Here is a 483,524-nt window from a genome sequence, read left to right as displayed (position 1 = left end):
ACAATTGAGTGACTGGAGCTACGTGGGGAGGAATGGATCGGAAGGTTTCCTGGACGCTTTCTGCGCCAGGTGTTCCCCTCCGAGTGCTGCGCGGGACCAAGATTGCTAAATTGTTCTTTAAATTGCTAGTCATTTTGTGAAAGAAGTCCAACTGCCTACGTCATGGGTTGATGTTGATGAACCGAACCCGAATGCGACCAGACAACACTTTCCGACGTCATGGTGACGAAATCTATGAACCTTTGCGTGGCAGAAACGCGCAACTCAGGCCCAGACAACCCTCACGAGCATAGACAGACGGACATACTCGAGTGAGGAAATGACAGAGAAAACGACGAGGCACGGGACCTCTTGCAACTACAATATCAGCATGCTGTCTGGATTTCAAACCCCAAGGCGAGCGGTTGACTTCCCCTAATACTTTACCTGCGACTGAACGCCACGCGACATTTGACCGTTCTGAGTTCGTGTCCCGGTTAGCATGTCATTCTATACTACGGTACGCGATTTGAAATCATGGAAATACGTGAAAGGGCTATCCATAGACTGTTAGAGAGGCATACACGTGTGGAGTTGCGGGTACTTACCCAACATCAAGTTGTACTTGTTCGAACTACTTAACCATTGTCGCCTCTCTACCCCTTTGGCCTATCTGAATGTGAAGATTCCGAGATCTGCGAAACTGTTTCCCACATAAGAGATAGTATCTAGGGCGCATGCGAACATGTTGGAGGGGAGGTAGTACTGGTCCTGAGTCTTGACAGCAAGGGCCAGATGCTAACACTTGTCATCGCCTTCCTATAGTTCTGTTACATATATCACCTCGCGTTTACGAGAAAGCCTAGCTATAGTTGGCTTGCTAGATGGCCGTAGTGTCACCTATGTTTGGTCCTTACGGACTTGTAGTGGCCAATCGATTTGCACGATACACCCTTCCCTGGTTTCGCCTGTCCCCTCTTTCTACTTCAGGAAAGCCGATCCAATTCTTCGAACCGAGGCAGCTGGGACTATACAGGTGGCAACACTGGCGCCGACCGAGCGCAAACTGGAAGGAGGCTCGATGTCAACTAAGGTACACAGTATTAGTCTAGCGGACTTCTCGACGTGGGGCTCGGTGCGGCTGGTGCCAGAGCTGAACATTTGACCGCCATGGACAGACATCGTATCTTTGAGAACTTTAGGACGAAGAAGCAAGCACATCAGCCAGGCACCGAGTTCCTTAGAAGTTGTCTTACAATCATCGACGAAGGAAGTCAAGAAGCCGCAACATTCTGAGGCGACAGAAGACGGATACTACAGTGCCGGACAAACATCTGACTTTGCAAGAGCCTTGCAGAATGCAGGCGCGCAAATCAATCTGACAGTCTGCAAGAAAGGACACTCAAAGCAAGGCGCGCATTTCCACCGCCGCCGTCAACGGTAATCCAGTCCCGTAGGTAAAAATTGTTTTCGCTTAATCATTTGAGCGCGGTGCTCGAAGCGCGGCCACATACGTCGGTCAAGCGCATCTACCCAATGAAGATGGCTGCGACGCTTTAAAGGAGAGAAAGCTCGCACAGCCAAATCATGGAGCTAGTGAAGCCGGAGTTGATTCCGATCCAAAAACATCGTCAAAATGTCTCAGTCAAAACCTCGCATCCTTTTCTTCAACCCCGTCCGCCATGCAAAACAGGACTATGAGGCTCTCAAGGAGGTGGCCAGCCCCGAACTGGTCACCAGCACATCGCGAGACGAATTTTTCAACGACTTGAGCACCAAGTACCAGGACATTGAAGCCATTTTTAGAACGTCTTCTAGTGGGGCTGTAAGTGATGTGTTACATTATTATTCTTCGCAGTACTCACGCTTCGCAGATAGCTGGAAAGTTTGACGAGGAGTTCGTGAACCAACTGCCTACGTCTTTGAAGTACATCTGCCATACTGGCGCTGGATACGATCAGATCGACGTCGACGCCTGCACGAGGCGCAACATCATTGTGACCAATGCCCCAGACCCAGTCACGGCGGCCACTGCCGATCTGACCATTTTCCTTCTCCTAGGAGCCATCCGCCAGTTGAATCCCTCTCTAAACAGCCTACGGAGGGGCAACTTTAAAAAGGGCCTCGACTTTGGCCATGATCCACAAGGCAAAACTCTAGGGATCCTCGGCATGGGCCGCATTGGTCGTGCAGTCAAGCACCATGCCGAACCTTTTGGGCTCAAGACAATATATCACAACCGGAAGCCGCTTTCCGATGATCTCGCTGCAGGCTGTCAATATGTTTCCTTCGATGAACTTCTCAGCACCAGCGACATTATCTCTGTCCACGTCCCGCTGTCAGCCGGTACTACGCACTTGATCGGAGCCGAAGAGATCGCCAAGATGAAGCCGGGAGTGGTCTTGATCAATACCGCCCGTGGTGCTATCATTAACGAGGCAGCTATGGCCGCCGCCCTAGATGATGGCCACATCGCAGCGGTTGGGCTGGATGTCTACGAAAAGGAGCCGCTGGTTGACGAGCGGCTAGTCAAGAACGAAAGAGCATTGCTCGTGCCTCACCTGGGAACTCACACTGTCGAGACACTCGGCCAGATGGAGTCACTGGCCATGGAAAACGCGCGCCGTGGCGTCTTGAAGGAGAGGCTCTTGACGGTCGTTCCTGAACAGGCCGAGGCCTACGAGCAGTCCTCGTAGGAGCAACATAGCTATGGACTTATGAGGCGCGTCCATGGGCCATACGATCTTACAACGTAAAAAGGAAAAAAGACAGAATTTGCAATAATGTCCGATGCTCCGTGATTCCCGTGTTGACCGTATTCAGTCGCAGGAGAGATCAGCGCGGGGCAATCGATGGGTACCCCATATATTTCTCCCCAAATTCGAATTCTCCGCGGAGCTTCCTTTGTCCGCGGCTCAAATATTACGCGCGCCTGGCCATCTCCTCCGTCTCTTAAGCCTTTCACCAGCGTCTCTCCGCGGCCAACTGAACCCGATCTCGGCAGAAAGCAAAAATTGTCCGTTAATATTCATGGCAGGCCAAGGAACCAAGAAAATAACTCGGAGTCGTGGGGCCTGCTTGGCCTGCAGAGCGCGAAAACACAAGGTGGGTTGTCAAGAGTAATCCATTATCTACAACCAGCAGAGTTGACTGACTCCTTGCACAATCAACAGTGTAGTGGAGAGAGGTACGCTCACTCTAGTCTGGCTGATGTTTGTAATAATTGGAAAGCTCACTGCTGTAGGCCAAAATGTGCACAATGCGGTATCAATAATGTGTCATGTCAGTGGCCTGAACAGAGAAAACGGTCAGTTTCAACCCTGGGTCGTCAAGCCAAGTCTCTTCTCCAGTGTTCCTCTTGGTTGTTTTTATCTCCTATGACTGACAGTCGAGGTGTAGTGGGCCTCCAAAGCACTACATCGTGACCATGAAAAAGCGTTTGATGGAAACTGAACAGGTCCTCTGCGCACTATTGGGGCAAGTGTCAAGAGACCAACTGGAAACAGCATTTCGTGATATCCCAAAAGTAAGCCTCCGATCGACTGGCAGTGCCTTGTCGGCCAACGGCGGAACATCAATCGAGGTGGTCAAAGGGGAAAAGTTTGGTCCTGTATACTGGAGCAACCACCCTATCGACTCGGCAGAAGCTGTTCAGCGTTGGTGGGCAGATCGAACCTCGATAGAAACAAGCGAGACGCTCAATCGAGATTCTCACCCGTCCGAGGTTGCTGCTACAAACGACACGCCGACCGATCACACACCAGGTGGCGATGATAGTTACGGGGATGATGATGTCGAGGAGTCTGAGGACATGACGCGCGCAGAAAGCATGGAAGAAGACGAGGAAACTCTGATGATAGACCCGGATAGGTCAAGAGCCTCGGAACGGAACGCTACTAGGATAAGGGATACCGGCGGAGTAGCTGCTGGGTTACCCGCAGAAGAGTTGACGGGTTCTAGAGGCAGCTCCGACACGAGAACGAGTGAAAAGAGGCGGGAAACACGCCCACCAATTTCGGAAAGTTATGAAAGCGCATTCCTTTGGTAGCTGCAATCCCTTGGGTAGGTTCACATTCAAGACTATCTCATGTGTGGCCATGGGTGAGGTACATGGCAATGAGAATAGATTCGTAATATTACTACCTTGGCTTGGCCATCTATGACCTATTCCTCTGTGGACCCCTTGGGAATAATTACAGTGAATCGGTTCACGCATTGAACCACTCAAGAGACTTTGTTTCCCGAGCTCATCGCAGCTTTGTCATTGCCAACTTGCTGGAATGTTCTTGTTGGGAGGAAATGAATCGCATTTATCTTCCATGGGCGGATATCTTCGGCAGACTCACTCAAGCCCTTTCAGCCACGGAGTAATCTAACTCCGCCGCACCCCACCCCTCAAGGCACTGCACGTCAAGCTCGTCAGCGCGTTTTTGACGACATGACTCCCAGCCGCCACGTTTAGGGGGCAAATGAGAGCAAACAGCGTCGACGGAGCGTGGCTTGGCTTCTCAGCAGCCTGGCAACAAGTCATTGGATAGATATGGCACCAGAGATCGGAAGTCTTAGAGCCCTTGCCAACGGGGAAAGCCAGTTTGTTGGCAGCTCTTCAGGCGTCTTCTTCATCAACACCGTTCGAAGGGCTTTCTCAACAACCGAAGGCGCTGAGGCAGACGATGGGCGTCACGCTTCAGGAGCCGATATCCACGATGATCCATCTCCCGAAGATTGCATCGTGGGCGACAACGACCGGAACGACCCAGAGCCTTCGCGAGAGAGGCCAGGTTGCCGCAGCGCTGCTCGAGCGAACCATGAGTCGGATGCTGAGACCTCACCGCTCCCATCAGGGATGGATATTATGACTGACATGAGTTCATTGCCTGACTATGCGATTGCTCGGGACCTCTTCCTTACATACTTCCGAATATGGCATCCTTTGGTTCCTTTCCTAAAAGGGCCAGAGTGTCTAGCAGACTTGGAAAATCTTTACTCACCCGACTTCAACCAGCGCAGTTCAAAGTCGCTCTGCCAAGTTGTCATCTTCAAGTGCATATTGAACATTGCTAAGCTTGACACAGATAGGCCTCTCGATCTGGGGTCAGCAGCCATACGTTCACCTTCAGACCTCTTACCAACTCTTAGCATACTAGCCCTCCGCTGCGACACAATTTCCATCCAAGCATTGCTAGCATCTCAAGTCTATTTCGTTTCCACCATGTCGCTACGCCATGCATCGTCTGTTAGTGGCTTGTTATCTAAGTCAATCTTTCAATCTGGCATGCACAGATGCCCAGTACGATACGACCACCTGTCTCCGGATGAGCGCGCAATGCGTAAGCGCACGTTTTGGAGCTTTTACGTTCTCGACCGTTTCATCAGCCAGTCATTGGGGCACCCGAATGGCATTCAAGACTCAGACATCGACGTATGCCCGCCAGGCCAGCGAGACCTTCATGAACCAGTTGCAAAGTCAGATCTCCATGGCCAAGTGGAGAACACCTTCCTGCACCTACCCGCAAACCACCCCGAACGGTTGGCATCATCTCCAGCAGGTCAAGATCAGAGCATGGGGACCTCGCCCGAGGTAGAAGAGGAATCGGGCCGACATGAGAGAGCCAGTACCGATCCTCCGGCATCAAGCACATCACCCAAGGCTGCCGCGATCCTCCGCCACCGTCGAGAAACACAAGCTGTTCTGGAACACCATGTTCGGCATTCACAGCTAGTGGGAAGAGTTCTAGAAGTCTTTCACAAGTCCATTCATGCCAGGGAAATGGACAATCAAACAGTTTTGTTTCTCAAAGCAGATGTGACAGCCTACGGCAACGATCTCACAGAGCCACGCTTCACCCTAGCCTTACAAGACATACCACAGCTAACCCCGGACCCCACCGTGTTTCCCTTTGTCACTTACTATTACACCATATTGCTACTTAATCGCCCCTCCCTTTCACTAGACTCCAGACGCGCAGAGTTCCGCGAGGCATTACAGACTTGCATCAATGCTGCCTACGCAATTCTCCGCACCATTGGGCAGTATTCGGACTTGGGAGGTCCTTTGTTTTGGCCTGGATACATGTCAGCTGTGTGGATGAGCGGTCTAGTGCTGGCTCTAGCAGCTCGACTCAAAGTTTGCAATGTTGCGAAAGCTATATCGTGCGTACCATCGAAGTCATCGACTCGAGTGTTTTACCAATTCACTAACGAAAAAGTAGAGGAATTGAATCTTCGCTGCAACTCTTGAATAAGTTGACAAAACGATGGGCAATGGCCCGACACTGTAGAGAAGTCCTATCCGTGCTGCTTCAGGGTATCACACAGGGGCCCAGGACACATAAGAGAGTCCGGAAAGATACAATTGAGGGCTCAGATCATGAAGATGGCCATGATGCCACACAAAAGCGTGCCAAGCGGAGCAAACGGAGGATAGCAGGCGCTGATGCGTCTGGGCGACAAGATCAGCCTATAGATCCTGGTTCGATGTCTCCACGGCGACAACTACCGATATCGTACACCAATCATACCATTCAAAGTCCGATTCCAACTCAACGGCTAAGAGACGGCAATCCCGTTTCAAGAGTCCATGAAAGCCAAAGACAGAATCTTTTCAACTTTGAGACATCCGACTTCAACCCAAACAGCCCTTGGCCTAGTCAGAGTCAGGTTCGTCCAACAGATGCCAGTCATCTTTTCTCGCCGCCTGACTTGAATTTTCAAAATAACACCTCATCCATGGGTTCTTATTTTGCTCCTATACCTACAACATTTCCAGATCGCAACCGGAACCCATCAAATCAAGGCATGGATGGACAGTTTGGAGTCGCTGACAACTTTTTTGACATGTTCGATGGAGCTACATGGGGTTCGCTGCTGGACATTGTGAACGATGCAGGTGCAGAATCACAGTATCCATACTAAGAGCGAAGGCTTCGTCATTAGGGGCCTGTCAGAACTTTCCGTTGGTTGCCGTGGCATGCTTTGAATCTAAACAAGGGCGCGAGGGCTTACTGATACTTTGGAGTTCAGAAGGTAACGTGGCTAGGCTACGTTTTCGGTCATTTTTAGTTGAAAGAAATCGGGCAAGGTAGGCAGTAGGAAGCATATTAGAACCAATGTCTCTATAAATTGTCTACTCTAGCAGTGGCCGGCTCCTTTACGCCTGCGTGAAGGCCTCCCCCTTCTTGATGTTTCCTCCCAGTTCATCAACAGCCACCTTCAAAAGACCCTTTTCATAATCAGACAAAGATCCAATGGGATGCGCGGTCTCGGCACCTTCAGGCCCGAATGTCACTGGGACAGCAAAGTAGCTCACTCCGAGCTCGCCGGCTACAGCCTCGCCTCCTTGCAACCCAGGGAGGTAGACATAGGCAGGCTCTATAATACCACTTTGGCCTTGAGAGGCCTTGATAATGGCTAGAGCAAAGCTATGGGGATATTACGATAAGTAACTGTCCATGGATGAAACAGATGGCTTTTTCTAAAAGACTTACCGGAAACCAGCGTACGCCATGCATGTAGTCGCAGACCCAGCACCGGCCTTGGCTTTCACAATCTCGTCACCGCCGAATTGAACTCCTGCAAATTCTACATTAGCTCGTGTCTTTTGTCATCTTCACAACGATTGAACTTACTATGTGTGATAGCCTCGATTTGCTCTTGACTTAGCTTTACTGAGGGCTGGGATTGGCTAATCAACGGCAAGATTGTTGCTCCCGAATGTCCGCCAACAACAGGTACCTTGAGATCCTGTGGGCTGATATTTCCAAGCACATCAGCAACAAACTTGGATCCGCGCACAACATCCAGTGTCGTGACGCCGAACAAGCGCTTGGGGTCGAAAACTCCGTGCTTCTTTAACACTTCGGCGGCAATGGGGACAGTGCTGTTGACTGGATTGGTAATAATTGCAACCAATGCCTTAGGACAGAACTGGGCAACTCCAGCAGCCAAGTCGGCAATGATGCCGGCATTGGTCTTGAACAAATCTGAAAGTATGTGAGATTCAATATTCAAACAGCCTAAGAAATTGATGAGGGTCTAACCATCTCGAGTCATGCCCGGCTTTCGCGCAATGCCGGCAGAGATCAGTACGACTTCCGCTCCGGCAAGGGCCTTTTGAAGACCATCATTCTCGGGGAGATAACCTTTGACGACTGAAGGAGTATCAATGTGGTTGAGGTCTGTAGCTACGCCGACGGCGTGAACAACATCGTAAAGTCTCAGATCTGTCACAAGGAGTGACTATGATTAAGTATGTCAGTTCCCTCGGGTTCTGTATGATTGAGAAATTTGGGGTCATACCGATTTGAGTAGGAGACTCAAGGGTTGTCCAATCTGCCCTGAGGCGCCCAAAACAGCGACTTTGACCATATTGAACGGGAATAAGGCAGGATTTTGAGAAAGCTAACAATGCACAATTCTGAGTGGCAAGATGTCTGAGTGGCTTTTGAGGAAATGATCTAGGTAACTTGAGGTAGCAGGAGCATGGAAGTGAGATACCACCAACCTACATGCAACAGCACACATGCGATGCGCAGGAAATATGGTACCAAACAAAAATATTACCCCGATACTATCTACCGATGTGCCCTAGATTATTCCTACAATAGCCTCACGGGTGAAGTGGCCCGGTAGAGAAGAAGGTCGGCTTCCGAATCCCGCGGCTCATCATTTAAGCGAAAACTGCGCCGGTCTTCGCCCCGGCGCTGATACGAGTTCCTCCGATCTCAGGAATACTCCAAATCTTGTCGAACTTCTTACACAAAGACATTTACATAAGTTGACAGTTGAGGTCACAGTAAGTTCGGTCTCATCACATCAGTTCAACCAGTCGGATCACTACCTATCGCCACAATGTCTCCTCAATCCCTCAAGATTGCAGTCATCCCTGGCGACGGCATCGGCATCGAGGTCATGCCATGGGGTGTCAAGAGTCTCGAAGCAGTCGCCAAAATATTTGGACTTACGCTGGAGTTTGAATGGTTCGACTTTGCCAGCTGCGCATACTATCACAAACATGGACAGATGATGCCTTCCGATTGGAAGGAGAAGCTTCTCAAGTTCGACGCAATCTACTTCGGTGCTGTGGGAATGCCTGACCAAGTGCCCGACGATGTCTCTCTTTGGGGCAGCTTGCTCAAGTTCCGCCGCGAGTTTGACCAATACATTAACCTGCGTCCCTGTCGTCTGATGCCCGGCGTCACCTCTCCCTTGGCCAATCGGAAGCCAGGGGACATCGACTTCTGGATTGTTCGTGAGAATACCGAGGGCGAGTACAGCAGCATTGGCGGCAAAATATTTGAGGGAACCGACCGGGAGACTGTTATCCAAGAGACCGTCATGACCAGAGTCGGTGTTGACAGAGTTCTTCGTTATGCCTTCGACCTCGCTCAAAGCCGTCCTCGCAAAAGCCTCACAAGTGCCACGAAGAGCAACGGTATCAGCATATCCATGCCTTATTGGGATTCTCGCGTGATGGAGATGGCGAAGAACTACGAAGATGTCAAGGTTGACAAATACCACATCGATATCCTCACTGCCCACTTTGTACAACGACCAGACATCTTCGACGTTGTCGTTGGAAGCAATTTGTTTGGCGACATCCTTTCGGACTTGGGACCTGCTTGCACAGGTACTATTGCCATTGCTCCTTCAGCAAACATCAACCCAGATGGCAATTTTCCTAGCTTGTTCGAGCCAGTACATGGTAGCGCACCCGACATCGCTGGCAAAGGTGTTGCCAACCCTGTTGGCATGATATGGGCTGGTCAGATGCTGCTCCAACACTTTGGTTTTACGGATGCTGCAAACTTGGTGCTGAAGGGCATTGAGAACGTGTTGGGACGCGCAGAAGCCGCGGTTTTGACGCCAGATATGAAGGGCTCAGGCAACACAACGGCGTTTGGAGCAGCTATTGAGGCGGAAATTGTGGCACTAGGGGAGAGGATATGAAGCCGAGCCCTTTTTCTTTTCTCATTATGTCGTGGAGACAGAGATATACGCGGGTGAATGGAGTCTAGATGAGACATAGTTTGGAGTCAAGTAACCAGGAAATGTCCGGCTTGGACCACTAGGTCAAGATCAATAATTGAACTGAACGATTACCCTTGAACGTGAGGTCAAATGGCATGAGAGTCATAATTATTTATGTAATCTCTTCCCCAAACAGCGATCTTATGCGACTTGCAACGTATAGATGTATCGGCTTCTAGGCTTCTGCACGAGTCCTTGACAGACGACTGGTAGCTCCGGGGAGGAAGCTCGCGAAATATATTGATTATGGTTTCTATCAAGTTCACATATAGTACCTTATTTGATAGTTACTTCACCCACATTTATGTCCTTATCAGGAGTGAATATGATTGTTGCTCTTGTCCAAAATTTTGTAGATATTATCATCCAGATTGGCAGATCACCCTCATATGGAGAGATCTTGCTGGTGACACGGAAATAGCTGTTCCCCTTTTCACGCCGTCCGCGTCAACAAATATGACGTGTTATCCAAGCCGTTTAGAGTTATTTGAGTTGCTGCAATCTACTGATACTGTTGCTCTACAAATAGCCTGAATCTAGTGCCAATAGTGGACCGCTTTTAGTGCAGTTAGTGAATGCCCTCGTACCGGAGCTGATTCTCGGCCGAGAGACGGAGCCGCTAATGGTGCCAAGATCTCACTGGGTCGAAGGATTCGTCCAATTTCCTAGACGAAGTTCCTCCTTTTCTGATGTGAGACGCTCGAGTAATTCCATCCGTCAGCCCATTTCGACATTCATTCAATTCGTCTCTTCGAGGCGCTTTCGGGCGTGTTATGGGTATCTTCTACAGCCTGGTCACGATCGTCCTTCTTTTTATAACGCAGTTAGCAACCGCCCAGCTACCGACCAATGCCATTGAGCTCGACCTAGTGTTCCCTCGCGCAGGTGGGAAATACGCCAAAACAAGTGAAGGCTTCCCGGTCATCCTTTCACTGCAAAACCCCAATGTCGCCTATCATTTCGGTTGGGTTTTTTCATGGGATATCTACAAGAAGCCTCATGAACAAATAGAAAGACTACCTTTCAACACCATTGGGTCCATCCTGAAGAACGACACTACCTATCCCGACAACCCGCACATAGAGGCCCGCTACGCGGATGTACTTGATGTGGGCGAGTACACGTTTTCCTGGACCATTCACACCGGACCTTGGTGCAATCTTTCGAAAACCTGGGTCGAGTATTCAGCCAACGAGAAGATCAGCAACGACACTTTCGACTTCACCATTGCGCAGGGAGCCCCAACGCCAACCTTCACTGGGACATGCCCAACTGCTTTGGGCATGATCAACTACGCGTCGTTGACGACATATCATGGGCTTTATGATGGGGAATACGACGATCCAGTCACCAGCCCGATGTCATGTGCAATCACGACCAATGTAACTTTCACAGCAGAGCCTTGTAGGGCAACAGTCAACGAAGCGCAGGCTACGAGTATCTCCAGTCAACTTCATTTGGGGACCTACGCAACTGCATCAGCCACGGCGTCGCCGACGGGCTCCGCCGCTGCTGCCCAGCGTACGCTGAACAAGAGCCTGATATGGGCTGTCACGTCGGTCGTTGTTCTGTTTGGCGCTCATGTAGCCCAGTGATAGATCATATGCCACGTATGGGAACATGAGATTCTTCGAGCATGCCTGCAGCGTGCTGAAGATTGGCCACGGCCCCGAGCTACTATTGCTGTTTCCCCATCCTCGCCGGTTTCATGTGGAAAGTCCGATGTCAACAAACCTCTATCCCGGCAACCCGCGTCCTGAGTGGGCAGAGCCCAGAGAGATTGTATGCATGCTGCAGGGTTAGTGGGGATTTAAGCGGAAACGCGACGGGGCAGGCGGAAGCTCACGGATCACAGCCTAGATCGGGATGGCTTGCGTCCTTGTGGGACAGTGGGACTTGGGGGTTTACAAGTAGAAAGAGATGAGGCTCACTAGTGTTCATCGCGAGTTTGACTCAAACAAACATACTCAATTATGTTTTTCATACTTTCGGCGTGGTCCGAACATCCAGTAACTTGATGACACTTTGCATGGAGTATGGATACGATGTCTTTGATCTTGTCTAAAAGAAACTCCCATATCGCGCCTGAAGTAGCCTTAACACAAGATCTTCGCCATTTTGGGTCTCAAGTGGATCTCAAGTTGCTTTTGCCAGCTCAAATGCTGTTGGCCAAGACGGCTGAGGTGCTTCCAGCCGGAGGAGATGCCGAATTGGCCATCGCCTGCATTGAGTCTCACGCAGTCATTTATGACCATGTGTCAAAAGGAACGATCACCCACGTTTACGTGCGGCGCAGGAGATGACTTTCTTCATAATTCCGTGGCGACAGGGAAGCGACTTCGGGGTCTCAATCCTTATGCGGCCGTGTCATTGCTTTTGCCTTTAGAAGCGCGTGTCAGCGGCACATGTGCTAAGAAGCCTTCCTCGATCGTAGATCAATCATGAAACCCCCGACCCTTTTCTCATGGGTTTCTCAATCTTTTCTTGTAGATTCATTCAATCCAAAACTCGCGCCGAGTTCCATCGATACTAATGGCGGCATCTGATGGATATTCCTTCGATACCAGATGACCCGAGCAGCCTCCCCTTGACGGGGACGTCGGCGTTCGTCGGACAACCCCCCGCAACTCAAAATGATTATTACATCGCCAAGGGTCTCTTCCGCATGGCCGGAATGACGAATGCCAACCCGATGACAGGCTATTATGTTGCCGCCAAGCAGCCTCCCGATTATAACCACGAGACGAAGGTGCCTGGCGTTTTGGCAGGCCTTATTTTTGTCATTCTAGCTATCGTTGCGCCAACGGCTGCAAGAATATGGCTGAGATTGCGAAGAGGTTCAGTTATGCAGTTCGGCTGGGACGACTGGACCGTCGTCGTTGCTGCGGTACGTGCCAGAGAGACTGAAGATCCATTGAAGATACCTCCACGTACTGACTCTGCTCCCGACAGCTTCTAGCTCTCGTTTACCCAATTGCGCAACTTCATTCCCTCGCAATCAGATCAGCTTCCCTACATGTCTGGGAAGTCACTTACGAACAATTCAACAACGGCGTTTTGGTGGCCATGGTTTCCAAGACAGCATTCTTCGTTGCCGTGGGCATAATCAAGCTCTCCATAGCAATATTCATGCGAAGACTAGCCGACAGACTCCCGAGGTGGTGGCGAATCGCATGCGATATCTTCATCGGGTCGACCCTCGCATACATCCTACTCGCCATCTTCCTCAATGTCTGTGCATGCAGTCCCCCAGCAGCGCAATGGAACCTGGCAACCCGGGGTAGACGAGAGTCTGCTCCTTCGTGTATCAACATTGACATCCAGTCAGAGATTTTGACTGGCTTTCATGTGGCTCAGGGGCTCGTCTTACTGGCCGCACCCGCGGTGATATTGTTGAAGATCCGAATTGCAATGGCAAAAAGGATTCGACTATTCGCAATCTGGATGATCGGTGGTTTGGCAGTTTTGAGTGGGTTGCTGTACCAGATTCTTCCCACACTCACCAACGACTACACGTGGGACTACACCGAAGCCCTGATATGGGCATGTCTTGACTTGTCGTTAGGTGTTGTGACAGCTTCATTGCCAGTGTTGGACAGCTTGATGGAAGAGTATTGGAGAAGGGCAAAGACCACCATGGTCAAATCATACGGCGGGAACGCATCATCACGATCAAGAACAAGCGAAGATAGCTCCTGGCCATACACTAAGACTGCAGGCACAGACAAGGGTCGGAAACATGCGGCAAGGCCTCCTATCACAAACATCACAATCCCGATGGAACGCTCAGAGTCTAGGGAGAGCATCGTAAAGAAGGAGGAGTATCACGAAACTAAGGTTAGCGCGATCGAGATGGGCATTCTGTGCACTCAAGAGATTGAGGTGCATGTCTCTGATGCGGATGCAGATGATGTGGAAAAAGGTCGGGCGGAAAGTCGAGGACCAAGATCACCATCACCATTTTACCACAATAGGCCAGAATGGCACGACAACTCTCATAAGTTCTAATCAAAATACAATTACAGTTTTACCAAATTCAACTGCAGGTGTGGAATTCCTTAACAAACTGGACCCGGAGTAGCAGCCAACTGCATGCTATGTTCAACTTACCATGCATAGCTCTGAGCCATATCACCCTTCCGACGTGTCTTAGTCTCATAAAGGATAACCTTTCCCATACAAAAGCTCAAACCACCACAGAGCACAGAGTTGGGAATGTGAGAGTAAGAAGGAACGATCAAACTGAATATTTTTGCATATTGTTAAGCATCATCTCACTACATGTAGTCAGGAAACTTCTTCGCTATGCCACCTAGCCGCTCACAACACCGTCAGCAACGCCCTTAGCCTCTTACTTTTCAATATGACAACAGCCGCCGACTCCCCAAACCCAAACACTCTCATAGAAATTAGAAACCACCGTTGGGGTGAATGAGAACCTTTGTGTAGCCGTCGATTCTCTTGTCAAACTTCTCATATGCGACTTCTGCATCATCAATATTAATCTCATGTGAGACGACAAAGCTAGGCTTGGCCTTGCCCGCAATGATCAAATCACGCAGATATCGGTTGTACGCCTTGACGTTGCACTGTCCTGTTGCAAGAGAGAGTCCCTTCTCGAAGAGCTTACCAAAGCTCAAGCTGATCATGCCCTTTGCTGAAGCATCATCTGACGCGCCGGGGTCGCTATGAAGACGCTTCGTTAGTACTGCATAATTGAGCGCCAAGTAGAAGGACATAGTCTTACCTAGGAACGTAAAGTCCTGGGATACCAAGTCCACCGCAGGCTCGTGTAACCTTGATCATATTCTCTAGCACAATGTTGGGCTGCTCAGTGTTTCCACCGGCGCTCACTGCCTGGTACCCAACGGCATCCACCGAACGGTCAACTTCTCCGCCATTGAGCTTCTTGATTTGCTCGACAGCATCGCCCTTGGTGAAGTCCACTGGTGTACATCCGATCTTCTCGGCGGACTGGAGACGCTCGGGAACGCGATCGACCACATAAACTCTTGATGCGCCACGGAGAACTGCCGAGTAAGCGGCCATCAGTCCGACGGGGCCAGCGCCGAACACAGCAACGCTCTCGCCGGGCTTGAAGCCGGAAAGCTCGATGCCGTGCCAGCCAGTGGGGAAGATATCTGGTTAAGCGCACAAGGTCAGTCAAGTTGAAATGACCGTGGAGGTGGTAGATGCGTACCTGCAAGCAAAATAAAATCTGCCTCAAACTCCTTGCCAGCAGGAAGCTTCAGGGCGTTGAAATCGGCGTAGGGAACTCTGATGTATTGTGCTTGGCCTCCAGGGTAGGGGCCCATGGCAACGTATCCTACGAAACGTGTAAGCTCACGTCTGTTGTTACACACGAGGATGACTTACCATAAGCTCCACCGGCGAATCCAGGGTTAACACCAGTGCAGAATGCTGTCCGTCCCTCTTCACAGTCGTGGCAGCGGCCATCAGCGACGTTGAATGGCATTACGACGCGGTCTCCCTTCTTGAGAAGGGTGACACCAGCACCAAGCTCCTCGACGATTCCCATGTTCTCATGACCTGCAACGTATCAGAATAAACCCCATGCTCAGCGTACAAGTATGACCGTGACTAACCGAAAGTGATGCCTGCCTCTGCAGCCGTTCTTCCTTCGTACATGCTGTGAATGGTGAGTAACCGTACGCTGATATTGTGTCGCCGCTGGTAGACTTACTGCAAGTCTGAGCCGCAGATGGCAGCCTGTATTCTTGATAAGCTTCAGTTTTCACAGAGGAAGGCCGGTTGGACCGGGGCGGAGGTTCATCTCACAGTGGTAACTTTGACGATGACATCGTCGGGGTGCTGAATCTTGGGCAAAGACACCTCCGAGACCTTGACCTTGTAAGGGCCTTGGTAGTTGACGGCTTTCATTGTTGGGGACGACATGATGGTGTGTATTATCTGGGTAAAAAAGTGAAGCTTTGACGATTGTAACCAAACCATACACACAAGGGCGCTCTGGAGCAGCAACGGACATATTTATCCCATGAACCCCTCACGAAACCATCTACCGAGCGAACCACCAAGAATATCTTCCCCATCTCTCAATCGGCCCCGGATGACCGGCTCTCACTCAAGCACCGTCATCGCCGCGGGATATCTTTCTAGAACGAGATAGTGGGCTGCGCCGCTGCGGGGTAGTGCGGGAAACTTTCGCCAAGACGCGGGGATGCCGCCGCGATCCAGTTTGTGTCCGGCATGTTTTGGAGCTGGTTCACGCTGGTTGATGCATAAGAAGATGGCCGGGGGAGTTGGTGTTTGCTCCCGAGTGGGTGCACGAAGATGAACTCCGAACCCCCGAGAGTTCAGACCAAAGAGTCTCTCATCGGCGAATTACTGCCTTTTGTAGAGTGCGGGGGGTGAGGGGTCCCAACGTGATCCCTACCTTAGCTATGAGATCTCACTTTAATGAACCATTCGATGAAGTTGCTGTTCAGTCCACAAGAGCTTCTCCGCTGCTTTGAGACGTCTGCGAGTGATACACACAGGATCCTTGATCCCTCAGTCTTACCCCAAGTTTCATTCTTGCATGACGTATTTGGAGAATAAGAGGGTCTTTAGGGATGCGGTTTGGTGAGGAGACGGGCAAAGATGCACGGCACGCGCAGGAAACCAACCTGACTCCGCAATTCTCGCCGAACATTTCTCCTCTCGACCTGATTCTGCAACATGTCCGACGCACTGGAATTAGAAATAGACTACCGAGGCTCTGCATGGACTTGCGTCTATAGCCGCGAGATAGCTAAAGTAAGTGACCAGAACCCCACGACGCGTATCTCGCAGGAGGTGCTGAGCTAGTTGTGATAATCGTCACGTTGACACCTTCCGAGTGCGCTGCTTGGCTGCATTATCATGGCATGAGCCTACATGCAAGCCCTCTTGAATCAAGCTCTATCTCCTTCTTCCCCTCGTCTATGATGCAACTCAGACGGAGACAACACCGCTGTGAGCGAGGACGTTTGCGCTCCCACTTCCCGAATTCTCAACAAAGCCCTTGAGTGCAAGCGCGTTCAACTTCTCTACAACGGCTGCCGCATTCGCAAGAGGATACAATGTCTGAAGACAGGCAACCAGTCCGGCGACATGAGGTGTTGCCATGGACGTTCCAGAAACCACCGACACCTGCCCAGGCTGCCTCCAAAGCGATGGGATGTCGAGACCGGGCGCGAAGATGTTTACGTCGGCTCCAAAGTTGCTCCAGTCCGCACGAGTCCAATTCCAAGCGATCGCCCCGACCGTGATGGCTTTCTGAGCAGAGGCGGGAGACTTGGTCGAAGCGTCTTTGCCATCATTCCCAGCACCGACCACGGTTGTGACACCAAGATCGAAAGCTGCATCTACTGCAAAGTTCATCGCGTCGCTCTTGGGAAATGCTTCGGTAAAGTCAGCCAACTTTTCCCCGGATAGTCAATGATCGGGTGTGTGCGTGTGTAGCCAACTCACCTAGACTCATGTTAATGACAGCTTTGGAGACCCGTCCTGGGGTGTTGGTGATATTGTTGACGGCCCAGCTGTACCCATCCAAGACATGAGCAACGCTTAAGTAGCCCTAGTACAGATCCTAACGTCAGCTAACGATGCAATTGTCAGGACTCCAGGAGTCGGTGCACTTATAAGGCCCCGAACGACCTTGACATCGACGACGGTCGCCTTCTTCGCCACGCCGTATGTAGCTGCGCCAATAATACCGGCAACGTGGGAGCCATGACCGAATTCGTCTTCAAAAGGGTAATTTGGTGCCCACGCGTTGTAGCCTCGGATGACGCGCCCCTCGAGTTCTGCGTGCTCAAGAGTGACTCCTGAGTCAAGAACGTAGGCATAGGTCCCTTCTCCAGCGGTGCTATCATACACGTAAGGGCTGGAGCTGCTGCCGTCTGTTAGAGGAGTTGTCGAAGACAGGCTTGTAAGTCCCCATGGGGCATCCGCTTGAGTGACCAAAGCTGTCACCTTGACAACTCGGTCTGGCTCGACGCTGACGGCCTTGGATCCTGAGATCAGTATCCGAACATTTGGTTGCCAAAACGCAAAGTCTACTTACATATCCGTCCTTTTCAATCTCCGCAATGGCATCGACGTCAAACTCGCCGGCGTAAGCTTTGAAGTCGCCGACGCTGAAGGTCTTCTCAACTCCAGCAGTGCTCCGACGAGACAGGCTGCGCTTGGGGACGTTGGCGACCCAGCGCAAGTAGCTCTCGAAATCGGAGTCGTAGGTGCCTGGAGCAACGCGAACGATGTACTTGTTGGGAACGATGGAGCTCTCGCTGGAATCATTCGCGATCAACGGGCTGGCCAGAACACCCGATGAGAACCCTAACAGGGCGACGATGCGCTTGACGTTTGACATCATGCGATGATGTGACTAGCTCAGTTGATCTCGTTCTTAGATGAACACACTTGCAAGTGCTTGTCGTGGAGCAGATAAGAGATGTTATGTACGTCGCCAGAATAGCCTGTTTTCATCGTGTCATTCTAGATGAAGAGCAACATGGAGTTGATAATACATCGACGACCGTCTATTCGAAGCTGTTCTATGAACATCACCTCATCTCGTATCCAGGCCAAGACGGTCACTATTGCTGCGATGGGAAGGTGATTGCGGTACAACCCTGAACGCCAAGCACCGTGAAAGCAAGGGTTGTAGCCTCACGGTCTGCAAAAGCTGATGTTCAGCACGCTCGAGTCTCGCTGAGTGGGAATCCGCAGGGATGTTGATAGCGCCACCAGTCTGTCTAGTTATGTGCTTAGGCAATCTACAACTTCGGGTTTCCTATGCCCAATTGACTTAGTCTACCCCGAGATCTAAAGCCCGCGCTGCCTACGTGAGGTTAGAACAAAGGCAGAGACCTCAATAGGTTCGATTTCCACACCTTCAAAGCTCTCATACCAAATATGAAGTATGCAATTGAGATATTAGTCTTCGCGGTATGTAGGTAGGTGTTAGAACCCTCCCGGATAGGGGTTAGCATAGGGATGTCATGAAGAATCTGAGCAACAAAGGACCCGCTCAGGTATGTATATACAGCGCAGGGAGTACACGTCTAGGGAGGGGCAGGCTTCGGTAATTCATATCTTTGACACTAACAGCAGTTGGCATCTGCGATCTTCCTTCCTGCGTCATACGCCTATTGACAGCAGTCCAGTAGCTGCATATGGTTTGCCGTAACTCCTTGCTGTGCTGGACACCTGCTGGGCTGACTTACCTTAGGTCAATACTTCGTAGGAAGAATAACATCATCTTGAACATATTAGTTGCGGTAGCATGCTTGCCAGAGTAATTGTTGATCCGAGAACTGTTGTCAGTGCTGCAGAGTAGGTGTCTCTTACACAGGTTTCGTGACATCTACCACGGTAGGTTTTCCATGGCTATCTAGTATGGACACAACAGTGGAAAAATATCACGTAAGTCTCCAGAATCTTTCAGCAGAACATTTTTCGTCACTAGACTACTAAGCTAAAGTGCTTGTGGTATTTAGTTGACAAAATTCCAGCATTGCGACTGGTAGATCGCACATCGACCTCATATAATTTCTTGGTGTAGAATTGCGTGACGTACGCGTCAACGCCCAGGTGAAAGGTGCTGGCAAACCAGGCACCATTCTTACACTGATCCCCAGTAGGCTTTGCAAAGGTAACACCACTGGCGCTGGTGTAAGCGAAGTCAAAGTCCACCGCAAAGACGTTGACGACCTGTGGCTTCGCCTCGACTCCGGCAGACATGTCGAGGAGGCCGTTGAAGAGCTTGACACCCAGAGCAACGGTCAGGTCAGCAAATGGGTTCAACTGAAGCTCGATTTGAGCGTTGATATCCGTGGTGAGGTTGGTCTGCGGCTTCCAGCCTGTGGTCGAGGTCTTGGCGGAGTCCAAAAAGTCAAGGTGGACTTGAGCATCAGCAATGGTGGAGATGACGTCCACGGACGCCTTAACTACACCAGATGCAGCAAATTCGATGCCGAGGCCGAAGTCCACCATGGGGCCTACATCGATAATTCCAGGAATAGTGAAGGCAGAGACAGAAACGGACAAGGGGTTGTAGTTGTACAACTTCGTCGAATACTGGGCGTTGACTGCAGCAGAGATGTTGAGGTTCAAAGCAGACGAGTAGTCGACATCAATGTAGAACTCGTCAACCTTAAACTTCCAGAAGTTGTAGTGGACATGGCCAGCTAACGTGACAGTGCTTTCCAGCTTGGCTTCGTTGGCGACAATATTCAAAGCGTCCGTCGCGACGAGTGTGGAGCCAGAGAGGTCTGCAGAGATTGTCCCGGAGAGATCGCGCTTGGAGGTAGCAGTGCCGGTGTGTTGGAAGTCGATGACTGCGTCATTCATCTGATCACTGATCTCTGCTTTGGTAGATGAAGCAGTTAGAGTCAAGGTTGCATTGTCGAAGGTGTAGTTCTGGACCACGTAGACACCTCGCTCGTGCTCGCTGTCGCAAGTCCCGTTGTGGTTTGTGATGATGATGAAGTCCTTTGCCGGCCATGCGCCCAAGCAAGTGTTGTAGTCTTCGGTAGCACTGAACTTGAGAACAAGCCCAGTAGCCGAGCACTCAACATCGGTGATTGTCTCGATGTTCTCCAACAAGACGGCAGGTTGCTTCATCATGGCCCGGACGAGGGCGTTAGTAGCGTTGAGTCCTTCATAGGGCAAGGTGACGTTGGTCTTGGGTGTGAACCTGGCCGGTCCGAGGGGTGTAGATGGAACGGAGGTCTGTCGTTTTTGGACTGGTCGAAGAACGGCCTTTTCAGGCAGAGCGGCGGCTATACTGGAGCCGACCAGTACCTGGAAGGCTAAAAGAGTGGAAATCGAGAGTCTCATGATGAGAGTAAAGTGAGCGACTGAAAATGAGAGAGTCAACGGAGTTTGAAGGAGTGAAATCCAAATTATTCGGCACTAGGATAGAAGACTTTGTTGTTCAAAATGTAAAATGATACTTCTGACCAGGCTAAGTCACGCACTTTATATGCTATGATCGATCTACTGGAAGCCTGCTCAAAGCGTACTTAACGAAGCATTTCGAGAACCCCTTGGGGACCCTTGAGGGCTCTTGAGGACCCTTGGCCTCAAAAAGGATCAGATTCCACTTCAACCATCATGAGCCGGGGCTCGGAGCATCGCCGCAGAGTGACAGCTGAACTCAGCCGCGTCTTGTGGGACCATGACATTGAACATGTGTGTTTGTGAGCGCGAGCGAGACATCGAATCCACTGGCTTCACCCGGAGATGTTAATTGTTGGCCAGGGTACACCCTGTTTACTTGGCGATGGTATATGTGGACAATGCCGCTGGCAATAGACACTACTTAGTCAATATTGACATAAAGCTGTAGAAGCATGTACGTCTTGACAAGAACGCTTCGGAATTGTCATCGTTACGATCCGCCAGCGTTTGGATTCCAGGGGCTCCCATGTCTTCAGATCCTCTCTGCTTGAAGTATCACTTACGGATAGACAAACACATTGGTCCAGGAGGCTTGGGTTGGCGATTCAGTTGGTCGAGGTTCCAAAGTGGTTAATACTCAAAAAAGTGGATGAACACTCGGAACTCGCTGTCGGTTTTCGACCCCATGTAGTCCTTAAGCTGGGGATGTCGCGGAGAAGGGCCCCAATTCGGCTACATCCGATCTATCACGAGTCAGGACGCAAAGCCAAGATCCTAGCACAGTTCATCCCAAAGTCAGTGTTCCACTGAGAATTGTTTCCTCGCGGCTCCTCGTGCTCTCTACTCACTCAGTAAATTTCATCTCTTCTGCAAGCTATACCCTTGACGATTACTCCTGTAGTAGCCATTCGAACCTATGAAAGTCTCTTTTCGGAAGCATAAGCATATATCATTGATCTTTTGCCCAAAGATGGCATGTCATGGCCTGTTGTCGGTCTGACCGAGACTCACTGACAAGGGTCCTACTTTCGTTCCTAGGTTGATGTCCCAATCTGGCTGGCCCCTTTCTTTCTCACCCCACACCAGGTTAGAATTTCTGCTTTCAGCAACAGTCTTCCCGTATTTTAGCCCTTGGTGAACTGGAGGGCTGAGCCTATTTCAATGGATGACCAGAGGTTGATCCGTGTTGCATGCAACTGAAGAGCCCCAATCCTATATTGGGTCACATTGGTTTGATATAGCCACTCGAAGTAATGAAGCAATACCTGAAGCAAAGCTTCGGGCGGGCTCCGAGGGGTCTGCCTGGTTCCAGTAATTCAACCCTTAAAACGAGCAAGACTTTGGTTGCATAGCAATAATAAGATTCAGCACCTTCATTCGAGCCGAGTGAGCGTGATTTGAGATTAAATGCATCTGCAAATACTCAAGATGCTGACTGCCTCATCAAGAGTAAAGTGTTCGTCGAGTCATTTGATTTCAAGGTACACCATCTTCAACAACAGCCCTTTGAACTGGCTTCTGTAATAATGATGCCTCCCCTTTTCCTTTTGATAGTCTCATAGTTTTGGTGAAAACTCAGTTCATCTAATAAAGTGAGCGTTCAGTATTTTGATTGACATACAGAGCAATCAATCTATATAAAGACGAACGATTGATACACCGACGTATATAGTTATTAACTTTCTAGATGTGTAAAAGGACGGGCGAACTACCAATTACCAGACTTGCTGGTTTGGAACAGCATCCGGCAACGTGCTGACCTCTATTTCCTCCAATTCGGTATGACAGCCATGGGTCGCAACCAAAGTCCTAAGTTTTGATTCGTTCTTGAGACAAAATTCTGACAGCTTGCCTCTTCCGTTCGAGTCTTGATCCTTCGGCTGTCAGAAGCATGGCTGTTGACTCCTGTCTCATATCGTTATTGGATGACGCGATTTGACTCGATATCCAGTGCGAATGATCAAGACCTGATTTATAAGCGAAAAATCCCCTCACGACGAACAAAAGGCCAAGTAGAACCCCAGCCTCTCATATGATTTGATCGAGACCCTCTTTAGCACTCAACGAAAATTCGTCCGTAACAACATGGCGAGCCCTTCCATCGTTCAACTTAGTGACGGGGCTAAAGTTCAGGTCAAACTTCTCGGCGACAGGAATGAAATCAAATCTCTCATAATAGTCTTACATGGCGCGCCTGGCCTATCAGACCATAGAGAACCAATTTCATCGTTCGGCTTTCTGGCCTCTGATTTTCGAGTCCTGGTTTATGATGCGAGAGGCAGCGGCGAAAGCGAGTTGAAGCCACCTTACACTGATGAACGCTGGGTGGCTGACGTAGATGAATTGAGGTAAGGGCTGGACTGTTGCTCGTCGCGTTGATGGTGACTCGACTAACATGTTGGTCTAGATCCTGGGCGGGTGCAGAGAAATTCGTTCTAGCCGGAGGTTCCTACGGAGGCTTTGTGGCATTGCAGTATGCCCTTTCATATCCTGATCGTCTCCTGGCTCTCATTCTTAGAGATACATGGGCATGCGGCCTCCGTGGGGCCTTTAGTTTCATCAAAACCATCCTCACCAGCGATCGAATCAAACCAGATCCAGACAGACAGGTCCGACTCAACAGCGGCAACATTCGAGACAACGAGGACTTTGCTGCTGCCTTTGCGGAGATTGTTGAAATCTACAAACCCAAAGACCATTCCGCGAGTGCAGGCTCGAAAGACGCAAGCTTTGAGGGAAACGATGCCCACGAGCATCTACACTACGAGACGCACAATTTTGCCTTCTCTTACAACCTTCCGCGGCTTGATGTGCGGTCACGACTGAAGGACATCACTGCACCGACACTCGTTGCGACTGGGAGGCATGATGTTGTAGTACCTGTTGAATATGGAGAAGAAATCAGCAGGGGCATCCCAAACAGCGAGCTCGTGATCTTTGAGAAGTCTGGTCACAGTCCGCCGAGTGATGAGCCGGAAGCCTTCCGCGAGACGGTCTCCCGCTTTCTTTCAAGATGGGTCAAGTGAGACCCCAATGGCTGCGAATTTAAGTGTTTAGTCAAGAGAAAAAACGATATCTCGCGAAGAGAACTTTTCATTGGTATCGTTCCCTAACTATCCGACTTTTGCCGGGAATTATCTGAACCACCCACTTAGATCTATGTGTCCTTTACCAATTTACCTTGCACGTACACCTGAGTGATATTGCGATCATCTCCAGTCATTAAAAACTTCTCGAACACCGTCCGAAGGCTGTCTGTCTCTTCTCGGACTGTCATGACCCCAAATGCTTCATCAAGGGAGCTTGTGACCAGTATCGCATCAAACGCTTTGCCCACAGCGAAGTTTCCAATCTTGTCTTCGAGGCAACACACCTGAGCTCCACCGAGGGTCGAGAGGTAGAAAACTTCGTCCAGAGATAGTGCCTTGTCTTTGCCGCCAGACATGACTTCGCGTGCGTTGGAGGCTATGATTGCCTGGCGGATGCTGTCCAGCATGCTTGACGAAAATCCGCCACCGCTGTCGGTTCCGAGACCAACCTTGATCCCCTTGGTTAGAAACTGGCGTATGGAAGCCGCCATGAAGCCTCCTCCAACTGTCATGTTCGAGATGGGGCAGTGTGCGACGCCGCACTGAAGCTCTTTGATCTTGTCCATTTCGTATTCTGTCATGAAGGTGCAATGTGCAAGAATTGAACGCTGGTTCAAAAGGCCATAGTGTTGGTAGAGGTCTGCCTCGCTGGAAAACTGTGGGAACAGCTCTCTTGTTGCCTTAATTTCCTGTTCAGCTTCGTTGAAGTGCGTTTGAATTGCTAGCCCCGGGTCTTTGGATGCCATCTGGCCCAGGCCTTTGAGCAAGTCGGGGGTGCAACAAATTGCAAATCTTGGAGTCAAGACAGGCCGAATCAGCTGTCCGGCCGGGTCGATCTCGCGAATGTGTTTGACGCATTCCTCCGTTTCCTTCAAAGAAGACTCGGCAGATTCATCATGGAGGTAGCTTGGAGCGTTACGATCCATGTTACACTTTCCTACGAAAGCTCTCTGATTCAGCTGATGGCAGATGTCCGCCAAAATCTGTGTCGCCTCGGCGTGTTTTGAACCGTAGTAGGAAGCGGTCGTAATGCCTTGCTTGAGGAAGCCTTTTACGCAGCTCTCGTAGACCTTGCGGGCGTATGCAGGGTCGGAGAAGCGAGCTTCGTGGGGAAATGTGACTTGATCAAGCCAGTCTAGGATATGGAGGCCCTGCCCCTGGCCTCTCATTGCCCATTGCGGAGCGTGGTTGTGCGTGTCGATGAAACCGGGGGATATGAATCGACCTTTGGCAAGAACCTTGACTTTTTGATCGCTAGGAAGCTTTGTAGACAGCTCTTCGGCGGATATTTGGGTGTAGAATTGAGAGATTAGTCCATCAGATCCAACGACGATTCCAGCGCTGTCGAGTATCTCGACTTGATTTGGGCCAAGCGAGTGGATGACTGCTCCATGAAATGCTGATGCCATGCTGAGAGATATGTTCCGCTTATGTATCTGAGGTCCGTTGTGGGGGGCTTGTAGTGGATTTTGCAGAGTCTGATGGCTCGAGAGCCGATCCAGAGAATACCCTCTATAGAAGGATGTGGTGATAGTATCAAATCTGATGGAACTGGAGGGCCAGCAACGTGAGGGGATTTGGTGCACCCGTGGTACGTACTGGTGTTCCTGTCTAGATAAGGACGGTCTTATCTTATCACCTCGCTGATAAGCCACTCCCTCATTCCGGCTGAGTTCGGGTGAGCTTACGCTTGGTAAACATCGCTTACCTTTGTTTCGGTTCTTTACAAATGTCGAGTTCAGGAACGAAACAAACTTGACTCACTCTTGATTTTCTAACATAAATTCTCGTGATAAGCTCATGGCTGGAGAGAACGTCTCTACGGCGACCAAGGTGACCTCGGCCACAACCGCTGCTCGACGCGTTCAGGCGTGGAGGGATCTCTGTCGGAATATGTCATCTGATGCTCCGTCTTCATATCGCAAGACGCAGCGCGCCCCGAGGAGTTGTCGATCCTGCGCTGCTCGCAAAGTCAAATGCGATAAGAGACTACCGTGCTCAACGTGCATTCGCCAGGGCGCACCCGAGCCATGTTCACGAGAGCTTGTGATGGTACGGGGCGAAGTTACAAGGTCGCTTCTCATCCTTGAATACGGTCCTCGACTGAGCTGACTGGAGTCTCGCGATGTAGAGGCAAAGATCCAGTCAAGTTGCCGACATATGACGAGCTAATCCAGGAAAATCGGCGGCTGAAAATTGCTCTCGAAGCATCCGCGCAGGTCTGCCCTACTTCTGATTTGTCACTCCGTAAATCGAGGACTGCGCAGAAGTTGTTGGAGTGCCACGACCCATTAGAAGAAATGGTATTTAAGTCCCCATCGCTCTCACAAGTGCATCGACATCGCCAAGGTTGGAGCACCATCGACGTACCCTGCCGAAAGTCTAGCGAGCTACTGATCGCTTATGACAAGAAGTGGAATTCCTGGGTCCACTATGCCCTCGAGTATCCCGAATTCGAGCGGGAACATGCTCAATTCATGAATGATTTAGAAAGGGGTACTGTCTTGCGGGATTGCGACCCCGGTTGGTTATCAGTGTATTTCAGTGTCATCACGGTAAGCTGCTACATAGACTAACTAGTCGGAGATCTCAGCACTGATTTGACTGCCCTGGTAGGCTGCTCTTTTGATGATGGATGATAAGGAAGCCCGTGAGATACTCCCTACAGGTGAAGTCATACCCACCTCCTCGATTCCATGCGCCCACTTCTGACTGTATCTGTCGGCTTTCAGGAGACCTTGGGAGTATGCTATCACAATGGTACAAGACTGCCTTGTTCTGTCTCGAAGAAGCAGACTACATGAGAAGTAGCACAATTCGCCCTGTTCAGGCGATCGCAGTACTTGGAATGTGCTTCCATAACTTCGGAGATTCTGTTCTTTACCGTCATCTCTGGAGCTGCGCAATACGAATCGCTCGGAATCTCGGGCTGGACGGCACCCAAGCTTCATATTCCCATACGGAGCTGGGCCTCGAAGCTCAAAGGCGTCTATGGTGGACCTTGATTATTTGTGAATGGTAAAGTCTCATTCAGAATTGCGATGCGCGAGGTAGTGCTAATCCTTAGCGAGGCTTGCGGTCCCTTACTACGTGCCTCATGTAGACGAAGAAGATTTCAATGTCCCACTGCCTTCAGCGGAATCTGACAATGAAGGTCCTCACCCTGTACTGTATCACATCTTCATGGCACGAACCTCGACTGTCTATCACAGATTTAGATCAGCACTGCGGGAGGGCACAAGATCAGTTTCTGAAGTCGTTCGCCTAGCTGATGATGAACTAGCAGAGGTCATCAACACTTTGCCCGACCATCTCCAGCCCGATAGTGGTAAAAGCGAAGAAATGCAGGAGCTAGAGCTCACTCACCCCTGGATCGAATGGCAACGATTCGACATTAGCCTCGTGCTTCTCCATCACCGGATGCGCATCAATCGTTCTTTACAAAAGGAATGGCAGGCGGCCCCTGGCATATATGACTGGGCTCGAGCAGTGTGTATTCGTTCTGCTATGGACATCATCTGGATAACCCACAACTGGGATCAGCCAGTAGCGATGCGGAGACAGTGGTAAGTCTCCGAATGTCGCAATGTCTAAAGAGGCTCTAACCCGTTCTCAAGGGCATTATCGATGCATATCTTCGTTGCTGCCATCTTTCTGCTCAGAGAATCCCATAGAGCAGAGGCTGGGGCTGAAGTTGACTTTACGGACGAGGTGCAGCTCGCCATTGAATACCTGGACGAGGTCAAATCACGCAACGCCATAGCAGAGAGGGCTGTTGCTATCCTGAGGTCTTCGTTGGATGAGTCAGACACAGAGGCACAGTTATCATAACATCAACTAGTATTTTCTTGCCTCGACGTGGCCTCATCGACCTCACAACCCAAAACCAAAGGCGCGCTTTGCTTCTGCACTTAAATCTTTCAGTCCCGCGTATCCCTTAAGTGTTGTTTCGTCCAAGTCATTTCCTTCTTGTTGGTCTGGCGGCGGTTTTCCAGCAAGAGTTTCGGACAACTGCTTCTTCACATATGTCTTGTTGTTTGCAGTCGTGGGGCATGCGGCGATGTACAACACAGATGCATTCTCTGATCCCTCGTGCACCGGATCGACTGCATGGCAGACCTGCATGATTACAGTCAGCGGCTGCTCAATCCAAAAACATAATACAACTTACATCAGCATGCCACCAAACAGTGTCGCCCGGCTCCATCTTCGGTACATGGATCAGACACTCCTCCAGTCTCAGGTGAGGATGCGACGAACGACTAAGCCGCTGGCTCTGGGTCTTGAACGTCCCAGGGAAGAAGCCGGACTCGTCAAGAGTCCACTTGGTCGCGTCCATTACATCCGCAGAGTCGACAGGAGACCCGAAGAATGGTCTCAGCAGCATGTATGCAACGACAGTAGCCACGTTGGGGTAGACGAGGAGTGTTCCCTCGTTTGGGGCAGTTCGTGTCAGGGCAGTCCAACCCTGAAAAGAGCGGAAGACCGATGAATGAGCAATGCCTGGATACAACTCTTGGTTCGCGACTTTTCTCAAGCTAAGGTCGTAGGGATCGTGTAGCTCAGGCTTGCCGGAAAATATGTTGCCGTATACCTCTCTGTATGCCGTATCTGCCCATCGAGCTAGGCTTCCGGAATCAATGTGTGGCCCTAGTCCGAGAAATTCTTGTCGCGGAGGTCTGTCCCGTACTCCATCATAGTACACTAAAGGGTCTGGCGATGCGTCTTTACCGCTTTCGTCATGCCAGAGCTCATTCAGGAGGCGTTGAAGCTGAAGGTGATTTGGGTGTGATCTGACGGCGTTCTGGGTCGGAGAGTCATACAGCATCAGCATCGAGGGAGTCTCCTTTGGCCATCCCTGGATCCTCTGTTTGTTTTCGGCAGCGTAGCGTTTAAGGTCTGCGTAGTGTTGAGTTGTTTCGGTCTTAGGTATAACCCCACGAATGACAAATGTGCCTACTCTCTTCACCTCGTCCCTTTCAGCTCCTGTAAAGCCCTTGTCGAGGACCGTTTGGGCGTCGAAGACTGGAATAACACCACGACCCTTGTCGACTATCTCATCAGTGACAGCCTTGAGCTGTTCACAGACTCGAAGCCAGCTTTCTGTCAACGCTTCGGCACCATACCGGGATATGATTGCCCTCTTCGTGTCAAGAAAGTCGGGGTCTTTCGGTTCAATGGCATCCTTGTCAGTGTATTCCGGCCACGCGGGCCACTCTCGGACGCTCCCGGGCATTTTCAAAAGGAATCTTCTGCTGCTTAGGTTTCTAGTGAACTGGGCTTTGGAACTTGTTAGCGGCCAAAAAGGTTGAGCAATGGCATCTTAAGTAGCTTATCGTCCACCACCCATCGTCCCGCATTTTCGATGTGATATCTCATGCCCCAGGACGGCCAATGTCTGGTCGCGCCGCCGGCCTAGCCAATGATCCGGTCTGTCAAGACCCGCCCGAGCTCTCCCGAGTGAATAAGCTTGTAAGAATGGTGACATTTCCCCGCGACGACAGTCTGGGATAGTAACTTTGTTCCAGCCGGTAGTTACTAAGTGGGCCAGCGATAGGCTCGCCCGAACTCACCCGAGGCCTCGAGGCAGCCAATCAACTTGAGCAGATCACAAATCACCACGACTCACAATCAATGGGATATAAGAGTGGTCAAGGAGCCATGCGACAGTATGGAGTGATTATGAATGGAAATCAGGCGATTTGCTTACAGTAATATCGAAATAGGAACATGGGCTTTGAGCGTAAACACGTCTCCAGGTTGGTACCGGCCAACCTGAAGGTGTTGTCTCCTTTGCTTTTGGCTGTAGCAATTGTGAACTCGGTAGTAAGTACAATTCTCGAAGACTAGATCATTCTACTAACCATGAATTAACAGACTCTAGGATACGATGCTTCAGTCATGAACGGCCTTCTCATTCTCCCCTCATACACCGAATACTTCCACTTGACTCCTGCCTTGGAAGGTCTCAACAATGCTGCATCGTGGATGGGAGGCATTCTGGGCGCCTTCTTAATGCAGCCAGTGCCAGATTATTTCGGACGTCGAAGAGCTATTCTAATCGCATCAGTCATCACAGTAATTGGCATTATTCTCCAAGCCGCAGCTCGAAACATCGCCATTTTCGTCATCGCTCGAATTATCGTTGGCATCGGCTCTGCGATCAGCAACGGCGCTGCCCCTACTCTGCTCGGGGAACTTCTGCCAGCACGCAAGCGCGGCCGAATTCTCGGTCTCCTCTTCTCTTGTTTCTACGTGGGAAGCTTGGCCTCGGCTATTGTCAACTATGGCAGCCAAAACATCCAGAGCACTTGGTCCTGGCGTCTTCCCTCTCTGCTTCAGTTCGTCCCGGGCTTATTGGCAGTCATACTAGTGCCATTCGTTCCGGAGTCGCCTCGTTGGCTGATTGCAAAAGGCCGCGACGATGAGGCTCTTGAGGTTCTTGTGATCATGCAAGGTAAGGGCGTCGAAGATATGCAGCAAGGCCGGGAGAGTTTGCACGAGATTAGAAGCATTATGAAGGGGGAGGAGGAGGAGTATCCTCGAAACCCGTGGAGAGAGATTACGTCCACAGCCGCTAATCGAAAACGCCTCGCCATTCTCTGCACATTTGGTCCCATGATAAACATGTTTGGCAACTTTATCATCTCGTAGGTGCCATCTTTTAGATCCCTTGACTCTTAATTGGGCTTATTCGAGGCTAGGTCTTACCTCACGAAGATTTTGAGTCAGGCTGGTATCAGGGACACAGTGAAGCAAACTCAGATTCAGGTCATCCTGAACTGTTGGTCATTTGCTGTTGCGGTCTTTGGCAGCTTCATGCTCGATATCTTGGGCAGAAGGAAGCAGACGTTCATTGGTGTGGGCGGCATGATTGCCATGCTCTACATTGTGGGCGGCCTTATCAAGAGTGAGTTTTGATCCACGCCGTCGGCCGGCATGGCTGCTGCGAACGGGGCTTGGGCGAGAGTCAACGACTGACAACTCCGTAGCATATGGCGAATCCACCAATCAATCCGGGATCTACGGCACGATTGCAGTCATCTTCCTATTCCAAGGGTTCTACGCCTTTTCTATCACGCCAATGACCAGTCTGTATCCCACGGAAGTCTCGCAGTACAAGCTTAGAGCTACGGGAATCGCAATTTTCCGCATGCTGGACTCTGGATTCGGGCAAGTCTTCTACGCTGTTCGTCTCGAGACTGTCTGCTGACATAAGATAGTCTGTTGGCTTCGTTCACAATGGCATACGCTATGGCAGACTTGGGGTGGAAGTTCTATTTTATCAATGCTTCCTGGAATGTGGTTTTCCTCGTCGTAGCATACTTTACGTTTGTGGAGACCAAAGGACTCAAGCTGGAAGAAATTGCTGCCAAATTTGAAGGCCCCAGGATTCTGGAGGCAAGCATGGAAGATTCGGCCTCGCAAGAGATTTCGGTCACTGTAAAAGGGGCGCAGAATGTGGATACGACGTCGATGTAGACGTGATTCTCTAGGACTCTGTATTAATGAATAACTGAGATAATGATGAGTTATTCTCATCGAAAATATCGGGAGGTCTTTCCAGAGTAAACTCTCGTCACACGAGAGCTCACTCACTGTCCTTCGACTTGAGCAAGGACCGCATTCATCTCGTCGGGAGTTGGAAGGTTGACAACCATCAGGTATAGAGCATCCTGTCGCATCAACTTCTTCAGCGGCCGGTTTCTCTTCCGCTTCTCGCGAGCTTCCTTTCCAAATTTCCGCTCTCTGCCTGACGTCTCGAAGCGTTCCTGTCGTCTCTGCTTCAGACGTCGAACGGGGCCTTTGTGCCCCTCCGTCGAACTGGAAGTCTCTGGCCCTTCTTCTTCAGACGAATCTTCCGGCATGAGCTTCGAGTCTGGATGTTCTTTCCTGAATCTGTCCGTAGCCTTTCGATCGTAGTACTTTGAGATGGAATTTCCGAACTTCTTTACCATATTTTGCTTCTGCCCTTCATCCATCTTGTCGAGTTGAGGAAAGATGAGCGGCGCTGGCTCGGGTATCTCAGCCTCACTCTTCGTCGTACTCGAAGCCGAGTGCAGCAGCTTCTTCCACTTGCTCTGTTTCTCGCTGCCTTCTACGGCCTGGGTGATATTCGAATCCAGATCGATATTCTCTACGACTTCGCTGCTAGACGGCTTGTACTTTACAACAAGAGCATACAAGCCACGAGGTTTGAAGAAGTTTTCGTTCATGACTTCGAGGTAGTTGTTTTGTTTGTAGTTCACGTAGCCCCTGCGCGATGCCTCAAGCCCCGTCTGGACCGAGAGCGTCACAAGCATTGTGATGGGCGCGAACCCACCCACGACTGTGTGAGCGAGATCTGCACCCATGACGCCGGCGTTCACAACCCCGAACCACGGACTTCCTTTGATGCTGTTCTCAAAACCGTCGAGGAACTCCAGCCAGGTGGGTTGATCTATGCCACATTCTTGTAGGACCGGGGCGTAAGCTCGCACGAAACCGCGGTGTCGAGACTCGGGGCGGCGTTGAGGAAGTATGACAGGCATTGGCAGACCATGCCTCTCGCTTCCGATGTTAGAGGTCTCTGGTGGCGGGTGTTGAACAATGAATTCTGATAGCATTCCCTCAATGTCTTCAATTGGTGCCCCATGTTGATTGCCGGAGGACTGTGACTGAGCTTGCTGCGCTTCATCCAGCGCTAGGGTCCAATCTTCGTCAATGTCGGAATCATTCCCCGTCGCTTGATGTTGGGCAACCGTTGCATGGCCAGACGTGACTGATGAGCCTGCTTGGGCTGGCTCAGTGGACACATTATTGGTCTTTTGCGCTGCCGACGGTTGTTTCTGATCTCCCTGGAATTTCTTCGCGGCGTCGACAGCGCTGCCGACGATTTTCGAGATCGGCCCACGGCGGTTCAGCATGTTGGCAGCGGTATCGGCACGGAGAACGTGGAAGACTGAACGGTTGAACTAGCTCTCAGTGGGATGCTAGGTATGTCACTCGAAAGCTGAGAGGAATCTCAGAGAAACTTGCGCGAGACTAGTCATTCCGCACGACACTTTCTGGCCGATATAACACGATTATAAGGAGACGGGCATTCCCCCGCGACTGAACGCCTCTATCAGCAGCAGCCTTCACGATCCAGAGAGCTGACGAGAGAGTTTAGCGTAGGATTTCAGGCGGGGTAAAGCGACGAAAATCCGCCAAATGGCTGCTGTCTCGGGCGCAAGCTACGTTCAGCCCCTGCCAAGTTCTAACATAAAGGCATGCTATCGACGAACCAAAGCCCATCAAATTTTGGCCTCAAAGGGCCCCCAAGTTACATTGTATCGTATGCTGTACTCCTTGATAAGAATCAATGCAAGCGAACAAGAGTGTCGCCTGTCGACTGTCGCGGAATTGAGTTTGATCGGAGAAAAGAAGATTGGGGTGGTGCCGCTGATCAGGAACACCAACTGAGCAGATGAACCCATTCGACAGGGCAGGCAGGGTACATGAATTAATGGCCTAGTGCTTTCAAGGCCCAGCCTAAAGAAGCGATCGCAAAAGTCAGGGAACGAAGAGACAGGCGGCAGGTAATGGAAGCATGTACGCATGGTCACGACAAGGACTTTGCTTGGTGATGGTCTCGAAACCCACGTAGAAAACGATGCTGAACGCCTCAAGTTCCTGGTTCCGCTGAATGTTGCGTAAGATTCAGCTCTCAAGGACTAAGATTGAGCTTGTTTGCCTTAATGTTCATGTTGGTTGCACAACCGCGTCATAATTGGGCTTTACCTCCACACAAATGCCATCGGCTAGGTATTCTCGTCTCAAACCCCTCTCTGCTTGAGTGACACTAACCTCACAGACAGCCATTGTTGGCTGTGCAACTTCCAGGATTTGCTCCAAGGACTTTGACAAATGAGAGACTCCCGACGCGTCAGCCGGTGCCATTGACTGGATTGACTGGATCTCAAGCGTCAGAACCGTCAAGACCGAATTCTGCACCCAGCAGATCCCCATCCATCAGACTACGCCACATATGACAGCCACTGTGGCACTAGCTAAACCTGAGTTTCCTGGGGTAACGTAACCGTGTGGCGGGTGTTCTCGTGGCGCCCCTCCTAAATGACGACTGCCAATGGAGGGACATCCCACATCGTGAGTGGAGAGGCCGTTTCCCTGTTTTCAAGGGCGAACCTCCTCGGATCCGTGTGCCGGTGCGCGTCCAAGACCGGAGACAAGCTTCCACTACTGCGGGAGCGGATGGAAGCTCGATCACACATCCCCGCAGTTCACGTCATGAATCCCTCCCTCGCCGTCATGAAGGTGCTTCTCGAACCGAAGTTTTGCGCTCGGGAGCCGACTGTTCTGCCAGCGGAACTCCACATGAGCTCATAGCAACACAATTCGGAGCTGAGACATGGCCTGCTGATGCTGCGAAGACGGCGGCAAGATGGTCTGGACCTCTGGGCTAGGGAAGTTGACAAAGTGACATCACGCTGGTTGTTGGATGAGAATCGATGAACAGCGTGCCTCGAGAAAGCAGTATTTGATGCTCTCTGTCCCTCAGCTTAATCGTGTCAGAAGAATACTCAACAACACAATTTGATACCAATAACACAACATCAGCTACTTTGATACCCCAATAATCGAGCCTCAAGTCTTTGGATTTTACCATCATAACATCTCTTTTCCATCTCTACAACTTCAACAAGTCAAACAGCAACTATGGGTTTGGGAGCTAAGATCAAGAACGCCCTCCACAGCGACGACCACCCTCAAAAGACCACATACGAGGGCGACCAGCCACCCGGAGCATTCCCCTCCGACTCTACCACCACCGGAACCTCCAAGCACACAACCGGTGGCTACACCGGAGGCACTACCGGCACCACGGGAAGCCATGTCCCTGGGACCACCGGCACCGGCACGCATCACACCAGCAACACCACTACTGGCTACAATGATCCCGATGGAGTTCACGGGCCCCACGCCGGAAGAGTAGCCAACAAGGCCGATCCGAGAGTGGACTCTGACCGGGACCACCGCGACGCGCCCACCACTGGCTTGACCGGCAACGCCCATGGCACCACTCACGGCACAACTGCCGGCCACACGGGAGGCTTGACCGGCAGCAATACCGCAGGATACAGCAACACCACGACGGGTTACAATGACCCCGATGGCGTCCATGGCCCGCACGGAGGAAGAGCTGCCAACAAGCTCGACCCCAGAGTCGACTCCGATCGCGACCACCGTGGTGCTCCCGCTACCGGTCTGACTGGCAACAACACCTACGACAACAACACCGGCACCGGCCACGTCGGAGGCCTGCACAGCAACACCCACGGTACTACCGGAGGCGTTGGAGGTGTCGCAGGCAACACCACCACCGGCTACAACGACCCTGATGGAGTTCACGGTCCTCACTCCGGAAGAGCTGCCAATAAGTTGGACCCCAGAGTTGATTCGGATCGTGACCACCGCGGCGCGCCGGGCGCAGGTCTCACTGGCACCCACCGTCCCCATGATTCTGGTGTCGAAGTCGGCCACAGTGTTGGCCACAACAAGCCCTACAAGGGTGAGTACCTTGCTAACGCCGAACGCGCCAACGCTCAGGACCCCTACTGGGGTGACGTCGGCCGTGATGGTTCCACTCTCAACAAGGACTTGCCTCTGCGCCCCAACGAGCCTACTGTCGGCCATGGAGGCCCTCAGGCCGTTGGCGGAGGACACTACAACCCCGTGGCGTCCACTCACCACGACCCTGCCTCCGGTGTCGACCGCTCCATGGAGGGTCGTGACTTCACTCACCCCCACGGTTCCGGTGCTGGAGTTGGTGGTGCCGGCAGTGACCCCTACAGCGGCGTTCACAGCGCTGCCCACAACCCTCAAGCGGCTCTGTCCGGCGGCAACGTCAATGACCCGTATGACACTCGTATGAGAGACAGAGACATGGGTCGTGAGCGCACTGGACACGGCGCTGCTGGTGCTGGTATCGGTGCCGGTGTTGGAGCTGGAGCTGCCGTGGCGGCTGGCCAGGCTGCCCACAGACATCACCGCGATGACTTGCATGAGTCTGGTATTGGAGGCACCAACACCGTCGGCGGTGTCAACTCTCCTGTTGGTCACAACACCCACGGAACCCACGGCGGCGTTACCGGAACCCATGGCGGTATCACTGGCACCCACGCTGGTGGTGTTCATGATCACCACCGTTCCAGCCTTACCGGCAATGAGCCCGGCGTCCCCAAGACTAGCATGCTGGACCCCTACAACCAGTCTCCTACCGGCACTCACGGTACTCACGGTGCCACCCACAGCAATGTTGCTGGCACTAGTATCGGAGGCCACACTGGATCTTCCGCTTTAAACCAAGGTACGCACTCTTCTCATGTCCCTGGCACCACCGGCCCGGGACCCCAAGGAATGGGCCCTGACCATTACGGCCCAGGACATGACGGAGCCAAGGTTTTCCATACCTGCACCAAGTGCGGCGAGGACAATGATATCAGCAGATACTTCAAGAAGGATGCTGTTTACCGTATGAACTAAAGGATTTGATGAAAGCGAGCACTGTACCCATATCATCTTGTATTCATAGTTAACTCATAATGATCATGAACTTAATGGCACTGTTACAATACTCTTACTTCTACTCAATGTCCACCCACGTGTAGTTCATACAGACTATCCTGACGATTTTCCATCGTTCCCTTACGATTTCATCTTCGTTGAGAAACAGCGCAACAATTTTCTCTATTCTCGCAAGTTGCCGACGCGCTCTTCCGCACCTGATCATCACAAGAAAGACTTGGGTTTAATCGAACTTTGAAAATGCTCACCAACGTCTCTTCCAGCGTATGCGCATGTCTCTGTCCGGTGGCACAGCTCCTGCACCTACATACGCCTTGTCGTTCATAGGAGGCCTTTCCGAGCGCGACCCGTCAAAGTTAACCCAATCTTCAAATTCAATGTCGAACCGAGACGCAATCATAGCGACAGCCAGCATAATCTCCTGCTTGGCAAAGAAACGCCCCGGGCACATAGACACACCACCACCTGTGACGCACGTGTAAGCCAAGGTCATGAAGACGACTAGATGGGTCCAGCTTACCGTAAGGGAAGAAGTCACTCGGTCTTCCGGTCATGGAGAATTCCTTGACGTTCTGAGGTTTGCCGTCTTCATCCTGCTTCTCGACGTACTTGATGTGACGTTCCGCCCAGAATTCTGACGCAGGGTGCCCCTCGACACCCCACACTGACTCTTCACGATGCCCAATCTGCGTTGGTGCTTGCACCAGAGAGCCTTTACTCAGGTGATACCCACCCAGTTCCGTCGGCTCCATAACTTCACGGGTGATGTTAATGGACACATGCATTCGCAGTGTCTCCACGTAGATTGACTGAAGCAAGGGTAGGGTAACCAGCTTTGCCACGTCAAACGTTGGTTTTCCAGTCTTGGGGTCGGTGACTGATACTGAATCGACCTCTTCGCGGACCGCCTGGAAGAGCGACCGGTCTTTAATCACTTCCATGACGGCCCAAGCTGTCTGGGGAACGGAATTTGAGTTAATGCTTAGCGGAAGTTTGGAAATCAGCATTGAGTCAAGTAGCTTCCACAATCAGATGAGAGATGAAGCGTCATACCCTGTAATACTTCCGATGTACATTCCAGCTCGCGACTGAAGCGAGAATCCCTTTTGCTGCCAAAACTTGGAGTGTTCACGTTGGAGTCTCGAGCCAAAGATCGGCTCCCAGTCCGCGTCGGCATCAGGTCCGTTCCAGTCAAATTTGGCCCACGCGTCAGTTAGGAAGTCCGACATCATGGCTAGGGTCTTGCGCTGGATCTGTTTCGGCCTAGGATTAATCCAATTTGGAAGGCCGTACATGAGCTGCATCGCAATCGTATCGAATTCCCAAAAGATGTCGACGAATTCCGGATGATCCTCAATCAGCTTTCGCCCTGCAAGTGAGATCGTCGCAGCCTCGGCCATATCCTTCTTGAGGTACTTGAACAGTTGCAAGGTTTGCCACTCATCACGCGGCTGCTGGTCGAGCTTCTCTCCGAAAAAGGTGATGAACGACTCCGCTAACCTCGCAGTAGCCTCGGCGCGAAAAAGATGCGCATTGAAGACGTGATGCAAGCCGACCCAGAACCTCTGGTTCTCAGGCATGCTCTCAGTACCTGCAGCGGGTGTCTTAAGTCGACCAGATCTATCGTTATACATCACGGCCACATCCTCGTCAGTCATTCCTTGTACACGCCCATTGACCATGACGATGAACTTGTCAGAGCTGAGCGTGTTATTTGAGCTATTGCGAAATAGCTTCTGCACATTGTGAGAGCCCGCGACTAAATATACAGTGTCAGCGCCGAGGTTGAACTTCACGACGCTGCTCTTCTTCAGTGCTTCGGTGGCACGCTCGAGGAATTTGCTATTGTCGGTGATGTACTGATATGTATTTGAAACATAGGGGATGAGGCCAGGCAAGCTCGGGGGCTCGTTTGCCTTTTGTCGCAAGACATGGCGGAGGAAAGGTATGCCCAGGAGTGGTAGCAACAGCCAGGTAATGATTGGTGATGTCGCATGTTGTTGGAGCGAATACAAAAGTCCTTGGTTGCTGCCCAATGACTCGGAAGTATTGGTCGAAGCCATCACCAACTATTTGACAAGAAAACTGCCCCAACGATATGTAAGGCACTTGATGATGATGAAAAGCTGTGGCGTCGGTGAGGGGTAGATAGACCGTTGTTTTTGTCTCGGAGGCGCACCTTCCCATCATCCGAAGTTTGGCTTTGAGTTATCCCGCCGGTGCGTATCGCTGGATGGGGAATGTTGCACTAAGCTTCTTCAACTCGTCATGAACATGGATGGCCAAGGTTCGAGCTGAAGGATGGAAGAAAGCATGCGGGTGGCCGGCCAATCCTCGATGGGGATATCATGAGCCAGGAACGGGTCGGCAGGTAACGAACATGGCAGATACAACGGAATGTTCAATTAAATCGTCTCGCTCGCATCTGGTTCCGATACAACCAGTGAGGTGCGCACGAAGGATTGCGCTAATACAGAATGCCACCAATCCGCAGTCTGATGTATGAACGGGTGTAGGCACGTAAGCATTTTCCCCTTGATGACGCCCCAACACCCTGGTCTGGCGATTATTGCGCACCGCATCACAGTTCATGACTCTCGAAACTCCCCGTCTAAATCTAAGTATTGCTTATCCACACTCATTTATGCACCGTTTGGAGTTTTCAGGTGTTCAGTGTTAGTCGCGATGCTTTGCTCCAAAGAGATCCAACCCGGCCTTCCCAGTCTCTTCAGAAGGCTTTCTGCCCTGGCAATGGGCCTCACTGTGACAGGATATTCTTCATTGTGAAAGTTATCGGCGAACTTCATTCCCGGGTTCTGCTTCCGAAGAATTTCCAAGATTATGTCCCAATTCATTGGATAGGCAAATGCGAAGATGCGTTCACTCTCGACATCAGGCAGGATAGCCGCTGCAACGTGCAGAGCAGCATCATCCTCGACGTCGACAAAATAGTGGGGAAGATGCCAAAGCTCGGGAAGAGTCTTTCCTTCGAAAAGCTCGACAATGAGGCCAAACGATGATGAGCCTCCAGTTTGAGAAGGGTCTATGCTTCTTCCAAAGTTGAAGTCTGGAACAACTAACAGAAAAGATGCATGTTAGTATGTACGGTCACATTATGATCGAGACTACTTCTAGGTATGTCTCACCCAACAGTATTGAACTTGACTTACTCGAGTTGACCACTATATCTGGCCGATTGGGTTTATTCTCTTCGTAGAATTTCCAGATGCTTTGCTCTTGCTCCATCTTACTTGCACCGTAGATTGCTCCGCCGTGTTCAACGCCCCATGGAGGAGGGGCCCAAGCCAGTTCCTTGGCGTCGTGACCAAATGTGTCCACACCCACCGTCTGGCCCTTTAGGGCAAAGAAGTTCTCCTTCTTCAGTGGCATGAGAGTTGACGCTGATGAAGTTAGGATGAACCGCTTCATGCTCGGTTCCTTGTATGCTGCCTCGATAGCGACCATTCCGCATTTGACTGCACCTCCGATTACTTCGGCTGGGTCGCCGTTGAAGTCAATGACGGTTGCAGTGTGCACGAAAACGGATGCTCCTATGTTAATAATGAGTGAGATGACACCATAGAGGAGTAGTGTAGTCAGAGTGTCTTATGAAGTAGGCTGAGTCCTTGGAGCTTGATGCTATGGGGCGCAGAGTACTCACCTTTGATAGCCTCATCATACGCGCCATCAACCTGCATATCAGGAACCACATGTAGTTCGAACTTCCCTGCCCCGTACTTCTTTTCGAAGTGTGGGACGAGCCAAGCACTCTTCTTCGGGTTACGGACCGTTCCGCGAACTCTGTACCCATGTTGAAGGAACTGGTCTACAATATGAGACGCAATGTAGCCATTAGCGCCAGTGATCACAGCAATCGATCCTTTGGGAATGACAGGGTTCTCAATGAACGTCATTTTCGGTAATGGCAAGTTTGGCGTGTGTCTGTGTTGTTGCTTGAGTTCAGATGTTGTGACGTGTAGGGGCGTTTGGATGCGTACAATGTGGTGTGAACATGAAGGCAAGGTGAAGGGGAAATCAACTTCGAGAACAAATCAGACGGCATATTCTTATATGATTTCCAATCAGCATAGAGACTTGCAGTTGAGAACTGTCTTGTCTACGCGGCCGGCCGGAGAAAACAAGCATCTCCGTGAAGTGGGTCGGTGACTCGGGCTTGTCGTGATGCCGACGAAACGAGGAGCGGAGGTAGTGGGTTTTGTCCGTCGTCACCTTGAGCCGCAAGTCGATCATTAGAATTTGACTGGCGTGCTACTGAACGACTAGGTAGTCTGAAGCAGCATGGTTCTAACGAACTAATCTTGATGATTTACAGATATGGAGTATGTGGGCGCTGTGTGGGCTGCATTAGGCCCAAATGCTGTTCGTCCCGAAAGGAAGCGATCATCTTCCCTTTAGGCTCGCGATACATAGGTATTTCTAACCAAAGCGTCGACCATGTTTTCGTATGAATGTTGACTCAAATTTCACTGACCTTTCCAGAATCAGAACAACGTGGGCACCGAATCAGCAACTCGCCGCAACTTGTTAGCCGTTGTTAGAAAACAAATATTGCATGGTGTCGAGGCAGGAAGTCAGAGTTCACCTCAGCGCGGATTTGCACGGAAACCTCCCTCTTCTTTATATAATTATATTTGATATCCCGCAATCTTTCTGGGCTGGTTGAATGAGCACGATGCTGCAATGATGTGTGGATCAGGTGCACCGTAAGCTGCGTCATGATGCATGATACCCTTGCAAAGCTGAACGCCAGCTGAGGTTAGCACAGAGCAGGCAGGGTCCTAAGTAAGCAAGGCTGCGCGAAATCTAGCTATCGCAAAATTCATCAGCACTTAGCTTATCGAGCTTCAACGGTCACTGACCGCCGCAATGGATTGGTCTCTGAGCGTTGCATAGCGGAAACTATTGAGTCCATCACCAGACGGCTTCCAGCACGAGAAGGTCTCATGCTCAGGAAGTCTCCCTTGCCGTCGAAGACATGGCGAACAAGCCGAAGCAGATCCGTTTCGAAGAGGATGGGTTTGAGGATTGGTCAGACTCACCGAGCTCGCCTTCCCGGTCACCAACGCCCAGTGTCAGCTCCTTCCAACGCGACTCCCGTCCAAAACGTGGTACAACGCGAATTCCTTCACGGATTGTTTCCAAGCGCGCATTAATACATCTTGGATACTCCTTTGCCGAAGATGGAGACACCATCATTGTCCAACTGGCACTCGGACAGGACCACATTGAGGAACTTCTCGAACTCAGCAAACGAATTCGAAGTTCAGACCAAGGGACTTCGGACGTAGGCGATAGCGGTGAGGCGGGCCCTCAGCATGAAGATGGAGGCTTTGACTGGATCAACGTCAACGCACCTGACACTGAGACATCACAAATGAATACGGGAGAAGTTGAAGAGTTCTTTGAGTATGAGGACAAAGAGTCGACACTAGAAGACACGGATTGGGATTGGGATGGTCTTGAAGGTCCAGTGATCTACTCAGGGGTCCTGAATCTGAACAGCACAAAATCATCTATGGACAACGATCTGAACTCTGCTGCCGGAAAGCTTTTGGCTTGGAACCAGGAAAAGTCTGACCTCATTAATGGAGCTAAGACGGAGCTCAATACAGTACATGCAGCAGAGTTCTATATGGATCGAGCCGGCAACCAAAAGATCACTCTTGCCTGCCCAGAAGATTACGAGTTTGGGGCTACGGATGAGTCTCTTGTTCGTTTAAGATGGCTGTGAGAGTAACCCTAATCGTGAAGCAAATGTTAAAATCTGACAAGAACTGCTCCAGACACGTACAGTCCGGGTCTCTGAACATCACGACTATGGAGGTGAGCTTTGAACAATCAAGAGCAAATTCGCAAACCTGAAAGCGTGGTCACTAACCGATAAATGAAGACTCTGATATCAGACTGTCCATACATATCTCAATCACTAAGATTAGTAGCACTTACAGTTCTCAAAGAAGTCATATCGAAATGTGAGAGGTCTTCAGAAAATGGCTCTTACCTCGAACCTGGCTCAATGATCCAATACATTGGGAGATACAACAGCTCACTTGGAATCTATGAAGATGAAGACACCTCTGACACCGAACCTGTAGTCTTCATCTCTTCACCTCACCTTTTTCTTACCCACAGGCCATCAGCCAAAAGGTTTCCCGGAAAGCACTATATGAGGAGTCTTCGAGAAGTTCTCTATGGCTATGACGACGAAACTCACCCCAATAATGAGACGCGTGGCCAAAACTTCAAGCTTGAAGAAGGTAGACAACCCAAATTGAAGGTTCCGCAAATTTGGACCTTGATAGTTGGTGCAGGCAAGTTATCCTTCTGTCTACCAAGTAGTCGCCAGTTGCGCACATGAGAGATACTCGCTTACACCGCCTGACCATATTAGACCTGATCGTCACCTTTTCAGAACTTCTGTCGCCCGAGATACAACAAAATCTGATCAAGATTGACCGAACAAGATCATCTGCAGGACTTTACACCGTCAGGCTCATTGACGAAAAGGATATGTGCCGTTATCACGTTGTTGTCAAAGCAGACTGGAAATATGCAGTGAGTCTTTGGTTGATACCAACTTGATCTTACCAGGATTCCTACTAAGAATTGGAGGACTTTCTGAAGCATGCGGTGGCACTAGCACTGAAGGGCCAAGGCCCTGTAAATGCAGCTGCTTACGTGCTAGTCAATGATTATTGGGGCATAATCACAGCAGATATCTGGCTGAACTTACTTGCGAGCGAGACCATTGAGGACTATGTCTTCGGAATCCGAGAGAAACACGAGTCGCAGCGGAGACCCAATGAGGAGTTCCTTGCTTTGTCGGAAAGGCTCCTCACTGCGGGAAGTAGGAGCAACCTGGGTAGCCGCAGAGCGTCACGCCAGAGGTAAGATACAAATGAGGTCTCACGTCTTTGTGGGCCATGGGTTCTGATTGTTTCCCACCTCCCTAGTTCATTCAGATCCGACTCGAGAGCCACAAATTTGGATCCCATCAACGTTGACATGCAGATGGTATTACATCCTGGTATGTGGGAATATGGTGGTGACTCTCCGAGCCCTTCAGAAGTCGGGTCAGAACAGGTAGGAAGCGACACGTTTGAAACCTCGACAATGTCGTTTGATTCACACTTGGGCGTTGAAAATTCATCACTTGATGGGACAGTTGACTTGACTACATCCATGTCAGAAACAAGCTTCAGGATGAGAAACATGGCCAACTTTGATTCGTCTGTCTCGCTTGGAGGTGCTGAAGCCCCGAAGCTCTTCAAGCTGAAAAAAGAAACAGAAGAATCGGATCAGACGAGTGAAACAGTATGTAATTACATCATCCTCATGACAAGACGAAGCTGATAATGGCTTCCTTGTGCAGACTGGTAGCCCACGATTACAGCCTGGCCAGTCATATGTTGAGGTTGTTGAGGAAAGAAGATTTACTCTCCCACGAAATCACAGACAAACAATGCGATCTATGTCAACAAGGAGTTTGAGATCGAACTTCACGACCGACGTTCCTGTGTCACGTCATAGACGACGTCGAAGCCGTTCAAGAACTCCAAGCTTTACTTATGCCCGCGACTCTCCCTTAGAAGCAGAGCCACTTCCATCTTGGCTCACTGATCAGGAGCAGTTCAGAAGGACACGTAGTGATGCAAGTTCGTTCAACGGCTCGTGGAACAGACAAACTCCCGATCGGGAATTTGGGACGAGTTTTCTCTCCACGAGCATACCGCCACTGAATCTAGGCGATCTCAACTTTGTACCGTTCCTTGCCTGGAGATTAACATGGGACGACGACAAGAGGTCACAGTCCGAAATTGAAAAGACCCTTACTCAGCTACTGGGTAACCTCAATGCGACTATCGAGTCGGATAAAGTGGGCAAATGGTACAAGGCTTCTTTCGAATGTACTAAGGGCGAGCTTACACAGCGACTGGCTAGCATGTTGCAAGTGTCGCCACCCAGACCAACTGGAGAGGCAACTGAGGACAAGGCGCAGACTGATTCGGGGCCGGACGAAAATCCAAAATCAAAGTCTGGGGTTGACGCCGATCTAAACGAATCAGAACTCAAGGACAGCATTAAACGTGAGGGGTCTGTTGGAAGCCTTGTAGCTCAAGCGTCGACGTTGCTTGGATCTACCGAGAACGAAGACAATGAGTTCGACTCGGAGGTTGAGCCCAACACACATTTCCGCCCACCTGTACACAGATCATCACGCGACGATCTCCGATCTGTTAATGATCCTTGGAAACTGATGAATCCCCAAGAGGACCATGAATCGTTCCTCATATCAAGAATCTTCAGCGTTTCCCAAAGTATTCTCAGCGCCTTTCTTCCCGACGAGGGGCGTCTTGTTCATCATCCGGTTTGTAAACGATTCTGGGGTTCAGTCGATGCGATACTAAGGGTGAGAGCTCTAAGCGAAATGCGGACGTATTTTGACCAAACTAACGTCTTTCAGGGCCTTCAATGGTCGAACGATGAAATGGAAGGAACCGACCAGCTGTCCTGGACTGTAGCTCGGCCAACCACTCCCTTTCCGCCAGGAGAGTCAGCCTCAATCTCAGGCTCAAGAGCTTTAGTCGATTGCGATGACTGCGATAAGGAGAGAAAGTACTTATCACCGGAAGAAGCACTTGGCCATTGGCACAAGGTCCACATGGGGACTCCATGTCTACATCAAGCGAAAAAGGGCCGGGTATTTGATGATCCCTGTTTCGTTTGGATACGCCGCCAGCAAGGCGAAGAATCTTGGACCGTTGGATCGAAGGAAGCTCCAAGGAACGAGGTGGTTTCGTGTCTAGAGCTATTCTACGAAGAGTTAGAAGACATGGTTGACCGGACAGAGGAGCTCCACAAGCTGGTCATGAGCGTAACTAGCTTGAGCGACTCGGTCAACTGTCAGGATAGCCGTCCCCATCTCCCTAATAGCCTTGTTGAGGCCTTTGAGCGGATCATAGGCCTTTTCGTGCTGAAAGCCAAGGAGATTTCCTGGATGAGCAGACTTGCTGTTACTCCTGATTCGCTATACGGCCGTCATGCTGAGCGACGCTTGATGGATCTCAGGAGGAATGGAGCAGCAATCTCAGAGCGTGTCCGCAATCACCTCGACCGAGCGAAGGAAGACATCATGCTACTGGGAACCAGCAGGGGCGACATGGACAGAATCATCATTGCGCCAATAGGTCCCGAGTTCCTGGCAGTCGCGCTAATCAGCAACCTGCAGAACAACATCTCCAAGCAAGGTACCAACGAAAAGGTCGACCTCATCAGCCACTACTGGAGCCACACCGCCAGACTTCGATTCAACACCAACCGAAAGCCGAAACGGCAGGCTTTTGTAGAGATCCATGCTCTTGAAGAGGAGTTGGAAGCTCTGCAGATGGTGGTCGCTTCGCAGCAGGGTCTGTTAAGGGCGTACCAGAGGCTCTTCTCTCCCTTGACTTTCAAGTATCCCACGACCGACTGGATCTACTACAAAGAACGGAAGTCTCTGTTCAAACTTGAGAGCAAGTGCGTGCGCAGACAGCAGCGTCGTTTGGCGGAGCGCGACAGGGCACTTAGAGTTCTCCGGAAAAAGGTGAGAGTATTGAGAGACGAGACGAAGCAGAGAATTGAGATCCTTGATGAGGGCCATGGAAAGGCGATTCGGGTGTTCACCATAGTGACGTTGTTCTTCTTGCCACTGTAAGTCAATCTCCCTCTTCGAATTGAACGTTTTGGACTGATCATCAACTTTAGGTCATTCGTCACAAGCTTTTTCGGAATGAATACGACCGACATCAGAGATACCAACTACGACCAGAAGATTTTCTGGATCTCGGCCCTCCCCGTCACGTTCGGGGTCATGGGTCTAGCATTCCTGTACGGCTATAAGTGGGATGTGATTGCAGCATGGGCAAACGGGACTTTCAGGTCGACTGGAAAAGGCACGTCTCTGCTTGGTTTTCCACAAGCGGAAGTCCTGACTTGGACGAGTACGGCGGAACCAAAAGATACCTGGTTGCCGAATCATGGACGAGCCAGCGTCATCGGGTGGAGGTATAGAATGTCGTATCTTTCTGCACGGCAGCGGCAGAGAAAGGGCAGAGTTCCTAGGAAGAAGACGGATGACAGTCTCTTTCGGCCATAGCATTCACGACGGAGAGGTAGTTTCTAGGTTGAGGTAAAGCGGGATAGTTGTTATGGTTTCGAGTAAACAATTGAATGGACATGGTATCTTTAGCGTGCCGCAGGTGGCTTCTTTGTATCCTCCTCTGATTGCTGGCGTTCTTGGCCATCGGCATCGAACAGGGTTTCCTGGGCTACACAAGGCGTCAGTCAAGTTATCATAATAAAAGAAAGGTGAGCGACTTACCACTCCAGAGCTCAGCATAGAGTCCACCCCTGTCAATAAGCTCACGATGCGTGCCCATCTCGGCAACGTTACCCTCCTTCAGTACGATAATGAGGTCCGCGTCGAAAATGGTGCGCAGTCTGTGGGCCACGAACACACTGGTCCGTGCCTTTTCTCGCAGGATGCTGTTGATGTTGAGCATGAGGGCCTGCTCGGTGTGGGTATCCAACGCGCTGGTGGCCTCATCGAAGAAGAGCAGGGGTGGGTCCTTGAGAAGGAGTCTGCTGACAGCAAGACGCTGCTTCTCTCCGCCGGAAATCATCAAGCCACGCTCTCCCACCTTGGTCTGGTATCCGTCGGGGAACCGCTCAATGATTTCGTGAATGCGCGCGCGCTGAGCGGCGGCGATGACGCGCTCTGGGGGTGCTGACATATCGCCATATCGGATGTTGTGCTCGATGGTGTCGTTGAACAGCGGGGTGTCCTGGGGAACAACGCCAATTGCCCGGCGAAGAGAGTCCACCTGGACTTGGCGGATATCCTGATCGTCGACAAAGATGCGGCCAGACTGCGCGTCGTAAGAACGGAAGAGGAGTCGGAGAAGTGTGGACTTTCCGCAACCACTGGGGCCGACGACGGCAACCTTCTTGCCAGCAGGGATGGTGAGAGACAAGTTGCGGAGGATAGGGCGCTCCGGGTGGTAGCCAAAGGTGACATTTTCGAATCTTATCTGTCCACCCTTGGACAGGGCTAGGGGTTTCGCGTCGGGCGCATCCTTGATAGAAACGTTGACCTTTTGCAGGTTGAAAAGCGTCTCCATGTCGAGCAATGACTGGCGAAGCTCACGGTAGACGGAGCCAAGGAAGTTGAGAGGTACGGAGAGCTGGAATACGAGCTGGTTGACCATGACGAGGTCACCGACAGTAAGCGTGCCTTGAGCAACACCGTTAGCAGCCAGATACATCATGGCTGTCAGCGCCGAAGAGAAGATGATGTTTTGTCCACTGTTGAGGAAGGCCAGCGAAGTTGCGACTTTGATGGAGCTTTTCTCGTAGACCTGGAGTGCCTGGTCGTATCTCGCGACTTCGAACTTCTCGTTGTTGAAGTACTTGACAGCCTCATAGTTGATCAGGGAGTCTACGGCAACTGTCGATGCCTTGTTATCGGCGGCGTTTGCTTGCCTCCTGAACTTTGTTCTCCAAGCTGTCGTCCAGATAGTGAAGGCCGTGTACCCAACCATGGTAAGCACCGTAATAGCGGCGAACTTGGCTCCATACTGGTACGTCAAGATACCGCAGACCATTGAGATTTCCAGTGCAGTCGGGAGAATGTGGAAGACCATGCTCGTCAGCAAGAAGCTAATGCCCTTTGTACCGCGATCGATCGCCCTCGTAAGTCCACCGGTCTGCTTGGACAGATGGAAGCTGAGGTCCAGCCGCAGCAGATGATCAAAGACGTTGCAAGCGACTCGGCGGATGGCCTTCTGGGCAACGGAGGCAAAGACGGCGTTTCGGAGCTCCTGGAAGATCGTGGCGCCTATCCTCGTCGCACCATATGCCAAGATCATACTCCCCGCGATCGTCACCGCTGTGCCGCCAGTTGCGCCAAAGTCGATGTTCATCGAGTCCACGATGCTTTTGAAGTAGAAGGGAACCTGCACGTTCAAGACCTTTGCGCCAATCAACAAGGATACAGCCAGGCCGACACGAAACTTTGTGCTCAAGCTATCCTTAGGCCACAAGTATCGCGACATCTCCTTCATGATGGCCCAGTCAGCTTTGCGCTGCTCCTGTGTAGACTTTTCGGGCGTTGCGAGGGGATCGACGGCCGCAATCTTCTTCGCCTTGGCAGGTTCTGCCTTGGACGGCTGTGCCGTAGTCTTGTCGGCGCCATTATCGACCTTTGTAGTCGTCGGCGGCTTCGGTTGTTCGCGTCTCGACGGTGCGCTCGTTTGGAAGATACGGATGGGGGCCCGGGGGGCTTTGAGGGAGCCATGCCGGTCGGTGAAACTGGGTATGTGAGATGCCTCGAGGGCAGGCCAAAGGAGCCTTGGTGACGGCTCGGATGATCATCGTAATCGTGCCCTACGCCGCAACTCGATCATCTTCCTCGTGGGGTCTGCGGTAAGAGATGTGTCAGCGGATGGCGGGGTGAAGGGAGCTGTGCCGAGCTATCGATAAACGATCCGATCACGGGGGGCAGATGGAGATTGGCACAACTCACCACAATTGAAGAGTTCAGACAGCAAACATGAGACCAATCGTGATCTCCGGATGATGCGGGAGGGAAACAGCTAGAGAATTGTACGTGGTTGGGTGTCAAACACGGCGATGATGCACAACGAGGCGTAAAAGTCGCAAGCACCGGGCTCGGCATTGTCGAGCGCCTCGGCCGGGATGATGCAATCGCCGGCGCCTAAGGCACCTTGAGAGCCCGCCCGATTGGCTCCACACCATCACACCGAGCATACCGAGCCCAGCAAGGTGCGTGATCTCTCACCGAGGCTTACCGAGTACGGGGCCAAGGTCTGGAGTTACACCGAACATGCTCACCAGTTATTACTGCGGAAGAGTAGGAAGAACAGCCAGCTTAACTCAAACACGTGCCGTGTCAAAGAGCTGTGAAAGTATGAATTATCATTCCCAGAGTTTACCTACGGATATTCTGGCAACAGAAGTGAAATGCATCCACGAGGAATTTGCTCTAGTCAGTGCCAACACTTTTAGTAAGGTAGTTTAAGTGCAAAATGTGCAACTAGGCGAGAGCCAACGCAGTTCAGGTGACGTGTGCGTCGGCGCTCGGAGAATTCGGGCTCCTTGAAGCAATCCCAAAATCGCCAAGCTTCGGTTATCGCCCATGAAGCGGGCCGGGGGGGCTAGATTATGTCCGGCCGATGCGGCTCACCCGTTCTTAGAGCCGTTGTTATTAGTTCATCGCCAGCGAGGCCGCCCCCTTCTATTTCTAGACCCGGATCCTCAGATGCTTGCTCGGGCTTAGTCGCCGTTCTTCCGGTCCATGGCGGTGTAGTGGCTCAAGAACTTTCAATGTGTGACAGTCCGCATAATAGTCAACAGTTATCATCAGCGTCAGGGGCTCCGGAGCGGTGGTGCCGGCGGGAGTCTCCAAGCCGATAAAAGGAACTTTGGCAGTGAATAAGCGGCATGGCGGCGAGTCCTGTCAAAGTTGAGTGGGGGGTCCCATGTAAAGTTTTGATTGTTGATGTCGGCCTCGCCCGCTCTCTTATCCCTTTGTCTCGCCATCGACTCACTGTCACCCTATCATCAGCCCCTCGGACGCATCCAAAGCTTTGCCGCGTAACCACACTCACTGATCCTGAGATCCGGCTATAGTGGCCATACCGTAAGGTGTCTCAACGCCTCTGGCTTAGCTGACGGATCAGCTTCCATCAAGACCTGAGATTTGGGACTCCAAAGTCCAACACTTCGGCTAACATGGTCCATCTGATAACATCGCCAAGCAAAATGGCGCACTTGTGAATTATGATTGGGATAGTCCAATGCTACCATCCACGTGGTTTAGCTCGCAGATGTCAAGATCGCCTCCGGGATCTGCGAGCAGAATAATACCCCTTTTAGATCATTGCGCATCTAGCCTGGTAGCTCCCAAGGGCGAGGCCGCTTCTTTTAGTTCCCTTTCCCAAGTCCATGGGCTCCGATTGCAGAGTTTCTAGTGCGTTGGGCAGGGAATAGCATTATTCGAGGTCCCTCTACGGAGACAGCCACGCGTCGCCGACGTAGATTTCGGATTTCCCGGTATGGGGCCCGGGTTTTCCGCCGCCCTGGAAAAGAATTCTCGCATACATTTGACCCTGGGAAATCGGAGTCTCCATGATAAAGACACTTAAACGCCATTAGAGATGTGGCTCAGATGTGGCCCGCTTCGCAGCCTTAATTTATTGTGAGTATCCTGGCGACGCGCGATATCGCCTCCCGCCGCCGCTTACAAACTTCAACACCAGAGAGTTGATAGCAAATAGCTCAACGTAGAATAGTCTTTCAATCGTGAGAAAATACACAGAAAATACAGTGAGCTTTGGCAATTCAAACGAATATAGTCTTGACAATATCCAGGTGACTTTTTCTTGTCTATGAACAAGACATTGAAGAATAAGGCGGAGATCTGAGCCCGGTGTCCGGGAGCATCCCCCACATGCCGGGTCGTGGAACTTCGCCGATGGATGGGGCTCACCGTGGATCATCATCACCACGAGCTACGGAGGTAAACTCGGGACGTCGGCGCTATCGCCCCATCGGCCACGCAACGATGACGGCGGAGCATGAAACTGCAATCCATAGGAAACAGGAGCAAACAGGAGGAAACATGGGAAAACATGGAAACAACTTTTGATATAAGTTCGGACGTTTCGCCAAGATGTAGACTTGAGATGAACACCCATCAACCAGTTTCATTCTTTTGCTTCATCCACTATTAGACATTCGCTTTCTTTTTTTGCCCAGCATGAAGGTTTCTACTTCTGCGGGCGCGCTCGCCGCTCTTTCTTTCGCTTCTTCTACTATTGCTGCTTCCAACTCTTCCTCCACCCTCACCAACGCCATCCTCGCTGACGGATACGGTATGTACACATCTCTTACAAGTGAAGTTTTCCACTTATACCTAACCTATCATCAACAGTCTCCCTCGGCCGTTTCGACGATGCCTACCAGAAGGCCAAGGCCTTTGTCGCGACTCTCGATACCGCCGCCAAGGTTTCCATCATCACCGGACAGAGTGTCACTGGCAACACCACCTGGACTGCCCTGAACAACAAGGATGGTGTTTCCGGCATCAACTACCAGTTCTACGTCTCTGGCTTCAGCATGGCCAACGCCCTGACCATGAGCTGGAACCGTCAGCTCATCGAGGAGCAGTTCAAGGCCATCGGTGACGAGTTCTACGGCATGGGCTACAACCTCATCAACGGACCCGAGGCCGGCCCGCTCGGCCGCACCCCTTACGGCGGAAGAACCCCCGAGACTTTCGGTTCCGACCCCTACCTCACCGGTATCGCCATGGGTAAGGCCATCTCCGGCATGAACTCGGCCGGTGTCATTGCCGGTGGCCGCCACTTCCTTCTCAACGAGCAGGAGACCAACCGATCCTCCGGTATCTCCGCCACCACCACCAACGTCTACTCCTCCAACGCCGACGACAAGACCATCCACGAGCTCTACTCCTGGCCCTTTGCCGACGGTGTCCAAGCCGGTATGATGGCCGTCATGTGCGGCATGACCCGTGTCAACGACACCCTCTCTTGCGAGAACAACGCCCTTGTCAGCAAGCTCCTCAAGAAGGAATTCGGTTTCCTCGGCCTCGTCTTCCCCGATGTCAACTCTCAGTCTACCTCCTACGGCTCCGCCAATGCCGGTCTCGACTACGGCTCTAGCAACTACTGGACTGAGGACATCCTCACTGCCGGCATCAACAACGGCAGCTTCACCCAGGCCCGCCTCGACGATATGGTCGTCCGCAACGTCATTGGATACTACTACGTCGGTCTCGACGACGGCAAGCAGCCCTCTAAGGCCTCCACCACCGAGTACCGTGACGTCCGCGGCAACCACTCCAAGCTTATCCGCCAGGTCGCCGGCGAGTCCATTGTCCTCCTCAAGAACTCCAACACTTCCGGCCTTGGTCTCCCTCTCCAGAAGCCCCGCACCATCTCCCTCTTCGGAGCCCACGCCGGCCCTGCGCTCGCCGGCCCCAACCAGCCCTTCAGCGTTCAGGGTACCGACAGCGACGTCTACCAGGGCCACCTTGCCTCCGGCACCGGCTCCGGTCAGCTCTCGCTCCCCTACCTGGTCACCCCTTTCCAGGCCATCACCCAGCGCGCTATTGACGACAACAGCATGATCTGGTGGCTCCTGAACAACACCTACACCTCCACCTCTTCCGGCGGCATGTCTGGCGGTGGTGGCGGCGGCAGCCCTCCCGGCGGCTCTTCCAGCAACAGCACTGGTGGCGGCATGGGCGGCAGCACCGGCGGTAACAGCACTGGCGGAGGTATGACCGGCGGCGGCGGCGGTGGCCTCGGCAACCTTGGCCAGGGAACCGCCATGACCCCCTCATTCACCAACTACGCCGAGAACTCCGAGGTCTGCATTGCTTTCATCAACTCCTACTCCGGCGAGGGTGGCGACCGCAGCCTCCTGTACGACGACGAGCAGGATGCCATGGTCACCTCCGTCGCCTCCAACTGCAACAACACCGTCGTCGTCGTCAACACCGCCGGGCCCCGCATCCTCGACGCCTGGATTGACAATGAGAACATCACCGCCGTCATCTACTCTGGTCTCCTCGGCCAGGAGAGCGGTAACGCCATCGCCGATGTCCTCTACGGCAACGTCAACCCCAGCGCCAAGCTATCCCACACCATCGCCAAGGACGCCGACGACTACCCCGTCTCCCTTTGCTACACCGAGGACTGCGACTTCACAGAGGGCGTCTTCATCGACTACCGCTACTTCGACTCCAAGAACATGACCGTCCGCTACCCCTTCGGCCACGGCCTCAGCTACACCGCCTTCACCTACGGCAAGGTCAACGCAAAGGTCACCAACCAGACCGCCGCCGACTCCACCTACCCGACCGGCACCCTCGTCCCCGGTGGCGAGGAGGACCTCTTCGAGGAGGTTATCAGCGTCAAGACCAACATCAAGAACGATGGCGGCGTCCAGGGCGCCGAGGTCGCTCAGCTGTACATCAGCTTCCCATCCGAGGCTGCCCAACCCCCTCGCGTCCTCCGCGGTTTCGAGAAGATCAACCTCGCCCCCGGCGCCGCCGGCGACGTGACCTTCAGCGTTCGCAGACGCGATGTGAGCTACTGGGACACAGTTGCTCAGCAGTGGGCTATCGCCAAGGGCAAGTACACCTTCTCTGTCGGCTCCAGCTCGCGCGACATCCGCGCCTCAGCGGACATCACCATCTAAGGCAGAACGACTTTGAGCTGTTTTTTTTTCTTTGTACATACTTTTTTTAGAAGTCGACTGTCCTTGACGTTTTGATTGGACTCGCTGTGCTATAGATATAGACTAGATACCTCTTGCTGCAATTCATTCTCTTCTACAACAAAGTTCTCCCCCTTATTATCAAGTATCATGTGCCCAGAATATTACCCGAGAAGAGTAAATCGGACATGAGCGGAAGCCAGGTTTGGATTTTTCGTATACTATTACCATGCCTTGAATACGTCTTGGATGAACTACTTCTATACCATGATGTTCACTTTTTCAAGTTGCCAGAAAATGAAGGCATAAAACAGAACCTACCATGAGGAAGGAAGTGAGAGCGATGAAGCCGGGCCAGTCCTGGCCCCAAAGGCTGTGATTCAGAGATATCGTCTTCGCCTCAACTATAAAAACTTCTCCAGATTTTCTTTCAAAATTGTCTTCGACGATCACGAGTAAGTAATCTGAAGCAAGAGCGATCCAAAAATCTGGGTTGACCTCATGTTCAGCCTTAGCAAAGACGCCAAAACTTCGATCAGAAATACATCAGACCGCAATCACCATCTAAAGGGATCGACGCTGACGAACTGGGGTACATAGGCTGTTGAAGACTGGCAAGTTATCAGAATGTCAAGTCAAGTGCGAAGGCAAGACATGGAACCTGCATAAGTCGATCTTGTGTGGCCGCTCTGAATACTTCATGAGATGCTTGACGGGTGACTGACCGGTAAGTTTGCATGAATGAGGACAAAGGAAATTGTGAGTGAAAGATCCAACTTGTTGATAGGAGGCCAAGACTGGCATTGTCGAGATCACCTGCTTCACTGAGAAGCAAATGGAGTACCTGATCAACTACATCTACATTGGTGGTAAGCAGACCTTGTTCACTGTGCTCCTCCCGTTCTTTGTTTCTCCTTGCATGTCTTTGATAATGGTGGGTGGGAACGACCTCTTACTTTCAATGAACTTCACTCAATGCAATACAATACACTTCTTTCATATCTCGAGCTTCACCATGGGAGCACCTCAGAGGATATTGGCTGACCGAACCTTCGAACAGTATTCGACTTTTACAGCGTCCGTCAAAACGACACCTTCCTACGCACCGCCATCCAGCTTTGGACATTAGGCGATTACTTTTTAGTACGGATCCTCTGCTCCGAAGTTGAGTCGGAGCTCAAAGCCTATACATACTCCCGTACACAACGAGCAGCCGTATCCATGGGGTTGCACCAACCAAGCCCCCAGGATTGGATCAATGCTGGCCGGCTTCTCTACACAGACTACCAAGACGCGGACAGCACACACATCCTCAAGGCGATATTCCTGGAGATCACCCTTGGTAAGCCATGGGCTCGGAGGCTACATCTCCAGATGCCTGAGTTTAAGACTCTTTGCCAGGAGCAACCCGATTTCGGCAGCGATTGCATGATCAAGCTGGTGGATGATGGTGTTCAACGACTTCAGTGATGAGGAATCACTGGGCGTGTTGGAGAGGAATTCCTCAAATTTGCTCTTGGGCGGTTTCAGAGCGCGCGGATGGACAGTTTACATACTGGGGGATATGGGAATGAGCCTGCGATACCTGTTGACATGGCACGACTGGCCTAGAGACGAGGCATTTACTACAAGGACTTGCCCAAACCACCGATGTACCTATGGGGACATCGACACATCTAATCAGTCACAGTATCCTTCCAAAAAACGTCTAGCTTTTCATCAGTAACCCCTCCTGCTGACTGTGCTGTTCCCAGCCTTTAGCAAAACCGTGAACTGGGTCGTCAACCCCTTCCAGCTCTCGCTAAGCTGAGGATCAGCAAAGGGGAGAAGAACCGCAAATCTCATTCTAGACACAGGTCAGCGTCGTTCGATCCAAGTCCCATCAACTCCCAGCAATGGTGGAGCGATGACTCACGTGTAGTTGCCTGGTGTCATGACACTTCCGTCGCCCAACTTGCCAAACCAATAGTACGCCGTCGTGAATCCGCCCGTCGTCAGCGCATTTCTCGCGACATCAGTCTCTGGAAACGAGAAAGTATCGCTGGCGTTATGACGAGCGGGGTTGAAGCTCGACGTCTTACCAGCAGACGCCCAGGACGTGGCTGAGCCAATGTAGCCTTGTCGTCCGGATACGGGAGGGTATTCCCAGTCTGTGGCGTCGTCGAAGTCGGACTCATAGATCTGGTACTGTAGGTTAGTATGAAACTTTATTGCAATGGAGTCGGGTGTTAGAGTTGACTTACATCCCACCGCACCTCTCTTGTGCCCCATTTGACCTTCATAAACATCATGGGAAAGTCTTGGATACCACTGGCAAGTTCAAAGCTGAAACTATAATTCAAGTCAGCTTCACGTATCAACAGGTGTCAACGACCACATCAAACTCACGTCGTCTTGTTGCTATACGCGCTCGTCGACCTCAACCATGGGTAGGTCCCATGAAAGGGACTCTCCATCTGCTTCTGCAAGTCGAAAGTCAGACCTTGGTATGGAACGCCGACAGACTCCCCGTTGCTGCCCTTGACCAAGAGGCGACCACCGTATGCTGGGAGTGCTGTCTGGTTGACGCCCTTGGGCACCTCAAAGATGAATCTAGCAAAGTTAGCATGATACTCCAGATCCGATGTCAGAAGAAGTTAACTCACTCTGCTCGCCTCTCCTCTCCAGGACCCAAGATAAACTCCTCCGGCACCTTCGCGCTCGCTGAGATATTACTAGGCACAATCTCTGGCCTGTACCTAATCCTCGGAGTCTCTCCCGGATCCCGACCATCAAACGCCTTGAGCATCTCAACCCCAGCCCAACTCTCCACCTCGAAGCTGTATCTCACCGTCTCATTCCCCCCGTTCCTGACCAGGACCCCTTGATCCGCGCGGAAGTTGGCAGTATCATTCAGTCCAAACCTCGCAAGCTCCAAGCTTATTCGATACCCAACAACCTTGGCCGCATCAACAAGCCCACCGCCAACCTGCTGCGAAGGTGCCCGATACGCCTCATCCGCCTCACCACTATACAACAACCACGGCAACGATGCCCCCGTCGAGACGATCCTCATACTCAGCTCCCTTGCAAACCTTTTACCGTGAACACTCCTCCCGCCATGCTTGGAGATATATAACGCCGCTACACCAGCAATATACGGCGTAGCCATACTCGTCCCGGACAGCAACACAAACTCTTTATGATCCCCGCCAGGCCAGGTACTAAACACATCCGTCCCAGGCGCAGCAACATCTGGCTTGACAGACAAATCATACAACCCGCCCCAACTCGTGAAATACGACGGCCGCAGGACCTTTTCCCCCGTCGCCTCATCGCGCTTCACCTCCGCGCTCGCGACGCTCAGCACATTTTCCCCCGAGCTGCCCGTGCTGGCGTAATACGCCCCTCCGTTCCCCGAGTTCCCGGCGCCAATGGTGACGACCACGCCCTCAGCAGCGATCCGGCTCGCGACAACGGCCCAGGCATTGTTTGCGAACCCTCCTCGGCCGCCGATGCTAGCGGTAATGACATCCATTCCATCATCGTACGCACGGAGGAAAGCGTCGATAATAGTCGCCTGGTCCGTCCCATCGCCCGGCCCAAAGACCTTGTATGAATACAAACTCGCGTCCGGCGCAACACCAACCCACCCAGAAGAAACGTCCTCCCCAGCAAGGACCCCCGCAACATGCGTTCCGTGCCCTTGCTCATCAGCCGGGTCCGCGTCAGGCTTCTTCTCGGTACCGACGGCCCATCCGTCACCGACGAGGTCCCAGCCGCCAGCAACCTTGAACCCGGGACCGAAGCCGGCGCCGAGGGCGGTGTGTCTGTACCATACCCCCGTATCGACGATACCAACTTTCACGCCCTGGCCGCGGACGCCTTGTTCGTGGAGTTTATCGACGCCAGTGGCCCAGTGGACTGCATGTGATGCTGCCGCGCTGGGGTCGACGGCGACTTGGCGCTTGACGGGGGCGATGAGGGTTGCTTGCGTGTTTGGCCAGACGGCTACGACGTCTGGGAGGACGAGGAGGGATTCGAGGGTGTGGTTGTTTGTCTCTAGACTCGCGCCGGAGAAGACTGGTGAGTCGTAGGTTTTGAGGACGCGGATTCCTGTGGAGGAGGAGAGTTCGTCGCGCTTGGTTTTGGTGCGGGTGCCCTGTTGTTCGTTACTTTTGAATAGATATTTATGGACGACGAGAGGACTTACGCTGGCGAATTCAATGATGAAGCGGTTTGCTTCGATGTCAGGTGAGTCCTCGTCGGTGGTATCTTGAGTGGTGGCGTTGCCAACCAAGACGAGGGCGGAAAAGATCCAGAGGTAGCGCATCTTGGCTCTGGGTGATTGTCTTTCACATTCGCCGTCACGGATTTGTGACTGATGATTGCATCGTGTCGATTATAGGGACAACGGCCATCCCGGCCTTTAAACCATCGCGATAACTCATCGTACCCTTCTCTGAGCACATTTCGCAGCCTCCAGCAATGCGTATCAATCGCCCCGCATCTCGTGTGAGCAAGGGTTCCGTAATGTGCTCGTTCTCTTTTCGATAATCCAACGTCGGATCAGGAGGCTCAAAGAGGGAGGTCGAAAGCGTCGCTGGGTCCGATATCGCCATAGCAGGGATGTGCCAAGGCAGCACCGGGTATGGTTGGTGAGATGATGGACATTTTGAGTGAGATCGAGTCTTTCAGGCATCTATGATTACATCTACCTATTCGCGGCAAGTCGTCACGTTACACAGCAAGTTGCAATATGCTCATGTTGAAAGAAGAGATGATGATTGCCCAACTAATGAGTAACAAGAATAGCATCCTCAACCCCGAGAACCGTAGCACTCGCCAAGGAATCCACATGACCAGGATCTTGAACCTGCGCAAAGGTGCTCTTGTTGGAGGAGTTGCCAATATTCCACCTCAAATGGCTGAATGCCATGAAAGGGAACGAGTTCGTGATGCCGTCAACGTGTAAGGCGTAAGTCTCATTGCATACACGATCAGGACACTAGTTTCATCCAAACATTTCCAATCGAGAACGAGTGATTCATCCCAAGAGCACAAACAAGCTTCAATTGAGTTTCGGCCGTGCCGCCCGAGCGTATGCCAGGGACCGGGCTGTAGATCCGACGATCTCGAGCACAGCCGCTGTCAATGCAATGTGACGTTGTTTTTCTGGGGCCGTTACACACACCATCTTAGAGCTGTTAAAAGACATGTGAGAGAAGGAAACATCAGGAAGATCACCAGAGACATCAAAAACACAAACGAGCAGGTCCAATGTGTAGGATAAGAATATAGTCTATATGCATCTAGCCCGTCTCTTTGGGCTGTCCCGCTCCCATGCTGAGCCCATGCATCATGCCTCGTATCAACCACCACCCCCCCATGTTGCTCGATGACTTGTCGCTCTGTTCATCGGCGAGTGTGTGTGTGTCTGTGAATATCAAAACAGGTGAAAAAAAAAAAAAAAGCAAATACCGGCGGCTGAGGTAATGACAATAAAATCAAAGAATGCCGCTTTCTATCCATACTCCCGGCTGTATGACTCCCCCAAGCTGTATGCTCTTCTTCCTCATCATAGCTTACTTGGCTCGTTCTTTAGTCACTTCTCCGACTCGGGAATGTGTCCCTCAACCGTGCTCAGAGCAGCCAAGTTGACCTGACCAAAGTGCTCGTGAGCCTCGCCGCCAAGACCGACTCCGGCCAGCAGCGCGACGCACTCGACCACGTCCTCGGGCTCCAGCAAATGCCATCTTGCCAAAGTGACCTTTGTGCTGGCACCGACAGTAACGGTGAAGATGTGCTCGTGCTGGACCTCGGTGCCCGACAGGCCGTTGAGGGCGCGGAACATGTCCTCATCGGTGAAGTCGTCGCCCAGGCAGAGAACGAACTCGACGGGGCCGGGGTGTTTCTCGGACGCGGGCGCCGAGTTGTAGGTGTGTACGAGGCGCTTTGCGATCTCGCCCTTGTTGATAAACGTCGGCCTGACCTCGAGGTTGGCCTTGCCTGCCATGACTTCGACATCCCACTTTTGCGCCACTGTTGACTCGAGCTCCTTTTGGCACTCGCGGGCCATGTGAATGCCCTGCTCGGGGTCGGCAAGACGGTAGTGCCACGTGAGGGCGCAGCGCTTGCGCTCGACAAAGGAACCTAGGTCATGTTAGCGGATGTTTTCGTCGTTTACTTGTCAATAAAGGCAATCTGAACATACCGGGCACTCTGTCGGTGAAGGACTGGAAGCAGGCCATGACCTCGGCTTGCCAGCCCATATCGAACTCGTCGGCGAGGTTGACCCACTCGTCAGAGCCTGGGTTCTTCATGAAGCTGCCGTGCTCAGCGCTGAACCCAAGACCGGCAATGTGGCCAAGATGCTGAGTGAGGAACTCTTGATCGCGGCCCGAGATGATCCAAACAGCGTTCTGCTCATCGCTGGCGAGGGCCTTGAGGGTCTGCAGGACGCGCTCCGAGGGGACGGCGGCGCTGGGCTCGCGGACGATGGGGGTAAGGGTGCCGTCGTAGTCAAACATGAAGAGGCGCTTGCCGGCATCGCGGTAGGTCTTGAGGAGGGTGGCGCGATCGAGGAGAGGGGTGGCGGCAACGTTCTTCTGGGTGCCGAGAACGTGGACGTGCTTGCGGATGAAGTTATCGATCCAGCTCTGGACGTTTCGGGTGGTGACATGGTTGTAGAGGTTGGCTTGCATGTTCATGCGCTTCTCGGGGGTCATTGTGAGGGCGTTGTTGATCTCGACGGCGACACCGCTGAGGTCCCAGGGGTTAATGTGGATGGCGTCCTTAAGGCTACCAGCGGTACCGCTGAACTCTGAGAGGATGAGAGGGCCATGGCCTTCGCGCTGGCAGATGACATACTCCATGCTTGTGGTGTTCATGCCGTCGCGAACCGAGGTGATGAGGCCAATGTCGGCGGCGCGGAGGAGAGCAAAGTACTCGTCCTGGCTGAGGTATTGGGGGTAGTGCTGGACGGGGGAGAAACCCAAGCTGCCGTACATGCCGTTGATGCGCATGACGAGCTCGTTGACACGGGTCGCGATGCGGCTCTCTGAACCATCGTCGTCCTTTTCCTCCTCGATGCTGGTGGGGGAGGTAACCTGGATGAGGACAACCTTTTCGCGCCAGTCGGGGTACATTTCGAGGAAGCGCTCAAAGGCCTGGAGCTTCTGGGCGACACCGCGAACGGAATCGAGGCGGTCGCGGCCGACGATAATCTTCTTGCCTTCGTACAGCTTCTTCAGGGCGTCATACTTTTCAGTGACGGCGTCGGTCCAGGCGTACATTTCGCACTTGTCGGCGTTGATACCAATGGGGAAGACGCCGACCTGAACGCGCGCACCGTAGGCGTCGACACCACCGCTATCCGATGGGAAGCCAAGGACGCGGGTACAGCAGCTGGAGAAGTGGCGCGAGTAGCTGTAAGACTGGAAACCGACGAGGTTGGAGCCGAGGACGCCCTCAAGGACCTCCTTGCGACGGGGCAGGCAGCGCAGGAACTCGGAGGAGGGGAAGGGCGAGTGGAGGAAGAAGGAGATGTTCATGTTTGGGACGCGCTGGCGGAGCATGCTGGGCAGCAGCATGAGGTAGTAGTCGTGGACAATGACAATGTCGCCGGGCTTGTAGAGGTCGATGATGCGGTTGGCAAACTTTTGGTTCATGCGGTAGTAGTCGGCCCATTGCAGGCGCTCCTTGCGACCGTCGGTGGGTTCATGCTGCTTGTAGTGGAAGAGGGTGTAGAGATCATGTTCGGCGTAGCGGCGCCAGCGGCTCTGGTCCTTGAGAAGGACGCCCGCTTCTTGCTGCTCGTCGTCGTCGCAGAGCCAGACGGGCACCGTCTTGATGGTCTTGCTGTGGGCGAGCTGGGTCTCGAGGCGGGCTTGGTCCTCCTTGGGAAGCCAGAGACCCTCGCTGGGGGGCGGCGTGGGCAGGCGGGCATCGCCATCGATGGGGACGGGCGCGGAGAGGGTGTTGAGGGAGGAGAAGTGTACAGTCGTAGCGGGCGGGGTGCCGGGCGGCGAGAGGACGTCTTGAGGGGTATCGATCTCACCCGTCCAGGCGACGACGGTGTGGTTCCAGGGGGTCTCGTCGGAAGAGAGGTAGGCAAAGGAGTCGAAGAGGGCGGATTGGCCGCGGCGCGCCTTTAATTCCTGTGATGGCAATGATGTCAGCGGGGTTGTCCAGGCCGGGGTGAAGCATCGCGCGGGAATTGAGGGTGAGGGGATTGAGGCAGAAGCTATAGAGCAAGCGATTGAACAGCAGTGGTAGAGTAGAGATGACAGAGACGAAGAAACTCACCCAGTCGGAACCTTTGCGGTACTTGAGGGAATGGGGAATGTTGAAAGTGGCCGAGATGATGTTGCCGCTCAGCTGCAGGTCTGGGTTGGCGCTGCGAATCTGGGAGAGGGACTCGCGACGGCCCATGGCGGCGAGGGTCATGCGCTTGAGGATGTCGCCGGGTCCTGGCGACGGAGGGACCTTGGAGTTGTTTGTGGTAGTAGTGTTCGTAGCTGCGTTTGCGGGTGACGATGTCGGATTGCTCGTGATGTTGTTGCTGTTGCTTGTGGGAGGTTGTTGGTGGTGAGAGTCGTCGTCGTGGGTGGTGTAGTTGGAGGGAGGAAAGTAACTGCTGCCGCTGGGCGATTGGGCGCGCGAGCTGTCGGCAGAGTTGTACGTGTGCTGGTGGATGCCCGGCGTCACGGCGTCCGACAGGGCGATGCTTCGCAGCACGGGGTTGGCGGGGTTGACGGGCACAGGATTGACGCCTGTCGGGTCTGGCGCGGGGGAGTTTGGCTCCATGACTCGTCTTCTGTCTCTTCTCTTTTTCTTCCAACTGTCTACCTATTCCTTTCTGTCTTCTCTGTTCTGTTCTCAGCTGCTGCTCTTCTGTCGAAAGAGGTGGGTGGTGGTGCTGGCGGTGGTGCTGAGTGTGGTGTGTGCCGGGGAACGTGTAGAGTTTGGCTTAGCGGCAGTCCCAAGGAACAGGGGGACAAGAGAAAGAGGCCGAGAGGGGGGAGACGGGCAGAAGATCCAGACGAGCCTCAAGTTGGACAATGTCACCCTACGACCGGGGGTTGGTTTGGTTTGGTTTGGATGAAAGTGAGGGTTGGTGATGCTGCGTCAAGTAGTGAAGGTGAAGGTAGAGGTGAAGATGAGAGTGAGAGAAAGAAAAAAAAAGAGAAGAAGAGAAAAAGAATGGGAAGACTAGAGGTTCAGAAAGTGACGGACAAAGACAGACTAAAAGACGGTTGACCGCTTGGAGGCTGGACCTGACCTGACCTGACCTGGCTTGAGCTGGGGCTGGACCGGGGGATCTGGAGACTCAAGACGGAATACGGGGGAGGGATGCAGCAATGGAGAGGAATACACCAGAGACAAGAGACAACAGCTAAAGTCTTTACGGATAGTGTAGAGAGCAAGCAGAGCCGAGCCGAGCATCCAGACCAAGACCAAAGACCAAAGACCAGGGCAGCACAGCAAGCAGTAAGCAGCAACCAGGTCAAGATGGAAGCAACCGTATCTGATCTGATGGCAAGCCGCCCCAAACCAAACGAGTCTAACGGTGAGGTGAGTTCAGAGTGACGGGGGAGACGCAAGGTGGTGGGGCTTACGAGCCGGGGTACGGAGCTGGATGGAATGTGTCTGTTTGTACGGAGCAGAGTCCAAGCAAAGGGGCAAAGGAGAATATGCTTCTTGGTGGGTATCTCTCTTGCTCTCAGGATACTCTCTTGCTGTGTTCTTGCTAATGTTCATAAGAAGGTAATGTTGGAGCTGTGATACGATGGAGGGTAGTCTCAAAAGGTATATTTTGGCTGGGAGCACACACACAATAGATACTTGGTATCAGAGAGTACGACAGCTGCAGGACACTTTGCTCCTATCCTCTTACTCTCTGGTCCAGTGGTGGACGTGGGTGGATGGTCTTCTCCGGCCCAGGCCAGTCTCCAAGAGAAAGTCTCCAGAAAACACAAGAGAGCGGCGCCAGGGATCGCAGACTGACAGACCACGACCTGAGCACGGCAGAACCCACAACTGCTTGCTCACGAGCTCAATGATTGGTCTTGATGGACGATGCCAATGCCGCCGTATTGCTTGGTAGAGGCTTGTACCGTTGTGTCAGGGGTCTCTGTCTTCTTCCCTACTGTCTCTTCTTCTCTCTTCTCCTCTCTGTAGAAGGTCAAAAATTATGAAATCAGATTATTAATTTCAAGAGACAATTCAACAAGAGTTGAGTTTTTGAGGCGGTCGTCTAGTCGACTGTCCGTGTCTCGGAGCTGAGCAGTGCCTACACAGTAATGACGGCGGTGGTAAATACCCCAAATCGAGATGCTCAAAACTGTTGAACGGTTCCAGAGGGAGACACCGACAGCGAGGGGCAGCACATGTCACTGCGGCCTCTACATACCGCTATTGTCGCGTCCACCCGTCTATTTTGGTGCCACATGAACCTAGGAGATGCTGACTTGGAAATTCGGGAGGATACCGTGGTTGAGCTCTGGCGTCTTCCAGCTTGTTCCTCTTTGCGTCCAGAGCTTTGCCCAGGGGTACCAGACCAGGAGACTCGGTAATAATTAGGTACTTACTGCGTAGAACAGAACAGCAGAATCCGTGAAGAGAGATCAGAGATGGACCATGGAGGTGGGGGGGAGGGGAGAATCGTTCCGGGATTGGGCGTGGAGACAACCACAGCCAGGACCATCTTGACCAAGGTCTTGAACATGTAACGAACCAAGTGGAAATGGCTGCGTCATAAGTCTCTCCACACCTCTTCGATGCGGCGGGATACACCGAGAATACCTCCTCGCGACTCGCCCGATACCTGGACCTAGTTCCCCTCCCCCTGGTACTGATTTGGACGGGACGAATTGTTGATGGCAGGATTGGCTCAATGCCTCTGAAAAGGGGCCATCAGAAGCAAAAGATCCAATAAATGTTCTGTCCTGTCTCTCTCTCAGCCTCTACCAAGTGCTCCATACTATTCCTCAGGGCCAGCTTTACAGTGTAGAGTACCGGTGCTGTCTACCGCTATCTCGTCTCGAGTCCATGGTCATCGAAGATGGCTCCGAGTTGACGGGCTCTTGCATGGTAGGATCACAGATGGTGGGATGTGCCCTGGTCGATGCCGCTGTCTCTGTCTGCTCTAAGCTCCGTGCTTTCTGACACCTTGCGTTGCTTGCCGTTGTCTGTGTGCCCTATGATGTCTTTGTGATGCAACCCAAATTGCATCTCTGGAAAATTCAACTGTTCGACCCCTCCAGCATCTCTTCAACAAATGCCAGAAACTCTTGGTTATTAGGACATGAGAAATGGTCCAAGTACGTAAAGCATTCAGGGGACTGAACAGAAAGAAAGAAAAATTACCGTACAATAATTGAACCAAAACAACACCACAGCGGGACTGAGTAATGATCCCATCCCCCATCCATAGCCCACAAACATTTCGGCCCTCGCCAGTTGACTGGGCTTGGCACTAGCAGCATCCAAACAACACAATGTGAGCCGGGAAAAGGGCGCCGGGCTTCAAGCTTGAAGAAGCCACGCAGCTAAAGCATCTCATCTTCTCATAGTGTGAGCTAAGCTGAGCCCACTGGAACTGGCCGCTGAACTGACAGACCGGACGCTATCCGTTTCTTAACCAGTCTACTGTGGTGCCAAACCCCTGGCTGATTCACAACTGAAGCCATCCCCGCCACCGTCTGATAGTGCCCGCCCTGCTGGGAGAGCCACGTTGAGCTGCCGCCGCGGTCATCCCGGATGGCGCAGACACCATCAGGACACGATAACAGAGCCGCCGTAAATTTGGGTCAAACATTGCGCAAATGTGAATGACCATGGTAATGAACTGCGGAAAGTTCTGACCCACCTGACGTAACTCGAGGTAATTATCTGCCCCCTATTCTCCTCCTCAGTGACCAGTGCCACAACAGCGACTCAAGTGAGGCTCTCTACGGGACTCCGTACTCTGCAATAAAGATGCCTCAGAACCGAAGCATAAGTACTGAATTCGGGTACCGTACTGTTTCCCGTGCGTATTCCGGCCTCGGGGGGTTGATAACTCTAACCGCCTGCACTGCTCTCTGTCTTGGTTTCCGAAAAGACGGTGAGCGCCGCGGAATGCGGGCTAGGACGCCTTGAGCGGCGAAACAACTGGCTGTTCCCTCGCTGGCTGCTGCAATGCGACTCCGACTTGCACTGGACTTGACTGATACTTTTCAAAAGGCAAAGGCAGACCACAAAGTCTGGTCAATCTCTATCAGGCCACGTCGGATGACATAGAGACCAAGTGAGATTGGGATTGCACGCAACCACTCACCCACTGAAATTCACTCAAGAGTTGGCAGAGGAATAGACCCGCTCGGAATCGTGAATAGAAAATGGTGATCCAATTCTGCCCATTCCGGGGCCATCATGAAGCACGCTGGGTTCCACCGCCTTTTTAATCATCCTCCTCAATATGCAACTCCGGTTTCCAATGACCAACGGCTTGGCTCGTGAATGAGCAATGACTGGATGGCTTGACGAGAAACGTGCTCTGAGACGGGTCAACTCCCTTCATTCCATGCATGAAAGTCGACGACGAAGCAGACTCCAACAGAACCGCTAGACCAACAACGGTTGGCGGGGACCATGACCTCTTGCAGCTTGCAGCCTGCAGAATGCAGACTACGGCGCCTGGAGATGCCATCATGCACCCTCGGCCTATTCCTTCTTCACCCGCATAACCTATCGCCCGCCGGCCTCGCTCCGTTCCCTTCCCTTCTCAGAAACAGGAACCCGAGTAGGCCATTCCCGGATGGTATAGGCGGAAGGGGGGAGCACGTCCGTCCCCATGCCATCGGATCGGGTTCACAATTATGATACCCAGGATCTTAGGAGGATCTCTTATCAACCTCTCATGATCTGTATCGAGTTGGAACTTTGCCATGGCACAGACAGCTGGAGCTTCAGAGCTTTGGAACGCAACTGACGAGTGCCCCTCCCCCTCGTCTCGAGGCCCAGGATTCGGCCAAGAAGCCCCCAAACAAGATCAGAGTCTGTACAGATTTAAACATGCAACACTTTTGCTACTCTTCTTAGTGTGTTACAGCCCGCAGACGACGACGCCCAGACCGGTCTGCAAGCTCTTCGCGCTCTGCCCAGCATATCCACAAACCCCATGGGTCTGCTATCTCGTCCTCCCCATATCTTCATCCCATCTTCACTCCCTCTCGGGGCCTAGACCCAGCTTCCACTAGGCTACGCCGACAGGTTGGTTCTCCGTCTCCCTCGGCCACTTTCTCTTCTATGCCGTGGGCGCTCATAGCTGCACTATCCGGCGCTCTCCAAAGCATCTTCACCAGTGACCGCTGCACCCAACCCATCACATCAGGCTGAACACCACGGCATCGCACATCAACTGAGCCATTTTCCTCCTCTTCTGCCCCTCTACGGTACTTAATGCCACCGACTCTGCCCGAAAGTCGATGCAGGGCCGTCGTCCTCCGTCTGATCTCGACGCCCGATACAACTGCTACTGTATGCTACCACAGATAAGGCCTTCTTTTAGCCCGAACAGCGGGAAAATCTCCCCGCCATCAGACCAGGCACATGGCGCCAATCCCGCCTCTCTAGTGGTTGTTGCTGCACTGCTTCCCATACTCGAGTACATCGCATCGTGGGCGTACGACAGAGTCCCGAAAAGGCCAGTCACGTTTCCACGTCTTCGGCGGCATTGTGGTTTGAACCTGATTACGTGCGTCTTTTGTCCCGACAGCACTATTTAGGAGCATTCTTACTGGTTGGCGTACGTGATCTTTCGGATGGTCGCGCCGAGAGTACACGATCTTGCAGAGGTACTCGCAGACATTAGAACAACTCTCTTCAACCGCGATAGATCTTGACTTTACGCGCGAGCTGTAGCCGGGTGTGAATGCCTACACTTCAACCACTGGATCGTTGCTGGACTTATGCGCTTCTATGGTTTGATCGCGTAGTCACTGTGTCATGAGATATTCAACCAGTCGTATCGCATATCAACAATCCCGGTGACCCCCTCGGTGAGCTAACCTCACCTTGAAGTCGAGTGGCATTCTGAAGATATCCGGTGAATATATCGGGAATTTACCTAGTAACATACTTAAAACCCCATGATATCTCTCTCACTCATACCGCTCCTACACGATTAACTTAAGAGTCCTCAAGTCTGTCTTTCCACCAAGCCCCCGGCCTTCTACATCGCTGTCTTCAATTGGACCGGGGTCGACAGGAGCCCTCGCAGCGTTTGTGTACTCTCGCAGGACTTACCTCACGCTTTTGAGGCTATCCCCATCATCGAGCATCTGTCTCCCCTTTCCATCCGGCAACCCAAATTAAGACCGAAAATGAATCTGTCTCATCATTTGTTTAATGTCGCCGCTTTAAAGATAGACGAGAGCACTTTTCCACGTCGCATTTAATGAACAAGTACGAAAGTCCCTTCTTCTAGGCAGCCATCTGACTGTCGCATTCTGTTGCCGTCTTGCCCGGTTTAGATACTTCCCCTGGCGATAAGAGTTACTCTCTGAAGAATTGCCAAATCACATCCAAGCCTGATGTCAAGTCTAACAAGGATTTCCGTCAGCGTATGTAGCTACGTAAGCATGAAATTGACTATTCACATCAACCCCGCGCTGACTGTCACTCCAAGGGCGTCAATTCTCCGCTCATCTGCGATCAAGTAATTCAAGTATAAACATCTTATATCACGAGTCAGTATAGCAGTTGCATTGAGATGGAAACATCATCACTTACAAATAATAGCACACAGATCTCTCACAGACAATTGAGCCATCACCATGTCGTCTCCAACAATCACTCTGTACTACAAGCCCGGCTCATGCTCACTCGTGGCCCACGCACTCCTCTACCACCTCGCCATCCCCTTCAAGACCGTCCAACTGAGACCCAACGCCGAAAAGCGCTTCGAGGCCGCAGACGGCAGCTTCACGCACGAGGACTACTGCAAGATCAACCCCTCAGGCTACGTCCCGGCCCTCGTCCTCGACAGCGGCGAAGTCATCACGGAGCTCCCAGCCGTCCTGACCTACATCGCGTGCATCGCACCGCCCGAGCAGACCGAAAAGTTCCTGGGCTCCAGCGCGCTCGACCGCGCAAAGGTCAACGAGTGGACAAACTGGTTGAGCGGGACGTTCCTGGGCGCGAGTCTCGCAGCGTGTGCGAGACCGTACCGGTTCACTGATGGAGAGGAGGCTCGCAAGGCGGTCGCGGAGAAGGGGTGGGAGCATATTTTGGAATGCTTTGACAGAATCGAGTCCAGGCTCGAGGGAAGGGAGTGGGCTGTGGGCGACGACCTGACGGTAGTTGATATGTATATGTATTATTTCCGGCGGTCGGCGGTGTATATGACGGATTTGGGCGAGTATCCCAACTTTGAGCGCTTGCAAAAGAAGGTAGAGAAGTTGGCTGGGATTCAGAAAGTGTTGGAAGTGGAAGAGCTTAAGCCAGTCTTCGAGTGAAGGAATGGCCTTGATACTATAGTATCTCAGTGTCTTGATGAATCAGTATCAATGCGTTAGCCGCCCTACGAAGTGATCCTGAACAGATATAGGCTCAAACAACTTCAATATGCTCGGCATCCTTCTTATCGACCACCCTGTCCTCCTCACTCGTGCTGCCTCTAGAGCTTGGTTGGAGTCTCTTTCTCCAGATGAGCTTGTCTTTCAGAGAATCGTTCTCAAATAGCTCATCCATCTTCTCCAATGCAAGGCCTGTGAAAAATTAGTATTACATGATTAACTCTGCCAAAGTCATCACAAAACTCACCGGCAGTCTCGGGCACGAAGAACCACGCAAACACAACCATGATGAAGCAAAAGGTGCCGTAAACGAAGTACGTCCCAAACCCGCCCTCGCCAAGCGTGGCAAACATGCTTGGTGTAGCTTTGGCGACAACAAAGTTGAAGAGCCACTGGCTCGCTGTCGCCATACCCATCATGACGGCGCGGAGGCGGGCTGGTGGGATTTCGGAGCTATAGGTCCAAACGACAGGGCCCCATCCGAACTGATACGTGGCAGCGAAGATGTAGATGGCTACTAAGGCGACGTATCCCGGAGCGGTGACGGGCTCACCGGCGATGGGCGGGTCGAACCGGATGTAGAAGCCAACATAGAAGAGAGCGATTCCCTTTGGAGGGTCATGTTAGTACGTAGCTTCATGTTGGCTCATGAATATGGTACTCTGGCTTACCTGAACGATTCCAGTCCACAGCAGACTCTTCCTTCGGCCGAGCGAGTCCGTGACGAAAACGATAAAGACGGTGCAAGCAATCATCTTGACGATGCCGTATACACCAGTCGCAAAGAGCCCGGTCGAAGAGCCCGTCAACCCAACACTAGCGAAAATTCGACTTGAGTAGTATGTCATTGCATTAGTACCAGTGAGGTTACTCCACATCATAAGAGTGATGCACAGCATGCTGCGTCTGCGGTAGGACTTGACAGTGAAGGCCTCCTTCAGGAGCGTGAAGTGGTTGGCGTTGAGGGAGAGGGCCCTCTCTTCCTCAAGTTGCCGGGAAATGCCCTCCATCTCTTGTTGGATGTATGGATGATTGGCCGGCAGATTTCGAAGCTTTGCTAGGACGGCTAGGGCTTTGTCGGGAGATCGCTGGGCGAGGAAACGGGGCGATTCGTTGGCAAGAAGCATGCCGATGAAGAGGATGACGGCCGGAAATGCTTGAAGTCTGGGGATTGTCAGTGGAGTTGCCAATGAACTAAAGCTAAGATCTACTGCTTACGATAGCGGAATAATGTACTGCGTGTGTCCCTTGATATGGAGGAGAGAGCCATAGTTGATCCAGAACGCAAGCTGATCGACATTGACGTTAGCATTGAGATCTAGTAGTATACTCATTGTAGGCTTGGGCGGACTGACCGTCAATCCAGTCACAATGCTGAGCTGGTAAAGCCCGGTGAGGAGACCTCTGATACCTCGCGGTGCGTTCTCAGAGACGTAAAGCGGGTTGACAGATGAAGCAATTCCAATAGCAATTCCAGCAACAAGTCTACCACCTGAGTTAGCTCGCCCATATGGAGACCCTTACATGGGGCTATGAGTCGTCTGCTTACCTGCCCACGTACATGGCTTCGATATGACCACTAGCAGCGGCTTGAAGTGCCACGCCGATGAAGACAAGTATCGAAGCAATGATGAGAGAGAATCGTCGACCAACTCTGTTGGCGAGCCATGTCGAAAACAAGGCACCCGCAAAGGCTCCAGCTTGGATGACGGAAACGATGTTAGACTCAAGGTTTGCTAGGACGGTCTTGGGCTGATTTTCGAGGCCATATTGCCTGAAAGGATGCGGCATTAGCAAAGAGGAACCAATCACTGCGGAGATCACCGGTAACTCACTTCTTAAATGTGTCCATGGTCAAGACGCCTCCGATAATGCCCATATCCATACCGAAGAGGAGGGCACCGCCGCAAGCCTATAGGTTATCTCTGTGAGCGCCTTGTCATCTTCCAGTCGCTAAGTAGACGCAACTTACCACTAAGCTGATGAGAATGACCCGGGCATTGTATATTTCGGGAGGATCGTTCCTCGTTGCTTCGTTACGAACAATCTTCTGTAGGATGCCCATCGTTTCTGTTCTGCTGGCCCAAAGTTTTGGTCGCGACTTCTAAAACCTGGTGCTGAAGATGACTCGTCTCATTGACTGCGAAGATTCATGTTCGGATGGACTCAATAAGTACTTTGAGACTCTTCCTACTGCGTATCTGCATCCCATCATTCCAACACTCCCACATGGCGTCCGCGGCAATAGACGGAAGCCAATGGCATGGACCTCGGGGCAAGATCCGAAGCAGCGCGCCGTACTACACCCATCAGTTACCCCAGCCCTTCACCCCGCAACCCCAAATCCGGGGTACTGGGGAAGGGTTTCAGGGAGGCAGGGGGTCACGTCCTGAAAGTTACAGAGACACATCGGGTGTTGGCGCCTACAGCGAGTCAGAGTCTAGTAGATTACCGGGACACCTAGCGTCGGTTGTAGATGGAGGTGGCGTGCCACGCGGAGATGGCTTACAAGACACCGCTTGGCGTTCTTCTGCGCGGAGCATGTCTTGGTGTAGGCTCTGACTGAGCGGCTTGAGAACCTTGGTCCCAGGGCTGAGGTACGCTGGCGATGCTAGCAAAGCATCAAGTAGTATAATCCCGGGTAGCATGTATGACGGACCATATGAACTTCGATCGCAGTCCTGGACAACAAGACGATGGTCATTTGTTGAGGTCATCTTTTGGCCAGAAGAGTATGATTACTTCAACACATCTTGTGCAACTCGATTTCTTTTGAGCTGGGAGAAGGATCGACTTGAGCACGTTAAGATTTCTGGCGTTAAATTGCATTGGGTATGTCAAATTGTTATCCTAGGAGGCAACCCCCAAAAGTAGTTTATATGATGTGAGCTTATTACAGTGCTCTCCTCCAAACCAAATCTTTACAATCCATCAAGTGGCTTATATACCTTCATCCAGCGCTGTGGCGTGTTAGTCGCGATCGCGATCACGGGGAGTTCAAGAAACTTACCCTGTCATAAGGTTTCTCGGGATCAACGAATCGCAGATCCGTGGCTAGACGGATCCTAGAGTCGGGATCCTTATTCTTGCAGCTTGCATGCACCATGTAAGGGTTATGAAAGATGACATCGCCAGTCTCATACTCGGCAATCAGCCATTTCCTCTTCGTCTCCTTCCCATAAGACACAGTGTCTCTACTCAGGAAGCCGCCATCATTCATGTTCTTATTGAAGGCGCTCACCCTCTCCTCGTCGGTGAGGTTGTGGGAATGCGCAGCAAAGTCATCTTCAGTCTTCATACCAACGTCTGTCGAACCTTGGAGGTACATCAAGCCGCCTCCCTCGAGCGACACGGGACCAATGGGCACCCACGCAGTCAAGCTCGTCGGCGGTCCAGCGCGGAGATACATTTGATCAAAATGGACGGGCGTCAGCTCGCTGTTGGGGGGACGAAGGCGCGAAGCATCGTTCGCTGGAGCATGTGCGGGGATGGCCAGCCGGTGAAGCGACTGACGAACTCGCGGAGTTCTGGGAACTTGCAAAAGTTGACGTAAAAGTCGGCCTCATGCGCAGTGACCATGAGCTCGGCGTACTTGTCGCTCTCGGCATCATCTTTCAACCCAAACAGGCGACGGAGATTTCCCGGAGGTAGGTATTTGCGAGTGTCCTTTCCTGAGAATATGCCCTTGACTGGCTCACTGCCCGGTTCAAGGAGGCCACTCGGGCTCATGTGGTCGAAGTAGGCTCGGCGACATTCGAGAACGGGTTCGTGCGGAAGAAGGTTCTTGATCTGTCGTTGTTAGCAAGACTGACATGCTGATCAATACCTTTGGAACTCACAAAAAGGTACCCCTCACGTTCAAAGCGTTCTCGCATAGTCTCAATGGGGGTGTCAGCAGTGGTCGGTTGAAGATAGCCGATGGTCATGGGTCCATAGGCCCAAAGTTGGACTCAAGACTGAGGGTCTCTGGATTAGCTGGGTAGTAGTTGCCGTAGATATCTTCTGTAGAGTTGGTGGATGCATTCTTGTCTTGCTTCAGCTTCCGCTGAGGCAGGGTCGCTGGGACCAATGTTGGTGACTCGGACTGAAGGATCCCGGGAGCCATGATGACGGCAGAGAATGAGCAAATGTGAGGAATTCGTAGACTGAAAAGGTTTCTTCTTGAATGCTTCTCAGATCTTGAAGACTGGGCAGATTACAGAAACAACCGAGTCGAACGAGGGGGTGGAGGGTGCCTCGACTCGGATCCATGTCATTCTTTATATCCAACTCGTCAGCACCCCAAACGGAGCAGCGGCTCTCATAATTGCCACTCGGTTTCTCTCAGAACCTTGGTAAATCCCGCCAACCACCGACGTGTCTGTGAGTGATGAAGAGTGATAGTGAAGTGGTGGTGGCATAGGACCGTCGCCGTCTATTGCCGTACCCCGCGTGCCACATTACGACCCCGCCATCCATAGTCGTCTATAGCCGGTCATCGGCCGTCTAAAACCGTCTCTGGGCCCCCGCAGCCCTCGTACGAGCAACCCCAGGATCTAACGTCTGCCACCCCATCTCTTCCCCGGACGGGACCTCAGCCATGACGAAGGCCACCGGAGTCAGACAATACCGAGCATGCGTGAGATGCCGCGCTCGGAAGACGCGGTGCGACTTGTGGGTCATTTTCCTTGCAGTAGCTACAACGCGTTCCGCTTAAGCCATCCCAAGAGTCAAGAGAACATCACTCCCTACAACCTTATTCAAACCTAACTCTGTTCTCTTTTATTGCTTGCCTTGGGCTAACTATAATTAAGGAATAGCATTGGAGAGAACGGCAAGCCGCCCTGCGCAAAATGCGTCCGTGAGGGAGCCGAATGCTCACTCGCTGGCTCTCGGCGCGGGGGTGACTTCTCACAGTATCGGGGCAGCAAAAGACAACGACGAGACAGTGATATTCATCCAGCAGTCTCAACGACACCAACAGCATCCTTCGCTGCTCCAGAGTCCGTGGCAGAAACTCCGAGGGCCCGGGAAGAGCCGTTGCATCGATCCCTTCAGAACCCCTCAGATGCCCTCCTCATACTAGCCCGAGCAGCCGAAGACGATGATGGCGACGGGCCTACCTTGGACAACCCCGCCGACTCGACTCCCGGCAACGCATCTTCAGCTCTAGGTTCGATACTTTCACCAATTCAACAGACTCGGCAAGATCCATTGTTGCCATTCGGCTCTCCAGTAAATCCAGCAACGATCGAGCGAGACATTGGGGAATACCCACCAGTTAAGAATGGCGCTTTGGATGCACCTCTTCTACACCATCTCTTGCAACAGTAGGTTGATGATGCTTGAGTCTCATGACATCGCTGATATGTGTAGCTATGCAATCAATTACCATCCCTACTTTCCGATAGTGCCAGCCAACGTTCTCCTCCCGCAATACCTTCACGAGACGATAAAACACGAGTCTTTTCTCCTCACGGCAGCCCTTGTAGTGGCTTCGCGCGATCGATCAGACCTGGCAGAACTACATCAGTCAATATGGGCACATATGCGACACCTGATACTTGACGTTGTGCTGGGAATGTCTACCATCCGAAGCGTCGGCTGCGTCGAGGGTCTCCTGCTGCTAGGAGAATGGACACCCCTCACTCTCGGGCAGAATGACGATGGAGGCGAAGGGGCTGCTTGGTCCATAGTTGGCTTGGGCGTCCGGCTTGCGTATCTTCTACGGTTGGAAGAAAGCTCATTTCGGGCAGACAAAGAGGCTGATCCGGCGATGCTCAGAAGGCGTCTTGCCTGGACGTGTACGTTACTCTCCAACTTGCGAGGCCAGAGACACTCTGCTTACAGACTTTCGTGCAGTCACTTACCTGTCGGATCGACAAATCTCTATTCGCATGGGCCAGGCTTTCTGGTCCCGGGGCCCTGCATTGTCAGCTCGGTTCACCGCAGAGGACTTCCCCTCCCTTCAGCCTCAATATGCTTCCGGGGATGACTTTGCGTCCCTGCTTCAAGCGCAGGTTGAGCTGACAACTCTTTTCGGTAATGCTCACGACATCTTGTTTGCTTCCAAGCAAAGGACTGCTGAACTCATGGTTCGTGGGGACTACACCAAGTACATCGATGATGCTAGTCGCGCTATTGCTGCGTGGGATATGGTTTGGACCCCGTTAACGGCTCCCTCCCACCTAAAGTGCTCCCTAAAGATGATGGAGAAGTACCTACGTCTTTACGTGAACGCCTTTGCTTTTCAAGCTGTCTTGTACAGAGCGTCGTTGTCTGGGACGGACGTGGCAAGAGTCTCGTGTTTCCCCCACTCTGCTATGGCAAGCCCAGATGCACGGATGGTCTATGAGGCTGTCGATGCTGCGGAGGCACTGCTCAGGATCGCAATTGAGGACATTGACCCCGAGAAACACCTGCGATACATGCCAGCTCGGTTTTACCTGTAAGTGCAGAATTGCTAGCCAACTCTCGAGCCCCAGAGTCGAGATTAACGTATGTGATCAGATATGAGATACACTCGGCCGTCTTTCTCTATAAAGCTCATGCAGCCGGCGCAATTTCGTCGGGGAAGCACGCCCAAACAGCCAACCTGATGCGGCGGTTTGTAGGCATTTTGGAAGCCGCAGCTACAGATACCGATCACATTGCGTCCAAGTACGCAAAGCTGCTCAATGGCCTATGGTTTCACAAAGGAGGAGCCAGAGGTGATGCCACCAGGAGTCGGGGCTCCGAGGAAAGGGTGCAGTCCGATGAGGTTGGTAATCTCAACGCCTTCAATGAAGTCGATGATGGTGATGAGAACGATGACGACACAAGCCATCTCCCATCCTTTGACGAGATTGGTCTCCAACCCTTGGACTGGATTGAGTCTGTCGAAGGGCTGTTCTCAATGCCCGCCGCATTTCCATGGGACCAGTCGATATACTGAAAGTGTGTAAGTTTGAGCTTACTCCAGATAGTCGACTACCAACCCCGGGCCCCAAGAGAATCCCGAGGCAATGGAAGTGTTGCATGACAGTTAACCAGTTGCCTTTCTTGACTGAGTCGTGTGATGCATCACTATTCCGACGCAGCGTCGGATCCCTGCGTGGAGCTCCTCTTCCCCGCGCTACGATGGGAGGAGCTCCACGTCCACTTCCTCCACTGCTCGTAAACCAGCAACGATGCGGACGGAGCTACTGCAAGTGATCGACAATCTCTGGGGCAGCTCCTCTCTGCCTTGTCTTGGTTGTAACTTGTCAGGCGCCGTCAGCCGGGATTGTCAATGCCGCCACAAGCTCCACGTCTGGTTGAGCATCAAGTCTGTGGACATGGAGGGTGGTGTCTGTGGACGGACGTCCCGCGGAGCATCGTTCCACGTCCTCCCAATTGCCTTGGAACGCATCCTACTGTAAACATCTTTGTTAATGTTTGGTTATTGCAGCAGACAAAGAAAAGGGTTGGGATCATATAACAGCCCAAAGTTCAACTGAGTTTGGTCCAGATACACTCCAACAAGCACAACATCCAGCATACAGAAGCACAAAGACGCAAGAGCATCAGATTCATTTCCTTCATTACTTTGCATTATCTTGATACCATCTAAAGTTTGCCCAACATGGTCGCCGACATCAACCAACTCCCGCCGTACAGCCCGCCCCCGCCAACACAAGAGGACCGTAAGTTGCGCCGACACCTTCAGCCCACCAATGCATGTAAGAGCATGAGCTGACCTGCCCCGGCATAGTCGATTACGTTGACCTTGTCAACATCGATCTCTCAAAATTTGATACTCCCGAGGGCCTCCAACAGCTCGCCAAAGACCTTTACGAGGCCGCTACTGGCTATGGCTTCCTTTACCTGACAAACCACGGTATCTCCAACGAGACCTACGAACGCCAAATGCGCATCGCCAATGCGGCGATGACACTCAAGCCTGAAGAGAAGGCCCCTTACGAAGGTTCATACCACACCACTGCCATCCCCAAAGAACCATGCTAAACTCGATTGTAGTAACTCCCGAAGAGGATGCTCGTGGACTGTACGCCGGATACAAGCCTGCAGGACCCCTTGGGCACAAGGGTGGCTTCCCCAAGGCTCTGGACCACTACAACATGCTTGTTCATGATCCGTAAGTGATGGACTGCACGTCGACAAGCTAGAGTGTGTAACTGACCCATCACCAGCAAGGACCGCCCCCACCCCGAGATTATCCGTCCGTTTATGGATGAGACGTACGAGGTCATGAGTTACATTCGGACCAACATCTTGGTGAAGCTGCTCAAGCTTGTGTCCATGGTTCTTGAAGTTCCCGAGGAGAAGGTCCTCTCCACACACGCCCCTGGTGGATCCAAGACTGAATACCTGAGATATGTGAGTTGACCTTCCTCTAAGCGTGAGTCTCATGTCGCTAATGCTGACAACTTGATAGATGATGTGCGAACCTCGATCAAAGGAAGAGAGTGAAAAGTACCGTGATATCTTCCTCGCTGGACACACCGACTGGTAAGCTATGTCCACGTCTAACCAAACCAACTGATGCAACTCATCTCTAACCCAACGTCTAGGGGCACTTGGACATTCCTCTTCTCCCAACCCGTCGCAGCACTCCAAGTTCTTTGCCACGAGACTGGCAGATACCGTCACGTCCGCCACGTCCCCCACGGAATCGTCGTCAACTTTGGCGAGGCCCTCGAGCGCCTCACCGGCGGGCTCTTCAAGGCTACAATCCACAGAGTTATCCGTAAGCAAACACCTCAAGCAGAAAAGCCCGCGACGGCCATATCTAACACAACACAAACAGAGCCGCCCATGGACCAGCGCCACCTCCGCCGCATCGGCGTAATCTACTTCTCCCGCCCCGCCGACGAGCGCGAGCTCGTCCCCATTGAGGACTCACCCCTCCTGCAGCGCATGGGCACCGACAAGCCCATCGACGAGCGCATCTTCTGCATGGCCGACTACCTCGACGCGAGAAAGCACGGATGGAAGCGCTACGACTTTGACATTGACCGCCCTCGTGAGGAGGGTGTTCACCAGGACCCCTTCGATGGCGAGTACACCGACCCCGAGGGTCACAAGTCGCTTGGAAAGTTTGACAATGTGCCGCGTTTGCAGTATAGCCTGCCTACCGTCAAGACTGGTACTGCCTGAGCACCTAATATGTAGAGCGTTGTTGTTGAGAGATGGGCTGTATAGTGTCTTGAGTCTTGTTTGTACATGGATTGGCGCACATTCTTGCATTGAATTGAAATGAATTCTTATCCAAAACTCCAGGATCTAGCGTGTTGATGTTTTTGAATGATGCTGTACAAAGTTACGCTGACTATTGTCCGTAATCTGAACTTTGAAGATTCCGCACTGAAGCTACTTTTCCCTCGGCATGTTTGCAAGTCGAGCATAATACAAACCTCAATACCTAAGAGCAAATGGAGAAGATTACTCTTATGAATACAAATAGACCTCTCTGGGTGAGCAGTCTGGTCCTCACGAAGAAAGGTATGTCTGCTCCAGGTAGGCCGGTGGGTATATAATGTCGCCGTCCTCACGCCGTATTCCATGCTGAGAATCCAAAATGGCCAAGCAAAACTGATCGGAGCCAAAGTTCTTTCAGTTTCTGGGGGTATCAAAGCATTGACTGCATGAAATCATCAATTCATTCACTATGTGGTGCTGCATAAGCCTCTTTCGCCTTGGAGAGACTCTCCTCCATCACCGTGGCCACCCACTTCCCAACCGGCCAAGTCGTCCGCTTATTAAAGTTGGCAACGATCCATTCCAGGAACCGCACCTCACTCCGTGCAAGGTCAACAGGCCTGTCATCCAGCATAGCCAGCGCAGCCGCCGCATTTTCGACATCATCGTCTCCGGCATTCCCAACACAGGCCATGATAGCATCCAAAACAAAGCGTCTGGGGTTGGAACGCCCGTTAGTACTGTTCCCCATTCCCGTTCCTAGTCCCATACCCATCCCTCCAGATCCATTCATATCGCTGACGCTACTGCGCTGAGCCGCGGGCATTGTGAGACGCACGAGCCGCCAGCCCACGAGGCAGATCTTGAAGCCGAGCAGTGTGATGAAGGGGTTCTCGAGAGAAGGCGGTGCGGTTGACTTTATCGGGTTTAACAGATCGAGAGCCATTTCGAGATCATTGAGCTTCAAGGGGAATCATTGTCAGTAAAGATGCAACAGAAAGAATGAGATATGACGCTTCTCACTATTCTGAAAACATCCCGGTCTTCGTAGATGTCTCGCTTATCTTTGGACCGTGGTGTTGCAAGGTGGCCGGCGGCTACCCAAAATCAGTTACATATCATATAATGACAGCAGAATTGACACTTACTAGCTATCGCAAGAGGGAGATTAGACTCAACAACACCGCTCACCAATAGCGAGTCCGGGTGTGATAAAGTGATGGAGGTGTAGTACCAAAGTATCCAGAATGTGTGCCACAGCGGAGTCTGGTCCGAACCGTCTGGAAGGACGTCCATGCGTCCAAAATCAAAGAAGCTGAACACTGGCTTCTGATTACGCGGTACCAACTCGGCAATCCCTTTCAGTGCCTGCGATATTTGCGCGTGCTGCTTGTCTGTCAAGATGGAAAGAGCTCGCCGCTGTGCCTTGGGCCGTTCCAGTAGACAACTAGCGTGTGTGAGCTCGCGGGCCATCATCTGTAGCTGAGTAACAAGAATGACGGCGGCAAAAGGCGAAGCCCAGAGAAGCCTGAGTTTCTTGGGCTGCCGTTTCCCTCCGCCATTATCCTTGTCGTCGCCGCGCCCTGAATGGAGAAGCGTCTGCGAAGCTTCGTAGAAGAAGCCTTGCGATGGGGGTGTCTCGTGTGAATAGGCGTTGTCGTCGGGCTCGTCAAAGGATTTGAATCGTTGCCGGCGACGCTCGTACCAATCCCTGTCGGAGCGGGCGAGCCAGATATCTTCGCAGCAGGGCAGGTCGTACTTGATCTCGAGCGAAGAGAGCATGGGTCTGAGGTTACAGAGGATGGCGAGTTGTGAATCGAGAAGGTAGAGCATGTAAACGCATCGTTTCTTTGATTCCTTCTTGATGAAATCCTGCCATTGCTCGTTGAGAGCTTCGGCGCTGACCGGTTCGTTGATGTCGTCTTCATCACCCTCCTCGCCATATCCACTGTCTTCGCCAGAGTTGGTAGACAGAGACTCTAGGGAGCTGTCTTGAGACATCTGGAGAAGTCGTATCGCGTCTATTAGGTCTCGATGAATGCGCTGAGCCTTAAGGAAGCTCGTGTCGTTGCCGCCGTAGATGCCGAGGAATTCGAGGAGGAGAAAGGTTTGAAGAACCCAGATCTCTTGGTATCGTGATCGGTTCTGCTCAACCTATGCATTCTGTCAGTTCAATTCAGAAGTTGTTAGATGGTCTAGCATACTGACATATTGTTGTAGTGCAGACAGTGTGGACTCGAATACGGCCTTCCGAGCAGCCTCGTCGAATGAAGACTCGCAGTAGAGGCTCCCAACAGCTGTGATTACGTTCAACAGAGGCACTTGAGTTGATACTATGTGGAATGAACCCTCGTGTAGAATAGGAAAGTTGCGGTGGAATCCATCAAAGAAAGCCTCGACGCATCGAATCTCGCTGGATATTCTGTCAGTGTAGTGTTAGTGCCAGGCGAAGCTTGAGGTGCCCACGAACTTACGCCGAAGATGGGGGCTCATAGGTCTGATTGTGCTGCTGCATTGGTTCTACTACTTCATTCTGAGCTGGTGGTGGGTGAGTTAATAAGACGTCCATCCAAGCTGTTGTACTGGGTGAATCGATATTTGGTGTATTAATGGCTGGAGGAGGAGGAGCTGTCTTTGGTGGTGATGCTTGGGAGGAGACATGGCAGTTCTCCACATGTCGTTTCCTCAGATCGCTACCATTCTTGTCAGCAAAGAGTGATTCAGGGTGCTGCCAAGGGACTGGACGTCTGGTGACGAAGCCGGGCAGTATCGCGAAGATTCGGACGTACCTTCGCGCAAATCGCGCGCTGCATTGGTTGCATGGGAAACATGGCGCATTCCTGCCCCTATGATCTTGATGGACGTCAGTTTTCCAACCTGGACTCTCCAGAAAGATATGGTGGCTCACGTGTGTTTACATGGCGCTTGAGATTCTCCTATGCGATGTAGCCGTCGTGTTAGTGACGACTAACAGCAAGGCGTCATGCTGCAGCCAGAGGATTTCCATACCTGACGAGTAAACCCCTTCTTGCATGTGACGCACTTGAAAGGACGAGGAAGACTTTCATCCATCATGAAAAAGAAGAGAATATCGTGCTTGATTGTTGAAGAATGCGAACGCGCACATCGCCATGGATTCTTGCGAAAGTCTGGGGGGAGGAGGACGGCACCGAGGGGGAGCTTCACGGAATGAAAGTGGAAGTGGACGAGGAACCCCTCGGAGGTACGTACCGAGTGGACGCCCGCCGGCGACGGATAAGCAGATAAGATACGGATATCCTGATTAGGTCAAGCTTGTCCACCCACGTGACAGATAAGATACCTCGCACAAGTGGACAATTTGATTAGCTAAGTCAAACTCGCTTCTATCCGTCCCAATGGAGCCAATCAGATCGCCTCAATTGGCGATTCGGGCATCGATTAGCCGGCCCCGCTATTTCTCGGAAGCGGAGAACTCCCCGCACCACCAGCTCCGAGCCCCCCTCCCTACGCGTCTCTCTGGCTCTCTATCTTATTCTGCCCCTCGGATGTCACATTGATGGCCGGGATTGACTCTCTAAAGTTTGTCATATCTGAACTTTTGTCTTGTCCACTTTCAAATCGGCTTGCCTCCGGGCACATCCAGCACGTACGGCTCGCCGTCAATCTTCTTCCAGATGTCATCGCTCTTGATGCGCCAGTACCACGCGTGGATAGCGGGGTGCTTTTCCGTCCACTCCTTGGCAAACACCTGCAGAATCGTTGATTAGCATTCAAAGTGACACTCTCCGAGATCAGATTGATGATAATGGTTTCCCGAGGGAGCTCTCCTATGCAAGCAAGGGGGGCCACGTACAAACTGGTATCCTCTAGCGATAGCAGCAATCATGAACAAATCAGCTATCGTGAGCTCATCGCCGACGAGGAACTTCTTGCCCGTCAACGCCTTCTCCACAACACTGACCATGCCCTCGCTATTCTTCTCGGCCGCCGCAAGAATCTCTGGTGATGAAGGCGCCTTGCCGATGACCGGGTTGATCCACGCCATGATGGGAGGCAGAAGCTCGCTGTTCGCAAATGAGGCCCACTTCAGGATCGTGGCCTCCTCTTCAAGAGTGGAGCCGAGCAACTTGGTCTTGGGGTCCTGCTTTGCGACTGGCACATACTGTCAGCTACTAGCAAAAACATATGGGCAGTATTGTATGCTCACGGTAGATGGAAACAGGAATGCACTCGAATAATGTGAAGCCGTTGGGGCGCTCGAGAGCAGGCACCTTGCCCGGAGGGAACTTTGAGAGGTAATCTTCGCCAACACCACCCTTGCTAGCATCCACCTTGATCGGCCATGCCTCGACGAACTCGATATCGAGCCTAATGGTGATACCATTGTTAGCATACGCGCCTCATGAGTCTGCTCGATGTTGCGCAAGGAAAGTCCAAGAACGCACTTGTTGTACTCGGCGATGTAGAGACACTGAGTAGCGCGAGGCGCCTTGGGGTACCAGTAAAGCTTTCCGAAAGACATGCTGCAAGATTGAGTCTTCGAAGTATTTGTGACACGAGAATGATGGCGTGAGGGCAGAGTTTGGAATGACGACGACAATGTCGAACAGGCAAATTCCAGCTCAGCGTCTGGTTAATAAACCCAACAACTTGCCAACGCGGCAAGTTGACCGAGTCCATCTCCATTGTTTATCACGCAAGCTGCGACTCATACCACATTCTCAACTCCACGATATCTACGTCTATCACAGTGATTTCGACGTGGAGCTCAAAACAAAAGACCCCTTCTCCACGTGGAGCACACCTTGGGGTAGCACGGTAGGTCATCGCACCCACAAAAAACCCGTCTGCGAGATCTGCAGGGACCGGGACCCCAACCGGCCTGTCACTTCGGAGGCGTCGTCCGGTGCTTCGGGCCTCGGCCGCCGCTATCGGCAAAACTGTCAAGTGTTTATCAACACGAACCGTCTGCTATAGACTCGGAGAGTCGCGCGAGGTGTATCGAGAAGACATTTCTGAATTCACACAGAGTCGAAAGACTTTCGCGTGACTTGCATCATTCACTCAAATCTTCATAATGGCGCAAAGACAAGTGGGATGGGTTGGGCTTGGTTCAATGGGCATCGGCATGTCCACCAACCTGCAAAAATTTCTCTCTTCATCCGGAGCACCCAACTTGGTTTACACCAACCGGACATTATCACGCGGCGAATCCCTAAAGGAATTGGGCGCCATTCCGGTAGGGACTGTGTCCGAGGTGGCCAGAAAGTCTGAGATTATCTTCTCTTGTGTAAGTGAATTTCTCTTCCGGAACACCCTATGCGAGCTAATGTTCTAACGGTTTTGTAAAGGTGAGCAACGATGCCGTTCTTCAAGAGACTACCAACGAGATCATAAAGTCTGGAGATATTAAAAACAAGATCTACGTCGACTGCTCGACCGTCCACCCCGATACTTCCGCCGCTGTTTCCAAACAGATCACCGAGGCCGGGGGCCAGTTTATTGCTGGTAAGTTCATCTCCAAGCGTCAAGAAAATGCCTTCAATCTGACAGATCCATAGCCCCTGTCTTCGGAGCCTCAGCAATGGCCGCTGCCGGTAAACTCATCTTCGTCACGGCCGGACCCGAATCCGCGACCTCGGCCATCTCTCTATACCTCAACGGCGTGATGGGACGCTCCGTAATCCCTATGGGAACAGACGTCACCAAGTCAAGCTTGCTCAAAATCGCCGGAAACATCGTCGTCGTCTCCTTCATGGAGGTCCTCTCCGAGGCCCACGTCTTTGCCGAGAAGACCGGTCTCGGTTCACCGGTGCTGGAGAACATGATCTCGGACATGTTTGGTCCCGTTCTCGAGAGCTACAGTAAGCGCATTACCAGTGGTTCCTACGCACCACCGCCAGATGGCAAGGCTGGATTCGATGTGGCGCTCGCGATGAAGGATCTGAGGCATGCGCTCACGTGTGCCAAGGATGCGGGAACGAAGCTGGAAACTAGCGAGGCCGCATTGAGGCATATGGAGAAGGCAAGAGAGTTTGAAGCTTTGAGACCTTTGGACAGTAGCTCCATGTATGGTGCAGTGCGTCTGGAGGCTGGTCTCAACTTTTACTCTGATGCCTGCAAGGAAAGAGATGCAAAGAAGTAGATGCAACTACACGCTCCAATGATACCAAACCAACTCGAATTCCGAAAAAGTGGCTCCCGTCCATTGCTTCACAACTAGGATTGACTACCAAATTCTTCCCCATTCAAAAAGCTATGATATAAGCGTCACACAGCAAAAGAATTGCGTCGAGGGGGAATCGAACCCCCGGCTCCCCGACGCTGCTTGATGGCAACGGAGAATTTTACCACTAAACCATCGACGCGGTCGAAGCTGGTGATGCTTCAAGTGGATTGGGATGCCGAAGCTGAATGGCGGTTCATGAAGCGATTGGGGTTGTTGTGGATCATCGTGGAGGGGGTTGATGGGGTCCGAGAATAGTGTCGATTAGCCTCACTTTCTCGGGCATTGAAAGAAGCTCAAGGAACCAAAAAAAGTAAGGTTTAGACAAGAAAAACTCTTCTTATTCAGGTTGTGACCTCTGGACCATGAAGAGGATGGGGTGCATGCTCCCCTTGTAGTGTGCCTCGATCAGGCCCCAGTTCCTCCCACCTTGCCCGGGACTGCTCAAAGTCTAGCCTCTTATATCCATGCTTTCTAGCATGTAAATACTGTGACATTGTAAAAATCTTCTCGTCCAACGGTCCATGGATGCCCAGTCTCTGGAGCAGGGGACTGTCGAGGGGGTGAAGCTCTTGGTTGTCCACCGGCCTCGCGAAGTAGATGATCCCCAACCTCTTTGCTCTCTCCTGATCTTGTGGTGGTTTCACAACTCTATGCACGGTAGCCCGGAAGAGCCCTCCAGTCAGAAGTTCCAAGGCTTCACCGACATTCACGATGAGGGCCCCCGGAACGTAACGCGCCCACTTCCAGTCACCGGATGGTAGTCGTATTTGCAACGATGAGACTGGTTGAGAAAAGAGAAATGTGAAAGATCCAAGATCAGTGTGACCTCCCAGCCATAGATCTCGGTATTGTGCCCCACTTCCTGCAGGGCGCGGATGATACAGCAGGTATCGTAGGTACTCTGAGCATGGTTGCGTACCAGAGGCGTGTGTAGATAGAAGGTGTTCTTCTGGCACTTCGAGTACCATTGCTACGAGTGCCAGAAGCTTGGGCAGCAAGTCTTGACGAAAGTGACTTATAAGCTTCTCGACTTGAGCAAGGTGCGAGTGCAAAAGTCTAGGGTGTTCATCGTCATGAGAATTCTTAGTCGTCGGGAAATCGTAATGATCCAAGGTCTTGTGAAATCCCAGCTTGTGCTTCTGACTTCCTGAAGGCTTGAACCCAATGTTTATTCCCTTCTTCTCTTGCTCAGATGTTGTTTCGAATGGCCACTTCTCCTCCGGTGGAAGAGTGAGTAGGGCATGGGCTAGATCGACCTGGGAGGAGTAGAGGGTTTCTGGAATGCCATGGTTCGTGATAGTCAGGAATCCATGACTAGTAACTCCTTCCAAGAGATTTGCAGCTAACTGCTGACGGTCGTTGACACCGTCGAAGTTTGAGAGATCGAGGTTAACGAAGTCAACGTAATCGAGTTCTTCTTCGGTCGGGGAGCACTGGGTGAAGTTTGGGATTTCACAATCGGACTCTGCTCTCATGTCTTGCGGTGATGTAGTTGAATGTATATGATGTGGATTATTCGAAATAATTATCACATTGCGCTATCTCGGGGCCAAATATCCAGAGAGGCAACGACGCTTTTCTTCATTCCGCTGACTCGGCGGTCTTGTCTGTTCAACATGTTGATTGTCTTTCGACAGCTTAACCCAAAGTCTTGGCTTCAACTCCTCCTCCCAAACCATATTCCTACAAGTTCTCTATCTCAGAGTGGTGCTGATGCACTTCGGCCTTCGGACGTGGACTGGTGTGGTGTTTATGACAGCTGAGGACAATGCTCCACACTAACACCCCCCTAACGAGACCTCCCAACAAGAGCCGAGTTTGACTCGAGACAAATCGCCTCGTTCGTATTAGCAACACCCCCAACATCATGACACCCGACGTAGCAGGGGCCGCGGCGAGATCTCCGGCCGTCGTATGCCGTACCCCGCGAATGCTGTGGATCACAGGAGAGGTGGAGGCGAGCGGAATAGTCAGGGCGCTTGAAGGGATTCAGACTTGAAAGATATGGCATAGCTTGACAACTATGAGGAGCTCCACCATTTAGCTTCGTCTGATCCTTGCAACACGCCAACGCTTATCCCCCCTCCTTATCTCCCAGCTTGATTACTTGACATAGTAATCAGTTTCTCTAGTCTCTCTGCAACCATGCCCCTTGTGTGGACGAAGGTGGAGCATGCCCTGTCAACTCGTTTGGGTGTACTTTCACGACTCGCTTGGGTTGTCCGGTGATGCCTATCTCTGGCGCGCGTTGCAACACCACGTACCTACGTCCGGGGGGGCAATGAAGGGCGCCACGCCTCTCAACGTCAACCAACAACTCCCAAATCCGGTTGTGAATAGCCGAGACGTGCCCTTCGTGAGGAGCATGAGGAGAGAAGATAGACGGTGCATCGAGTATAATACGCGATCACGCCACTACTCCTCGTCCGCCTCTGCTTGTTCCGACCGCAGCAGCCCCCTACTCATCTGCTCCGCCTCTCGTCAATTCCCCGTTGCCCTCTGACTCCAGTCTGTTGGTCAGCTCCACCTCGACGAAGCTGCACAGCACTTTCAGTGACCAATTTTGGTTGGTTGTACGGTTTACGTATTATCCAGCCTGAGCTTCTTTCGTACGAATAGCTTCGGAGACCGACGAACTACACCATGGCCGGCGACACCGTGGCTACAAGCGTCCGTGAGGAGCCCGTTACCAATGCGAGCTGGTTGGACAAGTGGCGCTGGTACGAGCGCAATACCTCCAAGGAAGAGAAGGTGTTGTTGCGCAAGCTTGTAGGTTTTGGTTTTTTGGCCTTAGTGCCAGAACGACCATGCAGCCTCTAACATATGCTAGGATTTCATGATCCTGACCTTTGGTTGCCTTACTTTCTTCACAAAGGTGAGTTGAAGATGTGACTTTGAAATGGCCGTGGAATGTTGACTGACTTGTACCGAGTAGTTCCTCGACCTCCAAGCCTTCCAGAATGCCTACGTCAGTGGTATGAAGGAGGATGTTGGCATGCAAGGCAATGACTTGCAATACACTACTGGTGTTTTCCAAGCAGGATATTGCGCTGCCATGATTCCGTCCAACATCATTCTCACTCGTGTTCGGTAAGTCTTACAGGCCCAATAACACACTTCAGGATTCGAATGTTTGGAGTTGAGGACAAAGACTAACACGAACACCTACGCAGCCCCAACATCCTCATCCCGGCTTTCGAGATCCTCTGGGGCATTCTGACTCTTCTCACGGCTTTCGTCAAGGATATCAAGCATGTCTACATCATCCGGTTCTTCAGTGGTGTGTTCGAGTGTGTGGCTTATCCTGGCGTCATCTACTGCATCGGATGTTGGTACAAGAGCACCGAGATTTCACGTCGGTTGAGTTTGTTCTACGTTGCGGGTCCTTTAGGAACTGTGGGTGTTCTCTTTACTCAATACTTTCAAAGCTGCAAGACTAACTCGATGTGATTAGATGTTTGCTGGCTACTTCCAGACCGCCTGCTACACCAATCTCAACGGCGTCAATGGCCTCGAAGGATGGCGCTGGCTCTTCATCGTCTGCGGCTGCATCACCCTTCCCGTAGCTATCCTCGGCGCTGTTGTCTTCCCCGCTCGACCCGATTCCAAAAACCCCTCGTGGCTCCTCACGTCTGACCAGATCGCCCTTGCTCGCCGCCGCGTCTCCGAGGGCGGATCTGAGGCCCCCAAGGTCAAGTTCGACCGCAAGGCCATCACCGATGTCTTCAAGGGCTGGCACTGGTACGCCTTTGTCGGCTTGTACTTTGTTTTCAACCAGGCCATGATCACCAACGGACAGCCTTTCAATCTGTACCTCAAGGCAAACAACGACCGTTACTCCATCAGTCAGATTAACAATCTCCCCACCGGGCAGTCTGCAATTTCCATTGTGGCAGCATTGGTTGGGTGCTACTGGGCTGATGCGACGGGCAAGCGCTGGCTGCCTTCCATCTGGATCTGCGGTTGGATGACGGTCGGTTCGATCTGCATGGCCGTGTGGAATATTCCAGAGGGACTCAAGTTCTTTGCCTTTTATGTCGCCGGACTTGGCGGTGCACTCAACCCGCTCTTCATGTCTTGGGCTTCCGAGGTCACGTTCCGATCTGCCGAAGAACGTGCCGTCGTCGTCGCTTCCATGAACGCAGTCGGCCAGGCTCTTCTCGCAGGCTTGAACATTGTGACATTCCCTACACCTCTAGGTAAGAAACTCTTTCCCAATTGGGCCATTGATAGGACCACCGCTGATAGAAGAATAGCACCTAGATTCAAGTTCGGTTGGTTCTGGGTCATGGCCAACAACATTCTCCAGGCCGGCTTGGTGATGGGCATTATGGTCTTGCACAACCGGGAGAAGCGAGCCATGCAGGTCCTTGAGGGCCAGGTAGAGGACGTGGAGCAGATCAAGATCGCCAATGCTACCAAAGGCGATGATGAATCGGCTTGAGTGGAGTAATCCGTGGTCTTAGTGCTGGGAATGTGACGGGGCGGATGGGACTGCTCACCCCATTTTCCCTTCTTACCCTCCCGTTTTTGATTTTCTGTACAATTAGCTACTCGGAAGCGCGGCGTCCTGGAGTCTGTCAGTTGGGGGGCTTCATGATACCCTGTGCCACACCGAGAACCAGCCGCCGGTTGGGGGCTGTGGCTACAATTTTGGATTTGATGCTTGTGGGATTTTTGATGGAACGAATCTGTAAAAATATGACGCTCGTTTGTGCATTTTTTTCTTGTTCCCCATCAAATTGTATTGCTATCGACTCTTAGTTCGCTAAAGTGAAATCTTTATGCACCAAACGACTCAGGTCAAGGTGTATTCTTTTCTGCCAGCATCATGCAACTTAGATCAAAATGTCCGAAAATCGGACCAAGAGATCACATGCCCCCGGGAGAGGTAAGACAGGGAAGGCGACGTAGCACTCGAAAGGCCTTTCTACGGAAGCTGACCCAGGCATTCAAGTAACATCCCGCTTCGTGTCGCACAGAGTTGCCCTAGCGGAACAATCACGCTTTGGCTTGCTAGGCGAACCTGAATTTCCGGGATCTCAGCAGTGAGTGATGGCTTTTGGTACCCTCGAGAACTTGATGATTGGCCATAGTTTTCAATGGATTAAGGTAGAGTTCCTCGGCAAGGGAACCTACATGAACGAGGCTGTGAGTTGAGGGCCCGAGAATCGCAGCATCACGGGTATCATCAAATACCAAGCATCGTGGCTTCATCAGTTGTAACGACGGAATAATTCCGCTGAATAGAAATCGGCTGTGATCTATGGAACAAAATGGTCATGGTCAAGACTAATTGTAACATCTACTACCTTATATGAGAATTACTAAGTGCTTTATATGCCGACTATGATATTCTCTTAATGGCAGGTGCGGATGCTGCGTACCTGCATTGTGAGGAAAGGCTTTATTCCTAGATGTATTGGACTAATACAATACAATGCATCGATAAATACGGTAAGGTGCATTAGGTATACTACTAGAGTTACGTCTATCTCGGTTTAAAAATAGGAAACACCGGGAAGATTACTTCACTTCTCGGAAAATGTGTCTTTAACACGTACGTAAAGTACCTTGCTCAGGTGACCTGTCTTATCTAACATCATTGCAGTCTTTCTAGTCCATCTCTAGATCTTTACACCTGAATTTGATTGCTTCAATATGACTTTGCAGAGAAGATGAGATTGGCAGGTGCTCCGATGTTGTGTGATAAAATCATGCTGTGTCTTCGAATTGCTATTTGGCGGTTTGACATGCAGATAGTCATGTTAACAGCAACCTGCATCAAGACAATGGGAAACTTCTGATAATACAGCAAGGATACGCGACGCAGCCACGTGCAGGACAGCGACCCAAGACAAGACGGCCGTTCGTAAATACGCCTAAAACTCACGCGAATCTGACAAGACCACCAAGACCCCTAGCGCGAACCGCATCCGCATCAGCGTCAGTGTGAACAGGTGGTGGCGGCGTTTGGGGTCTTGCTTTGGCAATGGGCCGGGAGCGTTTTGCGTTGACGCATGTGGCTCATGTGAAATTCGCCGTCATGGCGAAATCCCATTCCATCATCCCACTCGGCCGTGTCCCTGGTCCACGTCGGCGGTCGTCCGCTAAACCACCGTTGGGCCTGGAGTTTGTCCGTGTTAGCGAGTGCGAAGAGCGGCATTCGTCATCTCGCACTAAGGTTGTCAGACCCTCCCAAACTGCCCTCCAAAGCCGTCAATTGTCCCGGCTTGTCGGTGACAAGGTTGTCCCTCCTCTTCGCTTGGCGTACTTTAGCTTCCGTTTCGTGTGGCTTCATTCGTACACTACGTACGGAGTACTAGTATCGTTCTCAGTAGCAGTACTGGTAGTAGGTGAGTGAGTGAGTGAGTTAGTGAGTGTGTCTCTTGCAGGTACGAGTAACCCCATGTAAAAGGACTCAAGATGCTCCGCTCATGAATCCCAGGCTAACCCATTCTCGTATGTTAGTCTACGACCTGGGGCCCTTCATCGACCGCCATCGCCAAACACGCGTGCCCATCTCGCCTGCTGTCCCGATCTAATCATCTAGCGCCGCTGCGCTTTCGCTTCTTTTTTCCACTCTAAATCCAGGTGATCCACGTAGCCGGGACTCGGGCCTGAAGCTTTCAATTCCTCCTTCCCCACCAAACCTCAATATTCTGTCAAGGGTCCAAGTGATTCACTCACTCACTCACCCACCTGTGACTTTAGGTGTGTTTAACTTGGGCTTGCCAACGGCTGAATTAGAAGGAGTCAGAAGACGCTAACAAACGACCTTTTTCCAGCTTCCCTTTTCTTTGACGATATATTAAAGCAAGGGGCCGCCTTCTTCTTCCCTTCCTTCAACCCTTCAACCTTGTTCGAATCACACAGTTTCACAACAGCTTTAACCTCATCGTCACCATTGACCGTTACACCTCATCTTCAAACTCTTCCTCGATTCTCACGGATATTCACACTCAATCCTCAATTCTTTCTCCCATCGCACCTGTATTCACGAACCACCTTTGAATACATACCTCACCGCTCGAAATATTCATGCTCACAATGGACGCCGCTACCGAGTACCAGACCGCTGAGCGGTTCCACGGCATATTCAAGCCGACCGAGTCTCCCCAGTGGACCAAGCCGTACAACCATCTTCCTGTGAGTTCTTAATTATCACACCCGAGTGTTACATCACACCAAAGCAAATAATAATGACTTTTATTTTCAGCTGCTTATCAAGGATGGCTTCAACCTCTCGACCCTCTTCTCAATCGGCGCATTGATGCAGTGCGCCCTCTTCTCCATCTTTCCTGCCAAGTACGCTGTCATTCCGGCTTTGGCCATGGGTCTCAGCTCCATCATCTCGACCATCCTCGATACTCGCTCCGAGAAGACCAACCCCTTCATGAAGGGCGTCGTCCGCGGTCGCACCAGCGCTCAGTTCCCCGATCCCTCCACCGGCGTCATCCCAGCCATTGCCGCCTCCCAGTCCCTCGTCGTCTTCCACCTCGGTGTCCGCTTCAACCACCCCATGGGCCTCCTCTGCCCCGGCGGTCGCGAAATTGGTCAATACTTCAGAGAGATGAACAAGGACCTCGCTCAGCGCGCCTCCGAGTACGGCCTCTACCACGTCTCTAACTGGCTCGGCGCCGACGGCCCGCGCAACAACTCCCTGCTCAACATCTACTACTTTCGCGACGTCGAGGGCCTCAACAAGTTCGCCCATGACCCCATTCACCGCAAGGGCTGGGACTGGTACAATGGTATCAAGCAGCAGTACAACCACATTGGCATCTACCATGAGAGCTTCGTCACCAACGCCGGACAGTACGAGACCATCTACGGCAACATGAAACCTCTTCTTCTTGGTGCCGCCAGCGTTGAGTGCCAGAGCGAGGAGACCAAGGATAAGGTCTGGGTCAACACGCTCGTCGACGCCAACGTCGGTCCCCTTCGCGGTATGATGCGCCGCATGGGCAAGAGGGATGCCCCCCTCGCACACTATGCTTAGTCTTCTAGGTCTGGTGTCTTCTTCTTTGTCTTCCCCCCCCAGGGCGGGTATTGGAACTGATGTTCCGACGCCTGCTTGTCTGACTCAAGGGTAGCATTGGGCGGTGTTTGGCGTCAGGCTACGGCCTAGGTTACTTGTGTTCATCATTGAGTTGTTAGAGGCTGGTCAGCCTCATCATCGGAGTGGTATTTTTCGAAGACCGGCGTGTCTTCTTGTGACCAATTCATGGTCGCATTTCTTTCCTATACATACTTTCAATAAGCCACGCGGCACAGTCCCCGAATCAGAACAAGTTCAAAGTACATGTTCCATCGCCAGACGCACTCTCATACCTCGCAAACAATGCTCTCCCTTCCCCTATCAAACAAGCATTGATGAGTGTTGCTTCCGCAACCAGCTTGAAGTAGCCTACGCGACAGAAGGATAGGCTTCCTTTCTGACCAGCATCTTGCAATACTAAGCCTTCAATGCACGGCCTCGGGTTTGTTCCATCAGTCTTGTAGGCGGGATGGGTCCCTATCGGAAGCAAGATGTTGCCCGCTGGCAGTTGATAGTTGGGTTTGCCAGTCCCATCCCAACTCCACTCGTCTGGGCAAACAATAAAGGTCCGAACTCTAGGATCGGGGCATCTCATACTGATGCCCTTGACGTGACTATCACTTATCATGGCCTCTCCTCCCCTAGATGTGGCAATCTTCAAAAGGCAACCTTCGAGCTGCAGACGGGCACCTCTGAGTTGCCCGGTCGTGACCCCGTCATACCCCTCCACGTAGTGCTTGATACTCTTGACCAGAGCTTCTCCTTCAAACACTTTCCGCCCTGCATATCTCCCAGTAAGAGTCTCCTTCTTGACCGACCCGCCATCAATTGAGGCCCAACTCCACGTAGGCGCGCGCCACGTCGTCTGACGCGAGTATCTCGCTCTATCGCCCGGTGCTGAACAAGCCCACAGCAGGTCCTCAACCAACCGACTCTCCCACAATCCCGCGACATAGCAATCGTCCACCGCCTCCTCCATGGCTTTCGCCAAAGCTTGTACTGCAATGAGCTTGTCCTCGCCTTTAGTCAAGTGCTGCGCCGTGTACGTCGTCACGACTTCTTCCCAAGGAAGGTACGCCTCTTCGAGAATAAACGGATCCTTATCCTCTTTCGCCATGCCTTTTAGACGCCATAGTACTTGAGAAAATGCGCGCAGATCTCGGTTGGTGTAGGCCTTGCCAAAGGATCCTATGCGATCATTCGAGTACGCAAATTGTCCTATCCGGTAGTCCATGCCGCACTGCCAAAATAGCTGATGTCGTGAAAAGTGAACAACACGTGGTGAGAAGAGCCGTTCTTGCAAAACCCAGCCGCGCGTGTTTAGAGGGGCCTCTTCGACGCCATGCTGCCAGATTTTGCTATTTAGAAGAAAGTATTCTCCAGGCTCTACCACATGCGGTCTTTCTCCGCTGGTCGGTTCCTCCGAGGGTGTGCCGTCGATGGACTGAGTGAAGGATATGCGAAGATGCCTGGAGTGAATTGGGTGAGGTGCAAAGTACAGCCCCTCATTTCCGCCCGAGGCAGCCGTGGCGGCAATGTTGATGACACCGTTGCGATAGACCTCAGCCATGGTGATGGACTCCTTTCGCCAGTCGTCAACTGAATCTTGGATGATGCCTATGCTTGGCCGTCAGCCAACTCGCTCGGGTTGTCGACCATACTAACTAATCGCAACTTACATAGAGAATCGATCCAGAGATAGCGCAGTCCAAGTCTCCTCAGGATGGAAATGGTATCTCGGAAGGTCTTGGGCAGGGCTCCTACTTGTATACCAGCTCGAAAGATTTCCAAGTTGGCTCTTCTCAACGTCAAGATCTGGGACTTGCCCCAGCAATGGCTAAGAGTCGCGTATTTCTCATAGACGGGCACAGATGTTGACAGTCGCACCTCGTCGGTGTCTCTGAACCCAAGATCAAGTAGTCTTGTCGGAACAAAACCGCCCGTATCCTTCCCGCAGTAGTCTGCATGGTTCAACTGGCAATCCTCAAGCCACGTTTTCGTCGTGGCGTGAGCCCTAATCTCCGGAGCTATATCGTCTTCCGCCAGACTTACAGACTCCGCGTGTTCATCGCCTGATCGGTGTTACTGACTCATTCAAGGCTCCAACGTCTCTGCTCAGATGGACTCTGACCTTGGTTCTTCAACATGTAAAAGCTAGCGCCGCTTCGACAGACTCTACCAGGGATATGAACGGTCAGTGGCTTTCATATCGACTTGAGTATGTTGAGAGCAGGCTTCCTACTCGGACGGCGAGAAAACGAGGTAGCCACTCGGCATGGTTGTTGCCGCGTGGACCTGCACATACACCCGCGCTGTATCGGGTTGGCTGTCAGGTAGTAGACTCTCTGCCGCCAGTTCCTCGTGTATGGAGGTACACAGGTGGCAACCCGCCGTGACGGCATCTTCGAATGCGGCCCACGTCGCGTGGTGAACGAGCACGCGGCTTGAAGATGGCCCGCAAGCCTGTTCAGGAAGTCGCTCGGCTTCTTTACTCCGTGCATTTGCAAGCTCGTCGCAGCTTCTGCACAACATCTCGCACGACTGGCATTTTGCGAATGCGACTTGATTTGGGACAGCATTGGAGCATTGGAGGGGCCGAGACTTGAGAAGGATTGGCGGGGCATGCTGAACAGGCACGACAGGGGTGTATCCAACTAGAGCGCTTGCGGTTAGATCCGGCTTGATCTCTGTCCGACGTGGTAGTGGAGATGGGCGCGTTGTTGGTGATAGTTGGTCCACGACTCTGACTGATGTCACGGCCACGATCGTCAGATGCACAACAACGCGGACGACTGCTCAGAGCCCCTAGTACACGTGGCTAAGAATTCTTGAGCCAGCGAACCTCTCGCATGCTATGGCTAAATTTACTGCGCTAAAATAGCCAGACTGTTACAAGACTGACAACCTGAAGAAGACCCCTTCAAAAAGTGATTCTTAGCTTCATACTCTTAAGAACAATGATCAAGTGTTGTGCTGCGCGCAATGCCGCCCAAGCAGAGCGTTCCCACGAAAACACCAAGAAGAACAGACAAGAAATATCCCAAGTTCATCGACATTACCGCTAGCATCCTGTAGACATTGTTAAGACTGTCCCATACATCTTCAATGATTGGCTGGCACTCACAATAAATACCCTAAAAGGGCAATGATAACCTCGTAGATACCATGCGTAATTCTTAGAGGAATCGACCTTGGTGTAGCAAAAGATGACTTCTCTTTCCGCGCGACTTCCTCGTCAATTCTCAAGTGGCTCTTTTCATGTTCGCCTGCCCAGACTGTCGCTTCTAACATGGGCTTGAAGGCGATTAAAATACGTAGAATGATGGTAAAGACGATGAGGGTGAGGCAGGTACCGGCGTATTGCCCTGGCGTTCGCGGTGTCCACGAATCAGAAAACAGCGCAGTGGCCATCTTGGTGTGAAAGACAATCGGCATGGGCTCGGTGCCGTGAGAATGGGACGGACTGCTGGGCATGTCCATCGTGAGGTCTCGGCACGGGTGGAAGAAATCGACTTTGTGTTTCTGGATGGACGAGTCGTGCCTCCTCTCAAGTCAAAGCGAGGAAGAGCGCTCTTCTCAGAATTATAGGTGTTCAAGTGAGCAGATTACAACCTCGTGGAATTATCTGAGATGGAAGCAAGGATGCAAGTCAAGCGTAGCATCTAGTCATCTCCGATACGGTCATGAGAGGGAAGTTCTGCAAGCCACAGCCTCTATGGTCGCAACGAGATGGATCAGATGCCTAAATCAGCGCACATTAACTCGTTACCAAATCACCAGCTCGTGCGAGCAATCAATCAGAGAGAAAGAGATGGGCAGTCGAGTTGTTGGATTGCTCACTGAGGTGGGGGGATGAGGCTGTTTGAGAAGGTTTCCTGGAGAAATTTCTTGGCTCCCTCGTTTAGTCCTGGCGTATTTGTGAATCATTGAGCACCTTGAAATCACTTTGACTGCTAGTGAGCAAGTTTTGTACGATTCAAATATTCATCTCATTTAGTTAAATATGCTTGACTAACCAAACTCTTATGTTGGTCATTCACCAACAATCCATTCCAATTCAACAAGAAGCCCTTCACGCCTTCGAGCAAGCTCAATCGAGAGCAAAGCAACGCTCGGAACTGGCTGCATCGTTACCCCACCAATTCGGCATGGTGACGATCTTTCCAGCACCAAAGAAGAGGAAAGTAAGCAGCATGTTGAAGTTGAATCCTGCGTCGAAAGCAGCAGCCAGGATATAGTTCCATCTGGCCCACATGTCGTACCGATAGCGGTACGCCCAGAACATGACCACGAAACCACCGATCAAGCTGCTGACGTATCCGGTGCTGATGTTACCGTAGAAGCTAGCCATGGCCGAGAAGAAGATGGTCGAGTTCCACAACTGGAACTTGGCGCGGGGAAAGGCGCGATGAAGGGCGTAGATGAGAAGCGGAGTGAAGGCGCCGACGAGGAAGCCGTACGGGAGGACCTTGTAGATGTGCTGCTGGAAGAGCCTTCGGGGACCGATGAGGACGTATTGCACGCCCATTGTGAGGTTGGAGGTGAGAGACTGAGCAGTCCACTGATGCGCCGGGTCTTCCTTTGCTCCCGTGAGGTAGTCGAATTTGGTGTCCAAAACCCAGCGAACAACGGCATAGTTGATGGGCACGCCCAAGAACGAGCCAAAGACTTGAGAGAAGAACACTGCCTTTGGACTCAGATGCATGTAATGGCCAACCTTCATGTCCTGAAGGTTGAGCTGCGCGCGGTACCAAGCGTTTCCGGCGATGGCACCGTACGCCGAAGCACCAGTCGGGTTCTTGAAACCGCTGACAGAGTTCACCATCAATCCGTAAAGCAGCTCGTTGACTGTACCAATGGCCAACTGGAAGTTGCTAAGCGCATACAGCCATCCAAGCGGGACGACGAGAATTGCGCCAGTTCCGATGGCAACGAAGTATGTCCACACGGGGATGAACATGTTTCCGGTGGCCGTGATGGTGATGAGAGCAATGGCCGATGCAGCAAACAGCGCGGCAAACCATGACAAGGGTACTTCCTGGTAGCTTCGCTGCAGGATGCTGAGCTGGTCGTTGTACTGCGTGCTGATTTGCGAACCGTTCCTCATGCGATCCATCATCTTCGAGAGACTGCTCTTGATGGTCTTGTAGCCGAAGAGGGCAGCCCAAGCAATCGCAGACGTGTAAGCAGCGTAGTCACTAGAGAAGAATAGTCAGAACATCAAAATTTCCAAAAAGGTTTTGGGGAGGAGGATTCGTACAAGAACATGGTCCACAGAACCTGGGTGCTGACGAATGGGGGGCCGTACTCTGCGTACGCCGTCTCGTTGAACGAAACATCCGCAGTGAGCAGCTTCGTGATCGGGTACGACGTGCCGTTCTCGAGGAAGAGTCTGTTGGACATTAAGTGCCCATGCCACTCGCCGAGGTGACCGTACTTGGCCGCCGGGATCAAGATCCAGCAACTGCACGCGAAACCACAGAACATGACGACCTGAGTCCACCATGGAGTCAAGAAGAGAGATCCATTGGTCGAAATGTTGGACCAGTCCAGCGAAAGGTTCAGGAAGCCCATTCCTCCGAATCCGGAGCCGACAAAGTTGGCTACTGCGTTGTTAGGTGCCACCCAGCAGAGGAAGGCCAGAGATCCGAGCATAGGGAAGATGTACTCGGGCAGGAACTGCCACATGGTCATGCCGAGAAGAGCCCAGAAGAAGACTCTCGTTTGCTTGCGAGACGAAGCCGTCGGAGCCTCGCGCTGTTTCTTCTGCGTCTCGAACAGGGCGGTCTGGCAAAGCGCCGTGAACCACGGGAACTGAGGATCGTAGATGAGGAACTGTCTAGCCAGCGCGGCAAACGAGTAGCCAGTCCACACAATACCCCACATGAAGAAAATCGCCGCTGCTGGGTGAATCTTTGAGTTGAAGTAAAGCTCAGCCATCGCAACGGGGGTGTATCCCAAGTTGTATGTAGCGCCCGATGCTGCGGAAATGGTGATCAAGACATGCTCCTTCACATTGAACGGGCCCGGGTTGAGGTTGAAGCTGAATTTGGTGAAGGGGACCTTGACCTCCCATGCCGGCAAGATCTTGGCAAGCCATGCGCCGCAGTAACTCGAGGCGATCTGGACGAAGAAGATAGAGTAGGGCGCATACGTCGTGCGAAAATGGCTCATCATCGACAAGAAGGCGCCGGGAATGACGAAAATGATGGTAAGGAGGAAGTATCGGAACGTAAGGCAGGGCAAATCCGGGTCGTCGTGCAGCGAAACGATGCGACGCACGTAGGCCGGGATGTCCTTCAGTCTCGGGTCATCTTCGTCAAATGCCTCTTCTTCGCCATTGGCCTTGGTTGTGAACACAAAAGGCGGCTTTTCCATGTCGCCCTCGGTGTAGGGAGCAGCAGGCTCGCTGGACCTCTTCTCGGGCGTGCCATTGCTGGGAGAATCGACGGAAATGGCATCGCCATCGTGAAGACCGCCAGCCTTTGGCTCAGCGGCAGCCTGTTGTTGTTGGTTGGGGGATGGAGACATGGTGGAGGTCGTTCTGGGCGGCTGATCGCCAAGATGCTTGGAAGAGAACGCCACACGGGAGCCAAGTTGGCCAAGCCTGGGGGGGATCAGGGACCTTCTTCTTCCGAGCGCAACCCTCCGACAGCTGGGCGTTGCAACTTATATCAAGAACCGCCCATGGCTCAACTGCTTTGCCCACTCGCCGTTACTGACTCTAGACAACTCCCGAATGTGGGAGGTCAGTCGACCGTTACAGTTAGTTGGCGGAGCCGTTGCGATGGTGTCATCGGCGTTTTTCATCTTTATATTGCCTGCGTCGCGCGATGGCACGAGCCTAAGCGGATGTGCGGCTTCTGAAGGTGGCTCTCGGTTCTAGGAATGTAACCCAACGGGGCTTTTCGAAATGCCCCGCAGGATCGCCGGCGCACTGCATCGTATTGCGGCAAAAGTGCCACCCTACTGCGAGTCGGCTCTGTCATCTCATAGGAGCGACTCGGGCGAGAACGTGTTCACATATTGTGCCATAGTAAGCAGCAGAAGTTCTCGAGATCCTCGTGGCAAAATAAACACAATTATGTTGCAGAGAAGTCTCTTCACCAATCCCGTACATAACAGCAATTGCGCCATTGCCAAAAGTCCCTCGAGTCAGGATCAACCTCGATCTTCACAACCACTAGGCTGGTTAGCCGAGATGGATCCTGTGGAACACGGCCTTTGAACGGTGGATTGGGTCGACAAGGAGTACGTAAAGCTTAAAAATTCCTTCAATTGGGCGAAACGCTGCTCGGATCCGACATGTTACGTTGTGTTGTTTGCCATTATTCGATTTCAAATGCAAAATGTCAGACGGATGAACAAACACCGACTTCCAATCTCTTCACTATGACTCGTTCATTCGCACAACATTCTGTATCTGTAATCAAGAACAACCGACGAGCTACTACCTACTCAATTCCACGGCTGAAGTTTTCCTCCGTTCTGCAAAGTGTAGGTCCGACCTTGAAGCCAAGAGCTCTCTGGGGCTTTCTGATCATACGCAACTGTGAACCCCTGGTCCTTGAGGCGCCCAAGATCTCCACCAACGACTGAGAGACCTCGGACGAATGAGTTCTTTGCTACGATCCAGTTGCTCGTCTCGTCAATCTGCACTGTCAAACCCCCACGATTGTTGATGAGAGATGCATTGGCGGAGCCCTGCCACGTGCTGTTCGCTAGGAGATGGACTGTGACGGTACAGCCACCTCGGGTGACAATATCTCCGGAAATGCCTTCCGAGTCCATCAGCGTCAGAGAAGAGTTGGACGAGATTGGACTGCCGCTCCAAAGCTGTGGCTCGACCCTCTCAAGGTCCCGGGATGCTGTGTTCGTATCCGCCAGAAGCAGAATTCCTGAAGGATTGTCTATCCTTGCATTCATTAGGATGATCTCGGCGGAAAAGGTTGCGAGGTAAAAGGCCGGGCCCTCGCGAACCGTAAGATTGAGGGATGTCGCCTCCAACGTTCCAATATCATGTTGTGCCGTGATGGACCAATCGAAGAACAGGAAACCACTGATGGTTCCCGAAGTGATGGTTGAAGCGTTGAGGTGTACATACTGAGGCCCCTCCATGATTATGGCAGGGGAGGCATCGGCCCAACCGGTCAGATTGGATGACATGGTTCGCCCTAGTGAGTAGATCAATGGCGACCCCGGGTTGGTAGTATGGGCGATGCCCCCACGACTGTTGAAATTGAGACCCGCGAGGGTAGGTGATCGGTAGCCACCCGAACAATGGCGGAGATCGGTAACATCCAGATTGGCACCCCGGATGGCAAAAAGGCCAATGGCTCCCGAGCCGCTGCTGTACAGTTGGGGTGCGTCCAGGGTGACTGTCGTCCCAGCCCCAGTTGCGTACAGGTTTATTGCGCCATTATGGGTTTCGATGCGTCCGGAGAACTGTAGTGTTGATCCTTCGCCCTGCTTCAAGTCAGTCATCTGGTAATATCACGCAAGGTCTGGTGATGCTTCTGGTCTTACGGCAAGAATGGCACTGTTATAGCCTGTTCCAAGGGACCGTGGCAAGTCCCCAGGTGCTCCAGTCTTCAGAACATTCGCCTGTAGTAAGTCTACGATGACTCCTGTCATGTAGAGCACGCTGGTCTGCTCCAGACTAGTCACATATGACTTGCCAGTCTCTGAAGTCTGGGGCTGATCGAAGATTCTCTGAGCAACCACTGGATGCGACCTTGTTAGTCGACTACATATTGGGCTCTAATACCACTCTTGGGGTTTATTATGCGGAAAGAATGCATCGGGTATTACTGACTAGGCTTTTCCTCCGTCGTTGCCGGAATGTAGTTCGGCCGGATCATGTTATCGTCAACCCATTTCGAGGCAAGAACCTTGGGATCTAGACACGGATCTTGGTCCTCGGGAATCGAATTCTGTGACCTGCAGGTCAGAGCCAATGCGCCGATCGCTAGGGCCAGGGAAGCTCGAACGCCCATGATGTATCCTGCCAAGGTGTGTCAAGTTGTGGTCCAGTCAAAAATAATCAACACTCATCTTGGGGCATTCTGGATGGAACTAGATCAAATACCGCTCAGAGAGGATTCAGATGGTCGTGAGTGCACCCAGAAGTCCTGCCAAGTTTCAATCTGAGACCATCTTGGTCAATTACTATACAACGGAAAACAGGCATGGAAATATCAACCGAGCAGATGAGAGCACTGGAGGAGGCAGCCAACTTGTGATACACTTCATAAGCAATTGGACTGCTCACAATGAGACACCTGGTACACTACCTCGTAAGTTACTTAACACCAATGCCGAGCAGAATTCTCCTCCTCAGTCGCTCCCATTTATCATTTACTGGCGTAGGTCGAGAATCCGAGACATCCCGCAAGTGACCCTTCGTCTCAGTCACCTGTCATACATCCTCGCCTCGCAAGTGCAACAGACCTGGATTTCACTCCAGGACCTCCGCATTAACGCCTTCACTCCCATCGCGTGGACCCATGTACATAATGTCGTGAAAGATTTGCATCCAATTGCCTTCCTCTCTCCTCCACCAGTATTGCACCTTGACCAAAAGGTCTTCTTTCTTATCTGCATCATGACCTGGCGAATTGTCCCAAAGATCGACCCTCAATCCCACCCACCCCTCACTCCTGGCCTTTTGTTCGACTTCCGCCGCTGAAGAGAAGCCGGCAGGAGCAGTCTGCTCGTCGGTGCCGAACTCAAACTCGTCATTTTTGAGTGGTCGTATCGTGTAAAAGCCCTTCTTAGCAGGTTTCTCACTTTGCTCCAAGGCCCCGTGCTTGTCTTTTGGTGCGTACTCGTGCAAGTAGCGCACGATTGTCTCACGATCGTGTGCAGAAAACGAGGGGTTTGGGCGACATATTTGGTAGCAAGATGGAGAAAGAAAGATCCCCTTCGCATCGATATCCGCGGTATGTCTATAAGAAGCGTAGATCGCCTTCAGATGATTGGGGAGGTCCCCGGGACTCGTTTGTGAAGCCATAAGAGCGTGTTAATGAAGTGTCGCCGATGTCAGGATAGAATTCTTCAGGCAACGTGTTGTTGATGATGGGAGCTTCAGACAGACCAGTCCCATTACGTGTATTCCCATCAATACCCATCTTACCCCAGCTGCCCCAGCTGACTTTGGCCGCTGGCGCGAGTCTTTGACCAGCTGAAGTCAGCATTTAGCGCCATGCAGGATGACTCAACCTCACGGCTTTAAATATGCGTCCTCTCGGAATGTTCTGGCGATTGTTATTGGGGTGAATTGATAGCATTAGCATCATAATTGCCGTGTCTAACTACAATTCGTTTCATTTATTCCCTTCGACACTTTCCGTCAATAAATAAGCATTCCTAGGGCACGAGTGTCGTTCTTGAACTTCCTTGAGCCTGATAAACCCATGATCTTGACTCAATTTTTTGCCTTGATTGCTAATTTGAAGACCTGATGTCGGTCCAGCTGACTTTTTGACGAGACGGGGGAACCTTTGATTGGCGTTGTCTAGAACACCTCTGGTATCTGCACCTAGCACTCAGAGACAGTAGGTGACGAGTCACCCGCTCCAAACATCTTAGTACTCTCCTCTCAGCCAATGCCATGCCTTAAAGTGTATATCACACCAATCATCGCAGGGAATCCTTGATTTTCAGGGCAGAGGTTCGTCGTGGCTCGGGAATTGTAACACGGTGCCGGTTCTACTTAGCAAATCGATGAAACACACTACACTAGGCTCCTTGTAAGGTCGGGTCGCTTGAAAGGAGTCAAAACTTCGAAAAGAGCTTCCTGATGATACCTTGATAAAAGTTCTTCTTCAGACCGAACCTTGTTGTTAAATAATGGGCTAGACTAAATTTTCTCTCACGAAGTGTTGCTACAATCTCAAAAGAATAAGGCAGCTAGCCAAGATGATCAGCCTGTATTGTACGATCGATAATACCACCCGATGAGCAATCCTGAAGGCAATTGACTAGCAGACAGAATTACATCGATGACTAGTGCCGGTGATTGATATCCATGGCCCGGAGCCGGCGCCGAGTTGGGGCCGAGAGCCGGGCGGACTGCTCCGCACCCCTTGCTCTTTCAGATCCCAGATCTGGCCCACAGACGGAGATGGACATTTGTGTACACATCCCTGCTCGGCCCCCTCGGAGGCCGACACAACGCCATTACCGGCGGGTTGTCATTGAGCCCAGGCGATGGTGACCGAGGAGCCCGAGACGGGATTCTACGACTCTCACTCCAACAACCCGACTGAGCTTGGCTTCATCCGAGCCCGAATAGCTGGCATGGACTCAAGGGCAACTGCGGTAAGCAAATACTGTGGCCCTGCTGAGTCCACATCTGACCGGAAGGTGTCTAGTGCGACTTATGTCGTTTGCGCAAAGTAAGTGGAAGCGTTGCACTGAGAGCAAGATGAGACGCAGCATCATGTCAGGGGCACAAGCTTCTGCATCAGTGTCTCTATGTGTGTGGTCAACACGTCATTGACGAGCACTCTAATAGGTTCGATGTGACAAAAGCGTACCTTGCTTCAACTGTCGTCAGTCTTCGCAGGATTGCACATTCACAGGCGCTGGTCAGAAGCCTAAGGTTCCTCGCCAAAGGGTTCATGTATCCTTGCAGTAGTATGTTGCCTGATCAAGCCTATCCTTCCCTTCGCATTTCATGTCAGGCTAATAGGTTCGCAGCGAGGAGAAGATAGATCTTTTGGACAAACGCCTCGCAAACATTGAGTCCTTGCTCCTGAAACAACAAACCTCGGCGTCAACACAATGCTCATGCTCAGGGTTGACACCTGATAAGGCCCTGTCAGAGGTACCGATCTCGGTGAAAGATGCATCTCACGTTCATGTTGTCACAGAATTTGATGCGGCAGATGAGGCTCCGCCGGTTGAAGGCCCCTCCTCACTGAGGTTCCAGATGGCAGCAACGAGAAGACTTACAGAGAGTGCGGCCATTGAGCTAGGTGCCTCATGCTACGTTAATGCCGTCGCCAGTGCACATCGAGTTGTAGGACCTCAGAATCCAGCAGGGGCATCCCAAAGGCACTTGGCCCAAAGACCTGTAACATATCGAAGTATGCCTCTGCCACCAACATCTGCAGTCATTGGTGTGCTGAGACAACTGAAAGGTACGCTTTGGCTTGTGTTTTAGATCGAATCCATTGTCCTCTACCTGTTACTAAGATTCTATAGACAACCCTCCCAGCAGTTTCTTTGTTTTGAGGTGTTTTCTCCCATGTTCGGAGTTTATTGACCTATGCCGGAACGTTTACTTCTCCATCGACGACTACACTGCCATTGACTTCATCATAGTTAACTCGGGTCTTCATTATCTTTTCACAGAATACTTTTGTCCTCCCAGCCTCGGGCACCCTGAGCTTCGGAAACAGTCTCTCACCTGGGGAGCAATGTGCAGGAACGCTCTCACGGCCGCTGTGGCAACGATAGATGCCGGCTTGTCTGCCAAAGCGAAAAACGTGCAGGCATTAATTCTCGGCGTATGTCAAGCCATGCTCTGTTGATCTTGTTCCATTCTAACAAACCAGACAACGCACGCTATCGAGATGGCCAAACCTTGGCTGGCATGGAGGTTGATATGCTTCGCAGGGCAGCTTTGCATGGCTGCAGGCTTTCATGACGAAACCTTGATTGCATCTGATGACAAGAGCACGAGGAACACCAAAGCTTTGCTGTTCTGGCATGTCTACGGACTGGAAAAGACTCTGGCCTTGCGCCTGGGTAGAGCCTCAATGATTGGAGAATGTGACATTATCATACCCAAGGGACTGCATTCGGTCTGTCTGCCAAGGCTATGGGACAAAGTAGTGCCGTTTTGGGTCGCGAATGCCTCCATCCATGGTAAAGTTTACGACTTGCTGTATAGTCGAAGTGCGCAACTTGTTTCTCAAGAAGACTTATGTGATCGAGCAAATGGCTTGCTTTCTGATCTTAAGTCAATAGAGCCTGTCAGTTTGGTATGTGCGGCCGGAGAGCTTGATGCGAAGTATGAGCATCATGGTGCTAACTTATAATCAGGTCAACCCAACGATTGCATCGTCTAATAGCGTCGAACCAATGACGAAGCTAGAGGATGTTCTTGCCATATCCGCCAAAGTCATGTACCATACAACAGCAACTCTGATATGCAGGGCAAAGACTTCTCGAGCTTCTGTGCCGTCTTTCTCTCCGGACTGCTTGTCGTATGCACGCGCGACGTTTGACGCCCATTTTGAATGCGTCCCCCTAATGAGCGGCGACTTACACATTGTGAATCTTTATCTCCACTGGTAAGCCTGGAACCACTTCCAATGCCGTCCTAAAGATAACGTCCGTTGCGGAACTGACAGGTGCTATCATGCCTCCAGGCGACTCCTTCAAACCCCTTTCGTTCCACTCCTGGTAGTGTTCTGCCACATAGTTGAGACTCAAGACACGAGCGACGCTCAGCGACTCAAGAGCTTTGCAGATAGCCTTGAGCAGGGAGCCCATCTATCACCCTCTGCAAAGGACTTGTATGACATCACTCGACAGCTCTGTATGATTGCAGAAAAGCACATCGAGACAAGCAGCGAGCAAGATTGGGCGTCTGTCCCCTCTCTTTCAACGCTGGGGCTAAGTCAATTTTATCCGGCTATCGCTTTAAGTGATAATTATCATTTGGCGTCTGAACATGTGCAGTCTAATCAAGAAATGGAGATGATGTTCGGTGGGGAGCAGGTCATGGGCTTTTTCTAGCTAGTTTCACCAATAATTGTTGTTCCGGCTTGAGGCGTGCGGCTGGAAGTGAGATCAACGATAGAGGCATAGAGTTAAGCATCCATAAGACCTGACATGCTTCCCACCAAGGCAGATGACTTTCTCTAGATTTACATAAGAACGAAGCATACGCAGAGACGGATTGGCCAAACAGCATGTGCGAGTTTCAATGTTAAGATCCGGTCCATGGGGGGAAAAACCACTAACAAAGACCTGGCTAATTGTACACTTTTGCGACGCATGAAATAAGCTTCCCAAAGAAGACAAGAGAACCAAGCTTTTGAGTCAAGAGGACTCACAACCGGGATCGCGTAAAAGCAAACGATCTATCTCCGCCGGGAGGGGCGGGCGAAAACAGTCCTCGGTCCCCGAGAGCCCCGAAACCTTCGAGATCCCGTGTCCGCGACAGCTGCACATCCCACCGCTAAAGTCAGGGCAGATCATGTTAACGGGAACTGCCGAATTGCATTTCTAAGCTAGTTGGTCATTGCCTGTTCAGCCCGTTGCGATTCCGAAATCTTGTCCTTAATCTCCGGCTCATGACGCTGTTAGCCGCGATGCTGTCATGTGATGGGCACCTTGGCGTTGTCCGAAGAGCGAGATGAGTCTTTGCTCTTGGCGTAGGCAGGGCTCTTGATATATGTACATACGCCGTCATTGACCCACAGACATCTTATATAGGATGAAATGTTCCAACAATGTCGAGAGACTGGAATGTCTGGGCCCTTTCACCATTGCTGAGGAAAGATTTTGTGTGCTTAATATAACGAACGATAAGACAATCATGGCTGTGGCGATTGCTGGCGGTATCAGCGGCCCCGGCCGTGCTCTCGTTGAAGCTATCTCAGCCCAAAAGACTCATGAGGTTATCGTCCTAACGAGAAAGGTACTTTATCATCCAGGGAATACTCCATGCGGTTTCGCAACAAGGCTCGGCACTGACAGTCATGTTCACTCAGGTTTCAGGGAGGCCCGGAGGCGCAGCTCCGAATGTTCGTTTTGTGGCTGTGGACTACTCTGATGTTGATTCTCTCACGGCCGTCCTTGAGAAGTACAACGTCGACACGGTAGTCTCAACAGTCGACAACATCACTAGGGAAAGCCAGTCGGAGTTGAATCTTGTCGCAGCTGCTGAGAGATCCAAGACGACCAGGAGGTTCATACCAAGCCACTTCGGCGTCCCTTACCTACCCGAATATGGCGTTTCGACCTCTTCCCCTTACCTTGCATCTTCACCAATTTAAGGTAGGGGATTGCACCATGACTTGACAAGATTGCGTTCTTTACCATCATCGCGAAAAACGTTGCGTCTATCCCTGATTTAGAGGATGACCCGGACCTCTTTACCCACTCCAATGGCATTGCTCGCGTGATTGCCGCCTATCTTCAGAGCACCAGGTGGCGTTCGAAGGGCTACACCACTAGCGACAAGCTCATGTTCAACGATCTTGTCCATCTTGCAGAAGACATCAAAGGTGATTCCCATTTTCTTCGTATGTCATAAACTTGCGCTAATTCTCTGAAGGCACCAAGTTCTCTGTCGCTGAGGACCCGACTGAGGATCCCGAGACCGTCTAGAGGACAGAATCGTCATCCTGCAAGGACTGGCTTAGATTGTACCCGAAGAGGATGTCACAGAGCTTCATCATTCTCGTCGGGTCAGATTGCGCGAGGCCACGCTCACCTCGAGATGGCTCCCGTCGTAAGCTCGAGGACGATTCCCCAGAGATCAAGACCACGCCTGCACAAGAAGTTCTGGAGGGCAGCTAAAGACCGCGGTGGTGGAGCTGCAAACACAAGGCGAGAGATCAAACAACCTCTACTGATCTCAAACAATTGGACTTTTGTAATTTGGAGGATGCTTGCCTGGTTCAAGTCCAACGAAGACCTTGTAAGCCACTGTCTTGGCGGTCTTGCGGAGCTCCGGAGAGTCGCCGAGCTGCAGTAAGGGGAACTCCGTCTACATAATTACATGTAAACTCGTCGAAGCCACATCACACGCAATCGCTAGATGTTCAATGCCATGGCCTCCTTCGTTACCGCACGATGGCCTTTGTTTAAAACTGTGACCGAGCATGGGATACGTACGTAGAAACTTAAAACTAAAGGTATTTGAGGGACCGATATTGTCTATTACACCATCAACTAATATTCTATATAGCTTCTCATTCATCGTTCTTTTTGCCATAGTCTATAACTTTCCTCGCATTTCAAGCCTGACGCAGGAGAAAGAAGACACAGCCCGTGATGTAGGATCGGGCACGGCATAAAGACGGCGCCGGAACGGAGCCGGCGATAAGAGCGGAGCGGAGATCGGGGACGCGGGCATATTGGCCGGTAAACTCTCATCCTCCTGCTGACATGCAGCATGCCCAGTATTAAGGTTTCGCTTCACAGCCAGCTCAATTTCCATCAAACGACCTTCTTCAGGGTGAATCCAACCTGCACAGTCCTCGCCGCGATGAAAACACCGACCGCCGCCAGCATCGAGAAGCCGCAGAACAGTTGAAGCCCAAGATAGTTGGTGCCTCCTTGCGACGCAACAATGGCGCCGGCGATAGGGCTGCCAGCCAACGCGCCAAAGGACTGAACGGCGAACGCGGTTCCGGTGCGAACGCCGATTTGTCTAATGTCGGAGATTTGAGCAATGCATGCTGGGCCTAGTGAGATGAAGCCGCCGGAGGAGAAGCCAAAGATGATGAGGAAGACGATGATGGCGGCGTTGCTCTTGCCTGGGATCCAGAGGCCGAGACAGAAGACTGCGCTAATGAAAGTGATACAGATCATTACGTTGTACCGACCGACTTTGTCGGCGACGATGCCGGGAATGATGCGACCGAGGATACTGCGCCTTTGTTAGCCATCATCGTACAGGCTGCTGGGGGTCCAGGGGAGCAAAGGTGGTCTTACCTGACGGCGTTCATGATGGGCAAAAGGTAGATGACAAGGTTCTCATCCATGCCTTGCGCACGCGCCTGGAGAATAACAAAGTTGAAAGGCAAAAACATGCCGAGGAAGAACAGGAACAATGCGCAGACCGTGACGGCCATGGGCGGCTCACGCAGACCATCGACGTACTCTTTGAAAACGAACGGTCGCGGGCGAGGCGGTAGCCGCGACTTGACTGTCAGACACGCGATACCGAGCAAGAACAGAAACAAGAATGCCACGGCCCGGATGGCCCAGGGGAAGCCGACCTGGGGAATCATCTTGGACATCATGATGGGCAGGATGACGCCGCCGAGCGAGGAGCCAGAGACCATAATGCCGAACGCGGCTGCGCGCCTCCTGAAAAACCACGAGGTCACGGACGACATGCAGGCATTGAAGCACGCGCTTGAGCCGATGGACGAGACGAGACTTTGGGCGAGGATGAATTGGTAATACTGCGTCGACAGCGAGGTCATCATCAGACCGAAGACATATACGACGGTGCCGCAGTAGAGGAGGTACTTGGGGCCGAAGGTGTCGTACAAACGGCCGAACTGGAGCAACTTGTCAGCTATCGAGGCAGGAAAAGCGAAGAGGCACTTCAGGGAAACTCACAATGACGCCCATAAAGGTCATTGCCCAGACCTGCAGACTGGTGATCCAGGCGACAGTCGAAGAAGGGTACGCGCTCAGGGGACCAGACACATAATACGCCTGGAAGACGCCGACGCAGTTGATCAAGCCAAACGTGCAGAACAACGCGCACCACCCTCCAAAGACGACAAGCCAAGCCTGGGCGCCGCCATCAGGAAAGTCAGCCGGGTTCATCCCCGGCGGCGGGCCGGCAGCGGGCGGTGCCGGGCCATCACCATCGGCCGGGGCATCGGTCTTGGCATCTTGCGTTGTCGTGCGCGCCAAGGCGCCCTTTTCGAGATCGGCCTCGACGACGTTGGCGGGTTCCGGGTAGATGTTGGCCTCGGTGTCGCGCTGCTGGGAGGGGATGCGATCTAGGGATTGGCGGGCGGAAGAGGAGGACTCGTAGGGGATGTGATCCGCCTTTTCTGGATCTGCGGGCGCGGTGGACCTGTCCATGACAGTTGATGAGTTGGACGATGTTGAGAGGGCGTGTTGAGAGCGCGGCATGGTTGTGGAGTTTTGGGTTGGGCTGGTGTTGTTGCGACTGTTTTACTCAGCGAACTTTGGTGGTACGACCGGCTGCCGCTTCGTATCGCTGTGTATTGCTTCCCTTCTTGATACTTTTTCCTCAAGTGGCTTCGAGTGAAGCCTCGATTGTGAGCGCCCTTTTCACCCTGTGGATGCAGATCTTATTGGCGAAAAGTCCCTGGATGAGATGAGAAAAGAAACTCCCCTGGGCCCCTTGGGTGCGAGCAATGCTTGTGGGGCGAACTGGTGCGTCGTTTCGTATCGTCGGTGAACAATAGCTCGAGGAGATTGCTTGCTTCTTGCTCGGCTAAATATGGGACTATATCAAGTAGCCCAGGTAGTACCAGCACGAGCAGTAGCAGCAGTTTGTCTTGTTCTTATTCTTTGGGGCCTTGCCTATATCCGAATTGAGAAAGTATTCCCACACTCCACGACGAGTTCCATGGCGCGGCTCAAGTGACGGTCAATTATTAATCGCAAGTTAACATGGAGTCAACAAACATTGGCATAAGCTCCTCTCGCGCGGTTCTCGCTCTTCAAGCTCAAGGGAAACAAGATTGTTTGGGGGGTTAGACTCGGAGAATGCAGAGGACTCCAGACAAACCCATGTTCGGTTCTAAACGCCATGCCCTTCTGGATCACCGCAATTCTGGATACCAAGATCCTGAGGAGGGGTAGGCGACCCTTAGCTTAGCGGGCCGGATATAACAAGCGACTTACCGGCCGAAGGGCCCTTTGTCCACTGGAGAAATGTGAAAACCTAAGCCGTTAGGCAGAGATTGGGAAAGGGTTGGACCGTCTGCTTTCCAAGCGGCTCAACTAAGGTATGGCCAGCTGTTGTGGTGACGAGTGGTCTTGGGTAGCTATCTCCTAGCTTCATGAGCTTGTCCCCTGTCGCAGTGCCATTTGTGAGTCTCGCGGCGGGAACGTGCGCTTGTGATTCACGGAAACGGATGTCGGCCGCTAGGTCAGTTGTTTTTACCCCCTCTCAGATCGATCAACCAGTGCGGTTTCAACTTTTACGTGAGTGAGAAGAATTTGGTTGCTGATCTTCGCTTAGCGTTTGGAGTGTCGGTGAGGCTTCATCCCCTTTACAACTCAATAACCCTCAGTTCAGTTGATGGGGCAGCTTCTTCCATCGCTCTTGGGATAGTAGAGTAATTAATTTCGGAAACTAGAACAGTAGCAGGTCTCATTCTCCTTGTGTTTCTTGAGAGGTTCAATGTTCTTGACCCAAATTCTTGGCGTCTTCGAATTCATCTTCTTCAACTGAACCCGCCTTGGCTGCAAGATCTCGCCTCGTACCCCAGCCCGGAGCCGTGATCCGGGGTGGGGGGCCCGGAAGAGACTTGTTGGCTCGGTGTTGAGACGAAAACGCGAGGCCCGAGACTCTGGATTGGAATGAGGGATGCAGCAGCTGTTCACCTTTGGCCATTTGACCAATCACCACGGTTCCAATGTCTCGGAAGGGTGTGCTCGGCGCTCGGTCGGAAATCGAAGTGTCATTTAGAACGCCAGGCTTGTCAATAATGCCAGCCTCCGTGGCTGTTTACCACTAAGCCGGATTACATCAACGGCGCAAAACCACGTGGTTTTGTAACCTTCTATCCGAAGTTGTCATTCACCAAGCTCATCCTAGCAAGATATCCAGGGATCGGACGACGAATGAACTCATATCTCCGAGATGGTAACTATTCATACGGACAAGACACGAGCATACGAGTGACAAAGATCCGGCCGATACTGAAGCACGGCACGGCGAAAATGGCTTGCACGAACCGGACTTAATTTGCAGGTCGCTTCACATGTAGCATTGCAACCTGTTGTCTATTACACAGTAAAGTTACATTTGTCAGCCTCGTGGCTGTCTGGTCCAATTGCCATGGCAATTCTGCTTCGCGGCACAGGGGTGCCAACATTTGATTCCGATTTTGGTTCCGCCTCTATCGCACAAATTCTTTGAGATCCTTCGCATCCTCGAAGCTAACCTTTCCATCACGCGATACACTGGCGACATGGATGGCTGAGGGTGGCTGCTCGACCGATGCGGGCTTTGCCTCAACCTTGGGCTTGGTCGTCAATTCAACCGCCTCTGGAACTACGCCAGCCGGCGCGTCAGCGATCTCGTTGACCTCCTTGTTGGTGAGAGCATCTGCAACTCTGACACCTCTGCTGGACATGAGAAGCGTTGTCGGGCCCCGGAACTGTAGGAACAGGCGGTCGCCCCAAATGGTGCGTCTGAGTGACGTCCTCAAGGTGAATAACCACCGAGAGATGTTCTTGTAGGTACTGGTATCGCGCATCGCCTTCATGAAGCTTGTCTCGGGGAAGAAGCGAGTGATGCTGGGAATCTGAAGGCGGAGAATGTTCGATTTGAGGCGCATCGGCAGAGGAGGGTTGCGAGAAACAGCGTATGCAACAACGTGCGAGGGGTGAGCGACAAACTCTTCGCCTTCTGCGAGAGTGACTTCGTATACCTGACCGGGAGAGGATAGAGCGGCCAGACCACGGCCGGTGAGGTGAGTGCTTCCCCAGTGGGCAAGCGAAAGGCCACGGCTTATACGCGGCGATACGGAGAGTGTGTGACCTGTCCAGGCAAGAAGCGCATTACGCTGGGAGACCATGTAGTCGGTGGTACCATCGAGGTGAAGGACGGAAAAGGTCGTCGTGGGAGACTTTGTAGAAATCAGAGCCGTGAGAGGCGTTGAAGATGAAATGCGTTGGTATAGGAAAGGAACGCCGAGGAAGGCTCGTGTAAAGGGCGAAAGAATGGAAAGTGTCGATTGGGCCTGTGTTTTTGTGATTAGATACTGGCCGGAGGAGCAGAGTGTGAGTTCATGCTCACATTTTCAGCCTTGCCTGCGACTCCTACCAATGTTCCCCTTCTGGTGTAGAGCTGCTGCGACGGCGACAGCGAGACGGAAAGGAGGGAGTATGGGGAACCGAGGACCTCGAAGCGGGCATCTGTTGTCATCAAGTCAGCATTCTCTTAGTATCGAGTTTCATGCCATTGAACCAGTGAGCATACCGGCGGCGTCCCGCGACGCTCCTCGAGCTCCAAAGACATCCCCGCCAACCTTTGGGGCTTCAGTCGTCGGCGCAGCGCTGATCTGGATGCCCCTGCATTGCCTGCAGACGTTTGAAGGCGATTGACCAGGTCGCACACCTTGCGCCGTCCTCAGCAAGGGCAATTGGGCGCGCATGGCGGGCATCTGGGAGGCTGATGACGTCGGTCGTCTATATCGTGACTTGGAAGCTCCAGCAGCTGTCGCCCTCTGCGGTGCTCCATCAGGGAATTGGAGGGCCGCCGACCTTTGTGCTGACGGCAAAATCCCGGAGCTTCATCCCGGGTCAATGCCGCCCCGTGCCGAGAAGTACGTACACAAGCTAGGAAAAGATCAGGTACGTACCGGCACGTGAGCTGGGGAGTACGTACTTGACCGTTCCTTCCAATGTCAAAGCTCGAAGATTATAGTGGGCCTGGAGATTCGTTTCATTCGCTTAGAGGAGATTAGCGCCGTCTCCCCAGCAACGGCCCATGTCAGGACCCCTGTTGACAAGGCCTCAGTGCAAACCTTCCATATTCCTTGCACAACATTGAATAAGTCACGAACACGGTTCAAACACCACAAAAGTCTTCTCGTCGAACCAATTTCGACACGTCGCGTCGACCTCGAACCCCGACACCATTCTTCCGAGTATCGACACCGACATCCTCTCATTCTTGCTGGCTTGGGCTGCTGCCACCCTATCCATCGAGTCGAAAGTCGGTCTGGCCTCACCATGTCGGTTCGTGTGGTCGCGCGTATCCGTCCCCTCCTCGAAAAGGAGCTGGATAAAGACGTCATTGTCCGCGCAGATAGCACTGAGCCGGGTAAGCCAGCCACGCTGGTCAAGATTCCGAGTCCGAAGAACGAAAGCGAGGAGTTCTCCTTCGCCTTCACCAGCGTCTACGACCAATCGACGACACAAGACGCACTCTTCACATCAGAGGGTACGAATGAATACCTTACGCGAGACACCAACATCGAGAGACATCGGTCAAACTAACTTGAGCAGTCGCACCACACATCAAGGCACTCTTCCAGGGTCTCGATGTCACTATATTCGCCTATGGAGTCACGGGAACAGGCAAGACGCACACCATGAGAGGTGGACTGAAGCTGGCAGATCGCGGTGTAATCCCGAGACTGCTGAGCGGTGTGTATCGGCGCGGTAAGAAGATCGCCAAGGACACCGGCGGCCAGACGACTGTCGACGTGGTCTTGTCATACTACGAGATCTACAACGACAAGGTCTTTGACCTATTCGAACCCCCCGAGAAACGCCAGCCTTCTGGCCTACCCCTCCGCGAGAAAGATGGCAAGACGATGGTAGTGGGTCTGTCCGAACGCGCGTGTGAGGACCTTCAGGACTTTTCACGACTCTACATCGAGGCGAATAACAACCGCGTCACGGCATCCACGAAACTCAACGCGCACAGCAGTCGAAGCCACGCCATTATGAGAATCAAGGTGACACAAACAACGGGAGACCAGGTCCGCGAAAGCGTAGCCTCAGCCATTGACTTGGCTGGCTCGGAAGACAACCGCCGTACCGACAACGGAAAGGAGAGGTTGGTAGAGTCTGCTGCCATCAACAAGAGTCTGTTCGTTCTGTCGCAGTGCATCGACGCCATCTCCCGTGGGGATAAACGAATTCCCTACCGCGAGTCAAAGATGACGCGCATCCTCAGCTTAGGCCAGAACAACGGCATCACCGTCATGATCCTCAACCTGGCCCCCATTCGCAGCTACCATCTTGACACTTTGAGCAGCTTAAATGTGAGCTCGAGAGCCAAGCGCATCGAGGTCCGCGAAATCGAGAACGAGGTCGTTTTCAAGCAAGTTCCGCGTACGAACTCGGGCAGTTCTACATCCACCCTACGACAACCCCTCCGCCCGTTGGCCAATGCCCACAACATTCACAGTGGTACTATTGCAGCCAAGGCAACTGAGAAGGCTGCCGACCCGACCCGACCGGTGAAGCTTTTCAACGTGTACACCGACCGTAGCAAGTCTGCCGCCCCCGTTCGGCCGACCGCCAACATGACACAGACCCGAAAGCCCCTGGTCGAACGCGAATTGCCGTCCAAGGCTAGCAAGCTTGCACGTCCTTCGCAGTCCTCACTGATAGCTCAGCCAACCCAGCCGGCTCAACCAGCCGAACAAAAGCTTTCCATCTCCGCGGAGCAATTGGAGGCCATCGTGGAGAAAAAGGTTAGCGAGATCCTCGCATCTAGGGAGAACAAGACGGCAGAGCCTGCACCTGCCCCTGCTCACCCTGACATCAACGATGCTGTGCGGCGCAGATTGGAAGCACTGGAGCGCCGGATTGCGAATGAGGAGCGGGAACGCGACGATGGCCGCTCAGAGGGACTGCGCTTCTTGCTTGCTGCTAGACAGGCCAAGGAGACTGGCAACGATGTTGTGGCGCTTCAGATGTACGAGGAGGCCCTTCCTTTCTTCCCAGGCCAGGCCAAGCTGTTGGGCAAGATTGAGAAGCTAAGGGTCAAGCTTGGAAACATGCTCCCCACCGAGTCGCTACCAGTGTCATCCTCTCCTCGGAACGGACACGAGAAGAAGCGTAGAAGAATCGCTGCCGACGACAGTGACGAAGAATACCAACAAGACAGAGGGGACGAAGACATGAGTTTTGTGGATGTTGCTGCGAAGATGAAGAGCCGAAAGGCAAAGCCCGCCAAGCCTCCCAAAATGGTCCTCCCCGACCCGACCGGACCAGCCTCTCCCCGAACCCAGAACTTGTTGAGCATCGTCAACTCGCGAGACCTTGCCCAGATCAAGGGCTTGCACGGATTCGGCTCGAAGAAGGCCCAGGACCTTGTCGATTACCTTGAAACCATGGCAGATGAGGAAGGCGCCGAGATTGAGACTTTGGCGCAGTTGAAGACCATCCCTGGAATGGGTGGCCGGACCGTCGAGCGCGCTTACGACGGCCTTGTTGGACTAGCCATTTGAAGGCTGAAGCGAGTGATATCCTACCTAGCATGGCGCATCGGGCGGCTATAGGTGCATTGGGCATGGTGTTTCTGGAGTTCAGCATACAGGCCGCGGTGGCCTTGGAAAACAGGTTGCTTACAGAATGTTGCATATTGTGGCGAGAATCCTGCAGAGCAGAGCATACTAGATAGGCAATTCGTTCTCGTCAAGTCTCTTTGCCGTTCCTTATATTGTGTGATGTCTTTCAGTCTAGTTCTTCTACCTTTGTAGACGCGTCGCAATGCTTGTCTCTATCTAGGTAGTCAATGTTCAGCGCAGTCGATAAGCTAAGATCACCTTCCTTGCATATGTGCGGCGTAAGGTGTGCAGGTAAAACATCTTTATCGTGCCAAGCCCATGCTATCTCAAAATAACCTTTATGAAGACCTCATAGTTTAATTTTCGCTAGCTTGACATAGCATTGCCGAGGCCTCACCGTCAGTCCGTCGAAGCCTCTATAGTCAGACAACTCAGAAGGACACCGCAAAAAGTCAAAGTTCCAGATCAGCATCGCGGTAAACAGGCGGAGCTCCAGATACGCCAGCCTTCGTCCGAAGCATGCCCTAGGGCCGAGGCCAAAAGCCATCTGAGGCCCAGCCGTGGCATCATACACCATCTTCTCCGGACTCTCGCCTGACTTGACAAGCCAACGCTCCGGCTTGAAGTCCTCCACAGGATATGGCGATGTTTCCCAGCTTCGAACCCGGCTCGACGCGTCGAGCGCCGTCTTGGACCGCAAGGCGTCGGGGATATCAAAGGCCGGCTTGAGGATACTCTTGCCAATGGTCACCATCATCACATTTGTGCCCTTGGGGATGTGGTGGCCGAGGATCGTTGTATCCTGCATCGCTTCGCGGTCCGTAACCGAGGTCGTCCCAGCAAAGCGAAGGATTTCTTCAATGGTGGCGTCGAGGTATGGGATGGTAGTCTTTATGATTTCTTCGTGTGTCGGGTTCCGTTTCTCTCCTACCGCGTCGGGCAAGTGCTGGCGGAGGGCTTTGCGGAGTCGTACTTGTGCGTCTGGGTTGTCTGTGAGGTATTTGATGCCCCAGCCAAAAGTTGTGGCCGTCGTCTCGTGCCCGGCTAACAAGAAGCCAAGCGCCTGGATCTCGTCGTTAGAATGGTTGAACTTCTGCATAGATCGTGTGTCAATGCGGTGACTTACCTCGCCTTTCATACCGACCGACTTGTAGACCGGGGCTCTGCCTTCCTTCTCGGCTACTCGTTTCTCCCTGTAGACCATATACTCCAGCGCCGAGGACGCAGGCTCACCGGCCTCGAGTCTCTTTACGGCAGTATCGAGTTCGTGGTTGATAGTCTCATCTCTAATCTTCTTGGCGGCCTTGATGCGGGGGGTGTGTTGGATGTACCAGGACCGAAGCCATGGGAGGACTGCCTTTCTTGTTTCCTCGACCGCCTCGGCTAGTCCCAGCATCGCCCTGATGATGCTGCTTTGTTTACTCTCCGGAAAGACCACCGGCGAGTCAGCCTTGGCTGGATGTTCCACGTGTTCGAGGGTCGAAATCAGCTGCAGTCGACCCGGCAGCGTCATGTGCTGGAAGTTGCTGCTATAAGGGAAGGCAAGGACAGCGTCAAACGCCCCGAAATAGATTTCGTCGAAGGCCTCGAATGGGTGGCCATCGGCAAGGCGAGCCTTGTGATTCCAAAGCTCAACCACCTGCCGAACGCTGTCATAGATGGGCTTAGCCACTACACCGTTGAGAAAGGCAGGCGTCATCAGGTCTTGCAGCCATTTCCGTTGCCTCTTGAACATGGGATCATCGCTCTTCATCATCATGTGGAACTGGGGCATCAGTGGCTGAGAGATGTACCGCAAGAAGTCGGTTCGGTCGAATTCCTTGTATCGTCTCATGGATATGTCCTCTGCTTCGCGGAAATCTGTGACGATAACTGTAGGGGGAGAAAAAGGGCGCATGAAGAGTTGGATGATTGGCGATTTGAGGTTCTCCGTTTGGGCTGCGACCCATCGGAACATTGAGATGCCTTGTTTCTGGCTTTCGAGGAAGGAGTCGATGTCTCCCATGATGGTCGTGGCCGCATGTTTGTTGTGTGGGATTCCTGGGATCGGTTTGGGTAGAAGAGAGCGGTGCAAGAAATAAAGTAGTGTAATCGTTAGACTAGCAACGACAACGCAGTATTGCAGGCCAGAGTCGATGGAAGACATCGTAGGCTTGAGCTCCTCGGTGGTCAATCTTGTGACTCTGAAGTTGGGCTAAGTCACTCAATGCTTTTGGTTTGAAAATGGGCACCACGTTGAGTAGATACTTCAAGTAATATACCCGTGAAGAAGGAGAAGCTTTTAGATGGCAAAGACAGTTCCCAAAATTCACGTCAATCCACCAAACTCTCTGCCCACTGGTCTAAACGTAACAATCACGGACACTTCATCGATTCCACTACTGATCAAAATGCTATCTCAACGGATACAGTCCCAAGGTAAGCGTTTGAATGACCAAGATTGTTCGAGACGTTCCACTCCCTCAAGTGGCACTTGAATATGCCTGTGCCATGATAGAACTTAGTCCGGCCCCGAACCCGAGTCCGAACTTCGAAGTACGCTTCAGACATACCCACGGACGTACATGCACCCAGGATGGATCTATGCACCCATTCGAGACTTGAGTAAAGTAAGCATGTCAAGAAGAACAGCTAGTGTCATTGCTGCTCAAATTATACTCTCGTTGCATTTGGCCGCTATCACTCCAATTATTTTGGTAGTTTTATCGCTCCGAAATCTAGAGTACGCGAAGATTTGGTGATCCCGCAAGCATCTACATATGTGGCTTTCGTTTTCGTCATGTCTTTATGAATTAGAGTTGTGGCATAGTTCTGGAATTTACAGAAGGCTGCATTGACATTGGCTTGATCACACAACCTTACATAAAATTAGGTTTTCGCCATAAACGAAGCTTCAATGAACCGAGAATTTAGGGAACAGGTTTCCGTGCTACGGACACAATTCCGCGATCAACAAAAGTAACTCACTGAATCTTTTCCAACGGGAACAAGTCGGCTATTTGCGGTAACTTTAGCGCCTCCGCATCGGGGTACGTCATCCCCGGATATCTTGCCCCGAGACCGGTGCTTACGCGGAGAACAACAGCCACCCACCTCCGTCTACCCCAAGGCTTCATCTCCGTCGGCCGACTTTCAAGCAGAAACATCACGGCGAAGTTTGTCTTTGACTAAGTCTCTGACAAATAACTCACCGTATCAGTTTCAAGCGAACTCTTCGTAAAATTCAACACCATGACTTCTCACAAGATCCTTGTTCTGCCAGGCGATGGTGTTGGCCCCGAGATTATCGCCGAGGCTATTAAGGTGCTTGAGGTGATCCAAAAAGCCTCTGGCGTGAAATTTGAGGTCCGCTCAGAATTGATGGGAGGTTGCAGTATTGACAAGCACGGCGTCGCTTTGACTCAAGAAGTTCTGGACGTGGCCAAGGCAAGCGATGCGGTCTTGTTCGGGTCAGTCGGTGGGCCTAAGTGGTAAGTCAGGTCATTAAATCTACTTCTCATCAGTGACAATGGCTGAGAAACCATGTACTCAGGGGCGCTGGCAAAGTGCGACCAGAGCAGGGCGTCCTAGCCTTACGCCACGGACTCAATGCCTTTGCGAACCTTCGTCCTTGCAAGTTCGCGAGCAAGTCCCTTGTTGATCGAGGTCCTATCCGACCCGAGCTCACAGAGGGAACCGACTTTATTCTTGTGCGAGAAAATTGTGGAGGTGCTTACTTCGGAGACAAGACTGAAGAGGAGGACTTTGCATCGGACGCTTGGGCGTACTCCCGAGCAGAAGTTGAACGGGTTGCAAAGGTCGCCGCCGACTTGGCTATAGAGACAGACCCGCCTCAGCAAGTCATTTCGTGCGACAAGGCCAACGTTCTTGCTGTCAGTCGGCTTTGGCGTCGAGCCGTGACGGACTTTTTCGCGAGGGAGTATCCGCAGATCAAGCTTTCTCACCAGCTTGCCGATAGCGCAGCCATGCTTATGGTCAAAGATCCTCGCTCGTTCAATGGAGTGGTCCTCATGGATAACACGTGAGTATTGCCGCCCAAACAAAAGTTCCGGTTCAATAAAGCTCACGGAGTCATAAAATGATGTCCAGGTTCGGCGATATCTTGTCGGATGTGAGCAGCGTAGTCCCAGGATCGCTGGGTCTGCTCCCATCAGCATCGATCTCAAGCACTACCCCTGGCTCGGGAGGGATCGGTCTTTACGAGCCCATCCACGGGAGCGCACCCGATATCGCGGGCAAAGGTAACAGAGACTTGTCCCAGTCACACCTAAGAGGTCAAGCGGTCAAAGATTAAATTAGTTTATGTACAGGTATCGCCAACCCAGTCGCGACTATACTAGCAGCGGCAATGATGCTGAAGTACTCCTTTGGGATGGTTGATGAGGCAAAGGCCATTGATAAAGCAATCGAGAAGGTCTTAGACTCCAAGAACATTGGCGGCCATGAGATACGGACCCCGTAAGTTTCACTTGCTGCTTAATGTTTGGCGCACGTCTGACTGGTTTCTTTAGGGATCTGGGTGGGAGTGCGACAACAGTTGAGGTTGGCAATGCGATCTGCAAACAACTCGAAAGCCTGTTGAAGTAGATTCTACTACAGCAAAGGCGCAAGCTTGATGCATAGCCAGTTGTTAAGAGAAACTATGAAGACAGAGAGTGAAGTATATCCCAGGTTGACTCAAATGTTCATCTGGAAGTCGAAATAGACATATGATCATGAGCATTGGCGATGCATGCCTTGTAACAACCCATAAAATAACATTGAAGTCACCTCGAGGAAGCAATTAAGAACGAGTCAACCCAGTCCCTGCATAACGGCCCACATCTCCCGGTCGAACGGTACGGCGTGTGAGTAAAGTTTCCCTTACGCTCTTAAAAGTGCTCCCAGACGTGTCAACTTCTTTTCCGTTGAATATGTACCACTATGGACGGTACAATTTTCAATCGTAGCAGTTGACTACTTTGTAATCAGATACAAGGGGTGGTGGAGAAACATCGGTGTATGTTTTTCAACTTCATAATAATACACAGGGGTTCATGATGATTGACCAACGATTTCTGTCAGGTTGCGAGAGGCAGAGAAGTATTGTCACGCACGGGATCGCATCAAACCGCCTGAATCCTATCGCTCAGACTGGTCGCAACGCTGTCTTCGATATTTGGCGACGCTTCGCCAGTCAGGTATAGTATTTCGGGCCACCTTTGGTAACGGCCTGGTACGCGATGTACTGGGCGGATGAGAGATATGACTGCATGCATTTACTGAAGCCTGTTGTTTTCTCCATGCTAATCAAACGATGATGATAAGAATAGGTTTCTCAATTCAAAAGCGGGTAGAGAAACACCTGAGAGGGAATAGTAGTAGGTGTAATCGACAGTCTCATTGACGCTCATGCTGTGCTCATCTGAATATTTCTCTTAATCTATGCAGTAGTCTTCTTTCTACACGGCTACTCAACTTCTGTAGTGGCTTCCGCTCAAACTTTCGCTTGAATTATAGCTAACAGAAAAGATGACTACCGGGGCTTTCAAAGCAGGCCTCAAAGTATCACTCCCATGTCATCGATGATCGTTTAAATCCTGGTTTGCTACAATTTCAAGGCAGCAACACTGGCACGGCTCCAAAAAGGTTCCGATACAATGGAGCAGATAAGTCCACCTTCGAATTATGTAAGTCCTAATTCATATCCTGACCGCCATCCTGATTGATTCAAAGGCCGAAGACGTATGCGACTTACACCGACTATTGATTTGGGCTGATCTTTGCAGTCCCACACGAGCCGGCTGCACAGATGGCCGTTGCATTACCTGCCGAGCCGACAAAATTATACAGCATCTTTATCAGCGACATTCGGAGCCACAAGAGCCTGGCCCGTACTGGTGAAGGTCACTTGTTATCCGGTCCGACTTTTCTCAATCACCGAAAACAAAACGCGTGTGGGTCTCTTCCGGGCAGTGACGCCGGAGCAAACCCCGAGATCCACGCATCGGGCCCCCGTGAGCCATCGGCACTACGGTCGGTAGATGTTTACGGCCTTATCATAGATTATCATGATTAAAATGGTCATGATAGGGATTTCTTGACCATTGAGCCACAATCTCTCATCGCTGTAAACTTGGCGACGGGCCCAACGGGGCCCATCTCCGGGCTATCTTGCTGCCATTCACCGAGCGGTTGATGTGGGATAGTGGGATAACGGTCGCACTCTCAGGGCCATCAACCTGCTTATCGTGAATATCATTAATCAAATCCGATTGATTGTATTACGTATGAAGACATCAATAAGGCCATGATGATGCAAGACAGCCCGACTGGAAGGCAGGTTGAGTTGCCATATAAGTTGACGAGAATGATGGACTACGCCGCATCTTTCTGTTCAACCAAACTGCACCATTGGCAACCAGACCGGTCGAATTTGATTTTGGAATAGACTCATCACAATGAAGTTCTCCCGCTGTATTTTGGCACTTTCGGCCCTTGGCTCGGCGATTGCTGCCCCGACTTGGAATAGCAGCGCCGTGGACCGATCAAACTTGACGATTGCGTTGATCCGTACGCCTCCGCCGAATTGGCCGCTGCCTCTCACAAACTATGACTACACCGGCATCACTTTCAACATCAGCGAGTGTGTCGATGCTGGAATCGAGTTGATCAAAGAGGCTAAGGCTAGCGGTTCCGATGTTGTCGTCTTTCCCGAGCTTTGGTTCCCTGGGTAAGCCCTACCCCAGCCCGAGACTCTACCATTTGACCATGGAATGCAAATATCTTAACCATGTCGAACAGATTCCCCAAGGGTTCGGATAGCCACTACAACTTCACACGTGACTACCTTCCGTCGTACATTGAGAATGCCATCGTGCTTGGCGATGCGCAGTGGAACCGCTTGATCGCTGCGATCCAGGCCGTGGGCATCTACGCCAACCTCAACTTTGCAGAAGTTGACGGCGACTACATGTACATGTCTCAGGCATTGATTGACCCTCAAGGGAAGATCATGCACCACCGTCGGAAGCTTAGGCCGTCAGGCGCAGAGCGATACTTCTTTAGTGACGGAGTGGCCGAGGATCTCAAAGTCCTGGAGACTGACTACGGCCGATGGGGGATGCTGGAGTGCGGAGAGTACGCCTGCAGAGCCTACCTGACCTGACTGATTGTACTTTGCTTCGATAAGTGCCGGAGCTGACCATTCCACTTTCAATCTAGGCACATGTATCCCAGCATGACGTTCAACATGTACGTCCAGCGAGAGCACGTCCACTTCGCTCCTTTCCCCTATCTGGCTGGCGTCGGAGACGAGACTTCGCTTTGGTGGGAGAACGAATGGGTCAACACCGGTACGCTGAGCGTCTACTCCGTTCTCAGCGGTGCCTACTCCTTTGTCGCAGCTATCGGCGCGACTTTCGTGATAGACCCGTTCGGGTCCCGCGTTGCTCATGTCAATGCCAACGCCAGCTTCGAGGAGTTCCCAATGCTGTACTACAACCTCAACACTAGCGGCTTCAACAGCTCTCAGACGTATGACATTAATGGGCAGGCTTCATGGGGAACGCTGAGTCAAATTGTGGATAGCTTTCCGGGGTACGTGCCAAAGGTGGAGGGGGAGTTCGTCAAGCACAAGAACGTCTCGATTGATTACTTGATGACGGGGGAGCTTGTCATCCCGTCTTAGAGGTAGATAAGGTAGAGACGTCCGATTCTAAATTTGGTTTCCCGAACAGTGGGCTGCGGGGAGAAGTGGCACCGTTTCCCAGAATATCATCCCACGGTTTGCCGTTCATCAATTCCGCGGTGATTACTCCTCAGCTTGGTTGTGGTTCGAGGCCCCCTTTATTCCGGCTATTGTTACTGTATAAAAGTAGCCATTGAAACCATTTCCAGATATTCTAAATATGGGAAGACAGCGATGGTATACTGATGCTGACCTAGCAGAGATCAGAGGAACAAACTATCAAGGTGTTCATCAGTGGATCACGTTGAAGGTGTGGCTGCATGAAGCCTAGATCGCTCCTGGTGATCGGCCGTGATCATCCTACGTCGGGAACGCTCCAGGGTAAAGATTCATGCTTAATCGTATGCTGCCAAGATCTAATACATCTCAAACATGTCAACTGGGGGCTAGTTTCTGTGTTGGTTGGTTGTACCGATTTGGCAAAGGGTCGCGTGCTGTCTGAGAGCGCGGTTGGCTGTGCGCCTGGTGCAGCTATTTTAAGGACAAGACCCATACGCGACGTTGCGAACTCGCACACCCTGCAATCAAGAGGGGGAAACTTCGTTGATGACTATACCCAATGAATTAAAGCCCTCAACTCAATTGGTTCCACCCTAACTGATCCTTTCGGCGAACAAGAGGCCATAGTAGCTCACGAACGTACTTCGAACCTGATGGTACATTAGCAAAGGCTACAGAGCCTGCTGTGGTTTCAGGTACATGGCGGTGTTGAAAGCTTGGAGGTCTTGGCTAATATCGAACAGTTGTATCAATCCATGTTCGGCAGTTCGATGGTACTTGTTCTCGTGTATTTTCGAAAGCCGGTTAGCGACCTTATGTTTTCATTCTGGCTATCGTGTGAACAGCTCTGCTATTGAGTGCAGTTCAACGCTTTCAGCAACGCAACGATGCTTGCTAACAAGCGGTCGAATTGATTGGCTAGAAACTCCCGTCTGGAATGAATGTTTCTCTTCATCCTCGTCATAGACAGCTTGGGTCCCAGGACTCATCTAAAGTGTTAGTCATCTCCCGGGGACCCGTTAGTCGCGAGCTGCCCGGCCACCGGGCTACTCCGTCGCTGAGGTTCCTCCGGACCCGTGACCCATCGTAATGCCCCAAAAGAACCTCCGGCTTGTGGGGGTTTGCTCGGCCGACTCAAGGTTGCAGCACTAATAGAAGAGAAGGGAGTAGAATGAAGCTTGTTGTTGAGCCTGGGCCAATTCTAAGCATGCGTGTTCCGCGGTAACGACTGATTCGCTGGCTAAAGACAATAAGCTTTCTCCTAAACACAGATGAAAATGTCAAGCAGCATCATCCATGCGTCTCATGAGTCGTGTATGTCTACGCTTGACTTGTCTGCAACGAAAAAAGTGCCCCTACAGCGCACTCGAAAGCCTTATGTGATTCCTTTTGAGGGATCTTTTCCATGAATTGAACTTTATTCGGTCGGGGATTCCCCGTGTTTACCACGACTGGTAAGCCTGTAGGCCGCAAAGGAAGCTTCTTGACTGGGGCTTTTCGGAACTGGTAATCAATCCCGTCGGATATTACGGTTGTTGCGTCCCATTCCGGGCGATGCAAATTATGAAAAGCTTTCTTTGCCAAGTCCGAGTCCCAATTTTAGAGGGGATCCAAAGATTCCAATCGACTGAAGCCCCCTATTCCTGCCAATAATCATCCTCGAATAGCCACAAGATGGATCGGAAAACAGAGCCCGAGTCTGCCCCCATATCCACAAGAAGAAGAAGGAGCATTGTGACAATGACAGAGAAACAGCTGCTATCAATAGATCTCAGTCTCATGTCCACAGAAATGTTCCCGACTGTCGCCGAGGACGAGAAACATGGTCCAGGAACAACGATTACAGAAAAGGAGGCCAGCTCAATCACGGAGGACGACCAAGAGAAGGACAAAGGTCCGGAAAATGATATACCAGCGACACCGGCACCAAAGTACTTATCAGGGGCCAAGCTTTGGATTGTCATTACATGTGTGATTGTTGTTGCCTGGTTGATGTTCCTTGACAGCTCTATCATTGTTACCGTCAGAGCATCCTGAAAACAAGTGAAGCATTTCATTTGCTAATAGCATTGTAGGCCATTCCTGCGATAACTAACGAGTTCCATTCGCTGCAAGATATCGGTTGGTATGGCAGTGCCTATCACGTTTCTAATGCTGCTTTTCAGCCACTCACTGGTAAAGTCTACCGCTACTTCAGCTCAAAGGTATGGCTTTTCCGGCTGTCAGCGAACATGTCTCCAAATCCGAACTTATTCATGCAGTGGTCTTTTTTCGTCTTCCTAGTCTTGTTCGAGATTGGATCTCTAATATGCGGGGCTGCGCCTTCGTCCCTGATATTGATCGTGGGCAGAATCATCGCGGGGATGGGGAGTGCGGGCATAATGAGTGGCGGCCTGACGATCATCGCCGGATCAGTGCCTCTAGAGAAGAGACCTGGTATGATTAATCCTTGCGAGTTTTGTCTGACAAATGCTTGGCTAATTCAAGTTGTCTAATAGCTCTTATGGGACTGGTCATCGGACGTACGTATAGGCTATTGACCATCATAGCAGTAGCTAACGTCAAACTAAAGTTGCAAACTCTGGCAGCGTTTGCGGTCGTACGTGCAGAAACCCACCCGGGAAAGGAGAAAGTCTCGCCAAAAATACTAACGTTAACACATAGCTGTTCTTGGCGGAGTACTTACCGACTATGCCAATTGGCGTTGGAGTAATATATGGAGTTCATCCGAGTTGAGACGACTCCTAGTAAGGTAGCTAAACTCAAACAGCATTCTACATCAACCTCCCGATTGGCGGCGTCGTCCTTCTGTTTCTGGCATGGTGCGAGATTCCAGATCAGGTGCCGAAACCGAGTCCTATGGCGGCCATTGCGAAATTGCACACGCACCTAGATTTTACCGGCTTTTTGCTATGTGCCGGCGCTGCGGTCTTGTTTCTTACGGCCCTTGAGCTTGGTGGGAACGAATATGCTTTTAACAGCCCCACGATAATAGGACTGTTCTGCGGCTCTGCTGTGGCTCTCGCAACGTTCTTGGCCTGGAACTATCGAAAAGGAGATGACGGGCTGATCCCATCATCAATGGCCGGCAAGAGGCCCGTCTGGTCCGCTGCCGCTACAAACTTCACATTTGTTGGCTCGGCGATGATCCAGATCTACCTGCTCCCGCTCTACTTCCAGGCCGTCCAAGGCGTCACGCCGGTCCAGAGCGGGATCAACCTTTTGCCAAGCATCTTGTCACAGCTAGCTTTTGCCTACGGCGGAGGCGTGCTAGGTACGGAAGCCTATGGAATTGTTCCATAAGTAATTTGAGTTTAGCTAACGTCCTTGTCATCCTTCAAGTCGGTAAGTTCGGGTATTATTTGCCGTGGGCTATTACAGGCACAGCGGCAACAATTATTGCTAGTGGCTTGTTCACGTCACTCACACCGACGACTTCGGTGGCCCAGTGGGCTGGCTATCAAATCATCACAGGCGGTGGGAGAGGCATTGTTCTACAACTGGTGAGACCCGCTTGCCACACGTAGTGGTTACTGACCGCAGGCCCGACTAACAGAACGACTTTAAGCCAAGCATTGCTATTCAGGCGAACTTACCTCCGGAGCAGATTTCAATGGGAATATCATTTGTTACGTTTTCTCAGTTCATGGGTTCAGCTGTGGCCCTGGCGGTAGGTAACGCCATCTTTACAGGGGCACTGAAGCGAGACCTTCCTAAATTCGCACCGAATGTCGATGCGTCACCAATTCTCGAGGCCGGAGCAACCGGGTTCCGTAAAGCCGTGCCCGAGAAAGAACTGCCGGGAGTGCTTTTGGCATATGTATCGAGTATCGACAAGGAGTTTTACCTATCTTTTGGTCTGGCTATAGCATCATTCTGCTTCGCGTGGGGTATGGGGTGGAAAGATATTCGACCAAAAAAGAAATGAGCAGTCAGCAGGCGAGAAGAGAGAGACTGACTCGAGCCCGTGAATAACTGCCGAGAGCCCGAGGCTCAGGTTCGTGGGCACTGACATTTCTAAGATTGGACTTTTTAAGGTGGCCCTTGCTAGTGTTGAGCGCCATTATCAAGCTCTATCAAAAGTCCCTTGCTCAAAAAAGAGTCTTGAGTTCTTGAAAGTTGATCATACACATTGGTAGTATCGAAATGATGACTACGGAGTATACGAAAAATACGTCGCTTGAATAATCGTTCCGACAGACGCGAAGTGGTTCGATAGCGGCCCGCCTGGTCATCATAAGAATCCTTGAATTTAGAGTTGGCCCTAATGGATCGCTCGCACTCGGACCCGACGGGATGTTGCTGGTCCTGAGGAGAAAAAATGAGGCTTCAGTCGTCCACCCCGTGGCGACTGAGAGGATCACAAGCTTCGCAATAGGGAACAACTTTACGGCGTTCTCCGGTCTGATGTATCTAAGTTCACCTGAAGGAACCACCCGAATTATGACTGACGCGTCAATTCAAGACGAAAAGACGAAGCTTGCGAGACTAAAAGGACTCGGGCTTCGCAGATACTTCCGAATTATGCGATGAACAGCGATAGAGGGTCAACATTTGGCAAACAGGTGCTATGGAAGAAAACCAGGGCGGTGAATCAAGTGTCTGATTTCGTGGTGAGTGGTCAAAGTGTTTAGGTGAAGCTAAGCTACGCCTAGTCCACAACTTGCGAGGATATAACATGATCAATTGCAGATCGTCTACGGTGCCGCCGTCTTGCGCTACCGGAGCTCTGAACCTCGGGTTGTCCGGAGACGTCGCGCATGTATTCAAAGTAACGTGGCTGTTGCGAGCCTAGTCTGTCATTCTGTCCTATCTCAGAAGCATTCAAGTGCAAGTACCTACTCCGTACAGTATCTCGATAATGCGTAAAGATACAGATAATCAATGAATTCATCTGGTATACGCAAGTGCACAGCATTCTGCCATGAGCCATGACACATTGGGGATCTGAAGAGCTGCGAAGTTCAAGCATAGCAAGGCTTGCTTGTGTAGTGCGGCCATATGTAACCCCGTTGGAAGGTCCCCCGATTAGCGGTAACCCTTGAAAAGGGACCCCTAGCGACTCGTTCCTAGGCCTCATCAGTCGCACCCAAGTCCATAGTTAGTTAGAAATGGTACCGCAAGGCAAGCTGAAACAAACCTGAGAGGTATTCCGCGGGAGCAAAGGTAAATTGGGCTGCCCAATGCGCTCGGGCCGTCTCGCTGGTCGACTTCAGTCAAGGACACAACATCGCTGGGCTTGACTCAAGGAGCAACGGCACGCCCGCAGCGTGAGATTGGAAGCACTGGACCGTGCTTCAAGAGTTCACACTTCACTGGCGAAAACGAGAGAGTCCAATGATAGAGTTCGCACGATCTGCGAGTTCATCTTGTCGTCCCACAGCTTCTGTTGCTGGCTTTTGCCGCTTTCGATATGCCCGAGACCGAATTCGCAATGAGTACTATTCCACAAGTCCACAAGCAGAATCTACCATTGTCAGTGTGTACACACTGAACGCAACGCAACATTATGGTTGTTTCCCGATGGGAGAGCTTGACCGTGTATCCATACAGTTAGACGCGAACCCCTCAAGGTTACCTCAGGCGCGTTTCCCTCTCCTAATGCCAAGGGGGGGAACACTTGGTTGTGTCTTGCGCAATCTATTTTACTCTCGCCGCCAAGAGCCCCAGCCATGCTTCAACGTCACTTATTCCAGCCACAGCCTACAGACAAAGATTCACGTGCTACAAGCGCCGATCAAGCGGCAGGAGAAGCCCGCTGCCCGCGCCCGCGGACACTAGCAGCCGTCGAGCACGTTCGGCGGCTCGCCGGACTCAAGGCTGGGCCCAGTCATGGGTGACCATCCCTGGAAATAATGGGAATATGACAGTCGGGTAAATAGAAACCCTATTTTACTTGCTCGCAACAGGACAGGGCCAACAATTTGGCGGGGCACACAGGCCAAAGGTGCCGACTCGAGCAGCTCAAACCTGCCAAGACTACCTACCGTACGAATAGTTGAGGCGTCCAAATAGGTCGGGCGTTTTGGACTTGCTGTCTTTTGTTGACTAGGTATGCTATGCACACACATGCAGTCTTCACCTCTTCCTATACCAAACCACTATCAATCTCTTGGCCAAGTCGATCCCCAAATAGGGACCCCACAGGAGGGGCTTTGGCCTTGGCGCTGGGTTGTTTTTAGAAGACGGGAAGCCATGAAGCTGTCACCAAACAACACCTGACTGATGATACACCGTGCCTTTGGCGAAATAGGTAACAAGACACCAGACGGCATGATGGCGCGAGGAGCGTTGACAGTTCGGTAATTACCAGACAATCAAAGGAAGCTTTTTCTGATCTGATTAGAACGCCTCACCGGGCCACACCACCTTTGTTACACACCACTGCGAGGCGGTGGACCCCAATTCCAAAGAGAGTTTGCATAGCATTCGCCGAGGTTGCAGAGCCCTGGGAACTCGTCAGAACTTTGAAGTCGAGCTAGGGGAAAGCGATCCCACTCAGCAGGTTAACCTGCACACCACCCACTTATCGAATGATTGGCACCTTTTCCAGAGTTGCGGTAAAGCCAATGTCTCTGCCAAGTCGAATTCGCAGTCTTGACAGCCAAACTGGTACCAAAATACTGAATCGACAATGTCATACGTGGGAAGTTTCCCTGAAACCTTAAAATAAGAAATCGACAATGCGCATGATGGTTAGTCCCCAAAAAGGGAGGGTAGGTTCAACCGAGACATCTCATCTAGATCTGACGTGTCCCCCGCGCCCCGCGCAAGACGCCAGAACCCTGACATGAGTCGAACGGCGCAGGTAACTTGGCGCGGCTAAGAGAAGGTCTTGGCAAAATTGACTTATTTTGAGTAGTACGCAAGTCGCGGGAACGAAGTCATATAAACTTCGGCCGTTGTCACCCAGCGCTTCTGAGTGAACTCGTCCCTTCGACCTCGTCGTGCATCTACATGAACGCTTTGCCACCATGTTGTTCTCTCAAAGAAGTGCCTGCGATCGCTGCCGAGCTCTCAAGAGCCGTTGCTCCAGAGATTCTGGAGCGGCCAAGTGCGAAAGATGTCAACGACTCCAGATCGACTGTTTCTATAGCCCTCCACGGCGGATGGGAAGACCAGCAAAGAAGCGCTTGAACCCGGAAGCTGCGCAGTCAGCCCCTTCAACCACATTCCGAAGATCCTCGACAATGTCGAGTAACACTACTGTTCAAACAATCACAAGCCCGCCCGAAGTGCTTCCATCCAACGTCCACGATGCGAGCGACTTCCAACAATATGGGTTAGGAATCATACCGAGCCATCCGGAGGAAGATGGTACTTGGACTGGCAACTTCGAGGACCCTTTACTCGGACTCCTACCAAGTAACGATACGAAGCTGATGTCTACGGAGTGGATGGATACGGACACATTGGGATTCTTGGCTCATCACGATGAAAGTCTTGTAGCACAGCCCCACGACCTGCCACTTACACCCCCAACAACAATTGGCTCTTTACCCACCAACACAGAGGACAGCTGGATTCCAGGATGCGATCACCCATCCGAGTTCAGCCACGCCGAATCCTTCGCGGGCGATACTATGCCTTCATCACCAGAAGCAACTTTACGATCATCCGAGTCAGCAGCACAACGACTCATGGATCTTCAGTCTCTGCTGTTCTCGCGGCACATCACCAGAGCACAGGACGCGGACGGGCTTACGACACTGATTAACACGACCGTGCACTCGACAGAAACTCTCATTGATGTCGTGGAAAGCTTACCACTGTTGAGGCCAAGTGTGGAAGGACGACGATCTACTTCACCGCCATCCTGCTGGACCGGAGCACCCGACACTTCCGGCTTCGCCACACAAGCAGCACCACAGCTTACGAAAGAGCCACTACAACAAGTGCACCAACCACCAAACCTGACTCTCGTTATCTCACTTTTTATGACAAATTATCTTCTTCTCCTGGATTCTTACGAAGAACTCCTCGGTGCCCTTAGGGGCCGTCTTCAATGTTCACGACAAAGCCAGGGCCCGAGTCCTGGCAGCGACTTCAGCCTGGTACAGCCATTCCTGGGCTGCAGTACACCCAGCGGAAGCCTCAACAAATTCAATGTTGTGAGCTCTTTCGACTTGGACGTCAACTCGGTCGTATTCTTGTTGTCTCGAATGATGAAGAGACTACACAAATCTACGGACTGCCGCTTCAACGCCGTTTCCATGACACCACCTGCTGTTAACCAGTCTCATAGCCAGGGGTTTCCGGCTTCAGCTACATCATACAACTTTGAATTTCAAGATGGGATAAGCCAGGATACAGACGGATGTTCGGAAACGTCAGGGGCTTTTTCTCCGATGGCCATGATGGGGGACTATGCACTGCGGGAAGTAAGCCAGAGGCACCAGAGCGTGATGGAGTCGCTTCGTGTGATTAGGTGGCTTGCGGATGAATTATGACACAGCCTGTACGACAGATGTACACACTTTTGTGAAACTAAAGTTAAAGATACATCAATCAAATAAGCGAACAGCCACATGAGTCGTTTACGAATGCAACTTCGTTGACAAACGATTTTCGATTTAAATCCACATTTGCTGAGCTCGGTCTCGGACTTTGTCTGCCCAGTGCCGCTCCCCCCAGGGCTGATGATCATCCCATCATGTATGATATTCTCGGGGAAAGCCGTTGTGGTACTGGTCCGAGGCTGTTTGCCCATTGGATATCAGATTTAGAAAATTCCCAAACATTTGGGATTTCATCCCATCATAGTCAAACTTCCACACTCGACTTCGGGCGACATCCCAAAGTCCGCTCTGAAACGCTGAGTCGGTGTGGAATGTGGCCAGTGCTTCTAGAAGAGAAGCTGCGTCTGAAGTGCTCGTTAAGGGTCCAAGAAGACTAGAATGTCCCATCTGCAACGGCGTTTGCGACGCGGACGCCCGCTCGACTTGTGGTGGCGACTAACGAGGTCGCCAGGGAACTTACTTAGGTCGAAGATGATATCTGTTGAGGAGATGTGGATGTGAAACTATTTCTGAAATGGAGACTAGGCTTGGCACTTTCAGGTTAGCTCTTCAGAACCGGGTCGAGATTAGATTTTTCCAGATTTCTAGCCCTCTTTCATTAAACTTACGTAGGATGTGAGCTGAACTTTGTCCCATCTCATCAGGCTGCCTGCAAGAAAAGTTTCGAACATCGGGCGCACTAAAGACACAATCTTTACATAGACTTTATGTGTAGTACGTGCAATCCTCCCAATTATATGTGAGTACCTCAGAGATACCATAGTATCGTTGCGCCATTCAACGAGGTTGCTGCATAAGACAATCAGAACAGGATTAGCATGGTGTTGTTTCGTTTCTGCTCCGAGGTTTTAGACGATGAACTTCACTCTGACGTTATCCATTATTCGAAAATCACCTCGCCATTTGACCCTACTTTAGCTAAGTGTAGCTCAGCGGCACCTAAAGAGATGATGACTTTTGACTCTACTGGAAAGAGTTCACTCAATTGCGACCCTGTTGTTCATATCTTTCTGTCACGGGCCAACTTATGCCTTTGAACGATTCCAGGGTCTTCAAGTAATTTGGACCGCATGTTGGATACATACTTACTCTGTGAGTCGCGGGTGACCTGTGTCCTCTGCTAGGGTTGTGGAACTAGTCCGCGGTGCCGGAAGAATTCTAGACCGGGAATCATTGTTTTGTGTCATAGAACATGCATGCATCCAGTACCACTAATCAGTTCGATATTGAAATTCTGAACTGCTCAGGTACTAGAACTTCAGCATTGAAGTAGAGAAATCGTCGTCCGAATGAATGTTTGCGAATTGAAATCCTTCTCAAGAATCAGAACATTGAGATCCGTAGGGTGTCTAGACGTTATCAATATTTCCTAGCGCATTGCCGCGCATCAAAAAGACCTTTACCTGCACGTTGTCTTGGTTTTGGATTTTTGATATTAATGATTCGGGTTTCCAACAAGATGTTCCGCAGCGTTACATTCGGTTTCCGGCGGCGGGGAGACTTTTGCTTATCTAGAAAGCTTGGCCGTCTTGGCTCGACCACCTAAATGTCTTGTCTCCTTCCAGATCCATACTGGATCATTATTTCTAGACTGATGGAAGGCGGGGTATCAACCCTGACAAAAACGAGGTTTTTTCGCGTCAAGAGCTGCCACCTCGAATGCGGAGATTGAGATATGTATCAATGACTCTGTCTCGGGGGACTTGCCGACACCGCTGTCTGCCAAGAGGTTCGTTTCCTGCCTGTTTGGGAAACATGACAGAAACCTATGGTCAGTGTGTGATGTCACGGGGGCAATGAGTTGAATGAGTATATAAGGAGTCCACGGCGCGTTAAGAACTCGCCGCGATCGGTCTGAATGGGTCTGTCTCCAGGGTAACTTTTCCGTATCCGGGACTCTAAACCTTCGAAAAGCCTCACCGGAGCCGCACTCGAGCCTGAATAACAACGACGAGCTTGTGGTTGAGCACCATGTTGTTCACTTCAGTTACCAGAGCTGTCGCTCTGACGGCGGTTGTCGTCCATGGAAGGGAGCTCCCCAAAGATGAAGCTCGCGCTGCTGGTAGGGCCGATGAGTCCAATAGTATCAATGAAATTTATTAATTGGAGGCAGAGCTCTATGACTCTGGCATCATCCATGACAGGCTCATGTCTGCGAAAATTGTAGGCAACAAGCTGGAGTGAGGCGACCGCAAACTTTAAGCTGACATTGATCCAGGCGCACTGGGAAGCCGAAGAAGCTGTCGGCCTCATGAATTCGTCTCAATGGCCCAGACTGGGCTACACTAAGTGTGTAGATGGTTACGCAGAGGCACTTCCGGACAGCCCGCTGCACAACTTCAGATGCAAAAACGTGAGTTTTCTTCGTTATAACGTTAACGACTGTTTGTTGTGCGACGGCCATATTGACGTTCTCTTGATGTAGATGGATCTTTACGACTTCATCAATCACGCTGAGCTTGGCTCGCCGAATGCCGATTACCGTGGAAAGAGTGGAAGCTCTTCATGGGGATGGACTGATCCTGAATCTGGCCGCGAGTTCATCGGTGAGGAAAATCGAAAGCTAATTATTAGTAAATCAATTGGCTAACCCTATGGTCGAAGTCAGCGGCATGTTTGACGGATGCGCATTCATCGAAATTTTGCCCGAGGGCAAGATGCTCAACCTTGGGTTTCTGTGAGACTTTCTATTTGAGCAAAGCGATGGACGATTTGACTAACTTCGTGGGACTTTAGGCCAACGTACTCGCCCGTCGGCAACAGGGCATACTGGCATGAAATTCGCCCTTATCACAACTACATGCTCATTGGCTCTGAACTTGAAGGTCATGGTATTCAAATCTTTGACATGACAAAGGTAGTGTTTCTCCTAGGTCACGCCAGCGACAATGATCGTTAACCCGTTGTAATAGCTCTTGGACATCGATCCTACCGAAGCTCCCATTCTGTTCACTAACGAGAATGACTTGACCGGTCACTTCATCGAATCTCTCCCACTGGGCCGCAGCCATAATGTCGTCGTCAACGAGGAAGCCAAGTACGCTGTTGCTGTCGGTGTTCAGCCCCGCACGGAAGGCTGCATGGGCGGTCTGCACTTCTTCAGTCTTGAGGACCCCAGCAATCCCGTTGCCTTGGGCTGCGACGGCCAAGATGGATATGTCCACGACGTAAGTCAAAACTCTGTCCATTTACAAGCCTTTGATTTACTGTGTTCATGTAAGCTGATACGATTGAGCATAGGCGCAATGCCTCATCTACAGAGGTCCTGATGCCAAGTACCAAGGCCGCGATATCTGCTATGGCTACAACGAGGACACGCTGACTATCTACGATGTTTCTGACAAGAAAAACTCCAAGATCATTTCTCGCACGAGCTACGAGGGCGCAACATTCACGCACCAAGGTTGGGTCAATGACGTGAACTGGCAAGGTGAGAGACTTCAAGCGGCAAGCTGACAGAGATCCATGGCTAAACTTCCAACAGAGTGGCTTTTCATGGATGACGAGTACGATGAGGATGACCTGGCCGGCCCTGCCGCTGACGGATACCCCGTCACGTACATTTGGGATATCAGATCTCTCGATTCTCCCAAACAGACCGGTCTCTTCAAGCACATCGTAAAGGGAATTGACCACAATCAATACGTCGTCGGCGACCTTCTCGTTCAATCCAACTACGGCGCCGGTGTCAGAGTATGGGATGTCTCATCTGTACCCCAAGATCCCACTGGAGGAAGCGTCTGCGAGATTGCGTACTTTGACATCTACCCCGAGGATGACTCCCTTCCAGGAGGCGGAGCTATCCAGTTCTCCGGCACATGGTCGTCCTACGCCTACTTCAAATCGGGCTTCATCTTCGTTAATACGATCGAGCGCGGAGCGTACTTGGTGAAAATGACGAAGAAGGAGGCTTGTAAGCCCAAGACGTGCAATGCAGACAACTGCCTGCGTGCGCTCAGAGCATCCAGTGTTCCGGGTCGGTTGGAGGAAAGCCAGAAGTTCTGTGGCGAGTTTACAAAGACTGTCATTGCCGATGTGACAGTGGTGCCTGCTTATGCCTCTGAGGCATGCCCGACTAATGTCATCTCGCGTGTGAGCTCGGCGTGCTCCTGCTTGCCTACGCCTACCGCGTGAGTTGGTTGACCATGTATTATAGAGAAGCACGGTAGTATTTGTGTATCACACATAATCAACATCAAATAAATACTTGCCAGAATTTCGGTATACCATTGCGTTGCTCTCGTAAAGGCTATAGACTATGTCAGTATTGTTACATCTGTAGTACGTCTTGGTTTATGTCAGGGCTGCAATTGTCAGAGTTAGAGAACTCGGCAGATTTTCAGATAATTAGCGGCTTCACGATGAGAGATCATGGAAACTGTTTACCAGCAATGAAATGGTTTGATTGGTATGAATGTACAAAGATGTTTTGGGATATACAGGAGCTAAACAACAACGCCGTTTCTATATGCAATTCCTAAGACAACCAATGCCCCGAGAAACGCTCGGTGGGCAACTGCAGCGCAACGCTTACTTATGCATGTTCGCAACTCGATCGATCAAATGTTCCAAGCGGGTAATGATACGCTTAGCAAGAGGAAGCGGCATCAGTAGAGGCGGCAGCGGAGGTGGTAGCAACGGAGGAAGAAGAGGCACCAGGAGCGCCGCCGGGAGCAGTGCCGTTGGGGGGAGAGCCACCGGCACCGCCGGCACCACCGCCAGAGTTGGAGTTGGCGACACCACCCTCAGCGTACAGAGAAGCAGCAGGGGTGATGGTCTGGGCCTGGGTGGTGTTGATACCGAAGGCCATCCAGGCGAAGAGGCCGTCAGTGATGCTGTCGCCGAGAAGAGTGTACTCCATGACGGGGTCGACGCCATCGGTGGCAGCCTCCTCGCTCAGGATAGAGTCGTCGGCGTTGGTGGTAAGCTCCTGGGTGTTGGTGTTGTAGGGGGCGAAGGCCTCGACGGCAGAGATAAGGTCCTGGTCGAAGAAGGTCTGGCCGACGTGGGAGGCGGTGATAACGTTGCCGAGAGTGTTGTTGGAGTAGAGAGTAGCATTCTGGTGGACCATCAAGTGGATGTGGGTGGCGCGGGAGGTGTAGTGGCCGGGGAAGATGGACTCGAACTGGGCGACACCGTCGGAGTCGGTCTCCTGGATACCGCGGAGCCAGGTCTTGTCGATGTTGGTCTCGTCGGAGGAGTCACCGTTGCCGGAGGCGACGATGCCGGAGTAGACACCGGTGGAGTTGCAGTGCCACATCTCGAGGTAGACGTTGGGGACGGGCTCGCAAGTGTCAACGTCGATGACCTGGTAGTCAAGGACGATGTCGACACCCTCCTGCTCCTCGATGATGTTGCGGCGGACATACTCGCCAGAGACGTCTGTAAGGGGTCATTAGTGAATGGTCATATGAGAACAAAGCCTCAAGGGAGATGACTTACAGTAAGGGCCCTGGGTAACCTCAGGGGTCAAGACGCAAGAGTTGTTGCCGGAGAAGAGAGTAGCGGCGTCGGTGTTCAGGGTGTAGCCGAGGTCGGTAGAGTTGTGGCTCTCGGCGAGAACGGAGTCGGCATCGCGCTTGATGTTGCGCTTCTGGCGGGCCTGGTTAAGCTGAGCAGAGCGGCGGGCGACGTTGCGGGCGGTGACACCGCGAGCGGCGAGCTTGTCGGCGCAGTGGGCAAGGTTGGAGCGCTTGATGGTGCTCAAGAAAGCGCGGCGCTCGGCAATCTCCTCGGTGAGATCGTGGCCGGGATGGGCAACGGCGCCGGAGAGGAGGACGAGGCCGGAGGCGACGGTTGAGAAACGCATTGTGATGGTTGTTGTGAGAGCTTGAGGATGGAAAGCTTTGTTAAAGAAGGTGTTTATACGATTTGTCGAAGTGAACAAGAGGGTATTGTTGGAAGTGAAAGCGAAAGGTGTGTTGGTGAAGAGTGAATGTGATGCTGATGAAGAACTTCTTTCTGGTTTATCGGTGGCTTCGACCTTGGGTTATTATACTCGACGACATGACATTCTGATCTACGGTCAACGTCAACCTCCCTCCCCCACGAACCGCGTTAGTGCCATAGCCATGATGGCAGTTCGTCGCATGAGAACAAACTGTGGAGCTCAAGTCATATCGCCATCACCGTACCAAGCCTCGTTGACTCGGGAGACGTGGACGGTGGCCCCGGGAGGCTGTCGATTGCGTGGGCTGCCCGTTGCGGCTACGGAGTTAGCGTAGAGAAGAGCCACCCCAGTAGCCCAGTGTCAGGTCCAGCCAACGTCAACATCTTCTTCTGTGGGGTCATAGTAGCCTCGGTAGTATCACCGGCGCAGCGGTAGGTGGGAAAGTAGTGTGTGGACGACGACTACGAGTACGTTGCCCCCTTTGCCCCTTACTCTCTCTGGAGCAAAAGCCATGCTCACATCGTCAATTGCTTCTGGGTACAACGCCTTGGCAGGGGCTTAATCTCTACCGTTTGGGTGTAGTGGCCAGTGACGTCTTGGGCATAACAAATCAGCCCCGGCCTCATCTCCACATAGTCTAATTTTTCTCTCCCTTTCATCCCGGTTCCTCAGTCACTCAGTGACCGGAGGGTCCCCGGTCTGCTCAGTCTAAGCATCCGGACGTGGCCCTACGCGCAAGCTTTCGGGAGACAGTGGAGTCGGGGCCGCCGTTTAAGCCTCCTTTTCTGCGTTGTCCTGGTCCGTCGACGGAGCCATTCTCCCACATGCCGAAGCAAATTCTCCCCCGCCCTTGGACCAAAGCCGCCGTCGAGGCGCGTCCACACAAAGCCATTGTCCAATCAGCGCTGGCGTGTTGTTTAACTGACGCTGTAAAAATAGACTTCGACGCAGCATGGGCTTCCCGTCTTCGGGTTGTTTTCCCCTAACCCCCCTGATACCTTACCTTTAACATCCGTCCGTCACGTTAAACTGTGAACATCAATGGGGTTCAAACTATCTGCCCAATGAGCTTATTCCGTATGCGGGAATAAAAAAAATGCCTTGCATCGAGAGGCTTCTGTGCCCGGACCACAGGTAGAATTTCTTTTAGAAAGGCCAGCCGAGGTCTATGTTTGATGCAGGTGGTACCGTGGTTCTAAATTACGGTGTTTTAACACTTAGGGAAATCTTAAGTGGCTCAGCACGGGTTGCGGGGGCGGATGGACCAGCTGCGCGTTCGCCAGCAGTAACACTGACAGCGAGCATTCCAATCCCCAACACGGTCAATGTTGCCGTTGAATTTACCCTGGTTTCTTCGGGGTCTCCAGACTCTTGGCTATTTGGCATTCTCAAGTTAAGGAATCAGAATAGAAGGCCAAGGCTTCAAGGATCTGGCATCACGGTGGTTCAAGGTTCTCTGAATCTGTATCCATTTTAAGCCGTCTTGAGATCGTGAACGCCAGGAAGCTTCAGGAGGTTGAAAGAGAGTCGCAAACAGAACTCGATTATCCAGTCTCTTGTTTCGTCCCATCTCAACACCGATCATCCGGTTCGAAGTACCGGATGGCAGACAAGTTTGCATGTTTCCTGCACGCGCGTACACTCGCAGAGACCTCGAATCCAGTGTCCAATGAGGGATCAATGATGGATCGAGCTACCAGCATCACAGCGATACCCTGGATCGAGGCCGTGCTGGCGAAGCACCTGGTGGACAAACAGCCAATGAACCTCATGCAAATGTCAGCTGAATCGTTGACTCGTCATCTAAACCTTCTACATGCCATGTTACGGATACAACTCTCTTGTGCACAGCCGAGGTGACTTCTTCCATCTTCTCTGGTAGGTAGTTGACGATAGCCGATCAGTCGGTATGCACGGTTGGTGGGTGAAGAACACAACATTCCATTCAATGGCAAATGAGGTGCTCCCAAATCGTCAGCTCTCCACGCAAGTTGGGCAAATGCCGATTGGCTTCCGCGAAATTGAGATACAAGCATATTCGGAAGGGAAGCGGGAGGCTTTCGACGGGGCTTGGACTATGGACGAACCCGGTCTCGCCCACATGCAGTGCACCGGTGACCGATGGGCTGCTAAGAAGTTAGACTTTTTCCACGGAGGGACCTCGAACGCGCAATCACGATCCCTAGTCCAGTGATTGCGTTACAGAAACCCCCATTTTTATACAATCCTTCAGTCTAGCTCTACAGCCCGGTCTAGTCTGTACGGTCCGTACGGATGCGAATAGTAGTACCAGTATCCATTTCATCACTTGCAGGTGTAGTAGGCTAGTTCGTCGGTAGAAGTGATACAGACTGCTAACAGAGGACTGATCCCTCCATGAAATTTTTGCGCTGACCATCCAAATGTGCGCCTGGGAATTTCTCTCCAAAAGCCTGGCAGGGAAAGCAGAAACCCCCAAGTCAGAGAGTCAGGTCTGGACGGATTTGGGGGACGCTAAGCCTTCGAGGGCTGGACACATTGCTTGGCAACTTGGCAAAACGATCATCCCGTTCTCTCTCAACAGAACCTCTGCCTCTACTACGACTCTGTCCACTGAGACGAAATCCAGATCGGGAACATCCCGAGGAATGATGACTGATCCAGTCAGCTAGAGAGTCTTCGTGACGTATCCGTACTGACGGAACCAACAGTTAGTTTGCATAGCCCTCGAAAACACCGAACGTTGGCGCATTGTCAAGAGCCAAGAATTTAGAGTAACAAGGTGCAAAATACAGGGATTCGACGGGAAGTGGGGTGGGAACACAAACAGACTACGTACCCGGCACCTAAGCCACACCATCATGCGCTCCGTAGCCTCCCCTCCGTCGATCGTCACTGGCGGCGGACGCTCAAAGGCCCAACGTTGACGCGTCGCGCTATCGGAGGCTCTCCCTATTCCATCCATCCCACTCGGCCGAATGACGACGGGCTGGAACTCGTCAACGACTCTCGGGCTGACTCTGAGAGAGAGCATTTGTAATACAGCAGTCGCCATGGCGGAGCCACGAGTAGATGTAGACGATCAGGACCAACCATTATCTTCGATACAGTCGGCTGGTGGGCAGTCCCTTATCCGCCAGCTCCTCGAGATCCAGACCGCGACTTTCGAGCAATCGAAATCACTTCATTTCATCCAAAACCTCGACTGCCTGTATCTCGATAGAAGCCGAGACCGAAAGCGCCCCCCACAAACCCGCGATTCTGTATCTGAAGATGATCGCCCTGTGTGGCTCCGCAAACGCGGCCTAAATGCCCTCGAAGAGCAGAACTATGTAGCCGTGTCTTGGACATGGCAAACTTCAGAACCGTACGAGGATTCTGCAGCCGGCCACCATCTAGTGCAACTCTCTAATGGGAACCACAAACCTGAACCTTCTGGAGTCCGGAACCGCGTCTTCGAACGCATACGGCGATACACGGAAGCCCATTCTGACCTGCAATACATATGGATAGATAGGCACTGCATCTGCCAGGAGCCGGGCCCAGAGAAAACTCAGGGAATGCAGGCGATGGATATGGTCTACAAGCTGAGCAAGCATCCCATTGCTCTGCTAGCACGACCGATCGAATCGCGAGAAGAGCTTTGCCTTCTCGCCGACGTTCTCCGGGGCAACTTTGTGTCAGAACAGGCTTCTGGAGAGTTCTGCCTAAGGTCCTTCACAGGCAGCGCCTCGGACAGGCTTCTTAGAGCCTTGTCCCTTCTTGATGCCATTACCTCCGATCTCTGGTGGACAAGAGCCTGGACTTTCCAAGAAAACCATCGTTGCGATGGAAAAATGACACTACTCATCCCTCATTCAAGAGATGATGAAATATTCAGGGAGAAGAGAAATAACAGAAACATTTTCGGTAAGGTCGTGGGCGACTTATCAGTATCATCTCGAAATTTCCAGACAGAATGCACAAAGCTATTCCAAGCTTGCATAACTGCAAAGGATCACAGTGTCTCCGGTTTGTCCGATGTTGCCGAACGAATTCTCAAGGCAGCTCCCAATTACGAGTTCTTATTACGGGAGACCATGCCCGATGGGCAGTATTCGGCCCCCTGGTCACAGTCGCCGAGGATCATAAAGGATATTGAGTCCCGCGGTAGCAAATTCTGCCACGATAGATTGGCAATAGTCGCAAATTGCTGCCAATACTCCATCAGGCTAGATGACGCCATCTTGCGGCAAGGATCACACAGCATGAGTCTATCTATGTTAGCCCTTTACCTCTTGAACGGAGAAATCATGGAGAACACATGTGAAGAAAAGGAGGAGGGCCGTTCTTGGATGAGATGTCGGAGTCAAACAGTCTCTGACTTCGTCACAGACCATTCCTTCGATGGTTTCTGTCCACCTCTTCTGCGGCGTCCTCTTATCTTTAACAACGGTTGCCGATTCATCGATGTTCGGCTAACATTTGAGGGCTTGAGGACCTCTGGTCATCTGTGGAAGCTGGGTCGTGTCATAAGGCCGGAACAGTACGTGATGTTTTATCCAAAGTCCCGAAGACGACACACTCGGAGGAGCCCACGAACGCACGCCATCGAGCGTCTCACGCAGCTGCGAGATGCCCTTGGCCATATCCGCAACTATCCTCTAGTGGATGAGCTGACGCACTTTATTGACACCATTATACGACCGATGGAAGAGGAAACTTTCTCCAAGAATTACATGTGGATGATGGCCCAGATAGTTGTTGCGGCGATGGATGCAGAGAAGCCACTGGTACTTGCCGGCCTACTCGATGATCAACCGTACAGCTACTGTGGTATCTTCGTACTAGAAGACATAGAAGGAGATGAAGAGCAAAGAGGGTACGAAGATGATGATGATATGCAGTCTGATGACCGGAGCGATGATTCAGATGCAAGCTCCCACACCAGTTATCATCATATTGATTCCGATTCTGTAAGCGAGGGCGACTTTGAGGAAGAGTTGGAATGTGATTCGGAGAGTGAAGACGACGATACAGGTAAGAAAAGTACAACTCTGACGGGATCCAATGTTGACCCGACTCAGTCAGGTACGTGTTCACTTCTTCCAAGCCGATGAAGGAGTCTTCGGAAACACTGTACCCGAACGACATTGACAAACACGTGTCAATTGCGGTCGCTGGATGCGGCTTGGAATTGGTAGGCTTTCATGACGAGCCCGGGCCTAAGTTACTCATTCAGCGTTGGATGAATGGGCTTTGTTTCTTCCGAGGCCATTCCCGTCGATCAGTTGTGTTCCCATGGCATCCTGCGTTGAAAGGTTCTAGGATCTGACCACTTCATTTGACCGAATCATTAAATCACTCTGTAACTGAGCAAGACTGGCGCCAGCTTATTTCAGTGAACATGGCACCGATTTCCTGGACCATTATGACTCTCGATTATGATTGCGTTCATTTTTGGTTGCGATGAATTATCTCATGAATTCTGGCAACAGCGATGAAATCTGGAAGTGAAGCTTGATTTTGTATATGTAATTTTCGAGAAGCGATGCCAACCTTGACAGCTTAATGCAGTCTCTCATGCCATAATGGCTCGTTGTGAGCCATTGTCCTTTAAGAAAGCCTTCGATTTCGAAATGCGTATAGGCAAAAGCTCGATCTCTAGACTCCATGACATAGTGAGCTACGGCGAGCAGGTCACACTGCCGTTGTTCTCGATGCAGCGCCAGTTGTTTGGGCAACGCTGGAGAACAACCCAGTTGCCAGAGGCGTCACAGACCGCGGGAAATACGTTTGATCTGTTTTAAGTGATTAGCTCGTGTATATTCTGGGCACCCGGAGTCTGAGTTGAAGAGACTATGAGGCTTACCTGCATTGGTAGCGGCCGGGGGTGCATTGCTGAGCTTCAGCGAATGCTACGACGATGGCGACGATGGAGACAATGGAGAAGCGCATTTTCGCTGTTTCCTGTTAATTTTGGGCATTGAAAAGATGAGCGACGTGGTTTCTCTGTATTAACCAATTACTTACTCTTTTAAATATCAATTTTGGAAACTGTTCGTGAACCGCTAAGAGAGTTAAATTTGCCTGCACTGATCTTGGTTAAGCACAAGCCCAACACCGGGGCACCAGCTACACTTTTATAATCCCACTCATGAATAAGTATCTGAAGTTGAATCATATCATGATTGGAACGGCCGAGGTTACTCAATACATCATGACGTCCGTCTTCTCCTCTCTAGGCAGCATCGCATCACTTGCCGTCCGTTCGCCAATGAAGCCTTGATCCTCGTTCAACAATTTGCCACCAAATAGAAATATGTGATGTGCCTTGTGCGGTATGAGAACTACCAGGATATAGGTACGAGACGCTCAATTGCGCCATCGTTTACAGAGTCTGACTTGATGCAAGCCCGTCAGCATGTAGCAGCAGCAGTGCAGCTTGAAGCTGTCAGCCTCACCGCTTGAAAGCGAATCACAAAAAGACGCTGAGGTCGCCGATATCTCGAAGAAGGTCCCCGAAGACCTGCCATTTCCAGGTATAAGAGAAAGGTTGGGTTCCACAATGCGCGGAATAATAATGTAGTTGAACGCTGGTCCTTGGCTAACTCTAGGCAGCAGCTTCGTAACGCCCGAATCAGTATAGTTACCCGGTAAGCAGATCCTTCAATGCGGAACAACTCCCTCATGTATTTTTACAAGATTGAGCGTGCATTTGATCTTCTGGACTGAGAGTTTTGGGAAACATCCCTTGATCGTAGATATCTTCCATTGAAGTTGGGTTACATTGACGACGTATGTGCTGCCAACGACTTCACCTCTCGCCATTATGCAACGTGTGGGCTAGCTGGATAATCGAAACAAAAACAGCGACGTGCAATTGATCTCTCAATATATCGTTTGAGCATTGGAATCTAGAAATGGGTGAATGATTGTGTTGCCTCTGTTGGGGACTGTTACGCAATGCTGCTTATCTAGACTTATGACTCGTCACACAAATGTGAACTTTGAACAATGAAGGAAACTCAGGTCTTCCAGTCTTTACTTATTCATTAGCGTCTAACAAGATGAAAGCGGCACTCAACTTCATCAGATCAGTACCAAATGTGTTTTAATGGCGAAAGTGAAAGCCATTTACAGACATTGGTTTGTCGCTAGAAGATACACGAAGTTATGAACCTCTGAAACTATGCCTTGCCGAAATTTCGACAGCACTCAGCGAATTATCATTAATCAAGAGTCAAGCGCGATGGAGTGAGAGACTTGTAGAGGGAATATCGCAAGAGTACATGTGAGGAGGTATTTGAGGCAAGTCTACAAAGTGGCCTCTGACGACGAACCACCCCAGTATGTTATTGGGCTGCTTCAAGTTAAAACCTTCATCCAACTCTACTAGCTCCAGAATTTGCCAGAACCGCAGTGTTTAAAGTATTAAGTGATTGTAAGTGCGCAACTCAAGAGCTTAACAAGTCGAGAGTGCTTTATTCAAAGTTTTGCATTTCATCCGCGATTTTACAAAATTTTTGTGCGATGACCCGGCCAAAGTAAGTAGGGAGAGTGAAGCTATGTGGGCAGTCAAACTTTGGCTCATGTTGACTCCATTTACAGCATCGTAGTCGGACCTGGAGCCACTACCTTAAGGACTTGTCGCACAAGATCTAAAAGATATTTGAAAGTCAAGCAGCCCGAGGTCTGCTGTGAGTAAGTAGCCTCCAGACTCCAAGAGCGTCGTTGAGTACTCAGGAAACCGCAAGGTGGTCAAAATCTGCACTGCTTTGTTGCTGTGATGCAACTAGGCATGTGCCAGGTTAGCATACCGGAAGTGCCTTATTGTACGGAGTACGGAGTACTCCGTACAAGTTTCGGTCAATCTAATTTGTCACATGAGGAGGGCGGCTACACTTACCCAATGTGGGTATTGAATCCATGCATAGACCAGTTGTGAAATTGTGCATCACCATTATGAAGAACTCATTATTTCCTCTCTATACGAACCCTGTGTATGCTGCTTAGATAATCGCGGTCAATGGTATACCGGCATAGTGCGGCCCCGCCCGTCTCCGGTGGGTTCACGGAGTAAACCCGCCTAACCAGAGTTGTGAGAAAACTCAACTGCTAATAGGCCATACTTCTCGAAGTCGGTTGTTAGAGTCTTTCCAAGTCGATTGTCCTCCAACATCTCTCGAAATGCGGCCTTGAGACACGTGATGTCCAATGTGACAAGCCTGATGCGATAGCCACACGAAACCTCTATTTCCCGCGCCATCTCAAACTGAGGGGTCTGAAGCCAGTTATGATGGGTGTGACAAGACTTTGGACCTGGTGTCTGGTTGTAATAGGTGGTTTGCCCTACTACTAAAGAATGAAAGCATCACACGCCATTCCACTGTGCTTCGACTATTCGAGCAGAGCTGAAAGTCTGGCGCGTTGATAGAAGCAAGTCTTCTTTGTTCCTGCTTGTGCTTGCCTTTCCGCTGAATGGTTCTTGGTGAGCACTTTAAGTAACACGGACTCCGACGGACACGTCCCACGTTCGGAACATACCGCCGAACTCGTCGAGGCATCACCAGATTGAACATCTAACCGGCGAATTAGAGGCCTTCCCTCGCCTTCGCAAATGCTGAAATTTGGCTCTTGTGAGACCGATGATTCTCTGGGTTCCGAGAGTGCTGAGATCTCGGTACAGCCGTCGAAATGGAATGGTGGTGGACCAATGGCCAAGCGGCAATGCTATCCCAATTGGGCCATGAAGTGCGCCGCCAGCGCTATCAGATGACGCGCAGAGGAGGGATACGAAGGAAGAGAAACAGCGAAAAGAGAAGAACTTCCGTAGAACATAATCCTTGGATCTTCATTCCTACATGTATATATCACCTTGGCCACGTTCCTCGTAATCACGGCGAGGAGGCGTCGCATATCATTTAGACTCTAGTCCAGCTTTGTTATACATCATCAACGTCTTTCCCCTTGATCCTCGACAACCTCTCTTTGGCAACTAAATATGGCGGATTGGCAACAAATCGCTCGCAAGCACTGCGAGGAGCAAAAGAAGAAGATACCGTTGGATTGGCTCTTGGATAACGAGAAGTTAGAACAGCTTCGCGGCGCCGGCACCGCACAGGAGGGCCACCTCATCGATCTCCAAGCAGCCAAGAATTCAGGCATTTTAGAAAGCAACGAAATCGACATCACCGAGAACTACACAGCCCGTGAGCTCGTGCAGAACATTCGCCTAGGAGCACTCAGCGCAGAGAGAGTGGCAACGGCGTATTGCAAGCGAGCAGCCGTTGCTCAGCAGTTGGTGAGTCCTTAGACGCTTCACACTGCTTTCTATCAACTGTCTAAATCAGAGAAACAGCTGACTGATTTGCACTTTTTTGGTTTAGACTTCCTGCCTCACCGAGATATTCTTCGAAGACGGAATACAAAGGGCCCGGTGGCTCGACAAGCAGTTGCGAGAGACAGGCAAAGTCATTGGTCCGCTCCATGGCTTGCCAATCAGCTTGAAGGTAGGACAATAAGACATAGCCTTGAGCTCTGGGTCTGGCGGCCAATAAAAGTTGACACCATTCAGGACAGCCTTCGCGTAGATGGGCACTTCGCGTCTGTTGGATATGTCGCGTTTCTCAAGCAAGACCGTCCCAAAGGCAACGCTGCCCTTGTCAAGCTGCTTCTTGATGCAGGAGCGGTTCTCTAGTAAGTAAATTTGGAAAACCCATCGCTTCAACGGGCGGACCTAATGACATTAACTATTCTAGTTGCAAGACCAATGTTCCCCAAACGATGATGGTACCACTGCACAGATCGAATTTTCCCTAAGCAACATTCGCTGACGTAGTCTGTCCAGACCTGCGATTCCGAGAACAACATCTTCGGCCGAACCCTCAACCCGCACAATACAAAGTTGACAGCTGGTGGCTCTAGTGGAGGCGAGGGAGCGCTTGTAGCGTTTCGCGGATCACCCCCTGGGCATCGGTAGCGATCTGGCCGGTTCCGTACGCATCCCAGCTTTCTGCTGCGGCGTGTACGGCTTCAAGCCAACCGTGGATCGTATACCATTCGCGGGGCAGTCTCTGTCTCCGTGGCCCATGAACTGGATGTCCGCTGTGATGCCCGCTCTAGGCCCATTGACCAATTCCGCCGACGACTTGTCGCTCCTCATGGAGGTCGTTACCAAGCTTAATCCGTGGAAGTACGACGGTAGTGCGATCGATCTCTCCTGGAGAACCCTAGTCGAGCCTCGATCAAAACCACTTACGATCGGGATCTTGCCTGAAGATCCCGAATATACTCTACATCCTCCTATACGCAGGAGCCTAGCTGAAGCCGCGTCCGCTCTTGAGGAAGCTGGTCACAAAGTCGTCCATCTTGTAACGGATGCGAAGCGTAGCGCGGCTCTCGGTGCAAGAATCTCGTACCAATACTTCAGCATCTCAGCACCAGCTGTTACTGACTTTGGAGAGCCTTTTGTTGCCTCTGTTGCCAAAGGAATGCATCCCTTCTCTACTGGAGACTTCCCTGTGGACCCAAAGCTGGACATTCCAAGCCAGTTTACGGGACTGAACATGGCTCGCGCAGCTTACGCCCAGTCATGGAGCCAAATCTGGCAAGAGCACGATCTCGACATTGTATTAGCTCCTGGAGCATCCTGCACTGCTGTCCCACACGACACCTTTGGCCTCCCCGTGTATACAGTCATGTGGAGTTTGATTGACGTGAGTGTCTAATTACCCCGGAGTCCGCTGCTTAGAAATGCTCGGAAGTAATCTAATGGTCCGCTAATGCAACGCCAAACAGTTCCCTGCAGCAGTCATTCCCTTTGGCACTGCGTCCGCGACGCGAGACTCTGAGCCACAGAAGGCCATCGCGGATTTTGTACCTGATTGTAAGATCAATCCCCGATCTTCCGAACAATAAAGCTTGCGCTGATGTTCCTAACTTTTGAACCTTCAAGATATCCCCGAAGCTACTGATGGTGCACCCTGTGCAGTGCAGATTATTGCGCCGAGGTTCCGCGATGAAGAATGTTTGGAGGCAGTTGGCATCATTGACAAGATTCTCAATGCTCGACATTGAGAGCAAGACTTAGACAACACATAGACTTTGCTAACCCCCTCTCCACTCTCAAGATAGAAAGACAATAGTACAGCAACTGCGAAGAATGATGAAACACCCCAGCAACTATGAGCGCAAGCTGCCGGAAAGGAAGTTGTGATCCGCCAATGCCGTCACTGCCAACCAGCCACAGTTGCTGAGATATCCGGAATTCTACTATGCACCGGTTACCGCGCGTGGGGTTCGGCAGTGCTACGCTCGAGTAGTCACCTATGCTCGCTAATCAATGCGGTTAAACTTTGATGTTCTTAGCCCTGAATCATGCTGGTAGATCCGTAGTCTGTGCTCCGTTTGGCCAGTCCCAATGTCCCCTGAATCGCCGCCACAGAGGCTAAGCTCCCATGCCGGCATCTTTGTCCACTCTACTTTTCCGTGTTCGTGGGTGTATTTTGGACAAAACATCCATTTGCCAACGGCTATGAAGCCCATCTTGAGCTTCGATTCTAGGGACTCGGAAGAACAAGATGCAACGCGCTCGCGGCGGTTGTATGAGTTGCCGGCGACGAAAACGAAAGTGTGACCGCCGCCGTCCATTCTGCGAAGCCTGCACCCAACGAGGAATTCAGTGCCCCGGATACTCAACGCCCCTGCGCTGGGTAGATGGTGCTGCCAATCATACCTCTGCCGGCGAAGGTAACACCAGTGCTGCTGGTATTCCAGCCGAATCCGACGCCCTTGCAAGCCAGATCGCACACCCAAATCGCCCCAATTCACAAGTACAGACGACGCATGTTACGGATGAGCTTTTCAATAAGTGTATGTTGCGACTGGGCGCGTGCCAGTGCCGACTCGATGAGATATATCAAGTTCGCTAACAGGGAGTGACGCTTACAGTTCTCCGCACAGGCCTCATGGGTCTCTACAGTACATCGGTGTGCTCATGGGTCCAGCCGTTCTTCGTTGAGATGTCTGCCAAGAGCAAATCTCTTGTACTACTATCATCTGCTATCCAAGCCTATCTCGATGAAGGCAGTTCGGAAATGTCTGTTTCCTCCATGGAGTACATCGACACTGCTTTGAAGGAGTTTCGGCGCGAAATTGTGGTCCATTACGATGTTATGCCAGCTGCTACGGCCTGCTCTGGCGTACTGCTTTGTGTTCTCCAAGTAAGTCACACCGATGACAGTCAGCTAAGTTCGGCAGACTTTGGGATGCCTCACTACCCGTCTCCTTTTTCGAACGCAGATATTCAGACATCACATAGTTCTTCCAGCTAAGAAATTGGGTTACATAGTTCCTACAAGCCCAACCGTGTACCCCCGTGATTGGGCTACTCGCCGAGACCTTCCATCTGAATGCGCCCATGGCATATCTCAAACCCAATCCCGAGCATGACCTCTCAGTACGGCATGCCTTGGAGTTTATCGGTCTCATGGACATGCCCTGTCTCGTACTGGGGAGGAGGTGTCCCTCTCTCGGTATCTGGAGACGGTTCCGACAAACTCAAGACTCATGGAAAGGGGGAAGAGTCAGGGCTTTGGAAGTCGTCACTGGTGTGCCGCATTCGCTCCTCGATATCTTCGCCGATACACCATTCGAGACGGCCGAGGTCTCCATCAGCCGGTTCTGGGGATGGCCAGGTGAAATGGGCGAGTACGTTCAATGCTTGTTATGGGATTGTTGGCGGTTTGCCGGCGTGCTTCACATCCGCAGACGCGAGCTACGTATAATGAACGCTACACGAAAAGATGGCCAATACGTCGGTGACGATCAGCAAGACGCGTCGCCGAGTTCAGAAATTGTCTTATACCGTCTCGTATCAGGACTTCATCTCTTTGGTGTGGCATGTCAGCTGCCCGAGAATCAGCATTTGTTGTGCCGCAATGGCATCGTTTTCCCTCTAATAACGGCATGTCTCGAAACCCGACTCCTCAAGCGGCATCCTGAGTGGAAACAAACTGTGGATGGTGTACTCTCGGCTGCTAAGAAGAGGTATCTCTTCCAATTAGCAAGGTCTACATGGGAGCTGCTTGATGAGGCTTGGAAGGATGGTACGATGGAATTCGACCTTGACGAAGCAGCATCACGTAGAGGCCAGGAGGTATCATTATTGTAGATGAAGAGGATGTTCTGCAGCGTTGTGGTGCAAAGGAATTCAGAAGATTTTCGCTCCTTGGGGCCTCAGGTAGTAGTCACGGTCCGGGGGCCACATGAAATATAGCCAACTGGAGCGGAGGAAATTGAAGCAACAAAGTGATCAGCGCTTCAGGCCAAATCGTGCGATGAACGTTTCTACAACCTGGCTCTAAGTGTGACTACTTTTACACCTATAAGTCCCCCCACCACTTCGCCCTTCATGAAGTGACTTGATTCTCCCTCAAGTCCTCTTTCCATCACCCATACGTCTCTCCACCTTGTTCGTCAGATGCTTCTGTGCATCCTTCGAGAACAAGCACCCAACAATGGCAATGGCTCCGAAGCCCAGACTAGCCAGATAGACCGTCTCGAACGCTTTTGAGTACGCATTCGGCAGTACCTTTGCCACAGCAGCCTTCACGGCACTCGTCAAGCCAGGGAAGGCGGCCAGCTTTCCTGCTTGTACTGCCTTGGCAAGAGCCGGGAGCTGGCTCGAAGGCAAGCCCGCAGCAACAGCTGGTTCGCGGATGGCTGCCGGGATCTCTGTTGCCAGACGGTTCGATAGGATTGTCGTATAGACGGCGACGGCGATGGAACCTCCAGCCGATCGAATGGACGCGAGGAGACCCGAGGCAAGGCCGATATCTGAGGGTTTGCAGAATAGGGGCGCTAGAGCGAGAGATGCCAGCTCGATGAAGCCCACGAAAAAGGGGCCGAGGATGGTGAGGGCGATTCCTGTGTTCAGCGTCTCAGGGGTCAGGGATGCGAGCGCCCCGACAAAGCCGACCATGCAGAAGGTCGCGAAGATAATCCAGTAGCGGACGTTGCCTCCCCATTTCACGATGCCTCCTGCGCAAACTTGACCAAGTGCTGTTGCACTTGCCACAGTAGACTGATGACTGTTAGCTGGGTGCGATAGACTTTGGCCCGAGGTCTGCTTACCGAGAGCCAACCGCCGTATGTGATATCAGTTGTGTACAAGGCCTGAACCTGCTGCGGCCATAACAAAACAGCGGAGTAGTAAAACATCTGCAAACCTGTTAGCAAAACAGCAAATTGTTGGAGAGGGGAGACTAACTGTCGCAACCGTTGCGCAGCAGACGAGTGCCATGAAACCACGGTTGGCAAAGAACTTGATAGGGATGGCAGGATACTTCAGATCTGCAAAGGCTTCCCAGCAGAAGAGTGCCACCAGCAGAACAACACCAAGAACCAAGCTCGAAATGGTAGCTGCGGAGTCCCAAGGGAACATGACGCCTCCCCAAGATACACCCATGAGGAGAAGAGTCAGGCCAGCAGTCCACAGAAAGATGCCAAGGTCTGAGCATCATGTCAGTAGTGAAGGGTATGAGAGGCGAAGCAAGAGAGTCGGCTTACAGTCCAGTTCCTTGAGCAGGTCGCGCTTGGTCTTGCGGTCGTGGAGAAGTTCAAAGGTGGGTGGGTGGTAAAACAGGTACAAGAGAACGATGGCAAGTCCCACGGCGATGATGTTGACGTAGAAACACCATCTCCAGCTGAGGTTGGGGTTCTCGACGAACTTTCGGGCTGAGATTCAATGAGCAACCCTCCTTATATGGGCCTCTCGTCATCGACTTACCAACGAAAGGACCAAATGCGGAGATAGGGGCATTGGTCAAGAAGATGAGAGACAAGACGACAGGGCGGTACTTGTTGGGAACCAGTTCGCCAACAGCGACATTGAAGCTCAGCTGAACCGTCTCGCCCAGGCCATAGATGGCGGCACCAACGATGAGTGTCTCGACATTATGCGCCACAGCACACACGACGATTCCGACAATGGCGACGACATTGCCACCGATGAAGAACCATCGTCTTCCGAAAAGGTCTGACAAGCGGCCCAGGATCGTGTAGGTGAATGACAGCGAGAGAGTTCTGGCGATGTTGACCCAAGAGATATATGGGCTCGGACCTGTTTGGGGTGAGCAAATGGCATCTATCATACTATGCCTGGATAGACTCACCAATATCAGCGTTGATGAATGTCAGTACGTTGGTTGGCAGGATCAAGAAGATGTATGCCGACATTGCTGAAAGACAAAAGCCCTAAGATGATATCAGTGAACATCCAGGTCGCGGCAAAGGTCTCGACAAACCGCCATGGCCCCGAGGAACTGGGGGGAGTAGTAGTAGCCGGGAGGGAGGTCATCGCCGAGCGCCTCGGAACGAATCGAAGAGGCATCGTCTCGGTCGGTATCGCGGTCGAATTCACGGTACTTCTCCAGCGAAGCCCCATCGAACTCGCGATAGGACTCGTTCTTGGAGATATCCATGATGGATGGTCGGTATATCGATATGCGGGAACCAGCTCGCAGTATGTCGGTATTTCGAATATAAAGGCGTCACACGGGTTTCGACGAGCGGGATCTTGCGCGCTCGAGGCCGTGCTCGAGTCTTATACAACCTTTCTCGACCAACCTGCCATTTATAAACGTCGACGGAGGACTGTATATGTGCGGCGTAGTGTCGAAAAAAGGGTTGCGTGACGGGTCAAAGTCAGCAGTGAGATGAACCCCAAGACATGCAATGCAAGCCTTGGTCTGACCTGCTTGCTGGCCGTCTGTCTACCTGCATGTGTCCATCTGTCTCCTTGCCCGCCCGCCCCTCCTTCTTCGCACGCAACGCGGCTTCACCGTCCCACGGCATACGCACACCAAGGTGTCCCCCGGAAGACTCGAACCTCTTCGAAACTCTTTCACGGAGTCTGGTAGTGCAGCTGGGGCCTCTCCCTGCGCCGGCCTGCGGGGAAGACCACCCCACGACCTGAGCACAATAACTTTGGGATTTCCGCATCTGGCTGCGACGGTGGTTCGAATCATTAGCCCGCTGCTGACTCAAATTGTTGAATCGGGTTCGTATGTCGAGTAGGTGAAAGGCACTGCACTGATAGTTGAAACCCGTTTGGGAGGCCGGACTGATGGTACACCAATCTGATGTGAAGGGCAAGATTGGTGATGGCTGCCCTCACTTCCTATCACCTGGTCTATCTGCAACGCTGACAAAAACGTAAAGCTGCCAGCGCACCCAATCCAGGTCCTGGCAGGCTTGTCTATATGTCGACTACTTACAGAGAAGGACAAACCTGGCTGGTCGATCTCAGTTGGTTTCGGACGACGGGTTTGATTAGTCTAGATGGTGGTCGAGCAAAAGCCTTGGTGAAGTAGGGCCACACAGATCTAGTTCGTCCGGGTTTCTCATCGGACGGGATCTTCTGCCTCTCCCTTTGGAACGGCATGTTTGATATCAGACCCCGTTCTCTCTATAGCTTGCTACCTTTCCAACGGGGTTCTCGCTTCCCAGAGAATGCTTTGAGGCCCTCGATGATGTTCTCGCCCTTTTGCAGCTCTGCAAATTCCTTCTCTAGCGTCCACTCGACTGCCCGCTCCACGGATGCCGTCTCCCAGCCCTGCCTCAGCCCAGCTCGAGTGCATATGATGGCATCCGGGGAGTTGGCTGCAATCATCTTGGCATAACGCACCGCCTCCTCGACGACCTTCTCCTTGGACACCACCATGTTAACGATGCCCCATTGCTGCATCTCCTGCGCTGAGACGTTACGCCCCGTCAGCGCGAATTCGCTTGCTCTCTGAAGTCCGATAGTCCGTATGAGTCGCGGCAAAGCTCCGCCAATGGCCGCGATGCCTCTCTTGACCTCGGGAAGCCCAAAGTACGCATCCTCGGCAGCGACGACGAGGTCGCAGTTGACTACGAACTCGCACCCACCGCCCATGGCGAGACCATTGACTGCGGCGATGACCGGTTTCTTGCCCAATCTCCTGCTCAAGGGCTTGAAAGCAGGCGCGTTGCCCATACGCTGGCTTGGATCGGCGTCGTCTGCCATGCTGTTGTTCCACTCCTTGAGATCTGCTCCCGCCGAGAAGGCCCTTCCCGTGCCCGTGATGATTGCGACGCTGAGGTTTGGTTCTTGATCATACCATTTCCAGACCGAGTCCATCTCCCACTGGGCTGCTGTAGACATGGCGTTGAGGTCTTTTGGCCTGTCCATACGTACAAGCAAGACGCGGGGAGCTGGATATGAGAGCCTGAGAAAAGCTGGTGTCGCTGGCGGCGGAGTTTCTGTCTTGAACCCCATCATGTTGAGCGTTCTCTGATAGTGTGGTCCAGTTTGTTCGGAACCAATTGAGGAATTCTTGATGATCGTGTGATGAGCTGCGATCACGTTGCTCACTTCGTGATACTATTACGACATCAACTGCTTGTGTCAGAGTTCGTGTGTACACTTCCGTCCGCTGTTGAGCTTTACGGGCTCAAATAAAGCCTTAGAACACAAGACAATCCTGGTATCCCGTTCTCGAAGGAAACATCCCAGATCCAAAATTCACCTAACCCCCCACTCGGGCTGTCTTCCGCGGCGCGTCCATCGGTGGAGGGTATGAAGGCTTCAGTCTGCATGGCATACATCCCCGATGCTTTGGCCTTCCTCGACGGCCATTGCGCCAGGTTTCGCAGGGGCTTTGACTCGCTCATCAATCGTGCTCAGCAGGATACACGTTTCTGGCGTCTTTGCAACGGGCGAAAGAGTGACAGCGAAAACGTAGGACACCCCGCAGTGATGAGCCCCAGGGATGTTCCCGCCTGGCTTGCCGAGGCGGCTTGCCTGTGAGACTCGCTAGGGAGCATCCGTCAACGGATCGTTAGGGGAGGGGTTGCGTGGGTGTGCTCGTTCTCGTCTGTGAGCACTGGGCACGCGTGGCAGGTCACTGTGCACTGGATTGGCCGGGAAGTTGGGTGTCACTACGTGACTAGGCATGTCTACGACATATTGTGAATGTCTGTTGATCAACTTGGCGAGAACGATGATGCAGAGGTGACTCTAATTTTTGGTTCACTAGAGCTATCGAAGCCTCAACGGTACAGCAAGAGGAGGCTGCGAGACCATTAGAGGTTGCGCAGCGTTCCACCGCATCGGCACCAAGTAACCCAAAGTAAGACTTGCAGCCGAGCGAGCCACTCGATCACGAAGATGGCAACGCCAAGGACGAAGAAACCAGTTCCTCCGTGGATTGAGAATCCTTACCCGCATGTTGAGCACAGTCTAATATCCTTCCCTCGAAAATACATCCTTCTCGTTACGATCAACCGACCGGAGCACATGAATTGTCTCCCCGTGGAGGCGACAATAGAACTCGGTGCATTATGGAAATGGTATGATGCCGAACCGGAGCTGCGATGCGCCGTGTTTACGGGAGCCGGAACCAAGGCCTTCTGCGCCGGCATGGACCTGAAGCAGAGATTGGATATCATCAAGACAAACGATGTCGCCTTTGACTACCCACCGGGTCAGTTTGCGGGCATGAGCAATAGGACAGGCAGGAAACCAATCGTTGTCGCATGCAACGGCCACGCTCACGGTATGTGCTCAACACTGGGACTTGACGAGATCGCCGCGGATGCATGTACCAAGACAGAGCTAATGTAGTATCCAGGCGGCGGCTTCGAAGCCATTCTCAACGCCGATGTCATCTTTGCTTCACCAAACGCAACATTTCGTCTCCCCGAAGTCCTCCGCGGCGTTTCTGCCCTCGCCGGCGCATTACCTCGTTGCATGATGCTCTTTGGCAACCACCGGACGATGGACCTCATACTCACCGGCCGGACACTGTCAGTGGAAGAGGCACACAGCTGGGGATTGGTCAAGGAGATTGTGCCACAAGAGAAGCTTCTTGAGAGAGCACTCGACTATGCTAGTCGGATCGCTGCACTGAGTCCAGACAGCGTCATTATCTCGCGTTTGGCAGCGCGGGAAGCATGGGAGACTGGCGTTAGCAGAGCGACTATGCGCGGACAGGAATTATGGGCGGAGGCGATGCTTCGGAGCAAGAACGCGACTGAAGGACTGGCGGCATATCGTGAGAAGAGGGACCCCAAGTGGTTTCCTTCGCATCTGTAGCTGGGAAGATTTCAACAAAGATTTGCTCCGCTTCCCGAGCTTGCTACAAGAGACTACAGACCTCACGATAACTTCATCCAACGAACCGCGTCGATGGTTTAGTGGTAAAATTCTCCGTTGCCATCCAGCAGCGTCGGGGAGCCGGGGGTTCGATTCCCCCTCGACGCATCTTTTGCATTTTGCACTGTTATACCGTATATCAATTTCATTTTTGATGCTATCTCGAGATATCTGCATGGAAGTGTGCCCCTTCGAGGTCATTTTCGACGTCTCTCCAACAGAAACTTTCGCTCCTTGACACTGACTGGCATTGCCCGGTTTGCCGATGGGATACTTCGCGCCAACAGCCCGCAGTCTGCACGGGCAAGCCTAACCTCAACCTGTTGGCCAGTGTCATCGGTTTCTTCACTTTTGAACTCTGCCGACTCAGGAAGAACAACTCTTTCTACTTCTTCTGACTCGAAAAGTCATAAGACGACCGGTATTGCAGCAGCACAGATAGACCTATATTCGCGACTGAGTCCGAGTTTGGACGATTTTGATACACGACGCAAACTCTGCCTCTTAAACAGAAATCCCCTCTGAGTGCCGCCAGCTGCATCCCTGAAAGGCTTCCGCGTCCGCAGCATAGTGATTACATCTTTGGTTTCGCTTGCAAAATCTTGGCGTAGCCATTGGACCTTTGTGATCGTCAGCATTCCGTCTCACCACCAGATGGTTTGGCACTGAGAATGCCACGAGGAGCAGACTTACAGAGCGACTCGTCCATCATCCTTCACAGTCGTCTCGAAGACAACATCGTCTACCCCGCCTCCGCTCTTGACAACCCACATGCGCGTCTCGAGGGTATCTCCGGGATAAACGACGCTCTTGAACCTAGCCCCGTACGCTTTAAAACGACTTGGGTCGCTGCCGCCCAGCTTCTGTAGCAGGCCGTGAGCAGCCATGTTCCAGGTGCCTAGGCCTTGGAGGATAGACCCTTGGAACCCGGCGCGCTGCCCAAATGCCTCGTCTGCGTGAAGTGGGTTGTAGTCGCCGCAGAGGCGGTACAGTAGGGCGGCCTCCGGGGTGGTCTTGATGATGTGCACCGCGTCCGGGGCGCGCTCCGGTGCTTTCACGATCGGCTTTGTTGGGCCCCGGGGGCCGTTGTAGCCGCCTTGTCCTATGCCGAATGCGGTGGATGTCATTTTGGTGTAAGCCGCATTGGTCTTCTTGTCGACCAGCAGCTGTTCTGCTTCGAGAATCATTGCGCCGCCTATAGGCGAATTAGCATTGTGTTCGAGGTTTCATCAAAAATGTGCGCGCACCTTTGTCATAGACTCCAATGACTTTGCTTCGAACCTCTAAATCAAGGCCATCTGAAGATACGGGGATTGGGCGGAGGATTTCGATGCCTCGCTCCCCATCCACGGAACGCTGGGCGTCGAATGGCGGACAGCCCGGGACGTGACCCGTCACGGTGCGGGCAATGAAGTCAAAGACATCTTGGTCTGTCTGCTTGAAGGCAAGGTTGATTGGGAACGTGGGGAAGGCGGCAAAGTTGGGGTGCAACTCGTAGAGGAAATGTAACTCTTCCTTCTGACAGCCGATGGCATTGGCCTAGGATGTGGTTTAGCTGGCGCTTTCATTCATCCAGCATAATGACGGGCACTCTTAGAACATAACTTGGGTATAACAAGGAGGCGCAGGTATGATTCTTACAAAGAGTAGAACATCACGGCGGTTGTAGGCGCACTTGATGGGGGCATGTTCGTACCCGGCCGCTTTTCGGAAATCGACATTGTCGTAGCGGCCAGATGCGTTCTTTACTGGTCTATCGTTCGAGGCCATCGCGTTTGGACTTCTTTATAGCGAGCTGAACTGAGTACTTGGAATCATAGAGATCAATGAAGTTGCTAATAGAGAGGTTGACGATGACAGACTTTACCGCAGTAGCTAAGTGAGATGTCAGGGGACACAGACCGCTAAGTAAGACGACTAACCACGCTGTCGCATTACCGAAAGGGCGCTCTCTGGCGCTTGAACCTTGGCCGAGGTACTCCGCAATGCCTGTCCTCGGCCAGTCGAGGATCACAAGTTCACGCTACGTGAGAGCCTTTCGCAAACGACCCAAGCAGATGAAAGGTGTTGTCGATCTCCTTTTATTGAGGCTTTAATCCAAGTATACACGAGGCTTTTGGAGATTCTACAACCTTGATGATCTGGCACGGCTTTCGAATCCGCGTGGCCGGCGGTCATCCTCAACCTTGACCAAGTCAACTGGCAGGCCAACAACTCTGGCACGTAGAAACTCCCCAAGGCTTTTCGCAAATCCGTCGAGCACGCTGCTGCTGCTAACGCCCTCCTGTAAGATCCCCTTGATCACAAAATGAATCGCCCAGAGCCCTGGGAACTCGCACCTTTCCACCACGTAGCGAGCTTGCCAGTCGTCTCCCAGCAGCTCAATAAGCCTCCGTCTTGTCATGAAAGCCTGCAGCCATGGCCATGCTGAAGCGCTGCGTACCCAGAAGCCCACGTTGGCATTACCTCCCTTGTCGCCGCTACGCGCAAAGACGAGGTCCCCCAGCGGCCTCCTCACTGTTCTAGACAGCGGAATTTTCGACAGCGGCACAGTGGCATCGTAATCCGGCTGGCGAGGGGGTGTGCCGCCATTTTGGAGTGCCTCGATGGTATGCTGTTTCTCACCACCAATCAAGCTCACGACGAGAGGAATTCGGGACTGTGGTATCAGTGCTGGGAAGTACCTGACGTACGGCCTCGGTTCCATAGTCCTCCAGTCCATACCTAGATGAAGACCGCAATAGCCTTGTAGGCCATTGTAGAAGATTGCTTTCTTGAACTGCTCAAACGCTGCCTTAGTTCGAGACTGTGCAAACATGCGGAACTGCGTCGTACATAGCTTTTGTGACCGTGGATCTGCGACTGATGAACCGTACTTCTCGATGCTGAACGTCGTGAAGTCTGACTGGTTAATTTGGTCCAGAACCTGGCTCTTGAGCACCTCGAATTTGAAGTCTGTGTCTAGGCCAGTCGCATACGCTGATATCTCGGCCTGGTACCCTCCCATCAAGCAGATGGACAGCTTGGTCGTAGACGGTGGCGGCAAACCCCTCACACCCGATAGTCGAACGCGATCTTTACCAAGCTGTGTGAGGGTTGCCTTCCCAATATCGGCTACAACATCCGGATTGAGATAGTAGACGCCTTGTATCTCATAAAGGAGTTGCGCCTTACAAGTATCAACAGACACCAGCCCGTTGGAACCCTCCGGCTTCGTGATGACAACACCGCCGTCGGCTCCGACCTCCGCAATCGGAAACCCGGCGTGATGGAGATCCGGCACCTCGCGTTGACCGCAGTAGTTTCCCCCCGTCACATACGGCCCGCACTCGATCAAGTGTCCGGCCATAAGACTCGCAGCAAGCACATCGTACTCCGTTGCCTTCCACCCATGCCACCATGCCGCGAGTCCCATTACAGGACTCGCGTCAGTGCACCTCCCGCAGACGACGATATCAGCGCCGAGCTCAAGCGCACGCACGATGCCCGCCATGCCAGTGTAGGCGTTGGCCGCGAGGAGATGGTCACCCTGCGAGTGCGGATCAAACTCGACGCCGGGCTGGTCGAGATGCATGACTCGCCCGAACGCGCCGCGTTTGACGGCATCGGTCACGTTGTCGCCGCTTACCCAGGCGACCTTGACGTCGCGAATGCCAAGGCTCTCAAAGTACGCGTGCGTCTTCTCAGCGAGGCCCCGGGGGTTCAGGGCTCCGCCATCGTGGACGATTCTTATGCCTTTCCCGGCGACAAGGCGAGCTGCATCGCCGTTGTGCCAGGCGAGTTGCTCGAGGAAGTTTGGCTCGTATCCCAGCTCTGGTTGGGCCTGGAGCTCGATTGCCTTCCAGGCAATGTTGAACTCTGCGAGGTAGTCGGCCGTGATGGCATCTACATTGCCGTACTTGGCCAGGCGGTATATCTGATCTATGCCGTCGTTGATGGCGCCGGAGCAATTGCCGATGCGTATAGATCGTCGAGGCGGATTATGCGGATCCATATGGCAGGATGAATGTTATTTGGTGTGAGTTAACCTTGATCGAATGGCCCGCGGATATATCATTCCATCACTAGAAACGTTGTTTCGACGTTGAGGTCATCGTATGACCCTCTCGCCCTTCAAAACACCGAACCGTGCCGACGGCGCCGCTCGAGCTGCCGCCTCGACGTTTTGACCTCTCACCTACAGCGTCCCACAAGGATCACCGCAGGAACTCTGTTTGTCAGAGTTGCGCCTGCGGATGCTCCCCGAGTGCGACCAAGACCTTGGTGATTCAGAGGTTTCATGCAGCGGTGCTCTCTTCTCCGCACATCATTGTCTCGGTCTTTCCCCCCTCCTCTACCTTGTGGAGGGTTACTCATTGTATCCCGCCTTGAGGCGACGCTGCAAAGCATATCTGCCTTTCAGCAGCCAACCTGTTCCCTGCTATTCCGCGTCTTCCTTTTGCCTCATTATCCGAAGCAGGGAATCATCGGATAAGGTCCGTAGAAGCCGCTCACTCATCCCGCGCGGTAACTCTAGTCGTCCAGGAAGGGTCGAAGAGTAAGCGCGGTTGTTCATTCAACGGCATTAGCGGCTCAAACATATTGAGGCTCTTCCTCGTTGTCGTCGGATAATCTCGAGCCGGCTGTTCCTGACACTGATCAAGAATACGACTCTGCGACTGTTTCTTTCATCCTGGGATCTTGTGGTTGTTCATGTCATTGTCAAGAGCTCGTTCATCCGACAGTGTGTTTGAGAACAAAACTCAAAAGAGGGAATGCACCGACCATCACGACGATGAGGATATACACATCTAGGAGTATTGAGATTTCTCGCGAACTAAATCTTACCGAGTTGCTTCACACAAGCGCAACTCCGATACCAGAGTCCCATGTCATCGCCGCCGATAGTCTGACGAACCGGAGCATCACCCTCGGCGAGCTGAGGGATCGCGCAGGCCGGATTGCAAAGGGGCTTACGGAAAAGCTGAATCCACCGGATCAAGCCCGGTGGGTTATTGTGGTACCGAATTGTGTCGAATTTCTCGAGGTCTTTCATGCCATCCTCTGGACAGGCGGTGTTGTGTGCCCCATCAACCATGCTCTCAAAGCATCTGAGATTGGCCATGGCATTGCCGTCTCAAGACCTCACTTTATCGTCGCGTATGGTTCAATATTAGAGACCGTCATCCAGGAGGCCGTGGATGTGGCGGCGAGAGAGCTTCATCAGGATGGTGCTCTCTGGGCATCGCCACCAATACTCTCTATCGTGAAACGAAGCAAGCGGGCGAGACACATTCCAGATGACTTCATGGCATCAAGTCAACTCACCATACCACACTGGCCAGACACCTCGAATCGACTGGCCTCAATACACCTTTCATCCGGAACAACAGGCAAACCAAAAGGCGTCGAACTGACGCACTACAACTTCGTCGCCAATGTCATGCAACTCGTCGCCCTAGACCACAAACGCCAAATGTTCAACTCGGCCTGCAGGATCGTCGCATTTACACCCTGGGCTCACATCGCCATGACCACAGCTCCCCTCTTCCTCGGTCCGTATACCGGCATGTTCCATCACGCGATGCCACAGTATAGCATCGAGGAGTTCGGCAGGCTCGTGGGCTCTACGCAAGCTACGATGTTTCAAGGCGTTCCGAGCGTGGTACTGGGCCTGGCAAACTCGGATGTAACAGAGCGGTACGATTTCTCCAAGGCGCAGGTTATCAACATCGGCGGCGCACTGCTGAAGCCGGCGCAGCTCTCGAGATTGCTTAGCCGGGCGCCGTGGAGGCTGATTCAGGCGTACGGGATGACGGAGGCGGCGGGGTATGTGGCTTACCAGGGGTTTGACGAAGTCGTTCCTGATGGCTGTACCGGGAAACTTTTGCCTGGTATCGAGGCCGCCCTTCAAAAGGAGGGAACGACTGAAGACGCACCACTAGGCGGCCCTGGAGAGCTATGGCTCAGAGGCCCGAATATCACGCGGGGCTACGCGTTCAACCCAAGCGCGAACAGAGAAGCATTTCCAGTCGAGGGGTGGTACAATACCGGAGACGTGTGCCGTATAGACGAGCAGGGACGGCTGTCTATTGTCGGGCGCACAAAGGAGTTGATCAAGTACAAGGGCTTTCAGGTGAGCCCGACGGAACTCGAGCAGATTCTCAACTCTCATCCCCTTGTGAGGGAATCTGGCGTCGGGGCTCTCTGGGACGAGAGCCAGCTGACGGAGGTCCCCGCCGCATGGGTCGTACTGAAGGAAGACGATAGGAACAAGATGAAGGAACGTGGAGAGATCATTGGAGCTCTCAGGAAAATCCAGAAGGCTGTAGATGAGCAAGTTAGTGGGTACAAGAAGCTCAGAGGCGGTGTTTGGGTTGTTGATAAACTCCCGAGAAACCCCACAGGGAAGATTTTGAGGAGGGATTTGGTGCTGATGACTGAGGGGTTGTGTTCCTTGGATGGTGGCAAGAAGCTCGTCGCTAAGCTCTGAAGTTGATCTTGATCTGAATATGGCTTCGTTCTGGACAGCGTCAAGTCATCGTGCCTATTCCTGGAGGGCTGATGCCACTCACTATACCCAAAGAGTGTTTGCGGCCTTGCTCTCGGCACCTCAGTCTTCATAGAACTAGTGTATGCTGTAAGAAGCGGTTGATGTCGAATCCATGAGAAGTCTAGCAACTTGCTGATGACCCATTACTAGTGCTATTCACCTGTCCATGCGGGAAGCCTATCATGGACTTGCCTTATTGTGCGACTAGAAAAGCAGAACAAGTCTTGGAGGCCAAGTTCGAGACCAGCCTAGGCTGCTTCAAAGGTACTGCCAGTCGCTCGCCCTGCAACACGCCCTGTGATTGTCGTTGACATCCGATCGTAAGATCACGATCCACTTGGGCCGTAGTCATTCCTACTTGACGGGTCAAATCGTCCCTCGAAAATCAGAATCGCGGGAGCCGAGGTAAACAACAAAATATTGCGAGAGATGGCAGATTCATCTGGGCCCCTATAGTGCCCACGCAGTGAACGGCTCTCCGCGGCCATCCGCGGGTCCGAGGCGGCCGGTAGCCCACCGCAGTAGATTGATAACCATGAAGTCGGAGCTCTAAGGATACCTATTGCCAAATTTGCCTTCGGCCAACAGTGGACATCGCACTAGAACGTGCTGACGTTTCTCTTTGAACCCGGGCAGTAGCTTCAAACGGAGCCATTCTCTCTATACCGGTGTAAGCGACTGTAGCGGAGCAGTCAAGAGGTTGGCTCTAGTGACCTGTCATCAAGTGCACGCTGGGTTTGTCTGATCAAACCGAACACACCGCATCTGATAGAATCAGCATCGCATTATAACCAGGAAATTGGAAGTGGCCAAAGTTGAGCCATGGCAACATGCCATCTGTCTCTTCATTCATGGTATATATATAATCATAGATCCTGTGCCTTCATTCTGAGGTGAGGAAATCGCTGGAAAGTCGTTACCAAACGAAGTACCCCTCTCTATACCATCAAGTCTCAACGGATCTCCGTTAGACAAGATTCATGTCATTACCCGTTTCCAGTGCCCGTTTCGTATCACTCATTCGTTACGCCCTCTCCCGCTCCTGTCTACGGACCTCTTCCTGAAACACATTTCTCCCCGGCGCAGAGCCCGGCGGCGGACTCGTCGGCTCGAGCTGGATATCCGCGCTGCCCTTCTGCCCGTGCATGCTCCGCGGTTGTCCCGTGGGATGCGCCGCGTTTTGGCGTTCCACCGCGGCAGCAACGGCCGCGTGACGGCGGCGGCGCCTGATGTACAACCATGCCATGAAGGCGGCGATGGCGAGCGAGATGAGAATGACGGGTAATAAGATGGCGAGGAGGTTCGGTCTCGAGTTGGGTGCGTCGATGTCCATTGCCATCCTCAACGTGAATACGGGACCCGTGACGTTCTTCTCTTCGCCGGTGTCGGGGTCGTTGTACATGAGGATGATGGTCATGTTGTTGGAGGTCTTGCTTTCGAGGTCGGTAAGGTGAGGGGTCCAAGGAACCCAGCCATCGCCGCCACTGAGATTTGTTACGGAGAATGCGGGTGCGTTGTCGGTGATGCCGTTATCTACGTCGAAGCCGACGATGCCAATAGGCGTAGCAGGGTCTGCGAAGAATGTTGTATCCCAAGTGACTTTTAAGCATATCGTTAGCAAATCGGGGTTTGAGGAACTAGAGGCCGTCCCGCGATTCAGACGTGGACGGGGCGGGATGAATTTAAGCTTACTGTAGTACGTCGACTCCACGTGCAGAGTGCTACCCCGTCGAGGTTGACAAAACGGACCATCCTGACCGACCCTGTTGTTGCACACGGCGAAAACTCCTCCAAATCCCTGGGTATTGCTTGCTTGCGGCGGCGGCGGTACGCCTGTGCTGGTCGTGAGCCCACCGGTGGTGGCCGTGACGGTGTAGACGGAGCCTGTTAATGAGTACGGGGGCGGGCTGATTGTTGTGCGTGCGCCATTGCTAGTGACGACTGATGGTGAGATGGTTCGGGCATTGCCATTTGAATCAACGGAGATCCAGTCGTTGACCGGGCCTGGACCTTGCCGGGGTTGGACGGCCGCGGCTGATGATGATGTTGCGAAGAGGAGGGCCGTCGCCGCGAAGGCCGACAGCAGTCGTTGTGTATTTGTGAACATGGTCTCGAAGCCTCAAAGGATCCCTCGATGCTGTGCGAAGCTTCAAATGTCGGGGGAGCACAGACGCAGTCGGTGAAAGCGCATGTAGAAAAGTCCTCGCCCGTATTCCTAAGTCGAGTCCACCTTTATTCGTTCCAATATGATGAGAAATCCCAGGATGGAAGAGAGGGAACAATATCTCGGGAGAAACCAGGTTACAATGAGCTGCGTCTCTAGGAACAACAGATCGACATGGATCGTAAGAGAAAGCAGAGATCGGCTGGTGATGGACCACTTCGATCCGGTCCTCTATAGCTCAGCGTGCCGTACCTTGCTGGGTATCAAATATTAAGCGGCACCGCTGAGCAAGGGGAATCCACAAGGAAAGAAAGGGCAAAAAAAGGACCCAGAAGAAGCGGATGTTTGCCGGCTTGGGGTCTCGCAACGCGTCATATGAACATGGAATGGAGGGGCATCGGGTGTTGGGAGCAGAACAGCGGTAGCGGTAGCGGACGCAGGCGGCAGTAAGTAAGCACGCAAACGTATCCGTATTCGTTCGCGATTCTCGAGTTCGAGCCGAGTCGCCAAAGTCCAGGGCTGGTTGCGCCAGTTGAGCTAGCGTAGCGCACCACTTTGTGTGTGTGTTGGGTGGCTGAAGAGTAGAGCAGATCCGAAGGGGAGAGCTCAGCAAGATGGCGCTAGGAAACTTGAAGGCTTCAATGGAAGAAGAAGACTCGAGAGTCGGGCCAGTCAAGCACAAGTTAGCAACAAGTGGGAAGAAGAGAATGGGGTGAAATCCAAAGGTGGAATGGCCTTTCTTCTTGTGCTCCGCATGTCCCGCTCCCTCAAGGCCATTTTGGCGAGGAGACCAGCCGTCCAGCGCTCTCATGGTCAACCGGCACCCAATGAGGAGGATGCTGGGCGTGAGGAACGCATGCTTGGCAAGAGACAATCGCGGGCATGGCACGGCAGCGTGGCAACCAGTCGATAATGGGCGGAGAACGCCAAGGAGGTTGGTGATAGGGTGAAGGGCGCAGACAGATGGGCACCGTGGTCTTGGAAGATGGAGCTTGGACGGAGTCGACCATCAGTTCAGCACGTTGGTGTCTCGGCAAGCTCCAGAATCAATGGTTCGAACCCGGAACGCCCCTGTCGAGCAAGTGTTGGCGTGCTCTGGGCGCATGTCTCACGGCGTGCCACGGTTTTGTGTGTTTGGTAATTAACATGTAGGCACTCACTCTATCTGTATGCCACGCCGCTATTCACGGTGCCGGAGTGCCGTAGTGTTCCTCTGTTAAGTTTGCCGGTGCGTCTTGACATTTGCGTATCACAAACTTACGGTGTGGTGACTGGCAACCCCCAAAGACTTGAACAAGAACGCCGTCTCATCTGGTCTCCTCTTGAAGGGTCCCAAACTTGACGTTTGACAGGCCAAACTGGAGACAGCTCTGTTTTAGCTTAGGTAAAGCAGACGAACACCACTTGCAACGCCTGTACTGCACAGTAGTGTAGGTAGGGCCGGTGTGTCTTCCGTTTCGCTTTCATAGGGAGGAGATGGTTTGATGGCTGGGCTGAACTTTCTGAAGCGACAGCTGCGAGAGCCAAGGCGAGGTGGACTTGGGATTCTCGTCGAGAAGAGGGGCGATACGACTCGGAGAAGACAGGGAACAGCCTCGATACGGGCCATGGGCCATGGGATGGGCAATGAGCCTATTACCGGTACCATCAGACAGTAATTAGTGCGGGGTTGGCAGCAACTTTGCAAGCCCTGCCCTGCAGCCACCACTCAGCAGCAAAGTCTGATGGGTGCCAAGCAGTTTCTTTGCGTGACAGGAGGGTGGTACTGTTTTTATCTGTGCCGTTGCCGTATGGGTAGCCTCCATCGCCATCCTCGGGATGCGAGAAATGGGATCAACCCCGTATTCCTCTTTTCGCAGAGTGACGAGATACGATGTTGGTCTGCAGGCGAAGCAATATGTGCGAAGTTTCATCCACTATTCTTCAGCTTGCCTACCTACTGGATAATAGAAATTCGAAAGAAATGTCGGCTGGACATGCTCTCAACGTCTTTGAAAGTTGACCATGATTGCAGTGCATGGTGTAACACGGGAATGGTCTAGCTCAGACGCCTCAACGCTCTTGGCTTCGATTTGCTTGTGTCAAGACTCAAAAGATGGAGTGTAAGAAATATTTGTCCGAAGTGGTGGGATGGCAGGATGGTTGCGATTGCGAAGCGTGAGCTCGCACAGAGAGGTGGTTGGTCAATGGGCCTCAGGGCAGAGAGGAAGGGCAAAGCAAAGGACGAGTTCAGACACCACCAAGGTCTTGGCTCCTCTCGTACTTTCGCCAAGACTCATGAATGGTTAACAGAGCCGATATGCCGTGTGGTAAGTGTAACGATAAAGTATGTGATGATCGATCTGTGCTCTGTACACAGTAGAGGGACGAGATGCGCCGAGGAGAGGGCCGGAGAGTGGACTCGCCCTACGGAAATGGGACTCCATGGGAGCGGAGGATTTCTTGCTTGCATTGCGGCCTTTCTTTCTATCAACCAAAGAAAGATCATGACTTCGGTCTATTCCCGTTGGCGAGAATCCAAAATGCAGCACAACCCGTATCTGTGGGCGCTACCAGAGTCCAGCCAAGACGCCGTTCAGGAACCAACATGTGTCATCCCAGACATGCCATGCTAGCAGCGGTGAAGCTGAAGCTGGCGGTGCTAGCTTGAAGCTGAATCCGTCACCTTGAGCGACATGTGGGCGCACATTCTCTCTTCGCTCTGTGATGCCCGATCCCGTCAAACTCGGTAGAGACGTATCAGCGAAAGGTAAGTAAACGGATGATAGCTTGGGCTTTGCAACTGAATGCTTCTTGTTCGTCGATGCCTCTCAACTCGATAATGATGAAGTCTTGAATCGCAGCATCTCGACGACGATCCTTGGCCACCACCACATGGGTTGCCCCTCGTTGCCAGAATCACCACACCCACGATCCGCCTGGATCCAGCTCCAAGCAGACGGAAATCCGTCGACCTGCCTCCTTCGGCCACCATCGGGTCGTGGATCCCGCTCCTGTGCCCACTGAACAGACGCAGCTAAGGTTGTCTTGCATGCTTATTCCCCCACATCAAACGTGAGCCGTCCGATAGCATGGCGCGACGCTACCAGAGAATGCGCGCCTTTTTGAACAACTTTTTTTCGCGCCTTACTGAATCCGCTGCGCTAATACAGCTCTTTTTCGACCTGTTGCTGGTGGGGACTGGGAAGCGATGCCTCGACGCCGGATTCGGACCTCGTCCTTCACGATGTTCTTGCAAGACTTCTCATTCCGCTTCGGTCGGCGTATTGCCTTCAAGCAAAATCCTATGGTCAGAGCAATAGAAAGTAATACTTCTGACTACATGCCACAGTGCAGTGGCATCTCAAGAACCTAATCAGTAAGCCCGTAGCCAATTCCAATGCCTCACGCTCGCGATACCCTCAACTGCCGTCTGCATCCCTCAGCAGCAATACCATGCAGAGCGGCTGGTCGCAAAAGCAACCCAACATGGCCAGACACGCACATGTGAGGCGTCGTTCCATCCGTCCACCGTCATAGCAGCCATGCCATCCCTCTCTGATCCCCCTCGTCCAACGAAGACCCAAAGAGCTTTCATGGGTTGACTTGCCCACCCTTCCCGCCGCCCAGTCGCCGTACCGTTCACCGATTGCGCTAGAGCAGGTGAGCAGCTCCCAAAGAGGCACAGAGGATCGCCCGCTCGCGTACATGTCAACCACTCGCGAGCCGCCGCACAAGGAGGCGATGGAGGGGGGGATGATGGAGGGGCATCTTATCCCGAACCAGAGAGCTTTTGTCTCTCGTTTTTTAAGTGGAGTTTTTGTCTGCCACCCTGAAAGTCGACAGATGCCTCGCTATCCATCTCATGGGACATGTTCCAATTTGCTCCGAAGCTACTTGGTCGCTAATTGATTTCTTCACCTTGCCACTGAGCTTCCCCTCACCTTGAACATATCAGGGGCATATTATTTATGTACGCAAGACAACTCTCAAGGTGAAAGCGTTGTAGTTGCCCGCGAATTGCTTGATTTCAGAATTACTTCTTATCCCCCCACCTCGCCAGCATGAAGGGATTCACAACCGCCGCGCTCGCGGTAGCAGCCGCCACCACGGCGCTCGCGCAACAATGCGCCGATATTATTACCCCCAGTTACACTGCTCCTCAGGTCGCCGCTGGCTGGCAAGCACAGCTCGTCGCCAATGGCTTCAAGAAGCCTCGAACCATTCACGTTGACAGCGAGGGTGCCCTGCTCGTCCTGGATGCTGCTGTTGGTGTTTATCGCGTCTCATTCAAGGATAATGGCGGCACATGTCTATCGTTGATCGAGAGCAAGCTTCTGGTTAACAACACAAGAGTGCGATTTCACCTCCTTGTACTCCCAGAGGTGGTAATAGTGCTAACATGTCATCATCCAGCTCACACACGGCATGGCCTTTTCAGAAGATGGCAAGACCCTGTACGCCTCTTCCGTATCCCAAGTGCTCGCCTGGGCCTACGACGCAAAGGCCGGCACCGTCAACGCCGAACCCGCCGTCGTCATTGACAACATGGCCAACAACGACCAGACCACGCGCACCCTGGTCATGTCCAAGGCCTCGAGCAACTGGCTCGTCGTGTCCCGCGGCGTCGACGAGAACTTTGACATTGATGCCCTCGATGCCACCAGCGGCCACGCCCAGGTCAAGGCCTTTGACCTGAGCAAGTCCGGCAACAATCCCTTCGACTTCAACACGGATGGCAAGCTTCTTGGCTGGGGTATTCGCAATGCCGTCGCTGTTGCTGAGGACCCGGCTACGGGTAACGTTTGGGCGATGGATAACTCCATTGATGACATCACGCGCAACGGCGTCGATATCCATGCCAACAACCCCGGCGAGGAGCTTAACTTGCTCGGTACTATTGCGAACGATACCGACGCCGGCAACTACGGTTACCCGCGATGTTTTGCCGTCTGGGATACTAGCATCCCGCTCAACAGCTCTCTCAATGTCGGCGACCAGTTCTCGATGGAGCAGAACTCGACTATGAACGATACCCGCTGCCACAACGACTACATCGCTCCCCGCCTGACCTTCCAATCCCACTCATCCCCCGTATTCCTCAAGTTCAACAACGACGGTTCAAAGGCCTTCATGTCTTTCCGCGGCAGCTGTAAGTCTCTCCCACCAACCCGGTCACAAGTCCATCAGAATACTAATATTGCGCAGTCAACCGCCCCAACCCCGTCGGTTATGCCCTCACCACAGTCGACTTCTCCAAGGGCGAACCTGTCGCCAGCAGCGACTCGACCGACGCGCTCAAGAACATCATGTACAACAAGGATCTCAGCACCTGCCCCGACCAGTGCTTCCGCCCCGTCGGTCTCGCGTGGGACTCCAAGAACCGCCTGTTCATGACCTCTGACTCCACGGGCGAGATCTATATCCTGCAGCAAACCGATGCTACACCGACATCGACGACTCCTGGTACCATTGTCACTGGCACCGCCACCGCGACTGCCAAGCCAGATGTTGCGAGTGGCTTTGCGCCTTCGCTTGGTCTTGGATTTGCTGCGCTGGTGGCGGCGATGTTCTTGTCTTTCTAGACTGGTGCAGAGATAAAAATAGGGAATGGAAAGTCAAGTCGTTGGAAACTACGATGTGAGGTAGACTACGTTCACCTAAGTTTGAATGATTCCCGGTGAGGCAGTGTCACGATGCATGAATATACCTAAAGCACCTTTTTGATGGATGAAGAGTTGCAAACACACAGAGTGAGGCCATCTTGTCCGTGGCTTGAATGTGTGCATTTCCCTCGCCAGGGTATTTCTCACGAATGTGCATTACTTTGAGAACTTGATGATTGAGAAAAGTGTTTTGTCCATTCTTTTTGGTACGCGCTGTAGTCTCGAGAAAATGTCTCTTATCGTCCTCTCCACCACGGCTTACTCCTGTTTCCTCCGAGCTATGCAGTCCAAATCTTCTGCTCTTTGATGTTCGAAAGATTGGATAGTAGGCTCACCGGCCATGAGAGAGCGCTTTGCCTCAGACGCTAGCTGGTGTCTCGAGTACTTCCCCTCGCCTCCTTGATACCCTCGCCCTCACCCTCGTACTTGCTATTTTTCGGTCACCTCCCAAATCCATATCGATACCCTCGCCTCCGTATCTCCTTTCCTTCGAAACTTCACCATCACCCATAACAATACCCTCAACACCGTATCTTCCATTATTCGAGCACTCCCCACGTCCATGTTAACACCCTCACCCCCGCAACTTCATTGCGGGCTTGTCATCAGGATTGCGGCGGCCCTCGGCCTGATCGATAGCCACCAGAGTCCAAGCGACGAAAAGGACTTCAAGTATTCCGAGGATGATGTCGATGATGAGACTGACGACTTGTGGTGAAATAATAATCGACATCATCCTGGGACAGGCTCCTCCCATTGAAACATGGTTTCGAACATAGACGCAAAGAATGATGATTGCCTGACTTCAGCAAAAGACCATTCCGACCCATATCCTCCTTTAACAGCAGACTCTCTGTGAGTGATCTTGATGCGCTTCTTGGAATCCTCTTGCCTGGGTCACATGCTTCGGCGAATTCGTTGGTCGGAGAAGTAAGAATCCGTCGCCATGTTTGTTGTACCAGACTGGGTGCGAATGACAAAGTTGTAGGGGACTGTACCAGTGCCTCTCTGCCAATCGTCTACGAGACACTTGCAAATCTCCCAAATGGCTCCCTTGATGCCCTCGGGGGTGCCTTGGACCTCAACGATGCGCTCAGTCGACTGGGGCAACATCTCCTTCTGTGCGAGATGATTGCACAGAAGGAACAGAAGGTCTTGAAGATGCCCAATCTTCAAACCTCGCGAGAGGTGTCCGGCGCCCCCCATTCATTCGAACAATTTTTCGAGCAATGTTTCGAAGTCGAAATTATCAGGTCTCCCAGACGGCACCCTTGACGCCCTCGGGAGTGCCCTGAACACTCCTAAAGGATCAAGAGTCGATCGGGAGGATTCTGATGTGCTTAATCTTGAGGCCTGATAAGAAACGTTCCAGCGCTCGTCTTCCATTCGAGCAATCTTTTCGAGCATATCCCTCCCACACAGCACCCGTGATGCCCTCGGGAATTCCTTGCCCCTCCCCAATGCATGGACGAGTATACCGAAGAAGCATCCCCTTCTGGGCGACCATGCGAACGCCCGACACAATCCGGGATGCTCCCCCAGTGGCAGTTGGAGGCTTCCAGCACTCCTATTCGACTTATTCGAGCAGTGATACCGCCAGCATTCGAAGTCGGAAAAAAACAAAGCGTCCAGCGCCGTGAAATACCCCCCGCCTGCGGGGGTTGTTGGAAGCAAAGTTGAAAAATTGCCTTGAAGCAGGCTTTCGAGCAGGATTATTGAACCAAGGGGTTCTGTGAGAACCCAAACACTCCCCAAGAATCGCCTTGCGAAAGACGCGGGGGCTAGTCGCAGCTAGCATTGTATCCAGGGATTGATTTCGATGTCGTTGATTCGAAATAACCGCGAGCGGTAATAGGCCCGGGGTGGGCTTGTTGAGCGTGATGGACAATGTTGTAAGAGTGTCAGTGACTTGGGCGTGTGCGAGAAATGTCCTCATTGTCAGCCGCGAGAACGTAGTTGTTCGTGATCTCTCTCATGTTCGCCATGTCTTGTCCAGGGGCGTGACTGCCAGGAGCGTTTCTGTTGGACTGCTGCTGCTGCCCTTGACAGTGTAAAATACCTCCATGGCGGTGTCGCCAGTGGCGGGTCCATGAGTGAGAGGAGAAGCAGCGTTTGTAATTCCGCCTTGAAAACCAGAATCATTGCTGAAGTTGTCAGCCTGTCCGATTTCCGGAAGTGCCATCGGGCCTAAGCCCTGGCTAATCAGAAGCATCCCCTCGAAACTCGTGTGGAAGTCGATGTTCTCTTCGGGGCCCGTGGAAGCAAATAAGCCAGGATCTCCAAGGTCAGCGAGAGGATCTTCAAGATAATCATCGCCAACCTGGTCGTTGCCGTTCTGCAAATCGTCTGAATGCCGTAACCCTGGGCGTTCATGTTGCTGTCAGGAGCGTTGTTGTCGGACCGATGCTGCTGTCAAGCATTCGAGCAAAAAACATTTCCGCATTCGAGCACTAATTGGAGCGCGGGCGGATGGGATTTTCAGTGTTGAGGCGTTTGAGAAAAGAAAGTGAGCTGAAATATCCCTTACGGGCGAAGTGAAGAAGCGATATTGCTTTCCGTAGCGTCCCTTCGGCGGAAACGTCATGACGGCCTCCAGCCTCCTCTTGATGGCGTATCTTGGGCCAAAAGCCTCGCTCGGAAGCTGGGCTAAGCATAGCTCTTCGAACAATGGAAGCGCGCATGTTGACGGTGGTGGTATTCGAGCAAGCCAGGACCGGCCGAACCCAAAATCATCATGGCGGACAAATACAGCGTTATTGACGTTGACCATATATGATATCGTCACCTCGGTCGACGTCGATCTCGCTGTATTTGTCCGCCATGATGATGGAAGGCGCTGGGCCATGATTAATGCCATCGACGCCCGGAAGGGAAAGTCAACCCCTGTTCAGGATGTCCTTCGAACGGAATTTCGAATTACCCGCTCAGGGTTCTTGGAGCACATTCGAACAAGTCTGGTCTTCTTTTCTGGGGGCTTGAATAGGGCTGCGTTGCCCCGAACGGGCCGCTCGCCGTCGGCGGGAGTGTTCTTCGATGTATTATCCAGTGAATTGGTTCCGCAGCACACAATGTCGTCGCCGCGGTCAATCTCGATCTCGCCATACTTGTCGACCATGATGATGGAAATGGCAGGTTCCGTTTCGCCATTCGGCCCTCTCATGTAGGAGATCCTGGCGTTCGAGTCGCCGTGTCCACCGTACCACACCGCGGAAAGCTGGCCGGGGTTCTTTGGCAGACACGGAGACTCCAACGCCGGTATGAGAGACGGTGATGCGCGCAGAGTGATCGTGGTCTCCCACGTCACCCCAAATGCGAGGCCAGGGCAGTAGGCCCCGACCTCGTTGATGCCACGGCGGTCTCTTGATGGCTTCAGGCATGCCTGGGATGCTGTGCTGGCGAAGGAACGCCAGGAGGCTGCTCAGAGCTGGAGCCGTTGGTGGAAACGTAGGCTTATTCGAGCAGTTGGTTTCAACTTGGCCTCTTCTAGCTTGAAATAGGCTATGCCTTGAGAAGGCAAACCAATGGAGATGGCAGGGGCTCCATTGTCTCCATGCTCTGTTGAGATGCCTGGAAAAGGCTTTTGTTAGTAAGTATTCATGACATCAATAAGAGAAATAATCCGACAGAGACCAGACAGCCAGCCCATTGACGAACATGTGATGTTCTACTTGAAATTGTGGTTGACATACCTAATTTCGAACAAACGCAATCCAAGCCTTTCTTGTTGGCCATGATTCGAGCTGGCCCTTGGAGGCTGCAATTTCGAAAGAGCTGTTGACACCTCGATGGCATCGCAGACCTGGGTAGTGGTCAGACGACATGTCGAGATGGCGATGTCCGTCGGAAGTCGCATTTGGACGGGACTGAGATAATCCTAGAGATGCGACGATACGTCTGAAGATGCGACGAAGGCATCGTCGCATCTCTCGTCGTATCTCTTCAGACGGTGGGCGTCATCCGATTTCGGTAGCTGGAACACGATGAGTTAGTCGAGAATTCTTGCAAGAATATGAAATCGTAGAGTAGAGCCAGAATGGTGTGCGGAAGAGAGGTGTGGATTCATGCCAGAGCAGCAGATAAACTACCTTTATAGTGTGACTAGTGAAATTGAGCATGTGAAGCTTTGGTCACTGGGGTGAAAAGCGATGAGTAAAGAGACTTGATGAACAGGTGTCTCGAAAGCGATGAAGCATGAATTGGACGAAAGGCGAAGGGGGAAAAGCGATGAGCAAGAGAAACGACGAAGTATGAAAAGACGAAGCATGAAAAGACGAAGTATGAAAAGACGAGGGGTGAAGAGACGAGGTGTGAAGAGGCGAATTGCGAAGAGACGAGGAGAGCAAAGACGAAGTATGGAAAGAGGAAGTATAAAAAGACGAGGTGTGAAGAGGTAAAGTATGAAAAGACGAAGTGTGAAAGGACGAGGAGAGCAAAGACGAAGTGTGAAGAGACGAAGAGTGTAGGGACGAAGAAGAGGTGGCTTTGTGAAGAAAAATCAAAGAGGTGAGTACTTGCCTGGTGGGAAGGTGAGGTCAAGGAGAGAAAATTGGCAGGCTTCACACCGCCTTCTAGACAGAGTTTTCAAGCAGCAAGAGCGACCGATTTCTTGGGCTCTAATTTTGATGACGGGAAGAGTAAGTATGGGCCTTTGGGAAAAGAAAACGCTGGACCGATATTGGCCAGTGAACGCAGAGACGGAGGCAGCCCTCGAGAATCTGTTGGCGGACGACGGTTTCCAGGTCGTGTGGATTTTGGGACGTCTTCGCACTTACCTGAGCTGCTGATATTGGGAGGATCGCTTGAAGCTGTCGATGATCGAGGAGAGTTGAAGATGCCGTGGCGATGAGTTGTTGGTGAAGTAAATATTCGGAAGGCGACGCGAGTGACGCATCCCGGCAGGCTTGCCTCGCTTGACGAGGTTCGTAGGTGTAAAGGCAGGAGTACCCGGGGGAAGACGCGTAGAATTTCGAGCATTGCGAGATTTCGATGCGGCGATTTGCCCAGGAAAGCTCTGGTTGAGAGCGAAGAGGCTGCCGGGCTACCGGGCTGGTGGTGCTTTGATTGCGAGAAGAGAATGTGATGAGAATGGGCTGCGTTGGTCGTTAAAGCAGGAATCAAAGAGAAAAGAAATATTGGAAAGGAAAGGATTTGAGTTTGTGTGCAGAGGAGAAGTGGAAATGGTGGTAGGGTTGGATGGGAGAAGGTGAGGTTGGTAGCTGAAGGCTGCAAAATGTGGTTGCCGAGGAGAAAGAAATCCCCCGGTGGTCACGAGCCTCATTTTTTTCCCCTATCAGGGAAGAAGGAGCAATCGGATCATGTGATCAATGAGAGAAAGAAGAAGGTATGGCGCAAGAAATCTTGAAGGGTTTGGTATAAACACGAATACTTACGCGAGTATCTCGAGTTGAGTGGTGATACGCCTCGGTAGGGTCAGTTCGAGTGCCGTATATCGAACCATCTTAGTTAGAAGACTCATACGCGAGTATTTGAAATTTGTTCCTTACGCGCCCGTCGATATTATTCGATGAGGCGGTCATGCTGGAGTGAGTGGTTGGTTCTTTGGGAGAGAGAACACCGCGAGCTCTTGGCCTTCATGAGGCTTCGCGGAACAAAGGCGATGTTCATGGCCAAGCTTGAAAACGCCGAAACCCGCTCCAACGAGCCCTCTTTGGTGGTCATGAAAGTAAGCCCTGGTGATTTTCTACCTTGCTCCTTACCAAAACAACAAACCTTGCTGAGAAAGATAGTGTCCATAGCACTTGTCCATATGTTTGCCACGAACCCAGAACGACCACCTTTGAGACAATATTGAGCCTGTCAGAACCTCGATCACCTACTTAGAAGGCCAGACACCATATAGATTAGAGATCAGTATAGTAATCATTGCTTCTTTCTACCTCCATGTTTGCTACGCCCCCATCTCACACTTTCCCAGGTTTCAATTAGAGGAGAAGATATCACGAGCTTCACCACATCCCCCTTTGACATCTGAGCAGTCTTCTTTGAGATACCGTCAACGTTCACCGCCCACTGAATGCTGGTCTTGAAACAAGAAAAATGGAAGAAATCATCAAATAGGAACCTATCTCACCTTGCCATTCATACATTCAAATGACTGCGGCCTCCTTACTGGCCTTGAAAATGCTCAGTACCTCAGTGCCCCCTATTTAAACTTCTTCCTCCTCTCGTTGCCTCGCACTCTTCTATCGAACCAAGCCCAAGCTATATGAGATACACGATCGTAAAAGTATTCGAATGTTGCCCTGCTTCCATTTACATTACCCTACAACGCAATCTCATTCGCAATCGCCCTTCACTAGCGGCGAAAATGAAGCTCACGGCCAGCATCATCACTGCAACTATTGCCTTATTTGCAACTGCCTCCGTTGCTGAATCTGGAGGTGGCTTCATGAAAAAGTGCGAGGACATCCGTCTCGAGGGAGTGAATTATAGAAAATGTGACAAGGACGAATGTCGAACCTTGACCTACTTCAAACTTTGGGCCGAGTGCACCGCCTTGGATGACAAGCCGTACAAGAACGAGCTAAATCTCAACTTATGCCTCGTCAACGACCATGGAAACATGCAATGGAGAAGACGGTTAGAATGCACGCAGTCTCCCCTTCGAACGTTCCGCTGACAACTTCAATCTACCATCCAGGGGCGGTTTTGATCAGTCATGCCAAAAATGTTCAATTAGCAAAGCCAACAAGAAAAAGGTCGAGATGACGTGTTACTGCAGCGATGGAGTCAATAAAATATTGTCGAGAAGCACCCTTGACCTTAGTGAGTTTCGGATTGACAAAAGCTTTCTGGCACAGTGGCAAATTTCTGACATCATATCTGGCAGACAAATACATTGAATTGAAAGGAAACACGATTTGGTGCGGCGACGAGATGGGCATCGCATATGCCTAGAGCAGCTATCAACTTGACTTCGCGAGTAATCTCCGTTCGCGAGCGTCTACACTGGGCAGGAACTTCGTCATGGCGAAACCGACTCAAGTTGTCTTTGATGTGATGATTAGGCGGGCATTGAGAATTAAAAGGTCAACCAAGTCTAAATGTGCGAGACTCGAGTGTCAGTAATGTCAGGACCCTTCCCCGGTGTCTGACCGTTTGACGGCGCTGGCCACATAATTCCTTACTCATGTATTCCCTGGAGCAATCATTCAACTTTTTTGAAGCGCCTTTCTTATAGTCAAGTGACATGTACTTTCATTATCTCTCTTAGGCTCTTTTGTATATTGCCTTGCGGTTGACGCGTCCGCCGTCTTAATAGCGCGCTTTGTACGTTGTAGCGTGACGAATCATACTGACCCCCGTCCAAATAAGACAGGCTTCTAAGCCAACAAGATCCTCATAGCCACTATCAAAATATGTGCGGTTGGAGATGATCGCAAGAGTTACACTACCGCTAATGGCGGGAAGTCCACCTAGCAGACCTACATGTCTCGTTGGGTCTGGGCACCTTTCTTTCCTCGCCTGAGCCTCCTTTGACATCAATAATTGCGCGGTAGTTCTATTTCCTTTCGAGGGTTCAAGCACGTTGTTTCTAGGTTGCTACCATGACTTAAGTTCTCGATTCCCGTTGGGTCGTCGGTTTACCTGCCGAGTGATCAATGTTGGGAACATGGTCGTGGCCACTGACGATTAGCTTCCTTGGAAGTGAGGAGTGTGTATAAATGGAGAGCTATGCAGTTGAACGCTTGTAAACCATCATGGGATCATTTCAAACTGGCCAAATTTCCACACGATAGACATTAGTCAGACATTTCAATCTCACGACGATTGAATTCATTCACTGGCATTGGGACGGAAAGTCTTGTTCAAGACAAAGAAGATATATTCAAAATGCCAAGTGGCTGAAACCTCGGTGAAGAGGGAGAAGGTTTTGGTATCTGAGAGGTAAAGAAAAGGTCGTTTGTCGTACTTCCCAACCAGTCATGTGGTTGAGGGGATATTGTCCGTGACATCGTGTTTCGTTGCATTGTTTTTTTGTCGTGAGTTTCGTTTCGTTATAATCATGTCGTTCCTGTCGTAGATAGTTCGTTGTGTGACTGCTCATCTCTGCGGGCAGTCGGGCTCGGGACTTGCTCAGTGTGTAGTATCATGGTACACCAAGCACACCCCGACGTTAGGGTTTAAGTGTGTCGGAGATCGTATATTCGAATCCAACACGGGTGACGTAGTTCATCTCGTGTCGGCGGTTTGAGTGTTGGGCAAACCGCCATCGAGGTTATTTGGTTCGGATGTTCTGCAGGTGCATGTGCAGACTGGCGAAGCTGATGGGGAGCTCAATGAGAGAGCTCTTCATGCTGGGGGTGTTGCATGAGGCAGGGATCTCGATTCGGAAAGCCTCGAAGCTGGATCGGGCGCCTGGGAAAGCATTATTAGTATGTGGATGAGAACACATGGGATCACGAGATGGAACATACCCATGCCGTGCAAGCTGGTCGCCGCGAGCTTCCCGACGTGCGAGCGCTCTGCTTGAGTCTCAGCAACGTCGGTGCTGTTGTCGAAGCCGGCAAGAAAGGTGTGTTCCGGAGCCGATGCAAGATCGGCGGGGCAGCCGGTGACAGCAGCACCGTGCTCCCCGGCCGAGACACCGAGTATCAGTGCCAGAAGCACTGACAGCAGCCCCAACAGCCTCTGCCACGAAGGCGAGGCCTGAGCCATGTCGGATGATTGTTTTGGTGGTGTATCGAGGGAGACCTCGAAAGAGGATATCTTCCAAGAAAGAAACTCAGACAAGAGATGCGGCCACTGACCAGTCTTTAATACCTAGACAATAGACTGCCATCGTGAGGCGAGCAAGTGAGCACCCGGGCAACGGACGCCGAGCCGGGGCGCGTAAGAGGCGGTGGGCGTTGAGTTGGCCAGCCACTCGGTTTTCGTAGATTTTTCACGATCCCCTGCGACTCACAAGAACATCATCGGCGGACAAGACTCTTTCGTTGAAGAACGAGCGGAATGGGTTTAGCACAACTGAGCTGGCCATGCATCTGTGGGCAGCAAGTTTGGCGGTAAGGACTCGCGTGGTTCGTCCAAAGACTCGATCGGGAGTTTTGCGCCATGGTTCGTTTGTTGAGGATCCGCTGCAAGCACGCTGTGACGAACCGGATCTTTCAAAAGGAGACGAACCCTTGGCTGGCATGTCGGGGGAGTGATTGGGTCGAGCGGTCGTGAACGGGGTTGGGTGCGATTTTGACCGGGGAGCACGACCACACCGCAAGACTGCGAAGGAAGAAAACTCCACATGATGGTGGATTATTGGACCAGGATTGTCACAAGGGTGTCAGCGGCCGGGCCTGTTCGTGCCCAACCCTTTCTTCGTTCAAACAATGAGGCGATCCGGCCGGTGTTTTTCGGCGGTTGTGGTCCGTTGGCCGGAGACTCTCCCGGCCGAGTCGGAGGAGAACCTTTGAGAAGTCTCGGCCTAACGGCCTGAGGCGAAGAAAAAGAGCGCCGAGATGCTGGCCTCAGGTGTGTCGTGTTGTGGAGGGAAACCGAGATTGCAGAGCGGATATCAGATGATCTGATAAGATGCCACCTACCAATCATACCATGCGCCCAGATCTTGTCCTATCACATCGGCATGGGAACCCTGTGCTGGAACTTGGATCTAGCTGATGAGCACACTGCTAAAGAGTAGACATATGGGCGTGACTGAGTTTTTCTGAGATGCCTTTTGAATCATTCAGTTACCTCAAGCTGTCTTCATCTTCGCCGCCTCCGGGAAGTAAACTGGTTCACCAATATCAACTTGCAGTGTGCTGTTTATAGTAAACTGGTGTTCCATCGAGCAGTGTGGTTTACGACGATGACTTTGCAGAATTCTGCTCGAAAGTTTGCCCATCGCAACATGAATACCCTTGATCCCCCACTTCAACCCGCGCCGATGCGACCTGAGCACCTCGGCACTCTCGGCCGCCAGAACATGATTCGCCCATCGGCTGAAGGCATCCAGCCAAGAACATCTAGCTGCGAGTTATTGATCCACCAAGAGGATCCTCGGGAGAGGTTGCGTATGCAACAATCTGCTCGTCAGGGACACTGCTGTGGTATATAGATGCGGCGCAGCGCGGCTCCTCCACCGCGCAGGCTTCTGTCTAGCTTTTTGCCTGGCCATTATTGATCAAGTTCATCCACAATCTTTCGCATCTAGTCACCATTGTCGTCAACATGAAGTTCATCACAGCTGTCACGCTCTTGGCCTCCACTGCTACGGCTTTGGAGTGGCTCCCCGTCGTGCCTCTTCACGCGCGTCAGGTCACCAGCGGAGCCAAGTACGAGTGCCACGAGAATTGCGGTATGCGACTCGATGTGCTCCCAGCACCGGGTCAGACAGACTCATGACAGTATCTAGGTTATGCCATTCTCGGAGCAGCTGAAGACGGCTACTGCACCAACTCCACTTGGACGGACTACTTCGAGGGATGTCTGCAGTGCGCGAACACATTTGACATCTGGCAATACTACGGAGACGGCGTCACAGAGGCCGCGAACGGATGTTACCTTGACGCAACGCCTGTCACTGCTTCAAACAGCACGACCAATGCGACTACTACAGCAGGGACATCTGGCACCGCTGGTGCATCCTCCACAGCGTCTGTGACCGGCTCTGGCTCAGTAAGTCTTTGTTCTGGGAAAACCATAGGTTGCAGCCGATGTTTCTAACAAAAGTCTAGTCTGCTACTTCCAGCACCGACGCCAGCGCTGCCAACACCAATCAGCCAGCCGCCATCGTGTTTGCATTGGCTGCCGTCATGGCAGCAACCCAACTCCTGTGAGAAGACTAGAAAACGAGGTACGATAAGATGAGAAGACGAGGCAACTGTAATATGAAATGGTCTGTCACAGTAATGCATGACTTGGCCGCTGTTATCAAGAAACTGGATACGGCCCGCGGTCAGATATTAGTTACATGGGACCGCTATGTGACGTTTCAGGAATGATTTTGTAGTCAGTCATACAGGGTAAATGAATGGGAAATAATGCTCTGTGAGGTACTTTTAGACTTTTGTCTAGAACCCAAGAACCCAAGTACGCACTGTAGCTTCGTGGATCTGTGACCAAACCTTGTTTAATTGCATCGCGTTTACCGCGTGCATCATTAGTTCATCAAGCTTTTGCAAAGGTTTAAACAACATGCAAATACCGTAGAAGGCTACAAAGCGCATTTTAAGGTCATCGGCTAATTGGAGCATTTACATTGGAACCCCCATGTGGCCAGAACGATCTTTGCTACACGTATGAGTTGGTCAACAACCTAGCTGGTGGGCTTGTCGAGTCACTACAAGTATTCGGCCACATCGAAAGAGTAATCGGCAAGGTACTGTTTGCTCCGAGATGTCAGTTGTTACAGTCTAAAGCCCTTTCATAGGGGTATTGGGGAAGAAACGAGAGGCCAACGTAAGGTAGTTGAGCTCAGCAAGTTTCATTAAACGTATCGGTCACTGCAGATCTGTAGTCAAGAAGTTTGAAAAAGACGGATGCTCTTATTTGATAAGTCTACAAAAAGCAAACGCCTATGCAATGTACCAGCCAGCTACTCCAAGTGGCTTTTGTATTTATACAATGAAAGCTCCACGTGGAGTAGTAAGAAAAGAAACACATCTTCCATCACTAGAAATCGTCCAAACACGCTCCAGATAAAGCCGTTTGCTGAACCAAGTGGTCCAAGTCAAACCCATAAGCCGAATTTGTCATCGTCGAAGAAGTTGTTGTCGCTTAAGCGGAGGTGGGCTCAGCGGAGGGAGCGCCGGAGGGAGCATCGCCACCGAAGCCGGGGAAGTTGCCGCCGAAGCCGCCGGAGGGCTGGGCAGCACCGGGGACCTGGGTAGGGCGAACACCGGAGGGGAGAGCACCGGTGCCGTGGTTCTTGCCCTTGCCCTTGCCCTTACCCTTGCCGGTAGGGCGGGCACCGCCGGACTGGGTGCCGGTGGGGAAGGGGGTCTCGGCAGCCTGGGCGCCGAATCCAGCAGCCTCCTCGGAGGAGCCGCGGGTGCGGGTCAAGAAGCCGGAGTGACCACCGAAGCCGGGGAAGTTGCCGCCGAAGCCACCGGAGGGGGCAGCAGCGCCGGGAACCTGGGTAGGGCGGGCACCGCCGAAGCCAGTGGGGAAGCCACCGGAGGGGAAGCCGGGGAAGCCACCGCCGAAGCCGCCGGAGGGCTTAGCAGCGCCGGGGACCTGAGTAGGGAAGCCGGAGGGGAGGTCGGTAGGGAAGCCAGTGGGGAACTCGGCCTCCTGGTCCTGAGCGAAAGCGCCAGCCGAGAAGGCGGCAAGGATGGTAGCGGCGATAACGTTGGCCTTCATTTTGTCTGAGTTATGAGATTGACTGAGAGGTTGTTTTGTGAGGTGGGAAAGGTTGGTAAGGAATGTGGTTCGAAAGAACGAATGAAAGGCTTGGTATCAAGAACGGAAAAGAAGACTAGCTTCAATGTGTTTGGAATGAAAGTGATGAAGATGGAGTGGGATGGAGAGCAAAAAAAGAAGACTGGTCTTGGAAGGAGAACAGCTGCATCTTATATCGATCTCGACGTCTGGGATCCCGGTTACCATCCGCCACCGATTTGGCTCATGATTTGCCAGGATGGCGTCAACTTGGTCGAGCAACATGGTGAACCGTTGCGCCATCGGACGACACAGATCGACAAGGGCAGTCGACCCAGCCCGGCGGGATGTGGGCGTTTAGCAGAGCAAGAACCATGTTTGGCCCCGGACGAGTTGCCACTATTCGGTAGTTGTCTGCGGCTCAAGCTCCAGCTTGGGATAGAAGGGTGGCCCGACTTTCCCGCTTTCGATCAAGACAGAACAGTGGTGAGAAGCATGGGCGCCATATTGTTGTCAATTTCCAACGGGTGGGTTCTCAGGGGTAACAGGAGTTTGGCATCTGTTGGCCTAGCTTTCCGCGGCGGGATCAGGATGATGGATGCCGCGTGGGTGGGTGGATGGTGCGGATGGAACTGTGGATGCGCGCAGCTCAGCGAGTCAACAGTGCTCGCTCTACTACGGATACCGACAACTTGCTCGAGCCTCGAGGGTTCTAGACCAGACCAAGGAACAACAGATCTTCTCCAGGATGGGAACATGATTGGAGTGTGTGTGGGGGACGCTGAGTGGTTGGGCTTCGATGTTCAGCCCATCACGGCCGTGTGTTTCAAGGAAGACGGGTCCAGGGTCTCCACCACTCCCTTATTTTCCGACCATGGGGCGTTTGCTGTAAATGAGGGACGTCGTCGTCTTCGTTTCACCTTTACATTTTGGGGCGAGGGGAACGGTGCCGTTATTCCTAGTTCGGGGGTTTTCACTTGTTTTTTGAACGGGGATGCAGAGTCCAGCGGATTGATGGGACGCTGCTTAGTCTCCCTGTCTACCGGGGGCGGACCATGTCTTAGTTACGCGTCATCAGATGGCAGCACGTCGCGCTTAAATGAGGCCAGGGGACATGCCTGCACAGGGACCAGCCTTAACAAAACAATTCTGGGCGGAAACGTGGGATGGAAACTCCTAGGCCTCAGGAGAGTCGCGGCGTTAGGGAACCCTCGAGTCCTTCGACTAATAACTGCAAAGAACAGTTTCGGGAAGTCATGTCCGCATTATTGGCGAATTACCTTGCCCTGCTTCAACGGCTTGTGACATTGATCGGTGAGACGCCTCCGAGATTGCTTCTCTTTTCGTCTGGTGTTGAGCCACATCACCAAATAACCAATTAACCATAACTTCATCCACCTAGGCCCGGATGTCCGGCTTCGGGAACGCAAGAGCGCTTAAAGCCAAATTGTTTCCACGTCATTGCTTTCAATTTTCCGCTTATCATGGGCAGAGAATAAGACGCGGCCACCAGCCCTGAATTTTGTGCCGTGCTTTCTGTGACAGCGAGCCGTGCCAAGACATGTGGACCATGTCAAAATATTCTACTCGAAATTCGCCATCCAATATGGATGAATGGAGATCCATCGTACAAGTACCTATGAAGCATTAACATGCAGAAAGAATATCGCCAAAATTAGTTCAGCACTCTGAGCTTGTTTCTATCTTATCACATATCATAGCTGATCCCGTCCAGTCCGTCTGGCTTTTATGTAGCCATGGTCAACACATCGGATTTCGTAGCAGCTTGACGATGAACCAAGAACTCCGCCCCTGAAGGATGCATCTTTGTCAGCGGCAACGGGCGGGACGCACTATCCTCAGCTCGCAAACAACTTGTCCGTGCTTGTTTGACACAGAGGGTTGGTGTCAACAATAGCCGGGTCAAGTGGAGTTAGCAGGGGAGGGTTGGGATGCCTTCGCCTCTTCAGGACATACCAACGAGGGGTCCCCTGGCCTCGACCCGAAGTTGGAATTGGAACTTGGTATTGGGCCAGCGAGTTTGCTTCTTTCGTCTGATCCAATGTCTCGCTTTTGTTCATCGCTGTTTCTGTAAAACTGCTTCCAAGAAAACTTCTACACTGCCCCCCGTATACTTGCATTCTTCCATTTATGCCGAAACCGACAACCTCGGAACTCCAACCTTCGCTCCCTCAACCACAAGAGGTAATCAGAACGGACCTCTCAGAACGTCTAGAACCTCCTTGGCAATCCACGAGTGTGTAAGAGTTGTAGGACTGCACGACGTCAGAATGAGAGCTGAAGACTGGGTAAACGGCAAATCGGCTCGGAAAAGAAACGAAAAGAAAAGTCTAGCGGACACTCACTGGTATTCGTCCCAGTACACCCGCCTACCTGGGTCTCCGCAGATCGTCACATTTGGCGTCTCACCATATTCACCTTCGAGGCAACTGCCGTACTTTCCCAAGGGGTCGAATCCGTACGCCCGAGGGGAAGCATAGTACTCAAAGTCGTCAAAGAGCGGTCGAAGATCAACGTTGACAGTTCCTGTCTTTGACCTGTCGAGTAGTTCTCCCAGTTGGTCGGTGAAAGTTCGCAACTGGTTCTTTGCCAGACTGTCTTCCAAGTAGAAGCCATACGGAAGTCTGGAGATACCCGGCGGTGTTAGAGTCAAGACTCTGGCAGTTGGGTACGCATCGCGTAGCTTTGCTTCGGCTTGCCGAATAATTTGATACGACTGCGAAGCACTGATGTTGGCATTAAACAGAACGTCGTTGGCACCAGCAAACAGGATCAGCAATGGGGTTTCCGTTGCCATCGAATCGGACGCTCCAAATGCTCCTCCTTGAGGATTCATCTTCGCCAAGAACGAGACGACTTGATCAATAACAGAAGGTACGGCAATATCACCCTTTGCGCCTGTGTAGCCCTGGATAAGAGCATTCGAAGTCGTTGCACCTCCGACCGCATAGTCGTAGAGAGGCAATGAGAGGTTAGCTGCTACGTATTCTGCCCAGACGATGCCGTTCGAAAAGCGACCTTTGTAGCTGAAAAGGCCGTTACATCTATTGAACTAGAAGAAGTGTAGGGGAAAGAGGTTCACTGACTATTTGTCTGTAGGCCAGGCATTGTTCGATACTCGAGCAGCACCGTTTCCTGGACATCGCATATCATTAGCCATCTCCATCCTCGACGCAAGCCCATCGAACCACCACCGGTCGCTTACCGTTGTCGCTGAACGAGTCACCGAATACTACAATACTTGAAATCGAAGGCGATTTAGCCTGACGCTGCAAATGCGCTGGCGGCAAGACTGCAGCGTGAGCCGCCGCGAGGAACGCAATCCAAACTGCATGACTGAGCATCATGATGCAGGCGACTCTACAACTGTAGCTTCCAGAATGTATGTTGATTAAGCTTTGTCTTCAGGCACGAATCTTTAGAGCAATGGACAGAAGAAGCCATGCGATATCAAGGTTTACACAGAGGAAATATCGACCTCAAAGTTTGTCTTCGGTTCGCCGGATCAATCCAGACATTGAACGTACGCGTTCATCATGGTATCATGCGAACTTGGTTGGTAACGCCACAGGTTCAAGCCTGAAAGAGCATTAATAATGCAGCTTAGATGCATCGGTCCAGCCTACGGGACTGAGTTCCGCACTAATGCACCTAAGCTTACGGCGCGACAGTAAGCACTTGAGGTGATCTGCTTCTGCTAGTCACAGTTGTGCTTGAAGCGCCAGAACCGGAACCAACTGGAATGCAAGCGCCCAAGACGTCTATTTCCAAGACTCCCCGGCTCTGCACTGGTGCAATAATACAGTGCCCGTTAGCTGAAACAGAGTGTCCAAGTCTGCGACCATACTTGTGCCCCTGAGGTTCGAAAGCAATACACTCCGGTTCTCAGGACGTTGGGTTCGGAGATCCCCTCCGCATTCCCCGTCCCCCGTCTCCCGAGTCACACAGAGCACACTGCCGGCTCGGCTTACATTCACACCTGGCATGACAAAATCAAGAGAGTATCATTTCGCTTGGCAACTGGAAATATATCGGTGTGACTCTACTACTCTAGTACTCGTAGTCTCACCCCTTCCTCCAAAGTATTTGTGCCGGAATGCCGTGTTGTACTGATGAACCCACAAGAAGTCCAGCAACTTGCGGAAAAAACTTGCCATGCAAGATGCCCACATCAACGTGGGGTGCAAATAGCGGGACATCGAATCCCGCGTGGCAACGGATAAGAAGCTCACAATCGGGGATTTTGGAAATGAGAACCCAACACCTTTTAGATGAATTCCTGGGGTCGGAATCTGAGCACGTCCAAGGGCGGACCTTCGACGCGTCCAGAACGTAGCCAAAGTAAATAGAATCAATAGACTTATCTGTCACTGTTGAGTGTTCAATCTTCATTGGTGTAAAAAGAAAGCCGTCTTTGCTGGTGCGTTTGTGACAACTGGATCCCATCACAAATTGCCTCATATGCAGCACCCTTTGCGCCAGTTTTCAAGCTCAACCCGCGCCCGCTGGCCAGATTACAGGACCACTGCACCACGGGGTTCCGGCACACCAAAGCCGGACCCTCCGGGTTGTGGGCGTCCGGGCCCGGCCCGCGGATCCTCATTTTGGCCCCCAAACGTCCCCACGAGCGACAAAAGCCCTATTCCACCCACAAACACAACATAGTCACGCATCTCGACCTCAACCTCAACGAGACTCAGCTCATTCCGAGCTTCACCGCCCTGATGGTCTAGCGGTATGATTCTCCCTTAGGGTCTGCAACGACACGTCTGGGAGAGGTCCCAGGTTCGAATCCTGGTTAGGGCCCAATCCTTTTGCATTTCGAGGCAATAAGCTGTGGAACACATTCGTTTTGCCTGACAGCACTTCCATACACGTTAGTTGCTCTTGGGAAGACTATTTCGTACAATTTTGCCATATAGGATCACCTCCGTTGAGATGTGGTTGACCAAACTAAATCAGGATTCACTTTCTATTCCCCAATGGGGGTTTGCCCGACTCTACTTCCTCGTAATTTGAGGATACACAACTTCAAACCACTCGCATAGCACCTCGACGTCTTCACTGAACCCCTTTGAATCTTCACTGCGCTCGAAATATCGTTTGTGCCCGTCTCGCCATTCTTGATAATTGCCCTCTCCCTCAGCTAGCGCAAATTCCTCTCTTACATCCCGAAACTTGCATCTTTCAAACGATGTCGTCTTGATGATAGCTTTCGGTTCGTCCTTGCCATCTAGTATGACCGATAAGTCACCAACTCCCCAATGAAGACTTTCGGGGATTGGCCAGGTTGTTGTGGATGTCTTCTTACCCTGAAGTAGAAGACCCAGGAGGTCGTCTTTCAGGGCTGGGTTGTCGCCAAACGCTGTGACATCCATAGGCGGCGGAAGAGGGATGTTGAGCTCTGCGGATGCTTTGGCCATAAAAGCAACAATGTGTGGACTTGAAGGATCAATTTCCGACATTTTTTTGGTGTTTTAATGGCTGATTATAATTCCGAATTGATTGAGGTTGCTTGTTGCTCGTTGATTTCCTGAGATGACGCTTAGTTTATCAAGAAAGTAGCACCATACTATATGGTTTAAGTCTTTGGTTCCTTAAGATGGATTATTTTTCAGAAATCATGTTCTTTCAGAGCAATATTTATTGTCTTCTCTTTAAAGCTGCGTTAAAGGCGCTGCTCAAGTCGGGCTTTGTGTGTCGAGTTTAATTGCACTAATTGTGTTGCCGCATGACTCACCCCGAAATATCATGAAGACGTCTGGCAACATCTCCAACTACGAAATGAGCTGGCTTCAATGCAAGCGCGGTTTCATGTACGTTGAGCGATCCACGCCTTGCCTTCTATTGAGAATCGTATTAATTGAGGCATAATCGGTTAAACTGGTAAGATGCGCCAAACTTGAAAGCGACTACATGGCAGTGTTAATGCAACAGTTGAAGGAAGCAATGACTTTCGTTATGTGCAGAGTAGTTGTAACAGTATCAAGATACTTGTAAGGTCAAGACTACTGTGTAACAAAGAAAGGATTCTGAGAGCATTATTTGGAGTTCCTCAAAACCACTTGGCACTAATACCAGTACGGATATTCGAGCACACATCGCGTATCCGCTGTTGGCCGTTACACCGTTACACTACATATACCAAAGAACCAAAGTCAACCAACCGACCAACGGCACGAACACGATAAGTCAGGTTACGTTCGGAAGCCCTGCACGACCCTTGCTCGCAGATCCAGAAGCCGCCAGATCCCCGCCCAAAGTTCCCACAGAGCACCCGCAACTAACGGCTATCTCGACCCGTTTCTGCAAGGCCAAGCCTGAAGAATGGAGAATCCCGATGCAGAGTGCCGCGGGGGCATGCACGTTTGTAGAAGGCGGCCGACTCTACTTCAGTCTTGTTCCTCGGCCTGCGATACTACCGTTGGCCTGAGAGGGGTATTTGATCGTGGAACCAATGATGACCCTGCCTTTTGTCATTTTACGACCGTGGCATATGCCAATGCCTGACGGGTCCTCCCGTATATCCTTATGTATAAGAGAGGCGGTGGTTCGGCATTCTCGTCGCCGGAAGGAGCCACGAAAGTGATTGGAGAGAGAACCCGCAGATTTTGCTGAAAACCCAGAAAGGAGACCGCTCAAATGGGCGTTTTCGCAGCTTCGGGGGTCGAGAGCCCTATGGCAATGATGTTCCGCCTCTTGGGTCTGGCCGCGGCACTCGGCATCGGCTATGTGTTCGCTCGAATGTTCCAAGAGCGAATGAGGTTCCGCAAGCTTCAGAGTCAAGGAGTTGTGAGTTTCCAAGCACACTTAGGAGGCCAAGGTTCTGACTTGAGCATAGCCAATGATGCCTCACTCGCTTATGTTTGGCCACTTGCGCCTACTCATGAAGCTCACCTCGCATTTGCCCAAAGACGTACACTTCAACTACTATGCCCAAGCCATCGTCGACAATTGGGAAACGCTCTTCCCCGGCCGGACATCGTGTCCCTCAGCAGTCTACGCCGACATGTGGCCTATGGGCCCCCCGCTCGTTTTCACCGTGCACCCGGAGGCAGCAGGCCACTACATGTTCGACTCCAGCGTGCCGCGCAGTGACTGGACGAAGAAGGCTTTGGCCCCGATCACGGAAGCAATAGACCTCGCATGTTTGGTAGGCGAGCCGTGGAAGACGTGGCGCGCAAGGTTCAACCCTAGTTTCAGTAACAAGAACGTCCTCGGCCTTGTTCCCGATATGTTGGAGGATGTTAAGGTGTTCGCCGATATTATGCGGGAAAAGGCTGGCGCCGACGGCTCTTGGGGCGGCGTGTTTCCGCTTGTGGAGACCACGACCAACTTAACCATGGATATTATCGGCCGCGCAGTGCTTGATATCGAGCTTCATGAACAGACAAACGGACCCAGCAGATTCAGAAATGCCCTCATGGATCAGATTTCGCGGTCGATTCTCCATTTGAACCTCATCACCGTGTGGAAGTGGTACAGCCCGTGGCGACTGGCTGCTATCAAGAAGAACAGGGAAACGATGTACAACGAACTACTCCCATCAATCGAACGATCCCTCAAAGGTACAAAGAAGAAGGACGGGCTCAAGACAATCATCGATCTGGCGCTGAAGCCCATGTCCGGTGTAGTGAATGTGGACCGACTGTTCCTAGAGACTGTCGTCTCACAGCTCAAGATCTTCATGTTTGCTGGCCACGACACGACGGCCACGGCTCTTTGCTGGGCGATACACTGCATCGCCAAAAATCCCGAAGTTGACCGGAAGCTACGGGCCGAACACGACGAAGTCTTGGGCAAAGATCCCGCAGATGCAATCAACAAGATCCGTGAGTCGCCGCACTTGCTCAACTCCCTACTATACACGGGCGGGGTCATCAAAGAAGCGCTGCGCCTATTTCCTGGTCCTCCTGTCATTCGAGACGGACAACCGCACTATCGCATCACCGACAGTATCACGGGAGAGCAGTATCCAACCGGTGGATTCCTCATATGGGACGGGCTGCTCTCTCAGTCTCGAAATGAGGACTTGTGGCCGAGGGCTAAGGAGGTTGTGCCAGAGCGATGGATGACGACAGACCCGGAAGATCCTTTGCACCCACAGAAACACGGCTGGAGGACATTCGGACTCGGAAGCCGCGCCTGTATTGGCCAAGAGCTAGCCGTGGTTGAAATGAAGCTTGTCCTGGTCTCCCTCGCGCGCAACTTTGAGATTGACTGCGCCTGGGATGAGTGGGATGCCCTCAAGTAAGTTCACGGAACCGCACGCCTCAAGAAATCGTTCCACTATGGAGACCTAAATGCTGACTCCGTGCGCAGCGGAAATACCACGAACCCCAAAATCTTTGTGGAAGGAGACCGGTGTTACCAGACTGAAAAGGGCACACCGCAGATTTCTGACGGGATGCCGGTTCATGTCAAGCTGCGACAGAAGTCTGACTGAGTGTTTCGAGCTGTGTTGACAAGTTGACAAGAGTGACATGCGGGGAAATAGTTCGGCGAGGTCGGACATCGGTGTCGTCGCAATCCCGCCTTGTCCACCATGGTGAACGCGCGCGCGAGGGAGAGTCTCGGCCAGGTCGAGGACTCAATATTCCTCCGGCTCCAGCGGGGCCTCAAAGGTTAGCGAGCGACAGAGCGAGAGACATCGGACGGAGATCCTTACGTAGTATTTGCCGGATAGGTCGGAGATGCGATAATGAGAGACGCTTGAGGCTCGTTTCTGTCTTGCCGAGCGCCTTTGAAAGAGTAGAGAGTGTCGAACAAGGCTTCGTGAGGCCATCATCTACTAATGTGTGAGCTCAAGAATATGACTTGACGATTTTTTCTAGCCGTAATCTTCGATCAGAGCCGGCGCCATCGTGTCCACTTGTTATGCTGCCGCTGCATCTCCGGCGGTTTCAAGATCGGCCGGTATGCCAAATGCCTCCCGGGCCCGATCTCGGACGCCCACGAAGCTTCCCACATTCTCGCGGGCCGTTTTCCCGTTCTTCCACTTTGGCCTAGTGGCGGTGCTGATGATCAGCATCGACATTGCTTATTAGCACTTTCGTGTTCATCGAGAGATGATTCATTGGACTGTACTCCGTAGAGGCGCTTGGCTTCGACCACCTTAGCCTCGGCATCGATAGTTTGGACGTCTGTATTGGAAGGTTCCTCTTGCTCGGTAACGCGGAAATGCGTCTGGACTTTGGAGTGTCGGAATCATGTAATGAGAAAGAAATGAAGGTGTCTTGTCATGTCATTGTTGAAGTTGAGATGACACTGAAGCGCAGGAAGAAGCGAGAGAGAACAACTTAGATAAGCACACCTTAATTAGAGTCCACGGCGCCCGATTGGCCTGGTCGCATTTGCCCCGCAGAAAGTGGACTCTTTCTCGAGGGATTCGGGGCTTATTTTCACAAGCGGCCGCCCGATCTTCTCTTTGGTATGGTTGTGTGGATGGAGGGAGTGGGTGGCTGATGGTGACATGAGCGTGGGCAAGGGAGGGGTGGTCACTGCGAACCTGGACACTAAGACACGTCGGGAACTGTGTATTTATGCTGCGTTTCTGGTCTCAGGCTCTCTTGTTCGCTTCTGAAACGAACGCCGTCGAACGACAACGTCACGCTATGTGGCTCGGGATTCAGTTCCATGGCACATCGCCTAGTCCGTCCACCTAGTCGAGACGAGGGCGCGGGGACTATCTGTACTCAAGCTCACATTACTTGAGGAGGCTCGTTCCCTGACACCAAACACACCTTACTATCGATTCCCTGTCTCTTCATAGGCCACCTCGCATCTTTACGAGATAGGTGAGAAACGCGTCTCTCAGGGCGCAACTCCACCTCCACTACACAACAACCCAACAGCCTTACCTCATCTGCTTGCCTGTACTTGTCCCGCGCAAATGGCTCGACTCGGAGTAGCAAAGGTTAAGACGGGCTGTGTGACCTGCAAGTGAGTCCAGCGGCCGCATGCTCTAAGGCATCATGTCTACACGTACGTTAGAGCTAACCAGCCTAGAATTCGAAGAGTCAAATGTGATGAAGCACGCCCGGCATGCAACAGGTGCGTCAGCACGGGCCGGAGATGCGATGGCTATGTGACGCCGCCAACCGGGACATATTCCTGGGCTCAGCTGCTTCGCGTCCATCCGCCTCCGACCCAGGCCGCGTCGGACGCAGAACTCCGGGCCCTGAGTTTCTTCCGCAAAGTCGTCGCGCCCGTCTTGTCCGGGCCCTTGGATAGTTATTTCTGGACCCATCTTGTCTCTCAGGTTTCTCACCAGGAGCTTGCTGCGAAACATGCCGCATTGGCCATCAGTTCGCTGTACGAGAAGTTCAAGGAGGATCCCCTAGACCGGCACTCGGAGAAGAATTCCTTTGCGGTTGCGCACTATAACGAGGCGATCAAACACCTCCGAACAACGAATAACCAGGAGACGGTCCTGTTCGTGTGCATCCTCTTTGTGTGTATCGATATGCTCCGCGGCGAATGCAAGGGTGCCATCGACCACTGCAGGCATGGCATCAACATCTTGAATGGGTCCAAGTCCACGTCGCGGTTCGTTCGAGAGCACCTAACGCCGGCTTTCTGTCGCCTTGGAGTGTTCCCTTTCTTCTTCGGTGCCCGACCGGAAACGTTTCCGGCCATACCAGACTCGTATCCAGTTCCAGTACCTCCGTTCTACAATTTGAAGCAGGTTCAAGCGGCGCTGGACCCGTTACTCGTGCGCGCGATTCGCTTCGTGCGGGCTGCTGACGAGTATCGCCTCGGTGATGAGACGCATCCCAAGCCAGATCTGTTGACAATGCAGGAGAGAGATGAGATCGACGAACTGCTAGATGACTGGGCTGCGGCATTTCAAGCGTATATGGTGCAGAAGTCCCCAAATAATTGCCAGCGCGCCGCCATGCGAGAGGAGCTCGTCGAACGCTTGCTCGAGATGAAGTGGCACGTGGGCAAGATTTGGCTGAGCACATGTTTCTCTCGCGGAGAACTGGTGTACGATTTGCATCTGGATAAGTTCCAACGGATCATCGACCTTGGCCGTGAAGTGGAAGCCATCTTCCGAGAAATGTGGCAGAGGATCGGTCGGGCCAAGTTCACCTTTGAGATGGGCTTCAGCCCTCTGCTGGGATTCGTCTTTATCAAGTGTCGGTCCTTGTCATTGCGCATCGCTGCTTTAGGTCTTATGAAGACGATCGCGCACGAGAGGGAGAATCTCTGGGACTTCAACACCGTTCTGGCGTTCGGGCGCAAGATTGTCGAGTTTGAGCACGAGCTGGACCTCGGACACGATGAGGATATTGCCAATGTCGTCGACGACGGTACATTGCCACCAGAAGGACGGCGAATTAAAGATTCGGCTATGCAAAATGAGGTACGCTTCGTTCACGAGAAGAATGGAGCCATCTCCATGTGGAAGAAGGTGGCTCTCTTGATGAGGGAGCACGGAGGGCCTATCACTGTCCAAGAAGAGTGGTTTCGAGTACTATTGAAGCGCAAGCCATGATTATCCAGTTGCTATTTTTCGCTCAAGGCTTGCTCCCCTCCGCATGTCTCTTCCGATGACGCTAAACCCCTCGAAGGAACATAAAGCTACGCCTCATACGCGGCCAGGTCTCAAGCTAGCTGCTACCGTGCTGACGTTGCAGGGGTTCACACTTTGCTCTGTTATCATCGACGAGCTGCGCCCCTCGAGAGGCTACGATTGGTCGGCTCGCTTCTTTACATAACAGCTGCGAACGTGGGGGGGCTGTGCATCGCCAGGCATCGCGATTGTCAACTTTCACTTACACGGTGAATGAAGGCTTGAGACTCTCACTTATAAACCCGAGAACACCAGACTTTGTCATGAAGATGAAGAAATTGAACATCATCAAGCACCATCCTCCTCGTCATTCTGCCTTCTTCGACACTCATCACAATGCACTTGTCTTGGATCATGCTGGCCGCGGTCACGACCGCCCTCGCTTTGCCATCGGGACCTTTGCCAACGCCAATCTCGCCAGACTCTTTGGCAAAACGTCAAGACAATACCGTAACTTCTTCCGCAACATCATCTATCCCAACAGGAGATTTCATCGCTACAAAATACATCACCATTCCTGGCGTGACAAACAGCTACGTCACAGTCCCAGCAAAGACCATCGACATCGCCATTCCGACATGTATCCAGACGATTGAACCCGACGCCAATGGCTACATCCCACCTGGCGAATGCGGTGCCATCTGGAACTACTACCCTAGCTTCGCAGCTGCGGCGGTGTTTGCGGCCCTCTTCGGCATTTTAACCGTCGTCCACATCTGGCAGGCCGCCAAGCACAAGAAGGTTCGTACGTTTTACAACTACTACTAACACGGCGTGATTTGTTCACTATCTGACTGGTACATAGAGATGGTGCTGGGTTATTATTATGGCGAGCATCTGGGAGACTCTGGCCTTCATCTTCCGAGCTGCAAGCAGCAAGAACCAGCAAAGTAACGGCATCTACCTCGTTTTTCAGATTTTCATCCTGCTTGCGCCTATTTGTAAGCATTAAGTCTTTCTTCAAATTCGCGAAGAGCAGAAGATTAACAAGTGTCCAGGGGTGAACGCCTTTGCATACATGACCTTGGGCCGGATGATCTACTTCTTCCACCCCTATCGCTCTCTCCTCCGCATCCCCGCCGCAACATTCGCCGCCATCTTTGTCGCACTTGACATCGTATCATTCGCTGTGCAGCTCACTGGAGGCAGCATGGCCGGCCCGACAGCGCCACCCGCGGAACAGATGAAGGCGATTCACATCTACATGGGCGGCATCGGACTCCAAGAGTTCTTCATCCTCATCTTCGTTACCTTGGCATTGAAGTTCCAGGTTGAAAGGCAAAGGCTGGACAAGCTTTCTGGGAAGCAATCTCGCTCCTGGAAGCCTCTCATATGGGCGCTTTACTTTTCCCTCGGCATGATCTCCGTGCGGATCGTCTACCGCCTGATTGAATTTTCTTCGGGCCACGGGATCGACAATGTTCTGATTACACACGAGGCTTACTTTTACGTTTTGGAAGCTCTGCCGATGCTGCTCGCCATTGCGGTCTTCAATGTCGTTCATCCGGCTGTGATTATGAATGGCCCAGGATCGGACATGCCCGGTCTTTTTGCGACCATGAAGCATGGACTCTCGAGAAGAAAGGGACGAATTCCCCTTGGACAGGGTCCGGAGGGACAAGAACTTACTCGGAGAAGCCCTAGTCCATGAGATGGCAATGTAGCAAGTGATTCGAGAATACAAGGAGGAACAAAAGAGGGCGGATTTGGCTCTGGGCGTGTGGAGTTCAAGTGTGGGTGATTGAACTCGGCGCAAAGAATTTATCATCATCTGGAGCACCCCTACCTCTTGTCTTGGGAGTTTAGTAAATGCTGCAGATCAAGGCAAGTCACTGTGACAGCAGTGAACACATTCAGTATTATACACGGTACTCAGTACGCGATATTAGGCTGTGGCAATGAGTGTCTTGAGTGATTCAGCGATGATTCTCGATATGCAAGCTACCTGTCCAGCATACCTATATATACCATATCCTCATGATGAACTGCCTCTGTTCCCGCCTCACTGATTACTATCTCCACTCACACACAGTTCTTTTCCTGCTACTCCCAACTTGATAGCTGCAGACTTTTCAAAGACTTCGACAACCAAACCTCTGGCTAAAAGCAGCAACTCACATCCGAATCATCACAATGTCTTCAGAAGAATCGAAACCTTCTCGACGGTTCTTGATCCAGATGCCAGGGGCACCAGGATCAAATGCTCTAGGCACGACAAAGGCCACCACCGAGACCCTCCTATTCATGTCTCTCAAGGCTACCGTCCTTTTAGTCGAACTTTTTTAAATTTTGGCTCTTTCAAGAAGGAGTCACCCTCGAACAGGCTACGGAGCAAGCCTACTCAGAGCTTTGGCAACGTGTGGAAAGCAGACTCAAAGAGGGTCACAATGTCGTCATAGACTGTAACAGGAGCTACGAGGAGACGATGAAACGAGGAACAGCGCTGGCAAAACGTACGGTTTTGAGTACTGGTACATCGACTGCACATCCCAGACTGATGTCGCTGAGCTGGATGAGACGACGCCGGCTTGGGTGGCGTTGAGCCTTCCGACTGACCGTGATGCAGCTCACGGAAGCGAGGACAAGAACGCGCCGTTTCAGAAATGGCTCAACGACCCGAGTCGGCCAAAGGAGAATGTCATTGTGGTTGATACCTCAAAGAGCCCAGACGATTGCCTGAAGCAGATACTGAAGGCGATAGGACCAAGGGAGTGATGGGAATGAGAAAGCCGGATAGTATCGGAAGATAAAGTAAACAATTATCCAGCTTTACAGAGTAAGGTTCGCTAGCTAAAGTAATTAGTTGCAAATTCAGATCGGACTCGCTAGTTTCAAAGGGTAGTACATGTAAAGTACTGATGGCATTATGAGATCCCTCCCATGAAGTCTAGCCCGTCCATACCAGTCAAGCCCATCAAGTACATCTGATCATCATTCCATGCAAAAGATGGCAGCCAGGCCTCTTCACCCGTAGGCAAAGGCATTAGTGTGCTTTCATCGGCTGCTACCCCGTCCCCGGCTGGTATGCCGAAGCCCGAAGCCGACATCTCTTGTAACTGGAGAGCCGCTGCTTCCTCCCACGGAGAAGAGAGCATGATGTCCGGCGTGATCAACGGGCCGTGAGCCGAAACCGTTGGTTGCCCCGACTGCTCCATCTCAAGATCAGACTCGTCGCCCGAAGGACTGCCAACAACCTCCGCCTTCGCCAGCCATTCTGCCCATCGTCCATAGCCCTCTGCCTGTCCTGATGAGGCTTCTCGAGCTTGATTCATCTCTCTTCTCCGAGCCATCACCAGCTTGGACCTGGCCTCATTCGTGATGGACTGCAGGGCCTCAACAAAGCGAACTCCCATTTTTGCTGTCGTGTTCCCGAAGCTGGACATCTTGCGGAGGCAGTCAAGACCAAAAGCCACCCGACCCTCGTAACCGGAATCGCGGTCCAGAATTCCGGCAAGCAGGACGATGATCGTAGCAATGCTGCATCCTTGGAAGTCTGTGAAGGAGAATCGCGCCATATTGCCGCCGCGACAAAGCCCCTCAAAAAGCTCCAGCATCTTCTTGGCTGCCTTGATGCACGCCTCTGAAGACTGCTCGACGTCTCTGGACACATCAGAGGGCCCGGGGCTTGCGTGGAAGATTGTCTGCAGACGAGCTCGGACAACAGTCACCACGGAGACTTTGCCCATATCGATCCAGGCGAAGTAGTAATTGAGATGTAAGTGGAAGACGGCGCGATAACTGGACGATTTTGGATCGACATTTTGTAACTTGAGTGATGACGGGAGTCCCTTTTTCCATGCCTTCAGAGATATTTGGGCATCTGTGGGACGTCTTGAAGCTCCTGTATGCGAATGATTGGTATTTGACCATGCTCTGTCGGTCGCATTAGCCATGGGACATTGTTTAGGACTACTCAAGCCAACTGACCCAGGCTCTGAAAGCTTGTCAATGATTCTGACGAAAGCTGCATTTGCTGTTTGATGCTGTACGTTGTCAAACTTCTGAGACGCATCTCGAGAAGTCGGCTTCGGCAGACACGCTGTGATGATCTCCTGATCCACTGAACGCGGTCGGTTGAGCTTGATGGTGACCGTCCTGTCGCTGTTAGCATGTCTCAGGGCATGATGCAGCAAAAGAGAAGACATACCTTTCAAGGGAGTAAATCGACCACCACAGCCTCCGTCTGGTCTCCTTCTCGTCTTCAGTCAAAGAGGGGTCGTCAGGTTCTTGGTGGAGCCCAATAGCCAGAGCCTTTCGCAGTGCTAATCCCATGTACACATAGGAGGCACTGATGGCGCTAGCCGGCATCAGGTAAACGCCCAAGATAAAGGTCGCCTGAACTGATTTGATGCAAGGTCGGTCTAGCAAATCAGAGATCAAGATGCGAGCCTGGTTGTAGAAGATACGACCAGGGTCAACGCTCCGATTCTCCGTCGAGGCCGTACTGCTCAGGTCTTCCGGTCTAGCCAGCTCTGTCCATTGGCTCCCTAGCGCAAACGCTGCTAAGACAAGACAAACAAAGCCGGCATCTTCTCTCAAAGGCGACTGCTCGTCATTGTATAGCTGATCAAGCTCCGTCATGAAGTGGCTCTGGTCAAGATAAAAGAAGATATCGGTCCCGTAAGCGATGCAGACTGACACCAGGAAGTCAGCAACACCGCGCGGGGGAAAGCTCTTCACTGCCCTCTTGATGCGTCGAAGCTCGGCAGGGTCAGCTGGAGGTGTATCCGATATTCGAGGTTGCAGTCTTGCCAGATCCTGGTCTCCGGATGGCGGTTGTGAGTCGAGACAAAAGGCATCCCGCAAACGAGATAGGAAGCGCGGCCACATGAAGGCTTCCGAGGGGGCACTGTCTGCGGGAGAGAAGTCATCGTTCATGCTTTGACCCAAAGGCGTGTTGAGAGTAAAAGAGGCATCGTTATCCGTCCGATTCGACTCTCGCTCTGTGACGCCGATAGATCTCACCCCTGTGGTTCTCAAAGTCGTCGTCGAATCATTTCCCTCACCAGCTGGACTACGGTCCCGTTCGAAGTGACATGGGTGAGATCCCTCAGTGCACCGTAGACATACCCCAGAAGGAGTCTCGATACATTTGTTCTTGCGGGCCTTGCACCGGTCACAGGCTCGGGGTGCCCGCTTTCGAACTGCATCCGGTACCCTACGGCGGCGGCGGCGGCGCTCTGCGGGGGACTCCATTGACGGAAGTGTCGCTTTCATATGACGAACATGGAATCGTCATGATGGATGAGAGTTTGTTTGGTCTCTGAGACTCGTATAACTCTGAGATGAGTGTTCAGTGCTGGGAGGAAGTTGGTGTGGAAGAAAGAAAGATGTCCGGAGCAAGATAGTTCTTGGGGTCTCTCCGCATTTCGGACGCTTTGCCGATAAGAACAGTCCCCACTGTGGCGGCAGGGATCACGCGTCGAGGTGAAGTTGTTCAGTGAGGTGAAAGAAAGAGAATGTTCACATCACATCACCTTATTTAGGGAATTATCATTGTGTTTCCCACCCCGTTCCGTCCCGTCGGAGAAAGATTCCGACTTTTCTTGTCATTGGCTCCTGTCGCGAGACCTATCAGTCACGCGTAAGGACACCAGGTACATGTACTTCACAAGGTCGCTTCGACGCGTCGCTGACTTTGGGATGCTCAGTTGGTTGTCCTTCATGGACGCCATAGGCCTCTTAGCCTCATTACACAGTTTGGCTTAATTTCTGCGGTTCTATGAGCTGCTGCTCTTCTCATAAACATCCTCAAATGTTCCAGATTCCAAGTTCCAAACAGACCTCACAACAAACAGACCTCACAACGCCGGCTTGATTCTGACAGGGACTGTGGCATCCTCGACCAGACCGCTCCACCTGCTCTTATATATCCTGCCTTCCTTCAAGACACCAAACACGTGGGCCTCGGGGTCATCAAAGATGGACACGTTCTCCACAGGGTTGGCGTCTGTGATGAGAAGGTCTGCCTCGAAGCCCTCCTTGATCTGACCCAGCGAATCCTCTCTACCGGCCATCTTCGCGGCATTGAGCGTCGCACTTTGCAGTACCGCTAGTGACGGCACAGCTCTGCTTCGCAATGAGAACTCAAATGATTGTGCTGCTCCGAGCGGCCCAAGAAGGTCAGTGCCGAAGCAGATTGTCACACCGGCGTCGTACGCAGTCTTGAGCGCCACCAACCCGGCATTGAGCACCTCCTCGTTCTTCGACATAGATTCAGGAGGCAGATAGCCTTTCCACTTTGGCGAGGCCATCTGAGCGTATGTGATGAGGGTGGGAGTAAGATAGACGCCCTTCTCCGCCATGAGCTTCGCCGTGGGAGCATCGACAAAGTTGCCGTGCTCAATCCCCCGCACACCATTATCGATGCAATGCCTGATGGCTTTCGTTGTGTATGCGTGGGCTGTGACGTAGGTGCCCGCATTCGAGGCACATTCAACCATGGCTCGGATCTCGGCGCCGGTGAATTGGAGGTGGTCGATTCTATCGGTCGGAGTCGAGACGCCGCCGGAACCCATGATCTTGATAAAGTCTGCTCCGCCGCGAATCTCCTCGCGGACGGCGGTCATGCACTCCGGTACGCCGTTGCATAGCCTTCCGAGCCCGTTTGTTGACCCGCCGCAGCACTCGGAGTGATCGTGCACACCACGGATGTCTCCATGGCCGCCCGCTTGCGACAGGGCATGTCCCGCGATGAAGAGCCTTGGGCCGGGAAAGACACCGTCGTTGATGGCTTCCTTCAATGCCTGCTGCGCACCACCGCAGTCTCGCACACTTGTGAACCCGCGGTGCAGCATCTGTGCGGCGACGTATGGTTGGCGAAGAAGCGAGACATCGTTGGCGTTGCCGAATGCTTTGGAGAGGTCGCCGAATCCGGGGACCGCGACGAAGTGGACGTGTGAGTCGATGAGACCTGGACAGATGAACTTGCCAGAGCAGTCAATCACCTCGAAGCCTTGTTCTACGGCGGTCTTGATTATCGAATCTGTCGAGTCGGTAATAGTGTCTATGTAGCCATCCTTGAGCTGAACAGCTGCGTTTGGGCGGAGGCTACCATCTGTCACGTCGACGATGGTAGCGTTGGTGAGAATGTATCGTCGGACGGGGCTACGGAGCCAGGGCTTCAAGTCGGCTTCGGTGACCATCGTGAGTGCTGGATGATTTCTGAGAGATTAGGTTGTCTACGCCAAGCTTGGAATGGAGGCGGAGGTGAGGGGAAAGTCAAAAAAGGAGCGAAGACTTTACAAATGGTGAATTGCCGTGTCTGCAACTCGGATGTCTGCTCACTCTTTTCCAAAGATGTTTATTTATCCGATTGGCTTCATTTCACGGCACTTCTTCATACTGCAATTATTATTATCAACCACTTACATTTGGCATTGCTAGACTTATCGGTAGTGTGGCAGTCTATCATCGGAAACTTGGTACCACGAAGCCATGTTGCCGATACCCGCGTCGGGTATCTGTCACGAACATTCTTTGTCGTCGGCAATATGGCTCGCCCCACCTCCGGTATCACCGCTATCTTCACTAGTCACATCCAATCGAAGGGATTTCTGGAGAATGTCCTGATATGCATCTCTTAGTGCGGGGGATGGAAACATAACCCCGGGTCGACAGATGACATGCCATGCGACATGTGGAGACGACGAACTCGTGGATCTTAAAACCGGCACTTCTGCCGTTCTCCGAGAGGGTGGGATTTCGACGTGTTTTTCTGGGAAGAGAGGCAGTTGTTAAAGGCTGTTCTGACTTTGACTTCAGACTTTCCAAACGAGCACTGACAACAATGGCTTCAGCCGGCGACACCAAGATCGATGCGATGACCAAGCAACAAGGAGGCGACGTCCCTTCGGAAGGGATGGAGGAGAAGACTGGACAGATTGTTGATCTTGCGGATGGCTATACCCCTGAAGAGGAAAAGGAAGTTCTCCGCAAGATCGACCTCGCCATCCTGCCAATGGTGAGTAACTAGGCTTAGCAACCAAAACTGATGGACAACTCGACTAATATACTGCTCCAGATGTGCTTCGTCTTCTTTCTGCAATACTTAGACAAGCAAAGTCTTAGTTACGCCAGTGTAAGCTGTTTACCTTCTGACAGCGCCCCAACTTCAAGTTGCTGACCACAAGATCCCAGGTGTTCGGTCTCATCACCGATCTGAACCTGACTAGCACACAATACTCGTGGTGTTCATCCATCTTCTACGTCGGTTCGTACATCTGCAATAATCATGTTTAAGCTGTCCAGTATCTAATCATCGCGGAACAGGCCAGCTAGTATCGGAATATCCCTTTATCTACTTGATGAGCAGATTCCATCTCACCAAGTTTGTCGGGGTCACTGTGTAAGTATATCCCTTCTTGTGGCATCTTTCTTTTCTGTTAGGTACAGCTGCTGACATCGCCCCTTCGCAGCATCATCTGGGGCATCATCTGTATGTGTCTCGCGGCCCCGCAAAACTACGCCGGCTTCGCTGCCGTTCGATTCCTTCTCGGCTTCGCCGAAGGGGCTGTCTCTCCCGCCTTTATCACAATCACAAGTATCTGGTACCGAAGCAACGAGCATGCCCTCCGAACAGCGTAAGACTTCCCAAAGCCGACGAACATATCGTGTTACTGATACTGAATAGGCTCTGGATCACCATGAACGGAGTCGCTCAGATCTGCGGTTCCCTCCTGATGTACGGCATCGCCAAGAATACCCATGCCATCGCTCCATGGAGAGTGTTGTTCCTCGTCTGTGGCGCAATTACCTCTTTCGCCGGCGTTCTCTTCTACCTCTTCATGCCGAATGGCCCCAAGGATGCGTGGTTCCTGAACGAGCGCCAGAAACAAGTCCTATCTATGCGCATGGCCAAGGATCGTGAAGGTGGCGATAAGACCTCCTTTTCTATGACGCAGCTCAAGGAGGCTGTCTTTGACATTAGAACATGGTTCGTGTTCTGGTTCGGTGTTCTGGTGACCATGCAGTCTCCAGTTCTTACGGTTCGTTTTACCTTTCTCTCAGCCGGGTGAAACCAGCTAACCCTGTGTAGTTCGCTTCACTTGTTATCAACAGCATTGGCTACGACAAGTACCAGACCATGCTTTACACTGCTCCATCTGGTATGTAGTTCTCTTAGATTGGCTCTGATGTTCCTGTCTAACATGTTTGTAGGCGCCGTTCAAATTGGAATGTTGTGGATTGGTGTCTGCGGCTGCATGCTCTTCCCCAAGCAACGAAGCCTGGTGGCTCTAATTCTCATCCTGCCGCCCCTCGTTGGCAACGTACTCCTTATGAAATTGTCCACCGATGCCGGATGGGGTATGATTGCTGCGTCTTGGATCGTAAGTCAAACATCCTTAACGCCGTGTCCTGACATCTTACTAACCTTGCATAGGCGTCTTGTATCACTGCCGTATGGTCCATCCTCCTCTCCCTCACGGCATCGAACGTCAAGGGAAACACGAAACGCGCCATCGTCAACGCGATGTTCTTTGTCGGGTACTGTGCAGGATGCATCGGCGCACCTCAGCTCTGGACCAAGAAGCCGCGATACTTCAACGGCGTTGTCACAGCGATCGTCACGTGGTGCTTGTTGTTTGTTGAGATTGTCGTGTACAGATACCTTTGTGCAAAGGACAACAAAAAAGAGAGATGCCGCCCAGTCTGACGGTCAAAACATTCAGAGTCAGGATGAGGTTGTCTTGGATGCAGGCGGTGCTCCTGAGAGTGACTTGACAGACAAACAGGACAAGCTCTTTAGATATAGTATCTAAGTGTGCGATGGCATGTGGAAACCAGAGACAGAGGCATTCGGGCAAGAAGATATTTTGGGGGGATGTCGCTGGTCTGACGCTTCACGGCTTTATATCAAAGCAAACAGTTAATTCCTATTGAATAGTTGATCACATATGCACTTTAACATGCCCACAACGCCCCACGACATACCCTCTTTCTGTGGTGCTTTAAGCTCGCCCGATCCTGTGAGACTTGAGACCATCTGTCGGCGTAACGGAACCTGCGACTAATGTGGTATGGAGTACAATCTAAATATCCTTTCGCGCATGTCTGCTGTAGTCTCTGCGTAGCTTCGGACCAACCTATACATGGAGTCAGAAGGATTAAAAACGGTAAGAAATGTTTTGCTCTCTCACCTTGTACAGGATGATAGGAATGGGAATGAACAGGATCGACAAGAATCCCAGAAGGGAACTCGCCCATGCGACCCCTAACTTGGTGTACATGGCGTTTGCGAACAACGGAAACCTGCGCCAAAGGCGCTTCTGAAGAGATCATTGCCAGCAAGTACCGAGGCCGCAACATTCGGATATGCGTCTGGTAAGTAGTTTAGGACCGAGTTGAACAACAAGAACGACCCGATACTGAACCACGCAGAGCCGATGATGGGCATGATCCAGTGGACATCTGGTCTCGCCGACCAACCGAACCAGAAGAGGCAAATGGGAATGGCGAAGCCGCCAATGAATGCAGGAGGAAGACGTTTCTCAGGCTGAATGTCCCCGTTCTCGTCGAATTGAGGCTCGAGATACTTGTGCAAGTACCAGAAGAACGGCGGAATCACAATTAAGGCACCAACCAAGATAGCCATGAAAGCGACTCCTTGAAGACCAAGACTGAACCCATAGATGCCAGTGAAAACGATGGGGAACGATTCGAACCAGATATAGAGAAGCCCATAGATTAGCGCGATGTAGAGATTCAAAAGGAAGACCATGGGTTCCGTGAAGTTCAATGTGAACGGTCGAACTAGCGAGATCATCATGATATCCCTTGGAGTCATCTCCTCTGCCATCAACTCGGACTCGCTCATGAGCTTATTATTTCCCGTGAGCTTCCGAAGACGTTTTGCTCGTCGATACAGGATATTGTTGGCACTCGTTTCGGGAAGGCAGAAGAACAAGAGAACGAACGCAAACCCGCTCAACCACATCAACTCCCAAATGGGCCAGGTCCAGCCTTTTGCCATAGCCGCGAACCCTCCAATTGCGGGAGCCAGTGTTGGAGAACAGACTGCCGCGACACCCCAGATTCCTATGGCGTAAGCTCTTTTCTTGGGTGACCAGATATCTGCTAGAGTGGCGCCTCCGGTCGCTAGAACAGGCGAGCCGACGAATCCCGTAATAAATCGGAAAGCCAGCAGCATGCCAAAGTTTACTGCTAGTGCGGTGGGTATCTGTAGGAGGACAAAAAGGAGGAGAGTGCTGATGTATATCTGGTTGCGGCCGATCTGAGGAATTTCGGATAAGGGGCTCCAGATCATCTACGGTTCTCGTCAGTGAAGAAAGGTATCCAACTAGAGGTAGCCATACCGGACCCAAGCCATAGCCAGCCACAAAAAGCGTCAAGCCGAGTAGAGCAGCGACTTGGCTGACGCCGAATACTTGCATTACGTCCAGCACACCGGCGCTGTAGATGGCCGAGCCGACATAGACGCCAACGGTAAGCAGACATATCTGGAAAGTCACAAAGACCTTCTTCTTCAAAGACCAATTCTGAGGGTTCTAAGTTATGTCAGCTAAGATGCAGCTTTTCGACGTCCTTAGGGGAGCAGCTCACCTCAGGGTCGTTGGGTAGAAAAGCAACAAGATGGATATTCTTGCCTTTCTCAGGATCGATCCTCGTGCCACTCAATTCATTGTACTCCTCATCGCCTGGCACTCTTGTTCGCGCAGAGTCAATGCTGGCCCCTCTTCTCCAAATATCGTCGTCTCCGTTCTTGTTCTCATCAATCTCCTTCTCGGGGGGCTCTACTTGGCCGAAGCGTGCGACGTTGGCAGTCTTATCCGCGTCAACATACTCGCGCCACACTTCAGGGTGTCGTTCTTCGTAATATTGGAACTGCTTGAGTTTCCCCCTCGTCACGAACCGGACGACGTGCCCAAACGCTGTATCTCGAAGTAAATCCATGGTTAGTGTCTTCAATCTAGTTCGCGTGATAAAGCTCACGGGGTTGAGACCCAAACCTCGCCGTCGATTTATGTATTCTCATGTATCCAAAATCTCAGTCGTCATTCACAGTCAGCGGTGTATTACGGACAAGCAGACCGCCTTAATTGTCCGGTAGGGAGGTGCAGTGCACCGTGCTGACGAGGAAGATTCGGCTCATGTTGAGACGAAGTGGCGCTGAAAGTCCGTGGCAATTAGCAAAGGTGGACTTGAAATGATGAAAGGATCCGAATTCTATGACGGAAAGACGTTTCGCGGCTTGCCTTTTCTCCAGGCGTCACTTCAGACGAATCCAGCGTGACGTTGCTGCACCTAGGCTCGCTCATCTGGCAGAAGTGCGGAAAATATCGATGACATCAAGCATAGAGCCGATCCATAAGTCGAGATTCCCGAGCATTCCGTGTATGTCGACGGCGCTTGACAATTATGGCTGTCTTATCGAGAGAAACATCAAATCGTGGTAGTAATTCGCGGAGAACAGCGACTAGGGCGAGGCAGAAGTTCCCATAGAACCCAATAGCGCGGATGACGACGCGTAGACGCAACACCTGAGCTCACGGCCAAGATCTTGTAGTGGTTATTTGTCCCCCAAATGTTGCCACACCATCCTTTTGGTTGCCGCTTGGTTGTATCTACGAGTCCGCCGGGTCCGCAGACGGTATTGACATCTGCTTAAATCTCCGCCAGGACTGGTAGACCTGACTTTGCTCGAGAGTGTAGGAATCTGTAGTGCAGTATGTAGCCGATCTCTTCCATTGGTGTTCCATCAAGGAAGAGATAAATCTTTGAATGGATATCAATCTCCGTAAGTCCGAATGTCCATTTGATACTCCGCTGGCCTTGTGGACCATATCGGTCATAGCCTGGACCGATACAAAGGGTTATCAAGGAGGGCAAGGGAGCATTCTCAATACATTTCTACTTGCTTCACGCATCGATCTGCATCAGGATTGTTTATGAATCTCATTGGCAGAAGTAATCTGATTCATTTCGTACTTTAATCCCGAGCACTTGTTACATCTGGCGAAGCCTAGTCCAAGTAATGTACAGGTAAACACAGTTCCATCATCTTGTTGTTCCTCCATCCAGTCAATCTAGTTCTCCAACGCTCCATCTTGTTTTTAGATGAGCTCCAGTGTCTTGAGCCATCCAATATGAGAAGGTCGATAGCTAGGCATCGGCAGGTTGTAGCTGACTCTCTTGGTCTGACAGCCGTGAGGGTTCAGGGCGCGTCAACAGTGCGGATGCGGGCTCTGGCTTGTTCGAGATTGAGACGTGGAAAAAGAGTCGGGTAGTGCGCCTTGCGGATGTGACGGCGAATCTCATCACAGCGGCTTCTCTTCATCTGGCAATAGCGGCACACAAGGGTGCTGCCGTAATCCTTCTCATTCTGAGGCTTCTTTGGGCGAGGCGCCTTGGCTTTGGGAAGGGATCGAGCTGGGCGGAGCTTGGAGGTCTTGCCCGCAGGCTTCTTGGTCACATTGGCCATCTGAATCAAGGAGGATTAGTTTGAATTCATGTATGCTGAGATCAATGCTTCCAGGGACAAAAGACTGAAGGCAAACCTTTGTTGTTTGGCGGGTTGGTCTGATATAAAATGGGGTGCCTGTGCAAGAAAGGATTGTGTGAAGCTGTGTTTTGTTTTTGTTTTCACCTCCTTCTTGGGACTGAATGGAAAAGGCAATAACAGACAAGACTGAAGCTATGGAAAGTACGAGATGTGGGGTCTAGGGTTGAAAGTGAGTATTCTACTCTCGCAATGGAATATAAAACTCTCCCCTGACCGCTTGACCCACGCAGGCGCCTCGAGGCTAAGCTCTGTTTACTTTTGTGTCTTTCACCTCTTGATTGCTGGCAGGCCAGAGGGATTCAGACCCATATCGACCTCAGGCGTTTCCCCTTCGTCTACTAGCACTCGTCTTTGCTTTTCCTCCCTCTTATGAGATCGTTAGAGTCCAACAGTCCGAAGATCGTCTCATCGTTACACTGATCTGAGGCTCGGTTTTAGTCTCACTGCCTGACTTCATCCCTAAATCAAAACAACTGATCGTAAGTTCTGATATCTCTATAGCCTTTCTATCTTCGCACCGACGTCCACTGATTCCTCTCAGGATACACGAGGACGAGAAGAGGCAAGAGTCGCAGAAGCCATAATGTCCAATCTCGACACCGCGAAACCCCCGCCTCACTTCAAGAAAGAAGGAGACTACCACCGTCTGATTGTCGATGGCAAACCCTTTCTCATTATTGGAGGAGAGATCGCCCCTTCAACTTCCTCATCTGCTGCCAGCATGGCTCGCAAGTGGCAAGACATCAAAACTCTCGGTCTAAACACCGTCCTTCTCGCCGTCACCTGGGAGGTCTTTGAGCCGAAAGAAGGAGAGTTCAACACAGACTTGGTCGCAAGTCTTGTTGCTCAAGCGCGAGAGGCAGGAATCAGAGTTATACTCCATGTCTCGTGGTATGGCTCCATGAAGGGTGGCTGCGCAAAATGTGGGTTCTATCATCTTCCATACATACGTTTTCACGTCGATCCACGTTACTGTCTTATGAGAGCGTTGCTGTCAAGGTCTTGTCTGCCCCGTCGCTTTCACTTTCTTCTGAACTTACCCCATGCCTACATATCAAGCCTTTTCAAGTACAATTTGCACTTGAAGCCTCTACAGGACAAGAATTGGCTGACGTATGTTGCGGGTAGATATGTCAAGCTATGCGCCACCGTGGATTAAGACAGATCCTGCGCGCTTCCCAAAACTGAAGACCTACGAGTTACAGATACTTCCTACGGAGGAGGGCAGTACAGATGCATGGGTGTTAGTACCTACGCCCATGATCTCGCTCTTCGGGCCAGATTTCACTACGGCAGAGAAGACAGCTTTTGCAGAGTTTGTGCAGCAAGTCGAGACGGCCGATTCAGACTATGACACCATTCTCATGCTGCAAATTGGCAGCGAGGTTGGCTACTCGAATTGTTCCAGAGACCGCTGTGACGCAGCCTTGACTGCGTTTGAGAAGAAAGTTCCGGATGAATACTTGGACTTCCTTGTCCAGTCTGGCTCAATGCTTTGTACTGCTAATAGCCACGCCTGGGAGGAGTTTGCCGATGATTCTGAAGGTACGGACCAGCTTTTCACTACATATCACGTCGCCAGCCACATCAACGCCCTAGCAAAAATTGCGAAAGAAGCTTACCTTGTCCCGGTCATTGTCAACGCTGCTCATAAAGCAAGCGAAGGAAAAAGATATAGTAGACCACTACCTAAGACCTTGCATCTTTGGAAGCTCCTTGCACCTACATCGATCTTTATGCACCGCGAATGTTCCATCCCAAGTACGATGAGATTTGTGAGATCTGGGGTTCTGGTGCCAACCAAGCTCTCTTAGTCCAGGCTCATGGTCGATGCGAGGATGACATCCGCTTGATTTGGTCTGCATTTGGTTCTCATGGCGCAACTGGTGTTGTCTTCTCCCGGATTGAAGATTTGAGGATATGGAACCCTGAATCCCATACGATTCAGCACGCCAACCTACTCCGCCAGGCCGGCCCCTTCCTCCTGGATGCCCAGGATCAAGACCAACCGCATATCGGAATTGCTTACAATGGCTGGGATCCAGAAGAGCTGCATTTCACATCTGGAGAATTCGACATCACTGCAAGCGGGCGGATGACTCGACACATGTATGGTCTTGCTATCAGTCAGGGCAACGGAAAGCTCTTGCTCTTCGGCCACAAGTTCGAGCTCGAGGCCGAGTCCCTGAATGACGACGTGGTTTCTACCCATATTCTCAGCTGCCGTGAGCTGAAGGTCAACGAGCAAGGTAGGTTGCAAGTCGGACGCACATTCAACGCCTATGATACCAACGGCGCCAATTTTGCCATGATGAGAGAGGATGCTCCAATGATTGCGGAGCTTCAGTTCTATGGTATCAAGAATTGAATTTTGAGGTGGTAGAAAAATACGATAGGAAGGAGAATTATAATTGAGCCTTTACTTGCACTGCCCTTTGATTACCCTGCGAGCTTCGGTGATACAGTATTTTGAGTAGAGAACTAGGGGCGTGGTTAGCCTCGGATGGACTCGTATCATCAGATACCCGGCCTAAGGATCTCAAAGCAGAGCTACTCAACCTCGTCATGTTGGTTCATGTGAGCACAGAAGCAACAACCCAGCCGGACTTCAGCCCTTAATTGGTGAGATGCGCGGTCTTCATGTACGTGCTGCATCCGCGCTGCAGAAGATCCAGATATTTTCTGCAACTAAGCGCCGCCAAGCTACGTTGGTGCCAACATACGACAACTCTCGGAGACCCCGCGTCCTGTGATGAAATTATTTGAAGGCACCCCATGCCTTGTCTCACTCTCCTTTTCCACGTCCAAAAGGAGTTGTAGCGCTCGCAGATATCATGATGCCTGACTCAATTCGTGACGTGGAGGCACAAGCCGTTCAGCCAATTGCGGCATCTACGGCAGCCGCCCCATCGGCATCAGCCGACATCGAAGTTGACAGCGAAGTTAGAGTGAGTATGGATTCTTCTCTTGAAGTTCTTGAATAACGTCTTGCGGCTAATGCATTTTTCATGAACAGAACGATGTCTCGACCATGGATGATCGCATGTGGGTCCAGCTCTTAGCCTGAGATCAGCAACTAGAGGTTTGGTCCAAGACTAATGGAGTTCCAAACCAGGTCTTCGTATACTGCCTCTCTATCTTCATCAGTGGTAGACTATCCGACCGAATATGGTCGAACGTATCACGCGTTCCGAGCTGGCTGTAAGTAGTAGTAGCTGAATCATGGCATCCCTGCAATGTGGGATGAAGCTAATAACTACATACACAGCCTATAACTTTCCCAATGACGAGGTGGAACTCTTAAAGACCTAGCATTCTAAAGTAACGTTACTAATATCGATCTCCTTTGGCTAGAGGGAATCGGACAGACTCGATTTGACACATACCGTAATGGTTAAGACCATCGGCAACAAGCTCTTCCTTGCACCCATCGACGAAGCTAAAACGCATCGCATACTAGACATAGGCACTGGAACCGGTATCTGTATGCCTCTATGCGGTCAAAATCCTCGCCCACGAGACTGATGTTGTCAATCTAGGGGCAATCGAGATGGGAGATTTCTTTCCCAATGCTGAGGTTTGCACCTCCTTTCTCTCCTACAGCGGTGGATCTCACTTCACACACTAACACGAACTCACTTTAGATAACTGGAATTGATTTGAGTCCAATCCAGCCGTCTTGGGTACCTCCGAACGTCAAGTTCGAGGTGGACGACGTCGAAAGCCCTTGGGTAGGAAGCAAGAAGTACAACTTCATCTTTAGTCGCTACATGGCTGGCTCCATCGCGGACTGGCAGCTGTACATCAGCCGAATCTTTGGGTGAGCGACCCTTGTTTTACATGCGATTGGGCGATGAAAAGTAACAATGTCCCTACCCAGGAACCTAACTCCTGGCGGGTGGGCGGAGTTCCAAGACTGGAGTTTGATGCTCGACTCAGACGACGGGTCCCTCAACAATACCCAGACACACCGATGGGCCACCCTATTCATGGAAGCTTGCGCGAACCTCGGCCGAGACGGGGCTCCTGGACCAAAATTGAATACATGGGTGAAAGACCATGGCTTTCAAAACGTCGAGCATCGACACTACAAGATTCCCATCGGGCCTTGGGCAAAGGATCCTTTGCTCAAGGACATTGGCATGTGCAATCTTATTCAGATGTTCGAAGGGCTCGACGCATTCACTCTGAAGCTCTTCTGCACCGCACTAGATTGGACTAGGGAGGAGGCGCTCGTGTTGCTTTCGCAGGTCCGCCAGGAAATGAAGGCTTGCAAGTCTCACGTCTACCTACACTTGTGAGTCTCTCTGAAGCGCCCCTTTTGCTTCCTCAACTTGAGAAAGAAAGGTTTGCTGCTAATAAGTCCCGCAGCCACGTTGTCTACGGGCAGAAGCCTGAGTAACAGGAATTAAAAGAAGCCGCTAAGAGGTTCGTTAGAGTAACGATCCATTCGTATGATAAGGTAGTTACTTCGCCTTGTGTCAAGTTCAAGAAACCGCTGTTCTGTCCAGGTGCCAGCCAACTGATGCAATGAATGAATTAGTTTCGTCAACATTACAACTTGCTAACAGTACCCAACGCGTTCAAATCCGGCCTTCCATCTACCTAACTCCATTTTCGATTTCGATGTTGCCAGGCCCGGCCTCTGTGTAAGGCCTAATCAACCTTGCTCAAGCAAGAACGCAAAAGGACGAACGTCATCCTACATCACCAAAATGACGAGATCATTGGCTTGGAAATCGGGCAAGATCTCCATGTTTTCCCAAAAGAGATGGCCTTTCCCATTAAGCCCTGGAGATCGGGAAGACGGGATGGCTAAATTGGGGCGGGTTTCTTCTCTTGGCATCTCTCACCCCGCAAAGTGACAGCGTCGTATTTGACGATTTGAGGCAGCGGACGTCAACCCGCCGAGAAGTTCCTGCAGATGGCTGACATTCTCCTCCCGCGCCAATGATTCCGAAGGAATACAGAAAGGTCAGGGGATATGCATCTGGAAATATTCTAGTATTAGTAGCTCAAAGGTTCCCGTGATAATCGATCAGATTCCTGTAAGGTACTCCGAACCAAGCTCCCAATTCCCCTGGCTGCCTCCGCCAGTGCTTACCCCACAATGGTGTCGACCCGTCTCTTGCTGCTCTCAGCAGCCCTCCTCCTCTTCACCTCGGCGGCAACCATCAAAAAATGTCGCGACGAAACCTTCCAAAACCCAGTCCTCTACGAAGACTACCCAGACAACGACATCTCCGTCGGCCCAGACGGCGCCTTCTACTTCTCCGCCTCCAACTTCCACTACAGCCCCGGCGCCCCGATCCTTCGCTCCTTCGATCTCGTTAACTGGGAGCCCGTCGGGCACTCTGTCCCCCGTCTCAACTTCGGCGACGGCTACGATCTCCCGCCCGGCGGACCCCGCGCCTACCGCGGTGGTACCTGGGCCTCCACACTGCGGTACCGCGAGAGTGATGGGCTCTGGTATTGGATCGGGTGTACCAACTTCTGGATTACCTGGGTCTTTACTGCCTCGTCCGTAGAGGGGCCGTGGTATAACCGCGCCAACTTTGGTGGTGGGAATTGCATGTATGACAACGGGTTGCTGATCGACGACGATGATACGATGTATGTGGTGTACGGCAACGGCAAGGTCAGCGTTTCGCAGCTCGCAGCCGACGGACTCAGTGTCGTGAAGACGCAGCAGGTCCTTCAGGCATCTGACGTCAATACCGAGACGGTGGAGGGAAACAGAATGTACAAGATCAATGGGACGTACTACATCCTTAACGATCAGCCGGGATCTACCACCTACATCTGGAAGTCGAGCAGTCCGTGGGGTCCCTACGAAGCCAAGATCCTCGGCCAGAATATCGCGCCGCCGCTTGAGGGAGGGAACTCGCCTCACCAGGGAAGTCTCATCAAGACCGCGCAGGGTGACTGGTACTTTATGTCCTTCACCTGGGCGTATCCCGCGGGCCGCATGCCCGTGTTGGCACCGATTACCTGGGGCGCGGATGGCTTCCCTGAGATTGTCAAAGGAAGCAACGGTGGCTGGGGCTCCTCCTACCCCTTACCTCTACCATTCCAGCCTCTGTACAACTGGACGCGCACCTACACTTTTGAGAGTGAACTCGGTCCAACTTGGGAATGGAACCACAACCCCGACGTTTCGAGCTTTGAAATCAACAACGGCGTGACCCTCCGCACCGCTAGCGTCACCGAAGATATATACTCTGCGAGAAACACACTCACCCACCGGATCCACGGAGAATTCCCGAAAGGAACCGTCGAGATTGACTTTAGCAATATGGCCGACGGCGACAGGTTCGGGCTCGCGGCGTTCCGAGATCAGACTGCGTACATCGGTATCCATCGCAATGGCAGCGAGTACAGCCTCAAAGCGATCCAGGGTATCATCATCGACGCGCAGTCCGGTAATCCCGTTGACCCCGGCAAAGAGACAGCTTCAGCACCTGTGCCGAGCGGCGCTACCAAGGTTTGGTTCCGGGCTGAACTGGATGCGCGGCCAACGGGGACTAGGGACGCCGACTTTTTCTACAGTTTTGATGGTGTTCAGTTTACTAAGCTTGGTGACACTTATACACTGCACTCTGGGTGGGAGTTTTTCATTGCCTACCGCTTTGGTATTTTCAACTTTGCTACTAAGCAGTTAGGAGGGTCGATCAAGGTGAACTCGTTTACTGCGGTCTGAGACTGCGTTTAGTACTCTTATGGATGTGCGCCTCATTCGAATGTATATCTATACCAGTGCATAGCTAGTTCCAAGAACTCAGTTCTGGGTACCAGAGTCCAGACAATAATGACTGCCATCCATCTACATGTAAATATCGGTCAAGATTTTCTTTTACTAGTGTAACTCGACATGACCACTCTTACAGATTAGAACCCCCCATTATGGCAACTTCTGACCAGGTTCATGAGCGACACGATGGTGAAGCGTAAAGACTCTTCTTTTCGCTTGCCAAAACAACGGCTTATCCAGGCATGCCCTCAACTTCGACCAAAGTAACTCACCGAACCCCCGGAACCTTCGGCAATCTCACCGATTAAGGTGTGCGCAACGCCCTGCCATCCCGAGAAGAAGTGGGGTGAAATCGATCAGCACGATGACACCCCCGAAACGGAAATATTCTAGAAAACCTGAACGAAAGACGTCATCGCAAGCCATCCCCCTGTTCCGCCGACTCCTCCGACTCTGATTCGCCAGAACATGAACAACCTTCAAGATTGCCACATTGGATCGACCCGTTGCAGAAGATTCAGGTCATGTATCGATACCCAGCACGTTCTATCGAGGGACAAGCCCTGGGACCCTGGATCTACACACTTGAGAACAAATCAAGCAGAAAAACAAGGCTGTGGGATGCGAAGGGGACGTTTTACGTGTGAGTGGACTTTCATGCCGTACGAAGGAACAATTCCCTTCACCATGTTCACTCCCCTGGAGTCGAGAGTCCGCGCACAAAAGTAACAAAAGTCACCGAGTGTCCCGAGCTTCTCACATCAAAATCAGGCTCAGCCACGAACAACCACACTACGAAAGAAAAATCAAACACGGCAAATCCACCGGACAAGTTCCGCTGACCGCGTTCCCCACCCCGTTTTCGACATGAAGGAGCGGTCGGCGTTCAACGGGTAACCTTGGGCGGGGCCGGGTATGCAAAGGACGTTGGTTGAGTTGAGAGGAGAGTTCCAACATCACTGCTGTTGGCTGCTGGTCCCTTTACTCAAGGACTGTATGTATCTGAGGGACCGCGCGAGCCCACACCCAGGCACTGTTTCACCACACACGTCCCATCCAATGCCGTTGCTCTCTCTCTAGATCAAAATTTCCCGGGAACTCCTCCCACCTTCACCTTTATTGTAGCCAAATTTGGCATAAGAAAAGGAGGATCACCTCTTTCCTGGACTCCCAATCCTTTAAACCGCCTGTATCATCCCAGTCTGGTTTGGCTTGCCCCCGTGCCCCCATGGGGGCGGGTGTGCAAGGCGGCCGGAATGGAGGTTCTTGGCAATTTGACAAGTTCAACGCTTCTCTAACGGGGACCCAGAAAAACGACTCCATTGAAAAGAGAAAAAAATACTGCAGTGAAAATCTCCTCCCGAAAAGGGGGGGAAATGGAGGCACGGAAGAGGGTACTAAGGGTAGTCCCTGTCCGCTCTGTACAAGTCCAGTACAGTGTCGATTGTTTGGCTGGGCGTAAATTTCCCAACGTCTCTTTTGATCAGACGAAAGCTGGGGGATTGACTTTTGTGACCGGTGACCGGAATTACCTCGGTGATGTGTTGTTTCATCAATGCTCTACGCTTGGATGGCAAGGCTCGGCAGATTTGGGACTGACAGCTATGAATGGCCTCAAAAGCTGGTATCGATATTCGAGTACGCAAACTGATTTTATGCTGAGTTAATTGCAACGGCGCTACCGAATAATTCACAATAGCAAGAGAAGACATGTTGTAACTGAAAATTTGAATTTAAGCACTGGGGGTATCATTCCTATGTACATGACCGCCTTCGACTCTCTCTTTTTTTTGTTGGTATCCTTGCCTGATGCGCCATAATCCGTAGGCGCCTCTTAGCAAAATGTTGCCAATGGGTTTGCTTCTAATTCACTGTTTCCAAGTGTGAAAGAAGACCCATGTGGATGCACACCGTTGCCAAGTACTTGTTGTCGATACTTTCTTGTGATTCGACCAGAGGGAGCTCAACAGCTCAAAACATTTCGGCCTTTGATCATCTCTGTTCCGGACTCCCTCCGGTTCGTTTCTGTGGAGAGCTTAGAAGGCAGGCTCCTCGTTGGTAGGGGGTCCAGCGTAGTTCTTCTTGCCCCAGGCAAAGTACCATCCTCCGGAGATGAGGCAGGCGGCGACGAAGACGGCAGGGGCATAGTTGATGGTCGTGGGGGTGACGGGGACGAAGGTGGGCATGCAGAACAAGGGCATGGCAAGAGCAGACCAGGCTGTCAAAGAGTTAGTTTTTGTACCAAATTGTTCGATCCGTTTTGTAGTTTGCACTTACCAAGAGAGATGACGTTGGCGGCAACACCAAACTTGCCGAGGTTGAAGGGGCTGCCGACAAGGTGGGTGCGGCCGTTGAAGAGACTGATGCCAATGGGAATAGCGTACGAGGCAGTCAAGCAAATGACACCAACACCGGAGAAGGCGTTGAAGGCAGCGCTGGAGCCGAAGTAGATGACACCGAGAATGATCTGGACAACCATGCTGAGCATCATGGCGTTCAAGGGAACGTCCAGCTTGGGGTGGACCTCCTTCCACCAGCGGGAACCAGGGATGGCACCGTCACGAGCGAAAGCCCAGGTGCAACGAGAGGCGGCGGTTGTGCAACCAATGCCGCAAAGGATGGCCAAAACAATAAGGGGGAAGAGAAGTCCAAAGGCACCGCCAGAGGTTCCCATGGCATCCTTGACGATGGCGGGGACGGGCTGACCGGAAGCCAAGTTGATCAAGTAGGTGATGTCGGGGAGTACGAAAACGAGGGGGATGAGGAACAGGAGACCGGCCAGGGTGTTGAGGCAGACGGTAAGGACGAGAGCCTTGGGGACCTGAGTAGCGGGCTTCTTGACCTCCTCGCACATGGAGATAACCATGCCAGTGGACGAAGTGGCGTATCCGGCGTGAAGGAGACCGACGCAGAAAGACCATCCATCGGGCCATCCGGAGTTGGCCTCGAAGTGGGTGAAGACGTATTTGGCATCGTGACGGCCGTTCTTGGCAACAACGAGAACGGAGATGATGAGGGCGAAGACACCAGCAAATGTCCAGAAAATAGCGGCGGACTAAGTCACGAAAAGTTTAGTACGCTTTCATTTCACACAAACCAGACAACACCGAGCACACGGGAGCAGAATCATTCTTACATCAAGGATGGGCAGCCACTTGTTGCCGAGCGAGGACACAATGTTGCAAATGAAGGTCAAACCCAGGAAGATGAGGAAAACCTGGTACGGCTCGCCGGCAAGGACGCCGACACCAGGTTCCGACTCGAAAACGTTGACGCATGCGACGATGAACAGAGCAGTTCCAAAGTTCACGGCCAGGGTGATGGTAATGTTTCCCACGACGTACAACCAGCCGCAAATCCAGCTGGCCACGCGGCGGTACTTGGGAGAGGACAGCATGAAAGCTTGGTAGTAGACACCTATCGAGCAGAAGTCGTCAGCATAAAGTCCGGATTTGGCGAATGTCGGAGCCGGCCGGCCGCCTCAACGGCGAACATGACGGGAGAGAAAAGTTGGTAAATACCTCCGGCAGTAGGGTAGACACTGGTAATTTCACCGAGCGAGGCAGCGACACAGATAATGATCAAAGACACGCCGAGCCATCCCCAGATAATGTTCACCGGACCACCGCCAGCCAAGGGGTAGATCATGGTAGTGGCGAGACCGTAGGGGATAGCAGCGAGAACGAAGGACATGAAGGCGACCTGCAGCGTTGAGCGATTACGCTCGAGCTCGGGCTTGTAGCCCAGAGACTCGAGCATGTTGTCGGCACCGCCATCGTCGGAACGGGAGGGTCGGGTAGTGTAGCCATCTTTGATATCGCCCTTGTTGAAGCCGAGATCGTGCTCGCGGGCACCGGGGTCTTGCGAGAGCACATGCGCCATGATGAATGCCCTTGATGTTGTTTGACAATACTATCTGTCGAGTAGCAAGCCAAAATCGGGCTCCGAGGCGATGAGAGGGAGGACCGGAGAGGAGAGAAAGGTTAAAAACGTGAGACGACTCTTCCAATTGACATGAGGGACAGTGAAGGCCTTATGCGTTTTGGAAAGCCAAGAGGAAGGGAAGTTTAATTTGGGGGAGGATCGGCCGTGTGTAACTGGAACTGAAGTATTCCAGAGCCGAGGAGATGGGAAGACGAAGACTTTAAAAGGAAGGAGGAAAAGAAAAAGAGGCAAAAATCGGCAAGGGTCGAAAAAAATAGACAAACGAGACAAATCAGACAGACAGGCTGCCGGAGACAGATTGACAGACAGACAGCCGGCAGGGAAGGTCTCGATTGAGTTGAGGCAGTCCTCAGTTCCTCACTCTTCCTCATCACTCCTCACTGTACGCAGTACAACTTCCAGTCAGTGCCGTCCCGTACTGGGCTATCATTCGGTTCCTCTCTCTCTCACTCCTTGGTGTCGCGTTCGCCGGGATGGGTGAATGACGTCCCTCTCATTGGACGTGGACGTGGGCTGCGGGACCAAACCCCCAAAGAGTTGTAGTGTACCTTCGACACCCCCCATGCCCATGTCCATGTCCTTTGCCCCCCTCTCTCAGCCCCTTGTCCGTCCGTATGTAGTCGCATGTCTCGTCCTATCAGTGGTGTCCCTGTACCTATCTGTCCATACAGGATACCAGGCGCCGTGTGCACTGCTGGGCGTGGGCGGGCTCGCACAATGTCGATGAAGGGTTTCTTAGCGTAGGTTCCCTCAACTTGCGTCTGTTTATCTCTCGCGGCCTCTTGGTCTGACTCGGGGTCCCCGGTGGATTCGACCGGTGCCACAGCAATCTTGTTGCCCACACACTCTGACCTCCCAAGACTTGCCGGGCAGTCAGCGCGGGTAGCATGGGCGCTGTCTCGCTTACGGACGACGTCCTGCGGCACAGTGAAGGGCAACGCAACGCCCGTGCAAGGCAAGGCCGAGAAAAGAGCTGAGGTGCCTGGCATGTGGCCAGCGGTAGCCGTATCGAAGCATTCAAGCATCGCATCGCTCGCAACAGCTGTATCTGGTGTGGTGCCAAGACCCAGGCCGAAGAATTGAGCCTGTAAGAGCGCGTGTAGAGCCAGACGGTGTCGGCTCTGGGCCTGGTTGCGGTAATTTGTCCCGCGCTATCGACAGCAGGTCTAAAGCATATTGAGCCCATCGTTGGAACACCCGATCCAAGGTAATTGGGATTTATCGGCGGTACTTTGGGCTCTAGCCTGTCAGCCTGTCTTGCATTTGCATTTGCATTTCCTCTGCCTTGTATCCGTAATCATCAGCTGATTGGGCTGCGGCCCTTTGGACATTGGTCCGCGCCTGTGTGTCGCACGACTTGGATTAGGCCTGAGAGTCCATGGACTCTGGAGAGTGGCGGCGGGATGGCGAGACATTGAGACTTGCAAATCCTTTTTCCGCACTACAGTGCCGCGGTTCGACAAGTGGTCAAGGTTTGGCTGTCCGCTAGCTGGCGCTAGGAACCCATGGAGGCATTATTCTTCGTGTGTTCTTCGCGGCTTCTTGCGCATGTGTGTTGTAACTTGTCCCGCACCGGTGGGTTGGGGGCGATGTACGAATAATCAAGCTATCCGTCCTTGTTGGCAATGGGTAGGTACTTTGAGAATTGCGACTTTGTCGACGCTCTTTTCCAGGTTTCTCCTCAGAAACTCTCCTCTTTTCCCCTCTCCCGTCGGCGCCGAAAGTGAGGACCCCGAGGAGCCGTGAAGCCGCGAGGCGTCGGATGAGGCTCCAACGCTCCACGTTATGGCGGTTCGTGGTGGCGGCTTGCGCTCCACGTCTACTAATCCTCGTCCTGTCGAGGGGAAACATCAGGGACCGAGTGCCTAGTGTAGAGGTGGCAGCACAAAAAAAATCGTCAACCTCTGAGACAGCAAAGAAATGATCCATTTCTCCATCAGTCCTCCATCCTCGACCTGCTCAAAGCACATAATGCGTAATGACGTAGTGCTGTGGTCCAAGTTGCCCGACTAGCGCCGCATGCTCTCCACGCAAATGCAGACCGTTGGTTCGCCCGGTGCGAGTCGTGGAGTCTCTCAATCTTCCGTCTTGCCGTCTTGATCCCGATGGCGGTGGAGGACGACACGGTCGGCGGTCGCAAAGCGAGCGAGTAAGCGTTTGAAAAGTGAGCCAAGTGGACGCGCTTGGATGGAGAGAAAAGGGAGAGAAATGGAGGAAAATGGAGGAGACTGGAGCAGATGGGGGGGAGACAGGGGCTATCCCCGTCCTGCACAGGGAATTCTAAGGCTGTTTCTGCGCGCCAACACAGGGTCGGGGGGCACACCTTGAACAATTCCCTGGTACAACCAAGCCCACTAGGATCGTGAGGCCTGCAAGCTCCCGTGGGAAGTGGTTCTGAAGTTGCTCTGAGGAGGCCCTGAATAGGTGCTGATGTCACAGAGGGGGCTCCAGTGATGATCCGCCCACCTGCCGCACCAAGTTAGAGCCAAGCCGAGTCGTACGTAAGAGTATCTCTGCGCCGGCTTAACGCGGGTGAGATACTTGTCGGTGACAATCGTCGGTGGCTTGTCTGCCTGCCATTCATGTTTGTCGTCGGGATGCGAGGAAGGCGGTCGATTCCTTGATGGGAAAGATAGACGAGTCGTCAAGCCAAGAATTTCTCCCTCAGCTCTTCCGAGGGACCAAGACGCAACTGTCGAGCTGGCTCAGCGCCAAACCCGGCTATTTGGTGGAGGAAAGCCAGGCCAGTCCGGGGGAGGATGACACCCGATCGCAGCACACGCGACAAGGACGTCGACGTTTGTCCCGCCAAGCTGGGTCGTCCACTTGCGCTGAAGCCTGAAGACTCGCTGATGGCGCAATTGGTACCCTTGGACCCTGAAGACCCTGTCCACTGCCAGGCTGAACAGGAGGGGCACACTCACGATACGTATATACGTATCGAATCCGGGGAAAGGCTGAAATGGAATGATGGAACAAATCGATAGCCTTGCATCATGATCAGCTCAATGGCTTTCCAATGAGTCGTAGCGAGTGCGGCAAAATGCGCAACGCCTGGCTTGTGATGGAAGCGGGTGTGGTGCCGCGATGACGGTCGCTGGTGAAGTGGGGATTGGCGAGAGCGAGATTGAACACACCGAGTGCAGACCGACAAATTGCTTGGCGGAGACCCAAGAGATAGTGTATGATTCGGAGAAAGTAAAAGGGTCGACTGCCTTTCCGGAGAGGCCAACACAACCACGGCCGAAAGCCATTTGGACGAAGCGACGTTGAATTTGAGAACTCGTATGCAGAATACCTAAGGATACCAGCGTACAGATAGGTGTACCTGGTCAGTGGCTTTGGTAAGGCTGGTTGAACGCCCGCAGACACGCGCGCAGGGTCTCGAGAACGGTTCCTCATCCTTCGCTCCCGTACGTCAAAACATTTAGGTGCCGCTGAGCCGCAGCTGGAAACAAATTAGCGAGAACATCACATGGCGGTGACCAACAGCACCCAAGAACCAACATTTGCCCTGGGAGAGATCTGCGTTTAGATTCTCCGTTGCAGTGCAGCGCAGCAGATGGCCATGCGAGAGGGCAAGGCAAGGTACATGGGGGAGTCGGACTTGGGAGTACATAGTCCAGGACGGGAGGGCGTCTAATAGGGAACCCCGCTGTAGGTCTTCGAGTGAGGAAGGTTGTTTAAAGACGCCAAGACCACGACAGCTGTCGTTGAGAGCGGAATGCGACGTGGAGTTGACGACCAAGAGAAACATGTTCGCTGGCGTATTTCGACATGAAGTCGAGTGGAGTGAACCTCCGTGCCTGACCTTACGAATACCTCAGGTACATCCACCGCGGGCCTGAGAAATGCGGCAAGATGTCGTCGGATCGGAAGCACGTGGTTGCGTTCAGATGCAGATGGAATGGGGAGGAAGGTACATCTCAAGAAGAAGTACCTTGCATTGCACCTTCCCTTCTTTTCATCTGCGATAGGTACCTTAGGTATTCAAGAGAAACAAACGGAAGGTACGCATGTTCCGTCCTCGCGCCTGCCTCGCATCGTGGCTTCCTCAAGGCTGAGAGTGACCAGACCCACCTGCGCCTTCCTCCCGTCCACCGACGCCTTGGATCCTCTCCAGCCTTGCGACAACCTCATCTCTCTGGTGCGTGCCTCCATCTTTCCTTGGGCCATCGCCAAATTCTCCCATACTCCATTGACGAAGGCCTTTACCCCTTGCTCCTCCGGACATGTCCATGTCAGCTAGAATCCGGTATGCGAACTACGGCTGCATCAATCCTTGAATCTCGAATCCTTGCCATCGACCGGGACCGAGGCATAGACCAAGTCATCCCTCCTAAGGTATGTAAGCTTTACTCTGCCATATACCGGCTACACCACCCGTGCGAGTAATCTACAATGGCATAAAGCGAGACAAGGAACGCTGAGAGCCGGCGAAGCTCTCGCAGCTCTGGAGATGAAGCAACCAACATCTCATCGGAACAGATCCTTGACACAGCGTGCTGGACTACAAAGGGCATCGATACACCATGGGCTGCTGATAGGCAGAGAAACATTTGCTCCGGCTCTACGGACTACCGACTCTGGAACCTGTTAGCAAGGTACTTGCAAGAACGAAGGCGGCCGACAAGAAGGCCTCCCTGACAGGAGTGACGACGACGTTTAGCCCTGAACACATCTCCAACTACCGACTTCTAGGCCTCGGGAATATGCATCCTACGCAGATCACGCGACGTCTTCCCGAATCCAGGAAAGTCATCCGGTATAGACTAGACGAGACCAATGGCCATCCCGACATTTACAAACACGGTGCCTACACGCCGGGAAACTGATTTGATAACGCCACAAGTGTCTCCTGACCAAGATGTCAACTTGTCGCAGACCGCGCCAGCGCGCCTCGAAGATAGGACCATCGCCGCCAAACACCCGCCTCGGTAAAGCATACGGCGTAGCTTACCATTCAGACCAGGGACTCGGGGAAAGACATCCTGCTCATCCGCGCAATGTACGACTAACCGGACGGATACGTTACGGGGACTTTGCTGACCGTGGCCATCAATAAGCCCACTCGGTGTAGGGGCGGAAAGGGGCCTCCTCCATTACTGCGTGGGGGACCTACCGAAACCCCAGACTGCTGTAGTTGCTTATCTCGAGGCTCAAGGATGGAAATGTGGACGCCGAGGAATCCCCTTGAACCCCTTGTCGCTCCTGGTTGCCTGGCCGCCATTCGAAAACAGCAATCGCCTATCGCCCAAGATAAGACGCAGTTAGCTTTACGAAACAAGTCTGCGGCCAGATCTTCGGAAACAACCCAAAGATACGGCATCGCTTGGAGGTCGACAGTCGTAAGCCATGCTCTTATCTGGGCGGCATGCGCATCCGTCGAGCATATTGATCGGAGACGAAACTGCTTTCACCGCTCACGTGGTCGGTGTCTGCGAAAAAGCATCCGACGTCCAATTTCTGTGCCGATCGCGATGAGCAGCAAGCGGCACAGCTGTGATTTTACGAGACAAGAGACCTGACGCTCAAATGCGCCGCGCATGGCCAACTGTTGACTACAGTATCCAGGATCTGATGCGGTCTGGTTAACGATTACGAGAAGGCAATGGGGACGCGCAGCAATAGGATACGATGCAAGACAAGGCATTGCGGAGCAGAGCAAGTCCGCACGAGAAAAAGGCCATGTCGTCCAAGAAGCTCGAATCCACAAAGTTGCGTATTTGCAACGGTCGGCAACGGTTGGCCAAGAACAGGACCACCAGTAACCAGCAACAACTGTCGAGTCTCAACAATTGCTCTGCCGCTCCGACAGGTCTCTTTGACTTGATGTCTTCTTCAGTCCCAATATTCAGTGCAAAATGCCGCGTTTCACCTCGGTACATTGCACCGCTGACAGTGGACTAGAGCACTAGGCGGCCCAGCGCAGTGCGCACGTGCCTGCAGCATCCATCGCCCCTGTATTTTGAGGTTCTTGGGTCGCTTGGGTCCCCCGTTGCCCCCCGAGGCTAAGGCAGCAGCAGCGTAATCTTCATGAAATGATGGCGCGTTCCAACAATTTCAGCGAGTGTAACATCTGCGTGGAGACAATTCGACAACAAGCTGGGAAGACCGGTCGGAGGACGTCCGGAATGGGGCAAACATCAATCCAGGCCCGGACCCACCATCGGGAATGAATCGGGTGAGAAAGTGGCCTGTGCACTAGGAAATACCGTCCCTGGTTGGTCCACGGCATATTGTCGGTGACGGCCCCACCGGTGCAGAGTTCTCACAGGTCCCTCGTATCCGAAGGCCCCACTCTGAGCCGTTTCTGCCCCATCTACTGGTCCGTTCCGTTGCACTAACAATTTCTGCAGACGGAACTCAATTCTCAATGTACGTACCCAAAAAAAGGCGCATCGGCGGAATTCACCGAATTCGTCAAATTCGCACCAAAAATCATTGGAAAATGGGTATCGATATCTCCACGACATGCAAAAAGATGATCTTGAAAGGGACGAGACTCGAACTCGCGCGGGTTGCCCCACCAGGAAATAGATGTTAAGCTGACCTTAACCTGGCGCCATAACCAACTCGGCCACCCTTCCATACCTGAGAAGAACTCTGGAAGTTGATGTTTGTCGACAGATTGGGGCTCATATTCCAAGCTACCTTACCCTACCCATGCCAGATTGCCAAGTAACATACGGTAGCCACCTGCATCCTGTGAAGGCGCTCTGGTGAATCACACCTCTGGGTCCCAAGGTACAAACTGTGTTTTGCAAGACAAATCTCGAGGACGGGATGTCAGAACTTGATCGTCCATTTCCATACTCGACCGCATGTCCGGGGCGGGTCTCGTACGATACTTGGAGTAGACTGCATTCAAGCAAGCTCTCATCTCAGCCATAGCGAGACTATAAAGCGCACATTACGTTAGCGATTCACCGCTTGACCAAGTACATATAACTCGAGGTGAATGAAATGTTCAAGCTTACTGCCGCCCAATGCAAGTCCGTGGACCAAGCCCAAAGGCAAAAAATAAACGTTGTCGATCAGTGTTATCTTCCGAATCCAACCATCTCTCAGGAACGAATTGGCATGCGTCCGGGAATGTTCTCTCATCCAGGCGATGCATGCTAAATGAGTTACACGCCACGATCGTATTCTTAGGGATGAAATACCCATCAATGAAGGCGCCTTGTTTTGACGCGTAACGTGGAAGCGACATCGTTCCTGGGGCAAATAAACGCAAGCCCTCCTGAACGACAGCGCTGAGATAGGGCAGATCGTGAAGAGGCCGTTCATTCCCTGCTTCGACTAGCTCGTCGTGAAGTTTTTGGACTTTCCCCTCGTGTTTGGGCTGAGAGAGCTCCCAAATGAGCCAGCACAAGGTGTCACCTGTAGTTTCGATCCCAGCGCCAATGTGATCCAGGCATTCAGCTTCTGCCAGGGGCCTGCTTACATGGCTCGATTCTAGAAGCTTTCGTGCCACGGTGAAGTCGGAGTGATCTCCGGTTTCCAATGAGTCTTGCACAAACTTTCGCAAAAAGTTGCTTCCTTGTTCCAGATCGACCAGCTTCGGGAACAGGGCCTCCCAGAGTGGTGATAGTAGAGGAAGATAGTGGTGCAGGACTGTTACTACGTGACTTGTCAGTGTTTAGAACGTATCTCAGCGACTTTTCTTTTGGCTCGAAAACGCATTCGATGAATCTACCTTCTCGAGTTTTGGCATAAGATAGCAGCTTGACCATCCGCTGGTCACTAGCGTCGATAAGTGAGTCTGTTCTATGAGGATGAAACAGCATCCCAGTCACGCAATCGAGAGCGTATGCATGCAAGTAGAACTAAGAATGAATCGCACGAAGTCAATATCCTTATTCATGCGGGTGACCTCGGGGACCTCACGTAGATGTCTGCCGTATCTGATGCCGCACACACCGTCCCAAAGGCCTCTGCCCGCTCGTCTATCATCTCGATGATCTGAGGTCGGAGTACCGACGAGTTCGAGTACCGGTCAGCGAGATGGCGCCGTATAGTGCTATGCTATAATCGGTTACGTTAGCCATAGAGCACATAGCTTATGTCTCAAAGGGATTGTCATACAGTGTCCGAGTCAAGGGCTGTGAACAGGTTGCTGTATACGTCAGATTCATGAGTGCGAAAAGTGCCCAAGAACAACCCCTCGGCGGGGCACTTACATGTGACCGTCTTGCTGGAACAGAGAGTATAACTCCGTCTTTGGGAAATCCTTACTCCCAGAGCCGTAGATTTGCTTTGCTGCTGTGTAGCTTGCGAACGAGACTTCGTTGTACGCGACTTGAACGACGGGACCATATCGAAGATGTAGGTTGTGAACCCACACTCTTTTCTGACCGAAGAGTTCACGATATCTGACAAATATGCTTGAGAACTTCAAGTGCCAAGGGCCAGGGATTTTAGTTGTCGCCTGGAGATGGAGAGTCCGTATCCATAGAGCGGCGATGAAGATGCACGCAAGGAGTGCGATCTGGTTCCGGCTGACCGAGATAAGCTGCGGGGTGAGCAGTTCCCAGGGCATGATTGGAGTAATTTGTGGTCAGAGGAGAACGAGGAAGAGGTAGAGCTTAGCTCGCAATGGATATTCTATGTGATGATGGTTGTTGGCTTTTCTGGTTCGTAACCTCTTTCGCTAGGCAGCTTGCCACATCTAAATAACTATCGCCATGCTAGTTTATTCACGAAAGTTGGATAACTTTCATGGCGCAGGCCGCGGGATGTCAGATGGAGGGGAAACATCATGAGATTGCCACATCCACAACCTAAACAACACTCTGCCTAATATCTTATCTGTCTAATATCTAATCTCGATCCCATGAGGACAGGCATGCACAAGAAAAATACTTCGATAGGGTAATTGACATGAATCGCAACTTGTAGTGCTGATGAAGATTTGCGGAGAAGCCCGGAGCAAGACCAGTCCGTTTTGGGCAACTTTTCCACCGAAGCTCGATGCATCCTCTTGCTATGACCGCGTGACCATCGTTCATGGGTCGGAAGGAGTAGATTTTCCGCGTGCATGACGATAATGACAAATATCATGCTTTCTGATGTTTCTATCTCGCAAGCTGAAAAATGGCAATCATACTAGTGGCTCCTAATCCCTAATCGGTACGCAGATACGCCTGCCCGCCTCCACCGCGGAAGTCTATCGCATACCATGCCCGGTCGACAGAATTCTGGCCATCGGCCGGGGCAGCATAGCCTTCTACATTTGCGTCTTCGCAAGTCACTACTTACTCTGTAGCGAAGGACTGGCAACGGGACGTGGCTTTTGCGATTTTGGTGGTAAAACTTCCCAACTGGGATATTTCGATGTGTGCTTCTGAGGCCCCCTTCATGAAGATGGAGAAGGTTTGCATCAAATGAATCTTGTTGCACGCAGATAGCTGGGAACCATATTAAACACAAATTCTGTTTGCTATCTTTCAGTTGTCTTGCTCCAGCGAACCAAGCCGAGAGGTATATGCAGCCATGTCAGAGAGTATCACTACAACCAAAATTTCCCTCCCCCTGCCGGCATCTGGCCGTGCACTGAACGAGATAAACAAGGGCTACAGCGTCGGAGGGATCAACTCTTTGCCAGTGTACCTAGTCTCTGGGCAAGGTTCCCGGGTTCGCGTAAGATGAACCCCGTACTGGATGTCTTTGTCCTTGAGACTGACTAAAGCTCAAGGATTCCGATGGGCGCGAGTTGATTGATTTCATCTGTGGATTTAGCGCCAGCAACCTTGGCCAATGTCACCCGAGGCTTCTTGAAGCGCAAGTCAACTCAGCTAAGAAAAGTCAGCGACTGACCTTCACCTGTGCTGCTGGTCATGCTGTGCTAACTTTCACCCAGTAACACTCGCCAACATTGCTGGCCAAGCAGAGGGATGGCCTCGTCTGGCCAAACGCTTGTGTGATAAGTTTGGGTATGACAAGATACTGGCCATGACGTCGGGCTCCGAAGCTACAGATACGGCTTGCAAGTTGGCGCGTGGATGGGGAGTCGACATCAAGAAAATCGACCCCAAGGAGGTTCTTGTACTTGGAACGTCAGATAACTACCACGGTACACTTTCTGGAGTATGGCCTCTCATGGAACCAGAGGCTGGCTGGGAAGGTAGGCCGCCACATCATATCTCCATTGAAAATGTCAAAGTAATAACATGAAGATCAGAATTCGCAACTTTCAGCAAGAATATGACCAACATCAACCCTCAAACAGGCAAGGTTCTTCGCTACCTTCATGTCGAAGATTATGCAGAGGTGTTTGAGCAGATGCATGAGCGTATCGCTGCCGTCATCATGGAGCCACTTCATGGACTTGCAAGGCTAGTCATCTTCCAAGTGCCGCGTCGAACATTGCGACACACTCGAACAATTTACTAACCCTTCCAAGGACCATGGCGGAAGAGATCAACTTTTGCATTGGCGTCTGGAAGCTATGCAAGCAGTACAACATCCTCTTCATCGCAGACGAAGTTCGAATGGGTTCTTGCAAAACTGGCAGGTTCTTGAGCTCTGACTGGATGGGACCCGAGCACAAACCAGACATGGTGACCATGGGCAAGTCCATCTCCGGAGGTGTCTGGCCAACCTCATTTGTGCTTGGCCCCGATGAAGTCATGAATAAAATGAAGCCATACCACTCAGTCAGCACATTCTCAATGTCTTCAATGGCCGTCACAGGTGTGACCACCGCATTGGATATCTACGAGGAGGAGAACCTACAGCAGCGAGCCCAAGACATCCATGCCAAATGGAGCGCGGAAACATCGACGTGGAACTTCCCCCTGGCTGCGATATTGTCCCGCTTTCGGCGCAGACTTGAATATTTTGCTGGACACAGAGTACGAAAGTAGATCGGAGAACATTACTCCCCGCCGGTTTTCATTGCTGTGCGCTAGCAAAGGCCTACTCGTCTTTCCTGGCCCCAATGGTCGCATTCGTTTGGGAGTCGCCTTAACCATTCCTGATGAAGATCTCTTCCAAGGTTTCAAGATTCTAAAGGAGGCATTGAAAGAGTTGCCACAATACGGCGAGATTGAAGGTTCCGAAGAAACCAAGGGTGCATTTTGATCTCTGTGCGCCGCTTCAGGATAAATATTTCAATGCACTTGTTTTCTGTATTATGTGTGCCTTGACGGGAAGAGCATTGCCTTGTAGTGGAAGATGCGCAAATCGTTTTGTGCTAGGGCACTATGTTACACAGTTGATCCCGAAATACCTGAATAGGTCTTCCAGAGTTCATCTGAGATGTGAATGTCGGTCAGAGCGCAAGATTACTAGGACATTCGAGTACTGAGTCTTTCGAACCTTGATCGGGACGGCTTTCGGACCGGCGTGTTACCTAAGCACCTCGGTTCGGCCTCCGTCCGGAGCCATCCTGGCAGGTGTTAACTTCTTTTCCTCCAATTGTTGCCCTATCACAAACCAAACGAGCAGCAATGCTTTCGCTGTCAAACCACTCACGTTTGAAGCCGCATCGAGACTCCACCGATATAATCTTCTGTCTCATTCAGCTTTGCAAGCATGCCGACAAGGCACAGCAAACGGACCAGGGGGTGCGTGCGCGCAATGCGTTCGGAAGAAGCGAAGGGTATGTCTTACCTCGATCACTATTGGTTGACGACAATATCGCCAGATTCATACACCAAAGAGAAAGCCTATTTTAACGAAGTTTGCAGTGTGATAAAAAACGCCCGAAATGCTCACTGTGCTTGAAGACTCACCTGGCCTGCGACCTCGAAGTCTTCAAGATATGGACACCCGAAGAGCCCAAGAATCAGGGGCCAAGCATGCAGACACATGCTTCCAGCAGCCACATAACGGAGATGCAAGTCTCAGATTCTGAGTCTACGGCCCGCCGTTCAGCTGAGGCCCTTCCAGAGACTGGTAACGATGATCCTCTAACCGGAAATCCAGCCGCTGACCTCTGGCTTGCAACCCCCAACACCGCTGATAATGAGGTTCCGGGGCCCAACCTTCCTGGCAGTCAAGACATCAGTAATAGCAACCATCACTTTGAGACCATTTTCGCAGACGAAGAAGCAATTACGAGTACAGAATTGTACGGAGAGTCGGCTTCAAACGACGTACTACTTACTGTCTTCGACGACCCAGAATTCGATACGCAGCTCCTGGACTCCCCAAACTTGAACGATGCGATGAACTCCGTCTTGGATGATCTTGCAATAGATTCCGTCTTGGATGATTCTGCAATGAATTCAAACTTGGTGTCTTGTGGTCCAATGACTGGGAATCGCCGAGGATCCTTGCACGCCTCTACACTAATGACTCACTGTCCGATGCCTTGGCCGCCGGATATGCTCGCATCACCCGAGAAACGTTTTCTCTGGCAATATTTCTTGCAAATAACGAAGGACGGATTTCTGTGTCTCGACGAGAAAGAACTCTCCAGGTTCCATGGATCCCAAGACCCATTCATAGCCACTATCCCACAAATGGCGATTTGTGACGAAAGCTTACGGAGCTCAATTTTCTGTTTCGCTGCGTTTCAGTACAACGCCAGCCAAAATGGCGGCGACTTCCGGCACCTTGTGAGGGATTGTTCGAGAAAGGCTTCCGTAGCCCTTAAAACTCAACCGTACTCTGACCAACCTTGGAGCCAAAGCTGGACTTTACGTGTATTCTCAAAGATTGCCTGTGGGATATTTCTGCACCACTTTGGCCAGGTTGATACTGAAACCTCAGAGTATTTGCGTTCTGCAGGCGCACTTGCCGCCGGCTTTTACAAACGTCCCCAGTCCTCTTCGAATCTTCTCACACCAATTGTTCAGCTGGTACTCTCCATGCTGCGATGGACTGTCATATCAACGGTATGCTCGTTCCAGAATTCTCAGACACTGGTGAGCGAGAAGATCTATCGCTATTTGGAGATGCGAGCAGAAGAAGTTGATCTCAATTATTCGCCCTCCTTTCGCGATTGGTTAAACCACCCGATATACGCATTTTCTCCTCGTCTCGTTAACCCTCTTCTTCGTCTGGCCAAGCTTCTTGATATCCAAAAGTCTCAGTGGACCGTCGATCAGTATAGTTTGTCGGATCAAGCCATGGGAAACGAAATGATAAAGCTTGAAGAAGAACTGCTGATGGCCCGGGAAGTCGACTTGGATCGCTGTCAAACACACGCTGCAGAACCGAAAGAGCTCCGTTCTCTGAATGAAGCCATGCACGCAGCGACATTTCTCTTGTTTTACGCACGCCTCAAAGGCATGCCGTTTACAGCGCCGCTGGTACGTAAGAAGGTGAAGGTTATCGTGGCCGAGGTTGGGAATATTCCGGTCGCATCTCGCGTTTCTCACGCCGTTCTATTCCCACTCTTCATCGCTGGCTGCGAAGCCGTCGAGGATCAGGCACGGAGGACAATTTTGGAAAGGTTGCGGACACCGAGGGGGCTCACGTACAATCGCAAAGACGTATGCTTGTCGTTGGAGCATGTATGGCAAGTACGAGATCTAGACCCTGGGCTCAGGTGGCCCGACTGGTTTTACAAATGTGAGTAAATCGAAACAATCTCGAGGGAGGTAATTACTAACGAAAATGCTACAGTGGATCCGGACTTCTGCATCAACTCATTGTTCTAGGATGAATAGATGGAAGTAGGGAATTGAAAAAAGCTCTGCAACACCCCGCCTTTGAAACCTGTCATTGGGTAGTTCTAGCTGGCTGACCTACTAGACACATATCCAGCGATGAGTCCGTCAGACGAATCCTCACACAATCAACAATGAACTCAACAAGGTTTGAGTAAGAGGTGTTGGAAATTATTATCTAAGGAAAGCAGCCTTCGATCGTATCTCAAAATCGTGCAAGTATTGTACAACTCGCCATCGCCCAGTATCGAATAGTCTAGACCGGACAACCCGAGGCTGAATGAGACAGTATGGTTTCAACTCGAAATAGCCTCATAACAGAGCTTTACTCATCGGCCATTGTCATCGGACCTCTCTTCACAAAAATACTCATGATCTCATATATCAAGTCTGCCGCAGCCAGTGATGTGACCTCAGCGTTCGTGTCATATACTGGAGATACCTCAACGACATCCGCAGCAATTATGTTGACGTCAGAGAGACCTCGAATGATTGCACGTAGTTCACGTGTCGACCAACCTCCAGTCTCGGGAGTTCCGGTTGCTGGAGCAAAGGCAGGGTCGAGTGTGTCAATGTCAATAGACAAGTAGACCGGCCTGTCGGTGCCCACACGCTCGATGATCTTCTTGACGATGCCGCGTGTGCCAATGTCGTCAATATCACGAGCCTCAATGCGCGCGAAGCCACATAGCTCGTCTTCGTCATAGTCTCCAAGCCCTGACAGAGTCGTGCGAAGGCCAGCATGCATATTGCTCGAGTTGGAAATCAAGCCCTCCTGGTTTGCCCAGTAAAAGAAGCTCCCGTGTGTGATTTGTGCTGCATCGGATGGCGCTCCTTGCGTTGGATTCCACGAATCGAGATGGGAATCGAAGTGAATGATGCTGACCGGCCCGTATACTTTGTGGATGCTTCGAAGAATCGGCAGCAGAATTGTATGGTCACCACCCAGCGTGAGAAGTCGAGGAATTGTTGTCAAATCGTTCGATTCGGCAGTCCGTGATTTCGTGTAGGCTGGGCGTTGGAGCAGGCTCGTGTATCCCTTTTCGATATCTTTCATTGCGACCTCCTTGTCATGGCTATTTCGATGTCAAAACCAACACATGATCTCTCCTGTCGCGTTGGTACTACTCACGGTGAAGCTTGAATGTCGCCACAGTCAAGTGCTTGCCCCCAAAACTTGAGAGGATTCACGCGTTGAGGTCTGCATACTTGGGGGTCAGAGAGATGGATGCGTATATATCGGCGAAACCTACACATTGTAGCCCCCCCTTCCAGTCTGTCAGTCTAGGTATCCAAACGGCTCTATGGCTGCCAGACACTTACGCTAGAGTTAGATGGCGAGAAGCTTGTCTGATAGCCGAAGGGCCGAACCGAGCTCCTGGGCGGTAGGTCACACCACTGTCGAAAGGGATACCTGGAACGTTAAGTCAACCAGACATACGATGATAGAAAGCAGTCTCTTCTGCATTGGAATACGAACCAATAGTGGCAATGTCAAAAGCAACAGACTCGTCTTGAAGGCAAGGAAGATGACGCAGCAGCCCGTAAGTCGTGATACCTGCGAACGCAGAATGGTCCTACAGTAAGTCAGCGGTATTCCTGGGCCCCTTGAATGGTGGGAACCCGTGCATATTCGTAGTTCTGGGGCGTTACAGCGCCGTCATTGCTCTGCAGTGGCCGTTGAACTGCATGAGCGAGTGACCCAGCCAAAAGTGAACAATAAAAAAAGAATCGGAGCATGGTTTTTGAGTAGACAAAAGCACATCAGTGAAGTCAGAAAACTCATCAACTCCCCAGTGGTCAACCTTCTGATTTCTTGAGTATTGCCTCTTATGGCTGTCGGTCTCGTTTTATCACAGGATTTGGAAGCTAGCCGTCTTCGGAAACTTGTCCGCTTGCCCCACCCCATGATCCCCCGTGTCCATGAGTTGCCGATCTGTAAGTTGACTGGGACAGATATCAGGGAAATCCAAGAGTGCTGTTCTCAAATCGGACGGGTTCAGAGTCTGTGTCTCTGCCTGACGCGGTCAAAACATTCCGGCTCATGGCAACCGTCGCATAGTGCCTGATGGTTCCAACTTCCGTATTCGCTGGCGGCTGCAGGAAGAACTGATAGCAGACAGAACACCGATTTTTGCTTCGAAAACTGCGACTCAATACAATATGGATTGACTCATTTGGCTCGAATTTTCGACTTAGCCACATAGATGTACTTCAATGGGGCCGGCAGAGATAAAAGATTGCATACAAAAAGACATCAAGACCTGAAGGCTTTGTGCGTATCATGCAAAAGTTCCTGAAAAGCAATTGTGCCATTGTCTACTGATGAACTGTTGGTATTCTAGGCAACTATTCTCTGAAATGCTTTGTCAATTTCATTATCCCAGTTGACAGAAAGAATCACAACAAGTTCAAGCCCCGCAACTAAGATCATGCCGACCGTCTGCCCTATCCAGAGCCCCGAAAGTTCCCAACCTGAGAAGGCCATCCAAGTGCCAAGCGGCAGCGCAACAATGTAGTAGGACAGAGCGTTGATGGTGGCGCCTAGGTTCTGTTTTCCTATTCCACGAAGCGACCCTCCGCAGCTCCCGTTGAGTCCATCAAATATTTGAAAAAATGCTACCCACGGCAACACCCGCGCTGTGTATGATATTACCGTCTCGTCAGGTGTGAAGATGGCAGCGAACCTGGACCTGCTGGCAATCAACAAAATCATGACGGAAGTAGCTACCCCTGAAGTCAAGAATATGGCTGCTCTGACGGACCTGATGGCAGCGGTTCTATCTCTAAGACCAAGCAGCCCGCCGACTCTGATACTGATTGCCACGCCGATGCCAAACGGTATAGTAACAAGAACCTGGTCTGCGGTCATGAGAACGCTTTGAGACGCCAACGGCAGCGGGCCCAGGCGTCCAGCAACAAGGGCAACAATCTCGAATGCCCAGAACTCCGTGCCCAAATGGACGAATCCGAGGAAAGCAAGACGAGTAAAGGCTGACAGGTTCTCAAGACAACGCCTGTCCCAACCGCCCCAGCACTCGTATCCCCTCGCAAAGCGTGCGTAAGCGAGAAGTGCGAGGAAGGAAAGCCAGTAGCCGATACCCGTTGCCAGGGGAGCTCCCATGACACCAAAGTCTGAGGACTGAATAAGCAAGTAGTTAAGGCCTGCGCTGATAGGAGAAGTGATGAGAAGAATGTATGTCGCTGGCTGCACGATCCCCTGAGCTTGCAAATACTTTTTGAGAATCTCAAAGTAGATGTATCCAAGACCACCAGGGATGAGATGCGTCAAGAACCTAGCCGACTCATGCGACAATGATTTGTCTTGTCCAAGAGCGATAAAGAGGGGCTCGGCATACACCCAGATGACTGCAATCGGGATGTAAAATAACGTAAGAACAATCGCGGCTCTCTGTAGCAAAATGCCAGTGTAGTGCTTGTCGCAGCCAGTGAAAGCAGTCGAAGCGAGGGTGTCGAGAGCTGTCGAGCCGCCCATTCCAATGAGCCAGCCGGTGCATGTGCTGAACATGTAGGAAAAGGCGGCAACTGATAGACTTTCGGGGTAGAATCGCCCAACAAGCATCATTGATACGGTTTGGAATGAGTTTTGCAAGAGATAAGCAGCGATGACGGGCAACGACAGTTGAATCAAAACAATGACCTCTTGAAGCCCAGCTTTGCTTTCTCGTAGCAGATATAATCCATGCTTGCCGGGCGGGTTCGATGTAGGTGTGGCTGATCTTGGGCGTAGGAGTGATGTTCTCTCGGTAAAGTTGGGTGTATGTGGATTGCGCTGCATGGCGACTGAGTCTGTAAAACTACGTGTTAGACCGGAATGAGACAATTGTATTCTGAAGATAAACTAACCTTAGTTATGTTTGTTTCTCAAAGTTTTGAGCTCGCTGTAGAAAAGAAAAGTTGCACTCTAGTGATCTGGAGAAGAGTCTAAGGTGGCCAAAATCTCAAAGACTGCATTTTGGGGAACACGAAAGAAACTGGGGTCGCAGACCAAGGCTTAACATCCGCAAGTTGTTCCAGTGCTACTCCCATCGACATCTGACGTTGTGTTTATGGAGCCCATTGTCGTGGACCGGGGAGAGGTGGAAAATTTGCCTATTTGGGAAAGCATCAGTGTCCCAACTATTAACCCGAACGCCCTTGTGGCAACATGCGCACCCGCCACTACAATGGTAAGCTGATCCTGCCATGGCACATCCGCGAGGCCTTCCGTGTCGAACAACTTCTCGAAAGAGTCAGTTTCCCGCTGAAGCGGATCGTCTTAGGCCGCCGGCGGCACTCATCCGGCATTGCTCAACAAGAAACATGTGGAGTGAGACACGACACCTCCGTTTGAGCGCGCTTGACAGATAACATATTTCTTTATCTCGAAGAGACAATTGCGGATATCATCTGCCGGCACTGGTTACGTGTAACTCAAAGTGAGTTGGCTGCTTATCGGCGGTACGCATCAGATCTTATGGGTGGCAGAGTGCGAGGGGTGAGTAGAGACTAGAGGATTGGAGAAGAAGGGTAGGATGGCTTGGATTTCCCAAGTCTCCTCAAGAGAACCAAATATCATCCATAGCCCAATCTTCTGAGTTGCATCAAACTCCTACCATCTGAGCATAATTTACGATGTCGAACCTCAAAGACTCCAAGAAAAGACGCGACAGCCCCAGCAAGACTATGAAGGATAACGGTCAGATTAACACTGAAGCCCCCAGAGTGGAGACTCTCAATGGCCATCCGCTTCCACCAGCAAATACAGCGTCCGGACAAGCAGTCATCCTTGACCCACGCGGTCTGCCTCTGGTCCCGCAACCGAACTCGAACTCGGACCCTTTGGATCCTTTGAACTGGTCAAAATTGCAGAAAGCACTTGTGCTGTTCATTGTTTCTTACGCCGGCTTCCTGTCCATCTATGTTACAACCGCACCGGTTGCATCACTTCCGCTGCTGCAAGAGCACTTCGGCATCAGTTACTCGGAGGTCAATTGGTCTTTGGCTGTCCCAGCGCTTGGCCTAGCCGTTGGTATTGTGCTATTTGCGGGGTTCTCCGATATCTGGGGTCGTCGCCCCGTTCTTATTGGTACCGCTCTCGTCGCCCTGGTAGCCACTGGTTGCTCAACGGCGGCCAATTTGCCCTATGGCGCTTATCTGATTCTTCGTCTCCTCCAAGGAATTGGTGCCGGCCCTGCACTGAGTGTAGGATTCGCCGTTGTGCAAGATATCACATATGAACACGAGAGAGGCTTCAAGACAGGCCTTTGGGTCTTGGCCATCGACGTAGGGGGAATGATTGGTGCCCTCGGTGAGTTTGATTGATATCCAAAGAGAAAGAGGCCTGACATTGAGCATAGTCGGAGGGTTCGTTGTTGATGCTGGGATTTTGTGGGTGCAGTATCACGTTGCGATTGCCTACGGAGTCCTACTCCTACTCGAGATATCGCTTTTGCCGGAAACCTTCTACCCACGAAAGTCGATATCAGATAGTGTCATACTGGATCAAGGATTGGATAATGTCAGAAGAACAAAGAATTTGAAGCTCTGGGTAAGTTTTCTTGCACCCCTGCTATTTCATTATTCTCACGAGTCCTCAGGAAGTACGGCAGCTTCAAGTGGGATCAAAGAGGCGCATGTTTGTGACGGCCATCGGCTTCATGAAACTTGTGGCACAGCCTCGATTCGTGTGTGCAATCATTCCGTACATATTCTTCCAGTATTGGTGGTAAGAGTCCAATGCCCAAAATAGGTGTTAACTTTGCGAGGGTTCTTTGTCTAACCAGGTCTGTCCAGGGTCGTCTCTTTCCTTACAATGGGGCCAGTGGCATATGCCCAATTCAGCACCCAAACTCAAGGCTTGCTTTGGCTTGGCCTCATCCTAGGCACTATTACTATCGAGATTGTGTGCTCTGGTCGGATGCTCGACAAGCTCGCATCCCGACTTGCCAGAAGCAAGAATGATATAATCGCACCCACCATGTATCTATGGCTTGCATACCCCGCGGCACTACTCGGGGCAGGAGGATGCATCTTGTGGGGTATTTCGATTGATCGCCGTTGGCATTACATGATAGGAGAGCTCGCTCTTTTCATCTGTGAGAAAACAACTCCTCATCTGGGAACCCTTAATTAACGTAAGACGCAGTCGCTGCAGGATTGCAGATGGGAAACGTAACAGTGATAACATACTCGATCGCTGCGTTTCCGGATCGAGTTCTGGAAGTAATATCCTTCTATGGGGTTCTCTACAACGTGAGGCAATCTTCCCTACATCATGCAGTTCAAGAGATTACTAGTGCAGAAAGGACATGAGCTTACTCGGTATTATGTGGCCTATAGATCTCTGCGTTCCTCGTCCCTTGGTTCATCAATACTTGGGTTGAAGCTGTCGGTATGGTAACCGCCAGTCTCTTAGAGCATCATAGACTAACAAGTGAGGTGGATTAGGTTTCACATGGAGTTTTGTTACTCAAGGTCTTATCACTCTTCTGGTGATTCCTTGCGTCTTGATACTCCAGACGCGCGAGCACAGCCAAGCAAAGCACGGTGATGACTTGGCGTAGATTTCCGTTCTCTACATGTAGACATGAGGGGCTCTGGCTCGAAGGCATAGGGTGATGGGTGGCAAGGACTTGCAAGTACATACGATCAGGGACAGTAGCTTCCGACTGTGGAAAGTTGACGGGAAGACCTGACAAGAGCAAGCGGGCGCCATTTAAGCAGGATAGTTTGTAAACATTGCCTGATGGGAATTGGAGTTCAATTTTGACCAAGATGAAGCCGCAAGCCCCAATCCACATCTTTTCCCGGCGACTAAGCTATATCAAGACGACCCCCGCCTAGTTTAAGCTCGGATTTCGCTTCGTTGCCCAGAATCGTCGGGTTCGTCAGTCTACGATCGCTGTTATCGGGTTCTGCTCGGCTTGGTGCATATCTTAGTGCAGACCCTTCATCCACAGCCAAGACATCGTGCCCTACCTGATTCTGAGTCGTGCCCGCGTAGTCATGCGTTGAGCCCTATTCCGTGGCCACCAACTGCCATATCGTCGTCCTTCCGTTAGCAATCTGTGTCACCATAGTCTTTCCACTCATCACCATACCGCCCATCACCACCGAGGGTGTCTTGCCGCGTTTCGCTATGCCTTGGGTCGACTGGTCGAAGCACATGCCGTTGTTCGCGTCACGAATTCGCAGCTTTCCCCCGTCTGATTGCACCGTCGCCACGAATGCGCAATTGCCAGGAACACATCCATACACACATCCGTCCATCTCGAGTTCCGTCCTGTTACCGGTACTCGGCCACCATGTTGTCAGCCTCCACCTTTGCGAAACTTCGCCGTCTACACCTCGAGAGACCATCATAACACGCCTCGTATCCGTGACGAGCTGCACTGGTTCCCACCCGCTGTCGTCCATCGCCGGCTGAGCTTTTGATTCGCCAATGTACGACCATGTTGCGACGTCCCAGCTTACCAGCCTCCCCGACCGATCTACTGTTGCGATCTGACTTGAATCCGTCGAAAATGCGAACCTAAAAACCGGCCGTCCGCTGGTTACTTTCTTGCTTTCGCTGATTGTCTGGACGTGCGTGTTGATGATTGTTTCCCAAACGTCCACGCAGCCGGCCGATATCCATGCAAGTAAACGACCATCGGGCGAAAACTGCGGTGAGTGGAACTCCAATCCCGTCGTGAACATTGCCTCGGGGGCTTTGTCTGCCCAGTTGAACCTCCATACCTCGCATTTGGACCCCAATCGAAAGGTCAGCGCGAGAACATTGCCGCTCGCCGGGGAGATGGCAATGCCCGTAATGTGGTCGAGGTCGATTCCAATTTCGATGCGCTGAGGAGGCAGGTTGAGCTTGACATTCCAAATGAGTATATCGCGTTCGCCGTGTACTGTCGCAAGAATGTCTTCCCTTATACTCAGGAGTCTGATGTGCGACGCGATGCCTTGTCCCGAGGGTACTGTTTGTGAGAATCTGTATTGCGCATATATCGGCTCGTCGAGACTGTCCTCGCGCCGCGTTATGACAGTGTCGCGAGGCATGGCCTACCGGCAGTCTGATGCGATAGGAAGCATTCACGCCTCCCTCGGTGGGCATTGAGACTGTGAGAGTTCTCACTGAGGTATCCCACAACGGGCCAGTCTATTTTTGATGGGCGGTTCACGGCGCTAGTAGCTGCAGCCTGTCAGACCCCCACGAGGTCAGCAAGCGAAGCTACCTGCATGCTCTCGGATACGCACGGCGATCCATACATGAGGTCCGATGCAGTGATCAGAGACTCTGTTGGTCAGTGGGATATTAGAGTAAAAAAACAAAACTCTGACAGCTTGTGGGTGAGCCCTTTGTGCTGAGAGATTAGGATTCAAGGTTACTTGCCGGGGTGTTTTGGAGGTGGTCGGCGACCTCGGAAGTCTATCATGGTCCAAGCCCCGGAGAGACCTGAGAACCTTTCAGAATAAAGTAATCATATCACGATTTCGTAGTTTTGTATTCGAGTCTGGGCTTCTATCATTTTCAACTCTGGCTCTCCGCAACGTCACAGGAACTCTCAACAGCTTGTAGAGGGGTAAAGGATGTGAGTGGAAACCTCATCGATATCAGATTCTTGGTGTAGCATGGCCATAATTCTAAAGTCCACGAACTGCTTTCTGCTCTGGACCAAGTTCAAACATGATTGTAGCTGTAATCTGTCAGAAGAATTTTTCCCCTTCTGTGGGTGCATTCTGCAGTTTGGAAGTCTCACCAGACGCGGCTTCTAGAAATTTCAAAACTCGGGACGATGAGTAGCGAACTTATATGCTTTTCGCGTTGACGTTGACTGAACCTAATATCGCTCAGGACGCAGTGAAGGAGCACGATGCACATTACCAACTGTCCAGGCTGATGGCATCTTTGGCGCTATTCAGATCGTTTTCTGCTTCGATGGAAACGCTTCGAGTCGCTATCATTGATATTTGACAAATTGACGTGGACTACCTGACTAGTACTTTACGTTCCACCCCCAATGCTTAGTAGATTCAATATCAGTACTACTATCAACATCTTTGCCACAAGGTACTCATTCGAATCTCTGAGGTCTTGAAGTTCCTTGACCCTGATAAGCTAAAGGAATAGCCTTGATACTCTCAGTAATACCCAGTTGACCAACTGAGGACAAAGACCTCTCTTGGAGCTACTTGCAGGGCATCAGTCTGAACAAGCCCATCAACAAAGCGCACAATGCCCTTGACCGCGAGTCTAGCCACCGCATCGCCTCCCTCCAACTCGGCATTAAAAGAACATACAAACATAGACGTCAGGCTCGTCTTCCTCGGAATCGTCTCCAAGCACCTCATCAAATCTTGCTCATCCAACCCGCCAGGAGAAGGAAACTCATTCACTCTCCCCAGAGATTCATCCAGAATATCGAGGTCAAGATGAACGTGCGTCTTCTCAAACCTCCTCCGATCCAATAGAACCCCCAGCTCCTTGGCGAAGTCGACTTTGCTGTTCGCCTCACCCCAATGACATCCATCCCAGCCTCCGTCACTGTCTTCCTCTGCAGTTCATACGCATCTCTCGACCCGCAATACGTCACCTTATCAAGACTCAACGGTTCATGCCCCGGCACGGATCCCACTAAGTTATGGCAGCTCATCCCAGCCGCCATAGACAGCGCCATCGCATCAACGTACCCATTCTCGTTCATGGAAGGCGTGTCCAGGTCATCGTGCGTGTCTATCCACAGGACATTCAAGTCCGGGACGGAAGCGCTTAGACCGGCTGCCACGGCGGTGCTGGCGTAGCAGTTCCCCGAGAGTACGAGCGGGAAGGAGTTTGCGGCGACGGCGTGCGAGACAGCGGCTGAGGTGCGACGGAGGAGTTCAAATGTGCGACCAATTTCGCCCTCGAAATCATCCAAAGGGCCAATGTTGACGAAGTGAATGGGGGTCAGGGATTCGAGTTTGTCGGCCAGGCCGTGAGAGAGGATGCGGTGGGGCCCGGTGCCGACGCGGTGGTTGAGGATGCCGACGTGATAGGCGAGACGATGATTGTGATTGAGGTGCAGGACATTATGTACCGTTCGTTCCGAGGATGACTGGAGATTTTGATTTGAAATGCGAGACCTTTAGGTGTTCATCTTGGTTGGGGCTTAGGACTAGGTTTGTGTACCGCGTCAAGGAGTCGGTATGCTTTACCTCATGAACCAAAAGTGGTACTTCTTTCCCGTGGTCTTGTAGTCCCACTCTCCGCGCTGTGACTGCATGTTTTTTGAAAGTAGACGGAAAATAGTTCACGCGTTGCAAAGCAGTCGTTTAGATAGGCCCGTCTTGGTTGCACTTTCAGGGTGTACTACATTTTGTTCATAATTCCCGGCTAGAATCTGGTGAGTTCCAGCATTATGGAGAAGAGGTAACAGCCTTGGGCCAATGAAGATGTCTCGCCAAAGCCGCAAGCCTCTCTACATCGCGTAGACACATTGCATACTGCCAAGAGTAGTTGTTCGAAACACCTCTATGTACTATCTCGCCCAACCTTTGCCATAGCCATATTCCGGTGGATTACTTCCGCCCCGGCCACGGCACGACATGTCGTCGGCGGTGGAGAACTCTGACACCGACATCGGCCCCGTCGTGTCTCGAAGCCGTGTTCATGTTCTCCTCACATGTAGTCTCGAATTTCGTCAATAATCAAAACACCTTCTACTACCGATAAACCATATGTGCCAACCGTGACAGTTTGACACTACCGTCATCTTTGATGGCGTTTCTGCCACATCCGGAAAACGCCTACAACGAATTATTTAACACCTGTGCTCTTTTCTCCACGGGACATCCCCAAATCAGGCTGTCGGACGAGTACGTTCAAGCGTTTGGAGGATGACAGCATTGAGGCTCGACACCACGCTTTTGTGCAAACGGTGTATGATCAACTTGAATTGTCCGGAGCTGGCCCTCGTATGACAATGCAGGTATTTCGAATCATGAACTGTACTCTAGAAGGTCGAGAGGGAGCTGTTGAGTGGCATCACACGTACTATGAGAACTTTGAGAAAGATACCTGTTCTTGCGAGGACTTACTGCCTTCTGATAGAGGGGGATTAGAACCAACGTATTTACTCATAAGGGACAGACAACATCAGGCAGGCTACGTATCAAACTCGTCTACAATTCAAGCTGGGTACCCTCTTGGGTTGGCTCGACTATGGAAGTGAAAGCATTTGGAACCGTAGAATTCGGCCCCCACAGCCGTGTAGTCTCACGTTGTTTACGGTTCACTCTGAACTCAGGTAAGGTAGGTACATTGATGGGATTGTGCTACCTTCACATTTCAGAGGGAAACAGCCAGCCTTGAAACGACCCATTGCACCTTCCTTCACCTTTCCTTCTGCCCCTTCCTCCTTCCATGCCAAGAATATCAAAACAAACCCTCAGCACGTAACGTGGATATTCCTGGCCATTCACCGTTTTCCCACATTCTGTGTAGTGAACATTTTTCTTTCCTGATAATCACTCCTTTCCTCATACAAACCTCCCACAAATTCAAATTCTTCTCCTTTCTTCTCTGCACAGCTTCAATTGCAATTTTCCCACGCTATGCACCAGCTTCGACTGGAATTATCCACCATGGATGCCATCCTCTTTCTGAGGGTCTTTGGACTGCCTCTTTCATGACGACTGCACCCCCCTTGACACAGAGGCACGGCCTGTTATTTTTCTCTCAAAGAGAACTGTTCGAAAGGTTAGCTGAGCCGTCTTCCGCACATTGCCCTCAACTGTAAGCTTTGCTAACGTCGTGAAAGCAGAAAGCTTGCACAACTGGAGTGCCCTGTGGCCTCCAGCAGTTGGAGCAGACTACGCAAAGATTGACGAGGGCCACTAGTCCCGACTGCTCTATTCCACTGGACGGTTCCAATTCTTACAATAGCGATCACAATGGTCTGGGAACGATCAACGAGATACGACCAGCGGATACAATCAATGGTTTGCGTTTCACTTTCACCACTGGCGCTGCCAGAATTGGGGGTCTCAGTTCCAGTAGGTTCACTCTCCCAAGTCTACTTTGTTACACATGTTTTGCCCATTGAAGGCGAGGTAATACCCATATCTAACCAGCCCTACAGAGTCCCATCTCGAAGCTTTCCAAGCAAACGGAGCAGCTCCCACGCGACGGGACTCTCCTTTGTGCGCTCCAACCGCACAAAGAATATTGTTCGAATAATACTCTCCTCGACAGTCAAAAGTCTTCCTCTAGACTACTGAATGGTACTCGACTCAAAGCTACAGGCCATGGCCTGCGTCTCTCAGCCGGTCATCACCCTAGGGTGGCTCTCACTCACCCACTCCATCGCCCGTAACTTTGAGTTCATTCCATGTTTCGAGGACCAAGAAGCTCGAATACCCAACCTCCTCCTCCACCTACCCACTACCCAAACCAGCTCGCTTGCACTTGTGGGTGGCGGGGGAGAAGGATGTTCAGATCTCCGCAAAGAAGACCTTTCAAACAATTCGTTTTCTGCTCCAGGATCCCAGACTAGTCCGTCTTCACTCAATACCGCTCGTGAGTGTGCATCGCTAACTTGGTTATAGGAAGACTTCCTCTTCCATTTCAACCATCTGTCTAAAGGATTTGGGTGAGGTCTTACACGACTGAGAATTCGAGGGTATTTTTTCGAATGCCTGGGACTGTTCCATGACCACCTCGGAGTCTCAGTCGTGGACTACCCTCACTCAGGTCCTAGAGGCAGCGAGTGCAATATCATCGAAAGAAGCTCCATTGCTGCCGCCGCGCGCCATGCCCTCCCAATCCGACTGCCCATGCTCGAAATATTTACTGAGTAGTATCCTCTATACTCTATCCATATTGCGTGGGGACGCTGGGAGGGGCCCCCGGATTCGAAGGAATACAGGGTTTCAACAACTTGAGCTCGTCGTAATGTCTGCCATGACATTTTGGTTTCTGCTCCAAGGAGAGAAAGTGCCTCCACAAGTCCACTTCTCCTTGGAGCAGAAAATAGTTCAAAGCATGAGCGCCCCGGCTTGAAGAACTAGGGATTGGTGATCCAGAGGGGACGATTTGGAACTCGGAAAGCCGATTAGATCACCATTTACATTTTCCAAGCGCAAGTTTGCGTCGGTCTGCCCAGCCTCAAACACAACTGCCTTCAAAGACATCCTCTTGGATGTCACTCGGCCTCTGCCTCTCCAACTGTTGTTGTTGTTGTTTTTGTTGTTTGAACACAAAATGGCTACAAACATCTGTTCGAAAGACCAATCGAAGAACAATGGCTTAGCCTTGTCCTGTTTTTAGTGATCACAGGCATGACACCCGCACCAACCGCATCTTCGTATGTGGGCTGTTGGTGTCGGGAATTCCAATCACTCGGAACCCTTTATTCTGATACTACTCGGAAAGCTCTGCTCGAAGAAGTTGGCCCCGCCAGCCACGGCTGAGACCATCAGCCCATTTCTAACTCTGGGCCAGGCTTGGCCTAAGAGCATTTCTCCCTCTTGCCTCCTAACCTCTCGAGTGAGAGACTCGAGGGGCAACTATTGCCCCATTCTACACGCCGAGCGTCACGGCCTTGTCTTACACTCGGGGCCTGTGGGCTTAATTTCATGATTCTGGCGGCGAATCTCCCCCAGGCTTTGGCGGAGGAAATGGAGTTTCCGAGGTAAGAAGGTTAGTTACTCACAGCTCCCCTACTTTACCTTCCACCTTCTTGTCTCGGAAGCTTGATCCATTCCGCTCTCATTCCTCCGTTCCCTCGAAGCAATCATTGATCCCCTCCATGGTTAAGATCACCAGGGAGATTTTATCCTGAGGTCATCTCCCGTCATTGAGTCTCGTTCTAGCGACGGACAGCCAATGGGTTTTGAAGCTTCTGGACTCAGGTTTGCTCCTCTCGGTGGCCAGAATCACCACGAGAATCTCATTCCGGACCCAGCCCACATCGGATGGCGTTTTGACGACAGACAGACGTGAGAGGAAGGCTTTTGCCACCGGGCCACGACAAGAACGAGGTCGTATTCTCGTTGATCGAAAACCCCATCGAACAGTCAATTGGGGCCAGAGCTTCTGTACTCATGCTTACACACAAACACCTCTGTTCTCATTCCACCGCCCTTTCCCAGCAATCAAGAATTTGTCGGATTGGAAGTCCAATTCGACTGCAAGTCAGGGGCAGCGCATGGGGCCAACTTGACCCTCGATTAGACGTCAATTGCCCGTCCAACCTACGGTTAAAATCTACCTTTTGCATCGTTACGCAGAGTCAATCAATAGACAGCAATTGACTCTTCGTCACCCACAGAACCGGACAGTTCGCACCAACTACCCTGTGATAGGGATACCAACAATCCTCCTTCATCGGAAAACTTTATGAACTCTCAATGAGACTTGGAATTTTGGAATTGGACTTGTGGTATGGATGGAATGGTATGGGGAACGTTGCTTGAATTGATGCAGGGTGGTTAGCTACTTGACACTGCAGCTTCGGACTTTTGGAATAGCACTTTGGAAAAGCAGGTTCAAGACAATGCGCTTTGAAAACAATATCTTCATCCCAAACATAGAATCGAACTCCAATAATGGTGACGAGACAGTGAGTCTCGGAAGGTGTCTGTATCTTCATGTCCATGTTCTTTCCTAACACCATTCTGGGGGCAGCTTGTGGAAGTCAGCTTCTTGCCATTTGTTCATCACCTGTCAAATGAAAAAGTTTGCTCAGAGGTCAAATTGAAGTTAAATTGGGAAGGTGGTATCAAAACTTTTTAAAACACAGCTCTATAGCTTCCCCGACGCTCTATTTGGCGCATCTGGGATCCGAATCCGCTCCGAAATCTTTGCAAACCTCTCTCCCAAGCGCCTTGAGGTTCTCAACAACCCACAACCGCTGGTTGGAGAAAACAAAGACCTTGCCCGGAGCGAATGCAAAGTTGTTCGACGTCTCGCCCAAGTGAATCTTTCCAAGCAAGACGCCCTCAGGGTTCCAGACGTGGATTCCGTCGCCGCAGCCGCCCCAGACGTTGCCATCGGTATCAGCGTGGACACCATCAGGGAAGCCATTGTCCGCATACGCAAACACGCGCTTGTTGGCGAGCTTTTTATTGTCGACAATGTCAAAGGCGTAGATGGTGGCTGGGCCAGACAGGTTGGGGGCGGTAGTGATGGCGCCGGTGTCAGAAACGTACAGCGTCTTTCCGTCCGGTGAGAACTCGACGCCGTTGGGCTGCTGGAAGCCGTCCGCCACGACTTGGACTGTGCCCGTGGAGGGCTCGAAACGGTAAATATGCGTGGGGAGGACGGACTCAGGCCTGAACTTCTGGAAGAAGCCGTACTGGGGGTCGGTGAACCAGAGGTCTCCTGTTACCGGGTGCTGACGGACATCGTTGAGCGAGGTGAAGTTGCGGCCGTTGAAGCCGACGATGAGAGGCTGCGACTTGTTGGTGTTGGGGTCGACGGCGAGGAGCTGGGAGTTTCTCGTCAGGTCGCCCTGGTCGCACCAGACCTGCATGGGCGGCGTGGCGGATTGGTCCGCGCCGGGCGGGTAGTAGGAGCTTCCGCCGTTGGCCTCGGTGAGGCCGTCGAACTGTGTGCTTCTGATGGAGAAGTCGTTCAGGTTGAGGACGGTGATGTTGATATTGTCTGTGGGATTGTAATTTGATGAGATGTAGAGGGAGTTGTCCTTCTTGTTGTAGATACCGCCCTCGTGAAATGCCTGCCAGTCTACTTCTACAATTTTGCGGGCCGTGGCGTTGGGGCCGAGGACGTCTGCGAAGGCGGGCTGGTATGCCAGGAGGGAGATCGCCGGCGTGGGTAGGGTGGCGCCGGCGTTGATGGAGGCGAGGTAGCCCGCGCCTCCTGTCGCCAGGGCGTGGAGGTCGACGTTGATGAGAGACATGCTTGCGGCTTAGATCCAGAGGACTTCAATTTGGCTTGATGGAAGGTAGGAGGAGTTGCCGCCGCTTATACTTATACAGCCAAGGGAGTGAGGGAAGTCGCAACGGTAGAGGAAGCTCCGGCGGCGGCAGCGAGACGAGAAGCTTCTTTATGGCGCTGCTATTCTGTACCCATTTTGCGTCGGTTCGTCCGCGACAAGCCATTAGGCTTGGCGTCTATTAGTTCATAATATCCCACTCTACTGCAACAGGGACCATGAAGCTATGACGTTTTGAATCACACGTTGGTAAGGGGCCATGGTTTCTCGTCAGAGCTGCCCGTGTAACCGTTACTGGTGTTGACTAGCGTCGGCCGGTAGTTGGGCTGACACCGGGCGGATGGTAGCTGATCTTGGTAACGGACTGCGGACTATGCGGGCAGCGGAGATCATAGTAGAGCCGAACGAGTCGTGGGTACTGGGCAGTAGAGAAATGTGAGGAGGGTAGTGAAATTTGATGAAGCCAAAAATGTCTGCTCTTTGGCTTGGCACTATGGGACCATTCCCCCGCAGAGATGGGCGCATCCCTGGCTACTATCCCTGACTTGCAAGCCCAAAACACCAACGGGATGAAGTCCGGCTTCGGACGTCGTGGCCTCGGTGGATCTCCGCGAGTCGTTGCTCTGGTTCACGATGCAGCACTACGACTGTGTATGCACTGCGGACAATTACCGGGAGTTTTCCCTTCTGCTTCTTGGCTATGGAGTCTGGAGACCTTCAACCAGGGCTCTGGGTTGCGCTACTTTTTGTTCGAGAACCCTTTTGGCGTTCTTTAACTCCGGTGCTCCTAGAATAGAGCGCACAAGAGTCAGAGGTTGATGATGATGCGGAGACGCCAAAGAACGCCAAAAGAGACTAAGACAGGAACGACGATCGTCTTTAGGGGCTGGTAGGGCCGATCTTTGAATGATTGCGGAGATCATGTAACTCTAAACCCCACAAACAAGCTTATTGACAGCCACCCCTCGCGCGTACGGCATCGCACGGCATTGGGCTGCATGGTGGTTTTCTAGAAGTGGACGAGGTGAGTATTACGGAGAATGGGCTAATTGCTGGTGGTGTGGCGCATAGTCTTGGCTGCAAAATATTTTGTTTCGTTCATCCCAAGTCCCCCTGACTAGAGAAAAACTCTGTTCAACTTGACACACGACAGATTTGGGCTAGGCCACGCCATCGCAACTATCCGTACAGTTGTTAATGGTCATCCACATGGGATGCAAGACAGCGAGAGATTGGGCGCGTGCGGGCCCGGGAAAGTGGTAGGTATTGGCCGTAGACAGTTGGGTTGTTCGAAGTATGAGCTTGTTTGGTGAGATTCTTCAAGTGTATGAGGTCTTTTTTGGGACGAAAAAGGGCCGAGAGAAGACTGCCGGAGGGAGAGCGTTACATGACTCTGCTGGCGATGGTGGACCGTTTCGCCGGCCTGTGCTTGGCTTGGCGTGCCAATTTTGCCCAACCGAGTCGTTGACTCGATCTCCGAGTCGCAGCGGCGATTTGCGTGAGGACTTGATGGCCGAGGACAAAATTTTTAGTCGGCCGAGGGCTGAACAATAAGATACGGGCAAGCAGACTTGTTCACGATACAAATGTCAGCGGTAAACGAAACGTCGAAAAGTCTGAAGCCGATTTGGTCCAGGCACATTACAACTTCTTGGCCTACAGCGGAGAAAACTCCTGATCGTGAGGTGCGGCTCTGTCAGTCAAGATTCAGTCGGCAATCGGTTGTCTTGGGCCTACCCGTCTCGGCAATAGCTTGATGCATGCCAAGATGATCTTCGGCAGGAATGTACCTTGACGATTGGATCGACTCTGTCAGAACATCTGAGCCGGCTTTCCGGGTTTGAGCCATTCTAACCTCGCCACGTTAAGCCAGCTTCGTGAGCCATTGGCTAATCCGACTTCAAGCATCGTCAACAGCAGTGGGGGGCACATAGGAGTCTTTGAGACTAACATATCATCAACGCCGAATAGAAGGATAATGAAAACTAGATCCGTTATGCGGCAACCTGACCACCCTAGAAGATTGTCGATGGGGCTGAATGCATGAACATCAAACATGAGCAGGAGTAGTCTGGTTCTCGTCGAGCCTGCTACTTCTCATCTGAGAGAAGGAACAAAGTTGGCTATGAATTACGCTGTTGTATTCAAGGGTATCCTAGGCTTTCCGCACTGTGGAGCTTTTGACGACATCGATCTCGGGCCGAAGGCCACGGGCTCGGAACAATTTTGGGACATACGGATAATCTTATCTCTATGCCTCAATGAGGAACAAAGGATACATGATGGGAGTTTAGATACTTCCGGAGGCTGTGAACCATGGCTGTGGTGTTTAAGATGATTATTCGTGTGGCCCAGCAACTACCTACCTTAATTACTTTAAGGCCTCCGAGACTGGAAGGAGGTCAATCTGCAATCACTATAGATATGTCTACACAGAGAACATGGATTCAAAAACGACGGAAGGGCCACGAGAACAAGCTAAATGAACTTCCTGTTTCAATTGACTGCACGAATACATGCACTCTGTGATGCTCCGGTGGCCCTCGCCTCACTATCTAATCGACCTGTGGAATCAGCTCTGCTAAGTCCAATTTGGGCTTCTGTCGAACTGGCAGACACAACCAAGTCAACGGCACCTGCCTCTAAACGAACATGAGTAAATAATTCAGACGCGTCAGGAAAGATCCACAGATACCAGATAAGCGAGAGATCGAATTGTGGCTGGTGAAGGGCGAGGGGTGGTGGTAGTGCTTCACGTAGATGGCCATATTCGAGAAGGCACGTGATATCTGGAGAGATAAACCAACTAGAAGTGCCGGTTGAATTAGTGACTAAAGGAAAAGCAAGGCTAGCGTTCTTTGTGAGGCCATTCATAGATGGTTGTCAGCCTCACTCACGATATTCCGCCCAGTCACGTGTGCCCCTGAATAACCTCACCTCCTCACTCACTCCATGTGTATTCGATCTCACCACCAAATCACATCGTTCAGATCGCTCCTGCCTCATTATTTCTTCCTTCTTCTTGCCTGAATAGAAAGGATCGCAAAAGCTAGCCCTACCCACGGAAAATCTCTTGCCCTGCCCACCCACACTGCCTTTCGACCGCCCACCTCTTCCACTCAATCCTTTCTCACTCACCCTCACACTCCCACTTTCTTCTCTTTTACACACACACACACCGCACACTTTCTTCACAAAACCCTCCCTCCCTCACAATCACAAGCAAACAACAAAGCAATCCATCACTTCCAGCCAACAAATCATCTCCAACCAAGAATTCCAATTCTTCACTCATCTCAGTCACGATGAAGGTACGTTTGTGATTATTTCTCTGCTTCTTTCAGTGCCTCAAGCCTCAAAAACAAATCGTTTGCTCTGAAAGCTCACAATCTTTCTCCTTCTAGTCCTACATTGCCATCACTGCCGTCGGTGCCATCATTGGCGCTGCCGTCAACGGTATGCCCGTTCTGGACAACCAGGCTACTGCCAACGTCCTCGGTGCTCAGGTTCCTGCTCAGGCTGTAATTGCTGGCTTCAAGCATAACATTCGCCAGAATGTTGGCTTCAATGGCTCTCAGCCCATCATGAGCATCAGCTCCGAGGCCTCGGTCGTTCACCAGACTACCACCATGACCGACTACAAGCAGCCGATTGCCACTACGGTCAACAAGTGCACCACTTTCCCGATCAGCGAGCCCGCTCTTGGCCTCACTGGAATCATGGAGATGTGTGCTCCCATGAAGACCACTATCAACATGGACATTGGCACCAAGACCACTCTTGAGCAGGTCAACGCTCCCGTTGTCACCGCTCCTCACATCACCTCCGTTCTCTCCATGGAGATCCACGAGCGCATCTCCAGCTGGTGCGTCACCGCGACCAGAACTGATGGCTCCAAGCCCTACATCTGTACCGCCGGTCTGGATGATTACCCTCATGCCACTGGCACTGCCACCTTCATCTACACTCCCTTCTCCGGTCCTACCCCCACTACCCCCTCCTTCTTCCTCACTACCTTCAGCGAGGACCCTGCGAAGCCCTCGAGCGCTCCCGACTACACTCCCTTCGCTGCCCCTACTCGTTCTGAGCCCAGCTTCTTTCTCACTACATTGAGCGAGGATCCTGAGATGGTTGCCGCCGTTTCCACCTCGACTCCTCTTGCCACCTCGTCCACTGAGACTGTCATGATCGGCGCCCCGATCGTCACTCGTGCTTCCACGGTCGAGCCCGTCATCACTGAGACTCAGACTGTCTTTTTTACGGCCTCAGCCTAGGTCTCATGAACCTTTACACTCATGTGATCTCAACATCTTCAGAAGTTTGGGAAGGAACCTGGATCGGTGGATTTTGGGCATACTTGTGGAGGATTCATTTTCATTCATGGGAACACTTGGGGTTCAAGCTGGACTGGGTTTGGGAACAGGCATCAAGGAGGATTCAGGTCTATGGGTCATTCTTTCTTCATTGTTATTAAGCTACGACGAGTATCAGGTTTTCGTTCGTCGTTGGCAGCTACAGGCTGCTCGTTAATATCAACAGCAAAGGCTGCGTACCCGGTGTGATAAAGAATACACTGGCATTGCAAACAAACATCTTGCTCCTTCTCTTTGTGACTTTGTGTGACCTGTGATGTCTTTCTCTCTGAGTTATCTTGTTCACCTCCCCACCCACACCGCCTTCGAAGCTCCATTGTGATGGAGTCCTTGAGGGAAGTCACGATGATTCCTTTGGTCCTAGTAGTCTTTGCAGATAATGATGAATGCCATGGACTAGTCGTTAAAATTCTCTTTCGTCATTCTTGATTTGGTGCTTCACGAACTAGCTATTTGGCCGGTCATGTGCCCCATTCCAGCAGACCTCGTTATTTCTTTAATTTTCTCTTGGCTTCAAATCTCTTAGAGTCTTCAAAGTTGACGAAGTGTTCAGTACCTGCCTCAACAGCTCCGGGTAGTCCCATCCCAGTGCCTCAGCTGCCAAAAGCGTCAGACTCGCCTGATCATCTCGCCCAGGTCGTCCAGGGCCGGTCATGTTCTTCATTGATGGCTTTGTTAGAAATCTTGCTAATGACATCCATGATGGCAGAAGACAAGCTTACCGGCTTCATGTTTGCATCGAATAGAGCAAAGTCGGATCCAGAAGTCTCAGAAAAACGTCGCACATCGATGCGAATCGGGGCAGCGACGCCCAATACCCTCGCTGCTGCCTCACACTCCCTCGCGATCCGTCCATACGCAGGGTCCCCCTCCTCCTTTGCTGTTATCACCCTCGAGTTGGCAGTGACCGCTACCACTCCATTATAGGGCGCAATCCCATCTTGGTGATTGAAGCGTGTGACGATGGGCAAGGACCAGTAGTCTTTTTTCTCACCATTCGGCGGCATCACGGTGATGGTGGCTTCTTCACCAGAGAGGTATTCTTCCAACATGATGCTTGGCGACTCTTGAAAAAGGACTTTGGTGTGAGCGGTGAGATCCTCGAGTGTTTGGCAGACTCGAACGCCGTGGCTTCCCCGTCCGCGTATGGGTTTTGCGACGATCGGAAACGGCAGTCTGAGCTGCTCAATCTTTGTTTCCACTGCTGGGTCGGAATGAATTGTCCAGGACCGAGGCATCGTAAAGCCACCGATTTTGCGGAGCAGATCATTCACATATTCCTTGTCATCGTACTTTTCAACAACAACAGGCCCATGCCCGACAACTTTGAGTGTATCTTGGACACTTCCAAGGGATGCAGAAGTCTGGATCGGGTGAGATGCGAAAAGGATTGTGTTGGCCCAGAGATGAGTCGCTCCTTTCTTGACAGCGTCTAGAATCCCCTCCTCGGTATCCGGAAAGCACCACTCGGTATCTTTCTCTGGCGAGGGCATCGAGATTGGAGTGATCGCGCTGACAGACTTGCTGGCTTGGAGGTTAAAGGCGATGTCGGCTCCTGAGTCGCGGTATCCTGAGACCTGTTAGTTGAAATTGGGGCAGACGTGTCTACGAGATAGGACTGACCGCCGGGCTTCATCGGCTTGCGCACCCCATTGACGACAGGGGGATCTATGGCTTGGTAGAGCACAGCGACCCTTTTTGAGTTCATCCTACATGAGTTTATCGATGAGTTCCTACGTGAGGTGACCGCAAACAGCCCGCAAGAGTGGACGCCGAGGGTGCGGGGTAAATGAGTCGCAATTCTTGACGCAAACTTAACTCTCAAGGACCTGCCAATGGCTTTCATCATTCAAAGTACTGAGTCGCCGCTCCTTACGTTGGAGTTGATGTGATGAAGTTAATGTGAAATGGGGTTGGGGCTCTTGCCAGTATTAGGTGTCGATGATGTGAAGTTGTAGACGGAGTAGTCCGTCGGAGTAGTCCGTCCGTATTATTTCCGCCCGGAAATCGGCATTCCTAGAACGGGGCGGCGCCGTAGAACCGCCGTTGAAGATCGCCTTATGTATTACTGGCCGAACATGTCCCATAGACTAGGGAAGAGCTCATCTATATCAGGCACACTTGTTGACACATACTCTTGAAGCTCGGGCATATCTACTGGCTGCTCGGAGAATTCTGCGCTGGATGTGGACGTGGCAAGCTTCTCAATGACCTCAGAGTACTGCGCAATGCATAAGTCACCAACGTCCCAGGCTTTTTGGCGATGAACCTGCAGTGAATTAATGAGGTCGCGTGCCAGCTTCAGCGACATGCTTTGCGCCAGTCCGCTGACGGTATTCTCGGTCTCTAAAGCGCAGCGAAGGAGGAACTTGGTGGTGGACGTGAACGCGAAGGTGAGAAGTGGGAGCCAGTAGTCTCCAAGCTGGGGATCTTTGAGCTCTTGAACCAGAAGCACAATCTCCTCAGCGGCCCGTCGTACTTCAAGATAGCAGCGCATGGGGATCGAGGATGTGTGGTCGGCGTTGGCTGCCTTCTCGGCGTCTAGTTCCCACTTCCGGAGCAAAAGTCTGATGTAGAGATACGCGAGACGTAGGTTCGCTGAGCCTGGTATGTCAAGACTCTCGCCTCCACGGATAATTCTTCGCCGTATGTTATTATCGAGTGAGTCCTCCCACTGTGTCAGCAAGACTTCTAGATCCCAAGGGCCGGCGGTAGAGGTCTTCTCAAGATCGTAGATGCGCTCTAGGTAACTGTCGAGAAAGCGGGCCAGAGCGACAAATGCCAAGTATACAGACGTTGCTTCGTAGTCGACAGGATTTGGTGCCGGACCGCATAGTTGCTCTACTGTGGGAATGGAAACGTCGTGCTGGCCGCTCCTGAGCTGCGGCGGGGTGCCGTACGCCAGACTCGACCTGTGTAAAGCATCAGCCCCGAAGCATTAGTCTGACCCGTTTGAGTTTGCACATACCACTTATCATACACAAAGATGGCCCACCAGATCTTTGTTCGCAGGAGCTTCTCGGCTTCTGGTATATCCCAATCGGAAGAGTCTCGGTTCAGGCCGAGCGAGTGAGCTAGAGAGATAGCGGAGCCAAGCTGAAGGCCGTTCCCGATGATCGAAGTCAATGGCCGACCGGAGATATTCAGAAGGATGGCTAGCAAAGTCGAGATGCCTGGTGACAGATGTATCTCCGAGTAAAGGGCATCATTGGCCTGGTTCCAAATGAACCTAGTGTCGGGGCGGTGTTGGGTGACGAGTTCGGGGGACTGTGCCCAGTAGGTCATTGTATGCGCGTAAAGCGAGGCCAACAAGGCTGGCGAGATGTGTCTCCTATCCTCTGTAAACCGTTTCTCAAAGGACTGTCTATCTAACAAGGGGAAACAACGGTTGGGCTTTTCAAAGAAGCTAGGAGCGCAAGTCAGGCCATGATACGCATCAGTATAAGCTGAATAAGCTGAACTCGACTTACAGATCGATAACACCGGATAGCATTGGCTCAAGAAGTTTCTCAATCATCTGACACTTCAAGAATGCTGGGTTCCGGTCGTCAGGAAGACCGATAGGCTGCTTTCTCACTGTGGTAAAGACAACGGGTTTCCTTGTGCCGCCTCCGTGCTCTTGCCGTGGGCTCGTTACCGATATCCTACTCCGATTCAAAACAGACGAATCATTGGACAGGTAGGTTGACAAGACTTGGGTATCCTCAATGTCTGCTGGTCCCACAATATGTGCCTCATCTTCTCCGCCATCGCCAATGGGTTCCGAGTACCGCTTGTTCTGGGGTGAGAATATGGGAGGATGGCCTTCTGAGGACTTTGACACTCGCCGGTCTGCCTCGGCCAACGGGAGCTGATTCGTCTGGTCGTCGTACTGGAGCTCCGAGGGGAACGTCTGAGCCGGAGGCTGTGGTGGCGGAGACGGGCGGTGGCCCAGGTCCTTGGATCTGCTGGCTTGGGCGTTTCTCCAAGCAGACTTCGGCCGCGGCGAGGCTCCACCGGGAGCCGGTGGGAACTCGCATTGTGTTCCGTGAGCTCGGCAAGTCAGGCATGTTCCTCCATTCTTGTCGACGTTACACCGGGACTTGCGCTTCCGACAGGCCAGGCAGGCCGGGCGAAGGTGAGAGCGGTAAGGGCGCTCCGAGGGCAAGGAGCTGCTGTCAGTCTCAGACGCCATGTTTCTGATGTTTGCGTTTTTTCTCTCTTACGATATTGAGGCAAAGTAAACTACATGATCCGCCGACTTGGCCGTGGCTATTGACGTTATTCATCCTTATCTCGAGGGATTTGTCGTGTAAATGGTCGTTTCCCGCGGTGAACTCGGAGGTTTCCCGAGGAGATGTTCAATCTTATCTAATCGATAAACAATGAGATAACGATAACATCATCTCGTATCGATAACACACCTCGTCAAATCGGGCAGTGACCTTGTAATGCCTTCAGGCCACAACTCTTTCCTGCGTGTAATTGAGGCATCAACCTCTCTTTCACCACTCCAACAGCTAACCTCACCGTTCACCATGTTCTTCCGCATACACATGCAACAAGTGATTCCGCTTCGTCGATTTCCCTTAGCCAAAGAGTCGCCAGAAAGCAGACCCGTCACTTCGAAAGACGAGCAAAGGAGCGACACTGCACCTAAATCAGCAGCTCTGCCGCCTTCGAAGGCGTTGAGAAAGAAGAGAGCAAAGCTGTGATGGACCAATTGAGCGGACCGGCGCGCTCTCATGCCTCCCCGCGCGCTTGGAAACATCTCGATCTCGATGCCTCAGCATATTCTCATTCATCAAGGAATGCGACTACACTGCGACCTGTGAAGTGGTACCGGCGCGACCTCGAAGTATGCTGTCCACGATGTAACCGCAACAGTTAGGCAGGATGCAGCCTGCATTCCGTACCGCAGTAGGGACTCGATGTCGACGGAAGCGCGGGTCAGAGATGTTCCCTTGATGCTGGACACCACCTTTGGCATTTCCACATGAACCGATTGTCCGAAAAGTGTCACAAGTTACCTTGCTCGTCGACGCAGCGCGGAGAGCTTCGTTGCATACGTTGCCCAAGGTCACCACGTCTTGTGGTTGACAGAGTCGCAAGCCTGAAGATGCGGATGGCCTCTCCTACCTGGTCGGGTTCTGGCGAGCATCCGGTCAGATGTCCTGCTACCTTATTTGGGACATGGTTACTCCAAAGCTGTCAAGGTCATCCCTGAAGATGACACCGAGACGGTCCAACTCCGCGCCGGCATGGTAACCCCTCCTGTCATCTCTCTTCTCTTCACCCTGCCTCCGCGAGCCGCCAGGCGTCGAGGCATCTTTTAACATCAGCAACGGCGGGCAATGATTATTGATGCATCACCAAGAGCAAGTTTGAAATCAACGGCTCGAGGTCGAAGTCTGCATTGAGCCACATCCCGAGCATTAGGTGTGCAGTATCACCACGGTCGCAAAGGGTGGTTGCCGTGATGCCAGGCAGGGGACGCGTCTCTAACATCGCATATCGCCAGTCTACCCTTTCACGATGCGCAGGGGATCGACGTCCAGATATTCGGGTGGCAGGTAATGGGTGAAGACTAGTCACTGAACACTTCTCTTTCGGTTGCAAACATCGTGTTGTGTTCTACTCTCCCCGGCACGCCCTTTTAATGTTGTCATGGAACGAATCCCAGTCTACCGCACGGGCATTGAATTGGATAAAGCACTCAGCAATTGGCTGGCTACCTCTCGAGTCTCGACGCAGTCGTGTCATTATACTAGTCACGACTCACGAGCCGATGGAGAATTTCTCCGGCAGAGAGAACTTTTGCTCGATACTACATACTCATGCCAATGACCCTTTGGCTGCAGTAGTCCGACTGACCAGGCCGTCGAGATCGTGGTGCAGGAAGACCTGGTCGGATTTTTGAGAGAATTAGGGATGCATCTCCATGAGGATCTGAAACGCCCACAGGGACTGTACCGTTGCATTTGTGATCTTCACGACCGAGGCTCAGCAGCTAGCGCTGGATTCACTGCATACAGGTTGCAGCCTCTACCAATACACTGGATTCTGACCTTTACGCAAGAAATCGAGGTTGGGCCGAATTGAGCAGTCACTCCGACTTTGCAGGCTGGAGGAACGGAGTCATCCCCATAAGCCCGCTGCCGATCACGATCGTCGAGGAGCAAATCGACTAGGGCGCAGAAAGATATGCGATCCGGCTTCTTCAGCAGATGCGCGAGCAGTCAGCACTACGCCTCGTCTCTATATGGTAAGAGACTGGGGGTCAATGGACGAACATGATAGCGGCATCAAACAAGGTGTTCATCTCCTGGATATCTTACCTGCAGGCTGTCGCAACACATGGCTCATTTGAAATACCTCGAGGGTTGACGCGTCGGCAGCATAAGTATTACCATCTTCAGCCGGGTTGCAGGCAGCATAAAGAGGAAATAGGACCGAGGCGAAGCAAGATCGGGGATCGGCCGCGATGGAGACAATATCCACTCGTCGTACCCATAAACCGACGGATCGCCGTGGGGCCTGAACAATAGTCCGTATGCTGGAGCTCTTTTCCCTCAGGTTTTCCCTGCCTTTTGGCAACGACAGGTCGAGCATGAATCCTGCAAAATCGGCTTCGTGTCCACCAAGGAAACCCATGACGCTAGACGAGCGCATGGGTCAGTTGTTCGCTGCTGCGGTATGGCGCTGAAAGGCAGGCTGACTGGAGCGTTCACGTCTGCGCGAGAGTGAGACGAGTCATCTGTGCCTTCACCTTTTGCCGTTCACCAACGAACGCAACTGGGAATTACCAGTTGTTACCGTTCTCTCAGCGAGAACGAGAGAGGAGGCAAACAAACTTCCGCGCTCGGGCAGAATATGCTGAAGATTGAGGGCAACAAGGTGGGAGAGGAAACACCCAAGGCTTGGTGTGTTTGTCTATTTCCAGTCTTGCCAGGACATGATGAGTTTCTCTTCAACGACATGATCAGATGGCTGCGGTAACCTTCAAAGTCCCATCGACCACGCGGGGTCTAGACCAGTCACCAATGAAAGGCAGAAATTGGCTTCGGATGCTGTGCCCCCTCCGTCATACTCCAACGTCTCATCGACGTGAATCAGAAACTCGCCTTCACACCCCCCGTTGTCCTCGGTGGAGAGGAAAGGGATTTCAAGGAAGCATTCGTCGAAGCATCCAAGGCAACACTGGGAATATGCGGCCAGCAGGCTGCGGCACGGGTCCGATTCGGGCCTAGGACAAGACAGCTTCTAGGATGGTGGAGAAGCTCAAGATTACAATTGTCGCGAGTCGTACCCTGCTGCGACGAATGGGAAGGGAAGCCACTGCCCGATCTCCTTGAGGGCCTCAGCATGACGACAAGGCTACCCCATGTCCATCTCAAACTCTTTTTCCACGATCATTCTAGAACGCGACGTTTCATACGAGCTGAACTAAGAGGCCCCCTTCGTGACCTTCGTGTCCTTCGTGTGGCTGTTCGACGCCATTGAGGGGGGGGGGAGGGACTTGATGGACGCTTGAAGGGGCTGTCTTACCACCATCCCAACGTCTCACTGGTCCAGGTCCCCCTCGTGCTAATCAACCAAGCCAACTTTAGCCAACTTTAGCGTCCGACAATGGGACGCACCGGCAAGTGTGAGCCCCGAGAATACGTTCTCCGCATGTTTAGGATGCGGCATGGTGGAAACCATTACCACAAAAGTTGCGCAAATGGCAAAAAAGGAGGCGCAAATATAACCCTGTTATGCTTGTTGCCGACCACTCACGGCAGATGGCCTTTGATTCTTGGCCATGACCTGATCATGCCGCTGGAGATCTTAATGTTCAACCCCCCGGCCATTATCAGATTCTTCTTTTCTGCCTCCCTCCGGACCCTCCCCCCCCTTTCGCCATCACACAATGGGGCACCTGGGGACGTGCCAAGTCGGGAGTTATTAAAGAAAGAGGGGTCCCGCAAACCGCCAAGATAGGGCTGCGGCGGGTTTTGCGATATTAATATTCTTTTTTGGCCTCTGGGTTCGTTTCTTTCTCACAGCGAGGGAGAGAAGGGATTCATGATCCTGTCGTGTCTTGGCCGTGGATCGGCTCAGCTTGCCCTCGACGACTCACAATGTCCGGCCTCGTCTTGGCCGCCGAAGGCGAAACGACACACAACGTAACGGCCGAATATCTCGCGGAAGATTCTGGCGGCACGCTAATAGGCATATCCATCGCCTTTGCTGTCCTGACGACCTTTTTTCTCGGTCTGCGACTTTTCGCAAAACGGTTTACTGCTGGCGGGTATGGCTTGGGACGACTATTTCCTGGCGGCAGCCTATGTGGTGGACTTGGGGATGTGCGCCGTCGGCATCGGTAGGTTTTCTGCCCAGCGTGGAAATGGCGTGGTTTTCGAGGTCCGAACTCTCAACTAACTCTGTATTCGTCAGTCATGGTTAAGGTCGGCGGTGTTGGACGACACGTTGAATTCGTCGAGGAGTTTCACCCAGCCCTCCTGACCGGGTGGGCGAAGTGCATCCTCGCGTTTGAGATCATCTACTTCACCTCAGTCGCGCTGCCCAAGATGGGCATCGTCTGCCTTTACCTGCGCGTGTTCAACTGGAAGGGGGCTATGCGAACCACGGCCTACGTGCTGTTGGCGACTCTGGCCGCGACGAGCTTCTCCTTCATCATCACTGCGTGCTTTCAGTGCCAGCCCATCGAATTCTGGTGGGACCGGACAATTCCTGGCGGAAAGTGTGTCGACGTTCAGGCCTTTTTCCATGCACAGAGCATTCCGGGCTTCGTGCTGGACTTTTTCATCATGACTTTGCCGCTCAAGACTATTTGGGACCTGAAGCTGCCGACGCACAAGCGCATTGCTCTCATCGGCATCTTCATGATCGGCAGTTTGTAAGTTTATTCCGTATTGGCCAGGAGCGGAAGATGTCCCCGAGACTGACGAATTCATAGTGGTATCGTTGCAAGTATCATCAGAGCCGTTATTTTCTTCAGCAACTCTGCCTTTTCGGACCGTACATGTAAGTCAAGCTCAGTAGTATTCCTTTCCCAAGAGACGAACAAGTCGACTAACTCTCTGGCTAGGGGCATCCGTCGGTCTCGTCGGCTGGAGTATCATCGAAACAGGAACCTACATCATCGCCGCGTGTCTCCCTCACCTGCGACCAATGATCTCACACTATACGCCGCCATGGCTCAAGTCCATGGTCCGCAAGACGATATCACAAGCCAGCAAGTCCATGTCCAAAGTGACCAACTCCAAGAACCACACACAACCGCGACGAGGCGATGACGAGGTGGAGCTCACCGCAAGATCGAAGAAGCAGACGGTCGATACGGAGAGCGATATGGGCGGAGATGAGGAGCGTGGGTACGCCGGAGGGATACGATCGCCAGCATCAAGCATGACTGTCGAAGTGCGCAAGTCGGATGACTTGGTCGGTGGAGAATGGGCCAGGCAGGGCCAGATCCGAGTGACGACAGAAGTCAAGATGGAGAGAGTGCGAACGTCGGCCTTCCTGAAGGGTCCAGACTCATGAAGCTTTTACCATACCAAATGTTTGATAGTAATGATATCCAATCGAATTTCAGTATTGACAACCCGAGACGTTGATCGCGCCCTTTCCATTACAGGTATCTGATACACTTGATATTTCCACAATCACAAGTACGACTTTGGTCCTTTAGCCTCCGCTGGCCCCAAGAGCTCATCGGCCATCCCGCGTCCAGCTGCCCTTCCGGAAAAGATGCAGCCTCCCAAGAACGTGCCCTCCAAGCTGTTGTACCCGTGAACACCACCGCCACCGAAGCCGGCTGCCTCGCCAGCCGCATACAGACCAGGGAACTTCTGCCCATCCGCCTTCATGACATTGCTCTCCAAATTCGTCTCAATACCGCCCAGCGTCTTGCGCGTCAACAAGTTCATCCGCACAGCGATCAGCGGCCCATGCTTGGGATCCAACAACTTGTGCGGCGGCGCAATACGACTCCTCTTATCCGCCCAGTACGTCCGTCCATTATTGATGAGCATGGCCTGCGCGTCCTTGGAGTAGGCGTTATCGAACTGCCCGTCGCGGAGCTCAATCGTCTCCTTGATGTCCTCCAGGCTCAGCACCGGCCCGCCGCGCTCGCGCTGCAGCTCGTTCATGCCCTGCACCAGGTCGGCGAGGTTCTCTTTCACGACAAAGTCCTTGCCGTACTTTTGGAAGTTCTGCACGGGGACGGTGCCCTTCTTGCCGAACACGCGCGTGAGGAGCTGCCACATGCTCTTGCCTGTGACGTCGGGGTTCTGTTCCGAGCCCGAGAGCGCGAACTCGCGCGCGATGATGCTCTGGTCGAGGATGAACCAGGTGTAGTCATACCCCGTGGCGCAGATGTGCTTCAGCGTGCCGAGGGTGTCGGTGCCGGGGAAGAGAAAGGGCGGGAGGCGTTTGCCCGTCGCGTCGAGCCACAGCGAGCTCGGGGCCGGGAGGACGCGGATGCCGTGGTTGGGCCAGATTGGATTCCAATTTTGCAGGCCTTCGGTGTAGTGCCACATGCGGTCGCGGTTGATGACGTTGGCGCCGACTGTTTCCGCGATGCCAATCATGCGGCCGTCGACGTGGGCTGGAACGCCGACGACAAAGTTCTCGGGGACTTTGGGGCCGAGACGGTCGATGGGCCACGCTGCTTTCACGGCTTCGACGTTTCCTCCGATGCCGCCGGATGTTACTGCTACGGCGGACCCGAATATCTCGAAATCGCCTGCGATATCACGGTTGGATTTGACGCCGCGCGCCGAGTCGTCGGGAGCGAGGACCTTTCCGCGAACGCCGATGGCGCGACCCGTCTCGTCGGTGATGATCTCGTCCACGCGGTGTCGGAACCGGAACTGTACGACACCATTCTTGGCCGCGCGCCTCACGGGCTCCTCAAAGACCCTCACGACCTCCGGCCCCGTACCCCAGGTAACGTGGAACCGCGGCACCGAGTTGCCGTGTCCCTCAGCCATGCCCGCGCCCCTCTCGGCCCAGCCGACGTTGAAGAGGAAGCCCATGCCCCTGGCCTTGACATACTGCTCCATCTCGTCCGAGGCGAAGTTGACAAAGGCCTCGGCCCACCTCCTCGGCCAGGTATCCTCCTTCTCACGGTCAAACTGCGCGGAGCCGAACCAGTCCCGCATAGCGAGCTCCCTCGAGTCCTTGATGCCCATCCGTCGCTGCTCTATCGAGTCGACGCAAAAGATGCCGCCGAGCGACCAGAAGGCCTGGCCGCCTAGATTCGCCTCGTTCTCCTGGTCGATGATGATGGTTGGCACGCCCCGCTCCGAGAGCTCAAACGCCGCGACGAGGCCCGCTAGCCCGCCGCCGACGATGATGGCGGGCCGCTCGAGGAGCTCCTTCTGCTTATCTGCGCTCATTGCTGCAAAGGTCGGACCTGCTGTTGAGGGGGAGCCGTGGGAAGGTTTCGCGGGGCTGCGGAGGAGGATGTGGCGGACGATGAGCTTGAGGAGCCAGACGGAGGCGCCTAGACCGGCGAGAGTGGCGAGGGTCTGGGTTGGTGTTTGGGGGAGGGGGAAGATGTCGCGCACGTTTTGCAGTTGAGGCGCCATGGCCCTTTTTGGGTTGAGTGTTGCGGAACAGGAAGAGGGCTGTCTGTCAGCTTTATGAAGGAGTGAATAGCGTAGACCAGGTGAGATGGGAGGTCCAGGGTGGTTGGTCGGGATGTCAAGGTAGTATCTTGGCGGGCTGGGCGGACGAATTGCCTGATTCTCGGGTCACTGAAGACTGAAAGGAGATGTCCCGGCCGAATGGAGCTGTGTTTCCAGAGCTTGCAGATTGGCTTATGGTGTGACGACCTGCTTGAAATAGGCACAAATGTGATTGTATGTGGTGGGATGTTTCTCTCGGCTGCGGGGGGAACGACGGTTTCTATCTGCCTCTTGGAGCTTGGGTGCTCACTGTTCTGGTCCGACGGCGTGAATTTGAGGCGCAGGGGGGCAAAGTCCGCGGAAGGCCGATCTGCGACGCCGTCTGTTCCGGCACGCGGGAACTCAGGGAAGGGTGCTTGAGGATCGGAAAGATTATTTGATTGTTTTGCTATGAGATGGAGATGTTTTGTGATACGAAGCACGAGGGGGGAAGATGAGTGATAGCTTCAGTGAGTGGACGAGTGAGTGAGAGAGTGAGAGAGTGAGGTGAAGCATGAGATGAGATTCACAGTGAAGCCGACAAAGCTCACTAAGCTGACGAGACGCACAGCTGACATGTGAGTTGGAGTGAGATGAGCTGCAGCACCATCGCATCCGGCGACACACAGCTGCAACGGGCGAGTTGCAGGGGAGTTTGACAGCCCCCCGAGTCAGCTAAACAGCTCAGGGTCCCTGACTTCCCCATGCTTCATTTGTTTCCCTGGTGCGGGGTATCATTGTCCGAGTCCATCGGCTTGCAGGACATGCCTCGGCTCACCGAGCTGTCAACCCCGTATTCTCATCACACTATGCCACTCTCGTCAGTCTTCTTAATTCCGCACGAAAGCCATCAGTTCATCTCAATAGATTGTATTTGTCCATAGCTTCAATGTTACGCTCATTCCTGGACCTTGACGACAACCTTGCCGAAGTGTCCTCCGCTGTACAGGTAATTGTACGCCTTATCCGCCTCCTTGAACGGGAACACCCGGTCCACGACAGGCTTGATACCCTTCTCCTCGTAAAAGTCAATCATTTCCTCGAACCGCTCCCTCGGACCGTTAATTATGCCCTTGAGTGTCACCGTCTTCTTCAGCGCGAGCAGGTTGACATTTGTACGGTCCTCTACGTCGTCGACTTTACCAGAGAGATACCCAATGCACGCAATCTGCCCGCCGAAGCCAATCGCCTCAAAGGACTGTCGCAGCGTCTTCGCCCCGCCGGTTTCGAGTATGAGGTTAGCGCCCTCGCCGTTGGTGAACTCGTTGACTTTGTCGTCCCAGTTGGGTGTGGTCCGGTAGTTGACAGTGTAATCCGCCCCAAGAGCCTTTGCCTTTTCCAATTTTTCGTCCGAGGAAGAAGTGATGATGACTTATCGAGATCATTGTTAGCGATTGTAAGCTGGACTCTGTCGGCGCGAACATCACTTACCCGTGGCTCCTGAAGCCTTTGCGATTTGCAACCCCGAAATAGCCACACCACCAGTTCCCTGACAGACCACAACTTCGCCCTGGCCACCAGGCTGACTCAGAGGTCGGAACTGGTTGATTGACATCCAAGCCGTCACAGCAGCAATGGGAAGAGTCGCGGCCTCTTCGTCGCTCAGGTGCTTGGGCGCCTTGACCAACCCCTCAGCAGAGAAGACGCGATACGTCTGCAGAACACCTTCCAACGGGAAACCGAGACCGCTCTTCATATCCACAGGCTTAATCTGGCCCTTGATATGCGTCTGGTTGAAGATCGAAACGACGCGATCGCCAGCCTTCCATCTGCTGACGCCGTCGCCTACAGAGACGACGGAGCCACACATGTCCGATGCTGGAACAATTGGCTCCGTCTCGGCCGGGTTGATTGTCTTGTGGTGGTTGTAGAGGCCCATGGCCACCTCCGTGTCTCGGTAGTTGAGAGACACGGCGCTGATCTTGACGAGCACCTCGTCGGGTCCGGGCTGCGGCAGGGACGCCGTGGCGAGGAAGAGCTTGTTCAGCCCGTCTTGGCGGGTTTGCCAGCGTTGAACTTGCGTGTCGGTGCTCATGATTGCTTTCTTTCTTTCTCCCTTTGAGTGCGTCTCTGCGACGTCTCCCACTTTCCTTGAATGCTGCCTTTTGCTTTTGAGATCTTGGCCAGGCGAAAATCAACCCTTCGAGGATTGAAGGATGACGCATGTATTAGAAATCATCTTCAGATGATCCCCGCAACGGTGGAGCGCGGCGGGGCGTTACCTTCGCCGTGGCACGAGTTCCACGACCTCGAAGCTCCGGATCGGCCTGGAAGTCTCGGGGCCGAGGATCACTTACCCGGGCTCACCCAAGTAGCCGACTTGACTAGAATTCGGTGTAGAATAGGTCCTCAAGCACCTCTACGTAATAGGGTCATCCTCTGCAGCAGTAAACATGCACGCCGCTACGCCAGACTTGCAAATTCAGTGTCTTTCAAGATCCAAGCTTCACAACTCCAAGAATTAAAGCCATATGACTACTAATCCCCCGGTATATCACGTCAGGGTATGACCTTCAATTCAATGAGCATCAAAGTCTTCGTGATTTTCATGCTGATTACGCTTCTTCTTTACGAGTCACAGCTGAGAATAGATATACATGTGTAAAAGACTCCTGTGCCAAGGCATTGAGCGTCGCCAAAGTGGGATGAGATACATGCACCATCAATGCTGCCGTCGTTAGACCGTAAGCACGGCACCATCTTGGCCGCTCTATGGTCTCAAAGGCGCCCAATCAGGATGCAGATTTGGATCGTCGGAGCAGACCACGCATCCCATCTTTCCCTTCAGCCTATCCATGAAATTACCCTCAGGTATAACTCCTCCATGATAAATAAGCTGGTGGAAGGTATGCTGATTCATCAGGGTTGGTATATCACACTTCTTCGCCCCAGACCTAGTCAAAATGCACCACCAAGTCAGCTTTCTGGTTCATTGTTTGTTGCCGTGAGGGCTAAAACACCACATACGCGTAGAAATTACAACGATCGGACATTGTGAAATACGTCGACATCGTGATCTCTCGCTGCTTCGCTTCTTCGAAGCTCTGAGGTTGCCCTTTGTAATGGCACCATAGACTGCATTCTCCGGTGTGGTTCGGACCGAGACAGAGCACCAGGTCGCATAAGCGGTGCACAGCTGCCTGCTCAGAAGCCTCAGCGCCTTCGCCACCTAAGCTGGCCATGTACTGGAGGTACTTGTCCCAGTCGTCTTTCCTGACAAGGGCATCCTTCGGGTCTGTGGGTGTTGCGTCATTGAATGAGGCAGGGGATGCCATCGCAGCTGCGGCAAGGGCAAGGGTCAGGAGATTCAGGATGGCCATTTTGGTTTTGGGCATGGAAAGCCTTCTTCGAGTACCATCAGTTGGCTTTGCGGAATTTAGCTGATGCCTTGGAAGTATGAGTTCCATGAGTGGGATTCTGATTCTTATGTATCCTTTGCCAACATCCTGCGTGGTCTAATAGGACAGTAGACTGACGAACAGTCAGCTTTGATATTGAATCTTTCCACATGACCATGCGCCAAGACTCAGCTTCTGGCCGGAACAAACGCGAGATCTTTGATGCAGCACTCGTAGAATGGGTTCAAGGATAAGAATCAATTGGACACTGCTGCGTAACGTGATAGGTTAATGGTTCGTATTATCGAAATTCGCCTGCATCATAGGACTAGACTGAACTGACAGGCTGCCAGTAATGAGGCTTTGCGAGAACAGCAAAACGAATCCGCCTTAACGAGGATCTTTGTAGATAAATTTTATGGCGTTGAATTACTCGGCTTTCTGCTTCTTCTCGGTGTTTCTGAGGGCCTGTACAGAAGTAACGTCGTCGTGATCGAGGGCCCAAGATCATGTACAAGATATGGCGAAGAGCCACATATGACTGATCATACACATTGGAATCGCGGCGTAGATGAGCAGCAGGTCAACGAACGCAATGAAGCGGTCAAAAGCCGAATCAATTGCAAGGTCAAATTTCATCTTTTTGGACCTGACTCGACCCAACCATACGTTCCATGCGTCACCAAGACCATTACCGGCACGTGTGACATGTACGCAATGCTGGCTCCCCCTTGCTTGACTGTGTTACGAACAGCAACATTGTGATCAAAGGATATGGCAAACTTGTAGTCAAAGTCAAAACCAAACCTCACCGCTCAGCCAATACGTTTTGCGACTTCCAGGCTGGTTCAATGAAGCGCGCGTCGCTCCGTCTGCTGCATTTCACGTCGAATGAGGTTAGGGGCTGCTTTGGTGAGTACGCATTACGGTATAAGGCCCGTCTGCGGTCGATCATGGGTGCCAATCAGGTGCAAGCAAGTACGACTGCTTCTCCACAGAATAATTGATTCTGAACTTTCTTTGAAAGCCCGGTTGACCACCCTGAGTCGAGAAGTGATTAAGCTTAATAGGGGGCTGGCCTCAGGGGTGACACGGTAAGCGAAAACGAATTGTTCAGAGCCCAAGCCGTCGGCGAACCCATGACTTTTTCTTGACTGAATAGCAATCCAATTTGTATGAAAGCTTGTAGACTTCGCGTAATCGCAAACCTGAGAAAATAAACCTGGTTCTGTAGTGATATCAAATTCAGCAATCACCGAGTTCGAGCAGTACGCCCGACAAAGTTTGTACCATTGTTCCAGCGTAACGATGCTTGGCATTGACGCTTCACTCAGGGCGCTCTAGACATTGTATTCCTCGTCAAGTATAAAGTATCAAGGGGTCAAACCCAGTAGCGGACTCGTCCGCAGTCTTGTGTCTTTGGCGACCGGACTTTACATAACGTGCGAGGGCCGACAAATAAAAAAGTGTTGGCAGATGCGACTATGTTTCATCTAGGCTATCTTGGCATTCCACTTTCCATTAGAGCCCACCTCCCACCTCTCCGCCCCTGGAAAATGCCATCCATACGCTGTTCCGAGCATTCGGGTTCGCGATCGCACGTACTTCTGGTGAAGGTAGTGGTAGGCATTAAAGTAAAACTCTAGTTGAAATTCCGCAGATCTCGGACTTTGTTTAGTGGGTGTAGTTATCGTTATTGACCCTATGGTGAAGTTGATGGTGCGTTCACCGCGCTCATTACATTTTCGGCCATGATTTGCTCCTGGCTTTTGAGATGGAAAGTAAGGTAACCTACCGAGTCCGGCGATCCGGCTCATCATCTCAATTCTCAACTTCGTAGCTGCTCAGGGGCAGTGATTCTCTGGCAATCAGGCGAAGATCTAAGGTTCGTCCCATCTATTAAACTTCCGCTGTAGTGGGGTAGCATTACGGACTGCTCCGTGGCGTGCTAGCTCTAAGGAGCGCTACCGTCCGCAGCGTTTCAATTAGAGAGAGGAGACCTGACTCGAAAGCGTACCGTAGCACTGTAGACAGGAACCTCCGGGGCTATCGGGCCTCTAGATCTAGGGGAAGGAGATGTCAAATTAGAACAGGCTAAAGGGTCTACATACAAGATGTATATAATCACCGGAGTATGGATGCCTGTGATGGAAACGATTGCTGATTGACTTCTCATCTATCTTTCGCCTTCTCGTTCTCAAGTGCTTGCACTATTTCCATTCTTTTCTTCAAGGTCGCTTCGCAGACCGTTCCATTCTTTCCTCGAGATTTCCTCGACTACATTCATTTCGCCACTCAAGAACCAGACGTACCAACAAGATGTGGCAAGGATCACATTTGGCTTTCATCCTCGCCGCAGCGGGTTTCTTCGCCCCGGGTGTTCAGGCCGTCGACACCCTCGTTGATGTCGGTTACGCCCAGTTCCAAGGCGCCGTGACCGATGCGGAGCTGGGCGTGACGACTTGGAAGGGTATTCAGTTTGCTGCTCCTCCGGTGGGCGACCTCCGCTTCGCCGCGCCGGCCGACCCGGTCCAGTCCGGACTTGTCAACGCCACGGCACACGGCCCCATCTGCCCTCCCCAGCAGCCCACCGATTGGACCGTTTCCAGCACCAACCCGCGCTTCACCGTCGACGAGGACTGTCTCTACCTTAGTGTTACGGCCCCCTCAGATGCGCAAACCGACTCTAGACTGCCCGTCGTCTTCTTCCTCCAGGGTGGCGGGTTCGGATCCAACTCGAACGCAAACTGGGATGCCAGCGAGATTGCTTCGGATGGAAACGTTATTGTTGTTCAGATCAACTACAGAGTTGGCATGTACGGCTTCCTCCAGGGTGAGGAGGTCCGGGCTAGTGGCGGTCTCAACGCCGGAGTCAAGGATATGGTGAAAGCTCTTGAGTGGGTTCAGACCAACATTGGGCACTTTGGCGGAAACCCCGAGCAAGTTGTCCTCGACGGTGTTAGTGCCGGCGGTTCAGCTGTCGGTCTTCTCATGACTGCTGATCTCGGCAGCAAGCAGCTCTTTGCTGGAGGTATCGCGGAGTCTGGCGGCTGGGTTACGATGCGCACCATGGAGCAGGGACAGGGCCAGTACGACTGCCTCGTCAAGGAGAAGAACTGCACTGATGCAACTGACTCTCTTACCTGCCTTCGCGCCTTGAACCAGTCTGCAGTTCGTTCTTCAAGCTGCTGGTTCAACCCGGGTATCGATGGCGAGCTCTTCACCGACAGCATGGTCAACCTCTTCAAGCAGGGCAAGTACAATAAGGTTCCAACGATATGGGGATCTTGCGCCCAGGAGGGGACCATGTACTCTGCTCCTCAATCTACCAACTCTACTGAAGAAGCCAACACTTGGCTCCTCGGACAAGATCCCTCCCTATCCAACGCATCCCTCGCTATCCTTGACGATCTTTACATCAACACCCCCCGCACCGTCTACCCCGAGTCTGGAATCAAGTGGAGGCAGACCGCCGACGCGATTGGTGACATTGGCAACCACTGCATCATCCGCAACATTCAGAACTACCTTGCCCAGGACGAAGCCATCACCTACAACTACAAGTTCGCCGTCCAGGACCCCAAGAACGAGGCCGAGGGCTTCGGTGCGTACCACACTGTAAACACCTACGCCTTCTGGGGTAACAACAGGACCGATGGCCAAGCGCCCGAGTCCTACTTCACCATCAACAAGCCCATCATCTCGCAGTTCCGCAAGTACTGGGTCTCGTTCATCCGCAACCTGGACCCCAACACCGACCGTGAAAAGGGTGCTGCCGAGTGGAGACCATTCACTGGTCCCGAAGGCCGTGAACGTCTGTTTGTGCAGACGAACAACACCCATATGGAGAGGATGAGCACTGCTCAGAACTTGCGTTGCGATGTTGTCAGACCTACGTCGGAGAACTTGGGCAAGCCGGTGAACACTGGCGTAGTCACTGAGCTGGATGCTACCCTGGCGGCTAGCATCAACAGCACCACTGAGGACACCAAGTTCAGAAAGAGACACGTTAGACAGTTCTCTCGGTACTACTAAGCGTATCACTGTGTTACATTTTCATAGAGAATATCACATTCAAACTTGAAGAATACCGGACAATCGCAATCTACCAGTTTCCCTTACCCGTATGATAAACACATTGTCGAGTTTCTCATCCCAGAGAGCAGCAAGAAGAGAGAGGAATAAATTGCAAGAGGAAGTGAACCTTCGTGGCAAGTCCGCCCATTCCAATGATTCTGTCGCTCCCCTGAGTGTTTCATTTGTTACATCATGTCAAACTGCTGGGCTCTTATAGTCGAAACACCATCTGCCACGTTGGCTGGCTCACATTACAGAGTCGACGGCTGCATCAGCTTCGTCTTCACTGGTAGAAAACCCGTGGGATTGGTCAATTCAATCATCTTTATTTGTTGGCGTCGACGCATAAATCTTTTCATACGCAAACGAGTACAGACTGAGACCCAGGACTTTCGTCATTTCTCATACTGCACGACCATCCCACTCCATTGAAGGATTCAACATCTCCCTGCAGCAGTTGTCAGCAAACATTCACAAAGCTGGTCCATATCTCGTCAACACTTACAAGAGCTGATCTGGTTGTCATAATCTCCCGAGTAGCCCTGGTCATCTGCCACAGCGAGGTTGTAGTTGTAGCTGAGCGAAACACCACGGTCATCACCCTTGTTGTTACAGTTGCTATCTGAATGTCAATTGGGAACCAGTGAGAACGAGTCTATGAGGATACTAACATGAACTTGTAGAACTGGCAAAGTCCGCCGGTGTTTGAGCTCAAAGAGGTAGTTTGGTTCTCGTACTTGTCAAGGAAAGCCTGGGTCTTGTTGAAGCTGGAGTAGTTGACTAAATGGGATTCCACATCAGCAACTGGGCCTCTGAGTGAGTGACGCCGCCGCCATATATCAAGACTTACCGCATCGTCCGGGAGGAGCACCCCAGGAGAGGCACTCGCCGAGGAATCCGGCCTCGGAGCATTGGAGGAGGAAGATATTCTCGGGAATCACCGGCGGGCGGTTAGGATCGGGGTTTCCATCTCCGGGAACCGCTTGTCGCTTCTCGTTGGTCGCTACGAGATTAATGAGGTTCGACTTCTGGAACGCAGCGAAGGCTTCGGGATGCTTCTCCTGAACGCTCTGGGCAACGGTGATGATGTTGGTGTTCTCTTGGATCTCGGGAAGAGCAGCGGCTTGCTGGAATGCCCAAGAAGCCAGCACGACCGACGTGAGAGATGTGAGCTGCATGATGCCTGTGTATATGACAAACGCTGGGTATGTATGTATGTACTCGAGAAATCGCGACTGAAGCAACTGGGGGTTCAAAGTGGCGCAAGACGGATAAAGAGTGAATAAGTAGGAGGAGTCTGTCTGTTTAAACAAGCTCGAGGGCTTTTCATTTCATTTACTATTGTTTTCAAAAAGCCCGTCTGCCAAGTGTCACCCCGCTCAAAAGAAACCACGCCGGTTAAGGTTCACGACTTGTTTACGAGGGTCGCCCATGTGCGAGTCATTATCGGAAGCGAAATAGTGTCTAGTGTCCACTCGATCCAGGGCGAGAGAAACGTTGATGAAATCAGTTCAGACCGTCAATTGGCCCGGCCCCATATCCTGGAGTTGCATCGAGAAACCCAATTGTTCCGTTTTGCCAGAATTGCCTCGCTGTTCCCGTGATATTTGTCCAGGGAGTCGCGATCAACCAAGTCCCTGAATCAATCTCGAGGAGCATGGAAATCGTGATCTTGGCTATATCCGGTTCATCCGAAAAGTTATGCCCTGCAGGTTCACAGAACTCAATTTTCACCAGCCACAACGGCTGCAATATTGACCTCCCTGAAGCGGCAGCGAGTCAATATAATAGACTCTTTGAGACCGCAATGCCAAGATGTCGACTGGTTCCGCATACATGGATATCCAAGAGAACTTTCATGGCAAAAGGCACCACGCAGCTCCCGAGATGAGTTCGAATGCTTGAACTCCTATTACCCAGTGCGACGGAGAATATCTCCCCCGCTTCGGGAATAGAGAAATAACTCAAATCTAGTATCCGCAGGCGACACCCGACTGCTGAATGATGTGGCAGGAACGGGCCTGTTGCAATTGTTCTTTCAAGTCGCCAGGTGCCAGCAACTCGAAGCCAACCTATTCACGGGACGAGTGGTCTATCAGACTTTAGGGGAATTGGTTCATCACTTATTCTCCCTTTAGACATTTTGTAGTTTTGTGAAGGCTTTCCTTGTCTGCCAGCTGCCATCCAGTACCAACTTGCTGTCTCCACCACCGCCCGTGGGAAAGAATTATGCTTTCACCCATTTTATCCATGATTGAAGGGTTTTATTTCTGAATATTTCCTCAATAGTAAAAGAGGATTCGCAATACTTTTGGAAAAGAAGTTATGCCAACTCAAATTTGATCGTGCTCTCTTGCTGGCTTTAGCGAAGACGATGATGATCCAAATCCCAATCTGAAGCTAGACACAATTGACTGAGGTACTCAAACTTGGGATACCATTCAGCTTCTTGAAGGCAACACACTCGCATTGAATATGTGCAAGTTATTTAGGCGCATGGCTAGATTTTCCTCCCTATCTATTCTTTGATTTGGAGACGCTAAGTAGAACCATCAAGTCTCCACGGTACCAGCCAGACCTTAGGTAAATAAAGAAATGGCTACGGTTGTTCGTATACTGCTGGAACAGCTCGTGTTTTCCAGTTACTTGTCTCGCTAGTTCATTGATTTGATTCTTTACAATACGTTAAAGATGAGCTGTTGAACCCGATGAACCGAGCACGCGCGGGAAGCCAGTGTTTTCCGGTTCGAACCACCGTCATAACTACTTGCAGGTAATTCGCAACAGCCCAGTCAATGCAGCCAATCTGAGTATTCGACGTTCCCGCCGCTGAGCGGGGCTCTTGCGACTGGGATGTCAATACGGAGGCGAGTCCTTTGGAAATACCTTGAACTTGGAGTCGTTATCGCCTCAAGTTGATAGCATTGAGCCGTATCAGATAGGCATTGCCTCATTAGGATTGTAATTAGCACCTCAGGAGAACGCCGTTGAGTGCATTACTGTTATGGGAGGCTACTTTCGGCCTCGGAAACCGGGGTTGCTATCTGTACTAAGCACCTTTGCTGGACTTGAACAAGTTGCAGAGGTTCCAATAGTCGGATCATCATGCGCCGGCTTTAAGGGGGTAGACAAACATAGGTAGGATAAGTGGAATTTGCTAGATTGGCACCGAATCGACGGACACACCAACCAACGGCTCCCATATGGAATCCAGACAAAAGGAACATTGTTAGCAACTGGCTGTGGTGCGTTCCTCCTGTGTTCTAGAAGCCAACGTCTGCATGTTTCAGCGGCGGACGGGTTTCTTTTTGTTTCCCGCGAGACCAAACGGAGCCCGTTTCGGATAAACGTTGAGCGGCTTTGCAGTGCCGGCATCAGAAGAAAGGAGGCAACGCATTCATTTGAGAAACTGAGAATTACAGATAACCGTCCTCTCAGCTTGACGGCCTCCGATGCTGCCTCTGACATGAAGTCTTCCTCGGCTGTTTTGCCAAAAAGCACCCTCTTTTTGCTTTTTTGCCCCGCATGATACGGCAGACAATGCCAGGAAGATCAGAAGCAGGCGTCAAATTGAGTGATGCGAGATGATCATCGCTTCAGGCCAGAAATTCGGGTCAAGAATCTCTAAAAAGATGGATTTGATGACCCGCGAGTCAAGGACATGTGTTGAAATTGTTATACATACATGTCAAGTTTCTAAAAAGAGCCTTGTCTACCCAGCCTCCTGCGCAGCGCGTGGCTGGCAATTAGGATTAAGGACACATTAAGGCTTGCACGAGCACTAGACAAACTGCGCAAGGGATAGGGATAGACATAACCGGCTACTAGTCTATGCCCCGGCACCGAGGATCTACACTCCTCCGCACGGAAGCTCCTCCGTGTGCTCCGGAACCCACTCCGGGATCCTTCTTAATTCTCCGTGACGCGATTCCAAGTCAGGTCTGGTCGCAGATGTAGCTCGATCCCCACCGAGAGTTTCCCCCTTGCAGCTTTTTTGTGGCAGAGCACCGATGTCCCCAAACTTGAAATAAGCAACAAAGCCCGGTCACCTCGTGGTCCCGAATGCCCCATACGTGCTCTCATGCTGCCTTCTCAAGCCTCCAACAACAAAACGACCCGAGATCACTCCAACTCAAAGCTTCCAAGACTTTTGCTTCTCCCGTGCTCTCCCAACTCTTAAGCTACCAGATCGGCGCTGAGATCGTCCGAGGATGCGGTCCATGCGCCGAGACAGCAGCGACAGAACCTTGCGGGACTGTGCGGCTGCATGTCCCTTGAAACCAAACACCGCCCATCAGCTGTCACGCCAGCGGGTGTGAGCACAGCGCCCCAAGCTCTTGAGCTCATCTTTTGGTGTCTCGATAGGCGTTTCGCGGGCATAGCCAAGATACGTCCGTCCAGTATGCCTGGTCTGCGACACCATGTGTTGAGCCGCTTGCCGGCTTCCCTTTTCTTTGAGCTTCCCCGTCGTTAGTTCGTGTAGACCTTGGTATTTCTCCAGAATTTAATCCAACTAGAACACACCGCATTGTCAGCAGGAAGCTTGTCTCTAGAGCGACGAGTGTATCCTCATCCATCATGGCCACCGCCAACGATTCCTTTTCCAACCAGTCCTCCTGGGGACCCCTCGAGACACTGCAGGCATTCCCAAGTCCGTTGGAGAAGCCAGTACCATACTTCATCACAGCTTTCTTGCTCTTTGTCTTCTACTTTTCCATACAGCAAGCAGAGCAAACGCCTCACACAGATCTGCCAATTGTCAACCCTAAGCACAAGTGGGATTTCACAGGGCTGAAAGTCAAGTATGACTTCATCACAAAGGTCCGGAATATCGTGCTGGAGAGGTCGAAGACGAACCCCGATGAGCCCTACCAGGTATTGACGGACATGGGAGACATGACGATCCTTCCTGCGGTACCCTTTGCCAACGAAATCCGCAACCATGAGGACCTCAGCTTCGACCGTGTTCTCGACAAGGTAAGTTATCTCATCGAACAAGCTTCCATGGTCCATACTGATTTCATGTAGAATTTCCACGCACAGATGCCCGGTTTCGAGCCTTTGAAGGAGAACAACGCGCAGAAAGCCGTCCTCAAATACGTCATCCGAACAAGATTAACCCAGTTCCTCTGTAAGCCCGAATCATGCTATGCTGTAGCCTTTGACTCAAACTGACTACTTGCAGCAAAGCTGACATCTCCTGTGTCCGACGAGGCAACACTTTCACTGACTGATGTTCTGGGAGAGGACAAGGGTAAGCTCTCCAGTCTGGTTCCATTGGGACAACCTCCTAACAAAGCACAGAATGGTCGACCGTGGTAATCAAAGAGAACATGCTCAAAGTTGTAGCCCGAGTGTCTACCCGCGTCTTCGGCGGCGAGGAACTCTGCCGCAACCAAGACTGGATCAAGATTACCTCCGAATACGCCCGAACCAGCTTCCTCGCCTCTGAGTTCCTCCGAATGTTCCCCAAGTCTCTGCGTAACCTTGCCCACCAAGTCCTTCCCATCTGTCGTCAGCTTCAAGCGCAGGTCAAGGAGGCTAGAGAGATCATTAACCCCATCATGGAGGAGCGCCGCAAGGAAAAGAAGGCGGCTTTGGATCGCGGCGAGGAGGAGCCTGAGTGGAACGACTGTCTCGACTGGTGCGAAGAAGCATCCGACGACGCCAAGTCGGACCCTGCGATGATGCAGCTTGGACTTTCTTTCGCCGCTCTACACACCACGTCCGATCTCATCACGCAGGTAATGCTCGACCTTGCCAAATACCCCGACTACTTCGAGCCGCTTCGCAAGGAGATTACCGACGTCATCCGCACTGATGGCTGGGCTCGCATGGGTCTATACAAGATGCGCCTCCTGGACTCCTTCTGCAAAGAGACCCAACGCCTTCACCCCATTGGCATCGGTAAGTCCTTGCTTGATCTCTCTGGCAACCATCACTAATATAAATCTTGTCTAGTTGCCATGCACCGCGAAGCCACCAAGCCAGTGACCCTCTCCAACGGACTGGAACTCCCCGAGGGCAGCCGCATCGCTGTCAGCTGTCAAAAAATGACCGATGGCTCCGTCTACTTGGACCCTAGTCGCTTTGACGGGTACCGTTACCTGCGCATGCGCGAGTCCCTTGGCGCCGGAAACGATGGAGCCGCGCACTTTGTCAGCACTTCGCCCGAGCACCTTGGCTTCGGTCACGGCCAGCACGCATGCCCTGGACGTTTCTTTGCCGCCAACGAGGTCAAGATCATTCTCTGCCACCTCCTTCTCAAGTACGACTGGCGACTGGCGGCCGAGCAGCAGCCCAACACGATCAATTTTGGATTCACTATGGAGGTTGACCCCAAGGCCAAGCTCGAGATCCGGCGGAGGACCGGCGACTTGGGCCTCAAGGCATGAGGGGGTTCCGTGCGCTGCGGTTGGGGACACAAGCATCCTCGGGCGTACTTGCATGTGTGATTTATTTCTGGTTAGGCATGCATTTGCTGGGTTTCACTGAGCTCATGTAATTAAGGTCGGACGATGGTCATAGCAATGAGCCAAACAGATTGGATTAGCTAGGCGTTGAATGCATTCTTTGAATCAGATTACCTCCCTTCGAATCTGTTTCCTCGTGAAAGAACTGATCGACTTGTTGAATTCATGTATGCTGTTCCTACCGATTTCAGACACAATTGTTCAGAAACAAGTTTCAACACTGAGCAACCTCCAAGGAGGCACAATCAAATTAAATCGTAGCGTGGTATCGTCCGATTCCTATTAGAAACATCATCTCACTTCCGGCCTGCTTTTGGGACTTACGCAAGGATTCATCCTGTCTACGGCCCGCAAGCAAGTCTCTCGCCACGTTGCGCCGACGGTCTCTCTGTTTCGTCAGCTGGACCTCTCAAATACTCGACATAGTTTACTGGCTTCTGGGCCCCCGTCTGAAGCCATGAATGAGAATTCGTTAGTGCATCAACTTTCCGTACCCTTTGGATGGTCGTGTCGCCTCGGTAGACGATGAGCACCCGGCCGTTGACGCAAAACGTTGGTAACGGCAGTCATTTCTCGTCAACCGCCATCTTTCCCTGGTTCTAGATCGTCTGAGCCCCGTACTCTTTCCACGATTCTAGGTTCTGGGGGAGTTTGACCGAGGCAATCTCGGCTCCAAACACTGGCATAGCGCTTTAAAAGCCAGTCTTCAACCACGCTCGACCTTTCTCTTGCATTCGCAGTGGAGAGAAACTTTACTAATTGAGAGACTGGCTACGGGCTTTCCCGGTCCGCAGCGTGACTTACCTTGCTTGTCTACAGTCATTGGATGACTAGTCAATGTTGGAAATGTGAGCCATCGACGCTTGCACGATAACCTTAATTCATCCTTCAACCGTCTGATGGAGAGCTTCTTGGCAATAACCCTCCCGCAGCCTTCGCCAGGCTAATCTAGAAACTCGGAGGGAGGATTGGGCAAAGACTTATCAAAGAACCATCCAGGTAAATCACGTCTGATAGTGAAAGCCGACAGAGTATCAAGAAGTCAAACTAGGTAATGCGCAACACTGTTGATCGTACCATGACTGGATAAAGCAATTCCATACTAGTATCTAGTTGAGGAGACCTTTGAGCGATTCCATCTGTTTCAACTCTTCCAACAGGTCCGTAAAATCTTTGACTCCGTGCTTTTCGCTCATCTCCTTAAAATACGGCAGTTGCTGCTTGAGCCACGCTTCCTCATGACCTGCGTCGGGAATAGCCATTCCGCCCTCTCTGATCGCCAACATCGGCGTAAAAACAACCATCAAAAGCCGCTTTGCCTCATCAAACTCGGCCTCTTTACCCGGCTCCTTGATAGCACCGTTCCAGGCATCTTCGATCTTGGCTGCCAGTGCGTCAAAGTCATCTTTCGTGCGAGAAGCCGAGGTTCGAACTAGCGCGACAATGCGGTTCGAGTTGCTAGTGTGCGACTTTCCAGCCATGAAGTAGGTTCCATCATCGGACTTTGATTCTTGTTTAATGAAGTTGACATGGACGAAAAAGGCCGGTGTGCTGAAAGTGCTGCAGTGAAGATTGGTGATCGAAAGAGCGATAGATTCCCGCTGTTTCTGGGTGAGAGGATAGGTATGGTAAACCTGATAGAAAGGCATGATGTAGACGCGATGATCAGACGCTAAGGTCTATCGACGGTGTAGTTTTCAGAAGCTCCGGAAATGGCTGAGCAAGGGTTTAAACGGGGGTATCAGACTTTGAATGGTAACACTCTCTGGCGATGCATCGAATGAAGGGATTGAGAGGTCTTTATTTCTCGTCAATACCTAAGTAGTAATAAACCACCTTAGCTTGAGCTAGATCAGTAATCTGATTACATCTCATGAGGGGCCTTGAACGTCGAAGGGCGTATGTCGACGTCACAACCATTTACTTTGCGGGGTAAAACGACCTAGGTCGCTCTACAGTTACATGCAGATCCCGCCGGCCCGATCCCGACGCAGACCGGCTGGTGGGAGACTAGCACGAGACCGACGCTCAAGGGTACAACCGGCGACCCACAGCTACTGGGCGAAGAATACCCTCTTTCTCAAGATCACTCACTAGATTGGCGAGATGATGATCGCATCCCCTTGCCATTCTCAAAGCCATCGTCACTGGCAGATATTCCGTATGCAATGACTTGATGCTGTTGTAAGGGACCTCTCCAATGGGAACCACTACTTCCGGGGCACCGGCCATGACCGGGACGGAAGAGTCGTCGAAGCCCAGCGGAGGTGTAGTCCGGGCCTGGATGTATACATCGCGATAGGATGGCTGGCCCACAGACCAAGGATAGATGTAGAGTCCCTCAGAGCATGACTCAGGATCATGTCGTCCGTAGCCTTCGGTCTCATACCAGGATCTAAAAAGGGAAATGTTGTGAAGACCTTGTGCATAGACTTCTTCCGTCGAATGAACCTGACCCCATTCCCATCTGGCGAGGGGTCCTGGATTGATGTATGGCTGACGCCCGTCAAACTTTGCTGCGTAGTCCTCGAAGAATGGCTTGCCGAGTTCTTGCCACTGATCATAGGAAACGTAGACGCCGTAGGTGAGGTAAAGCATCTCGTTGACATCTGCAGGTGCTTCTCCGTGAGTTTCGCTCCAGAGCTGCGTGTAGTTTGCAGGAGTTGAGTTGGCTTGTAGGAAACTTTCCAACTTTCCTACGAAGCTAGTGATGACATTGGTGGCTTCATCGCTGACATTACCTCCAGACCAAGCACCTCCTCTAGCCGTTGATTGGTAGAGTATCGTCGGGTAGGAAGTGTAGTTGGAAGCAAAGTCAGGGTACCAAGCCTGCGTGGCCTTGGCCCAGAGACTGCCACTGCGAGCGAACATTCCGGCGGTATCTGAGACGGGACTCAGAGGAATGACATGCTCAAGAGAAATGGCGCCCGTGGAGGGCCGGTTTCCGAAGAGGCCTTGGGATCCTGCCGGACCGCGCATGGAACCACCAGTGTCGCTGCCGACAGCAAGATCAAGCCAGTCGTATGCACCTACCCCTGCCCCGGGGCCGGTAGATGACCCGCTGGGGTCCTGATATCCATCGCCTCTTGGGTTGAAAGGGGCGTGGAGGTCAACCCAGTCGGCGGTTGGACGATCACCGTTGGCGAATTGGACAGTGCCCATTTTACCAACGAGGACAGCGCCAAGGTCGATGAGTCGTTGTACCGCGGGTGCAGTGTTGTTCTGTCGTCCGTATAGGTAGAAGTAAGCCCGATTTCCACCACTCGTGCCTACTCCCTTGACGTGGAAAATGTCCTTGACTCCGAAGCGGAGACCGGCGAGGGGTTTATCCTCGGTCTCGGTGTAATACAGCCGTGAAGGGACAGCGATGCTCTTTGCCATCACATTCTCAGTAACGGCAGGGAGGGTAGTGAAAGCACCCTCTTCATCGCTAATCACCCCTTGTACAAAGGCGAGGTGGTCATCGTCGTACAACCGGTAGGCTTTGTAGACGTTTCCGGTGTGGACTGAGACGAAATAGGGTCCTCGAGGGAGACTCAAGACAGTTACAGCAGTCGCGACGCTGCCTGTGAGGCCATGGATCTTCTTTGGTGATAGAACCAAAGAGGTCCCCTGTCGTGATAGTTGAGAATGGAGAGACACAGTGCCGTTGTACCCAGCTGTAGCATTATATGTGCTTGGGCGGATATAGATCGCATGTAGAAAGGCAGGTTGGAAGACGTCATCCGTGCTATCGTAGGTGGTTGTGATGTTCAGAATCTCATCGCCTGAGAGGATGCTGCTCGATGTCTCGATGACGGTGAGCGGGAACAGGTCTTGGCCGGGAATCTGAGCAGCTGCGAGCGCGAGACTGGAGGCATTCGTGGTTTCTATTTGGCCTACAGCAATCCCGCCGGCATAGTAAGAGACGCCACTGAGACTTAGCACTTGGCCCTGGTTGAGGAAGTTGGCGCTGGCGAGGCGGAAAGAAGCCAGGCTTAAAGCCAAGGACCGCATTCTATGAGAAGCACAGCTGCGAGCTGGTGACTGTTGTTGGTGGAGTTCGGTGCAGCAACTCCAGCACTGGCCCTTCTGCTGGCAACATCGCGACCTCAGTGACTATCTTATATGTGAGCAGAATCACGCAAACTCCTCCAAAGGATTTAATCACTTGATTTCTGTGTGTCACCAACGTGCTAACTATCGAAAACATCAAGATGATAACCCGACATCGATAAGACACTGGCTGGGTTCAATGTTTCTTATCAAAACTTGGAGAATCCGCCTTTGGAGAATAGCGTCTTTTAGTGCCGAAAGCGGCCCCAACCCCTCCACATCGTCGGGTCCGAATCCCTGACTGCGGACGGAGGTAATGTTCTTTATTTCCACGCAGAGTGACATTCTAGCTGTCGGCCAAGGAGGACGTGGTGCCGACCGTCAGCAAACCACATTGGCGCAGCTCCGCCGCTGTCATCCGTGTTGTGCAATTGGTCGTACGAGCATCGGGGTAAACCCCAACCTCCAAGATGCTTTTCGTTGCATACGATATCTAGGAGCAATACCTGAGATAAGAGGGGAGCGAGACCGATATTCGGACCAAGCCTTTGGGCCGAGGCTCAATACGCTAATCTACCAACTTGACGTCTGGCAGATTGGACATGCTCTTGAGATGAGTGATCGTTGGGACTGGCACGTAGGTGCAGGTTACTCTGTGCTATGATGAGCTTGGGGACTATGTGGTAGCCGGCGATCCTATCAATGACCATCGATTGGCAATTTGATTTACACTCGTAATGAATTCACACAGTCTTCCTCCGAACTTTCCGTCAATCCATTTTCCACTTCACAGACTGGCCTAGGCGGTCCTGCGACCGTACACTGTGGCGTCCACTGCCTTCTCGTTAAGTCCGAGTAGCCAGATCAGAGGCAGACCTTGTAATCTTATAGATCTGATGGTCGCAATTCTCATCATGGATGTGCTCTTCAACGGGATGACATTCGGCAATGTTGTGCTTGTGCTTCAAGCATGGGAGTAGCCGACCACCGTGGTTGTTTTGCGGGCAATACTTTGCGTCGTTCTTCAATCGCCAGAGAACAGACTCGTGGAGAACAGCGTCTTTGGGAATGTCTCTCGTGCTACCTTTGTTGAGCGGGAAACGGACATTCTCCCAGCCACTGTCCTCAAGCTCCCATCGGGTGATGAAAGGCAGCCATTCTTTTGAAACGAGTTAGTATCGTAAACAGGCAGTGGATGAGACTTGGTCTTACCCATGAGCTTCCACAGAAGAACGCGGAAGAAGCTTGTACCACGGCCATACGCGAGTGAATCGTGGATGACACCCATCGTGGCCTTATCCTTCTTCTTCGCGAATCGTTTCTCAAAAACTTCGAGGTTCTCGCGCCATTTCAGTGCCGCAACTTCCTCCTTTTGACCAACTAGCTTAACCTCGCGGATCATCCAAGCAAGTGGAACATCGCTCAATTGAAGTCGGTCGCAGCCCAGAGCCTTGCTGGCTGCCTTTTCCTTCCGAGTCGTCCAGAAGTTCTTGACGCGCTCCCAAAAGGTCATCTCGATGCCATTGTCGAGCTTGCTTTCGGCCGATGCAGGCCACCCACCGCCAACGTCACCGTGGCAGCCCGGAAACCAGACCTCCTTGATGTCTTCATGGTTGTGGTCTGACTCTTTCATGTCTTGAGCCAGGAGAGCTGCTTTGAACTTGACGCGTCGTTCATCGACCGCTACAGCATGGCGCACATGATGAGCGGTACCGACGACAGGCACAGGTACGGGTGCAGTCCGCTCCAAGACAGCGACGGAGTTGACACAGTCCCAGATGCCGAGGAAGAAGACTTTGATGTTGGATTCCTCCATCTTTCCGCAGTGCATCGCCTTCTCCTTACGGCAGAAAGTGTCGCTGAATGCCGCAATCTCGTCTCTGGCAACTGCGTACTTGGCGCCGTGGGTTGCCGGGTCCTCATCCTCGCGATGACCCTCATGCAATGGCTCTTCGTCTTCTGGCTCAGGCGGTGGTGTCGGTACATCCCCATTGGCGGGAGCTTTCTTATTCTTCTTATGCTTCTTCTCCTTCTTGGACTTCTTCGGGTGAGACACAATGAAGTCTTCGACCTCACCAGCCAAGTAGCGCTGGTAGAGACGGTATGCGAAAGGGACCATCTCCTCGTTTCCCTTGCAAAGCAGACCGACGGTATGAACCATGCGAGCAAGGAACTTGGCAGTGAAGGCGCCACGGCTGAATCCAAACATGTAGATCTTGTCACCCTTCATCGCACCTTTATTAGTCGTCAAGCACTTCGCCATGACAGGTGGGTAAGTAGACTTACGGAATCGTAGTAACGCATCAGGAACCGGTAGCCGGCCATAACATGGGCGTCGAAAGTTGTTCCAATTCCTTGGTCGATGGTCTGCGAGATCGAAGATTTGAATTCACCAAATACACCCTTGTTAACAGACTCATCATTGATGTCGTACGTGCCGATGCCAGCTAGTTGAATACATCTGTCAGCGGCGAAACAGTTGACAGCGTGCAGATACCAACTCACTCTGGTAGTAATGATACTGATCAGGATCGTTGCGATCGAGTTTACTCAGAATCTTGACAACATTTGTGTCGGAGTTGGAACCGGTGAAGGTATTTCCGGTGCCGTCAAAACACAGAACTAGCTTTCTGGGAGTCCTCTTCTTCTCTGACTCGTGATTGGCATTGCCATTGAGGGTAGAAAAGTCGGACATAACGACAATGTGAAAGTAAGAAGGCAACTGAATACAATTGATAGATTGACTAGTCAATAAAACTGTGCTCGAATGCGGGAATGAGGTTGATGGCAAGCCAGAAATGATACACTGAGCCAGATCAGTACCACTGGTAAGTGCCAAAGGCCTCGATATATGCCTTTACATATCAACACTTGAGGATACGCTCGACCATCTGCAAGTTCAGCGACTCCCTGCTCATCACAGCAGCACAGCCGTCCGGTTACCAATTTAGTTCAAAGCGCGGCATTTCTCGCTAGGTACACTACTAGAAATGATCCAGTCTCAAGGCGGCTGATGGGCGGCGATCATGTTCATCTAGCTTTCGTAGGGAGGAGAGAGTACGTCACCACGTCTCACGACATGGGCACGACATGGAACACGGCATCTCCTCGTTCAGTTCGAAAAGACAAGGTCGTGGCTTCAAAGCGGCACTGAGACACTTGAACCAATACCAGCAGCAGCACAAAGCCACAGATAGCCAAACTTATGACAGTCTTTGCTATACTCTTGCTTTCCACAGACAGTATTTTCCTATCAAGACCCATATCACATACTGTGACCAGACTACTTTGATTGATGATGGAAAATAGAAAACTGATTTTGGGCTTCATCAAGACGAGCGGCCCGCTGGTGAGAAAGTATCGCAGTTGAAAAGTAGAGGAGCCGTAACTATTCGATCTAATTCGCGAATTACTCCGACATTAGACGGCAAGGGAATCGACCAGTCGGAAGTGGAATGTGGTGATTTATTCGTGAGCCGATGGTGTCACGCAACGGGTGGACGGGTAGCTAGCATCAGGGATGAAATATCTGTCCATTTTCGACCTGTCGTGTTCCCCTCTGAGACCTCAGCGAGCCGCCCAATACGGAGATATTTCTCATGATGGCTGAGACTGATACGCGATGAGATGCCACCGGTGAACGGTACGTTGCGGTGAGAGCCAGATTCACTCGTATCAGTCCAGTACAGCTCAGACATGAAGCCAAGCCACCTGAGCCCTAATTTGCTCCAGTGGCAGGGCCAAGGATGATCTGCTGTGGCAGCGAAAGTTGACCAATAGCCTGGTAGCAAAAGAATCTGAATTCATCTGCGGTGAAAGCTCAAAAGCTCTGCTTTGCGGGGAAAGCATCGGATAGCTCTGTCTCAGACCAATCGCAGAGACAGGGCCTCAACTCACATGAAATGTCTTGCCTCGTACCGCCCTGTACGACATGCCAGCAACAGCCGATTGGCATGTCATGTACCCTGTCGGCGATCCCCGTCTGCCAATGAACGAGGTTGGAATACTCATCCTGTCCGAAATCTTGCAGACGGTGCGGCCCGTTCGGAGGACCTCTGGAGCCGTTTGCACCGCCGTGCTACTTCGGGCATCAAATATCACACTCGGCCGATCTCTTTGCTTTTCTTGTGCGGCTGGGAAAGGTTCACTTTCCCCTCACCTCCGGAATCCCCTCCCGCCTGCTGACCGACATGACACAGCGCTAGATATGTCTCACGACTCACGGTACCAACCGAAGGTCCTCACGAGTCCTCAACCTCTCCCATCTCAACCTCCTCAAGGCACAATTATTTGTCAAGTTCACGGTTTGCGACATTCACCTTAATCATGACTGGTTCCTTGACGACATCCTCCCCTCACTTCAAGGCGCCACAATCTGCATGTCTCCGGCTAGCATAGGAGACAGGCAATACTGGCAGTTTTGACTCCAGACATATCGGCGATGTGTCTCAGTCTCTCTACCGCATTGGGAGATTTTACTCAGTATGGTATTACATTCCACCTGGTTTCGAGGGTAAACGGAAATGCCTCGGTGCGCCAGGATACCTACCCTTCGTGCTCATGCAGATCCGCAGTGAGCATCCGCCTTACTGGACGCCACTCAAGTTCCCATCATGAAGTGAGGGGATTTTGGAAATCTCGAGGTGAGGGGCTATTTTGTATCTCTTGGCCAAGCGGTCAGCAGACATGAGCGCCATTTGATTGAGTGTTGAGATTTGTATATGAGTACATAGCAGAGCTTCTCGGTGTGGGCCACGGATTCATGAACCTCTCTTCTCATCCGCTTCACCTGATCTATCACCCTCATACTCTAAGGCAGCGGGTGAATCATGGCCACCAACTTTACTCAGAAATTCCAGGCCGGAGAGTCTTATGGGGATGCGCGCCAAGACTCGGCCAACTTCTTCAATGATCCCGCGAAGATTGCAGCCGACATCCTGAAGGACTATGTCTCCGTACGCGGGCAAACCTCCCCGGCGGAGCTCGTGGGCCTCATCAAAGAGCTGCTCTCGAAAGGCGAGCCTCTTGATGACAAGAAAGGGTGAGAACAACTACCGATGACTTTGATGTGGCTCTTTGCTAACACCAAGCAGAACAACCGAGATCCTCATTGGCATCCTGACATCTCTGCCGGCTACCTCCAAGGCCAGGACAATGCTCACCAACAAGCTCATTGACACATTATGGGGAAATCTTCAGCATCCCCCACTGAGCTATGTCGGTGGCGACATCAAGTACGATGCTCTCAATGAAGCCGGCGAAGTCCTCGACAGCAACGGACAGCCACAGACAAAAGAGCCTCAAGCCACAGACTCGATTGAGTTCACTGCCCCTGGCACCAACATCCGTCTTCGTGAACAAGTACCGCAGGCGCCGGACGGCTTACATCACTACCGCTCTCCCGACGGCAGCTTCAACAACATCCTCGAGCCCAACTTGGGCAAGGCTGGAACGCCTTACGCCAAGTCGGTCAGAACGTCCAAGAGACTTCATGGCGTCAAGCCTGACCCAGGTCTCCTGTTTGACTTATTGATGGCCCGTGACGAAGGATCTTTCAAAGAGAACCCGGCCGGTATCTCTTCGATGTTGTTCTACCATGCCTCCATCATCATCCACGACATCTTTAGGACTAACCGCACCGACATGAATAAGAGTGACACATCATCTTACCTCGACCTGGCACCTCTATACGGTTCGTCACTCAAGGACCAGCTTGAGGTCAGAACCATGAAGGAAGGAAAGCTCAAGCCCGACACATTCCATGAGAAGCGCCTTCTCGGACAGCCCGCGGGCGTCAACGTCATGCTGGTCATGTACTCTCGTTTCCACAACTACGTCGCCGACATCTTGCTAAAGATCAACGAGAACGGACGCTTCACACTGCAAACCAAACCCAACGCCACTGACATCGAGAAGGCCAAGGCTGTTGCCAAGCAGGACCACGACCTCTTCAATGTCGCGCGTCTCATTGTAGGCGGTCTCTACATCAACATCTCATTGCACGATTACTTGAGAGCCATCACCAACACGCACCACTCCAAGAGCGACTGGACTCTGGACCCTCGCGTTGAGATTAACAAGCAGTTCGACAGCGATGGCGTGCCCCGCGGCGTTGGCAACCAAGTTAGTGTCGAGTTCAACCTGCTGTATCGCTTCCACTCTTGCATCTCCAAGAAGGATGAGAAGTGGATCGACGGGTTCTTTGGCAAGATCTTCAAGGGCAAGCAGCCCGCGGACCTCCAAAATATCAGCATCGAGGAGCTGGGCAAGGCTTTTGTTGACTACGAGCAATCGATTCCCAAGGACCCAAGCGTCCGCACGTTTGACGACTTAAAGAGACAGGAGGACGGTACCTTCAAGGATGAGGATCTGGCCCGTATCCTCAAGGAGGCGATGAATGACCCGGCTGGATGCTTCGGTGCTCGCATGGTGCCCAAGGCCCTCAAGATTATCGAGGTTCTCGGCATCAACCAGGCGCGCAGGTGGCAGGTCGCGTCACTGAACGAGTTCCGAGAGTTCTTTGGCTTGAAGAAGTATGACAAGTTCACCGACATCAACTCCAACCCCGATATTGCCAGCCTCCTTGAGAAGCTCTACACCGACCCCGACATGGTCGAGCTTTACCCTGGTATGATTACCCTGACTGAAGTACACTCTTGAGAGAAATACCTAACGCATCACAGGACTCATGATTGAGGACATCAAGCCAGTTCGCAACACTGGCAGTGGCATCTGCCCGACGTACTCTGTCGGTCGAGCCGTCCTCTCTGACGCCGTCACCCTTGTCCGCTCGGATCGCTTCAATACCATCGACTACACCGTCAGCAACCTGACAGCATGGGGTTTCAACGAGGTCCAGCAGGACTACAAGACCCTCGGTGGCTCGATGCTGTACAAGCTCATCCAAAGAGGTCTGCCCAACTGGTTCCCCTACAACTCGGTCGCCGTCATGCAGCCCATGTACACCAAGAAGATGAACGAGACCATTGCCAGAGAGATTGGCACCTTCCACCTCTACACCCTGGAAGACCCAACACCTCCACGCAAGGCCATCATCACCCAAACAAGCGGGGCCATCAAATACGTCTTGAGCAACCCCAAGCAGTTCGTTTTGCCGTGGCTCCGACCTCTCGAGGCCATGTTTACGAATTCTAAGAGGGACATCAGTTGGTTCATGCTGGCGGGTGACGAGCAGAAGAACTACCAACACCGTATCAACATCAAGAAGGCCCTCAGCAAGATCCCCACTTTGCACAACGCGATCCACGAGTTCATCGATCGCGTGGGCGCAGAGCTCGTCAAGAAAGAGACGTTCAAGATGAAGGAGGGTCTTCACCAGATGGATATCATCCGCGATGTTGCCATCCCGTTGAACTCTCAGCTGCTCGCTGACCTGTTCTACTTTGACCTGCGCACTGATGAGAACCCCGGTGGTACTCTCGGCCATGCTGAGCTCTACAATCACTTGCTCAACGTCCGCATCTGGGGTGTCAATGACAACGACCCAGCTCAGTCGTGGAACCGTCGTCGCCGCGCGATTGAGAGCGTCAACGTTATCATCGAGTCGACGGCTGGACCCGTCAAGGAGGTCCATGCCGGTCGTGGCCTGGGCTTTGGCATTGCTAACGCCATCTCGAGCGCGGTCGGTCGCAGAGCCAACTTCAAGAAGGATTCGCTACGATCGTGTGGCTACAAGTTTGTCGAGGAGCTCTTGGCGCAAGGAAACTCGGTCGATCAAGTCGTCGACAACATGTGGCTGACAGCTTTCGGCGGCATCGGTGTTCCTGTCACAACGGTAAGCTTTTCCCCCCTTAGCCACTGTGAAGGTATTGCGGACTAACTCTTGCTCCAGTTCTACGAAGTCTTGTCGTTTTTCTTGCGCCCCGAGAACGCCTCCATCTGGGCCGAGGTGCAGAACCTCGCACAGAACAAGGACGACGCAGGACTTCACGCATACGTCCGCGAGGCACAGCGTCTCACGAGCGGACAGCGCAACGTGCGTGTTGCGACGGCACCGGCCGAGATCGACGGCAAGCCAGTCCAACCGGGCACTGCAGTCGTGATGCTTCTTGTGAGTCTATGCTATTCGCCCGTTATTTGACCATGTGCTCATAGTCATCTCCTTCTCTAGGGCGGCGCTGGACGAAACCCAGGGGAGATTGCCAACCCCGAAAAGTTCGACGCGAATCGGAAGGCCGAGGAGGTTTCTGCCTTCAGCTACGGCCAGCACGAGTGCTTGGCCAAGGACATTGCCACAACATTTGTTGTGGGACTCGTCAAGCTCGCCGCTGATCTCAAGCAGCTGCGCCCGGCACCGGGCCAGATGGGCATCGTCAAGACCATTCAAGTTGGCAGCGAAAAGGCCTATCTGAACGACAGCTGGTCGTACCTTGGTTTTGATGCTAGCAGTAAGTGCACTCCTCATGTCGCGTGTAATCGTTTGTTTCTCAAAGAGCAATGCTAACAACCTGAACAGCCTGGAAGGTTCACTTTGATGGCCACGGAAAGGGCGCATACAAGGGCGATGCTGCTGCGCCGAACAACCAGATTGACTTGGGACAGTACTACTACCTGCTCAAGCAGCGCAAGGAGAACTTGCTCAGTGGCCTCGGTGGACCAGCCAGCATCCGTGCTCAATGAGCGAGGATTGCTCCATTGTCTTTGAAGTTTGAGAAGGTCAGGTCAGATTGACAAAAGCATCGCCATGGGTTTTCCGAATTGATATTACTCGAGAACTCGAGATGGAGACATGTAGGGGCATATTCCGAGCAAGAATAAAACAAAGTTTCCCACAGGCTTGACTTGGTGATTTTGTAAATCCACCAATTAACTGGGTCCCCCACACTTCCGGGAGCTGAGCAGAAATGATGCTTTTCTCTAGCTGTCGGTGTCAGCCGGTGCGCATCAGAGTTTCGGGTAATCGTAGTTAGCGGACTTACCTTAACTCAAAACGCTACACTTTGGAGCTCGGTCTTTGACGATTGTCAGTAATTGAGTTTGAAGTATCACGCAGCTTGTCAATTGAACAGTTCGTCGTAAGAATAAACCGAGAAGAAGTTTTCGAGATGCGACTTTGAGGCTGAAAGGGGGCAGCGAATGCTAGCCGTCATCCGAATGAGGCAAGGAAAAGGCGAGAACCCCCAAGACGGGAGTTCAGGGGAAAAGTAGCGTAGATCGTCCTTGGCCGCTTGGCCAACGCCCATTCTCCGTGAATCGTGGGGATTTTTTCCAGGAGACAACCATGCAAGCTCCCCATTCCGAGTACCGAGAACTGCACACAGTATTGCCGCGTACCCGTACGGATACTCTACGGATAGAGGAATATTGCTGATGAGACTGGGTCACGTACGGAGTAGGGATTCTCGTATTGCCCCCTCGTTGACTGATTCTGTCGTTTCGGACGACTCCTGATGTGCTGCCAGTTCGTCCTGTGTCATCATCGCCCATCCACTTTCGCACTTTGTCAGCTCAAATCAATTTCGCTTGGAACCAGACATGGAGTAAGGGTGCTGTGTGTTGTGTGTGTAGTGGTTCCAGTGGAGACAAAGTGGGCAACATTTCGCCGTACTGATGAGCACAGATGGCGCCTATTTCTGTTAGTTTCCGCGGCAAGTTGATTAAACTCGCGCGTCACTTTAATTGCCGTTGGGTTACTGTCGGCCTCTTACACGGCAACACGGCCCCCAACATGGCCAGCGCGTGCCTGTTTCCGAGGAGTATCATCCGGAGAGGAATGCGAAGTTTTTGCATCATATAGCAGTAAATCTGCTGCGTCAAGTCCTCACATGGCAGCCAAGAAAGTCAAAATAAACGTACAGCATACGAAAACAGAAACTTAAACGCAGCTTCTATAGGCTAGACACGAGACAGCTACAATTTAGACGACCACCGATTGGTAACCTGTACCGACTTTGACTGAATCATTGCAAAGACCCAGTGTCATCTCATAGTAATTGGTCTCCGTCTTGTAAGGCGCATACGGATACTGTATTAAGGAAGCAATCTGGGCTACTCCGTCGAATCCGTCCACAGGGAATCCCTGATCTAAAAACAAAAGGGCCAAGAGTTGTCACACCAGGCGCCGGCAACGTCCTTCGGGTCCCTCAACCGTACATGTAGATCTCGCCACAAAGGGAAATACGCACTCGACTCCTGGCCCACGGGTTTACATGTAGTGATCTCTCAAAGAGGAGCGAAAGCGAGCCAACATGACCTACTGTAGTTTGTACTCCGTGTGCCTGTAACCCTGCGTTTCCCGCGCCAGTCCAGCCCGTCTGTAGCATCAACCCACTAAAAAGCTGTATCGTTGAAACATTGCTGGATCTAGAGGCGAGGGAATCCATTTCGAGATGATATGAACCGTTATGGCAACCGCTAGTTTGGATGATTCCACCAATAAGGCAGCGTGGGTACATCATCATTCAAGCTTGTATATAAGGAAAGAAGATCAGCCTCTCTCGGCATTTCGCTATTCACATCCAGTCATTCGCAGCCCATTTTTCATTCATCATCTGTCGTTCTTTTCACTTCACCAACTACCAACATTCACTTCCAACTCCATCCACTATCACTACCGCCAAGATGCCTTCCACCACCCAGATGCTCTCCGCCCTGGCCGTCACGGCCGTCGCCGGCGTCCAGGCCGCCATGGGCCCGGCCTTCAGCACCGGTCCCGTCGCCTCCGACTCCTTCATCCGCGAAGCCACCTCCACCCTCGTCCTCCCCGCCGCCCCCTCCAACAACAAGGGCAGCGCCTCCCTCTGGGTCGGCATGGGCACCTCCAACGGCGACCTGATCCAGTCCATCGCCGACAACTCCAACTACGACAACACCGGTACCGACAAGTGGTCCATCTTCGCCTACACCCTTCTCAGCACCGGTGCCAACTCCCAGATGCCTGTTCAGACTGAGGGCACTGACGCCTCGGAGGGTGACAAGATCACCATGCACTGTAAGTTGCCCTCTTGAAATTTATGAGGTTGTGGCTTGTTGCTGACGAAGAATCAACCTACAGACAAGTTCGATGATGCTTCCCAGAACTACACCCAGACTGTCTCCATCAACGACAAGGTCGTCGCCACCCTGTCCACCAAGGATGGTGAGGCCCAGGGCTGGGGCAGCGCCGTTGAGTGCGCCGCCGAGGACTGCGGCACCGTCGGTGCTCACTGTAAGCTCACACTCCCTACCTACCCACCTATCATTATCATCCATCGTCAGAACAGTGCCTAACAACTTCTTACAACAGCCTGGATCAACACCAAGATCATCCTCGACAAGGCCGATGCCAACTACATCAACACCATGGGCAAGGGCAACGGCGTCACCGGCGACATGTCCACCAGCGACGGTGGCAAGACCTGGACTGTCACCACCATCGATATCCCCGAGTTCACCTTTGGACAGTAAATGTGCTAGGCCACTTCAAGAGCTGAGCTCGTTTGCCTCTGGAAGGGAAAAGTTTTTTCTTGTATTTTATACCATGCCTTCACACATACAACGCATCGCTGTACATACCCTGCTAGCCAAGATACCAAGTTGCGACTGTAAAATAACAAAAAACTTCAATGATCAACAATGCAACTTGCACATATCTGACGCCCCGCATCACCAATCTCGCATAATCCACTTCAACGTGTGAGTACATGTAGTCGCCCAGTGACGGCCCATCTGTGTACAGAGGGCTTTACAAAAAGGGTTGATTCTTTAGTTTCCTCAAATATGATTTCCATTCTCAGTTTGCACTTCAAGTCCCGTGGTACGTTGCCACCATTTGTGCTTCACTACTGTTGAAATCCCATCGTGAATCTGTGATACCCAGGTGTTTCTACCAGTGCAGGTCATAGTTCCAGCTCATTCTCCCCCGTGAAGCTTAATCCTCCATTCGAACATGCTTCATTTCTTCGGCCTTCATAATGTGTCCGAGTGGCAGAGCAATTAGGGGCCTTGAGGCTATTCCACGGCAGGAACAGATAGATTCCCTATTGGAAGAAGCCTTCGAATAACTCTCACTGATTCCCAAGAAATTTCGACGTTTTTGACCTAGGCTGGCATTGATGGAACCATCGAAGTCGTCTTCGGAATCATCCGTCTGATATTGATGAACGCGAGACTTAGCCCTGGGAGATTTCGTCAGTGCGAGGATTGATGTAGATACAATCCACGCCAGGGATCAGGTAGGAAAGCCACGTCAGTTCCTCGATGCAAAGGTCCAGCCGGGCTCTGCACCAGAGGCGACCACAAGGCACATTGTGACGGCCGGCAGTCTGTCTGAAAGCGGGGAAAATGTTAGCTTTTGGTTACTTCAAGAGAGGGCCAAGGGCGGGAAGTTGACATACCTAGGTTATGCCGCTGGCAGAGTCCTATCCAAAAGCCTTACCGCCCTTCTTCGAACACCTCTCTTTCTATAAAAGTTATTGCCCTTGGCCAGAGATCAGCCGGGCTTTGAAGTAAGGTACTTTGTGGAGCGGATATTGATGATGATGTGCATACTGTTCTTGAAGAATGCCAGTGCCTGCAGTCCAGGCTTGAAGTATTTGAACATCTTTGAACATGTTTCGAGCATTGTTGGCGGAGTGAAGTAGACTGCCTGGTAGACCCAGAATGTCGTCATGGAGCACATGAGCGAGGTGACGACTGCAAGAATAAGAAGCGATTGCTGAAGGATGCGATAGTCGTAAGTCGTTTGAGCAAAACATCCTGATCCAGTTTTCCGTGAACTAGACCAAGCCGCGCGAGTGTGGGCATTGCCGGTCGAGGTGGCGGCAAGGGGCGGTCGGCAATGGCGGTCGGCAAGGGCGTTGAGCCATTCGACAAGGTCACTGGCCCTGGCTTTCTCTGGCCCTACAAAGAAGCGATATTGCTGTCCCTGGGAACCCTCGGGCGGCGTCTTCATAACGGCCTCCAACCTCCTCTTGACGGCGTATCTGGCCGTCAAGATCTCCCGCGGCACCTGGGAGGGGCCTAAATAACTCGAGGGGATTCGCGACCGAACCCCCTCAAGCCATCGTATAAATTCGGCCACGTCCCTCCAGGCCATAACCACCTCAACGGTAGCAATGGTGCTCGCTGAGCTCGTGGCCAGTGGCGGGCCCATAGGCGAGAGGAGAAGCAGTGTTGGTATCTCTGCCTGCAAGGGAAGAAAGATTGCCGTGGTCTTTGTACTCTCCGTTTTCGGGGAGAGCTGTCGGGCCAAACCCCTGGCCGAACGGAGCGGTTGGTGTAGGTAGCCCCTTGGCACCATTCCAGCCAAGTACTGAGGTCCCTTCCCAACGCTGGAATACTAGTCGCCGTACCAACATGAAGAAGGCCGACTCAACCCGACATAATTGCCCTGAAGAGGGTTGAGAGGGTTTTCGAGCATCGCTTTGAGCATAGCTTGGAGTAGGCGAAGAAACAATGATGGCAATGGCCTTTCGAGCACACCGATGGTCGGGAGATTGCCGAGCGCATGGCCGATGATGAGTCCCCTTCTGCTATTTCAGCTCCGCCACCGTTGTTGATAGTTGAAAATGTTGTTGGACTTGGTGATTTGAACATTGTTTGAGCAAGACTCCAGGGCCAAGTAGTGTTACCAACAGGCTCTCCTCAGAACAAGGTGAACTTGTGGTGGACGCCACCCTTGTTATTCTCGCCTCCCTTGTGCCCGCCATCTGTTGACAACATAGAGTCCGTCGGAGTCTGAGGAAGAAAATGGGCCATTGGTTGAATTCTCTGCCATTGGGGCAAAGATGTAATTCGAACTAGATTGCGAACCGGGATTAGTCCTGTCTCGGGTCTTCGAGGCCAGAGGGAGGAAACTTACCATGTTCAGAACAGTGACATTCATGAAAGGTGTGATAAAGATGAAGCAACACCGCCGGTCTCAGTCTTGGAAGCCTCAGAGTGTCCAGCCCTTGGGCTCATATCGATTGTAGGCTGTCTGTGAGGTGCATGTGAGTGCAAACGGATCTCATTAGGCTAAAATAACCTCACAGACAGCCTACTTTGCGGGACATCTTGGAGTTGGCTGGATTGGTAGTGAGAAACCTATACAAAGTCAGTCTGATACCATCTCGGGTGACAGAAGCAGGGTTCGCATACCACATCTGTGTGCAGTTCATCGTCATGCTGCTGCTCTTTGCCATGCAGACCGTCACCCAGTCAACGAGTCTCTGAAACAGCTGGTAGCTACAAGTGACAACCTGATTTCTGCGGATGGTGATGGTGACGACCAGACTCGACGGAATTTGTTGAGAATATGCCACAGCGCCAGCGCTGAGTGAGACTATTGTTGGCTATTGGTGTCTCTTGTAGACAGGAAACAAATGCTTCGAGCCAGCTCCAAGTTATGAAGCATGTATTCGAGCAAGCAACTTGGATTCATCGAGCTCCGCCGTCCGATAGAAAGACTTGCGATGGAGTTAGCAGTTGCTCGGACGAGGATAGGAAGGGACGGATGATGAGTTACTTACAGCTGACTTGGTATTCTCGAGGTGAACAATTATTCCAACAATGAAAGTGAAGAAAACAGCCCTTTTACAAAGAGCGCTGAATGGGTATGAAGGGAAGGTGCCGATTTCTTCCGTCTGACGGCAAAACTTGCGATGGCATTAGTAATATCTCAGACGAAGGAAGGGACGAGGGGATAAAGACATACCCATTTCTTGGTGCTGGACTCAAAGCGTCCAAGAAGACAACTCAAGTTGAGTGAAAAAAGACATGAGACCGGGCTCGAGGTACCAAGTCCTTCCGTCCTAAAGGAAATCTTGCGATGGCATTAGCGGCTGCTCGGACGAACGAACGGGAAGAACACAGATGAAGACCTACCATCCTGCTTCGAGTTGAATTGGACGAAGAATTCGAACAAGGAATGGACAGAGTAGAAGAACTCCCCCGATGGCGGCGTTAAGAGGCGGTAGGAGTGGTGGGAGGGGAACCGCTTTGAGCTCAAGGTCAAGGACCTGAGTCGGGGTGGAGAGAAAAGAAAAGAAAGGAAGGGTGGGTGAAGTCGGGGAGAAAGGGCTGCCTTTTATAATGGGGAGGAGGGAGGGTGGGAGAATCTCAAAAGGGTCGTTCAACCGCCCTCACGTGATGAATGATCGTCTCAAAGACCCGACGGAAGGAGCAAAACGGACGAAGTGAGGGAATGGACGGCTGTGAAGCGGGATGAAATTTCGTCTAAGGAGGGGGGTGGAAGGTTGCACAATAGGAAGGAGGGCCTCATGATGGAGTAGGAATGGGCAGTTGAGCATCTCACCGACATATCTAAGGTACGGAGGCAGTGATAGTACTCAAGGAACTACCAAAGTTCATTCGGAGAAATAAGAAAAAGATGGGTGGCTATGAGGTTGATGATTATCTGGGAAGTTTTACGTCAAGACCAGTACCTAGGCATAGATGCTACGTGGCTTACTGATTCAAAGATGAGGGCATCCACATGCATGCTTCCTCGGAATGCTCTGCAATTATCATGGCATCAATCTAGAGAAATACCATGTTTAGTGCTTGGGCATTTTAAGCACCTGAGATGATGCCACAAGAGGCCTTTTCTACCCCAAGTCCTTATCAACTGTGCCGGGAGCTTGTAAGCTGATGCAACAACAAGAGCCATGGTTAGTTAGATTACTGTGACTTTTCTCGATTCAAACTATCCCAGGAGACGAAAAGAAATCAGACTTTGCATATCTTGGTTCCAATTTAATATCTTCTCGTGACAGAGCTGAGGTATCACACTATGGCTTCGTAAGTGACGCTTAAAGAGAGACGATGATTGGCCAATTGGGGAATGACATCGATGACGTAGCTCACTGGTCAACCACCTCGAAGCCCCAAACTCGCTCCCTTCCCTTTGTCTATTTGATTCAAAACACCATCGGCATCCTCATGATCCTCCTCTAGATGCTCCATCGACCACGCTTTCTCAATCTCGGCCTTCGACCCTCTTTCCGAGCTTCCATCATCTCCACGACTCCCATCCTCCAGCCCCTCAACCACAGCCATCGACTCCCCCGACGAACAACCCTCCACACCACAACAATGAGCTGGATGGACTCCTGGTCCCGGCCAGGCAAATCCCAAGCCACGCCCGCACCGTTCTACCTTCTCCCCAACGGCGACCAAATACCCTACTGCCGAACCTGCGGCCGTGTCATCTCCAGCCGCAAGACCACAGCATCAACCGCATCCTCCAGGTCAAACAACTCCAACAAGGACAAATCCTCCGAGGCACACAAACCAACCGCCGAAGCAAAATATTGCTCCTCCCGCTGCCGCGCAAAGAAACCAAGCCGTCTAGACAAGGAAATCGAACAAGTCTTCGTCCGCTTCCTCCAAGGCGAGGAAGAAATCCAAAGCGATGCAAAAGCAAAAACAAAGCCCAAAAAGACAAAGGGCGACACACGCATCCTCGTCCCCTGCGACGTTGTAGAAGAAACCTTCTTCGGCGAAAGAAAAGCCCCAAACCAAATCTACGGCCGCGGCAAAAACCGCGCCTCGCGTGTAATCACCGCTAAACCATCCTCCTCTGACAACGACGACGACGACGAGGGCATCTCCCTCCGCGACCGCCGATCCTACGACGAAGACGCGGGCGAGGATATCATCGATGAAATGCTAGGCCTAGACCGGAGCAAATCCACGGAGCTGGATCCCAGCGTGCAGGCAAGGCTCTCGGTGCGCAGCGGGACGAGGGTGAGGCCGCCGCAGGCGCAGAGCCAGGTGAATGGGAGCGTTGGCGGGGAGAAGGGACGGGCGGAGAGGATTGAGGAGACGGAGGAGATGAGGGAGAAGAGGGCGGAGGGGCAGAGGAAGGCGCATGAGAGGGAAATGGTGCGGTGTGCTGCCAGGAGGGGCGTTGTGTTTGGGTTTCTTGTGGGTGATGGCGAGGAGAGGAGGAAGTGTGAGGCTGTGAGGCAAGGCAAGGTGGTTGAGCCTAGTTTTGCAAAGGGGGATTGGTCTATTCGGTGGCGGGAGGATTGAATGATCGGCGTTGAGACTGGAGGAATCAGGTACATCACACATTGCATAAAGTAGACAAAAAAGATGAATGAACATGAATTCTACGCTGTATTAATTTTGTTTCCCGGTCGTGAACATACACATATACAAGCTCAAACGCTCCAGCATTCTCTGCTTTTTTTTACTCTAACAAGTCTCTTCTTCAAGTCTCTTCAAGTCTTTACAAATCTTGTGACTCTGAACTCAGGCTCTACGCTTTTTTACAGGAAGCTGGTGGCCAAGGTAATAGCAGTGGTATACACCATGCCCACAACGCCGAGGGTCATAAGGGCGTAATCGCAAATCTTTTGTTTTCTCGTCTCGGCGATGCCCTTGAGATGCAGGTAGGGCGGGTAAATGTAGACCAGGGGCACACACGCAAATGAGCCAATGAGCGCGACAAAACGGTCGAGGTTGGCGGAGCCGGCAATGGATATGGCGATGCAGAGGGCGACGAGGGAGGTGCGGAAAGCGTTCTTCTTCCACTTTGTCAGGAGATCCTTCTTGCCTGAGCGGTAGCCAAAGATCTTGGTCTCGATGATACGCATGGCGGGGAAGAGCTGGACGGGGTTGCCGACAAGGACAGCGAGAGCGTACATGAACTGTACGGCGTTGACGAGGCGGCTGTCTTGCGGGTAGTTGTCGATAATCTCAATCTTTGTGCGGTCTCCAAAGGTAGCGTAGCAGAGGGCGCCGACCGAGGTGAAGACGCAGGTGATGAGGAGCATGACGCCCGCCAACAACGGTTCAAAGTGCTCCGGCTTCTTCATGCTGGCCTGGATGGGAATGATGAGGCCGATGCCCTCGAATGTAAAGATGGAGGCGCCGATGGTGAGGGTGTAGGAGCTCGGGTTGAAGAGCTTGACGGAGGGATCCATGCCGCGGGTGGCAAGAGCCGAAATATCGTACCACCAGATGTATCCTACACCGATGATGATGAAGACATCAGCGAGAAGGGCAGCGGGGCCGAGCTTAGAGATGTTGCGGATGAAGGCGAGGGGCACAATGACGATGGCCTGCAGAGCAATGAGGGCGGTTGAGTCGAGGGGGTTCGCGCCACCCGTGACTGCCTTCAAGAATGAGAACCAGTTGTCGGCAACAAACACAAGACCGGTGCAGACGAAGCCAATCTGCGAGAGCGTGATGGACGCCAAGATGAGGGAGCGCATGCGCGGGCCTGAAATTTCCTTGCCGAGATCACCATAACCACCGCCGTAACGGGTGCGGCACTGCAGGAGCAGGTGGAAAGCAGCCATGGAAATCGCGGCCACGACGAGCATGGTCAGAGAGGAGAACAGGATGCCACCGTTCTTGAAGGCCTTGGGCAAGAACATGATACCCGTGCCAATGAAGGCCTTGAGGGTTGTGAAGAAGGTCTTTGTGGTGCTGGCATCGCCGGCCTTTTTGGCGAAGCGCGAGGACCGTCGTCTTCCCAGCAGCGGACGGGTCTCGTTAGGTGCACCGCGGGGTCTGTCTTGTGCCTCCTCTTCATCCTCGTCGTCCGAGACAATGGCCTCCTCGTCTGAATCGGCGAGATCCTCACCAGCGAAGGAGCCGTAAAAGTCGAGGAACTCGACAAAGTTGCGGGTAATGGGGAGGGTTGCAGCGGTATAGTTGTGTTTCTGCATGACAAACTGGCGACGGAAGCCCTGGGGTAGAAGCATCTCGGCGGCGGGCAGATCGGACTCGTGGCCGGACTCGGTACGGCGCGGGTGGGAGAATGTCTGGGCGCGCTTCAAGGTTTGTTCCCTCGCCGAAATCTTGAAGAGGTCGCGATGCATGTCGCCGCCGGGGAGAAGGAGGGAGGATGCCTCCTCGAGGTTGTCGCCGTCGTCATTTTCGGTGGCGGGGAGGTTCGGGGCCGAGTTGGAGTTTATGTGGGCGAGATCACCGTTGGAGAGATTCCGAGTGCCGTCGAAGCTCGTGCCGTAGCCTGAGGGGAGGTGGTTTGCGATTACGGCACTGCGCAGCCGCTCCTCTGTGGATGAGGGTGTGTCGGACATGGCGATGTTTTTTGTGGTGACGATTAGAAGTGGCGGTGGCTTTGATGATGTGGTGATGATGCTGGTGGGTGGAAGGATTTGGGGTAAACAACAACGACGGATGCTGGGAACTAGAAGAAATTGGAGGTCAAGTCTACGCTTGTGAGCATCCCCGGGCTATGCAAAGATGCAATTGAAACGATGAAGAAAGATGCAGAAGACGTGGAGAGAGAGCCGAACACTGAGGGAGGGTTGCCTCGGTTCAAAGTTGAGTGTTTGAGCTCGCGGACTACGAGGATGCGGTCGCAGCTCTAGTCATGGGATCGTGGGGAATTGGGAATTGGAGAGGATGGGAAGAAAGTGTGAAAAGCTTCAACGTTGTTTTTCAAGGTCGGTCAATGTTTGGTGTGGACACTTGACTTAGGTTGGTGAAGCTCGAGCCGCTTGCGGACCCCACTGCGGATTCATGCATGGGAGGGTAGCCGAGTATACAGAACGATAGAGAGATACTTGTGATGGATGGGGTAGCTGGGCAAGAAAAGATGAGAAGACGGTGGAGTGAAGAAGTTTGTGTGAAGTCGTCATCTATCGCGGGGGTGGGGGAAGAGACAAGGTGGAAAAAAAGAAAAAGAAACCAAGGAGAGAAGAGCGGGAACACAGGAAAGACCTGGTTCGAAAAGTTGCAGACGAGGAGGAGCTATGCCGCATGGGGTTTACTGCGTAAGGGCGTCTCTCACTCACACTTTCTCTGCTCTCTATGTTTCTCTCTCTCACTCTCACTCTCCACACTCACCCATGAGACCAAGGATCGTGAGAAAAAGATACGTCAGTCCGCAGGAACAAGCGCGACTTCTGGGGCCGCGAGAACGGCACCAATGGCCACCAGAGGGGGGCGCCTAGCTTGACCAACTGTTTAACCTGCCACGCACCACACAACTTTTCGCCTGTCGGTGGATATGTTCAATGATGAACCCCCCGGACAGGAGGACCTGCTGCCAGGTTCTGGCGGTGAGGCAGTCACATTGGACTTTGAAAGTCGCGAATGGGTGATGACAGACAGGACTGAAGAAAAGAGTTCGATACTTGGACTTCTCTCACGGTCCCGTCCTTGTGGGGTGAGACACCAAGCTCAGACAGGGCCCAGGGGAGAGACACGAGATCACGTTACCCTTCACAGACCTGTCTCGGTCTGCAGTACGGAGTAGATTGCTCGTCATCATGGATCTGTCCCAGACATGTCTTCTACATGACACTTGCTATTCTGGGCGTTGGAAATGCATTCCTCTGCCTTGCTGTATGTGTCAATGCAATGCATCAATGTCACTCTTATTCTTCATCATGAAATTCACCCAGTGGCTCACTCTCACTCCGTCACTCACTTTCAGGTTCTCACACGAAATCTCACAGCGGGGCCGCCAATGACGCCACCCGACGGACCCCTTGAAAGTGAGACTAAAAAAATGAGAAAAGTCGAGGCCTTGCAGACTTGCAGAAGCGAAATTCAAAAACAGATCCCAACCACACAACCCAATGCCCGAGCAACGATCGGGTCTTGTCCGATGCTAACCAGCGGTCAGCATCACATGGTCCATGCCATCCAGGTACTGTGAGGACCAAATCGTCGCCTCTCACTGACCCACGTGGATTTATTTTGATGGATCACAGACCGCCGCGGGAATAGCCTCACTCACTCATACATCCATCTACTGACCTTACTCATACACCGACCGATCGAATGAAACCTCAAATGGTGTCATCCAGAGCCCTTCTTCACTCATCGGCCAGTGTCTCATTTCGTCAGTCTCGAGTGAGACCAAGACCTCGTCGCGATTCCCTCTGCCGAGACACATGTTTGCTTTTTGCCGCTGGAATGCTCTTGTTTCGCGGAAAGGGTTTCTCTCCCATATCCGAGACCTGGACTGGACCCTCAATCGCCCCCTTTCGAAAGGAAAAGGCATCATAAGATGGGCGACCTCACTGCTGCATAGCTGCTTGCAGACTTCTTCGCATTCCATCCTCACAACCTCACCTTCAATCCAGGCAAACACGTGCACCATGCGCCTGCGAGCAGCTTCGTGAAAAAAAAACAGCCAAGGCCAGCTGAATACTTGATTCTTCCCTTCTCATATGCCTTCTAGAAGTCTAGAACTAGATTTCGAGGCTGAAAACGGGGGGTGGGTTCTTTGTTTTTCATCAGCATTCCTCATCCACCCCAATCTGCATCTCGACCCGACGCTCATGACCCTTTCCCGGTGATGCTCAACACAATCATCGTCGACTGTCATGCTCACTCTGCACCACCACTACTACTGGCACTGGGAATACCCTTCACAACCGTCAGCACACTCAATCAAACACACAGAAGCATCTTAGCACTCACAGTCATTGACCTTGACACACGTGAACGAACTCGCGCACTATCCCAACAAAAAGTCAGCACTCAGCTCAGTCTACTCCATATCACACCGTGGCAACATACCGCAGTCGGTCCCGTCCAGTTGAGCCCTCCGCATTGGCCCCACTGAGGTGCCGTCCCGGATCCTCCGGCTGCCGTGGTCGTCGTCGCTGCCGCTGTGGAAGTCCGCAGCGTCGTAGATGCACGGCTCGTTGTCGCGGGAACCGTCGCAGCAGCTGAAGAGCTGACCGGTGTCTAGAGTAACAGTCAGCTTGTCTACACCGGCCCTTCGCTCCTGTCGATTCTTACCACGAAACCGAACCACTTGAGGTCTTCTTCCGGAAACACATCAATCGAATGGGTCACGCCCGTACCCAGGAACGTCTTATGAATGAAAGATCAACATGTTGCCTCAACCAGTGTTCAGAGCATCAAAACTCACCTGCAACTTATCCCCAAACACGTACTTGGTATACGGGCTCCTAGGAAAGTCCGCCGTTGACGACTGCGGCGTCGCAGAGTACCCAAACACCCCCGTCCACTCCTTGATCGTCTCGTAGTAGTTTTGCACGTTCAACGTCTCGTCCGCCATGCCGTGGTAGATTTGCATCTTGGGCCGCGCCCCCGTGTACCCCGGGTACATGTTGTACACGACGTTGGCCCACTGCTGCTGCGTCCAGATGGACTGGCCCGTTGAGCACGTCGAGTTCCAAAAGTCGGGGATGTCGTCCGCGGACATGAAGCAACCGGCCGGAACGCCGGCGTAGGCGATGCCGGCTGCGAAGACGTCGGGGTACGTCGCCGCCAGGACGTTCTACGAGCTCACGAGGATCACCTATCAGCATACTTGACAAGGAGAGGACACGAGACTGTGAGCAAAAGTCAAGAACATACCGTCATCATGGCACCAGACGAAATGCCAGTCGCATACACCTTACTCTTATCCGCCCCATACTGCGCAATCACAAAGCTCACCATGTTGGCAATGGAGTTACTCGCGCCACCCCCGCCGTGCGTCAGCGTCATCTTGCTCGCCACGTCCCAGCAGTTGTCGCGCGTGTACGGCGTCTGCGGATAGATGACGATATACCCGTACGTCTCGGCGTACCGCGCCCACTGGCTGCCCTGGTAGTACGCCTGCGCGCTGCCGCTGCACCAGTGGATGCCCACCACGACGGCGGGCTTGGCGGCGAGGTTCTGCGGCACGTAGAGCCACATGCGCGTGCCTGTCGGGTTCGAGCCGTAGTCTGTCACCTCGGTGAAGGTTGCGCGGGGGACGACTTCGGCGCCGAGGGCTACGGTGAGGAGGGTGAGGGCCCAGAGGGCCATGCTCAGGATGGACTTCATCTTGGCGATGGTTTGATGTGAGGTGAACGGGTGAACGACGAGCATTTCCCTTCGCGGGATGCGTGATGAGGGTTCTATTGGTGATTTTATCTATTCATCGCCAAGTACCGTCTTGCAGGTTTCCGCAGATATGGCCTGCTTCAATGGGTGCTCCGGATCGTAAGCCTCCGTATCCGTGAGCCAAGTAGCATCGCGGCGATCAGGCTTGCACACCCCCCGCCACTCCTCGGCTGTATCCGTACCACTCTTCCAGTCGAGGGTTTCTTTGATGTATGTTTACCAATACTAAGCTTTCGCCCCTGTTTCTGCCCTATCCTCCCATCCCTCATCCCTCTCCCATGTAGAACTTGTTCGTGACCAAGGCCGGAGATGCGGCCGCCCCCCTCCTTGCCCCTCCATCACGGTGGTCGGCCCTTGGATCCCATACCTATTCAACTCTACTCGGAGGTATCTGCCGACTGCCTCCTAGAAAAGACGACAGGAATTTTCGGCTTGTAGCTTCATTCAAGGCGATGAGGTATGCAGAAAAATCAGCATAGTCAACCTTCTCCGATGATGATTGAGCTTCTCGAGCCGACCCCGCAATGTAGCCCTCAGCGCGGAAACTTCTTCCGCCAATCGCTTGGGCGGAGATTCCCGTTCCTGGGAATTCGACTGCGCTGAGGCTCCGCGGTCAATTTGGGAACCAAAAATATCTAGCTTGGATACGTGGTATTAGTGCTACCCAAAAGTGAAGCTTATTGACGAGAAGTTTCTCGGTTTCGCATCGCTGCTCGTCGAGCCGAAGTCCCGGGTCTGTCGATATTTCACACGCTTTTCATCTTATCCAAACAACTTCTAGTGTTGCTTTGGCGAAGACTCTACATTTGAAAGACGAACTGATTTCATTTGTTACTCTCCATCAGTAATCTTGAGGCGTTTGTCTGCAGGCTCATCTTCCATCCCAAGCATCTACTAGAAAGCAATGTCTTGTGCCTCGTCGCCTGGACCCATACCCCTCGCACCCGATGTGCCACACAAGCCCCAGAAAAGCCTCCATACATGTACTCTTGAACCTCAGATCACATCCTTTCGACGCCTGATCAGAACCTTCGCCCTAGGATTCGCCAGAGTAGAGAACCCAAAGCGCATAGGCTCAACGGTACTCTTGTCCACATCATCAGCCAGCTTGAACTCATACTCGAGCAAGATATGCGACATGATCAGCTTCGCGGAACTGGCGCCGAAGAACCGACCCGGGCACGTATGAGAGCCGAGCCCGAAGCCCATGTGCTCCGGCGAAACGCTCGCGAGCTGCGCGTTGTGCTCGTTGTTGCCGCCCTCGCGCATCCGGAGGAAGCGTCGGCCGTCAAAGGTTTTTGGGTTTGGATAGATCTCCTGCGATTGTGAAAGTTAGTCATCAGGTTTCAGTGGACGGTCGGCAAGAAATATAGTGTCTTACGGGATCCCACATGTTTGCCGATGATACAGCAACGCCGGTCGTCTTGGGCAGCACGGTGCCGTCGCTCAATTTCACGTCATCTTCCATCACACGCCTCCCAAGAGCCACTGTCGAGATATCAGCAAAAGAGCGATAGCGCAGAAGGAGAAGGCATACCTGAAGCGATGGGTTTAAGACGCAGCGTCTCTTTGAGCACACTGTCCAAAAGCCTCAGGTTATATAACGTCGAGCTCTTCCACCCATCCCTCGTCTCCCTCAGAATCTCCTCCCTCAAAGCCTCCGTCACCTCTGGATTCACGCACAAATCCAGCAAATTCTGGGACACCATATCCGTACTCGACGCGTTCGCAAGAATCGACAACCCCAGCTGCTGAAACGCCGCATTCTGCGCCGTCCGATCCTGCTGCTTCCTCGCCAGCTTCTCGATCCACGCCAACGCGTTATCAAACACCACACCGCCCATCACCGCTTCCTGTTCTCTCCGCTTCTGCTGGATCGGCTCGATGGCCTGTCGCGCGGTGGAGAGCATCTGGCGCAGCTCACGGCAGCAGGGGAGGAACCAGTGCACGAAGCGTCGGATGGGGGCAGGGTAGGACCGGAGGACTTTTGCGGCGGCCATAGCTTTTTGGGGGTAGTTTATGGTAATGCTGAGCCATGTTGGGTCGCGGCAGAGTTCGGGGCCGAGGAAGACTAGAGCGGAGACGCGGGCGACGACTTGGGCGATTGTTGGGGCGAGGGTGATTTCGTGCCATTCTGAGGGCGGTGTTAGACAGGCTGCAGTGAGGGTGATGAGATCGATGGGTGGTGGTTAGGTATACCTTCGTTGTCGGTGAAGACGTCTTTCAGAGCGCTGGCTGCTTCGTCTGCGAGTGGTTGGGATAACTTGGCTGCAAGGTCGCGGTGAGCACAACTTGGGAGACTTGTTGGGTTCTTCAGACTCACCAACGTCACTCTGAGTGAGGTGAGTTCGAATCATCTCACGAATGAGCTCGCTTCCTGAGCTAAAGTACGGCTCGAAGCCTGGTGTCCCAGCCTGCCAGTAAGCCAAGAGAAACTCTGTCGAGCTTAAGCGGTTGTCATTCTTCACGTCGTGACAGAATTCAGGCGCCAGGACTGTGAGGGTGCTGCCCTGGCCTGTAAAGACCCTGAACGGCTTACCGCCGTATTCCTTGGCCCCTTTGGCGAGGAGGGCTCTCCCGCCAGTCAGGTATTCCTCCTTGGTCTTATTGATGACTGGGTAGATCTCGACATCTTGAAACTTGTGCCGGAGAGGTGCCGCGATGACTGAAGCAATCACGAGGAAGACTAGCCAATAGAGACCAGCATGAGATGCAGGGAGCGACGAGGATAGCTTCAAAGTAGCAAACTCTGCCCAGCTGGGTGATGTGGTTGAGGCGTTCGTGTCCATAATGAAGTGATGAGAGCTAGAAGTGATGACGGTTTGAGGGCGGTTTGGGACTGGAAGCTCTTCCCAGTACAGGTGGCTGTTCACGAATTAAAGCCCAGGCTTCAAGACTCACATTCACAAACTCTTTAAATTTGATCCATTCCCTATCAGATTGAATAAACCTTTTCCTTCAATCCGACTACCACTTACTTTTGGCTTCAAATTTGACCAGGCTCAATGTACCTGATAAACTTATTGTTCAACCTTTTCTTGACGATCCTCGTTTGCGAAGTTTACGGGGTGTTAAGAAGTACATGTTTATCCTTCTGTCAAGGAAATGATTGAGTTGATGAGCAAAGCTACTGCGGGGATGTGGCTCGGTCCGAAAGTTTCGCGGGGATCATCTTTCGGACCGCTACATCGGCTGCTGAAAACATCATCAAGATAAAATATGGTGCCGTATCCCTCAAAATATACGCATGTTCGTGTTGGTCGATAAAGGTTGTTTGCAGATGTCAGGTTGAAGAGAGAGAGCATGACCGCCGTACTCAGTGCCCGATCCAAATGCTTGTTCGGGTGTGCTACTAGAAGGCGGAAACCCGGCATCATGGCTGCCGGCCGGGACTACAATTGGCGTCAACCCAAGTTTTAGCTCCGCGTCGTCGGGTCCGAGATCTCGTCGGAGGTTTTCCGTACGAACATAATACAGCGGATTTGTAGCCGGCTTTACTACGGATTATCTCTTGGCTATTGTCGTAGTGCGCTGGATATCAACGACTCCTCTGCTCCAGTCGAGTCTCCATCCGGAGCGTTACAGTGGTGCCCGGAGCGGTGACCAAAGCGTCAATTTCTTCTCTCGATCGGATGGATGACTGAAAAGCAGACGGAATCTTCCGCGGTGCAAAGTCTGCGATAGCCCTTGTACCAACGGACCGAAGGAGACAAAGTGCCTCACTATATCACTATGTCATTGGAAGTGATGATCGACGGCTGCGCCGACTTGGCTTCGGCCGGCGGGTCCCCCAGATGGGAGAGATTACTGAAGGGACGTGACATGGACACCGGGTTTTCCGAGTCAGTCGGACTTTGCGTTCCTCACGGCTCAACTCCCCCCTCTTGGGGGCGCAAAACATCATGCAGCTAAGTCACGCAGCGCACCGAAACCCCGAATACCCCTCTGCACTAAATCTTCGGTAAGCCAGCGCGGGTGATGTCTAAAACCTCATGTTCCATGGTTGAGAGAAATCCAAAAGTGCCCATTTTGGGGAATGCCAAGGTGTCATGTGTGCAACGTCGTAGATGGGAAGAAGATTAGATGATGCCGAGGATAATGCCGCAGGTATAGCCCTCACACACGTCTCGTTTTGGCAGGCCGCTCTGAACGTCATTCGTTTCTCGATATTAAGGGGATTAAAGGCCATCTGGACGCGTATGCAGGTAGGATCCATAAGCAAGAAATCAGCAGAAAGGAAACAAATTGATTCCGTTGTAGAGAACTGTCAGTGTCAGGGCGTTCGAGAGGGTCAGATCTACAGGGACTCCCGCAAATGGTTGCAACGAAAGAGGCACCGTCAGGTTCATGGGTGTTGCTTGTCGGGCCGCCGCGCGACTCGAACGATCTGAGGGCCTCTGTCAGCGGATTTTTGCGTGGTTTGTTCAGAGTCCTGACTCTTGAAACATCAAACTTTTTCAGAGAGGCAAGGTGAATGGATCCGCACGAGAAACAACGAGGGAACACCCGTACGGTGATCTTTGAAGCTCTCGAAACACATCAGACTTTTCTCGAGTTGTGAACCTGTACGATTACTCAACAACCCGTGCTCAATAACGACCTTCCATTCTCTTGGGAGAACGATTTCCAGCTCCTCCGTCACTAAGCCTACTAACGCTACCAACGTTGGGTTTCCAAGGCTCAGACTACCCAGCCCCCGGGTAAACCGGCGTCTCCCCGCACGTGGAGAAGCGTCTCCTTGCATTTAGTGACACTGGGGAAATGCACTTCTCCAGTTTCTTCCCCATCGCGCAGGCTACGCTAATTCCACACTCGGCTCTTCTCATCAGCAAACGCCTCCACTATCCAAACAAGCTTCATCACAGTTTTAGAGTTGAACTGGCTCTAGATCCGTCTTCTCTCCCTTGCTTGCCGCGCGCGGCCCAGCTTCCATGTTCACTCGAGAGCATAGTGACACGACTCTTGCTCACATGAGCAAAAGCCACAAAGTGAACATGACGAGTCCTGCCTGCCGCCCGGTAGAAGACTCTTCCGCTGCGATCAACCCCCGGAGAGCATACCCCAACCTGGTCGCCTTCTCCGCACTCGCCATTGCCGATGCATGGTTATCCCCTCAAGCTAACACGTGTAGTCTACCAGTGTGGGGAGAAAAAGGCAGGTCACTATGCCTCTTTCTATTGCTGTCAGAGCTTCTCAGATTCTCGCCTTGAATCAGGCATAGACCGCCCAGTGTTTGCTTTTGTCTGGAAGGTCGCCTTGTCCAGTCATGCCGTGGCTAACTGCCGTCACTCCACGCCGACCGGCACGCCACCCGGCTGGGATCGCCGAGGGTGGGCATCGATTTGTTACTAGTCTTCTTGCCAGGGTTGGGTTGAGATGAACGACCTAGCATCGTCACATTGGAGACTACCTGACTTCTGGACACCCGGTCAACTACAGTACATCCTCCATCCGTCATTATAAAGAAGCCATTGAGCCCCGACACCTCCGGATAGACGATCGCCAGCCTCGAATGGACCTTGGAATTTGTCCAATTCAACGCCCATTCGCCGACATGAAGTCCCTCAACCTTTCTGCGATGCTGCTGGTGCCGGCGGCCCAGTACGTCATGAGCGCTTTCGCCGACGACTGCAGTGCTCTCGCCAACAACTTGAAGCTGCCAAACACCACCGTCTGGTTTTCCACACCCGTCTCTGCCGGAACCAACATCACCTTCCCAGAGAACCACCCGACTTGCACTCGCCCTGGACAGGTTGTCGAAGTCGACATTTGTCGTGTATCTATGTTGACCACCACCGGACCCATCAGCAACGTCAGCATTGAGGCCTGGCTGCCCTCCAACTGGACCGGCCGTTTCTTGAGCACCGGCAACGGAGGCACCGGCGGCTGTATTCAGTATGAAGACATTGCCTACGCTGTCTCCAGAGGCTTCGCTGCAGTCGGCGCCAACAACGGACACAACGGCACCATTGGCTCACCCTTCCTCAACAACCCCGGCACCATCGAAGACTTTGCCTACCGATCCCTCCACACCGGCGTCGTCATTGGCAAGGAGACGACTAAGGCTCTTTACGGCAAGGAGCACACCAAGTCATACTACCTTGGATGCTCGACTGGCGGTAGGCAGGGCTTCAAGGAAGCCCAGGACTTCCCTGACGACTTTGACGGTATTGTGGCTGGTGCACCCGCCTTCGCCTTCAACAACCTGACATCCTGGAGCGGTCACTTTTTCACCGCCACCGGCACCTCTGACAAGCCGACTTTCTTGTCGGCGGATCTCTGGAACGTCGTCTACAAGGACCTCCTCAACCAGTGCGACGGTCTCGATGGCCACGTCGACGGCATCATCGAGGACCCCGACCTGTGCCAGTACCGCCCCGAGTCTCTCATCTGCGGCGCCAACCAGACGGCAAACTGCTTGACCGGCGTCCAGGCCCAGACGGTCCGCACCGTCTTCTCCGACCTATACGGCCAGGACGGGACTCTTGTCTACCCCCGCCTCCAACCCGGTGGCCAGCCCACCCAGATCCTGCTCGCCGGTCGCGCGTTCCCCTACACCACGGACTGGTTCCAAAACGTCATCTACAACGACACGACCTGGGACCCGGCCACCATCGGCCCCAAGGACTTCGCCGCCGCCGCCGCCCAGAACCCCGGTGGCATCGAGACATGGAAGGGCGACCTCTCCGGCGTCAAGGACCGCGGCACCAAGGTGCTGCACTACCACGGCCTCCAGGATCCCATCATCAGCAGCGACAACAGCGCGCGCTACTACAACCACGTCTCGCGCACCATGGGCCTCACGTCCGCGCAGCTCGACGAGTTCTATAGGTACTTCCGCATCTCGGGCATGAACCACTGCAGCGGCGGCCCCGGCGCCAGCTTCATCGGCAACAAGGAATCTGCCGTTGCCGGGTTCGAGCCTGAGCGCAATGTTCTCTCGGCCATTGTTCGGTGGGTTGAGGAGGGCGTCGCGCCGGACTCGATCCTCGGCACTGCGTTTGTCAATGGTACGCAGGGCGGCCAGGTTGCTTTCACGAGGAAGCACTGCAAATACCCAACGCGTAATGTGTACAAGTCGGGAGATCCCAACTCCCCTGATAGCTGGACTTGTGTATAATGTTTTTCTTCTTGGGCTTAGTCTGCTTCTGACGTACATATTGCTCACTGCACATTACCATAATATGAATGACAAGATTACATGTACTATTATTCCGTTGTATCATAACAGTGACAAGTAATGTGGAAACTCGTCCCCTGATTGTCTTCTTGTGGCGGCTCCTTCAACGTGAAGTTGACAATGTTCAAGCTGAAAGCCCGAACCAATTGGTAGCCGGTTTCTCTTCCCGTAGGTAGAGGGAGAAGGAAAGAAGAGGAAAAGAAATCTCGACTCGACCTCGCAACCTTCTGAAAGTGTCATCGTATTCCATTGAAACAAGTACAATGTGTACGCGCAAATACCACGTGATGACATTGCTCTGCACCAAAATTACTATGACGGGAAATGTTCAAAAGAAGAAGCTATCCACACGCGCTCATCACTGAAGGCGAGAATCGTACCGCTCGGCCATCGACTACAACGGACGGTGCTTCTTGGAAAATAGAGTCGCACTTCCGACTCTATGAGGGCATCAACGTCAAACCCACACCTTTAGGCAGCCCATTTCAATTACTAAGCTCTGGTTCCCCTAAGGAAAGAACGTGCACTCTTCTCGTCGAAATGAAGGCTTAAGGGAATCGGGAAAAAAAAAAAAAAAAGGAAAGAAAACGGAACATTGAATGCATTCGACTTTGCTGCGTATAAATGTCAAATTGCCTCCTTCTGTATCCCAGGTCGTTGAAACGCAGGAAGATAGCGATAATGTGATGCATCTGATTCAACCTCTACCCCTAATCCGTGCTGTGCAGTCTTATCCATGAATCAGGAAATTCTCCGGTCTGGAGTTTGAATAGGCTATCATAGCCAACTCTAACAGGGTTCCTAGCAAGTTTTGACTACCGCCTCTTGTTGAACATTGCCGCATATAGTTCAAGGTTTCCTCACCTTCAAAGTTTCTTTCTCTCAACTCGCGTTCGCTTCGCTGATTGAATGACTACGATAGTTGCCGTCGGCAGTACAACACACACAGACCATGTTCCTTCTTACCAGGACCTTTTCTACTGGTCGTCTCCATCTTGGCAGTCCACAAAGGACACTACTCGTGATGACCTATGATGGGCAGACATGAACAACACGAACGGAACGGCTCCCACGCGTTTGGATCCGGCATGGGCCGCTGAGAGCAACACTGCACGCATAATCGCCATCGTAACTGTTTTTCATCTCCTGGCGCAGATGAGCGTTGCGCTACGGATATACGCCAGAATATGGGTCATCAAGGCGCCTGGGTGGGACGATGCGGTCATGGTCATGTCGGCGGCAAGTACACAGCATCGAAGTCCCAATATTTGCTGCCCACAGAGACTGACTTGATCGAGTTTGTAGCTCTGTGCCTGGGGAGGATGGATCTCATTCGTGATTCAGGCGCGGTACGGCCTTGGCAAGCACTTCTTGACCATTGATAAGAAGTATGACTACGTCGTGTTCAACCACGTTGCTTTTTGGCAGGCCATCATCTCCGCCGCCGGGGCTCTCATGTTTCTCAAGGTTTCCATTGCCCTGAGTCTCTTGCGCTTGAGTAAAACCGGATGGTACAAGTGGGCATTGTGGTCAACAATTGGTAAGTCAGCCACAGTCATTGGCCCCTTCTATCAAATACTGACAGTCCAACTAAGCTCTTGTCTTCTTCTACTCGATTGGTGGCATGTTCCCATTTTTCCTTCACTGCAAGCCCATGTCAGGATTTTGGGACAGGAACACGACACCACCTCCAAAATGTAAGGATGGCAATAACATCAATCTGTTTGGTATCATCAACACAGGTAAGTCAGGTTCCCATATCCTATGACTGCAATGTCGTGATATCATCGCTTACCAACTTTTAGGATTCAATATCTTCACCGACGTAATTCTAGCCACCCTGCCCGTGCCAATCATATGGAACCTGCAGATGAAGCGCAAACTACGTCTCTACGCAATTGGGATCCTGAGCTTGGGGTACTTGTGAGTACCATATGATCTAGTGTCATAGTTGTTCGGATCCCGTGACTAATGGGGCCCTCAGTGCTGTCTCGATGGGCATAGTCAAAGCAGTATACCAACTCAACAACGACAGCGAGCCTGATAAAACTTTCAACAGAAGCATTCAGTTCTGGGGCTTGTAGGTACGATTACTGAAGGTGTTATGTCTCTTAGCTGATCAAGGGTGTTCATATTTAGCCTGCAGCTGCAGGTTGGCATCGCCGCGGCATGCGCACCAGCCTTGAAACCTCTCGTCAACAAGTTACTCAGCCTCTCAGCATATAACCAGCATATTCCAGATGTATGTGGGAAGCGATCACAACAGACAGGCTCTGGACCGAGAACGCTCGAGTACGAAACCTTCCGCAGCCGTAGTGCCTGGACAACAAGAAGCAATCAATACGAACTCGATGAATGGGCCCTGGATCCACGATACGGCACACAGACGGGTGAGATGAGACTCCCAACTATGCAGCCTCCAGTAGGCGTCATGCTCAACGAGCCAGATCGGAGTAAAGCTTTACGGATCGAAGAAGAAACCGCGATACAAGTACAGGCCAGCAACTTGCAAGGGATCATCAAGACTACGGAGTTTGCCAGGAGATCTGAACACCTTGAGTAGCATTTCGAACCGTCAATGAGCGGCATAAGCAAAACCTATCCCCCAGATAATTCGGCATTTGATTGCAGTGAAAGATCAGGTACACATGGGCGTTCTTTGTACCGAGTTAGATTTGCTTCTCTTCACACCGATTTGTAAATAGTTCGTCAAGGGCGCTTTACTCGCCAGTATTCGCAGTCTAAAAAAGACCCCCTTGGAATCCCAAAAAAAAAAAAAAAACAGAACATACTTCATGAATACTCATCACCGAGTGATGTCGGAGTGCGGCCCGACGGATTAGACAAAAGCCTGTGCCATGAAGTAGTTCTTGCGATTGCGTTCCGATGGGATGACATTCTGTTATCCTTCGGCCGAAATTGGTGCTTTTGTTGACAAGGTCCTGGATCAGGGGCCCTTGTGAGCCGGTGGAGTGAGGCGCTGGCCTGTTGTAATGCAGCTGGGGCTTATTCCTTGCAGTAACATTAAGGATACGCGGGATGGGATCCCGTTGAAGCACGTCTCCGACCCTGGGAACTTAGCAGATTCTACATCAGATGACAAGTGGACTGTAGAAAGAGGCGAGCTTCCGGGTATTGCGGGCTTGCTATATCGAGGACTCCGCGGTTCAGTTAGAGGCGTGCAAACGCTCCCACCGGTTCGTTATTGATTTCACTCCGTTGCTGTCACGAGACTCATGGAAATAAATCTGCAGCATCGGGAAGACACTATTGCCACCAAGCGCTGGAAGTTGTACTGTATGCTCTATCTTGACGTCCAGAACAACGAGATAGAATAGGAGCTTACGCATTGTGTCTTCGACTTTGATCCTTCTTGATAACGAGATTATCCATTATTTCCTGATATAAGGTAATTACTGGAAGTTTCTCATCAACAGGCCCTCGAAGCGGCACCAGACTCTTTCAAAGCTCTGCCAGCAGCTTTGGTAAGAGGTACTGGTTGTTATACTCCCACAAAATAGTGGTGAATTGCGCAGACCATGCAGCTCCCGTGTAGTATGTGTTTCTCTGACCCTGAAGAGCGTACTGCTCGGTAATATGGCCAGCTGCCAGCTCAGCGCCAGAAACGCGCAAACTCACGGCACCATGATTAGCCCAGGCCTTCACATTGAGCTGCTCGGTGCCGAGGTTCGGGATCGTGCCCGCGTCAGCTAGCAATTGGAGGGACTTCCTGACCAGCGCTTGCGCCTGAGTACTGTCGTAATCGGAGGAGCCGGTAATGAGCACACGGAAGTTGTCATCGCCGAGGTAGTCGAAGCGACCAACGAAGGGAGTTTCGGGAAGGGAGATCCAATTGGTGGGAACGTTGTTCGTGAGGGAATAGCTGATAGGCAGGGAAGGGTTAGAGACGATGCCGGCGTGAACAGTAGTCCACTCCCACTTTGAGAAGACGGTTGTCTCCTCATCGCTGATATCAATGCCATCGAAGTTGGCAAGTGTAGGCTCAAAAGAGATGAGGAGTTTCTTGGCTCGAATGAGTGTTTGCTCGCTGTCGGGACCACGGACAAGAACCTCCACGCCATCTTCGGTACGGGAAGTCTGGATAGCTGTGGATGAATAAAGGACATCGTCGCCGAGGAGGTTCGCAATAGCATCGTAGATGTCTTGGTTACGCCTGGATACAGGCACGAAGGAGCCAACCGTGCCCAAGAACGACCGAGTGATGGGTGCGCCGAAGCTCTGCATGACATACAAGGTAGTCTGGTCGGCGATGTTGCCCAATCCTAGGCCGGTGATCTGAAAGATGCGAGGAACAGCAGCCTGCAGATTATGCTTCTCGACGAAGTCGGAGAACTTCAGGGTAAGGTCTTCAGGAACCCCAACGGTCGGGTCTGGGAAGTTTGCGTAGGAGGGAAGAATATACGATTCGTACTTCTCGCATTGCTCGAGATAAGCCTTCAGGGCAGCTGTAGCGTCCGCAGAGGCCGGCAGGGAATAGTTGGTGGTCTTTCCTGTCTTGAAGTTGGCATACGTAGTCGTCAATGCCTGTCTCACAGGAGTCTGCACCGGAATATTGAAGCGGGCGAAGAAGTCACGGGCGCCGCCGTAATCTGTGTATGAGTTCACGCCAAAGTCGTATGGATTTCCTGTCCCGGGATCCGTGAACGTTGCCACATGACCACCCTGAGTAAAAGTTAGCTTTGCAGTGCTCATCAGGTTCATTTGTTATGGACTTACGATCCGGTTCTGTTTCTCTACGATAACAATTGTCTTATTATTATCTTCGCGGAGTCTCACGGCTGCGTGAGCTCCAGAAGCACCTCCGCCTAGAATGACAACATCTCTCTCGATAATGGTTGTCCTGTTGCTCGTCGGTACGATTGCTGCCGACGCCATTGAAAGAGTGCCAAGAAGGACTGCGATAAGAGTTGACGACATACTGGCCCTTAATACCGGTACTTAGTATTAGTGGCGACATAAAACAACGAACATGCAACGTCTATATCGGTCGTCACTGATGAGCTTGCAATGTTAGCCGAGACTGTGAGTGCAACGAACGAGTTCGAGAAGATCCGCGTCTGTAAATGAGTTCTTATGTAGGACACAGGTGCCGTTTTGCTACGCCACTTCAACGCATCGGACGTTCGGAGGTGCTGCCGTTGGGAGGACTGGGTCTGGAGACATGAGATGCAGAACACGGAAGTGATCCCGGCTTAGCGTAGAAGATTAATTCCACGTGCAGCAAGGTCACCGCGAACTATTTGCTGGGTTATGCGAATGGGGAGACCAGATGCACGTTGTTCAACAAGATGACAGGGTCCAATCACGAAGTGGTGCTTCCCAATTGAGGTTATGCATGCGTTGCGGCGAACCCAAGACTCATCCCTTCCTAGCCTGCTTGAATATTGCTGACGAGCATAATGGTGTACGTAATGACACCTTGGATTCCTTGATGTGAGTGAAAGGTATGTGTGATGACCTGATGAATCACTTAGTTGACGGGCTTTGGAGAAGGGAGAGAACAAGTGACAAGTTCACTGAGAATCTGTGGAAAGATGCCATAGGCCTCATTGGTAATCAAAGTCTTCGGTATGGCGCATTCGGTCACTGACTGAGCCGTTACACAGGTTTGCCGAGATCAACCCACATAAACGGCAATCAGGGGCCATATCTGTCAATTGATCGGATGAGGCGATCACGCCAGTAAGTTTTGATTCGGCAACCTTGCCCGAAATGCCTCCACTCTTTGGAGCAGGGGGTTGATCGCACGGCTGGAGCTTGCCGTTGCATTCTGTTCCTCGCCATCGGGCTTGTGGCAAGTCAAGGAGATGATGAGAGTTTGCAAGTAAGAATAGCCCCTTCGATAATTTTTAGGGAGGTCATTGTAAAACGTAAAAGGTGTTCGCCATGGATTCGATATAATTACAGACTTCTATTACATTAAATGTTCAGTGACACTTGGTAGTGTGTATCGCTTCTCTCAAAAGACATTATTCCATCTATATGCAAGCGCCCCGATTCCTTTGGACAAGTGAAGGCATGTCAACTAGGTATCTAGTAGCCGGCCAAAATCTGGGCAGAGATCTTCTCGGCCAAGACATAGACAGTGCTCTGAGGGTGGCCAGGAGGCAGGAGCGCAAAGCTGCTAGCATCAACGACTCTCAGACCACTGACACCAATGACCTTGGCATCCTTGTCAACGACAGCCATGGGGTCGTCAGACTTGCCCATACGGCACGTGCAGCTGGCGTGCCAGATGGTCATGACAGTGTTGCGAATGTTCTGGAGGATCTGGGCATCAGTCTCGACCTTGGCACCGGGGAAGTACTCCTTGTTGTCGGCCAAGACGGGCTTCATGGCATTGGAGGCAAAGGCCTGGCGCAGACGCTTGAAGGTAGCGACGGCGACGGCAACATCGGTGGGGTCGGTGAGCCACTTGGGGTCGATGAGAGGCAGGTCCTTGGTATCGGCGGACGCGAGGGTGACGGTACCTCTGGACATGGGAGCAACGAGGCCTCCGAGAATGGTGGCGTACTGGTAGCCGTCCTTTGGCTGGGTGAGGAGAAGGTTGGAGAAGTCGCCGACGTAGCCGGGGGCGGTGAGGTACTCGATCTCGGGCCAGTCAGCAGGGAAGTTGCTGTCGAGGATGGCAGCAGCATCAGAGGAGATGAGGTCACGAGGAGTCTTTTCCCAGCCGAGGAAGTCGCAGACGGGGTTGGTGAGAGGGCCAATCTTGCGGATGGAGTAGTCGAAGGCGAACTGGGCAGCAGTGTAGATGAGGTCGTTAGCCAGACGGGTCAAAGTTTGAACCTTGACGCGCCACGTGGGACCAAAGAAAACGTGGTCCTCCATGTTCTGGCCGACACCAGGACGCTCAGCGACGATCGGAATCTTGAACTTGTTGAGCTGGTCCTTGGGGCCGACACCGGAGACCATGAGAAGCTGGGGGCTCTGGAATGCACCGGCGGACAAGATGACCTCCTTGTTAGCCTTGAGGGTGTAGGTGGTGATGCCGGCGTTGGAGGTGAGAACAACACCGGTCGCCTTCTTGTTGCTGTCAAAGAGAATCTTCTTGGCTAGAGACAGCTGGTAGACCTTGAGGTTCTTGCGGCCGATGGCCGCGTTGAGGAATGAGGTCTGACTGGACTCGCGCTGCTGGTTGCTGGGCTGAATAGTGTCGGAGCAGTACTGCGCACCCATGAGCTCACCGCTGTTGAAGTCCTGGGCCTGGGGAATGCCGATCTCGTTGAGGGAGGGCTCGAGGTACGTGCTGAAGGGCTGGGCGTAGTTGGCGTAGGAGACGTCAAGAGGGCCTCCAGCAGCATCGAAAGCGTCAAGGTTGTACTCTGCGCTGGCATTGGGGAAGCGAGTAGGGCCGGGCGGGGTGAACTTGACGCTCTTCTTGAAGTACGGAAGCAGGGAATCCCAGGTGTAGCTATCATCGCCGATAGCATCTGCCCACTTCTGGTAGGACTGCTTGGTACCGCGCTGGTAGATCATGAAGTTGCGGGCGGAACTATTGTTGTATTAGCATCTTTCTTCAAGACGGATGAAACTGCAGAGGACTTTGAAACTCACCTTCCACCGAGACACTTCCCGCGAGCATAGTGGATCTTGCGGTTGTTGGCACCGGTTTGCGGCTGTGTGATGAAGTTCCAGTCCACCAGAGGGTTGGTGTCGAGAGGACTAGCTCCAGCGAAAAGGGTATCTCCAGCGGGTGTCTGGCCGATGAGGAGATTGGTGACCTCGTAGAACGTGCCGGCTTCAAGCACAGCTACCGTAACATCGGGGTTGGCGCTGAGTCTGTTGGCCATCACAAGGCCGGCCGTGCCACCGCCAACAATGACATAGTCGAAAGTCGCATCCTTTCCAAGACTTCCTGCGCTGGTGCCGAGCTGGCGCTTATGCTCGGCGTGGAATCGTGCCTCCTCGTCAGCCGGGGCGGCATGGGTCAAGCCCAATATAGTAATGAACGTGGAAACGGCGTAAGTGACACGCATTTTGTAAAGAGAGTATAGGAAAAAATTAGACAAGAAGAGAGTGAACTGTCGACCCGTGAGACTTGGAGGTTGATAGACAACATCTGGAAGTAAATAGGATTAACAAGACACTTATAACTGCATGACATGTTTGCTCCATCCGATCCCCATCCCACCGGACGCTGTGAGCCTTGCCCGGAATAGATCCTGTCGCGAGTGTTTACGAGAGCTAAAGTCCATGTTCAGCTAGACTGGAGGCGGGCGCTAGAAGATCACGCTCGTTTTGCTCACGCTAGACATAGTCTATTGCGTTCCTGGCTAAGTTTGTTTGCATTAGCGCGTGAACAGACCGCACCACCGCAGAAATTGGGGCTTACACCGATGACCACCGTTCTTAGGGTCTTCTGGTCAGACAGCGGCTTGCTGCTTGGACCCTTTTTTGGTATTTCCACGAACAATGAAGATTGGTTCAAGGACATGTTTTCCCATGATCTCCAGGCACGGAAACGTGGGCAACGGGAGCTTGCGGGGGTGTAAACATGACGCTAGTCAGGATTTGACTTTTGACTGCTTGCTCAGGGGAGAGTCGGGCGAAGTTCAAAGGGTCGCTCGTCCGAACCTTGACAGCCTAGACGCAGGTGAAAGATCGAACGACAGACTTCAGGACGACCTGCAAGCCCAATCTGGGATTTTGGCGGCTGTTGCCGACCAATTCTTGCGAATTTAGCCCAGTTCTGAATGGGCCATGATGTCAACGATCCGTTCTTAGTTTGGGTAGGCCAGCAGACTGCGGAACGAAAATCGCCTACCTGGGCCCAACTAAGGAGAGAGAGCAAGTTGGATTGTTTCATGATCCGCCGAGCCTTGTCAAGTCCACTTGCTAGATGTGTAGTGGACCAAAATCTCAAATATTCATGTTAGCGTCGATCTTGTTCAACGTTGAGAGAATACCTGAATGGACGATTGTGAAATTTCGCCCGTTAATACTTGCAAGCGTTTAAGCTAGCTTCATGGAAAGGTAGTGACAGAAATCTTGGCCTATAGCTCATGGAGACATGGTATCTTCGGGTCAACAGACCAATGCTGTCATGATAATGGCGACCGTGCCACATCCCAAGCATGCGCTGGTTAACGTGAATGATGTGTTGCCTCGTGTATAACGAATGAAGTTGAGGCTGCCGGTGTCACTGCTGTATGCTTGTAGTGCTGACTTCAAGCAGGGTTGTGAAAGATTTGCGATGAGACAGTTCATTTATGCGTTCAATGGAACGCCTAACAGCGACGTTTCCTTCCACAGATTCCAATTCTCCAGAATGCATAGAGGTGGGAATGAGCACATATAAGAATGAAGTTGTCCCAATCTACCTACCGGGATGACTTTTAAAACGGCTCACTGGCATCAAATATGACTGGCTCCCTTTGAAACCTTGGGTTTGGTGAAGTTATTGAAAGTCGAAGGAGAGATGAAAGTCCTCGCTGTAAACGGTTTATCACGACTCAGGCCAATAACACAAGATCAGGTCGCTCCAGAGTGCTAAGGGCTTGGTGCGCTGGAGTGAACCAACCTATGGGCTGGCTCCCTTCGCTACATGTACCCAAGGACGCGGAGTCATAGACTTCTCAGATTTCTTTGCCGCAACGATCGCGAGGGTCTATTCATTGTAAAGTTTTCTACGATATATGATCCGAAGCATCAAGCGCTAGATGCCTGGTTTTCTAACTTCGTACTTATGTACTCAAGGTAGTCTAGTGAGATTGCGTGAAGTTATGACTAAAGGGGCTGCATGTACCACTTTCGCAACTGGACCAGGCAAAGTAAGTTCTTCAACAAAAGTCAAACCGACTTCAGCCCGAAGTCATTGCCTTCGTAAAGGCCCTTCACTCTTGAGTTGACATGTAAAGTAGATTCTCATAGAAAATCTGCCCAAGTTTTGAATAAGTGTCCGATAATCAATTAGACAACTACCACATTGAACCGAGAAAGGCAACTGACTTTTCTTTCGGTGGTGAAAAGACTGAAAAACCCGCTTACCTAAGTTCGTCGGGTTAGGCTCAGCCTTTAAAGGAACAGGGATGCAGCTCGCTAACATCTGAGAACCGACGAGCTGGTTTTGTCCCATTGACCCCTTAATCAAAGGTCCCAAGGAGCTCCAGCTCAACTTGACACACTAGCACAGCGCAAACATTGCGCAATTGGCTAAGATTTTCAACCCTTTTCAACCTCCGGGATGGCATGGCCTCACGCGTTATAAGCTAATTGCCTCACTTTACCTCATTCTTCGCCAAACTGAGCAGTCACTGGTGGATTATTGGGTTGCTGATGGGGCCAACAACCATGTCGTCTTGCTGTAACCGGCTGCTTCTGATTGCTGGGTGAATCGGGCGGGCCGCGTTAATCACTCGGTTTCGGCATTCTGCCCATAACTTTCTTGGGTTTAAACTTTCGTGGAGATGCCTTCAATCTATTCCAGAAGCTCTGCCCCTGGTAGTGCATCGCGAAGAAGGAAGTTTGCGCCTATTCGGCTCGTGTATCCTGTTTACTAACCAAGTATGGCCGTCTTGGCCGAGCCGAGGGGGAGAACTGGCAGTGGTGTAAATAGTTGAAGGTCCCCTAGGGGGCATCTATGTGTGCTTTGCTTGTCTGTCTATCTTTTGATTCAGTTACTCTCTTTTTCTCACCACGTTCGCTTTCGCGACATTCACTCTTTTTCTAACAAAATCAAACATTCTTTTCACCTGGCTGGTCCATCTACGATTCACCATTCTTTCAAGTTTCGAGTGACCTAGCCCACAACATCCAATCATGAGAAGCGCCGGCCTTATTTTGGCGGCCGCGGCGTCCGTCCGCGCCGCTTGCTCGTGGAAGAACGTCCACACCGGAGGCGGAGGCGGCTTCGTGCCGTCCATCGTCTTCCACCCGACCGAGAAGGGAGTTGCATATGCTCGCACCGACATTGGAGGTCTATACAGACTGAACGCCGACGACTCGTGGACCCCCATCACCGACGCCAACGGATTCGCCGACGACGCCAACTGGAACCGATGGGGTATCGACGCTCTTGCGGTTGACGCCCAGGACGCGAACAAGGTCTACATTGCTACAGGCATGTACACCAACGACTGGTAAGCACCGCTGCAACTCTCAACTTCTCATCCCGCATCGCAGCTAAACCATGGCAGGGACCCCAAGAATGGAACATTTGCGCGCAGCTCCGACAAGGGCGAGACCTGGGAGACTACCACCCTTCCCTTCAAGGTTGGCGGCAACATGCCTGGCCGCGGAACTGGTGAGCGGTTGGCCGTCGACCCCAAGAACTCGGAGATTATCTTCTTTGGTGCCCGCAGCGGCAACGGTTTGTGGAAGAGCACAGACGCCGGTGAGCAGAATTCCATCCACGAGCGCACCGCGCCCCGTCTCTCCACGATTCAGATTTCTGACAGAGTGTGATTGATTAGGTGCGACTTTCTCCAAGGTCTCTACATTCGAGGCCGTCGGTACCTTCCGCCCCGGCGCCGCGAGCGATGCCTACAACGGTGACCTTCAAGGTCTGACTTTCGTCACCTTCGACGAGACCTCCGAGGTTGTCAACGGCGCGACCTCGAGAATCTTTGTTGGAACCGCCGACAACACCACCGCGTCCGTCTACGTCAGCACTGACGCCGGTGCCACCTGGGGCCCTGTCGATGGCCAGCCCAAGAAGTTCTTCCCTCACAAGGCTGTCCTTCAACCCGCCGAGAAGGTCATTTACTTCACCTATTCCGACGGAACCGGCCCTTACGATGGCACTCAGGGTGGTGTTTGGAAGTACGATTTGACCTCGAGCAAGTGGACCGACATCACCCCTACCACTGGCAGCGATCTCTACTACGGCTTCGGTGGACTCGGTGTCGATATGCAAAAACCTGGAACGATCGTTGTCGCCACTCTGAACAGCTGGTACCCCGATGCGATCCTCTTCCGCTCCACCGACTCCGGCGCGACCTGGAAGAGAATCTGGAGCTACGGTGCCGATGGCAAGGTCGCGCCGCAGTACACAATCAGCGCGCCCAACGCCCCCTGGATCGAGACCAACTTCCTCGACATTGACACCAAGAAGCTTGGCTGGATGATCGAGTCCCTCTCCATTGACCCCACCAACAGCGACAAGTTCTTCTACGGTACCGGTCTTACCCTGTACGGTAGCAACGACCTGACCAACTGGGACAAGAACAAAACCATTACCATCCAGAGTCTTGCTTCCGGTATTGAGGAGATGGCTGTCGGCGCCTTGGCCAGTGCCGCCGAGGGCCCTGAGCTCTTCTTCGCGACTCTTGACAACAACGGCTTCACCTACAAGACCGCCGCCGATGTTGACAAGGCCCCTCAATCCGCCTGGACCAACCCTTGGTGGGCTAGCAGTGTCGACGTCGACTTTGCCGGAAACAGCCCCAACAAGGTTGCCCGCATCGGCAAGGCCACCGACTCGCCTCAGCTCGCCCTCAGCACCGACGGCGGTGAGACCTGGTCCGTCGTGAACTCCACCGGCAACACCATCACCGACGGCTCCGTCGCCTACTCCGCCGACGGCGATGTCATTCTCTGGTCTTCCAAGAGCGCCGGCGTCCAGGTTATCCGCAACGCAGGCAAGCCCGAGAACAGCACTCTCTCCGCGAGCAGCGTCATCGCCAGCGACAAGAAGAAGAACGACGTCTTCTACGCCGGTTCCAAGGCGACCTTCTACGTCTCCACCGACGGCGCCGCCACCTTCACCGAGGCGCCCCTCGGCAACGTCACCGAGATCCGCTCCATCGCCGCCCACCCCGCCACAGCCGGCGAGCTCTTCGTCTCCACCGACTCGGGCGTCTTCCACAGCACCGACTTCGGCAAGACCTTCTCCTCCATCTCCGGCCCTTCCAACGCTCACGCCGTCTCTGTCGGCAAGGGTGAAGGCAGCGCCTGGAACCTGTACGTCTTTGGCGAGGCTGCCGATGGCAAGAAGCTCTACGCCAGCGCCGATCTCGGTGCTTCGTGGATTGACCTCCAGGGCACCTACAGCTTCGGCGCTCTTGACGGCGCTGCTCTTGTTGGTTCCGCCAACGAGGCCAACGTTGTTTATGTTGGTACCAACGGCCGCGGTGTCATGTACACCTCGTGCCCTGTCTCCAACTCCACTGCGGCCCCGGCTGCTGCGCATGCCAGAAGGCACGCTCGCAGCAGACCCATGCGTCTTGGAAGAGCTCCCCACCGCCACTGAGCGCGAGGGATTTGTGTATAGAAAGCTCAATTCGATTCATCTGTAGATTCAGTTTATAAGTCGGTCAGTATCTGTAAATAGACTGATAAATTTCAAACATTTCGAAGATCGTCTGTGAGCATAAAGTGATACGCCAGCAATTGCTCCATGACAGCCCGCGCCAATGTGAGTCTCAACGTGTTTCGATCATAGTAGCCGATGGGATGTCGTTGTGAGTAGCTAACGGGGCACCCCACGATTCAGAGTAGTTTACCTATGCAATATGCAGGGCTCCTGAATCCTTTAGGGCTCTAGCGGCTGTCTTTCTGGGGACGGGAATTGCTGAAATAACTCAAGGTGTCCGACGACATCAGATCGCCTCAAAATGAACGTTAATCCGCCGCATCATTTCTGAAGTTAAACAATGGCTTCCTTGACAAGTGTATGTACAGAATCAAAAGTCGCAATCCTACCTCCTCGTCATCAGATCTTCATCTCGACCATCCTACACCCGAAAAATGCTTCCAGATATGGGCAACCACAGCAGACGCGTGGAAAGATTCTTTGACCACACCCTTGTACCCTTGAGTCCGCGTACCTCATGACAGTCCCGCTTGCTCAGGACGGAGGCATGACCACTTGGGTCCTCGTTGACAAAGATCGGCCACCTAACAAGCGGGATATCTTTTGCTCATGCGAAACCTTCCGCAAACGATGTATCGTAAGCGATAGCACGGGAAACGTGACGGAGGGTATTGTACATGGAATCGCCAGTGTCTTCTGCCCAGAAAAGTTTCGCGGTCGCAGTTACGCAGCTCGTCACATGAAAGAGCTAGCGACGGTTCTACGTGGATGGCAGGCCGAGAACGGAAAGGTCATTGGAAGCGTCTTATACTCGGATATAGGAAAGGAGTACTATACCAGGTTGGGTTGGACACCAAACCCAGTCAATGGGCATCTAGTATTGTCGCCCGCAATGATGGAGATACCTGCGACTTCGCGGCCAGTCTTCGAGTCGGAACTAGAGAGTCTATGTCTCAGGGACCAGGCCACGATACAAAGTGACATGGCCACACCCAGTGCGTCACGAAAGCGAGTGGTCATTTTACCAGACCTGGATCATATGTTATGGCACATCCGCAAAGAAGACTTCGCCACCAAGTACATCTTTGGTAAAAAGGCAGTGATGAGAGGAACAATCGCTGGAGTGCCTGGGAAACAGGTCTGGGCCATCTGGGTTCGTCGCTACTACAGGCACCCAGATGATCATAGCATCAAGGGGGCAGATGATAAGAATGTTCTTTACATTCTCCGCCTTGTGGCAGAAGGCGACGAGACTGCGAACAAGCCACGTGAAGGAAACTTTACGACACCGATGGAAGGATACGCAGAGCAAGCTGCTGCGTTGAGAGCTGTGATGCAGGCTGCACAAGCGGAGGCGGCAGATTGGAGGCTAGATCAGGTGCAACTATGGGATCCATCTCCCATGGTAAAGAGCCTTTTGGATCAAAGCGACCTAGATGCTGTCCATGTCGAGAGGCAGAGTCATAGCATTGCTAGTCTCTTGTGGTTCGAGGATGGCGAACGTTTGGGACCAGAGGACGCTCCGATTTTGATCAACAATGAGCATTATGCGTGGTGTTAGGGAGAAACAAAAGTCTTAGTTCGCAGGCAAGCTCCCCATCACGAAATTTCGATAGACGGAAGGCTTTGGCGCCGATTACACAAGTACGATAAAGTAAGTCCTCAAGTAATGGGATGGCTGGGAGGGACATCAACGTTTCAGAGTTTGTACAAGTTTGATTCCTCAGGTAATATGTATATGAAGTTAATCTCCATCTCTAACCATCAAAGGGTTCATATGTATCACTGATGATACTGATGCATCACAACCGCTGAGAGCACAATTTGAGACTTAGCAAGCAAACTTGGCGGGTCCTGGAATCGTGTAGTTCGTGACGACGGGGTAGTAGATGTTGATTGTGATACCGGGGTCGGATCCCTGAAGCGATAGTCAGTAACCGGTTTACCTTACGTGGCTTGATGAGAATGATTCGACAACATACCTTGTAAGCACCAGGGAAGCTGACAGTCGACGGGCTCTTGGCCGCAGTCCCGCCAACAACATTGATCTGAGCACACTCCATATACAGCTGTGCACCCGGGTAGGAACTGGCGCCGTGCAAGGCAATCATCTCAGCTCTGAGAAGGTACTGTCCGTTGGCAATGCACTTGGGAATAGTAATAGCCTGCTTTCCAGCATTACCAATGACGCGCTCCGTTCCCCAGACACCACTGCTCAGACCATCCTCTTGGATCTTGAACCATCCCGCGCCAGTACCGGGATCGGTCTTGGCGTCGGTGACCTTCTTCATGTAGGCCAGAGTCGGTCCTTTGTGGCTAGCGTCCATGACATCCTCGGGTCCGCTGGTCAATGTGTGGCGCCAGACGGCTGTCACTGTTGACCCGGCCGTGACGGTGATGACTTTGTCGGTTGACTTTGTCGGATTCGGATCACCGTTGCAGGCGATGTACTGGGACGTGACGTCGGTTTGAGGGCCGTCATACTCGGGAGTACGGATGCCTTGAGAGACGCCGCTGTTGACTCCATCGGCCTCAAGGGAGACGAAAATGGTGTGAGCCTGGCAGAGGCCGGCGGCAGCGAGGAGACCGAGAAGCTTCATGTTGTGAAGGTATTGCGTTCACTTTAGCATTAAGTAACCAAATATGACCACCGCAAGACATGAGAAAGGGAGGTCACTGATCATTTTATGTCGGATCTGCCGTGAACAAGGTCCATAACGGGCTTTACGAATATCTCAACCGCGACGACGTTCTAGGTCGGCGAGCACGGGGCAACCCCTTCCGGCATCCCACGAGCGGAAGGTCATGAGGTGGTGGCGAGAACGGATTGCATCGCTAAGTGAGACTGACAATGGAATAAAGGTGCCAATGCTAGCTCGGCGGGGCCAGTTCATCCGGCATTTAGATTAAGCTCATTTATCCTCCGTGAATCGCTTGGCGATAGTGTTGTATCAAGCCGCCCCTAGTCTCAAGTAAGTGGTGTTCTAGCCAATGATACTGGCACCCACCGGCAGGATTCAAATGGGAGGACCTCTTGTTGGTCTTACCGACATGGATAGGATGGTGGCTAGTTGCGGATTCCGGACACCGTGAGCTGGGAACTCGGGACTGTTTCCGAAGACCAGGGTGAAATACACACGCCGTAGAAAAGAACTCTTAACTTGATACAATCAGGGAAAGCTTGAACAAGCGCTGTATATCTCCGTTACTACCAAGGAGGTTGCAAAAAGAACTCCATTGCTCGACGACGCAAGCACTACCCCGGCATCCCTCGCCGTGCACTCAATGCCGGCGTCCCGATCCATGAGCCATACGATCAACAACCAAGCCGCCTACTGTGCTACCAACAACGTTCTCCCAAGTCCTAGACGGCTTCTCACCATGCTTCCCAGCAACGGCATCAATCGCCCCGGCTCCCGCCGCCGCCGTCATGACTCTCGCAGTCCGGTCCCTATCATGTCGCGCCAGCCCAGCCTCAATGATTCCGGCACTAGCAGCTGCAACAGCGGCCTGGCCCCAATCGGGCCCGGAGGTGGAATGCCTCCGTTTGCTTCTGCTGTGTGTGTGGCTATGGCGGCGATGGTGCCCATGCTTGTGGCTGTGATGACCGCGGTCGCGCTCGTAGTCGTAGACGTCGGATCTTGGTCGCGACCGCGGACGCCTCTCTTCATAGTAGTATTCTCTATCTCTTGGTCTGTATCTGTCTTCTTCGTAGACTTCGACGCGGTCTCTGCGATCGGGAGACTCGTAGTGTTTATGCGCGACGCGGACTGCACCGGCGTCCCTTGTTGGGCTGTATTCTGGACTTCCAACGCTTAAGTCGGAGTACGTTGGTGAGTGGTGCCGGCGGCGGACGGGATATTTGTCCCGGACATCGTAGTCGTTGTATGACATCTTGAATGTTTACTGAGAAAATGGAATTCCGAGCGCTTTGAAGGTTCAAAAATCAGAGCCCCATCGGCTTTCTTGGGGGTATCATAAGGGAACCAGCTTAAATACCATGACGAAATGCAATAAGTCGGGAGGCCAAGGGCAGTACGTGCCCGCTTATCTTGCCGACCGCCGAAAGTCTTGCGGGGAATGGAGACCTCGCCCCTCAAGACTACATATGAAGGGATTCTGATGTAAGGTTTTGGCTGGATACACCACACTTCCAATCAGGCTACGTGAAAGTGCATCTTTGATTCAGGTTTAAACCACCTTTTCAGTGGTAAAGTGGAGCGAATGCTCTTACGTGTGGTGAACCTGCATGATGTGCGTTCACTGCCAGCGACTCTACGCTGGATCAGGTTTTTCGGACGCCGGGGGTTGCAGGCGCAATGGGGGTATTCGTCTTTCGTACGCATTGCCAAAGCCTGATTCTCGACCAACCATGAATCAGGGAGGTTGTGGCACATGTTATGTATTGGCAAATTTGGTCTCTAACGGAGTTTACTCCGACCAAGGGAAGCGCAAAGCCGTGGTTGCTGATGCTGCATTTACCATAACCTACATCGACTTTGCAGGTTGAAGATGCTGGCCTTCAAAGGTCAAACAGTAGAGATGAGCCGTGAAGAGAGAGATGGATGTGACTCTGGTGTGCTGCAAGTCTTAACTTTATGACGTGAAAGTGACAGAAAGTTATCGCGGCAAACACGCCGTAGTGGGTAGCGATCGGCCCCACCCGGAGTTCCTTGGCTCCATGTCCGGTCCGGTCGGCTCCAGGCTCATCGTGTGTTTTGTGACATGCGGAAACAGAGAGGACGTGGACTGAGAGTATTGAAATTCTGGCCGTTATCTTGGGCGCAACCGCCATACTGAGATAATCCTACAATCATTCATATTTACTGTGACCACTAGGTCTCCTTTCGTCATAAAGTCGTATATCATCGTCTTATCCATGCTTCCCCAGAATTCCTTGCTCACCATCCCCGCAAAATCAGGTCATCTGCATTCAAGGCCCAGTTTTGGTGGCGAGGAAGTCCGTGATCTGCTGAGACGGCGGACCACGTTCAGGCGAGGGGTTACTCCGCGTCGGCGCCATGGACATCGTGAGCCGAAATTGCCTCGCTAGCTCCTCGGACTCGGTCATAGTGAGGCACTCTTCCAGCCGGGCCACATCCTGGTTGTCGGTATCGCGAACGTGGGCAGCCAAGTCGACCCAGAGAGCCTTCAATTCGGGTTCGAAGCTGCCGTCGTCGACTGGAATCGCTTGAAGACGACAAATCTTTTCTTTCAACTAAACTTATGGGTCAATTTGCCGTTGCCGTCTTGCATGGGCGTCAAGGATGAACTTACGCTTTCACGGACCGTGTGATTCCTGGCGCTACGAGACTCGCCGTCGGCCAGTCGATCTGTGAGGATTGGAAGAAGGACTTGTTCCTCGCTGATGCAATGTCTGGCAAGTTCGAGACTGAGCTCGTTTCTCCATCGGACTTTGTCTTCTACCGTGGTTGATGTGAGGATATATCGATAGGCCTGCTCGATTTTTCGATGGTCATCCTTGATCGCGTCGCTGAGTTTCGTCATGATGTTGGTGTTTGGTGGTTGGAAATTGAGGTGAATAGTGATGAGACAGATTACTTCGAAGCATGAAAAACAAGCTAGCAAAACGAGATCGGGGATAGTTGCTGAATTTGAAGTATTGGTGGACTGCAACTGGAGAAAGGTGAGCTTGTTTTCTCGCGAACTCTGATAGATATGGTTTAAAATGGGATCCTTCATCTCACCAGAGAGCGGGAATCCCATGCCTAAGTAAGCAAACCCACATATGACGTTTCGGAGACTCATGGCCGTGGCGTCTCACCAGGGGCTGATCCCAATGTGATATCCGACAGACACAGCCATGCCTGCCCAAGCCCAAGCTTGCCAAGTAGTCTTCGATAAGCTGTCACTCATTCACTCACTCCAGGCACAGCAAGGGAGGGAGGGGTCCTGTCAAAGCACCTTGGTGGCAGTGGTGGCTTTGCAGGCTTACATACAGGCTGCAGCATCCCGAGAAGCAAAGGAGATCAGTGGGCCACCTTCCAGGCCCCCCGAGCTCCCGGCGCGAAGTGGAGCAGCCGCTCCGGAGACGTGGATTCATGGAGTGAGTGGTCCGGCGGTTGGGTTGGGCTGGCGATTCCGCCCCCAAGGCCCCCAGGGATGACTGACCGGCATTCAAAACTGCCTATTGCGGCATGGTGGACCACGCATCTGGTTGCGAATCCCAGACGGTGATTTGTTTGGCAACCATGAGAGAGAGTGTGTGTGCCCTTGGGCCTAAGCCCTGTTTTTTCTGGTCCGCCACTCTATCATCATCGCGTCACCCCAAGCCGTTTCCGAATGATAGGGTTTGAGATCCTGGCGAGCTGTGTCGGCCGTCAGACTGTGCCACGTGGGCTTTCAACCTGCTATGGAAGTCCAATGTTAAGTGTGTTAATAGCACCGAGAGCTAGCGAACAAACGGATCAAGGTAAAACCGGTATTATGGCAACTTTGTTACCATGGGGCGTACGTCGGCTTTGCCACGACAGGGAGAACAGTATTGCGTCGCCGACCTTCGTGACCTAAAGCAACCACCATCTAAGAAACGCGACTCTGACTATGTCCTGCGCAAAAAACTCCGACTTTCAGAAGAGACACTCAAAGTCCCGTTTGGTCTTAAGAGCTGCGTTCGGCTTTTCGGGGAATATGTCTGAGACAAGAAGGCACCTTTGGTGGGCTAGCTCGACCCCAGCCATCAAACGGCGAAGGGAATACGTGGCAACCAACGCCATCTCGTCAGGCTCATCGTGGGGTAACAAGCCACAAAAGAATCAACGAGCGAGACATGGCTCAATTCTCTTCGCCTTACCACAACTCTTCCTTCTGTGGTGTACCTCACCAAGTGGTCACCTAGCCACACCACCCTGAGGCTTGTCATACTACGGTCAAATATTAGCCCGCAATTCCACCGCTCACGCCGCAGATCCTCGGTGTAACCGGTTTTTGATCACAAAAGTGCCCATTTGTACCTATTCCGGCGCCTTTGCCTCGCAAAGATACCTCAATTCCTGCCCTTAGATCTTGCCGCGAGCCAAGAACCTGTCCGGGATGTCGACATGCTTGCATCGTAGATACTCTGCCAAGTTCTTGCTCAGGAAATCGTAAGACGAACTAGCAGAGACTCCCCGATCAAGGTGATCCTTCAAGAGGAAATGCACAGCTATCGCCATGTCAGTCCAACGAGACACAAGCGATCCTTCGCACCAGACAGTACAGGAGGACTCACCATGGAGATGTGGAAGCTCGAATCGAAAAACCGGTTTTCCCTTGTCATCCTCTCCCAGCAAATCACGAATCTTCCCGACCGTCAACACCGACCTTAACCAATCCCACTCGTCGGCATTCCGCACAAAGAATCCAACGTTACTATCGGATCCCTTGTCGCCCGAACGCGCGTGTACGACATGCCCAAGCGGCGCTCTTGTCGTCGGTCCCAAGGTCGCGACATTGATCGGGCTTTTGGTCTCGTACGTCGGCTGGTCGTACAAAAAGTCCACCGTGTCGCGAGGGGGCTCAATGTCGACCTTTTGACTCTTCCACGGTAAATGGCACACGTGCTTTGCTGCGCTTTGTGGGAGAATGCTAACCCAGTACTCATGGTACTCCTTTGGAATTGCTTGTCGCGTATCTAAATGGAATGTAGCACCGGGGTAACTCTGCATGATGTTATCCACAATTGGCTTCAGGAACTTTAAGGGTGACAACGCTGCTTGGTCGCGCGCTTGTGCAAAGATGCGCAGGTCAACCGTTGCTGCATCTTGGTTTGCGGGGTTCTCTGGACAAGAGCCGTTGGTACTGAAATTGAGACACGAGAAGGACTTTTCGTCAAGAACGTGGCGAAGCTGACGCTCAAACAATGCCGCCTTCTCTTTGATGTCGAGGCCGCAAAGAAAGTAATGGGCTTCAGCTTGATATCCGCCTTTGGCTGTAATTCCAACCTTTGTGGTAGGAGGAGGCTTCATACTACCGACGTTGAAGACCCGACTGTCACGATGTCAGTGGGAGTTCTGATGAGCATCACAATGGAGACATACACTTGATTTTCTCCCACCTGCGTCATCTTGATGTTGTCTAGTATGGCCGCGACATCCGAGTTGTAGTAATATGGACCTTGGATCTCGTAGAGGAGCTGAGCTTTGCACGTTTCCAGAGTCACCATACCTCCAGTCCGAGCTTGCTTGTAGACGGTAAATTCGCCAGTTTCCTCGACTTTGGCAACTGGAAACCCAATTTCGACAGATGTGCCAGGCAAGCTTTTGAACCCAGAGAAGTTTCCGCCCGTCACATAGGTCGTGCATTCGATAAAATGACCTGCAACGAGGGCGTACGCCAGCTGCGAGTAGTCATCACGCTTCCAGCCGTGATGGTAAGCTGCACAAGCAATTGTTGGGGAGGCATCGGCTACACGGCCGCACAAGACGATGTGAGCCCCTTGCTTGAACGCTTCAACAATTCCCCAGCAGCCTAGATACGCCTGAGCGTAGATGGGTTCGTATGGCCAGTCCTTGATATTCTCGCCTAGACTTGTCAGCATCTAGCAAGCTACGGGATTGGTCGGGTCATGAAGTACCTGTCGTCAGATTCTTAAATCCTTCTCCCGACTTCAGCCCTTTTTGAACAACATCAATCACCTCGTCGCCCTCAATCCAGGCAACTTTAAGCTTCAAGCCTTTCTCGCTAATCATATGGACTAGAACATCATGCAGCTTCTTCGTATCACTTGCACCAGCGTTGACAGCAAGTTTAATCCGCCTGGCATCTAAGTACTGCAGCGCAGGCTCGATCGCCTCGAGAAATGAGGGCTCAAATTCGGATGAGTTTGTTGGATCAGTCGCCTTTGCGACGCCCCTTGATGTCATGTTGTATTCTGACATCCAGTCACCTACAATGTACTGGATGTCTTCATCTCGAGCGAGCTCGGCAAGTCCATGGCGTCTATCTGCTGCAGATCCGGAGGCCGACGCTATGCGCGCTGTATCGTTTGCGCGAGATGTGAGATGACCTGGGAGATTAGTTCTGAGAGGCATGATCAAATTTGGTTGGCTCGCGAAGTAATAAGGTAAGGAAGCTTCTAACTAGGTTCCAAGTAATCAATAAGATGTATAGCGTTGCTTCAGTTGTAGATGATACGAATGGTGCGTTAATCATGAGATTCTCGAGGTTCCAGCTGGAGTCCTTTAGCCGTGCTCCCCGCACCGGCGAGCCGTGTCACCTCCGCATGAGATGCAACAAGCCTCGGCTTGTCCGGCTTTTCAGATGTTTCAATGTGCCCCGAGCGTCGATCGATAATTATTTAGGAGAATTTTGAATCAAGAGTCCTGACTCAACTACACTAGGCTTCGAGGTGGTTCCGTGAACTGGGCCTTTATCTGCGTATGCTGGTCGAAACATACAACTAGCAATGGAGACGGACATGATCTCTCATGGACTCAGCGGTAATAACTTCAACATCTGCCGAGTAAATACCAAGAAAAGCGACGGAATACATTATAATATATCATGTTATTTGCAATCTAACGTCATTCATGGTCGTCGGTGAACTCAACGGCCCTTCCTATTTGTTGTAGACACCATAGCTGCCTCATAGGGCAGTCTTCTTTTCCTCCTCTGTAATGAGGCCATCATGAGTAGGCGACTCCTTTCGACCCACGCCTTGGTCCGAATGTGAGTGAGTTCGCGAATTTCCCTGCTCCAAAGTCCCAGCAGCAATGGCCTGAGCCTCATCTGCACCGATTGTGACATTTGGAGCATAGGCCATCTGGCCTTCGTTGCGACGATGCGCTGGGATGAAGACGTTGAACCATCGTGGCACTATGAAGCCGGCCAAGATCAAGATGAGCGCGACGTGACCGACAGCGAAGCCGAGGATATGCAAGGGGTCGTAGCGGAGTTCATAAAATGACGGGTATGAGAAGCCGTAGACGATAGCTAAGATTGGCCCTGAGATGTACCGAAGTAATACAGGCCAAAATGTCGGGATGTTCCAATTCTTTCCGCTGCCGATGACGACGTTGAGATCTCTGCGAAGCTGGTTTCCCTTGAATGTGCTGTTAGTAGACCTTTCGTCGGGAGAGAGACGGTAGAGAACTTACGGAGTAAAATGCCAAGTACCAAAATTTGCTAATGAGAGCATTCTTCCCCCAGAATCTCGGTGGTATGGAGTCAGGAATTTTGCCAATGACACTAGAGGCGATACTTCCGCCGATGAAGATGCCGAACCCAACGCCAGCCCCAGCTCCTGAGTGCACAGCATGGGCGATAGCCACTCCCAGGACCATAGCTAGGATGTAGCATGTGTTGTAGATAACAAAGGCTGGCTTGCCGACTTGTCCGATGACATCTTTATATCGGTAAACACTTGTCGATGAAATGCATTCGGCAAAGACAACAAAAACTAACGCAACATCATTCGTCCAACGGTCAATGCCCGTCAGAAGATAGTAGCCGAACTCTGTGCAGTACGGAAGGCACAGAAGGAAAGACATGATAGTGAGAGTTGTGACAACGACAGGCCGGCTAGCCTTGATTCCTGCGTCCATTACCAGGGTCACGATGGCATCCAACATGGCGAATGCTGAGCTGTAGCCTAGGACCATGAGAGTGAAGAATAATGCTACAGCCCAAAAGTTGGCACCAGGCATTTCGGCCACTGCCTGGGGCAGGGTGAGGAACCCAACGCTGAAGCCTCCGATGGGGTTCTCTGGGTCGGGTCGCATGCCGAGGTACCCAACAACACCAAAGACGGCGAATGCGGCGATGTTCTCAAAGAGCACATTGCTGCATACAATCAAGATTGAGTCCATGACTGCGTTGGAATATTGGCGGTTGTATGAGGCGTACGACGTAAAGTACCCGAAACCTACTCCAGTGCTGAAGAAGACCTAATCGACAGTCAGTTTATCGCTCATCAAATACATCCCCAGAAAGCATCCCAAGAAGCGGATCGAAGTACAAAATAGAGTGGTTGAAAAAGGGCGTCCGTACCTGACCACAAGCTGTCTGCCAGACCTGACCTCGTGCGAGTTGTTCGCCTCTCCATGTCGCGAAGTAAAGCTTCACACCTTCACCCGCATTCTCAAGCGATACTGACCTGCCAATCAAGACAATAGTGACAACAATAGGCAGGCCCATGGTGAAGTACACGACGCGACCCGTAAGCCCAACCCCGCGGAAAATGGAGATGTACATGAGGAAGAAGGTGAATGCTGCCCATCCGGTCGTCTCTCCCAACAGGGCGGTACCGGGATACTCGGTGTAGTTCAATACGCTGGTACCATCTGCTGTAAGATTGCCCTCAATTGGATCCACGTTGGCAACAACCTTTCTATTGAAGAAATAATCGGGCTCGTTGGTCCATGGTAGCGGGCTGGTGAACGAGTGTCGGAAGTAGCTCATGATCCACGCTAAGTTGACCACAAAGTAGGGCGTGACAACAAATCCAACGTAGATTAACGAAAGTCCCAAGCCTTTCAGTCTCTGATTCACATTTGCGTAGGCCACAACACTACCACCACGGTAGGCTTGTCCAATGGCAATCTCGAGTACGAGAACCGGGATGGCAACAATGAAAACGGCCATTAGATATGGGATGTACCACTGCAGGCCGTGGTTGTTGTACACCTGAGATGGGTACCGAAGGAGGTTGCCCATTCCGGCACATCCGCCCATGGAGGCCAGAAGAAAGGAGGCTCTCGAAGGCCAAGCATCACGGCCGTCCTCCGCTTTGTTCGGCGGAGGAGCGAACCAGCACCCGACTTTCTTGAGCACGTCCATCACCACGTGTTGATGCTTGCGGCCCGAGAAAGACCCAGGTTCGATCCGGTCCGACGGAAGAGGCCGGATGTCGTTCGGCGAGAAAGCGATATCAAGGTAGCAGCTCTGGTCGTTCACATGTGAGTATGAAACAAAATATGAGGTGCGAATGGCTTTGGATAATGAAACCCTGAGGGACAAGAGATCGCCTTGCGTAAGATAGTCCGAGGTGGAGATGAAAAGGACAGGAGAGGAAGAAAGCTTTCTCAGTGCCTTGGTACGTACCAGATCGCTCGTCGATGCTCGTCTTCTTATTGAGTTCGAGCAATATTGAACGTGACCCGGCTGGACTGCAGAACTTTTCACTTTTTTTCGCCCGCCGCCAGGAGGCGTTCCTCCCAAGCACGCAATCTTGCTTTTCTGTTCACGTCTCGTGGGGTTCACGAAAGACCACTCATAGGCGCGGCGCGCCGTGGCAAGTGGGTAATGGCCATGAGGTCTTGGAATTACATAGGACAAGAGATTTAGCGAATCCTCCATCAGCCGTTTGTCGTGGCATCGCGGGTGGGAGCTGGGGGCGGAGACGCGACACTATCCCGGTCTCCCAAGGCTCGGCGAACTTGGCGACAAGGCCCTAGGGGCGCGAGAGGCACCGGTATCCGTCCGGCCAAGACCGAGGACGGAGCCAAGGGCGTCGCTCGGTCGAATCACCGGAGCGGGATGACGCGAGTACCCCCACCGTGCGGTGTCCGGGTCTGACATACAGATTCGCAAGGGGAAAAATGCTGTTGGTTTGTGGTTCGGCTGACCGTATTGTTGTGAGACCTTGACGTGGGGTCATGGTTGAACGGGGCGCAAATGAGAAGTTTGGAGAAGATGTCATGCGGAGAAGGAAATATCACTCAATCACTGATATTTTCGACATTGAAAGCTGCCGTTCATCTGTCAATGTCGGGAACTTCTACGCAAGGCTCCGTTAGACCCTTACAATCCGCCTACCGAATTCTTTAAACAGTTGTCGTTGAGGCTCGGACCCGTGAGTGCCCTGAATTTCTTGATCCAGAGCGAAGAGCCTTGACCATTGCATTCATGAGGCATGGTATGATGGAGACTGGAAGCCCACTCCGCTCGACGTGGCTCTAGAGTTCTTCACGCTTGTGTCAACCTGTCAAGCAGGCATCGCTGCAGTGCGTCAGTCTTAGCTTCGGTGCATTTCTGCAAAACCCCACCACAAGTGTCCTATGCTGACATTCGCAGTCTCTTAACCATGGGTAAGTCAAGTAAATCACATTTGCGGCTTGGATACTCAGGATTCGGAACACGTGGGGTGATGGGACCCTTCGACTTGTAGTGGACCTCGACTCCAATATTGCTTCTCGGAATCTCTCTGACTTGGCGTTTGCTAAGCAAGTCAAGGTTTGCTGCTTGTACAACGTCAGACCATTGGCCCACTTCATAGACGCGAATTCTCGAGGTCTTTTGATTAGGATAGTTCATACGCGGGTTTGCAAGCAAGTTTCAATGAAGAACCAATCACGTGGCGTGCGCCGCGGCATTCGGACACACGAGGGGAGAAGGCTTGCGGATCTAAGTACGCTCGCCATCGTCTTATTAGATAGGAGAGAAGAGAAGCTGTTCCCTTAGATGAAATATCACAACATGAGCTGGGAATTTTTGACTGTGGCAACTTCCAACGCAAGGAGTCTCAGGAACAATTTGAAATACAATATCTATGTATACATTTACAGGGCTGTAAGACTTGGATAGTGATGTAAGTTTGCTTTTAGGCATGGTCAATCAAAGACGGACCTGCCTCGATGGGAAAGGTCAAGATATTGTGAGGTCCATCGGCCATTAGTCCGTTCGCTCCGGGCCGCATCTGCGAGGCGGGAAGCCAAAGGGTCTTATTCGCATCGACCCACATCAGATCGGTCCAGACCAGAGCATCATCCTGAACAAGGATGGACGAACTTCCGTCCGGCTTGACCTTCCAGATAGCGAGGAGGTTGGTGTCACTGACATAGATGTTTCCATCTCCGTCAATGGTGGTGCCCCCAGTGGAAGGGGTAAGGGCGAAGGGCTCAACGTAGTTTCCCAGGTTGGCAGCAAGAGTGCTGTTTGTCAAGGCTCCGTTGACGTATTCGGTCTTGACGCGGTACATGCCACCGTTGCAAGGCTGATAGTACAGATAGACACCATCAGGGGACACCTCAATCTGATCGAGGCCGACGGAGAGAGTGCTGGTGCCGCCCTGGTACCCCGGCACAAGACTACCGTTGTAGGCCATGGGGAACCAGGCCAGAGCCGAGCTGTGACCTACGAGTACACGCTGACCTTGGCCAGTGGTAAGATCCATCACTACCAATGCACCAATTGTGTCGCTGAGATAGGCGTAGTTTCCATTGAATCGGACATCGTCGATGACGCTACCGGTTTCCGTAAGGTTATCGAGATAGTATGCCTTGTCGACATTGTTGGTCTCGAGGTTGACGCCAACGAGCTTGCTAGATCCATTGACAAGATTGCGATCACTATCGGTGGTACCACCGTCGACGATCCAGAATCGTCCATCGGGGCCGATACGAGCACCATCGATGCTGACAAAGGCCTTCTTGGGGTCCAGGGTGGAGTTCGAGGTCCAGGAGTTCCACTGCGTGTCGGGGTAGAGAACAGTTGTGCCGTTGCTAAGAAGCTCCACAGCTTGAGGCGCATCCGTCGTAGAATATCTCTGCGTCAAGAACTTCCGTCCATCAGTCGAGATACTGATGCCTTGAGTTGCGCGGTCCAAGGTAATGGCGATTTTAAGACCGGGTGCAAGAGCTGTAACGAGCGGCGCTGTTGACGCCAAAGTGGCCAGAGTAAGAGAACTAATCCTCATGACGAATTCTTTGTATATAGAATAGAAAGATATTTTGGAGTGGTTCAGAATAGCAGGCTACCTAGGTAAAGTTCCATGGTGTCCAAAGACAACCTTATATACACATCGTCGTAACAAGCTGGTGTACTCGTAGATGACGCGTTGGATATATCTCCAGCCCCATCCCCCTTTTTCATGGCCTGTCGTTAGTGTTCAGCACTGAGCTATTATTGAGCTGATTATCAATCAGGTCTTTCGCGTACAAGTAGGTTAGGGCAAAATCTGTAGTCTGGATCAATCAAGATGTTAATTTGTAGCCATAACATGAGGCGACGCGGAACAGCCCGCGATGCTCGGATGAGCCCCACGTTCGCGGTGCGGAGCCACTCGGGCCTCTAGCCGTACGTTTACCGGGCGCATGAATAAGGGGATCAGCAGAGCTAACCAATTCATGGAGTTTCGTTACGCCGTAGTACTGTAGGGCCAGTTCTCCTTCCTTTTCTAAATGCTAGCTTCTAGATGGGAGGGGTCAACAGCCGAGGCGTTCGGCCGAGGGCAGAAATCAAGCTGCATACATGTAACAAGAGATTGCGCTGTCGTAGTCTTCCTTTCACAGCGCGATTCCACCCATGCCTTGCTCATTCTTTCCGGAGGAGCCGTAATCATCATAAAGAGGCAAGAATATGCGACTATTATCGCGCGTTCTTTGGCGTAGCTAGGTAGGAGAAGACGGAGAGGTCTCGGTTAGCTTTAGGTCATGATTTCTCAACAACGTAAGTATGAACAGAAAAGAGAGGTTACTGTACTCGGCCGAAACACCTACTGTGAGCCTCTAAAGTAGAGAAAATGAGCGCCGGGATCTTCGCCAGAGACATCGGCTTCTTCAACAGTAGACCAATCAAATTCATGTCACTACGCGCAATTCGAATATCACCACACTTTGCTAACATCACGAGACTGCTATTTGTTTTTCGTATTGTGGACGGAATTTGTCAACGAATTCGGTAGTTGCAATAGAGTTTTGAGTATACTGGAAGTAAGGACTGCGAATTTGCGATCGCAGGCAGGCCAGAAGTGATAGGTCGAATAGGAAATGTGAGTATTGACAACTCTCCTCTCTCTTTCTCTCTGAAGGTTTTTTCCTGCTATGACACTCAATTTCCTCACGACGAAAGCCAAACAATGCTATAGGAATACCAAAGTAACTGAGCGTAGTGTCTGGATATATTCTTGCAGTGCATGGAATTCATAAAATTCTTGAAGTTTGGTTGACCGCCTTAGTATGGTGCGTACCCAAATTGGACACTCCAATCATCATCGGTGTAAGCTTCACCAGAAGACCACCAGTATTGGACATCGACGTCGGTGCATTCGTGGTAGATCACTTGTACACCATCGGCAATCTCACTGAATGAACTAAGCTCCTTCTCTTCCAGAGCCTAAATCTCGTCAGTAAAAGCGATACTATCTTCATCACACAGAAGTGGGGAATAGATCTGGTGAGGAACCCACGTCATTGCACTCCCAAGTCGCGCTTTTCCAAGCACAGCTAACGCGGCCACACTCTCTCGGACCAGCAGAGTTCTTCGGTTTTCCTTGAACCTTTCTGAGATAATCCATGGTCGGCTCATATCTGTCGGTGTGACCCTCCTCCAAGGTCTGGCAATCGACCCTGGGAAACGTGGCACGCTTCTCCACGTCACTACGGGCAACATCCGAGATAGCTTCAAGGTCGAAGCCATTCATCTGGGCCATCTGAGGATTAAGACTCCCAAGAGCAGCATAGACCTCTTGGATCGTTCCCTTGATAGTGATGTTCTCCCCGTCTGGAGTCTGAAACTCCCATTCGGGAACGTACAGCCCGTAGCCCTTGGGGACATCCCCGGGAAGAATAGCCTAATCACTTAGCTCTCACTTCGAAAGACTCTTCTTGGGTCAAGCTTACAGCAATAGCCATGGTGGCTGCTGACCACAAGTAAAGAAGGCTGGCGCGCATGGTAGGCATTGCTGTCCAAGCTAGTTTCGGTCAAAGCTCGTATGTGGTGACTTGGATCTTGTGATGATATCAAAAGATTTCATAAGCAGAGAAGAGCTCTCGCTATTTATAACGCTCGAAAATCATGAAGCTGTAGATCACATCTTGACAATCAAAACTCGTATCTAGTATTGCTTGATTCCTTTGAAGGACGCAATCGCGGCAGCCCATGCAGGATTGCCTACTAGCTCCAACTGCTGCATGACTTCAATCCTACATTGAGACCATACTACTTAAAAGAGCAAAGCTAATCAGTCGATCGTCAAGGTGGGGTGGTCTCGTAATCTCAACTCTACTATACGAGAAGTTGAGCAAACCAAAAGACAATTAGCATACTGTGCGGCGCTGGTCGGGACTTGGTCTCGCAATGGGCATGATCAACACAAGGGTTTCCGCAATTTCTACTTTTTCCACGGCTTCAAGAAAAGAGAGTCTATGGATTTGATCCCCCAACGCTTCCCTACATATGCTGGGGGTGCATGGGCCCTGAAGGACTGCTCTCGTAGGCCCTCTCAGCAGCTATGATGCAGCCTCTTTGCAACCAAATCTTCAAAATCTCTATCGAGTAAAGTAGCCCAGGGGATCAGAATTATGATAAAAAGAATTGGAGTAGTAGAATTGCGCTGTCGAGAAGCATCGGAAAAGTCTAGCAGATTCAAATGTGCGGGCTCATGCGTCTAGAGCCGCCAACAATAGAACCCGTCAAGGTATTCTAATCTTCCTGCCGCTCGGGTGTCACAAATTCATTAATCAAGCTGCAGGATGTCGTAAGGAGCAAATAGACTGATTTGTTTGTTGATTTACCGATGCCAGCAAACGTTGATAGTCACAGTGAAGAGCACGGTGGCGTGCACTTCAAGTAGGTCGAGACAAGCGTCATGTTACACCTATCATCTGCCATGATTCCCGCGGAATTTCAGGCGTAGAAAGCATCTACAAGCCAACTCTCACGTCGTCCTGACGAACTTGAAGAGATTGAAGCAAGGTTGAGAGCTGTTTGCTATCTTGTGGCTGAAACATTCGTACCCCACATGAGGAAGCATGCGTTTGGTCCAAATATGATGGCTGCAAGCTGGACTGAAATACTGCAAGTGGTGACAAACGGAGTTTCAACTGCAGCCTGGTGATGGCGGCTCCAATTTCTAAATTTTGTTATACAATTACATAAGCGGGCTGTGCTTTTTTTTAATCAGCATCTATATACCCATCTGAACCTATTTTCAAGGGTTGAAAGTGAACTTTTCAGTGACACTTACGTAGCTATTCACTCTTGGGCTGTGTGTTTCTGTTTTTGCTTTTCTAACGGTACTTAGCCATGTTGGATAGGTATGACTCGGCTCGCCGCATACGATAAAGAATGTCAAATTGAGCAAGTCCCCTTCTGTTGGTCCTGTTCTGAAGCTTCATACGTCATAGAGCCTGCTTCTGCGAGCAGGTTTATTGACGCATCAATGTATGGAACCCGGCTATGTTTGCTCGACTTGAATTGAAGAACTTTTTGTCGATAAGCTTTCAATGGTTTTCAAAAGACCTTGGTCACGCTGTTGTCCGAATACATGCATGCTGTGGGCGTGATGCCATTCAAGCTTTGGCGTACCTTAGCTGGTCATCAAAGTACATACAAGTTCACAGCATCGCATTCCAACCCTGTGACATTCTGAGATAGCCGTTCGAGTTCTGTGTGTATCAAAAGGATACCGCAGATACTGGGTCGAAGATTCTGCGTAGTTTCCCGGTGTACTCTACGATGACTTAACTTAAAAAAGAAACGTGTAGGCAAGTTTACACTGTTGAGAGATAACCGCGTACAAATTTTTTTTCCAAGGACTGTGCCTCCTGAAGTAAACAGGGCCTGACATAAACTGCCCGGAAAACAAAACTCTGTTGTTATCAAAACACGCTAACTTAACCAGTAACGACATGAAACCTTGACTATAGGCAAGTAGGCAGCTTATATTTGCTTAAATTGTCTCTTGCCGCTCGCTTGGCTAATGGTAACCTAGGATGACAATTCAACAGGACGACTATCTCCCTCGACTTCGGCAGCTCTGCTATGCGATGAGAGCTCTACCGGAGATGGCCTTATTGCGTACATCTCTTGGGCCTCTCGATCATGATTTGGAGACTCCGTTTTCGAGTCATAGTTCTGCCTTACGAGAGATTGCCCTCCGCTCCCAGCGGCAGTCTCTCTTTGTAGCAGCCGAGCTCCCCGTTTTTGCTTTCTCTTCTTAAGACACATGAACCAGCTACAACCAATAATAGCCATAAACAAAACCACAACTCCAACTACAATACCAGCAATTGCTCCTCCAGATAATCCTGTCTCTCTGGCGCCTTCAAGCTGACGAGATGGAAGTTTGCCGTAAAGTGGGAACACAGGATGATTGATAATAATTGGCCCCCCACTGGGGAGATTCGAAAGGAAGACTTTCTTCCAAGATGTTGTGATAGTACTCTCACTTTCTCTCGTAGTTACAACGTTGTTGATCCACACTTCAGTCGGAGTACTCAGGAGGCTTGTACATTCCCGGTGAGGGATGCCACCATTCGAAGCACTGAGACAGCCCCAGCCAGAGGGACAGCACCAAGTCTGTGCATGAGTGTTTCCACTCGTCTCTGTGACATACGTGGAACACGCAGTTGTCCACCCGCTGATGCACGCAGTGCCTGGGTAAGCCAAACTTGGGATATCACCTTGATTCGGAAATTGTTAGTAAGTATACGCTTGTGAAGGCTAACCCTTTGACATGTGGTAGTGTATGTGACATGATTCAAGGGGAGCCTACTAAACTCGTCGAACGGTCTCCAGATATTTATGTAACTCTCGGGAAGACATTGTGTTGGCACCGATGTCGTTGTTTCCCCTACGAATTGTAGACCATAACAGGTGAAGCCAGATGTTATATCTTCACTTTTGGCTTCCACGCACCGGATAGCTCGAGGTAGTATGAAACAGGTACTAACTTTCGGTGTGAAGGGTGTTGTTTGCGGCTGCAAGGTATACACGGTGGAGAGCTGATAACCGCCTGTGGAGTAGAAATGGGTTTCCACTAAGGGAGTGTAAAGGGTGGACGTGACTGTCATGTCTATCTTGGAAGTTTGAATCTTTCAATCAAATGTAACACGATTTCATAGTCAATTCCACGTGACACCAAAAAAATTGAAAATCAAACGTTAACTATACTTGTGACCGGGTCTCGGGGTTATGTGGGTTTATGAGTTCGGTTCTTCAGAAGTCAGCGATCCGGATGTTACACCACATGGAGATCCGCGGAGAAGGAATTACACGTTATCACCTACATCTGATTGGCAATGTGCTCGTATCAAGATGTTTGGGACGAAAATGAGGTTATCTAGTTGCATGAGGCGGTGTCAGGTAACACCGCACGATCATCACGGGGACCCACCCGTAGGAATGCAATAGTATCTCAGGGAATGAGCAAAATAGTCGGACTTATTCTTGACTAGACTACGTAGGTGTGCGAGCTGGGTTTCGTTCTGGTCCAGATGCTTCGAAATTTCCGGGTCAAATTGCAAATCAACCAGATGCTAAGATATCCACGTAGCGCCAATATACTATGCCTTGTACCGAAAGCTTCGCCCAGTAAGTCTCTTGGTTCCAGCTGTCGCAGACGGATGCAATCTCTCCTCCCTTTCAAGCCTTCTATTATGCATCTCGATGTAGAGCCAAGTTGCCGAAAGAATGGCAAATGCAATAACAACTAGGATCATGCTGATTATCATTCCGTTCTTGTAATACGGGCCGTCGCTTGTCTTAAAGATCCAGGCTGAGATGTAGCCTGATGTGTTCCCAACTCCAACAACAAAGCCGCTCCCAATGGCTCTCTGGAAAGGCGTCTGCAAGTTTTGCATAGTCAATATCCAGATCATGGGAAGAGTGATGAAAGTGCCGAAGGCGATGAAGTACAGCGCCATCATGGTTACATTTGTGCTTTCGTGCTCGTCTTGTCTCAAGATCGCGTAGCCAATGATGGTGAAAATAAAGCCGCCGAGGCCGAAGGCTGCGCGGTGGTTGAGTCGGTCAGCGGCGTAAGCAGTTGTAAGACATGCCACAGCAGCCACCACGAAGATGGGAACAATTTGCGCCTGCACATCTGCAGCGCTGAGTTCCGGGTGAAAGGATTTGACGAAGGACGGGGAAAAGATGGAGACCGAGTAAGCGGTTGTGGTCGTGAAGCAATAGAGGGCAGCCCAGCAGTAATTCAGTGGATTTGTGAAAAACATTTTCCACTCGGCTACAACACCAATCTCTGTGCTGCGTATCTCGACCAAGTTCTTGATAAGTCTCTTCTCTTCTTCCGTCAAGAACTTGGCCTTCTCCGGAGGTCCAACATTAGCAGGAAGGCAGGCCAGAGAAGCTACCACAGTGAAGATGCCTTCAATGATGAAGATCCTGCGAGATGTCAGAGCCGTTTCGAAACATGATCTGATAATTGATATCGTACCATCTCCACCCTTTGAAATTCTCAGTGGTTTGGATATTGGCAATCGCGTATGCAAGGAAGTTACCGGCGATATTTGAACAGATATTGGCGACGGTGATCAGTCCAAGCCTCCATTGAAGATGCCTTGGAGGGTAGTAAAGAGAACATAGGAAAACACAGCCAGGAATGAGACCTGCATCAAAGACACCAACGAAAAATCTCGTGGCTATCATCTGATCGAATGTCTTGACGAAGCCTTGGCCTATTGTGATTATACCTATACTATTCATTAGCACATCCATCTACACGACCCGGCCGCGGCAGCAGAATCTTCTAAGGACAATGCTACCCTACCCCAGCGTCACCCACGACTCAGTGACAAACGCAGACTTACCCAGTAATATGTCAAGAACACACATGTACCACAAGTATGGGAAGTTGAATTTGCGGTTCAAGAACCGCATAAGCAGATTACTTGGCACTTCAAAAAGAACCAACGGCGCCGCTGGCATTGTGAGAACGATGAACACCTTCATCGCATCGAGATGAAGATCCTGTGGAAGTTGCCGGATCAGTGCGGCTCCGATATTCGTGCGGCCCATTAACGACAAGAAGTTCAGAAAGAACATGGCAATCATTAGACGCATATCGAGTTTATAGAGGAGCTTCTTGTCGAAGGTTTTGGCGCCGGCAGATGATCCGTACGAATCGCTTTGGACCGACTCGCTTCTTGAGACAACTGGTTGCTGGTCTACCACCCCCGCGACCTTGATCTCGTCATCAAACTTCTCGATCATTCTGGAGTTCCTCTTCGGGCGATCGGGCTCCAGCTCAAGAGGGTCTGACATTGTCGTGCCGGAGATTTCGATGCAAACTGGAGAGGAGGTTTATGTCGCATGGGTGTGTTGATGGAGCAATACCTCGAGGGGCAAAAGAACAGCAGGACGTGCCCATATGCAGTACCAAAGGGATCTGGTCAAGCGAACGCTTTGAAAGCCGCCCACCATTTTTATTCGGCAAATAAACCCCCGTTTCGGCCGACAGACTTTGCGCATATCTTGCCATGTCCGTCCGCGAGTTCCTCGTCTACGGAAGACTATCTTGCAGCGGAGGGATCATGCCGAGCACAGACTGGTGCTGATGAGCGGGAGCCAGATGTCAGACGTCTCGAGGGGTAGGTAATTGTTAGACTCTGGTAGCCGGAAGTCCCTCAAGTTCGTCCGTGCTCGAGTGTAAATGCCAAACGCGAGAACGAAACTAAGTTCCCGCATCCTTTTGAGTCGGGGAGATCGCGATGTTCCCGATGGGATGAGCTAAATTTTTATCCCCTCACTTGAGTGATGAGTGAAAAGACGATCTAGTTAGTTTCTAGAAGTTGACAAGTGCACTTGATCTCTATATGTCAATCAAAGTCTGTCGATTGAAGACCAACTTGCCTCTTCAAGGTGATTATGAGGTCGGCCTCAAAGTCATACATTCGCTCGATTTTCGGCCTTGGCTCTCGGCGCTCAGTCATCATGGCGGCCTCCCAAGGCTGTCCTGCGGGCAAGGTGGGCCCAAGGTTCGTTGACTTTGGAAACTTCGGATCATTATACAAAGCATGTTCCTCGCCAATTGAGAATCCTGCCATCCTATATGTGGTTTAATCCGACTCGGGTCAGCCTCCTGTTAGATAGACCTTGATAATTTAATTTTGAGGATGCCCTACATAAACGTTCATTCGACATTTGCAGAGGATGTTGTTACTATTTCAGGTACTAGAAAAGAATGCTATCATCGAGTCTTCCATCGTATACCTCCTCAGATACCTTAGCTGAACAAAGCGTGACTCAGCCTAGATGCACCTCCCTACTACTGAGATCTCTGCAGGCGCAGTCACAACACCCAGTCAGAATGACCGCCACTCAAACTCATCGTGAGACAGTCTCATAGCCCGCGTTCGGCAATGAGATCCCTGACGTACTTGATCAGCAATGGACCGACTTGCCGGGCTATGACCTGGTCTCCCTGGTCGTTGGGGTGTACGCCGTCTCGCAACATGGAGGTTGTGAACCCGGCAGAACTCGAGCAGTCTGCAATTTTGATTGGAGAGTTGGTCGAGTTCTGTTCAATGGCCCAACCCGGGATTCGCTGGTTCAAGGTATCGATTCCACCACCGTTGAAGGACAACGGGATCAAGCGATCAACCTGCGAGGTATACTCATGTCAACAGACGCACATATTGAAAGATGCTGCAACAGTACAAACCAAGATCTTCATCCGCGGGTTGGATGCTCTCATCAACCCTGTCATCTTCGTGTACGAAGCGATAATGTCGTTGGTTGTTCGCCCTTGCGCTACATCGTTGGTGCCAAGCATGAACTGCACAATATCAGGCTTAGTGCTTGCCAGCCATCCTTGTAGGTACTGGTTGGCGATGTTGATGGAGAGCCAACCCGAGTGGCCCTCATGATGAAGGTCAAAAGAGCCTGACTCTGCTCGGCAATTTTGGGGGTTGTTGGTCATGGAGCCAACGAATTGCACCTTATCGGCAAGATTTTCCTTGACAAGTTCGTCCCATACTAAGGCTCTCCAGCAAGTTATTTCCGTGATGGAGTCACCCAAAGGCACTCCGAGACTGTTAGCTAGCTGTCTTCAGGCCTGTCGTTCAAGGGCTTGGACTGACTGATCTTGATCTTGGACTGCGCAAAAACAGTTGCGAATAGACCTAAAGCAAGAAAAACGCTGGAAAGCTGCATGGTTATAAACCGATAGATCACTTGCTTCTCTGAAATTGGCTCTGAGAAAAACAGAAGAGGCTTGCAGGCAGCCAGCCCAGAGACTCTCAGTGATAGGAAACGATATCATGGCTTTTTAAAGACGCTGTCAGTGAGTCTGGCAATTCCATACCCCTCATACAGAGCGCTTGCCATTGGCATATTTGGTAAAGAGATCCATCCATTCATCCGAAACGAAATGAAGGCGTGATAATATGACGGGAGTCATATTGACGGACGGAATGAAGAGATGAGTCTTGACTCCGAGTTTCTCGGCAGCGCGCCGATGGTTAAATCCATTTTGAAGTTGAGAGAATCCACATTGCTACATCATCAGGTCTTTCGTATTGGAGCAATGTGACCTTCTGAATAGCCGGAAATTTTGGCAAAGTGTCGAGTGGATTATCCAAATGATGTTGAATGGAGGGGTAAGTCTTTGATCTTTTGAATGAACCAGCTTTACCGAAAATTGGAGGCTCTCAAAGCCATTGAGCTTGGCGGTGTGGGTAGATAGAAAATGCCACAGTCGTGCAGCAAGATGCATGTAGAACAAAGAATGTGTGGTCACTGTGGCGCGGATAGTCCACTGCATTTCTCTCCTGAAATTCGACAGGCAACGACAGGCTGACAGACGACGCGGCCCTGACAGCTCAAGTATGTTCCTGCTTCATGCCTCATGCTTCATGCCCGTCATGTCATGGGTTCACTATTCGTGCGAAGCAGTGGATTCTGGGGCCAAAAGCTGCATCAACCCGAGAGGTATCCGCCGACAACCGGAGCTGCGCACCAACATCATGGCTCTAAGCAGGAGTTCGCGGTTATCTGACACAGAGGTTCTTCGGCGAGTGATCGATTGAATAATCATTCTGACTACTAGCTCATATATTGGAATCGGGCAAGTTGAAAGGTAGACAATTAGTCAATGGGACTTGAATCACTTCTTGGCGATTTCTAGTTCACCGCTTGATGTCTGCCTGCCTAGCGAGGCCTTGCCCTCCGGGCTAGGCGCGGACGAGCACAGTACGGTTACGAAACCATTGCGATGACGTTCCCAAGAAGCCGCCAACGGCCCCGCGCCTGTTCGTCCTCATGTGCGTCTAGTCCGGGTACCATATGCCTTTGCAGGGAACACCTAGCACGTGTGAGCTTGATGATGCAAGGGAGTTTATTCGACGCCCGCCTGACCGCGAATCCATCAAAGGCGCGGGCCGCGGGCGAGGACGGGAGCTGCGGATATTGCGGGAGCTCGCACCTCGGCAGACAAAATCCAGCACCGATCTACCGCAGTAGTTGGAGGAGTTGAAAGAGCACATCCTACTTCAGCTTAGTGAGAATCGAAAAATACCGCAGTTGGACTGGATCTGGTGATATACCATGCTCAGATGCGATGTTGGTCCGAGTTGTTTGGCAAGTCAAATACGGCGGCACCCTCGTTCGTATTGAATCTTGGGCTTGATTGCTATTCGTTGATTCACCGCTGTTCACCGCTCACCTTCTCTAACAGGTGTTTGCTTCAAGACCCGAGAATCCGGGAACAAACATTTGTGCAGGAACCTGGGCTATGCTCATTAAACATGCGACTTCGCTGTATGGCACCTGGGATTAAAACAGGTCACAAGGCGTCGCGTGCGGCGTGGGATTCCTACTAATGCGAACTGGACATGGATTATGGTCAGGAGCCGCTCATTTTGCGGGGCTTGGACTGTCACTGAGGTTTACAACGGGCCCAGACTGCTGTGCAACCAACATGAAGGTCTCTTGGTCTGAGCCCCGCTAGTCCAAAGCTCCAGTGCGAGGACGCGGGGCTACAAGTCGACGATCCTCGCCATAGTCAGCCTCGCATGGTGAACAAGACCTTTCATCTTTGTACCCTGGTCTGAAACGAGGCGAAGTAACTAGTTCTTGTGTCTTTCTCCAGCTTTCCAGATGTCGTTATTCAGATGAAGGTGGGCGGTCCTCTCGCGAAGGCACTTTGCCGTCTCGCTGCGGGTGACCCATGTCTGTTGGATACCTGCCGATTGACCGAGTAACCGCCTGGGAGCTCGGACACAAAGAGACTGTTCTGTTCACTACCGCTGATGACATGATGAATCTGTCTACCTGTGGAGAGCGCTATCAAAATGGCCATGCCTGGTGTGGCTCGTTCTGGCCCAAAGGCCCCAAACATTACCTTCACTGTTCGAACTCCAGGACGCCGTGGGACCGCCGATGGACGATGCTCCAGGCACGAGGAGGTAAGACTTTGTTTCTTTCATCCTCATCCATATTGGTGACAGGAGTTCCGTACATTGACAAAAAAGTCCCAAGAGCCTACCCTCCATCATCTCATACCCCCGGACTCGGCCCCGGGGGGGACCTACACTGCTGTTGGTTGCGCTGTTGACTGTGATAGTTGACTACCAACAAAGAGGTGGACCTAGCCCCCGAGTGCCAGACTGCAAGACTCACACGATGGGCCCGGAAGAAGAAGCAATAAGCGCTTTACTTAGACGATGGATAGCGCGCTTGCCGCGCCATCCTGGTATGGCAGGTCGTCATTGATAATCACTCAAGTGTTGCGACATTGCCATCCCAACTTGATCGACCCTTGTCGAATAGTTATGGAGCCCGGTTGGAAGCTCTTTGAGAAGCCATCGCAGCTGTTCAGTGAACAATTCCTTGACCCGACGCCATCCTGCCAGCCACGGTGAGCAAGACAAAAGGGAGGTTGACCCCAGGTTATGTTCGCGGTCAATCGTCAATCATTAACCACTTGACGAACTTCTGCCCTGTTCTTTATCGTGTCATCAAATATCCAGTCACCATGTTCAGCGAGTACAACCAGTTCGTGTTGAGGAACACCGCCCAGATGCCTATTACCCGCTTCACCATGCCCCGCGTTCCCAAGATGATTGAAGCCATCTGCCCTGGCTGCTCCAAAGGGTTCACCAAGATAGGCAGCATGCACCGCGTGAGTCAACAGCCATGTTTTCCCTCTCATCTCTTCAAGACAAAACTTCAAGAACACTAGACTAATAAAGTTGCCATTCTTCAGCACGTATATGAAGACCGATGTCCCCACCCGATACCGCAATTTGTCGCCAAAGTCAAAGCTGAGCACAGAGCGCGGGTTGCCGCTGCTGCTGCCCGGTCCAAGGCTCGCAAGGCAGCCCGTGCTTCACGGGCTGACCCGCTTCCCGCCGCCCCGACCCCGGCCGTGAGGGGTCACCCTAGCCGGGCAAGGGAAGCCAGCATGGGCCGAAGTCCGGGCTTTTTGCAGGATGATTGCGCCTCGCACGTTGCTCAGCAGAGGGATCTGGGGATGGTATGTTTGCTGTGAAAGATCCACTCTGGGGCAGGTCAGGACTGACATTGAGAAGCTGTCACAGCAACAACAGAACGACTTCTGTCCTATCATCAAGACTGAACCGGACTTTTCTGCTTTTAACTTCCCGAGTCTCATTGCTAGCTGGGATTTGCACGATGTGGGCATCAACATCAAAACCGAGTCTCAGTGGTCTTGAATGTACGTGTAAAGTTGAAGAAGGGGTTGGAGCCGTAGGGGTTTAGTATGTTTTGATCTTGTTTTTATTCTGTTTCTTGTAATTATTATTGTCGCTCTTGGAGGATCACGAGAGCCAGATTACCTTGTATTCACTCACATAGGACCTCTACTCAGATTATGAGACGGTATCTATCACACCAATCTTATTATATGTTGTACCACCGATCCACTCCCACTCGACAATCTCAACCTTGGTAGCGTTGCGCTGGACGAGACCATATACTCTCCCAGCTGAGTTGGCAGCAATCTTGAAGGGCCTGTCCTCGCCGGACATGGTGGAAATTTCCCCCACGTTTGTCCACTCTCCTTCAGCGTACGTTGTCAGTACAGGCGCTTTGTCCGCCTGTGCCCCTAGTACGTGCATGACCAGGTTGTTGCTGCTTTCGTATCCGCTCGAGAAGGCCGCGATTGTCGCATTTGTTTCGAGCGTCGTTGGTAAGGTGTTGTTGGTCCAGTCATTGTCGTTGACGAGGGTGAGGTGGATAAGTGAGCCAGTCTCAGAGGTATAGAACATGGCCATCCTCTTTGTGGTCGCGTTGGTATAAATGGGAATCATAGACATCCCGGTGCCCTCTGCAGGCTTGCCAAAGTCGGTCGAGATCCCCACTGCAGCCCAATCAGTCGCTCCGTCGCCCGTTCGGCGAAGAACGCGGATGGTGTTTCCGGCGTCCTGATATAAAACCAGGTTCGATAGGTATGAGTCGGGGGTATATATGCCGTTGGACAGCAGATTTGACTTCGCGTTCGCAGTAAAGGTGTTTGAGACGCCGGATTTATCCCAAGTTGAGCCGTAAACGGGGTTGGCGTTGATGATGCCCGCGACCTGGTTCGCGTCATTGAGGTAATAGATACGAACATCGCGGATCTTGTGAGTAGGATTAGCAATAATTACGCAGATTCAAGTAGCCGATAAAATGATGGCAGCTCACCTTATCGCTATGCCAAAACAAACTGTTGGAGATGGGGGTGCCCTCCTTAATCGTGCTCTCCCTGTTGGCAATTGTCGAGCTCCACACTTTTGTTGACGAGTTATAGGACGACATCATGAGGTTCTTAGACCGCAGCTGGTAGAACACGAGGTGGTTCACGTAGCCATAGTAGTCGGTGAAGTTGAGCGCGCCTATGCTGGTGGTGGGCAGGATATCCAGCTCATTCGTTGTCGTTGTGTTGTTCGAATCGCCGCTGCTATCACCACTGCTGTCGCCGCTTCCACTCCCACTGCCGCTGCCCGAGCCGGTACCACTGCTGCCGCTTCCGCTGTCACTTGATCCTCCGGAGCTGCTGCTTGATTGTTGCGAGCTGTTGCTTGCCGACAATGCGCCACCGACGCCTCCTCCTACCGCAGCGCCAATGACAATAATGAGCGCCACGGCTAGCACAATCCAAAACGTCTTGCGTCGCATGCCGCATATTGTGACCGCCCTCTTCTTCTGCTGCTTCTCGTCGATCTCTGCTGTCACGACTTCTGGCGGGTTGTCTTCTTTCGGAGCGTAGTACCCGCTTGAGTCATATGAACCGTTTTGGTACTCGACTGGTGACGCGCCGCCCTCCGCCGGGTGAACGGCCTGAAGCATCGAGTAATCGTGGCCGTACGGGTGCACGGCTTGTGGAAGATCGCCGTCGTGACTGTGGACTTCGGGCAAGTTATTCTGGTCCGCGACGCGGAACTTGCTCAAGTCTTGATCGCCATATCCCCCCGGCGATCGGCCCGGTCGGCTGTCGACCTCAAGACCGCTGTAGTACTCCGGCGGAGACGCGTTGTTGTTCGGAGTTGTCATGATTCCGCGCTCATTGCTCAATCGCGAAGCAAAACAGGACCAAAGCCATCTCCAGCATTCAAAGGGGCGGAAAGATGAACGATTTAAAGCATCGTAGCCCAGACCCAGGAGCCCGGAGGGGAAATCCACAACTCTATGGTCCTATGGAGCCCCATATTGACAGGCCGCAACGTTGAGCGCCAGAGGTTGTGGATTCTCGTCGGGACTTTGGCTCTTCTCGAGGAATTCATGGCGGTTGACTGGCGCCAAGAGGCAGTAAGGGGTCTGAAGGATTGGAATCCCTGCCCACGATGGAGCCCTTCAAGGCAGCTCTTTTCTTAATAGGGATAAGCGCTGACGGGGACTCCATTTCCGATGGAGCGGGATCCCGCGAATGGCTTCCGCTTAGGTGCCCGCTAGCTTCGGTTGTGGGATTACCATAATCAAAAAAGAGGGCCGTTAGGTGGTCTTCGTGGGGTCGCAAGTTCTCAACGGCGGGCCAAAGGGGCTGGACTCTGGTGATGATTCCTTCTTCCCGGAAACAGATCCATGCCATCGCGTGGTTCTGGTCCTTTGAGGATCCTTCGAGGCTTCATTGGGCTCGAATTGGCGAAAGCTGAAGATGGGACGGCGGCTGGCAGTCGCCGGTGTGGCAAGGCCCGGAATCTTGGAGGATCAAACCCATACACAACCTGACAACACAGCCAAGATCGATATTGTTGAGTTGAAACTCGGGTGCCTGAAAAGCCAAGATGAGCGAAATGATAAGCGTCAAAACGGTGAATCTCAGCCTCAAAGGAGCGGCTGCCTTGACCGGAAAACGTGCGTTCGTAAATCGAGTCTTTGATGTCCGCACATGAGATGGATACACACGATTGAAAAGAACCGAATTTGGCATCATAACTCCTCATCTGGGTGCTTGTAAGATAGCGCTGCGTTGGATCACATGTCACAGTGCAGTTGTCCAACTCGCAGCTTACAAGCGAAGACGTTATTTCCGAACCCCGTCGTTTCCGCAACACAAGCAGTGCCAAGTCCCTTTAAATTTATGGAAATTTATGGACGATGATTTCTGTACATCAAGAACATTGACCTCGTTGCGCTCGCGTCCCCCTAAATGTGTGGTGGCGAGACATTGTTTGATTTATCGGTTCTAAACTAGCATGTAAACAACGGTCATGTGCTTCTGCAAGTACTAACTTTACCTTGGGTACGACACTTTCCGTAGTTGGTGTGTGAGGCCTCAAAAGCCACTCTAAATAGCGATCGAAGAACCTCTCAGTAATAGGGAATACCGATCAGCCACGGAAAGTGCTAATATTGCAGTTGTTCAACCTCGACTACTCTATGTCGTCCGTTCGTTCTAATCTTTGGCCATTACATCCCTTTATCCGACTCCTCGTATGCATTTTATTCCATCAACTGCGGAATGGCGACAGTACATGCGCTCTCCAGTTTTCTCTATATCTGCGTCTATACAAATCTTTTTGTTGAGGGAAACAAGGGAAATAGGGTCGGATTAACGCATGATTAACTACTGCCCCTCATAGGAATATGTACCGTCACTATTCCGCAGTTGATGGGATATTGGTACATCCGACAATTCATGTGTCATGGGAAAAGCCACAGCGGGCTGATCTCGCATTCTTGTCTATGATCTCTCTGTGCCGCATTGATACACGCAACAATATCTCCGAAGTGGAATGTCTTGCCCACAATGCCGGGACCGTAATGAGCATATTTGGCTGAGTTTGTCATAACGTTTCTTGCTTTCAGAGGAACCACCGGCTCTTCTATCATGCACCAACACGTATCCGTTATAAGTCGGGCACCGAAGCTCTCGATAACGTCTAGATAGCCAAGGTTCAGGGCCTCTTTGTATGTATCACGGCCGGTGGTGATCATGACTTCGACATTGGGTGCCTTGTTCCTGCCGCGGCACACCTCGGCAAGTTGTGAGAATTCTTCTAGGGAAAAATGCGGATTTCTTAGAGAGATGATATCGACTGAAGGATCCTTAGCCGTATTGAGCTGTCTCCAAGCTGACTGCAATTCAGAAGTTGTCACCTCGATGGTCCCCAAACTAACGAGTGCATCTTCAAAACTTGCAGCCTCTGGCGTGATGCCGCTGATGTGAAACATTGGAGCAGATGAAGTTGTTGCGAACCCTGCCCCAAATGCCTTCAAATCTGAAATGCTTGGTTGGGTCGTCTCCATACCAAAGACGAAAGGAATCTTGGCGGCAACCACATGACCAATGCTGTAGCCAACGAGAGCGAAAAGCGACGGATCAAATGCGTCAAATTGGGGGACCTTGATTATGACTTCTGGTTTCCTCCCCTCTTGGACATGACACCCGGCATACGGAGCCCTTCCAGTCAACGCAATGAAAATGTCCATGTAATCAGGATACTTCTGTGTATGTGCTCCTAGCACACTATTCGCGAACACTACGGCATTGGATTCAGACCATCCGACTTGCTCTCCAGCTTTGGGCTTACTCTCGAGCAAGTACGGAGCGCACGTGAAGCTCAACTTGGCCCCCAGCTTGAGATAAGTCTCCCCAATCTTATCAGATATCTGAGAAATTTCGGGCTTGGCTCCCAATTCCTTCCACCTCTGGCGGTCGACATTCAGGGAGTTGCAGGTCGATGGTACGACAAACTTTCCTCCGAGGGAAAGCAGGCGCTCAGGAACGAGAAGACTGCTTTCGCCGACGTAGGCACAGGCGTCTACATGGACTTGGGAAACATCTATCAGGCGCTGTGCCCCTTGTATCGTGGCGTACTTTACGATGATTTCCATTGCTATACGAGAAGCTTCGCCACTCTCGCCAGACAAGATGGCTTTGTCGGTTGGACTCAACTCCAGCGCCTTTGTGCTTTGTGGCACCAACTCAATCTTGTGGCCGCCTGGTGAAACCAACAAGCTTGTTTCGTTGATTTGCACCGTCGAAGCTTGACGAAAGACTTCGAAATGTGATGCGTCTGAAAGAAAGACAATCGGGATGCGCCTGCCGAACATCTTCTCGGCCACCAAGACGCCCAAAGTAAGAATCATCTCCACGTCCCTGAAGATGAGAGCCGCGGGCGCATTGCCGGAGAGTATCAGCTCTGCAATTGCGCTGCTACCGGAACAAGATCCGCGACCAGCAGGGATGGCGAGAATAGAGTCTTTGAGAGATGTGCCACGGAGGGGGTGGTGGGCATCGGCGACGATACCGGTCTTTGAGTCGACGCCCATCATGAAGCTTAGCGGAACGTCTGAAAAGATGACCTGGCCCTGGGCTTTCCCCGGAACGACGGCAAGTGCCTGGCTTGGGTTTGACAACATTGATTCTGCAATGTGACAAGGAACATAGAATTATTTGCAAATGAAAAGGAAGTGTGAATCTGTGGGACAAACATGAAGATCTGCCGTTCTAAAGATTCAGATCATGCAGCTTCACAGAGTAAGAGTTAGTTAGGTGAGCCCGAAAACCCGTGCCGTCACTGTTTTCCAGGTTTTTACTTTCTTTGCCGATAAGCGGCTCGGACAGGTTTCCGCGGCCAGCATTCCGCGGCGACCCCTCACCGGATGTCCAGGAATGATGCCGGTCCGGGACCGCAACGGCCTCGTGCAAAGTAAAGCAGTGTCTCGGCCTCATTTTGCAAAGCAACACCTCTAAGAAATACTGGCAAGACGGTCATTCGTCTAAGCCCAGATTTGTGGCGACCTTTGTCGGCAGTCATCTTTTTGCTGTCAGGGCCAGCGCCGCGTTTTATCTCGTCAGTCCTGCTCGACCGTATCAGAGCCCAGCACATAATGATTAATGGTGGTCATCCGCGAAAGAGTACATTCATAATAGATTAGAATGACAAAAGCTGAACATATCGCGATTCCCAAAGGACTCCGTAAATTGCTTCCATCCAATGCAATGTAAATGTTAGACACATTCGTCAAAGAAACCTGGAAAAGCCTGGATTCTCATATCCTCAGGCGGTTTTAAAAGCTGCGCATATCAGACTGACAACTCAACACTGCAACACTGATGCGCTTGAGCATCCATTCGTTGCCTCTGAGAAGAAGGCGCAATTATAGTACACCAGAACATGTAAGTTCCACTGAAAACTGAGATTGCGCTGTTGAAAAACATTTGGTTCCTTTACTGTGCCACGTTGTTCGCGATATACGCCCACTCCACATCCTCCCAGCCTGGCCTCCGCCGAATCCTCGCCAACATGTTCTCCTGGACGCTCGTCAAGGGCTTTCCAACAGCCTCAGCCAAGTTGTTATTGATTTGCGGAACTTCAACTCTGTCACCAGCGGGAGTCTCAATCTCGAATCCTAGCAGCAACGCGGCCATCGCCCCCAATATTTCCGCGTCGGCAAAAAAGCGTCCGGGACAAAGGTGTTTACCGCCTCCGAAAGGATTAAAGGCGCGGTTTTGCGCCCGCTCTCTTTCTCTGTCCGCGGTCATGAACCGCCGCGGATTGAACTCGTGTGCGTTCTCGCCCCACGCGTCGGGGCCAAAGTTGGTGATGATGGCAGGGATTTGGATGTTTGCACCCTTCTTGAGGAGATAGGTCTTTGTGTCGCCGCCGTCTCCGGATGGTGTGTAGCTGATCAATGTGTCCTCCACGACACGACGTGTGCCCGTCGAACGATTGGTCAAGCGCATGACTTCTTTGTAGGTCGACACCAGCAAGGGGCATTCTGTACGAAATTTGGCAACGGTGAAGGTACACTTCCGAGACGGACGGCCCCCGGTAGTACCGCCGTCCTGCTGCTGTATCACGGCGAGGGCAAGAAGCTCCTTTTGCAGATCTGCAACAAGATTGGCATCGCGGAACACATAACACATCATCCAGAAGAGTGTTGGAATGGCGTTTGTGACGCTCACAAAGAGCATTCCAAACTCGTGGTCAGCGATGTCGTCAATGGGCAGGCCCCATTTTCGGTTGACCGCCACGCGCCGCTTAACGACACTGCTGGCATCGGTGATGTGATCATAGTCTTCGCGGAAGTATTTTCGAAGAGCCTTTTGCACCTTGGCACGGCCGTTGTATGCCTTGGATACTGTGATAGATGGTAGCGGTTTCATGAGTAACTCCGCTTGGCCACCATCATAGTCCCTTCATTTGACGTTGTAAGCAATCGGACTCTGGAATTCGCGAGCCGAAGAGGTACCACTTACCATAGGTTCTTGCTCAACGTCGGGTCCTTCATCAAAGAGTTCTTGTCGCCAAATAGGGAGCCTACTGTGGCCATAGTGAAGGAATCTCTGAACCACATGTACAGCTTCTTGGTTTCATACTCAGTTCCGATGGAGTTAATGGTCTTCGAAATTTTGTTCAGAACATAGGTGTTCATCTCTTGTAGATCGGGACCAGGAGCCAGAGGTGCGAAAGATGGATGTTGATCCTCAATCCATGAGATGGAGCCATCGGTTGGTGGATTGTGGAACAAGTCCATGACGTTTGGTCCTAGACCGACCATCTTCTGCGCGAACTCCGCCATCACTGGATAAAGATTTAGAGATTTGTTTTTCATTGCAACCTGGATCAGCTGCGGTGCCGTGATGATGTAGATCTTCTCGGATCCACCCATCGAGATGGAAAAGATTGGAAGTTTCGCATTTTCAAGGCTGTTACGCTGTCATTAGTCTGAGTTCTGGCTTTTCTCGTCATGATGGAGCCCTGTTTTGTTCGTTAGACTCCAATGGCTTTGCTTTCAACGTACCCGAGTTGGCGATAGTATTTCTGCCTCGATCCTAATAACCCAATGATATGACCGACAAGCGGTATCTTGGGCTTCACTTCTCGTGGTTCTCTTGGATCTACAGACTTCGCCCGAGCCTGACTTCCGCCGATAAGGAAGACGATGCCCAGCAAAAAGAGCCATAATAAACCATTGCTGTCGCCAGCAAGCATAGTACCCGTCAAGTCGGATAAAGCCATGGTGATCCCGGCGTTGAGGTGAAACTTTCAGAGCATCGAGCATTGCGCAACAAGACGTGCCGTGATACTCTGCTGTGAAAGTGAAAGACGCGCTAATGACGATGATGCAACAGCCACAGGTAGAGTGGAGCAAGAGCCAGCTCGGGTTTGTAATGCTGGAAACCCCGATGGCCGGAATACGCGAATGTGACTCTGGCTTCTAAGTTTGAAAAAAGTCCACTTCAGGCTTGGTCCAGGCGGCAGCACGAGGTGGGTAGTATCTTCGGAACCATCTTCGGAGGGATTCAGTCAAGCAGCCACAGCCGCTGTCTCTTAGTTCGCGCGAAGGATGACACTACCGTCACTAAGGTACTGTGATGCACACCCATGATGCAGAATGATATCCATCGCCATCCTCCCATACTCCGTACTTTCCCGCCATTGCTTCCGTGTCTCTGAATTGTTGCCCCGTACGGTGGATGTGCAGATCGCGGACACGGTGGCCCAATTCGAGCACAGTGCGCTGTTTTAGCGCCTCAATCTAGATGCAGAATGACACGAACTTGCCCAGAGACAATGTTTGCTAGGGTCCAATAAACCAAAAAATACATGGATGGGCCTAGGGATTGAATCCATGGACCACGGCTTGATACAGCATACACCCTGTCCGTATGTTGTGCAAATATCAGCACTAGGGAGCATGTCTCGGTGACTCGGTCTGCTCACTGAGCATTGCCATCTATCATGTGCAAACCGTGATTGATGTGTCATCAGTGGTGAGAAGACCTTGAACCTCAGTTGAGACCAGCATTCTTTCTACTTTCATCTCTCTAGACTTCCAATTTGTAGACTCACTATGGTCCAATCAGAGAAGATCCCTTTCTCGGAAATCTTTCCATGGGCCACCTTCCGCCGACAGGCAAAGGCGGATCTTGCACCCCCTACGACAAGCTTCGCAGGAAAGACAGTCCTCCTCGTCGGCGCCACCGGCGCAATTCTCTCAGAAGCGGCACGCATCATCACCAGTCTCGATGTGTCGACTCTCATATTGGCGGTCCGGAATATTGCAAAGGGCGAATTGCTGGCTGGTGAACTGAGAAAAGCGATCGTAGATGGCTCTCCCCATCAGCCAATAATTACGGTGATGGAAGTAGACCTCTTGTCTTTTGATAGTGTCAAAGCTTTTGCGACCCAAATCAACGATTTTCAAAACCGAATCGATGCGGTGGTTATGGGTTCTGCCATCATGAATGATGAGACTAGATTGACGGCAGATGGGTGGGAAGAAAGTAAGTTTCCCTTGATAGATACAGCTTTTGAAACCGAAATAACCGCTGTCTATGCAAGCTCGATGTTTTCTGACTTGAGAAACATTTCCCTAGCTTTGCAACTCATTCATATTTCATCTGCACTCCTGATTCTCCTTCTCTTTCCTAAGATGCTAGCCGATGGAGAAAAGCAACCAGTGGTGCTTTGCAGTCTAACTAGCGCGGCGATCCGCTCCGCTGCCCCGATGGTCGAGCTCCCAAATGATCCCAAAGACTGCTATTTGAAGCAGGTCAGCAATGTCAAAGACGCCGCTACACAGAAGAGCTACCAATATGGGCTTGCAAAGATCATCCACGCATGCTGGATTAGGGAGCTTTGCGCACGCCATCTTTCCGGCAGTAACCCGAGGATTCACTTTCACCAGCTGGACCCGGGTGCCTGTTTCACACCACTTAGCTCACAAATTCTTATCGGAAGACTGCTGCTTTGGTTCATTGGTCGACCCGTAGAAATGTGTGCACGAACCGTTGTGAACTCATGCCTACCACTGATAGGATCGCATGGGAAGTTGCTGGTCGATTACGATATTGCTCCGTAAGTTCAGGTTCTCCTCTTCACTTTTCCAAAAATTGCACAGACAAAGGTTTTTGAAAGCGCGGCGATATCTTCTTTACAGTTTTGCTAATTACCTGGTCATGGCATAGGTACCCTGAGTTCATGGACAGGTAAAAAAGCGTCTTGATGACCTGTCGAGGAATCCCTCTTTTCGCGTCGTCTACACGAGAAATCGTAGACTCTAAAACTTGGTATAACCTATGCTAATACTAATGTTCGATGACAGGACACTCGGGTTGGAACTCCAGCGTAGGGTTTGGCTTGAGACAAGCCAGGTATTGGAGAGCTTAGTCCATCCTCAGGCGAAAAGTTTCCTCTTTAGCCTAAGTTCATGACTGACTTGCCCCGTCAAATGAAAGACCGACGGAGTTTTGCATCTTAGCAAAAGCTAGGTCGCGATGGAAAAAACTGAATTAGATTTGCGAATGGTCCAGAGCAGGTAATGACCAAACAACTACCTTATATGGATTCAAAGGGAATTATTCCCGTCGGCGTTCTCCACCTCAAGCCCCTTTCCCGTGCATCATACAAAACTCAATCGTGCTTTCAGAACGCACAGATCTCTATGCTCCAGTGGCCTCTGTCTTGGGCGCACTGGTCGAAGTCACGGGAGTGTCATCTGGAGTATCAACCTTAGGTGGTCGGTCTTCCACCGGGTCGCAATCCGCCACCTTCGGAATCCCCGCAAAGAACCTCTCCTGATACGCGGCATCCATCTGAGCTTGGAAATTGGCGTCGTTGAAAGGAACCTGGGTCTTCTCATACTGAACGTCGGTAAGAGCATCCTTGGCCAAAGTTGGCAATGACTCCCAGCTGATCAGGGTTCGCTCGATGATGTTCTCGTCGTCAGCGCCCTTGAAGGCCGAGATGACGTTGTCGTGGATTTGCATCTTGGGATGTGTTGCCATGTCTAGGCCAACACTTGCGCCACGGAAAGAGATGTCGCTGATGGTGGATGGGGTACCCCAGTTCAGATGGTCAGCTGTGTAGGAAACACCGACTGGCCAAATACCCGTGATATCCTCCTCCTCACAACCCCATCGATTGACCCAGACTACTACGCTGGCCCAGTAATGGCGATGTCCGTTATTTTTCCCATCGGCCCAGCGGACCTTAGGAGTGTAATAACTGTACATGATGCCATTACGACCCTGACTTTGGCCGCGGCGGGCGTAGACTTGGCCACTACCGCCAGTTCCACAGCCACTTCTACCACCGCCTGTCGGCTTCAATCCAGCTCTATGGATTTTGGTCAGCTTTTACTCCATGAAAATACACTTCTCGATGAATCCCCTCGAGGTGATCATGCTTCAGGTGGTTTATAGTTACTCCTTACCCAAGATTACCGTTCTCATCCACGGCTGGGTACGGATCACAGCCTCCAGAAACCCAGAGGTAGGGGTTGAATCGTAGTTCCAAACTCCCTCCCAATCCGTCAGCTGCATTCTGGGTGAATGGGACTACAGCGTCGTGGTTGATCTATTGGTGTCCGTTCGCGTTGTCGCCGCCTCTTGGCAAGAGTGAGCCGTAAGATGACGCCGTGCAGCCTAGCAAAAGACCGAGACTTTTCAGCATGATGACGAAGAATAGAACGAAAGTGGAATATTAGAACAGAAGAGAAATAACTTCGGGAAGTATTCTATCTTCTCAAACCAGAAATGCTTGATACGGCCTTTTGCTTATGGAAAAGAATTCAAGTTCAATAACCAGCGTGGGTATGTGGGTTGTCTCTTCTTTAGATAGAAATAGAGCGTAGGAACACATTCAGACCGCCTATTTATAGAAGATTAGTCAATCAGAACAGACAGAAAGATCTCTGAGCCAAGCCTGATACAACGAGGCCCTCTAACGTCGGACTCTTCGGCCCCCATCAATCAATCATGTCATCTTGTATAACTAGCGACCCAAGAAGATGGAGCTCGTTGCGGCGATGCCGATCGACAATACTTAGAGTTCGAATCACTTGGAATTCATGTCGCTCAGTTGATAGACAGCAACATATATTGGGTTTCTCTGCGCAGGGACAGCCTCGGTGTTGGTGCCTCGGATCGAAACATTCAGTCCTGGGCTCATGTGCTTGAGTCATCTCCAGAATGATTGTTCATCGAACGACGTAAATGGAACTTGGACGGATTGATCGTAATTTGTATGCCTGCTACACGAAAGTATGATTCAGGGCAGAGTGAATGTAGATAATGTGGTGCGGACATCTTGGTCTGGCTTCCCTATTGGATAGCTGCAGGTAACCACATATTTTCGTAGTGATCCCATTGGCTACTAGCTAAATGAACTCGGCAAGAGAAAGAACGAATTATCCAGAGCAATGTAGCAACAAATGACAAATTAATCCGTCACGCTCTCCCCTGGATCCTTGCATCAGCAAGAATTACACTGAGAGCAGGATCATTGAAAACTGGGGACGTACATGTTGTCGCTGTAGATATGTCAGACCAGTTATCTGTAACAGGAAGTGTAATATGGGTTGACGTGAGTCTGCCCACTGGTTCAACACTTGAGCAAGTTTAACAAAATGCTTAACAAATTATCTCTTCAAGACATGGCTCTCGGGTTCGGTCTTGGCTGGAGCGGAGAACGGTGGAGAGTGTCGCCGCGAGTTCCGGGACTTGGCGAGGGTCATGTACTCCGTAGTAGTCCTGGTCGGAGACGTAATTAACGAAGAATCTTCCGTTGTGGACTTGAGGGTCAACCAACACAACATGCTAAGCAACCTGACTCAGTCATAACATGTCAATTATAGCAATGGAAACAAGTCCAGTAACTTGACTCAGTCAGAGGAACTCATCGCATTGTCGCGAGAACAGTTCCATCAACCTGACTCGGTCCCCACAACTCAATTATAGCGATCTCGAGAAAACAGACCAAACAGCTTGGCTACGGCAAGTCCGTCTATCCAAGAATCAATCACGGCGAGGTCAAGGTCTTCAAAATACTTATAAGCATTGTTGACTCTTCGCCACATTCTTAACATTAGATCAATTCGATTCCCAAGATCTCTCGGATTACAATAATTGGGATTCAAGCCATCCCCATGACTTTTTTCAGTCGTCTTTTCTTCTTTTGACCCTGGGATACCTATTCGTAGGTACTCAGGGTAGAATGGTGATTGGATATCGCACAGCCGCCGAGGTAGGTCGCCCCCTGCCAGGGCCAAAGATTAACTGTGTCGCTTTCACTAACAATATCGCCAACTTGCAGGAAGAAGCTGTGCAGATCAACGAGAGAAACACGCCCTTCAGAGATCCGGCCTTCGACAACTTGCCAGGTGGCAGTCAAATCGGAAATGGCATTTACCTAGGTAAGAGCAAGAATAGCTTCCACTAACTCAAACGCCTCATATCTAGGTACTTTAGAACTAACTCAGCTATAGGCTCCGAACCTGCTGGATGGCGAGGCTCGCCGATCAAGAAGAACTGGTACTGCGTATTCAAAGCAGATGAAGCCCGCTTTAATGCAGCCTCCAAACTCTGGATCCCGCAATTCTACACAAGCAAGAGCTTCTGGGGAAACTCGAAGTCCAAGGAGCTCTGGGGCTATGGCGAGAAGTTGATCGCCAAGTACATTGCAAAGTTCGGCTTCAGTGCGAGTTCAACACTTCGCTTCTCGTACATTGAGGCACATGGACGCACGCTGCAAATGGTCATTCCCACCAAAATGGCCAACGCTGACACTTTGGACATTTACGCCAAGTGCTTTGAGACCAAGTCTGAACTAATTGCTTATGAGAGCGAGTCCGTCAACTTCTGGGATTGGGCCATTAAGGGAGACCCTGGAAACCCTGGCTAATGTGCCGGAGATGATTCTAAGTACCTCAGGGATGAAAGCTCCGACGGAAGCATTTTGCGGCATCGCAAATATCTGCCTAGCTACCTCACCTACTTCGCAAGTATTTATAGTACACAATCATGCACTCAAACTAAATCTTTTGATTCATGTGTACTCACCCTATTCGTAGTTCTCTTTCATTCGCTTGACTAGTAACTACCTCAGTTACACTCGTTGCCGTTCGTCTGATCCATAGAAGTGTCTATTGTGGAGTTTAAATCTCCTTCGAAGCATTTACTTCTTGCTCAAGGCGGTCTCGATTTTAGCCCAGTACTTTTTCCTCAGCATTCCCTGGATCCAGTAGTCTCCGTTGGCATCGCGGCCCAAGATGGTAAAGATACTCATCAGAAATGCAGGAGTACCTGCGGTAATCAAGTGCATGTGAACGCCAGTCGGTTTTGCCAACACCCGAGGAGCAACAGGAGCATCCGTGTGAGGAGCGAGAGACGAACGTAACGCATGCTCAGTCTCCCAGAGTCCATCACAGCCCATGGCGTCCTTCATTACAGTGCCACTGCCAGCGCCAGCATCCTTGAATGAAACCTCCGATAGACGAGTACGCTCGTTTTCGAAGAGCCCATCACAACCAATCTCGTCAACCACCGCAGCGGAGAAGTCAACGTTGAAGAACTCGGCTTTGGCCCAGTTAGTACACACAACCATGTGCATGCCCGCGTCGCCGAAGAGAGCAGGCAGTCCAGCTTTGCCGTTGCCCGTAATCTTCTTCTTGTTGGCGTTCTCGTCAACCTCATCTCCATGCGCACGCCGTTGTAATGCCAAGAGAGCTTCAACCTGCGGCCTCGTGCTAAGTTGCGCGATAGCCTCCCTCAATGCCTTTGCAACACGGCCAAAGCCCAGTGGACCTTGCTTGATAAGATCTCGCGCGGGGAGTAGGGCAGGAATAGGCAAGATTGCGTTACCAACCAGTGCTCCTTTCTCGGGCAATCGCCCTGCTTGTGCCAAAACACCGCGCAGACCCATCATGTTTAGTATAGTGATGGTTTTGCGGCTCTTGGTGGAATTGCGGATGCGTGAGCTAACAATCTTGCGTGTCCACCATGAACAAAGAATATCACCATCACTCAGAAACGTGGCTGGAGTCAACTGAGACTTATGATCCTTCTCTGACCCATGAAGGCCAGACGAACTGACGTTCTCGGCTTCGAGAGCTTGGAGTGCGTCCTTACGCAAAGACTTGACGTATGCTCCGGGCACACACACTGTCCTGAACTCCTCAGCCGCGTTCCTGTTTAGCAGCTTGTCGAGTGCTTGCCGAAGACCAAGCGTAACGAGTTGAAGAACTCCAAGTTGTCGATTGATGTGCTGGTATTGTTCGGGAGGGGAAGTGGATGCAACTGGCTTGCTTGCATTATCCTTTGATGTCATCTTGGTTGACTCAAGTGAGGTACCCAAAGATCCAAGAGGATCGGTTCCGATCAACGGGATGACCTCTCCATGGCGTCCCTGTAGAGTGAGGGACCACGCATCAAAAAGATCTTTGAGCCCCATGCAATCCCACATGATGTGAGAGAAACCTAATGATACCAAAGTCGCGTCGTTGAACGTAGTGACTTGCAGGCCTATCATCGGTTTATCGTGATAGACGTAGTCTTCAAAACAAGTCGGATCACCTGGGTGTCGCATCAAGGGAGAGAAGTCCACGCCATTTCCTGATTCCACCATCCAAGGAACAGAGCTGTCATGCGAACCGCCGGAGGCTGATGGAACTCTGCTCCGAAGCCGAGATGCTAATGGATGCTGTTTGATGCTGATGTTGTTGTGACGGTTGTGATGAAAAGTGATTGCAGGCCGCTTCTCAGTGTATGTTTCAGGCACATGCCAATACAGCTTATTCGAAGGCTATAGATCCAAGTTAGTCAAGCGTATCGCAGGGGGAAACCTGTGTCGCTACAGGGGACTTACACCTAACCGCACCCTCGCACCTAGCCTGCGCCAGCCATCGCGTCGGTCAAGCAAGTTTTCTAAAGCTCTTCGTAGTTTGAATGCATCGAGCTGGCGGTCAAAACGCAACATTACGTTGAGGACAGCATCGCGAGAGTGGTGGTCCCAGTAGTCGACCGGGATAACCTTATCGGTCAATACTGCAGACGGAGCCAATCTCGTCACTTTGCGTCGAAGAATGGACATCTTTCCGATAATTGAATGCAAACGAAGGCCTCAAGCTTCAACTGTAGAGCGTCAACGAAGTAGTCACGCAAATGGAGCGCAGTCTTCTTGATCACCTCAATTTGGACAGCCGCGGCCGAGGTGAAGGACACAGTTGGAATTGAAGACAGATGACTGTATGTTGGACAGGGGCATTGCGAGTTGTCTTTCGAATGCTCCAATCGGCGCGTACCTGTGGGTTCCCAGATCTAGAAAGGGACGAAGGATCTAGTTGCGTCTTCAGCGGCCCGGGCTCATCCTTCATACAAGGTGAGGTAGCATTGGTGAACCCCCACAATCTTGCCGATCACTGAATTGCCGTGTAAGCGGACAGTGCGAATCCAATCCAACCTAGAGAAGGGCGAAGGATCCCACGCTGACAGCTTGGGGAATAGACCTTATGGAGATCCTGGTCATGTTCCGCATGCCGTAACCCCACACCGAGCTCGTGGTTCAGACGAACACGACCCGAGCCGAGACGGAGACGACCTCCGTCGGCCGTTGACTAGATCATACATGAAGATAAGACTACCATGTGGATAAATTAACAAATTAGGGACATAGCGCTAAGGTTTAGATGCTCCGCCTGGCTAGATGCTGACTCCATGTCCGTATTCATTGAAGTCTCCGTTCCATCAGGCTTACGAGAGTGAAGCCAGGCCCAAACAAGCATGTGAGAGCGATATTCCAAGACACTTGTCTGCCAATCGACCAAGTATCCCCCTTTACCCGCATCGCAGGCTGGAGAAATGTCACCCAAGCGAACGCCGCGGCGGTACCGATGTAGTAGTCATATCGGAGAAAGTTGAATGCGCCTTCTGTCATCCCACTAATCTGGGTCTCACTATCCCACCTCTGCGGTAGCAAAAAGTTGGCAGGTCGCAGCTGCGCATGTGGCGAATCTTGTGTAGGCTCCAGCTTGCCCATGGCAGCGGAGAGAATGGGTATGAGACCCAAGACATGGATCAAGGCCGAGACTACGGCAGTAGCTTTGTACAATCTTTGAAGAGCTGACGTGTTACGGCCGAGATTGCCGTCCTCGGTAGTGCGTTCTTCCAGTTTTCGTGCCGGGATAGCTCCTACCGAAGACATGGCAACCACCTGGACTATGGCCATCCACGCTGGAAAATTCTGCCAGATGGCTACAGCGACCTGTCGTGACTGACCAGAGAGATGGTTGCTTGGCAGACACATAATCGCTGACGGGATCACAAGCCCGATCAGCACTGATGCCGGGACAGCTTTAATGGCAGCCATGGTCGGTAGTCTTGCTTGACTCCTAGGTGGCCGAGAGAGCAGGGATACATAACAGTACATGGGCATGATGATGAAGTACCCGGCATACTGTATGGCAAGACCCCAGAGTGCGAAAGGAATGAGATCCCTGGCGCGTCGCGTTCGTAAGCTCTCGACTAGCATGACGGTGAAAACGGCTATGAGAAGCCCCATCCAGTGCCACCCTAGGAGAGACAAAGCCTGGGACGAGCCATCGACTGTAGGAATAATGCTGAACTGCAGGTTGGCGAGATACGAATCCAAGGGCGGGACCCCGGTATAGACTGTCAGGAGAGGTGTTTTGTTGTCTGGGAGTAAGGGCGTTGCTGATGCTCGCCTATCGGTGAAAAGCTGAGCGTGGCCAGAGTTGATCATGAGATTTGAGACCGCGTAGAGTCCAGCCAGTGTGATGAACGGAAATACAACGTGTGTCCAAGATGGAGCCATGATTGCCGTTGTTGCTTGCCGATCAAGTTCTAAGGTGAGGGAATATGTTGCGAGCAGGAGCCTGGACAGTGGTGTTGATGCAAAAGCTTCAAGATAGCTAGCTACACATTGAACACACGAATCAACGTTTATGTAGTAAAAGAATCAGCTTACTACTTGAGACATGGTCCAATACACGGTCTAGTCTACCACCCTAACGCCATCTCCGTCTAAGACATTCTTGTGGCTTGCTTGATCCTGCAAGGATAACCGTTGTTGGGCTTAGTGCTTCCATGAATGATCTGATAGGCACGATCCCCTGCTACTTCTGTGGGACCCGTCCTGCCCATCGTCTTGTTGAACTCGACGTAAGCATCCGCAAAGTCAAAATCCCGCAGCACCATGGCCAAAATGACCTTCACCTCCAATAAGGCGAGTTCCTGGCCGATACAGTTTCGCGGGCCTCGCTCAAACGGCCGCCACGCCTCCTTGTCCGCGGGGTACAGCTCGTCACCCGGAGAGGCCAACCAGCGTTCCGGGACAAAATCGTCCGGCCTCACCCAGTGCTCTGGTGCCCGGTGGATAGCGTGGTGCACACCCCAAAGCATGAAGCCTTCGAGACCCGTCTTGTCGGTTTCTGATACCGTGAAGCCTGGTCCAGATGCACGCGTACTGGACACGGGTGGGTACAGCCGGAGAGCCTCTTTGATGACGGCTGATGTATATGCCAGTCGATTGAGTAGCTGGGGGGCTTCTGCGATGCGAGTTCCAGTCTCCTGTACAGTGCTGTCGGATCCGAAGACATCGTCGTGCTCTTGGCGCGCTCTTGATAGAGTAGATGGGTGAAGCGAAAGGAGGTGGATAGAATAGACCACCGCAGCGGCTGTCGTGTCGTAGCCAGCGAAGAGAAAGAGTTTCATTTGTGAGACGGCGTATTGCTTGAACGTTGGATCCATAGTCATCTTCTGGCCAGAATTTTCACTGTTCTTTTCCGAGAGTAGATATGTTTCCAGTGCCAGGTCGACGACTGCCTTGCTTCTTCTTGGGACTGCCGCTGTCTTCGCCGATTCGAAATCTCCAAGCTGGGCCTGAGATCGCATTGCTGCGAAATGCGTCTCCAGCTCGCTCGAGACATACCTATCCATCCTCCATCGATTGTAGCGATAGACCAAGTGCCTGATCGGGTTGAACTTTCTGAAGAGATTTGTCTCATTGGGAGATGGTATCCAGTCGGCTTGGCTGCGAAACGCTGATACAAGATCACAACCCTGCCTCTGGGCGTTCAAACGAGAACCTCTGTAATACTAAGTTAGTACTATATTTAAATAGCTGCAATGTATTGCTTGAGAGATTTTGGGCTCACAATGTTGCGAGACAACTCATGTCCATAGTCAACCGCGACATAGTCTCAAACAACGAGAAGACCTCGCCGGCAGCTGCTCTCTCTCGCAGAATCTCATGCAACACCAGCGTGTTTTCAACGAGACCCGGTACTAGCGTCACAAGATGTGCAGCGTTGAACCCAGGATTGAACACACTCCGCCAGTACCGCCACTCATCTCCCTCCATCGTGACGAGACCATGGCTTCCGATGAGAGGCTTCAGGAATCCCAAGACGCCCTCATGTTTAGGAAGCTGCGGCTCATGCGCCGTCACTCGAGCTTGATCGTGACTTGTGGTTATCACCATCAATGGTGGTCCGGTCGGCCACAGGTCCAGGTAGAAGACAGCAGGGAGGTCAGAATACGCTCGCCTGATTTCGCCCGCCAGGTAGTGCCCGTGGAAATCGCTTGGAAGAGTTTTCGCGATCTTAGCCGCAAGCCCTAGATGGCCGAGTAGGAAGTCATGAGGGGGCATTGGCAGGCCCTGTCGTTGGAGGCGCTGGAACATGCGGCGATGGCTGATAAGCTTCACGAGGAAGCGCACTATGAGGATGGCTGCGAATAAGGCGGTAACTTGCGCAAAGTTCCAGGCACGAAGCCTTGACAACCCGGCGACGCCATACTGGTGTTGCCAATGTTCGAGTGTTGAGTTCATCGTGGATATCGCACGAACAGGCAGGCCCGCGTTCTGAAATCGCTGTATCGGCTGTTGACGCTATTCAGAACCCTCAGCCTTCAACGTAATTGCCAGACTTCACTGCGAATGCCAGAAGAAAAAGAGATCACATGCCAGAGCTCCTCACACTCACATTGCATTGCAAAGATTCCCATTACATCATGCTGGGCAATGAGCTTCACGACAGCCTTGCCCCATTCAACTAGCTGAATGCCACACCGTGTCAGAAACAAGGGAAAGTTTGATCTTTTCGGTCAGTTGTGAGCACTAAGCTGGAATTGGGTCTTCCGTAGGATTCCTGTTGGCCCGCTGGGAAGGATTTCCCGCCGCTGGCGGCGTAGTAACACCCCCACTCATGTCGGTTCCTTCACCCCTGCAGAGATGAGAGGGTGTTGCAGAATTACCAGCCTCACTTCTTGGCGCTTAGCTTCAATTCTCACCATCCTGTTCAAGTGGGCTGCTTCTTTACTCACCATACGCTTCCCGGGAGTCTGGACTCATGTACAACTCGCCTCGGCAGCGGGGCTTAGTGGCTCTTACGTAGTCATCTAAGACAAGGCACCAGAGCGTCCAGCTCGGTACAAAATCGACTAAAATAGTCTTAGGCAGAAACGTTCCATTCGGAGAAACAAAGAGCGATGGCGGGGCGAGTGCGATATCGTAGCGAGACCAAGGCCGGTGGAGAGATGTGTCAGGTCTGAAAAGTATGTTCAAGAACGCAGACGGGTGTTGCTGTCTACATGAACAACGTGGGAAGTTAAGGTAATCGCAGGGCAGCTCTGTGTATCTTCTCGTGGAGTTTCGCTCCAAAAGTAAGGCGCCCAGGGCTATTCGTTTGTATCGGCAATTCAAAACCAGTGAGAATATTAGTTCATCCCAAGCCTACATGTAGTGAATTTATGTCTAGATGGTTCCAGCTACTAGTCGAATCTACTATAATATCCAAGAAGAAGAGCAAACGCAGCCAAGAATGAAGTAACTATCCATCCCGTTTTCCGTTGTCTACAAAATCCTAAGTTGTTCTCTCGAGTTCCAACCCCTGTAAATGCGATATCCCAGTGCTGCCATTTCGGATGTTTGCACATCCACCCGAAATGGATTTGGTTGAAGCTTTGAAAATGCCACATCGTCAGTTTGTCTTTTTTTTTTTTTTGAATAATTGAGCAATTGGAGTGAAAGTGATTGCGTGACTTACGGACATATCGAGCTGTTCCAACCACCCTTCTGTATGTAGCCATTGTGACAAGTCTGCCAGACTTTGTCTAGCGACCTTCTCTGCACATCAGCCGTGTAACTTTGCTCGGCTTCTAATAGGATCTCAACGGTACGGGCCTGTCCACTCAGAACAAGCTTGAGGAAGTTCAGAGCATATCCTGCCACATTTTCACTTGCGAGTATGGCTGACGAGTGGCCGCTGACAGAATTTGGTCCCAGAACCATGAAAAAGTTGGGAAACCCGTGAACTGCTGTGCTGAGGTACGCGCCAGGGCCTCCGTTTGCCTGCCAGACGTCGTGAAGAAATGTTCCGTTTCTTCCTTGGACTTTCAAGCGATGGAGGTAAGTCGACGTCTCGAACCCATTCGCCAAGAGGATGACATCTGCGGGCTTCTGGATGATTTCCTTGTGGCGTTTCTGGTCGTTGGAATTTAAGCGCTCTTCTTCTGGTCGAGGACCCAAGACGACGCCCTGTGGTTCGATTGATACCAGAGGTCTGTTCGTGAGTTCCACGTGGGGTAGACTGAGGCTTTCCAACCACCCACAGTCGACAATGATCCGCCGACACCCAACACCAAAGTGCGGTGTGAGCATGTCGTGATATCTAGATGGCACCGTCTTCCGCAAGTGAGTCAAGAGTCTTTTCTCGAACCACTGTCGCCGCTTCTTTCCGAACCAGCCCGTGCCGACATTGAGCCATGTCGATTCAGCGTACAAGAAAAGGCAAAGTCGGAGAAACAAGCCAAATCCAGATATGTTTCTGAGCAACTTGGAAACAACCTCCATCAACCGCGGAGGAGGTCTCTCGGGTCGAGCCATAACCCACGGTGGTCCCCTCATGAGCTGCGTGATTGACTTGGCAGCAATCTCTGGGCTTGCCAGCGCCGGAACGAGCTGTGCTGCAGTGCAACCCGCCCCGATGACGACCACATCCTTTCCTGTCAGGGAAACTTCGTCTTTCCATTGCGCTGTGTGGAAGACCTGTCCTTGAAAAGACTCAATTCCTGGGACATGCTGCGGCCAAATGTTGGGCTCTACAAGCTCGCCGGCACATGTGACCAGGACCTTACACCGAAGGGTCACTTCTTCTGGGGTCTTTTCTCGAGGATTCAGATAAGTCACCTTGACTTCCCACTCGGCATCTTCGTCAATCCATCGAGCACTTGATACCTCAGTGTTGAGCTGGATGTTGCTTCGAATACCAAACTTGTCGCAGACACCTTCCAAGTACTGCTGAATCTCCTGGCCCGGAGGGAACAAGGTCGTCCACTCATAGTTCGGGGCGAAAGAATAAGAGTAGAAAATCGCCGGGCTGTATCAACAGTCAGACCCGACGTCACGATCAGAAAAGGCCAACCATCTCGGCCTCCTGGTACACATATTCCACTTACATATCACAGGCTACGCCCGGGTATCTATTGGCAAACCAAGCACCACCAACACCGCTTTGTCTGTCGAATATCCGAAAGTCGTCGGTGCCAAGTTTTGTCTTGAGCATACAGCCCACGGCAATTCCAGATTCTCCTGCGCCGATGATGATAGCTGAGAAACTCTTTGGCATTGTGAATGAGTCTGGACTCTCACTCATGGCTTTCTGGATTTTCCCTAGACTTGCCCAACAGATCATGGCAACGATGTGATGATTCTCCCTTCCTTCACTCCGGAGGTCATCTCCGTTGACCTAGCTTTGCCTTATCTGGGCCTATGGATCATCGACAATCCGGAGCGCCCTGAATCAGTTCTAGACCCTGCAATCCTAGTCTAACACAGTGCAACCCAATACCATTATGGCGCGATTGACTTTGCGGGTCCATCTGGCTGTGCTCACAGTGCTTATGCCAAGTATCGTGATTCTGAATGCAGGGTTGCAGACTAGTCTCGTTGTCTCAGGCAGCAGTACCACTAGCATAGCCGCTGACACTAATTAGCAAGTGCATCCATTATACATATCCACATGTACCCATGTCAACTACTATCTTGGTACTTTAGACATCGTTACATCGACATCTCATATGGCGATTTCTTGCACCGTGTAAATCTCGCCCCCTCCTCTACCAGGATTACCAAGTCCAGAACCACTCCCATGGTTCTTAAGTACGTATGACAGAGGTGGGTCGGATTTTCGGCAAGTCCTCTTCCCATAAGGGCCATACCTGATTGGTAAGGCTGATAGCATTGTCGTACTCCAGGAATCCTTCGAGACAAATGTACTTCGTACACGTGTATGGCTTCCCAAACCACTCGGGGCAATTCGGCCACTTTTGAAGTGATTGACCCAGATCCGTTGCAATAATATCGAACCCTCTGACAGGGGATACAATCCTTTCCGATCCGGGGGACACAGTGCTTCTTACTCAACAGCAAATGGCCACGATCACATGCAGCCCGGGTTCCACTATGTATCATCCTTCAGCAAAGTCTGGGCAGCATTTGTGTAAGTTGTCGAGCTCAAACTTCTGCGCGGCAGAACGATGACTGAGTTCACTGAAGTACTGGGAGACTACTGGAAATGGAGCTGGCTCGGGGGTTCGAGGTGACTCGACAACCTGTCAACATCACGAGATTTCCAACTTCCACCATGAACGATCAGGAGATACCGTTTATCCATCAAATCAACCCGATTCTACTATGGCTCAGTTCCTGGCCTGTAGTTCACGCTTTCAACTACTTTGTGCTGGCCACTTGTGGTGTATGCATGTGCACCTACATCTTCACATCCTGCCGTTTCTACCTCAGCAGTAAGAAGAACCGCCAATTTCGAGGAAATGAGCCGCCTACCTTGGCATATTGGTTGCCATGGGTTGGGAATGGCATTCAGATGATCAGAGATCCCCATAAGTTCTATGAGGAAACACTGTACGTTCATTCTTGAGTTTTATACGTTGAGTTTATGGCCAACATGCTAATCGAGGTTGCCGTAACAAAAGTGCCAAAAGACCAACAAAAGGACCAGTGACTATGCGCCTCGGCCCCATCTCCATGTACCTCGTTATGGGTGCCTCGAATATCCAAGCAATCTTTCGACAGTCTAGCAGTCTATCGTTCGAGTTCATGCAGTTGCGTATTGCACACAAAGTCAAAGGTCTTCCAGCCAGCGATGCCGCCCTTTTGGGGATGGACGACTCAGGTGCTGGCACTCTCAATCAGTCTGAGACCGGCGTCGTGGGAAAAGGGCGCATTTGGCACATACTCCATGGGATATACCTCAAGAACCTTACGGAAAAGTCTGCCGTGGACTTTCTGACGGCCAAGTTTGTCTTCGAGTTTTCCGAGCAGCTCAAGACTTGTCCAGAAGGCGCTTCTGCCCCAGCAGTTGTTGGTCTGTACGACTTCCTCCAGACGTACCAATTCGCCGCATCAACAACCACACTGGTCGGTCCGCGAATTCTCCAAAAGGGCTCGTTGGAAGCCAAGACATTCTGGGACTACGACGCTGCCTTCATGACACTCATGCAGGGGCTGCCAAAACTAGTGTGTCGCAAAGGCTGGGCCGCGCGAGATCGCACTCTTGAAGCTACCAAAGACTGGCTCGCCGCGGCAACTACTGGTTGTCCTGCAGACAGCGATGCTGATTGGGAAGAGAACTTTGGACACAGGCTTGTGCGCGAGCGAAATGCTGCACTCGTTGACTACGGTATTAGCTTCGAGGGGCGTGCAGCTATGCATATGGGCCTGATTTGGGCGTGAGTGATGTCCCTTCTACCCTATTTTGTTCCTGGGGACTTATTTGTTTCTTTCTACCATGTCCCTATGCTAATTCTTGCCGTTGAACAGCATCAACGCCAACGCCGTTCCCATGACCGCGTACATGTTGTTCGAGATGGTCCGAGACTCCCAACTCCTTTCACGAATCCGCGCCGAGGTCAAGACCGCCATGGTCGTCGGTACAAATTCGACATCAGTACTCGATATCGATATTACAAAGCTGGCAGCTCTACCTCTGCTGAACTCGGTGTACAACGAGTGTCTGCGTTTGCGCTCGAGTATCCCCATCTCCCGGCGTCTGCGGCAGGACATCGAGATTGACGGATATACGCTCAAGAAGGACAACTTCATTCTGGCACCTAGTTGGCTATCACACATTGACGAAGTAGTATGGGCGTTCCCAGGCCACCCAGCGCGCGACTTTTGGGCGGAGCGTTTCTTGCAGCCAGAAATGCGCAAAGTCAAGCTGGGCGACTACTGTCCGTACGGTGGTGGGAGCGTCATCTGCCCCGGGCGATTCTTCGCCAAGCATGAGATCCTAGCAGCGGTTGCAATGATGGTCACCACTTTCGACATAGAGTTTGTGCGCTGGTCGCGTTTAGATGGATCACCGGCGAGCAGAGGTCCGGGAATGGAGGGGGCGGAATGTCGAGGTGTCGTAAGTCTTGATAGAGATGCTACGGTGAAGATGCAGAAGCGGAAGCTGGTATGAAAGGCATGCCGTATTACTTGAGCTTACCTGGTCGGCTATCTGATTATTAAACGTACATGGATTATCTTATCTTGATGTAGAATCTGAATTACCAAGATCGAAAGCGACCTGTTCCATTATTCGCCGATGCATCGTCTAATACCTCAAAGTATGAGATGGCAGAGATGATGCGATCGAAGTACGCACAGGGTTGCCCCTTGTTTAAGTGACTCCTCAGTTTCAATTATCTTTGCGCATGTATCATCTTCCATCTTCTTGTGAGACAACAGAACATCAAACAAACTTTTGAATGCTCCGATAATTAAGGTTACGGCAGTCCTAGCGTCCGGCCGTCTCAGCTTCTGACATTACCATCCGGCCACGACTAATAGATGGCCGACTCCACGAGCTTAAAATATAGTACGCTTCCACGACCCTCTTCTACGGACGAACAGATGTGATCGGTATGTTGTGTCATTCGCTTTAGCACTCACCTTCTTTACTTGAGATTCGTGGCAAGATGGTCCGAAATTTCTTCTATCGCAACGCCAAACATGCACAGGCGCAAGCGGCTCAGTCTGAGGCCCCGGAATTTGAACCAGTTACGTGGTGGAAGGACCCTGGTTTGAGGAAGTTGTACTTCTGGTGTGGTATCTTGATGATGATGTCTGCATCGACAGGCTTCGATGCGTAAGCTCCTCCTGCACATGGAGTCCATAACCTCGGTGCGAAACAAGATACTAATGACGAAGGCTTGCAGGAAGCTCATGAACACTTCGCAAGTCATGGATCAGTGGCAGAGTTCCTTCAATCATCCTGCAGGGGGGAGACTTGGGCTCATCGTCGCCATTCTCGACGTCGGATCTCTTTCCAGTTTCTGGATGGTGTGAGTGTGATCACAAGACTCCAGCTGTAGTGTAGTGCGAGACTTTTGCTAAATCTGGATTCACATAGGCCATATTTCGCAGACAAATACGGCCGAAAGATGCCCATCATTATCGGTTGCATTATAGAGACCATCGGCGCTTTCATAGGAGCTTTGTCAAACAGCGAAGGAAGTGAGTCTGCCTTTTGAGTTGCAGGTCCCGTTGATTAGTCCTAGTATTGATCCTTGAATGAAGTGTATATGGCTGGACGCTTTATTCTCGGCTTCGGAAGCTCTTTCAACGGCGCCGGCCTCCTGATTGCCGAGATCGCGCATCCTCAGCACCGAGCCAAGATCTCCGCCATCGTCAACTGCATGTACGGAGTCGGATCGACCAGCTGCTCCTGGCTAGCTCTAGCAACCATTCGAATCATGGGCGACTGGTCTTGGAGGTCGCTCACCATACTCCAGGCGTTCCCCGGTATCTTGGTTCTCTCGCTCATCTACTGGATCCCGGAGTCACCTCGCTGGCTAGTCGCCAAGGAACGTTACGAAGACGCAGAGAACATGTTATCCACGTACCACGGCAATGGGGATAAAACGAATGCGACAGTGATTTTTGAATTCCGAGAGATGAAGCAGACTTTGGCTCTTGAATTTCAGGATAAAAAGTCCAGCAGTTATCTCGACTTTGTTCGGACTGCGGGCAATAGGTACAGGGTTGTTCTGTTGATCTCACTGGCGATGGTGTCTCAGTACAGCGGCACAAATCTTTTCTCCAACTATGCCAACAAGATTTACGAGGGTGCTGGCATTCGCGATCAGACAAACAAGGTTCTGGTAAGTATCTCACTCAGCATGAGCCTCTGTATTGACCCATACTGACATATTGTACCAAAACTTAACAGCTCAGTGGTGGCCAGACGCTCTTGTCTCTCGTCGTTTCGGTATCATTCTCATTGTGCATAGACCGCTTCGGTAGAAGACCACTATTCCTCACAGCCACCACGGGCATGGTGCTCATGTACATGGGATGGACCATCATCAGCTCCCAGTTCGAGCGGACTCACGATCTTGCCCGATTTGGCTACCCCCAAATCGCCTTCATCTGGCTCTTCAGTCTCTCGTATCAGATTGCTTGGACCGGGGTCATGGCAGCTTACGCGTTGGAGATCATGCCGTACAGTCTCAGGGCAAAGGCCGGCGTCATATCAACCATTTTTGTCAAGGGCTTGATCGTCCTAGGAAGGTGAGATCACCTAAGGAGTGGGGTCCCCAAGCTCGTATTTCAATGCTAATGCAACGCGTTCTTTAGCTATACCAATCCCATAGCGTGGGATAACTTCACAGCAGCCGGTCATGCATGGACACTGGCCATGTTCTACACCGTAAGTGACCCTCGCCTTGTGGTCTGCTTCATATATTGCTTCAACTGATTCGTCTGTAAGATCCTGGACTTTTGCTATCTCTTGTTCGTGTATTTCTTCTATCCAGAAACAAAGAATCTCACTCTGGAAGAAGTCGCCAAAGTCTTCGACGGCGATGAGGCAAAGGTTGCAAGGATGGACATGGAAGACGTCAAGAATCAGGTGGAAGAAGAAAAGAAGAGGCAGAGTCACGTCGAAGTCGTCGCTCTCTGATGGATCAAGAATTTTAAGGAAATTGGCGAAGGGTCTTGATCAAGGTTTGAATGATTTAATCCAGTAGAGAGTACTTTTCTGTTGAGGAAAAGGTGAAGAGGGTTTCCTAGCGTGCCCGTGAGGGGCAGCAGTGATTTTGTGCACCACGGCCCGCGAAAGTGTCCGAGATCTCCGGGAATCGAGGGAACTGAACAAAGAGCCAAACTAGCCGACTTAGCTCAAGCGTTAAAATGCACTACGGCCATAAGAGCAAAAGATAACTTCGAGCTCGCAACGGGCACTGCGTCCCTTACTAGTAACATTCTTCGATCCGGTCCAGGCCTGTCTGTGACTATTCGGGCCGTGGCCTAGACCACAGCGAGATGAACCGCACTCATAACCCCGAGGAATATTCCGATCTTTACGAGGTGATGAAGGGCCCTTACTCACAGCATCACAAAAGGGAAGACGCCTCCCTTGGCCTCGAGCCTCGATTAACCGCCCGGGAAACCGATAGCCGAGGAAGCCACTCTTCCGTCACACAATAACCGTGGAAACGCAAACGGCCATGCGAGTACCTCGCTCGCATTCGTACACAGTACGAATAAGTCGAAGTCCTCTATCAATTCCTAAAAGAGCTAGAAGAACTCTGAACACCTTTGTTAATTAATTCTTTTCAATTGAAGCATTATTCAAAGCTCCTTCTACAGGTGCCTTCATGTCGAATCAACAAACATAACTCGACTAGTCAGAAAATCACGGTCTATTGTTCACTCGGCAGCGGATGTTCTTATTGTATGGGCCACCGGTAGATTCCGCCAGTAGTTAGTGACTTTGACCGGTAGAAGATTTCATAGTTCTTGCCTTCAATGTTGTCAAGTTACCTTCAACGCTTGAGGGACATGTAGGCTTCTCTATAGATTCACTACGTCTCTCTGCTTACTGAATCGAGTGCTGCTCTGTCTCAAAACCAGCCTCTTCATGTACTGGCAACAATAATCCATTCGTCCTCGCGAAATCAGACCGAGCCTTCTCACTCAACCAAATACTATCAACCTTGCTGACGTCCAATCCTTCAGCAGCTGCGGCAGCTTTCATAGCCTTCAGCTCGTCCTCGATCCTCTTCTCCTTGAAGCAAAATTTACGCGGGTACCAAAACTTTCGCTCGCGCGTAGGCTTGAACTCCGGGACAGACTCTCGGTCCAGTGCTCGAAGAATGGCCTGTTCCGCAAGGGTCTAGAAAAAGTTAATGTTGTCCCAAATGTAGCCCTCATATGACCTACATAATTATTGTCAGGTCGATCTAGATAAAGATGATCCTTCAATGTGACATGGGTGTTGGTGATGACGCGAGCATAGTGGTGATAGTTATAGTTCGCTGTGTGCGGGACGAGACCGTGAAGAATAAAAACGTCGCCCTTCTTTGCCTCAATAGTCTGGAATACTTCGCACTCGCGCACGCCGATGGTCAGATCATTGGCGGTAAGAGCAGGGTCGAGATCTTCTGGGTGGTCATAAAGTCGCTTGCAAACCTCTACAGCAAGGTACTAGGTCAGCGAGATTTCACTACGCTTCAAGGCTTACCAGTCAGGTGTGATAAGTTGTCACGACAGCGTAAGTGAAAAGATTCGTACCTCGTAATCCATCCTCACATATCAGAGTGCCTCCACCCCCTGGGGGAATATCCGTGAAGCAGTTGATGACCGTCAATGTCGTTCCCGAGGAGTCGAGAAATTGGCGGAACCAGTCATTGTCGCAGTGCCACCCGCCCTTCTCCTTGGGTGACTTGACATTGTCTGACTCTCGGGACCTGGACTCGGAACCAAAATTAACCACAAAGTTGTCCCCCACCCAGCGTTCTCGCTCGTCGTCCCAAGCTTCGACACCGCCGATGATGTCTGTGGTTTTGTCAAATGCCTTCGGCGCGAACTGTTCGTAACGAAGTTGCCGGTGGAAGGGCAGGTGGAGATATTCCTGTGCCCATGTGGATTTGTCGCCAGCTTCATAGCCGCAACGGACCCAAAGGTCCTTCATCCACCGGTCTATGATGTCCGGATCAATTGCGTTTTCGACGCGTAGCCAGCCATGATCCACAAAGTGTCTGGCTTCCTCATCTGTCAAATGGCGGAAAGGTGGGCTGGGTGGTGCGTAGATGAACCTCTCCCCGGGCTTAGCAGAAGATTGAGGATACGGCGCCATATTGAGGAAAGTTTGGACGGCACGAGAGTGAGCTATGCTATGCTTCTGTGAACCCGTCTTCATTCATTTCTATTTCTCTAAGCGGCGGGCTATTGATCATGAATTTAATCCCACCGGCAGCTACTTGACACGAATATATCGGTCGAGCATCATCCGAGTGATCAGGTTCTCCTCACGGCAGCGCCATACTTTCATCCGAAGCTCAATCATGAAGAGTGGCCACGATCACTACTATAGCCCTACTTTTGAGGCAGGAGTGGTCATGTTAAAACTCTAATACATAGCGTGTCGGCCTATGCTCAACCGAGGCCAGATCCTACGATAGATAACTTACTCTGAACCTGAATTTTAAGTCACTGGGACGTGATTCAGGGGAATCTACAAGTATTCTGTGACCAAAACGGATTGTATCACAAGCAACATGTTCAGTATAACGTAAATGGCCTCGGTGTATATGAAAGCGCCTTTCTGAAGTTACAACCTTAACTTCAGTACACATTCCAGCATAGAGCATGTATCTAGACAGGGAAGGTACTGGTCGAGAGAGTCGAGACCGTTCTGTATTCAATCGGGGACAGGGTACTAAGTACCGTAGGCATCAGCAAACCATCAATGTTGTACGCGTCCATCGGGGAGTTTTGCGCCGATGGGTATTTAAATAGCTGCGGGGTCTTGATCCTCCTCATCGCGTACTCGGCATTGAGGTATATGCCGAAGGGTAACGGTAGGGATATAAGTCTGACTCATCGCCATTTGGTTGCCTAATTGTCGGACTGTACCGACTAGAGTTGGCACAGTCTCGTGAAGACTTTTCTTGGAGTTGACCCCTCGTGCTAATATCCCTTAAACAAGGTAGTGACTGTAATTGTGCCCCATCTGACTAATAGTGTTCAACAGTAATGAGAGAATGCTGCAATAGTGCGATGATTCGATATGTAATTGTGTAGAATTCTCGTTCTTTTTTGGCCATAAACATTAGATGGACGGAGGCGCAGACGTCACAGTATCTCTCTTTCTGGCCAGATCGAATTCAGCCGTACCCAAACGTCCACCGGCGCAAGAGGCGACAAGCCTCTGAGGATCCCGTGTGACAACCAGCCATGCCGTCTTCCGCCCGTACGAAATGCCTACCACTACCGTCCAGATCCCAAGCCTCAAATCACCATCACGCGCATCTTCACTGTTCTGACGTTGGTCAGCTGCAGTCAGTGTGGTCGCACACTAACGCTGAACCGAAGCAGGTGGGCCCCGCATTATAAGCATAGTCTTTGACGACGCCGTCCGAAAGCAGCCCGCCCGCGTCCGCCCCCCTCCGCCCCCCGTCACACCCGGAAACGGCGCTGCAGCATCTCGCACAGGAAGGAGACTGGTCTTGACGATGGCTTCCGGCCCGCCTTTTGCGTAGCAGGCCAATCATTTTCCTCTTTCCTCGCAGGACTGTTGCGATGCGGGTTTAGCTCCGTGGCTTGAGGCTCCCGAGATTCGGGTTAGTCGGTGTCTGCCTCTGGTCGAGATCTTCCCTCCACAGAGGCGGCGGCGGTGAGACATTCTTTTGGCGAAGAGGGTATGTCTCGGATAGACTTGTCTTGGGCGGGCCAGATTTCGTCAACGGACGGGGTTAAGCTGAGGAAGAGAGAAAGCGGGAAGGGACGGGTTGTGTGACATCAAATGGCGAGGGTGTCGCTGAGATTAGAGGAGAATAAATACAGACGTTGTATCCTCCTTGAGTCTAAAAGAATCCTCAGCACTCAACCACTTGAGCAACGGTCTTAGACAAACAAGCATTAATAAAGACACTCTCACCTTTTGTTTCTACACCTCCCTCAAGTCGACAGCAATCTCACTTCACTCACCCAACCTCTACTTCTCAAACACATCACAATGCGTTTCTCCTCCATCATCGCCGGCTTCGCCGCCCTCTCAGTGTCTTCAGCAACCCCGGTGCCCCTCAGCTTCCTCCCCTTCGGCAACCTGCCTTCCCAATCAAGCACAGGCGCAAGCATCATCGCCAACCTAGACACCCTCCAAGGCTCCATCCTCAAGCTCACCACAACCCTCAATGGCCTCGACTACACCAACGGCAACTCCCTCAGCGCCAACAACATCCTAAAACTCCCCGCGGTCCTCTTGAACACAATCGGCCTCAACTCGGCCTCCTCTTCCGCCTTACTCGATGCAAAGGCCCTGACTCTAGCCCTCAACTCGACCGACTCGACCGCCATCGTCAATAAGCTCACAAATGATATCCAGCCTGCGCTCAAGACGGTCACGGATCTATTGAACAAGGCCAAGACATCTGGTATTGTCGCGTCGTTGACGCCGCTTGGTCAGACTGATTACCTCAAGCTGATCCAGACAAATCTCGGCGGCCTCGGGACCGCTCTGTCGCCTTACATCGATACTACCTCCCAGTCTGGCTTGACTGGCGTAACTGCCACCCTCAGCAACCTCTTGAAAGCTACTGTCAACGTCTACACCTCTTGAGTTCACTCGTCAGAGAGGCGGGCAACGACTTGTATAAGAGAGATGGGAATGAATGTCGGACTCGAATGGATAATGATTGGACACGGCTGGAGAAAAATGAGATTGAACCATGTAGGAATTAGTTGGCATCTTTATTTTTTTTTGGTTTCAACGATCTTGACGACCGGGTTTACAATTCCTCCGGTACACCCTTTAATTCAATCATCTTCGCTTCACCTTCTAGCACTACATCTACCTATATCGTTGACTTTGAAGCGCCCTACGAATAAATAAAGCCAAAGGCCAAAGGCCAAGCTGCATGTGTGTCCCATATATGTCGCACAACTCAGCGGCTACGTATGACTCTTCTTCAATAGTGTCTATCTGCTTTGTGCCTGCTTTCGCAGGAAGTATTCTCGGTTATATATTTTAGCCACTATTCTGACCGTTGCCCTGACACTTCCGTCCGTGTTCAGGACAGGTCACAACTTGTCTTGACTCATATCTGATTTCGGGAGAGAAACTATGAATAATGAAGAGTACCATGTCAATCAGTCCAGCTCACCATGGGCGATGCTGTCATTAGAAATGATATAATCCCGTTCAATAAAAGGACGGGAATAGGATCAAATTTCATGTAATTCGACATACCTACTCACAACAGTGTGTACATGCACTTCCCTTAACTCGTACTTGAAGAGATAACTGACATCCAACAACAAGGTAGTTGGAACCAGTCCGCGACGAGGTAGAAGCTCGACTGGCATTGAGAGGCCCGCCGGTACATGGCAAAAGATGACGATTGATACTGTTGCAGATGGATGCATATTGAAAACTCGTCGTGACCCAAACCTTTACGTTTATAGGGCATTCTTTGCATTACGGCAGTAGAATCATTCTTTGCGTTGACGGATAACTTGATCAAATAACTTCCACATCTCACCTATAATCATCAAGCTAATAACACGAATCATTCTTATATAAAGAGCATTTACTACACTTTCCGGTTCTGCAATCTCAGGCATCATGTTGTCGTGTTTACAGGTATCTTTTTATAGAAGTCCAACCCAACATGATGTCCCATCCGCTCAGCCCATCAGCAACTACACCATGATCGACTTGTAGATGATTTTGGCTTCATCAGAAGATGTGAGAGATCGAAGCCGAAGCCAGAACGGCACCGAGAACACCCACACGTCAAGCTACTCGCTGAAGCTTCGCTCAGGAATTGACATAGGCAAGAGCCATGTGATGTGACCTGAGCCAAGTCCAATCCTGACCGCCAGCATCAAATGTGTCAATGTTCTAGGGTCGAAGAAATCATCGCAAATTGCTTCGTTCGCCCATCTCCGCCATCGATCGGCCGAGATATGCGGAAGAGCACCGTTGCCACCATCACCATCACATCACGGATCATGCAGTCCTCAAGTCTATACCACATTCTCAACACAACAGGATCTGCTCAACACTGAGATGGGTACATTGACGGGCATTGAGAATACAGGTAGATCTCGCGATGCGGATCGGTAGCTCAAGTACGAGCACGGTCCAGGTACCAGTATGCGTAGAAGTTCGCATGGACTATCTTACCATCTGCAGCCTGCAGGTTAATTTGTTAATCGTCGTTGGTATATTCTCATACATCTGTGTTAGTCCCTGTAACCGACATGAGCTTCCATATTGGGACGTGAAAAGAAGATTAAAGTGAGGCGGACGGCATCTGGGGATGAGAGCGGATGCGCTCATCTCGGAAGCATTCCGTTGCCCAACAGAGTTGATGCGCCTTGTAGGGCTGGCAATGGGAGGAATCTCCAGACATGATGGTCAGTGTGATGGACTCACTCGGCTCACCCACATCCCGCGACAACTAGCCTGCGAGGCACGGCGAGTGAAGAGTAGAAACTGAGTCAAGCCCACTCAGCATCACCAACGTACCTTCCAAATCTGCTTCGATACTCCATAGCAAGAAGCTATGTCCGCACCATGGTAACTCGCTGTGCACAGGAAAATGGCGCGATGACTGGAAGAGGACTTAATTCTGCAAATTCCGGGCGATTACATACCGATTTGCTCGGCGGGCCATATCAACGCGTGCCAAGACTTGCGGTGGGTGTCTGGACAAGGCACATGATTCGACTTCCCGGAGCCATACATGATGGCAAATTTTGGGCAGCAATTATGCTCAGTATTTCACGGGAATACTCAACAAAAGTCAAAAGACTGATTCTATCTGTACCTTACGGTGCGGCGCTGTATCTCACTGTGTAGCAAACAAGCTGAGGTCACGGAAGGTAGTCGAGACAACTACGCGCATCCGGTTTCGCTTCTACGATAAGACGATACTTAGTATGTGAACCGAGAACGAGGTACGTAGGCACTACTGAGAATGAAGTCAGATCTGTGTGTCCAATTACCTGGGATCAGGTACGGACAGTAGAACACTTCGGAAGCTCGGGATAACTCCGCGACGAAAGCGAGGGGTTGGGAAAATGCCTGTCGTTACCAGCGCCAGATGTTCCTGGCCACGACCTTAAGCTTAATCAAGTCAACTGAGCCATCTCGGGGGTATTGGCCCCATGGTCCGGTTAACTCCCACAACGAGCACCATCGCTGACTAGCCAGGCATCGAACCAGGAATCAGATTAGGGTTGAGTCGGCGGCTGGGCAATGGAAAGATAAGCAGCGCTTGCGCGCACACAAGGTTCGCTCTGATTCTGGTATCCCGTCCGGAGGTGGATGTGAAAAGCGATCAAGTGCCGGTGTGGTGCCCGGGTTTCTTTGCGTTGCGCTGGTCACAGTATTTCTTGGCGCGCGGGGCAGTGGTATGTTTAGTTCTGCACTGCTGCAAAAAGGTTGCAATAGCCGTCGTTGGCGGTGGAAGGATGTTTGCCTGCTGAGTCGTTTCACCAAAGGTCCCAAGACTTTTTTCAATGACTTCTTTCTCGTCAGCCGCAGGGAGCTTGAGGCTTGCGCTTGTTGGCGAGCTTGCTGGCCTGCTTGCGGTCGCTGCTCGCTCATCTTGGTGACGGGGCAGAAATGAACCATTTCGTCATTGTGGCAGGGGGCATGCTCCGAACTGATCACCTGCGGAGGCGGTAAATTCGACAACGGATTGTGGGAAATGAGATTGGGCGTTCCGCCAATTCTATCATCATGGCAGCATCGCTAGCGAGGTCGGGATGCCGTTGAGTGCCACCTGGGTCCGTTGGATCGGCAGGTGCCTGTGATGAGGAACCGCGACCTTGTGCCTGTGGAACTGCAGACAACGCCGGCCTCATTTGAACGTCGACCGGAGCCGTGGAGGGGAATTCGGAGGCCCGAGTCAGGGGAGGGCATGGGGCCCGAAATCGAGCATCTGGAACCTTTCGAGGCAGCGAGACGGAACGACAAGAACGGTCAAGACGGTGGCCAGAGGGGGTCCCATCGGGCGACAAGAGCAGCAGAGCTTGGCTCAAACGCCCAGAAAAATGAGAGTCTGGCTGGACGTATCCATACGGAGTCTGAGGAGAGGATTCGAGGAATACGTGGAGATGTTGGGAGAGTGCCACAGTGCTGGGCAGAAGTCTTGGCCTTTGGAGGAGACGGCGTGCCCGAGAGAGGAGTGACCTTTGAAGCGGAGGCCTCTGGCGGAGTCGCAGGAAGATCTTGCACGCTTCCTGGAGGACCCAACCCCCGCTTTTCCTTTCCATCCGGTGGCTCTCTTGCGATCTTGGCGGAATGTTGACCTTGGACCTTGGCGGAGAGTCGCAGACTTGTCCAGTGCGAGAATGTTGCACACCACTGCAACCTGTGACCTGCGTCTGCATCCTGCTGCAGCGCTTTGTTCCGTTTTCGACAATGGTGCTCCTGACTCCTGAGTCCTTGGGCCAACTCGCTGCACCTCTCCATTCCCCTGCCTGGTTCGACACAGGACCGGAAGGTTTGCAGCGAATGGCCTGTCTGTCCTCGCTGGCCCAGCGGCACAACCTTTGATTTTGTGGATTGAAGGGTCCACCGATACATGATGGGAACGAAGAGCCTGAGGGGTCGTGGGGAAGAGACATACACCGCGCTCCATGGCGAGAGACTCCGATTGACGGCCGGGTAAAGACCGACCTGCTGGCATTTGCCGGTCCCCTCAGCGCGTGGGCAGCGCAGCGAAACCAACGGAATTTCGAGCTCGAAAAGATTGCGAGTGAGGAGCAGCCGATTCTCTGCTATGAATTCAAAGAGCTCGTCGAGTGGTATCTGATAGAAGACATAACATCTTGTACCATCTAGGCGGGTGCGTGACGAGGTGCTAGAAACATGGCGTTTGAGCTGCAAAAGAAGAAGAAGTATATCAATATTTCGGTGGCATGCGATGCAGCAGAGCGGCCAGGTCCTCATCAACAAAATGTTCTTCTTCTCCGCTTGGCAGGCATGTCTCAGACGTTGGGTGAAGGTGCTGATGATGGGCACCACCCCAACCTCTCGCGCCTCTCTGGTGCCACACCCAAAATATCTAGTGTGCTAGTGTGGTTTACTGCGTATGTGCCTTGCTGACTCTCTCCACCGCTTTGTGAGGTGATATTCACAGAGTGATCTGCTGGAATGCATTTTGCTATGGGACAGGGTGGTTCCGAATATCGTGGTATTACCAGGTATATCCGCGCTGATGCGTGTATCTTGAGTGTTTGCGCGTAGGTAGGGCGGTATCTAGTGTAGAGGAGCCGCAAGAGCCTGAAAGGACGTCTTCAAGGGCGGGCGCTCTAAGCGCATGTGCGATGGCTCTTGTATCTGGCGGCGTTTCCTGGGCAAATTACCCACATCTGTACAGAGTAGGTCTCTGTCAGCGTATCTGTACTCCGTACACTGCTCTGAACCAGATCGTATCGGGAACGATGGGAGGGTTCGTCAAGTTGAAAATCCGAGGAATATTGATATCAGCTTGGGTTGGTCCGCAAAAACGCCGTACCAAGTGCTTTCTCAGTCGGTGGCGGCGAACCAAGTCGAAGCTACGGGGGTTTTCGCAGCGGGGACATGGTTGAGTGAGCGGAAAGCAAGGGAACGACTTTAGTGGAAAGTCTGGAGGCGCGATATTGTATCCGTAGTGTACAAAGTAGTGTACGGATACTGCCAGACTGCGTGACTGCGTATCCATCGATCCATGATGCGTCGGTGGTTGTGCCACGGGTGCATGGCTCTGCCACACTGGGGCGGTGATCAGAGGCCTGGACAGAGAGCGATACCGTTTGGGGCGGCGCTGGGTGGACGAGGTTGAGGATGATTGGGCGGGGAAAGGTCTTGGAAGCACACGACCGGAACCCTTTCGAGCGGCCCACCCCTCCTCCTCCTCCATCCATGGGCCATGGGTATTGCTTCTGCAGAGGCGGGACATGGGCTTGGGTGGTGAGCGGATTTGATGACAGACCGGGATGGACAGCGACCTGAAGCTTCTTCCGGATGTTGGGGGCAGTGCTTGGCCCTTGGACATGTGGATGGTGGAAGCTTTTGTTGGAATTCGGAGGTACTCATATCGATAGCGTTGAATGTTCGAGGCTGATGAGATTGCGCTGGCGAGTATCTCATGGCGTGTCTTGTGTTTGAGAATTGAGGAATTGAAGCTGAAAGACGGAAAAAAAAGAAAGAAAAAAGGTGCAAATTGACGGTGACAGCGGCAGAGAAGATCATACGCTCAGATGGCTGGAGCTTGCCAGGTACGTATCTGGAGTACCTCAGTACATAGGTGGTCGAGTGCCGGGTGTTCCTAGCCCCGGAAAGATACGTACTCCCGAGGATACGTCCGTCTGGTCATTGGACGGTAGGTGATCTCCTCACTGAGGTGCGGTTCGTTGGATTTTCCCGACAACCTAAGGTAACCAAAGGCAAAGCGGGAAAGCAGGAACGATGGAAAGTGGGTAAGAGGTATTCGATGACATAAATTACAGCCAAAGATACTTAGTAGAAGAGGCGGGTCTGGCTACGCAGTAGTATCGAATCATGACGTCCCAATTCAGCCAGCCGCTTGGCGTCGCGGGGCATGTAATGACGCTAGCCCAATGACAACGGCCGCCTTTCCTCCTCCCCGCCGACTTCCATCTTTCCTTCCCAAGTTTCCTTCCACATTGGATTTTGTTTCTTTGGTTTTGGGCAGTTGCATTTCTCGTTTCTTGCCATTGAAGACACCATGCCACGATAGTCTACCTGGCACGTGCCTGGCTACATTACTTTGAGGTAAGGTACCTAAAGTAGGCTAAGGTACGTATCTGATGTATTTTCCTGAGAGGAAAACAGTGGGAAAGAGAGAGAAGCAGAGAGAGAAATAAAAGGAGCAAGAGACAGCAAGAGAAAGGCCCCCCCCTCCTTCCTCTTGGCATGTTGGTCCTCGTGGAAGCTTGGCATTTGGTCTTGGCGCTGTGTTTGGTTTGATGGAACCCGCTTTATTGTCAACGGGAGTGATGATTGGATAAATCCACTTATCGTCATTGACTCTGTGGCTCCAGGTTTTTTTTCTTTTTTTTTTCCTTTCCCCGGCCACTTTTTTGCGTTGCTGTTGGATGCCACCATGGCCACGATGCGATGCCCAGCACAATCCAATACGGATGGATACCTACTCGACAGTCGCAAGATATTCACCCTACAGAGTACGGATATACCATGTATTATGGTCAACGGCCGGCAGCGGTGTTCCGTTTCATCCTTAACTGCACATACAAAGTACGGTACGGAGACACGCTTCGGTAACAGTACAAGGTGACGGAACAAACAAGCAAAGCCTGGCCACCTCCAATTTGTCCATTCGCCAAAAGCATAGCGAGCCGCAGCCGTTGTTCTCTTCAGATCAGGTTTTTTCCTCGGCGCTTTTGCCTGCTGTCCCGTCCCATGTCTATCTCCTTATCCATCCATGTTCCTGTTCACTCTTGAGAATGAGAAAGGATTAGCTTCGTGCCTGTCTCTGCCTCTCTACTCCGTACTTGTACACTACGGAGTACTGTGGTATGTATCCGTTCCTTCGCGTCTGCCTCTATCCTTACCTCTACCTGCTACTCCGTACCAGTAGGTACGAATAGTGTATCTCGAATCCTTGGCTGGTGAGGTCCTGGTCCTTGGTTCATGATCCATCCATCTTCCTTTGTCCTCCAATCCCAAGCCGTGGTCCCAATTTCCTATTACCCATTGACCACTTCCCCATCACATCCATCATCATCCCCATCCCCCATCCCCATTCCATCCGCCCACACACCCATTTGCCGACCTTTCCCAGATCAGATCAACAAGACGCTGGATACAGGATTGACAGGAAGCCAGCCGATACTCTCCGCCCTCTCCCACCACCCGGACACTAGGTAGAGTCCTAGACCAGAAGAAGCAAACCACTCACAGACGAACAGACGTCAACTCTCGTCCCAAATAACGGGCCCTAGTAAAGTAAATTCAACTCATCTATCTCACCACCTGTCAACATCAAAGTGTTTAGGCACAGACAGAAAAGGGCGGAACAGACGAGAAAAGCCACAGCGCCCCCCGGCTACCGGTGCCAACCTTCTTTCAAGCTCCAGCGATCAACAATCAGCTCTCTCTCTCTCTCTCTCTCTCTCTCTCTCTCGCACACACCTGAACCGTGGTGGACGCCAGAGATTCCCAAGCACCCAGGTCCCCCCAGCTTGCCAGCCAGCTTACCAGCCCAATTCCCTCTGATCGGACCGGGACACCCTCCCTCCCCCTCTTACCGTCTAGTTCCATGTACTAGGCTCCCCTCCCCTCCATCCACACCCCCCAAGAAGTTGACCGTCCCAAAAAGACGTTGCCGTTGCATTGGAGGACCGGAACGAAAAAAAAAACATTTGCTCAGTGCGCTCAGCCCTTAGCCTCCGCCATTCCACCCTTTGTGACGTCGATTGGCTAAAGAAACACCACCGGCTACTACCCAGCAAGCAGAGCACCTCACCTCACCGAGCACCTTCAATACCACCACAACCGCAACCACCACCAACACCAACACCCACCGCCATCTTCACCTTACCGCCAGCTCGACCCTGCGTTTTTTCCCTCTCGACAACCTCACGAACTCCCGCGACTGTTGCCGCCAACTACGAAACGTCGAGACCGATAGGCTCCCAACTTTCCTTTAGCGAAAATATACTTCTATGCGCCCAACATAGGTTCTCACACACCACCAGTTGCGCCGCCCCCGATATCGACCCATCCCGAAAACAATACTGTTCGTGACGAAAACGACGACAACCTTGATTCGAGTCTAGCCACTAACAACGATCTCTCTTCCCATTCCACCACCACGACGTCGTCGCCACCACCCCGCGACCCCTCCCCGTCGAGGGACGACGTCGCGACCGAAGATCCGGTCGACCCCAATTCGATTCCGCTCACCAACATCCAACCTGTCGCCTCCAATCCGCCATCACGACGGCCCGACAACGCCCCGTCTCCTCGTGAGGCACCGGGTCACCCGACGAGGACCCAGTCCCCCGAACCTGAACCCAAGGGGTCTAAACCCCTCGCATCCTCGCCCATGTCTTTTTTGACCAAGAACATTTGGCCCAAAGATGGGAGGAACCGCTCTCATGTTCCGGCCATGCCGGTTTGGATCGCAGGCGTCAGGATTGCACAGCTTGTAAGGACACCAGTTCCCGGCCCGACTACACGAAGAGGGAATCGGCTCCCATGAAATGACTTGGGCAACAAGCTGCTGTACGAGTATCATGTTGACGGTTGTGGAATTTTAGGTCCTTGCCATTGCGACGCTGGGAATAACCGTCTTTGGGCTCACCACTATGCAGAAAGCCACGGGCTATCGCAGGATAACGGTATGCTCGACAACCTCTTCGCTGGCCTCTAATCCGGCTTCTGCTTGGGATCCCGCCCTTCTGGTTCACTTTTACTAACTGTTTGCGTTTTACGATGCAGTCCTTTAGCGGTACAGAGGGTTTCCGTACGTAACACCACCATCCCCGCCTCTACCTACTCTTGTGTGCCATGACTAATCTCGCGCGTAGCATTCTCATGGTTTGCTTTCGCCTGGACCTTCTCCTATCTGACATGGCTCGGCGTGGCCGTCATGTTCATTCCCGTCATGTACAACTGTTGGGTGCATCTGTAGGGAATCCTAACCATGAGCTTCGAGAAGTGCCCCGACTAACATCCTTGCGCAGCGGCCTCGAGCTACTTACTGTCGTCTTCTGGTTGATCACCATGGCCTTGCTCGCCAGTCACGCAGACGATCTTGACTCCCTCGATGCCTTTATCGTAACGTTCGGCCCCAAGTACGAAGTTTACTATAAAATGAACGTTGAGCCGTTTGCCGATGGCTTCGTCGCCGCAACGTTTGCCGGCACAGCCACGTCCGTTGTCAACTTTGTGCTCTTCATCATCACCATTAGTGTCTTTGGTACATTTCGCTCTTATATCTACTTACCTCAAAAGGACAAGAACCATTGACTGATTATGACAGGCCGCGCTCTTCATGCGTTACGTAAAGCAAAGCTGGAAAAGGCACCTAGCACTACCGACTCGCAAAAGACTATCCAGGCCGAAGGGGACAAGATGGTCGCTTCTCCGCAAATGACTTCCGCCGTCCCGACGTACATCCACTGGAACAACCAGTACCCTCCTCCTCAGCATCCCCACGCATACGCCTACTACGGCCAGCCGTACGCACAATCACCGCACTCGCAAACGAACCCGTCTCCGCCGAACTCTGTGCCACCGCATGGTTTCCAACCGGCGTACTTCCCCGGCAGTAATTGGCCTCCGCAGGCACCTCAGCAACAGCCGCCCCCCGAGGGCGGTGTCTGGCCGGCCCAGAACTACGGAATGTACCAGCAGCAAGTGCCCATCGGACCTCAACACACGGGCCAGTCTGGCAGCATGATGGGCTCCCCTCAGTTCCCCATGGTTCAGCCAATGCAGCCCAGCAAGGCGGATCTACCAGGTGTTTACCCAACACCACCACCGGGAAGCGCAACTGTAGGACCCGGATACCCGCCTCAGCAACCGCCACCTCCGCTAGCACCGGTACCCGGCACCATACACTCGCCGGTAGAGTTGAATGATGGACGTGGGGACGAAAACATGCCGGCAGAACTACCAAGCAACCCTCCAAGATCACCCAGATGAGCGCGCGCCTGACATTTACACCAAAACGAAGAAAGCGGAATTCGCTTTGGGGAGATATACAGGGTATACGGAGTAATGATGGTTAAGGACAAATTTTCCGGCGTTTTTGTGTTTTCTTTTTCGGATGCGACAAGACACATGCATAGAGAATGGCGTTTTGGATGGTTCGGCGTAACCGGCCCTTATGCACGGATAGCATGACTGGGGATTTGATCGTATTTACTTCTCTGCCCACCATCATTTTGGGCCAACTATCATGACGAACGGAAACGGGGCATACCGCGGCCAAAAAGCAATGAGACGGAAGGCTCCGGTTCTGGCGCATGGCTTATCAGATTGTATTTCTAGCTAGATGGCCATCCCTTTGACGGGATGTGCGGTTCATGTTGCATAATTCATGATACCCCGATGTATGAATCGATCGGGAAGACATTTGAAGCATTTCTGCAGACGTTACATGATTTCGTGATTTGAGCTCTCATTAGCATTAGTCTGTGAGCTTGGTACTACACAAACGGTGTTTCTACTTGTCCATCCCGTGAGTCTGGAACTTGGTTCCAATCCAAACAGATGTTTTATGGTATCTTTTAGAAAAACAAGACAGATTACTAACTTGTCAGTACACGTAGCGGAAGTACGGATTCTCCTTGTCCGTCAAATCCTGAAAGGCAAGCTTAGCCCGCTCCTCCTCATCAACAGGCAGCGCATCGCGGCGCTTATTCTCCCTCCATAGCACATAGTACAGCGCACCGGATGCGAGAATGCAAATCACATAGCAGATGATGAGCCCGAGCCACAGCTCCGGGTAATGCGACGGCTTGCTCTGCGACTTTACGAGTTGCGGTCCCACGATGTTGCCGACGCAGTAGGCGGCAAAGATGGTCCCCGCCATGAAGCTTTTTTTGGTGTGGCCCGCGACGTTGGACATGCCGAGCGTGATGACGAGACTGACTACCCCGCCAAAGAAACCCGTGATGGAGTAGCCTACCACAGGCGCGGCGGCGTGGTGCGTCCAGTCGGAGCGCCAGATGAGGGCGCAACCTGCTATCACGGGCAGACAGCACGTCACGAGCATGATGATGCGGACGTTGGTGTAGCGTGTGCCGAGGTATCCCGTCGCGAGGATGACGAGGAAGCAGAGGCCGCCGAGGGGGAACTGGAAGAGGATGGATTGCAGTGAGGTGTAGCCGAAGGTTGAGACGATGAGTGGGCCGAAGCCGGAGACGGCGCCGTTCATTGTGTAGGCGGAGGCCATCATCAGCGCCACGAGCCAGGTTTTGGCGTCGAGGAGGGCTTCGCGGAGCTGGTGCGGTTTGAATTTCGTGCAGCGAACGCCGGTTTGGCCGTGGCGGAGGCGTTCTACGGCCGCGAATCGCTCTTCGCGGGTGAGGAACCATGCTGAGACGGGGGAGTCGGGGAGGAGGAAGCAGGCTAGGCCGAAGAGGAATGTGAGGCAGCCCGCGAGGAGGTAGATGTACTGCCACGGCTTGAGGTCACCGCCGCGGACCTGGGCAAAGGCGTAGTTGAGGGCGCCGCCGATGATGGTGAAGAGGCCCGTGGCGCTGAACCACCAGCTCTGGCGGAGTGATTGCTCGGCCTGGGTGTAGTTTCCGGACACGATACACATGAAGCCCGTGGGGATGACGGACTCGACGAAGCCGAGGAAGAAGCGTTGGGCGTAGAGGCCCTGGTGGGAGGTGACTGCTGCTGTGAGCATGCAGATGCCGGACCAGAGGATTACGATTGTGCCGAGTGTGCGGCCTAGGGAGTAGCGCTGGAGGGCGTAGGTCATTGGGTAGAGGCCTGCTAGCATACCGAAGTAGAAGAGGGAGGTTGCCCAGGAGAGGCGGGATGTGTCGACGCCGGTGCCGGAGGGGAGGGGGACGGAGAGGTGGAGGTCTGTTGTCATGCCGAAGAGGACTGCTGAGCCTAGGATTGCTTTGTCGTAGTAGACTAGGCCGTCTGTTGGGTGTTAGGGATGAAAAATGCTTGAAGCATTGAGTGAGAGGGGGTGACGAACATCCAAAGATCATGGCGGGGATGAGGAACCAGTCTATCTTCCGTACAGCGCGGGCGGCGACGGCGGGGTCGTAGGGTTGGCTGTGTATCCCGACCATGGCGAGGGCGTCGTCATCGCCGACGCGGTGGTGAGATTCATCGGGTACGGCGCCGAGAGCGGGATGAGAGGCTTCGACGTCGGGATCGGGGCCGGGCGTTTGGGACACCGGCGCGGGGCCGGCGGCGGCGGTGGTGGCGGGAGGAGTTCCTTTTCGGGAATCATATTGCGGGATCTTATCGCGTAGAACGATGGATGGCGGGCGGTGGACGAGAGGGGGGTCACCTTGCCCCGTTGCTGGGGATGATGAGATGAGTTTCAGAGGGCTGGAAAAGGTTTACTTTCTGGAGGAGAGGGAGTGAGTTGAGTCTCGACTGGACAGGGGGGATGAGTGAGCTGAACTCTCTCGTCGGTCGTCTTTAGGGCGGTGTCATTGGAGGGTAGGGCGTAGCCGATGCGCGGATTAAAACGGGAGGGAAAAGGCTAATGATGATTTTAGATCTTAGCCTTCTTGGTAGCTGGGCTGGATTGGAGGGTGTGTGAGATGAGTCTAAATGTGAGTGAATGAGAAAGAAAAGATCTCATGAGCAAATCATCTTGGCGATAGATGAGCGGTTTGTTCCGCGTAGGTTAAACCTCCAGCCATAAGGCAGGTATTGTGGAATTGGCTACGAATCATGATGGAGCTGTGAGACTATGAGTGAAATAAGTGAAATAAGCTCGCAGTCGATCTTGTAAAACTTCGTAAGAGCCCCCCACGCACGTCGTATTCATCGTCTCGAAGCCCGGCGACATTGGGTCCCAGTAGAAAGGTAAGGTCAACGATGAAGCCGTCACCTCATGCCCCTCATTTGTGCCGTCTTCTTATTTCGATTGGTAGAACTCGGAGACTAATTACATAGTTCGCAGAGATTTCTCAAAGCCCGCCAGGCTCAGACCCGATTAGTGGGATTGGGACGGGAGGGAATCCGGACTGGAACCCGGGTACAATCGGGAATTGGACGCGCCCCCGAGTTCGGTCTCGTCGTGGGAGACTTGTTGAGCTGTTTGGCGGGAGGCAGTGGGGGGCGATTAGCGGTGGGATTGCCGTGAGTAAATTACAATGTGTGATGGTAAAGCCTTCTGAGATGAGCAGATCTTTTGACGAGTCAAGCTTTTCATTGTATGAAGTTTTCAATCGATGCGAATTTCTCTGAAGTTTGTGTGAGCTGTTGAACGAGGAATGTGTGAGGCTTTTGGATGAAGAAGATTGAATCGGGGAGTTCCATCCGATGCGGCTGAAAGAGCAGCTGAGTGAGAACCCTCTTTCGAGTAAAGATGAGAATAGAGTGAGACTCAAGACGACTTTGAATCTCAAACGCCAATTCAACTTCACTTGGATAATAAAATATCTCATCTGAATATTTCTTTCGCCGCTTCGGATCTTCGTCTAGTGTACATGTTGGGCTGTCTTGGAAAAGCATAGCTCATGATGGAGCAGGGTCTCTGTAGAAGCTAGTAGCTATGAGTGCGCTGGAGATGCTGCGGTGAGGCGCATAACCGCTTTCATGATTCTACTCGCTGTCATGATTTGGCGATATGTCGAGGTGCGCATAAGCATGTTCATCCCCAATGACTAGCACAGCTGAATGAGACGGTTGAGATTTCTGGGTTCTTGGTGATAATGAGAACCGTGGGCATGCTACAGTCAAATTACATAAAATGCACAACTCCATTTTGTGCAACACCGCCACGAAACATTTACAACTCCAGTACGTACCCGCTAATGGTTGCGAGACGATTTCCTCTTTCAATCATCTTCGCCTCATTCGAACGGGAGTCCAGAGCTTCCCCCGGAAAATCAGCATTGGGGGACCCGACCGCCGTCCCGCGGGCCTCGAGCTGCCTCGATCACATCGCGACATCCCACGAGACACCACACCATCTTTCTCTCACACGTCCACAGAAGCTACTCGCCCCCGGGTCCCAAAACTCTCTTCCGCTGTGCGTCTCGCGGCCCATGCTGCCACGAACTTGGGAGCCTGGGCCAGGCTTGGCTTTCTAGGAAGGCCGCCCTTCGCTGTTTCGAGGTGGGAGACCTACTCACTTTGCCATCTCGCTCACTTTGTAGCTGAAATGAGCGCCATCGATGGATGATTGCCGGCTCGTGTCGATAGACGTTCAGTTGATGCAATTGAGACCAGTTATCGTGTATTTGGTTGTTGAGATCTAATCAGATCATAACCGCACACAAATGGAGAAACTACTGAGCAATGTCTAGAAGCAAGAAATGATTTACTTATTAATCGCAAAAATCCGCCCTCTCGGTATCTTTCTTTTCCTGGGTATCCAGGCTCTCATGCCTTTGTCTTGTCAGTCAGAACCCATGCCTCCTCCATAAGTACATGATCTTGGCAGTGCCATTATTAACACTAGGTTACAGTAATGAGCCACTCCATTTCCCCTCTCTCTTCGCCACCGTCTGACTCCTTCTCTCTCTGTTTCTCTCTCTCGTTCTCACAAGGGAGGGCTCAACTGTGATTAAACACTAGGCTCATTGAAGCTTGGCCGCGTTTCTTTCGGCCTTGTTCTCTTTCCACCACTTTTGCTCGCGCTTGATCGCGTACTCGATCCAAAATCTTGCAGTGACACCCCAGATTATAATCCACCCAAACAAGACGCCCAACGTCGTGCCAAACGCGCGTTCAAACTCCAGGTTCCAAATGATGCCGGCCACGTAGCCAATGTACGCCGTGCAGCCGCCGATCCAGAAGAGCGTCAACTCGAGAATCATCTTACGGAACATCATCGACTTGTCGTACCGCTCGACATACTTCTTGCGGAACTCCCTGTTCTGCGCTCCATCGACGGCGAAGAAGTCTTCGGCCGCGTAGTAGACGATGGGCTTCAGACGTGTACCTTTGGGGTCCGAGTTGATGCGGAATGGGATCTTGATCGGAATCAGCGTCGCAAAGGCGATGACGTCCAGGACCATGAACATGAAGGCGGGAGAGTACAGGTACAGCCACTCGACAACGTCCGGCTCGTAGACTGTGGTTGAGCAGACAAAGGGGACCAAGGCGGCTATCAGGCCGAGTGCATATACCCAGGTCGTGGCGTCCAGCTCCCACCAGTGTTTGGACAGCAGCGGCGCGCACTCGTCGAAGCGGGCGATGAGTCGATATACTCGCACAATGAGGATGTACACTTCGCCAAAACCGAAAGCAATAATGGCAAAACCGAGGATTCGACTCTCGACCGTCTGGACAGGAGGGAGTCCGCACTCTACGCCCGCGTCGTAGGCAGACTGACACGCCGCGCGACGATCGTTTCGTCGGGCGCGGAGCCAACTGTAGTAGATGCAGACCGGCAGCGCGAGATCGAAGAAGAGAATGACAAACGGTCCGATGGAAATGGAAATGTGTTCCGTCCAGTCGACGTACTTTGTCAGAGGCTCGAGCTCGTCGTCGTCGCCAGGGGTCTCGCCCGTTCCCGCAAGAACTCCTGCGGCCGCCGGATCAGTCGTGGTCTTTGGCACGCCGTCTCGACCGAGCATCTGCGCCGTGCTCTCGCTGACGGCCGTGATGGTGGAGTCCCGGAATGCCTCACGGTTCTCGTCGCCAGGCGCGCGCTCTCTGGCGATCGCCGCGTCCGACGCAGCGGTCGGGGCATCGGCTGTACCGCCGCCACCGGCCACGGCCGCTTCGTTGGAGCCCCTCCTGCTGCCCTGCTGGGACCCGGCTCGGCTTCCCTGTTGCGATGATGATCCTGCGACGACTGCTGCCCGGGTTCCCTCACCGCCCTCCACTGATGGTTGTCTACTCGGTACCTTTTGCGAAGCTGGTTTGCTGCCGTTGTCTCTTCCGGCGTCCTCGCTTGGGGCTCTGTCTTCGGACGGGTGGCTTTTGCCCGAGTTCGAGGTGCTGGGTGGTTGTTCTTGCGGCGCGTCTTCGAAGCTTGCCTTTGACGATGTTATTTGCTCGCCTTCGTTGTCGCTCGTGATATCAGCAGCAGCCGCCGCCGCAGCCGCTGGCTCATTGCTTCCTGACTGCATTGAGGCAGCACTGCTTAATGTCCGTTTCCAAAACGAAGACTACGTGAGTAAACTGAAGGTCGGGGAAAGGGGAAGAGAATGAAAAAGAACGAGTGAAAGAGAAGCTCGTTTGCGCGCGCGCCGGAAAAGCAACAGCGACAGCAACAACAGTAACTTTCGATAAGCTTGATCTGAGTGACAAGCAGGAACACAGAGCTGTCTCGCCTTACCTCTCCCTCCCTCTCCTCAACCACACGAAGCGGCGGTCAACTCCTTCATATGGAGAGGTGTTCACTGGCCAAGAGGGGAGGTGTGTGTGTGGTGGCGCGGATCCCAGGTGCACGTTCGCCCACCGTCGCAACACGAATCATGAGGGCAGCATGAAATGCATCGCGACATCAGACGGATGCCTGACCGGCCGGTCCCTGGTTTCGAAAACGTGCCCAGGTGGTATCTGAGCCATTCCATAGGATGTTCCTTTTCGGGCCCCGAGCAGCAGCGGGCAGCGGAGGGCTGCCAAGAAAGCTGTAGCATCCGTAGCAGCACTTGCTGCGGAAGCAATAGCAGGCCGTAGTCCTCGGATTCTCCTTCGACGGACTGACGGAGCTTCCTTGGTCCTGGAGAGTCAACCAAGTCGCGTGGTTGGCACCGGTCACAATGTGGTGTTGGCTTCAAGTGTTTGGCATCCTCCCTCCTTTGCAAACTTTGGCCGGCATTAACCCAGAGCTTCACCTCAATCAGCAACGCCAATGCTCTGGATTCTCTTTGCCCGCGTCTACCGCTCCCATCCCACCCACCCCCTTTGTGGGTTGTGGGTTGGGAAAGGCAAAATAAGTCACCGAATGAAAGGGGAAAGGAGTGGTGTTGGGCTGACAAGTTAAGACACGATACTTGGCGCCGTGGCCCCCAAGCCTCCCTTGGCCAGAACTTGCCAGGGGCCAAGACCTCTCAGTTCTGTGAGACATGAAGTATGTTTCCCGGGATCTAGCCAGACTCCAGTCGGAACATGAACTTTCGGAGGATTTGGCTCTCCACGATCGGCGACGGACTCCGTTGCGGAACACGTCGATTAGCTCCCGACACAGGGGCCGACCCTGGCGTCGGCTGTCCCTCCCACGCCGCCCACTTTTGCAGCCTCTGTGATCGACTTTCGGCGCCCCTTGGTAAGAGGAAAAGGACCTACTTGTAACTAAGAAATTGGGGAACAGCCGGCGCCCCTGGGGTTCCCATGCTCTTGACTCGAGCCAGAACCGTTGTCCGCTCGGTTGCGTTCAGTTCTAGCGTCAAACGCTAGTGCGGAGTCAAGTCCGGACATCAGAGCACAGGGGAAGCGTCAGCACAGAACGTGAAGGCATATAGAGAGAGAGAGAGAGAGAGAGCGCGACAGAAGCATGGCAGCATGAGCACAGAAGAAGCACGGCAGAGAAGCGCATGCACGCCGTGTTCAACTGATCAAGGGCATATTCAGCTGAGGTGTTATGAGAAAGGGAGGGAGTTGTGGCATTAGGGGGGGGAAGGGCACAAGTTGCAATCAGGCCCGACCTTTTCCTTTGCCAATGCAGAGCTTCATCCCAGAAAGCTGGCCCAAGTCCTCCCTTATTGTGCAACTTGCAGCAGAGACACAGGATCAAAGCGCAAAAAAAGCTCCCCCAAAAGTCCAGTTATCCAGTTTCTCTCCCCCAATTCTGCATTTCCCCATTTTGCGAGACTCTCCCATGTTTCCCGTTATTTAATGCAGGCATGCCATGGCTTGCACCAAGGTTCTACCCTGCGATATCCACCTCGTTTTACTGCGGTGCTTGTGGTCTGACCTTTGAAGGGTATATATGGTCTTTTCCTTTACGACGTTTAGAAGTCGATGGATATCCCATGAACCCGGAACTCACCTAGCATCTAGACCCTTTGGCTTGTCTCCATCATTCCCACGTTACGGACCCCTCCAGAACTGTAAGGAGTCGAGACTAGCGCAGCCCAGAGCTACGCTTCGGCCTTCACAACTTGACGGCCGAATCAAAAGGTTCAAAATGAAGCGTCGTTGGTGCTGGAACCACCGGACAGAATTTCGGACAGGTAACATGGAGTTGTATCCGAGTGCCCGGTCTGCCCGCGTCTACCTTTCCCCCAACCTAAAGCGTCTATTCGCACGATCAGGCGTGTCGGACTACGGGATGAGGGCAATTAGCCGGTCTTCATTTGACACACAGCATTTCTCTATTCGACTGTCTATCCGCCCACCCACTCATCCCCCCCTCCTTTTCGATCTGAACTGGGGATTGATGTCTTCATGATACAGGGGAAGCAACATGACTCTCCTGCCATCCAAACGCAGCAGCCCATTTCCTCCCCTCCTTTCCCATGTTTATGAGCTACCACATCATACATCGCCCATTGCCGGTCAAGGGCGCCTAGGCACCAAACGTATCCAAGGATGCGTTGATCAACGCCGTCAATGGGATTTCCCGCGGCCTCCTATGACTCCACTTAAGGGGTCCCTCGGGCAGTTTTAAACTCATGGTCAATGGCTATGGCTCTACCTTACGGGCGCCCGCTCGTGGCTGACGGGCATCTTCTTTTTCACGGAGATCCTGATCCTGATCTGCCTTATGCTGGGAATGCTATGGATTACCCGGGTTAAAGACCAGACACACGACCCCATCCGTCACTTAATGGTTGACTTGCGCCACCTCGCGTGTGTCCACCACCCGTCCGTCTTCTTTAGCCGCCGGCGCCTACGACCTGTCAAAGAGTCAGTCCTGTCAGACTATCCATGTCATATCTGAAGCTCCCATCGCTTTTGAGGCCGAGTAACATCGCTCGCTGCAAGATGCAGATTACCCTCCCTCCGGGCCTCCGGGTCCGTTGACACACATCGTGAGATGTGAGATGTGAGATCAGTCCTACCTACCCTTCCACCACATACCTACATACATGTAAAGTGCATACATACTTTACTTCAATTTACCTTACCTACCTGCACATGACGGCCCGCCGGATCGCAACGTTGTACGTATTCCGTAGCATCAGATGCCCCGCCCCGCTTGGTCGGCGGATGACGCAGTAGATGCGACTTCCGAACCTTCTGACCTTTTCTCAGTGCTCACAGATGGATCGAGAAAGATTCCAAACACGTTCCACGGAAATATCGGAGCGAGAGTTCTCGACGCAAAAAATAAACAGCACTGGGGCCATCAACCGTGCCCTCGCCGTACCTCCGTCCTTTGCCGTGCTAGCGTCTTTCATGTTGCTTATCCATCTTTCTTCCTTTCTTTCTAGATCGACGGTAGAACAAGCGGGCTGTGCCAGATCCTCACTTCCCCTGCCACGCGATTCATGGAAACATCACTGTCAGAGCGCCCGGCGCGCTGGGTCCGTCGTTACATCGTCAAGGCTGAGAGCTGCAGCAGTGCAGCTAGCACGGCCGGATACGCTAGACTATTGGGGATTGGTGAGAACAGACTTGGCTCGAATCGGGCAGCTACCGCGGATCGTCAGGTAGGATGGGACAAAATTAAGGTCGTCGATGGGGCAAACGCCCTTGTCATCTTTCACATGTGAAGTGGGTAGGGATATTCTTTCGTTCATCTCGTGATAGGTTCATCGCTTCACATAGCCACCCACAGCACGGAGCAGGCGATGCTCATTTAGCACGTGTCTAGAGAATGTTGCGTGCACGTCTGAAGCGTACCTAGTTTAGTTCAAAGCCATGGGACAATTATTGAGAAAAGATTCAGAAATTCAAGATGAGGGACAGATTCATCGGCCGCCCCGACTAGCAACCGTTTCATGTCGGGGGTATCAGGGGCTTGGCTGAATCGGAGCGAGTCGGTTTTACAAACGGAATGTAACCTCCTGTTGCTTCAAAGGAGGAAGACTAGCTTGCCGCAGAGATTCTAGAACATACTTATGTATTGTACAGGAATAGCACATGCATCTCATGGTTCTGACGATGCTAACCGTTCTAGACATTCCCACGAACTCCTGTGGAGGTTTAGCGGCCCCATGTCACTGCAGGTTTTGGAAATAAGTTCATTGACGTAAGTGGCTTAAGAAGGACGGGAACATGATAGAGGCTCTCATTAAGATGCTCATGATGGCTTCAAGACTCTCTATCCGTACCATACCTACCAAATGTACTTGCATTTACATCTTTGCTATTGTCCTCATGGTATTACTTTTCATCAAACTCTTATCTAGGAACTTCTACCAACTTTTTAATTCGTTTCAACGATGACGCTGGCGATTTCTAGAGAGAATAAGGGGCTGTCTCGGTTAATCTGTTGTTCCAGTGACACCAATATGACATTGAAGACTTCTTGATCGTTGAAAGATCTTATACCAGCGATGTAGACCGGTGAGTTTTACTGTCAAATCTAAAGGAGGGTGACATTCCAAGTGAGATTCATTTCATAGGCATTTTGGGGTTGATAAGGACGGTGTCCAATGGTGTAAAAGGTAAGGTAGCTCATAAAGCCATTTAATAACATCGTCTTCGGCTATATAAGCGCAACCGCTGTGTAAATGTACATATACGCTGGTGTTCTACTTCCTTATTGCTTCCTATCGTGTAAGCTCAGGTCCTCCTCATGCGCGATCATAAATTTCCTCCCATATTTCCTCTGCCCTAGTAACTTTCTATTGCTTGCCCTTGCCGAGCTTGGCCTTGATCTCAGCCACAACGGCAGCGGTAACCTCCTTCGTCGTCGCCTTGCCACCGAGATCAGCGGTGACAACACCGTTACCGGTGACGTTCTCGACGCACTCCATGAGTTGCGTCGCGGCCTCCTTCTCGCCGAGCCACTCGAGCATCTCGGCGGCGGTCCAGAAAGTCGCAACGGGGTTGGCGACACCCTTGCCGGTAATGTCAAAGGCGGAGCCGTGGATGGGCTCGAACATGGAGGGGTTCTTGCGGCTGGGGTCCAGGTTGCTGGTAGGAGCGATACCGATGGAACCGGCGAGAGCGGCAGCCAGGTCAGAGAGAATATCTGCGTGCTGGAGCCATCGTTAGTCCCCTAATCATACGTAAAATGAATTGACAAACATGTACTTACCAGGTTGGTGGCCACAATGGTGTCCAAGCTCTTGGGGTTGAGAACCATTCTTGTGGTCATGGCATCGACCAGCATCTTGTCAAGAGAGACATCGGGGAAGTCCTTGGCAACTTCGTAGACAACCTCATCCCAGAGAACCATGCCGTTACGCTGGGCATTGCTCTTGGTGACAAAAGTGAGAAGCTTGCGGGGACGGCTGCGGGCTGTCTCGAAGGCGAAGCGGATCAGACGCTCAACTCCGTGGCGGGTGAAGATGGAGACCTCGGTGGCAGTCTCCCAGGGGAAACCGCGGTGCGAGCGACCACCCTGGCCGGCGTACTCGCCCTCGCTGTTCTCGCGGATGATGACCCAGTCCAGATCGCCCTCGGCACAGTTGCGGAGGGGAGACTGGGTGCCGCGGAGAACACGGGTGGGACGGACGTTGGCGTACTGCTGGAAGGGCTGGCAGATTGCCAAGCGGAGACCCCAGAGGGAGATGTGGTCGGGGACATCTGCGTCAGTTAGCAATACGCACGGGATGAGAATCTTGACTTGTGGAGATGACATACCGGGGGCACCGACGGCGCCGAAGAGGATGGCGTCGTGCTTCTTGAGCTGCTCAAGACCACCGTCCGGGATGTACTTTCCGGTCTTCTTGTAAGTCTCGGAGCTCCAGTCGTAGTCGGTGAAGTTGAGGTCGAATGTGCCAAGAGTCTCGGAAAGAGCCTTGAGGACCTCCACACCGGCCTCGATGACCTCCGGGCCGATGCCATCAGCCCCCATGGAGGCGATGCTGTAAGACTTTTGGGCGGGGAGCGCGCTGGGCGACATCTTGAATGATTGGGAGGGGGTGAAAATGGGTGGATGTGTGTGGTGATACAGTGATATGAGGGGTCAGAGTCGAGGGGTAATTATGATTTGTTCCTTTCCCTTTGTTTGTAAGATGAGATCTTGAGGTTGGTGGTGATGGCTGTGCTGCAGGGTATGTCAGAGCGCAGTGAAGTTGTCTTCTTTTGTAACCGTCAGACTCCCGCCGACAACGGCTAGATCACCGTCTTCATCGCCCACCATCTTCGGGATTGCGCCGCAAGTGTCGGGAGTTTGTGGAGTTGGGGTTAGTGGTGGAGGCGATCTGGGGTCCGGGGAGCGGTGTTGACTTTGTCCGCGGATGTGTTTTCATCAGCGGACAAAGACAGTTCCGCAGGACTCTCATTTGACGGTGTTGAGTTATTTCCCCCCAATTGCCTTTCACGCAATACAGGATGAGCCTTTTAACGCAGCCACTCTGGATCTCGATTAGTCTCACGCAGAGTCATTCGCAAGCTTTCCCCACGTTTGAAAACATATCAACACGTGCTTCCCTCCAGAGCTAGCCTACGAGCCCTACTCGGTTTCGGGCTTGAGAGGTGTTTTTCAACTGGCAAGTTTCTCGTTGACAGGTGGTCGAGTATCAAGGAATTATTTCACCATGATCGACACGACAGCCTTGGAGGCTGTAATCCAGCAACTTCTCCCCTCAATCAAATCACATAAGGCGGAGTCGCCGACTCCCTTTATTCTTGGCCTTTCGGGCCTGCAGGGAAGTGGAAAGTCAACATGGGCTGAGGCTCTTACCAACACACTCAACGCCAAGTATGGCATCAACACAAGGACGCTTTCAATAGACGACCTTTACCACGACCATGACCAGCTGGTATCATTGAGAGATTCCAACCCCGGAAATGGCCTCCTCCGTACCCGCGGACAACCAGGAACACACGATGAAGATCTAGCGAGACGCTTCTTCGAACATGTGTCAAAGTCACTGTCAAATCAGACAGACTTAGAGCCCATCAAGTGGCCGTCATTCGACAAAAGTCTGTTCAGCGGTGAGGGTGGTAGAGCCCCAGAATCACAGTGGGACAGCGTGCCCAGAAATCCACCTCTGGAGGTTCTCATCTTCGAGGGTTGGTGCCTTGGTTTCCAATCGCTGTCGCCCGAGAAAGTTGAGGAGAAGTGGAAAAGAGCCAAGAAGTCATCAGCAGCCCACTCCGAGGACATCCAGCTATCCACAACGACACTAGCCAGTCATAGCCTCGAGCATCTTCAGCTCATCAACCGGAACCTGGAAAGGTACTGCGAGAGCTTCATGGGCCCCTGGCGTTTTGACGCATTCCTTCACCTCAGCACAGACCAACTAGTCAACGTCTACCACTGGCGTCTGGACCAGGAGAGGGCATTGCGGGAGAAGAAAGGTGCGGGCATGACGGATGCGGAGGTTGTTCGTTTTGTTCAAGGGTACATGCCCGCGTATGAGCTGTATCTAGAGAGATTGGCCAACGAGTCATTTTTCCCACGGCAGGAGGCTAGGAGGAAGGCTCATGTTCGCGTTATATTAGACTCCAATCGAAGAGTCCTGGGCGTCTCCAAGGCGTAGAAGGCATTTGCAAGCAACCGTGTATCTCATCTCCCGTCTTATGTGAATTTGTGATCATGATGTAGCGTCGTATCGTCCTATCTCCGTTCCACTTTATCAATCATCTGGTATCTAGAGATTGCCCACTTCTCAAAGCCTGGGGATCTAGAACTCCTAGACTCATTTCCATGTCTCAATCTAGGGGATATTTCAACTCATATGATCCCAAGGATCAACAAACCCCATGCGCAACCCTCAATTAGTCTGTATTTTAGCTATCCGGGGTAAGTCAGTCCCACGTCTCTGGGCCCGGTACGCCCCCGCAAGCCCGTCCGACCGGATGGGTCAGCAGAAGAGACCCGTCGAATAGCCTTAGCAACACCAATCCAGATGAACATGTGCCCCTAGCTCGTCGAGTTTCCCCTCAACGCAACCTAGCTAAACGTGGTGAAGAACCTGGCTTGCCATGCCATTTCCCCGCGTCCCCCGCAGATTTACCCCAAATGCCCCCGGTAGTTTCTTTGTCCGCTTAAGCTAGTATGAGTCCGGGGAACCAGGGAGACTTTTCCTGTTGTTTGCGAGGAAATCCTCCAGGGAAAAAGGACACCAAGCCAGGTTTCTGTTGGCGTAGGAGAGAAAATATGGCATGATTAAACACAACCCCGTGGAGTTACCCCGGACTGAGCACAGATATTCTGGGGCAAAAGACAGGCAGATCCAAGGTATAAGAGCTGAACTGACGCCTATCAGTCTCGTCTCTTTGCAACCCACGGACTCTCAGCGATCTCAGCGGTCAACCTTCCTCTTCCTACTTGCTGCATATCGCCAATCGTCCCAATTTCCTCCCGTCATTTCAACTGAGTCTGCACAAAGACAAAGACAGCAATGGCTCACGAGAAGAAGCAAGACTTGGACCTTGAGTCTAAGCCCAACGACAACTTTGTCGAGATGTCGACTGAAGATGAGAAGGGTGGCGTATTGCAGCCTGGCGCCGATTACTCTGGTGCTGTGGCAAAGACGAGCGCGGAAGAGATTGCTCTTGTCAGGAAGCTTGACTTTAGAATCATGCCGACGCTTTGGTAAGTTCACGGCTTTCATCAGGGTAATTTGACTCGATAAAGTAGCTAACAGATCCCCAGGTGCATGTACTTTTTGAACTACGTAGGTCTTATCTGTGTTGCCGCGACAAAAAATAGGAGCGAGCAACTGACGAGATGCATAGCTCGACAGAAACGCAATCGCCCAGGCTCGTCTGGATGGTCTCGAGAAAGATTTGGGTCTCCAGGGCTCGCAATACAACACTTGCATCTCAATTCTCTTCGTCGGGTAGGTTCATCACCTCCAAGCTTTAACTTGCCCGAGACAATGCTGACGGTGCGGTCTACAGCTACCTCCTCATGCAAATCCCCTCCAACATGCTCATGTCCTCGAAACACGTCCGGCCATCCGTCTACATGGCAATCTGTATGATGGCATGGGCTCTCGTCTCGGGCTGCACCGCCCTCGCAAAGAACTACACCCACCTTGTCATCGTTCGCTTCTTCCTCGGCGTTACCGAAGCCCCCTTCTACCCAGGCGCCATCTACATGCTCTCCATCTTCTACACCCGCAAGGAGATCGCCACCCGTCTCTCCATCTTGTATTCGGGCAACATCTTTGCCACGTCCTTCTCGGGCCTCATTGCCGCCGCCGTCTTCAACACCATTGACGGCAATCACGGGCTGAAAGGATGGCAGTGGCTGTTCATCATCGAGGCGTGCCTTACCTTTGGCGTCGCCGTCATTGGCATCTTCACACTCGCTGATAGCCCTCTAACCACCCGCTGGTTGAAGCCTGAGGAGCGCCAACTCGCTCATGATCGTATGCTCAGGGATACCGTCGGCGTTGAAGAGAGCAAGGGTGCCAAGGCGGGTTTCATGCAAGCCGTTCGCGATCCTCGTCTCTGGCTCCTCTGCTTCATCCAAAACATGCACCTCGTAAGTCCCACCATGCTTCACATAGCAAACAAGAGATGATATTCTAACAAGGATGAAAAGTCCGCATGCAGCTTCAACAACTTCTTCCCAACTGTCGTCGGATCCCTCGGCTTCAACGACACCATCACTCTCGTCCTCACCTGCCCGCCGTATCTCATCTCCGGCATCTTTGGCTACCTCGTTGGCATCTCATCCGGTAAATACAACGAGCGAACCTGGCACATCACCGCGTGCATGGGCATGGCCATTGTCGGTTTCGTCATCTCGTGCGCCACTCTCAACACGCCGGCGCGGTACATTTCCTGCTTTCTTTTCGCGTCTGGAGCGTACGCCGTCAACTCGTGCATTCTGGGCTGGGTTTCGGCGACGCTGGGATCGACGCAGGAGAAAAAGGCTGTCAGTCTGTCTATTGTCAACGTCATTGCCAATGCTTCGTACATTTACACTGCTTACTTGGTACGCAAATTCTTCGCGTCACTTTTTGCTAGGATTGAAACTAACCATAATCTTGCAGTATCCTAAGAGCGATGGACCTCGGTACCTTACAGCTATGTCGAGTAATGCCGCTTTTGCATTTGCTTGTATTGCTGGTACGTGGGCTTTGCGATTCTGGCTAGTCTCTACGAACAAGAAGATGGGCGCCAGCGGTACCAAGTATGCCTATTGAAGCCTGGAAGAACAGATATGGCCACGCTGGGAAGACATTGTACCACTACACCGCTTCAAATCTGATCATGATGAAGGGTTGTATTCGAACACATAATATTCAGATAAGAATAAGAGATATCGCAGCTACCATATGCTGTGTTGGCTATGCCCATGCTTCATGTTGACCTTTATTCGTCAACAAGCACTATCTAGTTGATCAACCAGTCGGCCCCGCTCGTCTCGTGAGCGTTGCATCCTGTGGGACCATGATCCGAAAGTGCCGAACTGGCGGGTTGTCAGTGATCGTCAGTCCCAGTCTGTCGGTATCTTTCCTCAGAGCTACTGGTGGTGAGCCGGACCCTCGGGCCGGAGATCTCATCTTTAATGAAGGATCGGCCCAATTTAGGTCTCGGGACCTATCTTGTCCACCTCTTCGAAAAATCCATAGGTTCACTTGCAACGATACCCATTATCAATTTTCCTTCATATTGTAACCCGTGGCCGTGGCCTTGTGCGGTTTCCGAAGTAGCATGCAAAAGTTCAAAACTCTTTGGAATTGGCGATATTTCGCATTTGGTGTTGCAAGAGACAGACCGCCTGCCTGTATTTTCTAGGAACATGGGTATCAAAGATCAAAGAATTATAGATACTCCAGCTTCTCCTCCGTAGTAGCCATTCACGCAACCTCGGCCTCCATTAGATTTCTCTTTGTATCCGAAAACGCTCCCCTCATCAAGCATTACCGCAAATACGACCACGTAGGATCCACAGACGGATCAAACTGCGCCGCCGCTAAAAACGGATAATCAATCGCCCCAAAAGAATTGGCAAACAACTGATCATACCAGACCATAGACTCCTGCCCCTCGCCAGGAGCATTCTCCGACGTCCCCATGGAAGGAAACGACGTAGCAGCGCCCAGCGATAGCGAAAACGGCTGGCTGTCAAAGTTGGGAGAGTCCTGCTGCGCAGTCGCCTGGAACCCAGACTGCGCTCCCGGCGTGCTCGCCGTCCACCCCGCGTTGACGGACGGTCCCGACGCCGGGGGAAGCCTGAGTGGGCCATCTCCCAGCCTGATCATCCGTTGGCCCCGAAAGTCCATCACTTTGGTTCTGTGACCAGATTCTGTTATCTGGCGCAACTAGGCCCGGCTCATCTGGCCGACCGGAGGAGGCGGCGACGGAGGGGGAGAAGCGGGCTCGGAGGCTGGATCCGGTTGGCTGGGTGTTTGTCGAGTCGGAACGTAGGCCTCTAGGCCTGTTAGAGCTACTATTCGGTCGAGCCTGCTGACCGAGGTCTGTTCGAAGATGGCTGTTTGGTGCGAGGCTGCTGGTGCTTGGTTGTCGTCTGAGTGGGTTGTTTGGGACGGATAATTCTCTTACGGCTGCGGTGAGTTCGTCGACTGCGGAGAGGCAGTATTCTGGCCATGATGTGTCGCGAGAGGCAATATGGCGGAGAACTTCCTTGCCTGATTCAACGTGTCTACAAAAAGTCAGCATTTCAGCGCTCAAATTTGCCATCGTAAGCAATTGTTTGGTATACTTACTTGAGGGCACTGGCCAAAGGCAGCTGCCGTTCAAAGCCAGCATAAATAAGAATGAACGCGCTAATCCACACGGCCCATGTGAATGATGGCTGCAGCAACGGTTCAAGCAAACAGGCGCTTGTATGATCATTTGGGATCTTGTTTTGGCTATGATGCCTCTTCAACGCAATAAAGATGGATTTCGCTGCAAAGATGCAATTTTGTAAGCCAGCAGAGTACGCCGGGCTCGAAGGGTCGGACGTCATCATCGGGCGATTGAGGGAGATCATTGACTCGTACTTTAGCAGAAGCAAAAAGATACGATGTCCCGCAGAGATTGGTGGTTGTGGTGAGGCTTCATCCTGGGTATGCTCGTCTTCGACCGCGTCGTGGATCTCGTTTGACCATTTTGCAAGCTCTGCTTGACGTAACTTGACCGATCTGCGGTATCGTCGCGTGAGTGTATTGATTTATTCCGCAGCTCCAAGATCAGCCCTCGTATCCGCGCGTGCTTGACCAGGTATGTGAGCAGCTGTAACCTGTTGTCTTCGGCGTCGGCAAGTGTTCCGTGCTTTTCTTCGCCGGGATAACACACATCGACGTCGTCGTCCCGGATGTCCAAGGGTAGGCCTAGAGCTTGGCATAAGAATCGCTCCGTGCAGTATATGCACCAAAAGACGCGTCGGCGCATGTGTGCCTCCTCTTTGGTGAAGAAGGGATATCTCGAGGGGCACCGGTGCAAGCCGAGGTGGAAAGCCATTCTGACGATCAAACCGCCTAATCTGGATGCCGAGTTCAGTCTCAACATGGAGACGAGAAACAATTGTATGGCGAGGGCAGCTTGTGTAGCTTGGATCGAAGCAGGTTGGTAGAGGGCGAACTGTGACGCCGACATTGCCTCCTCGACTGTGCGGAAGACGAGCGAGGATGGAACCGGCTGGGCAAAGGGGGGCTTTTGGCGACTGTCAGCTAGAGAGATTGATAGTATCGACTTGACAATCGAGCGCTCGAGATGGCCGAGGGCAGCCACGCCGCCAGCGCTGACTTCCTCAAAGAGGTTGAGTACATCTGGAGCGCTGAGGAAAGGAAGCGTCGGATGCCATGCTTCAAAGTAGCTTCTCGACCAGTCGACGAGCTGCTCAAAGGTCGGATTGAAGTCATCGCCTTCGGGCTCTGGTATCAACTCAGAGCTGCGCCAGAGGTTTTGCTCGTCTCCATCACGCGAGGACGTCTCCCGCTGGAGCTGGTCGTCTTCTCCGGGGACTAGATCGCTAATGTTGTTGGCGGACTGGGATGTCCTGAGCGCGGACTTGCGGGCCAGCCTCACGTACACACCCCGGATAAAGTGAATGCCGCTGCCGCTGCCAACGAAGCGTGCGGTGTCATGCTTGCCCGTGTCCCGCATCAAGCCATACTCGCGTGTGGGACGGTCTGTTGAGCCCGAGTGTTTCCGCTTGCGTGAGTGGTTGAAGTGTGCCGGACTGAGGGTTCCCGACTCGGAGGTGGCATTGGGCGACTCTACGGCGTCCATTCGGAGGTAGTGGGATTGCCGCCCTGATGGTGAATGAAGATTTGGGGATTGGTAGCCCGTCTTCAGTGGACGGTTCGAGGAACGGTGGGGACCCGAAGCATGATGTGATTGTGGGGAACAGAAGAGAGAGAGAGTTGACGGCCTTGGAGACAAAAGAGTTGTCCGCCGAGGTACAACGAGAGTGAACCTATGAAGGAAGAGAGGAGAGGATAGGGAGGAAGGGCGGTCAACGGACGATATTGTGCGGAGGAGAAAATGGCAGATGCGCCAGATGTGCCAAGACTGGGGTAAAATCAGCCAACTGCTAGCCTTTGGAGCATTGCATTGTGCGAGAGCGAGATTTGAGAGAAACGAGACTATCAGAACAAAAAAACAAGCATCGTTGTCCGAGAAAGGAAACCAGCGAGAGGCTGACGCGCCCGCGTCGGGGGCGACGTCGGTGAGGGTGGGGCCATGACACGGCACCTTCCGGTGGGTGGGGCACCGGCGGACAAAGAAAACCCCGCAGCGACCATGGAGTTTTGTTCTTGAACACCAGCTTTTGCGCCAGAGATCTTTGGGTAGACCAGGGAGGACGACAACGGCAATAGTGGTTTTTTGCAAGATATTCGATATTCAGTTCTATTTTTTCCGGAAAGAAGACGGAATCGCAGAATGTCCCGAAACAGCAGTGAGAGGGAAGGCAACGCTTTGCAAAGTCCCATTGCCTGCGAGTCTTGTCGACAGAGGAAACGACGGGTTAGTCCGACATGTGCCCTTAGGCGCTTTTGACCACGGCATTTGACTAACACCGTTCAAGTGTGATAGGAAGTTGTAAGTGGCTCCCCGGCACTCTGAGAGGGACCCTTGTCTGGCCAAGTCCTGAGGCTGAATATTCTTCCCCGCAGACCGTTTTGTCTCCACTGCAGCCACGAGCCTGGACGATGCCAATACCCAGAGCAAAGCAAAAGGTATGCAGCCATCTACAGTCAGTGAGATAGATATGATGAATACTAATGAGAAGTTACCAGGGGCATTCCTAATGGGTACCTCAACAAGCTTGAAACCCGACTTGCCGAGACTGAAGCTGCTCTCTTCCGCGTGCTCTCGGGGGCATTTGATCATAGCCAAGGTTTCGAGTCTGCATCTTCACCTGCTCTCCTCCCTCAAGCTGCATGGACACCAAGACAGAATAAAGTCGACCGGGTCAAAGAATGGGATAGCCTCCCGTTGCAGACGCCGGACGACATTCAAGCCTGGTACCGATCCAAGGCTACAGAGCACAATGACCCTGCCATCGATCTCCCTGCCGCAAGTCCTCAATCGCTCATATCATCAGTATCGGATCCCATGTTTGCGCCGCCTCCTCCTCCACCAAGAGACCCGGGCTCGGTACATGGATCAGTGTCAGACCATCAGGGAATTTCTGATGCGGTCATTGAACCTCAGCTTCGAGCCATGACGCCAATGGTCTCTACTCCTGTGAGCAGGGCACCGTCTGATAGTCTTAGCAAGGCCAAAGAGTTATCCAAGTCGCAGCAGAATCTCTACTTCTAAGGCAGACCCCAGTATCGAGATATTTGCTCGTCAGACAATGGGAATGTGGGAAGGCCATAAACTCAACTCAACTCAAACAGGGCAACGTCCAATGCTCAGAATGTGGCAAGAGATAATGCGACATTAATCTTAGATTACACCAACTTTGGGAATATCAAAGCTTGCAAAGGCGGAAATGCATCGCCTACTCGCGGCTTTGGTTCGCAGCAAACGAACAGCAAAAAGACTTCCCCGCCACGGCGCCGAGCTACCCCGCAGCGACCATTTCATTCCGCGGCGGCCCGGTTCCCACACCTACCCGCTCGGCTTGCGGCGGAATTGCGGAATCGCCCAATTCCCAACAGCAATGACCTCACACTAAGGCCCTGAAAGCTCGAAGCTTCATCTTCTCTAGAACTCTTGAAGAACAGAGAGACATCTTCTCGTTATTGCATGTTGAAGCATTCTTCGTTGTCATCATATCCTCTTCGAATCAACGAAAAAACGCCATCATGTCAAACACGCAATCTTGGGTCTCTGTATCCCCCAAAAGCCACTTCTCGTTGGCAAACATTCCCTTCGGCATCATCTCCACAACCTCAGACCAGACTCATCGACCCGCCATCGCCATTGGCGACAATGTCCTCGATCTCAAGGCCTTCGCAAAGGCCGGTGGCTTCCACGCGCTGCCCTCCATCCAAGAACACGTCTCCGTCTTCTCCTCGGCCACACTAAACGACTTCGCCGCCCTAGGCCGCAAAGTCCACAGAGAAGTCCGCACATATCTGCAGTCCATCCTCGCCGAAAACACCCCGCACGCAGGCCTCCTCAAAGACAACGCCGATCTGCGCAAGACGGCTCTGATCCCCTTCTCTGAGATCCAGAACCACCTGCCCCTCGCCATTGGCGACTATACCGACTTCTACGCCGGCAAGAACCACGCCTACAACGTCGGCGTGCTCTTCCGTGGCCCAGACAACGCCCTACAGCCGAATTACGTGCACCTCCCCGTCGCGTACCACGGTCGCGCGAGCAGCGTCGTCGTGTCCGGCACGCCCATCCGCAGACCGTGGGGCCAGATCCTCAAGGATCCCAAGGCTGAGCCCAAGGTGCCCACGCTCGCACCGTGCCAGAGACTCGACATTGAGCTGGAGATGGGCATGTTTCTCTGTCGGGAGAATAAGCTTGGTGAGCCGGTGCCTGTCGACCAGGCCGAAGAGCATATTTTTGGCTACGTTCTTATGAACGATTGGAGCGCGCGCGACATTCAGGCGTGGGAGTATGTCCCTCTGGGACCCTTTACGTCGAAGAACTTGGGCACGAGTATCAGCCCGTGGGTTGTTCTCGCGGATGCATTAGACGGAGCCAAGACGGCAGGTATCGAGAACAAGACGGAGTTGCAGCCTTACCTGCGCGAGAGCAAGAAGAACAACGTTCTGGGCGTCGACCTTGAAGTTGACATAATTAGTGCGTTCTCACCCTGATCCCTTGCACCATTCCCTCATGGAAGATGCTAACATGTGTCACTTCTCCAGCCGCCAGCGGAAACAAGACAACAATCAGCCGCACCAACTCAAAGAACCTGCTCTGGTCATGGCCGCAGATGATTGCGCACCACACAATCACCGGCTGCAACCTGCGACCGGGCGATCTGCTCGGATCCGGCACAATTTCCGGCACAGAGCCCGGCACCGAGGGAAGTATCCTCGAGCAGACGCAGGGAGGCAAGCAGGCCGTGCAATTGACCGGAGGCGAGGAGCGTAAGTTCCTGCAGGATGGCGATACCCTCATCATCCGCGGCTGGAGCGGCCAGGAGGGCGCATTAGTTGGATTCGGTGAGGTTTCCGGCAAGATTGAGGCTGCGCTGAAGCTCTTCTGATCGCGACAATTGTGATTGAGAGATAGAAATGAGCGTCAATTAATGAAAAGTCTTTCGTTTCGTGCGCATTAAATATGAGCTTCATTCGGTGACATTTCTGATTATCTTGGTCACTTAATGATCATGAGATGGCGAAGGGAAAACTGGCTCAATTCGTCCATCTGGCTCATTAACTTGGAATGACCTATGTTTTACATCTATTTCGCCCTCAATTCATCAGGAGTATCAGGCTGGTTAAAGTAATGCGCCTTCACAACAGCCGGATGCTCCTTCAACCCCTCCGCAATCTTCCTCACAGTCGGATACGGGCTCAAATCCACCCCAAACCTCTCAGCATTCCAATACGCAGGCAACAAACACACATCCGCCAACGAAATCTCATCACCAACAGAGCAACTCCCCGCCCACTCCTTCGCAACAGCCTCGTACGCCGCAAACCCATCCGCCATCAACTCGCGGTTCCACTGTTCCGCATTTCCGCCCATGGCCCTGATCCGCCTCATGATCCGCATATTCGTCACGGGCTGGATGTCGCAGGCGACAATATTGACCAGGCTCCGGACCACGGCGCGCGTCTTTGCGTCCTTGGGGAGGAGGGGCGTGGAAGACGAATGGGTTTCTTCGAGGTACTCGAGGGCGGCGACGGATTGTGTGACTTTGAAGTCTGCGTCGGACCGGTTGACAAGGAGGGGTACGCTGGCGGAGGGGTTGAGGGCGCGATGGGTGTCGGAGAGGTGTTCGTCTTTGAGGAGGTTGGTTGGGATTGTGGTGTAGGGGATGGATTTGAGGTTGAGGGCGATGCGGAGGCGGGCTGAGCAGGAGGAGCGGAAGTAGGAGTAGAGGATGTAGTCTTGGTCGGACATCTTGTTGGTTCAATGTTGGTTAACACGTCAATTACTGGTAGTTGGTAGTTTGGGGTTCACGAAGAAGCTTCAAGATGAAAGGAGGCCAGTCTAATGGCACATCTGAACTTGGGCTCGGTCTTATTTCACTGATCTCATGGTTGATACATCACACACGTGTAAGCATGACAATTCCGCTTGCTTGAGGGATCTACTCGACACGCGAAGGGCGTAGGAGAACCGCTCCTAGCCTTCCTATGCCGGCGAGGATGTGCTCGGACAAGGAGGCGAGCTGCAGCCACCCGGGAGGTTCCTGCGGGGAAGCAGGACCCCAGCGGCAAGCCGACTGCGGGGAACGGATGTTGGCATCGTATGAGAAAGCTATGGAATTGAGATCAATGATTGGTTCGTTGCTCTTGCTCGGGTTTCTGCTCACCAAGTCGAGGGCGGAATTGCGGAATAGGGACGGCTGGTCAGGACAAAGCATAGAGGATTCCGCGGATTTTTCCACGTTGTGTTCATTTTGGCAGACTTAGAGGGACTTCATTTTAGGAAGAAGCCTTGATCAGTTTGGCAGGTTGGGAGTGCAGAAACTTTCCGGGAATGGAAAAGATGAGGCATTATACGTGGTGTAGACATAAGCTAGCAGAGGTGGTTCGTCATGGGACAGAGAACATGGCAGACCCGACGACCAAAGCCACCGATGCGCCTCATTGTTCATGCCAATTCAATTTGAACTAATGAGAGACGATTGAGATATCATAATTGATGAAGCCGAATTATATCTCAGTTCTATGCATGTCTCAGGCCTGTCGATACTTGTTCTAAATTTTCCCATGCTCCGAAGGCTCTTTAAGCTCTTGAGCGTAGGAACATTACCTCCTCATTTAACCCCACAATCTGGCTCCCAGTGTCTTCAATGATGAGCAATGTCGCAAGGTTGGCACAGATCGCCGCGACAGCACCGAGCGGGATACTGGACTGAGGATAATACGGGTAGACCGGCGCGCTAGCCAATTGAGTGACAAAAGCCAGGCTGACCAGGCAGTTGAAAGTGATAGGCCATTTAGTCTCTATGCCCTTGGGAGGTTCCTCTCCTTCCTCCTTGAACCATCCAATGGCAGCAAGCCATTGCATGACCTGAGGCTTCACAATGGCATAAAGCCCGCCGAAGCCCAAGAGTTGCTGGCTCAGCGTCGAGTAGAAGTTGCTGTCGTACATGGGAACGCCGTCTGGGGCTTCGCAAAGAAAGGTTGAAAGGACTGTAAAGGGGAGAGAAACTACGACGAGCCAAGTAACGAGAGAAAGGCAGATAGTGCGCCAGAGCCTCGGCTCCTTCGGGACTGGTCTGTTCCAGGGTGCCATATAGTTGTCTCCAGTTCTCATCTCCTCCTCAACGGCGGAAGATATTGAAGGGAGCTCGAAAATGCCGGTTTCAGGGACAAGTGAGCCCTTTGCTATAATTACTTTTACTTAGCATGAGGTCAATACAGGATATCACAAGGAAACAATGAATTCGCCATTGAAATTGTACTAACCTTCCCCTTCCTTCTCCAGAGTGTCGATGAGGTCTCGGCACTCCTGAACATGGCCATCAAAAAAGGCAAATGTCGCGATCACACCCGTGCGCACCTTCTCCATGCCATCTAGGGGAACTTCCTTTCGGAGGCTGTCCATCAACTTTTGGAGTACCGACCAGCTCTCTCGTAACTTCTGGAGAGCCAAATCAAATGAGACAACCCTGTCGCGTAATTGCGAGAGTGAACCGCCCCTCCAAGTGACGAACACCTCGTTCCATTCCCATCTATAAGGAGAGGAAAGCAAAGCATGCTGTTGTAATAGGTACATTGGGTAATATCCCTTTGAGAATCTAGATATGTCCAAACTTGGGGGGTTCTCATCAATGTTACCCAGAAGTACAATCTGCTTGAGCAGAAAGTAAAGTCGGATTACAAGCTCGGGGTGATATGCTGCCAGGATGAGAAAAGCGGTATCCAATCCAGTCACATGATAACCCTGGTTCCAGTGATTCCAAAATTTCAATGAGACAACGAGGTCCAGCTCGTTCTCTAAATGATAGTATCGCTGGACAGCCGCTTTCGCATTACGTTGTAAAGACTCCGCGGAGTTTTTGAGAGTTTCGGGCTGGTCCAAGTCGTCGTAAAGAAAGGGGAAAGATTCCCGATTTGCCTCGACATCGTTGTCGTGGGCGTTGGTGAGAAAGGCTGAATTGTCGTTATCCCAACCCGTCAGGGCGGGAAGGGGATTGGGTACCGACTCGGTCATTTGACCATCGCTGTATGCGGTATCTCGTTGCTCAAGGTTGATGAAATCTCCACCAGGGCAATTTTTTGGAAGATTTATGTGCCCCTCCGGTCACCAAGGCGAACCAAAAGGCAACCCAAGAGTTGTCCGATGGTGCGCCCAGCCGGGAACCTGCATGCAGCTAGTGAACATAGCTGGATAAGCCGAGAACCCCCGTCCAGTAGCATCTCAATGTCGCTACTAGCGCCTAATTCCATCCAGGGTCTTCAGGCACTGTGATATCTGTTGGCACAAGATGATTCGCAACTGTCACAGGTCGCTGCCAGCCACCGGTGCGAGACGCCTTGCACTATTTGGCGTAAGAAGGCGAGGCATATCAGAAATGTGCCTTGCTGCCCCGGGATCACTTGGGTTGATTGTCAATCGATCAAGAAAATGCGCCTCAACGGCCAATGACAATAGAGTGAGAGATGAATGGCACCTACCACGTAGACGCTGCATGAACCAGAGAGAAGCCAGACAGCAAGGATCCGTTGTTACTGGGCTAGGGCAAAGCTCGCGGCATTCCGTGTCATTGAGATTGGAGGTAGGTACATTCCTGCAAGAGCTCCGGGCAAAGGGCAGACATAGTGCCGGAAAAGGTCCTCCATCAGTCTGAAGAGAGTTTTACGGCGAGCAGCGCAACCGGGAGCATGCTTGTTAGAAATAATTGCATTTAGAGGACTGAGTGAATACTTGGATACTTCTTGTTTCTGCAGTCATTATATACAACTTTCAACTCGATGAGTAGATAAGAATGCATTGCTGCCTGCCGAGCACCTGAATACCGGACTAAATGTCCAAGTACTATTGGTGAAAGGCTTACGCAGGACAAAGACTACCATTCTGGACTATCACCCATTGCTCGCTTCCGACACATTTGTTGCACCACAGAAGCCCATTTGGGTCATACTTATCCTTGAGCGTGAGAAGGCGACCATAGTTCTCTCCGAAGAAGGACCATTGCCAGCCAGGCTCCAAATCGTTCGCCTAGATCTCAGTCAGAAATTGCAAGCTGTCATCGAAGCGTAGGCGATACTCACCTCATTCAAGTATGCTCCTGAAGATGGGTCCAGCTCTCGCAAAAGATTGAGCTTGTTAAATGTCATGTCGCTCACAACTTTCTGGGTCTCGACCGACGAAAGAGTAGCGGGATAAGACTGCGAAACGATGAGGTGGACTGAAGCACGCCGCCACACGGGGTTGAGCGAATTATTGACTGGCTTGGAGCTGATCGTCATAGTACCCAAGAAAGAGATACTGTCTTGCGTCTAGAATCAGGTGAGTAATCAAGATGTATTGACGGGAGCTTTCATGAACCTACTAGGCTCTCAACGTTATTTTCAGCGAGCTTCTCCAAAGTCTCCACAAAAGCTGTCTGGTTCTGCGTCAGGACATCTCGTGAGATGAGCCTGGAGGCCGATGTCGCGCTGTTCCTGCTCATGTCGCCGAGAGCTGGCAGCTGCTTCACAAGGTCATAAAAGGTAGGCAATTTGATGAGTGCAGCAGTATATGCGATCAAGTCAGACGAGTTCTTGAAGAATTCCTGCAGGGGTGCCGTGACTCGAGCGACTGTTGCGTTGTCGGCATTCCACAGGAAGAATGAGCCACCCAGTGCTCTGGATGCAGCGCCCATGGACCAATATCCGTGAAGTCCTTGATCTCGGAGGGCTGGTATGAGCGTATGGAATCTTGCTACAAGCTCCCACCAGGTTTTGGTTGAAGTACCATTCTTAGCGGCTGTGTTGATCCCGAACAGAGTGACATCGGGCAAAGGATATGCCCGAAGAGTCAAGTTCAGGATGACACCAAGGGTGCCGCCACCGCCACCGCGAATAGCCCAGAAAAGATCTTCATGCTGGCATTCGTTGACCACGACGACATCCCCGTTGGGCGTGACGATAGATGCCTCAATGATGTTGTCCGCTCCTTGGCCATACGCTCCTGTCATGAACCCGTGCCCTCCGCCTGTCGACCACCCAACAACGCCAACGTCCTAGATCTGGGATCAGTAATAGACATTACGTGAATTGGCAAGCTTGTACTCACTTTATTAGTTCCGCCAGTTCCGAACGCATTGTGGCCGGCCAGTGCCTCGAAGAGCTCTCCATCTTGTATTCCTGCACCAATAGTAGCCGCCATTCGGGCACCGCGTCTGCTGGCGTTGACAGAACAGCCGGTAGGCTGAAATGTTTCGTGAAAGACGGAAGACTTCATGTGATGCGTCGATATACTATAAACAGTCAGGTTTTATGCAGACAATACAGCTCGTCACATGCTGGTTACGTACGACAAGCTACCCGGAGCTGAACTTCTACATGAAGTTTCTGTGAGCTATTTTGAAAGCGAAGCGAAAACCACAGGGGTCGCTCGTACCTCAGCTTGCCACCATGTCCGGTGTTCTTGATATTCAGACGCAGGTTATGATCCTCAGCAAACTCCAACGCAGCTTGAAGGTGGCCCGCCTCAGTAGCATTCACCACGTAAGGGGAGAGTGCACCAAGGGAGCAGCCTGTGGCTCCTGCTTGAGTATTACCAAAAATACTGGTGCCGTTGGGGTAGATTGGATCGCAGGCATCTTTCGTGCCCATGCTGGCCGGGTTCCCTGAATTGAATGCCCATGTGGAATACTGGGTGATAAGACTATCACAGGCATCCTGGTTGTAATCGGGCTGAGATGAGTAGCAGACTGACCCGGCGGGTTGAACTGTATCAAACCTCCGTCAAGTGTTCTATTGAGCGTGTCCCAATCCGATGCCAGAGGCCAACAGGGGTCCTGAGGCGACTATACAGATAATATGTTAGAAGTGTCTTCCAAATTAAATAAGTTCACACGGGACTTACGCATTTGCAGCTTTCGGCTCGGACTGAACCAACAATGAGTGTAATCAGCACGATTGCAATGCGTGAAGAAGTCATTGCGGCTGTTGTTACGTCTGAAAAGATCGATCTCTCTCGGATTAGGCGGGAGGTCGTCGTTTTAAGCAATTTTTTCAAACCGAGGATTTTACTCTCCGTCACGCGTGCTTGGTGCTTCACAAGCTCGATTCAAAGTCCGTCACTATCATTACTTGCACTCCTTGGAACAAACCCGCAATGAGTCTCCGCGTATCCCGACTTTCGGTGACGAGCATCTTACGTACAGAAATTTGGCTGAGGCCTTCCCTCGAATAGATATTACGTGCCAATTCCCCAATGGACTCTTAGCATCGATCTGTCGTATTGAGTTGTCGTATTACTTTTTCGTATCCAGTTTCCGGCCAGCGATCCTGCACGTGCTGTGAAGTATTCAGTGCCCAAAACTGTACACTACGGCCTTGATTTTAGGTCGACTACGTTATCGAGGTGGTAAAGTAAGAGTCACATACGCGTATTTTGCAGCCCCTTCGGTGAGCTAACCGTACCTAAGGTATCTGAGCCACACAATTCCGTCCCTGGAGCGCAATAAATCTAAGCTACCGCGGCGTTGGCTCACAAAAGGCGACTATGACGCCGCGTAACGTTGGCTCGGCTCGCAAGCGCAACAGAAGGCATCATCGCGAATCAAGAGATAGCTGCTAGTATAGGAAGCGGGCCTAAGGCTCAAGGATAAATTTTTACAGATTCTCTTCTGATGTCGTACCATACCCCCTTTCTGCCTTTTTAGACCGGTTATTCAACTGAACTCCCGACACTTAGAGTGCGTGCAGGTGGAATCAATCGTGCGTGCGAGAAAAGCGGGCTACTCCGGGTCCCGGCATCATTGCACTCAATTTGAGAAACGCGCTAACGATATGCATATATTAATCTTTGTCTCTCAACCCCACCCGGGGTCGTATATCGGACGGAATAATTACACTGTCACTCTCAAAAGGACGTTTGGGAACAGAACCCTGCGGAGCCATAGGTTCCAGGTGCCAGGAGGTTGCTAGGCGAATCATTCCAGACCCAGTTCCGAATAGAGCTTTTCCGTCTCAATCTGTTCGTCCCATCATGTGCGGGCTCCCAACCTCAGGGGTTCTTCGTCTTTCAGGGGTACCAAATTTATTCATATAAGGTTGTTAGACTCTATCCTGTTGCCTTTTTCCCTCTGGCACATTGCGCAGAGACGAAACAAAAGTTTACGTTCGAACTTTCTTAGTATTCGTCAGACCTCAGCCAGCGATCATGAAGGGACCCAGCAAAGCTATCGGGGGCGTGCTCGCAACACTTGTTGGGCTAACCCAGGCGAACTCCGATATCGTTTCCCTCTTCACCAATGGCGCAGCCTACATCCAGGAAGCCAGTGCCACCCTAGTTCTTCCTAAGCTGCCTAGCTCTGTCTCAGGAGACGTCGCGATATGGAGTGCCATCATGATGGAGAACCAGGCATCGTTCCTGCAAGGCGTGACTTCCAACTCTCCTAGTGGGTAAGAAGAAAGATGATCTGTCTCCTGGCTGCGTTGAGATACGTGACTGACCGCGCTTCGAAGGTCGTACTGTAACGATGGAGGAAAAAGTTGGTGTAACTTCGCGTACACTCTGGTTGGTGAGTGGTGCGGTTGTGCTAGATTCGAGTTGGGCCGTCAAAGACCCCGTCTGACATGATGCTGCAACAGGCTCAAATCCCACCGTCGGTGACCCCGTCACTGCATCACCCGGATCTACGATTAGGACGCATTGTGAGTCATCTCAGCCGGAAGCTAGGTAATGTGATAACTAAAGATATCGGCAGACAAGTTGAACTCGGCAACCAATCTCTGGGACCAAGATGTCTACATTGACAACAAACTCGCTTCCTCAGTCTCAACCAGTAAGTGAATTGTCACTTCCTTTCTATCGCCCTACCTATTGTATCAAAAACTGAAAAATACTTTGAAGGCAAGGGACAGAAAGGAAACATCTTTTACATCTCTATCGAGTGCGCGTCCGGTGGCTGCGCTGAGCACCCCGCCCACAGTAAGCAAACCGAATCTTCCGCATGAGAGTCGGCAACTGACGATGACACAGGCTGGGAAGATGTCTCCATTGTGCTCAGCCAGGCTGACCAGAGTTTTGGGCATACCGGAGGCTGGGAACATGGCGCTACCGGTGGCGACATGTCATCTCCTGACGGTGGCAAGACTTGGAATTTCAGCACTCTCAATATCCCAACGCAGAAGGCCGAATAGCGGTTCGCCATTGAGGCTGTAGCTGTCTTTGACTTGTTTCTTTGTGTTTGCATATATTTTCAAACGAAAGAAACTGTAAATACATTCGAACATTTGCACATGACCTCTGGACGCCATATGCTCATGGACCATTCAATTCCAATACGAATTCAAGAGGTATATTGTGAGAACCAAACTCTTTTCATCATTGAGATTACAATCCTTTCTCTCATGTTTGATTACCCAAAAGCGCCAGCACTTAAAATCCAATCTTTCGACTCGCCTTGCAAGGTTCTCACTACTTCAGGACTGTGATCTGGATCGGTGCTTGTCCACCATTGACAGATACCGACTCGCAGCCAAACATCCAAAGTCTCCGAAATCCCGGACTGGCCACTGAAGGGAACAAGCAAGAGACCTACCGGCATGCTCCAGTCGTAAGGAGGTGCTTTAATCTCTGCAAGGCCCAGAAGTAAGAGAACTGCGTCTGGGTGCTGTTGACTGAAAGCAACCGCTTCTTTGCGGGCAAGTTCAGGCCCATGAACAGCGGTCCATTGTTCCGGACCATCCAGATCAATGTTTCCGCCGCTCCATCCTCTTTTGGTATTCCAAATTTCGACCAGCTTGCTAAATTTGCAGACTTTACCGCTGAAGTGCCCCCATTTAGCGCCGCCGAGAGCAACGGTTGAGAGCTCTGCTTTTACCGACATGGCATCGAAGACTGACTTGCCATCTCCATAATTTAGACGCCTTGTAGGTTGAGAGTCATGAGAGATTCTCCACCTCTTCCCGGCTTGGGGAGGAATCTCAAAAATATGCATTTGGCTCATAATAGGTTCTCGGATGAGGAGCTCTCGACCGAGCTCATCCTCCAGTTCTGGAAGGGAGAATTCGACTTGTGGGTCACAGCCCGGCCTGGACTTTCCCAGCTGGAATCCAAAGATCTGCATGATTCCATACACACGATCCGTGGCGCGAGTCGTTGTCCTATGGCGAGCAGCTCCAAGGAGGGTGACTGGAAGACTTGATCGGAGGCCAATCATACCGCTGCGCTCAATTGAGTGCTTCAGTGCTAGCAGGTACTTGTCGTCTGGCTCGATAGTTTGTGGCTTCTTCTCGTGTGAAGTCACTATAGTCATCATGTGGTCACAGTAGTCGATGAAGTCGCTCAGCAACATGGGGCGTTCGGCAGAATTGTCAACCTCAGTGGGGTTCATGAACTCCCCCTGTCTGGAAATAAACATTGCCTGTGGGCAGAGATAGGCTTCTTGCAACGTCCAGAGAGACGAGAACCATGGATCCAGGCTGAGAAGTTCTATCTCTAGCCTGGTGTTGTCCAGGCCGCGTTGGACTTGGTCAATGCCGCTCTCTGCCTCAGCTCGTGATAATTTGGCCTGCTGTTGGAGTTTTTCAACCTGTAATAAGTACCCCTGACGGGAAAGCTTTGTCAACCACGCAATTGTGTGCGTGGCTCCCTTGAATATTTTCGCTTGACGGCCAACCTCCAAGGCCATTTCTGCCGATCCCCGCGTCTGGTCAATGCAAGCTACATCTAGCCAGACATGGTGGATTTGGGGGACCGGTTCGCCAGGATTATCGAAGGCTACTTGTCGTTAGCGACGCGTTGCTGCGGAGCCAAGGGTTACCCTTTTGCATATTTTCAGTTACCTCTGACCTCCGCTGAGAGTTTCAAAGCCGATCTCAACAGATTCTCCATTTCACCCATCGTGAAATGATCTGGGTCTACTCGTGGCATTTCCCAGGTAACGCCTTTGACCGGGAGGCCTTTCACGTCTGGATGTTGTGTCGCACTCTTCAATCGCCATCTACCCCACGTGTACGAGATAGCGATGTATCTGGGCGCGCGATCGTTTCCGTAATAATCGCCAGCCGCCCACTGCACTGATGTCATAGAAGGTACATGCAATAGCCGACGCGGCCAGGCGCAGTCATCGTCGAAATCCGGCATTGCGTACGGTGAAGTTGGGGTTGATGCTTGGATGATTTCAACGCCGTGACCGTCTTGAGAACGTATCAGCCTTCATACCCCTCTTTGTGATGCCTATTGATTACCTTGAATGGGCGCGTGTTGGTCCGCAATACCCTTAATCGTGGCGGACGCCTGTCATCCCGACTACAGGCGTTGATTGGTAGAATCATCTCAACTGAGGTGCAGCTAGCTGCTTGTAGGTATAGCATAGTTTTGATACGGTACTTAGCTTTGTTAGAGAACTTGTGGTCATTGGCCTCATCTCCTTCTCTTTTATGTATCTCATTACGAAGTAGACACTGATGTTGTTAAGCCGAGGCCAAAGCATTTAGTGCCCCATTTAGAGGGCAATGCACCATTTGCAGGAAAAGTTATGCCATCTCAAGTCGACGAACTCAACACATCACAGAATAGTGAAGTGTCGAGTCACAAAGTTCGTAGAATGAAATTAATTGCAGTTAAATTCACATTCATCTCAGTCATAATGGTTCTTGACTTCCAACCCTTTGTACTGAAACGACGTTCCTTCGCGCTTATCAAGCACCTTCTTGTGATGCACATCTTTCACTCTTGCCCGCACATATTCCGTTCCAGATGGAACTGGCCTGCTCAAGTCTCGGTCTTCATCTCTGATCAGACCAAGGCGATCTAGCAGAGGTGATGGAAGAGTTCTCATCGGCGTATGATCCCCCGGTCGACTAAAGTACAGAAGTCCCAGACGGGGAATATCGATTTGGTCTTTCGGAGGCTTTACAACTCGGTGGATTGTTGACTTGATGAATCCTTCTCATGATTAGAACAACTCCCAACGCGGATGGTTCATAAATAACACTTACCGTTTGTGAGGAACGTCAGAGTGTCTGCCGCGTTGCATGTGATACCACCCTCCACGGGCTTGACATACTTCCATTCTCCCTCTGGCGTCCTGATTTGCAGACCTGCAACATGTTGTGAAAAGAGGAGGGTCAAGCTGCCGAAATCTGTATGTCCGCCCGTCGAGAAGGCTTGCGCTTTGTCCCACTCCTCTTCAGTTCGTGCGTTGTAGATCATGTACCTCAAGTGATCATCTGATACTTGGTCATAAGCATGCGCATCAGCGAGATAGTCCTCTGGGAGCTCCAAGATGATGGCGATGAGAACGAAGAGCTTTCGCGCGACTTCCCACACGTCGCGGTGGAAGTCTCGAATCTCATTCCAGTTCTCTTCAACAACCCGATGACGACCGACGTCCTTCCAAGCTGGGATGTCCTTGTGGATATTAAGCTGATAACTCGTTAGCCATTGTTTCAATGATGATCAGCCGGACTTACCATCTCAATGTTCTCCTTCACACCCGTATCTCCAAGCCATCTTTCGTTCTCCCTGTATCCAAAATACTCGCCTTCGGCAAAGTTGCATGGATAAGTCCGCTTTTCTTCGATTGGCTCTTTGAAGAAGGTGTTTCCAATGCTGAACTGGCGCAGGACACGCTCATCATCGATGCCGGTGCCAGTCACAACCCAGAACCCAACTCGCGAGATGGCATCGTAGAGTTGATTCGCTAGTTCTTGCTTTCCACCTGGCTCATCAAACCGTGAAAGATCGATAGTGGTGAGAGGCGCCCAGTCTAGATCTTCTTTTGTTGGTTGTGGCCGGGACCAGGGCTTGACAAGCAGCTTGTCGGTATTGGAGGGTGGTGGTGATACCGCAGAGGGAGTCATGGTGTATGTTGCCTATTTAAACGAAATAATGCGAGACAAATAACGAAGACACTGTTTTTTCGAGTCGATTCAATCTTCCGTCAGCGCCTTATAGAAGTCTATCACAGGATTCCATGCTTGATAGCTTACTGGCGCCCACGCGGGGTCGACACACGATCGGCCATGGCGTGCTTGGGAACCCCAACAACGTGCTCGTCATCATCAGCCAACGAAATTACCAGACACTCCCGATTACTACCCCAGATCATCATTTATCCAGACAAGTTCGATCAAGACGTGCTCGAATGATAGAAAAAGACGGGGAAGTATTACCCGGAAGTCGGACATAGTCCGAGAGATGTTGTTGCCGCACTTATCATCCAGGATCAAATTGAAGAAAGACAGGCCTTTAATCATCAATCAGGATTGGATGAATACACATATCGCCATCCTCGTTATCATGTCGTGATGAGTGCAAAGTTGAGAACACCAGGGGAGATATCCGGCATCGGTCATTGATGGTTCGTGGCCCGTGGCCCGTGGCTTTTAGGAACTAGGATTGAAACTTGAGCGAAAAAGTACTTGTACTGGTTGGCTGTAGAGACGCCATCTTCGTCTTGAGTTGTGTCGATGGATTTCTTGCTTCTTTTTGGTGCTACGCGACGACATCAAAGATGGCAACATCCAGAGAGCCGATCAACACATTGGCCTACGTTGCCGAACACGTACAAACCTTTCCCGAAAAGACGATCAAGACAGAAAGCCTAGATGCATCCGACCCTGAGACCGACACAACCAATGCCCGACCCGAGTTTGAGAAGAAACTATTGAGAAAGATTGACCTCTGGCTCGTGGGTTTCTACTCCCTCGTCTACGTCTTTCGAGTCATCGACAGTGCGAATTACTCCAACGCCGCCATCATCAACCTCGAGGCCGGTACCGGCATCAAGAAGCAGCTTGGACTCAACCCATCACAATGGGCTTGGACGCTTTCAATCTTCTCATACAGCTATCTCATCTTTGAGCCCACCAATACGATCTTGCTGAAGCTTTTCAGGCCCTCGAGATGGATGTTCATCTTAATCATGGCATGGGGTGTGTCTGCGTGCTGCTCCGCCGCGGCAAACAACTTCTCGGGCATGATGTGTGTCCGCTTCGCGATCGGCATGGCTGAAGCGGGCTTCTTCCCATCGGTCTTGTATCACTACGCGTTCTGGTACAAGCCCGAGGAGATGCCGCAGCGTATCGCCTTCTTTTACTCCGTGGGACAGGTTTCCAGTGCGCTGTCTGGATTGCTGGCCTATGCCATCTCGTATATGGACCAGCTCGGCAACGTGTCCGGGTGGCGGTGGCTGTTCATTCTAGAAGGACTGCCGGCTATATTCCTTGCGTTCTTTGCGTTTTGGTTGCCCGACTATCCAGAGTCGGCCAAGATGTTGACTGAAGAGGAGCGGTTGTACATGAAGCAGAGACTTGCTAGCTCTGTGCCCAAGGGAGAAGCGAGTTGGGACTTCAAGTCTTTGAAGGCCATGGCCCGGGACCCGACTCTTTACACATTCAGCTTGTACTGGATCTGCCATGGCATCGGAGGGTTCGGGGTCGGGTTTGCCTTGCCGACTGTCATCTACCAGCTGGGCTTCACGACTACGGCATATTCTCAGTTGATGAACATTGTAAGCACGCGTCTGATCTTAATTATGTCGAGGGAGTCCGACTGAAACCGTATAGCCCCCGTATGTCTCAGCCTTCTTGCTTCTCAACACCTTGGGCTTTATGCTTCAGAGAAAATGGATCAGGCCATGGGTGGCCGCCGTAGGGAGTAAGTCGCCTGAGGAGTTATTCAGGCTCAGCACACAGCTAACGGGCGCAGTCGAATCAACAATCATCGTGTGCTACATCATTCTCCTCTTTGTCGATAACCCGGTCGTGCGCTATATCTGCCTGATCGTCTCTGTAGCCTGTGCTGGGTGCGCGTACCCGGTAATCTGGCCGGAGCGTATCAGAGCGCTTGAAGGAACCGTAGCATCTGGAATCGGTATTGGCCTGACGAACGCATGTGCTCAGTTCGGGTATGTTCAAAAAGATCCATCGTCGAGTGACCATCATCCTGTTAACGAAATAACGCAGTGGCATCGTGGGTCCACACGTCTTCAGCACTGTGTTCGGCCCCAGATATCGAATCTCATATGCGGTCAACTTGTCGGTACTCGTGGTTGGTATTTGCTCGATCCTACTCAGTTGGCTTCTTGTTGCCAGGAAAGACAGAAAGAGTATGGTGCAAGGTTGAGAAGTTGACGAGTGTGAGCTTGATGGTTCCATCAAAGACTTGCTGGTAGCCCAGCACGTGAACAGAACCCCGTCCCAACACAGTTGTTGTCGTTGAGACTCTAGAGAATACCGCATAGCCGAATGGAGGAGGCTCTTTTGAACTCTTGGCAATGATGCAAAAGGACTCAGGGATTCGGGCAAAGAGGAGGGGCGTTAGCTGAGTAGCATGATATATGGGATCGATTGCAACCATGAAAGATCGAAAACGGCAAAAGCTCCTATGATGAATAGCCAGTCAGAAGCAACTTAATAACCAATTGCAAAAGAAAGCTTACCACCTTCATGGGTTCTCACTTGGTGCGGCTTCCGAAGAAACCCTCGATGGGGTGATGAAAATGATGTCCCAAGTCGAGGGATTCGAGTCTGAGGACCTTGATGGCCCGGCCCGCCTCTTCGCGCCTGGGCAAACGCGGAACTGACATGGGTGCGGCATTACGAGCACAAAACATGTCCCAACCAATCCTTTGAATGAAACTTGTGGTACCGAGGATGGCGAGGTGATCCTTGAAAGGCCGATTGACGGTAAACAGAACTGGGCATGTTGGGCATATGCCAAGTTGAAAGAGAGAGATGAGCACGTTGTGATAGCCCTCGCGGATAACCTGACTTGCGTAGTTTCTTGGCGAGCTGGCCTGGCTGAGTTGAGTCGCAAACAGCAACATAACCAACCAACGCCTTGGAAGGATCAATCAATTTTCGTGGTTGAGTTTCTTCGGCGCCAAGGTTCGCTAGGAGTTACCTACCTTGATGTTTTCCTCCGCGTCTGGGGCGATTCGTCTTGGCAATTGATATATGGAGCTTATTCACCTGAATACAATAACTACTGTGTTTATAAATTTCACATCGTTACAGCCTTTTCATACTTTCACCATCTTCACGCCTGTGCCTGCGTACACTCGTTTGTAATTGACAAACTTTCGTCCTCTTTCGCCCGAATCTATACCAAAGGTCGCTAGACAGCCACCCAAAACTATCGACATGAAGTCCTCTCAGATTCTCTCCATGCTCGGCTTTGCCGCCTTTGCTTTTGCCCAGAGCGAGAGCCTGGCTCCCTCACCTACGGAGAGCGTTGGCTGCGAGCCTCACGGTGACCACTGGTAAATTTGAATTTCTACTTCCGTTTTAAAAAACAATAAGCCATTCTCACATTCACCTTCAGGCATTGCGAGGGCGCGCGCGCCACCACTGCCGCAGCAGTCAGCGGAACCACCCTCCTCACAAGCGTTGCTGCCGCGACCACGACCGCCACTGAGGACCACGACCACGACCACGATGATGATCACTCTTCCGGCACCGGCAGTCTTGCTCCTTCTCCCACTGAGTCTGTCGGCTGTGAGCCCCACGGCGATCACTGGTAAGCTTAAAATATACTTGGCTCCTTGCGGCTTGAAAACGATCTGACCCATGAAATAGGCACTGCGATGCTGCTGCCACCGCCGCCTCCGGCACGGGATCTGCCACGGGCACGGGATCCGCTGCCGTCACCACCACTGCTGCGGCCACTACTGGCGCCGCCGGTACCACCGCGGCTGGCAGCGCTTCTCCCAGCTCTACTGCCGTTCCTGCCGGAGCTGCTCGCGCTGGTTTTGGTGCTGCTGCCATCGCTGTTGCGGTCATGGCTTTGTAAGGGGTTCATTTATGAGCAAATGGGTTATGTGCCTCGCATCAAAGACTCGAGGGATTTTACGGATACACGAATTGGAATTCATGAACATACAACTGTCAGCTTGACAGCACGGCGGCGTAGGACACGCCGAGAAGCTGGGCCGCCTGAGGGCAATTTTTCTTCCGTTCCACTTCAAATGGAGATGGGCTTTAATTGTAGCATAGATCAAAACACACGTTCACAAAATGGATGTCTTTCGTACTTCGTGACCATGATCATCAGCCACTAGACACCTGCCCCTGCCCTAAAATGGATTTCGGTCTCTGGCATTGCGCCCGTTTCATCATAAAAGCTCAGGCACGGGCGTAGAGACAGATCCGACAGGCTGGTTTGACATCAGACAGCGGGAAGTTAAAATCTGCAATCATGCATGTACTGGGCATGCTGCTCGTCACGTCACTGTTGAGGATCTTCAGCCGTTGTTCTATGCATAGGTGCGTTCCAGGAGTGATAGTGACTTCACTGAGCATGGTGTGGCTGGCTCCATCACGAAACGGCCTGGAGTTATCGCCTTTACCACCCAGCCAGGATTGCGACCTTGCTTCGGGCCTAGCCTCATTGCTCGAGTATTGCTGGCCATAATTGTCTCATCCGGCATCAATAGACCCTCACCGGAGGGAACACCATGTGTCATACAGAGGTTTTCATACGCCCAACACGTGAGATCGGCTGGACGAGGGCGCAAAAGTGCCAGCCGACAGTGAATCCTCCAAAGTACGATCCTATGGGCCCTACAGTAAGGCAAGCTTGGCGTGGGACTTTGACGGGCGGTATGAGGAGCTGAATTCGAGAAGCTCCGAGGACCCTTAGCTAGAGCAGAAAACCACGAAAAGGCCTCATTGTGATGGAGGTTGGTCGACCGGTCTACTTTATAGGAGCCTTGGCATGCAGGCGTCGCCACTTATAACCATCAAGGTCGGAGGGGAAGCTGAACCACAGTTAGGTGTGAGTTTGTGCGTGAGTGTGATGAGACTGTGAGTGAGTGAGTGAGTGAGAGGGAGAAGTGAGAAGCACAGGAGGGACGTTGCGAGAGGCCATCAAGGTTCTTATTTTGACGTGCATGTGGGGGGGGACATGTGGGCGGTAGGTACGTACCGGGCGAAAAGAGGCATGTGGACCCGACGTTGAACCCCCGGCTGATCTGTGCCCAATCAGAGCAGGTCCTCAGAGACAACAGCAGGAAACACCCACTGGACATCGTGACTTCCTGTCTTGGCTTCTCCATCAGCGTTGCTTCCCATCTCGCCAGCTGCTGCCTTACCCTTCCTTCCCTTTCCTGCCCCATGGCTGGCCATCCGGGTGCTCAGCCTTGGCGATGGGTCTCTCAGCCTTGGCAAACAGACCGCGTCGTCTTATGCTTTTTTTTTTCGTCTCTTTTTGGTTTCCCGCTTTTTCGCTACTGTGTAGACAAACTCCATCGGTCCACTTACTTTGGACGACAGGGGCCTGTGATGCTCACGTTTCCGTGTTTCCCTCGGGCTGCGACGGTGGCTCTCATCCCAGCGGACGCCATATCGATCTGACTGTGGCATAAGGTATGCTACGAATGTGGGCTGAACAAATTGCCTTGGTCGTCATTGGCGCGCAGCAAGCTGCATCCAGCTACGATGCCATGCCCACGGGGAACCACCCTCAAAGTCATTCGACGAGGACAGGATCAGCCGCCGCGGCCGAAGGCCAAGACAATGAAAGACAAGCCTGGGTCGTGGAGACATGCAAAAGAACCTGGCAATGAATGCTCGGGAGCTATTACTTTGTTGCGTTAGGGGAGAAGAGAGCAATCCGCCTAGGAGGGGGAACCCGAAGAACCAGAACAATGGATGGCATATCCGCGCATATCCCACATGGCCAACTAGCAGGGATCCCCTCCGCCGCAACGCATCTGCCATCTGGTGTACTCTTTTCCCTCCTCAATCGAACCTGCGCATGCTTACCTCGCAACTTGCAACACCCTACGCCTGGTATTTGCCTCTCTTTCTCCAGCCTCCCTGGCATCTTGTCCCTCTCGAGAAGTTCTCCCGCTGCAGAGACTTCCTCTTTCCTCGTCCGCGCCCTAATTCGCCATCCCATCACCCGAAGGGACTACACCGGCCAGACATACCGGCTCGGCGAATTGACTTTCTCACCTTCTCTCAAGGTGCTCACTCTCATCACCTCGCCTGACAGGTCGTGCTTCAGACTCGCCACCTCGACAACAAATTCTCTTCCATAAAACAACCAGACGAGAGCCACCCTGTCGATAAGCCGCAGCTTGACGCTTTCTGCAACACCATCCTGTCTTGGATTTCGTCCGGAGAAATTCAGCCCTGTCCACGGCCCATCTCAGCACAGACAAGGCCCAGGCTCGCTTGCACCTCATCACTGGCAGCTTCTTCAACGTCTAGAATCAGACGTCATGGTCAGGTTCACTCCTGCTGCCGCCGTTGCGGCTCTTTTGAGTCCTACATCAGCCTCTCTTGTCGCACGGCAGACGGCTGCTAGCACCACCACCACGGCTGCTGGGTCTGATCCCACGGCCATCTCTCAGTGTTCCGTTGCCTCGTCTACTCAGTAAGACCCCTCAGCTGATTCTTCACTTTCGAGCCATCAAACAGCTACTCATACATCGTTCACTTCAGGATCTGCAAAGCTGGAACGACAGAGTTCACAGTTGTGGCTACCCCTACTGGCTCCCTGCCCAGTTCGTACACTGGATGCCACAAGCATGCTACTGACCTGTAAGCTCACTCAATATCATATTGGTCACTGAGTCTAACACTCTTGAAACTAGGTACTGCTTCTATCCGGATGGCGAGGTGGAAGTCGTGGCCGCCAATGCGCCGGCTGCCACCGCTGCTTCGACGACTGCTGCTATCGCTGCAACAGGCGCGCCAACGGCAGTCTCTGACTGCCACCTTCACGGAGTCACGGTGTAAGTGCTTCCCTCTATTTGGTAGTAATCTTTGCTAACGAACTTCTCAGCTTCTGCATGTGGGGTACTACGGAATACCAGGTCATGACGACGCCTACCAACACTGCCGCCTCAGCGATACCGACGACCTTCACTGATTGTCATGCTCATGGCACTGATACTTATTGTCTCGCCCCTAACGGAGACGATGTCGCGATTGTTGCCGAGGGTGCTGAGTCTTCCGACCACGACCACACTAGCGGAGAAGAACCTCAGGGCGAAAACTGCCACTTCCACGCCGGTGTCGAGCATTGCGTCGGCGCAGGCGAGAGCGAGAGTAGCAGCGGCACGAGAAGCTGCGAAAAGGTCACGCGCGACTATAACATTCCTCTGCGTGTTGGTCTCCTCTTTGTGATCCTGGTCACTAGCGCTTTCGGAGTCTACTTCCCCATCTTCATGATCAAGTGGATGCCCACTAAGACGCACACCATCTTCCTTATTCTCAAGCAGTTCGGCACAGGTATCATCATCTCCACCGCCTTCATCCATCTGTACACCCACGCCCAGCTCATGTTTGGCAATGAGTGCCTGGGCAGTCTTGGCTACGAGGGAACCACCTCTGCCATTGTCATGGCTGGTATCTTCCTGTCTTTCCTGGTTGAGTACATCGGAAAGCGCATGGTCTTGGCAAAGATGGCCGCCAATCCTGGTGCAATGACCCGTTTCTCTCCCGAGACAGTCACTGTCTTGGTCCTTGAGTGCGGCATCATCTTTCACTCTATCTGTACGTTGCCCTTTCCGAGCACCCCCTCACTGTAGCGCACTAACAAAGAAACAAACAGTGATTGGCATCACCCTTGTTGTAGCTGGTGACACCTTCTTCCTGACCCTCTTTGTTGTCATTCTATTCCATCAGATGTTTGAGGGTATCGCACTAGGCACTCGCATCGCCCAGCTCGGTCAACCGACCCCGGCTGAAATGGCAGAGCGTCCTGCCCCGAGTGCGCCTGCCGAAGTCGAGCAAACCCCCTCTGCCGAGGGCAGCCTGAACTCCCTGAAGAAGCCCAGTTTCTCCCTCGTCAAGAAGCTCATCCTCGCTTCTCCCTTTGCGCTCGTCACGCCCATCGGAATGGCCATTGGAATTGGCGTTCTCTCTCAGTTCAATGGCAACGATGGCGACACCATCATCGCCATCGGTACTCTTGACGCGCTCTCCGCCGGCATCCTCGTCTGGGTTGGTGTTGTGGAGATGTGGGCAGAGGACTGGATGCTGCCTGGCGCAGAGCTCCTGAGCACTGGCCCGATCGTTACAACCCTTGCTTTCTTCGGTCTCATCGCCGGCATGATCATTATGAGTGTGCTCGGCAAGTGGGCTTGAGTCGTTGATTGAGGACGATGGAAGGAGAAGAGTGGTTAATGATAAGTCGTGGTGAACATTCCTGTTACTGCTGCACGTCTGTTGCGGGAATGGAAAAAGTTTGTAGATATTTGGTCGGTCCTTTTCATGATAGATGTTATACCCTAAATGAGTGTAATGACAGTTTGCGTTCCAGCATCGCCTAGGAACTCCTGTGCCTCTCCATGCATGAGACCTTGAAGGTAAAGCTCACCGATGAGCGCATGACTTCCGTCGTCTGCTAGAGGTCTGAAGATGTAAAACATGTTCGCACCGGGGACAAGCCAGATCTTGTCGCCTTGCACAGCTTCAGCCGGAGCAAGGCCAGCAAGGCCGTTTTCAGTCCGGATCAAACGGCGGCGATTGAAGCGGCTCATCATGCCTGGGTTGCGATGCCAATCCTCTTGGCGGTAAATTTCCACCTCTTCACCATCTTCGGATCTGGGTACGATGCCTGCTAGTCCGTGGAAGGCCTCCAGCACTGTTTGCCCTCCGATCACGTACTTCTCAAAGGGATTCTGGAGAGTGTACGTCGGATAGGACTTTGTTCGAGGCACACTTAGCGCATCGAATGCCTCCCATGCTTCCACGACAACATCAACCTGCACAGCTGTTATCTGCAACTGATTGTCGCCCAACACCCTCCACAGCTTTGTGTCAACGGGGTATCCCTTGCTCGCGCAGAGAATCTGCTCTCCTGTGGTGACGTCCCTCGAAAGTACTTTTCTTGAAAGGACTTGCCAGTCTGGAACCCACGACGGTAGATCGGATGACCCCAAGCGGCAGATTTCGAGGATGCTTAGAGGCCAGTAATCTTCATCTTCTAGGAGGCACTTGGCGACGGATATGTAGAGTTGTTGGACAGTGAGGGAGTAATCCACGAGAATATGGCGATCTTTCCCAATATCGTTATCAAGGAGGTTCAAGGGTGCATAGATGCGGTCTCGTGGGTCTGTCGCCTGAAGATCGCGGAACCGTAACAGCAGGCTGATGAGATTAAATCTGCGGACCGTTGGAATTTCCTCGTGCCTTGATCCGACCCGCCGGGTCAGCCCTGCTTCAGAAGAGATTTTCACCCCATCGGACGATCCATCCCTTTCGTTGGAAGCCGCCATCCGCGCATAGCTCATCTTGAGATCATGAACAACCTTCTTCACCCTCGCGAGCGTCGCGTCCACAAACGAGGCATCCGCGCCCCGCCTCCGCAAGCCATCTCTAAGCCAGTGCAGTGCTTGCGTATAGAGGATGGTGGCGGGTAGGAAGGCAGTGCGATCTACCCACGCCGTGCCGGAGAGGAAGACCCCGAGGTCGGTGGGAGCGGTGTACTCCTGTACCGTCCAGACTCGGTTCCAGTAAGTACACTGAAAGACTTTTACAGTCTCCCGGATGGTGGTATACCGGTCTTTAACGTGGCTGGGAAGAAGTTTCGGCGGTTCTATACGATTCTGAGAGACGGCGAGGGCGTGGTCGCCCAATTCGCGGAGGTACGTCAGCCCCGGGGCGAGATCTGGGCCGAGCCAGGTCAAGACTAAATCCGCTGAAGTATAAATCTGCCGCATCTGCGAGACTTGCTGGCTCCGCTCTGCGGTATCTGCCTGATTTATCGAGATTGCGTCGATCCATAGCGGGACTAGCTGCGACGGCTTCAGGAAGAGACGAATGTGCTGGAGGGCGGAGTGGAGGTTTTCCGTAGCGTGGAAGAGGTGGTTATCGACGTGGAGGGGGAGGGTGTCGGACGGGTCGCCCCAGACGTAGGAGAGGGCTGTGTATTCTGCTGACGAGAGGGGAATTGGTTCGGTTGTGAGGGTTATTGGGGTTGAGGGAGGTCCTGCGTGGAGGTTTACGAGGCGGATTTCGTTTTGCCTGAGGGGGTTGTAGGGGAGGGGAGTTGTTTGGAGAGGTGGAGGGGATTTGAGGGTGAAGAGGTTGCGGAGGGTTGACTTTTTGGGTTTGGTGAGGAGTGGGAGAGGTGGTGATGAGGGGTCCAGGACCAGCTTTGAGAACGGTTCGTCTATTTCGTTTGGTTTCGCCATTGCAGTAAGTGGCATTATCTCATCTGAAATCTCTTCGATTGGGGAGTATTGAGGATGAATAGGCGACAGGAACATTGGAATGAGGTTGAAGGACAAAAGTGAGGACTTGGAGATGTAAGATTGCCCAATCAGGCAGCAGCGTTGCAGTGCATCCTTGGATGCTAGAACTTGGGACATGTAGCGCTATAATTACCTGGTGGCTGAAAGGTGCGCATGGCGAAGTGGCTGATGCACAATAATACAAGTACTAAAGCAAATCAGTGAGGAAATGTTTCTCTCTTGGCCTTCTCTTTGTATAAGAATTGCTACTATAACCCTTCTTAGGACATGGTAGCCATTTGGATGAATAAACGATTGTTTTGTTCCATTCAATGCTGGGTAGCTTTTTCTAAAAACCATCAAGCTGTTAGTCTGCTTGGTTAGGGGTGACAACAATGTGACTCCTCCACCGAGTTGTTTCCTCAGTGATTGTGATGGCCTTTTCAATCTCGTCGAGCCCAAACTTTCGAACCTGAGTACCACTTCCAGTGCTAATGTCGAGCTGTCCTGATTCGATCATGTGGATCAGCCTTATCATAGAGTCGCGATTGCACATGAAGGACCCTTCGACCGACAGCCTTTTGAACACCATCGATATGTACGGAACCTCCAAGCAGCCGTAAGCTCCACCGCTGACTACGATTCGCCCGCCGGGTTTGAGCGCGCGAATAGCCGATGGTAGAAAGGGGAGCGACGGCGACACCTCCAGGGGACCAATCATTGTAAAAGTCCGCCCCTCCACCACCAGGTGTGGCCGCGAGAATGGCAGCGGCATCAGTTTCGACGTCGCCCGTCATGAGAACGGCACTAAGCCGAGAAGACTTTAAGCTCTGCTCCATGGTTTGCAACAATTCCGCGTTTCGTCCCAGGGCAACGACGTTTGCCCCGACCGCTAGGGCCAGCTCAACAGCGCTTCCACCAAACGTTCCGCCCGATGGTCCAATGATGATTGTGTCGCCGAACCTGAGCTTCGCTGACTCAAATAGGGCACCGGCGGCTGGAGAAAACGTGCTAATAGAGACGAGGTTGATCAGGTCGACGCCTAGCTTTCGGACGAGTGTCTCGTCTATACGATAGATGTTCTCGAGCGGAACACGTTGATACTGTTGAAGAGCACCGTCGCGAAACTCTCCTTCGGCCAATCTGTCTGTCTTGTCGCCAGGCGGCCCCTTGATGTGGCCCTGCATGATGAATACGTTTGGATCATCGCGAGCCATGATTACAGGCTCGACATGCACCAAGTCCCCCTCCTTGAAGGATGTTGTGCCACTGCCAATTTTGTGCACATAACCGAGAGTTCTTGGGCATGGGACAAAGGGCGGGTCGAGAGTGGGAGCAGGAATTGTACCATCAAATGCGGTTCTTGCGTAGCGTGATAATGGTGTGGCGAGGACTTTGACGACAATACTGCCAGGAATGGCTTCTGGGATGGGTCTGTCTTCAATAATGACGAGAGGCTTGCCGTGCTGCTCAAGCATTGCTGCCCTCTGTGTAATTGGGAGGGAAGACATGATTGAGCTTTCCTCAATGGAGTGTTGATACATGGTAATTAAATACTACTGATCAATCCCCTCGGACGCGCAAGCTCTTATATGAATTTCTCACGATCTTGACTATCATGCCTTCTCGCGGCACCATCTTCCAAACAGGGATATTCAAAGTTTGAGAAGCTCAAAGTATTTGATAAGCATTTGAGGATTCACTACATCAAACTCCGTGGCTGACAGAGAACTTGCAATTAACATCCTCCAGGTAATTGATGGGTGGCTACCTGAGATGCGGAGATCGGAGATTCGAGACTTGGCTGTGATTCTATGAGCCACTAGTCACGAGAACTAGATTGGAAATACACCCGCCTGCAAAGAAAATCCGCCTGATCTCCGCCATACTTATGATTTCCAGGTATAGCTCTGCTCGGTTTCGCTTTTGTAAATTAGGCCTGTGACGTTGGAAGGTAGAACTCCATCGGGCGCGAAATGGCGTCGGTATATGCTCATGTGGAGTGATAGCTCATGACAGGCTATAAGATAATATCAAGAGGAAATCTGGAGAAAGATCGGAGATGGATGGACTGACGTCGTCCCACCAACCAGACACCATAATACCTCCATGATGAATGTGACAGCCGTTTTCACTCCAGGTCATTCTGACAATATTTAGAATTTTATCGCTTCCTATATTCCCTCCGCTTTTGCCTTCTACCTCATGCCAATGTCTCCTTTTCCCTCTGTGTTTCTAAGTACCGTAGAAGTGGCCCCTTTGGTGCATCCTCACGTCCCATGAAAACCTCAACCATTCTGAGTCCTCTGCCGAAATTCAGCTCTTTGTTGCCTAGAACCTCATGCAATTCCGCCCAAGTCCGACATGCAGCCGTATAGGTGTCTTCACTAGCACCAAAGAAGTGAGGGGCCTGGAGATACCGCCAGGTAGATATGTCGTTGTACTCTTGTTTGCGGCCATGAATACATCTCTCAATGGTGTACCCATCGTTGTTGATCAAGAAGATCACAACATCAAGATTGTGGCGTATGATAGTTGCCAGCTCCTGAGCCGTCATCTGGAAGCTCCCATCGCCGATGAAGAGTATCGTACGAGCTTGGCCTTGTTTCAGACCATGATACCTCGAATCATTCACCATTTCCCGCTGAGCAAGCGCTGCACCTTGAGCAGCTGGCAGCATAAACCCAATGGAGAGCCACGTAGCAGGAGCGAAAAGTCTCGTATGTGGCGGCAAGTGCATGTCCCGTACACCATAGCCTGCAGTGCCAGTCTCTCCCAGTACAATGTCTCCGGGGCGAAGGATATTGGCCAGAGAGCGCCACAGCCTGTCCTGGTAGATTGAGCCAGAGTCGCCCGCCAGTGCATCCAATGGCAAGTGGGAATCTCGGTGGAGAAGAGGATACGGATCATACTTGGCGATCCTGTTAACGTCGATGTTGCGGACCAGCTCGGATGTGACAAACAACGCTGAGACATCGCGAAAGACGCCAGAGCCAAGTTCCACCTTGGTTCCCTTGATGAAGATGCATGACTCGAGATTCGAAAAAGTGCTAAAGCCATACGTATTGCTCGAACTTAAATGTGGCCCAAAGAAGAGGACTAGATCTGCGCCCTGGATAGCTTCCTTGACAGGTTGCTCAGAAAAGTCTCCTTTGTAGATACCGTGGAAGTTTGATCTCGTTTCATTGAAGAGCCCTTTGCCAAAATTTGTCGTCCAAGTTGGCCAGCCAGTTATATCAATGAGGGCCTGGACGTTATTGACGATTCCCAATGGCCTACATTCGCCGTCGGCAATGATGACTGGTCTCTCAGCCTCGTAGAATCTCTCGAGGATTTTCTCCAATACTGCGTCCCTTTCGGGATTGCTGTTTAGTTCGACAGCTGCGCTACTCAGAGGCGTTTGCAGCTCAATGGCAAGTACGCGAACAGCCACAAGATCCGTGGGGATCTGGATGTAAACAGGGCGACTGTGCAGAATACACTGTTGTAACACAGCATCAATCTGCTGAGGTGCTGTCCGAATGTCTCATAGTGATGTTTGTGCCACAGTGACGTACTCCTGCATCTTTGCGAACCTACCATACTCGCCATCAGCAAAGGTGTGATGGATGAGCACCCGTGCATCTTGAGATGCTCTTGACGGGGTTCCAACGATGTGAACAACAGGGGAAAGTTCTGCATAGGCACCGGCGATGGCGTTTACCGCAGAAAGCTCGCCAACACCAAATGTCGTAATAACAGCGCCAATGCCTTTGATTCTCGCATATCCGTCTGCCGCATAAGCCGCGTTAAGCTCATTCGCGTTGCCAACCCAGGTGAGTCCTGATGGCTTCACGTAGTCCAGTAGATCCAAGTTGTAGTCGACGGGCACGCCGTGGATGGCACCGACACCGAGTTGCCTCAGTCGAGTAAACAGGTACATGGCGACGGTGGTTGAAGCAGACATGGCGACTCTGAGTTGTGTTGCGGTCGTCGCGGGCAATCTTGGGAACAGAAAGTGAGTTTGGCAATACTGAGCAGCGAAACACCAACATAGCATCTCCGTTCAGTTCAAATAAATACATGATTCGTCCCCAATCGAAATCACATCATACTCATTAATAGCTACGAATATCAGTATTCGTTCTGAGTTGTGCATTGCATCGTTCGCTCGGTCAGGCCCGGCCCAGACTCCCCCGACACGCCGAGGTTTTGGTACCCCGGTCACTCCGGTGTCCGATCCGATATGATCTTTCTCCGATCCTGAGATTTCTCTCCGGTCCTAGCACGCCACTCCGGGGCCTATTTTTCTCTCCTTATCGTCTTTCGATCAAAGTTTCTCCGCTACACCGACCTGACCACATACGACTTTTCGCTGCTAAGCAACGCTCATTGTGTCCAGCGGTTGAATCCTAATCAGAGACTCACCCAGCGATGAGTTTGAGACAGGCCGCTTGTGAGCCCTGCAGGAAGTCAAAGCTTGCATGCGGTCACGAACGACCCACTTGTCTCCGATGCAGACAGCAGGACAGAGCCGGTTTATGCGTTTACAGAGCATTCCCTTTCAAAAGAAAACAGCCACCAGGCGCCTACTTACCTGCTGTCGAAACAGTCTCTCCGTATGAACCACATCTATCTACACAATCATAATTTAAGCCTATACAGATGAAACAAGCTTACACGTAACTTACTCGGGGACCATAGTGCACGAGAGCCTTCTCTGTCTTTCAGTCCGACAGCTCACGGACATCCGTACCCCAAACTAAGTTACCTTGGACAGTCAAGTCATGTTGCCATTTTCGATCAAATTCGCAAACAACATGATGATAATGAGGAAATCGTAGGGCCTGGGCTCAACTCGCTAACAAACCCTGGCCGGCGGCTGAGGCTCATGGCGTTTGAATCCCAGCAAGCAAAACAGGGCGCTGAGTGTTTAAAGCGAATTCTGCACGGATACAATTTGCGCGACATGAAGAGCCTTGTCTCGTTTTGGCGGGCAAGAGGCGCGAACCTGGCTCTCGCCGGTCCATTTGTGGAGTTATGCTGTGAGAGTGCAGATTGCTCTTCGCTATCTACCTTCCAAGGGGAGACCTGGCACAACGTCCTTGCCCAGAAGCTGGGAGAGAACACAGCATGTCCGCTCAAATATGATATTAGTACCGAGTTCTCCGACTACGTTGCTCAGTTTACTCACATACATACTCGATGGGAAACGATCGGCATATTTCTTTGTGCTGTTTTGAGGGCCTCGATGGACGTACCCTTCTTTCCCTCTCTGTTCACCTCGTCAGTACAGAAACATGACTTCTGTGTCATGCTGATGCGTCAAATTGGACGCGTACTGGAAGTTTGCTTGTCTTTAGATTGTCTCAATGACCTACAACTATTCTTACAGTATGAACGTTGCATAGTTCACTCTTACGTTGACGGTGATCAGAGTAAGTGGTGCCTCCTGGCCTTGGGGACTTGTCTGCTCACGAGTCAAATAGGTTATAACTTGTGGCGGAGCTTGGGTGACGTTATCTCGTCTACCTTCGCGTTGGGATATCATGAGAAAATGGACAACAAGCTGGACACGCCATATTTCCTCGTGCAAATGCGCAAGATGGCGTTCGCCCGGGTTTATTCCGCGGACAAGAATGTCTCCCTGTTTCTCGGCAGACCATTACGCATGAGTAAACGGTTCTGTCATTTCCATTTACCGGATACCCCTCCACCCGCGGAACCTTTGCCATCCGATAATCAGCCTAGCTTAGTTGACTGGCTGCCGGATTCAGCCATGGATTACAGGTCAGAGACACGCTGGTCAGCATTGTGTGCGTCGATCAAGGAAGAAATCATGGAGCTTCTGTTTGACCACGGTCGCGGGGATCACGGAGCCAAGATTCTGTAAGTTTGATCAGACTAGGTAACGAGACATTCGTCCATGGGAGCTAAAGGTCGAAGTCAACTTGAGGAATCAGCCGACGAGCAGTGGCGTGCGCTTCCTGATAGACTTCGTATTGAGCAACGGCCACCAAATCACGCCACCCCTTTCGAACGTGACTTTTTGTTCAGCATATGCCTCAACCATCTACATGTAAAGCTCCTGTTGCGGCGTTTGTCTTTAGCTCACCAGTCAGAGCCCGACGGTGCTGTTGTTGAAATAGCTCAGAAAATGCTTAGCTTGGTGGTTGATGTAGTCCTCACGCGAGATGAACTGGCGAACTCGGGCACCAACCTCAGCTGGAAAGTAAGTCATTTAGCTATTGTGCCATTACTCGTCATGCTGAATAATTGTCAAGGTTGCTCACTACGGGCTACCCGCAGCTGGCATGGTACTCCTCGCAATGGCAAGCCAGCTGGAAGCCCCGGTCTTGGTTGTGACACGTGCAAAGCTACTACGAGATCTCACCGTACTGGTCGCAGAAATTGAGAGAGGAAGGATTGTAAAACTTCAGGATCCAAACTATGCCTTGTTGGCTAAAACCGCTAAGACTATTGGATGCTTTCTAGATTCGGTCTTCAATGACGATGGGAGGAACAAGAGTGGTTTGGACGTCAGTTTATCAAATAGTAGTCCTCGGCAGGCCAGGGACCACAATTCATGGGCGGAAATATTGGGATCGGAGGCTTGGGATTCTGAACTGACGTTCTGGCAAACCCTCGCGGATCACCCTAATGTGTTTAGCCAGTACCTAGTGTAGGCCTCAAATTGACGAGGACTTTAACCTTTTCGTGATGGCGAGAGCTTGACGACGATGGGGTGACAAAGGCAGATGCAAGATGCAGCCCCGTTGGCCATCGAGTACGACTTTCAGGTCATCGCTGGATATAATTGTGTATTGCTACTATAGAGTCCTTTTGTCGTTGTGTCTCGATCAGTCGCTTTACTTCGTTCTCTGTGGGCAGCCTGGAACTGTCACTGATGTCTTGAGAAGCCCACCATCTGTAAACACAGTCAGGCCGATTCGCGGTCGAATCAATGTGAAGGCCATAAACATGTAACTATGCCCCGTAATTGACCAGTCTTCCGCTCTTATGTATCAAGAGGCAGTCCTCCCCTGCCGAGAAGTACCTTAGCATGCCTCTTCCGGCTCCATCCTTCTACTCCGTTCCGAATCTGTGCCGTGTCGGACAAAGCCCCACTCCGACCCCAAGAAGAAGGTTGTCGAAGTCATTCGTACACCAATAGACTGGTCGGAGCGAACAAGATGCTCGCAATCATTTTCCTTCTTCGGGGCAGAGAACTGGATATCGTAAACAATTTGGGCGAGGATTGCGGCTCCGGCAACCCTACCATTAATTGCGTGGTGAGTTAGGACATTGCGACTTCAGGACTCCAATTAGTACTCACTTAGATCGGGGTGGAGGGGTGTGTGGTTCTCCCGGATTGAACAAGCATTTCTCGGCGACCCAATACTGCTTTACTAATTCAATCGGACCGGAGTCTCTGACTGATCTGACCCTCTCCGAGTCTGAACAACACCTGTCCGATTGTGTTGTACTATGCCATGATTCATGTGGTTGGCGTATATGATAAGCCTGGATCTCAACCTTTCATTGTGACATGGAAATCTAATATCTCAAGCTTCCAACATATTTACCTAAATAATTGACCTTCAATATGACTTTCAGCGATGATATTATCAGACTGCAACAGAACCGCTCGGTTCGAGAACCTCTACCATCTGGTATCGCTCCATATACTTGCTCTGCCTTCTTCAAGAGCCGTGAACATGGAATGAAGCCAAGAGCCCGGCGCTGGGATCATCTACTGAGCAAAGAAAGCCACAATTGAAGCCTTCGCCTCTCAAAAGCGCCTCACGAGCCAACGGAAAGAAAAGGCTGATAAGCTTAGGCACAGCGCGCCCCGCTCCAGAACATTTCCCGTGGGAGTCCTTGTCACTTCATTGCCTTCAAGATGCCGTTACCGAGCAAGGACAGCCTGCGCCAACGATGGCAATGGCTTCAGTCAAGCTTGAGCAGGCATACGATCTAGGTGTGGGAATGAACTACGGGTTCTCCGCAGGATCACCTCAGGCGCTGAGATTTGTGACGGAACACATCCAAATGATTCACAAGCCTCCTTACGAGGATTGGGACTGTTCCTTGACCTGCGGTACGACGTCGGCCATCGAGATTGCGTTCCGCATGTTTTGCAACCCTGGAGACACTATTCTCACCGAACGCTACACTTATTCCGGGGCCATGACTTGCGCCCGTGCCCAGGGTCTACATATACTTGGCATCGAAATGGACGATTTGGGCCTCTTTCCAGACGATCTTGACAACAGACTTCGGACATGGGACTACAAAAATGGTTCGAAGCCATCTGTCTTGTACATGGTCCCGACTGGACAGAACCCTACGTCAACTACACAAAGCTTGATTCGCCGAAAACAGGTTTATGCCGTTGCAGAGCGACATGACCTTTACATACTCGAGGATGATCCATACTGCTTCCTTCAACTGGGAAAACAGGAACACGCATTGGCGCCCCCACAAGTCGACAAGATAAACGCAAATGAAGAGTTTTACAAGAGTCTCCCACTTTCGTATCTTTCACTTGACGTGTCTTGCCGCGTTCTTCGCATGGACACAACATCCAAGATTCTCGCTCCGGGTCTGAGATGTGGTTGGGTCACCGGAAGCTCTCAGGTCATTCAGAAGTTCGTGTCATACTCCGAAATCGGTGAATTATGCCCCAGCGGACCGTCGCAAGTCATGTTGTATAAACTTCTGGACGAGACCTGGGGCCACGACGGTTTCTTCAATTGGCTAAGGTCACTATCGCTGCAGTATCGTTGCCGGCGCGATAATCTGCTGAAATCATGTGAGCGCTTTCTTCCCTCCCAGATCTGCGAGTGGACGGCCCCGACGGAAGGCATGTTTTTGTGGATAAAGGTGAACATTTCCGAACATCGTCAAACACGCATGGGCAGCCACGGAGATGACGATGTGGCTCACTATCTTGCTGTTGGGGACAGGATTTATCAGAAGGCTCACAACAATGGAGTTCTCGTCAGCAAAGGAAGTTGGTTCATCGCCGATATTCAGACACTAAAGGACGTCAACTTTCGACTGACCTTCGCAGCTGCGCCTGTGGATGAGTTGGATGAGGCTTTACAGCGGTTTGCCAGTGCTCTGAAAACCGAGATGTGTTAAGCCTACTCATGCCCCTTGCAGCTTGTAGATATAAGTCAGAATTATGAAATACTTTAGATAAATATCTAAATCGCAGTCTACAAGCCTTCGCTACAACAACTGGCATATGCTATGCGGCTCAATCGAAGCTTGCCAAACATAATGTGAAGAAGACGCTCTCTGAAGCTTCATAATTGCCTTATGGCTCATGATTTACAAAGCAGATTTCCAGCCTCCCTCCGCCGCGAAGATCTCGCCAACCGCCTTGGAAACCACTAGGAGATGACGGTCATGGTACCTAGGAGCTACAAGAGAGACGCCAACCGGCATCCCGTTCGGACCCTTGAAACCAGGAATGTTGACGACGGGAACGTGCAGCGCCTATCGCTCTCGTCAGCAATGACCATCCGACACAATGATTCCGGGAGAAACTTACTGTCCAGGGAGCGTTGAAAGCTGCGCTTCCGGTGCTCGAGGTTCCTTCCGGGGCTTCATCAACGACGCTAGGTACCAAAACGGCATCATACTTGCCCAGCATCTTGTCAACCTTCGGCCTCGCAATGGCGATGTTGTCGAACGCCTCTAGCTGCTCCGCTCTGCTAATCTTGTTTGTGTTATCAACATGCGAAATCAAGAACTCGTGCAATCGGTCCTTGGCTGCGCGATAATCGGGCAGGAAAGCAGATCTTCCATCGCTGTGCAACACGGTAGCATGCCACTGCGGTAGCTCCTGAAGCTCTGGATCAAATTCAATCTCTTCGACTTCGGCCCCATGAGCCTTGAGAAGTTCCGCAGCCTTCGCCATCGCGGATTTAGTGCCCGGCCCAGCTTGAGGCCACACCATCGTCTTCAACAGCGCGAAATGAGCGCCGTTGACTGTAAAGACGTCCTTCGGGGGCTCGTCGTCTTTCAGGTCAAACACATCGGCCATCAATTGCAAGTCTTCGACGCTGCGAGCGAAGAAGCCGAGGGTGTCCAGGATCAAAGAGTAAATCTTCTGACCCTCGCGCGTGATGGAGTTCCATGTCGGCTTCAGGGCGTAGATGCCATTGAAAGATCCTGGACGGATCGTGCTTCCGCCAGTTTGGGTTCCTAGGCCGATCGGCGCTTGGAAATCCGCAATCGCGGCGCCTGATCCTGACGAGGAGCCACCAGGGGTCCGGTTTGTACCATGCGGATTCACTGTCTTCGGGCCTTGAACCGTCGCTGCGAATTCAGTCGTGGTTGTTTTGCCTACGTGTTTCAGTATCACGTTGCTTGTGTCAAACCAACAGCATAGACCTACCAAGAAGCAGCGCGCCAGCTTGTCGCAGAATAATGATGGAACCGGCATCGACTTTGGGGGCGTCTCTAGCGTAAATTGGAGAGCCGTGCTGTGTTGGCATATCTGCATTTCTGTTAGTGCTCCTGTAGAAACCCCGGCAGGTTTTCGCTGACCCTTGGTGTAGATAACGTCCTTGACCGCGATGGCAACGCCGTGTAGGGGTCCACGCTTCTCTGGCGGTATCGCGTCCATTGCCTTCGCTTGTGCAATTACCTGCTCTGGGTTCAAATACTCCCAAGCTTTGACTACGGGGTCTCGCTCCTCAATGTGGGACAAGAGCGAGCGCGCATACTCCTCCACAGTCAACTCCCCGGTTCTAATCTTGGCCGACGCCTGGGTCGCCGTAAGTCTATACGGTTCAACTGCCATTGTGTAACGATATTGCGGTTTGCCTGTTGTCAAGGAAAGATTCAAAGAGTCAACTTCAGTTCGTTTTGACAACGATACAAACTCGTGCCTCAGAGTGGGAGACAATCTAGAAGAAGGCGGGGTACCTATTAGCAAGGCTCTCGGCTAGAGTCAGAGCGCCACGGTTACAGTGGACTCTGTCCAGGGTATACACTCAAGAGCTTCGTTAGTGATTCCGGTAAAGTAGCTGTTCTGAACTTCAGAAATTCAGGAGGTAACTCTCGAGTTTGCAGAGTCTAGGAAACGGGACGAGAAACAAAGTCGTGGGGTTCTCAAGAGTTGGAGTAATCTGGAGGCAATCCGGCTATTTCAAAACACGTTTTCCGGTGACTCCAACGGCCGGAAGAGGAGCCATCCCTGGTACTCCAACCCCGCAGGCTGTTATCGTCGGCTTCAGATCCGCCGCCGCGTTTGTTTCCCCCGCAATATTTCCGCCTACGCCCCCAAGAGCAGATTGCGACACGTCCGATTCGGAACCTTTCCACCGAATGAGGCGTGATTTTTGATCATTGTCGCCCTAAACTCCAGTGTTTGCTTTTTGAGACGCCGAGGGTGACCCGCTGACTTACGCAACGAATTGCCTTTGCTGGCTGGCCGTTGTGCCTTGGGGGCGGCTTCTCTAGTCACGTCATGGCAACATGAAGTCAAGAGGATGCCAAGTATTAGTTGGCAGGAATTTTTTGCCCCAGGAGACGCTCTAAGAACTTCTACTGCTACTGTACTTCTTCTTCTTATACTGTCACTGATACTACCACGATACCTATCGCTACTAACATTCCTCTTTCTACTAAGATCTCTTCCACAATTATTTCATCTCAAAAGCAGAGTAGGGATGAATGGGGGATTAAGTTCTCGACAGCTATTACCCACTAGGAAACCACGATTAAGCCTCCAACTTCTGCACTTTCTCTCCCAAGTGCAACTCTTCAGCCTCATCAATGCGCGGAGATGGCGGCGCATAAATCTCGCCTTCCCTTTCCCCCTCAAAGAACCCATCCCGACCTTCTTTCGCCAGCCATTCGTAGTCCATCGGGGCATTCTCGTAGTCCGGAGGATACACCTTGGCCTTGAAAAACTGCACTAGCACAGCATACAAGATGGCCGATGTAAAGAACGTCAACACCCAGCCCATCATGTACATGTACTTGGCCGGTTGGCTGACAATCTGAGGCTGGTATTGCCCGACGAGGCCGGGCAATCCCATTGCCGTGCCGCCGATCCAGGCAAGCACGCCGACCCAGTTGACTCCAGACTTGAACCAGTAGAGACCGTCTCTAGAGCCATTATACAGCGACGGCACATGGATGTTACCCTTTCGAACCAAAATGTAGTCAAAAATGATGATCTGGTGAGAATCAGCAACATGTTTTCAAGACTGGACGTTCAAGCACGTACAGCGCATAGGGGAGCCATGAAGATGTTGTAACTCCCCAGGAATGAGATGAACGCAGACGCGTTCGCAATAAGCTTCCACGGCAATACAACAATGCCGAGGATCGCACAAACGATCTGGCCTCGACGGATCGTCAAGTACCTGGGAAACAGTCCAGTCATGTCCGCGCCAAAAGGCAGCGAGTTTGCACCAAAGTTTGTCGCCAGCACGCTGAGGATGAAACTGAACGACACAAAGAAAACACCAGCACGGGCGGTCGAGTTCCAGTAATGGTCAAGAATAGCATCGAGAAGATCCCACAGGTTCCAGTAGGCCTTGCCCCAGGCGCCCTGCAACGAGGTAGTCGAAGCCAAGCCAAGGAAGAAGACGAGGATCTTGGCGAAGAAGACACATGCTCCTTGGAGCCAACCGGCATCCCGAGGCTCTCGGCAGTATCGCGCAAGATCAGGCTGGTTTACGAGCATCGGCGAAAGAGACCCCATGATGACATTGATGCCGCTCATGATAGCCCAGCCGACGGGCGTCTTGGCTGCTGCTGATGCGCCTACCACAGATGCAGCGCCAATATTGGAGATGCCGGTTCCGTAGGACATGCACCAGCCGAAGAGTCCGAAGCAAGCGAGTGGCATGATGAAGCCTTTCACGGTGTAGATGTAGTGAATGTGAGTTGGGTGCACCCAGGTCTGCCGCCAATGTCAGGGAATCAATATCTTTGAAGGGTCGCATACTATATGTACTCACAAACGGAAACTCAACCAGCCAAAGGAGAAAAAACGCTAGTAGCTGCTTTGAAGTGACGTCGGCACCAGCGGGAAGCATGTTGGGCCAGTTGTCCCAGCTGTTTCCAAAAATGCAGCGGAAGCAGACTGACAACAGGTTCGCGCCGTAGTAAGTCTGAATACCGTACCAGATGATACACACAATTGCTCGGATGAAGATGAAAAAGTACGATCCATACATGCCCATCACCGATCGTGCAAGGACAGGACTTGAATAAATGTCAGAAAATACCACACGTGGGAGGAGAGTTCAAACGCACTATCCTAGGTGGTACATCACGCCAGGTCTCGCCATGCCAGTAACGATAATAGCGGATATCAGTGACCCAAGTACGCAAGATACGAAGGCTTGTTGCCATGTCTGGTTTTGGTCAGCGCATATGATCAATGATGCCTTGTTTTGATAACTTACTAGACCCACGGCGATGAGGGAAGATGCGACATTCCAGCCGGTCGTGCCAAACATATTCGAGAACCAGTATAATGGCAAGTTATACCACGTCCATGTCCTTTGTTCAGGCGGCGTCGGCTCGAGGTCTTTGTTCGACCACCTGGAGTCTCCGACCTGAGTTCGTCCCTCGTGAGCTTCGGGAGCCTTGATCCATTCTACGAAGGCGTCTTTGGATTGAAAAGGCGCGGCCATCTCGCCTTTCGTAGGCATACGAAAGCGCGCCATGGTCAGTCGGATCAATCTTGATCGAATAAGACTATTAGATCCCTATCAATTGTATGAAAGACAGCTCTTCATCAAACTCCACGTCTCTGCTTCTCACTTACCTACGACCGCGGTGGCCATCGCCCATATTAGAGACCCTGTGCTCACGCCTCAGCTCTATTGCAACCCTGATTGTGGTTCCTCATTCGTCGGCGACTTTCCAACCGACAAACAGTGCGTCGCCACGCGAGCCCAGTGAACTGTGTAATCATGAGCTACGGGATGATAAGACTTTGACATGGCATATGCGGAGAGCGGTGCTTGGCATGTAGATGGATGGGCCGGGGACCTGGTCTCGGGTGTGATCCACCAAGATAAGGCGGTGGCCGGCCGTTGGTCTTATCTGCGGTGGACGTCCGAATAGGTATCCCAATCCGGTAAAGACGCGGTCATCGGTAGGGAACTACCGACGTTTACGTATTACTCGAGTTCTGAGTGAGGGCATGGTGCTGGAGACAGAGTCCTAGCTGCTTTGTGCTTATTCCCGTGGAAGGGGCAACTATAGTATATAGACAGAATAACGAATGAGTTTCTGGATGATATGAAGGTATAGGTATAGGCACCAGTGTAAGACAGATACGAGTAGAAGGAAAGCTGGGTGATGACGCAAACCATCACCAAACTAAATTTAGGGTCAAGTTCTAGTGATGAGTAGGCCGCGTGCTGTCCGGGGGCGGGGGGTGGCTTCGGTATTCGAATCCTTCGATGTGCCTAACGACCCATGTATGAGTGCGTCCACTGACACTCTCGATTTTGATTGTGGAGGATCCTTGCGGGCGTTGTCCTAACCCATTCTGCTTCGGCTCGAAATCTTCCTAAGTTCAAGTCCCTACTTCGCGTCCTCACTGCAGTCTTCACCCATACATACACGTCGAATCAGGAGAATGCTCGAAATGACTGCTCACTTTCGGACCGAGAACATGCTAGACAAGACATCTCCCGTAGATCTAGTCAACTCCACGTCGACCGGCTTCAACACGGAGGGCCCCGTGAGTCCCCGCACCGGCCCACCGGCCTCCGCGGCGCAGACCCGGAAGTCGAGAGTGGCCTTGGCTTGTAAGCGATGCAAGAGAAGAAAGCAACGTGTAAGTCGTTGAAATTGAAATCCAAATCATACGTGTTCATTTGCCGATTAATGGTGAATGATAGTGCGACGGCGCGCATCCGAGTTGCAGGTCTTGCGTCAAGTCCAACTCGTCGTGTGTCTATGAACGTGCACTGAGGCCGCACTATCCTGGCGGAAAGTCGCTGCAAGTCTTTCTCTTCATGCTGCTAGAATTGTATACTTACACGAGCTCCAGGTACATCAGCGCACTAGAAGAGAGAATCGCATTCCTTGAGGCCCGTATGCCGGATTACGCAGAAGACCACTTTGTCACGACATCTTCCTTGTCATCACCACCGGAACTCGAGATTAAGGGTCCTCGCAGAGACTCGCAAGATTCAATATCAGATGATGAACCGTCCTCTCTTGTTGATGGTGTTGCATTCTTGTCGCTATGCGCATCTGGCACAACAGACACTGCGCCGGAGCCGTTCTACCTAGGGTCAAGCTCCGGCGCAACCATTGCGCGCATGATTCAGTCTTCCATCTTTCACAGCTCAGGCGGTCAAGCTGCGTTTAATACTATAAGAACTACTCAATCTATTTCATCGACTTCGATGCAATTGCAACGCAAAGTATCGGTGTCCTCTAGCCCGGAGGAATCCCAGTCCGAGTTTCCGTGCCCTGAGCAGGCGGAGGTGCTGTTTGACGCCTTCTTTGATCGGCTTCATACGCGATGGCCTATTCTGGATCGCAAACTTTACACAAAGCTATTTCAGAAGCAATACGACCATGGAACCCTGTCTATTCAGCACCGAAGCATTATACACCTGATATACGCCATATCCGCAAGGTTCCTACAGTTGATGAAGAAGCCGTGTGGAATTGATCCCCAGGTGAGGGTCTCCTACAAGCAAAGCTTGCCGTTACAAATCTAACACGGTCGCTGTCAGAAACATCTCGCGGCGGCCATTGAGCCGATGGACAACATCCTGGAACAGCATAATTTAGCAACAGTACAATTTCTCCTCCTCCTCGCCGTTCATGGGACTAGAAGCCCCTACGGTGCCGGCGCATGGTCTCAGGTGCGGTACGCCGTCACGCTATGCATAGAGCTAGGTCTCCATCGAAAGCAGTCTAACAACTCGACTCACAATTCACGCGATCTCGAGATCAGAAGGCGCGTCTTCTGGTCATGTTACTGTTTAGACCGTATGACGAGTGTGGTGCTTGGACGCACATTCGCCATCGCCGACAGAGACATTAACACCGAGGTAAAACATGGTTTAGACCGATGTAGGAACAGGTTATCACTGACAGCCATGCAGCTTCCTAGCGACAGCTTGGAGTTTTGGGACTTGACAGCACTGAAGGACCCGTCAAGTACATCCGGACTGCCTTGGTCAAACACGAAGCCTTTCATCCACATAATCAAGCTCCGGAGAATACAGTCCAGGATTCATCGCCGAGTGTACCGTGTTGATAAAGACATCTTTTCGGGGCCTTCAGGAGAACGGGCAAGACTCGAATTCAAGATGGGAGAGAATAAAGCCGAACTCGATGAGTGGATGAGGACAGTCCCCCATCCGCCAAAAGACGCCAGAGCAATAAGCTGGATGTACGACCCAGAAAGCGCCTATCATGACTCAAGAGATTTCTTCACCCTGTGAGTGTTCATGCAATTGTTGTCTGGGCCATAATATCGGATGCTAATCGGGAGCTTAGGCAGTACCACAAGTCAGTCCTATCGCTCTACACTGTTCTCCTTTCAGTACTGAACACCTCCGACTCGAGGTTCCTCAACACCGCTCGATCCGCCGCCTGCGTTTGCACGGCATACAAGCGGCTAAACCAGCAGAAGACGCTAAGCTACACCATGACGGCATTACACTCATGTTTCATTGCTGGCTTGACGCTTGTATACTGCATATGGCGGGACCATTCTCTCTTCTCGTACGACACACTCGAAGCCACGAGGGCGTGTTCTCAGTGCCTTACAATCTTTGGTGAGAAGTTTCACGGCGCGGTGAAGTACCGTGACATCTTTGATGCCCTGTCAGGGAGTCTGTTTAAGACAATTGTCAGCCCGCTAGCAGGCCCTGGCGAGGGATCACAGCCTTTGGATGTGAATTTGAGAGCGAACTCAGCAGGCCATTTGACGATATCGCCCTCAGAAACTTCGCAAGAAGCACACGTAGCTGTTGGAGAAAATCCTTCTGTGGGCCACGCAATCTCCGATGCCGTGAAAGAGGCATTTATGGAGGTGGATGAGGAAGCGCCGGGCGGTTGGCAGGGTTGGAGGATGTTCAACGAGATGGTGCAGCCTGACCTCAAACCCGTCCATAAACCGAAGAACAGTGATGGAGAAGACATACCATGCGGCAAAAGAAATGTTCTTGGAATTGAGGCGGACTTCACGGACGACCTTGAGCAAGAGGTATATTTAGGCGTGATGGAATTTGACTTGGACCTTGGCGAGTCAGGAATGGTGAGCTGAATATTCCATCTTGGTTCTGAAATCTCATTGCGGGAGCTTCATAGATAGGTCACGCTGATACATGCTTCCGTACGTAATCTCCTTAACACAAGCGTTTGCCGTCTTCAATTTGCTGTACATTTTCGTAGAGTTGCAATCTACTTTTTTGATTCGACTCTCAGGATCTGTAACACTCACAGTTGATATTTTGAGACTCGTCCAGCCTCGTCGTGTCTTCACCCGAGTTCACGAAGCTTAGATCACATAGACTGCTCTACTCCGCCGTACCTATTTAGTAGCTTAATCGGATCGGGATACATCTTGCAAGAGAAGAAGCACGGAGGGTCGGGTAGAAAGTAAGGATCTAAGGAAAACATGACGTTCGACGTCACTCGGCCTCACTTTAGAAAGACCAATTTCCCATAAGGTAACCAAGGCTCGGGAAGCGTGTCGACTTTTTGCCATCGTCGACGTCCCTCTGCACAGATTCCGCGTGGATGATAGAGGCTGCAGAATTGATTTCTCTCATCTATAATTTGGTTCTTCTATTTATTGCAAAACTGCGACCGGAAGTAGACACTACGCAGATTCGTCTCTTGTCGGGGCAATTTTCATGACCGATCGCCCCAGCCGCCTGATCCACAGCTTGCGAATAGCCTCTGATTTCCCATCGGCTGATTAGTCATCACCAGCGGGTCGGTTAGCTCAGTTGGTTAGAGCGTGGTACTAATATTGCATAAGGAATGTTGAGTAATGCCAAGGTCGGGAGTTCAAGCCTCCCACTGATCAACCTTTTGCTCTTTTCGCCCTTGTCACAACTTTTGGGGTTGCCTATCCATAGACTCAGCCTATCCTCGCCCCTAAACATTAATATTTGGTTCATTTCGAGCTGTCGGGAAGCTGGTCGTGGGCGAGGAAGGTGATGGAGCGACCCAGGAGGACATGCGTGAAGGCAGCGAGGGGTATCACAGTGAAAGCTTTATGTTACGTCAAAATACATATCCCATTTACACCAGCTACCTACCACCTTCTTATGCCAACTGCCCTTTCTTATACGGATACTTTGTCTTAAACGCCTCTGCAATTTCGGTCCTCGTAGCAACCCACACGCCCTCCTTCTTTGCAATATAATCCACAAAGTCCCTTAACGCAGCCAGTCTCCCCGGCCGACCAACAATACGACAATGCAACCCAATGGTCATCATCTTGGGCATCCCCCTCCTGGCCCTCCTCATACAATACATCAAACGCATTCTTCAAATGCGTGTAGAACCCTTGCGGATCGCGGAACCCAGACCCCGTGACGTGGAACTTGAAATCGTTACAGTCATAGCTGTACGGCACCATCAGACACCCCTTTGGATCAGTCTTGTCCCGCTCCGTGGGAAGATCAATCCAGTACGGCACATCGTCAGCGTACGTATCACTCGCCCACACAAGATCCTCCCCCATCTCCTCATACACCTGCGGCACAAGCGTCCGTGAGTGCGGTGAGTTGCGACCGTAGTACCATCCCTTGGGCGCATATCCCGTCAAACTCTTGAGAGAGGTGATGCACTTGCGGATATACTCCTTCTCCGCCTCGATCGGCACATCGTGGTAGTCGATCCAACGGTAGGCGTGCGAGGCAACGTCGTGACCCTCCTCCACGCACCGCGTCGCAACCTCGGGCTGCTCTTCGACGGCCTGGGCTACGGCGTAGAGGGTGAACTTCATCTTGCGGGAGTTGAAGAGGCGAAAGAGGCGCCAGAAGCCTGCGCGGGAACCGTATTCGTATTCTGACTCGACGCTGTAGTTGCGCTCGTTGTACTTTGCGGGGCCCATGGGGTTCTCGCGGAGGTTGGTTTCCGAGACGCCATCGCCTGCTAGGACTGAGCGTTCGCCGCCCTGTCGCAGGAGTTTGTCAGCCGCCGTAATTCTTTATGTCTCTTCTTCTAAGATTGCCGAGGATTCGGGGGCTAAACAAACCTCTTCATAGTTGATGACGAAGGAGACTGCAATCTTAGCATCGTTGGGCCATGGACAAGCGAGCCCTTTCTCGCCGTAACCCTTGAAGTCGCGCGGGTAGCCGTAGTCTGGGTGGGCGTGGTATGCTTCTGGCATGACGAAGGATTGCTTGTTAAGTCAGGTAAGACGAGTAGAATTTTGAGTTTCAGTGGCGCTCCGAGACGATATCAATGGCAGAGGGAACGTTGGAGATATTGAATGTCACTATGTCCCATTTCGAGTGAACGACCTCGATCAAAAGTACAAATAGCAATACCAAGACTGCAATCGGCCAGAATCAACCGGCCAGTCGTCCATCGGGCTACGCTACCCGCTCTTCGTCGCGCATAATCACGGCTATCAGCAGCTATAAACAGTGATATTATGCAGATAATCCCTCCCTATCAGAGCTGGTTGATGTCTTGATTTTCCATCTCGTTGCAGCCTGCAGCGCGTTATCACATCGCCGTCTCGCACACACACTCACACACGCACACACACACACATCTCGGGGTCTGGAGGGGGCAAGGATGCAAGCTATTGGAGGCGCTACATTCAACAGGGATGGTAGCCCTCCATCGGATGACATCGAACCGTTGGAGTACTTCGGAGATTTTCGTCAACCCAGGGGTGGTGATAAGGCGCGGGGTTCTCGACAAGGGTATCGTTGGCTGTGGGGATGCTGTTGATAATAAGATTGATCGAAGGGCACGAGGAGATGCATGTTGATGTAATGCCCAGGCCTATCTCTGACCGGAGTCTTGACCGGGAATAGCTTGGCCAGAAAGCTCAGCATTAAGTTTCGGGATGGGAGTCGGGCTGATTTCCGCTGCTCCGCGACGAGGTGTTCGGGAAGTCAATCGGATATCCGCGCTTTAAGGAACTCTATGAGAAACCTTGCGCTTGTCGTAAGGTGAAGAGTCTATTGAACGCGATTCTGTATGACATGGATCATGAACCAAATTCATCGAATGCCACTAGTGCTATGATGCTTACCCATTGCCATGTTCTTTTGAATGCCTAATGCTATATGCGAGTGTATCTTTGTTAACTCAACCGTGCCCCTAGTTCTCACTCGCCTTCTCACTCGCCTTCTCCTGATCACTCATCGGAGCATCCTCCGATACCGCCTTCGGACCCTCCGAAGCCTCTTCAGTCGGCGCCGCTTTCTTCGCCTTCAACCCCGTATTGCCAACTCCAAGCGTCAACACCAGACTTAACCCAGAGCAAATAACATAATACACGAAAATGTAATGCAATCCCTTCATATACGCCTCCAAAATCACCGCCTTCTCCGCGTCTGAAAACCCTTTTTGGTCCAAGGTATACGTCGACGAAGTAAGCTCCGCAATCACCGCATCGGAAACAAAGTCTTTCCCGTGAAGATCCCGCCGCAGCGTGTTGGAGAGAATCACCCCGGACACCACAAGCCCGAACGCGCCGCCGATGGTCCGGATGAAATTCCGCAACCCCGTCGTGACGGCGCGGTCTTCGGCGCGCGAGTTGGCGTACATGCCCACCAGCGTAGGCTGCAGCGTAAGGCCTATCCCCGCGCCGACGACTACGAGGATTGGGATCAGTTTCTCTAGCCCCGTATCTCGGTCAAAGAGGATGGCGAGACCGTTCCCAAGGGTCCAGAGGAAGAACCCTGCAAGGATACAGGGCATATACCGTCCCACTCGCAGCATATACTGCCCCGACAGAATAGACAGCCCCGAAGTTGTGATGATGACGGGAAGAATAAGCGCTCCTGAGACAAGGGGTTCGTAGTTCAGTATAGACTGGAAGTAAATCGGCAGGTAAAACAGGTTACCAAAGTACGCTTGGCCCATAAGAAACGTCTGCCCAAACAACGCACTGCAGTGCGGCGCCTGGTACAGGCGCAAAGGCATGATGGGCAGCTTCGCCAGTTTCCACTCGTAGAGCACAAACAGAGCCGCCAGTACGGCGCCTACGACGACGCCGGCAATGACAAACGGCGAGGACCAAGGGTACGTTACGCCGCCTCCGGACAGCGGGATGAGGAGGAGCAGCGTCGAGGCCATGTTGAGGGCGATACCGCCGTAGTCGATTTTCTTGACCTTTTCACTGTAGTTTCCGGGTCGGTGCTTCAATGGGAGGCAGAAGAGGATCGTGACGGCGGCTGGGGCGCTGATGATGGGGACCATCCAGAAGACCCATCGCCAGGTCGATTCTTGGACGACTGCGCCGCCGACAAAGGGACCGACGCCGTTTGCGAGGGCTAGAACGGCACCGAGAACGCCTGAATTGAATGTTAGTTCCGTCAGAATTCCTGAAAACGATATTAGATCAAGATTCTGAAACTTACCCTGATATTTCCCCCTATTCTCCAACGTCGTGATATCACTCACAATAATCATAACAATACTATTAATTCCACCCCCTCCAATCCCAGCCACCGCCCGAAACGCAAAAAGCTGCTCCTTCGTCCTCGAAAACCCACATAGCACATCCCCAACAGCCATCAACACCAAACAGATCATCAACAGATTCTTACGGCCAAAGATATCCGACAGCCGCCCGTTGATGAGCTGAAAAGCCGTCGAAGCAATCAGAAACGACGTTCCGATCCACGAGGTGGCTGTTCCCGTGTCGAGGTCCTCTGCGATGGCGGGCACAGCGGTCGAGACGCTGGTCTGGTCGATGAAGGAGACGAAGAGGCAGACGGAGAGGGCGGAGAAGGCGAGGAGCATGCGTTTGCGGGACATTGTATTGCGTTGGCCGCCTATGCTTTCTGCGTCGGTGTCGTCTTTGGGCGGCTGGGGGTTGTTCTTGGTTGGGGATGGGGTGTTGGTGCCATCATCGTCGCTGGATGGTGAAGCTGAGCGTAGTATTTGTTGTGATGGTTGCGTATGTGAGATTTGCTTGATTTCGGTGATGGGTGCATCTTCCTTCATCTTGACAAACCGACCCTTCTGATAACAAAGTCTCAAGTGAAAGGGCTTGGCTCGAGAAACAGCCCAAGAAGTGTTGACGAAGTCGCAACTCTGGATGGATCTCCCAAACTTCGGTGCCGAATCGCCGGTTGTCAATTACCTGGGCGGATCCAGGGTTAACATCGGAGGCACCCGACAGTAAGAATGGCTTGCTTGAGTATCGGGAGTCCATTGCGTCAATCGCAATTGAGCCGTTCACCAGAATCCTCAACGAGTCTCCCATTCTGGCTCAAACGTGGGCGGTCCACCCTGGATATGTCGGCATGGGGACAGCGCGAGGATTGGGTGGCTGTCGTCGCCGATCGCATGTCCAACTTTCTTTGTCGGCACGTTTTGTGCCGATACGCATCCGCAATGTCGGCTGTGTTTTGTTTCTGAAAGGCATTCCAGTCTTCTCAGATCCCGGATGTTCTCCCGGGTTTGCGCTGGGTTTATTGGGCCATCTTGAGGCTATTGTTTGTACAGACAATCTCTCTGTGCCGTCATTGACAAAGATTCAACTCTGATGGCATCGAGTGTTAGATCGCTGATTGAAACGGACCAGCAAGGCGCGGAAGCCGATGCGGCTTTCATCGGCACCGGGTAGCAGTGAGAATGAACTGGGATTAATTGCGCTAGCGAAGCTGTCGATGACGGGATACTGCGGCGTCTTTGATTTTAGACTCTGCCATCGCATCTAGCTTATTTTGACCTGTCATGGTAGCTTCAGACTTTGATTGTATCGACTCGGATTTCATCTACATCAGCTAGTGATGTCAAAGCTATTCACCCCGTTGGCTATAGGGCCTAACCAGCTCTCTAACCGACTAGCCCTGGCGCCATTAACAAGGTACCGCGCAGACGATGAATGGACACCAACTCCAATGATGGAGGGTCAGCATACATTCCCTTCATTATCCACCTCATTCGTTATCTGACGCTTGATGACAGAGTACTATGCCCAGAGAGGCTGCGTTCCAGGGACTCTGCTCATCTCTGAGGGAACCCTCATCTCGTATCGCACCGCCGGGCGTCATAACGTCCCTGGCATCTGGAACCAAGCGCACATTGCAGGCTGGAAAAGGGTCACGGATGCCGTGCATGCCAAGGGCTCATTCATCTACTGCCAACTTTGGCACCTCGGTCGCGGTGGCAGAGCCGAAGTCCTCGAATCCCTCGGATTACATCTCGAGTCTTCCAGCGCGATGCCTGTTGCCGAGGGCGCTGCAACCCCCGTAGAAATGAGCGAAAGCGACATACAGCAAGTCATCGAGGACTACGCGACAGCCGCGCGCAACGCTCTCGAGGCCGGCTTCGATGGCGTGGAGATCCATGGCGCTAACGGGTATCTACCAGACCAGTTCCTCCAGGATACTTGCAACAAGCGGACCGACGGCTGGGGCGGCAGCATCGAGAAGCGTACCCGGTTCCATCTCGAAGTGACAAAGGCTGTCGTCAATGCCGTCGGCGCAGATAGGACGGCCGTTCGTCTCAGCCCGTACAGTGATTTCCAGGGCATGCTCATGGATGACCCGGACCCGACGTTTGAGTACTTGGTAAAGCGGCTGAAGCCTCTGGGGCTCGCGTATCTCCATCTGATCGAAGCCCGGATTAGCGGTAATGACGATACCGATTGCGGTGGACAGCGGACGGTGCGCTGGTTGATAGAGCTCTGGGACAACGCGAGCCCAGTTTTGCTTGCTGGCGGGTTGAATGCCAATTCTGCAAAGGCAGCTGTGGACGAAACGTACAAGAAGTACGATGTTGCTGTCGTTTTCGGGCGCTACTTCATCTCGAATCCCGACCTTGTCTTCCGCATCAAGGAGGGTATCGAGCTGGACAAGTACGAGCGGACGTACTTCTACACCCCAAAGCTGCCAACTGGATACATCGACTATCCTTTCTGCCCTCAGTTCCAGTCAAGTGCCAGGAGTTGACGCTGCATCGCGACTTCCAGATAGACACGGCGGAATTGGAAGAAAATATGAACCGGGTATCTTTGCCTAGGTAGGTATAAACAAATGTGAGGTTATTGTAGGAATTACATTACGCCATTATTCAGAGCTGTCGTATCTCGTCCGCGTCAATCGTACACAGCGTAGACGTTCTCCCATGGTGTCTGCGCATAGATCCTCGGCCACGCATGACTAGGTCTCTGGCGAGTGAGACCACCTTAGATCTTCATCGTTGCTCATTCTTCGCTCACAGTCCCAAGGCGATGCTGTGAGCCAAATCTGTTCCTCGTCCGCAGTAAAAGGCTCTTGCTGGACCGGCTCTTCAAGCCGTCGTCATCGCTACTCCCTGAACCATCACTTCTAGCCGATCGAAGTTCAAAAGAGCTGGCTACTCTCCTAATCTTGTCTTTCAGCATGCGCAACGAGCCTCGCTTCTTGAGCGCGACAGGCTGCGGTGCTGTTTCAACCACAGAGAGGGCGTTGCCAAGCGACTGGCTTCGAGCGTGGCCGGATTGGTGAGCCGTGGCTATCGGGTCCAACTCTAGGGGTTTTGACGACAGGACAGACACGGACGCTGCGCGACGAACATGCTTTTTGCGGTAGAACATGCTCAGACTTGATTTGGATCTTTGAGGCTGAGATGACAATGACGAGACTGTCGTAGTCGTGCCCAAGTTGGCATGAGTGATCGCGGGGTTCGTCCGCTGTTGCGCAGCTTGCAAGAAAAGGTTGGGCTGGCTTTTCGTCTGCTGAGCAGCTAGCCTCTGAGAAGGAACAGAAGCCTTTCCGAGAGTGTTCCTAGCTATTGGACCCCCAAGCGTAGTTCTACGGCTGCCTGATGTTGATAGGCCATTCGTGTTCGCTGTCGGCGTCGACTTTGTGCGGGCGTGTGTCCGTTGCCGGTCGGAGCTTGTCGAAAGTTTGAACTCCCGTTGCGGAGGTAGCGGCTCCTCGCCGATTTCGACCGCCGCAGGTGTATTATCGATCTCGAATCGTCTCCCTGGGCGCCGTTTGGCCCGTAATTTCTTCAAGTACTCCTCCGATGTCACTTCGCGGAAGTTCATCTCGGCTGCGGCTCGTTCGGCTCGTCGTTTTGCTTGCCTGTTGAGGTGGGCGGCCTCTTCTGAAGACAAAGCCATGGTAGAAATTGGACGGTCAGGATCTCGAGTTGAAGAATATGTACGTCGGGTTGGGTCGTGGGCTCCGCAAGTTCCGACTAGGGGTACGTCGAGGATGTGTTGCAGGGTATCATGAACTCGTGTTCGTCTTTCTTTGTTGTTTTCAAGTTCTCGGTTTCCAAAAGAGCGTTTTTGTTTTTTCTTGTGTTTCCAATCGTCTCGTCCTTGTTAAACGGCCGTCCTCTGGTGCGTGGGAGATATCACCATCATTTACTCGAGGCTGGGCGCATTCCAGAGGGGAAGAAGTTCGAGTGGATCTGGAGTAGAATGTCTCGCTTCGAGGCACGCAGGCCTGGCGGGGGGTGGTCGGCACGGTCAGTACGTTGCAGGAAGCGTGAGAAGTACAGCTTTTCAAAGCCTGAAACTCTAGTCGTAATCGGCGTTTCTGTTCGTCGAGGAAATCGTACGAAGAGGGTTCGCTTCTCGCCGCGTTAGGAATGCGCAGCCTCCTGAAAGGAAATTTACCTGCGACGCCGTGGTGCTGGGGTCCTCTCCGTAAGCCTCCGAGCGAGCCGCGCCGGTAAATCCTAAAAAAGAGGTGGTTCCCTGCAGTTCAGAGAAAGAAATTGCAATGTGCCATGTCGACGCAGCGTGGCATGCAAACGTTTGGATTTTCAAACATATGCTGTGAATGTCTGCGATGATCTGTCTGCGTGTGTTTGGAGCTGTGTCCGGGGCAACAACGAGAAAGTCGATGATTGAAGATGGGATGGCCCTGGCAGAAAGGAGGAGCTTGGGGCAGGTTGGCGATCATCGGTTGGTGATGGTGGCACAAGTGGGTACCTTGGTGGGTTGCATTGCTTACATTCATACACTGCCTATACTTGCATATCGTGTAGTAGCATGGCCCTCAGCACAACGATCCCAGACCATAATTCGATGCTTCACCAACACCAACGACATCGCCAACAAGATGATAGGGGTGATCAAAAAGTAAGTATTCATCATGTCCCCTATTCAGTATCCTTCCTCCGTGTCTAGCGAAACAAAAGCCTCAACCTTTGGAGGGCCTTCACTGAGAGCAGACAGGTCACCCCAAGCACCAGTACAGACAGAAGATGTTTGTAATGTTTTCCAATTTGTTTGGCATGCCTTCCTATATGTGCCAGTATCTGGTCATTATGCATAAAATTACAGTGTCATCAAATCATTCCTCAGAGACCTTGGCTCGGGATTCCTTTACAACTTGGCCGCATCCTTGGGGTTCTTGATCTCGACAATCAGCTTGCCCGTGTTGATGCCCTTGTAAAGGTCGACGAGACCCTGCTCCGCCGCCTTGAGGCCGCCCTTGACGACCGTCTCCTTGCGCTTGATCTTGCCCTCCTCGAGCCACTGCGCAAGCTCCTTGCGCGCCTGACCGTACTCCTGGACAAAGTCAAAGACGATGAAGCCCTGCATCTTGATGCGCATGGTGATGATGTTGGCGTAGTTCTTGGGGCCCTGCGGCGTCGCAGAGTTGTACTGGCTGATACCGCCGCACATGACGAAGCGCGAGAACTCCTTGGCACGCGCCAGCGCCATATCGAGAATCTCGCCACCGACGTTGTCAAAGTAGACGTTGATGAAATCGGGCGTGGCCTCCTTGAACTTTTGCTTGAACTCGGGGTCCTTGTAGTTGAGCGCGACGTCGAAGCCGAGCTCCTCCGTCAACCACTTGCACTTATCGTCCGAGCCGGCGAGACCGACGACGCGCGCGCCCTTAAGCTTGGCGATCTGGCCGGCGACGCTGCCGGTGGCACCCGCGGCGCCCGAGACGACGACGGTTTCGCCGGGCTTGGGGTCCCCGACGCGGAGCATGCCAAAGTAGGCCGTTAGGGCGGTCATGCCGATGCCGGAGAGGTAGTCGATGGGCTGGGAGACGGCGGGGAAGGAGGACACGGGCTCGACGCGGCTGTCGTGGACGACGCTGTACTCGGCCCAGCCGCCGAAGGAGGGGAGGACGTCGCCCTCCTTGGCCTTGGAGGACTTGGAGGCAAGGACGCGGCCAACGGTGGCGCCGCGCATGACTTCGCCGATTTGGACGGGAGGGAGGTAGGAGCGGCGGTCTAGATGGGGGTTTAATTAGTACTTGTCCACGCGCAGGTGATGATGGCGGAGTGTAAAGTCTCGACATACCGTTCAACCAGCCACGCATGGCGGGGTCAAGGGAGAGGTACCAGTTCTCAATGAGAATCTCGCCATCCTTGAGGTCCTCAGCCTTCGGGATAGGCTTCTGCTCAGTCTTGAAGGTCTTGCCGGGGATGATCTCGGCCGTGGGACGCTCGGCCAGCACGATGGAAAGGTTTTGTTGCGACATGTTGGGTTATGCTGTTGTGTGGAAAGAGGAAAAGGGTATCAAGGAAGACGGAGGAATTTGTATAAAGACACTCTTTTGTCAAGACTTTTGAATATTGGAAGCAGCCACCACAGAATACGAGACAAATGATTCACAGAGCCTTTCCAAGCTGAGAATGGAAGAGCAGAGGGAGCTCTTTTAGTACTCGGGGATACCCAGCCTATTTCGCAAACTTAGAAGTGCCCGTTTGCTTTCGTGTCCCACGTTTCCTCCGCCGCTTTCGCGGATTACACTTACCCCTCCAAGCTTCATGGCCGCGGTCAAGCGTGCGGTGCCAGCGGTGCGTGAGTCGCTTGCACCGAGTTTTTGCCTTTGGCTCATGTCATGACTTCATGCCCCGCGCCGGAGCAGGATGACCAAGACAGGACATTGGCCCGCACGAGCTCCGAAGGACTCGACGAGCTGGCGAACGATCGAGGAATGTTCTCCGGCGCACGGAGCATGGGCTAGTAGGGATGGGGCCTGGAAACTTTTTTTTTTTTCGTCTTTCCTTTCTCTGTGTGTCTGTCCTCTTTTTTTTTTTTTGAACAGTCAACGCACCACACGCACACGGTAACACGGTACCACGGGCACACAGATTGTCTAGCAGACTTTCGGATGGGGAAGTGGTGGATGGATAACCAAAAATGGGTGTGTGGGTGTGGCGTGTGGCCGATTTCCCCGGAGTGGCCGCCCGAACAACAAATGGAGTCGGAGGGTCTTTTTCCACCGGACGTTTTCTTCATATGGGTTAAGGGGGGGCTGGCGGGCTGCGGGCAACGCGCGACCCTAGCTAGACTGCTTCTGCTCCGAGGGGCAGAGACGCGAAGTCGATACTCGATATGAAGGTGGCAGGCCGCAGACTCTCACGACTCTCTCGCTCCAGGAGTCCAGGAAGATATTCGTACCAAAAGGCGGCGGATTACTGCGTCTGCAATGTCTGCATCTACGTCCGCGTCCGCGTCCGCGTCTGCGTCTCGTCTCGTTCCCGTGGTGGGGCTGGATAGAATCGGACATGACGACATGCCGAGGCTTGAGACAATGGCACCTCAGCTTGTCATCTCTCGCTCAGCTCTCTGCATTGGGCCTATCAGGACTCTCAGCCTGTCGGAGGCTCTGAAGAGATGGCGGGACATTATCTCCCTTGAACTCTGGAGCCTTGCACGTCGGAGGATTCGAGGATCACCACTGGACAACAGGCAGGAGGCGTTGTCATCAGCCCCTCGCCCATCGCTCGGTAGTGCAACTGACAGCTCTCAGGGTCCCCCAGAAGCGAAGCTGCAATGCTTGCGATTGCGGCCGATGCGACCATGCGGGAACGGGGACGTCGGGAACGGAGATGTGCTGGGGTGCTGGCCGTTGACCGTTCCATTGATGATCCCAAAAGGAGGGTCGCGGGTTGGGTTGAGTGTTCGAGAAGCGGGTTTGGGGCGGGCCAAGGATGTGCAATGCCGTCCAGGCTTAGAAATGCTGAAACTCAAAAGGTCCAGAGATAATCGGGATTGTCATCCACCTCGTGTCGGGGCTGTCGGGGTTGAATCCTCGTTCCTGAATTCTCGCAGCTAGGTATCTGTATTCGTAATACTCCGTACGTGCAGATACTGGCATGGCTGTCGCGCTGTCTGTTTGGCTGGCACCGGATGCGCTACTAATCATCGCCAATCGAAAAAGGCAGTGCGAGTGCGAGATGGATGGAACATGGTGAGGTTGGGCGAACCCCGATTGGACGCCATCGCCATCGTCCAAGGCGGCTTTGAAATGGGAGTGGGTGAGCCGAGGCAACTCGTGGGGAATGGATTTTGTGTGCCCTTTGCTTTTTTTGGCTTCACCGACGGTCGAAGCTCCCAATTCGGCCCCGTCCGGACCTGCAGTTCGGCCGGCCGGCGAATAATCCTTCCATGCAGTTCCAGATCGCCCAATCAGACTGATGTGTCAGCGCCCCGCCTGAACCTCGGGACCCACCACTTCTCTGACCGAAGTTTACCGAGGAGGGTCCACCGTCACGACCTTGATGGCTCGGTGAGAATCGGTCAGGCATGACATTCAGGGCCATTAAGTCATGCTTTCTTTGGGTGGAGTTCATTATACTGAGTTGATCGCGTGCTTGCTACAGGACTTCGGGTTCGTAGAGAAGTGCCAGAACAAATGCACTAACGCCAATCAGCAGTTGATGGAATAGTAGCCCGAAGTGTAGTTGTATTACGAGAATTACGAAAGACTCTATGACACGTCATTTACTCCCTGCTCCGGTTGACTGATTACTGAATGCGCGAGAAGACCTCAAATGAGATGCGCCGCTAATTTACATAGAAAGTTACACCCTTCTCTTTGAAGCCCTCTATGAGAGAAATCAGATTCTTCTCATCAATACTAGGCCAATCACTCATCAAACTCTGCTTCTCTTCAAAGGTGTCAAGTTCATCCAAGAACGGACTTGTACAGCTCAAACAGATCTCGCGGAGGTTGTTCATCGATGTCGCTCTGAGGAGTTTTCTCAAGCAAGGTGTGAGGTACCTACTTGCCCCCGAGATTTTGAGCTTCCTCAGGCTGAAAGGTAGCATATCCAGCAACAGGTCGCCATTCCCGTCGGGGACCATGCACTTTGGAGGTCCAAGTACCACATCTTGGCAGAGATGAACCTCTTCAAGATTCCTGAAATGCCGAAGTGATCCGATTACGTTCCTTCTTACCAGCTCTTCCTGCATAAACTCATTACGATTGCGGTAATACACAGTTGCCGGTGCGTACTGACCCTCCCACCCAAACCATGGCCCGATTTCCAAATGCTTCAAAGTCTTGAGTATCTGTTTGCTGAGTTCCTCGACAATGTCACAGGGGATGATCTCGGACTCGACGTTGCGGTTGTTCCAACTCAGCTCTCGGATGATACTACCGTCGGGAGACTCGCCCCGACCGAAGATGAAGACCTACAGCAATCTGCAGTGCTCCAGAAAGAGGCTGAAGGAAGTAGTGGAGATGTATCGGCAGTTTGTTAGCTTTAGGTACCTGAGACGAGCCAAGGCTGGGTAACCGTAACAGGGCATGGGGTCGCTGTAGAACTTGAGTCGTGTGATGCCGTGAATATGAAGGCTAGTGAGATTCGGAAGCTTGTCAATCAGTTGGCTACCACCCCAAGCGAGAGTGTGGTCCATTGATACCTCTTGGCCATCTGGGGGGCGAGCGCATAGAAATCGGAGGCTCTTGACCGAATTGTAGACTTCCCAGCGTCGGAATTGAGGGATTGAATCTTCATGTCTTAAAAAAAAGAAGCAGGCCCGGTCCACGATGATGTCGAGCTTCTCGAGGTTTGGTAACGATGCTAGTGTTCTCGGAATCGATGGGTGTAAGTCTTTGGAGCAGTTACAGCGGTGTTGCCCCGTATGAATCCAGGTACACTTAAGAGAGAGATTGGCTTCAACGTATCGAATGTCAGCCAGGGAGCCTCCTCTGCTGACCAGCTGAGCTTTTCGCTCGTGAATTACGAAACTGCGAATAATGGGATCACAGGGCCGTTTGTGATATAAGCTGAAAGTATTCGCAAGTGCGGTGCGGCAAGGTATCGAAACGTCTTGCATGTCAAGCTGAACTTCTCTAGGGCATCACGCCCAGCAAACGTGGGCTCGTAGCCGTGATCGCAGTACTGACAAGACTGACATAGAGCGCAGATAATGTGTTCCACGATTTCGGGTGGGAGGTTGGTGAGTGCTCGTGGTGTGATTTTACTGACTGAGCCTAAATCGCTCAGGTCGTATACGTCTTGTAAGGTTTCGCCCATCTTGACGGAATGTGACTGGTATTGATGTGTCTTGATATCGGGATTTCCGAGGTGCTGTGTGGTTCTCACTGTATCAGCTCTGGCGACGTGGGGGATTTGAAGAAATCATGGCGGTTACTTACTTCTGATCAAGACTAAAGTGCCTTCTCTGGTTCGATAGAAGATACTGCGTTTTGTGATCAGGATGTAAGGCTGGTGTCGTATCGATTGTCAGGAAGTAATGCAGTCTCTGTAGAAAAGCATGCGCACCAAGGCTGTTTACGGAGAAAGAGGCGAAACTCTATGCTCGAGGTCATCGTTATTCGGGCTTCCAAAAGGTACGCATACTTGAGAAGCTCATACATGGACACACAGCGCAAATGTTATTCCATTACCTCCATTAAATACGCGCAACGTATGTGTGAGCTTTTCGCCGTGGGCGGCACGTCGCACGCCTCATGCATAAAAGCGCCATTAAACTACAAGTCGAAGATTTGTACATGAAAATCGGTATCGAATTATTAAAGAAACTTGTCGTTTGACTCCTTGCCTACTATTCCTGCTATTCTTCACATTTGCGTCATAGCTTCTTCCTCCCACTTCATCCGTTGGCTACCTAAGCTACAAGTAATAGAAGGCAAGAAACCTGGGTTGTGAAAGACTCCACCGCCATGTCGAGGGTTAAGAGCCGAGACGTTTGCAGACTACTTAATTATCGCGACCGTAACTTTATAATCTCACCATTGCTCTCCTGTAAATAGGATCTTAGAATTGCTTTATATACGCTTCCTATTCCTACTTATTTCTATTGCTACTACTACTATTAAGGCTGTTATTACTATTATCGCTATTACTAAGGTACTATCCTTACTTTTATCCTCTCTCTTATCCTCTCTCTTATCCTCTCCTCTATCCTCTCCTCTGTCCTCTTATCTGTCCTCTCTATACTCACCTTATTTAGTATCGAATAGACTTCAGAAAGCGTGAGATGGCGATTGTAATAGCAATTGTATTTGATGAGATGGCCAGTTGGCTATTAACAGACATCCCGTCCCGTCTAGCAACATACTCAAAGTTCCTTACTTCTCACACCGGCTCTATAAACTAGAGCCAACGTAGCATTATCTACGGGTGGCCGAAGAAAAAATACAGGTGAACGAAGAGAGAGAAATGGCGGCATCGCGAGATGCAGTAAAAGGTTGGTGTGGTAAATGTGACTGGGGCAGACCTGGGCAAGCACCGAAAGATCTCATATAATAATAGCCCGAGATATCTATCTGCAGACTGACTTTGGACCTCTCAGACAAGTATGAGGCAACAACTCCCTCAAAGTATAAGATACGGGAGGTCGTCTCCGGGCTTTACCTCCGTCGTCGTCTACCTTAATTAATGGCAGGCCACGACGGACCGAAGTAGCGTTGCCGCTTGTCGGAAAGTAACACAAGTTACAACCTCAAATGAATCTCTCATACCTTCCTCTCAAATACTTGCTTTACTTTCATATTCGGATATCTCGTCTCATTACATACTGACCGTGAGGTCTCGTGTTGCTAGCTAATCTGCCTTGGCCCGATCTAGATCCAAGGATCCAGTCTCTATTGGCAGTGCACTGTGACCAAGTTGACGAAGCATTCGAAGCTTATGATTCGTGTTCTGCACAGCCTGACGCTGAGACGTGGACCTCCGACGCAGGACACCGGTTTTCGCGAAGAAAAGTACCTGCTCCAGTTCGGATTGTACTATTTTATCAACTTGAGCGCCTTTGGCGAGGAGACGTGCGAACGTCTTAGGTAGGACGTCAGGGGAGGTAGCGAGCATGATGGGGTTCAGTCCACCGCCGGGTTCTCGTGTGGACAGGTTTGGATTAGCTCCGTGGCGCAAAAGTGAGGCTACGATATCATCGCAGGTCGTTCCTGATTGGCACTGTAGGAGTACGATACCCAAAGGAGTATTTGAAAACGGCTCCGGTCCCTCTGCCTCGTTGACATCGGCGTTGTTGTCTATCAGTATCTTTTTCACTGAAGATCGATCGGTCCAGAGGCAAATATGGAAAGCAGACATATTCGGACGCGTCGAAGAAACGTTCTGCGAGTTGAGCTCAGCCCCAAACTTCAGCAGTGTGCGAATCGTGCTTTCAGGATGATGTCGCTCAATAGACGCAACCAACGAGGTCACGTCGTCGTCCCATGTATCGTCCTTCCCCAAGGTATTGACTCCATTGGAAAACCCTCCGGCGAGAAGGACCTCCATCAGCTTGGGGCATTTGACCGAGTGAAGAAGGTAGCTCTTCTGGGCCCAGAAGTTTTCGATTGAGTGGCAGCCCTGGAGAAGATATCGCACAACCTCGATCTTGTTGTTCTTGATTGCAATACTTATGGCAGTTTCTCTGTTGAGAGTAGCTCCAAAGTCATAATCAGGATCAATGACGGGACTAAGGGGGCCTGCTCCGTGAGCAATAGCCATTTTCACGGCACTCAGTGTACCAGTTCTGATACCCCAGAATAGGGCCCGGTGCCCACTAAGTGAGTCTAGGTGGTAAAGACTCCATCCGATAATGGCTGCACATCTACGCGAGCACCGAATGAGTGATAGGGCATCTTTCGCGGGAAGCTGAAGGCCGATCTCGTTCAAGATCTCGTATGGAAGGCCGTCTATAAGTTGAAAGTCTCGACTCTGAGGTTCGGTCTTCGCCGTGGTTCTTCTCATCGCGAGGATTTTATGGAGGCTAAAGTTTGTCAATACGTATTTCAAGCCTTGAGTTAAAGGTGACGATGTTGCGCAATGAAGGTATCATACCAGTTATATCTGAGGCTTACTATGGTGCTACTGATAACGTAGTTAAGGGAATGGGGCGATAGATGATCGACGGAAAAGGTCGAATATAAGTTAGGGCGATTCTTACGGGTCGTCAGATAGAGAGCCGGAATGTGGTAAGTTACACAGGGCCTGGTCGAGACAGACCTAGGTGGAAAGGAGGGAGGGGAAAACAAAAGTTTGGCAGATGCGAGGGGAACGGGCCCATAAGAGAGTCTTAATATAGTCCCAGGAGCTGGCCGGTCGACGGCACGAGAAAAATATTTACGTGTATAGGGTGGCAGTGGTACAATGGTGAAGGTGAGGAGGAACCTGACTTGCTCACGAAGGTGAATGGCAACTCACAAGTGAATCAGTGCAAAAAGGTGAACTTGAGACGTGCCGGCTGTGTATTAACTTCGCAACTCGTCGGGTTTTGAATCACGACGTCGTCAATTGACGGGGAGTTCTTACAGGGATGGAAGGGACTGAACACTCTGACGATCATAGTTTACTTCTGATTTGGATTCTTTCATTTCTGTAGCAATATGTAGCAGCTCGTGTGAGGCCAGTTGTATCGGAGATAGATCGTTGTCAAGGGAACACTGACTCAACTGAGCGGAAAGTGCCACAGTGCCCCATCCTGTTGGCAAACTAACGCATAACTTACAAGGCAGAAAGCCATTGAAAATTGTACAAATAAGGGAGCTTGAACTAGAATATGTTTGAGACTTGCCATAGCTCCGGCGGTACAATCGTAGACAGAGATACTGGGCAATTCAACGGAGAAATGTCACACAATTTTCATTTTATATTAGTACGCCTGTATTCTATTATTTTTCTCTATTCATAACTCTAAATGGCAAATCTTGTGCCGATGTTACTCTAGATCTTATTGTTCTCAAGTGACCGACGATCAACCTTCTGCAGGAGAAGGGTCATGGATGGAACTACAAGTTGTGCGGATTTCCCACAGAAGGCGACGTTGATGCAAAAGATGGCTGGAAGACGTTGCCGCCTAGTATGCTCAGAGGACGACACAGAGTGGACATACATCGACGGCCCAGGAATGCCTGAAGCAATTTAATTGCGGCACAATCAACAACACCTTCCATTGACTCAGTCCTGAGAGCGTAGTGCTCATAAGGTACTGATGGGATAAGGACTAAGTGCGCCTACTGGGGGAGATAGTAGGGGAAGAGGCCTGTTGTTCATACTTACAAATTACCAGACTGCGACTGACGTCTAGTACAGGACATGGGAAGAGCTACAATTGGACGAGACTGCAGATATTCAAGGTGGTTGTTATCGGTGACATCAGTGCCTTAGTGACAATACACCTACCTCTACGCAAACGCACCTGCAAGATAGGTAGTCATAGAAAAACCAATACAAGCTAATGACAACATATATTATTTCCTCCGTCCACACTTTACAGCAGATAAAGAAAAGTCACAGTGTAAGCCCGTGCTTCCACACAAGTTATTTGGTGGAGCAAATTTGGTATTGGTGGATGCATTGTAACTTGGAAGATGCTTGTCGCCAGATCTCCCTGACACACTGAAATGTGGCTCATCGAGCTTCTTTTTTGCCCTAGCCTGTGCTCCAAGCAAGATAGCTTGCATTGCAGGGCATCCTCGTTCCTACGTTGCAGAGCTTACAGGCACTGAGAGTACCACTGGTTCGACGCTTGGCACGTGGAACCAGACTGGCAACAAGTCGGTCCGGTGAAGCCAGATCCTCCGCACTGAGCCCACTTCGCAGCACACTAGTAGGGTGAAGATACATTAGTCAAGGAAGACTTGGAGTAAAGAATCGAGGTCTCACAGTTCCATCACCGCCGCTGCTGGGCGGAGGGCTAGTCACAGGCGGGCTTGTGCCGCCACCACCAGCATCCGATGCACCGACAGTGATTGTAGAAGAGCCGCTGCTGAAGTATCCTTCCGTGGCAACGATCATGTAGTCGTGAGTGCCGAGGTTTAGGCCCACCTGAGCCCAGGCATTGAAGTGGTTGCCGGTCGTGACTGTTCCGCCGACGCGTTTGGTCTGGCGGACGGACCAGTACTGCTGAAAGGTCTTTGTACCATCGATGGATGGGGCGTTGGTTCGCGTGCTAACGTAGATGTCGTAGGTGCCACCATCACTGGTGACGGTACCCTTCTTGGTAGCCCCGCTGGAAGGGTTGTAAGTACCGAAGGACTCGACGATGTAATACTTTGTTATGGTTAGCAGATGTTGAGGTTAGTCAGGAAATATCGGGCTAACCTCGATCAGGGGGTTCCTAGTCCAGCCATAGACCGCGAGGTAACTGTTACCGTTCGGGTTATAGCTGCCAGAATACGTGATAGTTCTGGGAAGTAGGGTATCGTCAGAAACATGCTCAAGACTCTGTCTGAGTCGGTATGGGACGATTGTACCTCGGTCCACCGGGATTCCAGCCTTTGCCTCCAACAAAGTTACCACCAGTTTGCCAGACGACGCTGTATTGGCCCCCTGCACCATTGGTGTAAGTAACTTGAGATCCACCATCAGTCCACCAGGAGTAATAGTAGCCGTTGTGTGTTCCAGTAGACGAAGGAGTCGACTGGCGTTTCATCAGCTCTCCAGGAGCAGAGAGAACACTAGTTACAGAGGCGAACGCGAGGAAAAGTGAGTTGAAAGTGACCATGATGAATTGATTGCTGATGTTGTCTATCATTCCCGCTGTTCCTGATTTAGGCGGAGGCGAAGTCTGTGGCTTTATATCTGTAGCACGTTGTGCCAGTCTCGTTCTCGGTCTACCAAAGCGACTCAAGAACGCCGAATGTAACACACACTTCCCTTCCAAAGGACATTGGTACTGGTACAACCACGCCATGAGTTAAATTGATGTGCCCCTGACAACCCATCGGGCAGGATCCTTGGGTCTGAGACGGGTGCAATGTCACTTCGCTCCATCTGAAGTTCCCTTAGACTTCACCCGGAACCAAGTCCTTGGCATCGGTCCAAATACGAATCAATTAACTTGGTTGAAAATCTTCCACCTGTCTAAGTCTGTGCCAACAACTTGGTGTTTGCTTTGTGGTTTTTTATCAATATAGGGTGTGCATCTCTCTTATTCCTTCGTTTCTCTCTGATAGGGCATTGATTCTTAGGAGATGTCAATCCCAATTCATACATTCTCAGGTCCTTAAAGTAGTAAAATGTACCTGGGAAAACCCCAGGTGTGAGGTGTCGCGGTGTTGTATTAGCGCCTTCAATGGAGGTTGAAAAAGGAAGTCGGAATATCTAGGCCGTGTTCAAATGTCAACCACTTTGAGATTTTTAGGATAGCTGAGCTGATTAATATGGCAATAGCGATTTAACCGGCGGCAAAAAGATGAGAGAGGTCGCCTGGTGGACATTTCCCGTCGAGCCTCCCGATGTGTGGGGGGTAGGGGGTCTGAATATAGCCGAGTGCAGGCCACGCGACGTGCAGTAGCACTGAGATAACCTCACTATATCAAGCCTTGGTCGTTACAAAGCCTCGAGTTCTAGAATGAGGTACTCCCAATCATGCTTTTACTCGGGAAGTACCACGGAGCATCGCTGATAACTTCCGCTTCCATTTTCGGCTAGTGACGTGTTGGATACCTTATTCAGGAAGCCTTTCTCTGCCTCAGATTGTGAGGTTGAATGGAAAGTTTCAATGCTCTGGATTCTCGATAGAGAAACTGGGACACTTCGGCTTATTTGCTGTAAGGAATATAGGAGAAGCCGGTCTTTCGGGTCTGAGGCTGTGCGGGGCCGAAGGTCCACTCCGCTTCGTCCGTGATAGACCCGGGAGTACACTCCGCTCTGAGAAATACCGAAGACAGAGGTGGCCACTGTCAGATCACCCCGGACGAAGATTGCGAAATCTTCGTTTCAAGCTCTAGGAATGCGTCAAAGCATTCTCTCTGCCTTCATCTCCACGTTCAGTTCCAATTTGACGTTCAATGTTACATGGACGCTCAGCTCACGCACCCTCCGTCGCTGAGAAACAGGTCTCGTCCAAGCCCTTCGTCATTTGTACGTGCCCACGTGATCGATTGAACCAATTGTAGGCATGCAAATATGGTGGGAGAAAATCTAAGATAAGATCCTCAGTCAAATGATAGGTACATGAGTTTCCCATGGTGAGGTCTACCTTACCCTTTGAATTCTTCGGTATGCTTGTTCATTCCGCATCCGGACAATGACACGCCAACTGTGGACTCAACTCGACTTCTCCACGTCGAGTGAAGCACGACATACTTGTTGAAATCGGTCTGATTGGATGCTCGTAGCGCGTCAGGTTCGAGACCAACGGTCTAGCCCCTTAACAGTGCCTGCGCTGAGGGGGTGACTTTCACAAATGGCAGGCTGACGGAAAGCGTGTTCCGACCCACGCAATAAGTATCAACCCTTTCTCTCGTTCTCAGAAGTGTGCTCAAATGTTGAACTTAAATCGAATGTTGCATGCTGAACGAAAGAGTCACAAGAATGCATCTTCTGTAAATACTTAGGTAGTTCGGTAGTCAAGTAGGACCATTTCCCACTGCAGTCAACCACTCCATCGCGTCCACACGTTACTACAACTTCTCGATTGGAGAAAGTGAGTGTGTTATAAAAGTTTCCCGCAATTGTTATCATGAAAACTTTCTTCCCGTAGCGAAGAGCCTCGGGTTCTCAAACAAAAAGTCACTTGGAAAAGATGTGGTCGCAGATCGCCTCCCCAAGAGTCTCAAATACATCGATGGTCCATGGCGTGACGTTGTAGAGGAAGCACCCTTACATGTCGATCTTACGTGTGTTTGCCGGAGATTTTGTCCTCTCGGCAAGATGGTCCTCTATTTGCCTAGAGGAGGAGAGTCCAGATATTCCAGCACATGCCTCAAAAGGTGCGAAACGGCGGAAACGTCCATCTTCAAGGGGATGCTTCCGACATTACGTCAACCTTCGGGCTTTCGTAGAGGCCTTTTCCGTCAAGACTATCATACTACGGAATGTTGCAGCGTATCCAGACTGTTTACTCATCCAAAAGGATGGTCGGCGGCCGCAAAACCGAAGCAATCGGGGCGACGGAAGTGTTGACTACCCTGTTAACGGCAATAGATTCAGCCCGCGGCTCGGGTTCGCAACGGAAACGACTGCCTCATTGTCCAGAGAGAGTAAAAAGCGCGCGGCGCTAGACAGGCGTGACTCGACGAGCTGGGCAATAGACTGTCGCACAATTGGTGGGGGCGCTCGCAATGGCTCCATTTCCCCAGATGAATCCTAGTCGACTACCCCGCGAATCCAGATTTCCCCCAAACTTCCCCGTGCTTCAGACCCGCTAGAGACCCAACGAATACGACGGACTAGAGTCAAGAAAGTTTTACTGACCTATAGAAACAAGGAGTAATGTCAGACGGCTGGAATTTCCCTGACAGTTTGACATCGAGATGAGGGCTTCGACAGTGTTCACCTTGTCAGATAAGGCCCAACCCCGCAGCAGCTTTTCCCATGGGACGGTTAAGACCTGCCGGAAATCATCCCGTACGCTAGTCCGATATGTCTTGTCCTTGCTTTTGTTACTCTAGAACCTGGGTGTTAGCCTTCAACTAATATCCTTCCCAAAGCGTGTGGTGAGTTGCAAAGTCTATAAATCTCGCCCATCCCGCCGGTACAGAGTTCGTAAACATGGGCAATATCTCAGAGACCTCGTCTCCGGATGCAATCTTGATGCTCTAACAAGATCTTTCGCTTTAATTATTTTCTTCTGATCGAAACTCCGCCGACCAACGGCCAACTTCACCATGGGGTTACCAGATGATTTCTTCAAGCAAGGCGTCCAGCACGTCGAGCAGAACAATGCAGTCAGCGACGCAGTCAAGGCCGTAGAGAACCGTGACCTAGAGCGGATCGAGGAAACCAAACCAGGTACCTTTGTCTGGCTCTGTGTTGCGGCAACCGCGATCGGAGGCATGCTCTTTGGCTACGATACTGGCGTCATCTCCGGAGTTCTTGTTGTTATCGGTAAAGACCTCGACAACAAAGACCTTACTCACTCAGAAAAGGAGTTGATCACGGCAGTCACCGCAGCCGGAGCCTTGATTGGCGCCGTCATTGCCGGTATTACTGCCGACAAGTACGGAAGAAAGCCTGCTATTTGGTTCGCTTCTGTTCTTTTTACGATTGGTGCCCTGCTCCAGGCTACCTCTTTCACGATTGCGCAAATGACCGTTGGTCGACTTGTGATAGGCTTTGGTGTCGGCTCTGCATCCATGGTAAGCCTCCATATCTCTATGATTTCCCCAATAGACTTGACCGAAGGCCACAAGCTAACATGGGTCATTTTCTCAGATCGTACCATTATACATCGCAGAAATTTCCCCTGCAAGGTTCAGAGGCCGAATGATCTCAATCGACATGATCTTCCTTGGTGCCGGATCCGTGCTTGCATACGCTTTCGCCGCAGCCTTCAACACAACGGCACATGGCTGGAGATACATGGTTGGAATCGGTGGTATTCCTTCGGTCATACTCGGCATCCTCCTCTTCTGGTGTCCAGAATCGCCTCGTCAACTCATGTTTCACAGCCACCGAGACGATTGTATCCGTGTCCTAAAACAAATCTACCCCAACGGCAGCGAAGACGAAATCGCGGACAAAGTGATTTCTATTGAGCGTGGCGTCAACCAAGCCAAGGTCCTCAACGAAGAAATTTCCCTTCGAAAGTCCGTCACCAGCCTATTCAAGGTCCCGGCCAACCTGCGAGCAGTCACTTCAGCTTGTGGCCTTATGGCTGCCCAGCAGCTATGCGGCTTCAATACTCTCATGTACTATTCGAGTTCTCTCTTCGAAATCGTCGGCTTCTCGAACCCTGTTGCCGTCGGTACCGTTGTAGCAGGTACCAATTTCATCTTCACAGTCTTGTCAATCTTCCTCATCGACAGAATCGGCCGGCGAAGAATCCTGCTCTGGACGATGTGGGGTATGCCTGTCTGCCTCGCAATCGCCGCCATTGCGTTCCACTGGATCCCCTTGGATAACAACACTTTGGAGTTGACTACAAAGGAGGTGGGATGGCCCGCAAACCTGGTTCTGGTTGCAATGATCATGTTCGTGGCCTTCTACGCTGCCGGTCTGGGCTGTGTCCCTTGGCAGGCGAACGAGTTTCTCCCCATGGAAGTACGAGCTATGGGAACCATGATGATCAATATCTTCAACTGGGGTCCAAACATCATCGTTTCTTCGACATTCCTGTCAATGATGCGAGGCATGACCCCATCAGGCACGTTTGGTCTATACGCTGGGTTGTCTTTCTTGGGCTGGGTGTTTGTGATCTTCTGCTTCCCTGAAGCAGCAAACATGACGTTGGAGGAGATCAGGGTGGTATTTGAGCACGGATTTGGCGTGAGATATGCCGAGGAATGGCGAAAGCAGAGAAAGCTCGACATCCAAGCCCGGAAGGAGGAGAATACAGTGTGAAAGATGGTTTAAGACTTCTTCTGTGTTTACCACGAAAAGGTACTATGGCCTGAAAATTGAAATAAAAATTATAGCTTGAAACAATCGATTGTAGCGGGAATTTGAGAACGATATTCAAATTGACTTGATCAAACGCAAATTCTCCCACGCAGGAAACCCTCCTAGACAGCGTGTTGGTCTTGCTTCCCGCCTGAGTCAAACCAATGTAACAAA

At 51.9% G+C, this 483,524-nt stretch overlaps 144 protein-coding genes and 5 non-coding genes across 149 annotated transcripts; 63 read left to right on the top strand and 86 right to left on the bottom strand.

Moving 5' to 3' along the window:
- Positions 1-1,615: 1,615 nt before the first annotated feature.
- On the top strand, positions 1,616-2,675 carry N0V96_009147 (uncharacterized protein; the record flags this gene model as incomplete). The annotated part of the gene is made up of 2 exons (XM_053189087.2): positions 1,616-1,804; positions 1,854-2,675. 2 exons carry the CDS (start codon positions 1,616-1,618, stop codon positions 2,673-2,675), a joined length of 1,011 nt encoding a protein of 336 aa, XP_053053853.1.
- Positions 2,676-7,129: 4,454 nt separating this feature from the next.
- Positions 7,130-8,346, bottom strand: N0V96_009146 (uncharacterized protein; the record flags this gene model as incomplete). Its single annotated transcript, XM_053189086.2, has 5 exons — positions 7,130-7,400; positions 7,467-7,551; positions 7,608-7,961; positions 8,019-8,217; positions 8,278-8,346. The coding sequence occupies 5 exons, from the start codon at positions 8,344-8,346 to the stop codon at positions 7,130-7,132; spliced, it is 978 nt and encodes a 325-aa protein (XP_053053852.2).
- A 483-nt stretch (positions 8,347-8,829) lies between these two features.
- N0V96_009145 (uncharacterized protein) lies at positions 8,830-9,927 on the top strand (the record flags this gene model as incomplete). The annotated part of the gene is made up of 1 exon (XM_053189085.2): positions 8,830-9,927. The coding sequence occupies one exon, from the start codon at positions 8,830-8,832 to the stop codon at positions 9,925-9,927; it is 1,098 nt and encodes a 365-aa protein (XP_053053851.1).
- Positions 9,928-14,417: 4,490 nt separating this feature from the next.
- Positions 14,418-15,924, bottom strand: N0V96_009144 (uncharacterized protein; the record flags this gene model as incomplete). The annotated part of the gene is made up of 7 exons (XM_053189084.2): positions 14,418-14,694; positions 14,756-15,149; positions 15,209-15,334; positions 15,385-15,558; positions 15,615-15,658; positions 15,713-15,738; positions 15,808-15,924. 7 exons carry the CDS (start codon positions 15,922-15,924, stop codon positions 14,418-14,420), a joined length of 1,158 nt encoding a protein of 385 aa, XP_053053850.2.
- Positions 15,925-17,577: 1,653 nt separating this feature from the next.
- On the bottom strand, positions 17,578-18,382 carry SUB2_3 (Suppressor of the cold-sensitive snRNP biogenesis mutant brr1-1; the record flags this gene model as incomplete). The annotated part of the gene is made up of 2 exons (XM_065758556.1): positions 17,578-18,018; positions 18,077-18,382. The coding sequence occupies 2 exons, from the start codon at positions 18,380-18,382 to the stop codon at positions 17,578-17,580; spliced, it is 747 nt and encodes a 248-aa protein (XP_065612949.1).
- A 1,094-nt stretch (positions 18,383-19,476) lies between these two features.
- Positions 19,477-20,853, bottom strand: N0V96_009142 (uncharacterized protein; the record flags this gene model as incomplete). Its single annotated transcript, XM_053189082.2, has 1 exon — positions 19,477-20,853. The coding sequence occupies one exon, from the start codon at positions 20,851-20,853 to the stop codon at positions 19,477-19,479; it is 1,377 nt and encodes a 458-aa protein (XP_053053848.2).
- A 3,220-nt stretch (positions 20,854-24,073) lies between these two features.
- Positions 24,074-25,414, bottom strand: N0V96_009141 (uncharacterized protein; the record flags this gene model as incomplete). The annotated part of the gene is made up of 1 exon (XM_053189081.1): positions 24,074-25,414. The coding sequence occupies one exon, from the start codon at positions 25,412-25,414 to the stop codon at positions 24,074-24,076; it is 1,341 nt and encodes a 446-aa protein (XP_053053847.1).
- A 2,464-nt stretch (positions 25,415-27,878) lies between these two features.
- On the bottom strand, positions 27,879-29,241 carry N0V96_009140 (uncharacterized protein; the record flags this gene model as incomplete). Its single annotated transcript, XM_065758555.1, has 3 exons — positions 27,879-28,124; positions 28,177-28,508; positions 28,737-29,241. The coding sequence occupies 3 exons, from the start codon at positions 29,239-29,241 to the stop codon at positions 27,879-27,881; spliced, it is 1,083 nt and encodes a 360-aa protein (XP_065612948.1).
- Positions 29,242-29,666: 425 nt separating this feature from the next.
- Positions 29,667-31,218, top strand: N0V96_009139 (uncharacterized protein; the record flags this gene model as incomplete). Its single annotated transcript, XM_053189079.2, has 5 exons — positions 29,667-29,674; positions 29,732-29,831; positions 29,883-30,655; positions 30,710-30,915; positions 30,998-31,218. The coding sequence occupies 5 exons, from the start codon at positions 29,667-29,669 to the stop codon at positions 31,216-31,218; spliced, it is 1,308 nt and encodes a 435-aa protein (XP_053053845.2).
- A 382-nt stretch (positions 31,219-31,600) lies between these two features.
- Positions 31,601-32,911, bottom strand: N0V96_009138 (uncharacterized protein; the record flags this gene model as incomplete). The annotated part of the gene is made up of 1 exon (XM_053189078.1): positions 31,601-32,911. The coding sequence occupies one exon, from the start codon at positions 32,909-32,911 to the stop codon at positions 31,601-31,603; it is 1,311 nt and encodes a 436-aa protein (XP_053053844.1).
- Positions 32,912-34,703: 1,792 nt separating this feature from the next.
- On the top strand, positions 34,704-36,530 carry N0V96_009137 (uncharacterized protein; the record flags this gene model as incomplete). The annotated part of the gene is made up of 1 exon (XM_065758554.1): positions 34,704-36,530. The coding sequence occupies one exon, from the start codon at positions 34,704-34,706 to the stop codon at positions 36,528-36,530; it is 1,827 nt and encodes a 608-aa protein (XP_065612947.1).
- Positions 36,531-36,816: 286 nt separating this feature from the next.
- N0V96_009136 (uncharacterized protein) lies at positions 36,817-38,635 on the bottom strand (the record flags this gene model as incomplete). The annotated part of the gene is made up of 3 exons (XM_065758553.1): positions 36,817-37,037; positions 37,093-37,553; positions 37,626-38,635. 3 exons carry the CDS (start codon positions 38,633-38,635, stop codon positions 36,817-36,819), a joined length of 1,692 nt encoding a protein of 563 aa, XP_065612946.1.
- A 579-nt stretch (positions 38,636-39,214) lies between these two features.
- Positions 39,215-40,486, bottom strand: N0V96_009135 (uncharacterized protein; the record flags this gene model as incomplete). Its single annotated transcript, XM_065758552.1, has 3 exons — positions 39,215-39,648; positions 39,743-40,123; positions 40,234-40,486. The coding sequence occupies 3 exons, from the start codon at positions 40,484-40,486 to the stop codon at positions 39,215-39,217; spliced, it is 1,068 nt and encodes a 355-aa protein (XP_065612945.1).
- Positions 40,487-41,568: 1,082 nt separating this feature from the next.
- N0V96_009134 (uncharacterized protein) lies at positions 41,569-42,324 on the top strand (the record flags this gene model as incomplete). The annotated part of the gene is made up of 1 exon (XM_053189074.1): positions 41,569-42,324. One exon carries the CDS (start codon positions 41,569-41,571, stop codon positions 42,322-42,324), a length of 756 nt encoding a protein of 251 aa, XP_053053840.1.
- A 3,138-nt stretch (positions 42,325-45,462) lies between these two features.
- N0V96_009133 (uncharacterized protein) lies at positions 45,463-46,287 on the top strand (the record flags this gene model as incomplete). The annotated part of the gene is made up of 2 exons (XM_065758551.1): positions 45,463-45,468; positions 45,538-46,287. 2 exons carry the CDS (start codon positions 45,463-45,465, stop codon positions 46,285-46,287), a joined length of 756 nt encoding a protein of 251 aa, XP_065612944.1.
- A 530-nt stretch (positions 46,288-46,817) lies between these two features.
- ATM1 (Iron-sulfur clusters transporter atm1, mitochondrial) lies at positions 46,818-49,478 on the bottom strand (the record flags this gene model as incomplete). The annotated part of the gene is made up of 3 exons (XM_053189072.2): positions 46,818-46,900; positions 46,954-48,912; positions 49,442-49,478. 3 exons carry the CDS (start codon positions 49,476-49,478, stop codon positions 46,818-46,820), a joined length of 2,079 nt encoding a protein of 692 aa, XP_053053838.2.
- Positions 49,479-51,411: 1,933 nt separating this feature from the next.
- N0V96_009131 (uncharacterized protein) lies at positions 51,412-53,879 on the top strand (the record flags this gene model as incomplete). The annotated part of the gene is made up of 2 exons (XM_053189071.1): positions 51,412-51,526; positions 51,586-53,879. 2 exons carry the CDS (start codon positions 51,412-51,414, stop codon positions 53,877-53,879), a joined length of 2,409 nt encoding a protein of 802 aa, XP_053053837.1.
- A 759-nt stretch (positions 53,880-54,638) lies between these two features.
- On the top strand, positions 54,639-55,367 carry N0V96_009130 (uncharacterized protein; the record flags this gene model as incomplete). Its single annotated transcript, XM_065758550.1, has 3 exons — positions 54,639-54,656; positions 54,685-54,766; positions 54,958-55,367. The coding sequence occupies 3 exons, from the start codon at positions 54,639-54,641 to the stop codon at positions 55,365-55,367; spliced, it is 510 nt and encodes a 169-aa protein (XP_065612943.1).
- A 441-nt stretch (positions 55,368-55,808) lies between these two features.
- N0V96_009129 (uncharacterized protein) lies at positions 55,809-58,209 on the bottom strand (the record flags this gene model as incomplete). Its single annotated transcript, XM_065758549.1, has 5 exons — positions 55,809-56,078; positions 56,141-56,228; positions 56,286-56,489; positions 56,543-58,038; positions 58,090-58,209. The coding sequence occupies 5 exons, from the start codon at positions 58,207-58,209 to the stop codon at positions 55,809-55,811; spliced, it is 2,178 nt and encodes a 725-aa protein (XP_065612942.1).
- A 1,272-nt stretch (positions 58,210-59,481) lies between these two features.
- N0V96_009128 (uncharacterized protein) lies at positions 59,482-62,684 on the bottom strand (the record flags this gene model as incomplete). Its single annotated transcript, XM_053189068.2, has 3 exons — positions 59,482-60,029; positions 60,091-62,035; positions 62,184-62,684. 3 exons carry the CDS (start codon positions 62,682-62,684, stop codon positions 59,482-59,484), a joined length of 2,994 nt encoding a protein of 997 aa, XP_053053834.1.
- A 6,014-nt stretch (positions 62,685-68,698) lies between these two features.
- N0V96_009127 (uncharacterized protein) lies at positions 68,699-69,379 on the top strand (the record flags this gene model as incomplete). Its single annotated transcript, XM_053189067.2, has 1 exon — positions 68,699-69,379. The coding sequence occupies one exon, from the start codon at positions 68,699-68,701 to the stop codon at positions 69,377-69,379; it is 681 nt and encodes a 226-aa protein (XP_053053833.2).
- Positions 69,380-69,473: 94 nt separating this feature from the next.
- N0V96_009126 (uncharacterized protein) lies at positions 69,474-73,253 on the bottom strand (the record flags this gene model as incomplete). The annotated part of the gene is given in 10 exon segments (XM_065758548.1): positions 69,474-69,631; positions 69,687-70,047; positions 70,111-70,603; positions 70,658-70,728; positions 70,795-70,924; positions 70,989-71,213; positions 71,275-71,351; positions 72,450-72,876; positions 72,957-73,228; positions 73,248-73,253. The coding sequence occupies 10 exon segments, from the start codon at positions 73,251-73,253 to the stop codon at positions 69,474-69,476; spliced, it is 2,220 nt and encodes a 739-aa protein (XP_065612941.1).
- Positions 73,254-75,315: 2,062 nt separating this feature from the next.
- N0V96_009125 (uncharacterized protein) lies at positions 75,316-76,352 on the top strand (the record flags this gene model as incomplete). Its single annotated transcript, XM_053189064.1, has 2 exons — positions 75,316-75,866; positions 75,929-76,352. The coding sequence occupies 2 exons, from the start codon at positions 75,316-75,318 to the stop codon at positions 76,350-76,352; spliced, it is 975 nt and encodes a 324-aa protein (XP_053053830.1).
- Positions 76,353-77,021: 669 nt separating this feature from the next.
- Positions 77,022-78,556, top strand: N0V96_009124 (uncharacterized protein; the record flags this gene model as incomplete). Its single annotated transcript, XM_053189063.1, has 6 exons — positions 77,022-77,082; positions 77,151-77,363; positions 77,417-77,534; positions 77,590-77,776; positions 77,835-77,908; positions 77,971-78,556. The coding sequence occupies 6 exons, from the start codon at positions 77,022-77,024 to the stop codon at positions 78,554-78,556; spliced, it is 1,239 nt and encodes a 412-aa protein (XP_053053829.1).
- A 502-nt stretch (positions 78,557-79,058) lies between these two features.
- Positions 79,059-80,808, bottom strand: N0V96_009123 (uncharacterized protein; the record flags this gene model as incomplete). The annotated part of the gene is made up of 4 exons (XM_065758547.1): positions 79,059-79,559; positions 79,622-79,695; positions 79,747-80,752; positions 80,803-80,808. The coding sequence occupies 4 exons, from the start codon at positions 80,806-80,808 to the stop codon at positions 79,059-79,061; spliced, it is 1,587 nt and encodes a 528-aa protein (XP_065612940.1).
- A 1,385-nt stretch (positions 80,809-82,193) lies between these two features.
- N0V96_009122 (uncharacterized protein) lies at positions 82,194-83,102 on the bottom strand (the record flags this gene model as incomplete). Its single annotated transcript, XM_053189061.1, has 4 exons — positions 82,194-82,328; positions 82,434-82,732; positions 82,788-82,948; positions 83,026-83,102. The coding sequence occupies 4 exons, from the start codon at positions 83,100-83,102 to the stop codon at positions 82,194-82,196; spliced, it is 672 nt and encodes a 223-aa protein (XP_053053827.1).
- A 555-nt stretch (positions 83,103-83,657) lies between these two features.
- Positions 83,658-84,725, top strand: N0V96_009121 (uncharacterized protein; the record flags this gene model as incomplete). Its single annotated transcript, XM_053189060.2, has 3 exons — positions 83,658-83,870; positions 83,932-84,088; positions 84,142-84,725. 3 exons carry the CDS (start codon positions 83,658-83,660, stop codon positions 84,723-84,725), a joined length of 954 nt encoding a protein of 317 aa, XP_053053826.1.
- A 142-nt stretch (positions 84,726-84,867) lies between these two features.
- Positions 84,868-84,948, bottom strand: N0V96_009120. The gene has a single exon. It is a non-coding gene; the product is annotated as a tRNA-Gly (tRNA).
- A 2,504-nt stretch (positions 84,949-87,452) lies between these two features.
- Positions 87,453-89,253, top strand: N0V96_009119 (uncharacterized protein; the record flags this gene model as incomplete). The annotated part of the gene is made up of 5 exons (XM_065758546.1): positions 87,453-87,578; positions 87,640-87,684; positions 87,745-87,899; positions 87,983-88,205; positions 88,264-89,253. 5 exons carry the CDS (start codon positions 87,453-87,455, stop codon positions 89,251-89,253), a joined length of 1,539 nt encoding a protein of 512 aa, XP_065612939.1.
- Positions 89,254-91,859: 2,606 nt separating this feature from the next.
- On the top strand, positions 91,860-92,811 carry N0V96_009118 (uncharacterized protein; the record flags this gene model as incomplete). Its single annotated transcript, XM_053189058.2, has 2 exons — positions 91,860-91,958; positions 92,029-92,811. The coding sequence occupies 2 exons, from the start codon at positions 91,860-91,862 to the stop codon at positions 92,809-92,811; spliced, it is 882 nt and encodes a 293-aa protein (XP_053053824.2).
- Positions 92,812-93,267: 456 nt separating this feature from the next.
- On the bottom strand, positions 93,268-94,420 carry N0V96_009117 (uncharacterized protein; the record flags this gene model as incomplete). The annotated part of the gene is made up of 2 exons (XM_065758545.1): positions 93,268-93,287; positions 93,448-94,420. The coding sequence occupies 2 exons, from the start codon at positions 94,418-94,420 to the stop codon at positions 93,268-93,270; spliced, it is 993 nt and encodes a 330-aa protein (XP_065612938.1).
- Positions 94,421-96,940: 2,520 nt separating this feature from the next.
- OPT7 (OPT superfamily) lies at positions 96,941-99,381 on the bottom strand (the record flags this gene model as incomplete). Its single annotated transcript, XM_053189056.1, has 2 exons — positions 96,941-98,048; positions 98,111-99,381. The coding sequence occupies 2 exons, from the start codon at positions 99,379-99,381 to the stop codon at positions 96,941-96,943; spliced, it is 2,379 nt and encodes a 792-aa protein (XP_053053822.1).
- A 927-nt stretch (positions 99,382-100,308) lies between these two features.
- N0V96_009115 (uncharacterized protein) lies at positions 100,309-101,846 on the bottom strand (the record flags this gene model as incomplete). Its single annotated transcript, XM_065758544.1, has 3 exons — positions 100,309-101,316; positions 101,377-101,573; positions 101,666-101,846. The coding sequence occupies 3 exons, from the start codon at positions 101,844-101,846 to the stop codon at positions 100,309-100,311; spliced, it is 1,386 nt and encodes a 461-aa protein (XP_065612937.1).
- Positions 101,847-109,035: 7,189 nt separating this feature from the next.
- Positions 109,036-110,697, bottom strand: N0V96_009114 (uncharacterized protein; the record flags this gene model as incomplete). Its single annotated transcript, XM_053189053.1, has 3 exons — positions 109,036-109,468; positions 109,534-110,108; positions 110,170-110,697. The coding sequence occupies 3 exons, from the start codon at positions 110,695-110,697 to the stop codon at positions 109,036-109,038; spliced, it is 1,536 nt and encodes a 511-aa protein (XP_053053819.1).
- A 1,964-nt stretch (positions 110,698-112,661) lies between these two features.
- AIM24 (Altered inheritance of mitochondria protein 24, mitochondrial) lies at positions 112,662-113,930 on the bottom strand (the record flags this gene model as incomplete). Its single annotated transcript, XM_053189052.2, has 3 exons — positions 112,662-113,507; positions 113,564-113,682; positions 113,747-113,930. The coding sequence occupies 3 exons, from the start codon at positions 113,928-113,930 to the stop codon at positions 112,662-112,664; spliced, it is 1,149 nt and encodes a 382-aa protein (XP_053053818.2).
- A 571-nt stretch (positions 113,931-114,501) lies between these two features.
- Positions 114,502-116,735, top strand: N0V96_009112 (uncharacterized protein; the record flags this gene model as incomplete). Its single annotated transcript, XM_053189051.1, has 2 exons — positions 114,502-114,712; positions 114,778-116,735. 2 exons carry the CDS (start codon positions 114,502-114,504, stop codon positions 116,733-116,735), a joined length of 2,169 nt encoding a protein of 722 aa, XP_053053817.1.
- Positions 116,736-117,144: 409 nt separating this feature from the next.
- On the bottom strand, positions 117,145-118,800 carry N0V96_009111 (uncharacterized protein; the record flags this gene model as incomplete). The annotated part of the gene is made up of 1 exon (XM_053189050.2): positions 117,145-118,800. The coding sequence occupies one exon, from the start codon at positions 118,798-118,800 to the stop codon at positions 117,145-117,147; it is 1,656 nt and encodes a 551-aa protein (XP_053053816.2).
- Positions 118,801-120,026: 1,226 nt separating this feature from the next.
- On the top strand, positions 120,027-120,820 carry N0V96_009110 (uncharacterized protein; the record flags this gene model as incomplete). The annotated part of the gene is made up of 2 exons (XM_053189049.1): positions 120,027-120,265; positions 120,328-120,820. 2 exons carry the CDS (start codon positions 120,027-120,029, stop codon positions 120,818-120,820), a joined length of 732 nt encoding a protein of 243 aa, XP_053053815.1.
- A 2,415-nt stretch (positions 120,821-123,235) lies between these two features.
- Positions 123,236-124,464, top strand: N0V96_009109 (uncharacterized protein; the record flags this gene model as incomplete). The annotated part of the gene is made up of 3 exons (XM_053189048.2): positions 123,236-123,507; positions 123,579-123,914; positions 123,999-124,464. The coding sequence occupies 3 exons, from the start codon at positions 123,236-123,238 to the stop codon at positions 124,462-124,464; spliced, it is 1,074 nt and encodes a 357-aa protein (XP_053053814.2).
- A 1,839-nt stretch (positions 124,465-126,303) lies between these two features.
- Positions 126,304-127,827, top strand: N0V96_009108 (uncharacterized protein; the record flags this gene model as incomplete). The annotated part of the gene is made up of 3 exons (XM_053189047.2): positions 126,304-126,418; positions 127,023-127,046; positions 127,520-127,827. 3 exons carry the CDS (start codon positions 126,304-126,306, stop codon positions 127,825-127,827), a joined length of 447 nt encoding a protein of 148 aa, XP_053053813.2.
- Positions 127,828-135,014: 7,187 nt separating this feature from the next.
- Positions 135,015-137,177, top strand: N0V96_009107 (uncharacterized protein; the record flags this gene model as incomplete). The annotated part of the gene is made up of 9 exons (XM_053189046.2): positions 135,015-135,105; positions 135,157-135,206; positions 135,262-135,396; positions 135,469-135,589; positions 135,648-135,720; positions 135,780-135,900; positions 135,956-136,210; positions 136,284-136,473; positions 136,528-137,177. The coding sequence occupies 9 exons, from the start codon at positions 135,015-135,017 to the stop codon at positions 137,175-137,177; spliced, it is 1,686 nt and encodes a 561-aa protein (XP_053053812.2).
- A 454-nt stretch (positions 137,178-137,631) lies between these two features.
- Positions 137,632-138,852, bottom strand: N0V96_009106 (uncharacterized protein; the record flags this gene model as incomplete). The annotated part of the gene is made up of 2 exons (XM_053189045.2): positions 137,632-138,425; positions 138,486-138,852. 2 exons carry the CDS (start codon positions 138,850-138,852, stop codon positions 137,632-137,634), a joined length of 1,161 nt encoding a protein of 386 aa, XP_053053811.2.
- Positions 138,853-147,895: 9,043 nt separating this feature from the next.
- On the top strand, positions 147,896-149,621 carry N0V96_009105 (uncharacterized protein; the record flags this gene model as incomplete). Its single annotated transcript, XM_065758543.1, has 3 exons — positions 147,896-148,195; positions 148,742-148,837; positions 148,965-149,621. 3 exons carry the CDS (start codon positions 147,896-147,898, stop codon positions 149,619-149,621), a joined length of 1,053 nt encoding a protein of 350 aa, XP_065612936.1.
- A 2,705-nt stretch (positions 149,622-152,326) lies between these two features.
- N0V96_009104 (uncharacterized protein) lies at positions 152,327-154,376 on the bottom strand (the record flags this gene model as incomplete). Its single annotated transcript, XM_053189042.2, has 7 exons — positions 152,327-152,977; positions 153,028-153,114; positions 153,164-153,405; positions 153,463-153,630; positions 153,683-154,015; positions 154,068-154,149; positions 154,200-154,376. The coding sequence occupies 7 exons, from the start codon at positions 154,374-154,376 to the stop codon at positions 152,327-152,329; spliced, it is 1,740 nt and encodes a 579-aa protein (XP_053053808.2).
- Positions 154,377-155,362: 986 nt separating this feature from the next.
- On the bottom strand, positions 155,363-156,199 carry N0V96_009103 (uncharacterized protein; the record flags this gene model as incomplete). The annotated part of the gene is made up of 1 exon (XM_053189041.2): positions 155,363-156,199. One exon carries the CDS (start codon positions 156,197-156,199, stop codon positions 155,363-155,365), a length of 837 nt encoding a protein of 278 aa, XP_053053807.2.
- Positions 156,200-157,216: 1,017 nt separating this feature from the next.
- On the top strand, positions 157,217-158,014 carry N0V96_009102 (uncharacterized protein; the record flags this gene model as incomplete). The annotated part of the gene is made up of 2 exons (XM_053189040.2): positions 157,217-157,475; positions 157,551-158,014. The coding sequence occupies 2 exons, from the start codon at positions 157,217-157,219 to the stop codon at positions 158,012-158,014; spliced, it is 723 nt and encodes a 240-aa protein (XP_053053806.2).
- An 87-nt stretch (positions 158,015-158,101) lies between these two features.
- On the top strand, positions 158,102-158,182 carry N0V96_009101. The gene has a single exon. It is a non-coding gene; the product is annotated as a tRNA-Gly (tRNA).
- A 581-nt stretch (positions 158,183-158,763) lies between these two features.
- Positions 158,764-159,844, bottom strand: N0V96_009100 (uncharacterized protein; the record flags this gene model as incomplete). Its single annotated transcript, XM_053189039.2, has 3 exons — positions 158,764-159,269; positions 159,322-159,613; positions 159,716-159,844. 3 exons carry the CDS (start codon positions 159,842-159,844, stop codon positions 158,764-158,766), a joined length of 927 nt encoding a protein of 308 aa, XP_053053805.2.
- A 355-nt stretch (positions 159,845-160,199) lies between these two features.
- On the bottom strand, positions 160,200-162,068 carry N0V96_009099 (uncharacterized protein; the record flags this gene model as incomplete). The annotated part of the gene is made up of 1 exon (XM_053189038.2): positions 160,200-162,068. The coding sequence occupies one exon, from the start codon at positions 162,066-162,068 to the stop codon at positions 160,200-160,202; it is 1,869 nt and encodes a 622-aa protein (XP_053053804.2).
- A 780-nt stretch (positions 162,069-162,848) lies between these two features.
- Positions 162,849-164,546, top strand: N0V96_009098 (uncharacterized protein; the record flags this gene model as incomplete). The annotated part of the gene is made up of 1 exon (XM_053189037.2): positions 162,849-164,546. One exon carries the CDS (start codon positions 162,849-162,851, stop codon positions 164,544-164,546), a length of 1,698 nt encoding a protein of 565 aa, XP_053053803.2.
- Positions 164,547-165,630: 1,084 nt separating this feature from the next.
- On the bottom strand, positions 165,631-166,713 carry N0V96_009097 (uncharacterized protein; the record flags this gene model as incomplete). The annotated part of the gene is made up of 2 exons (XM_053189036.2): positions 165,631-166,178; positions 166,299-166,713. 2 exons carry the CDS (start codon positions 166,711-166,713, stop codon positions 165,631-165,633), a joined length of 963 nt encoding a protein of 320 aa, XP_053053802.2.
- Positions 166,714-170,813: 4,100 nt separating this feature from the next.
- On the top strand, positions 170,814-172,334 carry N0V96_009096 (uncharacterized protein; the record flags this gene model as incomplete). The annotated part of the gene is made up of 3 exons (XM_053189035.1): positions 170,814-171,104; positions 171,166-171,901; positions 171,958-172,334. The coding sequence occupies 3 exons, from the start codon at positions 170,814-170,816 to the stop codon at positions 172,332-172,334; spliced, it is 1,404 nt and encodes a 467-aa protein (XP_053053801.1).
- Positions 172,335-174,387: 2,053 nt separating this feature from the next.
- N0V96_009095 (uncharacterized protein) lies at positions 174,388-175,575 on the bottom strand (the record flags this gene model as incomplete). Its single annotated transcript, XM_065758542.1, has 2 exons — positions 174,388-174,750; positions 175,336-175,575. 2 exons carry the CDS (start codon positions 175,573-175,575, stop codon positions 174,388-174,390), a joined length of 603 nt encoding a protein of 200 aa, XP_065612935.1.
- A 5,079-nt stretch (positions 175,576-180,654) lies between these two features.
- Positions 180,655-181,094, bottom strand: N0V96_009094 (uncharacterized protein; the record flags this gene model as incomplete). The annotated part of the gene is made up of 2 exons (XM_053189033.1): positions 180,655-180,794; positions 180,854-181,094. 2 exons carry the CDS (start codon positions 181,092-181,094, stop codon positions 180,655-180,657), a joined length of 381 nt encoding a protein of 126 aa, XP_053053799.1.
- A 1,506-nt stretch (positions 181,095-182,600) lies between these two features.
- On the top strand, positions 182,601-183,208 carry N0V96_009093 (uncharacterized protein; the record flags this gene model as incomplete). The annotated part of the gene is made up of 3 exons (XM_065758541.1): positions 182,601-182,757; positions 182,785-183,047; positions 183,107-183,208. 3 exons carry the CDS (start codon positions 182,601-182,603, stop codon positions 183,206-183,208), a joined length of 522 nt encoding a protein of 173 aa, XP_065612934.1.
- A 940-nt stretch (positions 183,209-184,148) lies between these two features.
- N0V96_009092 (uncharacterized protein) lies at positions 184,149-184,733 on the bottom strand (the record flags this gene model as incomplete). The annotated part of the gene is made up of 1 exon (XM_053189031.1): positions 184,149-184,733. The coding sequence occupies one exon, from the start codon at positions 184,731-184,733 to the stop codon at positions 184,149-184,151; it is 585 nt and encodes a 194-aa protein (XP_053053797.1).
- Positions 184,734-187,113: 2,380 nt separating this feature from the next.
- On the bottom strand, positions 187,114-188,307 carry N0V96_009091 (uncharacterized protein; the record flags this gene model as incomplete). Its single annotated transcript, XM_065758540.1, has 2 exons — positions 187,114-187,816; positions 188,300-188,307. 2 exons carry the CDS (start codon positions 188,305-188,307, stop codon positions 187,114-187,116), a joined length of 711 nt encoding a protein of 236 aa, XP_065612933.1.
- A 1,183-nt stretch (positions 188,308-189,490) lies between these two features.
- On the top strand, positions 189,491-189,578 carry N0V96_009090. Its single transcript has one exon. It is a non-coding gene; the product is annotated as a tRNA-Pro (tRNA).
- Positions 189,579-191,619: 2,041 nt separating this feature from the next.
- N0V96_009089 (uncharacterized protein) lies at positions 191,620-193,026 on the top strand (the record flags this gene model as incomplete). Its single annotated transcript, XM_053189029.2, has 1 exon — positions 191,620-193,026. The coding sequence occupies one exon, from the start codon at positions 191,620-191,622 to the stop codon at positions 193,024-193,026; it is 1,407 nt and encodes a 468-aa protein (XP_053053795.2).
- Positions 193,027-194,664: 1,638 nt separating this feature from the next.
- On the top strand, positions 194,665-196,272 carry N0V96_009088 (uncharacterized protein; the record flags this gene model as incomplete). The annotated part of the gene is made up of 2 exons (XM_053189028.1): positions 194,665-194,714; positions 194,826-196,272. The coding sequence occupies 2 exons, from the start codon at positions 194,665-194,667 to the stop codon at positions 196,270-196,272; spliced, it is 1,497 nt and encodes a 498-aa protein (XP_053053794.1).
- A 414-nt stretch (positions 196,273-196,686) lies between these two features.
- Positions 196,687-198,001, top strand: N0V96_009087 (uncharacterized protein; the record flags this gene model as incomplete). Its single annotated transcript, XM_053189027.2, has 3 exons — positions 196,687-197,091; positions 197,156-197,291; positions 197,349-198,001. 3 exons carry the CDS (start codon positions 196,687-196,689, stop codon positions 197,999-198,001), a joined length of 1,194 nt encoding a protein of 397 aa, XP_053053793.2.
- Positions 198,002-198,483: 482 nt separating this feature from the next.
- On the top strand, positions 198,484-199,065 carry N0V96_009086 (uncharacterized protein; the record flags this gene model as incomplete). The annotated part of the gene is made up of 2 exons (XM_065758539.1): positions 198,484-198,612; positions 198,760-199,065. 2 exons carry the CDS (start codon positions 198,484-198,486, stop codon positions 199,063-199,065), a joined length of 435 nt encoding a protein of 144 aa, XP_065612932.1.
- A 149-nt stretch (positions 199,066-199,214) lies between these two features.
- Positions 199,215-201,228, bottom strand: N0V96_009085 (uncharacterized protein; the record flags this gene model as incomplete). The annotated part of the gene is made up of 2 exons (XM_065758538.1): positions 199,215-200,451; positions 200,498-201,228. 2 exons carry the CDS (start codon positions 201,226-201,228, stop codon positions 199,215-199,217), a joined length of 1,968 nt encoding a protein of 655 aa, XP_065612931.1.
- Positions 201,229-202,151: 923 nt separating this feature from the next.
- Positions 202,152-203,495, bottom strand: N0V96_009084 (uncharacterized protein; the record flags this gene model as incomplete). Its single annotated transcript, XM_053189024.2, has 1 exon — positions 202,152-203,495. One exon carries the CDS (start codon positions 203,493-203,495, stop codon positions 202,152-202,154), a length of 1,344 nt encoding a protein of 447 aa, XP_053053790.1.
- Positions 203,496-204,139: 644 nt separating this feature from the next.
- On the top strand, positions 204,140-206,005 carry N0V96_009083 (uncharacterized protein; the record flags this gene model as incomplete). The annotated part of the gene is made up of 9 exons (XM_065758537.1): positions 204,140-204,313; positions 204,374-204,430; positions 204,490-204,562; positions 204,622-204,697; positions 204,768-204,932; positions 204,983-205,337; positions 205,388-205,457; positions 205,510-205,679; positions 205,733-206,005. 9 exons carry the CDS (start codon positions 204,140-204,142, stop codon positions 206,003-206,005), a joined length of 1,413 nt encoding a protein of 470 aa, XP_065612930.1.
- A 558-nt stretch (positions 206,006-206,563) lies between these two features.
- On the bottom strand, positions 206,564-208,263 carry MDR1_2 (GTPase-activating protein; the record flags this gene model as incomplete). The annotated part of the gene is made up of 3 exons (XM_065758536.1): positions 206,564-207,513; positions 207,671-207,857; positions 207,913-208,263. The coding sequence occupies 3 exons, from the start codon at positions 208,261-208,263 to the stop codon at positions 206,564-206,566; spliced, it is 1,488 nt and encodes a 495-aa protein (XP_065612929.1).
- A 2,192-nt stretch (positions 208,264-210,455) lies between these two features.
- Positions 210,456-212,240, top strand: N0V96_009081 (uncharacterized protein; the record flags this gene model as incomplete). The annotated part of the gene is made up of 3 exons (XM_065758535.1): positions 210,456-210,795; positions 211,121-211,417; positions 211,567-212,240. 3 exons carry the CDS (start codon positions 210,456-210,458, stop codon positions 212,238-212,240), a joined length of 1,311 nt encoding a protein of 436 aa, XP_065612928.1.
- Positions 212,241-214,982: 2,742 nt separating this feature from the next.
- N0V96_009080 (uncharacterized protein) lies at positions 214,983-216,572 on the top strand (the record flags this gene model as incomplete). Its single annotated transcript, XM_053189018.2, has 1 exon — positions 214,983-216,572. The coding sequence occupies one exon, from the start codon at positions 214,983-214,985 to the stop codon at positions 216,570-216,572; it is 1,590 nt and encodes a 529-aa protein (XP_053053784.1).
- Positions 216,573-218,659: 2,087 nt separating this feature from the next.
- N0V96_009079 (uncharacterized protein) lies at positions 218,660-220,505 on the bottom strand (the record flags this gene model as incomplete). Its single annotated transcript, XM_053189017.1, has 4 exons — positions 218,660-218,841; positions 218,901-219,678; positions 219,760-220,040; positions 220,145-220,505. 4 exons carry the CDS (start codon positions 220,503-220,505, stop codon positions 218,660-218,662), a joined length of 1,602 nt encoding a protein of 533 aa, XP_053053783.1.
- A 6,554-nt stretch (positions 220,506-227,059) lies between these two features.
- Positions 227,060-227,158, bottom strand: N0V96_009078. The gene has a single exon. It is a non-coding gene; the product is annotated as a tRNA-Leu (tRNA).
- A 7,357-nt stretch (positions 227,159-234,515) lies between these two features.
- N0V96_009077 (uncharacterized protein) lies at positions 234,516-235,821 on the bottom strand (the record flags this gene model as incomplete). The annotated part of the gene is made up of 2 exons (XM_053189015.2): positions 234,516-235,266; positions 235,814-235,821. The coding sequence occupies 2 exons, from the start codon at positions 235,819-235,821 to the stop codon at positions 234,516-234,518; spliced, it is 759 nt and encodes a 252-aa protein (XP_053053781.2).
- Positions 235,822-236,531: 710 nt separating this feature from the next.
- Positions 236,532-237,776, bottom strand: ERC1_2 (ethionine resistance protein; the record flags this gene model as incomplete). The annotated part of the gene is made up of 1 exon (XM_065758534.1): positions 236,532-237,776. The coding sequence occupies one exon, from the start codon at positions 237,774-237,776 to the stop codon at positions 236,532-236,534; it is 1,245 nt and encodes a 414-aa protein (XP_065612927.1).
- A 1,049-nt stretch (positions 237,777-238,825) lies between these two features.
- N0V96_009075 (uncharacterized protein) lies at positions 238,826-239,515 on the top strand (the record flags this gene model as incomplete). Its single annotated transcript, XM_053189013.1, has 1 exon — positions 238,826-239,515. The coding sequence occupies one exon, from the start codon at positions 238,826-238,828 to the stop codon at positions 239,513-239,515; it is 690 nt and encodes a 229-aa protein (XP_053053779.1).
- Positions 239,516-241,210: 1,695 nt separating this feature from the next.
- Positions 241,211-242,424, bottom strand: N0V96_009074 (uncharacterized protein; the record flags this gene model as incomplete). Its single annotated transcript, XM_053189012.2, has 2 exons — positions 241,211-242,245; positions 242,419-242,424. 2 exons carry the CDS (start codon positions 242,422-242,424, stop codon positions 241,211-241,213), a joined length of 1,041 nt encoding a protein of 346 aa, XP_053053778.2.
- A 6,561-nt stretch (positions 242,425-248,985) lies between these two features.
- N0V96_009073 (uncharacterized protein) lies at positions 248,986-250,083 on the bottom strand (the record flags this gene model as incomplete). The annotated part of the gene is made up of 1 exon (XM_053189011.2): positions 248,986-250,083. The coding sequence occupies one exon, from the start codon at positions 250,081-250,083 to the stop codon at positions 248,986-248,988; it is 1,098 nt and encodes a 365-aa protein (XP_053053777.2).
- Positions 250,084-253,424: 3,341 nt separating this feature from the next.
- On the top strand, positions 253,425-254,393 carry N0V96_009072 (uncharacterized protein; the record flags this gene model as incomplete). Its single annotated transcript, XM_053189010.2, has 2 exons — positions 253,425-253,430; positions 253,524-254,393. The coding sequence occupies 2 exons, from the start codon at positions 253,425-253,427 to the stop codon at positions 254,391-254,393; spliced, it is 876 nt and encodes a 291-aa protein (XP_053053776.2).
- Positions 254,394-256,557: 2,164 nt separating this feature from the next.
- Positions 256,558-257,777, bottom strand: N0V96_009071 (uncharacterized protein; the record flags this gene model as incomplete). Its single annotated transcript, XM_065758533.1, has 2 exons — positions 256,558-257,404; positions 257,473-257,777. 2 exons carry the CDS (start codon positions 257,775-257,777, stop codon positions 256,558-256,560), a joined length of 1,152 nt encoding a protein of 383 aa, XP_065612926.1.
- Positions 257,778-257,958: 181 nt separating this feature from the next.
- Positions 257,959-258,666, bottom strand: N0V96_009070 (uncharacterized protein; the record flags this gene model as incomplete). Its single annotated transcript, XM_065758532.1, has 1 exon — positions 257,959-258,666. One exon carries the CDS (start codon positions 258,664-258,666, stop codon positions 257,959-257,961), a length of 708 nt encoding a protein of 235 aa, XP_065612925.1.
- A 4,246-nt stretch (positions 258,667-262,912) lies between these two features.
- N0V96_009069 (uncharacterized protein) lies at positions 262,913-264,020 on the top strand (the record flags this gene model as incomplete). The annotated part of the gene is made up of 2 exons (XM_065758531.1): positions 262,913-263,369; positions 263,566-264,020. 2 exons carry the CDS (start codon positions 262,913-262,915, stop codon positions 264,018-264,020), a joined length of 912 nt encoding a protein of 303 aa, XP_065612924.1.
- Positions 264,021-264,142: 122 nt separating this feature from the next.
- Positions 264,143-266,071, bottom strand: N0V96_009068 (uncharacterized protein; the record flags this gene model as incomplete). The annotated part of the gene is made up of 1 exon (XM_053189007.2): positions 264,143-266,071. One exon carries the CDS (start codon positions 266,069-266,071, stop codon positions 264,143-264,145), a length of 1,929 nt encoding a protein of 642 aa, XP_053053773.2.
- A 976-nt stretch (positions 266,072-267,047) lies between these two features.
- N0V96_009067 (uncharacterized protein) lies at positions 267,048-268,184 on the bottom strand (the record flags this gene model as incomplete). Its single annotated transcript, XM_053189006.2, has 2 exons — positions 267,048-267,520; positions 267,581-268,184. The coding sequence occupies 2 exons, from the start codon at positions 268,182-268,184 to the stop codon at positions 267,048-267,050; spliced, it is 1,077 nt and encodes a 358-aa protein (XP_053053772.2).
- Positions 268,185-271,806: 3,622 nt separating this feature from the next.
- On the top strand, positions 271,807-273,522 carry N0V96_009066 (uncharacterized protein; the record flags this gene model as incomplete). Its single annotated transcript, XM_053189004.2, has 1 exon — positions 271,807-273,522. One exon carries the CDS (start codon positions 271,807-271,809, stop codon positions 273,520-273,522), a length of 1,716 nt encoding a protein of 571 aa, XP_053053770.2.
- A 479-nt stretch (positions 273,523-274,001) lies between these two features.
- N0V96_009065 (uncharacterized protein) lies at positions 274,002-274,742 on the bottom strand (the record flags this gene model as incomplete). Its single annotated transcript, XM_053189003.2, has 4 exons — positions 274,002-274,012; positions 274,070-274,182; positions 274,236-274,344; positions 274,415-274,742. 4 exons carry the CDS (start codon positions 274,740-274,742, stop codon positions 274,002-274,004), a joined length of 561 nt encoding a protein of 186 aa, XP_053053769.2.
- Positions 274,743-278,142: 3,400 nt separating this feature from the next.
- On the top strand, positions 278,143-279,959 carry N0V96_009064 (uncharacterized protein; the record flags this gene model as incomplete). Its single annotated transcript, XM_053189002.1, has 5 exons — positions 278,143-278,541; positions 278,593-278,695; positions 278,750-278,818; positions 278,869-279,471; positions 279,526-279,959. The coding sequence occupies 5 exons, from the start codon at positions 278,143-278,145 to the stop codon at positions 279,957-279,959; spliced, it is 1,608 nt and encodes a 535-aa protein (XP_053053768.1).
- Positions 279,960-281,146: 1,187 nt separating this feature from the next.
- Positions 281,147-284,033, bottom strand: N0V96_009063 (uncharacterized protein; the record flags this gene model as incomplete). Its single annotated transcript, XM_065758530.1, has 2 exons — positions 281,147-281,671; positions 282,132-284,033. The coding sequence occupies 2 exons, from the start codon at positions 284,031-284,033 to the stop codon at positions 281,147-281,149; spliced, it is 2,427 nt and encodes an 808-aa protein (XP_065612923.1).
- An 884-nt stretch (positions 284,034-284,917) lies between these two features.
- N0V96_009062 (uncharacterized protein) lies at positions 284,918-286,767 on the bottom strand (the record flags this gene model as incomplete). The annotated part of the gene is made up of 4 exons (XM_053189000.1): positions 284,918-285,231; positions 285,285-286,296; positions 286,359-286,519; positions 286,578-286,767. The coding sequence occupies 4 exons, from the start codon at positions 286,765-286,767 to the stop codon at positions 284,918-284,920; spliced, it is 1,677 nt and encodes a 558-aa protein (XP_053053766.1).
- Positions 286,768-288,901: 2,134 nt separating this feature from the next.
- On the top strand, positions 288,902-292,712 carry N0V96_009061 (uncharacterized protein; the record flags this gene model as incomplete). Its single annotated transcript, XM_053188999.2, has 6 exons — positions 288,902-289,113; positions 289,166-290,700; positions 290,756-291,867; positions 291,925-292,143; positions 292,204-292,480; positions 292,549-292,712. The coding sequence occupies 6 exons, from the start codon at positions 288,902-288,904 to the stop codon at positions 292,710-292,712; spliced, it is 3,519 nt and encodes a 1,172-aa protein (XP_053053765.1).
- Positions 292,713-294,653: 1,941 nt separating this feature from the next.
- Positions 294,654-295,478, top strand: N0V96_009060 (uncharacterized protein; the record flags this gene model as incomplete). The annotated part of the gene is made up of 3 exons (XM_053188998.2): positions 294,654-295,023; positions 295,087-295,239; positions 295,318-295,478. The coding sequence occupies 3 exons, from the start codon at positions 294,654-294,656 to the stop codon at positions 295,476-295,478; spliced, it is 684 nt and encodes a 227-aa protein (XP_053053764.1).
- Positions 295,479-296,502: 1,024 nt separating this feature from the next.
- Positions 296,503-297,165, bottom strand: N0V96_009059 (uncharacterized protein; the record flags this gene model as incomplete). The annotated part of the gene is made up of 1 exon (XM_053188997.2): positions 296,503-297,165. The coding sequence occupies one exon, from the start codon at positions 297,163-297,165 to the stop codon at positions 296,503-296,505; it is 663 nt and encodes a 220-aa protein (XP_053053763.2).
- A 2,921-nt stretch (positions 297,166-300,086) lies between these two features.
- On the top strand, positions 300,087-301,028 carry N0V96_009058 (uncharacterized protein; the record flags this gene model as incomplete). The annotated part of the gene is made up of 1 exon (XM_053188996.2): positions 300,087-301,028. One exon carries the CDS (start codon positions 300,087-300,089, stop codon positions 301,026-301,028), a length of 942 nt encoding a protein of 313 aa, XP_053053762.2.
- A 239-nt stretch (positions 301,029-301,267) lies between these two features.
- On the bottom strand, positions 301,268-303,049 carry N0V96_009057 (uncharacterized protein; the record flags this gene model as incomplete). Its single annotated transcript, XM_053188995.2, has 1 exon — positions 301,268-303,049. One exon carries the CDS (start codon positions 303,047-303,049, stop codon positions 301,268-301,270), a length of 1,782 nt encoding a protein of 593 aa, XP_053053761.2.
- A 2,650-nt stretch (positions 303,050-305,699) lies between these two features.
- Positions 305,700-306,770, bottom strand: N0V96_009056 (uncharacterized protein; the record flags this gene model as incomplete). Its single annotated transcript, XM_065758529.1, has 3 exons — positions 305,700-305,807; positions 305,866-306,237; positions 306,318-306,770. The coding sequence occupies 3 exons, from the start codon at positions 306,768-306,770 to the stop codon at positions 305,700-305,702; spliced, it is 933 nt and encodes a 310-aa protein (XP_065612922.1).
- Positions 306,771-307,826: 1,056 nt separating this feature from the next.
- On the bottom strand, positions 307,827-309,619 carry N0V96_009055 (uncharacterized protein; the record flags this gene model as incomplete). The annotated part of the gene is made up of 5 exons (XM_065758528.1): positions 307,827-308,147; positions 308,212-308,318; positions 308,368-308,964; positions 309,030-309,098; positions 309,154-309,619. 5 exons carry the CDS (start codon positions 309,617-309,619, stop codon positions 307,827-307,829), a joined length of 1,560 nt encoding a protein of 519 aa, XP_065612921.1.
- A 2,765-nt stretch (positions 309,620-312,384) lies between these two features.
- Positions 312,385-313,950, top strand: faeB-1_1 (Feruloyl esterase; the record flags this gene model as incomplete). The annotated part of the gene is made up of 1 exon (XM_053188992.1): positions 312,385-313,950. The coding sequence occupies one exon, from the start codon at positions 312,385-312,387 to the stop codon at positions 313,948-313,950; it is 1,566 nt and encodes a 521-aa protein (XP_053053758.1).
- Positions 313,951-315,165: 1,215 nt separating this feature from the next.
- On the top strand, positions 315,166-316,573 carry N0V96_009053 (uncharacterized protein; the record flags this gene model as incomplete). The annotated part of the gene is made up of 6 exons (XM_065758527.1): positions 315,166-315,253; positions 315,332-315,550; positions 315,606-315,752; positions 315,816-315,933; positions 315,995-316,090; positions 316,150-316,573. The coding sequence occupies 6 exons, from the start codon at positions 315,166-315,168 to the stop codon at positions 316,571-316,573; spliced, it is 1,092 nt and encodes a 363-aa protein (XP_065612920.1).
- Positions 316,574-317,472: 899 nt separating this feature from the next.
- On the bottom strand, positions 317,473-318,906 carry N0V96_009052 (uncharacterized protein; the record flags this gene model as incomplete). Its single annotated transcript, XM_053188990.2, has 2 exons — positions 317,473-318,693; positions 318,748-318,906. 2 exons carry the CDS (start codon positions 318,904-318,906, stop codon positions 317,473-317,475), a joined length of 1,380 nt encoding a protein of 459 aa, XP_053053756.2.
- Positions 318,907-320,064: 1,158 nt separating this feature from the next.
- N0V96_009051 (uncharacterized protein) lies at positions 320,065-322,010 on the bottom strand (the record flags this gene model as incomplete). Its single annotated transcript, XM_053188989.2, has 2 exons — positions 320,065-321,526; positions 321,589-322,010. The coding sequence occupies 2 exons, from the start codon at positions 322,008-322,010 to the stop codon at positions 320,065-320,067; spliced, it is 1,884 nt and encodes a 627-aa protein (XP_053053755.2).
- Positions 322,011-324,792: 2,782 nt separating this feature from the next.
- On the top strand, positions 324,793-327,223 carry N0V96_009050 (uncharacterized protein; the record flags this gene model as incomplete). Its single annotated transcript, XM_065758526.1, has 3 exons — positions 324,793-325,112; positions 325,170-325,342; positions 325,446-327,223. The coding sequence occupies 3 exons, from the start codon at positions 324,793-324,795 to the stop codon at positions 327,221-327,223; spliced, it is 2,271 nt and encodes a 756-aa protein (XP_065612919.1).
- An 802-nt stretch (positions 327,224-328,025) lies between these two features.
- Positions 328,026-328,847, top strand: N0V96_009049 (uncharacterized protein; the record flags this gene model as incomplete). Its single annotated transcript, XM_065758525.1, has 1 exon — positions 328,026-328,847. The coding sequence occupies one exon, from the start codon at positions 328,026-328,028 to the stop codon at positions 328,845-328,847; it is 822 nt and encodes a 273-aa protein (XP_065612918.1).
- Positions 328,848-329,117: 270 nt separating this feature from the next.
- N0V96_009048 (uncharacterized protein) lies at positions 329,118-329,886 on the bottom strand (the record flags this gene model as incomplete). The annotated part of the gene is made up of 2 exons (XM_053188987.1): positions 329,118-329,204; positions 329,269-329,886. 2 exons carry the CDS (start codon positions 329,884-329,886, stop codon positions 329,118-329,120), a joined length of 705 nt encoding a protein of 234 aa, XP_053053753.1.
- A 2,333-nt stretch (positions 329,887-332,219) lies between these two features.
- On the bottom strand, positions 332,220-332,794 carry N0V96_009047 (uncharacterized protein; the record flags this gene model as incomplete). The annotated part of the gene is made up of 2 exons (XM_053188986.2): positions 332,220-332,504; positions 332,564-332,794. The coding sequence occupies 2 exons, from the start codon at positions 332,792-332,794 to the stop codon at positions 332,220-332,222; spliced, it is 516 nt and encodes a 171-aa protein (XP_053053752.1).
- Positions 332,795-334,305: 1,511 nt separating this feature from the next.
- Positions 334,306-336,150, bottom strand: N0V96_009046 (uncharacterized protein; the record flags this gene model as incomplete). Its single annotated transcript, XM_053188985.2, has 4 exons — positions 334,306-334,451; positions 334,518-335,275; positions 335,326-335,809; positions 335,862-336,150. 4 exons carry the CDS (start codon positions 336,148-336,150, stop codon positions 334,306-334,308), a joined length of 1,677 nt encoding a protein of 558 aa, XP_053053751.2.
- Positions 336,151-336,872: 722 nt separating this feature from the next.
- N0V96_009045 (uncharacterized protein) lies at positions 336,873-339,064 on the bottom strand (the record flags this gene model as incomplete). The annotated part of the gene is made up of 3 exons (XM_053188984.2): positions 336,873-337,328; positions 337,384-338,172; positions 338,276-339,064. 3 exons carry the CDS (start codon positions 339,062-339,064, stop codon positions 336,873-336,875), a joined length of 2,034 nt encoding a protein of 677 aa, XP_053053750.2.
- A 1,762-nt stretch (positions 339,065-340,826) lies between these two features.
- N0V96_009044 (uncharacterized protein) lies at positions 340,827-341,921 on the bottom strand (the record flags this gene model as incomplete). The annotated part of the gene is made up of 1 exon (XM_053188983.1): positions 340,827-341,921. One exon carries the CDS (start codon positions 341,919-341,921, stop codon positions 340,827-340,829), a length of 1,095 nt encoding a protein of 364 aa, XP_053053749.1.
- Positions 341,922-343,177: 1,256 nt separating this feature from the next.
- N0V96_009043 (uncharacterized protein) lies at positions 343,178-343,857 on the bottom strand (the record flags this gene model as incomplete). Its single annotated transcript, XM_053188982.2, has 3 exons — positions 343,178-343,339; positions 343,455-343,796; positions 343,846-343,857. The coding sequence occupies 3 exons, from the start codon at positions 343,855-343,857 to the stop codon at positions 343,178-343,180; spliced, it is 516 nt and encodes a 171-aa protein (XP_053053748.2).
- Positions 343,858-347,511: 3,654 nt separating this feature from the next.
- On the bottom strand, positions 347,512-349,228 carry N0V96_009042 (uncharacterized protein; the record flags this gene model as incomplete). Its single annotated transcript, XM_065758524.1, has 3 exons — positions 347,512-348,332; positions 348,559-348,642; positions 348,775-349,228. 3 exons carry the CDS (start codon positions 349,226-349,228, stop codon positions 347,512-347,514), a joined length of 1,359 nt encoding a protein of 452 aa, XP_065612917.1.
- A 4,711-nt stretch (positions 349,229-353,939) lies between these two features.
- Positions 353,940-354,639, top strand: N0V96_009041 (uncharacterized protein; the record flags this gene model as incomplete). Its single annotated transcript, XM_065758523.1, has 3 exons — positions 353,940-354,086; positions 354,147-354,440; positions 354,505-354,639. The coding sequence occupies 3 exons, from the start codon at positions 353,940-353,942 to the stop codon at positions 354,637-354,639; spliced, it is 576 nt and encodes a 191-aa protein (XP_065612916.1).
- Positions 354,640-354,795: 156 nt separating this feature from the next.
- On the bottom strand, positions 354,796-356,458 carry N0V96_009040 (uncharacterized protein; the record flags this gene model as incomplete). Its single annotated transcript, XM_053188978.2, has 2 exons — positions 354,796-355,545; positions 355,610-356,458. 2 exons carry the CDS (start codon positions 356,456-356,458, stop codon positions 354,796-354,798), a joined length of 1,599 nt encoding a protein of 532 aa, XP_053053744.1.
- A 1,590-nt stretch (positions 356,459-358,048) lies between these two features.
- On the bottom strand, positions 358,049-359,770 carry N0V96_009039 (uncharacterized protein; the record flags this gene model as incomplete). Its single annotated transcript, XM_053188977.2, has 1 exon — positions 358,049-359,770. The coding sequence occupies one exon, from the start codon at positions 359,768-359,770 to the stop codon at positions 358,049-358,051; it is 1,722 nt and encodes a 573-aa protein (XP_053053743.2).
- An 811-nt stretch (positions 359,771-360,581) lies between these two features.
- On the bottom strand, positions 360,582-361,936 carry N0V96_009038 (uncharacterized protein; the record flags this gene model as incomplete). The annotated part of the gene is made up of 2 exons (XM_053188976.2): positions 360,582-361,551; positions 361,614-361,936. The coding sequence occupies 2 exons, from the start codon at positions 361,934-361,936 to the stop codon at positions 360,582-360,584; spliced, it is 1,293 nt and encodes a 430-aa protein (XP_053053742.2).
- A 2,866-nt stretch (positions 361,937-364,802) lies between these two features.
- Positions 364,803-365,546, bottom strand: N0V96_009037 (uncharacterized protein; the record flags this gene model as incomplete). Its single annotated transcript, XM_053188975.1, has 2 exons — positions 364,803-365,478; positions 365,503-365,546. The coding sequence occupies 2 exons, from the start codon at positions 365,544-365,546 to the stop codon at positions 364,803-364,805; spliced, it is 720 nt and encodes a 239-aa protein (XP_053053741.1).
- A 1,810-nt stretch (positions 365,547-367,356) lies between these two features.
- N0V96_009036 (uncharacterized protein) lies at positions 367,357-368,043 on the top strand (the record flags this gene model as incomplete). Its single annotated transcript, XM_053188974.1, has 3 exons — positions 367,357-367,386; positions 367,456-367,555; positions 367,628-368,043. 3 exons carry the CDS (start codon positions 367,357-367,359, stop codon positions 368,041-368,043), a joined length of 546 nt encoding a protein of 181 aa, XP_053053740.1.
- A 273-nt stretch (positions 368,044-368,316) lies between these two features.
- On the bottom strand, positions 368,317-369,468 carry N0V96_009035 (uncharacterized protein; the record flags this gene model as incomplete). The annotated part of the gene is made up of 1 exon (XM_053188973.2): positions 368,317-369,468. The coding sequence occupies one exon, from the start codon at positions 369,466-369,468 to the stop codon at positions 368,317-368,319; it is 1,152 nt and encodes a 383-aa protein (XP_053053739.2).
- A 2,711-nt stretch (positions 369,469-372,179) lies between these two features.
- Positions 372,180-373,353, bottom strand: N0V96_009034 (uncharacterized protein; the record flags this gene model as incomplete). Its single annotated transcript, XM_053188972.2, has 2 exons — positions 372,180-373,086; positions 373,346-373,353. The coding sequence occupies 2 exons, from the start codon at positions 373,351-373,353 to the stop codon at positions 372,180-372,182; spliced, it is 915 nt and encodes a 304-aa protein (XP_053053738.2).
- Positions 373,354-375,198: 1,845 nt separating this feature from the next.
- N0V96_009033 (uncharacterized protein) lies at positions 375,199-376,783 on the bottom strand (the record flags this gene model as incomplete). The annotated part of the gene is made up of 2 exons (XM_065758522.1): positions 375,199-376,534; positions 376,650-376,783. 2 exons carry the CDS (start codon positions 376,781-376,783, stop codon positions 375,199-375,201), a joined length of 1,470 nt encoding a protein of 489 aa, XP_065612915.1.
- A 1,017-nt stretch (positions 376,784-377,800) lies between these two features.
- Positions 377,801-379,639, top strand: N0V96_009032 (uncharacterized protein; the record flags this gene model as incomplete). Its single annotated transcript, XM_053188970.2, has 3 exons — positions 377,801-378,078; positions 378,150-378,905; positions 378,997-379,639. The coding sequence occupies 3 exons, from the start codon at positions 377,801-377,803 to the stop codon at positions 379,637-379,639; spliced, it is 1,677 nt and encodes a 558-aa protein (XP_053053736.2).
- A 665-nt stretch (positions 379,640-380,304) lies between these two features.
- Positions 380,305-382,123, top strand: N0V96_009031 (uncharacterized protein; the record flags this gene model as incomplete). Its single annotated transcript, XM_053188969.2, has 5 exons — positions 380,305-380,308; positions 380,740-381,323; positions 381,392-381,732; positions 381,799-381,871; positions 381,986-382,123. The coding sequence occupies 5 exons, from the start codon at positions 380,305-380,307 to the stop codon at positions 382,121-382,123; spliced, it is 1,140 nt and encodes a 379-aa protein (XP_053053735.2).
- Positions 382,124-383,041: 918 nt separating this feature from the next.
- Positions 383,042-384,301, bottom strand: N0V96_009030 (uncharacterized protein; the record flags this gene model as incomplete). The annotated part of the gene is made up of 3 exons (XM_065758521.1): positions 383,042-383,338; positions 383,434-383,606; positions 383,737-384,301. The coding sequence occupies 3 exons, from the start codon at positions 384,299-384,301 to the stop codon at positions 383,042-383,044; spliced, it is 1,035 nt and encodes a 344-aa protein (XP_065612914.1).
- Positions 384,302-386,182: 1,881 nt separating this feature from the next.
- N0V96_009029 (uncharacterized protein) lies at positions 386,183-386,785 on the top strand (the record flags this gene model as incomplete). The annotated part of the gene is made up of 1 exon (XM_053188967.2): positions 386,183-386,785. One exon carries the CDS (start codon positions 386,183-386,185, stop codon positions 386,783-386,785), a length of 603 nt encoding a protein of 200 aa, XP_053053733.1.
- Positions 386,786-395,255: 8,470 nt separating this feature from the next.
- On the top strand, positions 395,256-396,859 carry N0V96_009028 (uncharacterized protein; the record flags this gene model as incomplete). The annotated part of the gene is made up of 6 exons (XM_053188966.2): positions 395,256-395,357; positions 395,470-395,550; positions 395,651-395,675; positions 395,740-395,839; positions 395,896-396,131; positions 396,195-396,859. 6 exons carry the CDS (start codon positions 395,256-395,258, stop codon positions 396,857-396,859), a joined length of 1,209 nt encoding a protein of 402 aa, XP_053053732.2.
- A 616-nt stretch (positions 396,860-397,475) lies between these two features.
- N0V96_009027 (uncharacterized protein) lies at positions 397,476-399,594 on the bottom strand (the record flags this gene model as incomplete). The annotated part of the gene is made up of 3 exons (XM_053188965.2): positions 397,476-398,821; positions 398,880-399,125; positions 399,588-399,594. The coding sequence occupies 3 exons, from the start codon at positions 399,592-399,594 to the stop codon at positions 397,476-397,478; spliced, it is 1,599 nt and encodes a 532-aa protein (XP_053053731.2).
- Positions 399,595-401,448: 1,854 nt separating this feature from the next.
- On the bottom strand, positions 401,449-402,948 carry N0V96_009026 (uncharacterized protein; the record flags this gene model as incomplete). Its single annotated transcript, XM_053188964.1, has 1 exon — positions 401,449-402,948. The coding sequence occupies one exon, from the start codon at positions 402,946-402,948 to the stop codon at positions 401,449-401,451; it is 1,500 nt and encodes a 499-aa protein (XP_053053730.1).
- Positions 402,949-407,559: 4,611 nt separating this feature from the next.
- Positions 407,560-408,785, bottom strand: N0V96_009025 (uncharacterized protein; the record flags this gene model as incomplete). Its single annotated transcript, XM_053188963.2, has 3 exons — positions 407,560-407,916; positions 407,976-408,466; positions 408,524-408,785. The coding sequence occupies 3 exons, from the start codon at positions 408,783-408,785 to the stop codon at positions 407,560-407,562; spliced, it is 1,110 nt and encodes a 369-aa protein (XP_053053729.1).
- Positions 408,786-409,422: 637 nt separating this feature from the next.
- On the top strand, positions 409,423-410,370 carry N0V96_009024 (uncharacterized protein; the record flags this gene model as incomplete). Its single annotated transcript, XM_053188962.2, has 1 exon — positions 409,423-410,370. One exon carries the CDS (start codon positions 409,423-409,425, stop codon positions 410,368-410,370), a length of 948 nt encoding a protein of 315 aa, XP_053053728.2.
- An 864-nt stretch (positions 410,371-411,234) lies between these two features.
- Positions 411,235-412,992, top strand: N0V96_009023 (uncharacterized protein; the record flags this gene model as incomplete). Its single annotated transcript, XM_053188961.2, has 6 exons — positions 411,235-411,428; positions 411,489-411,510; positions 411,572-411,675; positions 411,737-412,325; positions 412,377-412,781; positions 412,840-412,992. The coding sequence occupies 6 exons, from the start codon at positions 411,235-411,237 to the stop codon at positions 412,990-412,992; spliced, it is 1,467 nt and encodes a 488-aa protein (XP_053053727.2).
- A 1,807-nt stretch (positions 412,993-414,799) lies between these two features.
- On the bottom strand, positions 414,800-416,029 carry N0V96_009022 (uncharacterized protein; the record flags this gene model as incomplete). The annotated part of the gene is made up of 1 exon (XM_053188960.2): positions 414,800-416,029. The coding sequence occupies one exon, from the start codon at positions 416,027-416,029 to the stop codon at positions 414,800-414,802; it is 1,230 nt and encodes a 409-aa protein (XP_053053726.2).
- A 654-nt stretch (positions 416,030-416,683) lies between these two features.
- On the top strand, positions 416,684-417,565 carry N0V96_009021 (uncharacterized protein; the record flags this gene model as incomplete). The annotated part of the gene is made up of 4 exons (XM_065758520.1): positions 416,684-416,767; positions 416,829-416,842; positions 416,917-416,979; positions 417,040-417,565. The coding sequence occupies 4 exons, from the start codon at positions 416,684-416,686 to the stop codon at positions 417,563-417,565; spliced, it is 687 nt and encodes a 228-aa protein (XP_065612913.1).
- A 491-nt stretch (positions 417,566-418,056) lies between these two features.
- N0V96_009020 (uncharacterized protein) lies at positions 418,057-419,423 on the top strand (the record flags this gene model as incomplete). The annotated part of the gene is made up of 2 exons (XM_053188958.2): positions 418,057-419,011; positions 419,080-419,423. 2 exons carry the CDS (start codon positions 418,057-418,059, stop codon positions 419,421-419,423), a joined length of 1,299 nt encoding a protein of 432 aa, XP_053053724.2.
- Positions 419,424-419,620: 197 nt separating this feature from the next.
- Positions 419,621-420,286, bottom strand: N0V96_009019 (uncharacterized protein; the record flags this gene model as incomplete). The annotated part of the gene is made up of 1 exon (XM_065758519.1): positions 419,621-420,286. One exon carries the CDS (start codon positions 420,284-420,286, stop codon positions 419,621-419,623), a length of 666 nt encoding a protein of 221 aa, XP_065612912.1.
- Positions 420,287-420,476: 190 nt separating this feature from the next.
- N0V96_009018 (uncharacterized protein) lies at positions 420,477-421,906 on the bottom strand (the record flags this gene model as incomplete). The annotated part of the gene is made up of 3 exons (XM_065758518.1): positions 420,477-420,734; positions 421,307-421,497; positions 421,804-421,906. The coding sequence occupies 3 exons, from the start codon at positions 421,904-421,906 to the stop codon at positions 420,477-420,479; spliced, it is 552 nt and encodes a 183-aa protein (XP_065612911.1).
- Positions 421,907-423,881: 1,975 nt separating this feature from the next.
- N0V96_009017 (uncharacterized protein) lies at positions 423,882-425,160 on the bottom strand (the record flags this gene model as incomplete). Its single annotated transcript, XM_053188955.2, has 3 exons — positions 423,882-424,565; positions 424,619-424,802; positions 424,946-425,160. 3 exons carry the CDS (start codon positions 425,158-425,160, stop codon positions 423,882-423,884), a joined length of 1,083 nt encoding a protein of 360 aa, XP_053053721.2.
- Positions 425,161-426,715: 1,555 nt separating this feature from the next.
- Positions 426,716-427,698, top strand: N0V96_009016 (uncharacterized protein; the record flags this gene model as incomplete). The annotated part of the gene is made up of 5 exons (XM_065758517.1): positions 426,716-426,953; positions 427,147-427,209; positions 427,263-427,340; positions 427,409-427,486; positions 427,538-427,698. The coding sequence occupies 5 exons, from the start codon at positions 426,716-426,718 to the stop codon at positions 427,696-427,698; spliced, it is 618 nt and encodes a 205-aa protein (XP_065612910.1).
- Positions 427,699-430,142: 2,444 nt separating this feature from the next.
- On the bottom strand, positions 430,143-431,367 carry N0V96_009015 (uncharacterized protein; the record flags this gene model as incomplete). Its single annotated transcript, XM_053188953.2, has 3 exons — positions 430,143-430,315; positions 430,504-430,930; positions 430,978-431,367. 3 exons carry the CDS (start codon positions 431,365-431,367, stop codon positions 430,143-430,145), a joined length of 990 nt encoding a protein of 329 aa, XP_053053719.2.
- A 653-nt stretch (positions 431,368-432,020) lies between these two features.
- N0V96_009014 (uncharacterized protein) lies at positions 432,021-433,064 on the top strand (the record flags this gene model as incomplete). The annotated part of the gene is made up of 1 exon (XM_053188952.2): positions 432,021-433,064. One exon carries the CDS (start codon positions 432,021-432,023, stop codon positions 433,062-433,064), a length of 1,044 nt encoding a protein of 347 aa, XP_053053718.2.
- A 1,588-nt stretch (positions 433,065-434,652) lies between these two features.
- Positions 434,653-435,301, top strand: N0V96_009013 (uncharacterized protein; the record flags this gene model as incomplete). Its single annotated transcript, XM_053188951.2, has 3 exons — positions 434,653-434,771; positions 434,834-435,028; positions 435,088-435,301. 3 exons carry the CDS (start codon positions 434,653-434,655, stop codon positions 435,299-435,301), a joined length of 528 nt encoding a protein of 175 aa, XP_053053717.2.
- Positions 435,302-437,735: 2,434 nt separating this feature from the next.
- On the top strand, positions 437,736-439,608 carry ZRT1 (high-affinity Zn(2+) transporter zrt1; the record flags this gene model as incomplete). Its single annotated transcript, XM_065758516.1, has 5 exons — positions 437,736-437,890; positions 437,959-438,057; positions 438,111-438,251; positions 438,302-439,014; positions 439,073-439,608. 5 exons carry the CDS (start codon positions 437,736-437,738, stop codon positions 439,606-439,608), a joined length of 1,644 nt encoding a protein of 547 aa, XP_065612909.1.
- A 143-nt stretch (positions 439,609-439,751) lies between these two features.
- N0V96_009011 (uncharacterized protein) lies at positions 439,752-441,659 on the bottom strand (the record flags this gene model as incomplete). Its single annotated transcript, XM_053188949.2, has 1 exon — positions 439,752-441,659. One exon carries the CDS (start codon positions 441,657-441,659, stop codon positions 439,752-439,754), a length of 1,908 nt encoding a protein of 635 aa, XP_053053715.2.
- A 406-nt stretch (positions 441,660-442,065) lies between these two features.
- Positions 442,066-443,209, bottom strand: N0V96_009010 (uncharacterized protein; the record flags this gene model as incomplete). Its single annotated transcript, XM_065758515.1, has 2 exons — positions 442,066-442,200; positions 442,394-443,209. The coding sequence occupies 2 exons, from the start codon at positions 443,207-443,209 to the stop codon at positions 442,066-442,068; spliced, it is 951 nt and encodes a 316-aa protein (XP_065612908.1).
- A 692-nt stretch (positions 443,210-443,901) lies between these two features.
- N0V96_009009 (uncharacterized protein) lies at positions 443,902-445,644 on the bottom strand (the record flags this gene model as incomplete). The annotated part of the gene is made up of 2 exons (XM_053188947.1): positions 443,902-445,165; positions 445,256-445,644. The coding sequence occupies 2 exons, from the start codon at positions 445,642-445,644 to the stop codon at positions 443,902-443,904; spliced, it is 1,653 nt and encodes a 550-aa protein (XP_053053713.1).
- A 4,085-nt stretch (positions 445,645-449,729) lies between these two features.
- On the top strand, positions 449,730-450,824 carry ARO8_2 (Aromatic/aminoadipate aminotransferase 1; the record flags this gene model as incomplete). The annotated part of the gene is made up of 1 exon (XM_053188946.2): positions 449,730-450,824. The coding sequence occupies one exon, from the start codon at positions 449,730-449,732 to the stop codon at positions 450,822-450,824; it is 1,095 nt and encodes a 364-aa protein (XP_053053712.2).
- Positions 450,825-451,016: 192 nt separating this feature from the next.
- On the bottom strand, positions 451,017-452,496 carry N0V96_009007 (uncharacterized protein; the record flags this gene model as incomplete). Its single annotated transcript, XM_053188945.1, has 4 exons — positions 451,017-451,184; positions 451,240-452,036; positions 452,089-452,190; positions 452,241-452,496. The coding sequence occupies 4 exons, from the start codon at positions 452,494-452,496 to the stop codon at positions 451,017-451,019; spliced, it is 1,323 nt and encodes a 440-aa protein (XP_053053711.1).
- Positions 452,497-453,418: 922 nt separating this feature from the next.
- N0V96_009006 (uncharacterized protein) lies at positions 453,419-455,383 on the bottom strand (the record flags this gene model as incomplete). Its single annotated transcript, XM_053188944.2, has 5 exons — positions 453,419-453,880; positions 453,931-454,611; positions 454,670-454,916; positions 454,968-455,068; positions 455,120-455,383. The coding sequence occupies 5 exons, from the start codon at positions 455,381-455,383 to the stop codon at positions 453,419-453,421; spliced, it is 1,755 nt and encodes a 584-aa protein (XP_053053710.2).
- Positions 455,384-459,637: 4,254 nt separating this feature from the next.
- N0V96_009005 lies at positions 459,638-459,732 on the top strand. Its single transcript has one exon. It is a non-coding gene; the product is annotated as a tRNA-Ile (tRNA).
- Positions 459,733-459,950: 218 nt separating this feature from the next.
- On the bottom strand, positions 459,951-461,046 carry N0V96_009004 (uncharacterized protein; the record flags this gene model as incomplete). The annotated part of the gene is made up of 3 exons (XM_053188943.2): positions 459,951-459,959; positions 460,135-460,830; positions 460,912-461,046. 3 exons carry the CDS (start codon positions 461,044-461,046, stop codon positions 459,951-459,953), a joined length of 840 nt encoding a protein of 279 aa, XP_053053709.2.
- Positions 461,047-461,993: 947 nt separating this feature from the next.
- On the bottom strand, positions 461,994-463,658 carry N0V96_009003 (uncharacterized protein; the record flags this gene model as incomplete). Its single annotated transcript, XM_053188942.2, has 2 exons — positions 461,994-463,192; positions 463,448-463,658. 2 exons carry the CDS (start codon positions 463,656-463,658, stop codon positions 461,994-461,996), a joined length of 1,410 nt encoding a protein of 469 aa, XP_053053708.2.
- A 980-nt stretch (positions 463,659-464,638) lies between these two features.
- On the top strand, positions 464,639-465,802 carry N0V96_009002 (uncharacterized protein; the record flags this gene model as incomplete). The annotated part of the gene is made up of 2 exons (XM_053188941.2): positions 464,639-464,759; positions 464,817-465,802. 2 exons carry the CDS (start codon positions 464,639-464,641, stop codon positions 465,800-465,802), a joined length of 1,107 nt encoding a protein of 368 aa, XP_053053707.2.
- A 2,375-nt stretch (positions 465,803-468,177) lies between these two features.
- Positions 468,178-469,294, bottom strand: N0V96_009001 (uncharacterized protein; the record flags this gene model as incomplete). Its single annotated transcript, XM_053188940.1, has 2 exons — positions 468,178-469,043; positions 469,114-469,294. The coding sequence occupies 2 exons, from the start codon at positions 469,292-469,294 to the stop codon at positions 468,178-468,180; spliced, it is 1,047 nt and encodes a 348-aa protein (XP_053053706.1).
- An 8,222-nt stretch (positions 469,295-477,516) lies between these two features.
- On the bottom strand, positions 477,517-478,527 carry N0V96_009000 (uncharacterized protein; the record flags this gene model as incomplete). Its single annotated transcript, XM_065758514.1, has 4 exons — positions 477,517-477,627; positions 477,687-478,073; positions 478,125-478,188; positions 478,277-478,527. The coding sequence occupies 4 exons, from the start codon at positions 478,525-478,527 to the stop codon at positions 477,517-477,519; spliced, it is 813 nt and encodes a 270-aa protein (XP_065612907.1).
- A 3,109-nt stretch (positions 478,528-481,636) lies between these two features.
- N0V96_008999 (uncharacterized protein) lies at positions 481,637-483,311 on the top strand (the record flags this gene model as incomplete). Its single annotated transcript, XM_053188938.2, has 2 exons — positions 481,637-482,107; positions 482,184-483,311. 2 exons carry the CDS (start codon positions 481,637-481,639, stop codon positions 483,309-483,311), a joined length of 1,599 nt encoding a protein of 532 aa, XP_053053704.2.
- Between the last annotated feature and the right edge of the window lie 213 nt (positions 483,312-483,524).

Source organism: Colletotrichum fioriniae, assembly GCF_027942845.1.
Source record: "Colletotrichum fioriniae strain IMI 355084 chromosome Unknown scaffold_11, whole genome shotgun sequence".
NCBI lineage: Eukaryota > Fungi > Ascomycota > Sordariomycetes > Glomerellales > Glomerellaceae > Colletotrichum > Colletotrichum fioriniae.
This window is presented reverse-complemented; position numbering and strand designations above follow the sequence as displayed.